Genomic DNA, 576,716 nt, shown 5'->3' with positions numbered 1-576,716 from the left:
TAGAAATAGAGGCTTCTCAATTCTGGCTAACTTAAGACCAAAGTAGCTTTAACTCAGCAGTACCGTCTACTGAGCCAGTTTTCTTGTTTAGAAACGGTTATTACTGAGTATATTGCACGTTTCCCCGTTTACCATATAGTGAGCGCAGCGCCTAATAGGTGCATCATCAAAAACACAAAAATCTCACAGCCTGCATGGTAAATAAAAGACTTTAAAAAAATAAGCTATAATTTATGTAAAATGAGCATTAAGGAAATAAGGCTTGGGCAGGAAGCCGGAATAAAATAAGTGATCTCTCTTTGTTAACAAGTTGGACTTACGAGATCTGAAGTTATAGACTGGGTGAATAGGCCGCAAACATTGCCGCTCCGCACGGCAATTTTTTCAAGAGCGCTAAGGTGTTTGGTAAAGTTGTGTTTTTTCCATTCTATTCAGTGCGGCGGGATCTCACGAAATCATAACAGCGCAAAGGCACGGTGACGTATGTCCTGAGAGTCTTAGCTCGGAGTTATAGTATTTTTCCCTCCAAAAAGTTCCCAAGGCGTGCGCGCTGTTACCAACTTTTGTTATTTGCTCCGACGACAGTTCCTCCTCCACTCCCTTCTCCACGCCTCCTGACGCCATTCTCCCTCAGCGGCAGACACACGTACCCGAGGGGATACACGGGCATGATTTTATTTTTCATTCAAAGGAACTGCTCCTGCGTCTTAGTGCTGCTACACAGTTGATTTCAGTCTCTTTCCAAAGCTCGTTACTCATTACCTCACATTGCCATGCCTCTTTGTGCTTTTAGCATCACGCTTCAAGGGATTAGGATTCCAAAATTATTTTAGGATTTTATTTAGGCTATAACTTGAAATTATTGGCATCTTCTCAATTCCCGTCACCCTTTCTCCTAAACACATCACTAGAATTTTTATTGAGGACAATGGCTTAAATATTCTTCTCTTCAAGTAAGTCCTCAGTAGTTCAATTAGGGGAATGAAAAAGGGTAAAACGGAAAAAGTTTCACTTACTCGGAATTCCTTTTTAATTGATTTTCTTGCAAAAATCAAATATTGTTCAATTAAAATAATTAGTCATACAAATATATATATAACACTTAGCACTAGTGGACAAGGACAAGACACAGACTAGAGTTCTGTCCCTCTCTTCCTTGATAAAGGTGGTCACGACCACCGAAAATTCGAAAAATAGTGAGTATCTCTTTCTTGTGTGTTTCTGTGTTTTTGTCTGTGTCCAATAGTGCTAAGTGTTATACATTATTATTCACGTCCGTGAGACTTTCAAAAAGTGTTACATATATATATATATATATATATATATATATATATATATATATATATATATATATATATATATATATATATATATATATATACACACACACACACGCACATATATAATCCCGCCAAACGGCGAACAAATACTCATTCTCATAGAAATAGACAAAAGGAAAAGGAACACATATAAATGACGAACACCGAGAGGTGGGGAAGGCGGAATCAGGCACATCTCAAGTGTAAAAATATTTCCTAGACCGGGACTTGAACTCCGGATCTTTCCACTTGCTGGGCGGATGCTCTTAACCACTTGAGTTATTCAAGAAACGTAATTTTCACTGACATCTGCAATGCTTTAAGCAACCAAGTGCTCCGATTCTTAGAATTCTAAGAATTTCAGTTAATTTTCAGCTGCGTCTTACTTCTCTGAATCAAGCCTATGAAATAATTTGTCTGTTCGATAATATTGTTTGTAGAATATTTAGTTCTAAAATAATTTAAGGGCCCTAAAATATGGGAATGTGTAATTAAGACTACGTAACTAAGTTACTGATATGTAACTAATAGAATTGTTTACTGACCAAAACTATCCTAATAACTGGCCAACAATCCAGAATTGATGCCATGTTTATCTGATATATTTTTGTTAAAGACTCCTTCTTTTGGATTCAAGCAATAACTTATTCAGTATTTTAACTGCAAAGGTAACGCAATGTTCATATTTATAATTATTCTTAAAATATCTAATTTAAGCCTTTGCTTTTGTAATCTTAGAATATTTTACTACAGGATATTAAAATTCCATCCGTAATGAGCCTTTTTCAAAAGATTGAATGCTTCTCGCCATGTGATAAATTTTATCAGACCAAATATATTACTGGCTGCGACATATTCTGGCTATGATAGATAAATTGGAGTATGGTGTTAAAATAATAACAATATCTTAGATTAACAGCTATAGGTGAGAAAAGATTTTAAATATTTATGGTAAATGTTATAAGCTTTTAATTGCCATATTTTTGTAAATATATTTATAAAATTATAAGAAGTACCGTTTCCAAATTAACACCATATCACCCAATATTTAAAAACTTGTAATTTAATATATCAAAATTGTTGAATTTTTCCCGATCGTAATGCAAACCGAGAGGAAATTAGAACCTCCTCAACGTTGAATAACTAATGGGAGTTCACCATGAAAACAATCGTTTCATTGGGTCGCAAATTGAGTCCATATCTCCCAATTACCGTTCCGGTATGCTAACATGCTATGCCAGTTCCACTAGAGTAAATTTCCGATGAGAGTCAACAAACAGAGTATTGCATCTAACAGACCAACTGCATATGCGGCACAAACGAATGAAATGCGCTTGGGCACTGCACGCGATGAATAGGGGTGATTTGAAAAACCTGCTCGGCTATTGTCTTTTTGCGCTAAATCTCTATTTATTTGCATAAATCTATGAGTAGAATGAGGCCACATATGTGGCTATATGAAATTACCTAATTCATAAGGAGATTTGTTTTTCATCATCGTTTATGTCATAAAAATAACAAGATTTCATCCTGGATCAGTATTAGAGAAACAATAATAATTATCCTAATTATGTAAAAATAATGGAATGATTAATACTACCTATTAGCGGGATTATGGCATGGTCCTCTATAATTTTATCTTAAAAATATTGCACGTATTTCTAGCAACAAGACGGGATTACTGTATCGTAAATTTTTCCCATTCTCCTTAATTCCTCCCACTCAAAACGTGTTTCTATTGCTGCCTGCTCCTATTTATTCATTTAATCTATTCAAAGTGTGCATATACTCCAAAGAGAATACAATACCTTAGTCATTGATAGCGAAGGAGGAATAATTAATTTCACTGCAATAATTCACCTAATTCAAGCGGCCCCTCTCGGATATTCTCCTTGACCCTTTTCAGCTGTACAGCGATATACTATAGGTCTAGTAGTTCCAGTTCAGTTGAAGTTGCAGCACTAGCCGAAAGGAGACTCTAAGGGAACAGGTGGTTCCCCGGGTTCAAGAAGGGAAGGTGAGGAATGGGAGGGATGGGTGGTTGCAAGAAACGGAGCGGTTGAATGAGCAAAGGGACGATGGGCGTGGAGGGAGGGGGGGAGAGGAATCAGAAAGAAAGAGGGGGATTGGAGGGGAGGGTGAGGCAAAGGGAAAAGTTTGAACCGGAAACGTTTAGCTCGCGGGAGCCAGAGGCAGCTGCATAAAGGAGGGCACCCCATCCGTCTACCCGCGGGAGCAACTTCTAGGAAATCATTCAAGGAATTTAACCGGCAAAGTAGTTCTCTTGGGCGTAACCGAGAAGTTTTGCGGGATTCGTCGTCATTATGTTCCAAAGCTACAATTAAGATACTAAATTTTGGACTTCCATCCGCTGATCCAGCAAAACAATAATACATCATTAGTAAACCTCCTTAAGCAGTTTCATTTTCTTTCCGTCCTCAATATCTGGCATGGAATCGAGAGCAGAACATAACCATAATACTTACAATTTTAGAAGCTGTAGGTATATAAACACTTGTCAAGAAAAATCTGTATTCGTATGAGGACTTAGTAAAGTTCACTTCGTCTCGTTGAAAAATTATAATTCAAGTGTTTTATTCACTCATTTACGTAAATTTTTTTACTCTAAAAGTGATGGTCTGACTAGGAGCAGATTCTGTTTGCAAAACTGATATTTTAGCTTTTTTTTGAACAGTAACCAAAATTGCGCACTAGTAATTTAAAATTTATATCATATTTGGAATTGTCTCACATTATATTTTCTATTTTGACCGTAGATAATGAATATCAAGTATTTTTACCTTGAAATAGATATCTACAGTTAAGGAATGTGTGTGGCATTGATTTGTAGTTTTATGCATAAATTAATGAATTAGGAAAATAATGATTCTTCGAGCCAATATAAGATAATTTCGCGTGTAAAATCCGAAAAACTATAAAATTACGACGTGGATACGAAGTTTATAGCCAAGTACTCCACATATAAAAATTAATAATGTAAATTAGATGCAATTTTCAGTGAATACAACCAATGAAAATGTTCTGCATGGTATTCACAGTTGAGTTATGTCTTCCTTCAACTTGGTTACTGAAGATTAAAACACATTTTGCTAAAAACATTGATTGAAGTCCACACCGATGAGTTACGACAGCTATCGAGGTTGGTCCCAAAAATCCTAGCGGTGGCTGGTAAGTTACTTCAATATCTAATTCAATGTATTTTCGTTAACCAAATTTCCGGCACTACACTATCTTCTTACTTCTAACTGCTCCAGTGTGTCCATTTTTGTCCCTTTTCCTCAAGGTGGAGTATTTCCGGAACAAAGTCACTGTTGTGCTCCATTTCCCATAGGTACTTAGCGAAATGATACTCGTATTAGGTGACATTCCCATTCCGGAGATTTCGTAGTGTTCCTCGGCGCGTAGCTTTAATGTTCTTGCTCTTTGTCCTGAATAGACTGCCCTGTAATCTTCATAATTAAGTTTGTAAATGCCACTTTTTTCCATTTTCCACCCTTCCCTTAGTCCTATTCAAAAACTTTCGCAGCTAACTTCTGTTGTAGGAATGCAATCCTAAATTTATCTTTCAGGAATAGATTCTTTATTTTTTCATAAATGTGTCTGTAATATATTAATTTACCAAGTGACATTTTTCTTTCTCATTTCCTTGGGATAAATGTATTAGATTTCTTGCTCAGATCGAGCGTTTCTTCAGTTTTTCTCAGCAATCATTTTAATTAAGCTAAGTTCTCTGGAAAATTACATCTTTAAAGTGGAATATGTAGCAATTTATTCAACATAAAATGAAATTCGAGCAGTTTTCGGGAAATATGGTGGCGTCACTTCGGGGGGATAGCATGGTCTGTCCGGATCTTCCGGTAAATTGAAAAATCATAGTCTTAGCTGGTTTTCGAGACTGTGATATCAATAAAATTGACCTTTCTTTTGATTTGCTTCTCAAAACTGAAATTTATATTTCTACACTGAGCATTTTAAGAGCTAAAAACATATCCAGTTGTTTCCCTGTACCTGTTTACACCGTGAATATGTCGTCAACATACCTGCACCAGCAATACATATATTTAGAAATGTCGGAGTACTTTTTGTAAAAGTTTTTTTTTCCAGTTAGTTCATATATAAAATCAGAAGAGGCGATAGAGGTGAACCCATTCCCAATCCTTTCATTGGGTGATAGTATTCCCATTGAATTGAAAATATTTCTATTCCACACATTCCTTTAGTAAAGATATACTGTATGTATCTATATATAAAAAAATCAAAAACACAGTAATCAACCCGAAGGTTAGTTTGGTAGGTGATGGTTGAGTTCACCCAGTACTAAGCCCGACGGTGTGTAAAATCCACACATCAGGGTAGAGGGACCAGTTCCTTTCCCTGTGCCGGATATGATTTCCCAGAAAGATCTGGTACCCGGAAAATCACATAGCTTGGGATACATATATATATATGGGTCGCGGTAGTCCAGTGGGTACTGCTGACCAGAGGGTCCCGGGTTCGATTCCCGGGCAAGGCACTCTGGGCACCTGCAGGTCCACCCAAGCTAAAGTGATTTTTCGGGTACCAGGTCTTCCTGAGAAACCATAACCGGCATAGGGAAAGGCCCCCCTACCCTGATGTGTGAATTTTCACACGCCGTATAGGGATTAGTACTGGGTGATCTCTACATCACCTACTAAACCGACCTTCGGGTTGATTACTGTGTTATATATATGATATGCATTCAAACACGAAATCCCGCCAAACGGCGAATAAATACTCATTTATATTCTATATAAATGAGTATATATATACTCATTTATATAGAATATAAATGAGTATTTAGAAATATATATATATATATATATATATATATATATACTCATTTATATAGAATATAAATGAGTATTTAGAAATATATATATATATATATATATATATATATACTCATTTATATAGAATATAAATGAGTATTTATCGTGAGTATTTATTATGAGTATTATATTATGAATATAATGAGTATACATCTTCTTTATATTTATCTATATATATATATATATATATATATATATATATATATATTCTTCGAAATGGAATGTTCTTCGGCGACGCACAAATATATAAAAACACAGATGTAGATTTTTAGAATATAGAGACACAAAGAAAGGGCACTGACAATATGTTATTTGACGTTTCGACAGCTGGGCTGTCGTCTTCAGTAGCCGATATATTCTGAAGACGACAGCCGAGCTGCCGAAACGTCAAATAACATATTGTGAGTGTCATTTCTTTGTGTCTCTATATTCTAAAAGTCTACATCTGTGTATATATATATATATATATATATATATATATATATATATATATATATATATACATATACATATATGAATATATATATATATACATATACATATATGAATATACATACATATATATATATACATATATATATACATATATATATGAATATATATATATATATATATATATATATATATACACACACGCTATGTCCAATAAATACGCGAAATGAGGTCATACAACCATTGTTTTGCAAAATATAGTCTACATCGAATTTCTCTTCAAATTACTTTCCATTAGTTGCTATGCAATTATTTCATCTTCTTTCCACTATTTAGAGAACCCCTGGATTTCCTCGGCAGTTAGGGTTTTTGTTTTTCGTCGTTCTTTGATTTATTGTGTCCTCATCTTCCCACTGTCTCCTCAAAGCATTTTTGCTTTTTGGGAAAGGAAAAAGTCGCAGGGGGCGAGATCTGGCAAATAAGGAGGATGATAAAGGGTGATGATTGAATTTTTTGCCAGAAACTGGCGAACAATAAATTCTGAATACGCCGGTACATTTTCGTGGTGAAGGATCCATCCAATATGTGTGGTTAAAATAGTGTGCTTTGTTGATTTTCCTAAATTCAGGTCATCAGCTATCATTCAGACAGTTTTTCGTCGATCGGTAAGGACAAGGAATCGCACACGATCAATGTTGTCGTCAACACAGGTGGTTGAAGGTCGTCCCAGCCTTGCATCATCTTTGGCGTCTTGTCGGCCATCTTTAAAACGCTTAATCCACTTGAAAACGGATGTTTTCTTCAGAGCATTATCAGTTTAAACAGCTGTCAACATTTGTGTGATTTCTTGATAACTTTTACCGCACTTCACCTAAAAACTTAATGTTGATTCGTTGCTCCCTGATTGCGTCAATTTCCACTTACGACAAGCAGTAAAAACAAGGACAACAGAAACTAAAATAACTGGCACCATACGCACAGCTCGACGATCTGCCTAGTACAGATGGCTCATTGGGTCTTAGGCAACTAGCGCCGCTAGTGGGCGGGGTTAAAGTCCGCGTCATGGCCACAAGATTGCATCAGTCCGCGTATTTATTGGATAGAGCTTCCACTTTCAGGCCATGCATAAGATTTTATTCCTGATGATGTCATCTTCGCGTCTAAACCTAGTTTTATAATAAAGTTGTGCCCAAATATTCCAAGTTCAATAATTCAGTCATTATGAACTTCACGAAGTAGAGCCTGAAACCATCGAATTCAACTTTATACTAATCTTTAACCTTGCCTTTGAAAAAGAATGTTTTTAGTTGATTTCCGAATTTGTAATAAAGAATAAACTCTTGATTTATTTCCATTAATAAAAACTGTGTGGGGATCGTTTCTATATTTCAGCCAATCGAAAAGTCCTAAATAAAAAATTGTGAGTTATCAAGGAGAAAATATGCAGTGAATCGTATTCTTATGAAACGGATGCCAATCCGTTTACACAGATTTTGGATGAATATACTGATTAACCATTGATAAACATAGCTCTAAGAATCACCCAGTCTGATGCTGAGTAACGCTTACACGTTTCAAAAAACCTGTATCCAAATACGTCGGTACGTATTCAAGGCTTTCGAGGTAATGCATGGTTGACCTCAGGGTTTTCGTGTTACTCCGGCGTTGTTCTTTCTGGCTGGACGAAGGTTTCGCTGGCGTTGTAGTTGGCATATTTAGATCTGAAGCACTGCTCTAAGTCAAATTAGGACTGTGACCCTAACGAAACCGCCGTCCAAAAAGATGTAACAATATGGGGGCAACCTGAAAATCCTGATGTCATCTTTGTACATCATAAGAGAAGCTATATTCAATTCCACATTATTTCCCCTCGATTAGTTTCGTAATTGTAGTAGCATACGAGAATCACTTAATTAAACAATATTAAAAACAAGTGTAGTTACATCCTGTTCACAGATATTTTTAGCATATTTTATTTATTTTTTTATTGCAAAGATTTATCCGTAGTTATTAGTCTGATTTATACTAAAATAAAAATGTTAATTAAAAATATATTCATTCTCATATAAAGCTGTAGGAAAAATAATGTACTTCAAGCAATATGTTTTTAGGAAAACCTCATTTTTATTAATTGTTGAACATTGCTGACAATTTTAACAACATCAGTATTTTTATGGTCGGCTAACAACATGATAAATTATTTTCATGAATTTCTCATGCTTAAACCGTTTTCCTTCTGTGAACATTGCATATTTTTCTTTTTAGAAAAATTCAAAGTATTATTTAAGTAAATTAGAGCAGGATATTGTGTGCAGGATATAATTTTTTAAAGTTTTTTTCAGACGATATACCTCTTACTTGTAAATCTACATTTTATCATAGGCATATATTGGCACAGCATGACAGCACCACTTAATAGAACGCATAATATTTAAAATGACTTTACTGCTATATATTATTCCAGAGCTCTTAGCAGAGGATGAATCGAATTTTTTTCACATAAGATTTATAGTCAGTATTGATTGTAACTCAAATCATATTGCCATCGTATTTTCTCATCATTTAATTTAAGTTTTTATACTATGAAAGAAAATGCTGAAGAGCATTCAAAGCGATACAACACCAGAAATTCTCTAGAAATCCATTAATATGCTCCTTTGGCAGCGATAATATTGGATGATGCTGGTGGATTTGACTGAAATAGGAATCTGAAGCTTGTACCTTGTAATCAATAACTAGTTGTATTAAGATCTCTCGGAGGCTAATCTCGTCAAAATCCCAGATTTCGCACGTGTCCGTAATACCCTAATATTGTGTATGTATGCAGGTTAATGTAGACATGCATGTGCTCCTGGACAAGAGGTCTTCATTAAAGTACTCACCAGACAAAGAGGATTATCGAAACAATCAAATGGACCAATTTCGTGTCGCCGAACGTTGAGCTTGCGTCTCTAACGCGGAACGCGTGAAGTCCATTCCGTACCCCCAACTCCCGCTACCACTTTACCACCGCATGAGTAGGAGAAGACCGCCATTCCATCGTAACACAAAGCAGAAAAAAGGAAGTCGAAGGCGGAGGAATGTTTTTCGGGGAAGAGAAACAAAACGGCGACAAATTCCGCGTTAAAAAAGAAACACAAAAACCTTCAACGTCAACCTTTTATCTTCCCCCCATCCTGCCGATTCTTATCCGTTGCCAGCCTTATTTCACGCAGCCGCCCTCTGAAGGCTCCCAGCGCCAGAAAATGTCTCTCCCTCCTCCTCCTATGTTTTATTTCCCTTCCTTTCGTTATTCTGCCTCAACGTCTAATCCACCGAATCTGCATTTAGATCATCTTCCCAGCCATTTCCCCGAGTCCCAGCCTTGAAAGTACCCAGGCCCACACGTCCTCCGACATTTTGCCTGCTTCGCGGGCATTCTCTGCTTCGACCCTTCACTTTCTCATTCTCACCATCCTCATCTTCGGCGTCGGCTGACTCCCACCCTAGGCTCACCCGTCTCGCGCGCCCCCATCCCTGCCAGGGATTGGACGATCCATGGCTCAGCGAGGTTCCCTCCCCTCTTCCCCTTTCCCTTCCCCTGCCCCGACAAATGAATCCTGACCCGCAGGCCCATCGTCCTCTCGTCCTCCACCTCCAGGAAGGATCCCTTGCTTCACCACGGCGACGAAAACCGCATCAACACTCGCTCACCCAAGCTCCCCAACACCCGAATGACTGACGTTCCCCGGCCCATCTTCTCCCGTCCTCTCACTCCTGACCTTCCTCCTCCCATCCCCACATTCACGACCGCCTCGCTCACTTCGACCGTGGTTGTTCTTTTTTCTTACCCGGATGAAACGAAATAAAAGTTCGAGCCCTATATTTTCCGTTCCATTCTACCCTTTTACTCTGCATATTGCCTTAGAAAAGATTCTCTTCTCCTACACTCATCTCCTCCCCTTCTTCATCCCTTTTTATACCCTTCCCCTCTCGTGCTACTTATTCCACATTCTTCCTGACCCGCACTCTATTTGGATCAATTTGGATGAGCTATTTCTCTTTTTGCCACTGTAAATTATCATTTATTTATCATAGATTCTCATGGTTGTTGATAAATCTCCATTACTTGAATCAAGTAATGAATACATATCGGCATTATGCACATATCATACAAAAATGAAAAATTAATATCAATCTTGACGGTAAATTCTACATATTTTGGGAGCGGACAGATCCCAGTGTATTTTTTGAACTATTTTCAACCCTTGTTTCGCGCTCATTATTTTAAGTAGCTCATAGTTATAACACTCGATAATAACTAATATTCAACAAAATTCTCTCTGTTTTCCTAAATAAAAGTGTTACGACTGACAGATTTCCGTAAAATATCGAATAAGATCAAAAATTGCTGCCTCAAAACCTATGATAGCCTTTTAATTAAATATAACAAACAATTAATATTGGGGGTGAAATTAAACGTAACTTTTTAAAATAATTCTAAAAGTTTAAACATTTAATTTTATAGCTCTATCTATTTGAAATTCTTAAAAACATATCCCGAGATCTTTACGCTTGCTTTCACCCTATGGTTGATTTCAATCTTTATTACGATAGCAAAATTAACGAAGTCCTGAAAAATGAACATGTTTGTATTTATGTTCCACTTCTAGATACACTTTTTAATGACGTCTTAGATGTACAGCTTCAAGCGTTGGCTGGTGTTAAATTTAATGATTAAAAATTACAACTAGCAAGGAAATACTCCAAAACCGGCTTGTAGTTATTGCTAAATAAGAAGTCATAGAAATACTGTTCGAAATTAGCTTAAAAAATATATAAAAATTGAGTTTTAAGATTTTTTTATTTAAATGGTTACATTTTAATTATTATTAAGAATAAAATTACTAAATTTATTGTGTTTAAAATTATTTGGCAGACTTAATTGAATGTTATAATTGAGTAGTATTTGAAAAAAATATTATTGCAGTTTAATATTCTTTGCATCTTATTCATATTACATTAACTGTAATAAAATACTCTTCATTAATTGGTTTCTGGATTGGCATTAATGCGGCATGCGGGTATGTAGGAATTATCAGGATTAAGTGTATAATGAGTTTCGAAAAATCCAGTGCAAAGAATATTTATGCAAAATCAAGAAATTTCCAATGCACATACGAGGTATGTTCAAAGAGTATCGCGAATTTTGTGTTTCTTCAAAAATTATTTATTTATTCATGAATATCTATTTTGTTCCCTTCAAAGTAATCCCCATCAGATATTATACACTAGTGCCAACGTTTTTTCCAATCATCGAAGGATTTCAAAAAATCATTTTTGTGATCATTTCAGCTCCTTTCGATGCAGTATTTATCTCGTCAATCGTAGCGTAGCGTCGTCCTTTCATGGGCCTCTTACGCTTCGGGAACAAGAAATAGTCACTGGGGGCCAGGTCTGGGAAAAACGGTGGCTGCGGCATCATTTGTGTGTTGTATTCGGCCAAAAATTCGCGCACAAGTAACGATGAGTCAACAGGGACGTTTTCATGGTGCAAAAGCCAATTTTTATTCTTCCTCAAATTCGGCGTATGTGGCAGATCGCTTCGCACAAATTGTGCATTACTTGCAGGTAATATTTCTTATTTACCGTTCTACCCTGTTGAAAGAACTCTTGATGCACCACGTCCCAGCAATCGAAGAAAATTGTAAGCAAAACTTTCACATTCGGCCGAACTTGGTGCGTTTTTTTCGGTCTTGGCTCGTGCTGCAGCTTCAATTGGAATGATTGAGCTTTAGTTTCCACGTCATAACCATAAACTCATGATTTCTCACCAGTTATGACCCTCTGGAGCAAATTTGGGTCGTCGCGGAGATAGTCCAACACCTCATTAGCAATGTTAATGCGTTGCTATTTTTGGTCGAAATTGAGGAATTCTGGTATGAATTTTGCGGCGACCCGTTTCATGCCCAAATCATTGGTAAACATCGAATTACTCGAGGTAATCGATATGTTTAGGTCCTCAGCAACTTCTCTAACGGTGATTTGACGATTGGCCAATACTATTTTCTTCACTTGATCAATGTTTTCGCCTGTTGTTAATGTGCTCAAAATATGTCTGAGCAATACAGCTGTCAACAATTAACCGAGCATTCAAAATTAGCGAACCTCTCGGCATAAGTGAGAGACATCAGTACCAACATAACACCACAAAAAAATCGAAAATAAAGTATACGTAACCCGCGAAAAATCAAAAAACGCCATTATTTTTTAACAGACCTCGTATACCACTCAACTTAAGCCCAGAAGAATATAAGTACAAAGTAATATGTTATTGGAAAAAGTACATAAAGATACTTTGAGAAATATTTCCTCAAAAATTTTAATGTTTAATATTGTTGTAATATACGTATTTAAGTATTAAGTGCGAAAATATTTAAGATTAAAAGCATTCATCAAGTTTCTCTCACTTTTGTTGTCGATTACAGGAGAACTCAAATTAGCATTTCTGATTGTATCGATATAAAAAATTAAGATTTAAATTTTGTGTTGTACGGCTCAAGATATGTTATTTCTCGTACTTAAGAAACCCACTTCATTTCCATGCTTGAATCTTTAGCACAATTGCTCGGTCAATGTAATAAGGTATAAAGCCGTGCTCCGGGGGCAAAGGAAAGGGTAAAATATTGAATTAATTTTTACTAATCTCTAAGAATTCCAAAACTTCGAACAATCTAAATTTAAAACCCATAGTTTATTCCTTCCATGCGTCACAAACTTAATTTTCTTAGAATTTTCTAAAAACAAGAAAGGTTTTGGATTATTTCCATTTGGGACGTTACTGCATAGACATATGTGACATGATTCACTTCAGAAACATGGGCTTCTAACGGCTTTTCCTTTGTCGTTGGAATTGAACTGAGTGATGGCCATGGCTTTCCAACGTTCACATCATTTTTCACTCTTTACCTTTGTTAGAACTCTAACGGCCAACATGGGTTGTAAGGTGTTGTAAGGTGGTGTTGTAAGGTGTCGGAATCATTCATTCTGCTCAAATGATTGATTTACTGAACCTATATCCTTGGAATGTCCCTGTGATGATAATAATATGGTCGGGTAATTTTTAAAATATTGGTGTTTGAATAGCATTTAATACATAGAGCATGTGAAATTATTTTTCCTTGATTTTCATGTGAAAGAAATTATTTTACCCATCAGAACTCCATAAATTTGTAGTTATTACATGGAAGCACACAAAGTACTCTTAGGGTGGTATTCTTACTTCAATCATCGTCACAAATTGTAAATTTCCTAATCATTTATTCGCAGTAATCGATTACCTCATCAACTACGCTGACCTAAGAATACCTAAACAAAGTATATTTTCTCTCTTAGAATGAGCAACCAAAATTTATTCATTATACTTTCTTCTCTTTGTTTTCTTATAATAGTATTACAAGTTTTGAAAGAAAAAATTGCTATTACCTACGTTTCCTGTTTCTCTTTAACTTATAAAAGTTTCCCTATTAGTCTTCTAGGGATTTTCTATGAAATATTCACTTTTTATCCCTTTTCTTTTGTTGGCCTTTTCTTTTAGTCTGTAGGCAAACTCCCCAGCTAATTTTTCAAGATCGCTAATCTAATCACCCAAATTAGCGTATTGTGAGTGGAGGTCATGATACCACTCACTGTAAAAGGAAATGCTTTCACTTCTCTCACAGTATTTTTCACTTACATCTACCTAAATTTGGCTGCTTATTCGTTTTCTGCCTCTTTTCGACTCGTTACCTTTGTCGGCTTCTTTAACATTGTTTTATGCCATACGGCATAAATGGAATCTCCTAAATGTCTTCCTCCTTGTAGGCTTATTTCTCCATGTATACTGAAATTGTCGCAAGATAAATGCAATAGAGAGTAATTCCCGAATAATGCACTTCAGAAAATTCGGCAAAATCATCCACGAACAATAAATAAAGCAAAACCAATTGAACCTTCGGGAGAATTTCGAGTACCTGTACGGTAGCAATTATATATAAAGTTTCTTCTAATTTGCATGCTTGGCATTAAAATCTCACGATTTTTTCCACTATGCAATGAAACAATCAATGTCACTACAAAAATTGAATGTAATGTGCGTAAACCGTCATGTATCAAAGGAATAGCATGCAACAAATTACAGAGAAAAAATAGTTCATTCAAATGGGAAGGTGTGCCTATCTACTACAGATACGCGACTTTAGAGACAATATTCATTAGTTAAATAAAGGGATAGTTGAAGAAGAGATCACGTGATAAATATCAAAAGGAATGAATATTGATCGCATTTAGAAGTACGTAAAACAGAAAAGCTATAAGGGACGAGGTAAAAAAACAATGATCAGTAAACAATGAGGCCTAAATCAGAGAGCATTAGACAAGTCTAAATCATCATAGAATTGAGATACCGATGTTGATGACTTATCTCTCTTGTATCTATTTTAATGAAAGACAGCTCAGTTTGATATTTCACATGATAGCAGCAATTTGAAAAACATAATAGAAATTGAAAGTAACTTCTAAGAAATAAATTAATCTATATATAGTGTTTTAAATGTATTCATAGGAACAGATGTACTTCCAATTAAATATTATAGTTTTTATCAAGATATCCATGAAAATTTATTTGTTCATTTATTGTATGTTCATTTAATGTATTAATATGAGTATTTCTATGATTCTAATATGAAATGGTTTCAAATTAACGTTAAATTTAGAACGTTACCACGTCCCTAAAATTAATAATGATGAATGATGTTCCATGAATGAACGTCAATGATTTTAAATTTTTATGTTTAATCATGTAAATATAAAAAAATTTTCTTACTCATTCAGCACATCAATCTCTTCCTGAAAATTTTGCGTTATTTTAAATACTGGTTTTAATTTTTAAACTTATAAATTACCAATGGGAATGGCAATATTGTATTAACTTGTTCCGCCACAATCAAAAGCAATTAGTGGCAATGCTATGATGAGTGATCGCTAACTAAATATAATTTTTCAAAAGATCAATTGAAAGGTCAGAAGCGTTAGTGCTAAAGCGACCAAACAGTCCAAAACCAAATCCAAAATGAAATCAATTATAGAATACCCGATCCTAAATTTTTCTTAGGAAATGTAAATCTAGCATGCTTCTTTTTTTTAAAACTTTGGGCAGTAAACTTTTACCAGGCAAATCCAGCGATAACCTTTGCATCAATTACTTACGCCAATGTCTATCATAGCTTAATGTAATTTAAGCAGGTCGTAATTTATTTGATTTATTACCAATAAACGTATATAATTTATCAATGCCCAAAAGCAGAGATAGAATTTGAATATTTTCATTCTGAATTCTTTTCAGATTAAATGCATACCCTGATGTAGAATTCTGAAAAGTGAGTATAAATATCCAGATGTGGGTACTCACAAGTAGGACATTTAACATATTTACTCTGTTAGGTTCCTAACATTCTAATAAAAATATTCGTAATATTTCTCCTTCCATCCGCCATTATTTCATTGCTCAATTAATGCTAAATTTAAAATTTCAAAATAATGAACGAGCTTACAAATTCATTCATTTTAGGTAAATGAATATGATATAAAAGTTCTGGAAAACATCCCAATTTTTAATTATGTTCTCATCTCTATCTTTATTTTATAATTTTAGTTTTAAATGAAGAAGAAGTCCAAAAGAGTTGAAAAAGCAATAGTTTTGGTAGGTCAATATTTGCTGTCAGTTCTCTATTAAATAAAAATTTTAAAGATTATATTTCCTCTTATTCAAATGAACATTCCTATTATTTTTTGGCAATGCAAACCCAATTTCATGTGCTTCCGTTCAGCCAAATGCACGCATACACTCGGTAGGATATCGATGATCTAAATATATTCAGGTAACTCAATAGGAGTGTTTCTCTTAAAATACGAATCGTACCTACGGCACATCTGTAATAAGGGGTATTAAATCTTTCTCAGAAAGAATGAATAATGTACTAAGTATAAAAATGAACATTAACATTTAACTTTCGAGATGAATTTCTTATTTTTTAGTGAACAACCTCTGTTTCTCCACCCAAATACAGTTTTATTGATCCTTAAATAGCTTAAATTATTTTCTACTACATTTTCCAAACTACAGGGAGTTCAACTTGGATATGTCACTCGGTTGCCATAAAAGTAAATTTCTTTTCTCTTCGATCAATAAAACAGACTGATGAGTTTTTCTCATAAGATCAAATTATTTGAGCCGTTAGCCTAACTGAACCCGGATGGCGAAGACGAAGTTATTTCCTGCATTACCTTAGACTGCGATGTCTCTCATGAAAAAGCTTCTATTAATGTCAAGCACCCTCGAATTTGTCATTCCATATTACCCTTCTCTCTTTATCTTCAAGCTCTCCTTTAACACGCGTCGTTATTCCTCCATTGCCTTTTACGCGCTATTGCCCCTTCAAATGTTTTCTGCTCTCCTAACCCGTTGTCTCGCCCACACTATCCATCCATCCTTCCCATCACCTCTCCTTATCTCGCGCTCCTCCTCGGAAGGTTTTTTCCTCCCCTCCGTTGTTTTATTTGCCACATTCCGCCGTAGTTGTCATCCACGGCACAGCGTATCGCTGTTTTCGTCGCCTAGCGGCGCTCTATTGTTTGTCCCTCCTCCCGCGCCGTCCCCGCTCATTTCGTTTGACTACTCCCACACACTCCCGCCTTTTGTTTTCCACCATATTCCTTTCTCTCCCACAACGCTCCCAACATTTTCTCCGTCCACGCCCATTTTTTTGGCACTTGTGGAAAAAAAGAACCTTCCTCCAACACACGCACACACCACACGTATACACCCAGGACACACCCAGAACACACTCACACATACACAAGCGCACACCCCCGCAAATACGCCCGCCCTTCGGACCTCCTCCTAATCCCAAAGTCATCAAGAACTCCCTCTTATTCATCTCTTTACGAGCCCTAAGGGCGTCGTCCCTTTACCCTCTCCCGTCCCTTCCGCACTCGCTCCCCCTCCACCATGTCACAAAATGCAGAAGGGACGAGAAATATAAATGGCTTTATTTATATTACGCTCTCCGCCCGACGGAAAATAATAAAGGGCGAATCCAAAACATTGCAGCGCGGTGGAGTCAGGAACAGAAAGATGGGGTGGGTTGAATGAATCGGGAGGGGAAGAGGGGGAACGACGATAAAGGAGATGTATGAAGAGCGAGGGTGCATTAGGAGTGGGAAGCGAGAAGAAGAGGAGCCAAGGAGGGATGGTAGACGCGGAGGAGTGGGGAGAAGAAGGACTGCTTGAGGGAGGATGGAGTGGGTTATAGCGGATCCTTGCATGCTACGCAACGTATTGCGACCTCGGTGTTTCGGTTGGAAAACAGAATGTGAATAAATTATGCAGGGATGGAGGGCGGCTACGTCTTGAGGAGAAGCCAGCCAAAGCGAGAGCACGGGAGGGGAAGTTGTGAAGCGGAGGGGGTAGATGAGGGAGAGGGATGGTGTACGAATGGGAAAAGATTTGGATTTGGTCTCGCTTTTTATTATTATTTCACTTAGTTTTGTTCCAAAAGAGGGAGGACAAGAAGGAGATAGTAAGGGAAAAAGTAGGAGCAGGGATAATAAAGGAGAGGAGAAGATAAAGGAGATATGAAGGAAAAAGATGGGAGGGAGAGTTGTGAAGAAGACGTAGAGAGCGGATGTGAGGATGGGTCTTCGTTCTTTTTGCAAGTCGTGTTTCGTTTTGTTTTTCTTCAAGAAACGAGATTGGACCCCAGAGATAAAGAGAGAGAGAGATGTTTTAAGATGGGAATATCCGAATTTTTTTACCTAAAATTCTTATCCCCTTTTCCCCTTTGGAAATATCTGACCCCGAAAAAATAAGTGTGGGTTGGGGTAAATTCGGATGAGCCGAGAGAGAGAGAGATGGGGGAGACTGGAACGAGCTCGCGAGATGTGTTTTGGGTGCTTCCTCCTTTTTATATTCCTCGGAGAAAACGAAAGAAGAGGAGCAACAAGAAAACAGCGGGGTGTCGCGAGGAAGGAAGCAAAGAAAGGGATGGGATGTTTTCTCATGGGTCGGGCAGGGTGCGGGGAAAAGAGTTAAAAAAAAGCGGGGGGGAGGGAAGGAGTCGGTGTTTGGGAACGCGACAATGGGCGAGCGGTCGTACTTATGTACCCTCTCCCCTCCTCCGGCTATCTCTTTTCTCCTGCCCCGTCCCCCTCACCTCTCCTCCCTCGACCCACTCCCTCTTCCTCTCTCACGTTCCGCGCACTCGGATTCCGAAAAAACGAATTAAACGACGCCATTTTATGGCCGGAAACTTCCCTCGTTCCGTTTTTCTTATTATTATTCTCTCTCTCCCGACTAAACTTCTGCTTTGGCGGGTCTCCGAGATTATTTCGCGCGCTCGTATTATCCCTCACAGGACAAGGGTTCATCTTAAAACCAAACTTGGTCTGCATAAGTTGATGTGCGCTGGGATGCCAGGCGAAATGTACAGCTCTTGACAGGAGGGAAAGCAGTAAACATGTGTGCTCCCACTGCAGCCACCATCCACCCCCCTCACGCTCCATAAGATTGAATGGAGAGTGCTAAACTTCGGTGGTTGCAGTTAATGGAGTCTAGTGATAAATGTGAGCCCGTTGATGATTCTGATGTACCCTGATATCTTTTAAATTTGAATCCATTTTTTCTTATATAGTCATGCAACTACGTATGTAATCCGTAGTCCATAAACAAATTTTAAATGCCGAACGTTAGTATGACAATATTGCCGGCGTCTAACTGCTCATTTATTTCTAATTTAATTGGGATTTAATGAGAGAGGAAGAATGGCAAGCCAAGGAAGAAAAGAAAATTCCCGAATACAGAAGTCACATCCTTTGTTTTTCACCAGTTGATGCGAAATATCATGTTTTAAAATAATGTGAAAAGTTATCCTGATTCCTCTTTCTTCAGTTCCTCTTTCCTAATTCTAATTCCAATTTAGAATCACCACCCTGCAGTAGTTTTTTTTATCTTCTGTCTTTGGTAGAATGAAAATTTCCGATTTATATGTACATCTACATTTCCATGGATACCCCCGACCCACCAAAAAGGTATGAGGCAGAGGCATATAAGTCATTCAGTCATCAAACACCAAATTAGTATTCTTGAGGTACACAAGAACTAAGCCTAATTTGATGTTGTACAGACATAAATACGCATATATATTTACAGATGGAAGTTTCATTTATTTGCATTATTGCTAAACCCTCTAAAAATGTTAATTCTCGTCATGTTTGGCGTGGAAAATTATTTCATAACTCTAATTTCGATTTCATATTTCTAATTGTGCATGCATTTAAATAAAAGATTAATAAAATTGTTTACAAAGAAAATAATCAAAACACAGCGAACTAGCATCTCGAAAAAAAATTCCGGGAGAGAAAATTAAAACAGGTGGGTTGAAGGGCATCACAAAATTCTAAATTATAGTTATTATTATAAATTGAAAAAATATGCTACCTACTCAGTTAAAATATAATTGACCTCGATAAAATGATTTGAATAATAAATGCAGAAAATGCGCGATGGCTGTTTGAGATATAAAATGCAATAAAGAAGAGATTGGTCGACTTTATACATGTATCCGTACTTTATTGTGGAATAAAAAATGGTCCTTGATGGCTATCCTCTTCCTTGGGATTGCTATCCTCTTCCTTGGGATTGCATTTTCAATTCGAAATGTGACGATTTTACCGAGCATAATGCCATTAAATGTTCTAAATTCAGCATAATTATGCCACTCATACCTTGTAGTGTCATGTGTGAGAGTAATAACACTTTACGGGTTTCAGGTTTCCCAAAAATCATAATCAGGGGAATCGAGTGCGTAATACGTACATACTCTCCTATTGACCAGAACTTTTTGACTAACACTCGACCTCAGGATAACTAGGTAAGTTGATTTTGGTGGTGGTGCACCATTTATATATATATATATGTGTGTGTGTGTGTGTGTGTGTGTTTGTGTGTGTGTGTGTGTGTGCATATGTATACATACACATAGTGAAAGTCTTCTCCATAAATTATTCTTGGTGTTCTCGACTCCATGGCAGCAGGCATGAGACATTTTGATTTCCTAAACAATGCCCTAGAGAAGGGGTGTGGGCCATCCTTCATCGACCAGCATCGACTTGCGGCGTCCCCCCACCTCCCAGAACCCCTTTCTATTCACCCCTGGTCCCGCGGCGTCCAGCTACCGCCTCTTGTATGTATACGGTCACCATTTGACTCCGCTCTGACTATGCCCCGCTGTGACGCTGCTGTTAAACCAATGTTTCGACAATCACTTCCCATCACATCGTCGCCGAACAATGATGAAATTCTCAGCGAAGCAGCACTAGTTCCTTTCCCCGGTCTTACAGTGACACGTTTGCTACCTTGACAGTTTTACTAAGTATTACATCTATATTTATTCTCAGTAAAATGTTCCCTAAAGCCAATATTTTAACTGCGGTAGAAACCATAAATGAAAAAACATGCAGTAATGCTATTTGTATTGCTACATTAAACAGTATCTAATTTAGAAAGAGGCACATAGTAGTAACGGTTTCGTTGTCCCCGGCGAAATCATGAAGTACATAATACCATGCATAAAATGTGCGGTGAGATATTAGTACAATTTGTTGTGGATAATTAGTGACTCAGTTATTGCTTGGATCACGACGAAGAAAGTTAAAGTTAACGATTTTATAGTTCAGTTAATGCTTGATTGAAGGCGTTTAGTTAACACAGGAGCCCATAACACATTTATATCAACGTTAGGGTAATATGAAATGTTTTACTCCCTTGTCGATGTGTCATGTGAACTGTTAGATTAGAATTTAAATGAAATGGTTGCATTGTTGTTTAATTTTACACATCATTAATAATATTCTGACGGATGAAACTGGTGTTATATTAATGTCTTATTCAGTGGCATTTAAAATTAATCTAAAGCAAAAAATTGTTATTTTTTGAAAAAGTCAGCAGTCGATCCCCCTCACTGTACTGATAACTGTCAATGCCGATGTTTACAAACATGTCATAAATCATCATTGCATTGAGGATGCCTTCGTTTCACAAAGGTTTTGAATGCAAATTATAACTCCCATCTATTCGTCGAAGAACTTCCGATACGAGGCATCAAAGCTCAACCCCTCCCCCTGCTCGCCTCTCGCTCTGCTCTCGCTCCAACTCCGCCCCATTCACCACGACGATCCCTACCATACAACCACAAGCCTCCCTTCCCCTTCTTTCTCATCACTTCCCATTTTCCAACCAACCTCAACCCCCTTCCAGTGAACCAAATTTTTTCCTTCCTCACTCCCTCACACTCCCCAACCCCGACACACACCTTCTCACAGCCCACCCCGCCACACTACACCTAGCCGTCCTTCCCTCGCCTTTATATCCCTCAGGCGCACTGCTTTGAGAGCCATTAAATTTCTACCCTTGAGGCTACCCGAACAAACCTGTGTAATTCTCTGGTTTCGCTCCCCCCACAACCCACCCAGAACTACGGGCGGTCCGGTCGGTCGGCAGAGGTATCCCCCCACCCACGACACGGGTGGCCTACATTCACACACAAACTCGCAAAACATGCCATACCGTCCTCTCTCTCTCTCTCTCTCTTTCCCTCCAGGGAACATCCCCTCCAAAAAAAGTGTGGCAGAAAAAGAGCGTGCGCGAAGCTTCACTTTTTATTCCACGAAAACATACGCCCCATCACCCTCCGCAACCCGAAAACACGCCATATACCCTCCCAGACCAGTGACAGGGCTCTTCTCTTCCTCGCTCTCTCGCCTGCTTGCCACTCCCACGTTATCGACACAATTCTGATCCTATCAAATGCCGTGATCTACCCAAGGAATCAAATTATCTACAATCTAAATTTTAAGTGACCCTCCGCGTGGGAGTGGTGCCAACCATTTAAAGGCTCCCGTTCACACGTTAGGTACTTTACAACGTCAGGACAATCCCGTAGTAGTCGCATCAACCTTTTTTTCTAATTAAATATCATCATATTTTGCCGCTTTTACCTGATGCATGGAAGAGAGCAACAAAACATTTAATGAATTTTCGATGATTTATTTCCTTTTGGATTATTTAAAACGCACACAGTAAAGACATATTTGCCAACTTAATTTTAACTAAATCACATTTTTGAATCGATATTACTGTCCCTCATCGCCAGTATCCAGTTATTTTTCTTGCTTAAAATCTGTGTGTTATAACAACAATTAGTTTTAGTGTATGTAGTGAAGTGTGCACTAAATAATGACAGGAAATCTATGTATTTAAGCATTGAATAACGTCATGTTCGATGGTTCAATAGCATCATAATCCGCTTTTAGAGTTCGGGCTTCGATAAACATATACCCATGTGTTAAGGTCATCACATGTGTCAATTTAAATAATGCCTTAGAGGAGAATAGAAGTAAATGAAAAATATTGCGAGGTGGAGGCAAGCAAATTTACTTTACTGCTGTATTGCTAATTTAATTCCTCGTTCCTATTCTAGGGAATTGATTTTATGCGTTGACTAGTGCAGTTGTCTTTCCACCTCAGTTGTTCGGGTTCAAAATTGGATAGTAGCTGATATTTCTCTATTTTGTCTCCATTGTGGAGAACATTTCAAGCAATACAAGTACAAAAATTCTCATCGTTCTTCGGGCGGTGGATCAAACTCTCGCTCTACCCCTTGATAATTTTTTAAACGTGAACTCGGGACTTAAAAGCCGTAAGGAGCCAAATCCTTGATAAATCCACCTTCCTCGCTCTCCCTTTATTCTTCCTACGCTACGACTGAGCACACTACCTTTCCCTAATGACACAGCCAGCCACTTATCCGCACCGAGCTAGTTACTACTTTCATAGTTCTATGAGAAACGTAACGTTGAGACTCCTGGGATTGAATACCAGTCTCGCAATTTATTTCCCCGAAGCAATTTTCATTCTCCATTGCTTGCAGTTTTTAGGCCATTGCGACGGGTCTCGTAGTAATTACAATAAATATCTCAAATCGTAAAATGTGTTCCTTGGGCCTCATAAAGTTATGATTTATTCATTAGACTGTCATTTCCTAATTTTCAGCGCTATAGAAACTGGTAAATGCTCCGGTGAAGATAGAGAGGTAATTTGGTCATTCCGTCGTACTAAATAGTACGACGTATCATTTGATTTGGTATTTCACTCAATGGGATAAATTTGAAAAAAATGATGAGCCTGAATATGCATACATATTTGATTATTTTTAAGTTTTCTCCTCTCACATTTTACAATAAAAATTGACCTAAATGGAAACAATTGTAAATAGATTAAGACGTCAGCATATTGCGTTGCGCCTCTGATTGATTGGATGAAAAAGAAATATTTCATCATATTGAGTGTGCCTGAGATATGCCTCTGCCATTTTCTCAGTTTATAGAGGCAAAATCACAATGCAGTGATGATGTCATTTGATTATTTCTGAACTTCATTCATTTGCTGAGTGTAAAGTAGTAATAAAAATGTACACGCGGAAAATTTCGGCCCTAATGGATTGCTGCGTACCATAATAGTCTATCTAATCCAGTTAGAGGATGCGTACATGGATATAAACATTTCAATTAATTCCAGAATGCCGTTCGTGTGTAAATATCGTTTTCATTAATATAAGTGCAATGTTGGCAAGCAATCTTGGCTTCCCTAAACTTAGCGTAAACGGGAGTTTTCCTGCAGCAAAATAATATGAGCTGTGTCACGCTACATGTTTGTGAGCATCTAAAGTGGAGACACAATCTATTCAGTTTCTGCTTATTACCTACCGACCCACATAAATTAATTTTTGCTTGTAGTTTGGTCAGAATTTAGGGAATTTTTCTTACTGAAAAACAAGTTTCCCTTCCCTATAACTCCAAGAAACTGCGGGAGATGCCGCAGCAGTAACTTTCAACGGAGTCATCCGCTAAAATGCATTTCAATGCTACATTTTCAGAGTGTAAAAATCATTTGCCTTGACCGGTAAATTATTTATGCGCTCTGAAATTGTTGCATTGAAATGCATATTAGCGGATGGCTCGGTTGAAAATTACTGCTGCGACATCTCTCGCAGTTTCTTAGAATTTGTCAAAGGTAAAAATAACTTGTGTTTGTTTGCTCTACCCTCGAGGACTGCGGAGCGTCGCACACGACTACGAATGCCTGTGACGTTGTATGTACGGTGTATCGTCACAACATCATCTTCCTGTAAAGTCCCCAAAATTTCAGTTCCAGAGGACACCTCGGCAGCTTGACTGGCTAAAGCATTCGGCCAGGCATCGAGAGATCCGGGTTCGGATTCCGGTCAAGGTGAATGATTTTTACACTCTGAAATTGTTGCATTCCCTTTTGTGTTTGGGAATTTTCTCCCCTGAAGATTTTGTAAGTCACTAGTAAGACCACAAGTAAAGACCACTACGAAGATGGTAGAAAAATTGTTTTCTAATCTTACAATTTACATGTACTGTGATATAACCGACTACTTTTTACAGTGTTACAAGTATAACTTCAGTATTGCTCTATAAAATTAGGCACTTGAAGCACCATTACCTTTAATGAGAAAGTTTTCTCTCTAAAGTTTGAAAATATATTAATGTTAAAAAGATCAAATCTTTCATGTACATGACATGAAAAATGTTTAATAACGAATAGTCGGTTAATAATTGTACGTGGGTCTCGAAGAATAAATATTTTTATGGAAATAGTATTATAAGAAAATATATTATTGTTTGGATATGTATCATATCAAATTACAGTCGTCGTTCAAAAGTAGAACTTTGACTAATACTGGCATATTCAAAATTATCAAAATATTTAAATGTCTATTCCTCAATTAATTTTCAACCTAAAAATGTTTGCCTCCATTTGAAGGTTCAGTTGAGTCATATCTTTCCGTATTGGTACATTGTATCTTAGTACATTAACATCGATTTTTATTCATCTAATCAATCACAAAAATTTCTAAAGCACTTGTATTTTATTTCTATTATTAAATTTTCTCAATCCCCTTTTTAACATAATTTATACTTCCGTTTCTGCAGTAAAATTGTATTACTCATTTCCTTCCTCATCCTCGCTCGACAGTTAAACATTTTCCCAATCATCGCGGTCTTCAATTTCTCAAAATTCTCAAAATCTCTTAATATACTTATCATCCACTTATTCTCCCTTTGATTCTACCCCCAGCGCCCTCACTTCCTTTAACATTGCACACACTTTTTTGTTTTTTCCTTTCACTCAAAGTATATTTTTTCCATTAATCCGAATATCTACAGGTCAAAAGCCATGATGTGCTCATATTTTTTCATTGGAGACCACAGTTTGTAACCGTATGATCCAAAATAAAGTCTCAAAAAAAGTATTTATCATTGCCACTACTACTCCATAATACTATTATATTAATTTTCATCTGCACTATTTCCCAATTTATTTAAATATTTTTCTGCGCCATTTAAAGCTCTTCTAGTTAACTTTCCTCCTCTGCATCTTCGCTAATCTCGTAGTAGTAGTTTTTAGGGGAGGCGACCGACAGCTGAGGTCATTTGCGCCATAGGGGATGGACAGGAAAGGATGATGGGTGGAGAGAAACCCGGCGTCGGCCATTAGCCTACTCTTTACGAAAGGCGCCAAGGGGTCCGCAGTTTAACGTCCCATCCGATGGACGGCGTACTCACTCAAAGTGCCCTCCACAAAGCACCTCAAAAAGGGATCGAGATACCACTGAAAAATATTCAACACCGCCGGGATTTGAACCCGCGCCCTCAGGGTGGGAAGTCAATACGTTAGCCCCCGCACCATCTCGATCCCCCTTCGCTAATCTAATTTATTGTTTATGTCAATCAATTCTTATTTATTTGCGCTCTTTTAAGGTTTATTTTAACTTAGGAAAGAAAAAAAAATTCTGATGGAGCCCCGTCTGGAGAGTAGGGTGGCCGCTCGATCACGGAAGTTCCGGTTCTGGCGAAAAACTGTCACGACCACCCGCACCCGCGGGACGAATTTTGATGCGACGCGCGTCATGCCCAAAATGTCTGTCAAAATTGTCTGACCGGATCCAAAACTAATGTTCACTTCCAAGGCTACCTCCCTAACAGTTAAACGGCGATTTACCCGCACCAAATCGTTCACTAATTTGACATGGTTGAGGTCTGTTGGAGTGGAAGGCCGCCCCGTCCGCGAATCTTCATCTGTCGAGGTTCGGCCCGATTTGAAACGACTGTTCCACTCAAACCACTGGCTTCGACTCATAGAGTCATTATCAAAGGCTTGCTGAATTATTCCAAATTTTTCCGTAGCACTTTTTGCCAAGTTTGAAACAAAATTTCACGCACACACGATGTTCTGCCATTGCTTCCGTTGCACGCGGCGACGAATAGGTTAAGACACGTGTCGCTGCTGCTGCGTAACGACTGGGCGTAAACAATTATAACACATTAATTATTTCTTCCTATGGTGGAAAAAAATTATTTATCGATATATTTATCGTATCGCGTATCAGAGTAAATACGCACATCAAATGAAGTGATATTACGAAAGAGAATCATTTATCTTTTGTTATCATTGCATCATCATTGGTCATTCAATTCTAAGATTGGTTGACTCTAGCCCTCCATCCTAACCTATCTGATGCTAATTGGCTTACTTCCTGGTATGTTTTGCAATCTACTTTCTTCTTTATTTGTCTCATGTATTTGGTATTCCATAGATAAAAGAAGAACTCGATGGATTGGCTACATCCTGAGGCACAATGGATTCGTGAAGAATATATCAGAAGGAAAAATAGAGGGAAAAGTCCAAGAGCAAGGCCAAGGGATAAATACATGGTACAAATAAAGAAGAAATTACACTTAAAATTAAATTTGAACGACGAACGATGATGCAATTATTACAAAAAATATATAATTCTCTTGCGAAAAATCTCTTCATTTGATGTGCATACCTGTATTTCTTCTGATATGTGATGCGATAAATATATCGATAAATTATTTTTTTGTCCACCATAGGAAGATATAGTTAATATGTTATAATTACAAGACGTAATATATGGGGTCCAAGACTTGGCGAGTTACGAGAGCTGTTCCAATATAACATTGGGACCTATGAACGATAGTCTTGGGAGTTATTTTCCTTAATATACTACCTTGATCAAAAATTTCCCGGAATTTATTCAGAAAATTAAAAATACAAGTTTATTCATCTAAATCTATATTGTCCCCTTCAAAGTAATCCCCATCGACTGCAACACACTTATGCCAGCGCTTGATCCAATCCTCGAAACATTTTTTATATTCGGTTTTCGGTATGTCCATCAGTGCTTCCTGCGATTTTTCCATTACTTCCTCTCGGCTGCTAAAACGCGTTCCCCGTAATGGTTTTTTAACTCGATTGAACAGAAAGAAGTCACAGGGAGCCAAATCAGGTGAATTCGGTGGCTGTTGGATGGTATTTGTTGCATTTTTCGTCAAAAAATTACGAATAATGATAGCACTGTGCGACGGTGCGTTATCATGGTGCAAAATCCACGAGTTTTCTGCCCACATTTCTGGTCTCTTTCGGCGAATTGCTTCACGCAAACGTCTCATAACGCCCAAATAATACTCTTTGTTTACTGTCTGGCCTTCTGGCAAAAATTCATGATGCACTACACCGTTGTAATCCATGAAAACCGTCAGCATTGCCTTCTTTTTTGACTGAAAACGACGTGGTTTTTTTGGTCTCGGCTCATTTGGTGAACGCCATTCACTTGCCTGATGTCTGGATTGCGTGTCGTACTCATAAACCCACGTCTCGTCTCCAGTAATGATCCTTTTGATGAATGTGGGATCGGATTCAGCCTCGCAAATCATGTCTTTTGCGACGTCAACACGGTCTCTTTTTTGCATGAAATTGAGGTCTTTTGGCACCAACTTTGCTGCTACACGACGGAAACCCAAATCATTAACCACAATGTCTTGGGCGGATCCATAGGCAATGTTCAAGTCCTCCGCTATTTCTCTGATGGTTAATTTGCGGTTATTGACCAACATTTCTTTTACTTTATCAATTTTTTCACCGACTTTCGATGTCGACGGTCTGCCACTGCGTTCATCATCTTCGATTGACTCACGACCACTTCTGAACCGCTCGTGCCACTGGTAAACGACCGTTTTTTTTAGAGAATCGTTGCCGAAACACTTTTCCAACATTTCCAACGTCCGTGCGCCACTAAATCCGTTTTTTACGCAAAATTTAATACAAGTTCGTTGTTGCAAATTTAAATCCATTTCTGCAATTGTAAAAAATCGCCAACACACACAGAGATAGATGTACTCTTGGCTACGTAACTTTTGCAAATGTCAAGTTATGACACTAAGATTTAAAGGGAATATCAACAACAGATGTACCAATTTAACAAAAAAAAACAGAACTCAAATCGGAACGATGGGAGCGCCACACGGTGGTTATTCCGGGAACTTTTTGATCAAGGTAGTATTTCCATTTTCATATGAACAGTAGAAAAGTTGGTTTTCCCTTAAAAGTAAAATATCACATTCATCGATTGAATTCTTCAAAGCTCATGCTTAGTCATTGTTTAAGTAGAAATATCCCTATCGTTAGGAATTTTATTAGGACATTAATAAAGCAAGAACGTTAAGTGCATAAACATAGTCGACGAACATTATACTATTAATAGAAATGATCATTAATATTTGTCTAGTTCTGAAATGCCAATAAGTAGTATGTGCCTAAATGGTTACTCGAAAATAAACATTAGGCAATTTTTCATTAAAATTTTGATAAAGCGAATTGCAAATTAAAAAGATTAGGGGATTTAAAATACTTCCATATAGCACTGTAGTGAAAGGAAAACCAATGAATATATCTGGGCGGAGATGGAATTCTATTTTTTTATATCGTCATTTGATTGCATGTCGGTTTTCACAAGAGCGTTTTGGAATCACAAATGCTTTTGTTCCCGGTGATCGCCAAATTCTAATTTTATTGATTCGGCTAAAAACAAATTTTTGAACACATTATCGTTGTACTCGCCTTCAATGTGGCTCCCGTAATTTTGCGTGCAAGAGTAACGACCGTTCCGCATGAGGAAAACAGAATTAAATTCCCAGTAATGAGCAATAAATCTTTTGAGAAAACTGGTTTCCCTGTTAATCAATCTTTCCGTAAATGAATCCCTCTCTAACTGAGTACTCAGTATCAGCTAATACCTTTACAGGACACACTTCAACGAAAATCATTCACCCGGTTTGTTATTTCGTCATTTCAGAGACCTGGTTGTTAATTGAATTGCCCTTGAGAGCTCTCAACGAAAGAGACTGGGAGATTTGAGCGTTGAGTTAGTCGCTATTGAGCGGACAGCCCTTGATAGAATTGTCATCGATTGGACTGTCCAGATACCGGCCGCCTATACTAGGTGCATCCCATCGATTAATCATTAATGATATCAGATTGGATGCTCGGAGACAAAATTAAATTACACGAATGAATCATAAAAGTTTTCCTGTTTAAATCACTCGATTTTTCATCGGCAATGGAAGAGTTTTAAATGCCATTAAAACCTAATGAACGATCAAATAGCCCACTCCCTATCGAAAATTAATTTACTTCGGGAGATCCAGATGCAGGAACATGAGGCTTTCCCTAAACTGAATGCATCATTTGAAGCACCTGTTAATGCCTGCTTTTAATGAGATTATCATTCGACCGATTTAAATCTCAGGTCAAAACAAGCCTTTACACAGAGAAATAATAGCAAGATTTTCCTAATCGTAGATTAAATATCTATTCAATGTTATCAGAATAATGATTGGGTATTTTATTATTTCCAATAAACATGATGAAATTCTTTCAAAAGCGTTTAATAACAATGTGAATAGTTCATGAAAAGATAGCAAGAATTAGTTATAATAAAAATGTAACACATATTATACTCCGGTCTTTCTATCATGATATGTTCCGCCTAGGAAGCGCCGCTGCTATTAAACATTGAAAGAGCACACTTTTCGCATTGAATCCCTGTTAAATGCAATTCTACTTACGTATGAATTTCTATGGATCCTTTAGTAGAAGTATACCCACACCCCGGTCCTCTGTTAAGGTCATTGGTTTAATCTGAGAGATGAAAATATTTAAAAATTCTTATAGAGCATGTAGCACATTTTCACGGATGAAAAAGCACACCGAAAGGGGGAAATGGTCCATTTTAAGTGAAAAATAACTTAATAATGGAATTCCTGCGTAATTTATTCAGTCGCGTAATGAGCCTCTTTCTGGGCGAGTACCTGTAAGAAATATTGTTAGTAAAAACCTAAAACGTATTGGTTATTTTTCATTTCTTTATATCGCATATATCAGAAATTAAATATGTATTCAAAGTGATGTCAAATTAAAGAGAAGTGATGGCGGAAGAGTTTGGATGAGATATGATTGGAGTTATGAAAGGCAAACATAACCATCAGAATGCCGTCCTATTTTCACTTCTTTCAGCTCCCCTTCCTGAACGTTTTTTTTCGTAAGGTATATATCTCACACAATTACCATTTAAAATATGAGGCACTATATCCTAAATTTTGCTACTTAAAATTTTACATGCCAATACTAAATGGAAAATGGTGGTATTTTTTTTAATTCCAGACATATCTAGCTTGATCATGTAGGAGAATTCATGTACTAGCAAAAAAATTTTGCCAAACGAAAGCTGTGGCAATGATTCATTGAGATATACGTAAGAGCATCCTAATTTCATTTACTTGTGGTTATTATAACTGGCAATTGCTTCGCGTAAAAGGGAATTCCACTGTGCAATTTTCAGCCTATTTGCCTGTTGCCAGGAAAGATAATTATTCTATATTGATTTGTCATCCATCATTCTTATCAGAGGAAAGGTGAAAACTAAATTAATACTGCCATCGTACTTCACTCTCTCTCTCTCTCTCTCCTTCAATTATAGTGCCTCTACGGTAGTGAAATATCTTTCAGAGATTATATTTTCATTCTGTTAAAAACTAACTAAGTCTTTTAAATTAATTAACTCTGGTTGTTTGATTATCAAATTAATTGTTTATTAAATACGGAATATCTCTTCATTGCCTTTTCATCAACTGAAAAGAAAATTAATAATAATAACACTATTGACTCAACTGGTTCCGGGAAATATGAAATGAATATCGGTTGAGTTCAGACCTTTGCCTCCAGTAGAGCTATCAAGGTACTATTTCTCCTATTGAACGATTGCTATGTCATATTAATTGCTCAGAATTATTCTCATATTTTTAAGGAACATAGGTTGAAAGGAAGATAGAAAATATCCCGCTAATTATTTTTCTTTGCGAATTTTGGTATTTAGCTTCAGGTTTTTTCACCGCGTAAGGTAAATGACGTAGTAGAAGAGTAAATGACGTGGTTAAATTTCTGAGTTAATGTTAATGAGGAGAGCGCAATGATAACGTTCCGGCACATTTTATTTTCTCATTAATTGATTCTATCTATCTTCTGAATTTCTTTGGATTGAGATCCGTGTTTGGTATTTGACGCTAATTAATGATGAGAGTTTATATTATCAATTATAAACTCTCATCATTACGGTGTGTGAAATACGAACTGTATCGATAATTTTGTAATTACGCATTTTACACTATGAGTTCTTGCCATAAATTTAAACGACTAATAAATGGTACTACTTAAAAGTTCAACGCCATTTGCATCAAACATTACGAGAACACGCCCGAATTTTCGGCAAAACAATTGATGGCTTGTACCACGATAATGCACGTGCTCACACTGCTCATTACTTTTCCGTGAATTTTTATCTAAATACAGCAATGTAATAATGTACCAGCCTCTATATTGGCCCCGTTTAACTTTTTCTGTACCAAAAATATAGAGAAGCTTAAAGGGTCGTCGTTTTACGGGCATAGATGAGATTAAAAGGCATCGCTGAGACAGCCAAAAGCTAGACAGAATATTGAGTTCCGGAATTGCTTTGAAGATTAGAAACATCGCTGGCATAAGTGTATAATATCTAATTGGGGCTATTTCCACTGGTAAAACTTTGAAACTGACGAATATATAAAATTCTTTCCGAATAACTTGAATTCCCCTTACTTATTAAACACGCCTCGTTAATTCACATGATTTAATGTAATATGCTGTAAATAAGTATTAAAAATTCAAACTTAATTGCCTGGAAAAGCTGTAATTGAGCTTATTTTTAGATAGCACACTCTTAGCAATTGGAAGTGGACAGCATAAAATAGTTTCAAATTCTTATCATAAATACGACACAAGATGACATGAATTTAACCCGTTCACCGCATAATCCTCATAATTCATATAGGGTTAGATTCTTAAAGCCGCTCTTATAGCAAATTCATAGCAATAATTTCGGGGAAACATAGAAAGTTAATACTACATTAGAAGAACTATATTAGTCATGACTCAAAAATATACCACTTAAAATTAATTTAACAAGCTTAACAGTTTAATAATTCCCTTTTCAATTATTCAAGGTATTTTAAGTAGACACATGTCATTATGCAAAGATAATGCATACTTTAAAACTTTAATTTGAAATATTTAATCAATTTCCTGGTAAAATATAATTCAATGAATTCGTTCTAAGAATTTTACGTTTTAGGTGTACAGGTATAACAGTTACATTGCCACAAATTCTTACGATTGACTAAAAATTATATATGGAGGGGTGACTTGTGCCTTCTGATGACCCCTAGAGTTGTGCTACCATAGATAATGATGGAGTCTCCTGTTATAGTCCCCATATTAGATGTGTAGGTAAAGGCAGACCACACAGCGCCTGCTCCTCGGCGAGGGAGCTGCAAGAGCGTTGGAAAGCCTCCCCAATTTGGGTGCCACTTGAATAACAGTGCCAACTTAAAAATACTGTTGAGAATGACTAGGAATTGCTTCAATTATGTCACGAAACAATAATGAGCATAGGCTTGAGTATAATTTCTGAGAACTATGGGACTCGTCCCACTCGTCGGCCGTGTGTCGTGCTTGGCAGCGTGAGAGTAATATTTCCGTGGTTTTCTCCTCACGAAATCCTCGTATAGCCAAATCAAAAACAGTAGCCGAGAAGACCAAACCAGTTAGCACTCGTAAAGAGAATTAAAATATTAGGGTGATGTTGAGGACAAGTAAATGTAAAAATACAAAGTTGGAAATGATGACGGGAACTATTAATACTACAGAAGCGATAGAAGCGGAGGGGAAGAGACCCAGCGACGGGTGACATAGTATTAAAAACTAGCCGGGAAAAATCCGCAACATCATAGTCGGGCGATAGAATATAATTCAGAAGAAATAAAATCCTAACCAAAAATCTTGATCACGTCCTGGATAGAGATGGGGCCCGAAAGAAGACAAAAGGAGAGGTGATGATAAAATCGGTGGCTGTGATTTACGTAAGTACGACGAAGACTCCTGGGAGAAAGCAGTAGATTGCTACCTGGCATTTGATGATCAAATCGTAACGAACGCTTATTTTAAACACCGCAGAAGACACGGGCATTAATCGAAAATTCCTCGAAATCCAGAGAAATTTCGGTTATACCGTTCTATGGTTGATCTCCGATTTAGAAATAGCGTCATCAATTCGCATAAATTTCTTAAAATCATCCTGGATTCAAATATATAACTCTTGAATCATAACATTAAGAGTAAGAGGACAAAACAGGCAAGAGAAATGAGGAAATGTCAATGTACGAGCGTGAATCGTAAAGTTTTAGTCATTACTAAAACAATAATCAAGATAAAAAACTTAATATTGTTACTTAACCTTGAGACTTCTCTCCATAGTCATCATCCATAGTTACACATTTCTACTTATTTCTCCAACTATACCTTTCGGTATTATTAAAGACCCAGGTAAGATTCAACAGAGATGTAGCTAATACACAAAAGATCTTTATGTTAAATATACACATTATACTTGAAAGATTAGAAATGGAAAGAAAATATAACGTAGAAAGGAATAGCTTAGGTTCTGGTATGGTTAATTGTGAAGCCAAAAGAGCGTCAAATAAGGCCATGGTGATAGCATTCCCGCGTAGATACTTAAGAGTCTATGAAAGCGCGGAAGGAAGAATTTTAATGAGCTATTCTCAGAATTTACAAGAGAGGAATATGGGTGGAAGCTCTCGTTAGATCAGGGTTAGTTCCTATCCCAAAAAAGGGTAAGGCAGCCGTATGTGGAAAAAATAAGTTTAAATTCGCGAGCAGTTAAAGTGCCACTTAGGATAAAAATAAGAGGGTAAACTAAAGGCAAATATTTCTATAGGAATAGTCGGTTTAGGTTTAGGGAAAGGAGAGGCAAGCGCGATGCGATAGCAATAATGAAGTCACTAATAGAAGGGAGCATAGAGCACAATCAGGATGTATTTGTTGGTTTCTTGGATTTCAGTTGGGTATAATTGGGTGTTGTTAATGGATGCATTGCAAACCATAGTAATAAATTGATGGAATACTTATCCGCAACTCTTGCATGGTTCAGACAGCTCAGGTGTAAGTGGCAGATACTTTTAGGAAGAAGGGTATTAATTATCATCCATGATTTTTAATGTATAGGAGGACGAAATGGAGGAAGCTAGTGGAACATTAATGACGTCAGTTACGTTTTCGTATGAGGAAGCAATAGTTCATAAGAATTACTGAGCGCTTTGTAAAAGCAGCGTGATAGTTATTGGGTGATAATAAATTTAAACAAAATGATGTTTATGCTGTTTTTCAGATGGAGAAGGGCTAAGCTAAATATCAAAATAGGAGTTCTTAAATTTGTGTAAGGTGAACAGAATTGAAATCATTGCGAATAAAACAAATATTTTGAGGTAAGATGAAAGGCAGTTTGAGAGAGAGTTCAGTTTGCTTTAAAATGAAAGTGAAAAACCTGAGTAGGGAGCCTATCTTGTGATTGTTTTGGACCCAGATAGTTGAGTAACTGGGGACATAAGAAGAAGAAATTCGTTGGACAAAGAAGCTTTCACATGGAAGAGGGAATTAACAACAGAGACGTTGAACAGGAATGCTAAGAACAGACTTGTTTAAACTCTAATAGGAAGCAACGTATTTAAGGTGCGGAAATGTGGTTGTTCAATCAAGATGATAGGCGCAGGTTAGAGACTTTTGAAACATTGGTGTGGAGATGAAGGGGAAAGGTAGAATGGAGAAAAAGAAAAGAAAAAAGAAGTGTTAGAGATCGTGGGGAGGAAAGCGAATTTTTGGTAGAAATCCAAGGGAAAGAGGAAGCGCGAATGAATAGAATGTTGAATCTTATTGGAATATTAAAGACTATGATAGAGGGAAGAGTGTTAGACAAGCGAAGAAAGGAGTGAGGATACGGTAGGAATGCTGGAAGACAAGTAGGTAGGAAGGAAGTATGCGGAATAGTAGAAGGGTTTATCGTAGTGTCTGATGTCAGTTTGGGTGTTGCCGAAGTGAGGCAAAGAAAGTCTTCGCTATTCAATCTTCACCCAGTGAAATTTCCCGTAAAAGGTAAAATACCAGCAATAAAAATAGCTGTGATGTTAAGTTATGACATTTTGACATAATCATCATATGCATCTGTGAGTTGAGTGCAAATACCGTGATTTTAATTTGCAAAAATTGCAATATTTTGCATGAGTGCTAATGGTTTTCAGTCTGTGTTATTTTAATGCAAATCTGACTCGCTCTTATTTTAAATGAATACGACGACAAAGATAAAACTCAAAAATTTTATTTTTATTTTCAGAGAGCAAGGACAATTTCTTCCATTCATAAAATACGTAAACATAACCTGATGACATATCAATGAATAAATTCAATCATTCATTATTTGATGGGAAAACTTAATTTTATCGTTCCAGTGTTTTACACCGAATTGTTGATAGTTTTAAAGTACAATAACTTCCAAATATATTGTATTTTTCTTGCTTAGAGGCAAAGAAAGAATAGCTGAACGAAATGGAGACAGGAATTGCAAATATTTGAGGAATGGCTAATTTTAATGTATGATACTTTCTAAAGTATGTATATAATTTAGTATTAAGTGGGCCTTTTAAATATAGAAGATCTTTGGGATAGGATTTGTGAAAATCCTAACTTTACTGATAGATTACTTAATATAATAAAATTTATTTGGTCATAATAAATAATTCATAGTTTTTTTCTAGAAGATTGGCTTTTACAATAGTGGTTTTCACAGAATCTCTTTTATAGACTGTTTTCTTAATTCGTGCATTTTTAATTGTTATTCACATATTTGAAATAATCTCTGCGAAATTACTGCGTTGATTCAACCAGAAAAATAGAACACCAAGCCCGGTGGCATAGGAAAATGTTTCATTTACGATAGAGCCTGCACAGTCATAATTCTAGGCACACAATAACCAAAAAATGATCGAGTATAGTTAAGACAAGTATACTAGAAATTATTTTTGTAGCCAGAACTCCAAATGTTGACAATATATTTCACAATTTTAATTTCTGGCTGAAAAACTAGCAAATTTCGTTCAAAAATAAGTGTCTATGCAAACTATTCTTGAACTTTCTTTCTTGTGCCACGGAAAATTTCTACATAACGCCTACCATGCCTCAGGTGAGATTCCGCATTGAAGAGCAAAAATTACTAGGGACTAAACTTTGAGAAGATCCAGCCCGCTGCTGCCACAATACTTCGAGGGGCACGAACGTGCTTTATTCATGCGGTGGGAAAAATAAATAAGATCCAGCGAAGCTAGCGCATTTTTCAGAAAGCCCCTTCAGTTGTTTTTTTCTAACGGCGAATTTCTCCGTCGCTCTCACATAAAGTTCTCAAAACTTTTCAAATTTCGCACACGTCGAAAGAGGAGGCTGGGAAAGAGGGAATGATTGATGGAACTCGTTGGAGAAATGGCGTGATGTTATGCATACGGCGTATTCTTATCGCATTCGGCGATAAACATCCATTCTTCAAGAACGAGTGAAGGGGGGAGTCCAAAGAAAGACAAGAGACAGAGAAGAAATAAAATGTCCTTAAATAAAAGCCTTGCCCAAAACTTCCATAGATAAAGCGACGGCAAAATGAAAGGAAAACGAAGATGCAGGGTAGCGCGAGCACGTGAAAAAATCCGAGATCCTTGTCATGGAAACCCGTCAATTACTTAGGAGACGCTTTTCAGGAAGAGTTTTATCGGAAACCTGGTTAAGGTAGAAACAGAGTTTTGAAATGGCTCTTTTAAAAGTGTGGATTTCTTGGAGACAATGCGAATGGAAGAGGCGTGTCGCGATACCTGTCTCGCTCGAAAGGGAAACTTTGTGTTTTCCTTCGTCATAGAAAGGCGTTTGGGGGCATGTTAGCGGCTATTTAATACATTTACCTTTCATGCGGAAGCAAAAAAATACCCTACGATTTCCGAGGTCCAGAATAAAAGTTGAAGGCCTCAATTTGATGGTTAATTTTGTAAGGATATAATTATTATTATTATGAGAGTTTGGGATGGATATTTGTCGATGACAATTGTAGAATTAATTATGCGTAGTGTATTGTGCGTCAATAACAATCTGTAACTCAGTGATATATCCTGTTTTGCCCTATTACAAAGGGCGTAACCGCTACCTCCTTCTCTTGGATGATTTCCTACTGTGTAAATAGGGTCTTGAGTTGACTGACAAATCAAAATCAATGATAATGTGCAATGTGAAATGAAGAATATTATCCATTTTGTAAAAAAAATATACCATTATTAAAATGGTCTCCACCCACGTAGATTGGAATCTTCCTTATTCCATGAGAAACTGAAGCCGGAAAAGGAGCAAAAGCTGCTTAAATAAGGAATCTGTTCCCTCATTTATTATCCTTTAATTGGAAAAGGATAAGATCCAATTTTACTTAACCTTAATAATGGAGAGCATCTAATTTTTGGTAATAGGGCATCTGAGTTAGGTTTTCTAAAGTCCTTTCATTTTTAAGGTTAATTGAAAATGATATAGTCTCCGTCAAACAACGAAGACTTTTATTTATAATAAGAATTATTTATTATAAGAATTATTTATAATAAGAATTATTTATAATAATAAACATTTATTTATAACAAGATTTATTCAATTGATTTCCACGCCCTATGTCTTGCAAATGTGTCTGCTTTAAATTTTAATTCTTCAATTCCAAATGTAAAATAGAAAATTCACAATATGCAATGCAAGATGGATTTTTCCCCTGGTATCTTACTGATATCCTATAATTTATATATTATATGATATCCTATATATATATATATATATATATATATATATATATATATATATATATATATATAAAATTAGCAAATTAGGTAAAATTGAGCAAGATATAGATTTTCAGGATGTATCCGAATTTTGAATTTTAATCCTTAGAAATTTATTGATAACCAGGTTAAATTTATATCAGGATTATATTTTAATGCCTGATTAACCAATTATTTTCTTCAATCATTTTTCTGTTTTACAGGAGAATTTTTTACGGAGTACGCCTACTCTCAGATCATAATTGCTATAAATACAAATGCAGATTTTAGAAAATCGTTCCGCTTCACTTCGGCAAAACAACGAATAATAAGTTTGTATTTACAACCCTATTATAAAAAATGTAGTAATCTTGCTTCGTTGAATAAGTTTCATTGCAATGATGAAGCTTTTCAATTAAGGAGGAATTGCACGGAGCCCATCACCAGTAATATACGTACTCAGAAACTTAATAAGGCCAAATATTTCAGTCAAATTATTTTCAAGAATAGAAGAAAAAAGTACTTATTTTCACTCTTAATTAGATTGGCGTTGGTCGAGTTTCGGCACTGGTCATATTGACGTATATAACTTATTTCCCAGATATTTGTTACCACCCAGAAGAAAAATCTGGGTCGTGAGCAAGGAAATATCTGTACTTTTCGAGGGTACAGGTTTTAATAATATATAATTCCACAAAGTATTGCCCGTAACGGTTAATTAAATATTTTATTGCTGTATTCTCATCAAGATGTAACAATTTGTCAAAATTCGACTCATGAGAGTTCAAAATAAGATTTCTTTGTAATTTTATTGAGCAACGTAGATTGACCTTCCTCTATTGCATTCGATCGATCTATGGAGTAAATATCAAATAACTATGTCACATTTTGTTTTTAAAATTCAATATCATTTACTTACATTTTCATAGATGATTTCCTCAATGGTGACTCATACTATATGCATTCGGAAGTTTTAAGTAAAATCACGGCAGAATAAAATTCTTCTTTCCGAAGTCCGCTTTGAGACATTTTCCAGCATATTTTGTGTAAGCTAGATTTTCTGCCTAATTGCTTCTTAATGTTGACTGCCTGGGATATATAAGGTATATGGCCAAACCACCTTAATACTATAAACCTTCGTCGTCATTTATTTGTTTTCTAATGAAGCATAAATTTTACTCTCCCCTGCAGAAAACAAAGAACAAATTCAAGTTCCCCATGCAAGGAACATGGGTATTCCATTCCCTTCTCCACGAATAAGACACGCTCCCCCGAAAACTCTCCCCAGAGTCGTTAGATTTTCAGTTAGAATCCGAGGAGCCTCCCTAAAAGTTCCCGAATGCGATACACCCCTTCCTGAAGTCCGCATAATATTCGCCCTTCTGTTCTCACTCGGCCTGCCTCAAACCGCTCACGTCCTAATCTCTTGGCGGAACGAGCACACTGCCGTGGAAGCTGTGGAGGTGGGGTGGGAATAGCTGAGCGGGAAAGCGGCGAGGGTAGGCAGAGAGATGAGGAGAATGTACTAAATGTGGTGTGTGTGTGTATACACTTGGGCAGAAATAACATCCGAAGAGTCAGTGAGTCCCTTCTCTCCCTTCCGCACACGGTTATGAAGGCCTAATGCGTACCACCCAGGGGATTGAGATGGAGCCATCTCGACACGCCTCCACTTTCTTCTTTGAGAAATTCTCCATTGCCTCCCCTCCCAGCCTTCTCCCTCAGCCCCTCCCCGTACTTTGCCGCTCTAACCCACCATCCTCGTTCCCCTAACGCTCCCGTCATAACTACCGCCACGCCCACTCCTTTCGCTCGACCTCCCCTCGCCCTCTTGAATCGCCCACCTCCCCCCTCCGCTATCAGCCAGCTTTTGTTTGTACAGGCGTCCTTTCACACCTCCCTCCCAACTCTCCTCCCCCCCCCCCACCCGCGGACCTCCTTCCCCTCTCACCTAACTCCAAAGCCCTAACCCACCATAAAATCCTTCATTTTAGAATTTCCTCCTAGGAGAAGAGTGGGGGTGCGGGTGAGGGGGGTAAAAAGCCTCCTGCTTGACTCGCAGTGGCGGTGTGAGCACGTGCTCGTGACTAGCCGCGGCGCGGGGCGCCGGGTAGATAAGGAGTGCCTTCGCGAGAATTGTTTTTGGAGGAGTGGTGTTGTGAGGCCACGGATGCCACCCCTCGCTCCAGCTACAGTGGCTGAAGGCCAGCACCGTTGAATCCGAGGGAGAGAGTGTGCCTGCACGCGGAGTGTCTTTCGATGGGATCCCCGTTTGCGACCGCCTAGTGAACTTTCAAGATGGTCTATTCGACTTTCAGCTAACCCCTCGTCCGCCCAGTCGTTTTATCATGTGAAGTCCTCTCCCACTCGTTCCTCCGTGCGTCCTGTGATCATCCACGAAGTTTCATTTCGCGGTCACTGGCTTTTGGATTATTAAGGCTTCGGATGTTTTGGATGCGGCTCGTATTATTAAACTCCAAGAGATACATGTTAATTACTCTCCGCACAACCTAAATATATAATGACTACTCAGGTCCTTACTTAGTACCAAAGGGCAAGGAGTGATAGTAATTTTAAAAATTTCCTCAAATTCTATTATTTTATGCGAAGAACTGAGATCTGCACGTAATTCAATGATCACCTGTAAAATTTCTTTGATATACGGACATATATTTAGTGAATAATATTTAGACGCATGTCATTTTGTCTCAATGTGGATTTGAAATAATTCTGTAAGCAGATGGTTGTTGTAGAAAATAGGAGAGAGAAAATCAGCCAACAATACGTGTTTTGTTGGGCTTGATATTTAATGAGTAGTATGGAATTATTAGGAAAGTCTGAAAAATTTATGTGGATGCTTATTTCTAAGCGGGTAGTATAAGATTCTGTTACGCGTTAAGCTACGAAGAGTGCTGCAAACAAAATTGTAATAACAAAGTAATAAAATATAATTTGATTATTATGCAACCAATTGATGAAAAGTAAAGAATAGCTATATTCTACTAGCTATATTTACATTAAATTTGTTGTCTCAGGCGTAACTTTGTGGAATTTGCATAACATATTGAAATGTAATGAAATAATTGACTTTGTATAAATTCGATTATTTCATTACATTTCAATATCTTTACATAGTTCTATATGATGTATTAATCGCTCTAAAGCAACATAATGCAATCAATTATGGGCCAACGTAATTGAATCAAACAAAAATGCTGCGTAATTGTCTCCACTTTTTAAAATTTTTAAGCAACAAAATATGAATCACTAGGAGCAATTTAAATATTTATGGCCAATATTAATATTTGATTTTATTTGATTGAAAATTCATTCAATAAAAGTTGCTAAATAAAGAAAGATCTTTAAGTATTATTTTAACTTCTCAAATTTATACAAGATTCCTACAGCTGAACCTGTAACTGCGCCAAAGTCATCCATTATGAGGTCATATAGATGGCATAGAAAGCATCAAGGGGATATTCTCATTCCATTTTTCTATTTTTATATCTATTGAATTCAATTCCCATGATTTTTTCCTATCTTGCTTTCTTCTGTGAATTACGAGCCATCTTTGAAAAGTAAGAGCCCATTTCTCAAATTTATATATAATAGATCAGAATAAGGTTGTGCACATCAAGCGCAATGCACTGATTGTTTCCAAGACCACTAAAGTCACTGTTTTGATTCAGTAGTTGTTTGCCTGTGGATGAATGCAAATGAAAATGTTAACGAAAATTTTGCTCCCGTCGGTTGCTAAGTTCTTGCTGTGATCCCGTTTCTGATCAGTTGCCCATATTCATCGGAAGCTGTGTCCAGTTTATGAACCTACATTAATGAATGAATGAAAGATCCGACCACAGCGTCGAGATACAAAAATGGCCGCTCAAATGTGTACGATGAAGAGCGGAGCGGGAGGCCCAGTATCCACACCGGTGATATCCCTCAACAAGTGAACCAAAAACTGCGACCCGGTCCAAGATTGAGAATTAGTGCTCCAGCTGATAAATTTCCTCTTCTTGGACGCATCACTACTTATATGAGTTGAAGAAATGCCCGGATATCTAAAAATTGTGTGCAAGGCGGGTACCGAAAATGCTTACCGACCAGCCCTATGAGTAAAGAATGTTGAGCGGACGAGCGTTTTTGGACCGCTATCAACAAGACGGAGATTACCTGAACAACTATTTCATCTCCTTGCATTTGAAATGGTGACTCGGTGGACAGCAGTTTGAAAGTGACGAGGAACTCAAGGCTGCCGTTGTCAACTGGTTCAATTCCAAGGCACCGAGCTTCTATGCTCAGGGATTAGGAAGCCGGTGTTGCGTTTCAAAGTGTGCTTGGAAGTGAACGGTGATTTGGTAGAAAATGAGGTAGGTTTTTAGGAAACTAAAATCGTCAGGAACAACTTTTTTTAACGAATACATTTTTTATGTCCAAACGGTCCATACGAACTCTCGCTTTCTTCGAATGTGCCTCGTATCTACATATTATTTCAAAATGCAAAGGATATACGTACTTTTTGAATGGCTAAAGAGATCTTAATCTTCCTATTAAAATATAAATAGAAATATAAACCCTTGTATAAATATTAAATTATTTAGGTGTTCGACAATAATCCAAAGCTATAATATTTTCTCGAAAACGGCTCATCAGTTATGGAATCAATTACCAGCTAGGTGATAATGCCTGAACTTAAGACTTTTGAAGAATTCAAAGTATTAGAACTAGAACTCAAAAACTGTATTTCAGCGCCATTTAAATTTTGGATATGGTCAGTGTGAGTTCTCTTGGTTGTGAGACATAGAGGATTGAAGCTCGTACCGACCACTTAAGAACCTAGTACGGTAGCATAGACCTCTTCGCCATTTAGGTGATGGGTAGATTACCTTTAGTCTCCTATGCAAATCTGGCTATTAAGTCTTGAATATATTTTCGCATTATTACACTTTCTGCAGTTTTGTTCGGTGAATTCCCCGGACAATTGACAGGTTTTGTTTGATTTGATTGGATGGGCGAGATAGAATGAAGCCTTTACAACATATCGCCAAGGGAGTGTCACATCACACACCAGTCACTGGAAGTTCCTGTCTTCCCCATCAACCAGGGTGAGAATATTCTCAATGAAGAATAATTATTCTATATTTGATAGATTTCGATAATATTCCCAAATAGCATTTTTTAACCAAAATTAATCAGTCCTGACGCTTCTCATGACATCTGCACATGGAAAAGGGCAATTTAAATTGAGATGATTAATGCACATATCTTTCACACTTTATACGCAATTCATGCATAAAACCTTTTAAAGATATAAAATATAAGAAAATAAATTATCGAGAGGAAATGTTTCAATGTTAATCTGATCAGTAACACTATGTCTCAAGGAGTATAGAAAAAAAATAAGTATTTTTTCCTATATACTATTATACTATATAACTGAGTTCAAAGCGCCTCATTTTGTTTGCCTCCCATGTATACTTAAGCGCTTATCGGAAACCATAGCTAAGAGTTTTTTAACTAGTTTTTCAGAAAATTAAGGCGATTGTTGCCCCAGCACAGTTATTCATTAAAAATAAATTTCCTATTCGAGCCATCATAGTGAGCGATGCAATTTGGAAGTTTTTGTGAGAGAAAGGAACACGTTCGAATAGATCGTCGATTTAAGATGGGGTTAAATTTAAAGGGATATTTCTGAGGGAGTCCCATGCTGCTCTAACTCAGCGGGGTGTTACTGGTTCCTTTCGGTTAGACTGCATTAACTACTAAGTCTCTAGACGGACTTAAAAGTGTATTTGAGTGGCATAAAAGGCTAACAGAATACTCTAGAAAACCAATACAAGACTTGAGAACGAATCTATTCGGGAGTCTAGAATGCAAACTGTAATAATAACACCCCAAACCACCGCCGAGTATATTACAAAAAACATTAAAAACTACAGAAAACCAGTATATGTAGCTGCATTTGCAAGAAAATGCGAGGATTTTTATCCCAGAATTTTTTTTTTCAAAATGATTTCGACCAAATCCATCGAAATAGCCCAAGCATGGCCTACAGAAATGGATGACCATAAATTGGTGCCTTGGTAAAAATACAATCCGCATATTTGTGCTTTTACAAATAAATGAGTACTAAAATTCTTCATGTCTTTTATCATTATAAAAATATATATTATTATATGGTTAGTATAATAATCCATTACAATCCATAAATTATAGTGCATATTTCTTTCGGGTAGTTATGACGCCTATGTTATTTAATTATAGTCTTAAAATTAGGCCTTCTTCTCCCATTGCTATGCTAATTATTATGCATGATGAATTTTCGTGATGGTATTCAGCATCATGCGGGTCGCGATAGTCCAGGGTTAGAGCGTTGAACTGCTAACCGGAGGGTCCCGGGTTCGATTCCCGAGCAAGTTTCTCTGGGCACCTGCAGCTCCAGCCAAGCAATGTGATTTTTCGGGTACCAGGTCTTTCTGGGAAACCATAACCGGCACAGGGAAAGGAACTGGCCCCCCTACCCTGATGCGTGAATTTTCACACGCCGTCGGGATTAGTACAGGGCGAACTTTACCATTACCTAACAAACCGACCTCCGGGTTGATTAATGTGTTTATGGTTTTTTATTCAGCATCAGTTTCAATTCAGCATTAAACCACTGAACATATCTGAACATTGTTTTGCCCACAGTAAAAGTGAAGGTCTAAAGTACTTGAAATTATGCAAAAGAGTAATCAGCCGCAAAAAGCAATTATGATTCGAAATGAATAACATTCACCCAAAATAAATATTGGCTCTTAGTAACGGAAAAGCGAGTCGTATAAATAAAGATGAAGTATTTGACGGCATTAGAAAAATATATCTAATTTCCATCACTTTGGCTAAATAAAGGTATACAGCCCTCCTCCAGAATTGGAATTTACTCTGGTGTAACCGATACAGGTTTAGGTAAGGTAGATCATTCCAAACAAAACTGACTAAAAAATTCATTTGTAAAATGCCCTTCCTTGATTAACACATAATTTTCCGCAAACGAATAATAAATACTGTTACCCTAAAAAGCGTTACCACGGCCCGTATCGTATTTACTGCGTAGCGTAGGTAGATAATGAGAACATTATGGGCATGATTTTTCTATATAGAATCTATTCCATCGAGCGGAAAATACCGTAGAGTGCAAATCTAAGGCAACAGCCTAAGATTAATTCTTGATCGGTATTTTAATACATGTTTTGGAAAAAACAGTAACTTTATTTGTTAAAAGATATTTTTGCATTTTTTAAATTTGGAATTTATTCATACTAACGTGGAAGGTTATGAATAAATGAAATCATTAATAGTGCAGGTTGTAAGTGTATGAATTACATGGGTATGGCGTTTCGTGGTTATTTTTCATATTTCATAATACGAATAATTCTTCGTGTATTTTAAATATAATAATTTTCCTGAAATTATATTAGTTTTCAAAATTTATCATTATTGTACTTTAATTTACTAAGAATGAATCAAAATTCATATGCTTCGGGTTCGTTGTGAAGTGGGAATTTCGGCTGACTTCTGGAATGGCGTGATGGAAATCTAATATTTCTCCATATGAATCCATGAATTGTGAAGATTTTCGGCAGCGTCACGTGAGTTATTTACTCGTCTATTGAGATTTCGATACAATTATGAAGCATTTCAATGGGTGATGACAAACACAGAAATGTAAATACTGCAAGTTAATGAAGTGAAGGTCTGGCAAAAAGATCTCTCTGTAGCAAATCAATATAGGTCAAATGGCGCCATGGAATTAACGTAGCATTCCGGGTTATTGTACGAACTGTGCATACCCTTCAATAACAAATAAAAGATAATTGCACCATTAATCACCTTTTCTCATTGAATGCACTTATTTAATGAAAGAGTAAAGGTAATTCCTTTGCAACTGTGTTACTAGAGAGTTCAGTTAATGCACATTTATATCTGGTCTTCTTATTTTTTGTGTTTTACTAGTGCCCACTTATAAAATCAGGATTAAAGTGTTTTTTATGAAATGGAAATGATTAGATACCCAAAACTAGGCAATGACACTCAATAATGTGATTAAAATACTTATATCAGTGGATGTAATGCAAATGAGCGACGCTAGTAATGGGACCCCCCGGCTGTCCACGGTGTTGGCAAGTCCTGCAGTCAGTTTAAATTTCACTAATCGATTTCTTCCCCATCACCGAACTCCATTCAGCTTTCATTAAACAAACAATATTTTGGGTCGAGATTTGCCGGTTGTATGACGTTATTTCCAGTATCGATATTGTCGGACGATAAACAAGAATATTGCATTCAAGTACAAACAATCTAGCTCTGCTATTTCAGTGAAATTGAACAATTAGGCACAGAATGAAATTCGTCCATGAAAACCTCTAATGAGGCCCTGCACGATTTCAAAAGCATCAATCGGATATTTATAAGACATACATATTTCCATATTTGGCCACGAGAACCGTCTCTAAATCTGATTCAATGTAATTTTCCTTTGGCCAAAGGCAGAAAATAATTCATTACATTGTTTTTGTCTTAAAAGTATTGATTAAATAAAATTTGGTTACTTTAAAATAATATTGTTACAACGATTATATTGCACTTTGGATATATTTGGAAATAATTCTAAGTCATTTTGCGTTGTAAACGGAATAGGTACTTGTTCTCTCAAAACTAAGAAACTCCTATAAATTATGTTATTTAAATGAGTACCGTCATTCCAAATACCTTTAAATTAGACTAAGGGACGATCGGTAGTAAAAATATTTGAGTTTTTATCGCTAGTTAATAAGGCATGTCCTCATCGTAATTAGTTCAGTTTAATAATACTAAGAATTAATAATATTATTTAGGTCGCCGTATTTGCAAATGTCTCGAATTTTATTGCATTTATACAAGTACTTAGATATCCTTCATTAATTCCATTCATGAATAAAATTGATTTAACATTTATTTAGAATAGTGAACATAAAGTATTAAATGATTTATTTTTATTATTTTTGCATTATTCCGAAAACAGCACTTCGACCTTAACACATTGATATAAAAATTGATTACATTGATTTACATTGATAACTTTAGACGTTGATATAAAAATTTGACAAATACATACCCCCAATGGCAAGTAAATAACTAAAAACAATCACCTACATCTAAATTTTTCCCTGGAAACCGCCCAGGAGCTGTGAGGCAGTGGTTGTTGGTCACTAACCATCAACAGCTAAATGAATAAATGTTCAAAGTAAATGGTTCGCACCTAGGTTCATCGGTGTTATGTTATATCGTTGTTTTGCATCGTTTTTGTGGTGATCACTCCTCCAGAATATTGGCTAAGTCGCAGGAGAGTAGTTTGTGTTTAAATGGCTACTTATCTCTTTAAGTCACCTTGCTGTCCGCAAACAACATACGCAGTAAATTATAACGCTGATGTATATTGGAAAGATTAGAGCGCCTTTAACACTCCATTGCGGCCCGAAAAAAGTAACGATCACTAATTTCGAGTGTACGTGCTATACTATTGCTACCTTTTTTACAATGTGATAGCAGTTCTCTCACCGAGTTCTCTACCTCGTCTCCTTTATGCCATGGTACATCTTAGTTTACCTATCGGTATGTAGTTAGGACTTTTAAGTCTTAAATGAATATCCACATTCCTAATGAGAGAGAGGACGTACTTTTCCGTAGATTTCATGAATTCTTTTGAAAACTATCTTTTCTCTTTCATTTAAAATGTGGGTATACAAAATTTCCACAAGGTGAACCATGACTCTATAAAGTATTTCTTGAAGTCTAACAATTATGCCTAGTAATATCACATTATATTCATTTCAGCGTTCTATTCTCCTGATTTTAAGAGGTCGCGACTTTTTCTTTCTAGACTCTTCCTGCCTTAAATAAAATATTTCCCGACATTCGAGGAAAGTTATTACTTTACTAACTAGTATATACTTTAATATTTTGCAGCATATTTAGATGGATGGCATGCATAACCCTCAAAATCACTGCCTTTGTAAATGAGGTAGAATAGAGCTATTTTCCTGTCTACTGAAAATGATCCCATTGATCCTACATTAATTTTGATATTGCAAAATCAATAAAAGTAGCATCACTTACTGTGGAATATACAAGTAATTTAAAAATATATTTAACACTTTATTTCGATTAGTTTCAGTAATAGGTTTCAAAATTTAGAGCATTAAAAAGTACAGCAAAAAACCCATTGTTCCACCCAGTGCACTGCATTGAATGTAACCGTAGGAGCTTAAGGCCGGGCAGGATCTAACAATGCATTTAACTTATATCACCGCTATGCACCTTTATAAGGGTTGATTAGAGTTACATCTTTAAAAAAATATGCTTTTTATTCTATATTTCCGCAGAATGACTTATGTGCACAGACAAATCTTTTAGATCAACATTCTGGTCGAGATTCATCCGAAGCCATTCTGTTCTCTCCCCTTCAAAGTAGCCGTATTTCCTAAGATCTATTGTGCAATCTTAAGGGCAATCCTCAAGGGAAGAATTCGAGTTGCTCGCACCGCAAGGGTACAGAAGAGAAAGATGTGAGAGGTTAGTCGGCTGGGATTGAAGGATGGGTGAAAGGGATAGAGAGACCAAGAGCTCTGAAGGAGGATCTCCTCGAAGGGGGGAACAGGGAGCAAGTTGATGGGGCGGTGGCATTCGGAGCAGGACTTGGAGAGTGAGTGGGAGGGGAAAATCTCCGCTCCTCTTTTCTCTAATCCCTCTTCCCTCACCCCCTCGATGATACCCAAAGAAGCTGCCCCCTCTTTTCATGGGACAACTATTGAAGTCACTTCTTGTGTCAGGAATCTAGCCTAGACCGAAGCAACGCTTCTGACGCCGTCAAGTCAAGAGTGTCTACGACTTTATTACTAGAATCTGCATCCAACGAAATTCAAATAACCACCGCGGTTCACGGTAAAGAAGAAGAGTTTTTTCTATAACCAGTGCTTTAAAGTAATAAAATGATTAATACAAATAATATTCCTTCGTTATTCCTTGTTAATTGGAAAGAAAATAGTGCCAAACGACATGAATTTTTGTTGCTACAGAAATTTCATCCATTGTATTTTATGTTTCAGATGAAGATGTTGATGTAAAAAAAGATTAGATAGTATATGTGTTAGAAGGAAATAATAAAAAACAATTGCAAAAGATTTTTCATTAACAGTATTCCGAAAACAAGATATCTTTATCTATATAAGCTATCGTTTCTGAATCACATAGCAGCATCTGTCAACTTCATAAAATTCCTTCTATTATTCATACAATAAATATTATAATGAGCAATTTTTTGCACATTATATGTGCATTTTGGGCACCAGGTTTCCCGTTCTTGTATCATTAAATTGTTATCATTTCCATTTTACCATTTTTTTAATATAATTATATATATTTATTTATTTTATAAAATTTTCAATATACAATAGTGTATATTACACAATCAATAACTGTAAGAATTAGCTCAGTCTTGCCTGTAAATCAACATTGTGAGTTGATTAACAATTCAACATAATTTCACAATAACATACTGCATGTGAATATTACCAATTATCATATATTTATACAATACATTACAACACCAATACATGCATACATTAAAATACCAATTAGCATATATTCATTGTTAAATATCAATTCAAAATGAGCTAGTTCTTATGTAAGTAATATTTTAGAAGTAATTTCAAACAACCGTATATTTTTTTGTTAGATTATAACCCACATTGGACTTGGTTGCGACCTTGGGCTTTTCAGCTAATGGCAGTAAGTTTCATTTTTCTACTTTCTTAGATTCCTCATATAATAATTTGCTCATCTATAAATATAGTTCTTGGTTTTCTTCGCAGCCTCAAGGTACCGATGCTTTATTACTCATGACTCTAATATTTAAGAAAATTTTAGGCAGTTTGTTTCCTACTTGTGTACGTGTATTTCTGCTTCCTACGGGTTTCACAATAAACACGGGGAATTAGTTGCTTATAGATATTCATTGGCCAATATTTATTCAGTATTTTTTTATTGTTCATACTTTAATTGATAATCAAAAAAAGCGCTGCGTAAATCAAGTTGGATGTTTCAAATGTCGCATTCGAGTAGAAAATGAAATCAATGTTCAACACGGTCTATGGCACGGAACTTCTCTAAAATCCCCACTCTCGCTCTACGGAGTCTAGCCGCTCCTCGAATGCCAGCCCCTTCCTGAAAAAATATTGCATCTCTAACCCCCAAACCAACTATCTTTTAGCGCTAAGCTCCTCTGCCTCCCCACGGCCTTCCCCCCACTGCCCCTCCCAAGGCCCAGCGTGATTAAATTCCTCCGGACAATGGTCCTCCTCTCCGCCAAATGCGAGGTCTTATCAGAGCCGGGGGAGACTTCCGCATCAACTGGACCGTACCCTGCGAAAGGAGGGAGGGGCTTACAGAAAGGGGTTCGGGGAAGGACATGGTGGAAGGTCCCCACGTTCACGGACAGGGAGGAGGCGGGCGGTTTGCGCCCAAGGGGAAGAAAAGGGGAGCAACCAGGGACCGCAAAGGGGTTGAGAGGGGGAGAGGAGGTACAGCCCCTACTGCTCCACCTCCCGGAGGGAGATCTCCCTGCCGAAGATGACGCGATTAGGCTGCCCGCCCCCCGCCCATTGAACACGTCAAATCTCCAACCCAACACATCCACCCTATTCGCCCCCTCTTCTTCCCCCATCCCCCCCCTCTTCTTCCCCCATCCCCCCCCTCTTCTTCCCCCATCCCCCCCCCGCCCCGCAGCATGTCCGTTCACGACAGAAAGCCGTGCCGCCCCCAGCTTTTTGACGTAATGCTACCCGAGTCCACGAGATGAACGCAAGAGAGTTAACCACGTGGGATAAATCCCCTCGAACAACTGGGTATCACATTTTGGCAGCGGGGCTGAAACGTATTTCTCATGAATGCGGAGATGGTGAAAGATGATCAGTGTGTCAAGTCCTTGAAGCGATATGCATGTGATAAAAAGGCATTCAAGGAGAAAGCAATTAAAGAGAATTCTTTTATTTCCCATTGTGGCTTTTGAAAACTTTCAATTTATATCTTGAAAAGTGTTTAGAAATATTCATAATCAAATCAAAGCACAAAAGAGTTAAAAAACTCAATTTTCGATATTCCCTTCAGCGACATAAGAAGACAATACCTACCTATCTTAACGATGAATTGGAGTGGGGAAAATATTGACATGAAATTTATACCAAAATCACGCCTTTATGAATGACTGGTAATGTTAAATTTTCGTTTTTACACGTTATTTTGCGGAAAAGAACATTAGAAATCAAATATACTTGCCAAAAAGCAAGTTCGACATTAAACATCGATAGAGATGATATTTATCGCTATAAGGTTTCACCGATAGAAAAGAGTATCTCCGATCTAAAGTAAGATTCGAGAGAGTGTTGTGGAAGAGTAGTATCTAATGGCATATCATTTATTACGATAATGATTGGGCGTATATTTATTGGTATATACTTAGTGTCATTGGATGGAAGTATGATGAGCCTAGTCAGAGCGATTTCCTGGCGAGTACGATAGTATTAAATGCGTTTGAATGTAAAAGGCAACATATATTATTCATGCAAGAAAATATTACAAAGTACTGTTGACAAGGGAGAATTATATTTTCTGAGGAGCTATCAATTTACAATGCATATTAAATATGCATATGCTGTTGAAATATTATTGGCACGCATAACCATGACATCTACACGATGGTGTTGGTATAAGAAATGGTCTTTGATTACCACATATTTTACTAATTGTTTACTAACGGGAGACGCCAAGTTGTCATATCAAATGTTTTATACCATTGAAATTATGAATATCGTGAGGGAAAAATACAACTTATAACAATCGGTCCAGCAGCTAATTCTCTTTGACTTTTCCATGTGATATCCCATATCATTGTGCCCCACGGCGCAAAAATATTTCCTTTTGTGTGAAAGCTAACGGTTATATGGCTCAAATAATATAGTTTTGTTTTTTAAATTTTTGTCAGATAAGTATTTTCAGTCTCCGAACCTAGACTATTCGACAATATACGTATATACCCGGAGTAATGTTTCCCATTTGCTGTTGACAACTCTAACGGACAGCCTTATACTGAAATTTTCTTTCAATATTAAGTCATTTTGAGCTGAGTCCGAAAACTAGACATATTTATATCAGCCAGAGTGAAATATCTCCTTTATTTTTTTTTCTTTTTAATATTTCCCCGCTGTCCTTTCGGTGAGCCCCACCTTGTCATGGTTCAGCTGTCAGATATTCCTAACGTTCTCTACACTTACTATGTTCGATGTTATTGTGGCTTTCAGGTATTTTACTTGATTCGCTTTTCTGATCTCAACCCTCCCGATCACATAACAGTCACCGCTAAAGGATTTTTCCCCAGAAATTGAAATATGCACATTTTCGGGTTTATTTGGAGATACGACTAATGATTTATAACTGAGATAGCTGTAAATAATCTCACTGTCCAATTTCTTACCCATACCCGGTAGATGACTTTATAATATGGCAATAGTCTGGCTATACTGTTTACTTTACAACTCATGTATATAATGTAAAAAATAAAAGGAAGGGTCAGGCTCCCCTGCAGAACGCCAGCTTAGGAAATAATGTCACCGAATTCTCACAACCGTAATTTAAATAATTCGTGAACCGAATCAATTTTCATAAATTCCACATGATCGCAGTTTTTTAAGCCATGTCGTTAGTTTTTACCTGTAAAAACTTTTTGCGATTTGTAAAAGCTATAATCTACACATTTTCGTGATTTGTTATTTTGAGGAGGCTATTAATGACCCAAGTTTATTTGCACAAGCACTACTCTTCCGGAACCCATATTAAGAAGTACAAAACTATGATCAGGTAAAAAATGCATGGCCTTAGAATTAATATAAGTGTTAAAATGAAAATCTGCCATTTGCATTATAGCTTGAAGATTTTCATTTTACATTAAATGATCCAAACCCCAAATACGGCGATTTGGCGTATTCTACGCCTCACTTCAAATTATTCGGAGTGTGGAGACGGGTCAAAAATAAAATCTGAGAAAATTCAAAAATGGTGAATAAATCTGCCAGTCATTCCGAAAGTATTCAAATCGTCACAAATAAACAAACAAGCGTTCTAAAATTAGTTATTTTGCACCCCAAGGTAAGAAATAAACGACAGCTTTTTCTACACTTCACATAAATTATATTAACTCAAAAAATATATGTTTGCACTTCAGGGTAACGAAAAAAAGGCAGATTTTTCCACACCTCACGTAAATTACATAAATTCAAAAATATACGGACGCTGCAACGATACATATGACATTATTTGAAATACAATAGGTATTAGGAGGTTTTGAATGAAGTGGTCAGAAAGGTCAGATAGGTTTGCGGCAACCTCTTGTAATTCACATGCATATTGTAATGGTAAATTTCAAGACTGCTGCCCAGAGAAACTGTAGCAGTGACAAGCTATTAGGAAAATCTATATATTTTATAAATTTGAGAGGTACATACGTAAATGGCGCTCCACAACAGAGATAAAAATACCTAATTATTAAGCTCATTTTGTGTCCGATCCCACCACTCTTCTTCTGCCTAGTCATTAGGGGTTGGGCGGAAGAAAGGACTATTTAGTCCCCATCTCATCCCAATAAAGACGTTTTATAATTATTAATATTATTTCCCCATTTGAGATCGACCTTTCTCCCCAGTCTTTCTCCCATTTCTCTATTCTGCTCGAGTTTGTGCATCTTCTCTCGTCACTTCGCTCTGCATCGTGTTCCTCAACACACACTTTTCCCACTTCATCCTTGGTACAGGTATACCTCTATTTCTTTGATCTAAGAGACTCATGCTCATTTCTCTTTTATCCACAGATGCTTCTGTACGCCGTCCACGAGTCAAAGGCAATCCTTTTTCCTCTCATTTTTCTTCTATTAGAGCAATTTCCTACCTTCCTCCAATTTATATATCCCTTATATATATATACTTATATTTATACCATTCTCAAAGTTTTCATTTCGTTAACGGGAATAAATAGGCAGTATTCTTTATGACTTTGCATTTAGATTCGTAAAATTGGACCATGATAAATTTTAACATTGACATATATTGGTAACCTCTTATCGCAAGCTACTTTAGTGAAATGCCGCCATTTCATCCAAGCTACATTTACCTACATTTTCACATGACTTTCAGTTTCCTTATCCCCTATGATGACTGAATTTAATTATTTAAACTCTTGACAAGATTTATATGACAAGGTTTATTTTTTAAGTCACGTAGTTATCATCTTATCAATTAACATCTCTAGAATGTGTCCGCCAGTCTTTTTCACTGATCCATCTTTCATTTTCCTTTTGAAGAATTGCATTGAACATGCTCATGCTCTTGTTCAAGTAATATGAGAAACATCTCCAGTCCATTTTTTCCTGATATTTAATTTTTTCAATATCGCTTAACATATCAAAATCACGTCATCCTTAGTCGAGTGAGCTTCATCTGAGATGAGCAGCAAAAACAAAATACATAGCCTATCCAATATCATTTGAATTTCTAAGCTTTAGATGAATTATTCACTGATAGGGGAGTATTAACAAAGTTTTATAACAAGAGGTTTTCATTTCTACGATAAATGATAACCCCTGGAATCATATTACCCTCGTCTAAAATTTAGCAAAATCTCTCCTATAGATTTCATGAACTAAGTAAACTTTTGCGTAACGAACGTGTAAAAATAACTTTGGCACACACTTGTCTAACAACTTTCTGGATAACGTGTAGAGATATTCAAATTTCATATTTTTATCGCTGTAAAAGTTATTTTTCAATTTCTCGCTACAATGCACTCGATTATCAGTGGAACTAAAAAGTCAATACGATCGTAAATGACTGAAAGGAGATAAAAGTTGGAATGAGCATCGTTTGAGAGAAGATAAATTCCATGAAGACTATAGTGCTCAAAATTTTGAATAGATGGAAGCATTTATCTAATTTCACCAGGCCCATGTCCTTCTCTCTATTAGGCATTTACAGTCGACCGCCATAAGAGAGAAAATTACCATCAGAAATGACTACAGTGAAAAGCACGGCGGAAGAAATACCTCCGCAATATGAAAATTTGGCAGTTCACAGCTTCATTATCTGCTAAGAAAAACACAGCTCACCGACGCCAAAAGTATGCGAGTAAGCGGGGCATGTAGCCGATCCTCATTCCAAGCCAGTGGCAACACCACTACTCGTAACAATAGTGGCAAGGCCCCGGAAGAAAATTGGAAGCCCAAATTGGAAGCCCGCCAAATTTATTCACAGACTGTATCACAAAACCTTATTATGAAACCCCCGGGGAAAGAGAAAGAGAAGTGGAGGATGGAGAGAGAGAGAGAAAGCCTTTTAATCCATCCTGAGCTTTATCTTGGAAGACAGGCTTATCTTTTGTTTCTCCAAGAGTAGCAGCATTCACGAACTTCGACGGATATTCCTTAATGAAAATCCATTTAAAATTGAACAAAAAGAGGGAGGTGAAAATATCATTGAATCGGGAAGCCATTTACCCAATCCGTAATTATTTAAATTTAGAATCAAAGTCCTGGTGGGACCGTTATGATCACCGCTATAAGATGGTTATGTTGATCGTTCCTCCATAAGAATATTTAATGATCGTTTCTCTAATTACTATAATGTCAGTCCTCAAAGTTTCATTTCTTGCATTCATGTTTATCATCGGTATTGGGAATCGTAAGCTGTTGGGACCCAGTTTTGAAACCCTTTTTTATGCAGCATACCTTACTTAGTTTATTTCAAGTGGGCATTACTGATTCAGATATTATTATCATCATTCAAAACCATCCTTTTTGAGTGTATAAATTGCTGAAATGTATCTCATTCAAGCAACTGTTACGATAATCACTTTTCGCCGATTTTAATTAAATCTAGGATGTAGCATAATGCGAGACGAGCAGTGTCAAAGCGCATTATCTTTCTAAAGAATTTAATTTTTTACATATTTCTATTAAGCTAAAATATAATTTTATTTTCATTTTCTCCCACTGGTTTTAAAATAATCGTAAAGACGAGAGAAAATTTATATATATGCCATGTAAACACAGTAATCAACCCGAAGATCGCTAGGAGTTTGATAGAGTTCACTCAGTGCTAACATCGACGGCTTGTGAAATTCACACATCGGGGTAGGGGGGCACTTCCTTTTCGTGAGCCGGTTATGGTTTCCCAGGAATATGTGGTACCCGAATGACACAACTTGAGTGGTGCCTAGAGAGGCTTGCCCAGGCCCTCCAGTCAGTAGTCCAGCGCTCTACCCCTGGACTACTGTGATATATACAAACACAACCACACGCACACACACACAGATATATATATATAAATAAATAAATAAATATATATATATATATATATATATATATATATATATACTCCTTTATATATATATATATATATATATATATATATATATATATATACTCCTTTATATAGAAACAGATATAAGGAAAAGGGATAGGAACACACACAAAGGACGAACAGAGGAGAGAGGTTGGGAAGGCGGAATCCAGCAGATCACGAATGTAAAATAATTTCGTCCTTTGTGTGTGTTCCTATCCCTTTTCCTTATATCTGTTTCTATATTTAAATGAGTATTTTGTCGCCGTTTGGCAGGATTTGGTTTTTGAATGTTTATATATATATATATATATATATATATATATATATATATATATATATATATATATATATATATATATATATATATATATATATATATATATAGTGAGTCTCTTTTTTGTGTGTTTTTGTCTGCGTCCACTATTGCTAAGTGTTATACATTATATATATATATATATATATATATATATATATATATATATATATATATATATATATATATATATATATATAGTTCACATACTTATAGAATTCTAAGATAATCATAACCAATATTTGTTAAGCTAATTTTGCTATCACATTTTTATGCATAAACACAATAACTTCATGAAATAAAGTTCTTAGCTGACCTGAATACTCACGTAGGGAGTTGTACATCACAGTAATATTATCAGAAAATTATGGCATGTGTGCTTTTTTAATTTACTTTATTTCTCATGAACATTTTCTCAACCATTATCCAGAACAAGATTTAGGGTTTCTTCAAAATATTATTACTATGCCTCCTTTAACATCTATCCGTAAAAAAACATTGGTATCTCCCATAGTGCAAATCACTTCGGCTATTGTCTGAGAACTACGATAGCCAAGCGTGTTGGTTTTATGTTCTGAAAACATAGATCAATGCGCCGAATGGAAATTAGCATGTTTTTTCACAGTTAGTACAAAGAACGAATTTTAAGTAATTGTTATTTTAAACTCAAAATAAGCCTCATATCTGACGATATTTTTGGTTTGAAGGCTTTACGAGTGTCAACTCAAATTTTTATTGTGTTTCCACAAATGTGGTACGAAAATATAGTTCTATAACTGAGTGAATTTTGTTTGTTTGCGATAATTTTATTAAATTTATCGCAGTTTGATAATATAAAGGTTCTTCTGGCGTAAAATTTTTAATGTTAAATAGAAATACGTTTCATGTACCTGAAAACAGTTGGCCGCTTGACCGTACAGACTTGAATTAACGCTGCGTCGGCAGCATCCACAAAAGCCTATTAACCAGCAGAGCGAGGGCGGAAGGAAAAATTCGTCGAGAAGATACGCTTCCGCGGAGTGGCGGAATAATAATTCCACGTTTTTTCGACAGTCCGTTTTATTATTCCTGGATGGAATAAAGCAGAGTGGGGGATTGCAGAATATAGCAATAAAAAATAATCATAAAAAAGGAGAAAATACATTGACTAGACGACCTAGTAGAGTGACGGTGTCGCTTTATACGAGGGTCATCCGGAAAGTAGTACCCGTTCGTGCCGCATGAAGTGCTGACGACGCGAGTAGCCGCTGGACGAGGTCAGATAGCTTCAGTGGCTTGTCTGCCTTCTCTGAGCCAAGTTGCGTGTCCAAGAAATTTGGATGCTCACTCACATGGTTGAGAAGCTCTTGGTAAATCCGCGAGTAGTGCGAAACCATGGAGACACTTAATCAGCGATCCCTGTCCAACCAAGCCTTTAGTCTTGCAGTCGTTACTTTTTGAGGTCGTAAGGCGTCCTGAACGTTCGATATCTTCAACATTTTCTCTATCCTCCCAAAATAAACTGTACCTCTCAAAAACATCCAATATACCTATGGCATTATCACCATAAGGTGCCTTGAGCATGCCATGAGTCTATTTCAGAGTTTTTCCCAGTTTCACGAAATATTTGATGGCGTAGTGTAGCGCTGTTCCAATAGCCGGTTAATGACGGAGCGTAACGAAGTCCCGTTATAGAGGGTTCGCCAATGAACGACCTGTGCTCCGAATAAGCTGGGAATCAACTGCTACCGGCCTCCAGCCTTTCCTGAGATTCCCCTCGCTCGAACCCAGCCAGAGAAAACACCTCCCGCCCGTCCGTCCGACTATCCAGGAAAAAATAAGTTCTACTACTTCGAGGACAGATATTGTGGGTTACTTCCTCTGTGGTTACTTCTTCCGTCTATATACGAGGGTCATCCGGAAAGTAGTACCCGGTCGTGCCGCATGAAGTGCTGACGACGCGAGTAGCCGCTGGACGAGGTCAGATAGCTTCAGTGGCTTGTCTGCCTTCTCTGAGCCAAGTTGCGTGACGCTAGCATTGCCTGTGTTGTTTCTGTGATTGTTTACAATGTTTAAAAAAATTGAGAACGCCGCCAGTTGTGAAGTGAGGGCAGTGATTAAATTCCTCAATGCAAGAAACGTTCGCCCATGTGATATTCATCGCCAATTAAAGGAGGTGTATGGAGACAATGTAATGGACGAGTCGTCTGTTCGGCGGTGGTGTCGCAACTTCAACATGGGGAGGGGGAACACACACGACGATGAGCGTTCGGAGAGACCGTCTGTCATTACAGACCAACTGGTGAGCTCAGTTGACGAATTCGTGAGGAACGATCGGCGCGTCACAATTGATGACATCTGTGAGCATTTTCCCAATGTTTCTCGAACAATTGTTCATGAAATTGTTAAACACCATCTGCATTATGCAAAAATTTGTGCAAGATGGGTCCCTCGCGTATCTCAATGAGCTGGCGGCGAAGGACTATGCAGCAGGAATACAGAAACTTGTCACACGTTATGACAAATGCCTTAATTTGCTTGGAGATTATGTTGAGAAGTAGTTTAAAGTATCCTCTTTCAAATAAAATTTTTTATGTTTGTTAATATTTACTTTTGTGTCTTTATTTCACGAACGGGTACTACTTTCCGGATGACCCTCGTATAACACAGTAATCAACCCGAAGGTCGGTTTAGTAGTTCCTTTCCCTGTGCCGGTTATGGTTCCCCAGGAAGACCTGGTACCCGAAAAATGACTTTAGCTTGGGTGGAGCTGCAGGTGCCCAGAGTGCCTTGCCCGGGAATCGAACCCCGGACCCTCCGGTCAGCAGCCCAACGCTGGACTACCAGTTTCAGTATTCAGTTCTTCAGACGATCAGAAACAATATTTAATTCGATAAACTAGGCATGTATTGGTGCAAATCTTCAATTGATAGTTGCTTCATTCAATTTGCATATATAATAGAACCCATGGAATATGGCACAAGCATTCGAATCACATATGCGTCTTAATCATCAACATCAATATATTTATATATTATATCTCAAGAAATGATATAACATTTCAGTATAACATGTCATAGGAATATAATTTTTAGGTATTTGGGTTTAACTGGCAGCCATTTTGTCAAAGACCTCGCAAAAAGTTGGCTTAGTTTATGTGATGTATCATGCGTGCACATTGATGAAATGATGCGTGCCCTGTCTTTCATAATTTGTAAAATAAAAAGCCTGAGAGACCACAATGTTATCCGAATAAAGATTTGCCATGGTGAGTGAATTTAAAACTCATTTGGATTTAAGTTTTACGCCTATACTTTTCACAACTTTTCTTCGTTTTAGTGAATGTTTTGTCCCTTTTCCTAACCATTTAAACACCCTTCCTTTCCCTTATCCAATCCACCTCGTGCTTGAACCGCCTGCCGCACACATTTTTGGTGGATCGCGGGATATTTATGTATGTTTAGATCGATTCGTTATATTTTTATGCAGAGCGGTGGTTATTTACAGTCGTTAAGTACGAAGAGTTTGGCCTAAGTCGGCTACAATCCCACAAAAGTCCACAAAATGTTTTCAACTTTTCAATATTCATTTAAATGAAGTTTAAAGTACGTCAGCGCAATGCACAGCCTATATATAGTGCAATATACCTGCTTCTAAATAGTGCAGTACTGAATGGCCCGGGAAAAGTGAAAACATCAATTCTTGTTTTTTAAAGTACTGGTAGCAAAGCCTCTTGTTTATATTATTTCAAAAGTCAGTATCATCAGTATCATTTAAACCTACTGCGTGTCCAACCCAGTAAGTTCTAAAAAGCTTTGTAAATATTCTTGAATACGGAATGAATCGTTTGATAATATTTAGCGTATGCATGACTTGTTACCGTCTATTAATTTTGTGGGGTGAATCTACCGCTGATATTTGTTTTAGAATTGATTCAATTTATTTGTGTGAAGAGCACACTCGCCCCTTTTATGCTCCCGTAAGGGGCATTAGAAATTTCTGATATTTAGTTGAAAACCGATCTGTTCATATGGCTTTTTGCAGTCTGAATAAAGATCCTGAATCTAAATGGTGAATTTCAGAAGTAATGCGATTGAATTTCCCGGGCCGCTCGTATTGGTCGGAGTGGGATCGAAACACTTGGAGTAGATGGGGGGACGCTAACCTTTGCCACAAAATCGGTCTCAGTGCTCTCCAAGCTGCGGAAGCGGCAGGACGTCAGTTGTAAACCTCTGCGCGCCGACCGTATCATGAATGAACAACCGAGCGGAAATTTCAAATAAACTTTTACAGCGTATTGAAAATGAACCCAATTATACGGGCCTCATCAATGGTGACTAAACTTGGGTTTTTTAATACAACCCAGAAACAAAACGCCAAAGCTCTAAGTGGAACACCGATCCGTTCCCCTAGCCCAACAAGGTGAGAATGAGCTATTCAAATATGAAGACAATGCTCATTGTCTTTTTCGATCCATGAGGAGTTCTTTCCTCAGGTTTAGAAAGTTAACGCTGTGAGTTAAGCAAATGTGAAAAAAATGCTCATTGTGTTTTTCGACAGTAAGGGAGTGGTCCATAAGGAGTTCGTTCCTAAGTTTTAGACAGTTTACGCGGCCCACTACGTGGATGTGCTGGAATGACTCCGAGAAAGGGTAATCAGGACGAGAAAAGACATCTTCGCCACCTGGCAACTCCATCACGACAACGTGCCTTGCCACAACGCGCTACGAGTCCGCGAGTCCCTGGCCAAACACCAGGTACCAACGCTACCCCCCCCCCTATAGTTCTGACGTCGCCTCAGCAGACTTCTTTTTGTTCCCTCTGATTAAGTCAGCCCTAATAGGAAACCGTTTTACGTCCATAGGAGACATCCAATCAGCCGTGACAAAGACCTTGCGAAAGGTCTCTAAAGACGCCTTCCAGGGAGCATACCGGTCATGGCAGAGTCACTGGAAAAATGTGTAAAGGGAGGATTGAAGAATGTTAAGTGTTTGCGCAAAGCTGTTCAATAAATTACTTAAAAAAATAAAAGCATTACTGAAGTATTAATTTTGGAACGCACCCCCGATATCTAAGGATTTCGATGTCAAAATAAATAATGTCCGTTTTATGTAGCATCACTTGCGAATGAATGCAATCTGAGAATTTTTATTGCATTTCCCTAACTCTAATGCACATCATTTTAAGAATCGAAATTAAGTGGTACAAATAGGGTTAATCCAAACAAAGACTATGCTCTAAATTGTATTCTGCAATTTTCTCCTGGTGTATTTTTCCAGATTCTCTCAGAGTTTTGTAAAACGAAAGCATATTAATTTTTTTAAATAGGGAACTGTTTTCTAAATTTTATCCTCAATTATTTTTCTTTCTTTACAAAAATTCAGCAGATTACACGATCTATCAGACTTCTAGCTGGAATGTTTTATCGCATAAACAGGTCTCGGCTTTGCTCTTTTTGCTACATCAATTGGGAAAGAGAAATCTCATGATCGTATGTAGTCTGCTGTGCAGAGATTGGTAGGTCTTGAATGGTCCATAAATACTATCACGCAACTTCATAAACGTTTGAGCACTTCTTTGCTGGCTCAACTCCATTTTCTCTGTTTTTCTCTTTTTCGGCTATTCACTGTTCTTATCCATTTTTATTCCCAAAAATTCTTTTTATCCTCCGTACCACCCTTATCCAAAATTTTCCTTCCATTTTCCTTTCTTCTAATTGCGTCCAGCTACTGTCTCTCTTCTCCAGTTATTTTTAAGGCTCAGCTTGTTTTCTCTTCCCAACTAATGGCCTCCACTCATCTTCATGACCTCAACTAAAAACGATTTCACTCATTTGGTATTTTATTGAATAAAATTAATAGTTATATAATTTGAGAAAAATCGAGTGTCTGATGTAAACTCCTAATTTACCTATTTCTTCCTTCCAGCATTGATTTAGTAGTCGCAAATACACCATCCTAAACCCACCGAAAAAAATCAAGTAGAACTGTATAAACATTAATCTGGTTCTTAGCGGGCAACTTCTCTGTATGTAGGCCAAAAGAACCATTGAAGTTTTTCATTAAAGGCAATGACATAGAGATTTGTTAGGAATCACCAGGCCAGGTTAGAGCACCATCACGTCCAGGTCAGAGCGTCACAAGGCCATTAGCCTCAAGTCGGATGTGTGTGGTGCTGCTGAATATACTAGATTAGTTTTCTCTTTTTTCATACAAATAAAAAAATTCTACATTATTTCAATAAATTAAATACCACATGAGCAGTTTTTGCAAAAAATATTTTTGGACTTGATTGTTTTCAGGCCAAAAACTTTGTACTTTGTAGAAAAAAACGGAAGCATATCATAAAAGGGCTATCAAAAGCAGCAAAAGGGTCAATGGGAATTGTAAATAGAAAAAAAATAAGCTAACTGTTGATTATTGCCGAGATGGTTGGAAATATGGAGAAGGAAACAGGAGAATATGAACCCAGAGTTGGGTAGAAGGAAGTACAAGTATAAAGAGTTCAGTAATAAACTGAGGCACGAAACAAATAGATAAAATGCGAAAGAAGCGGGAAGGAATACGTATGACAAGGATATGATTAGTTTGCTGAGAAAGGGTTTAATCGGTGCGCTGCACAGGGAGGTGAAAGTATTGACAGGAAGTAAGAAGTAAAAATCGTTGCAAACAATGAAAAATAAGTACTGAAAAATCTGATTTGACCCTGGAAAAAATCAAGATGGAAGTAGCATATGGAGGAACTATGTGGTAAAGAGATAAGTTCAGTAAGCTTAGAAAGAGAATATGACGCAGATGGGGATAGCTTTGGCCCAGGCATGCTTGATGGCGAGGTAGAAAGCGGTAGTATGGGAATTGAAATCAAATAAGGCCGCGGGGGTAGACAATATTTATAGCTACTTAAAGAGTTAGGAAAAGATGGGCGGAAGATTTTTTATGGACTGACTGGAAGCATTTATGATGGTAGAATTTGGCCAAAAGACTTCGTCAAATTAGTGTTAGTACCTATTCCTAGATAACTAGCTAGTCTTACTAGCATAGCATTGCTCTAACACTCTTCTTATAATTTCAAATTATCTTTTAATAAATCCTAAGTTATTGCTTCCTTATCCATATATTCTCCGTTCAGTCAAGAGATGACTTGAGTAAGGGCAACGCTTAGGGATTTAATCGAGAATGTGAGATACTTTAATGCTAGTATACTAGAACGGCATCGGTATATTTCAAGAATTATTCTTTCGGGAGGGAAACCTATTCCAAAAATTCAATACTACGCTTCTGTGTGCTGAATCCTGCTTCTAAATTGTAGCACGAACACTATTTTATTAAGGTCATCTGAAACAAGTAAGTACATCTACACAACATTCTACAAGCTGCAAGAGGTATGATATGGGGTGCTAGACACCAGCAGTGCATACTCAAGATTATTTTAACGTTTATACGAATACACATTTGCTCGTTTAAACAAACGTATATGCATTCTAATAATGGTAATATGTAATAATTGGTATTTTTGACTAAAATTTAATATTCTAGTTGTGAAGTACGAATTTTTAGATTCTTGCAACACATTTTATGTCGATTTTGTATCGTGTGAGGGAAGGATGAGTAATTAAATCCAGGCGGCTAGCCAAATCCAAAAAACCAACAATTTTGTCAAAATTAAATTTTTCTCGGTAGTTGTATGTACGAGTCGTACTTATATAAAAGACTTGAACACATTGATATTTAGATAAAAGAAGGTTGAAGGCGATGAAAATGTATTGCTTCATGTATTAACACTTACAATAAGACGGGGGAAATTGATTGGGCATATCTTATTGTTTGTGACCGTTAAAATTACCTAGGAGCCGCGAGGAAACTCCGCTGTCATGGAGATACTTGGGGTTTCCTCCTCTTTTAATGAATTAAAGGGACCAAAAGACATTTTTCCAAAAAAAACTCACAATGATTACTCTCTCCTCATAGTAATTTTGAGAAAATTTAGCAGATATCATTCGAATTCCTTTCAATCCAAAAATTAAAGCGTTCTCCAATGGATCCCATCTACTCGCCATGTATTATAAAAGTAATGACATTTCCTAAGAATTTAAAGTTTAGCTAATTAAATTCTCAGACTCTAATACTTTTCCCATTATTACAAACTTGTGAGCGAAAAATAAGTCACATTTTATAAATAAAAATGATACATTCTTTTTCTGGAAAGATACATATTTCGTTAACTCATCGAATGAAACGGCTATAAATCGTATTGATTTTGGTCATCATCATCTTCTAAAGGCGGAGCCTTATCGTTGCAGTCATTGGTTTCTATTCATTACCGTTCTTTGCAGTGCATTTGTTGGTTTTTACACTCATAGTATATTTTATATCATCTATAAATTTTTTCTTGGCCTTCCTCTTTCATTTTTTCTATTATTTTCCCCTCCATTATATTTTCCAGGAAGTTATCATGTCTGATGACATTTCCACCAAATTTAATTTTCCTTTCCTCCATCTCTTTTAATTGATTCCTATCCTCTTTAATTTCTCCCAATACTTCTATGTTGTTTTTCTTGCCCGTCCATCTTGTTCTTGTTATTCTTTTCCAAATCCACATTTCAATGAAAACCAACCGAGCCTTTTCCCTCTTTTTCAATGTCCAAGTTTCACATCCATATATTAATGTACCCCAAACGAACGTTTTTGCAAAGGATTTTCTACTTTCCAATTCCCTGAAGGATATCTCAGTGAAAAAGGAAGACATCATGATCAGTTTCGACGTGGTGTCACAATTTACCAAAGTGCCTATCCAAGACTCTGCGGAGATCGTCAGTGGACTCACCACATCTGGAATTGGTGGAGCATTGTCTAAGGAATACTTTCTTCCTGTGAAATGGTGATTACTATGGACAGATAGAAGGAGCAGCAATGGAATCGTCATTGTCGCCAGTGGTAGCCAACTATAGATGGAGTGATTTGAGATGAACGTGCTTAACACTCATGAAAAGAAACCATTGCTTTCGATACGTAGACGACACCTAAATCATCTAGCCTCACGGTAAGCAAGAATTACACAGATTGAGTAGCTTCAGGCGTGATGTGATAGAAGTCGAACATAATAAATAACTGACCGTAGCACTTTTCCACTTGACCGTAGATATTTTCCACTTTATCATAGCACTTTTCCACTTTATAAAGTGGAAAAGTGCTACCACCCGCACCATTAAGAATTACACAGGTTCTTAGAGCACTCAAATACACAACACAGTAGCATCCAGTTCACGATAAGGATGGAAAAAAGAGAACAATTACCTTTTCTTGACATCGTAAAGAAAAAAAGACACGGAAACTTGGGACACGGCGTCTAAAGGAGGTCCGCCCACCCACCGGTACCTCAATGCCAACTCGCATCACCATCCATCTCAAAAGGCCGCTTTTATACCCACTACCATGCAAAGGGCGGGCACCTTATCCGACACTGACTCCTTGGAGACAGAATTGAAACGCCTGACGACTGCACGACGCAGGAATGGATACACGAGCGACATGATCCTAAAAGGACCACGAAAGTGGAAAAGAAATTACGTCAGCTGACCACCCATGACAACGGTGAGGAAGAAGCATCACAACTAATGACGCGAGTCACCATTCCATATGTTGCGACGACGTCCGAAAGTATAGCCAGGATCCTCAACAAACAGGACGTGGTGACAATGTTCAACACCGTGACCAAAATAAACAGCCACTTGCATGGACCAAAATAAAACATTCCTAAGGAGTTATCTGAAGTCATACACACAGTGCCATGTTCCTGCGGCAGATCTTATATCGGGGAAACCTGAAGACCAATCACAACAAGGATTAAAGAACATGGCGGGGCGATGGAAAAGAAACAATTCAACTCATCAGCCATCGCCGAGCATGCTTGGAGTGAGCCGGGACACGTCATCGATTTCGAGGGAGCGAAAGCAATAGCGAAGGGCAAGCGCTATTTCCCCCGGGAAATCCGCGAGGCACTTGAAGTCTTAGCAATATCACGAAACATCAACAGGAACGATGGATATCCATTAAACAGCGTGTGGGAAAGGACTATCCAATCTGAGCGCGGTACTTGACTACCAGCCGTATATAAGGTAGACAAGAAAACTTCGGAAAATTCCTTCGACCTGAAGACGCAGGCAGGATGGCCAGAGAAACTGTCGTCATCCAAAAACAATCAATGTGGATGGAGAACCCGGAAATTAAGAGAAAAGCAGCTTTCCAACTTCATGTTTTTCTTCCCCAAAAGATTCCTTTTATTTTCATATGCCTTCTTCGCCAAGGCTATCCTTCTTTTCACTGCAGAGGTGCATCTGTTGTAATTACACTCACAAGGCAGGAGAACTCTTCTACTTGTCTTATAATTGATTCTTCTATTATTGGATTTTCAGGGGGATTGGCTGATTCGACCAGGGTCACAATGTCATCAGCAAAACCTGATGTGGTGTATCTTTCATCCATTTATCTTTATTCCATTTTTTTTCTCCTCCATTGTCTACATAGCTTCTTCAATAAATAAGATAAAGAGATATAGCGAAATTGGACATCCTTGTCTTACTCCTCTAATCTTTGCTACTTTCTCACATCCCTTTACTTGTTTAAAGTGCTTTGGTTCTGGTAGAACTGAAATATGTGCTGCCTGTCTTTGTAATCTATTTCTTTTCTCCTCATAGTTCCAAACATAATTATCCAAACTACAGCATCGAAGGCTTTCTCCAAATCAATGAATTTAAGGAAAACTTTCCTATCATTTCTAGTCTTCTCTCTAGGTTCAAGCGCAATACCACTATAGCGTCTCTCTCGTTCCTTTACCTTCCCGAATGACAAATTGATATTCTCCAATATTTTCCTCCCCTTTCTCTTCGATTCTGTTCTCTATTGCTTATAAAAGAACCTTGGAAGCATGTGACAGAATAACAATTACTCTGTAGTTCATGTATTCCGTTGCTTTCCCTGCTTTTGTCATCGTAATAGTTTTGCTTTTGACAAAGTCTTCAGGTATCTCCCCATTTCCAAAGCATGTATGCACTCTTTTTAAGAGTCTCTCTTTCATTTTGTTTCCAAGGTTTTTAAATATCACAGCCAGTATATTATCCACGCCCGTAGTTCTTCCAGCATTTAGCTTTTGGAGGGCATGCTCAAATATCTTCTTCGTGATTGGGGGCCCACTTTCCGCTCTTACTTTATCTCTACTTTCAAATTATTTTCTCTTATAGCTATGTCTTCGCCATATTATAGCTCCTCCATGTATTCTTTTCATCGTTCACATACTTCTTCATTATCTACTAACAACCTTTCCTTATCGGTAGTTTACTCTGTTGATCTTTTTCTCGGTTGATAATATGGAGCGTTGATTTTTCGATAGGCTAGAATTTGTTTTCCTGCTTGGAAATGTTCTTCTATTTCCTTCACCCATCGTTTTATCCACCTCCCCTTTTCTTCTCTACATGTGTGTGTTATCTTATTCTTTACTATCCCGTATTCGTCCATATCCTTCTTATCTTTTAGCTTATTTGTTTTCTCAATCAGGTTTTATATTTCCTCTGTCATCCAAGGTTTCCGAGCTTTAAGTTTCTCCCTGCCCAAAACGTTATCCGTCCCTTATACTATTCCCTGTTTCATTTCATTCCCCTTTACTTTTTCTTCCAATTTCTCACCTATTTCATTTAACTTTCCCTCAAAATTTTTCCTTGTTTCTTCCTCCCTCAGTTTTCCCAGTGGCCGTTTATTTTTAAAAACACTTCTAATTTTTCAGAGCTTTAGGTTTCACTTTGCCATAGCTAATTATGATCACTGTCAACATCCAGACCTGGGTAAATGTGGCTGGATTTTATTTGATTCCTGAACTGTTTTTTAACGATAATGTGATCAATCTGATAACTTTTAATTTTTCCTGGTGCTTCCGGTGTGTACCTTTTCTCAACGGTACTTCAAACAATGTTTGTGTGATGATCATACTGTGTTCATCGCAATATTCAAGCAGCCGTTCTCCTCTTTCGTTGATGTTTCCTAGACCAAATTTCCCCGTTGTTTTCATGTCATCGTGAAATCCCACAAAAGCATTTAAGTCTCTCATTATAATATTATCTTTGTCTTTTGTCATTCTAATCAACTCATCAATATCCTCGCACCTTCTTACAATCTCACCATCTCCTGAACTTGATGTTGAGAAGTATGCTTGTAAAATCACGAAGTCAGTAGATATGCTTTTAATTTTAATCATCATTAGTTTATTAGTTACCTTGTATGAGCTAGATATTTGTTTTACCCACTTAGAGTTTAGAATTAGTGCTTTTCGATTCTTTCCGCTCTTCTTAGCTCCGCTATATATTACTTTGAAAGCATCACTATTGAAGTGTCTATTTCTTCTCCACCTGGTTTCACATATCCCTAGTATACCTATAGCATTCTCTTGCATTACTTTCTTAATTTAATTTACCTGACTTCAGTAATTTTCTCACAATCCAGGATCCTATTATCATACATTTCTTGCTCTTTTTGTCAGAGGAATTTCTCTGGGTGACGACCCGAGAAGCCCTGTTCCTTTTCCCGCCGGATCTTTGGTTCCGAAGCTCATAATCAGTAATATTACTTTTTACACAATCCATGCTCCGTTGTCCTGATTTTGATTTTCCTGAGTGGTCCGAAAAGTTTCCGACCTAACAAAGATACAAGAAATTTTTATGAAATTTTTTGAAATTTCTGATGATTTCTGAGTTCGGAAACTTTTCAGACCTCCCTCGTAGGTTTTAAATAACACATACCATAGTCAAATTACAACACCAAATTTTATCAAAAAAATTACCAGAATATATATTGTGTTCATTCCAAACTTTAAATATATTTGATTTGGCAAATAAATTAAATAAATCGTATTCATTTCACGTCCATCTACTTAACTATCCGTGTTTCTTACATTTCGTTTTAACTAAACATGTTGTTGGCTTGCAAGGATTCTGAACTGCTTTCGTTTTAATATTCCCTTCGTTGAAAAAACAGCACGTCATGTTTAAAATGGAAAACACGAAGTAATACTGTTTTTGGGAGGAAATATGTGCAGTAGTTTCAAAATGAACCGCATGAGAATGATTTTAAAGATCCCAGTAAAGAGAAATAACGAAAAATACTCAAGTAATACGGAGAATGTTGGTATGCATTAAATCAAATGTAAAATTTGATGCCCGCAAACGAAAATCAGACTAATTAGGTCACGTCGCAAAGGATGATGTACGTTTATGGATTATTAGAAGACTAAGAGTTCCATGTCATACTAAGAGTTCCATTACAAATACGTACGTGTAAATGTCAGCGAATACAGCGTAAATTATGCGCCACGTGCAATAAATGCAAAAAGACCAGAGAGCCAGAAGGAAGCAATAGCTATTCAGCAGTGAAAATGGATATAATACAATTGTCATTGAATAATATCATGGTCTTAATGCTCTGTACGAATAGTGCCCCTTCTCAAAACTCCGCTATTTTAATCCAAATTTTTCTTTGACTTATGAGATCATAAAGAAGCATAGAATAGTGAATACTTTAATGCGTCTCTTTATTCTACATGATTTCTCTCTTTGATCTTTGATCTAGCCCTGTATATGAGGTTCTCAAACACACATTCCTTGACTTCATGTACTAAGCTAGGTCACTGAATATGGAAATTATAATCCAACTGTGGTATCTGGATATCGTACAATGAATGATGAAATAATATTAGGGTAAATGAAAAAATTATGAGTTATTTTTTAATCGGCGGAATATAATTTTTAAACGCAAATAAAGCCCAAATTTTCTTCATAAACCTCAGAATACATAATAACCCTTGGAATAAGAAGTGAAAAGTTTACAACTCACATATACGATTCCAATATTTCTCCCCTCATGCCTAAAAGTCCCGATTGGTGTACAGAGAAATATCTCGTATGTCGCCAGGAGTATTTCTCTAGAAGAACTTACCACTTACCATCAAAGTAATGAAAGGGAATGGAAATAGCGACTTAACCAGTTCGCTAGCCATTGGAACAATTCCTGCCAGACCTTGCCTTCAGCAATAAGACCGAAATATTTCGAAATCAAAGGTCATGTTAAGGGCAGCAGTTTAAACATTTGCTCATTTATAAAGAATGTGTCAGGCATAAAGTTAAAAATTTTGTTAACAAAAAAAGCATTGGAAATTATTATCGCAGGGCTCGTGTCTGAGTTATTTCGAAATCTGCCTTTCGAGGCTTAAATAAAAATGAACAAGTATATCGTTTCCAAAGAACTTTGTAACAGGCTTTCCTAAAACAATGAATGCCTCCACACAAATAAGTTACCTTAATGCGCAACGTGATAGGCCAGCAAGTCACCTTGAAATGGAACTGTGGATTGCTAGCACAGTTATCTCCCACACACATTAAACTGGAATTGGTTTTCCCCACCCTTGCAACCGAATTGCAGCGTTGCATTGAATTTTGTATTCAGGACAACGCGTGATAGCAATAAGAGCAGATATGATGTGTGCGCAGGTATCTATTCCCTGGCCTCCTCCAAAATAAATTCTAGCTGTTTCAGGTCAGTTACGACGCCTTGGGGCTCAGCATGAGCGAAATATAACGTAAAACTAAAAAGAAGGAAGCATTATTTTACAGCACACCATAAGAATGGGAGAAATTGCCATGGCATCCATAGAATACCAATTATGTGATAATTTTCTGTGCGAAATTATAGTAACTCAACCACCTTTGAAAAATTAAAAATCAAAATATGGCTTTGATGTACTAACTTTAATATCCTGCATAACAACGATTCGTTTTAAGTTGAGCATACTAGCACACATAATAAAATATATTTTGGATATTTACTGGAAAAGAGAATTAACGGCATCCAATTTTTTTTACTATTCATAAACTGTTTTATCTGAACAAAATATTATTTTTTCCATCGATACATATTTCCATCTAAAAATCTCAAGCGGATTGAAGTGTTCTCTTATCATGCGTGTGGTATATTTTAAATAAAAATTAAAATTTGCTTAGCACATTAATGAAAAATTATTGCACACGCTTGCTATTAATGAATTCATAGTATGCTCTCATTTTTTACTAATAAAAAACAAAATACTTTTAGTAAAGGGTCCATTCCGTTTGATCCACTCTTCATTTTGTACAATATTAAATCATATATTTTAGTAAATATGAAGATTCATTATGCATTAAACAAGTAATGTTATAAGTCAAAGTGAAAACATTTGTATGCATAATGAGCATAATTAAAAGGAGGGAAAGAGGTGAGAACCATTCAAAATAATCTTAGAATTAATCACTACTAAAGAAAAAATATTAATAAAATTTCACAAGACATGACTTTATTACATTAACGTAAAAGAGATAATAATTAAACTATAACAATGCTTGTAATTTCTTCAAAAAGTAACAAGAGTTTTCTAATTTCGCACAGTGCATATTTTACGGCATTGAGCACTGGGAGCTCTTGCCCCAAGTTTAAAAACGATCAAAAAATATGAACTACGTACAAGTTCAACGCGTTTTTGTGACGCAATACGGAAAAAACGCCCGTATTTCCGGCGAAACAATCCATGATTTTTGTACCACCAAAATACTAATAATTTCTTGTTCGTGAAGGTTTTGCCAAAAACAGCTTTGTAATGATGTACCAGGCTTCATATTTGTCAGGCATTATCCCGTGGGTTTTTTTTCTGCTCCCAAAAATAAAGATGGCTTTAAAAGACCATCGTTTTACAAGCTTAATTTAAGATTAAAAACGCATCGCTGATAGCGCTAAATGCTATATGCAAGTTCCAAAAGAGTTTCAAATATTAGAAAGCACTGGTATAAGTGCATAATATCTAATGGGGACTACTTTGAATGGTATAACATTGATATAGACGAATGAATTAAATTATTTCCAAATAACTACATATAAATTCCGTTATTGATTGAACACACCCCATACTTGAACGCCTTTGCAACGAGTATCGTAGTTGCAACGAGCGTTTTTCAACAAATACCTATAGTTAGGGCATCATCACTTATTTTTTTATTAACATGAAACCAATTATTCACTCAGCCAAAAATTGACCCTACATAATTCTGAATATTTATGTTGATTACTGACTCTTAACTGAGGTATTTTTACGAGTGGATCACCAATAGTTGAATTAAACTTAATTGACATGTTAAACGCAAGTCTGTCTGAGAGGCATATGTAATTTATATTTCCCATCATTAATTTTCGACGGCATAAATCAAGTTGAAATGAAGATATTGCCTCATACTGTTTAATGCATTTAAAAAATTTCGGTGATAAATAATGATTACTCAAGTCAGTGAAAATAAATGGTGTATTAATTGAACAAATGATTAGTATGTTTCACAATGTTTGCGAAAGATGTTAGGATAAAGGAAGGGATAAAAGAAATGCAAATGTTGGTAAAAATATTGTAATTGCTCACAAATGGGCAGCACGCAATTTGCCTATTCAAATTAATGTACGGGAGCAAAACTTGGGTATTACAGGATAAGCATAAGTGTGGACCAAATACACTTAAGTATGGTGGCGTACTTCAAGAAAGCCTATAGTATGGAAGAAATTTCAGAATAGGGATGGATAAGAAGTCTCTCTTGAAAGTATGCAAGTTTAACGCACCGATAATAGGCATGTATGAAATAAAATTGGCTTGCTGTGATGCTATGGTAATATTAAAAAATTGCATGAGACTCAAATTGTCAATCTGCTAGGTATTTGAGAGAAGAGTAAAGGGTTTAGAGGTACGAGTAAACAGAGATGGTCAAGGGTGTCCTAAGTCGAAGAGGCTCTCATGACGAGGAATATTGGAATCTCAGGATCCAAAGTGGGTCGGTGAAATAATATCTAAATGCGACAGATACAAGAATGAATTGTATGAATAAAGAATTCCATCTGGATTAAACTAGTCGCATGAATGGGTAGAGTAGTATAGAAGAGATTATGTAGGGGAAACATATTTTTGAGCGAAATAAAAATGAAGCATTCTTGACACTGCCCACGCTGAAATAGAACGGCGCGAACGGTATATACTGGACAGGCTTCCCACGGGCAGACCCCGGGTTCAAATCCGCGAACAGCAGATATTTCATTGGTATTCTGATCTCTGCTTGAGATGATTTGTGTAGAGCACTATGAGTGAGTCCGTTGAATGCGACGTTAAACTACGGAGCCCTTGGCATCTTTTGTTAAGTGTAGTAATGCCGACGCCGGGTTTCTCTCCACTCTTCCTCCTCTCCTCCTCCTCTCCATCCCTAATGGCACAAATGACAATAAGTATTTTTCAATAATACTCAATCTTCCATGGAATAAATTTATGATTTATTAACATTCTTTAATTTGTAAAAAAATAGAAAATTTTCAATTTTCAATTTTATCTTTTATCATGGTTTGTACTTATTCAGGAAATCTAAAATACCATATAATACGAGTACTATAACTATAATCTTCGTGGGAACAAGTACTTTATTGAAATGATCGTCGCCATTTTCGGTCTATTTTCGTTTTCATCAGATCAGTTTTTGAGCAATTGTGCCATAAAGATTCCAATATCATGCATCAAAATATAAGCAAATAAACATGCATCAAAATATCAACGCGAAAACGGCCAAAATATGTTCGGATACCCACAAAATATGCATTTCCATTGTAATTTCAATCAACTTATCCACACTGTTTGAGTTCCTTCCCTACACGTAGTTCGTAAGGAAAATTTCGCATTTTAAATGCGAGCCATCTCTACCGGTTTGGCATTTCTTTCACGTACGTCGTCATTGACGTAATATCCCGTCTCCATCGCGCCATCCCCCACCTTAGAATCATTCACTTGTTTTAATTCCGCCACCGTTCGCCTAGTTCTAACACCTACGCCCACACACGCTCACACACACAAACACCTCTTCCACACCTCGTTTCCACAGCCACTCCTTTCCTGCTTTCTTTACACTCTTGTCCCTTAGAAACCATTTATTCCCCGCTTATCATCTTCCTACTTATTCCACATGCCAATGACAACTATCAAAAGACTTGTGAGCGGACGGCATTTACATTTACACCTTCAGATTACTAAACACTAAGCAGTCAATTGCCATCAAAAACCTTTTATGATCGATATTCCTTTCTCAAATCTGCGACTCTTTTGGTGGATTTACATATTTTTGTTTTGAAAAGTCTTACATTTTTTTAACATATTTTATGAATTCATTTCCTGCCGCTGTGCCTGTTAATTTCTCCCTTTCACTGAGGCATTTAGCTGGCTACTGTAACGCAAAGGCCTCCAACGATTAATCCTCTTCAATGTGGTTCATGAGGTTACTTATCATGTAACTTCTTTGTAACTCATTCCAATATTAAATTGTATGTTTATCAGTGATAATTACATAATACGTTTAAAAAGTAATTTCATCATTTATAAATACTCGTATTGTATCCCCTAAGATTTGATCGACAAATGGTTATTGGCTCTACAAGCTATCCTGTTATCTGATTTTTTTTTCATGCCTTTGTCTTTTCTTGAGCTGATGTATTGCAACACATGCTTCTCCTGTTTAGTTCCTTTATCTTGATCCCCTTCTATTTTACTTATGGTTTTCGTTAACTAATAACTAATAACGTTGTAATAATCGGTCTTCAGTAAACGGATGCATTTAATAGTTCATATCATGCTGTCTTGTATACAGTCTCTCTAAGTTTTTTATAGTGAGTTTGGACCAAATAGGTTTGTTTAAATCTGGGGTCCAAATCGTGTAAATATAATAAAGAAAAGAATTTGCGTATGCATCAGTTGTTGAAAGCCTACATAAAGAATAACATTGAAATATTATTAGCAACAGCACCATTATAATATATTTCTACGAAAAAAATATCCGTTTATTTCTTTTTCCGTTGATGTACGAGGGTAGGCTGAAAGGTAATGCACCCATGCTTGTAGAGCGCAAAAAAACAATATAGCAAGATCGGGCACGAAGTACATTAGTGTACAATGCTTAAGTTTCAAAATCATATATTTTTTTTAACATAGTCACCGTTGAGGCTAACACATTTCTCCCAACGTATAACAAGTATTTTTCATTCCGTCCCTGACAAACTCTTCCGACTTTTCTCGAATCCAGGATTTGACATCTGCCTTCACGTTATCGTCCGAGATTATTACCCTTGGGTGTCTCTTGAGTTGAGGAAAAAAATAAAAATCGTAGGGCGCAAGATTGGGGTAATAAGGTGGGTGTGGAATCGTTTCAAATTTTAGGTTTCACAGAGCCTCTCCAGTTGCGCGTGAGGTGTGTGAACGAACACCTCGCAAGTTTGTTGGCGCGAAAGTCCTGTTGCAAGATTATTGGCACCAGGCTGCCTTTAACACGACAAACTCGTATTCGGAGGTGTTTTAGAGTCTGTTTATACTGAGAAGAATTTACCGTTGCCCCACGCTCCAGAAAATCGGTCACATGAACTTGGTGAGCATCCCAAAACACAGTCATAAAAAGTTTCATCAACAATTATGAATTTTCCTGGCTCGTAACCACGAAATTTTACTCCTAATCGATTCACAGTAGACCTATTAACAGCATCGTCACTATAAATAGACTTTAAACGGCGGTGAATCTCTGTAGGAGTCACTTTTTCAGCAATTAAAAATTCGATAACATCACGATGTTTAACTCGCGTTGACATAGCACAAGAACACGTCTCCATACTTCCGCTTCTCGAAATACACAGCATGAATGAAACGACCTCAAACGTGCGCATGCATGTTGAGGGGGTATGTTACTTCCACATGTCACCTAGAGTGCTTCCGAAGATCATTTTGTTAGTAGTCTACAAGCATGTGTGCATTAGTTTTCAGCTTACCCTCGTATTTCTAGTGGCAGGGAAATAAAGGTGGAATCTGAAGGGACGGTCTGTTTAAATGGAAGTTACGAGGAAATGTGGGGACTGAAGAAAAACTACGCAAGTGTTTTGTGGTAGTGAGACAAAATTTGGCCCAGATAGACTCTTGGAAACCCAAAACAGAGGAAAAATAAAGTACCTAATTCCGAGTTTGCATTCCATGAATTACAAAAGTAATGGCTCGTAATTTTGCAAACTGATTTTCTCACATCTTAATTCCGTAGTCAAGACACCTATTCTGCTTATCTGATGATATTTTAAAATAGATATTTGAATCAATTGTACAATTGAAGGCACTGCTAAAAAGAAGAAGTAAAATCAAATATTTTCTGTGTTTCCAAGGAATATTTGTAATATATAGTATGCTCGGAACGATATATTTGGAGCTTATGAAGGTAGAATATTAAGAAAGAAAGGTATCTCAAGTTGGACTCGGAAAAGAGAGGTGCAGTACATTCTTCATTGTTTCATTTTTACGCGGGAAAATAGTAATGCTTACTCTAAGACTCACTACTGGGGCCATTAGCTATATTACAAGAGAAATGCATAGAACTGCGGGAGATACCTCGACTGTGGCTTTCAACGGATTCATCCGCTACTATGTATTAAAATGCAACAATTTCAAATGGTAAAAATCGTTTGGCTTGTACTTACCTGGAGTAGTTTCGGTAGCTCAACTGGCTAAAGCACTTGGCAAGGCATTTAGGGATCCATAATTCGAAACCAGGCAAATAGGAATGAAATGGAAATATTTGCATATTACAAGAGCTTCTGTTTTTCAAGTTTATAAAAACATGAAATTTCATTTCATGTTTCTTTATTTAGTTTATTTTGTATTCTTAGTCGTCGTAATAAATACAAGGAATAATGAAGCAAAATGTGTTGGATATCATCGAAAAGAGTGGCAACTAGAATCGATGATGATTCAATACACCTAGATTCACGATCATTTCAGCTCGTGTTCAATAGTTTCTGGCCAAAATATCTCTCTGTTTCTCCTTTTCCGCGCAACGCAGAAACGTCGCGATTCGGTAATTCCTCAGTAGCGCAAATTAGTGGTGTTAAATCAAACCACGGGTCACCGGTGTCACTTAAATTGAAATTGTTGGATAGGGGAAAGAGGAAACCGAGAAAAATGGGTGAGGGTGGGCTCGGGATGAACTTGGGAAAGGTTCGAAAGAGTGGAAGGATAGGGTTGGGAGCAAACAAAATTCGGTCGTGGAATTGGGACGGTGCGGTGCTCTACGGTCGATATACACGGCAAGCGTGCAAAAGGGTTGGATTGACGTTTATGTCCCCCTTCTCTCTCACTCTTCCCCCCCCCCCTCATTCCCGAAACTCTAGAACCTCCCGACACACACACACACACATACACACACCGCCGTTTATTCACCGGGGCCGTAAAAAGGGAGGTCGTTCCGCACGGATTCTTCCTTCCTCTCTCTGACTCACCCCACCCTTTCTTTTACATCGGCGGGACAACCAGGAATTCGTTCCTTTGGGATCCAGCAAACCGTATATTTGAAAGCAACACATATGGAGAGGGCAATAAAGAATGAATATCGGTTAGCTTGAATGATACCAGAGGAATATCTCTAAGCTTAAAATTTATTCCTCATGGAGCCTTGTGTCGCAGTGGGCATCAGCACTCGGGAGAATGCGAAGAGTGGAGAATTGCAGGAAATGTGTCTTTGTGAAGATTCATCAGGAGGTAATCACTATTTCGATAAACTAAAGTAGATATTTTTTTAAACAACTACCCATACATTGGACTATATTGAATATTAGGATTTAATTATGTTTTTTTCCAATGAATATTCATTTTTTTGTTAGAAATATTTGAACTCTTTTATTTTAAATTCCCCGTGCGTGCGTGTCATTGGTCCTATCGAACATATCTCAGATATTTTATCTAGCTGAGATAAATCAAAAACACGACACAGAATCAGATATTTTTATAGATACAATATCAGTTTTTTCGCTCGCTCATAAATAATGTTTTACGTATTTCTGCTCTGGTCTTCACTTTACAAATGTTCTATATTTAATGATTTTAGCCAGTGCAAAAATAAATAACGATTGTGAGCAATGGCAAAAAGTACTCCAAATATATATATATATATATATATATATATATATATATATATATATATATGCACTCAGCTCAGCATGAAATAGGTGATTGCAGAAAAACTCATTTCTCACTGTAAAAACATACAGTTGTAAAATAAAACAACTGTATTCGGTTGAAAATTCACATGCATTAATATTCATTGAAGATAAAATGTTCAGGTCCGTAATTCTTCTTTTTTACCTTAAACGTCTTCATACATTTCATAATTCAGTTGCAGTTAGTTGTCCATGATATCAGTCGAACAAAAATAAAATCAAATATTAAAATGTATAAAGTAATATAGGGAAATAAAAAAACTCGCGTTTTATCATTTCCAATGCAGGATAACTCCAATGGACTCTATAAAAACCGCAGAAGAACTGCTACGTTCCACAGTCCTTTAGTACTCTCTCGTCGTTTCGGGGAACTTAATGCAAAATTCACAGGCTACTACAAATTATTTCAGGTTTATAAAATTATACTATTGGTGTTTGAGATTTTTATCATTTTTAATGGTATCATAAGACCTTAGATAATCTTTTGATGAACCCAGGGACTTTATACCCGAATAAATTTCATTATGTGGAAGTTTCAATAAATGTTTGCTTAAATTTAAGACTTAAAATCAATAATTACTCAATGGGATCAGTGGCCATTGCATTTAAGTAACACTGAAAATAGTGAGTATCGATTATTTGATAAAAGAACGCGGAAAATATAATCATCTTCTACGATGTTTTATTTTTGATTTAGCTTCCAGTATAATCAAAGGTGTATTGGTGCAAAAGCATTGAGGTAGAAGAGGAAGGAAATAGGAAGGATGAAGCGAAAATAATATACGTGACTCGCGTACGACTCTGATCTTGGCCTCTCCCTCGTAAAACAGAAAAACTTTCCTCTGGATTCATGCAAGCCAAAGAGAAAACACAATAGAAGGATAACAATCAACCGGGAATAATTTTTCGATTTGAAATTTAAATCTAAACCAGGTATAAATTGTGACCGATGCAAGTAATATTTATTATTAGGATATTTTTCCTGCCAATATAAAAATATTTCACTGATAAACAACTTCAAAACGTGATATCTAATGTGACTAAGGTATCTAATATCACACAGGCATTCTTTTGTGTTGGTTTTGGCTTTTACCGAGGATTTTAATTGAATACTGTCAAAAGCACTGGTACAACCATAATCTATTAAAGCTGAAATTTCTACCTAGCTACCTATACAATTGGTTTTAGTGTGCTTTGTGGGGGGGGGGTCGGCAAAAGATTATGTTGCATTCACCTCATATCTCCCTTAAAAACACGATTTAATCAAGTCCTCTGACGAACAGCAGATTAGCATTCGTTGATTATGAAGCAATAGAGTAATGTATTCTAAAAATAGTGAGGAATGCGTTTAAATGTATATTTGAAAAGCGTCACAATGTTAATTCCTCTCATCTTTGGATAGCACTCTGTCCAAGGCTACATTGTACATTCATCAACAATGTTAGGAGGCGCTCCATGTTACGACGCGATTCTTCCATCAACGTGTTAATATGATGTATGCCAAAAATGTTAATGTCATCTGTTGTTGTTTATTGTGACATTTTGACGGTCATTTTAATGAATTCCAAGCGTGAACACCATTATTATTTCGGACCTTTCCGACACTTTCTGTGACAGGCTGTCACGGAATTCGAAACCCCACTTCCGCGGCGTACGCGTGACGTAAATCATGAATGGTACCAAGATAGCAATGGGCAAATAGTTTCCAGAAAATATAATTTGTGTACCTGGTGTCAGCGAAGCCAAAAACCCTATCATAGTTTGGTCAGGAATAACTATGATACTTTCGATTTGCAGGCTCCTTAGCATTTAAATATTGGTTTTAATAATCATTATATGACCTTATATTAACGTCAGCACCTCCGGAGTAAGTTCAATACATTTGTGTGCGGTTAGTTAAACATAATCAATTATTTTTTGATTTGTGCAAGCCGTGATGGATATTATTGGTGAGATTATTATAAAATGAGATCATTGTTCACAGTATTCAGGTTTAAACAGCCTCGATTCACACCCTTTCCTTATAAAGATTAATACTTGAATTGCCAAAATAAAATTAGGTGACTCTTTAAACGATAGCGTTTAGAAAAAAAAACCTTTAACGTTTAGGTCACTAAAAATAATCTTAGTGATCAAAATATCTTTACACTTATGGCTTTAGTAGTTAATGAACTGTTTTAAATTTTAAATCCTTCACATTGGTTTAAAATAAAAAAGTTGGTGTGAAATGCCTTAGTGCATATAGACACCTTCCTTGTCTGTGCTACAATTAGGGGGATTTTAAGGGATGTTTATTATATTTATTTGCTAATGCCTAGATAGAAGTAGTACATTATGAATTTAACTTAAATTGGAACATCGATTCAAGTCTTTCGTTTTGTAGGACCAGGGTATTTGTTTATTCTTGTAAAAATAAGAGGGAAAGGTTATATTTTCTGTATCTGTTTGTATAAAAGATATCAGTATTTTACAGGAGAGGTAATGCAATCTATAGTGTTGTTATTATAAAACTTATTTTGAAATAATCAGCGATAAAATACACTCCGGATTCTTTAAATTTTTTCAATCTGATCAAAGAAAAATAAGGTTACCTCGAGAATTTTTGGAATCCTAAAGGATGCCAAAGGGTCGCAATGAGTTAAAAACAAATACTCGGAGGAAAACATATATAGCCCTCGGAGGAAAACATATATATTTCTTTAACATTCGTATCTTCAATGAATCAGCAATTTCCAATTTTCTATGTTCATGACCCAATCTCTCTACCAGTACCAGTATAACTGCTATGATTTATATACATGATTACCCATATTACTCACTCTGATTTCCATCTGACCCTAAATGAGACGTGAAATCTAGGAAAAGATGTTGGAAACAGTTGTAAAAATAACCATCAAAATTCATCCAAATTAAATACTTACCAAAACCAACTTATTTATAGTAGCTGAAATAGTTGGGTAGTCAAATATTTTCTTCAATCATTCTCTAAGAGCAAATCGTATTTCAGAGTTGTTATTGGAGTATTTTCATTTAGATTTTCGTAGAGGCGATATAGGCTATAAGGTATAAGCTCTCACATTACTAATTCAAAGTATAATGTTTCATTCCATTTACGTCCAATTAATAATACAGGATTAGCGGATTTTTCTATCCTATCATCTAGCAACACTATTTTATGATTCATTTTTTTGTCTTTTATTATTGAAGCAACTTTACCAATAATATTTTAACATGTACAACTTAAGATAAGTCCTTTTTCTGATAGGAAGGTGTTATATTTTTGTGTTACCAATTTTCATAGCAAACTTCCTTTGATACTTTTTATTTAATTCGTCAGCATAATTTTTTTCTTTTGAAATAAAATGAAAAACATGGTTATTGCATTTCGAGTAATACGTGCAAATGACTAAAGCCAATATTTATCCCTTACTACTTCTGCAACTCCCTTTATCAGCGGAAGCAACCGAAATATGATCACCAAGACAGATTAATGATAAATTATTTAATTGGCCAAATTGCCCTCAGTGTATTGCTACGTCCAGAATTTAGGATACTGCAAATGAAGTTACCCATGTAAAAGTCACCCCCGGGGATGGAAAACTTACCAAAATCCTATTACCGATTTAAACTGGTGTACTCCTTATCGTGTAAATCCAGTATGCTGATCTTAACCGATTCTTGCGTTTTCTTCATGTTACGTGACAATTATTTATAGGTCGAAATGTACTTTGCTCAATACCATGAATTAAATTCCCAAACCCCACAGAGTTGCGACTATAAATTTATATTTAAAAATCCAATCACGAGGCGAACGCTTTGGTTAAAGAATTGAGCGCGGAGGGATATGTGGGATTGAGAGGACGTCCATTCGAGGGGTGCGAGAGAAAGAGTGTAAAGTAGGAGTCTGCTCCCATTCAATTCTCGGCACGAACCGTTCCACGCCAAACGAGCTCCACCCCCATTCCCCGAACTCCCATTCCCTCAGTCGATTATATCCTCTCACCGACACATCCCTCCTCCTCTCACACCCATATCCTCCATCCTCCCCTTCCGTTCTCATCCTTCATCCACTCGCGAGGAGTTGCTGCCCAACTTCTAAACTTAAGATTTCTCAACAGGGCAGCAATTCAATATCTCAGTAAACATACAGACTTGGGAACCCGAATTATGTTTGGCTGGCTTTAATCATAAGATTCTTTTGGGTATGATATTTCAATGTTTGGAGAACTTGGGAATATTAGTTGGAATTACATTTTTGACGTAAAAGGTATTTTAATGACGTAGTATCTTTCGTAGTTCGTCTAGCGGCTGCCAAGCAGAAGTGAAACTTCATATTAAAGCACTCTAATCAAGTAAAGGATTCTGGTCAATTATGGAAAGTTGAAGCCGTGATATTTAAATAAAATTTTTAAAATGAGTGTATTGTGTGTTCGCGACCCCAGTATTTCTTGAAAATCTCTCCAACGTCGCTCAAGTTGGTCCAAGTATTTGAAGAAACCAAATCGCACCCTCAACGTGGCTGGGGTGTTACATTTAGCATTTTAATGAATTAAGGGTGGTATTTGGTATAGTAAAAGCATTTTTATAAATGCTGACGAAATCGGTAATATAACGTATTCACTACTGTGAATTAAGGAAAACTGCAATTTAAGCTTGCATCTCATGCACACAGGTTTCCTGATTGAATTCATGTCTCTCGTCAGTGGTTACATCTACATTTACATCAATACCCTGCGAGCCACAAAAAAAGGTTTGTGGCAGGGGTGCAGCACCAGGAGGACAGGGTAAGGGATGCGGGGGTTGGGGTTTTTCAAATGTGTGGGGAAGGTGGGGGAACATACAAAAAAAAATGTATACGCATATAACACCGCGCAGTCCTTAACTTGTAGGCTAATACTTATTGTGTCGAACCGACTCCTGGGGGATTTCGACTACAAGCATTCTGGTCTCTTATCGTTCTTGAAAAAAATGACATTTTAAACCTGTCAGTCTTACAGTCTATCTCTCTGATCTTATATTCGTGATCCCTCCGACCGTAATACGTTGGGGTTCGTATTATGTTCTTGATGTCATCGGAAAAGGACCCATCTTTAACTGTTTTAATAAGTTTAATCTATATTGTAAACACCGCTGTGTAAAGAAATCCCAATCTAAATTTTCTAGCAAAGTAGTTACGCTACTGTATTGGTCATAACAATGTTTGATTAAGATCTATGCGAACAGCCGAGTGAAATGGAACGTCTCAAAAATACAGTTGTAAGAAATATTTAACTGAATAATAATGATATTTTATCAAAATGAACTCCATTGCCAATTGTTCCCCAATTATTTCACGTAATAAAGCAATAATTGGCCGGCCCCGGTGGCGGTGGGGTAACGTCCTCTCCTGTCAACTTAGAGGTCGCGAGTTCGACTAGGGTTTCCTCCACCTAGGGCTTGGGTGGATGTAATTACCTTCTAATGTGATGTCCAAGGGTTAAGAGAGAGAAGGGACTATAAATCTCAATCTCACCCAATTAAATCGTTGTAAATATAAATAATCAGTAGAATAAATCTTCATGTTAGTATACTTCATCCTTAGTTTAATCATGCGGGAATTATTTCGGGAATGAATTACATTTTTATGACCAGTGGAAAGAATATAAGGTCTACGGTTCTATTTCCAAAAATGAAAATTTCTCAAATAGCTTAACTGGCTGGTGGTAATTACTTGAGCAATAATTAATCAAATTTAGAGAATTCGTTAATGTACACCGCAGAAAACATTCCTAAACACTCTCCCGATTTATTGAAAAAGAAAACTTGGTTTTTCCACATAAAATATTTATTCACGACCTAGGTTTCGACGCTCAGCGTCATCTTCACCGGAAGATGACGCTGAGCGTCGAAACCTAGGTCGTGAATAAATATTTTATGTGGAAAAACCAAGTTTACTTTTTCAATATGTATCGTTTCCACAAAGTGACGCCTGAAGTTATCTTCTCTCCTGATTTGATATTTATGTAATCAACTATTGAAGAAATTTGTAACAATTATCTTTAGCAATACATAAATGAATGCCACAAAATGCGGAGTACCTCATTGTGGCGTCTTGAAAGCCGATGACCGCGGTTATATTACGCAAATGTTATGTTTACACTACTTCCTTGAAGTAAACTTACATAAAATTCAACTGAACACTGACATTATCTTTGAAATCAAGCAAACCTGTTCTCCGAAAATTCTTATTTACAGTTAATGTTGATTTAAAAATGCTTTTTTAATTGAATACCTATATTTTGATTATTTATAAAATAACAAATAATGGGTACAGTTAGTATTAAAATGTTTTGGAAAGTTTTGAAATGTAATTGCTCGAAGAAGGAGACTTTTAGAGTGAAATCTAATTCACACAGTCGATATATTCGGAAATGCAGGTGTGGGGGCATAATACTAATAAAGAATGCTGAAATGCATGTTAAGAGCTTAGAGCGTTTTTACAAATGAATAGTGCTGGTTAAGATAGTGTTCACACCTAATCATGATCATAGGTGGTCTAGTGGAAAAGTGCTGCTATTTGGTAATAATGCAAATAGATTTAAGTGCTGATAAATTATAACAAATGAAATTAGTCGGAAGGCTATAAATTACACCTATATCTGAATAAATAATTTATGCAAAGAAGTGTAAAAGCAACCTGAATACGCAGCAATAGTAACTTTAATTCAATCTATATAGAGAATAAAAAGATGGAAATAACATTCAAATAAACTATAAGATGGGATAAATTTCAGGGGAAAAATTATTTAAAAGGAAGGTGTTCAGAATTAGAATAAAAACGGAAGTAAAATACTGAGATCCAAGAATCTTAAGATAAATTGGAACCATCAGTTAAGTGTATACATATCAACACGGTGATGTTGCTTTCCATTTTATTAAAAAATATTACCCTTATAGGAATGAGAGACCATTTTAATGAAGTAGCAGAAAGTCATTTGTTGAATTTACTTAACTGGAATAATGCCAACGAACCTCCCGAAGAAAAAAATGTTCTCCATTAGCAAATAAAGATGACATGCAGCTCCGGAAACTTTTGAGACATAAGCCTGATTGTATATAACTCGATAATCTTGCCTAGAATCATCTTTAGAAGACTGAAAGTGAATCATGGGGACAAATTCAACTGAAATTTGGGGAACAGAGAGGTCTAAGTGAAATAATTTGCGTCATGAGCTACTTGTAGAGAAAGGAAAGGAGCCATTAAATGCATGTATGGATCTGGAAAAGGAATTTTATAATGCCAAATGCAATCAAATGCTCCTTATTTTGAGAGCATACACGTGTCGTACAAATATTTGCGCCTTTTTTGTTAATAGTTTGAATCACAGGTGGCTGTAATAAAATCTGGATAGTATTAGAGACTTTAGGTAAGTCAATGCACGCCCATTCGTTATCATCAAAGTTAACATGGTTAAAGCAAAAAATGTAATATAAATGTATCAGTGTGCATATTCACGGATAAATAATAAGTACGTTGCATTTTTTCGACTCCAAGTTGGTACTGGCAGAGGTAAAAGAAGATTGAAGAGAACGCTGATTAATTAAGGTTGGTGATGTAAAGATCTGTGTTTGAAAACCAAAACAAAAAACCACTATAACATTGGAGGTATTATAAGGAGAATTTTAAATGTGATCCATAATCAAAACACTGGAAAAAGAAAAATAATAATTAATGGAATACTCCAACCGAAAATGGAGCTCTAAAAGATATAAATTCTTTCGCCATGTGGCTATACAACCTGAAAGTTACAAATTACTCCTTTAAAACAAATATTTGGATTCTATCTATATGGATTTTGGGTATAAGCAATAAAAGCAAAGAAAAATTCTAGACTGAAACCTATTAAAAGCATTTCTTTAGGGGATAATTATGAAAGTCCGACAAATATAGCCGTATATTATATATATGAGAGAGGTGGAAGAAGAAAAATTCCCATTTAAAACTTTTAAAAGGATGGGATAATTTCATTTTGAGTCTTAGGGAAAAAATTGGATACTATGGAAGAAGGTATTGAATTTGATGCACAGAACAAATAATAGCAGGCGTCTAAGAAAGTAGATATTCAGATATGAAGAATGACCATGGATGACTTCATTTGACATTTGTATAAAACCAATCTTAGGACTAATGGTCATTAATGATAAGAGATGAAGAAGTTTTCTCAGGTCTTCCACCGAGTCAGGGGTTCCATGACAGGTGGAAGACCCGAGGAAACCTCATCAAACAAATACACCGAGAAAGCACCAGATCTTACTTTATAACAGATGAAGTTGTAATGTTATTTTGTATGTCTTTACTAAAAAAGATTTCAGGCAAGCACCAATTGTTAACTCAATGTAGAATATTTCTAGAAATGTTATGTCTAAGAGCGTTTAATTTGTGTCGTCATATTTTTGCTATATTTTATCAATAATTTCATGACGAAATTTAGGAATTAACTAAAAATAGATTTATGAACCAAAAACTACGTACTTAAATTGATAATGATTTTTATTTTTAATTTTGTGAGCAAATACGATTTCTTCATACGAAGAGGTTACTTTAATTTTTGTTTGGAGTATTGAATTTATTAAGATTACGTGATTTAAAACAGTTTGTGAAATCCCATAATTTTATTCTAAATGCTGCTTCCTATCATATAGTTTAAAAATGAAAACTTCTAAAAATCCTATCTATATATCATTATCACTGCTTAAATCTCACGAAAGAAATATCATGAGAAAATTTGTATGGCGTTCGACACAGCATAAGAAAATGTGAATTCAAATTTATATATTTGCACTTATTTTCTCTATCCCTGTGAACTTTCTTCATTACAGAATATCAGTTTCGTTGAGTGGTTAGAGTAGTTAGCTGAACGCAGAAATTATACCTTGAGAAATTTAAAGATGTCTGAATAAAAATAATAATTATTCTAATGAAATTACTAATTCTAATACTATATTCTAATACTAAATAGAAATTCTAATGAATGACTTTCCTTAAATGAGACATAAAGGCCAATTTATGTTTTCACTTTTAAATTAAATATAAATAAGCATTTGATTAATTATCCAAACTGTTTGTGAAATTACAATAAATGATTTGGATAGAGCATGTCACGAGTTTTCAAAAGTGTTTTCCTCGGATTATATTTGACCACAGCAAGAGGACACGCATATGAGCCTGTACAAATCTCAACTCCACACTCGAAGCACTGAGAACGATGGCAAAGTTATCCGTCCAAACTTAGGGTGCTGATAACCTCACCCGGCTTGGAACTCCTGAGAAAGTCATCCTTTCCATCACAAAATTCCATAATAATAGGCAATATAAAATTTTGGTCAATAATACATAATGTAAGTGTAAAGAGATGGACTATACTCAAAGAAATAGCCCGGAGTATTAGACAATTTAATACCTTAAACTTGATTACTTCCAAATAATTCCTAATTGCAATGCAATTTTAAATTTATCTGTTCAAAAGAGAGTATAGTAGAAAGAAAGCGCTTAGTACATGTTTTACATAGACGAGACGAATCTTAGCGGATTATTCTGCAGTTGAAACCTCATTAACAAATTTTAAAATTTACGTTATATACGACACAATCGAAGCTAAACGGATAGAATATCCTTTTGAATGATCTTGCCATAGATAAGTGTCTTGCCCATGACTGTGCCAATCAAAAGGACAAAATTTAGTCTATCTTAAAAAACGTGTGAGGGGAAATGGTAGCCTTTAAAACACGGGTGGTAGATAGGGAGGGCATTCATAGGAGGGATTACATTGTTATACGTGAAACAATACTTTTGTAACATGCAATTAAATGAATAAGATTATTCATATTCGGACCAAATTATCAGTAACAGATTTCTATGGCGTTGGCACAACTCTCGAGATAATACCATTAATACCTCTAATGTGGATAGCAACTCCATCAAAAGCTTATCGCTGCCCTCTGGGAAATGGAAATTGCGTATTTGCGGATAAGGAAATGACTCATCGAGCTCTTTGTACGCTGCAGTAGCAACGGATGATCCTCTCTCCAAGTTCGAATGAGGTTCTTCACTCGAAGGCTGGTGTCGACGAGTCGTTGTTCATGTCTTGGTTCATACTTAGGCAAACTCATTAAAAGATGGGAGGGTTTTCGGTGGGTACATCCCAGACGAGAACTAGCTGAAATTTCGTGAGTAGTAAAACGGAGTAATTAGTTCGGGAGATGAAGGAAGTGTTCAAGTTCAAATGTAATTAAAGCAAATATTCGTGTTTCTCTTCGAAATCTGAAGTCGCCCGGCCAGTTTCCGCATGGCACACCCTTTTCTGCGTAGCGCCCTCCTTCAATGCATTCTTTTTTAAAGATAAAACGGGAACATGCGGACTTATAAAGCGCCTTTTGAGCTAGAACTGTTAGCCTGCGGGCTGAGCATCGAGAGTGCCGACTCCAGCCGTTCCCGCCCGGATATTTTCCACTTCGGAAACAAAAGATTCTCCGACCGGACGCCTTGGAGAGCAGCTGGGAATCATAGACAGTAGGGATAACAAGGAGGTTGGGTCTTAATGAGCACGTTTAATTTACCCGGACCTCCTTTCTTCACCACCCTTTTCCCAAAAGGAAAAATTTTAACTTCCCCATCTCTTGAAAACCTAACCTCCTCCTCGCTTCCCGAACCTCCGACCCTTTCACTAGTGCAGTCCTGAAGAGACCTCCCTCTCTGTCTTCTCCTCACCAACCCCTCTGCCTCCTCTGTCCGGTATCGCTGGTGAATGAACTCCTTGTGAGCACCCCGCCCGTTAATTTGTTCATTTCCTGTACAAATATGAACGGCAAAGATCTCTGTAGTCAGACTAAAGGGTAAGCTTTCACATTGCCATGGAGTATTAAATTTACTGTAGAGGAAGATTACATAACTGCAGTCTTAATTTCGACATAAATCAAATCGCTGTTCATTAATTACTTTCTAGATTTGACAACTCATATTTTATGCTCATTAAAGCATCCCTTGTTATTATCTTACCATCTATCGTTTAATTATCCATAATGATATCGATTAATTTTGTATCATTTGTGGTCCAGCCAATAGAATCATAAATGACTTAAAAAATCTGTCCTTGGTTGGAAAAATTCCCTTTATTGACGATTATCACTGTTTTTATTTGAGACTTCTTCGAGTATCCACACAAGGGCAATTCCAAATATTATCAGGAATATTAGGCAAACATTGAAGGGAACAGGGAGGGGGTAAGTTGAGAATTGATAGCGTTGCACGATATTTTTTTTTGCGGTGTTGTATCTTTGGTTCATATTAATAACTGACTTTTTTAATTATAGACCATTCCATTTTTAATTTGGTAGCATCGGATGATCAATTTAATTTTATTCTGTTAAATCATTTTTTATTTCTTGCAACTTTCTGGAGAATTTTTTTAAATAAATAAACAGAATAACGCAATTGTCGGGCACTTTATCACATTTAGGTATAAAACCATAAAGCAAAGATGACATCATTGAAACATGAAGAAAACACTCTTTATTGCCCAGTATTCATACTCGTATATTCACTTTGTTATTATTGCTAGTCTACCGTTTAAGTCTACCGGCTTTGGATGAACCAACACTGTACATGCCACCTTTCTCAGCATCATTTAACAAGACACAGTTTGACCAACGTATTAAGATGTGCTTCAATTACACATACTTTCTATCTCACTGACATTCTTATTCTTTTCCTCACACTTCCTCGCCTCTTTAACTTTTCATCCATTTTTAAAATATTCTGCATCGCCATTTTCTACCTCCTTTAGATTTCTTCCAACAATCCGCTCTCTACCAGATCTAGTACTTCTTTGTTTTTTCTTTCTGTCCATTTCACCTTTTCCATCCATCTCCACAACCACATCACCTTAATTTAACAATCATTTTTCCGCTCCGAAAAAACTACAATCCATAGTGTTTCGTGACTTCTTAACAGTAGAAAAATCTCCCTTGCTAAGATTTAATCTTCGCATTTCAATTCCACCAAGATCCTTTATATAGTATATTATTTCATTTTGACTATGAATCGAGCTACATGATTTTCGTGAATATAATTACAACAAATTTTAAAGCAATTATTTAAATAAACGAGAAGCTTGTTCAGTTTCAATAAATATATATTTATGAAAAAGAGGAAGTGATAAAGTTATTGCCTCTTAAAAAAGTGTCCCCATAAAAGTAGGAAATATAGCGTACGACAATTGAACCTATCATGCATTCTGTAAATCACCAATAATCAAATACTCTAATTATCGTTGGTCTAACAATCCCTGCTCTCGAGGCAACTTCTAGGGCATGAAGTAGATATAGAGTTACAACTTATTCACAACGGTCAGCTTGTAGCTGGCCATATGTGCTCGATTTTTTCGATATGTATAAGATCGTTGGTTTGAGAGAGGAGGTCATAACCCATAGGTTTCGTGAAATTTGTGGAAAAGGGACCATTTTTCTTGCGACTTTTACTGGCACTAAATTCGTATCGGGTGCTCACTTAGAACGAGGCATTGTAGAAGGCAGGGAATGGTATTCAAGCCACGCTATGGTAGTTTAGAGAAACATGGGTAGTGGCGTATGTCATATTCAGAGGAAATTTTTTTTTATGGAAAATATTTTTTTTACTGCCTTTAAAATAATCGGGAGTCTCCGAGGCCTTCTTCATAAAATTATTGTATTATTATTGTTATGTTATATATGTATACATATACAAGTATGCGAGTGCATTCCTCAAAATCTGGAGCAATCAACGTGTTCGTATTCACACCACCTCTGTGCATTTCGCTGCACGCTAGAATTGATCGTATAGCACAGGAGCCAATTGGCCTTCAATTTTCACACGCTTCCTCAGTGTTGATTAATGTTTTCGAATGTACGACAATTATTGTGACAAGGCGGAAAGTACAAAATCAGATTTGGTCCGTATCTTCCGATCCAGATGGGCGATTATCGTTGCCGTTAATTAGCTTTAATGTCCACGGGACAAATTCGTGCCCGAACAGTCAGCTCGATGGCCGGAAATGGGTGGACGACCGTCGAATACACTGGGCTTCGGTTTTATCTTTGGATCTAATTTCAATGCGTTCGGATCAGCACACCATGTTTCTCACAATTTTCGCGTCAACTGTTACATATTTGACGAAATGGAAACGGAATACGTAATTTTGAACGTGCTAAACTATCCTCCTATCTCATTCCGGACGATTATTTACACCAATTGACAGAGATATTTCGGTGATTGTCAAACTTGCTCGCTCAGTGTTAATCGATGGCAAAATTTCTGCGTTGATTAATAACAACAAAATTAGGCCACGCTCTCAATATGATTATACGAAATTGAGTTTTAAAGAAAAAAATTGTCCTGGGACCATTCCTTCTGCCTATTTCAGGCAAAAAATGCTCGAAACCTTCGCTACTTTTGCCCACAAACAAATGTGATCACTTTGCAAGCATGGTATTCTTCTTTGCTGCTAAAGAATATTTTTGCATAGGTATAAATGTGACAATCAGATGGGGCTTGAAGAAAAAAAATGATCGGTTCAAAATAAATAAAAGTTAAAATAAATTAAAAATCTGCTTGGGAAGAGAATACTGCGGCAAATTTGCCTATCTACGTATGTGTCCCAACATTCTCTTAACTCACCATTGCGTCCCTTTTCATAGATCATGATTTCCAATCCGTCATTATGCTTGTAATGAGAACGGAGAGGTCACAACAATGGAATCCTATAGTTTTTTCCTTTTTAAACTTTTTTTCAATTCATCTAAAGAATATAACTAAATTTTAAACCTCGAATTTCCGCAGAGCCTCTAACAGAAACACGGCAGTAGCTATAAATTGAAGATATCTTTTTTCCCATTTGTCATTATTGATCTATATGAAAAAATCTATTTCCTATTTAAAAAACTGGAAAGGGCTATAAATTCAGGTTGCATAAATAAATGACTGTAAAATTAGTATTGAAATTAAAAAAATCATTAAATTTATTGCATCCAGTCGTGCACTATATCACCACGATGTGGAATTTTCTGCTTCGGATGAACATAAGTTTACCGGAGAAATTCAGATCATTAAATTATATACAATTTTTTCATTACGACATCATTGTTCGTAAATAGGCAAATCTCTTTGTAGTGATTACTCTGAATTATTAAGAAAAATAATTTTAATAATTTATGCTGATTGTAGTATCTGGCCATAATTTGCTTTTTTTCCCTTGAAGATACGTGGATGATAAATCAAAGATATAAATCTGACACCAATTTTTAAAACACTTCTCGAAAGGTATTATCGTCTAATTGATGCGTGTGTGTATATATATACACAAACATGCATACTATACTTTAATCTCACCTCACAACGGAATTTACATTACGCTTTCAGTTTCGCAAGAGGGAAAGACCATTACTCGCAATGTCTCCCTCCCACGGCCGAACGTTCGTTTGAGCACGGCCCGCTCGGGAGTTTTTGAGGACGAAGCTGTAAGCCGGAGTGGCGGCCCTCACACCGTTCTCGCCCCGCCCGCCGCCTCCCTCCCTGCCATCGCGTGCATTTCCTTCACTCGCAAATACCCGCGCCGCTTTCGTCATCGTGCCTCAAACGAACCCCATCCAAAGCACAACCTGTCCCCTTGTGCAAACCATGCGTCTCGCCACCCACATACCAGCCCTCACCCTTCCCACTCCCTCACTCAACAGGCCTTAATGCTTTCCCTCGTCCTATTACGGAGGCCCTTTGACGGCTCCACGGAGGTTCCCTCCCTACCTACGCCCTTCCCCGTTACACTACTCGCCCAGGACAAACAGAATGTTCGCCGCACCCCCGTCGTTGCTAACCGCGTGACCGTAACTCGAGCCATTTCCTCCCACCTTCCCACTGCCCCCTTCGGCCCTCCTGCGCACCTTCATTGCATTCCCGCGTTCATGGCTTCCCTCTCAAAGATGTACTCGTACGTCTATGAAATCATTAGATTGAGAAATAACATTGGTGCCGTTATCACCTTGATATTTACTCTTACGCATTCCAAGAATGTCTTTCGACAAAAGCAGTGGATGTAACAGTTGACTATGAACCATAAATTCCGAATATTTTGTCGATTCATATTGAAAAACAGGATGATTAAATTCATGCCTACTTCATTTATTACCCAAGAGAAGAAATGATTTATTTATTTACTGCAGCAAATTGAATCATTAGAAAGATTAGAAAATTCTCTATGAATTTTGGTGAAGAATCATAATGTTGATTAATTTTTTAAGCACTCCGTTGCATAAGGTTACACATACCAATATAAGCGGCGAACTTAAATTCAGATAACAAAATTATGATATACCTCAAAATACAGGGGTGAGGGAAGGAGAGGTAAGGGACCAATGGGAAATGGACAAGGGGTGGGTGATAAGTAGGCTGCTTTTTGGTGCATTCGGTGCGCTTGGTTCAGTCCGGGGGGTTTAAATGACTGGGACACCCAGATATGCGCCATCTCGCGGCTTCTCACCTCTATGACACTTGCAGATTTGGAAAGGATTTCAATCAGTGAAACGGAGATGCAGTCATCAAAAGATTGGTTATAGGAAGCAGTGTGAGTAGGGATTGGATAATTAAGACAGGTGGAAGATTTGGTGAAATAGCGGTGGTTATTCATGCGGAGGGAAAGGGTGGTCGTGCATTCGCCCACGTAGAAGCAGAAGAGGGCAGAAGTTACAGGAGAGGCGATATATGATGTTTTTTGAGGTTCAGGTGGCGTCGGGTTGGGAGTTGGTAGTAAGGGAGGTGGAGGGTCTTAGAAGATGGCAGCATTTGCAGCATGAGCGGTTGCAGGGTGCGGAACGGGGCGGGGAAGAGACGTGGGTGCTCGCAGGTGGTTTTATAGACTTGTCTCGCAAGTTCGACGGGCGTTCAAACGAAATGGAGGGACAATATGGGAATAAAAGTGATGTGGATTGGCTGTTATTGATTGGTGAGAAGGGGATGGAGCGATACCCTGAAAAACTAATGGACAGTAAAGTTCTCATAACTCTCTCTCTCTCTCTCTCTATATATATATATATATATATATATATATATATATATATATATATATATATACACACATATACATATATACATCCACTATTTACTAATTTATTATACCAGGTTGTGGAAAGATATAGCCACATAACATTTGAAAAAGCCTAAATTTCAGCGAATGAATGAAAATATTCTAAATTGTACAAATAACAACTACTATACACATATATAATAGCAGTACCAATGTACTCTACACAGTGGCAAAAACCCGAACCTGAAAAATTTTAAACTTTTCAGAGAGAAATAACACAAAAGGAGAGATGAATACTGCACGGATTTTTTTATCCGCGTAAACTATCGCAAAGTTACGAATTCTCCTTATTCCATGAGAAAAAACCAAAAACTGGGAAAGAGTAGGACGAAATTTTTAGTTAGAAATGTTCTGGTTAATATGATTCCAAGGTGCATTCGCCTGACCTATCAAACTGTTCCTAAGTTATCATGAACCTATCCCCGTCTACCCCATCCCCCGCTTTCCTGTATGAACATGTCGGGCGACAACCACACCCGACCGTCAGCTCGGAACAATACCCGAATCATGACAGAATTTTTCTGCCATTTCCAGTCGCAAGAATGCAGGGAGACACAACTCAAGAATTTTGAGTTGGTTGAATGCACGGCAGAGAGTGGCGTTACACCGGTGGGATTATTTCAAGTCGCCTAGCCCGGCGATAAGACTGTCGATCCTTGCCAAATGGTTTTGTTTTTTCATTTCTTGCTGGCGCTCCTATTTGGCTTTAATTCATTTCCAAGGAATTGATTTTTCAACAATTTAATACTTTTAATTCGATGAAGGACGTGTTATCACGACTATGAACTATGCAGTACCTTCAAATGGGAAAGAGTTACTCCGTGAGGCACCAACCTCCCAAAGCGCTAGGGTATCGCTCTGTCATTCCCATCTGGCCCCATCTCCCTCGAGACCACGAGAATCAAGCACGTTCCCTTTATCCCTTCTCTCATCGCCCCCAACCTCTCCACTCCCCCTCCCTCTCACCTCTCTCCCCAACAACTCCGCAACGTTGTTCAACCATCTTAAACCGACTCCCAATTTGCACGACGACCGAAAATTCCCTCGCCCCAATAATGCAAGCGGTGGAGGAGAAGGTCCTCGGCTTCCTTTGGTCTCGCTTCCGCACTATGGAAGACGGTGGGGAGGGACTATGTGCAAGATGGGAGGTGCGTGGAGGAGTGGGGTCCCACAGGATCTTGAAAGGCATTAGCATTTGCTCAGACGCCCGTGGAAATAACGGCGAGGAGTCGGATGGAAGGTATGCCTTTCCTTGAGGGCAGGGGGAGAAGCGGGTGTTGGGAGGTTGTTGCAAGGGTGTGGAAAAGGTGGTCGCTGGGGTTGGAGGAATGGATGGGGAGCGGAAATTGGACGGGGTGTGAATTGTATCCAGGAGAAGGGCCAGTGGCCCGTGTAGGATAGAATCCCGGAAACATAGAAAGGAACATTACCAAACATGACAGACTAAGCAGTGGAGCAATTCCAGAAAATTATTCGTATCCATTCTGATAGGTATTTTATACTTTATAGGTAAATTATATACCATTATTGTATTTGACTCTTCTCAAACGTAGGTAATTTCTTTTGTTTCTCTCACTTCAGGTATCATTACATCGAGAAAGCATAGCCAACACCATAGCTCAACACAGCAAAATAATAATGAATTACGACAGCCAACTTTAATATTTACACTGACAGCGCTATTTATGATCGGTAATTGTGATGTACGTACAATATGCATTATATGTTACTTTTCTCTCTCACTGTCGATATTCCTATTTAAATTATATCATTCCTGGTACCCAAAACTTTTCACGTGTAGATATGAATTTTATCTCACTAAATGGAATGTTGTTAGCTGTCACCTCCTCGTTTTATGCCCACACGCAAATACATCTCTCGCAAAATAATCGGAATTAGTAATTATTTCGGTGGAATACGGTGCCAAATACTTTGTTTATTCCATGGTTACTTCCTTGTAACTTTTGATTCTTAGGCACCACTAATGTTCCTTCTAGTGATAACAGAATGGGGGCTATTTTTATGGTTAAACTCTCAAAGGAGACGGATTATATTGCAGTGACTCAAAAACTATTTCAAACTTGAATTCAAAATAACACGTGAAGTTATATTTAGAAATGAAATTTTTTTTAAATAGCTATCTATTGTTGAAATAATTTTCTCTATTAAGAGGATGAGAAATTCCATCTTCACCGACACTGGATCAGTACTCTATCCCTTTACCTCCGTGTTCCTAGACGATCACTTGAGAGAACTGGTGAGATTCGGACCTATGCACTATTTTTGGACCAGTACCTGTATCTACCTAGAAATAGATTTCCAAGTACCTTTCCGATTACCAGCCCTGACGTGATAATTGCTAATTTCAGGTTTGGAATACGACTGGCCTTGGCATTAAAAACTAATTACGTCCATTTGCTCAATTTCGAAAAGGACAGCAGGGAAATAGCATCGAACGAAGGGAAGCATCGTCATCTGGCCGAAAACGCGAACGGAACCTTAAAATCACGGACGTTTTGATTCCCAAGGTATTCCCTCGGTATCGGCGAGGGGGAAGGTCGAGATAGCGTCGTGAGTTCGGGGGTAAGTCGGAGGGGGACTTTACAGAGGCTTTGATGGGGACGTTGGTGAGGGGAGGAAGAGGGTCGTCGGGAGAGGGAAAAGGGGAGTTGGGCGGTCCTCCGAGGTAGGGAGGGGAACATCGGCGCCTGAGAAGGAAGGTAGGAAGGGTCGCCCGTAGCGCGAGTGTGATTAAAATTAGTGTGAGTCGGAAGAAGGGAAAGCTTACGGGCTTATGTGCCTTGCGTTCTCTCTCTCTCTCTCTCTCTCTCTCTCTCTCTCTCTCTCTCTCTCTCTCTCTCTCTCTCTCTCTCTCTCTCTCTCTCTCCTCTCCTCTCCTCTATCTCTCCTCTCCTCTATCTCTCCTCTCTCTCTCTCTCTCTTTCTCTCTCTCTCTCTCACTCCTCTCGACAGACGTGATTCGCGATGCTAATGAGCAGTACAAGTGGGTACTTCTTGGAGCGCTCGCAGTCGGGCTCTTTCTCGGGGAAAGGACGTTCCGGAAAGAATAACAAAATCGCATAGGCATCTACAGCATTTTAAGAAGTATTTTGTTCCCGCTGCGAGCGAAAAAACGACTTGAGTTAATGAAGTCACGTTCTCATAAGCTTTCCTCCATTGTGAAAAAGCAAAAAATACTCACATAAATCAGCATGTGTGTTAATAGATAACCGTCCTTTTGCGCTTTAAAAGTACTCAAATTTAAAATAAAGCCGTTGATCCAAAACTTTATGGCAAATGGCCTATCTTCTGACTCTACAGGAAATTTATCTTTAACGCCAAGCACAAAATTTATATCAGAACTTAACATTTAGGTTAATGTGTGGTGGTTTATATTTAAACCCTCTAGCTACTGCCCCTTTAAGCTGATAAATGTAAATATCAAAAGATAATATTGACTTCGTTGCCTTTATTACTTGGTTGAAAATTTTAGAAGGAATTTGCTAATATTAATTTCAAAGCAGAAATATCTCTTATAAAAGTTTTGCAATTATTTTACTATTATTATGATCAGTATTTTTGCAGGTCAGGGGAGGTTTTTATTGACTCAGATATGTTTGCGCACCCATATTGATTTTCCTGTTGTCTTAGAAAGTAGAACACAGAGCAAATAAAGATTACCGCTTAGTTTCCGTGCATCACAGTCTAAGATCCAACCGTGTCATAAATCCATTCCTTCGACTCGTACATATTCCTTCGAAAACACTAGCATAAATTCAACGAAACACGTTACACTTGCGGTTAACATTTCATATAAACTACTCTCTTAGTGTAGCAACAACACCGATCAAGTGAGTCTAATTTGAGTCGCGTTTATCTTCTAACGGTCTCGGAAAGTGCAGTCTTCTCAAAGTCGAACGCATTGCCGACAGAAGGGAAAACAAGAATTAAAAATAAAAAGAAATCCCGCGGCAACGGATATAGTCGGGCTCTAAATTTAAAGGGCGCTAAGGTTTTTGTTCGCACTCCAAAGTGACCATTCGATACAGGGCACACGGAAAAAGTTGTGGAAAACACGAAAGGCGGCGTAAAATAGCTCCCCTTTCGCCGCTGTGGACCTCCTGGGCCGAAACCGATACACTCGTTTGCGGCCTTTAAAGGCGGCCACTCTTTCGCCCCCATTCCTCCAAGTCACCTTCAAAAGAGAAGCTCGTCATGCAAAGCCATTCCCCTCGCATCCTCCCGGGAGGCGGAAACCGCCCCCTTTGTTGAACCGTGCCCCTGCCGCATTCTCCACCCTCTCCTACCGCTCATCCTTCGCGCACGGCACTCTCCCTTCTCTAATACGCCTCAATGCAACACATCTGCGCCAGTTGAGAGTTTTTTTTGTTATTTCTTCTGTGATTTCGGCGTCAAAAGTAGTAAGATGGCCACCTACTTCGCCCGGGAGGCTTTTCGGCTCTTTCATCCCTCACGTCATAAGGTAACCTCACCAACTACTTGGCGCCTCTCAAGATAGATCGAGGGGATTGTCGCTCGGGATACTAAAATGTGAGAACTTGGGAAGAACAAAGTGATGTCGAAAGATGAATACTGCCTTTCCAGCAATAAACTTCTTGCGCCGTCAAAAAACCTCTTAAAGTCAACGTTGAGCTGACTGCTGCCCTGCCTAGCCGTCGGTTGTTTTTAGTTCCCTTACGAGTGTACATTATACTCGAGATACTATGTTTCGCGACGCCCTTAAAAAAGAATAGAATTTTAAGCTCATTCCGTCCGATGACTTAGAACCAGTTTGCAAGGAAAAGAAAAAGACTATCTGACTCAAGCACCTCGGATGACGAAAGTTTTACTACTCAAAGCCAGAGCTATCATCCAGCTTGAAGGAAGAAAACAAAAATAATATCTCTAGAAGAATTTTTATCTTCAGTTGCATCGCCATTCATATTCATCGTGGTTCAATTAAAAAACTAAAACCTCATGGTTAGATCAAATATTTCTTCAATCAAGCCTTCTAGGTATCTTACTGGATGAATGCATATATAAGAGAACGCATATGTAAAGAACAGGATAAAGCCTCCATGTTAGTGTTTTAGATGTGGCGAGGGCTCATATAATACCAAGCCTTCCACAGCATGTAACATTCACACATCGGGGTGTTAAGAAAGGCCAGTTTCTTTTCCTTAGCCGCCTGCAGTTTTCCTGGAAGACCTGTTATTCAAAAAATCACAGACGGATGAAGCATAGGGTGACCAGTTACGTCACCGGGAATCGGACCCACCGTCCAATAGCACAGCGGTTTACCAACAAGGTTACCACGTTTAAAATGTGAAAAAACTTTTATTAAAATCATTTAAAATTTTGCACTTAGGAAATCACCCTTGCACTGGGCTCTGAGAGTACCCATGGCATGGACGAGTCTATGGCAGGATAACCCAGCTCTAGTCCATCATATATTAATATCAGTAAAAGAATTCTTGCAATAATATATGTAATGTATTGAATTAAATCAAACTCTTTTCGTATACTCTGCTCTGGGATTTCATAATTGTTAACTTAAAGCTAATCATTTCATTGACTGTACCATTACTATGCATAAATATATCTTCCCCATTTTTTAGCAGCGCAAGTTAATAACATTTATATTTGTCACTCAAGTAAGATGCAAAGAAAATAGCATTAAGGTATTTGAATGGCCTGATTACAACATTGCCGAGGGATGTTTTTATATAATTAATGCCTAGCTACTTGTATTAGCGTTTAAACTTAAAATAGAAAATTATTAGGCATCATTAACGGTTTAAGGTACTTCAACGGTCAAGGGTGTTTTGCTAAATATGATACGTTTATGACTCTGAGGAAAAATACGTACAGGTATATTCTATGTATGAAACGGGTTTTCAAAAGATGACGGAAGAGGTTGGTATATTATGCCTCGGTTATTACGTGTTATCCCGATAGTAGATCTTATTTTCAGTAGTATGTCTTTTTGGGTGCCATGTGGAGAGCACTTTAAGTGAACTACTCCGTCCGTCGGATGGGACGTTTCACCGTGAATCCCTCCACTTCTTCCATTATGAATTACACCGAAGCTCGGTTATTCTCCTCTCTTCTCCACCCCCAACTTCTCCTTTCAAATTGAAGCATCCATTCCCGATAATTACACCATTTGTAGAGTGCACCACTAGCAGGTCTGTTTCCTCTCTTTTGTTCTCTACGCTCAACCTGACCTTGAATACTTAAACATCCTAAACTGTCAAAGGTTACCTTTTGTACCATATAAGAAGAATTCAGTCTTAATGCATAAACTTTTTCACCCCACTGCGATTTTTTTCAGCAAACAGAGAAATTGCGGCTCATATTAAATACAAAAATGTAATTGGTGACGCTTTGAGTTAATCATTTCTCTCATATGAACTTTTTATCTCATTTAATCATCATTTACGCAACTCTGTGATGGACCCATGTTCCTGCCTCCCCTTTCTACGACACACCACAGCTTCTTTAGAGCCTTCCCGTTCTCTCTCCTCTTGCTACCGTGTGACGGGGATATTGCGAAAGTTGGGGGTTGGAAGATGAGCGACAATGGCCTCTTTCCACCTCTTTGATCTCTTCAATCTCTCCCCATTTCCCTCCCTCTATCTTTCTCCAATCTGACCCATCTCTCCCTATTCCCCAACCGCCACAGCCACATCCTTTCTTCTCATCGCTCGTCCACTCCCACGCGATTCCCAAACCGTGACCATTTATTTTCGACACCCTCGACTCTTTTTCTAGCATTCCCCTCCGCCTCACCAACTTAGCAATAGACAACCTTCGCCCTCCCTTCGCTTGCATTTTCTCATCATGAGGTTTGCTTGGGGAGTCCAAAAGCTTTACTTGAACATAAATCTGGACTTTTTCATTACTTTATCACTCACTTCATTAAACTTCGGTGCCCCCACAACCCGGTAGGTTTTGAAGACTTGGAATAAGTTCCAAAGAAACTGCGGGAGATGCCGCAACAGTAACTTTTAACGGAGCCATCCGCCAATGTGCATTTTAATGCAACAATTTCAGAGCGTAAAAATCATTCGCCTTGACTGGGACTCGAACCCAGATCCCTCAATATCCGGTCGAGTGCTTTAGCCACTTAAGCTACCGAGGCGTCCTCTTAAACTCTGAAATTTTGGGGCTTTTAAAGGAACTAGATGTTATGACGAAATACCGTACATACAATGTCACATGCATTCGTAGTCGTGCGCGAGGCGCCACTGTCCACGAGGTTAAAAGCCAACTTTAAACACGTATGGTGTTTTCCCTTTGACAAATTCCAAAGAAACTGCGGGAGATGCCGCAACAGTAACTTTTAACGGAGCCATCCGCCAATGTGCATTTTAATGCAACAATTTCAGAGCGTAAAAATCATTCGCCTTGACTGGGACTCGAACCCAGATCCCTCAATATCCGGTCGAGTGCTTTAGCCACTTAAGCTACCGAGGCGTCCTCTTAAACTCTGAAATTTTGGGGCTTTTAAAGGAACTAGATGTTATGACGAAATACCGTACATACAATGTCACATGCATTCGTAGTCGTGCGCGAGGCGCCACTGTCCACGAGGTTAAAAGCCAACTTTAAACACGTATGGTGTTTTCCCTTTGACAAATTCCAAAGAAACTGCGGGAGATGCCGCAACAGTAACTTTTAACGGAGCCATCCGCCAATGTGCATTTTAATGCAACAATTTCAGAGCGTAAAAATCATTCGCCTTGACTGGGACTCGAACCCAGATCCCTCAATATCCGGTCGAGTGCTTTAGCCACTTAAGCTACCGAGGCGTCCTCTTAAACTCTGAAATTTTGGGGCTTTTAAAGGAACTAGATGTTATGACGAAATACCGTACATACAATGTCACATGCATTCGTAGTCGTGCGCGAGGCGCCACTGTCCACGAGGTTAAAAGCCAACTTTAAACACGTATGGTGTTTTCCCTTTGACAAATTCCAAAGAAACTGCGGGAGATGCCGCAACAGTAACTTTTAACGGAGCCATCCGCCAATGTGCATTTTAATGCAACAATTTCAGAGCGTAAAAATCATTCGCCTTGACTGGGACTCGAACCCAGATCCCTCAATATCCGGTCGAGTGCTTTAGCCACTTAAGCTACCGAGGCGTCCTCTTAAACTCTGAAATTTTGGGGCTTTTAAAGGAACTAGATGTTATGACGAAATACCGTACATACAATGTCACATGCATTCGTAGTCGTGCGCGAGGCGCCACTGTCCACGAGGTTAAAAGCCAACTTTAAACACGTATGGTGTTTTCCCTTTGACAAATTCCAAAGAAACTGCGGGAGATGCCGCAACAGTAACTTTTAACGGAGCCATCCGCCAATGTGCATTTTAATGCAACAATTTCAGAGCGTAAAAATCATTCGCCTTGACTGGGACTCGAACCCAGATCCCTCAATATCCGGTCGAGTGCTTTAGCCACTTAAGCTACCGAGGCGTCCTCTTAAACTCTGAAATTTTGGGGCTTTTAAAGGAACTAGATGTTATGACGAAATACCGTACATACAATGTCACATGCATTCGTAGTCGTGCGCGAGGCGCCACTGTCCACGAGGTTAAAAGCCAACTTTAAACACGTATGGTGTTTTCCCTTTGACAAATTCCAAAGAAACTGCGGGAGATGCCGCAACAGTAACTTTTAACGGAGCCATCCGCCAATGTGCATTTTAATGCAACAATTTCAGAGCGTAAAAATCATTCGCCTTGACTGGGACTCGAACCCAGATCCCTCAATATCCGGTCGAGTGCTTTAGCCACTTAAGCTACCGAGGCGTCCTCTTAAACTCTGAAATTTTGGGGCTTTTAAAGGAACTAGATGTTATGACGAAATACCGTACATACAATGTCACATGCATTCGTAGTCGTGCGCGAGGCGCCACTGTCCACGAGGTTAAAAGCCAACTTTAAACACGTATGGTGTTTTCCCTTTGACAAATTCCAAAGAAACTGCGGGAGATGCCGCAACAGTAACTTTTAACGGAGCCATCCGCCAATGTGCATTTTAATGCAACAATTTCAGAGCGTAAAAATCATTCGCCTTGACTGGGACTCGAACCCAGATCCCTCAATATCCGGTCGAGTGCTTTAGCCACTTAAGCTACCGAGGCGTCCTCTTAAACTCTGAAATTTTGGGGCTTTTAAAGGAACTAGATGTTATGACGAAATACCGTACATACAATGTCACATGCATTCGTAGTCGTGCGCGAGGCGCCACTGTCCACGAGGTTAAAAGCCAACTTTAAACACGTATGGTGTTTTCCCTTTGACAAATTCCAAAGAAACTGCGGGAGATGCCGCAACAGTAACTTTTAACGGAGCCATCCGCCAATGTGCATTTTAATGCAACAATTTCAGAGCGTAAAAATCATTCGCCTTGACTGGGACTCGAACCCAGATCCCTCAATATCCGGTCGAGTGCTTTAGCCACTTAAGCTACCGAGGCGTCCTCTTAAACTCTGAAATTTTGGGGCTTTTAAAGGAACTAGATGTTATGACGAAATACCGTACATACAATGTCACATGCATTCGTAGTCGTGCGCGAGGCGCCACTGTCCACGAGGTTAAAAGCCAACTTTAAACACGTATGGTGTTTTCCCTTTGACAAATTCCAAAGAAACTGCGGGAGATGCCGCAACAGTAACTTTTAACGGAGCCATCCGCCAATGTGCATTTTAATGCAACAATTTCAGAGCGTAAAAATCATTCGCCTTGACTGGGACTCGAACCCAGATCCCTCAATATCCGGTCGAGTGCTTTAGCCACTTAAGCTACCGAGGCGTCCTCTTAAACTCTGAAATTTTGGGGCTTTTAAAGGAACTAGATGTTATGACGAAATACCGTACATACAATGTCACATGCATTCGTAGTCGTGCGCGAGGCGCCACTGTCCACGAGGTTAAAAGCCAACTTTAAACACGTATGGTGTTTTCCCTTTGACAAATTCCAAAGAAACTGCGGGAGATGCCGCAACAGTAACTTTTAACGGAGCCATCCGCCAATGTGCATTTTAATGCAACAATTTCAGAGCGTAAAAATCATTCGCCTTGACTGGGACTCGAACCCAGATCCCTCAATATCCGGTCGAGTGCTTTAGCCACTTAAGCTACCGAGGCGTCCTCTTATTAATTGTTGCATTAAAATGCACATTGGCGGATGGCTCCGTTAAAAGTTACTGTTGCGGCATCTCCCGCAGTTTCTTTGGAATTTGTCAAAGGGAAAACACCATACGTGTTTAAAGTTGGCTTTTAACCTCGTGGACAGTGGCGCCTCGCGCACGACTACGAATGCATGTGACATTGTATGTACGGTATTTCGTCATAACATCTAGTTCCTTTAAAAGCCCCAAAATTTCAGAGTTTAAGAGGACGCCTCGGTAGCTTAAGTGGCTAAAGCACTCGACCGGATATTGAGGGATCTGGGTTCGAGTCCCAGTCAAGGCGAATGATTTTTACGCTCTGAAATTGTTGCATTAAAATGCACATTGGCGGATGGCTCCGTTAAAAGTTACTGTTGCGGCATCTCCCGCAGTTTCTTTGGAATTTGTCAAAGGGAAAACACCATACGTGTTTAAAGTTGGCTTTTAACCTCGTGGACAGTGGCGCCTCGCGCACGACTACGAATGCATGTGACATTGTATGTACGGTATTTCGTCATAACATCTAGTTCCTTTAAAAGCCCCAAAATTTCAGAGTTTAAGAGGACGCCTCGGTAGCTTAAGTGGCTAAAGCACTCGACCGGATATTGAGGGATCTGGGTTCGAGTCCCAGTCAAGGCGAATGATTTTTACGCTCTGAAATTGTTGCATTAAAATGCACATTGGCGGATGGCTCCGTTAAAAGTTACTGTTGCGGCATCTCCCGCAGTTTCTTTGGAATTTGTCAAAGGGAAAACACCATACGTGTTTAAAGTTGGCTTTTAACCTCGTGGACAGTGGCGCCTCGCGCACGACTACGAATGCATGTGACATTGTATGTACGGTATTTCGTCATAACATCTAGTTCCTTTAAAAGCCCCAAAATTTCAGAGTTTAAGAGGACGCCTCGGTAGCTTAAGTGGCTAAAGCACTCGACCGGATATTGAGGGATCTGGGTTCGAGTCCCAGTCAAGGCGAATGATTTTTACGCTCTGAAATTGTTGCATTAAAATGCACATTGGCGGATGGCTCCGTTAAAAGTTACTGTTGCGGCATCTCCCGCAGTTTCTTTGGAATTTGTCAAAGGGAAAACACCATACGTGTTTAAAGTTGGCTTTTAACCTCGTGGACAGTGGCGCCTCGCGCACGACTACGAATGCATGTGACATTGTATGTACGGTATTTCGTCATAACATCTAGTTCCTTTAAAAGCCCCAAAATTTCAGAGTTTAAGAGGACGCCTCGGTAGCTTAAGTGGCTAAAGCACTCGACCGGATATTGAGGGATCTGGGTTCGAGTCCCAGTCAAGGCGAATGATTTTTACGCTCTGAAATTGTTGCATTAAAATGCACATTGGCGGATGGCTCCGTTAAAAGTTACTGTTGCGGCATCTCCCGCAGTTTCTTTGGAATTTGTCAAAGGGAAAACACCATACGTGTTTAAAGTTGGCTTTTAACCTCGTGGACAGTGGCGCCTCGCGCACGACTACGAATGCATGTGACATTGTATGTACGGTATTTCGTCATAACATCTAGTTCCTTTAAAAGCCCCAAAATTTCAGAGTTTAAGAGGACGCCTCGGTAGCTTAAGTGGCTAAAGCACTCGACCGGATATTGAGGGATCTGGGTTCGAGTCCCAGTCAAGGCGAATGATTTTTACGCTCTGAAATTGTTGCATTAAAATGCACATTGGCGGATGGCTCCGTTAAAAGTTACTGTTGCGGCATCTCCCGCAGTTTCTTTGGAATTTGTCAAAGGGAAAACACCATACGTGTTTAAAGTTGGCTTTTAACCTCGTGGACAGTGGCGCCTCGCGCACGACTACGAATGCATGTGACATTGTATGTACGGTATTTCGTCATAACATCTAGTTCCTTTAAAAGCCCCAAAATTTCAGAGTTTAAGAGGACGCCTCGGTAGCTTAAGTGGCTAAAGCACTCGACCGGATATTGAGGGATCTGGGTTCGAGTCCCAGTCAAGGCGAATGATTTTTACGCTCTGAAATTGTTGCATTAAAATGCACATTGGCGGATGGCTCCGTTAAAAGTTACTGTTGCGGCATCTCCCGCAGTTTCTTTGGAATTTGTCAAAGGGAAAACACCATACGTGTTTAAAGTTGGCTTTTAACCTCGTGGACAGTGGCGCCTCGCGCACGACTACGAATGCATGTGACATTGTATGTACGGTATTTCGTCATAACATCTAGTTCCTTTAAAAGCCCCAAAATTTCAGAGTTTAAGAGGACGCCTCGGTAGCTTAAGTGGCTAAAGCACTCGACCGGATATTGAGGGATCTGGGTTCGAGTCCCAGTCAAGGCGAATGATTTTTACGCTCTGAAATTGTTGCATTAAAATGCACATTGGCGGATGGCTCCGTTAAAAGTTACTGTTGCGGCATCTCCCGCAGTTTCTTTGGAATTTGTCAAAGGGAAAACACCATACGTGTTTAAAGTTGGCTTTTAACCTCGTGGACAGTGGCGCCTCGCGCACGACTACGAATGCATGTGACATTGTATGTACGGTATTTCGTCATAACATCTAGTTCCTTTAAAAGCCCCAAAATTTCAGAGTTTAAGAGGACGCCTCGGTAGCTTAAGTGGCTAAAGCACTCGACCGGATATTGAGGGATCTGGGTTCGAGTCCCAGTCAAGGCGAATGATTTTTACGCTCTGAAATTGTTGCATTAAAATGCACATTGGCGGATGGCTCCGTTAAAAGTTACTGTTGCGGCATCTCCCGCAGTTTCTTTGGAATTTGTCAAAGGGAAAACACCATACGTGTTTAAAGTTGGCTTTTAACCTCGTGGACAGTGGCGCCTCGCGCACGACTACGAATGCATGTGACATTGTATGTACGGTATTTCGTCATAACATCTAGTTCCTTTAAAAGCCCCAAAATTTCAGAGTTTAAGAGGACGCCTCGGTAGCTTAAGTGGCTAAAGCACTCGACCGGATATTGAGGGATCTGGGTTCGAGTCCCAGTCAAGGCGAATGATTTTTACGCTCTGAAATTGTTGCATTAAAATGCACATTGGCGGATGGCTCCGTTAAAAGTTACTGTTGCGGCATCTCCCGCAGTTTCTTTGGAATTTGTCAAAGGGAAAACACCATACGTGTTTAAAGTTGGCTTTTAACCTCGTGGACAGTGGCGCCTCGCGCACGACTACGAATGCATGTGACATTGTATGTACGGTATTTCGTCATAACATCTAGTTCCTTTAAAAGCCCCAAAATTTCAGAGTTTAAGAGGACGCCTCGGTAGCTTAAGTGGCTAAAGCACTCGACCGGATATTGAGGGATCTGGGTTCGAGTCCCAGTCAAGGCGAATGATTTTTACGCTCTGAAATTGTTGCATTAAAATGCACATTGGCGGATGGCTCCGTTAAAAGTTACTGTTGCGGCATCTCCCGCAGTTTCTTTGGAATTTGTCAAAGGGAAAACACCATACGTGTTTAAAGTTGGCTTTTAACCTCGTGGACAGTGGCGCCTCGCGCACGACTACGAATGCATGTGACATTGTATGTACGGTATTTCGTCATAACATCTAGTTCCTTTAAAAGCCCCAAAATTTCAGAGTTTAAGAGGACGCCTCGGTAGCTTAAGTGGCTAAAGCACTCGACCGGATATTGAGGGATCTGGGTTCGAGTCCCAGTCAAGGCGAATGATTTTTACGCTCTGAAATTGTTGCATTAAAATGCACATTGGCGGATGGCTCCGTTAAAAGTTACTGTTGCGGCATCTCCCGCAGTTTCTTTGGAATTTGTCAAAGGGAAAACACCATACGTGTTTAAAGTTGGCTTTTAACCTCGTGGACAGTGGCGCCTCGCGCACGACTACGAATGCATGTGACATTGTATGTACGGTATTTCGTCATAACATCTAGTTCCTTTAAAAGCCCCAAAATTTCAGAGTTTAAGAGGACGCCTCGGTAGCTTAAGTGGCTAAAGCACTCGACCGGATATTGAGGGATCTGGGTTCGAGTCCCAGTCAAGGCGAATGATTTTTACGCTCTGAAATTGTTGCATTAAAATGCACATTGGCGGATGGCTCCGTTAAAAGTTACTGTTGCGGCATCTCCCGCAGTTTCTTTGGAATTTGTCAAAGGGAAAACACCATACGTGTTTAAAGTTGGCTTTTAACCTCGTGGACAGTGGCGCCTCGCGCACGACTACGAATGCATGTGACATTGTATGTACGGTATTTCGTCATAACATCTAGTTCCTTTAAAAGCCCCAAAATTTCAGAGTTTAAGAGGACGCCTCGGTAGCTTAAGTGGCTAAAGCACTCGACCGGATATTGAGGGATCTGGGTTCGAGTCCCAGTCAAGGCGAATGATTTTTACGCTCTGAAATTGTTGCATTAAAATGCACATTGGCGGATGGCTCCGTTAAAAGTTACTGTTGCGGCATCTCCCGCAGTTTCTTTGGAATTTGTCAAAGGGAAAACACCATACGTGTTTAAAGTTGGCTTTTAACCTCGTGGACAGTGGCGCCTCGCGCACGACTACGAATGCATGTGACATTGTATGTACGGTATTTCGTCATAACATCTAGTTCCTTTAAAAGCCCCAAAATTTCAGAGTTTAAGAGGACGCCTCGGTAGCTTAAGTGGCTAAAGCACTCGACCGGATATTGAGGGATCTGGGTTCGAGTCCCAGTCAAGGCGAATGATTTTTACGCTCTGAAATTGTTGCATTAAAATGCACATTGGCGGATGGCTCCGTTAAAAGTTACTGTTGCGGCATCTCCCGCAGTTTCTTTGGAATTTGTCAAAGGGAAAACACCATACGTGTTTAAAGTTGGCTTTTAACCTCGTGGACAGTGGCGCCTCGCGCACGACTACGAATGCATGTGACATTGTATGTACGGTATTTCGTCATAACATCTAGTTCCTTTAAAAGCCCCAAAATTTCAGAGTTTAAGAGGACGCCTCGGTAGCTTAAGTGGCTAAAGCACTCGACCGGATATTGAGGGATCTGGGTTCGAGTCCCAGTCAAGGCGAATGATTTTTACGCTCTGAAATTGTTGCATTAAAATGCACATTGGCGGATGGCTCCGTTAAAAGTTACTGTTGCGGCATCTCCCGCAGTTTCTTTGGAATTTGTCAAAGGGAAAACACCATACGTGTTTAAAGTTGGCTTTTAACCTCGTGGACAGTGGCGCCTCGCGCACGACTACGAATGCATGTGACATTGTATGTACGGTATTTCGTCATAACATCTAGTTCCTTTAAAAGCCCCAAAATTTCAGAGTTTAAGAGGACGCCTCGGTAGCTTAAGTGGCTAAAGCACTCGACCGGATATTGAGGGATCTGGGTTCGAGTCCCAGTCAAGGCGAATGATTTTTACGCTCTGAAATTGTTGCATTAAAATGCACATTGGCGGATGGCTCCGTTAAAAGTTACTGTTGCGGCATCTCCCGCAGTTTCTTTGGAATTTGTCAAAGGGAAAACACCATACGTGTTTAAAGTTGGCTTTTAACCTCGTGGACAGTGGCGCCTCGCGCACGACTACGAATGCATGTGACATTGTATGTACGGTATTTCGTCATAACATCTAGTTCCTTTAAAAGCCCCAAAATTTCAGAGTTTAAGAGGACGCCTCGGTAGCTTAAGTGGCTAAAGCACTCGACCGGATATTGAGGGATCTGGGTTCGAGTCCCAGTCAAGGCGAATGATTTTTACGCTCTGAAATTGTTGCATTAAAATGCACATTGGCGGATGGCTCCGTTAAAAGTTACTGTTGCGGCATCTCCCGCAGTTTCTTTGGAATTTGTCAAAGGGAAAACACCATACGTGTTTAAAGTTGGCTTTTAACCTCGTGGACAGTGGCGCCTCGCGCACGACTACGAATGCATGTGACATTGTATGTACGGTATTTCGTCATAACATCTAGTTCCTTTAAAAGCCCCAAAATTTCAGAGTTTAAGAGGACGCCTCGGTAGCTTAAGTGGCTAAAGCACTCGACCGGATATTGAGGGATCTGGGTTCGAGTCCCAGTCAAGGCGAATGATTTTTACGCTCTGAAATTGTTGCATTAAAATGCACATTGGCGGATGGCTCCGTTAAAAGTTACTGTTGCGGCATCTCCCGCAGTTTCTTTGGAATTTGTCAAAGGGAAAACACCATACGTGTTTAAAGTTGGCTTTTAACCTCGTGGACAGTGGCGCCTCGCGCACGACTACGAATGCATGTGACATTGTATGTACGGTATTTCGTCATAACATCTAGTTCCTTTAAAAGCCCCAAAATTTCAGAGTTTAAGAGGACGCCTCGGTAGCTTAAGTGGCTAAAGCACTCGACCGGATATTGAGGGATCTGGGTTCGAGTCCCAGTCAAGGCGAATGATTTTTACGCTCTGAAATTGTTGCATTAAAATGCACATTGGCGGATGGCTCCGTTAAAAGTTACTGTTGCGGCATCTCCCGCAGTTTCTTTGGAATTTGTCAAAGGGAAAACACCATACGTGTTTAAAGTTGGCTTTTAACCTCGTGGACAGTGGCGCCTCGCGCACGACTACGAATGCATGTGACATTGTATGTACGGTATTTCGTCATAACATCTAGTTCCTTTAAAAGCCCCAAAATTTCAGAGTTTAAGAGGACGCCTCGGTAGCTTAAGTGGCTAAAGCACTCGACCGGATATTGAGGGATCTGGGTTCGAGTCCCAGTCAAGGCGAATGATTTTTACGCTCTGAAATTGTTGCATTAAAATGCACATTGGCGGATGGCTCCGTTAAAAGTTACTGTTGCGGCATCTCCCGCAGTTTCTTTGGAATTTGTCAAAGGGAAAACACCATACGTGTTTAAAGTTGGCTTTTAACCTCGTGGACAGTGGCGCCTCGCGCACGACTACGAATGCATGTGACATTGTATGTACGGTATTTCGTCATAACATCTAGTTCCTTTAAAAGCCCCAAAATTTCAGAGTTTAAGAGGACGCCTCGGTAGCTTAAGTGGCTAAAGCACTCGACCGGATATTGAGGGATCTGGGTTCGAGTCCCAGTCAAGGCGAATGATTTTTACGCTCTGAAATTGTTGCATTAAAATGCACATTGGCGGATGGCTCCGTTAAAAGTTACTGTTGCGGCATCTCCCGCAGTTTCTTTGGAATTTGTCAAAGGGAAAACACCATACGTGTTTAAAGTTGGCTTTTAACCTCGTGGACAGTGGCGCCTCGCGCACGACTACGAATGCATGTGACATTGTATGTACGGTATTTCGTCATAACATCTAGTTCCTTTAAAAGCCCCAAAATTTCAGAGTTTAAGAGGACGCCTCGGTAGCTTAAGTGGCTAAAGCACTCGACCGGATATTGAGGGATCTGGGTTCGAGTCCCAGTCAAGGCGTATGATTTTTACGCTCTGAAATTGTTGCATTAAAATGCACATTGGCGGATGGCTCCGTTAAAAGTTACTGTTGCGGCATCTCCCGCAGTTTCTTTGGAATTTGTCAAAGGGAAAACACCATACGTGTTTAAAGTTGGCTTTTAACCTCGTGGACAGAGGCGCCTCGCGCACGACTACGAATGCATGTGACATTGTATGTACGGTATTTCGTCATAACATCTAGTTCCTTTAAAAGCCCCAAAATTTCAGAGTTTAAGAGGACGCCTCGGTAGCTTAAGTGGCTAAAGCACTCGACCGGATATTGAGGGATCTGGGTTCGAGTCCCAGTCAAGGCGAATGATTTTTACGCTCTGAAATTGTTGCATTAAAACTTGGAATAAGATTAATTTCGCGAAAAAATCATAATAAGATCCCCTTCACATTGGGATTATGAGATGAAATTCAAGCTTTTTTTTAAAGATAGGGGACCTCCTAGTAGCCCTTTAATGTTAGCGAGGTTTTAATTAAAACCCCACGGGCCAAAGTAAATGCCTCTCGCAGGAAATTACTCCGAAATACCTAAATCAACATCTTTTGCAACTCGAAGTTGTCTGCAGTACAGGTCTTCAATGAAGCCGCCTGCTATAGATCAAAAGAAAACTGTAACGAGTGGTATGTTGAAATAGATTCCATCTAACCGGTTCTCTCGTCCACATTGATCTCTTTTTACTAATGATGGAGTTGGTAATTTCTCTTAATTGGGTGGAATGGGAGATTTTGTACTAGAATGTCAAAAGGCGAGTGAAACTCCGTTCGGGAAAATGACTCTAATAGGAGGTCAACTAGAGGTGTTAAACAGAGTCAAGGAACTGATAAAGAAAAAAGTTACAAGTTTGTTCAATTTGTTGGTCGTTGATCTATTAAATGAAACAATTCAACCTGTGGAACCAAATACGGGCCCAGTATACCAGGGATCATCTATGATTGAAAATATATCGCAGTAGACTGCTACTTGACCCTCCGTAAAATGAACTCAGACGTAAAGGAGGTCATTTTCAAAGAAATAATAAAATACATCCTATCCACCAGATGCTACATAGACGAACGGGGAAGACTCAAGGCCAAACCTCAAACCGTCAATTTCCTGAAATAATTTCAAAATCAAATGAGAGAAACACAATAGTGATTTTAAACAGAGAGACAAACAAAATTTTAATGATAAGAAATGCGATTACATCATCAAATAAAATAACATAATCGGCCAAAACCCAACAGCGTATCACTAAAATGATATCCAAAAATCTTTACCCCATTGTAATTCATGTGGAAGAGTTTTTTCCCTTCATCCTGGAAGAATTTCGAAGGGTAAATCATGAGACAGCCACATTCAAACTTCCATAGTTCTGATTGAAAATGTTAATAGTATTATGAAAAATAAGATCAATGGGGTCCCTAGTATGCATTTTTGTAAATGCATCCCAGTCTCAATCACGATCATAACTACCACTAGGATTGTTTAATAAAGAATGATCATAGAATTTTCATTCGTATAACTTCTTGTGCAGTATTTAACTTTATGTCACACTTTTAGTCTGACGTGCAAATTATAATTTCCACAAGGTTCATTATCTCGACTGTAGTATTGCGTCAAGAGTACATATTTTCATATTTTTATTTCGCCTGATCGATACGTCTGCTAACGTAGGATGACATGTATCGTTGCAGGAGAAATAGGAAGATGATGTACCTAAATAAAGCACTGCTAGAATATGGTTTTAAATGCTTTAAGAAAGGAGGCATCCTATTTCAAAGGAAGATGTACCTGAGAGGCTCCAGTGACCTTTCTTCAGGAGGTTAAATAGGCGTTGCTTTGTGCTGCTAACACTACTTCCATTGTGAATGAAGGTGGTTGATGAATAGTAACAGTCTTATCAAAATATTTAAAGCTTTATTTGGTTCCTCCCCACACAGTTGTTACAGATAAGTTGGACAGGAGATGTGTTTGTGCGCGGCGGGTTCCACGAAATCGCAATAAACGTATCTTGCTTAGATCATTGCTAGGATTCTTTATCCTTCCCATGGCCCAAAATTTGAAAACATCAACGATTTGTCTTTTTCTTGTGCCCCAATGCGAATTAGCATCTCCGCGGAGAGTGTTTTTCTTCGTCCGAAGCAGGTGTAAGAGATTTTAACATTATTCAAATAGCAACGGCTTCCTCTAATAGAGTCAAATCAATCAAACTTGTGCCAATTATTCCATACATAGCTAAAAAAATGTAATAACATTTTATTTTTGCTCTAGAAATCACACAGATCCAGGAATGTATGATTACTCTTTATTTAAGAGTAATAAGAATATCGCCTACGTAGAATTTAATGATTTACATAGTAAATCATTAAATACTACGTAGGCGCGTGTTATTTTACGTCAATCATGCACCGTTTATTGAATTGTTATTATTTTTTCCCTTTATTACAATATCCTTCAACAATGTTCACCATCTCTTATTAATGACTAGCTTTCTTCCAATCCATTATACTATATTAGCGGTTCCCAGGGCATGACGTATACGTACACGTCATGACACAGTGGTTCTTTCTGCATCGGATCCTGCCTGAGCACATCATGGTACCACTCCATAGCTACCTACGGACCTCGAACGGCCCACGCGAGAAGATCCATCAGTCCATGACAGACTGAGCTTGATATACGAGGGTCATCCGGAAAGTAGTACCCGTTCGTGCCGCATGAAGTGCTGACGACGCGAGTAGCCGCTGGACGAGGTCAGATAGCTTCAGTGGCTTGTCTGCCTTCTCTGAGCCAAGTTGCGTGACGCTAGCATTGCCTGTGTTGTTTCTGTGATTGTTTACAATGTTTAAAAAAATTGAGAAGGCCGCCAGTTGTGAAGTGAGGGCAGTGATTAAATTCCTCAATGCAAGAAACGTTCGCCCATGTGATATTCATCGCCAATTAAAGGAGGTGTATGGAGACAATGTAATGGACGAGTCGTCTGTTCGGCGGTGGTGTCGCAACTTCAACATGGGGAGGGGGAACACACACGACGATGAGCGTTCGGAGAGACCGTCTGTCATTACAGACCAACTGGTGAGCTCAGTTGACGAATTCGTGAGGAACGATCGGCGCGTCACAATTGATGACATCTGTGAGCATTTTCCCAATGTTTCTCGAACAATTGTTCATGAAATTGTTAAACACCATCTGCATTATGCAAAAATTTGTGCAAGATGGGTCCCTCGCGTATCTCAATGAGCTGGCGGCGAAGGACTATGCAGCAGGAATACAGAAACTTGTCACACGTTATGACAAATGCCTTAATTTGCTTGGAGATTATGTTGAGAAGTAGTTTAAAGTATCCTCTTTCAAATAAAATTTTTTATGTTTGTTAATATTTACTTTTGTGTCTTTATTTCACGAACGGGTACTACTTTCCGGATGACCCTCGTAGTATATCCGCCTCCTCAGGTATCCCTTTGTGTTTACCCTTCCATGTTATGCGTTGATAATTTCATTACCGATTTTAATCATTTCATTTTGCTACAACGGCGGCCTAATGTTCAATATTCATTTCATGCCCATTACTACGTTATTCAAACCAACAAAATGAGGGTTGTCACAAAAACGTAAAATACGGAAATAAATATGCAAATCGCCTAATTTTCTATATGATGATGCTCATGTATATGGAATCGTATGTAATTCATATGACCACTCACGAATCAGATTAAGGGATAGGCAAATGAGATTGAATTCGAAAACATAAAGCTATTATAAACAGAGAATCAATTCAAAAGTTTGTGTTGAAAGAAAAGATCGTCTTATGGACATGGACTTTGCAGACAAAAAATATTTTTGAAATAAATAATCTATTATTCTGTGCAATACACACGACTACGACTATTCTACAATATGATATGTTCATTGACCCTAGCTTTTGAATCATTATATATACATATACACAGATATATATATATATATATATATATATATATATATATATATATATATATATATATATATATATATATATATATATATATTTATATATATATAATTTTTTATATATATAATTTTCTTCATTTAAAATAAAACATAACCAACTTTTTGAGGTTATTTTAACTAAATAGATGCAAATCAATAAGATAACTACCGTGCCTATTTGCACTAAAATAGATTTTTCCTTCAATATCCCGTTTAAGTACCATATTCAGTAATTCTGGTTTTCTTATACAATAAATATATTTGACTGTGTATCTCTCTTCTTCTCAATGTTAACTTTATTTACAATGAGCAAGTTAAATCTTGTAAATTATGTAACTAATGCTTTCCGTGAGAAATGTGGTGAAATTGAATGAAGATGGTAGGCAGTTTTGCAAATGTCAGTTTAAATTATTACTCTATTCTGATTTATTTGGAATGATATTTGCAATGTTGGTGGCATGCTCGGCTTTAGCTTCAGCTTCGACGTGCTTATCATTGAAACTCCGGGAATGAACTCTTGCAATGCATGGTAAATATATGTATATTAACTCAGAAAAGCTTACTATGACTCTCGTATTACTAAAACACTTATTTTTGAGCTCCTGTGTGCATTAGTGCATGTATATTTACACGTAAGAATAATTTTACAATTTAATAAACATGAAATATTCTATTTAGAGAAAATATAAATGACCATGATGTCAAATCTTGCGCTGTTCCCAGACAACTACGTAGAACATTTTTCCAGTATAACGGTTTCTGACGATTTTCTCATAAGCAGTTTGGCATGTTCAACCACAGTATTCTTCATTTTACCCAATTGGTCCAATTGGCCAACTCAAAGGTCATCTCCCACCTGATAAATTTGTGGCTGGAAACTGCGCTTAATTCTCTTGCTAGAAAAGTGCATCCGCGAGTAACCAGAAAAGATTATTTGAAAAAATAAACATTATGCGAAAAATGTGAATTTTACCTTGTGCATGGCGCTTATACTGGCTGCATTTTTATGCACAAATTCTCATGCGTGTTGTATTTTTACTTTGCAAATAATTTTATTCTTAAAATATTTTATTTGGAAATCCCTCAATTAATTTTGGTCCGCCCTTGCGTCAAGAGAACCCAGTCCACTGACAGCCAATATAATCCATGGTACCTTCAATTCTCAAAATTTTCAATGCTACTTCTATGAATGCGGAATCGGTAAAAATGGAATCAAGGGATAATCCCATTCCCAAAATTTAATTATGAGCCGTTCCCCTGCTCCTCATCGATTTACCCTAGATTTGCGCTCGGCCGCACAAAAATCATGGGAAAAAATTAAATGAGGGAAAAAATCGCCACGCTCGGGCACCATTAGTGAGCCTTAAAATATTTCGAAGACTCTTTATTAAATGAAATCACCGCCTGATAAGCTCCATCGTAAATGGGTAGACTTTTCCGCTCCCTACTCAACGAGAAAACAATCCCTGCGAATCTCATTCTCTTGCTTGGCTCAAAAATGCTTTTAATTGACTAATTACATCCCAGTGCCTCGCCGTTCCGCCCTCCCCCAACCCACCACCAACCTCCGCCTACTCCTTCCCCTTACCCGGACTCCCCACACCACCCATGTCCATCTAGTTGCAGCTTTCCCCCCCCCCCTTTAAATGCTTCCTACGTCCGTCCCGCTTCCTCCACCTCCTCCCCGCCACTCCTACTCCCTCGCGTCATTTTTCATCCTCCCACCCTCACAGGAACGCAAAAAACACTCGAATTCCTTCCCTCATTCTTCCAACCTTTTTTTTTATTAGGGATTCAATCAATCGCCCCTTTGTGTGCCACCTACCTGAACCCCCCCTCTCCTCCTCCCTTTCCATTTCCTCTCTGTCCCCAACTCTCCTTCCTGTGCAGGCCTCCTTCCAGCGCCCCTTATCAACCCCCTCTCGCGTTCCCACCCTCCTCCTCCATGTTCCATTTCCTTACTTCATTAATTCTCTCTCACCTCCACATTCACAGCCGTTTCAACCCCTCCCCTCATACCCCCTCTCTGTTCCCTTTTCTGTTTCTCCCTCCTATTCAAACCCCTTCTCTTCGGCGGCGAAAAAATATCCCCCGTTCCAGAGTTTCCTTCATCACCATTTTTTTCTCTTAACTGAATCGCCCCGTTCTTCCGTTCCCTCCACCCTCTCCCGTCACGACCGCTCCATCCAGCCTCCTTCATCTGTAATTCCACTCCCCTCCCCTCACTTTTTATTCTCGCCCTAACGTCCTGCCCCCACTCCAGCACCAATCTGCTTACAAACTCACCACTGCTCACTTTCTCCTCCTCCTTCAAGACATTTCGGTTCTCTCCGCCCGAATTCTCACTTCAATCAAACCTCCGTCCCTCGGTTGATTCGGCGACGGAGTTCCTATCTTGACTTCTCGACTGCCTCCCATGACGAGGATAAAATATATATGATTTTTTTTCCACACTTGAACGTTGTATATAGCTGGTAATATATTTAACCCTTCCTTCCACTCTCTTCCCAAAATACAACCCGTTCCCTAGATGGGCTACAATCAGTTTCGAGTTTTATTAATGAAATTTTCAACCTGGAGTTTAAGTGTTTCTTTGCACCAAAATCCCATCTAATTTTCCAATGGAAGGAATTTACCCCAATTGCAGTCCTCTGATTACCATAGCCATTAAAGGGTTTTTGGGGCAATTTATTTGCCGTGAGTTGATGCTGCATAGGTCTTCGATGGGGCAACCTAATGAATTCGATCAATTAATTAATTTCATCCTTTAAGATTATGTTTGTGGAATCAACGTTTTTATCAAACTTCTTGTCTGTTTCACCCTTGTCTTGATGACTATTTCCACTTTCAAAGGCTAGAATAGTAGTAGTGATCGCCTTTGGAAAATGGATACTTTGAGAATTGATATTTTTGAAGGTATTTCAACGAAGCTATTTATTTAAAGATTTTCCAATTGGGCTTAAATAAACATGTAATTCATAAATTAATTGGGTTTTATATATGAAAAAGAGAAATATCTCTTTTCCTAGCAGTTTGGCGTCCACCAGTATCACAAATGAAAACATCTGGTAAATAACATTTTCAGTGTTGTAATTTCATGCACAAAACTGAGAAGGAGGATATCTAGTAATAATATTGAGAAAAAAATTTCATTTTTGTCCTCTCAAGATTCAAGTTTAATTCCAATTCACCGCTGATGCAGGTAATTTTTCCCTGGTCAGAAGATTTTTACGGAATACAGATGAATCTATAGTATTTGAAATAATTAAAAAATATTTCCGATATTCGAGTACTTTACATAACTGAATGAGTTGGTGCACAAAATTTGTAAATCCTAGAACCGCATTCAATGGAACTATTATGTTCAACAAAGACAGTTTTCTAGGGCGTGAAAACCCAAATTTTTATCTTTTTTTAAGGTAATCTACCGGTTAAGGTAGGTTTTTGGATGAAACAAATATTTTATTACTCTTAACAAAACACAAAATCCATCATCCTACTCTATATCAGGTCCCTCTTCATTTCTGAGTACTTTCTTCCTCCCTTCATCCCGTCCAACATCCCTATCCTGTTCCTTCCCTTTCCTCTTTTGCCCAACATTCTACCCTCTATCACAGTCTTCAACATCCCACTGCCAGTCAACACCCCCTTCATCCACTTTTCCTGCCTCCATAGGATTGCTCCCAACAAACCCCTCTCTTCGCCCACCATACCAAGTACTTCCTCATTTGTTTTCTTCTTTGTCCATTTCACCTTCTCCATTCTTCTCCACACCCACATTTCAAAAGCCTCCAATCTACGTCTATCCTCCTGCTTCAATGACCACGTTTCCGCACCGTACATAGCTACGCTCCATATCAAAGTTTTTACGAGTCTTTTCTTAACATCCTTACTCAAAGTCCCTGTCATCAACTCCCTCCTCCTTGTGAAAGCCTCTTTGCCTAGCGCAATTCTTCTCCTTACGTCCCTACTACTTTGACCGTGTTGGTCCAAAACACTACCGAGATACGTAAACTGTTCTACCTGCTCTAGTTTTTGCCCTCCTATTTTAATGTTAAGCTTGGCCTTTCTCTTTCTAGAAAATCGCATAACCTTTGTTTTATTAATATTGATTCTCATCCCATACCTGTCGCACTGAATTTCCAATTCACTCAGCAATGCTTGCAGCCCCTTGGCTGACTGACAAACTAAAGCTTGGTTATCAGCAAACCTAACTGATTTTACGAATTCCCCGCCAACTTTCATTCCTACCTCCAGTTCTTCCCATGCCTCTTTGATCATTTCCTCTGCATACAGGTTGAACAGCAACGGTGATAATGGGCAACCCTGCCTTACACCCCTTCCTAACACTGCCCATCCTGACTCCCCGTTTCCCACCCGCATCTGAGCAGTCTGAGACATGTACAGGTTGCGGATTAGCCTCCTTTCCCTCCAATCTATTCCTATTTTCTGCAATATACTCATTAGTTTTTTCCAATTTACTCTATCAAACGCTTTTTCGAAATCTACGAAACAGGCAAATACCTCCTGGTTGTGTTCTATATTCCTCTCGATTAATAATCTCATTACTGCAATGGCATCACGCGTACCTCTCCGCTTCCTAAAGCCAAACTTATCATCCCCTAAGTAATCATTTGCCCTACTCTCTATCCTTTTGTTTGTGATCCTGAGAACAACTTTAGCTGCGTGGGATATCAAACTAATTGTCCTATAGTCCTCACATGACGTGGCCTTTACCTTTTTGGGAATAGGAACTAAAACTGATCTCACAAAGTCTTCCGGCCAGATTCCCTCCTCATAAATACTACGGATCAGCCCATATAGCCTCTTCCTCCCACATTTTCCTAAGCATTTTAAAAGTTCCACAGGAATTGTAACTATTAGTAATTCCTGATAAATTATACAAAAGCAAACGTTACCCAATATTCTATCCGTTTCACTGTGACGAAATTACCTCCAAGTTGACCAGGTAACAGGATAGAAATAATTTATTAGTCAAACATTAGCACATTTCAATTGATATTGCGTAAACATGACCATTTCCTGTCGGTAAATGGAATTTCTTGTATCATTTTCTTGTGACAAGAATTCTTATAGAATACTGGTATTCCATATGAAATTAAAAAGTGCTTCAGAACGAGCAGACTGTGACCTCAAGCTGTGAATGGGGCACGTCGAGAGCAAAAAAAGATGATAAATGAGTTAAAAAACATAAATTCTGTTTCTGTGCCTTCCTCAGAACCAAACCATGCGTTAAAACAATTGGCTTTGCCCCACCAATCGTTTCACGTACCCGACGACACCAAAGGTCACAAGCTAAAACGTGTTGCGGAGGATTTCGGGTCGCTGGGGATTTGTGGTCAAATTTAGAGCCCAAGTTTGAATGGAATTAGAATGAAATTGAATATCCTGATATAGGCGAAAAATTCGACAGTAATTGGTTTTTTTTTCCTTTTGCCCTAAGGTGACAATTACATGTTGTTAACTCAAGTCGTCGTTTCCTCTTGCCGAATTCGTTCATCAAAAATGTACTTGTGTGCCTCTACAACGGAATTTTCGTAATTAAATACGTTTTAGCCTCCTCCCATTAAAATTCATTTCAATTCCTGTTTACTACATGATTTCTAATTGCCAAAAAACAATTAAAGAGGAATAGATATAAAGGACAAATATGTTCAATTTTATAACTCCGGCATCAATATGACGCTTAACGCTGTTTTTACTCGTATAATTTTTATCTGTTTATTATTTAAGGAAACATTTTCCTATTTCAATCAACATCAGTAAAATATAGGACGCAGCGTTATTTAAGAAGGAAATATAGATATATAAAGAAAATTATGAAAAACTGTTTCAGGATCTCACCCATCGCAACCCTTTCCTCACTCCTCTTTGCTTTTGGTCCTCAATCTTGCCTTCATTTATTTTCTTGCATCTGCATGCATCAACGCCCTGTATTTCTACGAGTAGAAAAAAAACTATCAGTAAATTTTCAGGCGTCATAATGTAGAACTTCTCATGCAAAACGTTGTGTTCACTAATACACGCTTGTTGTGCACTGAATTTACGAATATTTTGAATCAAGATTTTATGAGCAAAAATCTCCATAAAAAAGCAAAAATAAATGCAAAAACTTTTATCCATAAAAAGGCAGTTCATTAAAAATTCCCTAAGCCGTTCGTTAAGTTCGAAAAGATTGTAGAAGTTTTACATAGGCTATATTTTTTTTAAAATTAGGTTTTCGTTTAAAACCAGTGTGTCACAGAAAATAAAGTTCACCTTAGTTCCAATTTTCATAGATGTTTAAACAAGCATCAAAGGACAACTACCCTCCAATCAATCTCGATTTTAAGTGGTGGGCACTTTGTAACTTTTCCATCAGGAAAATGAAGATGTCACTACATAATGGTAGTTTCCACGAGTGTATTAAGCAGTGGAATAAGCTGAACAAATATGCAAAGGAAGGCAATTATCCAGAGTCATCCGTACATGATGACCGTTCCTGAGGCAAATTAATCCTCAAAGTTTAATGAATTCTCGTCGGTTTGAGATACATTTACCCAGTACAATTACGACTTTGAACATTAATTGAGCTTAGAATTAAACTCTGTCATTTTTCTGCCCAGCTTCCTATTAATACATAAAGTGATATTTGTTTTTTTTTTGAAATAAACTCTTCAATATCTTTTAACACCCGCGTTCAAGTTAATTTAATTACTATAATCTAGTAATAACTACTGTTAGTGCTCTTGATAGTAGCAGCAAGTTATTTTGGTGCTGTTGAGCTGGCATCAGAAGTCATACTGCCCCTCCTCGCGTCTGTAGTACTTTACGTGACGTGAAATAAGACCCGGGGTGGAAAATTAACGTAAACAAGAATGAAATATTATAGTCTTTTGTGTTTTTCTTGGCAAACGCAAGAAAGTTACAGCCGCATGATGATTAATAATAAAAATGAAATGCTGAGAATTCCCTGCTAACTGACTGGCTGTCAAGTATATTTCTCGGGCAATTTAAATTTTGATAGAAATTTTTCGAAGTCCTAAAAATATTCCTGAAAGCCAAGGGTAAATAGGTTCTTCAACAGTGGGCAAAGTCAAAGTAATTTAAAGGTTTAGGGGAATATGTTATCTTACTGCTGGGCGGTCTACTTTACTGTATGCATACGTGTACTCGTATATGGGTTTAATTCGGCTAAGAATAGTTTAGTTTACATCGAATAAATTGAATAGTTCTTTTAGCTTAAAGCACTCATGCTAATTCATAAGTTGCCACTTCAAGTCGAGATTTTTTTGCTAAAAGCTAATGTTTTTGCAACTGAATTTTAATCAAGGATTCGTTCACCAGTGCAGTAAAATATAGAAAGTGCCCTTTCGCGGAGTAATGAATTCAAATTTGGTGGTGTTTTGGAGAAAAAAATCCAATTGTACGCTAAAATACGAAAAATTATAAGTTCCTCACTCCTTATCAAAACCTTTAAATCACTTACCCATTATCCATCCCTATCCATTGGTTCCTGCACCTTCTGCTGAGTTTCATTTGGGATAATGTAATGACAACGGAATGTCAAATGAAAACCTTGAAGCTTATATATTTTTAACCCCGAAGTTTCTTGAACGCAAAAGATTTTCAGCTTTATTATTTTCATTTTTACTCTCCATGGTAGGCATTAGCAATATTCCAGTTCTTTGAAAGCTGAAAATAACTCCAGGAAAGCTATGGCTTTACTGCAACAAAGGCCGTTGGTGTCAATAGTTGGTGTGCCTGAAGCTGGTGAAGGGGAGTCTCTTACGGAAGTAATGCTGTTCAGCAACTGCGTGCTTTACATATAAATGTTTTGGAGTGGCAAAGATGATCAATAACTTTCATTTATTGATGAATCAATGTCTCTCTTCTTACCTAGTCAACAAAACAATAAGAGAATTCTGTTCCTTGGTGACGCATGTTGCAAATGCAGCTGCCATCTTGACACTATTTTTGCACCATATTGTTGCTTACTGTCATGCTACTAATTGTGGGACACTCATTCAAAACATGGCTATTACTATCTCCAGCCAACATGACAGTGGGACAACATTTTTAACTTTTAGTGAACTTTCAAGGATTTCACTTGATTCACCCTCGGACGTCTGAATATTTGAAATACAAGCATCTCCATTATTATTTGTGTTTAATCCATCGCAAATCTAAACTGGTTATAATGTGATTATATTTTTAGATTACTAATTTTTTATTTAAACTTCTACTTATCATTGATAAAATAATATTAAATTCACCTCATCCAAAATTTACTAATCCTACACGTATAGTACACTGAGCACTCACTACTCTCATTTGTAGTAAAAACCGGCTTTAAATGGCAATATAAAATGACAAAGGGAAAACCCAATGTAAAAGTACAATTGCCTAGACGAAAGGACAAAGGCAAAGGGAACATCATTTATAATAACATTTATTAAATTTATCTACTGCTCTCGGAGACTCTCTAGAGTTACGAAAATGACTAGTGCTGGTGGTATTCCACATAACACTCCCAACTTGAAACATTAACGACATGGGTAAAGTATACATTGCGGGCATCTCAGGGAAATCCCTAATGCACTCCGCTCGTCTATGCAGGTGGAATATTGTTCTTTTCCATTTCGGAGTTCATTAGAACGCGAACACCACGTGTGCACGAAACAAATTCTCGCGCAGAGCACCACGATGATACTGCATTCCATTCTTCCCTTATCTCTCCATCTCTCTCTCTCTCTTTCTCCTCTCCCTCCAAGGTCTAAGTACAGGAGCCTCGGAAAGGTGCAAGCGAACGCAATTAAAACTCGGGGGGGAAAAGCTTTCGCGTGCTTGATTGCCGGCAGTTGAAGCCCTTTGCACGTTTCGACCCCATGATCTCCCATCTGATACTAACGAGTGCACTTATTACCAACTCGGAGGCAAACTTGCTCGGTTGTGGATGATAACGCGGCCGGTGCATGCGCGCCAACGCCCTGGGTCGAGCGTGTTCCTGTGCGCGCGTGCTCTGGCGTTCGTGTTGGTGCACGCATCGTTGCCTCCCCGGAGTTTCTGCTGAAGAAAAACGAGTATGCAGAAGGATTAACTAAGCCTTCAATGCAGACACTTTTGCTGCCGGCATAACTCCTATCCTCAAAGATGGGTAATGGGCTTTTTCATTGTTTACGTTGGCGCCTCGAAAATATGGTCGTATTTGAGCCTGCCCCGGTTGAATTCAGGAGGATTACAGGTCAAACGGATGCCTCTATAATTAAACATTTTAAAAAATTTCTTAAAAGCAACTTCCGAAAACCTCGGATTAAAAATTTGAGCAAATTTTAAGAGTATATTTTGGCATATTTATTATTTGAGTTTTGTTTCTACTTTTCGCTGTTGCGTTACACGAAAAATTAATGTACTTGATATTGATTACCAAATATTGTGAGTCCAAAGGAAAAAAATAAATATTCAAAAATTTAATGGTCTTATTTATTTACCTAAAAATAGTAAAAAGATGAAAACAACCCATGATTCAAAACGCTTATTCCAGATAAGAGGTAAATTATGAAATCTAAAAATTTTATTTTCTTTTGTTTCGTCAATCCCAATAAGAACAGATATAATTTTATTTGGAACAATCTCGTGCCGCTCATTATAGGGTCAACTGAATTCTTCACTTTGGTAGGTTATATGAAAACTCCTGTAATTACGACCGGATGGATAAAGTAGAGCAAATTGGTGAAGTATTCGTTGAATTTTTAGTACTTGATTATTTTCTCAAAAAACCCTAATTTTGAATGGGTTTGAGTAACTGCAAGTTGAAATATCAAACTGAATTTACCGAATTAAAATGAGGCAGGCAGACGACAGAAATCTGGGAGGAATTAATTAAGAGTAGAGCAGAGTACAACTATTATAGCAATATGATTAATTTGTTTATGATTGGAATAAATATTAATTAAATGGAGTTATCTTATCTAACAATTAATAACCCATCCACTATAGTAAATAACACGAAGGTCACTTAATTAGTTGAGAATACGTCTTACCTCGTACTAAACACTATGACGGGCGATATTCATGCAGCAGGTTGAGGAGAGTTTCTTAGTACCGCCAACCATTTCATTGAAGGTCTGGTACCCGAAACTTTATGGCACCTGGGGCGGCTAAACTTTGATGCTTGGAAACTTATTAAGCCGGATCTTTTAGTCATTAGTCAATTGCTCCGACATAATTTTACCGCGCTCATGAAGAAAAAATATATTAAAGCAAATTGAATATTTCATTTTTCTTCGGGGCACTAGCAGTTGCTGTGGATATTTCTATAAAAATCATACTAAAAAAGATCCAATCAACTATTTTAGCAGAAAGTTGTAATGGTCCAGAAAAATATTTAGAACTTTTTGATTGTTGAAAAAATTTTTGATAGTAAAATGTAAGAGTTAAATTAATCTCAAGCATTTGTTTATTGGTTTGTCGCAAAATGGCGACACCTTATGATTTAATTTTAAATTGAATGCTTTACTTGGTGACATTCAGACTTTCGGTAAACCAGAAGATTATTTACTCTATTTTAATGCCCTTTTCGAATATCACGATTTATTAACAGATGACCATAGGCATTTATAGTCCACCAGACCGTCCCAGAATTGATTCCTTATAGTAAGAAATACTCTAGATTTTTCGTTTAACAAAGGTTATTGAAATCATTTAATATTATTATCAAAGATTTCAACCACATTTAACCCTTGAAGTACTACATACTCTACTTTCTACTGATTTGGCTGCAAAAAACCTTTCTTCCAGGAACGGGAGTGGCTCCTTGAAATACACCTGATCGAATGTTATTGCGCCTAGACATGATGCTCAATGAACCGTTGGTACATTATTCGAAAGAATATCTTGTGTACCAGGCAGTCGGTACATGTTAACTGCGCAGCGGTGCTAAAACCTTGCGCCGCCATCGCAGTCGCCTTAGAACTCATTTCGTTGATAGCACGCCCGCCCGGATAACGACACCGCCGCCGGGGAGCAGTGGGAGCGCAGGGGAAGGCATTTAAAAGAATCCGTCTTACTCCTTCCAACCCCTTGCTCACAACCCCCTCCCACACCAACACATTCCGGACTTTATTTTTCCCTTTGTTCTTCCTTTCGTCTCCCCTCCCTCCCCCTCTTCGTGCCTCCCCCTCTCGGAAGTACTTTTCCGACAAATCGCGTCCCATTCTCGAGAATTCCCTCCGATCACTCCTCACCCCCTTCTCTCAAACGACGATCTTACCCTCCTCCCCCACTTACAATCCCTATCTCTCCACCTCCTTCGGATTTAATGTCCTCCCATCTCCAGTCCCCCCCCCCACCCGCCTCTCCTACCCTCTAGTTCTTTAATTTCGACCTCGCTCTCGCTCCTCCTCCCCTTTCCGTTTCGCCAACCCCACCCCTTCCTGCCACTCCCTCCCCCTTTGTACAAAAGCCTCCCTTCTCTATGTCTCTCTCTCTCTCCTCCCATCTCCTCTTCTCGTCCTATTCTTCCCCTACGACCAGACTTTTCCTTTTCCGCCATTTCGCCTCTACTTCGCTCTTGCCACTTCAATTACTCCGCCCCTACTCCCCCGATCGTGATCCGACTGCTCGCTAGATTTTTCACAGTAATAACGTAATCCCGGTTCGTATTTTTTGCTCCCAGTTTCGATATTTTTGCAAAAAAATCATGTCATGGCAAACATCAACTATTGTTTAACAGGTCACCACAACAGTGAATGAGTGATGCCTTTCTGTATGAATAAATCGATTGTAAGACGGTTGTTCCAAGGTCAAATCACATTCCAAACCCACTCACTTTCCCGTTTTTTAAATCTTTCACTTCGAACCCTGACCCTTACCAATAGAAAAATATTCTAAATTCATGCATCTATTTACAAATACAAGTGCAAAAATACATGTGCACCGTGGAATTATATTTTTTGCATATGATTATCATCTTTAAATATGTAGCAGTTTTTCATCGTATTGCCTTTACTCTTCACGTCACCTCCTAACAGTAAGGCAGCACTGATCTGATATTGGGGACTGTCAGCTTACCAAAAATGACCCCTTTATTAATGTATTAGCTATTACCATAAAATTCGCATTTGGCAAATTTTGGGATAAGTAAATGAATTTAGTAATTTTTTGAAAGGTTTCTCATTAATATAAATCTTGAAGATGAGATGTTTTTATTTTTGTAACTATAAGGTTTTAGTTTGCAGTAAAAAAATAATTTCAGCCGAGCCTATCGGAGCCTTTGTACTAAGCCATGTCCGCCATCCGAGACAAAATGCTTTAGTTGTGGGAGTTTTAATTTTCCATCTAGGGGAATCTTTTAAAACGGGTCTTCCCTCTCCCTCTGAACTCTCTAGCGCCCCAGTACCTCTGTGGACACTCCAATAACGTGAGGCCTGCTGTAGCATTTGCACCCAAGCTTAAAGGTAATTACGCACCACCGTTTTTTAAAGGTATAAGTAAAAGGAAAAAGCCAAAAGCAAAAAAAGCGGAGGATACAACGGTAGCAGGCACCACTCAGGTTATTATTCAAGACAATTTGAAAAAACAGTCGAGTTTTAGTCTACTAATTTTTAAACTTGGCCACAGGCAGCATGACAAGAACTGGAACGTGACTCGTGAGTACTTAGTGAGTTGGGTTTCATTCTAGTTTTTAAATTGTTATAAAACGTGTCCAAAGAGTCGGAGTAAATGTTTTTGATGGGAGTAAGATAATTTTCGCTCAGAATGAAGTGCAGATATAAACTTGCCTGTCAAACCTTTTCAGCTCCTGTCCTATGGCATTTGGCCTTTAGAAAAATAGGCCATGTTCTTTTAGAAATCGCAAGTGGTTATAGCTTGCTATCTTCTTTGGTAATGCCTGCACTTACTTCTTAAAAGGAGAACAGATATTGGAGACTAAAATTCGAACACAATATATGGTGATGGCCAATTCAATCGCCCGTGAGTCCTTGAAAGTCACAGCGAAGGGGTTGAGCCTCAAAAATCTTCAATCCAATTCGTAATTTTGCATTGGCAACCTTTAAATTGATTTGACCATTTTAACTGTCTTAAAAATTAAATTGATTAGATCTAATAGAAAATTAGAGTAATTCAGTATGTACTCCCGATCGCAAGAAAATGCTTTAAACGCTATCTTTGTACTGATACGAGAGACACGTATGACAAAGAAAGGTAAGAATAAGAGAGAGTCCTGTATCAAGATCCAAGAAAGCCTCCACCCTCATTCAATTCGAGACCTGATCATTAAGAGTACATTTTTAAAAGAGCAGGTTTTGTCCCTTGCGATATTTTAAACTGCCCCATAACCATTCTTATTAAAAGTTCTTGTTTATTCCATTTGGATAATTTTAATTTACAACAGAATATTTGATGATTAATCCTGCGTAGGCACACAGAAGCAGAGATGAGCAAAACTCTCTGACTAAGTCATTTTCCACGGCCACTCATTCGGAAATTTGAGTTTAAATCATATGTATTTGATCCTATGCATGAAATGCTACCTGCTGTTCTACAGGTATCATTTAGCTGGAGGGGGTTGCTCATCGATATATAATTCATCTATTTTAAAGTTTAAATAATCACTTTTTAGAAATCAAGTACATCTTAAAGAAACTAAGCTTTCACCCTTCCATCGAATACAAATACAAAAAAGTCACTGTGTATGACAATTATTGTGTATATTCTTAGCATGCCGTATTTATAAAATCTACTCCCGAGCCCTCTACCCTTTTTTTGCCATAGTATTTAACTATGCCTCTCTTCTTTGCAGAACTATTATTTATTTTCATTTGAATCAATTAAGTCGTAGCTTTGACCTTTAAAATATAAATCACCATTGAATGGACATTCACCTTAAAAATCTTTTGTTTCTTGCTGCTGCACAAAGAAGTTTCTGCACTTTCATTGTTTACAACAAAGCAGCGAGGTTTGGTCCTTATTGTGTGCTCTTATTTTCAGTTAATATTCTTAGATTTTAGATTTTTTCTAGATTAAACCTAAAGAGTCTTGAAGAATTAAACTTGCACATTTTTTTACTATTTGTATCCCCTTACTCCTCCCAATTACTGCCATCAAACATTGCTTATTTACTCTGTTATCTGACAGTTACGTTGCCACCTTCGTGCTAATGAAGAGGCGTGACCATTACTCTTTACGTATTCAATCGAAATATGGAATCGAAATCGAGATAAAAAATAAATCAGCAAAAAATTCCTTTCATAATATCCTCCTCATTTCATTTTAATTGATTCATCTATTGAATCATATCTTCTCTCTGTAGAAAATTGTTGAACTTTTTATGTTTCATGGAGAGATGCAGCTTAAATAAATTATATCTGCTCCTGATTCAGTGGTTCCTCTTCACGCCGAATACATTCTGGCACCATTCTGTATTGACTACCTCATAGGCTATGAAATGTAAGTTGTCGTTTCGCGGCATGTCATAAATATTGAGAGAGATTCCATTATTAAATTACATGCGTATGAATGACAATTAGTGAATTATTTATTTTTAAAACCATTTGATTTAATCCCGGATTTCTCTCGATTGACACACCGATGTATTTCATGGAAGTGCGTTTTTATATTGTCAAACTCTCAGATGAGGAAAGGAACGATAACATCAGCTGCAAAATTAATTCATATTAAGAGAGGTGACATTAAGTATCAAATACAGGGTTGATATTCCGTGTTTTTTTTGGTAAATGGCACCCTTCAATTATGTATCAATTCTATTGCTTTCTCCTTTGATTGTCACTCCTAAACTTTCTTTCACTCTAAATATTCTAACTTTCGTGAAAATTGACATCAGTATTTAAATAAAAATTTAGAGCATATCTATATTTCCGTTGTTTTTGAACGAATAATGCTGACCTTTTTGGCTGGTATTTACCAATGGGGAAAATACATATGTGTGGCCAACAGAAATTTGGTTAATGATATAAATCAGATTCAGTAAACCCTTTAATTTTCCATCACATTTAGAATGTGTTTTTTATTTATTTAAAATTCCACCGAAAAATCTTTAAAATCAAAGTTGAAACGCTATTTTGTTCTTTCAAGCTATTCTACCAATTAAAAGTAGATTTTGGACGGTCCTAAGATGACTATTATTTACTATGTCTCTCACGATTACTTCCTTTTGTTTAACCTACGCTTTTTCCTTCAAATTACTTCCTTTTGTCTTCCCCTATGTTGAGTCTATTTTCTACATTCTCAAAAGTCTCCAATCCAAAGTCTCTTACTTCAAAGATCATATTTTAGATGTACACATCACAGGGTGTGGCGCTTAAATTTGGACAAACACACGTTTCCTCGAATGACATTTCCTCACCGGGTTAGCGAAACCTTCCCCAGATTTCTCCGAAGCATTATACTTAGCCGCAATGTCGTAAACCAGAGGTAACCTGGGGTACCAGAAGAATCGAACTATTTCGAAATGTAACGACGAGCGCGAACGCTCGATGATAGGGGCTATTCGGTTGGACTCCGCACTTGTACGTAACATCTCGGCCATTTTGAGGTTATGACTGTTTACTACGAGGGTCATCCGGAAAGTAGTACCCGTTAGTGAAATAAAGACACAAAAGTAAATTAACAAACATAAAAAATTTTATTTGAAAGAGGATACTTTAAACTACTTCTCAACATAATCTCCAAGCAAATTAAGGCATTTGTCATAACGTGTGACAAGTTTCTGTATTCCTGCTGCATAGTCCTTCGCCGCCAGCTCATTGAGATACGCGAGGGACCCATCTTGCACAAATTTTTGCATAATGCAGATGGTGTTTAACAATTTCATGAACAATTGTTCGAGAAACATTGGGAAAATGCTAACAGATGTCATCAATTGTGACGCGCCGATCGTTCCTCACGAATTCGTCAACTGAGCTCACCAGTTGGTCTGTAATGACAGACGGTCTCTCCGAACGCTCATCGTCGTGTGTGTTCCCCCTCCCCATGTTGAAGTTGCGACACCACCGCCGAACAGACGACTCGTCCATTACATTGTCTCCATACACCTCCTTTAATTGGCGATGAATATCACATGGGCGAACGTTTCTTGCATTGAGGAATTTAATCACTGCCCTCACTTCACAACTGGCGGCGTTCTCAATTTTTTTAAACATTGTAAACAATCACAGAAACAACACAGGCAATGCTAGCGTCACGCAACTTGGCTCAGAGAAGGCAGACAAGCCACTGAAGCTATCTGACCTCGTCCAGCGGCTACTCGCGTCGTCAGCACTTCATGCGGCACGAACGGGTACTACTTTCCGGATGACCCTCGTAGATGCCTATATCTTTCAAGAACACCTATCGTGATCTCTAGTGAAACCACGATATGGTGACAAATTCAAACTTAAATTTGTACGGATTTAAGAGCCTCACCACATTCATTTAAAGCGCTACAATCCATACTAGTTTTTGCCAATCTCTCCTAGCAAATACTTTTTTCGGCACGCTCCCCTTCTAATGTTTATTTATCTCTAAATACTGATCAAATATATTAACCGTTTCCACCTATCTAGTTTATTCCCTCCTAATTTGATGTTTGATTTGGCTCCTATCCAAAATACCTTTAATATCTTTTCCACGTGATTATTTTTCATCCTACACCTTTTGTATTTCTGCTGTAGAGTACTCCATCATAATTACGATCCCTTGACTGTCTGTCCCACTAATATTTGATCATCGGTAAAAGACAATCATCTTACCGCCATATGTATTGCATACGCATATATGTATTCCTGTTTCAGCTCCTTCCCATATTATCCTTGGCATTTCTTCAGCCCAAAGGAATAGAGTATGACAACTGCTAGCAATGAAAGCCCAACATCCCTGTTTTTTCGCTCCCTGATTTTTTATTTTTTTAAAGCTATATTTTTCTTCAGTCCTATCTGAAGATTGGCTGACTGCAGCCCTCTTTTTCTCCCTATCCCATAAAGTTTTCTTTGTAGCCAAATCGTCTTTGAGCATTGGAGATTACTTTTCACCGTCAACGTCATTTCAGGAGTTTTTAATAGCCTTCATTATTTCTTTTAAGCAAAAAAATATTCTTCGCTATAACCTAAGGCCCTAATTATGTACCTCACACACCAATGTACCTTTACTGGTCCAAATTATACCGAAGTTAAATATGTTAAAATTTATAATCTTGTTTTACACATCGGGATCAAAGTCTTGATGGGGTACATTATTTTGGATTCCTAGGAAACATTCCTGAATTTTTTGGGCATACTAATACACTGTGGGTAATATTTAACTACTTCTCTTGCATCATTAATATGTAATTTTTTATTTTTTATGAGTGACTACCGATATTTTCTATCAAAAAATTGAGAGATACAATATTCCTTTTCGATAAGTTTTTCATGATTCTTAACTGTTTTACTATTTGGTGCCTCTCTTACGACTGTATAAAAGTCTGTAGACAGTATAGTGATAATATTAAAAGAAAAGATGTCATGTCTGAATCAAAATATCAATCCATCCTCGACACCCGTAATGCAGATGGATGTGGCTTGTAGCTCTCATTCAATATGAGTATATATGTACATGTGCGCTATTAGCTTTCCCAAAATAATGATACCAAATAAAAAGCTTTCAAAGAATCAGAACGACTAACTCGGTTTCTCCGAAAAGATTCATAGGTCATTATTATGAAAAATGATACGTTTAATGTAGTTTTACATTTTTTTGTTTAATATCTCCTTGAAACTGACAGGCAAAATGTCTACGCACGCTGTTATAACTTAAGCAAATATAATATTTAAGAGGACAATGGTGCGAGGCAAATAGCATTGAGAAAAGCACAGGAGACGAGGGAAAATAAAAGAGTCGAAAGGCAATTTGTAGAACATATGGAGGTAGCCGCAGTGTAGAAGGAAAAGAGATCATCCCCGCTCTACCCTTGGATTAATACGAATCCCTCGTAAAACGATGCATGCCCGATCGTCAACTATCAGAGGCGTCACTGAATAAAAAATAAACCTAAATAATTGTTATAACTACGATACAGATGGTTTCATATAAAGAATATGATACTGGTCATTGAAAACTAAGAGGACATCAAATGGTATCATATAATCACACACTGAGAGCCAGTATGATCATTTTACTCGTGAGCTTGTGTTACTGGAATGTATTTTTTAGCAAAATTATTTGCTGGGGCAAAACAGGAGGACATAATTTTACAATCTTGCAGTGAATAGCATTGAGTAACAGTAGTACTATAAATACTAATGTTGTAAAAATGGTGTAAAAATTGTTATTTTATAAGAGAATACATTTGATTGGCGAGCCTTTATTTAAGCCCAGAGCGATATTTTTTAAACAGGATGATTGTTGACAGGAACATGTCAGCAGCATTTTAATAAACATTTAAATCTGTAGTAACGCGATAATTTATAATAATTACTATAAGCGGAATACTAGTCTATTATTTTAGGGCAGGTCTGCTGCCATACCTCAATTAATTTCTTCCTTAAGGCAAAACAATTTAATTTTATCTCTTCCCAACTTCGTCAGATCAATTAGTTATCATGGGTATTATCATAATCATAGTTATCATGGTTATCATGATTATAATGGTTAATATCATTAATATTAGCAACCATGGCATTATCTGTACTAGAAAAAATGGAGGTATAATAGCATTAATTATATATGTACATTTAGAGTTTATATATTATATATATAGTATATATATATATATATATATATATATATATATATATATATATATATATATTATATACATATATATATATAAACACAGATGTAGATTTTTAGAAAATAGAGACACAAAGAAAGGACACTCACGACAGCCGTGCTGTCGAAACGTCAAATAACAAATTGTGAGTGTCCTTTCTTTGTGTCCCTATATTCTAAAAATCTACATCTGTGTTTTTATATATTTGTGCGTCGCCGAAGAGCGTTCCATTTCGAAGATATTATATATATATATATATATATATATATATATATATATAGTAGTATATAGTATATATATTACTTCTATTTCTTCCGATGAAGACGGAGCTGAATTCCGTCGAAATGATCAAGAAAAAACGTGTGAGTGATCTTTTTATATTGTCTGTTGCTGTCCAAGTTTGTTATTCAACACCTCCGTGTTACTTGGACAAAATCATCTATATATTTATATACATATATATATATATATATATATATATATATATATATATAGTAAATAATCTAAAATTGATAAGAGAGTGTTTAATTGCTCCCATTTAATGAACATCCTCACCAAAATATATTACTAAAATCGTGGAATTCATTAAGCATGAAAGCTGAAATAGAAATAGACGGGCTATATATAGTTACAAATGTTCTTATTTCCACGCGTATTTTCCAAAATTCCAATTATTTCTCAATATATATTTTATTTTATCAAGGCGAAATTCTTATAAACTCTGAACGAAGGAGTGAGTGCAATTCAAAAAGTGATTCACACTCCCGAGTGATTGCGTGACCGTGATCTTGGGTCTTTTCTTTTTGATTTTTTAATTTTAATTTTTTTTTTCATTAATCTTCATTGCTGCGTGAGTACAACGGATCCCTGGAGTAGGACATATCTTAGCAAACCCTAAGTGTGCGGGTGAATGCGATTCACGAGAGTGGCTGTTATTCCTTAGAGTCTGTTTCCTTATTTATTTTTTCATTGTTTGTTTGTGATTGAGGTACACGTATGTCACTGTTTCCCGAACACGCCAAAGTGACGAGTGTGTGTTTTCCATTTTCCTCTGATTTGTCACATTGTTTTTACCTACGCCCTTAAACCAAGACAGTGCCAATCAAGTTTACGGTCTCGGCTATTTCGTTTTCCACAGCTATTTGAAATGTGAGTAGCTATTAAGGGTCTAATTTAATGGTAACCGGGGTCGAAAGCATTGTCTGGGTATGCTGACTCGGTTACTGGAATAAATCCCCTCAGATAATAACATAGAGTGAACTGGATGGTTAAGTGAGCTTTGCACTAGATAGCTCCTTCTCAGTCGGTGTCAACTGGGGCAAACGCTTAGAGACACGTTTCTCAAAGAAACGAGAATGAAAACATAAGTTCTTCATCATGCGGGGGGAAGTTATTTATTATATTCATAATATTTGTTCAACTTCTCATTAATATTAATATAATTTAGAGGATTAGTCCTAAACCAATAATTTGGTAAGGATTGGATTGAAAAATAATGAAATGAGTCGAATAAATGCGCCTATTTTAGGAAATAATATGTGGAATGTCTGTTGGCATGAGAGAATATTTTCCGATCACAATAGACACCAAGGTGGCTGGTGGTAATGAAGAAGGATACATAACTCAGTTGAAATGAACAAGGAGCATATAACTTAGTTTTTGATGAATAAATTCATAAATTAGCGTATTAAACTTTAGTGACATATCGTGTATGGATTTTGGTGTAGTTATTTTCGGAGCCCAATCTCTACGAGAAGAGGTAGGATGAACGTAAAATAATATTGGGACACTACAATTATGTGCAATTCTAAATGCCACAATTACTATCATATTCTAATCTGGTTCAAGAAATGTCCAATTATTCTTATTACTATACTACAAAGCAATGCATTACTGCCATTGTATTCGAATCAGAATAATTTACGAAAATATACATTTTATTGCTCGACTTCATCATTATAAGATTTTGAATAGATGCAATTCCTCCAAGAAGAAAAACTTCGCCGGATATTCCAATTCAGGTGCATTAATATTTAACTGTTTTTGTTATGCCACTCTTTACACATGTGACATACTGAGAAATTATTTATGTACGAGAGTAAAACAAGATTAATGTATGTACAGAGTGAAATTTTGGCAAATTAATATTTATGACAAAGAAGGCAATGGTTAAAACAAGCAATAAAATCAATGGAAATCTGCAATTTTAATCACTTTTATAGTTCGGTCTTGTGGACTGCATACTGGCGGTATATTAATCATAAATGCTTGTGACCGCATTTTCCTATATTTTTCCCCTTCTCTTTACCGACGCCCCTCTATCTCCATAGCAGCGGCTAATATCCCTTTGTGCACCCTGAAAAGCTTCTGTTAACGATGCCTTTTAATTCAGCATGTTTGCTGTGTGTCAAAATGCTGTATATTATTTTAAAAAATTTTCTTTCATCTAGTTGACAAGTCGGCTTGCTATCTTTTGTACATTTAATTTTACCCTCAGAGCTCTCTCCAGTTGCATACTTTTTCACGGATGTTTGCTACATTTATCCACTATTTTTCTCCTTTGTTTCTTCACATTTCCATTTTTTTCGTTCCTTCCTTTGTTGGGTTACCATTTCACGCCCTTTATTTTCAATCCTCTGTCCCTGATATTCACTTGCTTACAATTTTCGTTTTATTCTGTATTTATTTCTTCCTTAATTTTATTTTCTTCTCCCGTACCCTAATATTCGCCTTTTTCTCTCACCCTCTCTTTCGTCTTCCCCAATCCTTTGTCCACACTGCGGTTGGCTCCTACAAATTTCTTTCCTTTTTTTCTTCACTTCTCATTGACTTTTATTTTTCATTCCATTCTATTCCACCCTCTCTCATGACTTTCCTAATCCGATACATCCTACTCTCTGCCTGGGTATCCTCCGATGCTAAAATCCTTTTCGCACAAACCTTCCAATTCCTCGTCCCACATTGGTGCTCTCCATTCTCCCTTTTAAGCCCGGGCGTCTAAGCGAACCCCATTTCGGTTTCCCAACCCCCATCCTCTTAAGTACCCCATCCACCCTCCCATTTCTCCCTCCCCTCTCCCTTATCTTCCCTTGTTTATCTCTTCCCCAGCCATACCCCCACCCCCAAAGCACACAGGGAAGAAATGCCCTCATTCCCCATCCAAGCGAACCCGCACCCCTTTAAAGTCCCTGACCACCTAAACCTCTTTTTCTCCTTTTGGATTCATTTTGCCAATTCCTTTATCACTCATCTCTTCTTCCGCTCTCCCTCTCTCCTTTTGTAAGGCTTCCCTCTTTCTCTGCCTTTTCCGATTCCCCTGGCACCCTATCCTCCCCCTGCCCCTCCTCTTCCCAAGTATTATCTCCGTCGATGCCTTCTCATCTCACTCGTTCGTTCGGCTGCCTTCAAGATGGACTCCGTGAGGAGCCAATCTCCTTGGATACACAGCCCGTCAATCCAAGTGGACGAAATTCATCTACCGCCTTGTCTCCCCGAATGTAGTACGCTAATAACGATCATTTCTGTGGACACGACGGAAATTAAAAATTATTAAAACATTTTAGGCAGTTATTATTCTGGTCATTGGGCTTATCTTTTATTTTTCCGCTTGCATGAGCAAAAAAAACGCGAAATAATAGCATGATGTTTCTCGCGTAGTTTTTTCGAGATATCCAAGTTATTCCAAAGTCTCTCGTTGGCATCATGCGATAGCGTACCGTCGTATTGCCTCTCCCGACGGTAAGCGTCCTCAGTCTTGCAGGAAAGGATAAATAAGGTTGCGTATAAATAAGCGGCACTTTCAAAGCACACTTTACTTTGGCCTGGAGTAAGGATGCCAGCAGAACAGCAGGCGAAACATGGCCGTCACAATATGCCAACCAGGAGTGAACCCGCAAGCCGGCCTTCGTTTTAATGATTTTTTTTATCCTCGAGTTCAAGGCTGTGGATATTACAAAATGTTTTCAGAAGCCTCAAGATGCCACTCTGAATAATTCATTTATGTTAGCCGAAGTTTTGCTTCCGAGAAAGCATATTTAAGATTTATGCTTTTGCCCTAGAAATATTATGTTCACTTTCTCCTCGTTGGGGTGCTTGAAAGGCTTCTCTACGGCGAAGAATATGGAACAGAGAAATCCAACTTCCCTCAACAAAATTGGATGTTGCCTTCTGATCATTTTGAAGGGTAAGATCAAGCAACAAGAATTATCAAAAACTGAGTTATCAGTACCACAGTAGGTTTGTGTGAAAGAACTTTTGTAATAAAAAACCAATGGAACTATATAAACTATCGAGAAAGTGTTGTTATACTCTTTGGATAATTATTGTGAAATTAATTGGCATTATTTTAAATGATTATACAATCAAAGTGAGTGTATCTGCTTTAGATTATCCCTCTTCTTACATAATTTTTAGTCATTTCTTCTGTTAACTTTGCATTGAGATTTAACATGGGCATTATGTACATAATCTTTTAAGAAAAACTGTTAAAACTCTGGATATTCGTATTCTTATCATATACGTTCCCTACTTCCTGTTAACATGACGTCTCTTGAAGCTTTCGACGCTTAATAAAACCTCTGATTGGCATACATTTCCTCCCTGTACATCATTAATTGCTATAACTAATTAATTACATTCAATTACGAGCACCAGAAATTTCAAATCTATAAAGTATTGCACCAGAAATTTTAAATCTATAAAGCTTTCAAATAGCTGCATATAGTAAATTAATTCCACTCAAATAAATCTTCTAGCTTTTCATTGGATGCCAATAAAGCAAATATTTGCAACAGTTTCATCATTTTTTCAGCAAGAACAGCCGTAATTAGTGTTAAACATGACAATAATCTTGCAGCTCTAAATTTTGCCCTCTTTTCCAATGAAAACTTAACTTCTTCCGAATCTCTAATGCGTGTTATTCCATCCTATTTTCCTTTTACTTTCTCATTTCTATGTTACCGTTATGTTCATGGAGTTCCCGCTGTCTTCTTTCCTCTTGATAATCGCGCTTTACGCTTAATAACCTCTATATTCCACGAGTAAAATACATGTAAGTGATAAAAAATGGCTGATGTTCGGATGAATAGAATCGCAATGCTTTTTCAATCCTTTCAACAACTCAAAGCCAATATTGATTGGCTATCGGGTGATTTCAGAACAAATTCATCTCTGAACAAACGTACAGTGCATGACAAAACTCAAGAAGTGAATTAGGTGTGGAGTTTGCTAGTTTTCCACTGATTATTTTTTTAAGCGAAAAACCAATGCCATCCCTAGTCATAAAGATTCGCAAAAGAATACAACCCATGTACTTTGATGTGCTTCAAATATTTTTAACTAAAAACGGAATGAGAATGTTATCGAGGAACTTTCCAAAGTTTATCCGCACAATTTTCTGTACCGTTCATATAAAAAATTAATTATTATATAATTTTTCAGAAAACCCATGTGTTCACTGTGCCCCTGAGATTCTATAAGATATTAATTTTTAATAGATTTTTCATGGAGAGAATCGCCAGTGTTTGCACTAACGGTTTTACCGAAGCGAACTCGCGATCATATAGTTTTCAGGTGGCCTATATAAAAGGCACTCTCAGAATGTACAAGAATTGTATTCAGAACTAAGAAAATGTATTCAGAACAAAGGGATATCAGAGTATAAAGATACCGATTTTATTTTCTTTTTAGTTATGAGGTAATTGAATAAAATTTAAGGATGCAAAGTAAAGGATTAGTGACTTCAATCATTTCCTGGCTTACTGATTTTTTATGAAAGTAAAAAAAATTCAATGTCGTTTCTGTGGCTGCGTCCCACCGATTCCATCAAGTTCTCTAAAGATATGAACTTAATTCGAAACACTATAAGTTTGAACACAAGGTATATATTGATACCTCGTTTATCACATTAGAATAGTAAATATTCAAGACAACCTTAATTCGTTTTAAAATTAAAGCAATTATTCAATGTTAGGATCGTTACCTACTCTAATTTAGCAGCTGTTTAAAAGATTCTCACATTATCTCCGAGTATTATTCAGTATTGTATTATGCTACTGAAATATCTTAAGACGTTTTCCTCTCTAGGTATTATCTTAACCACTTTTGTAAAATTAGATAGACTGAAAAAATATCTTTTTATTATAGCAGTAAAAAAAAATATTATAAGCAATGATTGAATGCCTCTGATTTTTTTGTTGAAATTATTTTGTTATATTCTCTTAATAATTATATATAACCATTACACGTATATTTGTAAACAATAGTTTATTGAGTAAATTATCTTATTAATACTCTACTTTGCATGTTAACTTCAGAATTACCATTCCACACGATATCATTGCTTCATTTGTCTCACTTACTGATCTTGTATATTTCAGGGAATATACTTTTATTTTTATTGCAAATCGATGGGGAATATGAAAACGCTTACATCAGGACAGATGACTGAAAAAAATGTAATAGCCTTCACAAGATAAATATGATAAAATAATTTCATAAGACAAGAATCGGGAATTGATATTCTGGGTAATGTTGAGTGTATAAATGTAACTGTTCACTCAATAGTGTTAAAAAAATCGCATTAAAAGTAAGCCATTTTGAAATTCTGCATTAGGACAGTAATTGCATGTGGTAGGTAAACTGAAGAGGGATAAGAGGGTATTAAACAAAATATTCTGCCTTACATCTGTGGTGAACGCCATTAAAAATGCCCCGCAACCTAATTCCATGAATGTTTTTTCGAAATGAATGGGTAATTCTCTGCAAATTTCGTCTTTGAAAACGCTCACTAGGGCTGTTATTGGCGGATATTATTACCCCTAAAGCTGTGGATTCATGTCTCGTGGTATAAAGCGTCAAAAAAAAAGCACCCGAAACATTTTCTCGGTTTTTCAAAAAAAATAAAATATCCCCACCAAATCCACATTATCTCATTCAAAACGCAATATGCAAATTCGTTTTGGTCACTAACACGAGCACAGAAATGCACAGGTCCACAAGCAGAAATTATAAAGCAAAGGGTGAGTGTTTCCCCCAAGCGATGCACCGGGTGAACATTTATTCTCTCCATAATCCATTATTAGGGAAAACAATAAAAAGGGCCATTAAAACTCTCGCCTCGCACTCACACCATCATTCACCTACACCCGCGCACAAACACAAAAACCTGCAATCCTGTAAAACATTCAACCTCGCCCCCATTCAGTGGTTATGTATCTGTTCTCTAGTAATTAGCCGCTTTCATTTCGGTTCATTCCCCCCACTGACCAGAGAGCCTTTGGCTACCACCCACCGCTATAACTGCTTTCTATTATTTTTTTTTTTTCGCGTCAGCCCTCTTTGGGGCGGAAATAAAAAGGTCTCCCTTCCCTATTCGCCAACTCGAATTCTGTTTTTTTTTTAAATAGACAGGAAATGACCTCCTGCAGACTGCAATCACTAAACTGTTTACATTTCGCCGACGATGACGCGGCGGCGGATATTTTGATGGCACTGCGCGTCGTTGTGGGAAATAAAAAAGAAATCAAATTTACATCGCGGCCCAGCGACGGAAGGGTGTTACCGCGCTCACCGCATGCGCTAAAAATCCATTTTATCACCTTCAATGATGATTCAAGTCATTCTAAACTTCTCCCGGCACAAATCGAGGAACAAATTTTTTAAAGTTTGTTTTTACTTCGGCAGTGGAGAGTAATCATTGCATAGGTTATATCCAGTTCTTAAGCATATAAAGTTGCAAATGATACCGAAATAAAGGCATTAAAAGCATTAATGATATCTTATAAAAATATTATGGTTTCAGAGAGCGAAGCAAATGCCAATGTAATCGAGGTATCTCGGTTTCAGAACAGTATTATTTTAAATACTTTCCTCCAATTTCCATCCTTGGCCTTTTCTCCAAAAAAAAGTGCTATTTCATAGGTTTTTTTCAAAGGGACTCAATTAAAATAATCTTTTAAGAATAGCTAAGTTGAAAGGACTTTGAAATGATCATAAAGTTACATATAAATGCATAGTAAAACTTTTTAGTAACTTAGTCAAGAAGGGAAATAATTTTTAATGGTCTCGATCCTCCGAAGTTCTTAGATTAACATGGTGTCTTTAATTCTTGAAGGAGTAAGCATTGATGTTGATCTGCATTGTCGAAATCACGATATTTTAGTCCATAATATTCCTTTGAAAAATGATAATTCATTCAATAAAGCAGTGTGTCCATCACCACACAAAGCATTTTGGTTATGTTTTAAAGTGTTTATTGAAGTATTTTTAGCGCATTTGGGCTGTAAGGTGCTTTTTTCTGATATAAGCGAGGAAGACTACCATTATTAGTGCTCCAGAAGACCCCAGCTGCATATGCCTATATTTTTTGCCCGTCAGGCCATGCGTGTAGCGGAATAAATTTGGTCCACTGTTTTCTTCAATTATTCAATGAAGAAAACATGCTCAATTCATTTATACCATGTAAATAATTGGTATCTATATAAATTAATGCATATTTTTAATAGTTATTCATGTATAAAATCATCATATTTAAGTTGAGTGTTTAGGGCCATATAAATCTTAAATGATTATTAATAATTGGTTTACGTATTTACGTATTTATATTTCATAAATGTTCCCATTTGTCCAAATTTAGAGGTCCTATTGAACAACAATAATTGTCATGTATTTTTATTTTATTTACTTTTATTAATTATAAATCCATCAACCATGTGATGTGTAGTTTGTTTCTCACCCAAAAAGAAAGATAATCACTCGAACAATCTTACTGAAGTTCTTTCCGGCGGAAGGAAGTGATCAGTAATTTTTGTCCCAATTCAAGTATTTTTAATCCAACGTGTATAGAGGATATGACAATTTTTCCTTCCGACATTAAAAATATTCCTATAAGTATATATGCAGCCTCACACTAGAACGTAGGCATGGATAGATTAAAAAATAAATAGGTAATACTTACATGCATGTTTATGAGTGTTGTGCATGCGTAACAGTCAAGTGATAAGATATCATTCAACAGAGTTCGACAGTATTGGTCCGTATGAAGCAGTTAAATCAAAATTTTTTTGGCGTCGAACTAAACTATAATGAAATTTATTTTACTGCTAACCAGATATGTAAATGCTATCATTACTAATCTCGATTGTTTTAAGAGTCATAGTTAATGATATTTAACCCTGAAATATAATTAACTATAACCTTGTAAAGTATTAATAAACTCTTCGTGTTTTAAAGAACTTATTTTCTCTTTGTGCAATCAGATAAAGGGAGATAAGTAGGAGAGGCGCCATTTCTACGCAAATTGGTTGACATCGATTTCTCCAAAATGCATATTTTAAGATCATTTTCAGCCCCTCTCATTCGACAATAACCACCTTGTAGGATAATATTACTTTGAGAGAACTTTTTAAATAAAAAATGTAATCAAATGTCAAAATTTGGAACAAAATATAATAAAATTTTAATACATCTGATGGTGGTTGAGTTTAACTTTTATTAATACCTTGGCCATAATGGACAGCAAACGAAGAGATGGACAGACTTCTACGTTCTGATGACCCCTAGAGCTGTGCTGACGGGAGGAATGATTTTTGCTCCTGGTAGGGTCATCCATGCCGGATAGGTAGACGGGAGGCAGACGGAAGGTAGTCCACGCAGCGTCTGTTCCTCCATAAGGCGGCTGCAAAGGCGTCTGACCCCAGTGTGGCGGACTTTTGAGTGATTATATCATATCACAAACTAAATTGAGGTAGGCAACCGGAAATAAACTCGATTATTTATCCCTAGGCAGATGCGATGGACACTGCAATGACGCTGAGTCCTGGTAAGTGTAGGAATCTACTACTACGCGCAGCTACAAGTAAAATATAGAGCAAGTGGAGCAGTTAACCTATCTTGGAAGTGTTTTTCACCTGGGTGGTCAATGAGTAGGGACATGAGAAGGGATATCGCGCTATGCGAAAAGGCTTTTCCAATGAGTAGGTAGTTGATTACAGGGGTGTTGATTAAATATGCTAAGAATAGTTTATTGAAATCTTTAGTGTGAAGCGCGGTCTTGTAGAAGATTAAAACATGTTTGTTGAAGCTTTATGATATTCGGAGGAGGCCTTTGAAATGTTGGCGTTGGATGAATAAGATGAAAAGGAGGGATAGGAAATGCAACGAAAAAGAGCTAGGTATAGTGGAGGAGCATACTTAGCATTTTGTTTGACGATGGAATTCTAAGGATTGTGATTGAGGGGAGGACGTTAGGTAGGGAAGGAAAAGGATAAGCATTTTTGGCAGAATGAAAGGAGGTAGAATGTATGCGGAAATGAAGAATAGTTTTTTTCCTGGTGTGGGATGTCATGTTGTCTTTTTAGGTGGGTCTAAGGTATTTGGTAGTGTTCACTTTGTACTCACACCAAATATACATTTAAAATTAGACCACCAAATAATAAGTGACTTCATAAAACTTATTATTTTCAATGAAATGGCAAAGACTATATTTTACTTAATCATTAAAAGCAAAGGCGTTGTGTACTCGGATGATTTATTACCAAACGCATCAATATGCAAATATACATATTTGAATGATCCAACTCATTCATTGAGAAAGCAACCGCATATTTCTGTTGCCTCATTTGGTACTCATATATCTTCATGGAATCGCCATTTGCAGCGAATCATTGAGTGCGTTCCATTAATTGCTTTCTTTATCAAAATGGGCAGGCAATGAAAGTACTATTAGCAGATGGAAATTTCAAATCCTGTTATTTCCAGTATACATTGTCCTAAGATAAAAGATATCTGGAAAACTATTATTAGTATGATCTATTATGTATTTAATTTTATGAATAATTGAGGAATTCTTTCATCGTCGGCCTCGTCAAATAGCGCCGCTTTTCATTAATTTAGCAAGCACTTTTTCAGTCCAATTGAATAAAATCTTCAGTAAAAACATTCTAGCACTATTTTCAACATACTCGTCGGATTTAATTTTCCCAAGGTAACGTATACCGTGTCCCTATGACACACGGCCATCGAAAATCCTCATTTATCTAATAAGTGCGATTTTAATTCATTTTAAATTAATAGTTGAAATATTAAGCATCAAAACTTTTTATGCCCCTTGGAGTCTTTTTCAGTAATCATATGTTTTCTATAATAAATTCAACAAGGTACGTCACTTCAGGCCATCACCACTTGCAAAAATTACGGATACAATGGTTATTTACACATGTGGCGCCATAATCGATGGTATAGGGGAAAAGAGAAATAGATTTTATGCATGTATCATCACACAAAAAACAGCAGATGATTGTTTTTATTTATAACAGAAGCTTATCATAACAACTAATGATAATAAAATTTAAGTGATAGTGATCTGTAATAACTTTTGTTAATATTTTATGCAAATAGATTCTTCATAGTCGTTTTTGAATGTAAATTACTGCGTGTGAAGAATTCCATGGATGAAATAAAAGGTGAACTGAGAAACGTTTGAGAAAAGTTTAATTAATTAGAAAGCATTTCCATATTTATTCCCTATAGTGGTCCAAGGCTGAGACCGAATTTTGTTTCAACATTGTTGGTAGAATATTCATTTCCTTTATTTCAATATGAACCATTCTAATAAACCGTCTCCATTATATCTACCTTTTAAATCGTCTATAATAGAGCCCTTTCGTTACAAAGATATCGCTAAGTACCCCTTGTATCATTTTAAACCTAAGCATTGCAAGTGGGCTAATGAAAGAGCTAATTGACCGTGTTATCAGTCCCATATTTTGTGTTGCTTGTAAGGAATTTGTTTATCCTTGTAGTGACTTAATTGGTATTTTTATAAACCCTGGTTGTTGGCAGTAAAAATTAGTCAATGGAAATCCGCCTTAAAAATCAATCAATCAAGTAAATGGATTCACAATAGCTAAAAAAAATTGTGCCATTACCATTTAAAAAATGCAGTGGGAATGGAACCGCAGATATTCTTCCCACAAACCAGTAAACTTTGATGTATTTCTTGTCCTTGAGTAATCTTCGGTGCATTTTTTTATGAGAATCGGAAGTTTACCATGGGACACAGGACTGCCTATGTAACAAGTAACACCATCAGAAATTAGTTCTTATTCTATTCAACTCAGTCGATAAATCACTTTGCTTTTCGAGTGATTATCTTGCCAACTCCTCCCCAATAAAAAGGAACATTTAAAAAAATTATATTTCACTTTCCTATTTAATAATTTATTCACGAATTGTGTAGCAATATTCGTATTATAAATATATTAATACCCAAAGAAAAATAATTCATGTTATTATCGTTAGGACGATAATTTTAGATTGAATGCATTTTTATCTGTGTCTATTTATGGTGTGCCAAACTTTTCTAATATATAATATTATTCCACAAATTGAAGCATATTGCTTCCCTTGCGAATGAAAATATTTAACTTTCTCACTAGGTTTTGGATAGCTATCTAATAATCTCAAATATCTGCACTATTAAATCAGGGATTTAGTTATAGACACGCTGACAAACAATTTATTGCAGAAGTTTACAAGTTTTAGTCGTCAGACTTTTATTTTAAAACTGAATTTTCCCTTCTAAACTTTTGTTACCTCATGTCCATTCTACTTCGCTCAATAGGCTCCTCTCGAGACTAGTCTTCCACCGTCCCCTATAATCCCACTCGTCCTCCTCATCCCTCCACCCGTATTCTCCCTTCTCTTCTATTCGCCTATCATCCCCCATTCCAACTCCACCTATTCATCGAGTTGTCCCCGAGGGCCACACGAAACCAAAACCACGAACGCCTGTCACACACATGCATTCAGTAAACTTTTGACCCCGTCGGTGCTGCCTTCAGCCGTTTTCGCTCACCACACTATTTCTGCCATTTTAATGTCACGCCCCCGGACTCCCATGGCCTCCTCCCTCCCTCCACTAGCCTCTCCTTCACCGACTTCCACACCAACCACCCCCTATTCCCCCTTACCCGCCCCCTTCCATCCACCTTTCTAACTACCCACCCCCTTGACAATCCGCCTCCATCCCTAAAAAAGGTAATCCCTTCTTCTCCGTCCACCCTTCCGAAAGGGCCAAACCAAAACAACCCCGCCCTCCACGTTCATCCCTCTGTCCGCGGGGTGGCGTAAATGACATTATTAGTGACGGTCCGCGGCTCAAAAGCTATTGTGACTTTCCGAGTGGTCGAACAGCAACGCTCGTGATGCGAGTGAAGCCCTCTCCGCCGCCCCGGCTGCCCCCGCGAGCCCTTCATTCTCCGCCCTTCGCCGGCTGCCCTACCGCCCTCCCCGAACCCATATTCCCACCCCCTAACTCCACTTGCAACCCCCGCGACTTTCCTTCCACCCCGTTTCTCGTACCTCTCTTTCACTCATTTCCCGCCCTTCCATCGCCGTCGTCGGAGTGAGCTTATTCCCGGGAAACCCCTGCACCACCTTCCCGGTCTCACTCAGCCCCTCCCAACCGAAATGAAGTGAAACAAAACAGATCCAACCCGCTTCATCCCCATCGCCACGCTCAAAACCGCAAGCTTATCGCCCGTTCTCCTGTTTTGCCTCTCGTCATCTTTTCCTCCGCCAAGGTTTCGTAATGGCTGACAATAACTTTTTTTCAACGAAGCGTCCCACAATATGAGCCCTCTCTACTCGATATTTCATGTCGTCGTTCCGAGGATTAGTCGTGGATGTACTCCCGTGTCGTTCCGGTTGGGGATTTTGTCATGCGTATCTAAGCATGTTCTGTCTGAAATTTGTCAGTTCTTACCATCAGAATTGATGGGAAAGGTCCGCTCATGTTGCTTTTGGGTATATCTTCCAATATCCCATATTTTTATTCGCATTTTGTTTAAGACTAATACAAAAAGTTATTCGGAAAAACTCGTCAAGAAGTCGTCCAGAGAAAGTGGGAACACCTAGAATATAATTTTATATATTTCCTCACAGTACTCACTTTTGCATATATTTATTAACGAGTAACAATCGTGGAAATTAAAATATTTATATTACGGTTTTCTGAAATAGTTCCATTCATATTACTGACGACGAGAAGAAGATAAACATTAATTATAGGTCACAAAGTACAATTTGTGGTAAATGTCTAAAAGTTTTTTGTCTTTACAAGTTCATCATATGTATTACTAGCAATTAATTCTGCTAATAACATTGATTTGAGGAGCTCTCTACTCAATTCTTCTATCGGCTAAACTATTCTGCCCTATGATGTTTGGCCTTGCTGTTTTGGATGTCTCATGTGAAATATACCTCGGCAGTATTACCCGTTCACTTTGGCCTACACGATTTCCTTCATGAACCCATCGCGCTTCGACTCTTGTTCGGTAATTGTCGTCCTTCTTCCCTTCAGAGTTTGTTGGAGTCTCTCTATTTACCATTTCATCCGGCCATTTCGTCTTCATCATCCTCCTGTAGCATCTTATATCCGATGGTTTTACAGTACTTTCTTTCCATCTAATATCATTTTCAATATATTTCAAAGAAATGCAAGATGTTTTACAGAATTTCATACAATTTCATTGGAATAATATAGTCGGGGTAACTATTTCTGCCGAAAGTAGAATTAAGAATATCAATGAGCTCAATGAATATAACTATATAAATTATTTCTTCCGGGGTTCCAAAGAAACTCATCGGGGGTTTTAGTTGATCACCGAAAGAGATATAGGATAATTGAACTATTGAAAATGCCTTCATTTCTATTCCTATTTTTGTGAAGCTAGGAAGTGTTCTGAGTCAAGTGACAAATTTTATAAATCAATTTACTCTTTGTTGGACAAACAAGACATTAATATTGATGTAACAGCCATTCTATGTTCATCATATTCTGTTAAATTTTAATCATTCAAAAAGACAAATAAATATTTTGCAACAATTCTATCATTTGCAGTTGTTTAAATGATAATATTGACTCTAGTTAATCTGGTAAATAATAGTGACATAGGCAAACTAAATTTCACTTGCTAATCATTTTATAGATGGGTAGGGGCTTTTGCAAAAATACCGTAACACATTTCTTTTTTCCTTCATTGAACGCATTCACCACGAAGACACGAACAAATCGAACAAATTATAATCTTATAAACTAAATATGTATGAAATCAATATTTACATTTATATTCGTGCTAAAAAATAAATTCGTTTTTCTTCTTGATTAATTATTTCCTTTGAAATATATATATATATATATATATAATTCAAAACCAATGTTTATTTAGTCAAGAATTCCAATGAGTTAACGAGCCCAATGTTCAATATTTTTGATTAGGCAGCAATGAAGCACCATATACAAATATAGTATTTCATTTGTAGTTGAAATTCTTAGCAAAATCGATATTCTGATCTCACAAATATTTAAAATTCCTTTATTATGAAAAAGCTATTAGCATAATCTTAACATTATACTAATGTGAATGAAGATTTAATAGCAGGGAGATAGCTACGATCAAAACAGTGGAGCTTAGTCGCACCATTACTTCACTGTTCATCATTGGTTGTTCATTCGGTTATTCATTTTGGCTGTAAAATTGCATTACTTAAAATGAAGTTTGATAAGTTTCGCTGCATCGTTCCATTATTAAGCTACAATTAAAGTAATGAGATATCTGAGTCCAAATTGAACTAATTATATCCGTTACTTTTAATGCTTCTGACTCTGAGTTACAATCTGATTAAGCATGGCCTTTGATCTATTAAAGATACCATGCTTAATATCATTACAATACTATATGAAAATTCTTGTTAACGTCTTTGAAATTTAGGTACATCACCGGAAACGTGTAATTATAGCGGTTTAGTTCAATGTATTCTCCTTTTTCTGCGTTGTATACGTAAAACCAACTAAGCTAAAAAAATGGGGAAAGAATATCGACCAGAAAAAGGTAACAAGCAGTAACAACCTCGAGAATCAGGGCTCTTTTCCCACTAACATTCCCCCTTCCGCCACATACACAGAGCGCCCGAATCCCTTCTCTCTCCCTTTCCTCCCACCCCTCTCGCTACCATCATGCACAAACCATTAAATCTGCACTCGCCATTTGCAAGGGATTAACTTTGACGCTTGCAAATTATTTCAGCGAGACGATTAGCGAAAATCTCTCGTACTCCTCTCGGGGGAAGGAAAAAAACGCATACACACAGAGCGCATAAAACCGTCAAATTTATCCGCGGCCGGTGAGGTAAAAAGCTCGTGGTCTCGTAATTTGCCAAGGTGGGAAAACCTGGTCGGAGCGTCGTCGTTCTGTGAGCTTCCGTAACAACCGCCGCCGGTCGGATCTCGCACTGGATCTCCCAACCGCCCCTCTAGCCTTAATTACCCGATCCTCGCCATTCCTTCCTCTCTTCCTTGTGTCAGTATCAGCCCTCGCGGCCTCCCACCACACCTCCATCCCGCTCCCTCACACACTTTCTTGCATCCTATCTCCTCAAATCCCTTGGCCCTCTCATAACTTCCTGTCGGCCAATAATCTGGTCTACATTCTCGCATTCACAGTCCCAGCTTCTAGCGTTATCCTGTTATATTCCTTTGGCTATTTCGAAAACATACGCGTATCTTGTGCCTCCATTCTCTCCTTACAATCATCCTATGCCCACAATAGTTCTACTCTTCCGACATTATTTTATTCCAAGTCTCAAATCTATTCCGTTATTTTATTTCAAGTTTCAAATTTAACGGAGTTAGGTACAGGTAGCGAAGTAGGTAGCTATTGTTATTTTTGCTGATCTGCTCCATGCTTGTTATATGTATTGATATTACATTAAATTTGCTGAGAATTCACTCAGCAATGCTTGCAACCCCTTGGCAGACTAATTTAGTGAGTGCGCTCCATCGCGAAGTATGAACATATTAACCCAACTCTAAGGATTATCACTTCAAAAATGCGTCCTTTGGTTTAATTCTTAAACCACAGGTCTTTCCTGTGACAACTCTCACCTTTGTCGGTCAATCACTTATTCACTATAAAAATGGATGTTGTCATCGGAAATGAAAATAAAGCGATTAAATTTTATGATTCCCCTCTGAGAAATTTTTCGCGTCTCTAACAGTTTACAGTAACCTGAATCTTTAAGCTTTTGGAGAACTAGAATGGGAACCTATTTATTCTCCATGTGCATACGCTATGGCATGAAAAGTGTACGCATTCAAATGGTGATTTCCTATGATTACTAGTTTCACTGACAAGACTAGATTGTCTTAATAACTTTACTGGTACGCATTTATAAGTTTAGGTAAAAATATTTGATTAACAATTGAGACATAGGACATCATTTTTGTTCAGAGAATTTAGTGTAAAGGTGGCGTCCAGCACTCATCTATATTAATAAAAGTGAAAATATGCATGAACGTGTGTTTGTTTAATCACAGTTATCTTACGTGTTCCACTATGAATCCGAGCCAAACTTGGTATGAACACCATACGCTATTCAAATAAAAATATAGATGGGGTTCAAACTTTAAACCCATTCCTTACTGGGTCAGAGCGCATCCAATTTTAATGTTTCGTGAAAAGACGATAGCTCTAGGATTAACATTTCATTTATAGTTGGCGCCCATACATCCTGAGGGTGAATGAGAAATGTGCCTAGCACCTACTACAATGCTGTTTGTTCGTGACCGATTTTGATTGGACGACTTTTAAAAGGTGAATTGAATCATCATCCAATTAAAAAACCTCAATGTCATCGCCGAAAAATGGGGTTCTCACACCCAGCCACTTCTAAAGACTGCGTCATTGATAACTGAAACCCTTATTTCTATTATATATTTCTTTTTGATGCTAACCGAGCACATGGGTGTCAATAATGAAATAAACAGGGCACGTGTAACTTGAAACGCAATCATTAAGAATATTTTAATTAATGATTCATAAGAATTATTTCCATTCAATGAAAAAGTCAACAAAAGATTTTTCTATGGTATATTTGGCAACGATTAAAATGATAAGATATTGAATTTCAATAAAGCTTATGAATTAAATCTCTTTCTCGGCCAAAATCAATGAGAGAAACGGATTAGTAAGATTCGAGGAAAATAAAAATGGTCTTAACTAGGATAACTTGGGCGCCTATATCCTAAGCCGAGAAACCAATTGGTCAATTGAAATTATATTTGTGGCAAAATGCAGATACAGGAACAATATTGGCATTCTATTAGAAACCTGAGATATGATTATGAAAGTGTTGGAAACAAAGGAAACGATACTGGCCCAAAATAAAGGAAAACAATAGTGGCTGCTACAGATTGAACAAGAATTGTATAACGGAGCCAGGAGATGTATGAGGAAGAGAGAAAAATATGTAAAAACTATGTACTAAAACCTATTTATATCATGCAGATAATTAGTTAAATATACTTTACATTTTTAGGCTTCACTTTGTGGAATTGTATGATGTCCATATTAAAGTAGTGTGTAATTTTCCACAGACTTTATTTGAAGAAACAAGTTAAAATTAGTAATTCTTGGCCTTCATTAACATTAGATATTTAATGTTGCAATTTGAAATTTTTCCACTACATAAAGATATGCCGTTACTGATTACTTACTACGCAATTTCTTCCACCAGTCTATACTATTTCCATGGAAGCCATTATTTCTAAAAAGGAAAGTTCATCCCGATACACTACCTAAGATATTAATAACCTACCGCAAAGACAATAATACGTTTCCAATAAAGGTTTCTTTGAAAACTATATTCACTTCAGTTAATCTAAATTTTCGATAACTCCTTCCACTTCATCTGAAATCGATTTATTATGTTTACTGACTAAAGAAAGTTTCATTTGCAAACGAATACCATATCTTTAGGAGTTTAATGTCAATATTATATAGTGTTTCTGAGGCTACCATCGGCAGTATCATATTCCTATTTTTAGATACGAGCTGAAATACCGTTCAAAATAAACGAAGGATAATATAATGAATAGCTACGGTCATAATTAGATTAAAAAATTACCATTTCTTGTTAGATAACTGCTCATTATCGTTAATGTTTCGGAAATGAATTTCCGGAATGGTCATTTCACTTTGCTAAATCCTCATGATGGTACCTACTTATATATCCAAAATGAATTATGTTTTGCAAAAAATTTTAATTTCTTTTTTGTTTTATATGTACTATCACCCATTCAGCATTTTGCTAATCAGTCAAGGTTATACAAGGTTATATAAAAAGTATCGGGAAACACAGAGCACACCTTCACGCACACGTTACACGTTATCGTCGGTTCTTGACGTCGACGGCCGTCCAGCGCGGGGCTCACCCGCCATAATCTCTCAGTCATTTAAGAAGAGCTTTTATTACTTAAAAACCCCAGTTGGGAAAAACCCCATCCTTGATCACTTGGTGACTAATGTGCAACATCTCAGTAACCGATTTCCCCAATCCTACGCAAAATTTGATGTCGTACCGCTGTTCAATCGTTCTCTGTATTTTGTGCTTGCACCGAGTCACTCGAAAGAGGTCCACTAAAAACACGATTTAGCCTAAAAAATGCTCGCAGGCGATTGGTGCGAGTTAAAGGTCAGACCTCCAACACCAAGTCTGCACGGTGCGAGGCCCGCTGCGATGAGCTGTCACGTTAGGAAAAAATTATTCCCGATATTTAATATACCAACCTTAAATTGACGCCAAGGAAACGTGGAAATCGGATACAGCGGAATTATTAATATTACTTTTAGTTAATCTTACTCGGAATTAGCAATATTGATTTTCGCTCAATCTTTTTAATGGAAGAAATTATTATTCAAATAAAACAACGTATCGCGAAACTCAGAGAAGTAAAATGTACACAAAGAGACATGCTTCATAATTTCTGAAATTCATCTGGAAATATTGCAAAAATCATTTTCTGCATACGACCGCCTTTCTCAGATTTTAATCAGTTTTATCCCTACCTTATCGCCCAAAATGGTATGTTTCATATAAATTCAAATTCTAATCTCGAGTTCATCACCATCTTGTTTATCACATAATTTACTCGTATCTCTACTTCATTCATCAATAGTGTACATTAATAAGTTATCTAACCGATTAAATGTTAACCATCTTCCAATGCTAACATAACCCAAAAATCTTAGACTCCCATTTACTAGCTCAATCTTCTCCATGGCTATGTACCTAGCTAGTTTTTCTGTTCTTCCATTAAAAAAAATGCAATAATAAAAGTCAAAATCTGTCTCAATTATCCTACAATCAATAGTAATTGTGGTTTTTACGTCCTTATTATTTATTTCTTATTACTTGTGCAGTCTAAATTACGTATAGATTTTATATTCAAGAACACTCACCTCGCCACTCTAGTCTAATGTTCTTTAACTCTTTAATGAACTTTGTCCACTATTCACTCTCTCTTTCGAAAGCTTTTTCAAAATAAACGAATTTATCCTCATAAGGTTTTATTTACCTCCTATGAATGCCGTTAATACTGCTATGGAGCCACGCATTTCTTCAAGGCTAACCTAATCGTAGCATAAGTAGTTCTTGTTTAGTTCCGGAAATGGTCTTCATCACTGATGTTTCTCCTTGCGAAATCAAACCTGTTATTCTATTACCCACAGTTTTACTGAATTTTTCTCTATCAAAATGATTTTCATACTAATGCCAAAGGCCACCACCTAGCCAAACCTGTGGCATCATATTGTAATGGTACGCCATCTTCCTAACTCTAGTTTTATTGAAGGCTTAACGGATTTTCTCTAGGTTTCCTTAATTCGGCGACTCTAATCGCCTTCGTTAAATATATATTACGCACGTAGCTTACTGCCAATTCTAAGCAACTCTATTAATTATATTTTTTAAGAAATAAAACAAGAAAAGGTCATAATCTTTTATTTGGAAAAAGTGTAGAAGAATGTAATGCTATGAGAATCGAGGTAACTAAAAATTTATCATGTCATTCATAATACTCGTAATATGCCATTTTCATTTGGTCGCACGATTGGCTTTCAATGAGAGCTTATTGTAAAAGGGCAATATTTAAATGCAAGGAACGTTGCAACCGTTTAAGTTAGACATGTTTAATAACTCCCTGTATAAGTGAATACTGTGTATGCTATTAGAATAATTGCGCCAAAGCATCCTAAGAAACCTGCAGTGATGTATGCAACTTATGTGATTCAACAAAATGCTCTAGATTTGTCTCCTTATGTTGCCAGCCTTTTTGAAAGCCTAAAAAATGAATTTTTCTAAATTTTATAATACATTTGAACTTTCATTTAATTTATTCTGCTTTGCAGGGAATATTTATTAAATTTATAAATTTTCTTATTAAAGTGTGAATTGAATGTTTAAGAAATCAATAATAATCGCAGTGTTAATTTCACATACTCGTATTGTACGAATATTAGAGAATTCAGATTAACTATTGTGTCTTGAAGATATTGGCAAATGATTCAATCTTCAACTAGTATTAGGCAAAGGTATATTTGTAGGACTTACAGGACGATTGACGATTTTTAGGATGAAAATAATGAGATATCTGAAAATCTCCAAAATAATGTCTTCCACTATGGATGAATTCTTAATCACGCAATGCAAGCAAACACAACTCAGCGGAATTAAAATATTGAACTTCACTAGATATATAATGCATTCCCGGAAGGTAAGAAAATTTAATGAAACCTGATGACTCAGATAATAACTCTATAAAAATATGATTCTATAATTTATTTCGATATATAATTCGATATATTAAATTCCAATTGGTATTTTTTTAATATGTCTTCATTTTAAGTCACATACCTGTACTACCTGCACCGAATCTCAATTCAGTGTATGAAATCATTTCTGCGTGGAATTTTAATACCTGTTTACAAGTAGACGTCAATTAATTTTCAAATATGTTTTTATATTTTGAATATATCCATACTATTTATTTTGGATATATTCTTTAAGAGAAACTAGTGGAAGATATCCATGCTCATTAGTATGAATATCTCCCATCCGCTTCTCTCGCAGTAGTTTTCAATGTTAAATAAGAGTCGATGTGAAGGTGATTTTATTAAACAGCTCTTATATAGCTCTACCTTGTGTTTTGAGGTCTATATTTCCCCTTTTTGAGATATTTTTTTAAGAAATCAGGGTTTATCAAATCGGTAGAACATCTGCCATAAATATGCACACATACTCTTGAAATAACAACACTAAATATAACAATAAGACACGACTTCAGCATAGGTGATATATAATGTATGTTGGGTTGGATGATAACATGGAATGCTGTTGAATTTGCATGCTACTGCTCAGTTCCGCTTAGTGCGAAAACTCAAAAAACATTCACCCTGTCTCTCACGCGGGAGGTTATTCAGTGATCCACGGCTCCGGCCCTCCGACCGCCCACCACTCCCCTCACACTGGGCGCCGACATCAGCAGACGGGAAATCCTCCCCTTTCCCCGATGAGGACTCTCATTCAGACTTTACCCCGTTCTATCTCGGCCACTCCGCCCCGCGCCCCATTACACCCCGGCCTGGCCATGTCCGGGAGCCCGGGAACACCAAGCCCGTGGCGGCGGCGAAGCCAAGGGCCGGCCACTCGACCTCCGGATTTCGGCTCGTCGAGTGCCCTCCCACCTCTCTTTCTCGAAACTACATGCGTGCTGACCTCCATCCCCCTTCCCATTCACACTCGGCCACGCACACGGCGGCGCATCGGTCGGATGGAGAGGGTTCCCGCGGGTGGGGGCCGCTCAAGGGCCGCGTCCGGCGCCAGGCGCCCTCGGATGGGTTTGAACACGTTTCGGCGCCTGGAGGGCGAGCGGTGGGGAGGGAGCGGTGGCACGATGGGAGGAGAGAGGGACCATGAGCAAGGTCGGTGCGGGGGCGAGCCGATTTAAGTTGGGTGGCGTCCTTCCCTCACCGCGCCGTGTGCTACGGGAATAATAAGGGATGTGCCAGAGGGTGGAGAGTCGTTTAAATCTCGAGCTCGCATGCCCACTTGACCACATTCATATTCCATCCCTTCCACCTTCGGCTGAAAAGTAAATTCAACTTCACCCACGTGGGATTCATTCAAATGAAAAAGTAGGAGGTTTAACAGAAAAAAAAGTAGCCCGCAGCGTATAAAAGGACCCCGGACGGATTTTAGAGTGCATTTACCCAGCGAAGCGTCGCTTCATGCCTCCATGGCTGCGAACGATGGGTGAATCATCAACATCTCCCCATTAGCCTTGTAGTCACGACGAGAGCGCACGGGAGAGTCAGTTAAAATGATATCGTTTACGTAAGGGAGGATGACAAAAATGAAGACGATTCAGTTTTCATTTAAATTTATCCCCGTGAAAAAATAAATGACAAAACCCGTTCCGGCTGTGTAATTTTGTAATTATCAATAAAACATTCCTAAGAGAAACCACGAGTATGTTATTTCCCAGCTGTGATGGAGAAATGCCACAAAGCTAAATACATTTCAAATCTCTCTTTCCGCCAATTTTCGGATTCCCTGTTAGCTAAAATAATTTGTTGGTATTTATTGATAATGTTATAGTTGGATAACCTTGCCAACATCCCGTTTTGAATGATATTTGAGAGTTTTTTCCCTCAAGCTTTAATTAGAGACCGGCGAAGAAACTATTTTTTATTAGATAAATTTATTTTAATTAGATTTCTAATGAATCGAGAAGTTGAAATTCAGTTCTTTATGTTTAGAATAGGATGTTAAATTAATTTCAGTTCATTCTGGTCCGGCATGAAAAGAATATTTGATGCTAAAAAGATATTTGGTTTTTTTAAATTTGGATTTCACAGAGTCCTTTGTATGAATTCCGTAAAAATGCTTTAAGCCGTTTCTCCTGGGAGAAACTCCAAATTACTACGTTCTACGAACGTAATAAGTAAGACTCACGAGGACATATGATTCCAAGAAAGTCACTTAGCTACTGCAATATATAGAGGGACAACATGAAGTCATAGCACACCTTGTATTATTGCTAAATGGTACTACGTGGTTAAATTATGCGATAAGCTATACCTACACTATATCATAGCCCCACGTTTCTCACTACAATCCTTTGTCTCGCAGCTCTGATGAAGATGAACTCCGTATCCTCGCAATATCAATCAGGCACCCGTTTCTCACGTTGATTTATACTACCTTGATCAAAAAGTTCCCGGAATAACCACCGTGTGGCGCTCCCATCGTTCCGATTTGAGTTCTGTTTTTTTTGTTAAATTGGTACATCTGTTGTTGATATTCCCTTTAAATCTTAGTGTCATAACTTGACATTTGCAAAAGTTACGTAGCCAAGAGTACATCTATCTCTGTGTGTGTTGGCGATTTTTTACAATTTCAGAAATGGATTTAAATTTGCAACAACGAACTTGTATTAAATTTTGCGTAAAAAACGGATTTAGTGGCGCACGGACGTTGGAAATGTTGGAAAAGTGTTTCGGCAACGATTCTCTAAAAAAAACGGTCGTTTACCAGTGGCACGAGCGGTTCAGAAGTGGTCGTGAGTCAATCGAAGATGATGAACGCAGTGGCAGACCATCGACATCGAAAGTCGGTGAAAAAATTGATAAAGTAAAAGAAATGTTGGTCAATAACCGCAAATTAACCATCAGAGAAATAGCGGAGGACTTGAACATTGCCTATGGATCTGCCCAAGACATTGTGGTTAATGATTTGGGTTTCCGTCGTGTAGCAGCAAAGTTGGTGCCGAAAGACCTCAATTTCATGCAAAAAAGAGACCGTGTTGACGTCGCAAAAGACATGATTTGCGAGGCTGAATCCGATCCCACATTCATCAAAAGGATCATTACTGGAGACGAGACGTGGGTTTATGAGTACGACACGCAATCCAGACATCAGGCAAGTGAATGGCGTTCACCCAATGAGCCGAGACCAAAAAAACCACGTCGTTTTCAGTCAAAAAAGAAGGCAATGCTGACGGTTTTCATGGATTACAACGGTGTAGTGCATCATAAATTTTTGCCAGAAGGCCAGACAGTAAACAAAGAGTATTATTTGGGCGTTATGAGACGTTTGCGTGAAGCAATTCGCCGAAAGAGACCAGAAATGTGGGCAGAAAACTCGTGGATTTTGCACCATGATAACGCACCGTCGCACAGTGCTATCATTATTCGTAATTTTTTGACGAAAAATGCAACAAATACCATCCAACAGCCACCGAATTCACCTGATTTGGCTCCCTGTGACTTCTTTCTGTTCAATCGAGTTAAAAAACCATTACGGGGAACGCGTTTTAGCAGCCGAGAGGAAGTAATGGAGAGTTAATAAATTGACAGCAAGCTTCCAGAGAGGAGGCTGGGAATTCTTTTCTATCAACTAGCCTTCATTATCATGGACACATAGTGAGCTATTTTCAACTTAAAAGTCGGAGGATTGTGAACTTGTGGGTTTTAACTTCTCTTAAAAGAAACACAAGGCATTGTAACCGTATAACTATAAGTTGACACTCATGAACGAGAAATTACAGCGTTTTAACTAATGTTTAATTTCGGGGCAATTAAAAGTTATGCCATTTCAGAATTTCGGATTAGAATTAGATACGAGAAACGTACTTCCTTTTCCCAAAAAAAAAACTATAAATTAGCACTTATTATAATATTTTAGGTCCAAACGGTAATTAATAAGAAAATGGCAGATAGCAAAAATGAAAAGTGCTAAAATGACTGCCGAGTTAAGAGTTAGTGTCGGAAGGTGTCAGCACACGGAGAAAATCCGTATTTGGTCAAATGGGCACTTAGCAAACACAGTATGAATTTTATGTTGCTTTTAACTTCTGCTAATAATTGCAATAAAGGCATCTTGGCAATCTTTTGAAATTATAGCCGGCTGAACGCTTATGAAAATTATTTATCTAATCGATAATTTCCTTTAAAAAAACTCGTTTTTCGTAATAAGCCCATTCCAAATAAATCCACTTCCGCAAATGAGAAACCGCATTCAGGACCGGGATTCCCATTCATCCAAGGATTCAAAAGGACTTTCGCATTTCAAACCACACAGCGAGCTCCACTCCTTCCCATAAATTTTTCGACTCCGCTATAAAATCAGGTAACCAATCTCTTTTTCTTCTCCGACCCTTCTCCTCACCCCGCCCATCTCCCTCCTCCCCCAATGCGATCTCCAGAAAGCCCTTGAAAATAAACGGAGATCTTATCGCGCTCGCCGCAAGGAAAATGAATCGGGCCCATTCCTTTCCCTTACCTCCTCTCCCCCACCCACCTCTCGAAAAATGCTTCCTCTAGGAGGATGCTGATCACACGGAGAGCTTTTAGATCGTTAAGAGGGAACATTTACAATTTTCACAATGTCAAGGGTAAATGGGGAAGGAGAAGAAATCCTTCCTCTCACTTCCTTCTCCCGCGCCTTTTGTTATCTCACGCAGAAATAAGCGGGCGAGGGGAGTGGGTGGGGTCTACCAGCCCTTGCTGGAATCAGGCGTGCCAGGGGTGGGCGATAAGCGCGAGACAGGCTCTAGAAAAGAGATTGGAGTTCTCGCTGGGAAATTCACCTCGATCCCTCATTTATTTTATTAAAACACGGTTGTCAGGTTTATGTCTACATCCTCACACCATGTCCACTGGTTGCGTACGGTGAATCGAACGCTGGATGCGGAGGTTACTTGCAAAATAAAATAACTGGCCTGAGGAATTGGCAGACGTGGGCATTAATTGGTGATAATCGGAGCGTTTATGGGGCTGCTCTCGGATTAGCAGTGTACTTTGATATTCATTAAAAATTACGGAATCTGTTGACGTGTCATTTGCTAGGCGAGTAGCTGAAGTCAACAAATATAACTCCCATCACCAGAGGAAGAGGTTAGCAGCTCTCTTCCTAAAAGCGAAAGTGGACATTGAAAATGTCATAAAACCGCTCTTATACACCGCAATATCACCTTACCTACGTTATCTATTCAACAAGTTAATAAATAACCATGCCTACAGGTTAGTGAATAATTGACTGATTTTTAAGAAATAAAAAAGAAGGTGACAAATGATTACAGACCGGTAAGCCTGTTGTTTGTAAATTAACGGAAAAGGTAATCGCTGATAACATCAACCGTTTGTGGAGTTTCAAAAATCATCATGATTCAAGGCAGGTTATTCCTGCGAAACTTAGCCATTAGCATTATAATGGTGGCGCAATAGGCGAAGGGATAGAAGTCGATACAATAATAATCGACAGCTTTTGACAGAGTGCTTCGCCTTAGACTACTGTCAAAGGTAGGATCTTTACCACTCGAGAGATCAATAAAAATATAGAAAATATTTTCTATAAATAAAAGTATAACCCAAAGAGTAAAAACAGAGGAATCGTACTAATAGAGGAATAATTCACATCGGGGTCCCCTAAACACAGCGTTCCGAGAATAATTTCTCCTAATTTACCTGCACGGCCTCCCTGAAAACTTGAATTTCGAGGTAATCTCTTGGCGGATTGAATGGGATTCACGCTTCACTATCTCCCAAAACGATATAGGTAATTACTTTAGGTGATCAGCAATAAAAAAAATGGTCATCAGTATAAACAAGAGAGAGCGCATTACTTTTTCGAATAAGAAAAAGATGTAATTAATATTTCCTATACATTTTTGAGAGATCGATCACAAGTAGTAATAATTGTGATTAGCTAGGTATACTCTTGATCAAGGATCTTGGAGGGGGGCTTCTGGTGAAATACGTGACAAGAAAGGATTTGAAGTGAATCACTGGGAGATGAGAAACTTGAAAGGAAACAGAGTAACCAGAAAGGAGTAAACTTGCAGAAATCTACCAAGTCAATACTTGAATACTTAGCAATGTGGGCGTGAAATAAGAATAGCCAAATTAAGAAGTTGGGAAATTCACAAAGAAAGGTTACAAGATAGATCATTAGTAGGTATATGAAAACTGATTAGGTGACAGAGACGTTGGGCATTTTTGATTAAGAGAACAAGCAAATTAGTAGGAAAAGAAGTAGGCTACATGAGATGAACAGAATAGTTAGGAATAAAAGTGTTTAAAGTGAGCTACGCAAAGAAGTATGAGTATAAGAGACCACATTCAAATGAAATAATGACTACACATTTAAAACGAAATTAAGAAAACAAAAAATCAATGAAAAAACTTCTCATTTGTTGGCAAAATAATCATGAACTTCAACGAGTTACCTGAAGACTTATTGACCACTTCCCATCAAATATAAAAATTTTTAGGAATAGATATAATGAAATAATTTTACCCTAATTCATCTTATTAATGCTTTTTATAGCTCTTTAATCATATGTCATTCTTATATTAATTCATTATTTATTTGTTTAATTTATTCTCTATAATTCAGTGCATATTTATGTGAACATGTGCCTGTTATTATGTTTTAAGAAGGTGCCACATAGACTTTGAGTCTACTACTAAGTAGACTCAATGTGAATATACAGGTATATCTACAGGCTAGTAGGAAGTCTGTTAAAAAATATCGCGAATTTTGAATTTTCGTGGGTATTTGATTTTCGATTAATTTTGGCGTTATGTTGATACTTACGTCTCTCATTTATGCCGAAAAGTTCGGCCATTTTGAATGTTCAGTTAGTTGTTGACAGCTGTTTTGCTTGGATGTGTTTTGGCTTGTCTCGATTTTCGCCTGCTCCAAAAAATGGATCAAAGAATCTATATAAAATTTTGTGTAAAAAACGAAATTTAGTCCGCGGACGCATTCCAAATGTTGACTGTGGCATATGGAGAAGCTACCTTTGACCGAAGCAACGTTTATCGGTGGTGCTAAATGTTCTCATAGGGCCGAGAAGATGTGAACGACAAAGAGCGTGCCGGACACCCGAGCACGCCAACAAAAGACGAAAACATTGATGAAGTGAAGAAAATAGTATTGGCCAATCGTCGAATCACCGTTAGAGAAATTGCTGTGGGCCTAAACATATCGATTGGCTCCTGGCATTCGATTTTTACCAATGTTTTGGGCATGACACGGGTCGCCGCGAAATTCGTACCAATATTGCGCGTGAACTTGAGGTGTAAATGATACCTTGGACTCTATCTGCGACGATCTAAATTTGCTCCAGACGAATAATGGGTTTTTTGTTATGAAGTGGAAACTAAAGCTCAATCATCCCAATAGAAGCTGTAGCAGGAGCAAAGACCGAAAAAAACGCGCCGAGTGCGGTCTATTGTGAAAGTTTTACTTAGAGTAGTAGTATTTAGGGGAGGCGACCGACAGTTGAGGTCATTTGCGCCATAGAGGATGGACAGGAAAGGATGAAGGGTGGAGAGAAACCCGGCGTCGGCGTTAGCTTCGATTGCGTGGGCGTGGTGCATCATGAGTTCTTGCCATAGGGTAGAACGGTAAATAAGGAATATTAGCTGCAAGTTATGCGCAATTCGCGCAAAGCAATCCGCCACCGACGCCCGAATTTGCACAAAACACAGCCGCGCGTGCCACGAAACGCACTGTTCTTATCCTATATGATGTTGTATGATTGCTATACTACTATCCTTTCTTCTTGTGTGTTTTCTATTTCTCCTTTGGTGGGTGAAACAGCTCCCTAACACCATCTCTTGGCCAAAGAATCGGGACACTTGGTTGCATAGAGCATCGCAGATCTCAGCATAAATTTCGTTTCCTGGATAGCTCAAGTGGTTAAGAGCCTCCGCTCGGCAAGTGGAAAGATCCGGAGTTCCAATCCCGGTCTAGGAAATATTTTTACATTCGTGATCTGCTTGAGTCCGCCTTCCCCACCTCTCCTGTGTTCGTCCATTATGTTTGTTCCTATCCCTTTTCCTTATATCTGTTTCTATATAAATGAGTATTTGTTCGCCGTTTGGCGGGATTTCGTGTTTGAATGTGTATATATATATATATATATATATATATATATATATATATATATATATAAATATATATATATGTATATATATATATAAATGTATATATATATATAAATGTATATATATATATATAAATGTATATATATATATAAATGTGTATATATATATATATATATATAAATGAATAAGGTGTGAAGTATATTGTGTTATTGACTATAGTAGCAAGGTAATTTAGTTAACCGGAAACTATTTTCTTATTATCCTCAGGAACAGCAGATTTCCAATTTCTTTTTATATACACAGCACGTGATATAAACCTCTAGATTAAAATATATTTTTCAGATTTGAATTAGTCCTCCACCCCTTCTCCGGGCGAGGAGATCTCAGAATCTCACGAAAGTAGAGTAAACTGTGAAATAAGGTTATTTTGGACTTAGGAAAAATGAGAAATCTCCAAGTGGGAATCTAAATAATGATTTGCATAAAATGGTGATGGCGGGTATTTCGTAACCGCTCGAGAAGTGCATACGCTTGGAAAATGTAAGGAGAGAGAAGATTTCATTGTAAATTCAATTAGGCGGAACAAAGTTTGGTGAACCAATTATAATATTTCAAAAGCTACCTGCTTTTCACATAAAACATAAATAGAATGATTAAATGTTAATATAAGTTTAAGAAGTTGAAGATAACAGCCATTAATAATGAAAATTAATGAACTCAATACAATTTGCAGCTTCCACCAGGTGATAAAAAACAATTGGAAAATATTTATTTTTCGGCTGTGAGAAAACGTGGAAAAATATTTAAGACGACACATGAGGCAGAATTTGAAAATTGGGAGAACGAAAGTGAGATACAAACCTAGAATTAGATGGCGGAATGAGAGAAATTTAAGAAATGTGAATATCCTGTAAGTAATAAAATCCATGGAGGAATAAAAAATGTATTAATATTTCTAGAAGAAGCAATTTTGTTGAGGGAACTGTAGGTGCAGCTTTCAGATAGTGAGAAACCATTTCAAATGACATTCAAAAGGTAATGCCGTTCGGAGTTTGTGAAAGGAAATTCTGATTGAAGATGGAAATAAAAAGAAATTTGGCATAAGTATTTTAGAAAAAATGTGTAGTGGAAGACTGCTTGATTCAGTAGTAGTCGAAGTTGAGAATAATTATGACAAAATAATAAAGGATGCGCTATAGTGGGAAAATATTTTAACTTAATGGGCAGTAAGTTAAAATGAACCAGTAAATAGATAATGTAAATTTGGAGCGCAAATAAGGTGCTGGAGAGTATTTCAAATAACTCTATAAAATAACCTGCAGTATATATAAAACTATAAAATTATTGATGAACTTTATCGTCAACGACTCGAACTCATTCCCAAAAAGATGAGGTGTGAGTTTGCTGAATTTCTACAAAAGAGCAGGACTCCAGAAACTCCATTAAAATGTACTATAAAACGAGGCATTTCTAGGTGAGTACCAACTAGGAATTAGGAATACCTGCAGTACTACAGCCAGTTGCATCGACTATTTGCGCAGGAGTCAATGGAAGAGAAAACAATGCTTATTTTATTTCGAGAATGAATTCAATGGTACTCGTTTTAAATAGAATGGGTGAGTCCTATAATATAATGAAAGCTCTCCAGCGTCTCAGACCTGATCGAGTGTCTATCCTTATATACTGAACCAGTAGAGAGGAGAAGGGTATTATTAAAGAATTAGAGCAGCTATTCACGGTGTAAATCATGTTCTTCGTCGGTCATATATAAGAAAGAAATATACTTGTGCAAATATTCATATGGAAAAAATTCAAGGCAAACTCTACGAAAGTACAGATTCAAGGACAAAAATTCAGAATGATGCAATTTCACTAAAAAACAACACTGGTAGCGGAGCAAGAGTGTATTTTTAAGGTCTTAGTTTACAGTAAGAAGACGGTGAATAAGTGAAAGTGAAAGTGTACTTTCCAATGCTATTGAAAGAGAAAATGAAAAATATTATTTGGCAAACACATCACTCTCTCCATGGAGTTTATATTTTCTAAATTGAATACCATAGATGAGAAGAAAATACTGATTAATAATGAAGTTTTAAATTCTAGCCCATCAAATGTTTATCTCCGTGTCTCTGCATAGCAATATGACAGATTATTCTCGAAATCATCTACTCGTAAGTTTATTCTTAAAAATGATAGACTTTCTTGAAATGTCTTTGCTTTTGAAGTGACATTGGCCCCAAGGGCGAGAAAAATTGGGAAATTCTCAATCACATTGCCATAAAATTCTCCTTTTCAATTTCAAAAATCAAACAGCTACATCCGCAGCAGATATAATTTTAGATTAAATTTGGTCACAAGTTATCAATCCGAGGATTGATTTTTAACAGTTCTCCAACTTTCTTCTTTCCCGACAATCTTTTCATTCCCTCCTATCTCTTTTCACCAGGATTTTCAATTGCTTGCTTCTCATAATTCATTCTTGGCCTTCCTCTGTTATTCTTCCATTACATGTAACCTTTATATGAGATTTCGGAATAGTAAAAATAGTAACATTGCTTCTATAAATCTATTATTCATTTATTTTTAATTTTTGTGCGCTGGATCATGTGTTGTTATATTCTTCCATCTCCTCTTCCAAGGGCCGTTTCAAATCCAAACTGACCTCATTTTTCATCAACCTATCTAACTCCCATTGAGCCTTCATTCCATTCCTTAGCTTCTTGAATTTCAGGTGGCACTTCATTACAACTAATTTGTGATCACTGTCGATACCTGCTCCCGATAGTTATTGTAGTTCTTATTTTATTCTTAAACCTCTATCTAACGCTAATGGGGTCAATTTTGTACCTTCATACATCTTCTAGTATTGCCCATTTTGTATTTTCTTCGTGGGAGGTCCTGAATCAGTGTGTGTGGCACCATTATTTTGAACTGTAAGTACAATTCCAAAAGCCTTTCTCCTCGTTCATTTCGTTTCTCTAGACCGTTTTCCCTAAATTTATTCCTTTCTGGCCTTTTCCAAAGAGTATACTCCAGTCTTTGAGTAAACTTGGGCTTATTTCTTCCAATAAATTTTTTATTACCTCGGCGATATCTTTGCACCTCCTAAACTTCCTCATCCTCGCCATCCTTCGTCGGTATGCTAACTGGTGCCAAAACTTGTATTATTTTGCTATATTTTTGTAGCTGCCGCCCCAGCCATTCCGTTTACCAAAAACCTTTAGCCCCATTCTACGCATTTCTATCCTTTAACTCTCCAGTCTCCTTCTTTCCTGGAAAGGTCTAACATTGAAAGTTCCAATCCCAAATTGATTTTAAAATTTGACTAATATACTTTCTTAAGTAACCCCCGCCCGGAGATTCGGATTATTTTACTCCATTTTTCCATCACGTCTGTTATCTAAATCAATTAAAGATAAATGAGAATATGTGATATATTTTCTCCTCCGGATGGTAATGAGGTGATTTCCTGTTGTCTTTCTCATTGCAGGGGGTCAGTCGTTAATCTAATACACATGTTATTTCCATATCTGGTGTAAGATGAGCGAACTATAGCTACCAAAACCCCTTCATATGTTTTATTAGAATATTTAACATCATTTTATCCAATAATGATTCTTTACATCCTCCGCGTGCCGTCGCTAATTGTCCACGGCTGCTCAATCGTCGAGTACACTCGCCTAAGTCAGAGTTAACTACTATATCTACATATAGTAGAGCCGCCAGGCGTAACTGGGTGGATGCACCCGACGGCAGAATAATGATTCACAAGATTAAAATCTGTTTATATTGTTTTTTCTTCTATTTTGTGTAAAATATTTTAATAATAGTTTTTTTTCTGTTATAATTATATTCAAGACATGATTTCTATGAAACATCTATTTGGTACACTTGGATATGCTATGTTATCATGTCAAAACAATGAATTCATATTTTACTGCATTGAGTTTACAAATTCTGTTTTTTTCTGAAATTATATTAGTACTGCTTCCGTGTCATCGCCTTTCAGATATCTTCATGGTTTTTGTCAGCGTCATTGCGTTCCAATATGTTTACATTCGTTTGAGAATCTGAAATTTTCCTCAAAATTAACTTCAAGCGTAACCATTTATTTTGTGTTAAATTCGATGTGTTACTTTTTTTTAAAATGTCAAATGACATGTACTTATCTCTTTCTGTTATGAATACTGTTGATATTTGAGATCAAAATTTAAAAGGCTGTAGTTAATACTAGATTAAACATATTTGATAATCGTCAAACTTTTTCAAATTCCATCTGGGCTTTGCAAGCAATTCCTTGTCTAAATTAATATATAGTATTCATTAAGTGATTCCTAATTCAAAGGTATATTTTACAATGATACTCCATTTTTTCCCTTTTACTCGTAGAATGTCATACTAACTTGTGCTCCGCTCAAAAGTTTAAACATTTTTGTTCCTTACATTCTCAAGATAAAAACAATATGAATCGGATACAGATTACCTTGTTAGATGGAACACATTAATAACAGCTCAGAAAGTGATTTCATATGAATTTATTACTCACTAATAGATATACATATGAAGAGAGCTTACTTATGTCCACTCCATAACTTATAGTCATTAATGATTTAGCACAAATGACGTAATTGCGTAGTTGACTGAAAAATTAAAATTTGGTGGTTTTAAATCAATAATATAAATTATAATATGACGTTATTTTTCAAAAACCTCCAAAAAATCAATGTCGTTGTGACTTTTTTTTTGAAAATTCAGACGAAGTAGACTTCCCAAGTTGGCATAAAAGTTGTAATTTATTGCACACGATAAAAATTCTAAATGTACTAGCATATTAAATTGCGCATAAATTTTTGACAATTATTCGCGCGCCATTGGCTATAAAAGGAGTGCATTCGCAATATTTGCTTACTTAAAAAAATGTCTTAGAAAGGTGGGTAGATGATATTTAATTACCATTAAGTGAATTTATAGGAGCACAATTTTATTCTTGGTAATATTTTATGTTAATTTTGATATAAATTTAGTACCTGAAACATGGAAAAATAGGAGAGTGGGGTTACGAAGAGAGGTGCGTTTTAGGAAAGGTGTATGATAGGTATATGAAGGTGTAGACGGATAGGAGATTAGGCTGACACTAGAGAACAAAGCCTTGTGAAAACACTTGACACTGAAATGATTGGGACAAAACTTATTGTCCTCCAAAACTTTTGTATTCAGAATGTTTGAAAGTCGTTTGCCGGGGCGTGGGGTCACTGGAGCAACCTAGCGGGACATCCTCTACGGGCAGGGAGCGGAGATGAGTTGCTTGCCCTAGTGAATGCACTTGGTTGAGACCGGAATGAACGGGAAGAAATCCACATCACACTCTTCGATGGTTTCTCTAATGCTTCCAGGTTTTTTTCAAATTCGATATATTAAATTTTGAGAGAACTAAAACTCAATCAGAATATCAGATACGTCAGTCATTAATAGATAAATGAACTCTCATCAATCGAAAACCATAATTCAAAGCTAGGTAGTTAATGCCTCTTACTAGGAATTAGAAGGTAACTAACTGGTTGGTGGTGGGTCGGAAGACACGCTAATGCAATTCCCCTCTCCAACTGGCTTTTGAAGATAAGAAAACTCAAGCATCCGCAAACACCTACTTTTTTCTTATCCCTACTAACACCACTATACCCCTTAAAGCTCCCTTTTCCCTCACCATTACGCCCATAATCTTTTTCCTGGAGTCTTCTTCGTCATTTTCCTTCACTCTTGCTACTAAGAAAATCGAACATTTATGATAATTTCAGTACGTTCATATTTTCATTGGGGCTTCTATCGTGTTTTTAAAATTGATCCTAAAAATAATTACTGGCGAGTTTAAAATATTTTGATTTCCTTTATACTTGAAACCTGTTATAACTTCTAAGGTTTCAAATTCATTTTATGAGCCATCAGCATATTTACTCAGGTGAAAATTTCTTCAATGGAAGAGTTGGAGGAAACATGAAATTTATGGGACACCGAAGAGAAGAATCTAACAGTAAATACGTTTTTGCTGTGTAATCATGAAATATGTTCCAGGTATCCGTTTCCCATAAATAAATTTTCTTCGTAATGTTAATATTTAGAAGATATTAATGTGCATTTCTCATTCCAAGGACAATGAGGAAACAGTGCATTATGATACATACATATACACACACATGAACATGCCTTCCTGTTGTAGTGGGCAAACGACGGCTTCAATGTTGTGAAGCCATCATTTACTAATGGCGGATAAGTTCGATTCACCGTTATGCAAAAGTAATTCTGCTGAAGGGTGACTATGATAAAGTGAACAAAGAAAACCGTTTGTGGAGAAATCCTGAGACTGATTAGCTGCAGAAATTACGCTGCTGATAACTCTGGTAATAACAACAAAAGGCAAAACCGTTGGATATTTTAAAGCCTAAAACACATCTAAAGACCGATGAAAGAAAACTTTTGGCAAGGATCGATGATGAAATACAACAACCAAATAATAGAAGATGAGATGGCATTTTTAAGGAAGGGCTGAGGGCTAGCAGAGCACTATAAATGATCAGCTGCGGTTAATTCTGAAGATAAACCTTAGGACTAATATAATGCCTGCCTGTTTTTATGCATGATTTCTGTAAATTGTAAACATAATTAAGAACAACTTAACTGTAGAATTATCATTTACGCATGCTGAAACAAGTTTAAAATGATGATTGGTAAACCCTATCGGACCTAATGTTAGGGTAAAAGACATTTTGAGAAATTAGGAAGTCTAATGTTATATAAATGAGTAGAATGGTTTCATTTTCACATTTCATTTAAACCCAACCACTTTAAGAGTCATTGGAGAACCACTTCTTACAATTATCTTGTCCGCTACAAAATGAGCGGGTGGAGAACCTTCAATGATTATTGAACATTAAAGTGACCCTGTCGAAGTTCAACGGCGAATATTGCTGATTAAGCGTCACTGATTAGGCATTCAGATATTCCTCACGAAATAACGGCAGGGATAAAATTCTAAAAGTTTCCTTTATCATTACTCGGTATGCCCGCGTAGGGGTGGGACATAAAACGACCCGCCTTTGCCTCCTGCCTCAGTAGTTGGGCATCCCGGGGACGTGGGGAGTCAATGAAATGAGGGCGAGAGGAAAAAAAGATTACACACACACAGGGGCGCGGGCAATGGAGCACAAGCGAAAGAGGAAGAAGGGAAAAAGAAGGGAGGATGGCAGGGGTCGGAGGAGGAGTGAAGGGGCGGCCAATCAAAACCAAATGAAGGAATCAAAGACGCGGCCCCGCCTACGGCCCCCGTCTGGAACAATCCCTTTTATCTCCCTTTTATGCGGTCTGTTAATTACAACATTCCGACGCGGAATCGGAGAGGCGGGCACGAGATGGAAGGGGGGGCGTAGTTGGCGGGGGGGGGGGATATTGGGGAGTGGAAAGGGAAAAACTTGCATTAAACAGAATTTACAATGGGGGTATGTATGAAGGAAGTTGGAGCTTTTTTGGAGGGCGAGGGGCGTAGGGGAGAGGCGTAGGCGAAAGAGAACGGTGGGCGGCAGAGAGACGGGGGGGGGGAGGGTAGTTGGACCGGAAAGGGAATGCGGGGTGGATGGGGGGATTTTGAATTGTTGGGTCACATGAGATTGCGGCGAGGGTTGAAGTGTGAGAGAGGGATACGGTCTGAGGGGGGGGGAGGGTATCCCGGGAACAGAAGCGGTGCGGGGAGGGGGGGGAAGCTTCGGGGATGAAATAGTGCGAAAGGAGGCGGTGGCAGGGGCGGTGGATGGTGAAGGGCGGGGTGAAATTCGGAGGGGCAGAAGGGAGGGGGGTGGCAGGAGAGGAAGAGGTGTGCGTTGGGCAGAGTTCGTGAGGAGTTGCCTGGCGGTGGCGTAATTGGGGAGTTTCGCTCGCGGGGGATGGTGACGGGATGGGGAGGGGTTAATTCGTGAGAAGGCCGAAGGGGACTGGCGGGAGGGTGGCAAAGGGAATGAGTCGGGGTGTAAAGGAAGGAGGAGGGAGGTAGGTGTGGAATGGACGGGTTCGGCTAGCCGCGGCACAGGAGTCATATACGTATGGGTTTTATGGCGCAAGTGCGGATTAACGGGAGATAAGAGGGACAAATGCTTATGCCACACGACATTCCATGCTACTATTGAACACCTCTGTGTCTCTTTCGTCACGTAATTTTATTGAAATAATAAAACAGCCGTAAAGGGAGCAGAGAGCTGTCTATAAAGTTGCACGCTTAACCCTTAAGTTTCTAACGCCCTCATTCCGGAGCATAGAGTGATAGTTGCATAGTTTCTTTATATGGTGCGTTCGACATTGTAGCGGCGTTTATGCACTAAATCACTTACGATGAGACAGCGTAACTGATAAACAGAGATGCTTCCAATTAAAATTCAATCTTGTTCTTGTTTACAGAGTAATTTCATTGTAACATGTATTAACAATCGAAGGATATTATTTTCAGATATAGAGAAGTAATTTAGATAAACTTCACCGCAAATACTCTATGCTTTATTATGGAAGAAAATGGCACGGGGAAGGTAAAATGACCCATACAAATAAATGGCATTCAAATTATGTGATCTACTTGAACCTTAAATCAATTAAACCATTTGTAGCAGCTAAATTTCATTATTTTTTCACTTGGAAATCAATCTGCAGCTTGATGAATTGAATAGCCTTATTGGCATCCCTCTTGGAGATGATACACTAGTTGAATTTTAGAAGAGTAATTACTCTACAATACGAAATGTTGCCAATAATTACTGAATATTTTCCATATTTAATATGTCCTGAACCAGTTTTGAAATTTAATTTACTGCAAATTCAAAACATCTTTCGAAGTAAATTTGTTGAACGAGTGTTTTTTCAACTATGTAAAGGAAAGAATAAGAGTGTGTTGGATTTTTGGTATTTAAAGAAAATGCACCCTCTTCCAAAATATCATGGACGTTCAGTTATCTTCATAGGTTAAGATACTCGGATTTTGATATTTTCTATATTATATAAATTAAAATACTAACACCTCGATGAGCGTGTCCAGCCCTCCCTTATTTAGGATACTTGATCTATTATTTAAATAAATGGTGAATGTATTTTTCAAAGGAAAGACATTTTTAAAATTAAGTTTGACAAATAAGTGATTATATAAATAATATAATATTTGGTATTGATAATATAATAAAAATTAATTGAAGACGGTGTACAGCTTGGGTTGCTCTAGATTGATTGTAAAAGATATGGAAATAGAATATTAGAAGGTACCTGGAATTTGAAGGAAGTGCATGTCAAGGAATGAGTTGGTGAATGGAATAATTGCGAGACGATTTGATCCCATAAATAGATTAGACTAATGAATGTAATTAGGTATTAAAATTGAAGGGAATAGCTCTCGATTGCTGTGAGAAGTATGCAAAGTTGTACATTTTAGTTGGGTTTTATGCTTGATTCCGAATGAGGAAATGAAGATGTATAAAAAGGAAATGAGAATTATTGTTCCTTATTTTTCATCGAAATCGTTTGAAAGTTGGTATTCCTGTACCTGGTTTTACACTAGTCAATAGCGAGAATTAAATAGTGATGAGTAAGGGGACAAACTGGGAAGATAAGTATGAATACTATGATAAAAGAATTATGATAAAATGAGGCACGAATGGTTATACAGTTGATAGAATGAATCCTTCTCTAATAATGGTAGAATGATTTGGGGACTCCTGAAAGAATAATTATGAGAAAAACTTTTTCGCTATATTTGTGCATGGAAATTGGATTGCAGCATGCAGTTGATTGTCTTGCATTCAGTATTTAATGATCGAGTTGTTTATCTACGAGGGTCATCCGGAAAGTAGTACCCGTTCGTGCCGCATGAAGTGCTGACGACGCGAGTAGCCGCTGGACGAGGTCAGATAGCTTCAGTGGCTTGTCTGCCTTCTCTGAGCCAAGTTGCGTGACGCTAGCATTGCCTGTGTTGTTTCTGTGATTGTTTACAATGTTTAAAAAAATTGAGAACGCCGCCAGTTGTGAAGTGAGGGCAGTGATTAAATTCCTCAATGCAAGAAACGTTCGCCCATGTGATATTCATCGCCAATTAAAGGAGGTGTATGGAGACAATGTAATGGACGAGTCGTCTGTTCGGCGGTGGTGTCGCAACTTCAACATGGGGAGGGGGAACACACACGACGATGAGCGTTCGGGGAGACCGTCTGTCATTACAGACCAACTGGTGAGCTCAGTTGACGAATTCGTGAGGAACGATCGGCGCGTCACAATTGATGACATCTGTGAGCATTTTCCCAATGTTTCTCGAACAATTGTTCATGAAATTGTTAAACACCATCTGCATTATGCAAAAATTTGTGCAAGATGGGTCCCTCGCGTATCTCAATGAGCTGGCGGCGAAGGACTATGCAGCAGGAATACAGAAACTTGTCACACGTTATGACAAATGCCTTAATTTGCTTGGAGATTATGTTGAGAAGTAGTTTAAAGTATCCTCTTTCAAATAAAATTTTTTATGTTTGTTAATATTTACTTTTGTGTCTTTATTTCACGAACGGGTACTACTTTCCGGATGACCCTCGTAAATAGAAGAGAAGTGGTCGGTTAGAGGTCCATCATTGATTTCTTTTTATGATAAGAGACTGGGAATGTTAGTGAGGGACAGAACGTCAAAGACGGGCGCCCAATGTGGTGCAGAAATCTACCACTGATTAGAGGATAATTGCAGTTAGAAGAAAGTAAATCCTGAATTAAGCGTATGATGTTTAAAAAGAGGAAAAGAATAGATGCCCATCATTCGTGAACATGAATGTTAGGAGCAGAATCAAACACAGAATGACTTAAAAGGAATGATGAGAAGATCGTTTTGAAATGGTAAAGAAAGCAAATTATGGTAATTGAAGAGAAATTAATCAACCAAATAATTATTGTGATTATTTTACCCGGGATGAATGCAGAGTTACAGAGACTGATAGAGAGAGAATTATGAAGATTTGTCTAAAAATATAGTGGATTATATAAACTAATCACATAATTAGGCAGTGATTATGAGGGGAGGGAAGTTAGTACAACTGGAAAAAAATCAGGTTTGAAGAGTCGTTAGGTTTTAAAGAATGGAAAACCTGCAGGTGTATATGGCTAAATGTCACTTTAGTTGCTTGAATTGTTTATGGATACATGTATGAGATATGGATGCATGCTATTATAACGATTGAAGATATAAATGTTCTAGTTCTTCTCCATGCCAACGATAAAGTATTCTTGACGGAGGCCTCAGCAGGTTAACAGGGAGAACAGTATAGCTTTAGTGAGAGGGAGTAAAATTCTAGCTAAGTAGCTCAAAAACAAAAAAATGTTTGCTAAGGAAAATGAATACAAAAAACTCGAAAACGAATTCATAGTAAGAGTTAATAGCCAAATAATTGAAAAGAAATTATTTAGTGTATCTTGAAATAATATTAATTACATATGGGTGCATAGTTGAAGGTGACCAAAACCAGAACGAATTCCTATTGAAAGATTGCTGAGGATTTTTATAAGGGTAGCTTGTGAAGTACATAGTGCACGCGGAGAATTAGTATAGAAGGAATAGGTTAAAGAATGAAATAATGAGGATTATTGGCATCGACACTTGGAAAGTTAGAAGTAATGGTGATGCGTAAAGTGATCCCGTGGAGAAAATAAATAGGAGTTGAATCAACAGACGAAAAAAGAAGAAAAATATGAATTTTTTTGGAAAACGTAGGTCGAGAAAGTCGCGGATGAACGTAGTGGAAGAAAATCTTAAGGTGATAAACATCTAAGTTTCGTGAAGAGCAGAGCATGCATTAATATGACAAAAATAATAAATATGCAAGAACTGGGTAGAATAAAAAAAACAGTGAAATTAATTTCTGCTTGAAATAGCTCAAAATGAGATTTTATTTTACCTACCTCAAAAGGTAACGGCGTGAGCGGTATTTTTGTGAGTGTATGCAACTAAAGCTTATGTTCGTGACTGAATACCAGGGGCCCTATTACATCATGAACACAATTATATAAGATTATGTAATCAAACAAATAATTAATATGTTATATATATATAGTATACATATATATGTATGTATGTATATATATATATATTTATTTATTTATATATATGCATATATGTATTCGCACAAACAGAATAGGAAATGGCTGGCTCTGTTTTTCTCCTCTAATTTCTATTCCCGTTTTCCCAGTTAAAAAAGAATTATTTTTTCTGGCATTTATACATTAATTAGGTAATAACATACTGTCTTTTATTTAAATTTGATGTACATTGGACTTTTCATCGTTTTCCGTGGAGACCCTTACTCAATAAAAGTAGTAGGTAAACAGCCAGGCTTGAATGGAAAAATAACTGGTTTATATTTAAATTCCTATGAAAACAGCTAACTCAAGCATTGAAAATCAGATGAAATATCTGCATACAGATATATCATCTGTTTTCTGCCATTCTTTTTGCTCCTTATAGAGTTTAATCCATGAGTTCCTCTAAAATCCCTGTCATCTCACTTCACCGAAACGATGATTAATTACCAGCGGCATGCAACGTGGCCAAGAATTATGACCTCATAAGCCGCTGTGAAACCGCAACTTATGAGATGAGGTTAACACTTGCTTATAGCAATATGCTATAACTCATCTTGCAGATTAATTATATGCCTTGATTAAAGAAACAAATTCTTCTTTTTTACAGTTTTCTAAGTTTTTGAAATGTTAATTGATAGGCTTTCTGAAAGATAACAGGATTCAGAGTGGAATAGTTAAAATAAAATATCAAATTGGTATCAGTACATTTATTTTAATTAAATTTATCTCAAGCAACAATCATTTTGACGGACAAAAATACTTAGTCAAATATTTTAAAAATTTAACAAAGCGATTATATTTTGCTTGGATATTAATATGTTCATTTCAACCTGTGGGTGTTATTAAATTGAAAACGGAATAATTTAGGTACGAACAAAGAATATTCATGAATGCGGTAGCATTTTTGTTATAAAGCAAAAAAAACATGATGGCAAATTCACTCAAGGTAACCAGAGAATTTATATTTTACCATTTCATTGGTAACAGTCATTTTTGGTCAACTCGTAAATATTGCCCCGCTACATAATTGCTTATCTATTTCAGTGCGGATACATAAGTTATACTGATTGATCATTTCACTATCAAACATTCCCTCCTTATCTATATAGTTCACTAGACCTGTAAATAATTCAGTCATAAATAATTCACCTCAAAAAATGAAACACTTACCAGTAGCAATTGGAGAATAACATTTTTCTTTTGATCTATCGTATTCAATTATAAAACTGTTTTCTGAAACGACACTTTGAAATTAATTTATGGACGCTTTTTAAATACCTATTGAACCCCGGTCTTAAGGAAATTCAATTCATTATTAAGAGACAAATATTTAATTTAAAAAAGAAATGTTAACATTAAAATATGAATTTTAGTTATAAAGTTTATATTTGTTTGAATGTATCCAGTCAGGAATGCATTGGTATAAATAAATTGTTAAGAGAATGTGCTTCCTCAATATTTGTATTAAATATATTAAATAATACTTATATTATGTATTATTCTATTATTCAAAATTACATGCATTAAGTAATAAATGTATTATGTGTTACATTTATTACAAAATACATGAATTACAACTTTTCTGAGCAAAAGGCGAGTATCGGGGATATGGAAAATGTTTCTATTGAGCTCTGTATTTTCTCTTAATACTCATATTTATTTACTATATTTTTCAAATATAGTTGGTGTTCAAAACAATAAATATATGGTTAAATTTGTGACGCATCAGACATTTGTAGAAATGTAAGTTTAAAATTCCAAAACACTTTACTGACAATTTTCAAAGAAGGAAAACTATTATTTGATAATTTTCCGTTTTCTAGGTCACTCGCCCACCTATACTGATTATTAGGAACTGATTTCATCAAAAAACGCACTAAGAAATTCATCTTCATTCAGAATTTTAAGTCCAATTCCGTCTATAACAGCAATGTTTTAGAAATTAAACCAAAGAGCATAAATAATAATCGGGAGAAAATCAAAGGATTTCATACGAATCGTTCCATTAAAATTATTTACAGTATTGATGGCTCATGCATCAGAATATATTAACACCGCACAAAAGGGTAATAAGTGCATGTCAACATCGTTTTTGATTATCTGCTGCCACAGTTCAAAGGAATCTATTCTCCAATTGCCCTCCGCTACATTATTCACGTCGAAATTTCGTCCATTTCCTTCATTATCATCAATCATTGTTTTTCTCCTCCCTAATTTCTTTGACTTTCCTTTTCATGGTACTTTCAGTTTGTTTCTTAACATATTTACGTACCTTCTCAGTATGTGCTCATTCAATTTCCCGCTTCGGTCCTGTTTGGTATCCAACAGTCGTCTTCCTTCGCCTAAAACTCGTTTCTTTGAAAATGAAAAAATAGTAACTTTGTGATTCCACAGAAAATTTATTACGATACGATCACCCGCGTTTCGACGTTCAACGTTATCTTCAGGTTAAGTTAAGCCGGAAATCATCAATTATCCTAATTTCACACTACATTCTAACATTTGGTGCTCAGCATTTTCCTTTTATCCAATCTCAAAACACTTATGTGAATACAACATTTTCACATGCAAAGAGAAAAACTCTTCGAACGAATTTTTACGTAATTCAATATTTTAACTGGAACTTCATATACACCTATCTGGTATGACTATATTCTTATTTTTTCCTAAAAACATCCTTTTAATGGTTTGGCCTCGTTTATATCACGCATACATATTAAACCATGATAGGAAATCTTGAGTATTTATAACAGGAACTAAGAGAGGAAGGCAATGAATCAATTATTTTTCTCTTACTCGGCTAATTATCTCCGTCTGTACGGTTCAAAAATGGCTAAATATTGAAAGCAACAATAGAAGTGGTAGATTTCCAAGAATTAAATTCAGAATCCTGTATTTTCTTCATTTTTCAAGATTCACTAAGTTATGATGAACATTTTGCGTCGCGTTTTTCTACTCTTACTTCGCGAATGAATTTGAAACAACCAAATTCACAAGAACACACGAATTTAATGCAGGGCATGGGAAAAAGTCGGTTCTAAATTCGATACCCGCATAAAAGATCCGCCTTGATTAAGTTGTTACCATTAATAAAGAAGTTTAAGTGAGCCCCTCCCTCATCTTCAGGAAGCCTAATATACAACTGCTCCGCCTAACCCTTTGATGCAGCAGGAAGTTGAGGATAATTACGGTGAGAAAATGAATCAACCCCTAGGCCACAGGCCACCAGGTTTCATATGGTACGACAGACCTACTAGGAAACTACGCCCCTTTCTCGCGGAAAGAAAAGCAGGGTAGGAGAGAACTTAAACGTGGGAAGTATTTGGTTCGCTGAAAGGGTTAAGGGTAAGGCTAGGTTTGGAGAGGGGAGTGGTAGGGGACGTGAAAGTCGGTGAAAAGAAGGGCAAGGAGGAAATGGTTTGGGGGAAACGTGTGAGCGTATGTATGTACATACTTATGTACGTATGTATGTATATAATAGGGAAATAGGGGAAAGAGGTAGTTAAAAGGGGGTATTTGGCGCAAATGTTGAGAGGGAAGGGTGGTTTAGAAAGGACCGGGATTGGATGGAGGTGGGACGATGGATGGAGGCGGGACGAGGAAGGGGCACGGGGGAGGGACAAGAGGGTTGGGTTGACGGGGGAACGGGGGGGTGGGCGAGGGAATTTTAATGGCGAGAGATAGGAAATTAGAGAGAGGGAGGTTGGGGGGGGAGGGGTGGAGTTTAAAGTGCTGGGATGATGTAGGGGTTCGCTCTCTGAGGTTAATGGAGGCGAGTTGTGCAGGGGCGGGCAGCAGGAAAAAGGCCGCCGCGGGTGGAAGGTGGGGGGAAGGAGGGGGGCGGCGTTGTAAAAGGGATGAGGAGGGAGAAGGTGGAGGGGAGGGTGACGTGGTGGGGATGAGGAGGAGGGAGAGAGGAGGGGAGGGCTTTTGGGTTGTTCATTGAGCGGCCGCGGGGGAGGCAGAGGGAGGGTGGAGGCGTGGGAGGGTGAAAGGACTGGATCGGGAGAGAATGGGTTAAGGCAGGCGCTTCCACCGAGTGGGCCAACCCTTGAAATTTGGGAGATACGCGCCATCGTCTTATGAGCATTCTTTTTTGCGAATTTCATTTAATAATATTACCCCAAACGCGCGATGCGGGAGGAGTTCACTTTTGGAATGATGTAGTAATCTGCATTAGTATCCTAAACTATGACGAGACGCTATCACTAGTGGAAAAAGTAGAAGGCATTATTTAATGTAAATATCTTATTTCATGGATAATGTTAGGACTTAACTACATGCATGAGGAATAAATGTGTATCGAGTTAAGTGCATTAGCTTGACTAATTTTTCAATCAGTTTAAACATAATATTTAGCAAAAATTTAAATGTTAAGTGCATGTTTAATTTTAGTAAAATTCAAGTATTAAACATTTGTATTGTGATCGTGAATTTTCCGAGATACGAGTAACTATTTCCATAAATATCGTTATAATTACCTGGCTGAGAGTTTTAGCCAGCTTATTTATCTAGTTTTATGCCGCGTATATCCAGCCTAGGTTAATCGATCGCGCATATGCTGAATGAGAAGTTTAGACGCTTGAGAGATTCTTAAGTCAGTAATTATACTGTTTAGAGAAAGTACAGTAGTGAGGGGTCTCACCGATGAAGGTTTAAATATTGCATGAGAATATGAATAATTTGACCGTGAGAAGTGTTTTAAAGCCTAGCGTTTTTTTTCTGAATGAAAATATCAAACTATAAAATTATACCAAACTCACTGATGTCATCAAAAGTTGGAGATTAATATTAAATGCATGTCAATCGCATGTATTGGGATAAGTATGTTTTTTACTACCCAATGTAAGAGCTCCAGCAAAAAAAATGCTTGTACAGATGAATGAAAAGTGTTCACCTGCACCGAAAATTGACTACTATACGTCGTACACGAATCTACCAAGTATGACTCACTCGCCTTGGCTTTCATTTACTCGTTTAAATATAATCCATCCAGCTGTTGTGAGTTTACGAATGAATTTTTAAAAAAGCAGGGTGAGAAATCGGTTATTACAATTTCAAAGTAATATTAAAATACCAAGGTCATTAACAGGAAGTCTATGTTTTGAAGAATGGGTGTAGTCTATAACAACACATCTCCTACTATACTCATGAATTAATGATTAATGAGTAATGATTCACTGTTCTCGAATGGTATTTCCCATGAAACCAAAGCCGTGCTAACATGGAAAAGTATTTTCATTTCCTTTCCAACCAAGAGTTGAATTCTACCCCTTATATGGCGAAATTTATCCTGGTAATTTTCACTCAACCACCCTCTAACCTTCTATGTCTCAAAAAACAATAAAAATAAAGAGAAATCTCCTCTAAAACATGGTTAGGCAATATTCAGGAACGAATCATTCATTTCTGGGACTCTAAAGAGGCAATGCTGTATCGCAAAATCAAACGCGAGAGGTTATGTGTAATTGCAAAGTATAACTTGCAGGAATATTGCATTGAAAAGAGCAATCTGTCTTCGACATTACACATTTTACCATCCGAATGACGGGTACACCGCAGTGTGTCTGTGTAATCGGATGGTAGATTTAGATAGAATCATGGCAATTATATCTTTATTCAAATCAGAATCGGTATATCCTTTAGAAGTCTATACTTCGACTTATGATACACAATTCTCGTAAGGAATAAGACATTTCTCTTCCATATGAGTTGCCATTTGATAAGTTTTGAATAATTCTAAATTCACACCTTTTAAATCTATGGAGAAATTCAGATGAGAGAAGAATTAAGAATATATATATATATATATATATATATTTATTTATTTATTTATTTATTTATATTTATAAATCTATGAACAACTAATATATAATCTATGAATAAATAAATAAATATATATATATATATATATATATATATATATATATATATATATATATATATATATATATATATATTTATTTAGAACAATGTTCATTTCATTAAAATTTCATTGGTATATTATTTATTGTTAAGGTTTTATAAATATTATACAAAAGTCGGAATAATATGTATGCTTGCTCAATTTTATTGATGAATATTACATCACCCATTCATCGTATGCTGTGCCGCGCATTCCATTTTCAACGTATCAGAAAAATAAGCGTATTCAAAATATCAGCAGGAATATAATACTCGGGAGCTCTGAGTCTTTGTAGTTATTAAATGAAAAACGCATTTCCAAGTAGTTGAAGTCCAATTAAAGGGCAAGACTGCCCCATCGGATTTTTGGAAAACAACCATATTGGCAACAATATACAATCGCAATTTTTCATCATCTGCTCTTGTAAATGTCCAAAGCTTATAGACACTGGAAAATTGATCCAAAATCACCTAAATCCATTTAAAATAAAAATGAGCATAATTTTGAAATTGTAAAGGAGAGGTCTTGAAAAGGTCTTTCCTTGGAGATGATGTTATTCCTTTCATTGAAAAAAATTAAGGTAATAGTATCATAGATACTTCCTGCGCTTCATCAAAGATACTTGAGCTGATACTTCCTACGAAAGGCCAATATGGACCTCATATTTAGTAGTGAGAGCATTGTTGAAGAACCACTTCCGTCTGAGAAAGATTGTATCCCTCATCTCAAACGAGTAGGGAAATTCAGTTTCCGTGTACCTGTGCCAACAAATCAGGAAGACCAAGTAGCCAGTCAAGATGAGGCTGAGAGGAGCATTTAGAGAAACGCACTGAAAGACTTAAACCATCGCTGAGATTTTTTTGTCAACACCGGGGCATAAGATGCAGCCAAAGTTTCGGAAAAAATACGGCTGAAATACTATATTTGCCTCTGATTTTGAAGGCTAACGAGATAGCCAGACGACTGTCTAATTTTCTTTGGGAAAGCAAGTTTTATATCTGCTTTACCTGGAAAAGACACATCTACCGATGAGCTTTTAATTTAAAATATAATAAAGATAAATACCTCACTTTTTAACATTTGGAAAATATATGAAAAAATTAACTACCAATGATCTTCTCAAATAATTAAATGCCTAATTGGAAAATAACACAATATTGTCGAAGATCCGCAATTTCTTAGCTGATTGAACGAAACTTTGAGTTTATTAAGCATGTCCAGTCTTAATTAGACTTATTTTGAGGTGATTTTACGAACTAAAATCGGGTACCTTGTACCTTGTATCAATGTTATCAATGCTCCTTAACCTGCAATAATAAATTTAATTATAGAGCTTTGAGGGAAAATTTATATAATTATAGTCTTAAAAAGCACATTGATGGAGCACTCAAAAGTTCTCTGCAGCAAATCAGCATGATTTCCAGGTGAAATACCTTGTAAACGCTTTCGTTAGATTGGTAGCCATTTTTTAAGGATACGTTTGAGAACTCTGTAAATTGACGAAAGAAATTTATCATGCCGCAATGTAAGCAATTTTGATTAGCGAATGGGGTAATTAAAGTTGGAACTAATTTACGCATCATGACGCCAAGTGGTTATTGTGATCCACGCTGATATTTACGCTGCTCACCGCGGATTTAAAATATGCGCCCATAGTTGTAGAGCTAAATGAGATGTAATTTTCCTAAAGCTTCAATAACCAGATATTAGTACCGCTTAAAACTATTGCTTTGGTGAAATATTTTTTCATAGACGTCTGAAGTTACAATATATTTCAGTATTGAATAATTACTATTTGTTTAGTTTATTTTGATTAAGATTTAGATATTAACGAGTTCATTTCTTTATTCATAATAGGAGAAACATCTTAAGAGACCAAACAGGGACCTTTAGGTTGTTTGATATGGTGATGATACTAAAACGTAATAAAGATTCGTGTTTAACGAAAATATAATATTTTAGAAAACTAAAACCAGTCCATGAAACTTATATAGTAGTATTTGCATTATGATCACATGACATCAGTGTTAATATTTGATAAAAGAGCCAAAGATTCATTATTAGCATTTTAGTTTACTTTCGTTTAAAAAATAAGCATATTAAGTGATTGTTTAAAGAAAAATGTCCAAGCGAATATAAAAATATGAGTATCAATCTTATTTTTATAGAAATAGAATACAAATACACTGGAGGAAATGCGGACCCAAATAAGGGGCGTGAAAAACCAGCGGAACATCCCTTCAGGATAGGCTAGAGGCATAAGGGGCGATGGGAGTTGGAGTGGGAGTGGTCGAAAACTCCGTCCGCCGGACGACTCTTGCCGGCGTCAGGTGGCCGACGGCCGATTGGAGATGCAACAACCCGGCGCGTCCTCCCGGCAGGAAGATGAGACGATGTTGGGTCGGAAGGATTTCTCGGCAAAACGAGAGGGGGACGGTGTGTGGGGGACGAAAGGGTTTCGGAGGAATTAGTTTACGGGGCTGGAGGGAAGAAATTGATTGAGGGAAGGGAGCGGATGCGATGGAGTAAGGAAGGAGTTTGAGATATTAAACGAATGCATAACTTATGCATGGAGCCCCGGCTAAATTACTCTTCTATATCTTCTTTGCGAACGGGGAGGCGTTTTTCAGCTGGCTCCTTTTAATTAAATCGCTCCAAAACCTTGCTCGATAGTTAATTCATTCCCGAGTTCGAGACATGATTGCGGGAACAAGTGGATGGCAGCTATCTAAAAATTAAAATTTCAGGTAAATTTCCAACTTGATTAGAAGACAAAAGCTTAATTATAAGACATCCACTAATCTTCATTCTTCTTTGGGAGGTTTTATATCTCAGAGGGCACCGAATGAATGGTTTGATATAATTGAAACGAGCGCGACACCTCAGATAGAGCTACCTCCGGCAGGAGGACGAAAACCAATTTCAAAGGACTCAATGAAGCCCATACTCGACAGGCAAGGGGCAACTTTTAGGAAATAGTAGCAGAAAAGGGGAGAATTAAGATACTTGACTTCTCGTAGCAATTAATTAAAAGCATTGTGAAGTCTCCCTCCGATTCATTATGCTCTTGTTTCTCATAAATTTGAACGATAATGGGTTTCGGAATTAAGAGCATCTATGAAATTGAAACTGAGAATGATTCCGTCAACTTAGGATTTAGCTTTGTTTTTCTCAAAATACGATTATTTTCAAGTACTCACGTTTGTTCCACTCTACTGCGGCACCTTTCTATGCCTGCTCCGCACTTCTCTTCCCCATCACCCGCGCCACCTTCCTAAGGATTAAGCTATTTTATTTCACTTCTAAAATAGTTGGTGCGGTCGTAGAACATTCATTAGAACAAAGCGTTAATGGCTTAATAAAGCAGGAAAAATTTCGCCAATTAAATATCCCAAAGAGAAGGGATTTGCTGCACAAATGCTCCGAATAAAAACGCCATTTGTCATGCTGCTGGCTAGAAGGCGCTGCCTTGCTCGCGCCGCGCTAAAGAGCAGGACAGAAAGGTGGGTGGCGGGAGGAGGGAAACAAACGGGTTCTCCTTTGCCATAGCAAAGAAGTTATCGCCTACTCGTAGCAACTGCGAGAGGGTTTGGAGATTTATAATCCGTGAAACGCTCAACATTTCTGCCCGCTCTTCTCTCTACCCCCCCCCCCCCTCTCTTCTTTGTCCTCGGCGACTGCAGCGACGTCGCACTCCCGCGGCCTCCAGGGTAAGCTTACCGTGAAAATAGGCGGTCTCCGGCAAATTTACTGCCGCCGGCGCCCTCCGCTCCGACCCCTCCCCACTTTTTTCCATATAATTCGCGACGGCCCCCGAATTACGAGACCTTTCCTAGAGAAAACCGACCGTGACTGGCCATCTCAGGCCGCTCCCCCGTCTTTGACCCCTGGCCACATCCCACATACTCCCCTCCCCTCCCAGCCCCACACAAGCACACACACACACACACACACCGCCCTCCTCACTTCTGAACCCTTCTCCTTTCCCCAACTCGTCTCCCGAACCTCCGAAGAAACGCCGACCGCCAGCGCCAGCCGATCCCCAACCCTCGACGCGGGCATTAACATTTAACCATCACCGGCGATTCCGGTCACCATTAATCGTCTTTAAAACGTAACCACGTCGCAGGGGCTATTTTCCCCGTTCCGGAGCGGAATATGCGGGCGATTCGTGGCCGGGATTTCGCGGAGCATATAGGGATAGAAAGCAAAGAGCGGGGATGAATCAACAGGGCTGGGAAGAGAGGACGCTCAAATTGGTAAAGTAGAATAAATAAAAAAAGGGGTTTTAATTCGATGATGATCACCTCAAAGCAAAATGTCCTCAATTTTCAAGGAAAATGGACAGGAATAAACAGCAATTTGTACAAATTTCGTTGCAATAACTTTCGACACCGAGACAATATTTACATCAAGCGTATTTTTTATAGATAAGTTTTTTAGTAAAGATATTTGCTGAATATTACTATTGTGTATTGATGGCCGTATGCTTAGAAAGGAACAAGGAAAACAATTTTCACTTCAAACCTTTTTTTTCTAATTAATCATGCTCGCTTTGCAAATAGGCCCAAGAGCGTAGAAATATAAAAGTATAATCTCCGATCAAGGTTTAGGATCTATAGAAACACAGCACAAAAGGTTTATATGGTCTAGGAAAAAACTGTAAGGGAATGAAACTCCTGTCAAAATAAATGGATTATTTTAAAAACTAATATTGAGATGACAAAATGAGGGTTTTACGGCTGATTCTCATGCTCAGGGAATTAGAAAAAATATCAAAAACATGATGATTGTGAGGGTTTTAATTACAAAAAAACTTTTTAACTACCTTTCTGAGTTAACAAGGATCTTTACGTGAAACAATTAAAGAAGTCTGTAAGCGTGGATTTTCAGAGTACTTTGCTGTTAAAACATAATTGGTAAATTAGAAGTATAGAATATTGGTGTATTGAAATATAGTATATTAGAAGGTAAGTTTGTTACATACCGGGGTTGTCACAAATAATGCATCAATTTTCATTCATGTTAGCTCTGGTAGAATAAAATACTTTATTGTTAGGGCCTTCCTGCTTACGGAAGAGGGGTCAGGCCCTAATCCTGGCTTACAACGGACGAAATTTTTCTTGGAAATTTCCGGACCCTATCCATCGATACAAAAATTGCGAAATTTTGCCGCGTGCACATCTGCTAATCAATAATTTCTCCCAATCCATTCATGGCTGCCCTTGCTGGACCTAATCCCTAGGTCAAGTAATGGCTACAGTATGATTCTTGAAATACACGAGGGAAAGAGTGATACGTGCCAGCTGGCAAATATAGAAATATTTTTAGATAGATGAACATAGATATTTCAGCGCCCTACAAGCCATCGCTAGGGTGTGCGGCAGAGGGTCAATACACTAATCAACCAGACTAATTTTGACCTAAATATGACCCTATCACGGTCGGACGATGTTATTCTGATCCCTTATGATTCGTGAATAAATGACATCTTAAATCCTACTGTTCTACACTTAATATCTATAATTTTATTGATATGACCTCTCCTACAGTAGTACGATGGGGATATAATAATGCATGTTCAATATCACTGCTGAAGAGACATTCTTAAAATGCATGAAAGAGATTTAATCTGTAATTGAACCTTCACTCCGTGAGTGATTCCAAGCCTAGCTCCTCTAATAGTTTGGATACGCTATTAAGTTTATCATAACAACGTTTAACAAATGTAGCTCCTCTACCCGGCACTCGATCCAATTCGGCAATTAATCCAATTTCGTGAAGAACCCATATACTTGCAACATATTCTCAATGAGACCTAACCAGCGAAAGATAACATTTCTCTTTCAGCTATTCATCACATTATCCAGTATTCTTCTGATAAATCCTAATTTTTGGTAACTTGCCCACATGTTCTCCGTATATGTTTCACCCAGGAGGCGTCGTGTGTGAGGGTAGTGCTTAGTAGTAGTAGTTTTGAGGGGAGGCGACCGACAGCTAAGGTCATTTGCGCCATAGGGAATGGACAGGAAAGGATGAAGGGTGGAGAGAAACCCGGCGTCGGCATTAGCCTACTCTTTACGAAAGGCGCCAAGGGGTCCGCAGTTTAACGTCCCATCCGACGGACGGCGTACTCACTCAAAGTGCCCTCCACAAAGCACCTCAAGTAGGGATCGAGATACCTCTGAAAAATATTCAACACCGCCGGGATTTGAACCCGCGCCCTCAGGGTGGGAAGCCAGTTTAGCCCCCGCACCATCTCGATCCCCGGTAGTGCTTAGGTATAGTCTACAGATTCTATTTCGGTGTTCCCGATGCAGGAGGGTGAATTTGTGAAAATGGAGAAAATTGGTCATCGTTATGTGTTTACAATAATTTTATTTGAAAGGCCCCAGCCCAACCAATATAAAAGCTCGACCAATTGAGGTGACGACTCCAGAAACGGTGAAGAAAGTCCACAAAGTGATACTGTATGATCGTCAATAGGAAGTGCGCGAGCTAGCAGACATAATAGGCGTTTCAAAAAGTGTGGTTCTCCGCATATTAACTGAAAATTTGGGCATTAGAGAGCTGAGTGCAAGATCGGTGACGCGTTTGCTCACACTCGAGAAAAACCAGTGACGTGAAGATGTTTCAATTGAGTGTTTAGCAAAGTTTCACGGCAACAAAGCAGATTTTTTGCGCCGTTTCATAACCATGGATGAAACATGGGTCCATTACTTCACACCCGAGACAAGAGAACAATCAAAACAACGGATTCAAAGGGGGAACCGCCTCCAAAGAAGGCGAAGACCGTTTCATCTGCAGGCAAGGCTATGGCGTCGGTTTTTGGGATGCATGTCGGGTGGGATAATTTTCATTGAATATCTTGAAAGAGGAAAAATTATCAACGGTGGGTATTCTGCGAACTTATTGCAACGTTTGAGCGAAGAAGTCAATCAAAAGCGGCCGAATTCGCCTGAGAAGAAAGTGTTGTTTCATCAAGACAATGCACCAGCTCACAAAGCCGTTATTGCAATGACCAAAATTCATAAATTAAAGTTTAAATTGCTATCCCATGCACCCTATTTGCTAGATTTAGTCCTCTCGGATTATTTTTTGTTCGAAAACTTGAGGAAATGGCTCGGTGGTCAAAGATTTTCCAACCGTGAAGAAGCGAAGTCGGCAGTTAATGGCTATTTTGAGGAGCAAGTCAGTTCTTATTATAAAAAGGGTATCGAACTTATTAAACATTGCTTGGAAAAGTGTATAGAACTGAGAGGATATTATGTGGAAAAATAAATACATTTTTTCCAATATTTTTGTTTTCTTTTTTTGGTCGGGTACTTCTGGGATCACCCTCGTATTAGGCGTTCAGAAGGGAATTGCTCTTTTGCAAAAATTCATCACTACGCAATTTTTTAAGCTTAATTCTAATTGCCATGTGTCGCATCTGCGTTGATTAGTTTAAGTGTCGTTCGTTCAAGCTACTGTGTCCTCAGGATTACGTATATCGTGCTAAACCACTGTATCGTCAGCGAATAAACGTATACTCGTATTACTAGTAACATCAGAGTCAATGTCGTTAACGTAAATTAGGAATAAATGAGGTCTGATAACACTTCCCTGGGGAACACGAGAAGGAACTGCTACTGCATTTGAGGTAACTCCATTCATGACTACTCTTAGTGCCCGACCATTCAAAAAGTCTTTAATCCAACCCAGAATATTTTTATCTCTGCCATACGAGATGCTTCCAGCTTAGTGAGTAGTTAACTATGAGGTACTTAGCCGAGGGATTTCATAAAATCTAGAAAAATCGCATCCACTGCAACATTGCACTCTCCCGAAATAAGAATATCATGAACTAAAAGTCCAAGTTGTCTCGCAGGATCTACCTTTTCGGAAACCGTGCTGATATTTCATTAATAACTTCTGATTATCGAGGTGTCTCACGATGGAAGTAGCGACTTTATGTTCCATAACCTTGCATGAGAAATAGATCTGTAATTCCTCGGTTCCTCCTTGTCTCAGTTTTTAAATATTCGTGTTACGTTAGCCATTTTCCAATCCCTGGGAACCTTGTGATCTACTAGCGAGTTCTTAACTATGATATCTAGATGCGGTGAATTCCCGACCCTAAATTCTTAAATTTAGGAGCGGTTATGTGATCGGTTCCGGAGGATTTATTTCGCTTAATATTTTTGAGTAAATTAACTGTTGACTAATTTCCCTGAACCACTCTGACATACGACTAAAATTCTTTTGAGTTCTCTTTCAAATTTTCCGCTTATCTTTTCCTTTTGAATTCGCTTTACGCTTACCGAAATTCCTTCTTGGCATTCGCCCTAGATATCTTGTAATCATAAAAAATCTCATTCCTTTTGTCGCTAGAGATAATACCCCTAATTTATTTTTAACTTGCCGTAACATAGCCTTTGACGTCGCTATGCTTTAATAACATCCGCGTTGTACTATCTAGGTTCCGTGTTATCTTTTATAAATTTACTGGGAATGAACTTGTTGACTGCTGAGCGCGTGATCTCAAGAAAGTGAACCCATGTTTCCACAATATTTTGGTGATTACTATGCTTCTAAAAATTTGCAAAATGACTCCGTTGCACGAATTTTAGACTACTATAGTCCCATTCTTTAAACAAGTAATTATTTCTTTAAACTTCATATTTCTGATCCCATGTAGCGAAAACTGAGCATCTACTGCCCTGTGGTCACTTATTTCCTGTGGTCATTAATTCCTTTTGTAGTTTCTATAGTTAAGAACTTTTCGGGTATGTGCGCTGTTAGCAAATCAAGAATATTATCGCCCCTAGTTGGTGAAGTGACAAGTTGATGCAAGGAATTCAACGTAAAAAATTCAATAGCTACAAAGAGGACGGATGCTAATTAAGCTCAGTTCCTACGTAGTTAGGCACATAATGGTACCCTAAATAGTGCCTTTGGTTCCCATCTATTAGTCTACTTCATTTCTGAAGTATCCCATAGCTGTTTATTTAATTACATTCTTGTCCTCCGTACTATTATTACTTTGTTGTTTTCTTGGCAACACAAAATTCTTATTCTCTTTACTTCGGTCTTGCGTTTTATCTATTTGTATTTCCTTATAATTAAATTAGAACTTCACATTATTTTTGTCCCAGATACATTTTCTTTGCTGTATCAATTAAGAGAAGAAAATTCAGCTCTTGAATGTAAAACGTTTCCCCTTTATCAGAATTGAGCAACCTAATTTTCGATCAGATTCAAGCACCCTGATAGGTTTTCACAGAGAAGCAAAAAAATTCGTTGATACCCGTTATCTTTTTTTTTAAACTGTTATTGAACAACCAATCGGTGTGACAAGGTACACTCGGTGATAAATATAAGGTTTAAATATACAGCCGGAAGCATTTTTCTTATCAAATCGCCCTAACCGCCATTCGTTATTTAAATAAATACTTTCTCCATATTGTATGTTGATTCGTGCTTCGCATGCCAGAATCTCTCTTTCCAGGAAAATATATCTAAAAAGATCAGCTAACATTTACAGTATTCCAAGATAAACTTTGTACCAATTTATCAGTATTCAATACTCGTATACAGTCCGCGGTGATACTGTTAAAAAATTTCAAATAATTGCATACGACTGGATTTTGCATATTAAGATTTTTAAACACTCGGAAAAATGTCGACATCTCGCAATAAAAAATATACCTAAGGTCATTAGGATCAATTTGGTATTTCATGAAATAAAATGAGCTTATAAAATATCTCAAAAATCAACTAGCTTAACGTTAATTGATTTTTCCTAACAATTTAAGATATTTAATAATTAATTCGTTACCATTCTTATTTTGGTATTTTAAGCATGTAAGAATTCAAAAATAAGAACTTAAAAATGAATATTCAAAACTGTCAATATACATTCATTTATCGTAAAAAAACATTATTATTATTATTTCAGTCTAAGAGGAAGTGGAATTCATTAATGGATTATATTGAAATATCTTGAATTATGCGTCGCAAATAACCAGCACTTTTGGAGTTCACCTTTACCAAATATTAATCTACATAAACTGGGTTTCGAGACTCTTTAAAAATTCGAAATGAATGAATATCACCACCTGCGGTGGTACATGGATGAATGATGGGATAAAGAAATAATGAAATCAAATATACATAGTGCTTTGCTGAGTAAAACTCATCGCTGAAGATGGGAAAAAAAACTCAACGTCATGGGCAGGAGAGGCTAAAAATTTCATCGCATCTCTTTTTAAATCAAGTACTATAACTTATCGTCGGTGGCCCGTCCTCCCGGGACCGAGTGGATGTGCTCCGGAATCTGAAAAGCCACTCACTCACCCCGGAAGTGGTCGATCTCTCTCCACCTCTCTCTCCCCACTGTTGAAATGTGTTCCGCGGAAAGAGGAGTTTGGCAAAGGATCGCAAAATGGAGGTTCCGCTCTTCGAAATATATATACGCTTGGGCGAGCCTTGTATGCTGCGTTCGGCGGCGGGAGAGATTTATTCCCTTCAAACATTAGGTACTTGCTCCAGTTTATCCTCCAGGCGCGCGTGGCAAGTGGACGTCCCCCTAAAAACTTCTTTTGTGAGCATGGTAAGACTTTAGAATTTTATTTTTAATTGCTTCGCGTTAGTTTACTACCATTCAAAAAGCACTAAGCGCTGATAAAGATATATTGAGGCAAAAGGTGTCCCGAGCTTGCAATTATCATGAGGGGCTTTTTTGCGTGCAGAGTAATTATGAAAGAGTCTTTTTGGTAGCTAATATAGTTATTAGAAATATTTTATGCTCGATCCCACATTAAAGGTAGATAACAAGTGTAATTAAGAATTCGCCAATTGCTGAGTTCAGAAAATATTTAAAAATATCTTGTATATTCCTTCTACGTTTAGGTACTCATTTTCTCTCTCTCTCTCTCTCTCTCTCTGATTCCCTAAAACGTTAATACCATGTATATTTCATGAGATCTTATTTGACTGCTTGAATGTAGAGTATTTTTTGCTTTAATTTATTGTGAAGTAACTGATTATAGGCCAGTGTCTTAATATTGCCATGATTTATAAATCATTTTCTCTGTGTTATTAGGTATAATCCTTCTGCGTGTATTGAATAAATGTAAACTACTTTGACGTCTTGTGTTATTGATCTATGTATATTTAAACGCTTTCCTGCCCCTTAGTGATTAAGACATTAATACGGTAGGAATTCGTATCTGTACATCAATCACACTGAAGATATATGTTAGTATGTAAATACTTGTAACTCTTACTCATTACAACCCCTTTTGAATTACGGCGTCTATAGCACCTAATAATGATCAATATTTAACAATACCCATATGCGTTTAAACCATGTACCTTGTTAGAACAAATATTATTTGAAATATGTTTAGTGTTATTTGAATCTATCTTTTCTAGGAAGTTTTCAATCAGCCTTAACCTTAGCAATTGTTTATCTATTTTGCTTTAACCTTTCAAATAATAGTTAGTAGTATGAAACAGTGCATAGAAAAATATATTTTTTTACTTTGATCCTATTCTTCAATATCCTCCCGTGGACTATAACCTTGGGTGGTGGAGGGGCTTGTGCGTTCTGATGACCCCTGGAGCTGTGCTGGCGGGAGTAATGATATTTGCTCCTGATACGGTCACCCATGCCAGATAGGTGGAAGGTTAGGGACCAGGCAAAAGGTAGTCCACGCAGCGTCTGTTCCTCAGTAAGGCGGCTGCAAAGGCGTCTCACCCCAGTGAGGCGGCCATTGAGTGATGGTGTCACGTTAAAAACACTATTGAGGAAGGCAACGGGAAACCACCTCAATTATCATTCCCGGGATTTATATGATTGATACTACAGAGAATATGAGTCCTGGCAACTACAGGGCTCGGCCCGATCTGCCGTGTGTCATCCCACGAAACCCTTGCAAGGGAAAATCGACAGCAGCAGGACATAAGACGCAGGAAAAGAAGACCAAAGTAGTTAGAATAAAACCATAAACACAGTAATCGACCCGAAGGTCGGTTTAGTAGGTGATGGTAGAGATCACCCAGTACTAAGCCCTATACGGCGTGTGAAAATTCACACATCAGGGTAGGGGGGCCAGTTCCTTTCCCTGTGCTGGTTATGGTTTCCCAGGAAGACCTGGTACCCGAAAAATCACTTTAGCTTGGGTGGAGCTGCAGGTGCCCAGAGTGCCTTGCCCGGGAACCCGGGACCCTCCGATCAGCAGTCCAACGCTCTACCCACTGGACTACCGCGACCCATAGTTAGAATAAGAACTTGGAATATTAGGACAATGTTGAGGATAGGAAAATTAGATAATATTAAGCGAGAGATATATTGGGGAAGTATAGATATTTTAGGTCTATGCGAGTTGAGATGGAAGAATAGCGGGGATTACTGGAGTGATAGTTATAGAATAATATACAGCGGCGGGGACGAGAGCCAACGAGGGGTTGCCATAGCATTAAATGAAGAGGTAGGAAGAAGCGTAGTCAACATAGAACAAGCAACGAATAGAAAATTACGAGTATAGATAAAAGTAGAACCAACGAACTTGGTCATTGTTCAGGTATACATTCCACCGAGCAACCATACGGAGGAAGATGTCGATAGGGTATAAAAACAGTTAGAGGACATAATCGAGTGTGTTGATGCAGGAAAATATTTAATAGTGATTGGGGATTGGAATACGACGGTAGGCGAGGGGAGAGATTGTGATGAGGTGGGGGACTACGGTTTAGGCGCGAGAAATGACCGCGGGGAGATAGCAGTCGAGTTATAAAACCAGTTATAAATCAAATGTTCTCTCTGCTACCGCTGAACACAGACTCTTAACACTCAGTGGAAACAGACCCTGAAGAGGCTTGTTGCCTAAAACAGGGCTTCCAAGTAGGTGCACTGTTAAATTTTATAAAATGTTATTGTTACTATTGTTACAATTGTTACTTGTTAAATGTATGTACACCTACTTGGATAAATAAACACTTGAAATCGAAATTGAATCCCCGGAGGCGAATGCGGACTCTGACCACAATTTAGTTGACCCAGGTAGCAAAAGTTTTTCTCAGGATCATCAACAAAAGGATAGAGAGTGGGGCAAATGATTACTTAGGGGATGATCAGTTTGGGTTCAGGAAAGAGAGGCACGCGTGATGTCATTGCAGTAATGAGATCACTAATCGAGAGGAATATAGAATACAATCAGGAAGTATTTGCCTGTATTGGAGGGACAGGAGGCTAATCCGCAATCTGCATATGTCTCAGACTGCTCAGGTACGAGTGGAGAACGGAGAGGCCGGATGTGCAGTGTTAAGAAGAGGTGTAAAGCTGATTTGCCCACCCATTATCACCGTAGCTGTTCAATGTATGTGTGGAGGAAAAGATTAAAGAGGCATGGGAGGAAATGGAGGTAGGAATGAAAGTCAGAGAGGAATTCGTAAAATCAGTTACGTTTTGTAATGACCAAGCTCTAATTTGTCAGCCAGCCAAGGGGTTACAAGCATTGCTGAGTGGATTGGATACTCAGTGCGAATGATAATCAATGAGAATCAATATTAATAAAACTAAGGTTATACGATTTTCCAGAAAAAAACGCTAAACTTAACATTAAAATAGGAGGTCAAAAAATAGAGCAGGTAGAACATTTTACGTATCTCGGAATTGTTTTGGATCAACACGGTCAAAGTAGTAGGGACGTAAAGAGAAGAATTGCTCAAAGCAAAGTGGCTTACGCAAGGAGGGAGTCAATGGCAGGGACGTTGAGTAAGGGTATTAAGGAAAGACTGTTAAAACTTTTATATGGAGCGTAGTTATGTGCGCCGCGGAAACGTGGTCACTGAAGTAGATTGGAGGCTTTTGAAATGTGGATGTGGAGAAGAATGGAGAAGGTCAAATGGACCGAGAAGAAAACAAATGAGGAAGTACTTGGTATAGTGGGCGAGGAGAAGGGATTTTTGGGAGAAGTCCTAGGGAGGCAGGGAAAATGGATGACGGTCTTATTGATCGGTAGTGGGATGTTGAAAACTGTGATAGAGGGGATAATGTTAGGCAAAAGAGGAAAGGGCAGGAACAGGATAGGGATGTTGGACAGGTTAAAGGGAGGAAGGAGGTACACGGAGATGAAGAGGGGCTTGACGTAGAGTAGGTTGCTGGTTTATGTTTTGTTAGAAGTCACAAAATATTGATTTGGTAGTTGTGTTCATCCAAAACCTATCTTAACTGGTGGATCACTAAATAATAATAATAATAACTCTTCAATAATTTTGCTCGTCCTATCCTTTATATGCGCCAAAACGTTTGATTCAAAAGTAACTTAATTAATAGACAGCCATATTTAATCGTTTAATAGATGCCCTTGAGGATTAGATAAAGTTTCTACATAGTAAAAATAAAAACATATCGCCCATATCTAAATATTTGTCCGTAGCTTATAAACCTGCAGGCAAGACTACAAAAAAGTAAATTTCTGATGCTTAAACATCCGCCGACATAAAGCCTAAAGGTACTAGAATGGCCTATTTTTGAGCCTAATAGTGACGCAGATATAACAGACGATAAAATAGAAATAACATTAAAAATTGAGTAAAAATGGTGATCTACCATAGAAGAAGTTCTGCGAAGTGGATGAAAAGAATTGGAATGACTATGGAATGCCATGTAAGAATAAAATGCTTTGATGATACTTTGAGTTCTGAGAGCATGATTAAGATAACTAAGGCAGCCTAAATTAATGAAAGCAAAGGGATACACTGCATGTGATACTTAAAAGAGATAATGGAAGGCATGAAAGTGAAGTACTTTGAAGATAAAAATGCTTACACATTGGAGACAAGAGTGAAGTTCTATATCGAAACAATTCTAGATTTGATTATCATCAGGGTAATGAGCTGAACAAAGAGAGTTGTAGATAATCTAATCCGGATTGTAAACTTTTATTGCATAATATATTAAGAAGCGATAGATACACAAAGACTAAAAACTAACCAAAGAGAGCGTGCATAATGATGCCCGAGAGGTTTTGTAGGTGGTCGAGAAGCTACTTTTAATTCTCATCTGTAGGGTTGGATTCATTCAAGCTACCGTCAACTCCCTATAATGTGACTTCCTTTCAAAAAAAAACATCTCATGAATTATTTCAACTACTCATGGACGACAGTGGTCATTTATCATGTGAGTATTCGTCAAGGACTTCCGACGCATCTCATGAACAAATGAACAAAAAACAGGGGGAGTTAGATGAGCTGGATAAAAATGTTTATCTGAGAAAAATATTATGAGTGTGAAGCAAAGAAAGAAAGATGATTAGAGGAGGAGAAAACTCGTTTGCGATTGTAATAAATGGTTGAAAAATAAGGGAGAACAGAGAGAGGCTTGTAAGGAGTGGGGGATATTGCGAAAGGGTTCCAGAGATGGAAAGGGAGTTAGTTAACGTATTTTTTTTAAATAGACATCCAAACTCGAAATGCTAAAGTATCTATTCCATTTATTACCTATTACCAATAAATTTTCAATAGTGATGGTTTCGCGTAGCTATGAATAATATTGTCAGGGGCGTCCACTGGTTTGCCAATGATGATTCGATATGCACATTCAAAACTTGGCATTAATATACAAAGATGTATTTGACAAAAAAATTAGTCGCCGGCAATAAATGGTAAAATTAGGAGCAATTAGGAGCTCGTCGTTGAGCGAGATGGTTCAAGGAAAGATTTTGCGGACTCCCATGAAGATTGCTGTGGGTAGCGGGGTCAGTCGGTCTTCCTCCAAAGGTGTGAAGGATGAAATCACAGGCTAAGGAACAGAAAAAGGCATTTCACTGAAGTTTTTCGTTTTACGACGGAAGCTATGTGAACATCATAAGAAAATAGCCATATGATAGACCTTCTTATCATTGAGATTTCAACTCTTCCGTGAACTTTAATCAGAGCCACAAATTATTATATCATCTCTATTAAATTATTTTGGCAGCAAGCTGTTTCCAGTTTTCATATTCAGCCTAGAAATTCTATAAAAAGCAGTTCTTGTTAACATTTTTGGCTTACGACCGCAAGTTCTACTGGTGAAGTGCAGATTTAAGAGTAAGGTAAAAGACTAGGAAATCTGCGAGGTGTGCCAGGGTTTATACATTGGCTTTGAACATAAAATAAAAGTAACCATCATGGGACATTTATCTGAATTTCATTTAAGAAGTTGAAAAAAGATGCATTAGATGACGAGCAGAACACATGGAAGAAAAGCAACCAAGGTTTTAGCTTTCCAAAGGGTCCTGGAGATAAATTTGAAAACTATTGGAAGTCGAAAAACAGGGGGGACAAGAAAATTATCGAAATATATTCCTAGCATTTGTAATGAAATCAAATCGTAGAAGGAAGTCGATAAAAATTCACTTGCCATGGAAGTAATTCATGCACGAAGGAAAAAAATGAAACAGATCAAGGAAAGAAGCCAGACTATAAGGTAAAAGATTTGAGATTAGCCGGAAGGTGGGAATATCTAATGAGAGTGAATAATTTATGTGCGAATGAGCAAAAAACGCCCGGCAGTGGAAGGTTGAAGCTTTCGGTTGGTGATGAAATACATCAGGGAAAAATATTGATAGAAATGAGCTCTTACGGCTAGTAATATATAATAAATGGGAAACTCCAATAGCCGTAAACAGTTTACCTTTCTAAACAAAGTAAAATTGAAATTAATTGGCTAGCGCCACAAGTCAAGAAGGGGTAAAAGGTAAAAAAGGATAATGAGGTAGGTAAAAGGGGTAAAAGGTAAAAAAGGAGAGGATAAGAAAGGTGAATACGAATACGCGTATTTCGGCCACAAAGTAGCCCTCTTCAGCGTACTGAAGGGTAATCGTCACTACAACACAAGTCGAAGTGAGCTTCGGTACGCTGAAGAGGGCTACTTTGTGGCCGAAATACGCGTATTCGTATTCACCTTTCTTATCCTCTCCTTTTTTACCTTTTACCCCTTTTACCTACCTCATTATCCTTTTTTACCTTTTACCCCTTCTTGACTTGTGGCGCTAGCCAATTAATTTCAATTTTACTTTGTTTAGAAAGGTAAACTGTTTACGGCTATTGGAGTTTCCCATTTATTATATTTATACATCAGGGAACATAGAATGGAACAAAATGAATGTGTAATAAGAATGGTAGAATTCTATCTGGAGATGATGAGAAAGTGAAAAACAAGTAATTGTAATTCGGAGTGCTTCTTTAAAGAAGAAAAAGTCAATTCTAAATAATTCTAAGTCCAGTGTAACTTTGGTGAAGATAATATAGTGGACAAATACACGTAAGCAGGTTAGCAGCTTAATGTAAAAACGTTCTAACCACTGGTAAGACCACCAGGTCAACGAGTTTTACAAATATTATTGATGTAGAAACGGAATGAAAAGGAGAAATCTTCCTAAATGGGTAAGATTTTATATCAAGAGTAAGAAATAGATAGGAGGATTTAAGAAGCTTAAATGCCTTCAGAAGGGGTATTTTAGCCCTAGAACGTACAGAGAAGAGAATAACAAAGGACCAAAAAACTTCCATCATATTCGAGTATTTGGAGAAAACATTCGGTTAAGTATCTAGAATGCAGAAACTCAATCCAGAACTAGACATTACCTACATGGAAATATATAGTTTTTTTATAAAAATGGAAGGGTTGTGTAGGGGCAGAAAAAATGTACCTGATCAGAATGCAGCAAGAAAAAATAACCTGAATAAAGAGGCCTGGAAATGGAAAAGATTTTCGAACCGTCATTTGCAAATTTTCCAAAATGAGAATAATAAATGATATGAAATAAAGTGGTTCAGAAACTCATGTTGCCCAGAAAAAATCACCTGGTAAAAATTTAAAAAAATAGCTGTAGAGGCAGGTCAGAGTCTGAAGAGATGTTATTTATTTGAAAATAATGACTAAGTATGACTTAAATATTAGCAAAAGTAACACTAAGACTATGATAATGTTACAAAGCGGCGGAAGGCATTTTTTAAAGGCAGAAAACAGCGAAATTGTGACAGACTGCGTAAAAAAGCCAATATTCTAAAACCTTTCTTGCAGTGCAATTACACCTAAAATATTGGTGCACAAAAAGAAGTCCCCACACAAAAGAACTCATGCAATACATATTAATGTTCCAGAAAGAAATAGAAAAACAGCTCCAAAAAATAAAACCAAACAAAGCCCCAAATCCGGAGGCTATTCCCACTAGAATACTGAGGGTACTCGCGGAAGATATCGCCCTTTCACCCTTCGATCCTTATTTAAAGACCGTTTTTTACGTCGATAGAAGGAAGTTCAATCCTCGCGATTGGAAGCTAAATCACAAAAATCCCCTCTGTATAGGTGACGATATAGTAGAACCCAGTAATTACAAGGCAATATATAGCGTAGTATCCTGTAAAATATTTGAACATGTCGATGTTAGCAATATAATGGTATTTGTAGACAGTAGGAACATTCGCTTCCGTAAACATCATGGGTTCAATAAAGCCAATTCATGCTAAACAGAATTGGTTCTTTTTATTTATGATATTCTGAAATCGGTCGAAGTAGATGCACTTTTATTCGATACCAAGAAATACTTCAGCGAGGTCCCTCACGAGGAATTGATGCAGGAAATAAGATATAATGGTATTAAGGAGAACTTGGCAAAATGGATAAGGGACTTCCTATTTAACAGTACATAGCAAGTAGTCGTCGATAGGTTGAGTTTATTAGAGGTAGACATAATTTCAAGACTATCGCAAGTGTTAAAGGAACTCTACTCTTCCCGTTCTCCATAATAAGCCTAAGCTTCCACATTAATGGGAATTCTAATTTATTTTCGACAAAAACGGTTATTTAAAGAAAAATAAGGGCACCGACAGATAGCTTGCTACTCTCTAACCATGTAGACCAGATTTTGAGGAGTGTGAGGAATGATGAATAGAATTAAATATCAGACAATGTTCAGGACTGAAATTTCGGAATATGAGAAGAGATACACAATTCGTAAATTATAAAAGAAATGGGATCACGTTGAGCATCTCAGAACAGGTCAAATACTTGGGCGTTACACTGACATCAACCTTCTTGGGGTACACGCATTAAAAGAATGTGCAGGTCAGCTTTTGAGAATCTAGGCTTCATTGAACTGGTTGAAGGAAAATGTGATGAAAAAGTAAGATAGAGGTATCAATTGACTTTTTTTTGGGCACTTTTAGAAATAATCTGGGATCCATGGGCTAAAACGTTAATTAAAGAAAAAAAGTCACGGCACACCTAAATTTCTTGCGACACAGGAAAATGGGTGTTGTGGCACCAAATGATATAGGTAGATTCGATCACCGGGATAAAATAAGAGAGACAGACGCCGTCACAGACAGATTCAAGTGCTCATGTGCTCATTCTTCCCTCGCACGACACGCAATCTTAACAAAATCGAACTCAAGAGACCGAAAGCATTAAATTAGCTTAAATACGAGCTCGCATTAAAATTAAATTAATTAGTCGAACACAAAAATTATTGCATGATGCATTTTGGCGTATTAGTGCAAAATTGTGGTGTATGAGCTTACATGAGGCTAGGAGAATGTATAAACTAATAATTAATCGTGAATGGCTGGTGCCATAACACACACCACCACCCGCCCTTGCGCCGGCTTGCGGGATATGGTGTAGATGTAAGTATAAAAAATTTAAGTAAATACCTGGCTATTTTGTAAAAGCTACCGAGGCACCTACGCAATTATTAATATAATAAGAAAGGCGAATGAATAAATTCGTTAATAAAACTTTTCACATGAAAATGTCATCGTTATCGTTTTCTCTCGTGCGCTAAACAAGTATCTCCAAAAAACATTGTCTCTTTTTGACAACAAATTTCCTGATACAAAAATATTCCTGATAAACACTTTGGAAAAAATACCACAATTAGAACAATGATCACTAATTTACGTGTAAAATGCAAGCTTTGATTACACTCATCCACAGGTCAAATGGGACGTAACCCCATCGTTCGAGGCAGATAAAGATTATCGTAATTCAAAGCGATCATTTTGCATGACTCGCGATATCTAAACACTTTTAAAACAGGTCATCCATCTTTTAAACAGTCCATCACTTCACACAGAGAACTTCCCTGAACCAAATGGAATTTTTAAATTTGATGCCAGCGAAATTATGAAATTGCATGAGAATCCAAAAAAAAAACTTAATATAATCGAGTCTCGTATTATCACCAGTATATCATTTAAATTAGTGGCAATACAAAAAAAGAATCAAGCCAAAAAATTAAATACCCGAAGATGAAACGCTCCCCAACTATACTTCTCCTGCCTGCCCTCTCATCTCCTACCTTCCCCTCATCTCTAGCAAAAATCCGTTCACGCGCCCTTGTTCCACCTCTCCTAACATGAACCCTCACTTGATTACGGATAGTGACTCTGTAGTGACCTCTTTCCGTGTTTAACCTTCTTTCATTTTCTCCCTTAAAATGGTTCCCTTCTTGACCCTAATGTCAATATCAGAGTACCAATCTTCTACGATGCCGTGTTGCCCCAGGAGTGCAAACCATCCTTACAATCGGTCACTATTGATTGGTTCTCGAGTTTCATCGAAATGTGAAAATCAAGTTCCCATTTAATATTTCGCGTTGGTAACAGGAGTGTTTTAGATGCTCGTTTTCGGAATGCGACACCTAGTTTATTGTATTATCATAAGGTTAATCTCTCATGCTAATTTGATGGCATATTTTACATATCTTATAACACTGATAGACTTGAATACCCATCCCTTTCATTTGACTGTACATTACTTCATTAAATACTACTATATAAAAATATTAACAAAAATTTTAGTTTAGAATTCTCGATTGTCAAATATTATCTAGCATATGGTACTGAAACTGAACCTAAGTCAATATCTTTAATATCAGATATAAAAGATAGATAGAAAATAAATAATTAAAAACGACGTAAAATAGTTTTTAATTCGATAACGAGTAGATGTGTACTAAGAAATGCATTCAGTCAATAATACTAGTGGAGTGAATGAATCGATCATTTACCGTCAAAGTCGCATTTTAGCTTAAACTCTATAAGATTAAAGGAGGAAAGTAAGACATGAGGGAAGAATAAAAGACAATAATTAACTTCAATATCTCTTTATTTTATCCTCGAATCATTTTCCATCGAGCCTTGCAACACTCTAGTCACCCTGTCATTCATTTTCATGCGGATGGAAGGCCGCGGAAACCTTCCTCTTGCCCATTCAAATTTATCTCTCCATTGTCTTAGCTCTCCACCATTAAAAAAGTAGATCTTGCATACTCTACACATTTGTGACTTAGACATCTCATCTTGAACCCTATCGAGGCTGATAATCATCACCCTCCAGAGTATTTCCGGCATGTGAAACGCGGACGATTTCTTCTAATAGTTTTCTCAAGGAGCACAGATGGGCGACTCGCCACAAATTACGTGACACCAGCTCACCAACCTAATCTTCCACCGTCCGCTAGTGACACCTATGATGTGCTGACGCTAATGCACAGAAGGCATTATGGATCACCTTATCTGTTCCCCTGACGCGTGAATGGCGTTGCACGCTACATCGGAAAAACTATAATCAATGGAAACGCTTACTTTTTAATTAAGTTAATTTCAACAATGAGGTAAAATAAACTGCAAAGTTATGTTTAACAAACCCTCTGTCCTTAAGGGCACTTTCATATATTGTAGAAGTAATAAAATGATGATCAGTTGAGCAAAAATAAGAAAAAAATTGTTATTGATAAAATTGGTTTATTTTATCGGTGATATTTTAAACAATGAAGTGAATGTAACGGAACATATAATATCAATAGGAAATAAAAAATAAATGAGCAATTTTAGGTTGTGAAAACCAATAGATATTTATTAATTTTCGTTTTATTTTGTAAGAGAAAATATGGAGGTGTATTAACTAACCTTGAACATATGGCAGCTTAGGACGACAGAATTCTTTTACAAGTCGAATCCAGAATGTCCCTACATTACGTGTTTTAGTGAGGTAGTAACCAGTATCCAATGAAATTGGGACTTTATAGAACCAAGGCATGAGTACTAATCCCGATGGTGAGCATGTTCACCACTGCATCAGGAAAAGTGATCATTGGAAGAGAAATTAATACGTAAAGTCAATTTTGTAGAGCGGTACCAACAAGGAAAAGAAAAAGTCAACAAAGCCAATAACGTAAAAAACAGAAAAAAAATAACTTTAAGGCCAAAAAAATGTGTGTGCCATAAACCAAAAAATATACGTGGATTAGACACATGAAGAGGCACAACGAGCTTTCAAAATATATAATAGAAGGTGAAACTGAAGGGATATAAAGAAGAGGTACATATTCCGGCTTCTAATGCATATGGATGTTATTGAAGTGCTCAAAAGAAACATAAAATAAATAGCGTGGAATATGGAGTACCGCTTCCACATTTTGGGCTAAAAACTAATGCTGATAAATGCACGTAACTGTTAATGCCAACAGCAGCCCCAGCTCAATATCTAACGAATAAAATTTACATGATGGGCAGATTGTCTGGCTCGCTAACACCATTAAAATTTCGAATAGGTTCTCAAATAATTTTAGCTTCTTATTGGTGAGGGTTAAGGGAGAAGTTTCAGCGCCCGCTGGCAGGGAATTCCCCACGGCGACCGTAGGTGGTGCAAGGGAAGGAAGAGCCCGGTTAGGGGGGGGGGACGTTCGGAAGGGGCGAAATAAGGTAGGCACCTCACCCAAACCGACCCGACTCCACTCCTCGACCAAGAAACGGGGTGAGAAGGGAGTGGCAGGCGGCGGAGGGGTTGGCCAGGGGTACGACAGGGGAGGGAGATAGGAGGGGTGGGAATTAGCACGGTCGCCTACTTTAGCCTTTGCCTCGCCCTCCTCCCCCGTCCTCCTTCCGGCCCAACCATGGCCGCGCGGAGAGAGCGCGAGGGTGCGGGTGGCTGGGGAGGAGGGGAGAGCGGGGCGAAAGGGGAAGGAGAGGTGTGAGGGGAGGCGTGAATATTCATCAGGAGCAGGGTTCCGTGCCGAGGTATTTATGCAGGTCGTCTGGAGGGATATGAGAGTCGAGGGGAGGGGTGGAGTGGGACAAAAAGACGTTGGATAGGGGGTGCGAGGTGGAGGTGGGCGCAATGGCGGGCGAGCCGGGGACGGCAGTAACCCCTCTCGAAGAAAACCCCTTCACCCGCCACGCCTCAACCCATCCACCCTCCCCCGTCATTTCCTCCACCCCCTCATCCTTGAGGGACTAAAAGGGGAAGATGAGAAATTGCCCGGAATGGTGGGAAGAAGGGTTAGATTGGAGCGGGAAAAGGGTCTGCGGGGAGGAGGGTAGGACGGGTTGAAAAGGCGTAAGAAGAGGCGATGACCTGGGGGATGGGGAGTGGATGAGGAGGTGGGACGAGTGATGACGAAGTGGAGGAAATGAAGATGCTCTTTAAGTAGGAGGAGTGTGAGGAGGAGGAAGGACTTCGGTGTCTTTATTATGAACGGACCCCGACGCAAGGAAGACCCGAGTTCAATGGATTAATCATTTTTTGCGATATTTTAATATCTTTTGGAAGGTTCTGTTGGCAGAATTCCAACCGATAACAACCACGTTATCTACATCTTAACGCGATCGTTATCCTAATGCAAGCGTTGGTAAGGAATTTCTAGTTGAATTATTACGTGCACGGGTAAAAATCGATACCACTGTTCCAACTTATGCTTTTTGTTTCCAATAAATTATTCCTTAATAGGTATGGAAGATTGCCTCAGCGTAGATTGGAGAGAGCCGCTCATTATGGTCAGAGCCCCGAACGTACACACCTACGAACTATAAATTAGTAGTCTCGATGGCCATGTTGAGTACTCTGGGCGAGTAGTGTTGAGAATGACATCAAACGGTCTCTTATTAAACCCTCTTTAGCGAAAGTCAGGATTTAATACCAAGACTGGCTCATTTATTCAGCGATATTTGGGTTTCCCCCTGGGACTATCAATGATCATCTTGAGAGTCGAATAGCCGTTTATAATGCGGGTAGCGATCATGATCACTTGGAGCTGAAATAGGGAGAAAAGTCCTACCCCACGCAGAGAAACCTATTAGATAGAGGATAAAACGCATATTCTATAGCTCAGAAAATCAATGCATCCACTTGCATATATTTTGGAAATATTTGCAAATACCGTTAATTATTGTCTTAGCAAACATTTTAAAATCTCACACTCTCTTAGGTCTCGGAATTATTAAATCGCTCTTCGAAGATTGTCAAAAAGTTTATCATATCCTAAAGTATTCTAGGGAATGAAAACGTTCAGAAGATAATCATGTTAGTGTAGGCGTTAATGTCTCCTTCAACGTTTATTATTGAATTCCCATTTAATTTAAGAACGCTTACATGTCGGGGTACATCTTTGATAGTAACATGCATTTGTTCAGGTCAAGTTTAAAAGACTAAACGAATTTTGAAATAAATAAGAATTATTCAAGTACTCGATTTTCTCAGAGTGATGCTATAATAAAATGGAAAATTTAATCCTTAATCAGGAATTAAAAACAGAAAAAAGCTGTAAAGTTGTCGAAACTTTACACATTTTGAAAATTAACGTTAACTTGAATTATCTTAGGAAAAAACTAAAGACCTTATCATTAAGTCTCTAAAAAATATGGAATAAAATTCTCCGATTTAAAATCAGAGAGAATGCTTTTCCATTGCAAATAATTCGTATATCGTGTAGTTGTTAACACATATGCAACCATTTAATTACATGCTAAAAACACTTTTTTCCACGTAAATTTGACATTTTAATCTGGCAATTTAATTTAGTTAAGACTAATTGAAATCAAAATAAACCGATAAATGATACTGAAAGAAGGATATCATCAATAAACCAGTAAAAGTGCTAAGAGATTCGTTATATTTTTTCCATTCTGGATTCAAAATTTATTTCCACGGTCACTAATGACATTCACTTGCGGTGGAAAAACTAAAAGGAATGTTGGTAAGGTGGATTTCCGCCTAGATATCAGATAAATGAAAAATAATTCCTATTCCGATGTGAGTATTATCACCAGGTAGACAGAACATCTACACAGACATGTTAGTCATAGTATAGCGAGTAGAATATTAAATGGCGTTTTATAAACCAGCGATGGGTTGACTTACGCATCGGGAGCTACTCCATTATTTCTCTATCGTTAATTCTTCCTCCGTAAATTTACGCAGTCTGACTCTACTTGCTGTATAATGTATCGCAGATTAAGCCCTTAAATAACGCTTAGGTTCAGTTCCTGCATTTCCCAGTATCTTCATATTAAGCAATAACAATTAAACCCTACAAAAGGTAAAAATCGTTAATATCAACAAATCTTGTTATCATTGCATTCAGCATGGGTACCTCGGAATATGAATCCAACTGCTCCCCTTGTTTTCGTTTACATAATGCAATTTGTTTATCGTTTAATATAGCGGGAATGTTATGTTCTCTCCCATGTGAATACGTTTTACATATGAGAGCTTCTCTATCTCTCTTTAAAAATTAAAAATTCACCTATAGCATTTTTCCTAATCTATCTTTGATGAAGGAGTTGATGAATAAGGCATGAAAATATGGGCTTTCAGTTGTTATTAAAAATATTTAATAAGATTCTATCAATAAAATATAAAATTACTAATAATGTTGGCAAAAAAAGCCTGTGATGGAGAGCAAGGGCTGATTGATCAAGATATACGAGGGCGATTCGAAAAGTAAGATCTACTATTTTTTTCATGTAAAATCAAATTTATTCTCAACTGTATGTACATCGTAGGAAATGCTGAGCACTTAGCTATTTTTCTGCAGAGTCGTCTTGACGATCAATCACTTTTTGCATCATTGTAACCAGGTTTTTAATACCGCCGTCGTACCTTTCTCCCACCCCGTCACGAAGCCAACTGACGACTGCTTCTTGCACTTCCTCGTCTGACTTGAATTTCCGTCCCCCAAGGTGTTTTTTGAGAGTGGGAAACAAAAGGTAGTCGCTGGGGGCAACGTCCGGGCTGTAAGGAGGGTGGTGGATGATATCTCAACCGAATCCATTGAGTAGGGTGGTCGTTTGATTTGACATATGTGGACGTGCATTGTCATGATGCAAACACGCTCCTTTGGTGACACAGTTTGTTGTAACCGGGGACCTCCGACACAATAGTCTGCACGGAGAAGTAGCCACTCTCTTCATTGAGGCCTTCCTTTATCTCATGAAGGGTAATTCTCCGGTTATTGCGCACCATCTCGTCAATTGGAGCCACCGTTGATTCCGGCAAACTCGGCCGCCCCGATCGCTGCTCATCGTAGACGTTTTCCCGGCCATCAAAAAACTCCCTGCACCACTTCCGCACGTTTTTGATATGCATACACTTCTCACCGTACACTTCCACTAAATGGCGAGGAATTCATATCGGAGAAGCAGTCGTCAGTTAGCTTCGCGACGCGGCTGGAGAAAGGTACGACGCTGGTATTAAAAAGCTGCTTACAAGGATGCAAAAAGTGATTGATCGCCAAGGCGACTATGTAGAAAAATAGCTAAGTGCTCAGCATTTCCTACGATGTACACAAAGTTGAGAATAATTTTGATTTTATATGAAAAAAATAGGAGACCTGACTTTTCGAATCGCCCTCGTATTCACGCTCTGCGGGCATTCCCTTCGTAGAAAAAACGTCTAGAGAAAGGAATGTTAGAGGATAATAAATAAGGATAATCTACCCAAAAGGGTGGCATACTTGGATTAAATTGAGTACATTACAACTAATGAATGAAACCTGTATTTCGTTATTAAATGCTCCCACATCCTAAAACAGAAGTGTAGTTATTATCTGGTGGGTTGGTGAACAGACGTAGAACGTAGAGAATGAATTCTAATGCAAGCCGTATATCGACACATTTGTACTTTTGCAAAGAATCTCCTTTTGAACCATAGAAGAATATAGACTATTTCATATTACAAAAGAATTAATATATAAACAAATCCAATTTTTATTTCGTTTTTGATAAGTTATATTTATACAGTATCGATTCCGGCAGGATATTTATACAAATTATCCCGTATTGTTATGGATAGATGTATAATAGTGATTGATTCGTGAGGAGGAATATTATTCTATTTGACAAGAAATGTATATTTTTATCATTACAGTCCATACTTTAACTTTTATATTAAACAACGCTCTGTTTATCTTTTGTGTTTTGGACACCGGCATATAAAAAGAAGCGGAATAAAGTTCGTATTTTAGCTGTTTAAATATTATCGGCATCCACCAATTTGGGTACTAAGCCAATGCATGACGTATTTCTAAGGGAATGTGTGCGTTTCTGTGAATATCTGATTACGTGTGCTACCTGCGCATAACAGCATGCATCAACGGTTATTCTCTCAACCAAAATTTTCGTTGTGTTTATATATTAAAGCACAGGTTGTGTTCCACGTGCAATCAAAATATTTACGAATAAAATCATTCCACGATTGACCGTTGTAACCACAATCGTAATAAATGAAAAAATGAAAACATTTTCATGATATAGTATCAGTGTTGAGTAATTTTATACTTCTATTGTGGGCGTATTTCAAAATCAATTCTTCTTTTATTTTATCAGTGTTATTTCTTCTTTTCATTCCAAGAGGAAAAAATTATTCCTCCTAAAAAAATTTTAAAATGAGCATTTCGGCTAGCAGAATACAACATCAAAAAAAACGTGATGAGTAGTTCAAAATATCCATAGGATCACTTTAACAGGAGTATCAACCCCAGGGTATTTCTTGCCATGAATGGTTGGCCATAAAGATATTTAAAAATTATGCTGTTTTATCTTAATTGTATTTACGAGAGTGGTCCCATAAGTACCTGACCCAACAAAAAAAACAAAATTTTGGATAAAAATGCATTTATTTTTCAACATAAACTCATTTCAGCTCAATGCACTTTTCCTAGCGATGCTCAATAAGTTCGATACCCTTTTTATGATAAGAACTGTCTTGCTCCTCAAAATAGCCATTAACTGCCGACTTCACTTCTTCACGGTTGGAGAATCTTTGACCACCGAGCCATTTCCTCAAGTTTTCGAACAAAAAATAATTCGAGAGGACTAAATCTAGCAAATAGGGTGCATGGGATAGCAATTTAAACTTTAATTTATGAATGTTGGTCATTGCAATAACGGCTTTGTGAGCTGGTGCATTGTCTTGATGAAACAACACTTTCTTCTCTGGCGAATTCGGCCGCTTTTGATTGACTTCTTCGCTCAAACGTTGCAATAAGTTCGCATAATACCCGCCGTTGACAATTTTTCCTTTTTCAAGATATTCAATGAAAATTATCCCACCCGACATGCATCCCAAAAACGGACGCCATGGTCTTGCCTGCAGATGAAACGGTCTTCGCCTTCTTTGGAGGCGGTTCCCCCTTTGAATCCGTTGTTTTGATTGTTCTCTTGTCTCGGTTGTGAAGTAATGGACCCATGTTTCATCCATGGTTATGAAACGGCGCAAAAATTCTGCTTTGTTGCCGTGAAACTTTGCTAAACACTCTATTGAAACATCTTCACGACACTGATTTTTCTCGTGTGAGCAAACGTGGCACCCATCTTGAACACAGCTTCCTCATGTCCAAATTTTCAGTTAATATGTGATGAACCGCACTTTTCAAAATGCCTACTACGTCTGCTGGCTCGCGCACTTTCTGTAGTCGATCATTCAGTATCACTGTGGGCTTTCTTCACCGTTTCTGGAGTCGTCAACTCAATTGGTCGACCTATGCGATGCTCGTCTTGACAGCTGGTACGGCCTCGTTTAAACTTTGCAACCCAATATTTTACTGTTATGAACGAAGGAGCAGACTCACCCAGAGTAGAATCCAGTTCAGCTTTTATATTGGTTGGGCTGGGGCCTTTCAAATAAAATTATTGGAAACGCATAACGATGACCAATTTTCTCCATTTTCACAAATTTACAGAAAAGGTTCTATTGATGGCTGCCTAACAAATACTAACCAACGTAGCGTGTTCAAACTTTGAAAATATACTTTATAGATTGCGTACTATCAAATACACCGATAGTTTTTAAACAACTACAGCCATCTCTAGATCAGGCTGGGTACTTATTGGACCGACCTCGTACCTGACAAAATTAATGTAAATGTATTCCAAATGCAAATTCGTTAAGGTGCTTTGCAGTTCTTGCACGAGTAGCGTTGTTCATTAATACACATATTTAATCCTCACTGTGCATCTATATTTAAAGAGAAAATTACCATCCCAGCACATATATTTTTGCAAAGTATTTGTACTGATTTCATTAATTAATAAAGAAATTACAAACAATCCCTAATGCCCTTCAGTATTATCGATCCAAGAAATGTGTTACCTGTAAATTGTTTTATATTCCATTTTAGAAAAAAATAATGTATGCATGATTAATAATAGCGTTTCGAGAGAAATATTTTAAGCTGCGAGAAATTAAGTATCAAAATTTCATTATATGACCATATTCAAGAGCCATATTTCTTTATAATGTTGACTAGGACGAGAAAAATTATTGAAAAGAGTTTCCTTATGAAAAAAATTAGAAAATGGGTTAAAATACTTATTTAAAAGATAAGATAGTATAAGGTTTGTCTAACGAGTACCTGAAAGTGATATAGATGGTTGAAAGAGGCAACAGTGGAATGAATAGGAGGCAGGTAAAACGACGCGATGGAATAAGTTGGAGAGCAAATGGAAGCCGTATCAAGGATAAAAGAGATATGAAATTGGATTGGAAAGCTCAAGCCTGCGCCGCACTGAAAGCTCGACGATATCAATCGAAACTTTATGCATATCTGATAAATCTATTTTCAAGTTAATTGAACTTTCACTCTGAAAAATGATTCAGAGTGCCAGGCATTAATGTGAAATAAATTTATAATTCCGATCTCACCCTACAACCATTTCTTAAATGTATCAATCATACACTATTTTCTATGGCATCATTCATCATAAACCGCGATTCGTATTCAATGAAACATGTAGATAATACTGAGAGGAGTGGATTTTGTTGTGGAGTTGGGTGTTTGGCCATACCTGTACTGCCTTAGGTTTCCTAGGAACAGATAGTCCCCAGGAAATCGCGTTGCTTGAGTAAAGTTGGCATATCATTCAACCTGAACTCGCGACTCTCAAGTAAGCTTTAGAATGTTCCACTCACTGAAACTTCGGTTTGTTCATTACTCCTACATGATTCAGTTAAGCGTAAAGATAGTCATTTCGTTGTATTCGCAATATTATTCTAACAAGTTTCAAGAATTATGGACATGTATCATCACATTGCGCCCTTCATGTGACACCATTTCCCAGTTTATTATTTTTCCCCATGTTTTTTCCATTATTTTTTAATTAAGGCTTATTGAAAATAGCTAATCTTAGATTGATTGATCTTAGAGGATTTGTTGAAGAAAACTATGCGTAGATCTGAAGACACATAAAAGTTCACGATTTAATTATGGAGAAAAAATGGGAACGAAAGCGACTGAATTCACACATCCGATCCTTCGAATGTAATATCCTTGTCTAAGAACGAGATAAGGCTCAAATAACGCATATTACAGTTTTGAGTAGAGCGATGACTCGCAATATTCCCTTTTGGGAAGTTCGCACACGGAAAGGAGAAAAAATAACAAGAGGAATTTCGGAAATATGAGCGATGATGATTACAATATCATGCAAATTTTCGACGGCCGTCTCGAATCCGAGAACAAAGGAACCAATTAGAGTTCGCGATGAGTGGAAAATGGGGAATGAAAGGTGGCTTTGGAAGGGGGGGAAAGGGTGTGAAGGGGTGGGAGGGGAGAAGGTTGGAGCAAGGGATGCGGGGTGTGCACAAAGGTCCCCGGGCGTGTGACAAACACAGAGGTGGGATTAGTGGGAGGGAGGAAGGAGAGGGAGAAAGGAGAGGGAGAGAGAGAATAGGGGGGGGGGAGAGAAGACGGAGGAAGGGGTTGAAAAAGAGAGCGGTGGGGGTGGGGAAGGTTTCAAGGAGCCAAAAATAAATATCCGTCACATCTTGCGAGGGTGTTTAATTCGACAGAGACAATAATTAAACGTCGACCGTGGGAGTTGGGGACATAGGGGCCAAGCGATGGCGGCTGAGGTGGAAGGAGGCGAGGGAGATTGTGGGAGGGGGAACACAACTGAAGAGGAAAGCGGTTTTACCGAGTCGCCTTCCGAAAGCGTGCGGACGTTTGGGGCGCGAGGGAGTTGACGGGGATGTGTGTGAGGGGGTGGGTGGGTGGAGAGATGTAGGAAGGCGGCGGCGTTAGGGTGTTTAAAAGGGTAGCGGGGAACGCTGGCCACCATAAGTGGTCTCAGGAAACACACGGAGCCCGTGGCCACCCTCCGCCTCCACGGCGGCCACATTAAAGGGCCGAAAGCAAAGGACTCAACGAGCGGCGGGTGAGGGTTGATACAAGAGCTGGTGAGGGAGAGGTTGCAGGGGGGGATGGAGATGGCAACGGGAGGGAGGTCTCGAGAAATTGGAACACATGACGGGGACAGGGAGACAGAAGAGGACTGAGGGGAGTAAACATTCATTGGAACACTAACGCGTTGATGATTCCCCTGCTGTGTGTGAAACTAAACACGACCGAGTGACGAGGGTCTAGGGGACGAAAAATCACCAAATTCAAACGGGAAAACGGCACTACTACTCTTCCCAGGATACAAAAAATGTCCTTTTTTGCCAAAGCTCGGAGGTTTCGTGAATAGGTTACTTATCCTTTTGTAAAATGATTTGATAAATTCCTAATTCACGGAGTCCTAACGTCACGCAGTGTTGGTTGAGTGAGTCGCTGGCCCCTAGGTACTAGGTATATAATGATAGTTTGCAAATCCAATCCAAGGCATCGATAATATACATCTCAATTTGACAGAGGGAAATTATGTGAAAGATTTCAAATTACTGTGATTCACTGTTCTTATTCACAACTTAACAACGACGATTTTCTCCGTTTGCATTTATGCCTTGCTTACTACTCGGTAATACAACACGTAACCTGCATTTTTACGACGCAGATCATATTCTCCTTACTTCTCGTCTACTCATGGAGTCCATAATTCTGTTTATTACGTATCCCTTCATTCTCTTACATTAAATTTATCGTTTTCTCTTCGTATTTCTTCTTTTTTTCTTGATTCATATAATTTTAGTTGTCAGTTACCAGTATGTTGATTGTTGAATAAAGAAAAGGGAGAAATATGTCTCTGCTGTTTTCTCCTGTGCTTAAATGGACTATACACTAAATATACACAACACTATTAAGTTAATGGGTGGGTTAAGGGATAAAATTAAAGATTTACGCTACTCGGTGGTAGAGCATTACGGGTTCATTGGGGAGCATTAGGAAGAAAGTGCAGAAAAACGGGGAATGTGCCAAGCAGAGTGTGAAAATGTTTGAAGAAATTTAGAAAAATATAGAAATAGGGATATACAGCGAAAATAAAAGGTAAAACTTCGTAATTGTTCAAAGGAACAGAGAAATAATGCCCTTAATGAGGAGGGAAAAATCGTTACGAAGTTACAGTGGAAGATTAAAATGTACCATAGGTGAAACCTACTTGAATAGGTCCATTATGAAAAAAGCTAATGAATAATCAACTTTTAATCTTGATTATTATTCTGCCAATGCTTCAGCTGTTTTTTTTCTGATATGCATTCATTTTTTCCAGTGCATTCCAAGCGAATGCGTTTCATTTTCAAATTAAAATTATTTTTTCTTATAAAATAGCCTGGCTAATAATAAATCCTAAAAGCAGTAACTCTTAATGATTTTTGCCAACAAAAATGAAAAATTAAACTAGAGGAGAACGCACTTCAAAAAGTGAACGAGTTTCGGTGCAAAAATAAATTAGCTATCTGCGATGGCCGTAATGGAAAGAGTAAGCGGGTATGCTCAAGTGAAGAAACATTTCTATCAATAAAGCATAACAATAAAAATTTGTAGAATCCGACCGAATCGATTTCATGCAACTGCTCATATCCATTTCAATTTCTATGAATGCGGTAGGGAAACAATAGAAGCAGTGGAAAAGAACGAGAGCAAAATAAATGTGATGCTACAGAAAAAAGATGAATTTGAAATGTACAGAAAGAGTGATAAATAGGGAACACATTAGAAACTTGGATATAGAGAGACTATGCCGAAGGCACAATGAGAAGGGGAAATCTAATATAATAAGTTAATCTATTTTCCAAACCGTAATGGAAGTACTTTTTGAAGAAATGAATCACCGAGGAAATAATAATTGCGAGATACAGGAGTGCACGGAGTTAAGAGATTTAAAGGTAATAAAAACAGGTAGGAGGGCTGCGCCTTACATATTCGAAGATGTAGCTGAAATAAATTTTAGATATCGTCTCTATGAAGAAAGTTGTAACCTCTGAATAACAAACTTCGTCATTTTAACCTTAACCTCATTCGTATTCCAATTTCAAATATAGGGAGAATTCATCGGTTTGTAACATGAAATTCCATTCATGATAAATATTGAGATACGATATGACTCCTCAGAAAATAAGGTAATTCGGAGCGTTTTCGTCGTGTAAGATGATAAAAACGCAGAGTGAGTGCGAGGAGCAGACGGATGTAGACGCGCAGGGACAAGAAGACGGAGTAGGAGGAAGAGGAGGAGAATGATGCATAGAGGAACCAAAGAAGAAAAGAGGGAAAAAATAAGGTACGAGTCAAGCGTAGGATATGAGGAGCGGGTGAGGAAAGAGATGGAAGTAGTTTTGTAAAGGATGGAAATAGAGAGCCGCGGGTGCAGGAAGAGGAGAGATGAGTGACAGGCGACGAGCGACAAGGAGCGGGAACATGAGGAGGACATTCAAAGGGGATTGAGCCGCCACAAAGGGCGTGGGGCAGAGACGCGGGTTTCTAGAGGAAGACGGATGAGAGAGAGGAATGGTTGGGAGGTGAAATGGGGCAGAGGGGAGAGGGAGTGTGTTCAAAGGGAAGACGGACGGGGAGGGGAGACCAAGGGAGTTGTGGCGGGAGATGACGGGGAGGAGGAGGCGGGGTAACCTATCCTGCGTCCCGCCCGGCCCCCTCTCAAGACGCTTACACTCGTCGAACATCCTGTCGGGACACCCAGCGATGCCAAATAATCCACTTATTCCACTCTCCCATCCCACGAAATGCGCGCATGTACTGCAACTCAGACGGCTGCATTCTATTAATTGAATTGTGAGATGTATTCAACAAAGAAATATTTTAAGGAAACGAAAAGGATTATTTTCTCCAAAAACAAGATGACTACGTTGAAGTAGTAGGAGAACATAAATTCGAGCAGACGGAGAACTTGACGTATACAAGTAATATTGTGTACAGAAATGGAAATTTAGGACGTTAAGAGAAGAATTGGGTGAACATAATAAGCATTGGTAAAGACTGTCGAATTTTGAAGAATGGGAATTTAAAGGACGTACAAAATAGGATAGTAATGATTTTGAAAATAGATGGAATGGATGTAAACTTTAATTTTTAGGGAAAAGAACCAGTGTGTCTTTCAACTTTGGTTATGAATGAAAAAGATGGATAAAGGTGAAGATAAACGAGGGAGTGATGGAAATGGAAGGGAAAATGGCTAAGTTCATGAACGAAAGAGAGGAAGGAAGAAAAAGTGAATGAAGGAAACAATAAGTAAGAAAACTACTGGAATATTGACGCCCGTGATGGGAGAATGAGAAGTAAGCGAGAAATAATTGTGAAAACCAGTCATTTTGGACGCCATGAAGCAGGGTATTTCGCACGAAGAGGAAAAAAGAAATGGTGTTGGGTGAAAATTATTTTATATAATAATTTTACAGGTCATTAAACGTCCTAAAACTCATGATGAACATGCTTGATATTCTTCAATGCCTCATCTAAAATGCTTACACCGACGTGAGAAGAGATTCTGTAATCGCTTGATTTTGTGTTGTAAAAGAGTCGCTCTGTGACAAACACAACAATACATATTCCAAACCTCTGGTAAGTATGCGACTGATTAATTTAACTATTTAACCAAAATCTATTTCAAGGCAAAAATCATGTAAAAATGAGAGCTAACCTTCAAAATCATTTGTCCAAAAATCCTTAAGCATATTGTTCCAAAGTTAAATGCATGGCGATAATTTCACCTCATTTTTTTCATTTATTGACTTCGCGTAGTATCAGGAAAGTATAAAAATAGCTGATTTTAATTTCATTTGAGCTGGGACGCTACTACCGTTTAATTTTATGGCCCTGCACTATCACTCTGCGATGTCACAGAGCTTTGTCTTATGCTTAAAGATGTTTGCTAATTCGAATCTACTGAAAACGTATGAGGCAATTAAGGAGCTGGTGGATCTCATTCACAATCCTCTGCGATCTCACAGCTAAGAAGAGGGTCAAAGGAAAGGGCCGTTGAGGAGAAGTCGACCGCCATCCAGCGGTCACAGACAGCACAATTTCCTGAAAGTACCGAGGAGCACCCCTCTTCCCTCACAAAACTCCATCCAACGCTCAAAGGGCACTTCTTAAAGCATCAAATTTTGTGTTTACCGTCTTATGTCCAGCCTTGACGTGATCAAAGGAGCTTGTAAAACTAGATGCTTGTCTTACATATTGCCGTGAGAAATAGTTCCTAACAATTAAATCCAAAAATTATATGTGCACACACACCTACTTTATAGAGGCATAGATATAAATGCCTTCGCTGTAAGCAATCGCTTCATTTACAATGCCATGTATCAGGGGTGGCTAAGCTCCTTAATAGACCGAGCCATTTTTCAAAATTTGAAAATTTTCGCAAGCCACAATTAAATACGTATTTAAAAGGTATGCAAAAATGGATTTGAAAAAATTTTTTCCAGAAATTATATTTATTGAAAATATATAAAAAAAAGTAAAAATTATGTGTATTAAATTTAAATATTAAAAATTAAACACATTTATTTTACTTCTCTTGATAATTCTTTAAAATTTGGTGAATAATTGTTGATGGCACTTCTCAGTAATTCTTTCAGTTGCTGGTTAGTTACTACTGATCGGTGTTTGGATTTCACGGATTTTAAAGTGGAATAAAATGATTCACATAAGTACGTTGTTCCGAATAATGAAATAATTCGACAAGCAGCCTTTTTTAATTCAGGATACTTCGATTCTGGTACAAATTTCCAAAATTCAGTAATCGGCGTCGGCTTATATTTTAATTGTAGAGCTTGATCTTCTTGCATCTCTTTTAATTCTGATTCTCCAAATGCTTTTTGGGTCATAATTATATTGGAAATGGAAAACTCACCTTGAATTATGTTAATTTCAAATGGATTCAGAAAATAATCAAGAGACGATTTAAAATATTTCAAGTCTTGAAATTTATTTCGGAATTCTGTCAATATTACTTCTAGCTTTTTCATATGCTCGTTGAGTTTTTCTTGTTTAATATTGGAACAATTTTTTTTAATTCGAGGAGAATGACAAATTTTTTTCTTTTTAATACCCTTTTAAAAAATTTTAATTTAGTTTGAAAGCTAAATATACAGTCTGAGAGGTCAGCTATTATCTTTCTCCTGCAATTGTAAATTCAGTGTTTGCAAATGTTCCACGGCATCAGTCAAAAACATTAAGTGTTGTAACCACTCGTCATCGTCTAATTCTGAAAAGGTCATTTCCTTTTCTTTTAGAAATGCAGTTATCAGATCAAACTAATATACAAATCGATTTAATACGTTGTAGCTAGATAGCCATCTAACAATTCAAAAGAAATTAATGTCATTTGGAAGTTCCTCGTCATTTACTTCTTCAAGGAAATTTTTGAGTTGTCGATGATATTTTGCATTGGTGCGAATGTAATTAACAGTGTTTTCATAACATCAGGATATTTTAAATATTTTCGTACAAGATGTTCTCGGTGAATTATGCAGTGAATCGGTATGAATTGTGGAATTTGAGAATTATCTCTTAAAAGCCCAATAAGACCGATTTTTTACCCAGCATAGCCGGAGCTCCATCAGTTGCAACGCTTACAAGGTTATTAAGAGGCGCATCAAAAGTTTCCACTATGGAATATAATGCATTTTTAATATCGACACCGTGAGTTGACTCTTGAAGTGCTACTAAATCTAATAATTCTTCCTTAACAACGAATTCAGGCGAAACAAAGCGTATGAAAACTGCCAATTGCGGAATATTTGCGATATCTGTCGATTAGTCAAGGACTAAGCTGAATGCAATACAGTTCTTCTAATCACTATTTAAATTATATTCAAGAGATGTATTAATTGCTGTTATGCGTCGTTCGGTTGTGTCTCGAGATGGGAATTTGCGAAACAACTTTGTGTAATGCTGCATTATTTGGATCTAAAACTTTAAGTACATCTTCCAAGTTTTTTTTAATAAACTCTCCCTCACCATACGGACGTTTTGCACGAGCAATATTCTAGGCAATAACAAAACTGGCTTCAGCCACATTACCAGCTTGATTGCTAAAGGTCGTCAAAACTGACTGATTTTTATTTAAATATGATTTTAAAGAATCAAGTTTATCTGATCTTAATTTGGAATTTGGTGGATACTGATTAGAAAACTGAGGATTATTGGTTTCATAATGTCGACGTAAATTGCTAGTTTTGTAATTTTTGACCGTAGAATTACAAATAACGCATAATTATTTTCCGTTATTGTCAATAAAAAAGAAATTCTCATTCCACTCATTATTAAAAATTCTATTTTATTGTTCGTATTTTCTTTTTTTATTTTCGTTCTTTGTCGTCTAATTTTTTAGAAGAACTGGAAATAAATGAAGAAATCTAGAGAATACAAGTTTTGTGTTGTTACAACAATGATAAATCATTTTACATACTACGAAACAAATTATAGTTATGCAACAATTTCAGAGCGTAAAAATCATTCGCCTTGACTGGGACTCGAACCCAGATCCCTCAATATCCGGTCGAGTGCTTTAGCCACTTAAGCTACCGAGGCGTCCTCTTAAACTCTGAAATTTTGGGGCTTTAAAGGAACTAGATGTTATCCCTTTCACTCCGTTAAAAGTTACTGTTGCGGCATCTCCCGCAGTTTCCTTGGAAATTATAGTTAACTTACCAAAAATTCCATATCACAAATTATATCCGTAGCAAGAGTGATAAAAATTGTTTCCTCCAGAATACAATGTCAACTGTCTGTTGCAATGAAAGTTTACAAATTCAAAATCGGTCTGGAGTCGGTCGATTACGCCACTGTTTATGTTCATTCGCGCAGTTTTCGATGAGTCATATCATTCTTAACATGGACGGAAATGAAATTTGTTACAACTTCGCACTTAGTCTTTCATATTTGTTGTCAGTAGTTTAAAAGACATTTTGAAACACATATGGAACGATAGTAATATTTTTAAATATAATAACACAAAAATGAAAAGGGAACTCGGGTACATTTATCGAGAGCCAGAAATAACCCTTCAAAGAGCTGAATGTGGCTCGCGAGCCGCAGGTTGGCCACCCCTGCCATATATAATTAAGTTATGATAGTCGAATACTGAAGCTCAAAATTGCTATTTTAATTGGTTTTTTTCAAAATAATAGTCTTAAAATGGCCAAAAAATATATTGGTTATTTTAACTCATAACTCGGTACTTTTTATCCGTTTAGTATAACCAATGACTGTAGCCAAAATTCGCCGAAAAAATGAATATGTATAACTACCCTTATTGTGTTTACGATATAATATAAATATCAGTGTTTTTAACATTCTTATCCCTTGAAAAGTTGAAATTACTCATTATAGTTGAAATCGAGTAATTATAGAACGAACAAACGAATCCTTTATTCTTTTAGTCCGCTTGTGCAAAATGTATGTGTGACTATTTTGACTATATCTTCCTCATTTAAGCATTGTCAATAACTAACCGCAGCTGTCAGGCCTATCATGTCAGTAAATCTTAGAAAGGAGGTTAATTGCTGTGCATACATATACCTGTATATCACTTTAGCTCAATGTCATCATCTCTGTATGATTGATGGTATCAGCTCTTAATATTAGTGTTAATCATTCACTATTTGTTTTTTTGAAACATTGCAAAAGCTCGTTGATAATAAATTCATTCAATAATTGTTTATTATTTCATAATGCTTATTGTCTTGTCGCTACTCAAGAATTAATTTTGCCCCAGCTGGAAAAGTTTCGCCTCCTATTTCACCTCAACACTCTGAAAATAAAAGCTGTATAGCAATTAAATGCCCAACTCACTACACACCTTGTTGCTTTGCCAGTATATTTAACATCTAAAGGATTGACAGGGATGCTGCAATCACTGTTCCGTGGTGAGATGTGTCTCTGTTACCGACATGCTCCAACACACGTGGGCTGCAGCAAACCCTCCTCCTTAGTCGCTGCCCATACCGCCTTCGTCCCCTACTGGCACACGATATTAATAGTACTCAGTGATAAAGTCCCTTTGATGAATAACATTTACAGAAAAACTACCACTACCATGATATTTATGCAAAATATAATCCATTATTTGTTTTTCCACAATAATTATTGAAATATATTTTTTTTTAATTAGCCAATTATGAACAACATTAAAAATTACTCAAATATTTAGCAATATTATAAGGTATTAAGTACGAGTGTTTAAAACTATATTAATGAACTCAATTTGCTCCAGTTCGAATAGCAAAGCAGCAATGTTACTGCTATATTGAAACAAATGAAAAATGGTTAATAATACAGCCACATGAAATATGGTCAATAAATGTATCAAAATTTGAAAACCCATATGTTTGAAAGTATTTCCGATCTACCTTGAAACATAGTGAGGGAAGTTTAGTGTAAGGAAGAAGAATTGATGTGTGCAGCTGCCAAAATCGCATTTTTGCGTGTATATTAGGTAAATCAAAAGATCTGGAAGTTTTAGCGTTTCATTTTAGTCTGATGGAAATAATTTTCATGTGAAACAGATGTTTATGATAATCTCCGACAGTTATATATATAACTGGATCTCAAATAGAATACCGAGTATGTGATGCCATTGGCTGGTAAATTTCTTGGAAAATGAGTAATAAAAATACCAAAATAAGCTAATGATAAAATGCTGAAGTACCAATAGGTGTTTTTATACATACAAATTCATGAAACGGTTGACAGATGAGATCATAACTCAGTTCATTAGCAAAGGATTAATAGGATATAATTAAGAGTATATATTATTCTGGAAGAACGTAAAAATATCAAGGTCTTCATTTAGTTAGCCTTATACGAATGAAGGTTCTCATTATGGATTGAAGAGCCTTCTCGAAGGGGGGGGGGAGTGACGAAGAGGTATTTATCCCGTATAGGATAGAATATTTTTACAGGATTCTACACTTTGTTTAAATGATAGTCCTTCACCATTTATTAAATAATTATAGATTTAATATTACGTACTGATAACTTGAATCCTATGCCAGGGTATCGATTCCATTTGCATAGCAACGAAAGTATTAAAAGAAGGCCTATTACTTCCCTTGATAAAACGTCTAAAAGGAATGATTTTCACTACCTTTTGATGTCATGAGACAAAGTTTTGGAAAGCGAACTTTGAGCGTGAGCTCAGAAGTACATCAATTCGGTGTAGGTTTTAAATGAGCTTGCGCAAAGAGATAGATTGTTGTATAAGATCATTTAGCTGCTGTTTGACGAGTCAATTATTGTGTTATTGTATGGGAAGATTACTTCGAATTAAAGCATAACAAGAAATATAGGGCGTGGTCGTGAAAATTCAGAGGCGAAAGAAACTGAGTAGAGATGATAGGACGAGGAGACGAAAGTGGCGGGGACTTCGGCAAAGGAACGGGAGTTTGCGCGTCACCCCTCTTCTGACACCACTAAAGCCTCCTCTCCCCTTCTCTCGCTCCTGTTGTCCCACTCTCAACCCCTCCCTCCCACCCTACGGCCATCCATCTCCCTTCCTAGCATCTGTACCCGACAAGAGATAGTCGTCGGCTCTTTTTCGTTCTGCTTATGTTGCTGTCGAGGATTTTAAATGTAAACGACAAACGCCTATCTTCCCCATCCCAGTGCTTTCTCCCCCACTCGCACCGAAGACGCGCGCCTTATTCCATTCCATAGGATCAGGCATGCTTCTTTCCCTGGTGAGCCACCTTCCGACCCCCAATCCGGCACCAAAGATTCGATTCCTGCGGAAGGTGTGATATTTCTCTTATTCGTACGGGATTGCGCCAGGGTTTGCCGCGAAGACAACGCCTCGAACAGAGGGCGTTACCCTTATTGCTGAACTTAAAATATTTTTAAAATTCTTGCACCCAGAGCGGTTGCAAGATATCTGCGGTCCGCGGGTATAATGCATTCGGAGAACGTTTTTTAATATGCCGCTCCGTTTCAAATGCGTCAAACCTGAGTCCAAATGCGACCACTCAGTGGATCTATTACAAAATTTATTTAGCAATGGAAAGTACGCGTATTCTAAGCACCTGTGCTCTTTCTAGGTTAAGTGGATATTAAGTAGTAGGAATGAGTTCTGAAGAGGAGAAATGGTGGGAAATTGCCCGGCCATCGAGAGCATTAGTCATGGCTTGAGTCTTGAAAGAAATAATCCTTAAGGTGAATTTATTTATGTCCCATCCAACGACTGAGTATGGAAAATAAGAGCTACGTTCAGTTATATAGATTAGAAAGTAAAGGAATAAAGTTTCAGTAATCTTCGAGATAGAGAGGAAGCTAGAGGGGGAAATTTGAAAAACAAATGGTGTGCTGTGGAGATATTGTACTACACAAGGTTAGTAATTTGTTTTCGAAGCATACGATATGAGGTAGATTTTTTTAAGTGTGAGAGAGAGAAAGAAAGTAGGAACGATGAGCTACTTGAAGAATGGCAAGAAGATTTTGAAGTTAAAGTCAGCATTACAGGAAATAAAGATTAGCATGGCAGGAAAATCTCAGAGATACTTAGAAATTCACCATGCTTTTACTTGACCCGGATTTCAACCAGGATCTCCCTATTTTGAGCCACATGGGTTAATCTTTGCATCGCAGTTCCATTTTATTGATTCGATATGCATATTATGGTGAAGAAAACATAATTACACGAGTGTGTGCGTGTGAACACTTACAATGTAATCATAATATTCTCATTATTATTGTCAAGGCCATAAGCTTTGTAGGGAAACTTAAAAACCCGAATCACTATGATGAAATGCCTATAATGATCCAACGTACGGCGCTGCACCTGACATTTCCTACACTCGACATCCACATAGGCATGAGGACATCACGAGCCCATCACTAGCCCATCGTGCCACCTTCCTCGGCGTAGAAAGCCAATAGGCCGCGCCAATCCGATCCGCAATCTCTCTCCCTCTACCATCCCTTATCATATAACCCATCCGACGCATCAGCCAGTGATTCTCCCTATCCCCTCCTCATGACACTCTCCGCTCTAGTTACCATTCTGTGCATAGTGCCGCATGTAAAGGAATAATTAGAAGAGAAGAGCACACGAAAGCCACCATCGCTTGATTTCAAGTAGGTAGTTATGTACATAGGTATGCGGGATAGAGAAGAGTCGTTGGAGCTGATTGAGATCAAAGTCGTAAAAGTTTTCGTCATAAATTGATATTATAACAGTTAATTTCAAATTTAAACAGTAAATTACTTGAGAAAGTTCTATATGAAGGTATATTTTAGCTAAATATGAAATGGAAATAGACGGGGTTAAAAGCGAATTTCGTGCACATTCTCTACAACTAGATTTACTAGATAGACAACAATTAGATTCACTGACTAAAACTATTTTAAGTTTTGTGTTACTAGACACGGAAGGGTTTTACAGAGCGCTGCTGACTTAACTGTGAAAAACGTAACTTGCGTAGCTTGTAATCACATGGTTGGAAGTCCTTGGAGTTACTCTCATAAGTTATAATTTCTTTTGCCGGGCGTGATAAATTTTTATACACTTGTGATACTAGATTTCACGGAAGACTCTTGAACATTTTGGGTGCAATATTTATGTATCACTTATAGAATTCAATATTTTATTTTTTGCGGATTTGCACAAAAAAAGTCTTTCATTCCTCGTTCTTCCGTAACTTTTCCCTTTTGTTCTCATTCTGGCTCACCATTTTAGCCAACTTTTGGCAGACCCTGGATTATTTGTGATGGGTTTCGTGAAACTTAAAGTTCGAAAGTCGGACCAGTTCATGGAAAAATAATAATTATGCTTGTCCAAATGAATTATTTATTTTAATTTTTATACTTATTTACTCAGTATAAGTCCGAAAACAGCACATTTAGGCCTTAACATCGAACTATTAACAACGATAACAATGTCACATTTACAAACACCCAATCCCTAGATGGAGGGAAACTCACCCAGGCGGGAATCGAACCCGCGACCCTTGGCATGGCAGACGAGGACGTTACCCCGCCAACACCGGGGCCGGCAAATTACATTGTTATACATTAGTACATTTGAAGAAAAAATATTATTCTCCCAGTTTTCAAGAAAATGTGCCAAATACCCATTATGTGGAGACCTCTTAAAATTGTTTAAGACAATGGTACCAGCATGCATTCTCGTCATCACTATTTGTGTTAGCAGGGTGGCTCTTGAATGTTCTTAAGTTGCATTTTATAGTTTTGTGAGTAAAAGAACTTGTTGCAACTCAACGATCTATTTGCCTAAAGTAGCTAAGAATGATCCCTAAAGAAAAATTGCCACCGCTCTAAAAATAAGCGTAAAATGACTATTATTTATAAAGCCTAACATGAAATGTTGTTTGGAGTTTCATATACAAATTTAATGTTAGCCCATCCAGTACCGCGATACATTTTACTTGTAATGAATGGCATTCACTTCATAGTGAAGCTTACTGCAAAAATCTAATGCGTAATGTGCTGTATCATGCCAAGAAATCACAACCGGAGTAGAGTTACAAATCACAAATATTTAGTACTTCAGTACACAGGTACAATGCTTATCAACGCAATTCAGCCTAGGAGAAAATTATAATGAATGCAGCAAACTTATTTTAATATTAATTCAAATTAAATACTTTCCTAATTTTACAGTTATTTCCTAATTACAGTTATTAAATTAATACTTTCTGTTGAACTATTCTTTTGTGAAATCTGAAAACAAGAGGATTTAATTCTAACTGACAGTTAAATATACACATAAGTCTGAAAAACTGCCCATCGAAATCAACCGAAGGATAACAAAGTCAATGAATTTTTATTATCCTATATTTATTTACCAGTCTAATAGCCTAACTATATTTCGACATCCTCATAGATAATCTCAGAAACAATTGTATATTTCAAATTAAATAAGAATTTAATTAAACTCTGGGATAAATGCATTATATATTTTAGAAGGATCTGCATTTGACAGGAGTCATGGCGTACTCAAATTCTCTTTTTGTAATTTATCATTAAATCCTACATAAATTCAAAACTTATACTTTTGAGCTTTGTAATTAATTAAGTTTATATTTAGTGACCACTAAGGATCATGCATTTTAATGTAGAATATCATAAAATAATTTTAAAAAATTTATGCTGAAATGTAATTTTAGATTTTAGCTAGCAAGTTGAAATTGAATTTGAACTTATGGTTTAGCCACCGCTACGGCCTCTTATCGGCATGAGCCGATACTATTTTGCGTTCTCACTATATGGTGTTATACCGGAAACTTTAGGGTCGCACATCGTACGTTACTTCTAGTTGCATAGAAGTTTCGAACATACCAGTGGTGCAAGAGTACTGTAATTTAGATATTTTCGAAAAGTTCGAAATTATGGCTGCTTTCCTGCTTCATCACTCGTAAATACGAACCGTCATAGATAGGGAACATGGACTTTTCTCCATATTTGAAGAGCTTTACGCTCTATTAAGGGCATTACTAAGTTTAGGACCTACTGAATATGTTTTCAAGCACTGTTTCTTTGTTTGTACTTCTTTCAAGGTTTCGTGAATTAGACTATAATTTATTTTTAGTAAATTACCTCTTCTAGGTAGGTTTTCTGTTTTACCATACATATTCTTATTTTTCGGTCCTATTTATGAGATTTTTAATTAAAATAATATATATTTTTCAAATCAACCTCTTTTTCATGATTTCATCACTCAGAGATTTGCTAATAATTCTGATTTCTTCCATTTTAATTCACAGTTAATAAAGATACCCAAGAAATATTTAGCAAAAGTGATAAATTTCACGACCCGATCCGTAACTGGTCGTTTATGTTGTACCTCAGAGTGTTTTTATTTGACTTAACTTATTCTGAGTGTCGTTCATTGACTCAAATGTTATCGATTTCCATATAGTGCCTCGTCGTTAAACCATAAAATGCTCTTCGGGTTGGCACTAAGTAATACGTCGTGTTTTTCTACCAACGTCTCGGTGACTAGTTTGCAAAATAATTTTGATTCATAAGCATTTATTAGATTATATGTTTTATTTTTTTACAATAACATGATGAGAGTAAAGAAAGAAAATTTGCACTTCCACATAAAGATTTAAAAATATTAAATATTAAATCTTTATGTGGAAGTGCAAATTTTCTTTCTTTACCCTCATCATGAAGGAATGTCCTCTTCGTTATTTTTACGTCTTAGCATCCTACGTATGAACCTATCGATCACGAAAGGAATAATTATAGCAACGATTTCATTTCATTTTAGTCACCATTAAATGGACTTGATGGTGTTAGGTTTGACTTTGAGGAAATTCACTTTCTCATGAAAGAAGAATACTGGATATTATCTCACAACTTTTTATTTGGTAATAAATACAATACAAACAAGTACCAAATAAAAACTTTTGAAAAAAATACCTAATATTATTCTTTCATTCGGCCCGTAAATAGCAGTGCTGAAACCATGGAAGGAAAGACAAAATATTTGTTTCTTTCCGTTCCATTAATATACAGGTATATGTATGCTAGAGTAGTAGCGTGGGAGAGCGTGGGAAGTGCTTAAATTCGCGACGGTAAGAATAAGGGATTTAAGAAAACTCAACGGCCACATTAGCCTTTCATTAGCGAAAGGCGCCAAAGTGACCGCGGTTGCTCTTCTAATCCGAAATATGGTGGTGTCCTTCGATTGTGGTTTTCCCACACCGCAAGGAATAGGGATTGAAATACCGCTGAAAAATGTTGTGACCACCCAATTATCAAACTCAAAATACAATGCATTGCTCTGTTTTAGTTAGTTTTTCATAGCCTTACTTGAATTAATCATTGCATCTCGCTAAAACTTTACCTATTCAATAGAGCAGTAGATTTCTCGATTTACGTTGGATATACGTTCCCAGTAATTACGAAAGTTAAAATATGAGCGGCCACGAGGATTTCACATTGAAATGGTGAAATGTAAATGGGGGAAAATATTTCCTTCATTCATCCATGAGGGGTTAAAAAAACATATTTCTATACTTACCCATTTCAATAGTAAATTACTGGAGAAAGAGTAGTAATTCTGTCATCAACAGTTTCAATTGATGCAATTCTTCTCAGACAAATATTATTCTAACGAGTATTTAAGCTATATTTGAGAATTAAATACCCAAAGGAGAATTCGAAAATTGCTAATCCTCGGCAATAAAGTAAATTGTAAAAACTGATTTTCAACGTTTACCTAATGGTAACTTGGATAAGAATACTTTTCGTAGCAGTACGTTGCCGCGCGCTCGCCGCACGTAGGCTCGGTGATGGAGGGTCTGACTTTCAACACGCGCCAAGCGCCAATCACCTGTGAGCGGTTGTTCGGGCTAGATCACGTTTTTGAAACCCCTGTCGAGTGACTCGGTGTAAGCGCAAAATGCAATGAAAGATTGAACTGCAGTACGCCATCAAATTTTGTGTTGGACTGTTGCAATCGGGTACGAAGACGTTGGACATGATTTGCCAAGTGTTCAAGGATGAAATCATGTCACGAACTGCAGTTTTTAAATGGTACAAACTCCTCAAGGAGAGCCGAGAGAGTGTGGAGGACGAATCCCACGCTGGACGGCCGTTGACGTCAAGAGCCGTCGGCAACGTGTGCATGAAGTGCTGAATTCAGATCATCGGTTAAGTGTGAGCATGATCGCATTACGTATTGGAATGGATAAGATGACAGTTCACACCAAAGTCACGCAAAAGGCGTGAAAACTTGACGATGCGAAATGAATTCGTGCCGAAGATTTTTACGGACGACCAAGAGCAGAGTCGAGCAGTGTCGGTTTGTGAAGACCTCCAACGCAACGGGACGATTATCCAACCCCCTTACAATCCCGAATTGGCACCAGCAGACTATTTCCTGGTCCTAAAAGTGAAATTTTCCCTCAAAGGAGACCACGATGGGACCCTAAGTGCCGTCAAAGAATCTTGCTCGCGTACCCATTAGGACCTTCCAGAATCCGCCTACCAGGGAGTCTTCCGATCGTGGCGAAGCCACTGGCAAAGGAGTTGTGTTGACGCTCAAAGGATGTACTACTTTGAAGAATTTTTAGGCATTGTAGCTATATCTGAAATAAATATAGTTTTCGGAAAATTTTCCTGATACTTTTCGTACAAATGTTGTAGGCATCCAAATGGTAGAAAACTGAACTAATGGCAACAAGGCCGTCCAGGGCTTCCGAAAAATGAAAGGTGGTGTTAATAGAATTTTCCTGCTTTATTTTCCGACTGGCCCCGACTTTCTCTTTTAAGAAGCTTCTTTTCAAATTAAAGAACATTAAGTGCGTTGGGAATGTCTGTATCATCAACGGTAAGTATATTGTTGAGTTGGCGCTCGAATGGAACCCGAGGGCTTCGTAGCCACGATTCAAAGAGCTAGTCATCTCTGCGGATCCAGAATACACTTTCGCGTGGTGACTTTCCAGAGAGAAACGGCGAGTGAGAAGGGGGAACGACGGATGAATAGAAGGAGGCCTCCCGTTAGAGTTACTCTCCTTCTATTAAGATCGCACTTTACATCTTCCTCCTTGTCTTCTTTCTCCCGCCCACTTGTGAGAAATAAAGAGAGAAAAGACGATATATTGCTGAAGAGCTGCGGCTAAACGAGTAGGCATATCTTTTTTTATTTCTAAAGATAAGGATAGAAGTTTGGAAAGTGGGTGGAAGTCAAGTAGCTGGGCATAATTTTAAAAATAATCGGATTCCTTCTTCCTCAGCACATATATTTCACATAAATGTTAGGACGGGAGTTATCTCCTAAAATGCGCTTTTTAAAGAAAGATTAGGGAGATGATATATTTAATGACTTTAATCCATAATATTCTTGCGAGTTTGGCTTGGATGGTATGACCTATCTATTAATCATCACCCTATAAAATGTATGAGAAGATATCAAATAGCAAGCGAGGTCATGACGGCGATAAATGAGCCCATTTCCAATCAAAACTAAGAAGGGGAAAAATCTAAGGAATTTCCGACTCAGACCAGGTTTATCATAATAAGCTAGTAATAGTTTCCTTAATATTGTGCAACTCAGAAAAGGTACACTTTTTTATTTTCAATTTTTGCAATTTTCTGTTCAGAATATTTTACTTTGGTATCGATATTTGCCTATACGTTCATCATTTAATCTCATTCAGGAGGGAACATGTGGTCTTATACTTCGATGTCATGAATAAGGGAGTGACTTAATGGGAGTCCATTTTACCATTCAGCATTCTTGTTTCAGCGCTTTTGTGATAGCTATTTAAATATACGTATGACTCTCTGAAGAGTGGAAAAATATTTGGGTGTAGATTCCGGGAATAAGTGAATTGAAGTTATTATGCGTTTAATCTTCATGCATGTAAGAATATGGAAAAAGCCAATTATCAACACTCCACGAGGGTAAGTATGCGAACTACGGCTTAAGCTGGCTTGTCGGAATAGCAGGTTAGACTGCTCAAGAATTAGGTCACGATTACATTTCTTCAGTTCCTCGAATGAATTCTAACGAGAGGATTAAGTGATTGGCACAATTTATGGAGGACGGAATGACGAGTGGAAATGTTCACTCCTCCGTGGAAACAAGTTTAACATTCGGCCATTCTTCAACATTATTAGCGCGTCGAACTTTTAACATAAAATATGTGTTTTTAAATGTTAGCGTATACGTGAGCGTATCATTATTAACGGCCTACCTCATAAAAATAATTAAACTTGGTGTATACTTTTACCTCCGTTGTCTTATCATTTTTTGGTCGGTTTACTAAAATTCCCCAATTATTGTGATAGGAGAAAAAATACAAACGGTGACGCGCAAATCATATCACAAGTTCTATTAAATTATGCGTATCATAGTAAAGTAAAATTCTCGGTAAGATAATAGATTTCTAGAGGAGATGCATAACCATTGAGATCGTTTGTTTTAAAATTTTTAAGGCAACACTATTCATTTGGCTACCAATAAATCTCTCAATGGAACAATACAGCAATAAAAGTTTCAAATATGCGCCCTAGTTACTACCTGACAAAAAATGCAAACTCTCCACAATGTTCGTAAACCAATCCCAATGTGCACCAGTAATTCCTCCACTCCCTTATGCATCGATTATTTTCCGCGATTCTTATGAAATAAATTTAAAATGAAGTGCGAGGAAATAGAATGAACGTTTTCCAAGTTATGTGATTTCACCAATAATGCATATAAAAAAGATGCACAAGTTCTTCTGGAGAATAAGCTTCAAATTTAATGCGTTAAGAGTAACCTCCACCGCGTTTTTTTCTATTTCTACAGCTCCTTGAAATGTTAATGTAATTTTCTGAAACACTTTTTACAGGTTAATATATTCCAATAGTGGCCTCACCGATCAACGTTCTATAATAAATGTTGTTTACATGAGGGAGACAAAAAAGAAATGTCTATAAGGCCCAGAATATTGCATGGTAATCAAATTTATCGATGTGGCCGAAAAAGATTAGCTTCAAACGGCCATAAATGCGCATCCCAGATATTAGAAAAAGTGGAGGACCAGTATGTTACATTTCCGTGCGGCACGAACCCGAGCATCATAGTCCGCAAAAAAATATGCCAATGATGCACCATATTAGCATTTTTGAAGTTTATGTTTTATGTACTTTACTGTCACATCTGCCGTAATGCTGATATTATTTTTAGATCGCGATCATGGTAGCAGCCTCGGTTACAGCTTGCCTGCCGCTACAAATTCCGCACAGCATTTTTACGAATTTAAACGGAATTTTGAATAAACATGCTGGCGTCACTAAAACGCTAAACGCGTTTTGCTGTCCGGGTAATATATTTTTTCGTATTGCGACTCAATAAAGCATGCTGGTGGAATGAGAATGGCGTAATGTTATCATTTCTTTTTCTAAATAAAAAGTTAAATAGTGTGTTTCAATGCATAATTGAAATAAGATGAGCATTCCGTTCGTCCTATACTATGATGTTTACTCAAAAAGGAAGGATTAATAATTTTAGCTACCCAAACGTTTGAAGAAATACTCACATATCATTGAGACGCATTTTAGTTTTGTATAATATTCTCATCTTCAGAATGAAGGTTTTTACTTCCACAAAATGAAAATCAACTTTTGTGGCATGCTGATTAATTATTAAATAGGTATCATTTAGTTAATTCTACATCATTTTCAATTGTGAATTGGAAATAAAAACCTTGACAAGTCAGTTCTTTGGTTAATATGTCTTCATAAATTTTCAATTTTGTTTTACATATCATCTGAAAGGATTATATTTTCAGGTAGACGTTGAAGTCTAATACTTGATTTTGCACTTTCGCCTCGCATACTCAAACCACTCTCACCATGACCATAACAGGACGCTCTTGAGAAAACATGGTCCCGAAAAATATACGGATCCCTTTCGTCCTGGACTTTTTCTCTGTTTTTTTGTGCTTCGAGCTCATGAGAAATTATAATTATGCATTATTAGAATCCCGGAAAATAGAATAAAGGAATTAATCATATGATATTTTTTCACGGTTCTTGCTGTCGGGGAAAACGTCCTTTATTCGCACTATCGCTTTAGTCATCCTCCCAAACTTTTCTTTCCTCCCTCTTTGTCTGCCTTTTTACGCCCAGCGAAAAAAACGCTCTTGGGAGTGTTAAAAAATATCATTAAATTAGTATTAATGCGTGCTGTCCTTTTCTGTGTCGCGCCTGAGCATAATACGCCTCCTAAATCAGCCATGGTGGCAGTCCTACGTTGCGCGTGTAATCGCCGAGGAACCAGAAGTCGGGACGTATAAAAACGCGAGCGAGCGCGGGGAAATAAAATATGAAAAGCGTAAACGAATTTGCGTAACGTCCGTCGCTTTCCAGCTATCCCTCTACAGCCTCACCTCTGCATTTTCCTCCTCCTCCTCCACTCCCCCCTTCTCTCTCACTGCCACCGTTTTTGTAAAGTTTTCGTTTTGCATTAATTCGTCTCTGCTTCTATATTCTTTTTTTTCACCAGACGCGTGCTTTTTGAAAAAGGGCTAATTCGATAAGCCTTTAGGGGATCGAGGAAAAAGCAGAGGCTCGCAGGAATTCAGAAGCGCTTTGCGAGTCCCACACCTCCTCACCCTCCACCTAAGTGTACGACACAGGTCGAATGTTTCATAAGATGGGCTTCCTCTCTCTTGCCCCCCCTGGAAAAAAAACTTGGAATATCTGCTCTTTGATTCAAATTCTCTTGCATTAAAATTCTCGAAATTAATTTGTTCATTTAAATTTCACAGAAACCACATCGTATCTCCTTTCCTGGTTTCGATCACCAATGCTTTCCCAGAGTCGAAATTTAGAGCGTAACTTATCCATAAGATGGATCGATAGTAGGTAATCTGGCCCCTGGCATAAGACAATTTTTGTACACGATCACTGCCGTGACCGGATGTAGGATCACAAATTGTGTCAATTCGTTTGAAATTCTTCCTAATGCAACGATAGAACTCTATTTACACGAATATCACCCCGTGAATAAATCAAATAATGAAATGAAAATAGCCATATTTACGACATTATGCTTAAAGATTTCAAATTATCATTTTGGAAATTCAGGGTTTCTCTGGGGTTCTTTCAACAAAGTCCATGTAAATATAATATTAATAATGTTTATTAGCGGGCTATTGCCATTTTTCCATTATGAATAAGATATATTCATATATAAGTACCAGTACAAATATGATATGCGGTGAAAGTAGTATAAATAAGCTTGTTATGATATTGACTATCCGTATCATCCGTGGTAGATATTAAAATATCCTACAAACGCTTCGAATCTTTTGCTCTCTATATTTTGCATGTTTTAAATGTTTACTTTTACCTGATACATTAATTCCAGAGGCGTTCATTCTATTGAAATGTATCCACTTCTTAATCCCTTTCCAAATTAAATCTGTCAAGCACCTCTCCCCTTCCTAGATACAAGTGAATGGGGCATGAAGGTAAATATGAGACATTTGGGCAAGAAATAATTTCTTCTCTCTCCATCATGTATTTAATCGTAATCAGTTAGTTTATAAATCAATTGACAAGTTAGAGATCCATTAAGCCGAAGGATTGAATTTTGTCTGCGCTCCAAAATGAAAAAACGGAGTTAATGAGTCAATCAATTCTAATTAATAATTAAATATTTTATGCAATTGAATTCGGCAGGAATTTAACACAGCTATAACTTGTCAGATCAGCAGTCGAATGGTAGCATATAAGTTTCATTTTCACCCGATAAGAAATTAAGTGGCTCTTTGGGTATTCACCTGGTAGGTATGCACTTTATCAACTTTTTTTATTAGTCAGTGTTACTCTGTTTTCTGTTTAGCCCAAAGAATACAATGATGGTGCTACCAGGCTGCAAAATATCCAATGCGTAGTTGGATACAGCATTGAGTAGGGAACAATTATATTCAGTAGCATGATACAAAATAATATGATGTTATGAAAATTTTTAAGGTTGACACAGTTTGTTTATTTTGTTATTTATATCATTTTTTACAAATTGTTATGGTATAATCTGCTTTCATAATAATAAATATTTTAAAAGTTATATAATCATTCCGAAATCTCCCAAGAAAAATCTAAGTTAACAAAAACACAGTTAACGGTAAGTCTCTCACTGAAATAAGATTTTGACAAATATTGATGACTTTTCTCGTCATATTTTAAGCATCAATGAAGCTAAAAAGAAATTGAATTCAAATGAGAGACAAATGCTACCATTTATTAAAATTCTTAATTGAGTTACTCTGTAAACAAATTGCAATTTTTATCATTCCTAATGAAAACTGTGCTTTTTGGATGATTATGCGTCTCTGAGTCAAGTCTTATTTATGAAACCATAGTTATACTTTATTTTAATGTATGAGTTTGAAATATTTGATTAAAACCCATTTATCCACGTGCAATATATAATACATAGAGAACCGTGAACATAACATACGGACAGAGTCATGCGTGAAAGCAATATGTAGAATAATGGAAATCGTCAACAACAGTGGAACTTAGCCTCGCAGGCCTGTAACCTCGCTCTCTCATTGATTGGTAAAAATGTAAGCTGTATTAGCTGTATTGTGATTACGCAGAAAATGAGTGGCTAAAAGGTGACGCGATCCATTTTAAAATCAGCAATCACATTTTCAAGGGAAAAATAAATTTTACGCGAATAGCAATAATTTCTTTGCCCATAATATTTTCTTTAATTACTATCTTGAAGTGCTATTCAAATTACATGGTATTCCGCTAGAGGCGAAGGCTCAAATCTCCTTAAAGTACTAACTATCAACTTCATCCATATTTCCATACATTATAGGAAACTTTCAACTAGCGCGATCTATGTATCTTTGCTTACAGGCTCGTAGTTAAGCAACAACCATTTGAATCCTCATTCTTCAAACTGATTTTCCAAACTGAAAATTGTGGCAGATTCATTTATAATATATACGATTTTAAAATTATCTTCGGTGATTCAATGTGGAATGTTTAGGTCAGGGGTAGTCTGGTGTGTAATCACCCCCTGCCACACACCCTATAAAGTGGCTAGTAGGGTACTAAATAAATGAAAATAAAAAAGGACGAGCAGCACTTTCTAAGTCGGGGTACTATTTTCTTCGCCCTTGCAGCTGTGTGGTTTAAATGGGCTTCTGTTAACTATCTAAGGTAAATATCCTAACGCGGAAATCCATTGGACCCTTTAATTACTCCAGAATATTCTTTAATTCTGTTTCTAAAATTTTCTGATATTTCCAAAATCATTTTCCCAAATATCTTATAAATTGTTTATTTGGCAGAGATCCATAAAATCAGAAGAAACAACGTAATTTTCCTTAAAGGTTTACTGTTTCATACAACGCGTGTCACCATGATACGTCATCATCAGGCACAAAGAATAGTGGGGTTGGCGTACATGTTCGGGCGTTGATTTAAAACAGAATGTCGTTTCGGTGTCGCCGTGGCTAGGAGGCAGGTAATTGACGAAGCAGAGGGTTGAGAGTGGACCATGTAACACGGGAAGCGGTAGGAGGTAAGTCGTGTTGGTGGGAAGAGTCTCTATGACTGTGGAGTAAGGGGAGAGCTTGAGAGAAAATACTGCCGGGCGGAGGATAGGGAAGAAGGGTATTTATTTATGTTTTCCGGGTCATATGGTCAGAGAGTCATTGAGAGGGGGGTGGAGATATTATTTCGTTGCTCATTTGCGTTCACTGATAATCTTATCATATTCTAATGATCTTTTGGGATAAATGAATAGACAAGATATACACGAACATTAAGAAATAGGAGAGATTAAGTTGAGCAATCCAGAACGGAGAATATTAATATTCCAAAAATGTATATCCAATGTTTTCTTCAAAGCTCTCTCCCAAGGATTCCAAGTACTTACGGCGTATTCCAAACGGGGCCTAACTAAAGCGAAATAACACCCCTCAAGTCGCGTTACATTTCCCCACCAGCCGTCTAATGAAACCGAGTTCCTTTAAGTGGATCCGTATATTCTCCTAATCTGTGTTTCCCATGAAAGGCGTGGTGATCCCTCGATAGATCTCCTGTAGTAGATCACCTAGTTGACCGAAATATCGACATCGATTCTCATTAAAAGAGACGTTTCAGGCGTGATATGGTGGAATATCATGATTAATTAAAAATAGCAATTTTCCACAAAAATAAAATTTAATGCGACCGGTTTCGACCTGATGATGATGTAGTAACATTGAAACCGGTCGCATTAAATTTTATTTTTGTGGAAAATTGCTATTTTTAATTAATCGATTCTCATGATAAATCAATATTACTAAGAACTTCACCTTACCAAATATTTTGGAGTTTTAGCCAGTAAAAAGGTTTAAGGGATACAATTCTGTCGAATTTATTATTGATAATATAACAGTATTAATGTCAATATTTTTTTCTAGAGTCCATTCGATAGTTACAACGTATTTAGCCTACTTACTGCCTATACTGCCTGGACGTATTCGTACCACGCGTGCAGCACGAAGTAGGCAATATTATTTTTTAGCCAAATGACTTGGCTCCCTATCTAACACGTGCTGCCAGTTCCTGTGCATATCCATCAGCCCTTTCACTTGCCTCCCTCCACATTCCATTCCCCTCCCTCTCGCGCTCTGTGTCACGAACTTATGCGATAGCTATACCGATATGTTCCACGAGTCTCATTTTTAAAATAGATCATTCCGGTACCCTCTCGGAATGAGGTTCTTCTTCGTTTATGCAATCTTAGCTCTTACAATAGCGCACGTAAATTGTTTCGTAGAGTAATTCCTAACAAGTCTTATCATAAAATTTGTTTGAATTCTGCATCGCATCGTTTCCCATATCATATCCGGTCACGAGCGGAAATAGTCCTTCCTTTTAGGTAATCTTGGAATGACGTTTTTAAGCAGCCAAGAGTTGAGCTTCTGGCTTGCTGAAATTATCCCTAAATGTTACACAACGTTAGTGCCACACTGATAAATTAGAATTCAACTTTTAAAAAATGCGTAGTGGCGAATTTTTGGAATTAGAGCAGTTCTCTCCCGAACACCTACTGCATCAGGAATACCGTAATAGATAGTGTAGATCGATTAAATACTTAGGCGCTACTCTCACTCACGACCTCTCCTGGATGAAACATATGCGGGGAATATGTGGACAAGGCAACAAAAAAATAGGATTTATTTGAAGAGTGTTGGGGAAATGTGACGAAAATGCCGAAGAGAAGTGCTATCTTTAGCTGGTTAGGCCTCGTTTAGAATATGCTGCCAGTATATAGGATCCTCATGAAGTTGGATTAATTACCGAATTGAATCGCAGGCAGCGTATGGAAGCTAGATTTGTAAAACGTTGTTATGAAAACTTGACCAGTGTATTAAAATTGTTAGATGAGCTAGTTTGGGAACCACTGATGGAGCGAAGACTAAATAATAAATTTCTTGCATAAGTTAGAAGGATGTCTCTTAAGCAATGATGTTGAAAATGTATTGTTGGTCATATCATAATACAGTAAGAGAGGTCATGCGAATAAAATTAGAGAAATTTAGTTTAGAACAGATAGATTAAGATAACATTTTTCCCATAAGCAAAAAGGGATCAGAATAACATTGTCCAACTGCTCGAGGGGGGAAAAGTATTTTGCGTCACAAGTAGTCTGGTGTGTAATCACCCTATCCACACACCTTACCAGTAGCTTTCAGGGTACTATGCAATAATAATAATAAAATTTTATTTAATATATTATAACTGCAAGTATCTTTAATTAGCTTGATACTGGATTAGTCCCCAGAGATTATGCTTCAGATGCCAATTGAAAAATGATTACAGAATTTTTTCTCTTTGCTGCTTAGTGGCAAAATCATTATTTTTTACTTCCAGCAAGTGTTGGAAGCATAATATCTCCATATGGGCAAAGCAGAGGGTGTTCAGAGGCTTTCCTGAGAATAGAACCCAGACCCCCCAGTAGTCCAATGCTCTACCTCCTGGACTACCTTTACTTGCTGCTCATAATAGCATTACAAAAATTTATGAGTCTCACTAGAATATACTTCTATTTACCATAAAAAGACCTGAATGTCATATCTACTTATTTCTGTATTCTCAATTTCTGGTTAAGTTTACAAGTTTATTTCTAATAAACGATACCAGCTACCCAAAAATGTAAACATTCGAAATCTATCCACACTGTAATGGTCTCTACCGCTTGTCTTTTTCTTGGGATGTATTAAAAAATCGTCTCAAGCCATATGCACTAATGATAGCATCAAAAAATTGTCCTAATCGCTTTTCTATGTGATCCTGTATTCATATAGTCATAATCAGAAGTATTGATGTTCATTAGTGCCTACTTTGCTAATTTCCGATTGCAGGAAGCTGTAACCTATTTCATAATGATTGATCTAAATTTATGATACACCACTAAATACAAATGATGATATCATATAACATAGAAAATCGATCTGCAGTCTTCTGTATGTTCAGCATGAACGAGTTAGTATGTAGTGTGTTCATATTCTCTGTAAATTTATATCCAAAGCATCTGAAATTTCAGAAGAGTTCTTCTTTATCATAATGGTAACCAATATATTATTGATGGTCTGACTTTAGCTACAGAATCTTTTAGCTCGTTTATTTTTAACCTTGGAACACACATCCTTTTATAGAGATTTTTTATTAGCAGAGATTTACCAGCGGAGGGTAGGTTTACAATGGACTCAAGTACTATACACCACTGTACTTCTAAGCCCTTACTAAAAAGACAAGACATGCTTAAATAACATACTGCATATTGCGATACAATTTTATTTTCTTCTAGATATTCTTTAACTCTCTCAATTTCATCCAAAATTCCTATTCATTTCTTCCCAACATTCATTCATTTTCACAACATTCTCCTCCCCATTACCGTCTTCAACATCTTACTCTTTCTCAGTATCTCTTTCATTCACTTGTCCTGCTTTCTTCCACCATCTTCCAGCACCCTTAGCAGCTCTACACTCACCTATCAAACCCATCTTTGGATCAATAACTCTGAATAGAAACAGAATCCACCGAGTTAGATCAATAGATGTAAGATATAAAATCAGGAATTATGGCTCTTTTGAGGGTGTTAGATATTCATTTATGAGATTGTTGGAAATCACATCATGATCTCATATTTCATTGGTTAATTATCTTCTTCAAAAATTGATAGCTTTTAAGGAGGTGCAAAAACTCTTATTTTCAATGCACGTTTTGGAATGTATTTTAATATTTAATTAGTCTTGCCTAAAATGCCACCAACTTTATTTGGAATGTGTTCATCACACTTTCTGGTAAACCCCTGCTCACTCCTTATACTTCTCACAAAATGCTTAATTGACCTCATACACCAGATGAAGTCATTCCTCTCAGCCATAACACCCCACCTGAGTCTTAGGGAGTTCAGCATTCAAGCAATAAGTCCTCATATACGACCATATTAGTTGATGGTATTCATAATCTGATTTCTACTTGTCTCTGCATTATTCAATATAAATATCTCAATATATTCACACTTATTACTTTAATTTCATCGATTATCTCAATCATTAAGGTAGGACACCCATTAAATTCCTAATCTCATTAAAATTTAAATTTATTATTGTCTTTCTATTTCACATTTTCTCTGCATTCTTTTAAATTCACCAAATGGTTAAAGATAGATAATAAAAATATAGCTAATGAAGTGATTCACTCAAAATCTATATATATAAAGGAGAGTGTTTGTTTGTATGTATGTAATTTGTTTACTTTTTTGCTGTCATAGAAACAGCATTTTTCCAACTATGCCAGCAGGATACTTTTGCAAGAACACTGTTGTATTCAGAATTACCGAGATATTATATGTGGAATGCATCAAGGAAAGTCTTTTGTAGAAGAAAAATGGGCAACTTTGATCCTGAGAATAATATTTATTCATGTGACGCATTGGGCTGAGTCTACACAGTCCATCCTAACAACGCCGAATGTTATTTTTTAAGAATGCTTCTACATACCATTAGAGGACCTCGCTCATTTGCAGAATTAAGAACGGTAAACGGAGAAATATGTGAGACATTCCGAGAAGCTTGCCAGAATTTAGGGTTGCTAGAAGGAGATCAACACTGGGATGACTCATTGCGAGAGGCCAGTTTGATTTCTCTTCCAGGACAAATCCGAATTTTGTTTGCCATCATAATAACCTCCTGTAATCCATCTAACCCAAAAACAATATGGGAAAAATATAAATTATCAATGAGTGAGGATATGCTGGCTAAAGTTCGAAGTGAAAATCCTACATTGGATATTACGTTTAACTCCGACATTTTTAATAAAACTTTAATTATTTTGGAGGAAAAGTGTATCACCATGGTTAACATGACTTTAGTGGAACTCGGTCTTTTTGCACCTGTACAAGATCAACAGGGTGTATTTTATCCAGATTATATACGTGAAACTAGCTACAATGTCTTAGACTTAGAAGCATACATCGCGGATAAAAAGCCACTTCTTAATGAAGATCAGAAATTCGCGTACGAAACAATAATGGATCAAGTAGATAAATAAGAAGGAGGTATCATTTTTCTTGATGCTGCTGGTGGCACGGGAAAAACATTTTTAATTAATTTAGTTCTCGCTGAAATCAGGGTTCATGGAGAAATTGCTCTAGCCGTTGCATCTTCAGGTATTGCAGAGAAATTAATGGAAGGAGTAAGAACAGCCCACTCTGCCCTTAAGTTGCCACGTAATATTTCCCGATAAGAAAATCCCACATGTCATATAAATAAAACAAGCGGCCAGGCACAAGTTCTTATAGAATGTAAATTGATAGTATGGGATGAGTGTACGATGGCTCATAAAAAATCTCTTGAGGCCCTCAACGCAACACTTCAAGATCTTAGAGGAAACTGCATTAATGGGAGGAGCTCTGGTACTCCTGTGTGGAGACTTCCATCAAACTCTGCCTGTCATTCCAAAATCGACTCCAGCCGATGAAATTTATGCCTGTTTAAAACATTCTGTTCTATGGAATCATGCCCAAGAAATTAGCCTTAAACAAAACATGCGAATCCTCTTAAGAGATGGGAATGCTCAAAATTTTGCATATAAACTTTTGGAGATTGGAGAAGATAGATTAGTTATTGAAGCATCTGGTATGATAAAATTGTCATCAGATTTATGTGTATCGGTGAAAACTGTCCGCGATATGATACAAGCAGTCTATCCTAACGTTAATCAAAATTATAAAAATTTAGAATGGTTGCGAGAAAGAGCCATTCTTGCTCCTAAGAACGATGATGTTAATGAAATTAACAAGGAGATACTAGCCATGCTGCCAGGAGACGTGATTGAATATAAATCGGTGGATACCGTAGTGGATGCTGACGAAGCCGTCAATTATCCAACGGAATTCCTAAATTCACTTGATCCAGCTGGATTGCCACAACATCGCCTTATACTTAAAGTAGTATCTCCAATCATTTTATTGCGAAATTTAGATCCACCAAAACTCTGCAATGGGACACGATTGTGTGTGACAAAACTAATGAAAAATATAATCCAGGCAGTCATTTTAGCTGGAAAAGGAAAAGGTGAAATAATTTTTATTTCACGGCTACCTCTAATCCTAACTGATCTTCCCTTCAACTTTAAAAGATTACAGTTTCCAGTCCGGCTAGCTTTTTCAATTACCATTAATAAATCACAGGGACAGTCTTTAAAGTTTTGTGGTGTTGATCTAAGATCGCCATGTTTTAGCCACGGGCAACTTTATGTTGCTTGCTCCAGAGTGGGTTCGCCTAAAAATTTATATATTCTTTCTCCTGGATATGAAACAAAAAATGTAGTTTATAAACAGGTGTTAAATAAAAAAGATTCTTAAATTTGTATGAAGTAGTGTATTATTGTACTTTATAATGTGTTGTTTTTATTTATGTAGTATATTTATATTATTGTTTCTCCCTAACCCGTGCAAAGCCAGGTATTCAGCTAGTATAAAATATATCTATCTTTGTATTTCATGAATTTGGTAGAGAAATTTCATTTTCTTGCTGATCACAGAACTTTCTAATAGCATTTCTTTTCTTCTCTATTTTTCACCAAAAAACCATATGTGCATGATCAAATACCCAATTCATTGCATCTTTCCATTATAACTATTGATACAATCCTGAAATACAAAATCTAGTGAAAACTTTTGTAAGGGGCATGGTTTTGAAGATTTAGAAACTTGGTCATTAAAGCAAAATGATAGATTAAAGGCTTTTGAGATATGGGTGTCTGGCAGGATGGAAAAGGTAAGATGGATAAATAGGGAACCAAACAAAGAAGTAAATGGCATGGTAGGGGAGAAGAAAGCATTTTTGAGAGGAATCTCAAGGAGGGAGGAAAGATAGATGCATTGCATTTTGATTCAAGATGGAATGCTAAAGACAAATGTATGGGAGGATGTTAGATAAGTAACATAAAGATAGAAAAAGGATAGGGATGATGATTGTTGCTGAGAGGAATCCAAATGAGGTTGAAGAGACGATGCATAGCATTTTGATTGGAGATTAAATCCTGAAAAAAAAAATATATATATATATATATATATGGGAGGATGTAATATAAGCAATGTAGAGGTAGTAGAAAAATAATTGGTCAAATGATGATGAATTGAATGAAAGGAGACAGAATGTATGCAAAATTTAAGAATATTTTATTGCAGTCTAGGGTGACAGTTTTTACTTTGTTAGGTGAAGCTGTGAAATGTAGGATTTTACAGTCCTTGGTCATCTTGAAACCTACTGGGGATTGGGGGGTGAAATATGACAAAGTCTGAGTGTATTAGAACATACATGCACAAATTGCACATTCCTGTCATGTTCTCCTTTCAAAACAGTATGTCCTAGCTTCCAAATTTTAAACAGGTAACCCAACAACGATATATCCTTAACACTCGTATGTTTTCCAGAGTTTAGGTAGTAGAGGACTTATTTAAGTATCTTTCTGTGCTGAAATGTAATTCAGGATACAATCAACAAAATTTTTAATTATCAATTTTCAAGCATCAAGAAAAGGATGAATGAATTTTATTGGATTTTAATTATCAAATACACAATAAGTACATACTTCTCCACTGTTGAACAAGTTTACAAATGACAACCTCACATTAATCTACTGCTTTTTCTAGATTACTTCTTGAATATTGAAAAGGACATATTGCTTCACCTACACCTACTCCATATGCTCTCATGCAATAGCTACCTTTAACCTGAGTTCAAATACTATACCTAATATATATGTAAAGGTGTCAAATATAGTACATAAAACCAGCATTAACAAATTTAATCACATTTTGCTTCATATTAGAAACAATAATCTAGCAGAGATTTTTCTGATATCTATCATGAAAATGTACTTCTGCACAACAGCAGCTATTCTAAAATAGTGTGACCTCATCAGAGGTAAATGTGCTTACCTACTAGTCTAAAGTTTGAGGTTTTGAGAACCTCCATTGGCATGGGCATTGCACCAACTCTTGTGATAAGACCTATGTGACTTTTGATACTAAACCAGGGAAGGTATATCAAGATACCAGTTGAACACTTGATACATCCTGAGAGTGACAACATTTCAAGTCCATTTATGACTGAATAAACTTAAAAGTGTATTGTAATTATGATAAAAAAGATTTACTTACCTCTATAAAGAAAGCACTACCAAAAAGTAGAGTTATACCAGTAAAAGTTGAAACATATTGCTATCCAGTAAAAGAAATATATTTTAAAACTATTAAAGAGGCCACCTTTACCCCACTTTACAGTACATGTATGGGTAACTACCTTTCAAAGAAATAGCTACTAAAATTTATCAGTATAGAGTGACTCAATTTAACAGCAGATCTAACTTTATTTGCAGGCCATGAAAAACCTTGAAGTGATATTAGCTGTTGTTTAGTTTACTGATCAGAAGTGATTCTTGGTGGACCCAGCAAACTACTACACAATGCCATGGTTCTCTTATGGATTAAGCATGGCAACACCATTAGTTTCACCAAACAATGCACTAAACACAATAATAATCTGAATTGTGTACAATTGTATTCAACTCTTATGGAGTGATAACAGGCAATAATTGTCCAATTAAAAGGAATAAATGATCAAACCTTAACTTTAGTTATTTCAACCATCATCAAGCAATTTTTTTAATGAATTTTCCTTCGTTTCTTTAGCACGAAAAGGAATAGGATGCTTATTTTAATTACATAATGTAAATCACTTGTGGATATTTAATGAAAAAATGGAAAGAAAAACATTGGAACTCTAATAGTACCTAATGTATTTCATTATGTATATACCTACCTGAAAGTGTATTAAAAACTTACAGTTTGTCAAACTGGCATGGTAGAAATGAAGAGAGACAGGAAGTATGTGGAGTTAAATAATGGTTTATTGTGTTTCATGTTTTAGAGTATTTACGAAATACCACATTTGAAAGTTAGCATCATTATGGCCAGAAGACCACTCTTAATTGTAATTATGTGTTGCAGGGAAGCACTAACCCTCATTCCATGGAAATTTATCCATATACCATTGCCACCATCAGATGTTAGGTCCTTCCACTTAAATGTTTCTGCCCATCTCTTATGAAAACTGTACCATATAATAAATTTTATTCTAATATAAATTTAGAATCTTTTATTTTTTAAGAATCTCAGATAATAGTTTTCCTTGCTATGACAGTTAAATTTTTGATACCTCTGATGAAGGTAGTTAATGTGATATTCATATATATATATATATATATATATATATATATATATATATATATATATATATATATATATATATATATATATATATATATATATATATATACACATGCATATATATATATATACACATACATACATATATATATATATATATATATATATATATATATATATATATATATATATACACATGCATATATATATATACACATACATACATATATATATATATATATATACACATGCATATATATATATATACACATACATATATATATATATATATATATATATATATATATATATATATATATATATATAGTACAATACACAGTAACAATTAATATAGAAACACAAAAAAAGAGAACACTCACACGTATTTTCTTGATAGTTCGACGGAAACAATCCGTCTTCCTCTGAAGATATAGAAGTAATGATTACTTCTATATCTTCAGAGGAAGACGGATTGTTTCCGTCGAACTATCAAGAAAATACGTGTGAGTGTTCTCTTTTTTTGTGTTTCTATATTATGTGTTACTGTGTATTGTACTATTCGGCACTTCCGTGTTACGTCAATGAAAGCATATATATATATATATATATATATATATATATATATATATATATATATATATATATATATATATATATATATATATATAATGAGGTATTCAGTGAAAGTGAAAAATTAAAAAATTGTAATACCTACATGCTAGACGTTGCCTAAGCATTCCTTTTCAACTCTTTAAATTGTTTACACTTGTTGATGGATTTTCCAGAATTGCCATCAAAAATATGAATTCTTTAGCTTAAACCAGCATTCCTAAGGAACGATTAACATTCTCTAAGTTACTATTACAAAAAATATGCTTAAATTTCATTGGTTTTCTGCCTCAAATGGCATATAGCTTTAGCTTTGCACCTCTATTTATGGATGTATAGATTTTTAATTACTCATATAATAGTGACCTTTCATCATAGCCTTTCATCCTCCAGAGAATGCCCTCCAATCTGCTTCCTTCTGTCTATAGGCAAATATTCAAACCAATAAATGGTCATATAATTTGATGTTTAACTTTCATTTGTATCCTAACCAAGTTAATCAACCAGATTGTTGGCTGATAGGGTGAAGTAGAGCTAATAAAATATACCTTATAGTGAATGTATTTACTTAAGTAACTTACCTAATTCACGCATTCATGAAAGCAAACCCATTCTCAGCCATTTGTCTCACCCCACCTTCCCCTCCTCCGACTTAGTCGAAAACCATTCCCCATACTCCTCGTCACTCAATACCCACCTCCCATCTACTGGTGGAACATTGTGACCTCCCTATCCTTAGGTACGCTCTTCACAGATGTTTCTAATTGTAATTCAAAATATCGAGATCCGATTGTATATCATCAAAGAAGTCGCAATATAACTGCTTTAGTTATTACATGCTAAGCAAAAAAACGTCCATAAAATATAACTTTCTGATTGAAGTGTCTATGTCATACATATATACAGAAGGGAGATATTTTAATATATTTAACCGGAAAAGTTTATCAAAGAAACCAAAAACGTGCGCGGTCGACAATACCTCGTATCTAATTAGAGTTAAAATAGGAATTGTATCATTAGGAGCACACATACCATACACCATTTTCTTTTTCGAAGATATTCTGTAGAATTGCCAGCTTACGTAAGTTCAAAAATTCCGCCAAAGTAATTTCAAAGAACTGTAACTTTCCGCCGGAAACTTTCGATTAGATAACGTCACCTCCTCTGATGAAATGTCTGCCATGCACCTTTTTTTTCGACCGATACTTGTTATAAGCATGAAGGCAGCACCATAGTATGAACCATTATGTTTCAGAACAAAACAAATGGACATAGCCGAGGATGGAGCGGTTTCCGTCGCTCGAAGCCAAGGTTTATCCAAAAATATCGCCGGAAGGTTATTGATAACTGAGGTGTAGTCTCACAGTGTGGTACACAGCTGACGCGTGGGGCTTGAGTACAAAACTCTGGCTATATCTCATGGCACCAGGATATAGCATTATGCTTAATTTTCCGAGGTACCGGATTTACTCTCTTAATCATGGGTGGGCTGTAGAGTTCATTAATAGGAGTAACCTCTGCCGCTTTCCCTCTCTCTTGAGTTTTCAATATCGACCGCAGTTTATTCATTTACTGGTTCCTTATTTTCGATGAAAAATTTCATTTCACAATCTGATGGAAAAGTTTAAATGGAGTGCATAAATATACGACATCTAATTTCATAGTGGTAGATATTCTCACAAATTTCGGTGCTCTGTTAAGAGCTGAACAGTGCAGGGACTAATTGACCCGTACACAACCGTGTATGCCGTGTAGGCGCACCATTAATATTCGACTGTCCAGTATGGCATACACAGAACTAAATCCATGTTACTACCGTCGCAACGATGTGAACTGATGATTTGGGAAGCATTCCCCATGGTGAAGTAAAGCAAAACTGTCATCACTTCCTTCCGAGGAATTGGAGCTCGAGAGGAAGTGACTTCTGAGCAATAGCGGCATCCGCTTCCTCTCCCGGCCAAACCCACGGCTCCCCGGTGAGAGCTCTCCCACAAAACGGGAGGCTCACAGCAACACCAGTGGCAACGAACAATGGTGAGGTTTAGTAATTAATTTCTTGTATCAGTGTCTTGATACGTGAGGGTCTCGAAGTCCTCGGCGTCACACCGTGGATTCCCCCTTTTCCAATGATTTCCGACCATTTACGTCGAATCGTTCTTTCCATGATTTTTCACTAAACAAAATATACCTACGATTTCGCTTTCCCGCTTGGTTTTATCCTCTCTCACACACTCGCCATCCCTTCCGACGGCGACTTAGGGAGGCACGGGGAAGGCAGCGTCGTCCTTGGACTCTTCTCTTTTGGTGGCGATCCTATTGCTGAGCTCAGCTCATTGCTCTGGTGGTAACCCCACGGATGGAGAAGTCGACCAAGGCGCCTGCTCAGCAAAGGAGACGTGTAGTGCCTGCATTCAGACGGCGGGATGTGCGTGGTGTTCGAAAGAGGTATGTTGTGACATATTTGCTGTCCTGTATTACGAGTATTCTGCAGTGTCTCTTAACAGAGCTTACTGAAATCGTTACGAGCTTGGATGAAACATTGGACGAATCGAGTAGAGAATGATTGAAGAAGTCTCGTTGTACGAGTGCAGTGAGTTCTGAAAAACTGAATCAGATGTGGTTCTTCCTGTATAACGACTTAGTCTAACCGCCTACCTACGTAAATGGGCATGTTAAACAAGTTCAATCCACGTTTTCGTTCAACAGAGTCATTCCGTACACATGTATACTTATCCCTCGCGTTTTAGTCCTTGGCGCTCTTTGTGATACGGCGCAGCAGAGTCAAGTGACGCTGGTGGGGGTGTGTGAATTATGTAATAGTGTGATATCAGTGAGGAGTAACTCGGTGGGTTCGGGAGCTAACTGTGAGTGTAAAATTGGGTATCGTGAAGCTGGTAGGAGTGAAGTAGACCTTGAAGACTTAGTGCTCTTTCGCATAAAGAAATATGGTATCCACGATAGTTGTCATCATAATTTCAACTTAGAATAATCTAATGTGCTAGTTAAAAGACCTCAAATAACTCTTAAGATTTTTAGGCTCTGTCTGTTGAAATATTCATCCATATCGAGATTAACAAATCGATGTTATTCTCGTCCAATTCACTTTCTATATTATTTTTAATTTAGGGTGCTCATTTCACATGGTAAAATTGACTTTTCCTTAAAAAATAATTATATCACAAATATATAGGTTCTTAAGTATTAAAACGACGCGGTAGGAACAGTTTGATTATATGTGTAAACTATAATGTTGCATCGAGCTAAAATTATTCACCGAAAAAGAGCTACTGAAGAAGAATGAGAAAAGTTAAAATAATCATAGTGGATTTTTGTTACCGTTAATAATCTGATGAACCTATTAAAGAGATTTACGATGGCAGTTTTGGAGATCTAGCCTAAAATTTTCTAAATCCATGCAGGCAAGTGGATATCATGATATCAAGTAGAGAGAATTCGTGAAAACCATTTATATGTATATATATAAAACATGAACAAAGTAATCAACCCTATGATCGGATTGGTAGGTGATGATAGAGTTCATCCAGTATTTAGCCCGGTGTGTGAAATTCACACATCAAGGTAGGGGGGGCAGTTCCTTTCCCTGTGCCGGTTGTGGTTTTTCAGGAAGATCTGGTACCCGAAAAATCACATAGCTTGGGTGGAGCTGCAGGTGCTCAGAGAGGCTTGACGAATTGAACGCGGACCCTCCGGTCAGAGGTCCAACGCTCTACCCCTGGACTAGCGCGACCCGCATGTATACACACACACATATACACACACAATATTTGGACGGCACAATAGAACACAAATAAAATAGTAACACTTAAAAGGACACTCACATTGTAAATTGTTTAAGCATTCGGCCTTCTCCGAGGCCTTCTTCAAGTAAGACTTGAGTCCTACTTGAAGAAGGCCTCGGAGAAGGCCGAAAGCTTAAACAATTTACCAAGTGAGTGTCCTTTTAAGTGTTACTATTTTATTTGTGTTTTATTCTGCCGTCCAAATATTATACTGCTCGTGTGAGTGTTTCCGCATAATCGATATATATATATATATATATATATATATATATAATATATATATATATATATATATATATATATCTCATTGCAAACAACCAAAGATAAGCCAGGAAAAGTTGAATCAGAAAAGAAAGTTAACAGAGGAAGGGTGAAATTAGTACGCTCTACAAGAAGGTTAAAACAGTAACGGGAATTAAGAGAGGAAAATCTGTGTCAACAGTTAGAGATGAAACGGGTAAAATAATAGTTGAAACAGAAAATATCCGAGAGAGATAGAAAAATATGCAGAACTCCATGGTAAAGGCATTACGTCAGCAAGCTTGAGCATAGAAAGAGAATTTGACGTAGATGAGCATAGCTTAGGTCTAGGCTCACTCGATGACGAGATAGGAATGACATTAAGGAAATTGAAATGAAATAAGGCTGTGCCATAGACAAAATTTCCCCGGAACTGCTTAAAAGTTTAGGAAAAGGTGGGAGGAAGAGTTTTAATGGGGGGGGATTTGGCCGGCAGACCTTGTCAAATCAGATTTATTTCCTATCCCAAAAAAGCGAAAAGCATCAAAATATGAGGAACAAAGAGCAATAAACTTTATTTCGCACGCAGCTGAAGTGTTTCTCCGAATCATCAATAAGATGGTGGAGAGCAGGGAAAATTAATACTTAGTGGATGATCAATTTGGGTTTAGGAAGGGGAGAGGCATGCGTGATGCAATCGCAGTAATGAGGTCACAAGTAGAAAGGAACATAGAATTCACTCAGGATGTATTTTTCCGTTTCGTAGATTTCGATAAGGCAGTTGATAGAGTGAATTGGGTAGAATGCATGAATATATTGCAGAAAATAGGATTATATTAGAGGGCTAGGAGACTTATCCGCAACCTGTACATGAACATAGGTTAACAATTTTTTTCTTAATGAAGTTTTAGCATTTTCCTGGGCTCTGTCTGACCTCCATACAATTTGGACATGATTACGATACCGTTGATAAAATCTCCCTCCCTGTGTTTCCGCCAAGGATGACAAGGACGATGCCCGAGCACAGCCCATCGTCCGATGCCGAGCGTACGAGGACGAGGCGTCACCCGAGCTGACCGCCTGGTGCCCCAACGAGCACATCGTCTGGTATACTTCCTCGATGTTCATCGAGGAAGACCACCCCCTTCGCAGGGCTTCTCATGGTGACCACGGAGACACGGACGCAGTCCAGCTGAGGCCGCAAAAGGTCAAACTGAAACTTCGTGTGGGTGAGTGGACGAGCACTGAGTATTACTTCCGGTGGACTGAAGATTAGGCAGATTGCCAGTGTCGTTCAAAATACATACCCTTCTCAGAGTAAACTGCAATTAATTTTAGTTTAAATTTTCAGAAACGAAATTAATAATGTCGGAAAAACAATTTTAGACAGAGAGAAATTCATTCAAAAAGTAAGGTGTTATTTTGTAAGAGACCATTCAAAAACTAACTTTAATGCATCACGTGACCTCCTATAGTAAGCAGTAGGCGGCATTAATGATCTAATAGAATTTAAAAGCTGCTCAATTAGGTTACACTCGTTAGTATTTACCGCTAAATCAATAAGATAGCCAGGATTTTCTAGCCCAAGAAAGGTTTCTTGGGTCCCATACCATGACTGTGTCTTCACCGTTAAATCAGTGCTTTTATTTTGTGATTTCTCTGTCAATTATAAAGTGACACCAAGGTAGTGGTGGGACCCCAGGAGGCGAAACTCACAGAACGTGATAGGGGAAAGAATTTATGATTTTTAACTTCACTTAGTTCAAGTTGTTGAGCACCTCATAAGACAAATTATGCAGCAAATTTATAATTGAGATGTTTTTGGGTGTAAGCATTACTGAAATGGAATCGTGAATCTCCGAATTTTATTAATATGAACCTTAAGGGCGATTAAGTCCAATAAATAATACTCAATACGTATATTAATTCAGAAATAAACATGTGTCCTCATAGCGGATTGCAAGTCGGTGGTGCTTATATAGGATAAAATTTATTAAATGTACTCGTATCATTGTGTCCATGAATGACTCGCTTACCAGCTAACGTTATAGCAAAATGTTTCTGAATTGAATAAATGATTTAATATGATCCCAGTCGAATTGACTTGCCATGCAAATGTACATAACATCAACTCAGACTATAACTCAATAGATGAGAGTAAAGTTTGCTTTTTATGCCGTGGATGAACACTAATTTATGGTCACACTTTTTCATGAAATGATGCTCGGTTCTTTCCGAATATTTTAATTTTACTTGTTTATGCAGAGCCATTTTCCCAACTGACACTCAAGATGGATTTTGAAGTATACAACTTGCGCTATCAGGTCAAAAACTTCTAAATAAAATATGTCTTCACAGAAGTTAGTATCAATTGGTTTTTTTCTGTTGTGTTGGTGGCTCTCCTGATATGAAATACAATGGTGTAGGATTATCACATTTATTTGATTAAAATATAAAATGTCTTTGTGATGAAAATAATCTACCGGTCATTTTAGTTTTCTAACATTCCATTCAAGTAGATACACATAGTTATCACTTTAATAATTGCTTTTTTTAATATCTTGGCTAGTTTTGAAATGTTTTTGTTGCTCCTTTTAATATAGATATCTCCAAAAACATCAATTCAAATCAAATTTCACGTCGTTCATTTCAGGTGAACCATTCCCAATAAAATTACAATATTCTCAGGCTGAAGACTATCCTGTTGATCTCTATTACCTAATGGACCTATCAGCATCAATGAGTGATGACAAAGACACCCTATCACTTCTAGGAGATCAAATTGCCCATGAGATGAACCAACTAACTTCCAATTTCCGCCTTGGATTTGGAAGCTTTGTTGACAAAATAGCGATGCCTTTTGTCAGCACAGTACCTGTAAAGTAAGTGCAAGCATAATGAATGAGAAGGGAAAAATATATGTTCGTAAAAGAAACCTGCCGAAATTGTTTTCAAAAAATATAATTTTTTTAAATACTGAAATCATGTATGTTCGATCTAAAGTGTGATTTTTTTTTGTCTTTAGAATTTCTTTCATTGTTCTGAAAAATGTTATTCCATGCATGCATGTAACATCTCATTAACTACATTTGATACCCCTTGAATCATCGATACCCCATAATTTATCGTAGCATTCTATGTATTGCAGTACTCTAGATCTATTGCGGATCTAATAATACAATACCGTTGATTTAATAATATATAAAATTTGATATCAAATTGTATTCATAAATAGGCTTTGAGTTGTACTTTGACTTCAACCACGACCCTTGTGGTGCCCTTTGAGTTGCTGCATTTGTGTTTTTCCACCCATGTTTTCTAGAATTTCCCAGTTTTCCTATTGTATGCAGCGACACAGACATTGCATTTACTTATAACTTCATTAATTTCCCATTTGTCTATTGTGTTGATTCTATCCTTAGTTTTGTTCATCAGGGATCTCAAATTATTGCTATTATGAAATAATTTATTGAGTTCAAATCAGATCTACTGGAAATGCCCCTACTCTGATCTGAGATATCCTCCCACGATATGCTAGTTTGCGTCATGATTTTCCATTCTTCGCGTCCCCACTTCCCTTTTATATTTTTTACCAAGCATTCCTTCGATCAAATTTGAACTGTGCGTCGATATGCTCCATAGTTTTTACTCCCGAGTTGAGTTTTCTTCCAATAAATAGATGTTCAATGTTTCAGAAGTAAATGGAAGACTAACAGTTTCTGGAAAATTTGGTGACGGGAGCTAAGTAGATATCTGCGGGAAATTTTCTTAAATATGGCGAAATCATATTCCTACTTATCCTTGAAAACTGACGTCCAGCAAATTTTAGCTACTGATGATACCCTTCTTACTGGTGGCATTTACTCCATTCCACTTAGTAATCAAGTTCAGGAGTTTAAGAAATCATATTTGTTTTTCAGTTCCAGTGCATACGTACAGAAAAAAATATCGTCACCAGCATCGCAATCAGTAGTTATGATTGTGTGTGTTCACAGAGATGGATTGAACATTTTTCCTGCAAATATTTCATATAAAGATATACAAGTAGTGGTGACAAGGTGAAATGTAATGCAAATCTTTCAACCTTCTGGTAAAAATCTTAGTTACAAAGGAATTAATTCTCCTCCGCACACACTTTGATGAGAGCCGTAAACTCTCAGCATGTGTTCTTCAGCACGTGCCCTTAACAGATCTTTTTCTGTCCCTTGCTCTTTCTCCGATATTGGGATTCTAATGAAGTCTGTTAATGCTAAAGGACACTAGCATATGTTTGGATGGCGGAGGGTGTTAATTTTCGGGTATTTTGCACAACTTCTGAGATTTCTATTACCGTATTAGGGTTTGAAACCGGTTTTCAATGAAAAGGAAGTTCAGTAAACCCGCAACCTACCTTGATGATGCATTATAAATATCAAATAGATGGGACCGAACTAAGCGACTCGACACAGGTCAAATACTTAAGTGTTACACTTACATGAAATCTTTCGTGGGGTACACACATCAGAATAATACGCCCGTTTGCCTTAAAAAGGCTATGTTTCATTAAACAGAATGTAGAAAAATTATTAAAAAGGCAAAAGAGAGGTGATACTTAACTTTATTTAAGCCACGTTTGGTATACGCGAAAAGAATTTGGGATCCACAAGAGAAAACTTTGATTAAGGAATTAGAAAAACGTTCGGAAAATAACGCCAGACTTATTAAAATTTTCTACGAGAAGTTAGTAATTGTAAAGGGTATCGGAGGAATTAGGTTAGTTCACGAAGAGGTCACGCAAGACTAAGTCTTTTAGTAAGGTACAGAGCGTCTAAGTTTGCTTATGACAACGCGGGAATTATTATGGCCCCAAATGATTTTGGTAAATTCGACCACCGGGAAATAATAAGAAAGAAAGAGATCTTCACTGACAAGTTCAAGATTTGTTCTTCCCTCGCACGATACCTATTCATAACAAAAGCCCAGGCATCTGAAAATTTTTCATTTAAAATGAATGATTGACTATTGAGTCGATAACCCATTATTATATGACGTATGAAGGCGGCTCTTCCGTTTAAATATTATCAGAAATATTGAGCATTTCATTGCGTGCCTTCCACACCTTTGTGACTCATATATTTTTCCTGCTCCCTAAAGTGAAAAAGCGCCTTCGTGGAAAACGTTTTCCGTTATCGGAAACAGGCGAAGGCGAACCAAACATGGTTCTAATTACAATGGCTCCCGCTGACGTAATGTCTTAGTCAAATCAATTACACTTGTATGGCATATACATTGCGCATTAAGCTAACAATAGAATATTAAATTAAATTTTTCAAGAATATACTTCACAGTTTCAGGCTTCACTTCATGGAATTGTGTGAAATCCACATCAAATGATTTTATGATTTTCCACAGACTTGCGTCTTGAATATGCGGAAAATTACAAAATTTTGTGGTATACATAATATTTTCTCAATAAATTACGGCAAATAAAGTAGACTCTCAGAGTAGACAAAGAACTCTCGTGTTCATTAACTTATGTACACATACTTATTGAACAGCCTTCGTTCTGAGGTAAGTATATTTGTGAATAATATCAAATGTATTTGTGCATAAATGGCTGGTGCTCTGACAATTCCCGCCATACTCCTTCGCGGTGACTTAATGGGTACCGTGTAGATGTAAATTGGTAAATTTCACAATCCTTTAGGTTTAATGTTCCATCGCCTGTCAAACCAGCCTTAGAGTTGAATACTATGGTATTGGGCATATTTCTTTATTACATATATGCCCTTTGGGCAATCCAAGGTGAGTGCCCCCCTGTGGCTAATGTTGTCTAGTAACATCGTTGTTGGGGTGGGTTGGTTTGAGATGAGGTAAATACGCACCTGGAAGCACGGACGTCGCGCCGGCCGAAAACTACGATCCCTCCTGATACCAAAGGGGTTGTGCATAATTTTCCTTGCGAAAAATTAAAAGATTACTATCAAAGGTGTCTTTTAATTAGTAGCTTTAGCAATTACCATTGGAGTTTATATATCCTTGAATTATCCACTGTGTCAATTTAGTTTTAATGGTTTGGCTCGCCGCGTTGGGGAGAGTAAAATTTCGAGGGGAATGCAGAGAAACTACTTGAGAAAGATGTTGATAAGCATTGTATAATATAAAAAAGTAAATTGTCAACCAAAAAATCTGCCATTTAAGTTGAAAGAATTTATTTTTATCTAATCAGTCGATAATTGTTGCTTTTTCGAGAAACACCGAGGATGTAAAATCTGGGACGAGAAGACAATGAAAAGTTTAGACCGTCAATTGCGGTACTTCTATTTCGATTAGTTGAGAATAAAATGGTTTCCATTACTGTTGTTCCATTTCTAGCATGCATAAGAACTGATCAGCTCATCAATTCAAATGAAGTAAAGCGTGAAATTAAATAATTATGGACATATTGTAACTTGAAACATAGAAACTGAAAAGCTCTATTTTTCAGCCTAAAACTTAATGAATGGTACTTCCTATCATTTGAATCCCAACGTGTACTCTTTGTATTTCGTCTCACAACCCATCCTTTTCTGTAATAGTGTAAAAGTTTTCGTTCGCTCCCACCAATTCATCACGAACTAGGTCGATTTTCTTTGTACTCTGTTTAATTCATGAAAAATTTCCTTCTGCGATGGATCCCAAACGCTCGACACATATTCAAGGCGATATCTATAATTATTATTAATTTGCCATTTGGAGTGGATTTTGAATTGATGTAGACTTAACAATCATACATTTTTTTTCTCTCCTAATACAATAAAACCTGTCCGGCACTCAATATATCCATCTTCAACTCCGCATACTTCCTGCAAACCCCCCTGTAACAGTCTTCAACATTCCATCCCCAGTCGAGGAGCTAGGATAGAAGCCAGACGAAAGGTAGTCCGCGCAACGTCTGCTCCTTGGTGAGGCGACTGCAAAGGCAAAGCAAAGCGGGATAGGCAAGGCTTTCGCGGTCGTCATCTCACGAAATCCTTGCAAAGCAAAAGCAGCGGCACAGAAAACACAGAGGAGGACCGAATAAGTTACGATTCCCTATTTTGAAATTCTAACTAATTAAATAATATTTTGGAAATGTAACTAATTAGCTAATAGTCCCTACCTTGGAATTTTAGGACGATGATGAGGACAGGAAGTTTAGAAAACATAAAGTGAGAAATGAAGAGAGTAAATATAGATTTTTTAGGGCTGTGCGAGATAAGATGGATGGATACCGATTATTACTAAAGTGACAGTTATAGAGTAATACACAGGGAAAGATGCACGATGATAGGCGTAAATTTGTAACGTTTATTTAGTGTCAATTTGCGAGTGGAGAAGGATAGACAAGGCTTAGCGCACAGAAAGGAAAACAGATGGAGAAGTGATGGGCATAGTTGGGAAGGAGAAGGAATGTTTAGGAAAATTTCAAAGAAGTTTAGAAAGATTAATGCAGAGTATTTTTATTGCCATGGGCTGTCGAAGACTGGGATAGAGGGGAGGACATCAGACAAGGGAAAATCAGGATAGTCATGTTGAACGGAATGAAAGGATGAAGCAAGTATGCGGAATTGAAGAGGGACTTAGGTTATTGTAGTGCCGGATGCCAGATTGTCGTTTCTTAGGTGAGCAAAGTACATATGTGCACCGTTGTGCTGTTGTATCGGATGTATCCATTCAAAACCTACCTAAACCAGTAGAATACCAAATATAAATAATTATTTTTACGTTTAACTTAGTTTTTCTCTTTCTCGAAAAACTCATAACCTCTGTTTTGTTTACATTGAATCTCATCCCATGCCTACCACACTGATTTTTAATGCGCTAAATAATGCTTGTAACCCCTTGGATGACTGGCAAACTAAAGCTTGATCATCCGCAATCTTGGTTTATGAATTATCCACCAACTTTCATTCCTATATAAATTTCTTTCCATATCTCTTTAACCAATATCTCTTGAATCTATCTGTTGAAAAGCACTGATCATTATGTAGAGGTGAGGTATAACGAACGCAAAATAACACATTCCTCTTTTTTCATCCAAATATTTCCACAGGATTCATTTCATAACTCCTATTGGAAAGTTTTTGTCTCAACACTACTCCGCGGTACTTTCTTCATAATACGTGCTATGATAATGTGACCCCTCCAAGTAGTTTCCCGGTCCGCCGATCTTGCGAATTTTTATCCCGAGTCTGTAGCTCAAACAAAGGTGCCAAATGTTCCTTTTATTGAATTTATTGCTGCTCGTTTCTTCAGTTTTAATTGGATATCTCACTCCTGATTTGGTAACAAGGGGTATTGATATTTTTCTCAGATCGCTTGAAGCAGTCTCGCAGCTTTTAGCGCGGTAAACGATCGCATCATCGGCGAATAATTTGATTTTGCAGTTTACTTAACAATGAAAGTCATTTATGTAAATGAGATAAAGAGGGGAACTAATTCAACTTCTACTAATTCAACTAATTCAAAATTCAGTAGGAATTGATTCTACCAATTACTACTTCAGTTTTTTTATCAGAAAGAAATTTACAAGCCCAATTTATCACTTACTTTTCAAATTCAATTGCTAGGCATCAATTCCATATGTTCGCAATTTGTAAATAAGCTTATTATGAGCTACTTGATCAAACTCCTTTCCAGCAATCTGGGAATTTCCGATCCAACTTCTCAGTCAATATCGCGGATAAATAAACCAAGTTGTGTTTCAATAGATCTATTCTCTCGGAACCCAATTTGTGTTTGTACGAAATTTCTTTATTAGCAAGTGCATGACATAACCCATAATAATGCGCACAAGAATTTTGCTTGAGAAATATGTTAATGATAACGCTTTGTAACTACCAGGGTATTATTTTTTTCCTATTCTATAAATAAGGGTGCAGTGGACAATTTTCTAATTCTTTTGTGATTTTCCTTCCATTAAGGATTTTTTTATATGCTTACTAAAAACTGAAAGTGTTCATACTGGAATTATTTCCATCAGGGAAATTTTGCTGGCTCTGATAACCTTCACTTGTTGCCTATGTCTTGATTACATCATTCATTGGTCCATTGATTCATTGATCGTCACTGAGCCCTCACTCGGTCTTACCTTCGACATAGCACCAATATTCGTAACAAACTCAATACGGAGGAGTTTGTTTTGCTTGGTTCACTCATTTCATGGGACCAGCAAACTAGAAGGACCATAAATTCTACAAACGACACTTGGTGAAATATTTAATGCACTCATGTGGCCGGAGTCGATGCACGTGTTTATTTTGCTCCTTGCAACTAGAGAACTCACACACCTATCTGATGGATCGGGAAGAGTTTGTGCGTATCATCCTTTAAAAAATACATACACGATAAGATAGTCCACCCGGAGTACGTTTCAACTCAAGTTACAAGGGTGCTCAAGCGCCAGCTCATTAGACTGCAATTCCTCCACTGAATCCTCGATCGAAGCCTTTAGTGCCCACGTAAACTGATTTGACCTTCGAGCTAGAACGCTTGGCTTGATTGATACGAAGATACCTATATCCTCGACCCAGAGCCGTACCATGAGGCCTTTGAAGCGAGAATCGGAGCGGTAGCAATATGCTTCGATGCGCTTTAAGCGAGAATCGGAATGCACCGAAGAACATCATGTCTGCATTCATGTATTATACTTTTTTGTAAATCGTCTGCAAATATTGACAAAGAACTTCTAAAATTATTAATACAGAGTTTATCCGACATCTTTAGCGGTTAATTTGTTGACCTCCGAGCTGATCTTTTACTTTCCGTCGTGATCGTTGGAGTAACCTTTATAATTTCGTAGTCAACAGATAAGAGTTTCATGATAAAAATATGGGCCCTGCAGTGTATTTCCATATAAGTTATCCCAGATAGATTACTGATTAATGTTGTCAAGTCACTATGCATCATTTGGAATTTTTAATGATCATGCAATCTCTAAATAATGTTTCATCGTGGATATACTTTATATGTTTAGATAGAGAGACATTAAAGATAGCAATTGAGCGAATAACCTAAATATTCTATTACCCTAACAATAAAATCCCTTATCTGATTGTTAAGTATCGGCTGGCTTTTTTTCGGGCAAAATTTAAAAACTAAGAGGGAAGGTGATTCAATAATTATTATGACCTACGTATTGCTTAGTGAAGTATTCTAAACTTAGAAACCGTAGTGCTTGTAGCAGTTGATTATATTATTTCCATTTAATTTATTCGTAACTAACAGTAAAGCAACACTTAACTGCGTTGTGACGGTGGAATTATCCCCTAGCGATAGCTTGTAGGGTGCCAAATAGATGTAGGTGAGAAATTCGGAGCCCAAAACCTTCAGAATAAGCAGTGCGTTTTGTAATAAAAAAAGATTATGTAAATTAATATAATATTATTATCCAAGAATGTTAATGACATTGCTTTTTCATTGGTTGGTTAACTGAAGCTTGAGTTTCAAAATGCTACTTAACATAAATCTAAGAATATGCGAGAGGGGTTAATAGTTTGAGAGAAAGGTAAAATCATCCTTTACTTTCATCAGTAAAGTCAAGGATAATTTTGATCGAGGAGACTCTCAAAGCAAGCCACATGAGATGTTTCAGGGGCAGAAGAGAAAGTACGAAGCAATCTGTGAATGTGACGGAGGCGCAAGAAGTACGTATGTAAGAATATGAGGAATTAGTAAATGAGAATAAGTTTCTTAAAAGATTAAACCTGGTTTTTCTTGACAGTACTTATCACGAAAGGTGACGTTTGTAAATATCAAGGTATTTTAACTGGACAAGGGCCTGCCTTTGATTAGCGTATGTAAAGGGTAGGAATTTCATAATGAGACCGCATTGCTTTCTTTCAAAAATACACTTTCGATAGAGAATAACCAGTAAATGATCAACTCTGCTTTTCTCTCTGAAAAAAATCCAATTCGCGGATAAATAAAAACCTGGATCCCCAGATTGTTTTACTGAGGAGTATTATTGATATTTCTTTAAAAAGTTCAAAGAACGCCTCGTTATTTTTATTTTGCATGAAAATGCAACGGAAGCAACATTATTTCAAGTTAGTTAAGCACAAGAACATGTATAAGAGCCATCTTATCATCAATTTCTGTGGCCTAAAAGGGACCATCCACATAATCTAAGCGGAAACTTCACTAAATGCGGAAATAGTCGGAAGAGATGGATGGAAGGTGATGATAATAGTAATGATTGCGAGGGGGTCTCTTTTCTCTTCTCTGAAGTTTTAATTCCGTTCCTTGTGTTTGCCTCCTTTAGGCTATGGATTGTGGTAGGCTGAGCCGAGAGTGGACTCAAGCAAACTTCTGTCACTGGAAGGAATATCTTTTCAATTCGAAAAAAATATTTTTGTATCCCTTATAAGTCACGATAATCTTTGGTCTTGTTACAATTCTAGGGGTGGTGAATTACGTCCGCTTCCAGTTCTACATCAATGTAATCTTTATTTTCTAATTTTCCATTCTCCAATGATTGCTTTACTTGGAGAGAGAGGTAACTTAGGTCACAAAATAATGGCTATTCATACAGTGGGCAAAATATTTTCAAAAAAGAGTTCGATTGGATTATTGAGGTTGAGTAGAATTGATTTTATTGAGTCTTTCGTCGTCTTCAATCCATCATCTTTCATTTAACGTTTTGACGGTGACACCCATGATATAATTTATTTTTATTGCTTGTTTAAAAATTGTTTGGTGCTCAGAGAGTTATACAGCAATGGCACTGCTATTTTTTTCGATTCATATTATGTGTAAGGGCGAATAAAGGTCGAAATTACCCGTGTTTCCGCACTTCATCCCCTTCGCCCCATTTCGCTTAAAGATGACTCAGAAGATTTTTTCAGGAATGAGAGGAAGTTACTTAGGCTTGATAAACATTTGCGTAATGATCTCACTCCGGTCTCGCCACAGTCGTGGTCCAAGCCCATTCACGCTGATGGTTCCCTTTCATGGTAATCGCGGTCTAGTGGCCAAGTACTCTTGGTCATTAAAGTGCAATTCGTTCATTAATATGTTTCAAAAATTTAATCGCCGATTTGGCTGTCGTATCCCACCTTTTAGACGATGGATAAGAATAACTGGAAGAAAACAAGGACTAAAAAATAAGAATACTGTACATTAACTCTTAATTATAAAGCCGGAATGAGGAGAACAAATATTATATTTTTTTAACTATTGGTCAGTCACAAAGTCAAATTCTTCGGAAGCTTTCACATGTCAAATATTACTTGATAGAGAGAGGGAATATAATATTCTTTTGGAGAAAGGCTGTCCTGCGGTGAACGTAGAGATATCTCAATTTTACCGTGGCTGGAACGTCGAGTACTTTATTCCATCTGAATAGCACTTAAATGTATTTGAGTAGATCTAGATCGTATCGTGACCATAACGCATCAAGCCTTAATGGTGCTTTCTTATCATTCCTCAGCTCAATATCCTCAACACATATGCATACTTACGCGCATCGTGTTTCAATTACTTTTTGCCAGTGTAAATGATAGGGCACTTCAAAACTTTTGAGGCTTGTTTCTTAAATGCTCTAATTTTACCGCTATTTTTCGGTTCAGTCGTCACCATGAATCTCCGCTCGTGCGCTTCCATCTGCTATGGTTGGTACTAATCCGCGCAGGTTGATTGGAAAACCCCTTTGGGCATTTTATCAATGATACTCCACCACTTCAGTTACCTGAAGATAAGGAGTTGAGGGGGATGGGCTGTGGGGGAGAATGAGACGTCCATGAGTGTAGCTGTCCATAGCGTTTAATCCACCGTTAAGGTGGAAAGTGGTATGCAAGTGAGTGAGTAGATGACCGCACCTCGATAGAGGGGAGTCATGTCCTGTCCTCGATAGAGGGTGGAGTCCGGTGGACTCTAGGACTAGCTGCAGACTTTCCCTTGTTTTTTACTGCTATTTACTCCTTTTCCCGCTCTTCCTTCCTCCTTTGCTTGCACTGTCCCTATCTTCCACCGATCTGCCAACTCGTTTTTGTTATTTAGTGCCATCGATTCAATTTTCTAGCGATTCCGGCTGCCCGTCCACTTCACGATTCCCGACCGAAGAGCTCATGGCTTCACGGGAACCTAATCCCACATTCTGTATGGCTAATATAGGATGTGAATTATCTCTACTCCATCAAACCCTGAATCATCTAACATATCTTATTCCTAAAGGTTGTCTTAGCCATAAAACTTTCAAGTATTTTTTCCAGTTTTCTCCTCGAGAGGTGTTTATTTGGGAAGAGGTCATTATTTTCGCATAGGCCTGGGCCATAGATATTCTGCTTGGGTTCCACCTTGAGGCCAATCCTGGTTGTGAATTGGTTAAATATAAAAAAACAAAAATGGGGGAAGAATATCGGGCCAGAAAAAAGGAAGAGAGGGGTTGGACACGGGAACCGCCCCGGGCGGTACAATCTGCATGGTATACAAGAATTCTTGTTAGAATTTATTTTGCTCCTCTCTCAATTCAAAAAGGCTTCCAACCCAGCACCGGCTTCTCTGCTTTACTGTTGGAGCGCAAAGATTAATATACGTACGTACAGATACCTTTGCCTAGCTGAAGCGAGATCCGGATATGCCACATGGTTTTTGTTTCATATACTGGGAGTCTGTTTTGGGTCTCAATTTATCAATTTCAACTAATATCCCTCAAACAAGGGTTGATTAATCAGGGTTAGATCTGAAGATCTTCTAAGTCTTCTGGGATTTACTCCGGGATTTGGTCCATATCTCTGGGACAACTTTCACCGGCACTGCAGCCGGTGTATTCAGGTCAGAAGTGATTGATGCTGGTTTTTGTCCAACGCGGGATGAATCCAGGGAGACTTAAATTTTCAATATCTGTGCACCGCGGAAGCCTTCAAAAGGAAGGGTTAGATCTATTGAGGTAACATGAAAATTTTGCTCCTGAGTATCAAGTGTTGTTTTTGGTGTCATCCCATTCTTAGTCAAACATTTGTCATTATTTTTGCATCAATTGTCCTCAAATATTTTCAAAAAATTTATATTACAGCATTTACAAAATCGTACAGTAAATCTAAACATTTTACCGGGGATGTAAATAATATTCTTTAAAGATTAAAATCATTAACCACTAATGTCATACTTCATTTTATGCCTTCCTTTTGTATAGACTGAAAAAACCATGCGAAAAAAATGGACAGCCGTGCGACCCACCTTACACCTTTAAAAATCACATGCCATTGACGCTAAACACCAAATCATTCAAGGTGGGTTTCATTACTAGTAATCGGGTATCAGGTGAATATTGCTACAAATTTTTCATGCAAATGATTTTCTAAAGTAACAATTTTCCATTCCAGGACGAGGTCAAGAGGACCAGAGTATCAGGGAATTTGGACGCACCGGAGGGGGGGCTTGATGCTTTGATGCAAGTTATTGTGTGCAAAAATGAAATTGGCTGGAGGATGAAAGCTCGCCATCTAATTGTTTTTTCTACTGATGCTCAGTTCCATTTAGCAGGAGATGGGAAGGTAGAATCATTTATTTAACACAGTAGTGATATTTCCACGATGTGGAGCTAAATTTGAGCAGTATAAGTATTAATTCTCAAGTACATTGAATAATAAATGAACTGTTTGTTGAGAGAACACATTTATTATGAGATAATATGCAACATCTTGCAATTAATACAATTATTTGGAATTGTTGCACAATATAAATGTATGCAATCAACACATAATGGAGAAAGAGAAGGCTCCCATTTGGACACAATTTTGTTTTTTCTTTAATGAGAATATAAAAAGGCCATTTCCTTCCCGAGTATCCGGCAGCTACGTTGATGATAGGTCACTGAACGACTTTCTATGGCTAAGCATTGCATTTCCGTTTGTTTATCGGTTCTGAATTCGTCAAAGGGACCTGGGGCAACCTTCCAAAGTTAAATGCAAAGATTACGAATGAGATTTTTAAGGAAGATGCGACTAAGAATTTTTCAAAATCATCTTAAAAACCATGAATATTTTGCATACGCATTTTATATTACGGTATGCATACAATCAAAAGCTCTTTGGTTATCACTCAATTTCATATTGCTTTGAAACACATGCAGGTGTATTTTAATGGCATGACCGTTAACGTGGTCTGAAGTGCAATGGAAAAGTTTTTCTTTTTATTGAATAATAAGATCCAATAGCAGCCATGCAATTTTCTTTGTTTATCATTCATTAGCACTCGTAGTTGGGCCTTTAGGGTTCTTCGATAGTTATTGAGAGACATCGCGGCACAAAGTGGAATTAAAGCTACGGTATTTTATTAATCACCGCAAAATTAAGCATCCGTCTACTATTAAAACAATGAGTCGGCAGCTGTAGTCCCTTACCTTACTGGTCGAAAGTGAGGAAGGGTAGCATCGTAGGCTTATTGCCAAGGGCCTTCCGGCTTGCTAGCAATTAATTTTCGCTGCCGTAGGTACGTTATACCTGCTACGAAATTTAGGGTAGGTTCCGATTCTCGCTTCAAGTGCCGGCGCATCAGGTTGCCGATTTGTTTCTGCATCCTCGTTTCGAAGTGTCTGGTGCGCTTTGGACTTAGGCCTGGAATGTTGGGTGCGATTGACACTAAGATATTCATGTATAATTGCTGCATGAGGAGCGTCGAGAGAGTTTTGAGGCTGGCATCTAAACGTACTCCTTTTGATCATGGGCCGGATGGATGCAGGGTTTCATGATCTTTGGATAGCTGTTCCCCTCCTCGCATTTGTGTTTTATAGAAAGTATGCTCTTTGTAGTCGGATAAAGCGTCCTCTCACATTCGCGTATTATCGTTTATATTTGACCTGTATTCTTTTCATTAGTCCAAACCAATCAAGTAAAGAATGAACAACAATGCATCCAAACTGCAACAGTTTCACAGTCCAGCTCAAAATACTTATTGATAGAGGACAGTAGGTTGGAGCAGCGCCATTTTTCAATTGAATGTATATACCTTTTACAGCCTACCAAATAGGCCTTGCCTGGCATCCTGTTGACAAATTTTATTGCCAAGTTGTCAGATTGACAGTAGGTCTTAGGCAGCCGTCACTGGTTTATAATATATGAAGGTTGATGTTTTGAAATGTTGTCAGATGAGTGAACTGGTGACCAGATTGGGAATAGATTCAGGATTTTTAACGTGCATGAGGCTGCATAGCACAAATAGGCTTTAGGAGGTTACAATTTTCAGGCTATTTAATATTGGCCTGCAATTTTCATGGGACTTAGAATTACTTAGAATCCTGATTGCCTTTTTTGGCAGTAAAAGTATTTCCACAGTTTCTTGAGCATGCCCCCAGAGTTTACGACCGTAAGTAAGTATGCTCTGAAAGAAAGCAACGTAGGCTACTCTCATGTAGCCTTCACTCACACGTTTTTAGTATCCTAAACAAGTAAAAAGCTCTGGAAAAATTTTTACTGACTTGGAAAATATGAGAATTCCAATTTAGCTTCCAATCAATATTAAAACCTATTAGCTTTACTGGATCATTTTTTATATTGACACTTTTAAGGTAGAATATAGGATGTTGTGTTTTAGTTTCATTCAGAAAGAGATGATTGGTTGTAAACCAGTATTTTGCTTCTGATTTTGCCTCGAGCCTTCGCACCATCGGAGTTGTTACAACAATATTTGATTAAGTAAATGGAGGGATCAAAGCATAATAGGGAGAAATGTGATATCTGACTAATATCTGAATACTTGATCATTGTCAGCAACTTTAGCATTTACTCTCAGCTCACTATGTTCTTTGATGGACATGCTCTGAGCAATCTAAGTGTTGTGTCATATTTATATCAATTCAATTACAAGTCCCTATTGAGTTTGCCTCTAATAATTGATATTTTAATGAATTTTCTTACAGTTAGCAGGGGTTGTCGAGCCAAATGATGGCCTCTGTCACCTCAATGAAAATATGAACTACACACATGGATTACTAATGGACTATCCATCAATTTCTCAGGTATATATGGTGCAGATTAATATCAGTAGAAAATATACTTTCATGGCATGGCTTAATACCATTTTTAATGTAATAAATATTGGAAAAATTATCGTATGGCTACCAGGAAGAATCTTTTGAGTATCATTGGTCCTCTCAATTTTATTGAGTGTATGATAGGTAGCTGAAAAGAATGACCTTCACAGTCATGATATACATTTTAGCTCTTGGTCCAGGGTATTTTTTCTTCTCTTCTTGTAGTTTTAAACTTATACATTCAATGATCCCTTATTTTTCTAGCACTATGTCATTCCCCCCTATATTGACTTTTGCCCATTTTGGATAACACCTTACCTTCTCGAATTAGTTTTTACTGAGGGATAATTTTCCCTTTACTGATTTACTCTGGTTCTTAGGTATTAAAGACATTCTTTGCCACAGAGTGAGGTTAAGGATTTTGGGAAAGACAATAGCAACTCAGAAGTGGTGCTGATGGGAGCATTATGCATAATTCTAGAGACTTAATTCTTTCCTGTTTGGCTTTAGCCACCATGACTATCATATTGCAGTGTGAGCCCTCAGTATCATTATTGGGGTCATATTACTTCAGAGCTTAAATATCACCTCAATCTTTGCTTTGTTGGACTGATACCCACAATGCCAATGAAATGCTCAAAGAGTTAATATTTCCTTGAATTTATTCATGTTATAAATCAAATAAAAAGTTAGAAAAGTTAGATTGCTTCATCATTAACAAATATGAATATAGGACTATAATTAAACTGCATCTATTCATTAATATTGATGTACTAATATAAATATTCAAATTTATTTAGATCAATGCAAAGGCACAAGAACACAACATGAACATAATATTTGCAGTTGTAAAAAATGTAATACATGACTACAAAGAATTATCATATCGGATAAATGGGGCATCTTATGGACAGCTTTCTAAGGATTCTTCAAATGTTGTGAGCCTTATACAAGATCAGTATGCTGTAAGTTATGTCACTACTTTTTTATGTACTATTTTGTTTTTACATTCTGTAAATAAATCCTCTAACTTTATGTACACAAATACAAAATCAAATGTTTTGATTGCCTCAAACACATGGTGTAATTATTGGATTAAGAAAACGTTATCCTTGTGGATTTTTGGCCACCAGAAGAGTCTCAGGGGTCAGGTGATGCAGGAATGAGTACCTAATTACTGCTGTTCCACCATGAAGGATGTGTTTTTGATCACCCTGTGAGTTTAATCATCATTGCAGTTGGACCTTTTGTAATCTGCCTTTAGGTAGCATAAGAGTTTCCCTACTTTTCTGTTGTATTCCTCCCCAGGAAGAACAATGACAATTATTCCTTTATTATCAGAAAGTAAAAGAGTATTTACTCTTTATCTTTCTTCAGATTCTAAGGCCTTACCATTGTAATTCTAAGTGCAGGTAAATGGATTTCTTTAAGTTTTGCTACATACGATATTAGGTGTTTCATGCCTTCTCCTCTCAATGATGTAGTGGTTTTCACTCGTCATTTGTTTATGGGATTCAGGGGTGTGCTGCAAGATGCCACACGAGGTACAACCCACGTGGCAGGAACCATGACCCAAGCAGAAGGCTAGTCATGTCTCAAACCCCAGCCGAGCGTTCATCCCTCTTGTGCATGATGCGCCCATGGCATATATCTTACCGCATTGACCTTGGTCTGTTATGTACAGCATACAGAATATATCTGCTGTTTATTCAAATGCTTTAAATGTGATTTATTAGTATTTCCTAGCACCGACCGCGCTAATATAAATTCCAGCTTCGCCCCAAATTGGTGACCCCAACAGGATCGCTAAGGTGACTCAAGTGTTGCCCGTGAAAAATTTTTTATATACTGCACTAGTCAACTCAAAGGTTGGTAGTTTGATAGGTGAAAGTACAGCTCACCTATGACCTTACTAAGTCCAACATCTTATAAAGTTCATGCATCTGGGTAGAGAGACCATACTTTTCCCTATATCATTATTATTTTCTCAGAAAAACCAGGTACCCAAATATTCACATCACCTGTGAGACATTAAGAATTCTCAGATATGAGTGCTAAATGGGTGCAGTAAGGTCTAAAAAATTTTAACATTTCTTCTAAATTTTAGGTTTCCATACTTCCTAACCTGTTAAAGAGGATATTGAGATATAAATAAACCAATTGATTCAACTTCTTGGTATCACCTAAATAATTTTATTTTCCCAAAATAAGAGCATGCCAATTAGACTTGCTCTCAATGGCTCATCTTTTACCCTTTGAAATATTTGCATTGTAATGCACATTAACATATTATTCAGTTAAAATTTCATATCATGGCATCTCGTGAAGTTTCTTTCAATTCATCTCTTATTAGTTTAAATTATGGAGGCTATGAATGAAAAACGATTTTCCATGATTGTTACTATCTGATTTTGTGCTACACATGATCAGGAACTGATTTGAAGATGTATCCCACACTGGGTGGAAAACATAATCAACAGAATGATGGACGAAATCAGCAGAGGAGCCCAGAAATCCAGATCCTTCAAGTATCAAAGTGCTAGCAGAAAGAATTTACAGCATTTACATCTGTGATTTTTTTTCCTGGTTGCCTCAGAACCTTAGGATAATAATTTAGAGCCTTTCTGTATATGAGTGTTTCTTCATTTTGGCTGAGAAATTGGCTTTTCACTCTTTAGTTCACTTGCCTTTCCTGAAATATCCTTTACCCCATGTGCCCAGGTCCTAAGCTTGCTTCTTTCTTGCAACATCATTTGAGACACTCTGGCTAAGCCCTGAGTTACAGCAAGACATGATAATATATTGTGATGTACATATTATAGTGTTAGGTATTCTACTAAGTTCTCTATAAAAATTGACAGCCATAAAAATTTAGTAGTTTGACATTCAGCCTTTGTTGATATTCGCTATACTAAAATTTTTTTGGGACCTAGAAACATTCTTAAAATGTCCTTTTCTTTGCAACAATCTTCTCAATCTCTCCATGGTGGGTGAGGCCCAAGAATTAAGTGGTATGAAGGGCTTCAGGGTATATTATGGTAGTATAGCAGAGATATTCGGTCTATCATACGATTGATCTGGATTTACAGTAGTGAAAGGCTGTTTCTAAGTGTGGCATTTGATGACTTGAGACCTCTTTTTCGGATGAATTGAAGGAGATGATCTCTCTGAGATACTTGAAGCAACTGCAATGTGTGATGCTCATGCACTGACTTACAAATTGACAAACAATTTTCATTTACCTAAGTATGAGCATCAATGGTTGAGTTCCATTATTCATACAAGATGAAGCCAGTGAGTTAAACCTTTGACCATATTTGTGGGACAGTTCTAACACTTAAGAACCTTAATAAATAATAGAACAATTTAAGTCTCTATGATTCTTTTTTTATTTAAATCTTAATTATAAATATTATAAATAGTATAAATTATTCCCATTAAATACTACAGTAGGAACTTTTAATTCCATTCACCTATTACGAGGATGCTTATTTCATATAATCTTCTTTTTCAGGTGTTGTTATACTTTACCTAGAGGAAATATATTAAATCAGAGGTGAAAATTAATCCTAAGCTATCATAAATTAATTTATTTTGTGCAATGGCAATAATAGGCATATTACCTACTATATAATTTTGTATAAACTCTTAGTTGGCCTTCCACCAACTATGGAATATATAATTTTATATTTTTATTTTGAATCTTTTGATTAATATATATTTTTCTGTCACATGGCATTATTAATGAAAACTATTTTGTATCATTGTGAACTTCATTTTATACATATTTTATTGTTAGTATTCTAATGATTAAGATAAGTTGTGGATGTACACAGGCTGAACAACAATACATTTGTTTAACTATCCTATTAAATAAAACCTACCATCCAGAACTTCAATAAAATCTTCAACTCTGCAGACTTCCTTCCTCCCTTATTTCATCTAACATATCTACACGTATTCCTAACCCTTCTTCTCTTGCCTAATGTTATCCCTTCTATCACAGTCTTCAACATCCTATCACTAATCAATATGCTCAAAGGCCATCTTTCCTGCCTCCTTTGAATTTTTCCCCAACAATCCTCCCTCTTCCCCCACAATGTATAGCATTTCCTTGTTTGTTTTCCTTTCTGGCAATTATACCTTTTCCATCCTTCTCCACAATTGCATTACAAAATCCTTCGATCAATTCTTTTTTCAATTAACCATGTTTCCATGGTGTACAAAACTATACTTCCTATCAAAGTTTTAATGAACCTTTACTTAACATCTTTATTTAGCATCCCTGTCATCAATTCCTTCCCACTTGTGAAAGTTTTTGCGCTTGATGCACTTCTTCTTCTTGTATCCCTACTACTTTGACAATTTCAGGCCAAAAAACTTCCAAGATAAGTAAACTTTTCCACCTGTTTTAGTCTATGACTTCATTTTTGACATTTAATTCAGCCTTCCTCGTTCTTGAAAACTGCCTAACCCCTAATTTCTTTTTACTGATGACCATCTCATGCTTTTCATATTGAATCTTTAAGCAGCTCAACAATGCTTATAGGTCCTTGGCTGAGTGACTGGCTAGATAAAGCTTGATCAACCTTTTACATACATGAGTTCCATATTGTGTTTTGTTTTATCCCTGCTTATATTGTGCCATAAAATGGGCATATATGTACTCATAATAAGCATTATTATTATTTACAGAAACTTGTAGATTCTGTAAATCTCATTGACAATGCCGAGAAATACATACAAGTTCAGTACTTCTCATCATGTCTGAATGATATTTCTCATACAAGAGAGACAAAAGAATGTGGGGGGATACGACTTGGTGATGTTGTCAACTTTACAGCATATATCACAGTATGTATTCATTTTGTATCTATTTTAAATTTTAACTCATGTGTAAGCATAAATAGTATAGTAAATATCAGGGATTAGATTTTAGCTTAAGAGCTACAATTTACTTATACATTAGCTGGTTAGTAAAGCCTTTAATACCCATCTGTTTCAGGGTAGATAAAATTAAAGTAGGCTGGCTTTATTTTATGAAATAGCCCTTACCCCAATGAAAGGCTATGCATAATGAGGCCTCTATTAAATGCTACCATATACATATAATCTAATTACTTTGGCAAAAAATCCATAGGTGCTGAAATGTCCAGAAAAGGAGAATGATCGACATGTAAAATTCCAAATAAAACCACAATCCCTCAATGAGAGTTTAGAGGTAGAACTTGAAATTATCTGTGATTGCCCTTGTGAACAACCAGGAAATTTAGTAAGTGATCATATGAAAATTTTAGTCCCTTCATGCATGTAAACCCAGCAACTAAAAGTAGAAATCTCTAATTAAAGGGCTATGAAGAGAATTCTCGATCATGCTCATATCATGGAACCCTTACATGCGGGGTGTGTGCATGTGGTGAAGATTTTGTAGGACAAGACTGCCAATGCCAAAAAGGAGTGATACCTGATGGAAATCCTGATAATATAACAGGCTGTGTACCTGGGGGAAATATAAATGATCCCTCAGCTAAGATATGCTCTAACCTTGGAACTTGTGAATGCGGAGTGTGCGTTTGTGATACAAAAGATAATCCAGAAGAGGTATGTTCCAAAGAAAATATTCCAATTACTGTTTATTTTTACTTCAGACTAAAACACCTTTATTCTTAAGTCACAATGAAATGTCCTTTAAGTTTATACAAATGGAAATAAAGAATTTCATTAAGCTTGAAAGTACTCTCCCTGCAAAAATCCCTCAAAGTCCTCACAAAGAATAAGAAAGTTAGGAACCAAATATTTTTGTATTGAGAGAAAGACATTTGGAATTTGTAATAATTCCCAAAATAGATCCAGGAACCTGCATGATTTCACCATCAGAGGAATATTGTATTTGATAATCAAATTAATCAAATTCCACCATTTAAATATCATTTTGCCTGCTTTTTCTTGCCCCATGCATTATAGCACTAAATATACTTATCAATGAATTTCACACTAGATTCTGGCAATAAAATCAAACTTGTATATTGTGTTCACTGCCCAATTTCATTATTAATTTATCTTTTTATTTATTTTTATTCCATTTTATTAATTTACAATAGTAAAATATAAGTTATATCATATAAAAAACAGAAAATGTATGCCTACATTTTGAGAAATAGTTAAAACAAATTATAATGGATAAAGCTTGTAATACCTTGATGAAAAATGCTCATTTAGGTTATAAAAGCGACACTTGGTTAAAAAAGATTTTGACCTAGATTTGAACAGCTTATATCTCTTATGCTAGCTGGTAAATGATTATACATTTTTAAACTTTTTAAACCATTAAATCTGAAATTAAATAGGGGTTCTATTTAAAACGAAGAAGTGGAATGCTGTATTACATGCACCTTCTTTCTTTGTCTTGTAGCATAAGAATTGATGCTCTCATTTTTTTTTAAATGGACAGGTTTTCTCGAATATACAAAAATACATGATATATGTACAAACATGTTACAGGTAAGATTTCAAGATTTATAAAATGAGGTCTACATTATTCCTTTTTATGGAATTTAGGCCATACATCTAACATCTCTTTTTTGCATAATGAATGCTTTGTTAACACCCATAGCAGAGCCCAAAAAGATGATACCATAGCACACTAGGGATTGGAAATTAACTAAGTAGGCTGTTTTTGAAACTGCTTGATCTACAACGTTTGCTAGGTTCCTCAGGGCATAGGAAATTCTGAAAAGTTTACTGCATAAATGCTTAATATGTTCAATCTAGTTAAAGCTTTCATAAATTATTAAGCCTAAAAAGTTGGTATGGCTAACTTTCTTCAGAAGATTAACTTTGATGTAAAGATCCATTTCTGGGGTTTCTTCTTTTTTAATTAAAAATAGTTTGTTTTTTCAGCATTTATTGTAAGGTCATTTTTTGTGAACCAGTCTCCTAAATTTAGTAATAGGTATTTATTAACATTATACTCCAGCAATGGGTTGTTCTTGTTACTTAGTATTAAATTGGTGTCATCCACATAAAGAATTATTTCATCACTCTTTAAATAGGTTTTGAATCATTTATATAAATTAAGAATTATATGGGACCTAGTATACTTACTTGTGGCAAACTGAAGTTTACTGATTCTGTAGTAGATAAGTAACTGCTGTGTATATTGTTGGAGTAGGTACCTATGATCTGCACCACCGCTTTCTGTTTTCGAGTTACAGTGTAAACAATATATTTGCTATTCCCCTTATTCCACAATGTTCTAATTTTTCCAAACAACAAAGGGTGGTCTACACAGTCAAAGGATTGTTGGAGAGATCATTAAAGATTGCCACGGTGAATTCATTGCTATCTAAGCCTGTCAAAATGTTATTGATGAAACAAGCTGAAGCAGATCTGGTGCTTCTTCCCTCTTGGAAATTATGTTGTGCTGAATTTAAAACTTTTTGAAAAAAGAGATCAGTCTTTCTTTCATTAGATGTTCAATAATTTTTGAGAAATTAGACAGCAGCAATATTGGCTGATAATTCTCAACATGCTTCCTGTCTCCCTTTTTAAACAGAGAATTAATTTTCTATATTTTTAGCAGATCTGGGACCTCTCCCTTCATGAACGACTCATTTATTATATGTACAACGGGTTTGCACATTTCATTTATTCACTTTTTAATGATCATGAATGGAAAATCAACAAATTCTAGCGGTTTGCTTATTGTGAGATTATGTTCAACATTCAGTAATTCCTTCTCTGTGACTGGAAAAATGGAAATAGAGATGACTATATGATCTTTACATTGAAAATCAGCATGATTCACAAAGAGCTGTGCCTGTTTTAAGGTTTTCATTATGTATATGAAATAATTATTTATAAATTTAGCTAAACATTCTGGATTGGAAATTTGGTCACTATTTTTATCTTTAGTTTTTGATACTTCCCTCGCTATTTCTTTTAGTTTCCCAGTTTAAAATATCATACATAGCTCTTTTTTTATTATCAGCATTTTCAAGAAAATAATTTTGACTTGCTTTTTGGGTATTTCTTAGAAGGGTAGTTTTGGTTTGCCATGTAGGCAGGTTTATCAGAGACATTAAACCATAAACTTCTAATAGACAGGTTCAGTTTGAGAAAAATTTCACCTTGAATTAACAAATCAATGATAAGATAAGGTAGTTTTTGTTCTTTTTATGATAATTTTAACAGTTGATCAAAAATTAAAAGAGTCATCTGAATTTCCACTTGGGAATCTGTACAACCCGATTACATTATTATTCCCCCTGGTATTTTCAACAATTCAACTGTCCGATATTTGTGTCCCAGTGTTAAAATGAGATCATCTCAAAGAAGCCTGATTTGTGAGGTAGCGTTTTTGTACTATCTCTCTCTAAAAAAACATTTTATGGATTGACACAAATGTGTATACCTATATAACAGCAGTTTAGAGAATTGAGTATTTTCCTTAAAGTGTGGAATCCTCAACGTACATAAGTCTTTCTGAAAAAGACCTTGGCCTGCATTTTTTCATTTGATTTTCTTTTTCTTCCCTTACATTCAAACTGAAATATTAATTATACGTTCCAGTAGTTTTTCACCCTTTATGCAGTCTTAATTTATGATATGATGATGAATTTGTCCACATTTACTCCATGCAATTATTAACAATCATTCTAATGGTGATTATTTTTGCAAATATAAGAAAATTACAGGGAAATACTGCCAATGTGATAATTTTTCCTGCAAACGAGAAGAAGGAAAAGTTTGTTCAGGATCAGACCATGGAACCTGTGTTTGTGGAGAGTGTATTTGTATCGATGGATGGGCAGGTGAAACTTGTGGTTGCAGAAATATAACAGACCCCTGCATTAAACCAGGAACTACAGGCAGTGATGCTCAGGTAAACTATTACACTATCTTCTTCTAGCATTTTTTTTCAATGCATCTTAACATTATTTTAGGAATATTTTTGTCTTTAACCTAGCAGAAGCACACACGTATTCCAACTTAATTACTATGACAATATACTAATAATTAATATATTATGATGATGATGATAATCAGAGAGAGACTACATTTCTAAGAGTGAATTTGGTCCTGAAGTGAGGAATTTACAGCTAGCAGAGATCTACAAAATATAGAGTAAAAAAATTCAGGAAATAAATTCTAAAACACCTATATTTTCTTAATAAATATGAAATATGGACACAGGAGGAGACTTGGATTTCAGGAAGATTGTAATTTTCCCAATTCCAAATACCGTATTTTCCCACCAATAACGCGCACCTAAAACGTTGTAGTTAGCCTAAATTTGTATTGATACGGCACGCCCAGGGCTTCATAGTCATCTTGAGCGTGTATAGATGCCGTGTATCTGTATTTACATATATATATATGCACGTAAAAATTATATGTAGTGTGTAAAAATACGTCTATATTGGATGGGTGTGTGCAAAAATACGTCTATGTTTTCATTTTTTCAGTTTTCATTACATAACGTGCATCGTCATTTATTCAATCATATGAACATTTTTATATAGATAACGCGCAGGTTATCAATTGGAAAATACAGTAATAATAAATAAAGTTTGTGCTGAGTCATGACACGGGTAATGAAGAGATCAGGGAAGAACACAAGGACAATTTAAATAGTACCTACCTGTATTCAATTATTTAGGAATATGGTTTTGAAGTTGTGTAATCAATTGCCATAGAAAGAGATAATTTTATCAGCAATAACTACATTCAATAATTAATTTTCTCTCTTTAGCAGAAATAATATTTAAATAAAAGCAATTCTAATCAACATGTGATGGATATATGAAAACAATGTCCCATCAACCAAAGTTAAAAATTATCTTACTTTGACACATTACATTTACTTTGCTTGACTTAATGAAGCACTAATGTTTATGCCAAATCAAGTGTCTACAATTCAGGATTTACGTTGCAATTTTTCCTTTGGTTTTTTCCAGATATGTTCTGGCAAAGGAGACTGTATTTGTGGAAATTGCCATTGTCATTCCAATTACTATGGTTTATACTGCGAAGAGTGTCCAGTAAGTAGCAACTTAAAGTAATTACTTTTTTTCAAACATGTAAATACATGCAAAATTATCTGGGGTACATTGTACAGTAGGAATTTTTGGCCTATGGCCTAATATTATATGAATTTTAGTACTGAATTATCTCCTGTGCTTTTTTCCAAGTGAAGGGTTTCTTTTGCAATGAATATACTAAGTAGATATATGAGGGGGTTGAGGATAAGAGGCCTATGATGAATTCACAGCTGCACAAAGCAACGAATAAAATAGATACCTATCTGGTCAGACCTTCATTTTTCCATGAAATTATTATTGTCAACACATCATCAATTCTTGGTAGGCTTTTAGTGAATTCAAGGACATCAATGTCTCGGTAACCATATTTTCTCACTAAGCCGCAATAATTTTTTTTTCCCTGAGCAGTCTTGTCCAAGCAGTGTTATGTTATAGCAATTAAATTTAAAAAATTATCTTCTCAATATATTTATAGCCTTTCAACCAAAGCACTCTTCAAAGATTTTTCCATACTGTTAGCCAGTTTGTGATAGAAACAATGTGTCATGACAGAGGTCTCGGCCTTTGTATTTCTTTGACAACTCTAAGCTCTTCAAGCATTAACACCAGATCCATCAGTACCAATGGCTACACAATTTTTCAACTGTTAAGTCTTTCCTTTTAAATTCACCACCCTGGGATTTGAATGGAACTTTACATCTTTGAACTCCTTTGTACATGCAAAGCAATCTGCTATAGAATGAGTATTTTTTACAATCATAATTGCTGACATGTGGGTCACGGTAGTACAGGGGTAGAGCGTTGGACAACATACCAGAGGGCCCGGCTACACCCATTTGTTCCAAGTTAATTATGGAAAAAGCAATTTAATAGTCTGCTGATTTTTCCACCCCAGCTACACCATGACTATGCACTTAACTAATATTATATCAAATATGTTGGAATATAACCACTTATTGAAGATCTGAGATCTCTGGATAAAGACTTACAGAAGAATAGGATACCTGGTTGAGTAAATGAAAATGATATATTTAATTTTTCATTTAGAACTGCAAGCTGGCTCACTGGTGCACATGATGCGTGTTTCAATCACCAAAGCAAAACAGTGATTTGAGTATTGACAATCACTTCTCATGTGGAACCAGCTTTGATTTTGAACCTGGTTTTATGCTATTTGTTATAAAGTCCTAATAAAAAAGTCTTTTTAGTCATGGAATGAATTTTTAACCAATAAAATCAATGACTATTGCAAGAGAACTATGTTTTTGGAATTTTAATTTTTCTTTTTCTACTATATATTTTCTACGTTCTTCCTATAATTTGTCTAAATTTTAGGGGGGAAAAAACCCTCATTTCCCTCCATCCCCCTTGGATTCTAGTGCCTCACTAAACTATTAAGTGTTGGCAGAAAATCATACAAATAAATTACTACAAAAAATTTTACTTGACTGGCTATATATATAACTAAAAATAAGGAATTTCAACCTGATGCATCAAAACTATCATGTCATTTTAGCTAATTTATAGCAACAACTGAAATTGTTTGCAGACCTGCAAGAAGCAATGTGAGGCATTGAAAGACTGTGTTGAATGCCAGGCTTTTGGTTCTTCCAGTACCACAGTGTTGGACGAAAAAGAATGCTTAAAATGTAAATTTACCGTTCAAACTGTGGACAGCCTAAGACAAGGTAGTACCAGCATACGGTTTATGAAAGATAAATTAACATGAAATTGGGATACCATTTTCAACTTTAGGTAAATAATCAATGATGATTTGTTCTCCAACCATTTCAATAGCCAATTTACCAGATCAGAATGACACAGCAGACCAAAACCTTGACTTGGATGACAGCAAAATGACTAATGAGATGGAAGATGAAGAAGGATTGGGGCGATTATGTGGTGTTCCAGATAAGGCAGGATGTTCTTTCTATTTTGACTATCGATACAAAGATGGAGAGCTAATTGTTCGGGTACAGAAAGAGAAAGAATGTGGTTCAAGTGATTATGTGTTGGGTAAGTGCAGTTTATCGTTTTTCCCCAGAAAATTACTCAATGATTCCACTACTTATAATGTATGAGCTTTGACATCTTTAATTCTTGCCTTTGAAGGATTTCACAACTATGAATTATCACTGCATTACCAAATTAGCAGCTAAAAATAATTCATTTATTTTAGATCTAAATTTGATACTTCCTTTATAAGCAGAGATTTATTAATAAATGAATATATTTATATTAAGTCATAGCATTTGGCATGAATTCATTTTGTACCCACAACCACAGCTTGAGCCATAGTTAATGTATTATGGAAACACACACAGCATCTTCTAATGAATCATGCAGTGCATGAAGTTGCATTCAAGGCTTGACTCCTTCAATCCACCAGAAATGATTTACATTAATGGTCTGGTGTTCATAAACCTCCAAAGTATGCTATTGGCTGAGTATGCTTGGCAGCATCATTTGTCCTTGATCTATGGGAAAAGCACCTAACAAAGTTGCTCACATATGTGAAATGACATAATCATCAGGACCCATAGAAGAGGTATATGTGGATCAGAGCATTACATTCTATTCTCAAGCATATGATGATGATTTGTTCAAAGCAGTATTAGTTTTAGGGAAGGTGACCGACAGCTGAGGGTATTTGTGCCATTAGGGATGGATGGGGAAGGAGGAGGGGTGGAGAGAAACCAGACATCAGTATTGGCCTTCTCTTAACATAAGGCATCAGGGGGTCCACAAAATCTCACTGATGGCATACTCACTTTAAGTGCTCTCTACAAAGCACCTCAAGTAAGGAATAGGACAGGACTGAAAAATTTTGGTGTCTCCGGGATTCAAACCCAGGCCCTCTGGGTGCATAGCCAGCACATTAAGTATCACGATTTGTTTATCTAATTACTCCTGACTAGGAGGATTATTCTAATATTCCATTTCATGAAGGAAGATTAGTACTATTTAAGGCCTACTATAATTTACCCTACTGAGAGATGAGAGAATAGGTAGTGCATTCTGAATATGAGCTGTAAAAAAAATAAAATATTTTAAATGTCCTAAAAATTGTAAAAACAAGGTAGGAGCGTCAATTATACAACAATTATTCCCGCAAAATTCATCTTGAAAGCAAATATTTCCACTGTGTTATTACTAGAGAGGACTACTTTTTACTAAAATAATATTTTACTTAAAAACTCTGGGCACTAGATATTTAGCCTCAAAAGTAGGGTCCCTGAATAAAAGTGGTATATTTCAACCGAAGAATATGTAAAAGGTTGTAATGACAAGTGAGCTTCAAAAAATAGACGGGCTGTTATGACAATTCAGAATAATGTGAAAGGCTCCATTTTATTTTAGAAATATACAGCATTGAAATTCTTCCCCACAAATCATAATTAAAATGTGCCCATGATCCCAGGGAAATTCTATAGAAATTCTGTATCGCATACTTACTAAAATTACCTAGTAAATTGAACTTTTTTGAAGACAAGTACCTCAATATATATGTACACCGATCATTTAATAAGACCTTGGGAAAAAATAAAAAAAGCACATTGTTTTGGGTATATTTTTTTTAAGTTTTCAGCACATTCTCCTTCTAGCTTGATGGACTTTTCCCAGCATTTCTCCAAATGTTTTAAACCATCCAAAAAGTAGGAGTTGGGAAGGTCCTCAAAATAGGAATCTTGTGATGACCTCATTTGGCGTGAACTATTTTCCACTAAGCATTTACCTGTGCATTGTCTTGATGGAAGATCTTTTTTCTTTGCCAAATGTGAATATTTTTTCTTGATTTATTTACTCAACCAGTGCAATAACTAAGCATAATTCTCTCCATTAATCATTTGTCCTTTTTGCAAGTAGTCAATGTAGATGATTCCCTTGGGATGAGAGGCAAGCGCACCATCCGCCTTGTCAACACAATCCTCATATACTTACATATTTCAAATAGAAAGTTCTATTTTAAAAATTGGATAATAAAGGGTCAAGCTATACATTGAGTTTAACGTTTTTTTCTAGTACAGTAACATTTATAGTAAAACCTCCACCATCTAATAATTAAAGGGGATTATCATGTTACAAAGGGTCTGTCAATAAGAAATTAATTATTCCTTGAACTTCAACCCACTAGTTAAACTAATTATATTCATTTTTTTAATTATAAAACTGTATTAAATTACTTTTATTTCAGGCATTGTTTTGGGTGTGATCGGAAGTATAGTTTTAGCTGGAATAATTTTACTGCTTGTGTGGAAGGTGTTAACATCAATTCATGACCAGCGGGAATATGTACGTTTTGAAAAGGAAAGGCAAATGGCAAAATGGGATCAGGTACCTACTTTATTTACTCTTCGGAATTTGAATAAGTACTAAGTGTACCAATACCATATGCAAACTAGGTGTATATGTCCAAAGGTTATTTTGAACACATGATAGCTTTTATTAGAAATTGCCCCCAATCACCATCATAAAACATAACTGCATTATTTAGGCCTATGAGTAGTAGGCATCTGTGAAGGCCAAAAAGAGTAAGTATTACATTGGAAACAATCAAAATAATATTTTCATTGCAACAAACCATTTTGTTTTATATTTTCTTTGCCACATGAATATATCACTGTGCAAGGTAAATACTATTGTTAATGTGTAATAATTGCAATGAAGTAAATATTTAAATTTAAACTAATCATAAACAAATTTTACTATTCTCACAGGGCATCAACCCACTTTACCAGCAGGCAACGTCAAACTTTCAAAATCCGACATTTGGAAAATGAGCCACAAGTTGCCAATCAATGGAGTTGGTTTAACCCAGCATGATTTTTTACTGAATGTTCGGCAGTCAACTTCTACTCATTGACTTGTGTTTTTAATATCTACACTCATGTGAAAATTTACTTTTTGGGTTTTACATTAATAGAATGCACTTTTTATGTACCTACAATTTTAATTTTCTTCACAGCCGTAATTTTATATTTATGAAGTACTTCCTCATCTTTATACACTTGAGCAATTGGTTCAAATTAAAGTAATGAAGTTTGCAACATTAACACTATCACTGCATCATATGTTACCTATGCTACCAGAGAATTATTTTCTATGGAAAAATGTAGTGCTATAAATAAAAAATAAGGATTAGATATAATTTCAAATAAATTTTGAGTACAGTAGCACTATGACCATGAGGTATTTTTCATTTCAATGATGATAAACTTTAAATTAGCCACCATAAGCTAACTGCAATAATATATGTTGAAAGTAAAGCTGTTCAAAGAAGAATCCTTTTACAAAAAAATTGCAATGAACTTGATAACAGAACTATAAATTATTTGTCGAGGGAGTCCATTTTGAAGCAAGCATAATAATTGTCATCTTACATTTGAAATATTTTTTGAAACAGTTTAAACCAATAAAATTGGAATGCCATTGAATTGAAGGGTTTCCAATATTACCTAAAGGAAAACTGCCCAAGGATGAAAATGAATTAAGTATTTCACATTGAAAATAAGGGAATACTGTGTTTACCCAAGGAAGTGTGCTAGGAGGTTATTCCTTGCATGAAATTTCCTATGTTTGTGTTTTGATATGTTTAAACCTGTTTGCAAATGATTCAGGGAAAAATGCAAAGAAATTATATGATGAAGATTTAAGTAAAGAAAAATAATTCACTTCAAGATAACAAAATTTAATTTGCGAGATATAAATAAATAATATGAGGGACCCCTTGTACCCCGATGATGGTGTCTGGGACCACCAAAAATTGAAGCAAGCTGCTTTCGTCTTGGGTAATCTTCTAAATAAACTATTTCGGTTGAATGCATATAAAAACGCAAAATATAGATTTATAACTTTTGTCTTCCTTACTAAAAGCAAATACAAGTATTATTTTGACCTTTCCACACTAGTTCGACATTTTGGCATGAGGTTACAAGAATTTAGTAATATACACTTATTTGAAATCGGCCTACCCGGCCAAAACTTTTGAAGTAAGGAGCCATGAAGAGGCATGAAACCAAGCTAGACAAAAAAAAACTTTGCAATTCATGAACTTTCATGAATTTATTACCATTTATTGTTATAAGTGATTACAATTCCAATGTACATTATTCATTATTGGCCATTCAATAAGGTTATAATAATATAATGTAAATATATATTATCATCTTTTTAGGGATACAATTTGTCATCGTCGTCTTTTGGTTAAAATATTCAAATATTTCCCTCGGGTCATTTCCTTTGCTTCCTCTAGTCCAAGCTGATATGCGAAATTGTGCAACTTCTTCACTTCGTCGATTAATCCTGCTGCTGTCAAACTGCCAAATTCTAAGATAAAAAATAACAAACACAATTTAGGTTGTTAAAAATACCCAAGTATTACATGATCAATAATAGCTCGTGGCGTGAGTTATATTTGTATCATTGCCCACAGTTACTTTTGTTGAATGTAGAAACAAATCTTGGGTACTCACGGTGAATGAGGTTCACATCTTCACTGTCTAGCCGCTGCGCCCAAGGCTGAGTAGCTTCTCTAGGTGCAGGATCGTGCAAAGAGATAAATTCGGAGACACCTGGAACTTAAAATACTGGAAATTAAATACACCCAAAATTAGCCACTTGTATGCTCTCACCAAAAGTTCATAAATATTTACTTTGCTCGGGCCATAGTTCAGGAGATGCTCTATCCAGTTTTTCTAGGCTCAGTAAACTCTCATCAAATTCAACTAAAGTTTCTGTAGGGATAAAGATATAAGTATTTATAATTATAAGGCACATGTCTTTATAAATCCGGCAATGTCCATCAGCAATATCCTTATTTCAACAACAGCATCCGACCATTCTTAAGTAAATTCCATTGAGTAGGTTTGCAAGAACAGATTACCTTCTTCAACCTTCCCGGTATGCAATGACGCCATACTGTGACAAACATCAACACTCCATTAGCACATAAATGTTGAAAATTTAGGGGGAAAAAACACTATTGAGGATTAGATCTACCAGATGATTTATTTTAGAGCAATTTAAGATAGATTAAAAATCCAAACTGGTCTCTTTGAACCTGCACACAACTGACTAAATCTTAACTTACTATTTTGCCTTGCACCATTCTTTTGTTATTTTTGACAATAAAAGTCAAAAAAGTCACATTTTATGAAACATTTTAAACTGCTGAAACTCCACCAAATCTGGCGATATAAATAATTTTAAAAACTATTTATATTTTAACAAACATTAACATTTAGTAAAATTACATGAAGACTGTGTGACATAATGCATAATGCTGAATTCAGTAATGTTTACAAATTTGCTTCAAATATCTTATTATTTAACAAAACTAGCAAGTTTTGTGCGATCAAATGCATCCCACAGTGAAAAATGAAACACAATATGGTCATATTGTTTTTATACAATCAACCTCAATAAAGCTGTCATATTTCAAGGTCGGTCCAAAGACCATCCACCAAGGCCGTAAGTTTTCCCTATGGTCGTTGGGTTTCATCGCGGCCAATTGGGATAAATAACAGTTGACCTTGGTCCACAGAAAAGGGTTTGAGGATTAGGGAGATTCTTAAAATATACATTTATGTAAAATCAAATCTTTAGATTATTAATCCTCTTAGCCAACAAATTTCAAAACAAGGTTTCCGGTAGGTAAATTTATGGCTTCTTCATATCTGAATGACCGCACGAAACCTTTTTAAGGTATCGATCTCAAAATTATCACTACCCGTTTTTTTCCAGCCATCTTCTACAGTTTCGCAACCTCTTGGCTCGTAGTTAGCAGTTGTGTCACCTAAAAGCTGCAACTATACCATTTCTTATCTACAATCACGCATTATTTTGGTATCCTACTTCGGGTCTTCTTTCCATCTATTCATCATGATAATAGCATCACAATTTCGATCGAAAGCAGTTCAAGCTATTGGTGTAAATATCCAGGTAAATTAAGAGTCAAGTCTTGAATCTCGGTTCTTCATTGTTTTTGTAGCCTTAATAAGATGAATATGCCTTCACTGTGCAATTCCTTCTGTTGAAGGATTTTGTATATCGCCCCATTACTAATTCTGGATGATTCTGTACGGATTCATTTTTTAAAATGCATTTTCTACATGGGCCATTCGTGACAAATAAGTTTATAAGCGTTGCTCTATGAACAAATCATAAGGTCAAGAAAGAACTTCAGTGTTAACTTTTCGATGAAGCAACCATAGTCAGGTCAAACAGTGACATCGTTTTTTACTAATACTTGTCTAATAGGCAATGCTCCTGTCAGCTATCCGATGGCCACGAGGTTTTGTTATATCACAATATAGGCTCAATTGGTGTGCTGTCTGATCTATTCTCCCCTCAGGTCTTTCTTCAAATCAATGCGGTCACCTCTGTTAGAACTCCAGTTTAATTCAGGCTAACACAAGTTCGTCGAAATTAATTCTTATTTAGATTAATTTCGGAGTATTGTCTTGGATCAAACATTAATAATTGAAACGTCTCTGCGAGTGAATGTTTGACATAGTTTGCATAATATATATTATTCAGCACACTATCATAATCGAAAGGAAGGTATTTTTAAGTACCGACCATTAAATCAAGTGAATTTGTTAATTAATGTATCATAGGCAATAAAATAGTGTTGTCAATTTGAGAAGTTTCAATTATTTTTTAAAATTTTCGAGGATTTTATTGTTTTTATGAATGCGGAATTAACTGAAAATTGGGTGTGCTAATTGGTAGGGCCAGTTTTGTACTAGCAATAGGCGATTTATGTTCATGTGAATGTTGAAATGACATCGTGTCATGAGTGAAGAAGATATGAGGTTTCATCTTGGCAAAAGTGAACCAGTGTACGTTGTACAAAAACGGTAATTTTTTGTGAAGTTGAAAAGGGGAGGTCTTCTAATCAATACCACCTATTTATCCCAAGAGTACCACTAGTATTACATTAATAGGGGACGTATTTGGGACTAGTTTTCTTTATCTTATTTTTCGTCTTTTAGAATTATGCCAGATGTGCTAGTACTACACCTACGACAAAACTGTTTATAAATGGGCAATTTGTGGATTCAAAAACTGACAAGTGGATTGATCTTCATAATCCTGCAACAAATGAGGTAAGCTTAAATGAAGTGATAAATTGCATGATCTCTCTAACTGCATTACTTGTATAGCTATCTTTGAAGCTAAATTGCCATCCAGTGTGTAAAAAGTATGTACTTATTTGTTTTAAACGAATGCCCTTTATTTTTTTTCAAATTAAAATTTTATTATAGTTCATTAAAAACCCATAATTATTTGGTTTCATTTTCTTAGCCCTTCTTATGAATTATGCACTCCTTCCTTTCCCTTCTAAATATGTATTTGAAATTTATTCTAGGTAGACTGACAGCAATTTGCAAAATTCCCTATTTTAAATTCATTTAATATTGTTAAAGTTATTTCAGGTTTTCTTAGAAGTCATGAGGCAATTATGTGAGATTATTATTAAATTCATTTGATGCTGTTTCTTTAATTACTTTTAATTTTAAAATTGGCAATATCTTAAAATTTTTTTGTAAACCACATCATATTTAGTTTATTTTATACCAGTAATTGCAGCAATGGTCAGCTTTGCCAAATACAAATCAGTGATGCACCTTGGCTGACATCTAAAGCTCTATATTCGGTGGATGAATATTTCTCTCATACTATACCAATCTCGTCTTTTGATGTTCTTACTTGTGTTGCTCATATTGTCTAGACAATATCCATTGTATTTTCTTTATATTTACTTAACAGCTATTAAATGTATTAACATACATGTAGTTTCTCCTGAGAAAATATTATTTAGCATGGTCTAGACTTCTTAAGGACGAATGGATGGTTCATTTCATCCGGTATATCACCCTTAAGTCTGGCAATTCATATATCAAGTCTCATGTTTAGTGTTCATAGTAATTGAACAAACTTAAGAAGTGAATGGGATAATATCAAGGACTTATTTTTTGACGTGGAATGTGTTATTGTATTTTGCATTAATTATATGGAAAAAAAATTGTTATACTTAATGAGTGTGTTGCTTTACAAGGAAGATTCTGGGACAAATTATGCTTGTTGTGCTTGGTTCCACTATATACTGTTTATCTTCTTGAGCATAATTTCATTGTTTCATCCCATAATCCTAATGCGTTGATTTTTATGAAATATATGCATTTTAAATCACAGTATAGCCTTACCCAATTTTTTATTATTATTAATTATTATTATTATTTAATTTATTATTATTTATTTATTTTTAATTAATTTATTATTAATATTTATTATTATTAATATTTTATTTGTAATGTTGAACCAGGATGTCATTTGATGAAAAGATGTAAAAAAACATCTCTTCCACCATGTCATAGAATTACTTTGAGTGAATATAAATTGTAATGTGTCGTCCATGACCAATTTGAAAATGACGCTGACCAAAGTGACAACATAAGTGAAGTATAAATTGTAATCCATTGTTAAACTTGTCTGGATATATTTTAAGAACTGAATGTGTGTAAATAGTAGTGTGTTTCAAAATTACTTTTCCCAATTATTAAATGTATAAAAAACCGATAAGATACTTGTCGCTGGCTAGGTTGCATTGATGAGTTTATACTACTTCAATGAATATATGTCATCATGAATAAGGAATGAGGGAACTCCTTCATTTGAAATTCCAATCATAACTAATCCCATGGCACATTTTAAAGTACTATTTGAATCGGTAACTCAGTGTGTAAATGTGTGTGAGACCATCACTTCGGCCTTGCCAAATTCAATTGAAAAGTGATTCTTTGATTCTATATTTTCATTCTTCAGCTAGTCACACGTGTCCCAAAATCAACACAAGATGAAATGAATGCAGCAGTTGAGTCTGCTAAGGCAGCATTCAAATCCTGGTCCCAAATGTCAATTCTTGGACGGCAGCAGATTATGTTTCGCTATCAAAATATAATAAAGGAGAATATGGTAAGTTTCAATACTTATAATATATTTACTTACAATTTTTAATTTTCCTGTAAACTCACTTCAGGTAGTATCCCTGGGATCTTATACCCTCTAATAATGCACATTTGTACTAGTGATGAGTTGATAGGTTTTCCTCCCTTCATACTTAGTAACAAGAACAATACCAATAAATATTCACAAAACTATTTCATATCATTAGAAATCAGCAATAATGGATATATTTTAAATACGTTATCTCAATGCAAGTATATAAAATCAAGAAAATTAGAAAAATATGTTCTTTAGTGCATGTATTAAAATATAAGGATCATGATTATGTTTCCTCAACAAACTCCAATGTTAAAAAGGGTGCACTAAACTTGGTTTGAAAGGTGAAGGTAGAGCTTACCGTAGCACTAAGTCCAATTTCATGCGAAATTGGCATATCAGGGTTGAGAGGCCTGTTCCTTTTCCTGTGCTGCCTATGGTATCTCAGGAAGTTCAGCTACACAAAGAATCAGACAGCTTGGAGCTTGGGCGAAGCTGATGGTGCCCTGAGGCATTCCCGGGAATTGAGCCTTCACCCTCAACTCAGTAATCTAATGCCCTACCCACTGGACTCCATGTCTTCATAAACAATATATATATATGTATATATATATATATATATATATATATGCTTTCGTAGACGTAACACAGAAGTGCCGAATAGTACAATACACAGTAACACACAATATACGAGGGTCATCCGGAAAGTAGTACCCGTTCGTAAAATAAAGACACAAAAGTAAATATTAACAAACATAAAAAATTTTATTTGAAAGAGGATACTTTAAACTACTTCTCAACATAATCTCCAAGCAAATTAAGGCATTTGTCATAACGTGTGACAAGTTTCTGTATTCCTGCTGCATAGTCCTTCGCCGCCAGCTCATTGAGATACGCGAGGGACCCATCTTGCACAAATTTTTGCATAATGCAGATGGTGTTTAACAATTTCATGAACAATTGTTCGAGAAACATTGGGAAAATGCTCACAGATGTCATCAATTGTGACGCGCCGATCGTTCCTCACGAATTCGTCAACTGAGCTCACCAGTTGGTCTGTAATGACAGACGGTCTCTCCGAACGCTCATCGTCGTGTGTGTTCCCCCTCCCCATGTTGAAGTTGCGACACCACCGCCGAACAGACGACTCGTCCATTACATTGTCTCCATACACCTCCTTTAATTGGCGATGAATATCACATGGGCGAACGTTTCTTGCATTGAGGAATTTAATCACTGCCCTCACTTCACAACTGGCGGCGTTCTCAATTTTTTTAAACATTGTAAACAATCACAGAAACAACACAGGCAATGCTAGCGTCACGCAACTTGGCTCAGAGAAGGCAGACAAGCCACTGAAGCTATCTGACCTCGTCCAGCGGCTACTCGCGTCGTCAGCACTTCATGCGGCACGAACGGGTACTACTTTCCGGATGACCCTCGTAGAAACACAAAAAAAGAAGAACACTCACACGTTATTTCTTGATATTTCGACGGAAACAATCCGTCTTCCTCTGAAGATATAGAAGTAATGACTGCTGGAGTTGTTGAGGTGAGGGGTGCGAGAGAAAGGGAAGGGGGCCAGGAGAAGGGGAGAACGGGAGGCGAAGGAGGGGTGAGGGTGGGCTTCCACAAAGTAACAATTTTAGGCCACTCCCATCAGTGAACGACATTGAGGCCCGGATGCTGATAGGCCATACAGATGTAAATGAATGCCATTTCAAGTGTTTTTAATTGTATAGGGTTATCGGATGTGGGAAGGGAGGCCAGGACGGAAACATTGTAGCACAGGTTGAAAGGGGTATTATGATGGGAAGCATGTTTAGGGATGGGGAGACCCGCGGACGGGGAGGAGGGATTGCACGAGGCGCGGTGGTTATTAATCCTAATGTTAAGTGGTGTGGAACATTGGCCTATGTAAAATGACGGGCAGAGTTTACAGGTAAGAAGATAAACTACATTCTTGGAAGTGCAAGAGGAATAGGGGAAGGGCGGGAGAGAGTTAAATGGTGGGATGGAGTGGGGTGGAGTGGTGAAAATAGGGCAGGTTTTGCATCTTGCTCGATGACATGGAGTGGGTATGGCTCTGGGGGTGTGAGGGGATTTTGAGAGCGGCCTGGTGGATTTGAGGATATTTGCTAGGTTGGCGGGACGTTTGAAAGTGACAGAGGGGCATTTGGGAAGAAGGTTGGAGGAAGTGTTGTGATTTTTGAGGATGGGGAATAGGTCTTTGAGGATGAATTTGAGAGACTGAATGCCTGGGAAGTAGGTAGTACAGATTGAGAGAGGCTGGGAGTCTGTGGTTGAGGCAGGCTTGGGGGTGTAGGAATGTTTAAGTATTTTTTTATGGAGGAGGGAATCAGGGTATCCTCGTTGGAGGAGGGAGTGGTGAAGGTTGTTGAGGTATTTCTTAAGGGATTCGGGATGGTTGCAAATGCGGTGACCGCGGATAGAGAGGGAGTAAGGGAGGGAGCGCTTGGTATGGGAGGGGTGACAACTGCTGTAATGAAGGTATTGCTGCTTATTAGTGGGTTTGGTGTGAACAGAGGTAAGGAATTTGTTATTGCTGAGGGTAATATTAACATCGAGGAAGGTAATCTGAGAGGATGAAATGGTCGAGGTGAAAGACAGGGATGAGGAATCGTTGAGTTATATATATACATATATATATATATATATACACATATATATATACATATACATATACATATATATATATATATATATATATACATATATATATACATATATATATATATATATATATATATATATATATATATATATATATATATAAAGATTGTACGGAAAAACTCACACGAGCGGCACAATAATGGGCTGACACAATATAACACAAATAGAAAAGAATAGACACATTTAAAAGAACACTCACACGGTAAATTGTTCGAGCTTTCGGCCCTCTCAGAGGCCTTCTTCAAGAGAGACTGAAAATATGCTATTGCTGGAGAGAGGGGAAAGAGCTATGGGCGTGGAGGGGAGGTGTGGAGGGAATGCTGGGAGGGAAATTAAATATGGCGGTTAAGGGTGGGAATTTTAAAGGAACGGAAGGATAGTATGTAGGCGGATTCACGAGTTCTCACCTCTATGTTGGTGGCTGAATCAGGTAGGGATTCTAGGATGCTTAGAGCAAAACACTGGTCGAATGAAAGGTTGTGGGAATTGGCGTGTGAAGGGATAGGAAGAGAAGAGAGTGAGGTAGAATTGCAGGATTACCGGTGATTATTCATTCGGATGGATAAGGGGGTAATGCATTCACCTATGTAAAAGGAAGTGCAATGTTTGCATGATAAAAGATAAATAATATTTTTTGAGAGGCAATTAGCTTGGGAACGAGGTGAGGGGGCTATGATGGGATGATTTATATATATATATATATATATATATATATATATATATATATATATATATATATATATATATATATATATATATATATATATATATATATGTATATATATATATATACACATTTTATTTTAATCACAGAATATATATATATATTCTGTGATTAAAATAAAATGTGGTGAAAATGCATTGTTTCAGGTGTAATATGGTCAAACTCGAGCGTAATAGTGAACAATTAATGACACTTTACCACTAGATATAGATTTATTTTACAATCAAGCTCTAGATTTTTTACTAATCAATATCTAGTGTAAAGTTATTATCATTTGTCATCATTAATAAAATTGAGCTCTTTTCCTTGTCTTTTCATGCTAGTTATTTTATTAACCCAGATAGATAACCCATTGTGTATAGGAAAAAGTCTGTAAAAGTGTATATGTCGGAGATTTTCAGTTTTTTTCTCCTTTCATGTTAACTGAAAAGCACTTTAATTAGTCATTAAACTTTTATCTTCCAGCCACCTAAGTTAATATCTTTGAAAAGCTAATAGATGCAGTAGTATTAATTATCATATTTTTTAATTACTGGTGGTGATTCATAAAGATATTTAACTATATAAGTAATAGTCTACTTTTATAATGTACTCCTTCATCTTGAATTAATGGAATATGCAGATGAGGGATCTGCCTGGAAATTCTTGGAGCGTAATAACAATTTCTAATGTTTGTATATACTCTTGGTGCTGTTTTGTTGGTTTTATGTTTATTTGCTAATTACCTTTTTTGAACTTTTCTCAATCTTGATGTGTCCAAATTATGTATATATCACATACTTATAGTCTGTGGACTAAAAGTAGTGTCAGTTCATCTAATCTCTTGGGAATTAACTTTTTCAGTACTTTATTTCATTATAATTTCATCAATCCATGCACCATAAACTTTAAAATTTGTCCAGCCAATGAGTTTCCATTATTCAAAAAGGTATAGAGGACATGTGCAGGAATTTAGAAGCATCTTACAAGTCTTGTGGTCATTTAAAATTGACTCAATGGTACACATATCATTAACTGAGCGTCCACATTTTGAAAATTTTATACCTTATCTTACCGCCACTGTACATTCCAGGCCGAACGTTTAATCCTACTAATAAGTTAAGTGCACATTTTAATATGCTAATACATATGATTTGCCAAAAGTTTCAGGTAGGATTAAAGAGAAAGCTCTCCAAAGATTTATTTTGAGTAACCCTGAGGTTGTATCAGATCCAAATTCAGGTTGTAGTAAAAATGTGGAGCGATAAAGTTTTTGGTTTAGTGCTGATTGTTTCAATTCCACCATATTATGTGGAAATCATTCAACTTTTTCATAATACCAGTGCACCAGCTTTTTTAATCTTGACAATAAGTCCATGCATACAAATATATACCCTTATGAATATATTTACTTTAATATTATTAATATGATTTTGTTGAAGAGAAAAATGAAAGTAAATATTCAAATGAAAAATATATGCATCAAGTATGAAAATATAGGTATGAAAATGTATGAAAAATCATGAAAATGTAGATGTCCAGAATGTGTAAAATTGAACAATTGCTTGTGAACACTGTGTTCTGATGTTCTTGAAATTATTTCTAATTTTCAGAAAGAACTAGCCAAAAGTATAACAACTGAGCAAGGAAAAACATTGGCTGATGCAGAAGGTGATGTTCTTAGAGGACTACAAGTTGTTGAACACTGTTGCAGTGTCACATCTCTTCAACTAGGAGAAACCTTGTCTGGGATTGCTAAGGATATGGATACAATATCTTACAGACTTCCCCTTGGTGTAACAGCTGGAATAACTCCATTTAACTTCCCTGCTATGATACCACTTTGGGTAAGTTGCTATTTTTATAGCATTGCTTTAAATGTAACAACACAGAATGATGGCATATGTCCATTACATCATTCTGTGTTGAAGAAAGATGGCAAGAAAGAAAACTTGATTTCTTGAACTGCAAAGAAAACTATTGGCTGAAGGAAGCACTAGACAAACTTCACTGATGAAGTCTGGACCTAATAGAAGAGAAAAGAATGTAAACAAAATCGAAATTTGAGGAAAGACAGCTATACTGCAGAAGTTTGAGAAATTAAATGAGCAGAAAAGCTAGAAGAGCCTTAGAAGACTTAATAATGACCCTATGTGAAGAAATGCGACTTGACAAAGTCAAGTCGCATTTCTTCGCATAGACAAGGAAAAGTTGAAGCAGCATACGGAACTGTGAAACACCATTTCAATGCTGATGAAATGTCAGTGTCAGCCAGGATAACATTGGTTAAATTTTCCCTAAAGTTGAAGACAAAGTGAAGAGATGGATTGAGTATTGGGAGAATCTTAATGATGAAAAAGAAATTCTTGTATGAATACTGGAAGAATAGGATAATATCTACTGTCTCCTTAGGTTTGATTTGATACTGTAGAAAAGGACATCAGAGCAATCAAGGCACCAGGGATCGATGGTAAACCCTTGGAACTAATAAAAAAATTCCAGAAATAAGATCCTGACATGGCTATACCACATACTATAGATTATGTAAATGAGAAGAGAAATACTGATGGTCTACAAGTAGATTTTAATCATCCCTATACCGGAAAAAAGTAGAAAAAGCTATCTGATGATCCATGCATCAGAAATTGGGGCGCAAATAATGTACTGCAGGAGGAAGAAGAATGGTCATTTAGTGGAGAACAATTTGGATTTAGAAGAAGTGATTCGGAGTTTAAGAAAAGTTTATCGTAGTGTGGGGTCATGTTGTCTTTTGGACAAGGCTAAAAAATGTAAGGCTTTAAAGTTTATGTCCATGCAAAACCTACTTTAAATGGTACACCACCAAAAAATAAGAGGCATAAGAGAAACTATTATCCATCACATACTCATAGTAAGAAAAAGCATAAACACAGTAATCAACCCGGAGGTAGGTTTGGTAGGTGATGGTAGTTTTCACTGAATACTAAGCCCAACAACATGAAATTCACACATCAGGGTAGGGGGGTCAGCCAGCTATGGTTTTCCAGGAAGATCTGGCTCCTGAAAAATCACTCAGCTCGGGTGGAGTTGAGGTTGCCCAGAGAGGCCAGCCTGGGAATCAAACCTGGGCCTTCCAGTCAGTAGTCCAATGCTCTACCCCAGGACTACCACATCCCCCATACTCATACTAAAGAAGAGGATACTGAAAGATCAACCAGCAGCAGTCCTTTATCTGAAGAAAGCCTTTGGCATTGTGTGATGGAATATGGTACAATGTTTTGTAGAGAATATTGGAATGAATTACAATGTGAGGAGATTGATTCTTGCTCCATACAGAGAGCCGGCAGCAGTGATTAGATGCGGCGAAAGCAAGGGGAGAAGTTAAAATAAAGAAAGGAGTGAGGCAAAGTTGCTTATTATCACCTTGATAAAAAGCAACTTCTGTAGGATACTTGACAAAATGGTGAAGGGGATGAAAAACTACATCCTCAAGAGAAGCATGATTAAAATAAGGTAAGGTTTGTGGAGAAAGTAAAGAGTATTATCACCTAAAAAGACTGTGGAAAGACCTGCGGTAACAAGTGGAAGAGCTATGGCTTTTAAGAAATAAAATCATTGATGATGGAAGAAGTAAGATTAGTATAGTAAACAGGATAGGAATAGCAAAGAAGGCTTTCTATCAGAATAAGCAATGACCTATGGCAAGAAGTAAGAGCATACACACAAGGAAGTGATTCATTAAGAGTTACATATGCAGTCTAGTTTTCAGTCTGTTTAACAGATATTAGTCTTGGATGATAGGTTTAACAAAGAGCAGAAGGTGCAGGTTGTGGAAAGGTGGCATTTTAGATGGAACAGTGAAAATTAAGTGAATAGGGATACTAAGAAATGAAGAAGTACATCAAGGAGTGGGTGAAGAGAGAACCCTATGGAATACACTCATAATGAGAAGAGAGAAATCAATTTCCTGAGACATGATAGCTAACTGAAGATCATTATTGCAGGAATGTGGAAGGAAAGAAATGCAGAGAAAGACCTGGGATAAACTATGAGAAGCAGGTAATGGAAAATGTCAGTGCTAGGAGTTATTAAATGTAAGTACAAATTTCTTGCACTTCAGCCGTTCTAAGTCAGTTCACTTATTTCCCACTCCCATTTAGCTTTTCTTTTTCACAACATTCATTGGATTAATCTTTATATGATTAAACTTGTAATTTGTATTAGGCTGTTAATTAAACTGAAATTATTGCATCTGTGCTAGTTCTCAATTTGAACCTAATTTTCAGATGTTTCCCATGGCAATAGTATGTGGTAACACATATGTTATTAAACCGTCCGAACGTGATCCTGGAGCTTGCATGCTTTTAGTGGAAATGTTGAAAGAAGCTGGTTGTCCAAATGGAGTTGTCAATGTAATACATGGTGCTCATGAATCTGTAGATTTCATCTGTGATCATCCAGACATTAGAGCTATATCTTTTGTAGGATCTGACCAAGCTGTGAGTACTTTTTTACTTTTTATATTTCTGATGTAGCTGGAATGTTTGATTTATTATTATGTTTTAACAAAGTTTTTTTGCTTGAAATGAAGGCCTTCATTCTTTTCCTTGGATTGTAGTTTTGCAGCAATGCAGTTTTATGTCATAGTTTTGACCAAGAATTTTAGTAATTTTATAAATTTGCTTGTAAAATGTTATTCACTCTCATGAATGCCCAAAAAAATGTTGAATTGCCGGAGCATTGGGCTTTAATTGGCAGAAAATAGTAAAAAAGGAGGAAATTAACTTTTCAGACCTCCATTATTAAAATTTACAATTCAATCCTATACCTGTAAACAGCCTATATGTTATTATACAAGGTTCCAGTGAACAAATGAGGAAAATAATGTCATGATATAAATGGATTCAATTCATATGAATCAAAATAGTAAGAAAAAGTGGCTGTGATTGGAAAGCAAATGAACTCTCCTTATTTATACCATGTGATTAATTCTAGTTTTTTTAGCAATGGAGAGTTCTTTTCCATTTTCTCAGCCATTTTCATAAGGGTGGAATTTTAGTTTTCAACTATCATCAAGTGAATAGGAGAAAATATTATCAGAAAGCTAAACCTATCATGTGGTAAGGAAAAATCAATTGATTGGGGAAGGAAAAATATTGACAAAGAATCGCTGATACAGACCCATATGATACTAATTAAAATAAGGTAATATAGTCAATGACTTACTTGTTTCATAGCAAAACTGTAGATTTGCTTGCTCTAAATGAAAATATGCAATTCTCAGGGATTATAAATTTGAGTTAAATAATAATGGGGAAGTTAAAAAGTGTTTCAATTAAAACATTAACTGCTATTGACAACTTTTAATGTTGTCATCAAAATTGAAACTTTCAAGAAAACCAAGGTATTTAAAACTTGTGTTATTTTAATAGTATGTCAAATCATGTAATTATCTTTACGATTGTAATTTTATTAAAAGTTTTTAATGCTGGAAAGAGAGTATAGCTCGGATAATCTGCAAATTTGGTAATCGACAAATGGATAATTGAAGTTTACTTTAAATAGTTATTAATGTATATAAAGTGTTATAGTGAAGAAATTAAAGTAAATACTTAACTTGAGTGGCAAAGTATAAAATAGTATGTGTGCTACAATAACAGAATGGGGCCAGTAGTCACATATTCTAAGTGGCAAAAATAAATCATATGTATATCACAGGTATATGGATATAATTGAAAAACAGTAAATCTTCATTCCAGGGTAAATACATTTATGAACGAGGATCTAAGAATGGGAAAAGGGTTCAATGCAACATGGGAGCAAAGAACCATGGAGTAGTAATGGCAGATGCTAACAAAGAGAATACTTTGAACCAATTGGTTGGAGCTGCTTTTGGGGCAGCAGGACAGAGGTGCATGGCACTCAGCACTGCTGTGTTTGTGGGAGAAGCTAAGAATTGGTTGCCTGACCTGGTGGAAAGAGCTAAAAAGTTAAAAGTTTCAGCAGGTTAGCAAAGTGTCTTGTCACAAAAAATTATCGCTTGAGTATTTGGATAGACTGTAATAACGGCTTGAGGACTATTCTGTAGCATATTTCAAGTACACATTTGAAGTATTTTTAATAATTTTTCATTTGATTTGCAGAAAACTGTCAACAGTATAAGTAAGTCTTGTCTTTATTTTAATAATGGTTCAAATCCTATGCTAATGATCCAAGTTTTGCACTTAGTTCAATGATAAAACAAAATGGTGCTTCATGAAAGTTCATATTAATTATAACAAAAGTAGTTTTTTATTTCAAATTGTTTTGGAATGATTTATTTATGATTTTACTAATTGCATATGTCAAAAAAGGCCAACCAAAATGGTAAATTCTGGTAATAGGATTTTGATCAACATATAGTCAATTCATCTACTTAAAATTAAAATATTGGATATATTTTTTTGTGCTCTTTAAATTAATTGTAATTGGTTTAATTATGCCCACAAAAATCCTATTGAATATTAACAGACATCATTTGGAAAATAGACAATATGTTTAAACATGTAATAGTTCCTTTGAAAAGTGGAAGTCACACAAACACTGATTTTTGGAACAAGTTTTACCACATTCTTTTTCATAGCAACAACCTAACAACCCAAAAAAATAAAATTTCTTCGATGGATGTTTTATGTTTCACCTACAACGGTGAATTAATTCAATGCATTCTTTTCGCTCGTATGTCTGTGGTACCTAGTGGTTTCTAGTGACTATAATTTTGTAATTTCCTTTTGAATTGGGACATGCTTAGAGTTTATATAAATGTTTTTTTTAGAAGTTTTTAACCAACATATTTTCCATCCATTATTAGAGATATTTAATCAAAATTTTCTTCATCAATTTGTTTAATTTTCAGTATGTAACATTAGTTAATTTAGTGTAGGCATTGATGGCACACCAAATTATTTTTGCATTTGACAATCTTATTGTTGCTTCATATTATAATTTTGGTTGTGACATTAAATATGTTTGGAGCAGATAATCACAAGAATATTCTCTACCTGTTTATATAGTATTTTTGGTTGAAATGTGTTAACTTTCTCTCATGCAAATTGTTGTATGATGTGAATCTTCATCACCAGCAAGAGGGAACCAGAGAAATATTTACAATAAACACCTCATTGTATTAATCATGAATACTTATTTATGATCAAAAAATTTTTGTGAACTTCTGAAAATCATAAAATGATTTACCTAATCTTTTAATGTGAATCAGTATATATTAGGTCTTCTAATTTGAGGGTATTTCATGATCCTTTACAAACCCTACAGGCCACATTCCGGGTGCTGATTTGGGTCCTGTGATATCACCCCAAGCAAAAGAGAGGATAGTTGGACTTGTTGAGTCAGGAATTAAGGAAGGTGCCAAATGTATCCTGGATGGCAGGGATATCAAAGTGGCTGGTTTTGAAAAAGGAAACTTTGTTGGTCCTACCATTTTATCTGATGTTAAGGTACATAATAAAAATAGAGCTTGCTTGCATGTTTGTCTCTTGTCTCTAAATGTGGGTTTTAATTGAGTTGAGGGCGTGGCCGGACCGGCATCAGCAGTGTTGAATACCTAGTGAAATTTGTTGAATATGTGTCTGTAGTAATTTGTTCTTTAGTTGAAACAATATTGTATTTAATTATTTCAAGAGTAAAATTTTCATTGCTGGTCATTAAACCGGGATGAGTGGATGCCTGTGGGCTTGATATGCATACCTGTGAGGGCCTCTTTATGACGAGTTCCCATGGAAATTGTTTAGCATGTTTTGTTCAGGGCAATTAATATTTAAATAACCTATATTAGGGCACTATAACCTTATTGAGGCACTAATTTCACTCTTTTGAAAGTGTTTGTTGGTGCATGCAAGTCCCCATTTTTGTGTTGGCAGAGGATTGAAATAGTTATCTCTCTCCCTGCCTGAAATTATTTTGCCTTATAGTGAAAATTCTGCTAGTTTTTTCATTGATTAAATAGTTTTGGAATTTCCTGTTCAAAGTGCAGATTTATTCTGACTTTCACAATCATTAAATAATTGATCTGTTAAAATTATGTTCATACTTTTTATAGTACTGTATAATTCATCGTGTTGAATTTATCATCATTCACCTTTAACCTTTATCATAATTAATTTGTCATTAGTGTAGGCAGGTTTAGCATTTATAAAAGAATATTTTATTATTATTATTATTATAGAAAAAAGTTATACATATTTTCTTTAATAAAGTATTTGAGAGCTGAAGTTGGAGAGAAAAATGGCTATAAAATGCAAAAAAATTTAGAAATATACTTATATTTTAAGAAAATATTCAGGTTTGGAAATAGAGCAATCTGAAAACCTAAAGTAGCAATATTGGCTAACCACGTGAATCTGTACTTGCCAGCATACTTATCAAGTACAGTATTAATATTAATGTATTTGTGTTATTCCTCGAAGGACTATTGTAACCTATCTTTACCAATTCATTGTGCTTTTTATAGGTTAATTTAATGTAGAAAGATATTCAGTGGAATTTTCTCTAGTCTCTCTTGCTTATGTGGTCAACACTTAACGTGCTAAGGCCTAGGGCTTATTGTCTATGCCACACTCATGTGGTCATAGAGAATGCAGTCTTAGTCAATGCATTTTACTTTTTTACCAAATATTGTTCTTGTTCACTACCTGCTAAAAATGAAATATATAACCTCAATCTTTCAGGAAAACAAAGTTTTGCCTTGGGAACTAGTTATGGAGTAAAAAATCATAGCATGATCATACATAGGATGTATACTAGGTAAAGGTATCAGTTATAGAAACAGTTATGGTTGTCTGTATGGAAGGTTATAGGAAATGTTTACAATGTGGATATGGAAGGTTATAGGAAATGTTTACAATGTGGATTTCAGATTCATGTCTACACTTTTTTCTCTTCTGACTCTTTATTTCTTATTTTTCTTATTTATATTGTCTTCCTTTTCTCATTTAGCCAAACATGCAGTGCTACAAGGAAGAGATCTTTGGACCAGTGCTAGTCACTCTTACAGTGGACACACTTGATGATGCTATCAAACTAATAAACAGTAATCCTTATGGCAACGGTACTGCAATTTTCACCACCAATGGTGCAACTGCTAGGAAATTCACGCACGAAATTGATGTTGGACAGGTGAGTAGTCACTGAAATTAAACATCCTCAATAGAAAACTTGTAATGTCAAAAATGTCATCATAAAATTTCCTCTCGTTTTATAGGTTGGAGTGAATGTTCCCATCCCAGTTCCCTTGCCCATGTTCTCTTTCACTGGCACCAGAGGATCTTTCTTGGGAGATGCACATTTCTATGGGAAACAGGTATTTTTCTGCATGTGCAGTCTTTTTCATTATTTCCAATATTGCAGTATAGTAATTTTCTAATTATCCAGTCAAGTAAAAAGTCTAAAAAGGATGCTCAACTATGTGAGATGCATTTCAAATACAATTTATTTTCCAATTTTACTTTGTGCAAGTGATCCATGACTTCTAAGAATGCACTTTGTATTTTAAAGACTTCATAAATAAACTTCTGTTTAAAAAAATTTCTGTTTAACTATTTTTAATGAAATTTATTTTTTTATTTTTAATCAGGGAATCAACTTTTACACTCAAGTGAAGACTGTGACTCAACTGTGGAAAGAGTCTGATGTGACACATGATAAAGCTGCTGTGGCCATGCCAGTTATGAGATAGTCTGTGAAATATCTCTGCAGTAAACCAAGGTGGATACAATATCTCAGGAGCATTGAGAGTATACATATTAATTATGCTGACAAACAATATTTTAAATAATGTACGAAGTCTGAAATAAGAAACAGATCCATCGATATCATTTTAAGATTAATTTAAAAAATATTAACTTGAAATCATCCTCTCATTCACTGTGTAATCTCATGTGCCATATCATGTCATAACATGTTATTAACTATCATGTTATAAATTATTTTAATGAAAATGGTCTTCCATTTACTAAGAGCCTTATAGTGAGAATAAATTCAACGCAGCTTCCTCCAGTCAAATGTATATAATGAGGAAAAAATTTAAAATCTACATCATGCTTAAGATGTGAGCATGTTTTTAGCATTTATGTCAGAATGCTATGATGAGAGTATTCTTTGAATGAGAATATATCTGAATACCCAGTTTCATTCCTTTCTGATGAGGAATATATTTTTGGCCCATTGTGGTGAAATGAAATAAACTTTTTGAACTCCATTTAGTTCAGTTTTTTATGCCTTTTAACAAGGATTAATGTGAATGTGATGGTGACAAAGGCTGAAAGTGTGGAAAGTAAGTATTATATCCAGTATTCACAATTATCATTGTAAATAAATGAGTTTGTTTTGACTACAGAGCCTTAAAGAAAGTCTGTCATAAATACATTCTGCAAATTTGATGATTGTGCGGTACCTTATCATTTTTCAGAATGGTCGCCCCCCTTGAAATTAAGGCCTCTCATTTTTATTCCTCAATGTCTATCCAGGAATTCCTCTTAATTTTTAGGCTCTCTTTAATTTCTCTTGACTGGTTCTGATTATTGTAGGATGGTGCAGAGATAAAATTTTAAAAAATCATGTATCATTTGCATTTGTTGTTGGGGGCATCATCTAGTTGTAATTGAAATAAAGAAATCATTGCTTTAAGAAACTAACTCCCAAGCCCTATTTCTCTAGCACACAATCATAATCAGATAATGAAGCATGATCACAAAATGTGATTGGATGTTATCCTAACTTCCTAGCTGAGGGGAATTCATTTATGATATTTCATTTCCTAATTTCTATATCTGTCTGAGATCTCACCTTTTGGAGGATAATTTTGTCTTTAAATTTGACTGTGTCCCATTTACTCCTAAAAAAATATTGTTCCAGGCTGCAGTATTACTCCTGCAAAAAGGATTCAAGTAGCTTATAATAAGCTGAAGAATATAAATGGTATATGGTAAAAATAGTTTGGAAAACATTCAGAATTTCACAGTCAGTGCAGAGATTGAAGATGCTACTTCATGGAATGAGTATTGTCATGTGACTGGTTTTAAAATACTGGAGTTTTCTTCTGATGGCCCTTTTTTACCTGCATCAACCATAGAGTAATGGTAGGTTAATCGATTGAACTTTTTTGTAGTAAATATTAAGTTCAGGATTTCAATAACATTCCTAGGAATTAATGATGGTTTCATTGTCCTTATTTTTGATGGATCTAGACATCATTCTGAAAGTATTTCTTTGCAGTTATATGGTAAAAATTCATTATTATAAAACTTTATAATAAAATTGGATCTTACTAAGCTAAACTATTGATATTAGCAAAAGGTTAGATGCCCTGAATACTCAACATGCATTTGGTATTGTGAAATAATTAGTCGTGATTTCTATCTACAGGGTGTAAATCATGCTTTTTATGAACGAAAGCAGGAAAACTGATTTCATGATGTTGATCAACTGACTGGCATGTTTCTAAATTTGAGCCATCTCACAGTTACCCAAACAGTAATTTGAAGTTCTGGTAGCCCTTGTGCATGCATCGGAATTGTGGCATATTTGTACTAATGGTGATGGTTCAAACAGTGGGAATAGTTCAAATATCTTTGTAAATTGTATTAAGAGTTGTAATTCTGTTAGTTTACATTGTATTAGTCCTTTTGGAAGATAATTTACTTTATCTGAAAAATAATTGTTTGCATAGAGCATAAAAGTAATACCAATTGAATTCTTAGCAGCAAAAAATTACTTAATAATTTTAGAGATTGGAATTTTATGATTTGGTGCACTTAGTGAAGGTTTTAACTCGTTTTTTTTAGGTAGTTGTAGAGCAAATATTAGGTTGTTTACCTTTTCCAAAGTTCTTGTTTTCAGTATGAAGAAGAAGGTATTTTCTTCTTAAGGAAGGGTGTATTACAGCAGGTAATTCCCCTAGATACATCAGTAAACAAGGTCATTGTGAGACATTTCTATGGTGCTTTCGTCATAAAGGACTACGAACTTGTCTTACTGAGTGAAGGATAATAAAGTTTTGAGGCACAATTTACTGTTAAGGAAAAGCAGTACAGTAGAGGAAAATAAACCCCCAAGTAGTCAGGTCTCCAAGCTCCTTGACATTTCAATATCTTGTCATATATAGGAATCTATGGATGCATGTTTGTGTATATATATATTATTATTATCAAACCATCACTTTTTCATTAAATAATAACTATTTATCATTTAACGGTGCATGTAGATAGGGAATGTGGTGGAAGATAATGGACGTGAAAAAAATTAAGAGTGCACTCAAGAAGTTTTAAATTAAAAGCGGTTGACCAAATTATAAAGCAGTATTCAAGTATGGTAAGCTAACAGCTATTGAAGGCATAATATATGAGCTATTGGGTGTGTAATCTCAGTAAATCTGTGGTAGATTGTGACGAATGACTTGGCTTGAAATTTTCTCTAAGATGAGAGTTGGACGAAAGCTTATTTTTTAAGGTAACTCCAAAATACTTTTAGATAAGGCAATGGGGATCATTTTGCCTTTTCTACTCTTGCAAGCCAGTTTCAATTTTGAAGAAAATTTAATGGATGCTGACTCAAAAAGATTGTCTTAAGTTAGCATATTGAGTACCAGCCTTAGAGTGGGGCCAGAATAGAGGGATTTAGTATTATAAATAAATGAAAGGACTAACTTTGTAGTTCCACACGAAAACGATTTATTCACACGACCCGGGTTTCGAAGTAAAACTTCATCATCAGGTGAGCTCTCTACATTTGCAGCCCTTCTTATATATACAGCCAGGGCGGGGGTGGGGTGGAGATAATCAGGAAGGTTTGGGAGGGGTAAAGTCAGGATTGGTTTGCGTACCGGAGGGGAGGGCAGTTTGGCGTCCCCTCCGCGATGTTGGTGGAGTGGGAGGGAGAAGTCTACATTGTAGAGCTCTCGTGAGTCAGCGGATTAGCCACCCCACCCCGGCCCTGGCTGTATATATAAGAAGGGCTGCAATGTAGAGAGCTCACCTGATGATGAAGTTTTACTTCGAAACCCGGGTCGTGTGAATAAATCGTTTTCGTGTGGAACTACAAAGTTAGTCCTTTCATTTATTTATAATGAATCGGTTCCATAAAGTTACGCCAGAAACCATTAATTAGGATTTAGTATTGTTGAGAGCTGAAGTCATTCTTATAAATATCAATTGGTTAACTCTTGATAAATGTCTCACCTTGGTCATTGTGGGTGAATCAAGTATCTGCTTTTACTTACCATCCATATATCTCTTCGGTTATTGTAATAATAGTAGTGGGCATTTATTTTTGTGAATGAGCTGACCGCTAAGGTCATAGTTTTAATACTTACAGAAAATTTAAGTTTCACTATCCATTTTAGAAACAGACAGTATTACACTTTCTCTTTGGTTAAATTTACATAATAGAAGTCTAAATTTGTTCCGAGGTTGGTGAGAATAAAGTTTATTATCTATCATTTAACTTGAATAAAAATTATATCAAACACTCTTCATGTCCCCTCATTAACTAGCTGAAAGTCCCTTACATTCAGCTCTACTCTCAATTGATCTAAAATATTTCAAATAATTATATATAATAAGTTGCTGGTATTTTGAGTAATACGGGTTGAACAGCACTTGAACAGAAGATCGTGAAAATTTGTTCGTCCCTGCCGCGAGACGTTGAGCGCTAATTGCAAATACGTTTTGGATATGAAATGAGTGTTTCGGATATGGAAAATATGATGATGGCAAAATGAGTATTTATTCCTCATCGATCCTTACTTTAGGAGAATTCAGCGAACCTAGTAATCCATGGCAGAATGTATCTGCTACAGCCTGGAGAATATTTTCATGAAAGGAGAAAGCATATTGCAATATGATGACCGCTGACAGACTTCATTCAATCCTCTTCAAATATTAATATTTCTGACCTTCTCCCCGTCATCTATTAATTATTGCCTCGGTGGCGGCGGGGTTAAGTCATCGCCTGACAATTGAGTCGCGGGCTCTATTTCCGCCTTGGTGGATAACACCTTACCCACAGGTGAGGTAATATTCACCTGAAGGGGTTGGGTGTTTGCGGTTCAGTGTACTCATATCACAATCCTAGGGCGACGACACCAGCTGTAATTCGGCTGACTGTACATGCTGTCTCTATCTCATCCATGGACTAAAGCGGGGGTGGGTAACCAAACGTTGGCACTCAATCGCCATAATTCCATCCCTGGACTAGATCATGATAACCTCTTCCCTCTACATTGCATATCCAGGATCGTAAAATACAACAATAAAATTTAAATAGTTGTAGATAATAAATGAACGTAAATGTGTAATAAATGCAGCCGGTAGAAATTTCCTAAGATTTTTGCCGTATGAATGTTATGACATTAAAATACGAACTGCTATTATTCAGATTGAGAACTCGCTAAGTTGGCGCCGTAAAAATTTGGAAATTGCTCCTTATTCATTGATATTATGCGTGACAGAATAGATTTGTTTATTCCTCACAAACTCAAACGCAAAAATTAGGAATTGATGTACCTCAACGGAGAAGTCAAGGTAGCTTTTAGTGGGTGAAGCAAATGTCACTCAATTTTTAAATATATATTTAAAAGTAATCACGAATATCCAATGACAAATGCAGTATGGTGTGAATGTATTAAATACTGGTTCTTTCTTCGATTGTAGAAATTGCGATTTTTTACGAAGTGACGCCAGAATCTTTATCGTGAGATGATGTTACGTGTTAAAAAAGTTGGGACGTGGATTAAATTATTTGATTTGTGGAAACGTGACTATATTGTTTTATAATAACCGTGAAGAAGTTCCTTAATGTCTAGCAAGGAACAGTTTCTCTCCTTTCTTAACCTATTTCAGTAATCAACCCGAAAGTTTGGTTTGATAGGAGAGGGTAAATTTTACCATATACTAAGCCAAAGTGTGTGTGAAATATACACAGGATTTACTTTTCCTTCGGCGCCTGTGAGTTCCTGCGAAGATATGGTTCTCATGAAATCACTTTAATACACCTTAGGTGAAACTGGGTCTGCCCTGAGGCGTCACCAGGACAATTGACCCGGGTGCGGCCCAGCGTTCTGCCCACAGAGGCAACGTGTATTTTTAAGCTCCCTTTATTTGTTAACCAATTCGATGATGAACTTACTTTTCTCTATTTTAGCAATTTCATTGTTTCCAGGAGTAGTTTCCATTCCATTCTATATTATACATTCCATCACACTCGTTTTGGCATTTTTCTCCTCTTTTGCTGCCGACGTACTGGTAGGCGCTGTACATAACGATTTTTTGAACGTCCCAACGGTAGTACTTCGTAATAAACTAAGTGAACTATCGTATGAGTTGAATTCTGTTAAAATACTCATTTATATTGGCAAAGAAATTTATTCATGGGAGCGAATTCAATCATGGAATTGGCGGGATATCACAGTGTTATCCGTCTACCTGTGCCTCTAGAGGGTGGGAGTGTATTTTTGGGGTTGGATGGTTGCCGAAGGATGGCAATGGAAACAGAGAGAATGCCGCCTCTCTTTCCCTTGCCTGATTGTTTCAAGGCATCGAAGGAGGGACGTAATTTCGGACAGTCCTGCGCGCAGAGCGCGCCTATTTTTCTTTCAACAAACTAAATCTAAGTCACTGCCGAATTACTTCTGAGTAATCCTCCGGCTACCGCGCGTAGAAATTTGACCCCTCCTCTGCGAAGATTATTTACCGGATCGCCAATCGAAAACATAGGAGTAGCGTTTGTGTTCTCAAGCATACTTGTGCATGAAAATCTTTTTATGGAAAATTTCAAACAACTTTAATCGCGTGGGTGAAGTTTATTATGCATTATGTTTAATCCCGATATTTTTCTCTTCAACAGTTGCTGGTATTATTATTTCACGAAAAGCTATCTCATGGCTCTCTGAAACCTTAATCGATATTTTCTCCTATCGCTCACACTCTTATTTTTGGAAAGGGTAGATAATCAAATCCCTTTTTCTTTGCACTCAAGACAGGTCACAATTCTCGTTCCTATGAAGGCGCACGCATCTAACAAGGTGGTTGTGTGCTATATCATTATTGTAAAACTCTAATTGTCTGAAATATTTGTATTTCATAAGTGTTTCCATCATAAAATTGTCTTATTTTTTCTTCCGTGCCAATTTGTGTTTGGTACGAGCTCACCATGACATGCCTTCGTACCCTCTCGCTCTCCCAATCCCTTGTCTAAACCACCAGGAATATTCCATTCATGTTAGTCTCCCCACCTGCTCGCCATCGAGGCATTACAACGTATCTTAATATTATATCGTAGTATTATGCTCCCCATCAGCCTTCTTGCCCTCATGACCTCCTTAACCCTTCCCCTCCCCTTCGGCTGCCGGAAACCTGACCCTTCACTTGAATAAATGAAATGACTCCAATAGCCGTAAACAGTTTACCTGTCTGAGGGAAGGGGAAAAAATTAAACTAAAAAAATAAAAACAATGGGCAATTTCGCTTCAACTTGTGTTTTCGTGACGATTCACCTTCAGTACGCTGAAGAGGGCTACTTTGTGGCCAAGATACGCGTATTCGTATTCACCTTTCTCATCCCTTCCTTTTTTACCCTTACCGCTTCCTCTGACTGGTGGCGTTAGCCAAATAACCTCATTTGTGCCTTGTTTTTATTTTTATTCTATTTTAATTGTTTCCCCTTCCTTCAGAAAGGTGAACTGTTTACGGCTATTGGAGTAATTTCATTTATTCAATACTGCTAGCCGTAAGAGCTCGATTCAATCAATCTTACCCTTCACTCCTATCATTTTTGCCAACCCCTTGTGTCCGCTGATCCTTAATTGCTCTCCCACTCCGCATTCTCTGATGAAGATCCTACTTGGGGCAAGGGATTTATTACGGCCGCAGGCGACGGTACAGGACTTCAAGGAAGTGGGAGCTGCCCGTGTGGTCGACGTATTGAGTGCGCAGAAGATCCTAGATGATGGTTCCAACAAATTAAATAAGTAGACAGGTATTCTTAATTCTCTGTTATTTTTCTTCAAGAACCTCAATTCACGAATCATGTCAAATTTTCATCTTGGATAATCGTCGAATTATACCTCGAACTAATTAAGCTCTCTTGGAAGTTTCTCGTTAATTTTTCTTGGATTCAAACTCTGGATCATATTTTAAGGGTAATTTTTTTATTGTATTCTAGTAGTAGTATTTAGGGGAGGCGACCGAGGTCTTTTGCGCCATAGGGGATGGACAGGAAAGGGTGGAGAGAAACCCGGGGTCGGCATTAGCTTACTCTTTACGAAAGGCGCCAAGGGGTCCGCAGCTTAACGTCCCATCCGACGGACTCACTCAAAGTGCCCTCTACAAAGCACCTCAAGTAGGGATCGAGATACCACTGAAAAATATTCAACACCGCCGGGATTTGAACCCGAGCCCTCAGGGTGGGAAGCCAGTACGATAGCCACCGCACCAATCCCGATCCCCTTATTGCATTCTGCCATCCATAGGCATCGTGGCACATTAACTCGCAAGGTGATAATTAATGAGAGGTTACCTCAGGCGTCCGTTGAGGGACTTTTTTGAGGGACTACTCTCTGTTCGGCCCGAATTTCCTGTAAAGAATGAATCTTTCCGTGTCTTTATTGGGCATACCTGAGATTTGTGTAAATGCGCTCAAAAGAACAAATTCCGTAACAATGAATTTAGCGAAATTTTTAATAATCAAGCATATGTCATTTGCCAAGCTAGAATGCTTAGACCCAAAAAATTACAATTTCATTTGGAATTATGTACTTCAGAATATGTGACGTCAATAATTTATTCTCCTCAATTTAGTGTAACAATTGCTTTTTTCAGTTCACCAAAATGTGATTGCGAGGACGCAATCGGGTAGAGCTTTGATGAGTGTTACGAAAAGCTATTTCCTGTCTGGTGCAACTTATGCCTTACGCCTGATGCAAGCATTGGTGCTTTCCGAGCTAAGTATGAATCCTCCAATTACTATAATAGTGAGTGAACCTGAATTTATGTAATTCTCATGTAATATATTTTGTCAGCTTGCTAATTTTGCTAAGATGTGATACCAAAATATGGAATTTGTGATAATTAATGTAAATAATATATTTTAATTGGGTTAATCATACTGATGTGGGTAAAAAAAGAAACTTTGCACTTCCAAATAAAGATTTAATATTTCACGACCATGGTTACGATGCTGCGCATCATCATCAGGTGACATACATAAAAATGTTTCAACTTATATGGCCTAGCTCCAAGACGGGAGGAATGTTGGGGAGTAAGGGAGAGGGGGTAAGTTGAGTGCAGGTGCAGCAACCTATTAGTGGGCTACGGGAGGGGGAGGGTATGTATTGGAAGGTTTCTTGCTCAAATTTGTGGAAGTTTATGTTCATTTAATGAAGAACATAACGTAACACTCAACCGTTCTTAGAAATAGCAGCGGAAAAAACGCATTGTGCTCTACATTTACTTGGGGGGTGTTGGTCTGCAATAGTTTGACCTTCATTAAGGGACGGTCGATGGTCATCACTGCCTTGGTGGGGGTAGAGTTGTTGCGGAAAGATATTGAAGTCTTTTGGGAATCTAGAATTTTATCTTTCCGCACCAACCCTACCCCCACCAAGGCAGTGATGACCATCGACCGTCCCTTAATGAAGGTCAAACTATTGCAGACCAGCACCCCCCAAGTAAATGTAGAGCACAATGCGTTTTTTCCGCTGCTATTTCTAAGAACGGTTGAGTGTTACGTTATGTTCTTCATTAAATGAACATAAACTTCCACAAATTTGAGCAAGAAACCTTCCAATACATACCCTCCCCCTCCCGTAGCCCACTAATAGGTTGCTGCACCTGCACTCAACTTACCCCCTCTCCCTTCCTCCCCTCTTGGAGCCAGGCTATATAAGCTAATTTAAATCCCAGAATTAATCCGAAGATAAATCTTATACAACAATTGAACATTTATTTTATTTGTATTTCTATCGCAGAATTCATTTGGGGCACCCTTTCATTTACAAAAGCTAATGATTTCTTATTTTTAAACAGACCTGAGTAGGTGACGTCTCGTCGCAATGATGAACCATTGTGCAACTGGCTCCAGTCGACAGTGATGCGCCAACGCTGTAATTACTCTTCACGTTGGACTACACCAAATATGAATCCATGCTGTCGTTGCTCACCACATTGGATTGAAACGAGTCGCCTATCATGAAAGGCTGCCGCACTGGAGTGAAGTTTTATGCATTCGAGTCATTCGATTTGCCTGTATGTTCTGTACTATATACGAGTACCACCACGCCAATTTTATAATTTCTCAAGTGTTCGTTTGAATATTTTTTTCAATTCCTCGGCATTTACTCTCAAATATAATTTTATGCTTTCCTTGTACATGCACTCAGAAAATAAATGTTTCTCGCCAAGACGTTTTATTAATTTTCATAACGTTGAAGGTGGGATTTTTTTATGATGGTTTTTGAGTATTGACAGAAATGCTTGATAATTTTGGCGATAACCTGCCATGGCAAAAATAAAAATGGAATTCACAAAATTGTGAAAGAAATAATAAAATATTTTTTCTTAATTAAGAAATATTGCCTGATTTAAGCACTTTTGCAACTATTAAACTAAAAGAATGTCCAAAGAACCATTTTAATCCAGCTAAAATCAGCGTTGAGAATAAAATTTGGGTCTGAGACTAAATTATTCGATGAAAATAATAGTCTCTAATTATATTTCTTCAAATTGTTCGTAAAATTGACATACATAATTTCCAAATAAAGTAAAATATAATGTAAATTAAAAGAATGTCAAAATTATGCGGTAAACACGAAGGATAACGCGAAATAACGGAGTTCCAGATTCACACTCACCGGGAGAAAACGCTTCAAATCCGCGTTTTCCAAGCTTTGTATCCGGCGAACATAATACGTTAGGAGGTATCCTCGTAGACTGTTCCACTTGACTCCTGGTGCTGAGGAAATTTCCTCACACCACTTCACCTGTTACAGGCGGCCTATTGGCCCTTCAGTAAAGTAGGCGGATCCTCGGCTCTCCCCATAGAAGCCTGGCCAATCATAATTTAATCCGCTCTTCAGAATGGGGGAGTGGAAGATATCACCGGATTGGCTGATGCCCTTTTATATTTTCTTTGAACTCCACCTCCCAGTTTTTCAACCAATGAGGTACTACCAGTGGTGAGAGAGGGGGGGAGAAATTTCGTTCGGTAACAGGAGCTTGAGTCCAGTGGAACCTTCTACGAGGATACCTCCTAGCATGTTATGTTGGCCGGATACCAAATTTCTGAAACGCCGGAATTTCAGCTCTTGCGGCTGCTTCTAGTTGCCGCCACGCTCTTTTGTGTTTCACCAGTTCATATTTTCCGCCGATTATGCAATTATTCTGTTACACTACCTGATTCATTACATTATTTAAAATATTTGTGCCAGGTATATGTAATATTTCATGAAATAAAAAGGTTTTATTACAATGCATTTATTATACAGTTGAGGTCCGTCTTCTCTGAAAAGTCTCCCAAACACCTAATGCACCGGGGTGCATTTCCAATATCTTTAATATTAATCGACGTATTTTCCTTGCCTTGAGTTTTTGTTCATTAATCCCAATTTCAGCTCATATTTAAAGTTATTGCAAAATTGATAGTCGTTGCCAAATGAATAATGATATCTGGAATCATATTATCATGGGTGCACATGACCAATATTTGAAGAAAAAAGTTCTTTTTAATTTAAAGAGATTGAGTTGCATCAATTAATAGTTATTAGGTTAAAGTTCACAATTTTACCTAATTAATAATCCAAATTACGATCATGATCAATTTTTATGTCTTATCTGAGGGCTATTTGGCAGCTACTATAGTTCTTGGTGCTTTTTATAACCGTGTTATTTAGCTCCCGATGAAAAGGGACAAAAACGATGAGAGCCAGAGGAGCTTATTTTAAAAATGTCATGTTTATTTCGCCTTTATTCAGCACGCTATCTTGATGTCATTTGTTTGTTGTCAAGGCTTAGAAATCGTATTCAGTGACTATCGTAGACCAAAATTGCTCAGCATGTTGCTGCGTGAACTACAATCACGCCAAAGAATTTGTCATCATGAACACATTCTATTCATGTCGAAGAATACGCTGTCATAAGTGTTTGAAATTTCTGTGCATCACTTGGGCTCTTAGTCGTTGTTGCCATTTTAATTACCTTTGTATGCATTGACGTACCTTTGACGTGTGATGCCGTCCTACATTTTTATCTATTATTTTAAATTTTCTAAATGCTGAAAGGAATGAATTTGCCCTTTCAAGTGATAACCCTTTGCATATGTATCATATTGTGTATTCATACTAGTTCTTTTTTATTTCTACCCTAATTACCTGCTCGTCCTTTCAGGCGAGAATCCAATTCTGCAATATTTTGTAGCAGGTTCATACAAACTTGGACAAAAGTTAAATTTTCATCATCATTCTTCTAACACATTTAGTGACAGTTTCTTGCAAAATACCATAATGTCCAAATACTTCATCAGAATACTATACAATACCTACCAATTTCAAGTCTAAAAAAATACGGGCAGTTGCCAGAGAATAAAAATTTGATGTTGAGAGACAGATTGAACTTAAAATTAAACCACTTGGCTTTTCCACTTAAAAAACTTTTTTTTAGGAAGCCAAGTGGTTTGATTTCAAGTTCAATATGAAGAATTTCCACCAAGTGACGCCAGAAACTGTTTTATTTAAGAGACAGACATGAATTCGGAACATTTAGTGTCACCATATCCACATTGCTGAATGATAGGGATAAAGAAAATCAGGGCTTTCAAAAATTGAAGGCTGGTTTTTTTTGAGAATGAATCTTACACAATTCCAGGAATACTGCAAACTTAGATTTTTTATCAAACAATGTTGCCATAATTAATACCCAATCATCAAAATATTCCCCAAAATCATACCCAAGTTATTAATTAATCTCTTGTCATTTACCAAAGAAAGAGATCATTAAAACACAAAAGAAGCTTTATTCAGCATAAAGATATGCAAAGTCTGTATACTAATGCATGGATGAAACAATTATCTGGTTCTCTTGCTTCTCAGAGATGTCCCCATTCCTGAAAATGTAATGGCTGTAAACAACAATTTATTATAATTGGTGAACCGCCACTATATTGCAGCTGGCAATTAAAAATCTTCTGGTCCAACTTGTTGAAAGGTGAATGACCATGATACCTCTTAATTACCAACATGGAAAAGAAACATCTCTTTAAAGGCCTCTTTGGCTAATATTTTGGCTTTACCAGCACCAAGAAAAATTTAGTTACTGAATGTATTACTGTAGAATACTGTAAAATCATGTTCCAATGTGTAAAGTTAACAAATCACAGGCATTTGAAAGGCTATTTTTTGTTCAAAAATACAATTCGTACAAGTTACACTGAATTAACCTAACTCCCAATTCTCATTATTGTAGAAGTTCATCTTTCCCAAACAGGATGATTTGGGTTTGGTTGAGCAGGTAGAACTGGAGGTGATGAGTGAACCTTTCCTCCGACCTATGGGATGGTAGTAGATGATGACAGCATATCTCATGAGGTAGCTTCATCTGCAATGAATATGATGAATAGGAATAACCTGACCTCTTGTGTAATACTCTACCTGAATTCATGCCCAGGAAGGCTGGCCCAAGGCGGGGAAATCCTCTTGGCTATTCCGAATATTGGAGATATAGGAAAATATAAAAACCTAGAAAAATCTCGTGAATGATCAGAGGAGACATTGGTAGCATTCCACACCTGGACAGAGCCTCCAAGTAGCATTTTTCTTCCATCAATTTCTTAATAAGATTTGGTGGTCTTAATCATATTTACACCAGTTCTTAGTATGCAGCAACTCATCCCCCAGCCATTACATGGTTTATCCCAGTACTTACTCTAGCAAGAGATGTCAGACCTTGCATGCAAAGAAAGACATATTCCTTTGGTTGATTCTGTTAGTGAATTTCTCAGTTAGCCCTTGGGTAAATAATGGCATTTAAGATGCCCCATCATTTTAGTGGGGTATGCACTACAGAAACATTAGTCTGTACAACAGTGTGACACTCCACCAGCTTATGTTATTGTCCCTTTTAGAAATTGTTTCAGAAAAGCCAAATATATGGCACAATCATTGATGTAATTACAAAGTAATTTCTATTCCCATTCTCCGCAGTGTAGTCTACTACACTTAATTAAAATTGAAATGTTTAACTTGATCTGTTGTTGTCACATTAATTTGTATAAATTTTGTAAAACAATGATACTCAGAGTTTCACAAAGGTTTGGTATGATGAGTGATTATAAAATATGATCAAGTTTGTTTGATATCTTGCTTGCACCTCTTTCAACATCACAGAAGCATGCAACAATATCCAATTCACATTATAGCCAAGAGCTTAATAATAATCCCAACAACATTCCTTAATTGATTGATACATATTATACACCACTAAATATGATGATTTAATATAAGAAGTCAAAATAGGTAGAACTGACCATTTGGAGTAAAAATAACAGTCAGTATTGAATCCTAACCCGTAATTCAAACCTTCACATGCGCAGAAGACATGGGTGAGTTTTTAACAACAATTCTGGAAAAAAGGTGCATCTTACAAGCCATCAAACACGGGAAGTATAAGAACTTTTTCAATCTGGTAAGAATGGGATCACTAAAGGTAGTTATTTATTTATTTTTTAGTATTTAAATCTAGAATCACCAACCTAAATTATACACACTGCATAGCACTGCTCACAGTAGTGTGAACACCTGAGAGAGAGTCTAATAAGGAAACTATATTCTTTAATTGCCTATAATGGGGAACATGACCATGCCAATCAGGAAATGTGAGAAATATCAGCAACACTGCAATACTTATATGCCTGCGAGTTTACCTTAAGATTGAATAAATATTAACTAATTTAATAAGGAAAATGAACTTCATGCTGTAATGGAGATGTTCACAAAGATGATAACACCAATTAAGACAACCATTCACATCATTCTAGGAAATATTCTTTCCAAATGTTATTCAATTCTTTTATAATATGTTCTCATTTGTTTTTCATTAAATTAGTCAAACCAAAAAACACAGGTCTCATTACAGTTCATCATTAACAGTAAATATCACAGGACCATTACTTCAAAAATATATTAAAGTGGTAGTTATTGACATAATATCATCAAAAAAGAGAGAGTAAGCAACAATAGTGAACCTGCAATGAAATACTTACGATGCTTGGGAAGATGGGTTAATAGGATTTTCCGATTACTCCAATTACAAACGGATTACCTCGCAGAAGACATGTAGTACATGTGGTGCTGCTATTTAGAAACTTGTATTAACTTTTAGGCACTTAATTGTAAAATATATTGATGAAAGAGTGCAAAAAATAGGCTAATAACCCATTCCTGAGAGCAATTATACAGGGTGCAGTGCTTATATCCAGACAAATTTTAATAAGAATTTCCGGCCATATCATAGTTCCACTGAAGGTCACGATTGGCGTTCTTGAAAGTTATAGGCATCTAGTATACAGTCATAACCTGAAAATGGCCATGATGTTACGTACAAGTGTGGAGTACCCAGATAAACTGTAATAATAATAATAATAATAATACTTTATTCATTTTAAAAATGGTACAACCATATTAAATGTCGTCAATCATAATATTACTTAATATATAAACATAAGTTCTTAAATGTGATGAAGATTGTAACAAAAGAATTCATCCAATGAGTAAAGTGGGTGAGCAAGTAACCAGGTATATACCCTATTCTTGAAACTCTGGATACCATCTGATTTCAACTGAGTAGGCAGATAGTTATACAGTCGTATGTTCATATTGTGAAATGTGTTGTAAGTTGATGACAATCTACAATAAGTAGTATTTAGATTCGATTTACCTCTTGTGGAATAGTTATGGAGGTTGGATCTTAATTGGTAAGTTTCTAGATTAACTTTCACATGAATCAGAGCCTTAAAGATATACAAACAAAATACAGTCATGATTCTATACCTAATAAAAAAAGGTTTGCAGGAATCACGTGGTGGTATATTAGCAAGAGAGTGAATAGCTCTCTTTTGCAGTAGCAAAATTTGTTTAACATGAGGGGAATGACCCCATAACTCAACACCATAATTCAAATGACATTGAAAGAAGGCATGGTAAAGTGTTAAACGATACTCATTTGAATGATTTTTACGCTCTGAAATTGTTGCATTGAAATGCACATTAGCGGATGACTCCGTTAAAAGTTACTGTTGCGGCATCTCCCGCAGTTTCTTTGGAATTTGAGCTTTCTTAACATATAAACAGCTTTACTAAGTTTATTACAGGTCTGACTGATGTGAGTCTCCCAATTAAGTTTTGTATCAATATAAATTCCTAGTATTTTAGCAGTTTCAATATTAGTTGTTTTTGATTTAAGACTGCACACAATATGCTGAGTTTTGTTAGTATTTAATTGTAAATGATTAACATCAAACCATTCCTTAGCCTGTTTTTGGGTAGGGCTAGATCGTAACTTTGCATCTTCTGGATGTTGACACTTTTGTACAAAAGTAGTGTCATCAGCATATAAAACAGATCTAGGTTTCATATTACAGGGCAAATCATTAATCATGATAATGAAAAGTACTGGGCCAAGCACAGAGCCCTGTGGTACACCACATTTTACTTTAAGAGCTGCAGACCGACAGCCATCAAGTTCAACCAATTGGTGGCGATCATCCAAATATGACTTCATTAGTTTCAGTGCAACTCCCTTAATACCATAATATTCTAGCTTTGTTAGTAATATTGAATGATTAACACAGTCGAAGGCCTTACTAAGATCACATAGTGTCACTGAGACTGATTCCTTTTCTTCAAATGCATTAATGACATAATTAACTATGGACTCTACTGCCAAAATTGTAGATTTCCCAGATCGAAAGCCGTACTGGGATTTGGAAAAGAGATTATTTAACTCAAAAAAATTACATATTTGATCTTTCATAATAGCTTCAAAAATTTTACCAAAAACGGGGACTATGGAAATGGGGCGGTAGTTAGCTAAATCATCTTTATCACCTTTCTTATAGACAGGTACTGTTTTGGAATATTTTAGAGCTGTTGGAAAATCTCCTGTCTCAAAACATAAATTGACTAACATTGCTAATGGTTCCGCAATGAGCACAATGATGTCCTTTATTAGGGAGTTAGAAAGACCATAAATATCCTTACTGTTGGATTTTTTAAATTTTTTAACAGTCGATATAATATCAAGTGGAGTAACAAAATTCCATTTAAAATTTAAATTATTCGGAGGAAGATTTTGCAGCATATTACCAATATTGGCAGCATCAACTTTTCGAGAGAACAAATTGTCTTCAACAGCTTTTAAGAAAAAATTATTTACAGCATCTGGGGTGAAAGGAAGATTTTCTTTTCCATTACCATGACCAACTTCTTGATTGATTACACTCCATGCTGCCTTTTGTTTATTTTTTGCATTCAATATAAAATCCTTGTAAGCATTATTTTTTGCACACCTAACTAAGTTATAATAATCTCTTTTGTATTTCAAGTAGGCCTCTTTGTCATGCCGGCTTCCACTGGTTTTGTAAGACTGATAGTAACTAAGTAAATCATTTCTAAGAGCTAATAACTCCCCAGTATACCAGAGATTTTTTTTATTTTTAGTGGGGATAGAGTTTAGAATTTTTTTAGGAAAGCATTGCTCAAAAATGCCTAGGAAATTACCTAAAAAACTTGAGAAACATGTTTGTTCTACAGAGTCTGTGCAAAAACCATGCCAATCAATACAAGATAGAAGCAGTTGGAAACTCTCTAAACCTTCTATTGTTATAGGCCTCACAATTATGGTTTTACCTCTATTTGGATATATCTTTTGAGTTATTTGAGTATTAAAAGTGAAGCTTATACCTTGATGGTCAGATAGGAGATAGTCAATAACACTTATACTGTACAGTTCAGGACCATAATTGGTAATTACATTATCTAGGCAGGCAGAAAGTCGAGTAGGCTGTTTGTTTGCCCAGTATAAATTATAAGAAAGCAAAAGATTTTCAAGAACCTGACAATCACTAGTTTTTAGTGTTATGTCAATGTTGAGATCTCCACAAATTATGATATTGGCTTTCAGAGTCAAGAATAGGGATAGTACTAGTTCCAGTTGATTGCAGAAGTGTTCAAAAACACCATTAGGGGAGCGATACACAGAAGCAATGATCAAATTCAGGTCCTTCAATATGATCGCAGATATTTCAAAGTGCAATTCCAGACAGAATTTGTCCAAGTCAATTACCTTGAAGGGCATACCTTTCAAGACATAAATACAGGTACCACCGTTTTTTGCTACAGATCGGCAGTAGAAAGATGCTAAGCCAAAATCACTAATTTTATACACATCAAATTCATTTTTCGTGATCCAGTGCTCATTGAAACATAGCACATTGTAGCCACCATGTTTGACTATTGCCTCTATATCGTATCCCAGATCAAGTGTTTACCATATTGTGGCTAAGTATAATGCTTTGGAGAAGTCTGGGGAAAGCTTCACTAATCTAAATTTCATTCGAGGAAATGCATGCTTGTCCGGATTTAAGTGCCACATCCTGTATAGTAACTGAAGAAAATCCATGAAAGCTGCCCAGTTCATGAAAATTGCCAAGAAAATACACAAAAAAATACTTTACAAATGCTGTATGATCTGGCATGGAAGACAAAAACTCATCACTGAGTAAAACATATCCGATATACATACTACTTATTCAGTGACATTGTAATGCAATGCATCCAATGAATGAATTATATAGTCATTTAGGTCATAATAAAATATTTTTGCCATAAAATCAAACATATAAGTGCAAGCTTTGCTAGGTTTCTGATGCCTAACATAAACCCTTGTTCATGGTTCATATTGGTGTAGATAATTTCTCCATATTATTAGATGTAGTTTTAAGTAGATAAGCTATATAATATAGATATTACAATACCAGTTCATTTGTAAATTACATGGAACATATCATTTTGGAGCTTTAAGGAATATGGCATTCCATTTAGCACAAATTAAAATGATAGGGTTGTGTGTATGCATTCATGCAATCAGTTATTTCTCACCTTATTTAAATCTAATCTAAAACACAACTATTGTGATAAATTAACTAAAAATTATCTTTCCATGAAAATAACAAGCAACCTCATATATTAACATTTTAGGAAGGCGAATATAAAGGTTAAAAACCTTAATAAATCAGATTTTTACCTGAAATCAAAAATTTAACAAGCACCATGGCAAAATCTAAGAGATAAAATTAGCCTAGATATACTTATAGAAATACATTTTTATATCATACAGAAATCTTAAAGACAATGCTAACACTGCGGTGGCTCAGTATTCAGAACAATAATATGTAAGCATGAGGAAATAATTACAATCTCACCGCTTTGAAAGGAGGTGATATAGAAAATTTTCTGCCTGGAGATAAATATCATTAGTTTAACTTCAAATTAGAACTAAAATGTTTTTCTAACCTCACTTTCAATGATACAAAAACGTTTCAATACAACGCAAGTATTTACCCCAGATCATTGCTCAATCAAACAAAAGAATGATGTGAACATTAAATTATAAATAAGCCTCAATAAAAACAAAGAGTAGAAAATGAACTAGAAAGTAAAAATTAAGAATATACATCAGAAAATTAACTCTTACAAAGATTTTTCTCAATATGGCATTTCAGGGGTGCAACCATTGAATTCCTTTTTAAATATACCTTCTCTAAACCCCATTAATACAAAGATACTCCAGAACTGCCTTATTAAAGATCCGCTTCATTTGGTCCATTATTTTACAAACAATTCACATATAATTCCATCGTAATATTTTTCATTGAAACCTTCCTCTATACTCTTTATATAGGTGTTCCATTATTTCCCTCCCCACTAAGAATCTCCTTGTGGATTCCTGAAAATCATTTTCATAAATGCCTTTTTTTTACCTATCCTTCATATGTGCCTTCTTTGAAATCCTCTTCATTTTTGCCTTCTTTGGAATCCTCTTCAAATGTGCCTTCTTTGGAATCCTCTTCATTGGTGCCTTCTTTGAAATCCTCTTCATTGGTGCCTTCTTTGGAATCCTCTTCATATATGCCTTCTTTGGAATCCTCTTCATATATGCCTTCTTTGAAATCCTCTTCATTGGTGCCTTCTTTGGAATCCTCTTCATATATGCCTTCTTTGGAATCCTCTTCATATATGCCTTCTTTGAAATCCTCTTTATTGGTGCATTCTTTGGAATCCTCTTCATATGTGCCTTCTTTGGAATCCTCTTCATATATGCCTTCTTTGAAATCCTCTTTATTGGTGCATTCTTTGGAATCCTCTTCACATGTGCCTTCCTTTAAATCCTCTACATATGCGCCTTCTTTGGAATCCTCTTCATATATGCCTTCTTTGGAATCCTCTTCATATATGCCTTCTTTGGAATCCTCTTCATATATGCCTTCTTTGGAATCCTCTTCATATATGCCTTCTTTGGAATCCTCTTCATATATGCCTTCTTTGGAACCCTCCTCATATATGCCTTCTTTGGAATCCTCTTCATATATGCCTTCATTGATAAAATCTTCATATATTCCTTTGAAATCCTCTTCACATGCTACTTCTTTGAAATCCTCTCCATGCATGACTTAAAAACCTATGCATACGCTCCATTAAAACAAACTCTTCATATTCATCTTTACCAGAATTAATACCCAGATCCATGTAAGTCTGTCAATGTGCTTTAGTTAGTTAAGGTACCAAGGCAAACTCTAACAAAGTGACTAAGTTATGGTTTTAAAATAATGCAATGCCTCTGTATCTTTTATAATAGCACACTTTAAAGAGACCTTGGACTTCCTACTTTGATACATTTGAGACCCAGAGAATAGGTTTAAGAGGTTATCAAGTTAGGTTGGTTAACGATAGGTACTGATGAATTTTTGGAATTACATGACTAATAATGAACAATCTCAAATGCATACCATTCAGCCTTATGTAGACATCTTTTTAGAATCACCAGTTAATGTTCCATCCACCTTTAATGATGGCCTCCCTCCTGGGAAATGTTTCTACTAAGAATCATAGACTACCTCAGATATCCAAGCAAGAAAATTGTTTTCACTGTGCTGACTCAATTCATATTCAGTAAATTATCAGCAAGCCACCATTAGTCATAAATTTATTTCTTCTTGCACTTAACAGGTAACCTAAAAAAGGTAAAAGAACATATTAGTCTTCAAAAAAGTAACTGAAATCTGTTATATTATTAAAGATAATAGAGTAATCATTAGAAATATATGCATTAATAATAATGACTAGGTAATCTACAGGTTTAGGTAGATTTTGGTTGGACACAACTACCAATTAAAAACTTTGTTTCTCCTAAAAAACATTACCCAATATCCTACACTACAGCAAGCCCCTCTTCATCTCTGTGTACTTTCTTCCTTCGTCCAATCCAATATACAGGTACCTATCCTGTTCCTACCCTTTCCTTGTTGACCCAACATTCTCCCTTATATTACAGTCTTTAATATCCTACTAGATCAATATGCCCTTCATCCATTTTTCCCACATCCTTAAGATTTATCCCAACAATCCCCTCTCGTCATCCAACATACCTAGCACTTCCTCATTTGTTTGCCTTTTGGTTCATTTCACTTTCTCCATCCTTCTCCACACCCACATTTCAAAAGCCTCCAATTTACGTCAATCCTGCTTCAGTGACGATTTTTCTGTCATACCTACCTGCGCTCTGCATCAAAGTTACGAAGAGCCCTTTTTTAACATGCCTGTCATCATTTATTCAACCTGATTGTGAAAGCCTCTTTACCTAGTGCAATTCTTTTCCTTATACCCCTATTACTTTGACCATTTTGGACATAAAAACTACCACGATACGTTAACTGTTCCACCAGCTCTAGTTTTTGCCCTCCTATTTTAATTTACAGTTTAGCCTTGCTCTTTAGATGCATGGGAAATCAAACTTATCATTCTGTGGTCCTTACATGAAGCAACTTATACCCTTTTTGGAATAGGAACTAACAATGATCTGACAAAGTGTGCCGGCCAGATTCCTTCCTCTTAGATGTTACATATCAGTCCATATACTCTCCATCCCACAGTTTCCTTAACACTTAAGTAGTTCTTGAGGAATGCTGTTAACTCCCATGGCCTTATTTGATTTCATCTCTCTTAATGCACTTTCTATCTCATTGCGGAGTATGCTTGGACCAAAGCTATTACCAATAACGTCATATTTTCTTTCAATGTCGAAGCTTTTTGGCCTGAGTTCTTCAATGTACAGTTCTTCTATATATTCCTTCCATTACTGTTGGATCTTTTCTGCTTCAACTATTATATTACCCAATTTATGTAAAACTGTTAACTCAGATCTTCCCATCTTACTTTCTGATAGTATTATAACCTTATTGTATAGTGCAACAATTTTACCCTTCCTCTGCAAACTTTCCATATCCCTGCACTGCATCTTCCACCATGCTTCTTTTGCTTTATTTGTTACCCATCTAAATTTATTATTTAACTCTTTATACTTCTTTCTGCCTAATTATATGCTTACATTCTTCCATTTCCTTCTCTCATCCATCTTTCTAATCATCTCATCCGTGACCCATGATTTCCTTGTCCTTATCCCTTTAACAGTTCCTATAGTTTCTTTTAAGGCTTTTGATATATATCCATTTTTCCTCAATAGTACTCAGCTCTTTTCCCTCATCCATGATTTTTTCTACAGCCTGCTCATACTTCCTTGTCAATCCAATTAATGCTTCTCTATTCATTCTCCTTCCAGGCACACCTGCCTAATCTCTTTGAATTGGATGCTACACTTCATGAGCACTAAATTGTGATCAGAGTCTGCATCCGCTCCCGGGAAACTGCAAATCGATCATACTATTCCTAAATCTCTGCCGAACCATAATATAATCTAACTGATACCTTTCTGAGTCACCTGGCATTTTCCATATATAACTATGCCTTTTATGATATCTAAACCAAGTGCTCGTGATGACTAACCCCTATCTCCTGCAGAGTTCAATTGCTTTCTCCTTGTGGTCATTCCTCATTCCTAAAGTATAGTTCCCCACCTCATCACCACCTCTTTCTTTACCTGCCATCGCATTCAATCCCCAATCACTGTCAAATGTTTCCCTGCAGGAACACACGGGATTGTCCTCTAACTGATCGCATACCCTATCAACTTCTTCCTCCTAATAATTGCTTGCTGACATTACAAGGGAAATTTCATTTTGATATACCATATCTGTGTGATCAATTTTGTGAGACAGGGCCAGTAAAATCTGTAATGCTCACCTTAATTTAAAAAACAATATTTTGCATTGGGATTAATCATAGACCAAGTAGAACGCTTCAAGTTGACGTTTCCACAGCCACTACTTATTTCAGAAAAAGACGGTTAAAATACAAGTTTTGAACAACATTGTATAAAACGGCCCCATAGAATATGATTCTCACCTTTGCTCAGGTCATTAGACTAGGAGTTCATTTAGAAAGTATACTATTCTACTTTTAGAGATAACATAATGTAGAAATATGCACAATGAAACTGACGCTACAATTCATGAGCACTAAATAAGCAAAAATGGTGAGGTTATTTACGAAAATTTGTTATCGCATAAAAAGTCTAAGTCGTTCCAAGAAGCATTTAGAAAATGTGTTACATTTGCGATAATCACCATTTCAACTCGGAAAATATCTTAAAGGTAATTTCTTGGAAAATGGTCCACCACTGAAAAATATAAGTTAAAGAGAATTAACTTCAGAATCCATTATGAGCAACAAATGCATTTAATTGTTAGCCTTATATTAACAAATTCACAATATATTGTTTCCTTATAAAATGTCTAGATGGCCCAGGAAATAATTTTCATTTATAGAACCAATGTTGATTAATTGATACGGAGGCTCTTAAACACTGCTGGACCAGTTAATAATAAGGTAATGGAAAATTACTCATCTCTGTGACGAAGACAGTACTTCTGCATTAATTTTATCTGGACCAAAATAATTTTCCTTATTTTCAGACTTAGAAGTAAAATACAAGTGAACTCGTAGAAACCATCAACAAGAAGGTAAAATTAGGAGGCATATTGGAAGGAAAGTTGTAAATGCCCTAGTACTTTCATCGCAAAATTAGCTGTACATTTTTGCTAACATTAGTCTTCTTTAACATTTGTACGTCACTGCCGTTGTGTACAATCTACAAATATTAATAAGAATTGCCAACCAAAGCAGAAGATCCGTTTCAAATATAAGAAACTCAAGAAAATGAAACCACGGCAAAGCTTTTAACAGTTGCGTCGATGTTAGCAATCCTTAAATTATAACGTAAACAGAAATTATTATTCCAAAATCCTGTTCCGAAAACATGGATTAAAAAGATTCATTTAAGTGTTAACTACATCAAGAATCGAATCGACGATTAAAATAATATAAAAAAATACTATCACCATTGCAGTTCAGGCAGTAGAATAGCCAACATCCCGCGCACTTAACTTCTCCGATATCTGCGAATGAAATTTCTTAAGGTAATGTATACAACGAACAAATGACAACACTAAAGCGTATTGAATTAAACCAATAATACCAGGCTAAACGCGAGACATTCTTAAAGTTAATTATCTGGCTATGATCTAATCGGGAGCTTGATACTGTATTCAGAATGACAATTCAGCTACCTCCGAACTGGTTATACATTATGGCACATTCTTTTAGGTGCCTAAATATAAGGCCTCAGAAGGCTGCTGTTGCGTTGGGACACCTGACGCAGTTGAACTGACATCTTTGTACCTCAGAATAAGGAATTAACAGATGATGTATGAATGAAAATGTTTTGAATTTGGGGATAGTTTATGCAAAAATGTTTCGTTGTTGCAAAAGTCACGTCATGGTTTTTGCGCAATTCTGAGTTTATTTGACACTATATTCTGTGACTATGTTATCAGTGACTATGTTACAATAATGTTATCAGTTTATTTAGATTTAATTTATTTGTTCAAATTATATTTATATCAATAATTTCAGGCGTTTTATAGTATTTTACTCCAGGGCTGTTTTCGGTCATTAACCCTTTTCAATACGCGTTAGTTTTTTCAGATATAACAAGTACACGAACGAGGCATGAATACAATCACAGTGGTATCCAAGGAAATAGGAATGATCAGAATAACTTAAAGAGACGATATTCTTTGACATAATGATGAAGTACCAAACCGATAACCCCCCCTGTATGACAACCCCCCTGGCAATGGTCAGAACGCATGAAGAAAAGTACACCAATATAAGTATTTAATATATGGGCATTACAGCAGTCCTCCTTACCACCTTTAAAATCTGCTGTTTTTCAGATCACTTGTTATTTTATCTACAACTTTCTTCTGGAGATTATAAAGTTCTCATGTGGAGTCAAACCCAGGACTCCGGAGCTATATTTTTTGTGAATTACAATGCCTAGTTTCCAGAGCTTACAATATTTCTGAAGGGATTCATTCTACCAATTTATAAACAACTTAACTGAAAGATTTTGTTAACTAATTTTAGGGAAATGCATCTAATTTTCATAGTTAACAGTATTGTGCAATCACTTGACTTTGCTCTTTAGGCATTTCTCATTCTGATAACTATCTTCCATGTCGAAGGTGCAATACACTCACCTGCTAATCCAGGGTCCATAGGTTTGAATCCTGCCAAAAAGGTTACACCTGAGTTATAGCTGATCTCTAACAAGGAATGTAGGTAGTTTTTGTGACAATCCTTTTTGTGTTTTTTGCTATAAAAATTAAAAAAAAAGACCAATGTGGCTGGTTTTGAGAATTGTGGCAAATAAAAATTCCCTTCTTGTAGTTTCAACCATAGGGTATCCCGGAAGTAAACAGTTCCAAAATCCTGCAAACTAATTACTCATTATGAGGGAAATTCTCAAGTCATACCAGTGATATCAACATGGGCAATCACAATCATATAACAGTTTTGCAAGTATTTTACATAATCCATGAAATATTTTTCTGAATTCTACCTTAATCCAAACGTCAGTTTGCTGTAAACCTCCATTATTCAGATCTTTCACTTGTTTCAAAACTGGATTTTCAAAAGTTGAAGTTTCACATTATGAACAAATTATAAAAACTTCCATCATTCATTCACTGATTAATCCATATGTAACCTCACATGGTTACATATCTGAGTTTTAGGAAATAAAAGCGCAAAACAAACTTTTTAATAGTTTTATTTTCTTAGGGAAACAAAACAATAATTTGAACTGATTATTGCCAATACTCTTGCCAATAGTGTCCATATACTTTACAGCAACAGAAGAGCCATTCACAATGAAGCAACTTTAAAATTTCTAAATTGGTCATGGTGCCAGAATGGTAATCCCATAAATAAATTTGCAATTTGGTTTTACAATAGAATGGTAAAATAACAATTATTCCACTCACACACATCATTATTCCACTATATAGGGAAAAAAGGATTGATCATGAGCAATAGATACATAATTTAATGTAAACATTTAAATGGAAGCAACAATTTCATGCCAAGCCATTTTATTATATCTTTTTGAGGAAATAAGAGACATGTATGCTACCTCTTTGCAATTTGTGTCATATTACAATCAACATTTCACCATTATCCTTCTTCATTATTCATCTTTAACATTACTTTTTCCTTTTCTAGAAAAATGTATCAACCCTTAACATGGTGATGGTGCTGATATTTCCTTTATGGCAGCATACTTTAGGATTTTTAATATGTTTATTCTCTCATTCAATCTTGTCCCATATTTCACCCTTATCGAAATGCATACATGCACTTTTCACCATGCTTTCACATTAATAATAGCATGAACAGTAACTCACAACACCAGGGAATATTTCTTCAGCATCTCCCTAGAATAATTTCTAAAATAGTTCTCAATACAGTGCATGTCTCCTGTATTATTTTGATTTTTGACATTTAGAAAAATTATCCTATAACTAAAAATTTTGTGGAGAAATATAATTTGAATCTGAGCTATTTTAAAATCCAAATGAATGTCATTATCATTTTTGTATATTTTTAAGACAAGCAGTAAATTAGTCTCTGAATGCTCACTGTCTTTCTCTTTTTTCTAAAACAGGAAATTAGAACCATGCCAAATGAATCTACTTCCTCTCATGCCAAATACGGTCATACATTTCAGCAAAGAGCCTATGAAAAAATCCCCTATATTTCCTCCAATAATACAAAAGAGTTATAATTTTGTGGCTGCAAAAATATAATATGTGCTTACTATTCTCAATGCACGGATTACTCATTTAATCTCCAAATTTATGATTTTTTTATGCTTGTAGAATGTGTTATCATTGGAATTATTCATGCTAAGTGGAAAGTTTTTCATTTTCAGATTAGAACTGTAAGGCACTTCCACTTTACCTTGAAATTTGAGGATTTGCTCAAAGATACTTTTTCACAACAAAAATACTTATGGATTTTCAATTTTTTCTTTCTTTATTGGAACAACTAAATAAAATTAGCTCCTATACTATGGTGATATTTTATAGGGAATGTCCATTTCTAAACGATGAGTATTAAATGTACTTTAAAGTATGTCATCATCAGTACTTTTAAACGTGTTTTAGAAATCTAATTAAAAGACCTTGAAACTTAGTTAACTCTAATAGTTATGATGAAAACTTTCCATTTTTAAATCTTTTATAATCATTGTGTTCAATTGCAATAATGTGACTTTCTGCATCTGGAATGATGGTGGCTCTGAGAGAAAGAAGAAATGAAACTTTTCATTTGGTATAACATTTATATCCCCTAATATGTATGAAATGCCTTTCTTGTTGCACATGATTGGGAAATACAATGAGGCAATGACAGTATTTAACTGTCATTCTCTTTCACTAGATTAATAATTCAGAATTCACAAATTACTGAAGATGTTTATGCTTGTTACTTATATGTTTCTGTACAATGAATAGGTACCTGCAATGAGGCATCTGCTAATTCAATTAATAAATGGTAATTTATGTGCATTTGACTCAGATGACTTATAGCCACTAAAAATGAAATAAATAACAATTTATAAGCCTCAAAAGTTGTGCATTAACAAGTCAACAATCTTTGTGTTATGCATTTTTATATGCATACTGGCCTGGATTTCTGATAATTGATGTAGTATATCTGTGCCACACAAAACACTGGTCAAAGGTATTTCCTGAATTACAATATCTAAAAAAATAAGATGAGTCAACTGTGGCAGGATTTATTTAGCTACAACATATGTTGATTCTCGTAGCTTACTAAATGCACAGTTTCACTTTCATTGCATCTAACTACAATTTTAGCCTCCCAATCATACTAAAAAGATCAATTTAGTTTCCAAAACATTTTATGAAAATTGATTCAGTGCAGCTAAATCAATGCCAGAGTTAACTTAGTAAATAGAGGAGTAACCAACAATGCTGTCTTCATTGTTAGGAATGCATTACTAATAGGTATTAACCATTCAAACCATTTGGTTCTATTATACAAATAAGCATTTAACAAACAATATTTCTAAAATTATTATGTGCAATCATATATTACAAATTATTCAAATCCATCTACACTGTATTATAAGTATTTAACAACAATAACCTGGACAATGTGCATTTCAGTGATTAGCATGGTCAATACAATGTGCCTACCGCTTGATTTCAATTGCACTCATCTTTCAGCAAGAGATGAAAGTTTTACTTAAAAAAATACCATTAATCCAAATTGCAACAAGGATGAAACATCTTGTGCATTTGTTTTCACAAGCCACAAATTGCACTTAAAGGCTTATGATTCAGCTATTTATACAACATCAACAAAAAAGAGATCATGCATAGGGATGAAAGACTAGTTCATTATTTGCAAAGTAAAATTGTTGGAGCCTTCTAGTTACAGACTACAAGTTAATAAAAATCTTTGCACAGCTGATAACTGCAGTAGAGACTATTCATGACACATTTATGGGACAACCGAACACAAACATTTACATCATAAATGCATGAGTCATGCTTTTCTCATAGTAAAATTTAACTTGAAGTTTTGGCAAAGTGTAATTGAAACTGGATGTTATTCAGACTGGGTTTCCATTATTTTAAATGAATTATAATCTACCACTGTCAAATAATTTTCAATAGTTTTCATTTAGTAGAGTAAGTCATATTTTTCAGGTTTCACTAGAGCTCCTTATTACACTTTTATCTTCAAGTTTCTTCATTAATCATTGTAAAGGGGAAATGATGACTCCTTACATATGATTAACGATGGCTCTTTCAGAGGTATTGATAAAAAAATAGTACATTGAAGAAATTTATTAATATTGAAAGTTTCAAATTAGGCCAATTTTTTGGCTCACATAAACTTGATGATATCCAGGGTTGATTTAGTCATATTTAGTGGTAATTCTTAAATTTCAGGGTTGGAGTTAATTACTCAAAGTTACCACATAGGGAGTAATTGTACAGTAGGTAATAGTTTTACAATATGACCATGATCTGTTGCATATAGCTTAGACAGCATGCATTGATTCAAGTAATGTTCATTCTGGGCAAGTTATATCAATCATGAGTCTGTATTTTAAGTTTGAGTGTGATTACCACAAATGCATTAACTATCATCAGCGAGTATTGGAGAGCATGAGAGACACAACACCTCACTTAATGTCTACACATAATCAATTTATAATATCCATAAACAATCATTCAACCACAAAAGATAAATAAATTATATCACTATTCACTCACTCATGTTATTAGACTAGATAATGATTCAGTTTCTTACTTGTTATATTTTGTTCAATAGGAAAATTTAGCGTGATGTTTCGAAAATTCCTGGCCACTGATCAACAGTAAAGTTGACTTATAAGCAGAACAAAACACTTCAGCATTTGAAATCATATTGTCCCTTTGACAAAGATGGATCTATATACAGAGTATTTACAAAACTTATTGTATGCTTCAGCAAGAATATCTTCACTGGACCAGAATTAAAACTGGTTTTGGACGTCCTGCTTCCTTCTCCAAGTTCCATTTTATGCCTTGCTGATGCTATACAGCAGTCTCCAAAATTTTTAAGTTGGGCAAAGTACTGAAAAAATTGGGATTATTTGTCAGCAATGTTTGCATAAATGTAGCATCAATGGAAGACGGAGTACACTAAGCAGGTAAATAATCATGACTACCAACATTCTATGAAATTATGAATGGCATGAAGAGGGATGAATTCAAATAGGAAGACAAAGAAACTACCTTTGGTTTAATTTCTAGTTTAACTATTAAAAAATGAGAAATATACAAGAATTTAAGATTCATCAAAGTATTTATTTCCCTATTAAGCATTTGGGAAGTTTCTACATTCTAGATCAAAATGAATCCTTAGAATGCTCAATTAAATACAAGTTGCAATTGGAAGTAAGAAGAAATATAAGCAGAAGATATAAATATTCAATCACATCCAGCTTTGCCCGAGTGTGATTTATTATTACTAATATCATCTCAGAAAATCCACTGAGTCAAAATTATGGTTCTTCAATCATGGTTGCAGGGAATAGGAAATATCACTGATAGCCCATTGATAACCAACATCATAGAAGTTTATACAACTCATTCTTATATAATAATGATAACATATATTTAATGTAAGTCAAGTTTATCTACATACCTTTTAATATATAATCTGTGAGAAGTGTGGGAACTGTAGGACTATCTTCATTAATTGCTTTCAAAACTGCAAGGTAACAAAATGCTCAATCATTAAACTATCATATTGCCATTTCTGTAATGTGAATCAGCTTACAAGAAGATTCTTTATGTACATAACAAGCAATTAATACTTGCATAAAAATAGAAATCAGTGCATCCATATTTCATGACCAAACATATTTTCTATCTCAGCTCACTAATTCATAATTATGGGGTGTCCAATGATTTTCCAAACTCATTTCATTTCTGAATTTATGATGCAATTATATAACAACTAAAGCCAGATTTTAGCACCATCAGGGCTATTAAATTATAGCAGCTTAAAATTTTGAGCAGCCACAGAGTCTGATCTTTTTTTTTTGATTTTGTCAACATAGATCAGGAATCTATTGGTTATACACAAGCAAGAGCAGCATCTCAAGTTGTCAAAATATGATTACAATAATGAGAGCTATGAGATTTTCAGAGCAGTGCATGGTTTGACAAGTTTACAAGAAAAACCGGCATCCTCAGCATTGTGAGGCATGGTGAAGCAGAAAGCTCTTGAGTCAAAAGCAGCAGAGAACTTCAACAGTAACTTCAAGGAACTCAAAGATTCTGAGGGTTACTGGCCTGAAAAAGTTTTTAATTGTGACAAGACGGGTTTCTTCTGGAAGAATATACCTAAGCAAACTTATATTTCTGCATGTAACAGTAGAAGAGAATGCATTGCCCGGCCACAAGCCAATGAAAGGCCATCTCACGCTGCTATTTTGCACAAATGCAAATGGTGACTTGGAAATCAAAGCCCTGCTTGTACCATTCAGAAAGTCCATGAGCCTTCAAGAAGTATTAAGTCCAAAAAAACAGGCAAAATGAGATGTGGAAGTTTCCTGCAGTATACCTAGTGAGCATATTTTCTAAGTGCTTAACATTTAGTACATAAATATGCACACTGAGTACACTAATCACTGCAAAAACCTCCCATTAAAGATAAACTGAATACTTACTTTTGATAAGAACTTGCAAAGCTTGGTTGTCTGGAGGTCCACTCCCCAAGTGGTAGGGGATTACAGTAGTTAGATACTGAAATAAAGAAGTGACACAAATTAGCACTGACTACATAAATAATAGGATCATATTTTGAAATCTATATGATCATTCATTTAAAAATCATACATTAATTTTTTATAAAATGTTTGGCTCCCATTTGGCCCCCCATACCATGGTGTGCGAATTTCACACATCATGGTATGGGGGCCAGAACCTTTCCCAGTGCTGCCTATGGTTTCCCCAGTAGTTCTGGTACCCAAAAAATCACATCCCTAAAGTGAAGCTGAGGGTGCTCAATAGAGGCATGCCAAGGAATAGAACCCACACCCTCCGGTCAGTACCCCTTGAATATCATGACTCCAATTTCTTTCTATTGATGCAAGTTGTTTTGGCAAAGTGGTCTTCTCAAATCAGCTGTTTGTTATAAGTTCATCATATAATTGATAGCTGACACTGAAATATTAATGCCTACTCTGAGATGATTACATATTGCCATTAGAGATTTTTGCTAAGAAGTCCCTTCTGCAGAGGCCAGAGAGTAAGATCGATGCAATGGTATCAAATGATTAATGACATTCCTCCTACACTCCATTTTCTCATGAGCTATGATGTCCCTATTAATTTTCAATCCAATTATTTAAGGGATCAGGATGGTGCCTTGGCAAACGTACTGGCTTCCCGCCATGAGGGCCTGGGTTCACCTGAGCTGGGATCTGCTGGGACACAGCAGATCTTTTTCAGGGGTATTCTGATTCCTATTTGAGATGCTTTGTGGAGAGCACTTTGAGTGCTGGGCTTCTCTCCACCTTTCCTTCTTTCCCATCCATCCCCAATGGTGCAAATGACCTCAGCTGTCAGTTGCCTCCCCTAAATCTACCACTCAAATCATTTCAATAATAGGGTTAGCGTGGAAATATTTTTTCAGCTATAAAAAGGAAACTGATTGGTATTCTGTAGAACATGAAAACATGCATCTTTGAACTGATTTAACAATGGAAAATAGCAATAAAAATATAGTAAACAACTGCAATTGTAACTAAAGTAATATTTCAATAGTAATAAATCATCCTTTCCCATTTTACTTTTGATAACAAACATTCACTATACATTTCCATAGACTAAATTCAGCTAAGGTGAATGGATAAAATAGCCGTAAGAATTAGAGACATAAATAAATGGTGAGCCTACGGATGGACATTCAGGGCAGAAAAATTCATATATCTTTTGGCTAATGACCACTGCTTACCACGTTTTGTCAAAATCACACTTTTAATTGCTTAAAAAAAACTTAATTCTGCATATGCAAGAATGCGGTAGTAAGGAAAAAAAGTCAAATGGAGTGATTTTTGGAATCCAAATCCCCGTCAAGGTGAATGATTTTTACACTCTGAAATTATCGCATTGAAATGCATATTAGTGAATGACTCCGTTAAAAGTTCCTGCTGCGGCATCTACCGCAATTTCTTGGAATGACTATTTTAAAGGAAATGCCAAGATTATTTTGCTTGCATGGAACAATAGCTGTATCATGGGATTTATGACAAATACATTTTTACCTAGGGAAACATAAAACCAAGGACAAATAATAAAAAATAAAACAAAAGTTAACTCATGAAATTATGGAGTACAGGAAATGTGTTTGACCCATCAGTTAAAAGAATAAAATATGACAAAATACGCTGAACAAAAAATGAAAGATGCATATTAATTTTAGCAAATTAAAAAATTAAGGTGCTATAGATGAGGCTCAAGAAAATATTGAAGATTATGTGCAGAATGTAGCAAAAGGTTTAATGCCTGCACTTGAATCAGAATTCATATTTACAGATAATTCAACGAGTCAGGATGAGCAGAGATAGGCTAGGCCATGAGACATTATCTCCTGGTGTATCGGCATGCTTCAACAATGATAGGAGATATTTAGGAAAGGTCGGTTGTGGGAATAGGAGAATGCAGAGATAAAAGGAAATTTTCAGAATGTGAACATAAAAATTTATAATAGAATATACAGATCCTTGGGATTTATGAAGAACTTTCCTAATTCAATGAAAAATTTTTCAAACTCTATAGCAATGATTTTTTTCAAAAACAGGGTAAGATACTGAAATTTTGAAAAATGCCAGGAGTAAATAGAACACATAAAGTATACAAGACTGGGATAGGAATTCAAGAACATCAAAAGACAAATAAAGTTATATCTTTCTAATATGATTTAACAATTCCAATAACCTTGGAAGAAAATTGAAACTCATTAGACATACTTTTGGATCAAGTCCATTGGCAGTTGCAGGTGGCTTTGGAGATCGACTGTTCCTTTTCCTTTCCACATGAAATTGGCGCCTGCGATTCTGCACAGCAAGTAGCAATGAGATGAATGTATTTTTCAATTCCTTCTCATATTCAAGTTCATCACGAAGAGCAAGTTCAGCAATCAGTGTTTCCGAGAATTCTCTGATGAGAACTTCCAGTTCCAAATATAGTTCATTCAGCTGAGAAACTGATAATGCCTTCAGCTCTGAAAAAGAGATTAGATATTACATAAAAATTAATGAATAAGCACATACATACATTTATGTAGCAATTAAAAAAATAATTTTTTAAGAAGAAAAGTATTTTTATATTAGGTTAAAGTGAATATCAAAAGAAATTTCACAGAGACACTATATAAATACCACTGAGCAATCATAAATAATCCACAAAAAAATTTACAACTGCAACTTTAATACTCACTATGCTGAGAAGGCAGTAGTTTGGAAGGTTCTATAAAATTTTCTACAGTAAAATGTTAAAACTCATCTCTAATTTATGAAGATTTAGTGGTGAACATCTAAAGATGAAAATATGCCTGAATAATGTTTCAAGCTTTTCAGCAGAGATTGTTACATGTGTGATGAATTTGAATTAGCAAGATATAAGATTATCTAAGAAGATATGGGCCTTCAATGAGTATGAAAAATAGAGGGGACACAGATAATATTGTGACTTTTTACAAGATTACATGAGGATGAGTCCAACAAGAGGCAAGAAATTTATGAACTATATACTCTTTGAAATGCAAAGGCAAGTCATTCTAATTCAAATGGTTTGATTTACTGTTCTTACTTTCTTGTCATACAATTTTATTAATGGAAATAGTATATTCATTCTGTAATCAAAGTAGTAATTTACTAGTTTTTCAACCCAGAAGGTCATTTGAACGCAGTCCTCAATTAATACCTGTCTACTCAATTTTATTCCTCTTATTATCTCAATAGCTCTTCTCTCTAACAACTCTTTATTTTGTACATGTACATGCTACTTTGTCATACTTGTATATGAACTTTCTTTCCTTTATATTCACACAACTATTTTTCATTTCAATGATTAATTTGTTCTGTTGTTTTAGGAACATTTCTTTCATCATCATGTTTTTAGCAAGGATGTTAATTCCATTTTGGGCCAAAATGTATTAGATGTTTGATGTTTTGGACCAAGTCGTGGTACATGAAATAGCCATCAAAGATATTTAAAAAGAAATAATGATTTTTTTAAGTAAAAATTTCAAATGGAAATGTGACATCACTTCCAGGTAAATTAAACACAAATATATTCAGGTCTATAAAATATTTGAAGGAATTTTGAATTGTCTCATATCAAACTGTTAATAAATTAGGTGGTTAACTCATCCAACAAATTTTTGCATTTTTTTATAAGACAAATATAAATATATTTAGTCAAGGCATGAAATGATATACATTTTAACCATTGTAATTCAAAGGAGAAAATCATTTCCAGGAAATTAAATAAATGTAGCACAGTTTACGCAAAATGCTTGATTTAGTCCCCTATATTTAGTGTTAACCAGTTCCTATTAAATTCATTTTTTCAACTGTGCACAGGAAACAGGAAAAGTTATTAACACCAATAATGCCATGTTAAAAAAATTTCAGCGAACCTCTACAAAAGAATTTATCATTTATACCTGTTAGGAATTAACTAGACACAACTTATATCCATCTATATGAATAGATATCTAAGATTTAGAATTCTCTCAGTTTTAACATGATCAAGTAACAAACATCTGATGATGAAACTCACTGTCTTCATATAAAGGAGACTGCAAAACTTCTTTGCCTTTTTGGTCCAAAGCATCAGTTGATCCCAGAAGTGACCCTCTTTCAGAATCCACAGAGCATTCAGTTGATGGTGTTTCCTAAAAGAAGAATTTTAAAACGTTTTTTCTCATCTAACAAAAAGTTTCCCAAGCATTTAGCATTTGAAGAATGTGCATAAATGGAAAACATCAAATTTTCTACAAAATTCATTAGAATGGTCAAATATAGCATAGATTTATTAGGTTAAATATACTCTCTGGAGTTTCAATTTTGTTTGTGAAAGTATATATAAAGCCCTACAAATTATACGAATCCAATCTTAGGAACAGAAATCTCTATATACAATGCAAAGGTCAGTAATATAAAGTTAGAATAATACATCATGTATCCTATGGTTTATTTGTAGAAATACCACACACGTATCCATAAACACTAAACTCAAAGAGTTGATAGAAAATAATAAACATTTACAAAGTAAGGTATTAAATAATTATTTCACATGCCTATTTAGATAGGATATCTGAACTACATGTATTTGCTCTTAAACATAAAAGTATAATGCCTCAATTCATGCTTCAATATAAATTAAGATAAATGAAAATCTAAAATATAAAAATTGCGGAATGAATGAGCTTTCTTGTTTTGCCTATTGGTGAAAGTTCAAATATTTCATGCGAAAATAAATTCTAAAATATGTACGATAAACATACATATTTTGGAAATCATAACATGGCTGATTTGTGTAATAATCTCAAATATGGGCACTTATCGATTCAGGGTAGAGATAATTACTTGCATAATTTAATTAATATTACTCAGCCCCTGGTAGATAGTTGGCATATGCAATTTCAGGCCATGCACCTTGCTCTCCTACCTATGTTTTTCTCTTCCACTTGTGCATGTGGTTCAATAGAAAAGGCATTGGGGACAAAGGAGGCAGTTGCAAACTTCCAAAGTCTGACCACAGAAATATCACTATTTACTGCTGACTTTCTCATGTCTAGTGTGTGAATGACCACAATGCGTCTTTAACCTTGCCATTTTACGCAGAATATAAAGGTTTTGGGCGAAAAAGGAAATGGAATCAGTCACAACCTTTTTTCCCCTTTTCTCATTTTACACCTAGTTCTCTTCCACTCTACAGCTCCTCCCTCCTGCTAAAGTCATTTAATTCATCTCTTCCATGAGCATTGAGCCATTATCCAAAATGTAAACTATGATATGATTTTATGTGATGGAAACTAACAATTTTCATATCACACCACCACAGTGCTTTTGCCAAGGATGTAGGTGAACAATTCACATATATGTTGCTGTGTTGCTATATTAACCAGTTGATCACAATTTCTTTCTAGTTACACACCATTTCAATATTTCATTGACTAAAATGCAGCTTTAGGAATTTGCTAAAAATCCGTTAGCGAGAATTATACATGTAAATTTGGAAATATTCAGCATGTACACATTTAGAGATAGATGGTGCCTTTTTGGTATCTATTTCACTCTCATAGATCACAAAATGTTGCATCCCCCCACACAACAAATCTATATTACACTAAATGATTTTCAGATTACAAGATAAAAATTTTTGTTTCAATTTTCACCTCACTAACCTCCATGATTTTATATTTACATAGTGCTTAAAGACATCAGACTTATTAGCACTCTCCAGTATCAGTGCAACCAAGTTATTTTCACGGTAGTAGCACAGAATCCCTTCCCAACCTTAATCCCCTCTTAACATAAAACAACCCAGTGAGAATGGTGAGTCAAGTAACATGGTAATAATTTTCACTTTCACATGATGAAAATTAGATCAAAGTCAAAAAAAATTAACAATGCTTCATTTGGTCTCCTCCTATAAAGCATGGGAGCTGCTACAACCCAGTGGACAATTGTTGGCAGTTTTCACCCTTCATCATCCTCTCTCATTTATCACTTTGGTGAATTATCAATGGTTGATTTTTGGTGAACAAGTTTTAATGATCATACATTTACTAGTTTTCTTACCTGCATCATATCATCAATCTCTCTGATGACTTCATCAGCAGTCTTCAAGGGCGTCTCATCCTCGTCATCTCCATTCTGGCGGAGGCCTGATAAGATTAGAGAGTGCATGTCCAGGTCACATGCCACTGCCTCGTCATCATCCTCATCATCATCTTCATCATCCTCATCGCAGTCATCGTCATCCTCTTCACCATCATTACTTGCCTCTTCCTTCTCGTCACAACCATTCTTTCTGGACCCATGGTGGCCTCTGCGCCGTGCACCATTACCCCCTTTTGCTCCCTAGAAACATTTTTTATGTCTTGCATATATATACATTTGCTAATATCTGGTTTCAAACAACTAAATTACCAAAGTTGAGCTCAATAAAAACGGAATTGCTCCAAATAAAATAATACGGAAATAAAACTGTCCTAAAAACGAATGTATGTTTTGAAAAAGTTAAAGAGAGGTGTTATTTTGCTCTAGTTAGACCTCATTTGGAATATGCCGCAAGTATTTGGGATCCCTGGGAGAAAATTTGGCAAAAAGAATTAGATAAAGTCCGGAGAAAATCCGCTAGATTCGTTAAAAATTGTTATGATAAGAACACAAGTGTGACAGGTCTCTTAGGGGATTTAGGCTGGGAACCACTTGAAGTGCGGAGAGAACAAGCGAGGCTTAGAATTTTAGAAAGGTTCAGAACAACGAGTTTAACTATGACACTGAAGGAATTATAATGGCCCCACACTACTTAGGTAGATCAGACCACAAAGATAAACTAAGGGAGATAGATTCCAGGACAGATAGGTAAAAATACTCATTCTTTCCCTGAACAATCAGAAATAATAATAGTAAGAAACCGAAGTCACTTTAGAAATATTGAAAACATTGAATTTACAAGTCAGAGCAAAGTTAAACACTGCAAAGCTGTTAGGTATACTTTCAGGTGCATGTGTATGTAAGATGTAGATTGAGTGTTTGCATGTGTGTGGGGTGTAAGTGTTCATGCATGAATGTATGCCATTTTTTTTTGTGGATATATGATTTTGTGGTTATTGCATGCGGTTTTTTTTTCTTTTCTAAATTACGGGTGGTGTCCTAACACCCCCCGCCACACGCCCTTGCGGCGGCTTGTGGGGTATTAAGTAGATGTAGATGTAGAAAAACACTGAACATCTATTACTCTCTCACTGGGGAAGGTTCTTATTATACCCTTCATCTTATTATCTTTTGAGGTTGGCATTGCCATGAAAAACCTGGTTTTAAGTAGGCAAACGAGCTAATCAATTTTCTTATTTCTTCCAAACTGCAATATCCTTTTATATTATTTTGCCTTTGTCATTTATTAATACATTGTTTCATGGATACTCTACTGTGCATGAGACATCTAATATACCTTATTTTGAGAGTCACTTCAACCTCATACACCAGTGCCTTTCAAGGTCTGTCGCTGCCTCTAAAAGCATTTACTCATCTCTCATTTATCACTCTGATGATTGATTCTCATCCACACTATCAACAAGATCAAACTAGTATGTTACACTTTTCTTTAATATTTGTCCATTACCAACATTCATACAACATCCTTTCATGACCTCACACATTCTGTGCCCTATTTCTCCTATATTTACCATAAATATTCATTAAATAAACACCAATCTAATTTGACATTTACGGTTACCCTTATACTACCCACTGACATTTTTGTGACATTGGACAGGCATTCATTATTTATATGCTTCAGATTCTACCAATTTTGCTTTCTGACAGAATAGCCACTACTTTTAATATTTTTATTTATTAATTTAGTCCTAAAACTTCATTTTATTCATATTTAGCATAACTTCAATTACATTGGACAAATAACAAAAAAACAAGTGACATTGATAAAAAATTAATGCATAAAAACAAAAGTTTACAATACAAATTAATAAAAAATATCACTATAATACCAACTTCTCATATATTCTGCCAAGATACACAAATTCATTGGAGTAATCAATTAATTCAACATTTGTATTCATTAGCCAGTATTATTCCGATTCTTCTTATCAAATATTACTTTTACTTTGGATGCACTCATAATCAATTTCATTTTCTCTGTTACCACAAAGAAGATTCTCTGGGTCCCATAAATACATTGTTGGTTTTCAGTCATCTTACTTCTCAACTTGGAGGCAGAACAACCAATACCTGTAAGCCTCCAATCATTAGAGCTAGTATCAGATTCAGGCATTCAGACTTAAACATTTATCCATGAAAATATTGAACGATAGTGATACCAAACAATCCTGTAGCACCCAATACTTATTTTAAACCAGTCAATTTAAGGCCTTATCGGTTGTTATGATTGTCTTACTATTTTTGTGCAACATTTGTATATTATTCATCAATGACTCACTTGCTCTAAAAAGCTTCCATTATGTACCACAATTTTCCCAGTTATATACCTTCTCCATATTGAGAAATATACAAAATGTGCACAAGAAATGTAAAGAATCTTTATCTCACACACCAATGTATTTCCCAAGTAGTTACTTAAGTGCATATAAATGATCTTTCAATCCCCCACCTGTCATATGAACACACGCAATGTCAGTCCTTCTCTCGCCAGAAGAGGCTACAGCCGATAATGGGCTTGTCAAGCGTTCTCCATATTCTGTATGCTACCTTGTAAACCTATGTATATCAGCTTGGCCAATAAACACCTTTTTGACTTGACTTGGCCCACCTGTCATAAAATCTTGCTTTCCCCAGATTTTGAAAAATGTTACCTTCTGCAATCTTTTAATCCACTCTTTACTGAACAATTGAATCAGTACTTTTGAATGACTAATTACTGCATTTTTTACATTCCCCATTTATTCTCCTTTCCTTTATACAATGGGAAAGTCATTAATTCATCCAATGGTTTTTTGCGACAAAAATTTGCCAATATAAGTTTTATTATTCTCACAAATTGAGCACATATCTCCCCTGACATCTCATTATTTAATGAAATATATCACGCTCACTTTCAACTTTTCAATCCTTCAAAATTCGTATTTCTGTAGTCCATAACAACTGTAATTAGACATGATGTCACATAACATTATCAAAAAGTAAACAGCTAATAATTTTTATGAAGTAATTCATATACAATTGCATTTTCATTGCAATAAATTTAACCTCATTCAAGGTTTTAGATCATGTTGAGCTCCATTTTAGCTTGCAAATGTGGTTTCTTTTTAACACCATGAGTATCAAGGATTATTGATTATTAAAAGTAGAGCTCCACTTTCATTGCAAGCTCTTTGTAAAGAAGCAGTGATTTTTCAATTTACACTGGACATAATTGTAAATAATTGATAACACAAGGAATAGACTTTATGAAAGTAACTTTAATGTTCATACTTTATTTTTAGGATGATTATTAACTCTTTATGCTCCATTAAGTTCTTACCTTATTTTCATTGAGGTTAAGGGTTGGCATATGAAGTTTCCGGGCATATGATTTTGACCAGTCTATCGGCAATATGTTTCCAAAATTCCCTGTGATAGTCCACCACATTCTGAAAAGATGAAAAAAATGTTTAAGAATCAAAATGAAAAAAAATTGTAATAGGTTTTCTACTGATTTCTAATTCTGTAATTAGGTGTTCTTTAGATAAACTTACAAATAATTATCTCATAAGTTACAAGCAACTTAAGCAACCATTAAAAAGATAATCATAGCTACGTTTTCCCAGTGGCTACAGCAATCCTCATACAAAGCAAAAATGTTGTACAATCATACAGTTTTTATAATATGGACATACATGTATTTCATGCATTACAAAAAATACAATTATTTACTAGAATTAATGCCAGAATAAATATGAAAAGAATAATTTCCGTAAAATCAACCCGGGGATCTAGTGTTTGGTATAGAAATTAAAAATATCTTTGATAAATGCAATAAAAATTATTTAAAGAATTAACAGAAATTCACATGCAAAAAAATAATTTCTAAAAAAATTAATTTGAATTATTCAATAAAGTAAAGAAGGGATTTTATTTTGCAGTGTAATTTTTATTTATAATAGATTATAAGAATTTCAATGTAGGCATATTCACCATTAAAAATTTATCTAAAACGTGTAAATATTTTTGGATATCATAATTATGTCTAGGAATGGAGATTAGTGTAATCAGATTAAACATAACCACAAAATCCTACTTGAAAGTAAATTTCTAGAACTCACTTTAGAATTAAAACAGACTACTGTTGCTTCCATGGTATGTGTGACACATGTAGAGAAACTACACATTTCACTGAAGAGATGATAATTAGTAGCCAGTAAGTTCAAACAACCGTGAAGAACAAGAGTCCACCTTATTGCCAGATGTATATCAAAAGCTCCATTTTCTACTAATTACACCCCATTGAAAAACATGAAGATTTCATGGAATAATTCACTAGTACTGACGAAACTACTTTATTACCAAAAACAAACCTATTAGGATGTTAAAAATGAATATTGTATGCACCAAAACAGAATAACAATGCGAAGTGGAAAGATGGGGGGAGGAGTTTAATGAACGCTCCGCCTTTGGTTTCACGTTTGCAGAGGAAGCACTCAAATAAAATTGAGCCCCACTCATTTTATTTAACAAGTGAAAGAACGAGCGAAGGATATCCTCCCTCTCCACCCCGACGAATTTTGCTGCACGCGGACGGTACAGCAGCGGGAGCAGCTGATCGATGAGGAGCGGGGCGCGGCAAACGGGTGACGTTGCCGCACACACACACACCCACTCTCCATCCGCACCATCAAAACATCTTCCCTCCCTCCGTCCCACATCCCATCTCCCCCCACACTCGCCCAACGCCAGCCACTTCTCCCGCCGCGGCGCCTGCCAACTGGGTCAGCCGCACCCTCCCGACGATTGGGGACGTCCCTTTTTACGGGAGCGCGGAAGGCGGGTGCGGGAGGTCCAAGGAAGAAGACTTAGCGGAAAGGGGGGAGGAAGAAGGGGGGCGGTGGGAAACGGGCAAACGTGGGAGGTGCGAAAGAGATCCGGGCAATTACATGATTGATTGATATCTCTTCCCGGTTTGTTTAGAAGTCTAGCAAATGCTGCTTGCACGAATACACCGATTAGTTTGATAACTGAGTAAGAGAAATGTCTTATGCTTCAGAAAGCAGTCGACATTGAAAATGAATAGATTCGTGTGAGAAATGAGGGTTAACGCTGTTTTTTGTGAACGAAAGCCACGAAGCAACCGAAACATATCGCCAACAAAAGTAAATTACTCATAATTTCTAACGATGCGTTTGGTATTCACGGGCGCACTGATGGAATGCGTCCTCAACGAGGTAATGGAGACAATAAGGAATAAAGTATCAGTATTCTTAATTTTTCAAACGCATACTAATATTCTTCATATTTTTATAGTGGTATTATGCATAACTACTCGAAAATAGAAAAAAATTATAAGAATCCCAAAATCCGGATGCTTAAAGAGACGTAAAATTAAGAAATGACTAGAAAGTAGTGAAGGAGTCATCATTGAGGAAAAAAGGAAGTCATAAGTGATCAAACTTCAATTTAAAATATGTCGACGACTGAGATAGGAAACCATAACGCTAATTACGGAAACATTGGTCACCTGTTAGATTACGCACGATATATACGAATTTTATCATTTTTCACCTTCCGAAACGATTAGCATAGGCTATTAACCTTGTTCGGGCATAGTGCCTCTCTCTATCGTGTATAATCATTCGTGGATGCAACAAATGATTGTACTCAAAATTCCCAGCGGGTACCCAGGTAAGGATGGGAATGAAAGGAACACATGGGGATTAAGCGCCTCGCCAAGGGCCTGGGGAGGAATGTCTCCTCGATCCAATTTTAAGGAAGAAGGGGAAATCACCAAGCAATTGATTTTCTTTGTCCGCCGAGAGAATTGGGTTACGGAACACAGCTGACAAACACGGAGGCGCCATGCTCCAACAAAGGCCTTGTAATCCAAATTTACACGATAAAATATGGAACTTCATTTTGGGTTCCAGATTACTGCACAGCGTTATATCTAACGATCATTTAGTCGCTTTTTTAAAAAAGGAGATGAAATTGAACACTTACTCAATGAAATTGCAATCTAAGTGACACCAATAATGGTAGCACTTCTATAACCTCTCCATTCTTTATTCCTTTGAAGGAAAAGTTTAAATGGCATTGATTAGCAATGCTTGATCCAGATGAAATCGGTTTTTAGAACATGTCGACTAAGGAGAAGCCAGAAAAATTTAAGACACGGAGGAGACTGCAACTGAATAAACACCTAGCTACAGGCGTCTTCCAAAAAATGGTGAATAATTATCAAATCCTCTCAATCTCAGTTCTAAATGCATGCAAAGTCCTCAACTTAATTATGATAAGACTTTTGTACACGTTACATATCTGAGTCATGCCAATCCATTTCCTGGATGAAAATATTCATCCATTTCTTTTACGTATGGGTTTGGTCAGCCTGGAGAGCTCTTTTAACAAAGGTCTCTTATGCGTTTCTTATTTTGTGATTCATTTCATAAACAACACATCGTGCAACTTTTGTTCATTTCACAAAAGTTCATACATTTAATGTAGAAATTTACTAGAGTCTTCGTAGTTTCCGTCTATCATAAATAAAAATTCGCACAACAGGAACGGAATAAAGAAATTAAACCACGAAATATCATTTTTACTGATGATAGAGCGAGTAGCGCAAGTATATGACGCGTATCAGCTTTAAAATTCTAATTTAAAACATTTAAAAATTGAGAAGCTAAGAAGTCTCTATTTATGGGCAATTTTCGAATACCATTACTAAGATTGCGAGCTATAAAGCAAGTGTATTTCGTGTCAACTTTAATTTTCGCTTTAATGTCTTCATTCAACAATTTAACCTTCAATTCTTTGTATTAGTTATCAGAAAGTTGCCGGAATAACACTCGCATTAAAAAATAAAGTGGTGTTCTCCATTCCAAGTTTACTGAAAAATTACAAAAGCGGCAATTTGTAAATAAAAATTATGATCAATACAAATTAAATATCGCTTGATTGTAGCTGACAATGCCGAAGAAAGACAATGAAAAAAGTAGATCAACATTGGCAGCCGCCAGCCAATATTCGAATTACAGAACAATAACTATAGGAAAGAAAAATCCCTAGAATATTCTCCCGAAAACTTAAACCCATGAACTTTAAGAGCATCCGCAAAGATGGTAGCGTTTCGCGTCGGCAGCAGCGAAGTGGGAGGATAAAATGCCATTGTGGCCTCGCTCCCTCTTGGGCACAGGAACTTTTTGATAGATCGATGCTCACACAAAAGAACTTACTCTAGCGTGGAGGAGAAAGAGAGCGAGGAGGATTAAATGGAAAAAAGGGATCGGAAGGGATGGAGACCAAAGCTTTCATCGAGGAAAAGGGAGTCCGGATTCAGAAGGGCGTGGCGCGGGGGAAGAAGGAGCGATTGGAGAGAAGCGAAACAGAGAGGAGAGAGGGGAAGAGAGAGGAGTGGAGGGAAGTTCCCCCTGTGGGAAACATCGGAATGGAGACAGCGAATGAGGGCCCCGTCGCTGAAAAATGGAGTCTGTTTGATCGGTTTGTTCACACACTTTTACCTCACAGGAGGGACCAACCAACCAAAGATATTTTCCGTATCTACGTACAAGAAACAACTTCACCCTCACTCGATTGAACTGATTCTTCCTCCCTTCCACGCTCGAGGGCGTCGACTGGACGAAATCAAATCCTCGCAACTGAAGCAGGGGTCGTCAGGGTGAAGGGTTCCAAATGATTCTTTCCCTACCCTCATATTTCGGGTATGACAGAGGTTCAGTACTCGGTTCATTTAACTAAAATTGTCCGATCATTACGTGATATTTGGAGATCAATCCTGCCGGAGTAGTACCTCAGCATTCACTTTTTCATTTGTTTTTTAGTATAATTTACATTTACACAAATCATTTATTACGATATCCGTAAAAATTGTTTCTAAATCTTCATGTCCTCAAGTGCCAAATTATGACTTCTAATTCTGAAGTTTGCTTCGGTTGGATTAATTCTGTTGATGTTGTAGGTAGTCATAACTCTAAATGACATTTCATGCTAGTTTCAAAGCCATCATATTTTTAAATATTCAATTGTTCCCGGCTCCCGACATGTACCTGACGATGACGCTTGAGCGTTGAAACTAGTTGTACGTGAATAAAGGGCAGTGGAGAGATACATTGTATTCTTCATTTAATAATCATCATATTTTCCTCAGTAAATCACATTGATGAGCCTTTATTATTTTATTGTAAAATATTTTTCTATTAGACTCCCATGAAAAAAAATCCATTTAAAGTAGGTTTAAGCTATTTTTTATTTAACATAGCAAATATAGAAAAATTATACTTGTTTTATTCACGCGTCATTACTTATTTTGGCAGGCACTTGGTGTTTTGACGTTCGACTTCCATTTGCTTTGAGTCCCGAGAGAAAATCGTTTTATTATATATTCTCTATTGTATATATATATATATATATATATATATATATATATATATATATATATATATATATATATATACATACATACCTATATATATATACCTAATTTCGCATTTTATATATATATATATGTTTTTATGTATATTGTATATGTATAAATGTATACATGACATGTAAGGTATAATGAGATGTTTTAGAGCTAAACAGTATCGATAATTCTGACTAATCAACGCTTTCGCAAAGATAACAAGAACATGCGGGAGGAATTTGTCAAGATATTTCTTTTTCAAGGAGCAGGAGTACTATATTAACATAGATTGGACAGGTTTTTTACCTTTATGGGCTATGGTTCTCCATCTCAGCCAAAACATCTGCGTTTAGCAAAGCCAAACTTTCTAAAAGCAAGATTATTTTTCGAAGAACATAATGAGCATATCAGTTATGCACTTCCAATTATTTAACAATATAAAAAAGTTTCAAGAAGGAACTTAACCCACCGCTTACTCCCAAGGCTAAAACTCTCCATTTAATTCCATGCATCCAAGGAAATAGAAAGAAGCATCACAGGTTCATTCATTATCCTGCGCAGTATGCAACCCAATGGACACATTAGAGTGGCGCTGACGACGGCATTGCTAGCGTATTTTCTCGGTACTTTTCATGAACCTGCTTTTCATAATTAACTCTAATGCACAAAACACAGGACGTCATACACGCTATACAATATACCTAATTTCGCATTATATTAGGACGGAAGAGAAGGTACAGGTAATCTAATTCTTTAACGGATCCTGCAGTTCACTTTCTGATTCACCGACTCATTTCCTATGTGCACGATTGTACGTGTGAATGGAAAAAAAAATTTTGAGGCTGTAAAGGACTTCGCATTGCTATGTGCTTATTTATAACTCATCTTACGTACCGGCTAATTAGTTTAATTTTTCCCGCAAATAAATGATGGATACTAATGATTCTGCGATGCCGCTGCAACTCCGTAATGCATTTTTTACCCATTACATCCATAATCACCATCAGTAAGGCTGCAACTCATTTACTCTATACCAAGCGATGTTGCACATCCAGAAATATCTACAGTGGATTAGCCGAGTGTAAGTGGAATGTCACGTAAATATTTCCTATTTATAACCGCGATGACAAGGGCTCATAAAAGTTTTCCTGTTTGTGCTAATTTCCGAAATTTCTCCGCTCAAAACCGTTTATTACAGTTATTACGAGGTTAAATAGTACGCGGTGGCGCCATACAAATAACTCTCGATTCCCTCGCACTTAGGAGACGCCTTAGCTCTAAAGCTTGGAGCCGTGATATTCGATGGCGAACGTGAGGCGAGTGAGCCGAGCACATTTCTGCTACCCCCTCTCCCACTGCGACCCCCAGGCGCTCGTACGTGACAGAAAAGGGTACCCAAAAGCTCACGGAGGAGGGTTTGTGTGTGCACACATGCGAATACAGGCTTGGGTACGTATCCACTACCTGCGGCGAACATAGCTTGCACGCGCGTGCTTCGGATCAATACGGTTTAATTCCATAGGTGAGGGGAGACGGGGGCGAAGCGCGAGGTGTTTTTCTTTCCAGGGAGGGGAGAATATGTCTCCGGCAGTGGTTTTCGGGGTAGGAAACGAGTGGATGTGGGAGCAGGACACATATCAGTAGTGTCCCATTCATTTTCAAGTGGTCACTCGAGTCGTGTAAACCTGTCACTGACGAGGGGTGCAGGAGAGTGAGAAAGTGATAAGTATAGCGACCGTCACCCCTCCGGGGGTTCCATTCCTTTCAGGAGAATTGTGCACGGCGTGCTTCAATGGGAAGCAAATGGATGTCGTTGGACAGGTAAACCGAAGCAGGAAAGGGCGACACACCCTAATGCACGGACGATGTGGGCAAACAGCGTGGGCAAACCTTGCTTCGGCTGCCTAAAGGGTGGCATCAATGTGACACGGCGTGCCGAAATGATGTTGAGGTACCAGAGGAAGCAATTGCAAAACAACCGCTAATAATTATAAATGTATGAAAGTTAGACTATGCACCGCGTGCCTTGTGCTGTTTCCACAACTCTCACATGCCATACTATTTTTCTATTTCTGATTTTCTTCTCATAAAATAATTCCACACATTATCCCGTCCTTATAATCAGATGAATAAAAATTGCGCCATTTAAGGAATGATAAAGAGTCAATAAATTGCATGCATGCACTTTCATTTGAGCTTAAGCGAGAGACCAACAGGTTTCTGATGTTCTATAATTTCTGAGATTTCTGTTTATTTCCGATCGCCCCCACAGTAAAACCTGGTCATTAATTCCACTTTGGAAATGGCAAATGGGGCATCGCCTCATATTTGTCCAGGGCTTACGCTCGAATCCGACTTTTTCCAAAGGGGAGCTGAAAGGGAAAGAGGACTTGGGTCTCCCGAATTTCCCCCGGGGATGAACCTCATCTCCAACGCCACTCTTCCCTCCGACCCCGCCAGTTTCCAAATGACCCACATAAAGATACCCATACGAAAAAATTCACTCCTTCGGAATCCGAAATTCCTGATGCTGTGAGAGAAAAAATGTGCTCTTAACCTTAGGATAAATTGATGGTCTGATGGGATAATGGGATGGCTTTAAATAAGCTCAAGAGCTTACGATTGAAGAAAACGGCAGATTAGGAATATTATCACCTTGCCCAAATGTTTGTTAAATATATCACCATAACGCGAAAAAAAAACTTATAGGGCAGGGAGTCACGCCAAGCTAGAAAAGACAGAGGAGATTGGACAATTACAGATAGGATGCTAATAGAAACTTATAGAATTTCTCTTTATCTCTATCGTGGCGGAAGGTAGAAGATACGTTTTATAAGTGATTCATTTTGACCGTGTCCCATTTGAAAAGGTGTATATGATCTTTCATAGTTTCAGAAACACTTTAAAACAGTAGATCAATATTAAATTGTGATAAATATAGTATATTTATCAAACTTAATTTGTTGCCTGTGACATTTCAGATTTACTGCACTGCAACTCAATACGGAGATTTCACGATATTAACCAAAATAAGAGCAACATAATGATGCACCTCAATTGCGTTTTTATCTATAATTAGAAGTATGCAAGAGAGTCAGCAGTTTTACCCTTTGGGGAGCACTGATACTATTTCAAATGTCCGCATTTCTTACATAATAGAGTCAATCGAGAAAATATAAGGAAAACAATAGGAAAACTCTGGAGCTAGTGACTATTATGGAAAAATGAGCTATTACGAAATTATTTTGATTTGTACAACATAAAAATATTTCTAATTTTATAAAAGGGTCGCTGTAAATAATTATCCGGCTTAAGATTAAACATTATAGTTTTTCTGTGAACCAAAAAAATATTGGTTTTGTTTAAAAATGAGTTTTATGTGAAATTCGAATAGAGATCCCATTAACGTCAAATGCGAGTTCAGACCATTTTCTCTATAATGAGTGTCTTTGAGATTCAAAGGACAAATGGATGAATGTGTATTTTATGCGGCCATATCTAACCTGTTTATGATTGAATGTTCATCTCCATTCTCAAAAATAGTCATAAAATTAGGAATAATGAGTTTTATGTAAAAATCATCCTGTTGGAAGGTGCCTATTTTCTATTTGAAAATGCATTATATTTAGTATTTTCTTAACTAATCTGTTACGAGATTTTGTTCTTTAATTTGATGGCATTAAATGGTACTTTCTAAAGATAACGTCGAGAGTAGTTTTTCATGAGAAGTATGTTTACGCAGTACTCGTTTTTCGAGCGGGGCATCAGAGTTAAATTTCTCTGTGAATCGAAATTATTTAGACCTGCTAAACTACCCGCATGGAAATATGGCATAGAATTAACTATAAGGAAATACGAGGGTCATCCGGAAAGTAGTACCCGTTCGTGCCGCATGAAGTGCTGACGACGCGAGTAGCCGCTGGACGAGGTCAGATAGCTTCAGTGGCTTGTCTGCCTTCTCTGAGCCAAGTTGCGTGACGCTAGCATTGCCTGTGTTGTTTCTGTGATTGTTTACAATGTTTAAAAAAATTGAGAACGCCGCCAGTTGTGAAGTGAGGGCAGTGATTAAATTCCTCAATGCAAGAAACGTTCGCCCATGTGATATTCATCGCCAATTAAAGGAGGTGTATGGAGACAATGTAATGGACGAGTCGTCTGTTCGGCGGTGGTGTCGCAACTTCAACATGGGGAGGGGGAACACACACGACGATGAGCGTTCGGGGAGACCGTCTGTCATTACAGACCAAATGGTGAGCTCAGTTGACGAATTCGTGAGGAACGATCGGCGCGTCACAATTGATGACATCTGTGAGCATTTTCCCAATGTTTCTCGAACAATTGTTCATGAAATTGTTAAACACCATCTGCATTATGCAAAAATTTGTGCAAGACGGGTCCCTCGCGTATCTCAATGAGCTGGCGGCGAAGGACTATGCAGCAGGAATACAGAAACTTGTCACACGTTATGACAAATGCCTTAATTTGCTTGGAGATTATGTTGAGAAGTAGTTTAAAGTATCCTCTTTCAAGTAAAATTTTTTATGTTTGTTAATATTTACTTTTGTGTCTTTATTTCATGAACGGGTACTACTTTCCGGATGACCCTCGTATTTTCAACGGCGGAATATATTCAAGCAGAAGATAAAAGGCCCAAAATAGTTTAGGGAAGATGGTTAGCCTTTTGGCCGAATCATATTTTACGAAAGGTAGGTCTTAACATTTTTACCAAAATTATTGGCAAGCCCAGAGCTACGTCATAGCAACAAGGCAAAAAGAAAGAGGCTTAAGCGAGAAGGTGGCGGGAGAGTCTCGATGTGAGAGAGATTGGCTGTCTCCAAATGAGTTATAATCCCGTGGAAATTGGATTGCCGAGGGGACTGAGCAAATATGAGGGCCGCCTTCGGCGTCTCGTCGCACAAATGGGCGTGGCTAATTTAGAGAATCATTCCCGAGAAAGATGAAGGGCACTCTTTGAGCTTATCTTCTTTTAATCCTCCATCCCCAATTTGCCGTGTTTACACGGGCGATTTAATTTGGATTGGCTGTAAAGTAATTACGAATGGCTCCTCTTTGAGTTTATGTTCAAAGAGGACACCATAGATAGGGGTTTTCTCGATGTCCCAAAAGTATAACGCCATCGAAAATACCTATGCTCATGCTATCTTGCCTAATTTTGTATTGGCATAGACGGAAAGACTCAAAGTCATCGGCGTAAATGGGTCGGATCTCTAACAGTAAAAACTATCATGTTCAACAGATAATTAGTAGAATTCCTTAATTGTGGGGGAAATGGAATCCTTTGCGGGGGTCTTTCAATTGAATTCTTTATTAAATCTCTTCCATTTAACTAAATACAAGTAATAATTTGTCACAATCACAAAATAAGAATGGAATGTCATGGAGCCTGCACCTCAAGCTCATTGATTTAAATGTTGATAAAGAATTAATTACCAACAAAATATGAAAAAGTAGGTTTCAAAATGTGATTAGAGTGAAATTCACAAGTTTATTATGTTTCATTCATTATTTAGACTAAATATTAAGCAATTCAATTAGGATTCTGGCAATTAAAAACTTCAATTTTAGATAGTAGGCTTAATTTCAGTAATATAGCGATAGACATGGAGTACCTCGTATGATTCTTAAGTGGGACTTATTACAAAGGTTGATAATATTGCAATTAAAGGCCAGAGAATATGCTAGTGAGCACTAGATGTGAAAAGGTGACTGAATCTTTTTCCCGATTTACCTCGATATTTACCTTGTAATAATGCACCGTATTTCTTGAAAGAGTATTTATGAAGCATGTTTTTACTCTGTTAAAATTTCAAAGTTCAAATCTTATCAAAAAATGTATAAAAACAAAAAAAGGAAACGATCATGCCCTGGAAAAAGAAAATACTCAAGGGAATTGAAACGAATTTCAGAATTTCGCATACATAAAAAAATATTGATTAGCTTTATTTCAATTCACTGGAGTTTGAAAATATCCTCCCGATTTCGTTATGGCATCCATTAAGTCTACAAATCGAGGGGGACAAAATGACGTCCGGCCGTCAGATCAAATTCACATCTCACGCTAACGGCTTCTATGGCAAATTGCCTATTCCACTTTCATTGCTAGGCTAAACTTCACAGTGCATTGGGGGTTAACAGGAATCAATGTCAGAGATATTTTAGTCAAGTGCCAGGACGGGAAAATTAAAGTCTAACATATCATGGGTAGTGAGCAAAAACTGATTCAATTAAATCAGAAAAAAGAACAAGAAACCCATTCACTCTTTACCCCAGGCACAGATTTTTAAAATGCGACGAAGCAAGAGGCGACGCCAACGCTAGCACGATCAATATTGCTTATTTATTTTTTTTGGCTCAAGAAATATCTTTTTGCAGTCCTCAAGCCTATGAGTGACAGAAAAAAGCACTCGGTAACGATCATCGCGGTAAAAGAACGGGTGCGGGTTCGCACGTCGTGGAACAGAAATGCTGCAGCGATTACGAGGGGGGGGGGGAAACTCCGCGGAAACGGTGAAAAGATGAAACAAGTGCGCAACGAAAATTTCAAGCAGTACTCACGGGTTCTATTCCCTCCATGGCTGGAACGAACACTTTTCGAAGAGCCGAGAGCTTTTGAAAGGAGCACATGAACGGTCATCGCGTCGGAAATTATTTTTCCCACGAAATAAAATCAAATGAAAGCATTAAAAGATAAATAATTCCCTAGGTAATTTATAAGTCATGTTCTTTTTTATCCTTCTTATATAAGTATGGGTTAAGTAGGTAATTACTGCACATAAAAAAGCAAGGAAGCTGGAGGCAATTTATCACGGGTCCTGGATTAACTACAGATCGGTTGATTTATTTTTTATCAATAAATTGAGTGGCCTTGTTTCCTCGTTTAATTTATAATGGCAAGAAATGAAAGTACCGCCGTCATTTTTTCATAGCAAAGGAAAATATTCTAGGTGATGCAGTTTCCGAAAGTCATAATCCCTAAGAATCCCTATCGTTGTACTTCACCTACATAGCCAGACAACAATTATTGATTTTTGATATCCATGAATTAAGAGAGCGTGTAAAAGAAGTGTTATTAACAAAATTGACGCTACCTGCGGTGGAGCAGGATGACATTCGCGCTTCAATGAATTCAAAGGAATAATATCGGGGAAAATTTACATGCATGCAAAAATAACACTGCTTCATTCAAAATAAATTTAGTATGGATTTATTAGATTTTATGGTTTTTAAATGCGATCATCGAAGACTATTATTTTATAATTTTGAGACAAGTGGCACGAAAGACATATCTGCCCCGTGTTATACTTTATTTTCATTTTCGAATATTGGTTAAAAGGTCGAATTCATTTATTCCCCACTAATGTTTAGCCAAGGGACGTGATGGAATGTTGGACTACTGATCGGAAGACCCACGTTTGATCCCCAGGAATTACCCTGGGTATCCTCGGCTTTACCCGAGGTGTGTGATTTCTCGGGTACCCGATCTGCCCTGGAAACCAACAGGCAACACAGGAAAGGGAACTGGCCCCCAACACTGATGCGTGAATTTCATACGACGTTGGGCTTAGTACTAGGTAAGCTTTACCCTCACCTGTCGAACGAACCTTCGGATCCGTGGTTATTGTTTAGCTATACAGCTATTAGAAAGTCTTCTGGCATGATAACTTAACTAGCGGAGAATTCTGCCATTGACCAGATTACCATATTTCTAGAAATCGGATGTGCCTGTGCTGTGCAGGAATGGGGCCTGCCTAAACTGCTTAGATGGTGTTATTTATCTACCATATGCTTCGTGAGAGATAATTTCTATCCTAGAATCTAACAAGACAAGCAAGCATATGAAGTTGTGCCATTCTATCGTGTGATAATTTAAACTATTTTGAAATTATTGTAACTATTCTTACTCGTTATTTGATGCTGTTGCAGTGGCAATATAAATAAAAAAAACATTGCTTTAGATATTTGGGAGAGTAAATAAGCAGGACTCTCAGAGAAAGGGACGAATCACAGTCACATTTCTTCACATAAGGAGACTTTTTCCTGGCAGAGCAAGAGAGTAATGGGCTTCAAATAAATCTCGATACAAATTTTCACATGACAGCCTGAAGAAATAAAAGCCACCATTTTTAATTAAGGGATGGTAGACATTTCTACTTCTCCCAACGTCATATATTAGGACTCTCGCGAAACTATTACGGGAGGGTTCCCAAAAGTTTCCAGGCAGTGGCGAGGTCCATAAGCAACCGGGCCTGAATCCCCAATCAGGCGTGTGAAGTGGCGGGAGGAGGAGTCGGGTGGGATGGAATGGGAAGAGAGGGAACGAAAGGGCCGAAGGGGGGAGAGGGAGGCGTCGCACTCCGCGGTTATTTCTGTCACCTCGAATCAATTCCAAATGGACTTCTCTTTCCTCCAGTTAATGGGCTCAAAGGCGTTGGGTGACAATGTCTGTTGACTCTACCACTTTTCTTTTTTAATTACGACAGAACGTGGGAAAAGAAATCCAGCCTGCTTGAAACTAGAAATGTGATCTGACGAAAACAAACACAACAACGTTTAGAACAGAGTGAAGGCAATGATTTAAAAGGGAAAATACAATTTTCAAGCTTCCAAAACCTAAAAATGACCTCGTGCACACAGAAGTTCAGCATGAAACTGCTCAAACCAAGGAGGCGCATCTCTAAGTGTCAGTGCGTGCGTTAGTAAGTAAATTTATATTTGACTTTTACAGGGAGTAAAGCAGTGAGAGCATAGGAATCAACTAGTAAAAATTAATAAAAAGGCCTCGAGGTTGATATAACGCCTTGGATTTGCATGAATTAAGAGTACATAGGTAAATACACGGTGCCGAACCGGGTTTAACAGAAGACGGGCCACATGCGTGACAAAAGTTCATGGGGTATCGGCAGATTCTACAGAAACTCCGATTCTAAGAAACTGAGAATGACGGTTGATAGGCTGTTGAGAACAATTTAATATTATAATATGATACTTATTTGAAGAATACTCTTGAATAAAAGTTGGTGTTTGCAACTTCAGCGGAATGTTACGGCTAATGGTTAACTCTGAAGGATGTATTTTTTTATTTTTGTGATAAATCCTAACCTGTAATGGCAGGCAGTCTAACTTGATGTTTTCGCTCAAGAGGATTCTGCTATCATTCAGACGAAAAAAAATGGTTCTTTTTGGTTCCGAGTCTCTCAAAAAAATATAGTATGCCAAAGGAGAAGAAAATGCCAGAAGGATTTCAAGTCAAGATTATTCAGAAAAGATTTTTAGTAAACAACATATCCTTCTGGAAACACATCGAGAATGAAGATAAATTTTCTGAAAGTGGAGATTGCTCAGACCCAGTTATTGTATTGAGTTACATATCGGAAAGTGAGTGGGCGCGGTAGTTCAGTGGGTTGACTGCTGGGCTACTTACCACTGAACCCAGGTTCGATTCCCGGTGACTTCTCTGAGCATCCTCAGTTTCACCCAAACTGATATTTTGGGAAGGTCTTCCTGGAAAACTACGGACGGCACAGGGAAAGGAACAGGTCTTCTGAGGTGACCTCAAAGTATACCTATCATACCAATCTTCAGGCAGATTAATGTGGTCTCTTCACAGTTAGTGCCCTACGCCTCCATAATTTCTTCCATTACTGAAGATCATTGATTCATCCATCGGCAAAGGTACTTCGTGTTTAAAAAAAAATCTCCTCATAATGAATCATCAATCAACCTACACAATGATATGTTTTTCATTGAATTAAACCATTAATTTCTGGGGCGAACAAACTTGAGTCAGGGGATTTCGAATCTGACAGGAAGAAGCTCATCTTTTAGGAAAAAAATTATTCTATACCCCTCGATTTTCTCCTGCACCTGACATTCGTCGTTAACGGACAAGCTGGCAAACCGAAACAATGTAGTACTTCAAACAAAGTACGTAAAAACGTGCCCACGGCTACGACGGCAGAAAGAAAGGACAAGAGGCTCACGCGAGGATGGAAATCGGGAGCATGAGTGGTCTCGAGGGATGAGGAGCAGAGGGGCGTGGCAGGGGGTGCAGGATTGCGTGACGGGCGACGAAATGGCGAAGGGGGATGGAGATGGGAAACGAGAGGGCGGGCGAGGAGGGAAAGAATCGTTCCTCCAGAAAGGGAAGAAGCCGCCTTGGGGTTGGCGTGGAGCTGGGTATCAGGTGACGACGAGCGGGTCGGGGACGCGGCAGAAACGAACAAAGGGGTCCTGTGTGCAGGAAATGAGGGGAGGAGGCCGGGGGTGGAGCGCGGGGGGGGGGGGCGATTCTGTGGAAACAGATGACTCGGAAGCACGGACCATTCGGATCTCGGGCACGGGGAGGTAAGATTTCGCAGACTCCGGCAAATATAGATCAAGTAAAGGCGGATGCGGAAAAGAAACGGGAAAAGTCCCGTAGTTATTTCACCATGTCAACTTTTCAAAACTTGGCGGTGCTCTCCTCAGGCTGATCTTTTTCTTGCTCATTTAAAAATAAATTTTGCTTCGATGGAATGGCAGAGGAAAACAAATAAGACTTAATAATAACTATGGTTTAAAGATAGTCGCAAATTGTACAGAGTCAAAAAATTAAAATTCATTACATGTGTAAACGCATGGATTTCACAAATTCTCGAAAAATCATCTCAAAAGTTCCAATTCACGTATTTAATCACAAAAAAATAAAACATAACGAAATTAAAACATATTGATTTTGTACGAATAAGAATTTAAGCAAAATAAAAACTCCAAAATAGTACGCAAAACGTTGTTAAAGACGTGGAATTAATAATAGGAATGATCGCCATCTTTGGATTTGTATCAGTTTATCAGATATGTTGACAAATGTCATTTTTCAAATACGAGTGAGTAGAAATAATTTGATTTCTCTTTGCAGGCAATCATTGCAGCCAAAGATTACAGCCTATTGCAGGGGCGGCGAGCCTTTTGGCGATTGAGTGCCAACGATTATAAACGTAATAAAGAGTATACGCTTGACTCGAGAGCCAGCCCATCGAGGGGTGACCGTGGAATTGCGCGTAGCACCCCCCTAAAATAATGCCTTTGCATGCAACTTTGAGCACGCGTGTCATTGGTGCATCACCCCCGGTTTAGGGCAATTATCCCACTCAGATACCTCCAAACTAATAAACATTCAATGCCGTGGTTCTAAGCTTATGATGTACAGGGTTCGTCCGGAAAATAAGTGTACTGACTCCTGGGCTGGGCGCGCCGCTCCAGGCGCGCCCAGCACCGCTCTGGCGGGCTGCGATTGGAGGGGGGTATGTTGGCAAGCGACGCTGAAAAAGGCAGTCGGCTCTGAGCAGTAGTATAGTGAGGAGCTCTGTTAACGCGAACCTCCACGCTTCGACCCACGTCACGGAACGCGATGCCGAAGTTTTTGGAGCAGCGTTATTCCATCAAATTTGCGGTAAAGCTTGGGAAATCGTCTACCGAAACTGTCGGTATGATTAACCAGGCTTACGGGGAGTCAGCCATGTCCAGAAACATGATCTTTCGGTGGCACAAGATGTTCGTGGAGGGTAGAGAAGAGGTCGACGACGAGTCTTCGAGAGGTTTCCGATGATGCCTTCGCGGGAGCGTTCCAGGAATGGGAACGCCGCTGGAACAAGTGTATCGACTCACAAGGGTCCTATTTTGAGGAATATTAGCTTAAGATATGTAAAAGTGTAATAAATTTTTTTTCCTGAGCTCAGTACATTTATTTTCCGGACGAACCCTGAACGTAACTCCATGGATGTGCACGGTACATCGTCGAAAGGATGAGCGAGAATCTCAATGAACGTAGCATTTAAAGTAATCGATATTCGAATAGTCTCAATTATTGTGGTCAACTATCATCAAATATACAAAGTTGATGAAGTATTTTCACTTTAAAATAAGAGAAAGTGAAATTATGTCCATCAAAAATTAAGTATGACGTAAAAAATCCTCTCAGTACGCAGCTCGAGAATATACACATTTTTTGTCTCGTTGGGGGACGTGTTGCTCCAGTGCCACTGTCCTTATATTTCCCATCAGTCCCATACGACAGTGGGAGAATACATTAATAAAATACTCGATTAATTTTAGCGCAATATCTCATTCTACGGCGCAATGCAGTTTCACATGCGAAAACTGGGTGGAGATAGGAAATAATTTGAAATTTAGTACTTTTTCCAAGAATTTTCCTCGGTTAGGGAGAAAAGTACAGCTAGCAAAAAAGGAGAAATCCAAGAAAGCTCTCTCGCTAGGACAAGCAAAACGGACCGGGAAAACTCGCGACGGAGCCCTCTATAGTGCCCATCACCTTTGTTGGATTGATCTTTGGGAAGGAGCGAGGAGAGGGGAGGGTGGCATGGATGGGGCCGAGGGAAATGCGAGTGGCGCGGAACGGTGGGAATACGAAATGGAGGTGGGGAGGGTGGTGGGTTTGGATCGGGGATGTCCTTCGAGATGGCGAATGGCAATCATGCGTGAATCATGAGGGAATGGCAATTCCACTCCCTCCTCCCGAACACACGTTCCCCGAAACGAGCGCCGCCTCCCCTTGTTGCTCCGAAGGAGACGTCGGAAAGGAAACAACTGTCGCTAGCGGAGACAGTCTTCCTTATTGTGATCGTGCGATGCAATCAAATCGTTAGCACGCGTGCGCGAGAGGACAGATCGCTCGTTTCGAGCTTCTCATTTCCGCTGGCTAACAGGAGAAGGGTCAGTGAATGAAATCACGCGGGCCCGGGAAAGTTACCCGCATCCTGGATATACTATATTTATATAATTTGAATACCTGGGAATGGATTTTGCTATGCTTGAGTTTTGCGAAAATAAAATCCAAGAGAATTTATGCAAAACAACGCTGCGCGTGTTACAAAATTACACTAACTCAACAACTTTCAATTCTAACTTTCGGTGCTACTTAAGCTACAGTGAAAATTAAACGTACAGATTTGTCCATAGCAAAAAACCACCATTAAATGGAATCATAATTTAAGATAGGAAATCATTAAATTTGCTGTGTGTGAATCATCGTAATTAGAATCACAGTTTCTTTATAGATTAAATAACTTAATAATACAGCGTAACGGAATGCGGGGAAGTTTATCGAAATTTATTTCACCATTAGCCGCACATTGGAACAAATAATATTTTTCCCTTTTATATCTACATATTTTCTTTGCACACCATAGCGAAATTACATTTAATTTAGTCAGTTTTATTAATGTCGATAAATTCATAAATAAATGATTATAAGCATAATAAACTTTTCAATTAGGAGAAATAAAACATTGATTACATCCAAGTAGTTTTATAATTGATTACTTTCAAATAGAAGCAGTAGGAGAAGAATATAGCTATGTTTTTAAAACTGGCTAGCATAAACAAATTTAATCATCAATCGAAAATTCCGAATCATATTCGTCACTCAATATTTAAATTTCGAGCCAAATATTATTCGTCGTCCTTTGGATGAAACGCATGATATAATGTCGACATTTCTCGTACAAGCTGAAATGCCAGATATGACTTTCATGCTGCAAGTAACTATAGAATGATGTGTTTTCTGCAGTTTCTGAGATTGTCGGCCTTTTACTAAGTGCTTTAATAAGTGTCTGCGGAAAATGATATTTATTTTTAGAAAGGGTAAGCGGTTTTTTGTTCGGAAATAAGAACGATTGGATTGAAAAGATTTGTTATGCGCCATGCCTATGCATTGGCATGGCACGGAGAGATTGGGAAGTGATGACCTATCCGTTTTAAATTTTCACTGTCAACATTGGTCGCAAAAATGCATATATACTATTCACTAAAAATCTTTTAGAGGAAACTGTCCTCTTGAGATTGGACAAAAGTAAGAATAAACAATCATTCCGCACCCTCAGTTGAATCTCTAGAATTAATTTAAGGGAATGCCTGACATTTTCATATTAAGCTCAACGGGAAATAATTTTTCAATTTCACTGAAGTAGATTGCATTTTATGTAAGATAAAATAAAGACATCTAGGTTACGATGATTAACGAAACGGTAGGTAGACACCCATCTTGGCTCCCAAGAGCTGACATGGCTCACTTGGTCGCTTGAGCGGACTGTGCTCAACGAATGAAAATTCGTTACGTGAAAAATACAAAAGACATCAACAAGACGAAAATAGAATCCTTGGCCTTCAATTTACCCTGCAATCGCGTTGACAACACTGTAAACCTTAGTCAGGCTGCCCGAGTAATTTTTAGAGATAATACATATTTATTAAACCCTCTTAAACAACATGTTATCTTTTATAAATCATATCCCTCACTTGTCATGTTTTCTCCTACAAGAATAAACGGAGAATCTTCAATACAAAGTTTGGGACCCTGACCATGAGCCAATACCATTACGTTGCCACGTTTTTGTCATATTCCATACATCCATAAAACCAATTTTTCGATGTGAGCCATCGTGAAAGGCGAAGGTTGGGTCACAAGTCAAAGCCGGAAGATGAGTGAGAAAACAGTGAGGGTGTGGGTCGACAGCGAGATGAAGGCCGATAGACAAAAGGCGGGCCATCAACAACGAGGACACGTCTACTTTCTATGCGACACCTCTCAACAACGGCGAGACCGTCGGTCGGTTCGCTCGGAATAAACATGGCCGAATCCATTGTCTCGAGCGCTTCTGCATATTCCGACTTGAATTCAGCCGTCAACAGGCTTCCGCACTGTATCCACTGGTTCGCCATAGGTCCTTTCAATTCCGAAGTCACGGCGAGAAGGCGACAGATCGTCGGAATAAAATGAGCCCGTGTATCGATGCGGTGGGGTGGGGGAGGAGAGCAGGGAGTGGGGCGACCGCCACTCCGCCCTCTCCCCTCCTCCTCGAGGGAGGGTGCGGCGGGGAGGGGTAGGCGTGAGATGGGGAGGAGGGGGATGCGGCGCGAGGAAGAGCACACACGACAAGCCAACCTGAACGCGATCTGTTTAGTCTCGCCCGGGATGAGACGGGAACGGTGGAGGGGGGGTAAAAGAGAGCTCTTTAGGAAGAGGGTAGGCCTCCAGCCTCTTAAAAAAAACGCTACCCTTCGATGCGGAGAGCTAACATCGAAATTGTGCCCCAGGAATCGATGCTCCGATGAAAGTATTGGAGCAATAGAATTTAGAGCATCCGGCATACATGTGCGGTGGTTGAAATGCAGAATACTTAAATTTTATTTTGATTTAGATATATTTGAAGCTCTAAGGAGAACTTCACGAAAACCTCACGGTAATATATTATTCTTTTTATAACACGGAACATAAATTTAAAAAAACAGTTAAATCTTTATATTTACATGTATCCTTGAGCTCCATCTTATAATTTGGGAATTAATACAATACTATAGATTGACGTGCGACTAATATTTTTCATAGTTACACACATTTAAAAAAGCATTTATTACTTATGTAATATTGAAACACAGCCATGAAGGCCGTTATCGGCTATTACGTGAGTTTCACACTGAGTACAGCTCTTTGTCTCATTTGCATTTTGTTCACCCCTCGTATTTAGGATACTACTTGGAAAATAAATTTATAGCGACTATACAAATACGCTATCTTTCAACCTGATAAGGTTACAATAATGCGTTGATAATAAAATATACACGTCAAAGCAACTGTAGCAAAGTGACAAACAATGTTGGAAAACGAAAATTACCTCTAGTTACCTCAATTAAGGCCGGAACTATTGCACAAAATTCCGACGCTCCGAATGAGATATTTCAAGATACGACCGTGCTCGATTCCAGAGGTTTGCATAGTATCCAAAATTCATCTCCCTTCATATATATCGATTTATACAGCTAAACGCTTGTGGAGCACCATCACTCTCCGTCAATGTCATGCGCCATAAATATTAACTTTTAAAATCTACAATATAGGGATGTTTACGGAAGGATGTACGTTTTTCTCCATTATATATGCCTCTCAAGCACTGACATCATAATTTAGTACCCTTGCGATTCGCGTTTTTGAGAGTCCATTTTTCAATTCCCTATGTGCCTAATCCAATTCCTGAGGAACACATACGTCAAAATATCATAAACGGAAGCATTGTAGATCGTCAATATCCTAAACGCATCAATCTGACGCCCCATCACATCGACATTCGATGAATCTAATTGGTTTACGCTGGGTATCGGATGGAAGAAGAGAGAGACATACATCTACTCATACCAATTCATCGCCCAGTCGGTTGTTCACAATGAAAGGTCGTGGGCGGAGAGGGTGGGACTCGAGAGCGGGATACAGTTCGACTGAGGAGATTGTGGCAGGGGGGAGTGAAGTATAAGAGCGGAGGGTTCGAGAGGGTGGAGCGCGGTGGCGCACACCTACACCAGAAGAGAGAGAGAGAGGCGTCGCGGGCGACTTCCGTCCCATTCAGGCCACTCCGCACCACTCCCAGGAGACCACAAAGTCTTCCACTTGGGCGAGGGAGGGGAGACCCGACAGCGGGGGCGTCGAGCCCCGTCCGGGATGACTAACTCTAGAAACTCATTGGAAACAACCGCGTGCGCTCGCTCTCCATGATGACAGTTGGCTCGATGAAATAAGGCAATTTTCTTCCAAAAACGAGCCTTAAATATGTGAGGAAAAATGGTACCTATGTGCCCAGATAAGAACAAACAACCATATTTAATTATGTTTATGATCTTTATTCTTGAAATATGTCATTTAAATTTTCACCAAATACATCATTATAAAGGTAATTCATTTCCTAAAGAATATATTTTCTTCAAAGTTAGTTTTTATTACGCACCTCGGACCCAGGTGTTTATACCAAGTCATATAAAATGGCTCGGTGATGCAATTTTTTAAAATCGCGCTCATTTTATGGGGTTGGGACAATTTTAATAAACACCAAGAGTTAAAAACATATTCTCTGCCACCAATAAAATATTACCAACAAGGCCTAGTCTAGGTAATTTCAAAGGGACGAAATGCAATGAGGCTCTTACGTTTTCTATATTGATATTAAAGAAATCAGTTAAGCTATCGCAACATACGATTAGTCATTACAAAGGACCTTAAGCTATAGAATAGTTATCAATAATGGCTGAATATAAAGAGAGACAGACGTCTTCATCACGCTGAGATATCTGATTGATAATTGTGAGAATGAAAATCATGAACTCAGACTTGTGTGTAATTTTCTTTTTAGGTAAATAAATTGTTGGTAAAAGCATCAGAGGAAATTACGTTTCTAACATGCTCGAAGAACTCAGATCTAAACGCACCGTGAAATCTTACACCGAAACTACATCACACCTCAACTCATAGCGTTACCTAAAATGGTATTCGAACCCGCAAATTGACAGGTTAACTGGCAAACTCGCTTTGCAACGAGTTCCCAGAATAATCGAATGGATTATGAGATTCCATAGATAAGAGAACGGTCCAGTTATTTTCTTCACAATGAAACCACATTAATAAAGATAACTATTCCATTCTCCTATTTGTGGATTCACATGATTTACTCGATAACCCGTGTACGTAGCTCGCTGGACAACGCGCTTGCCAGCTAGCCAGCCAAATATGATCCTCTGATTATGAGTCATAGAGAAAAGTTTCTGATGTAGGTGGAAATAGCACACAACAGGAGGGCAAGGAAAGTATGCATTTACGAGGCATTGGAAAACCTAATAAAAGAAAGGGCATTCCAAAACGCGCATGGATAATTCGAAGTTAGCATGAAGACTAGGAGCTTACAAATATACTTAAACCCCAAAAATACTAGATGAAGGCGAAGGGAAAAACTACTGAAAGGCGTTTCGACCCACCAGGATTGGTTGGAAGGAGTTGAATATAACGAAGAATTAGGCGGTGTGACAGAAAAATTGATGATCGCAATAAAATATTGCACGCGGCAAGAAAATTAAAACTGTAAATATTAGTGGAAAGGATATTCGGCACTAATTTGCAAACAAAGAAACGTTACGGTATCTTCCATGCGTGACTGATAGCCATATAAAAAGGAAAATTATTGAAGGACGGACTACTTGCCTTTGGATTGACTGTGGAGACTGGGGTATGAGAGAGGCAGAGGAAAGGGTTGTGTGAGAGAGAGACAAAGGAGCAATAACGGGAGTGGCAGAATAATGGCGAGGTTTGGAAACGTGGGAAGAGAAGGAAGAGAACGGGAGGAGAGAAACGGGAGGCCTTAAAATGGGGCGGCGAATGAAGAGTGGGTGTGAGGGAAGGATCAAGGGGCGGGAGGCCTGAAACAAGTGGGGGCGGGGATGCTGTTATAAGAGGGAGTTGGCGAAGATTGTGGACGCGTGGGGGGCGAGGGTCGGGTGAAAAGACCTGGGTGGACGGCGAGGGAGGGAGTGTGTGGTGGACGGAAGCTGGTGGGCGAATTGGGAGACCAAGAAAGGAGCGAACGGCGAATTCGCTCCAAAACAAAGAAACGGGGGATGCCAGGGGGTGGCGCAGAGAACACAAATATTAACCTTTACGTAATATAATATGCGTATCAATACATAGGAGGAGCTTTACATTCCGTGAATTATGGAAACTGGTATCTCTAACAATAATAGTAGCAGTATGGGAGTCTCAACAAAGCAAATAAACTTCAAAGTATCAATAATTGGAGATGGCAATTCACAAATGATAGAATTGTAATAGAGAGTACGATGAAACGAATTGATTTAAGTGCTTTTTATAAGAGGATATTTTTCAGGTAATTCAAGATATTTTTATGCACGAAAACTTGACGAAGACAACAACAAGAGAAAAAATGATGGGAAAATCTACATGAGAAGACCAAGATGGAAATACATCAAGAAGATAACGTACGATAAGATCCGTGGTGTGGAGTTCATCATCCATTGAAATTTCAAATGTCATCTGGCCTGAGCCGAGGGTATAACTGCAGGAAAATAATCTACGTACTGATTTAATTGCTGAAATAGATTATCGTGGGAAAACAACTTAACGGCAAGTAGAATTTTGCTGTAAGAGTAAATAAACCAATGAGTAACGTAGTAATATAATTTGAAGGAATAACATGATAGACACAAATATATAATTATGAAGACAGAAGTCTAAGCATGATGATGATAAAATGACTCTTGATGCCCATCACGTCAGAGTTAAAACTGCCGCTATAAAAGTAACATTTTTATTTTCCACGACCGAGATTCTTTCAATTCTCTTTCGTCGTTCGCTTACAGATAAATCTAGATGAGAAATTTTTGGCAAGCGGAGCAATATTCACGTTTACACAGGATAAAAAGACAGAAGAAAGTCAAGCGGCGTCATCATACGTCACTGCCAACTCTCGGATCGACGGAAATATCGAACGCATTTCCGAGGACGTGAGGGTTGGTGGGGGGAGCGGGAGGGGATACGGGGTATCGGAAAGGGAGTGGTGGATTGAAAGACGAGGGGAGGGGGGTCAGGCGGCGGCCCGAATGGGAAGGGAGACGGTTGATGAAGATGAGGCGACGCGAGAGGCATAAGGGCGGCGATAAAAACCACGGTGGAGAGCGAGTTGAGAAAACAACGACCACCTATGTGGGAAAGGGATGAGATTGAACGCGAGACCCGAGAACAGAGAGGGCGGCGGATGGGTTTGGCCCGTGTTCCGGCGAGGGGGCGGAGGATTTGGGAAGCGTGGAGGCGGGCTGCTTAGATTAATGCGTCAAAAGGGTTTTGGGGCGAGACTGGGAAATGAAGTGGAAGCGGCATCTTCGTGGCAGGGAAGGATATAGCCCTACCCTGCTCTCGGGGCACTGGGATCTGAGGGGGGAGGGTGGATGGGGGCGTTGGGACGTCCAGCCCACCTGCAACCCCTCTCGGGATTCCGGGAGGCCAGCGGTGGAGGGAACTCTCCTCTCTCCACTCGATTCCGTCGACTTTCGGACGCAAGTGGGGAGGAGGCGAGCTGGAATGGAAGGACAAAGGGAAGATGGAGCGGCTTCTGGGTGAGAGGGAAGTGGAACAATCCCCGCGGTGCGGGCCAACTCTTTTATCTCGAGGAGTGAATACGATTCCCGCCGTCGTTCATCATAGGCAACCGATCGGCTCCCTGGCGGATTATTTTATTTGAACACGAGTGCACCACGCCCAGCACTGCGCGATGGAGAATGACTGATGACGATAAACGCACCGCAATAACCAGCAGTTAGTTATCAACGGATCTTAAACCTCCCTCTATTCGTTTCTCTCTTCAGTTTTCCTCAATATTTTTCCTCAACTCCACTATCTCTTCACCACGCTGGGAGCTAAAGTATTAAAACTTCGGTATTAAAAATAACACCATATAATATGGCCCACACTTTTTTCTATTTATTTCTAACAAAATCAGTTATGTCAAAATATTTTATGCACAACCAATATTACTGCTCTGGCCAGCACGGCTGATGTTAGGTTTCTTATTTTACTTATTTTTGAATTCCCGTTCCCCTTCCCCCACCCCGCTTTCTACCTCTCTCCCAAATTTAACAACGCTGGTACGCTGAATTCTTTAGTCACACATTAGTCCATAGTGCAACATATAATACTTAAGTATTGCATAATAATTGGCTGTATACGTCATTCCTTCAATTTCTGAAAAAAGTTAATAATATAACAACCATAATATTTTTTTAGCTGAAGGCCTCATTTTCCTTCCGGAAGTTTCCGTCGCGTATTATGTTTGGCTGACACTGATCTAACGCATCCAATACACGATGGACCACTATACCAACCCACGCCACGAAACTCCCGTGAGAAGAGTTAAGCCTTCACCAACTACACATCACGATAACCTTCAGAATAATATTTTTCAGCGATTCAGATAGTTTTGGGCGAACCCATCAGAAGTATTTCTAAAGTGTAGGAGGATGAGACTGAACTGAAAAGTGGGTAATGTCTTTTTACCGTTGGTGTTTAATCTTCTCTAGTACATTGTGAAGTCATTTTATCATAATCATGCTTAGACTTCTGTCTTCATAATTAGATTGAACAGGAAAATTTATTGAATTTGGGTGATTAATATCCCCAACCGAGGGTGCGGAATTCATTCCGATCGTGAAAAATGTTCTTTAGTGATACTCGCGATTCCAAAATCAGTGACGAAAGGAGGGTACTACGCCCATCGATTTACTCAAAAAAGCAGGGGCATCTTTCATGGGGGGAAATTCAAATAAGGTCCCGGATTCGCTGAGTCCTTCCCAAACTATGCATAATATATTTCTTCTTCTGGTATGATACACCAATTTGTACATACACATATATATTTTATATCTTTCCTTTCTAGGTGAAAAAATTCCCGATTTCCCGCGATGACTAATGAAACTTATCTCCACTTCACTAAAATTGCATACCTCATTACCCTATTTTACATTAATTCATTTCCTTCTCCGCCTCATACTTGAATAACGTGACTGTATTGTACACGGTTATTACTTTCACAAAACGTTTTCTTTTGAAACTGCATATTTGACCCCATGGAATATATTAAATAATGCTTCTAAATATTACAATACACAGTCTTAAAGTCCGTACGCGGAAGAACAGTTAAAGACGTAATGTGGAATGACGCATCACTTCAACTGCAGCGATCGCTAATAGGAAGCATTGGCGCAACAGCGGGCAGTTATTGCGCCGCCCTTGTACATTCATTGGCAAAAAAATGTATGCACGTTAGTTATTTCGCTTCGAGATGGAAGGCCATTTCAAGCAAGTAACAGCATCTCAAGCACAAAGAACGTTCTAATTTTGTAGCTTTAGATTGCGTGCAGGTTCTCAGGAGCCCCCCTAAGTAAGGAAAGAAGAAAAACCCTCTTAAAAATATAATTTTCACCTACATACATAAAAATGTTCGCTTCAGCGGACGGAAAATCTGCATTGCTGTTTCCGCCAAAATCCGACTCAAGCATAAGGAGAATTTAAAAACCCCTCCATCTCACGCACCTTACTCCTTAACTTTTACTTCATGCACACGTTTGTAAAAAATATTACAATGAGCGTGTGAAATGGTTGGAACACTTTCCGAGCTCTAACGTCACAAATACGAATTGGTAATGATCCAGAGATTACATAAAACCCAAAGGCTCTGAATGTATGCAATTTGTTCCCACATCATTTAATATCAAGGAAACTTTCAAAAGCAAAATTTTCCTTTCCAAATATTTATAATTAATGACAGTAAAACCCATAATGAAACGATTTCTGCGTCTTTAGTTAAATTAAATAACACGCGGTTTTTATAGTAATTTTTTCAATAGTATTTCACGAATAGCGAACACTGTAAACAAAATTTGCTGATGGATAAACAAATCATTATCTTCCACACGCGGGAAGGGTAGGGAATACACTATTCCCTTTTTCATGCCAGAATTGCTTGCTAAAAGTCATTTTTATTTTACAAAACATGGTCGCAAGAAATAAATTATCACCTGGTACGAAAATTCAGCGCTTGGAATTCCGAAAAAACGTTCGTCGTATCTGATGTTCGCGTGTAAAACTAAAAGATCGTGTCTCCCTGAGGGGAGACAATTATTGGAGGGGAAAAGGAGAAAAAACATGGCGTGACTCACGACGAACATGACCCCTATCAAGACGAGCTCACTGTGACATGCTTGTCTGCCTCTTTCTCCTCCCCCTCCGCCGGAGAGGGCCGGGGCCCGTGGGCAATGGCCGTGGCCTGGGATGTGTGCCTGCGTGGTGTTGGTGAAAGAAATAAGTCACGGGTGGTTGATTTGGAGACTGGCAAGGGTTCTGCGAGATACTCCAATACGTCGATGTTCGGACAAAATATTTAAAAAACTCATCGACGCACGTTGATTTCACCAATACTGCAACAATTGCCGAATTGTTCATCTGAAGGCCTATATTTCAATCATTGAATTAACGCGCTCATTCGCGGACGGCATTTTCGACGTACAATATTTTTTATAGATTGATATCGAAGCCAAGGGTAATATTCATTACAATGTGAATCATGGGCCGTTCGTTCAAATATTCCATTTGAACCCATAATTGATCGGTAAGAGACTCTACAAAGCAAGAGGAGGAAGTGAATGGACTAGTAAAAATCTTAAGCGAAAGTCAACGTGAGGTCACGCTCCTTAACGTCCAGATGGACTTTGAATGCATGGGCCTCAATACGTTTTCCCAAGCAAAGCGATCACAAAATTGATTCAAATTCAAAGACCCGATTCTGAGATAACACTACCACTGCCACTGAGATAACAATAACATCGCCCATGTAGTGACAGGAAATTGATCAAAACACGTCTTTGATCCGATTAACAGTTTTAATTTAGTTTTCGAACAACCAAAGCGGTAATCCAGGTGAGATCTGCATCGACGTCACAGCTAACTAAGCGAATATTTTCCAAGGGCTTTACAAATTAATTCACACGAGAAAACCCGAAAATGAAAACACACGACACGAATGAGAAGCGAAGAAACACAGCGTAGATTTTTCTCGGAATATTTGCCTCGGTCCCGAACTTCCATGCTAGGGGCGACGCCTACGCAAAAAAGTAGCTGAATGTGAGTGGTATTCGGCAGATAGAGAGAGGGGGGGGGAGGAGGGTGCTGACTGATTTGGGGAAGGGGGCACCGAATGAGTGGGGCGAGCGACGATGACGCGAAGAAGGAAATCCAATTAGGGAATGCGGCCACAGTGGATGACGCAATCAATTAAAGAAGAGGAGGACCTTGCAGGGTTAATGGTATGAGCGAGTTTGGCGCTCCCTCAGTTGTGCCGACCCCCGGATAAGTTTCGCCCAAAAAGTGCCACCTCTGGAAGGACTGCACTAAGGTAGAAACGTTTACATGATCTGAGGACGCAACAGAAGCAAAATTAGCCCGTAGGGCGCACTTGTGAAGCGCGTATTTCATGCGCTTGTGGAATTTAATCAGCCGTCTATCCTCGCAGAAAAAACTGGCGCGAGCAATGAGGCCGCCTGACTAAATGGCGGTTATCGAGGTTGCGGTGAGATAAACAATATTAAAAACACATTTCTCTCGCTTTACACCATGTTTAGAACCCTATCATCTAAGACGGCACAGCGGGGATGTACGTGAATTAGCGAACAGTGCTTTATTACCATAGCTCGTGAATATAACACTACAATTTAGAAAAATGTAGCATAATCTTTCCATTGGAAATTTCAGTCTACTGAAGAAAAATTGCTTTGATAATGTCAGTATATACATGTCTTCCTATCATCTCAGTAAACATTAGGAAATGGTATACACGCGTACTTATTGCAAATTACTGGTGCAAAAAATTTATGAGCTACGGTACATTACCGAGTTTATTTTTTACCCTACACCGCGAAGAATCGGTTTTCCCAGCAAGCATAAGGGGCTTGGATACAAATCACTCTGACATGGAATTCATTTAAATAGGTGAAAAAACACTAAATATTCAACGTTGCGATCTCCACCTACGAAGGTAAATTTTATGTTCTTAGATTTTCGGGAGAGGGTATCAAAAGACTGATAACCCACTTACAACACAGATAAATCACACATACCAGCCTACGTATATACGAGCTACTCGCATAATCATGCCCATCTACGGTTTTCTATTTTAAAATATCACAACTATATACACTTAATATTTTGTATACATACAATTAACAAATATTTCACAATTTTGGTGGAAGACACCATCGCTAGCACCCCTAAAGACAGTCGGTTACGAACGATATTCGTTATCATTCCCATATCGACCACGCACATTCAATTGTTTTAAATAATCATCAACCGTTCACGATTGTCAGTAAAGCTCACACGCACTATTAAATTAATGAATATCCCCTCTCCCGATGAATCTTTGTTTCAGTGCTCGGCGAAGTATGGCACTATTTCAATGATCGTGAGTTTGGGATTTGGAAATAATGATGAGTACTAAGTCTTCGTCATTATTCAATAACAGCCATACTTGTCTACGCTAGATTTGAGCAAAATAGAAAACCCGAAACGCGGGTGAAAATGTTCAGTTGTTCAGAAAACCTGGTTTTATCTATGGCTCATGCGGAAAACCCGTGTGACACATATAAAATTTTTTTTCTCTGATAGTAATATACTTCAGCTTAGGCTGATAATGGATGAATGACTGAAAATCTGTAATTCAAGAATGGCACGAGAAAAACGGCAACTGGTGTAGTCTTGGAAAACGCTGCGTTTCATCCAAATCACCAGATGAGCAATGTGATTTTTTTTATTTCCGAGTAACATGAGTGTCACCCAGCCGATGGAGCCGTGTAATATTGAATGCATGCAACGTAATAAAAATATTAATTCATGAATCATTTCTTGGCTGCCATATAATCGAGTGATGATCAAAAACATGTCTCAATAGCGAAATTGAGCCGTTTTAATTTCAGGCGGGGATGTACCCACTATTAAGGGAACATCAGGTATTGAGCCCGGGACTCTCGATCAGTAGCACAGTGCTCAGCTCACTACGTGCCACGCCTAACCTGTTCGTTTTGAATCTTTCTGCTGCCGATTTTCATGTAAGTAATATTAGATATCGTAAAAAATGGCACTCGTCGGTTTATGTGATTTTATTATTGTCCTTCGGTTGGCAACATACCTGTAAATACTTACAAAGGAAAATTTCAAACAGTCAATAGCCAATTATCAATCCTTTTATGCACTACCTTTCATGCTGTCGGAATTTCTGTCTGATACTGTAAATTGTATTGGTGATTCATTTTAAAGCAGGTATGTGAGCACCTAAATACAAATACAATAATCCTTCCGCATCAGAATATAGGCTTCTTTTCCCTTCAAATTTGAGAGGAGGGGAATATCTGGCAAAATACGAGATAGCTTTACAAGGATTTTCATGGGCACATTATCGATTATTATTCTTCGCAGTGTAATTTAACCCTGCGGGTTTTCGCCTTTTGAAATGGGGTGAAGCTCTCTCAGGTAGAGTTTGGGGTCTAATTCATTTATATTCCAGCCGTTTTTCCATTAAAGAAGAAAGCGTCGCTCTGCGGATCAAATATCCTTTTCACCTCCAATATTGCCCCACTGTCGTCGTAGGGGGCGATAGTGTAGCGCGGGCGGAGGGAGGGAGAGGATGCCTGGGGGAGAGGGCCCGGGGAGGCGCCGTCGTCGTGAGGAGACGCATTCTCCCCGCCGAGTCCCCCGAGGGCCCGGAAGTGGCCTTCGACACGGCGGGCGAGGCGAGAGGGGTGGAGGTCACGGCTTAGGGAATAACCACAGAGGCGAGACCCGGGGCACGCGTGCTGTTGGGCCACTAGAGTCAGTCGTGCGGCGATGAACAACAGCTCGTATTATGACACTCATGCTATGCCGCAGTTCTCGACGGAGCATTCTTTCCCTCCGTCAGTGAAGCCGCGCCGACCCCTTGGCGCTGCGACACTGGGAGAGACGCTTTACAACGCCTGGGAAGTTCAAGTACGCATGAAAATACACTACTATAAACAGCAGACTATAACTCCGTCTCAAGGGGCGGGTTTCTTCAAAAAACTTTACACCACCATGCACGCGACGAGAGAGTTGAAACCACATTACCCGGCATCGAAAATCTAAACCTCAATTTACATTTTTCCGTCAAGTTATCCATTTCCAAGACTTATTATATGTTATGCTAAAATAGACATCTCAAAGGAATTGACGCGAAACACCCGAATGATCCCTCAAGTCTCAAACGCTATTGTTCCACATCAACAAAATATCTTCCAATCCCCAGTACTGCAGATCTTCTTCTAGCACAAGCCATGAAAGGAAACATCGTGACCTGCTCATGTAATTTATAAGACGGTTATAATTTTGTGATAGAAGAGGTAATTGGAGTATAAGTGCAAATCCTAACGTATTTTAGAGTCAAAGAAGAATTATTATAGGGTATAGTTGGCAAGTTTATTTCCATCTTCACGTCCAATGTCACGGGCAATTTTACAATAACTCACTCAGTTTCAGCACTAACGTCGAAATATTGCCAGTAGATTAATTCCTGATTGTACTCCATCCACACTCGTATTTAATGATAACAGCTTGGTCTTTTCTGCTCTAAAAAGTTCTGCTTTTTTTTAAGAAAAATATTTATTTTAATCTGCCAAAAGAGTAAGCACGTCGAAAAGGGAACTTCGGTGAACGCCTTGCGAATCATATTAAGAAATTACACCGATAAACAGAGGTGGTTTGAAAGTGCCATTATCTCGCCCCACATTGACACTGATACTAGGTCATGCTGAAATTGGGCCGCAGAACATGAATCACCCAAGCCCTTCAGATAATTATAACCAAATACTAACGGTTTCAACATATTTCTTGTCAAGGATATTTAGACAACCTAAGGTTTTAAGTATTATTATGCCGCTCCATAGAGTCCTATTGTCGAGCTAAAACCGTAATACTACTTTTGGCGTAAGGAATGTATTAGGCACATTTTCTGAATTAACTAAATAAATGATTTACAAATGATAAAAAAATTAGCTTTTTTAACGTAGAAAATGAACAAAACCGGATCACTGATAACCCAGAGATACAAAATGAATTACTGTAGAGGTCTAGTTTTTGCATTAGCTGTACTAAGAACTTTTAGGTGAGTTTGGTGACATACTTGACTGTATCCTGACCCTTTCCAAAGATTAGAGGAATATATATATATATATATATATATATATATATATATATATATATATATATACATATACATATACATATATATATATATACACATATATATATGTATATATATAATATATACATGTATATATATAATATATATATATGTATATATATATATAATTCTCATATTGTGAGTGTCCTTTCTTTGTATCTCTATGGTTTAAAAATCGACATTTGTGTTACATATATATATATATATATATATATATATATATATATATATATATATATATATAATAGACCCAAGGAAAATATGTGGTCATTAGGCAAGTCCACGAAGCAGGTACTCTCAGAACTGCCTCATTAAATTCAACGTCGGCCCCAGTACGTGAGCAATAATGTGTTAAGTCCCAAGACCACTGAATAATGGTGAATATTTTTGGCGAGGAAAATACTGAAATAAAATATGACGCCAAACATTCTTTCCACCGTTATTACGATCGAGTTTCCCAAGTTTACCTAAGTGCTCTGAATTAGATCTATTAACCAATGTGGATATACGAGCGATGCGATTACACTATAAAAGAATGACATTGAAAAGCAACTGACTATTGGTAAATATTTGGGATTTACTCATTTTTTTCACCCTTTTTCAGGTCGTTTTAAAAGAAATGAATGTGATGCATTTCTCCGATTTTCAATAGATAATATGCAACGAATCGTATGTTAAATATCTTTGTAAATAGGCACGCCATACAGAACAAAAATCATTTTCCTGCCTGCGAGAATTCCTGGATTAATGGCACAATTTATTTGAAGAATCACACTACTCTTCGTGAAGTATTCATTGTAATAATTCACACACGGGAAAACAAAAGAGAACGGCTCACAGGTCAGTCCAGGGAGCTCTCAGCCTCTTCCGTAGGCCCAGACAGACAATGGCTTGTTAGATGGATACAGGATGAATGGTAAACGTATGCACGGCATCGAATATATGAAATTAGTTCAATAAAATTTCGGTTGCCAATAAACTCTATGTGAAACAATATTTTGAGGAAAGAACGCCCGCACATCTTCCCCAATGTGAAAAGTGCTAAAAAGGATCTTATCGCACCGCAATGAAAACATCGGTTTAATCCAACATACATTGACATTCTATGCAAAACAATGATAAAACATCAACCAAAGATAACTGCTGAGAAGACCGTGTTCAATAAATTCAAGACTCTCGCCCTGCTATAAATGAAATTGTTTCATCATTAAAATCTAGATATACCATGGTTATAATACCTCTTTTTATTTGTTCCAGAGTTATCTATTTAACGATTTTGCTATGAGTACCAATATTATTATGGGTAGGATGCTGTAGTTCGATGACTCATTATTAGACTAATTATATAATTTATGTCGTTATTTTGTCAACAGGGTCTAATCAAATCAAACATTATAATTTAACAATGCCAACAAACATGATGGATGCTCAAATTTGTTCAATAACGGGAAAGTAATAGTACTGAAACGAAACCCGGCAATAGTGCTCTCAACTCAAGACGACGGCGACCTCCTACGTCCAGCGTATGGATTAATCGCACGCCCCTGTGGCTTGTCAATGGATGACAGCAGTTGACTTTATTGACACCCATAAGAGACCGCAAAGGGAACGTGAGGAGGAGGAGGACCGGAAGGCATTCGCGGTCCGTTCGCTCCTGCGCCGAAGAATCCTGCGAGAACGGGGTCGGGAGTCGTGGGATGAAATCACGCACTTCACCAGAGAGCCCATCACTTCGAAATCACGGTCCAGTTGCGGCCCGTGGGGTAGAGGGGCAAGTGGAAATATTCGAAAGTACGCCATTTAATGCAAAGGGAGTCACTGCGCTCATCGACGTAAGTGCGGTCGGAGATATTGGCTTATGTGAAAATACGCCATCATCATGGACACTATTCCTCAACAATAGCACAGGAAAATAATATATATTTAAACTATCTTAAAATAAATCATCTACGAAGGATTTTGATTTCTACAAAGCTGCTTTGATGGAAGGACGACTTCTGAAATCCTCAATAAAAATGTCTATAGGCCAATAATTGCACAGAGAGTACAAAATAGACATCGCGGTATTCTTGTTCACTTGAATACCAATTGGATAATGGTTAAATACCTGCCGAATGAATATCTAGAAACGAAGTAAAGATACGTTAACATACTATACGCCATTGCCAGCTAACGATTCAATCACTAGGCGATGAGTACGACTTTGATTCAATAACCACTCTAAACTTAAATTTTCTGTCGGTATGATATGGTGTCAGAGTGTAGTCTTTGATTGAAGTTACTGATTAATTAATTAAAATGGAGGACATCAGTAAGTATGGCACACATAAAATGGATGAATGAATGAAGATAAAAGTTTACTTTTTAGTGAAATGTAAACTCGGAAACGAAATGGCATTAACTAACAGTTCTTGTTTCAAGTTCACGAACTACTTAAGGTGTTTATCCTCTAATAAGCAAGTAGGCAACTCTAGATTTCAGCGATGAGCCGCATTAATTCTGGCTTGTGTACATCTAAGTTCATTTTATTAAGTGTCCGCTTAAACTGTTTTCGTATGCACGGTACTATCTTCAAAATCATAACATTTAGCGACAAATGACACGTTAACGTCATTTATTTAATAAAAAAATGGCACTGCTTAAAGAAATTGACCCCAATCAGTCGACATCATCTCGGTGGTTGCCACGATATTGCGACTAAGGTATTGACGTTTCTTCTTGTTTTAAGAGGTACCGCGAAATAATGAAACGAGTGATGAACATTTTTTCCTTCCCTTAATCATGATTTTAATTATCAATATAATCTAATAAATGAGTCACGGTCCAAGAACTTCCACAATAACTACCGAATAATGTATTTTTTCTTTGACCCTAGTCCCCAGTTTCACGGCTCGGCAGGATTTTGATGAACTCAGATGGGCGTGTAATAGAATAATTTCGAAAGGATGAGAAGAGCGTCACGGCCAACCTAACTCGCTCCCGAATTTAGGCAGCTACTGTTATGCGGTGATGCGGATAATCCCACTGAGGTCATAAAAAAAGAGACTGTTAACGGGCGCAACGACAGGAGTGAATGGCGAGCATTGTGATATTTCCGCTTAACTACGGGAGCGGCTAAATCCTCAGGCGCCGACTCACGTCACAGTAAATAGCGACAATAATCATGGCGAGTGAAGGGACTTAATTCCATTGAACATTCAAACCCTAAATCTTCTAATACCATTCGTTTTTGTTTTATTCACGGCACTGTTTCCGAGTGTGAGCATTCTGATATATAAACTAACGATGAGAATTAATACTTTGTGTTCCGGAGGAGAGATGCCTTTATACTGCACCCGTGTCATCAAAACAGTCCTTAGCAAGAGGATGAAAGTCATTAGTTGATTAACATTTCGATGACAGAAAGGCCACGGTATCCTATTTCTATCCTCATTGTGATGTGGGAGACTAATACTTTACGAAAGACCAAAATCCATGTTCAGAGCTTTGATTTTCACCATAGAGAAGAAGTACTGTTGGAGTAACTAAGAGGATTTTTTATCGAAAATATCCTTTGTAGCGGGAAAATACAAGATTTGTAAAGATGGACCATCCACAAAGTATGCCCTGACATTTTAAAATGTTGATTTGACGGAAATAAAAGAGAAAAATAATGATGAATTTACACTGTTAGGTCTTCATTTAGCATTAATAATACGTCACGGCCAGCAGAGAAGCATCCTTTAATAGCTAGATGCATACCTGTACTCAAACAAAACTTGGGCCAATATCCCGCTCAATCTCGCCTTATCTTCTCATTAATTATCGACTTCCGCGTCGATGCCTGCTGGAATCACCCTCCTTCCTCAATGGATGTTGCCATTACCACTATACCACATCCAAAGCTTTAGAGGTTTGCAGGTACATTGAACGTAATGCTCCTAAGGCAAGCGAGGCTTCAGAAATGTGAACGATCAACTTCCCCTCTTCTTCCCCTTGGGCGTGGAGCGTGAAGCGAGGAGATAAATGGCAGGCAGGGAAAGAAAGAAGCAAGACAGGGATAGGAGGAAGGAAGGTTAGGGGAGGCAGGTAAGGAGTTAGGTAAAGAGACGGTGGGAAACAACGGACTGGCTTGGCGCTACAAACATTTCCTCCGTCCTGAGTACTTTTGGGCGTTGTCATGGCAACAGACTCCTCTCAACGGACTCGACGCCACGTTGGAGCGAGAGAGGGAGCGAGCGAGCGAGAGAGAAGAGGTCTTTTTTGACGCGAGTGAGGAAGGAGCGAGCGCACACAAACGGCTCCATCCCCCTCACCACGCCATGCCGTCGCCACGCCCCACGCAATGCTTTGGAAGGAGCTCGCATGCATATACCCTTCGAGGAAGGCTCTCATGCCCTGTTTACGCTCCCTCTCTTTCCCTCCTCTTAGCGTTTTCCCACTAGATGGACAAAGGAGTCGAGAATCAGCACGTAACCCGGGTGGGACTCCTTAGGATATTGAAAGGTGGGGTGGGATAATGCCTCATCAACGGCTACGCGCCCGCGGCCTCTTTTGTTCTTCCTCGTCGGAAGGATTGCGCGGAGGAGGAAAGGAGGCATATGCAAAACAATCGTGTTCGAAAGGCGAGAGGGAGGAGGTTCGCCATGCCTCAAAGAAGCGGTACGATCCGCCTGGGTGCCCATGAGTCTGAAATCTTTCACACCCTCAGGTTGAGAAAGGGGGGAATATGTTCCTTATTTACTATGGCAATTAGAATTTACCGAGTGATGAGGCAGTCTCAGATAACCTAAGCTTGAACACTATTAAATGCTTCCAGTGTTTATGAAAGCGCACCACTGAAAAACACCCCCGCTGAATTATCATGCACTGCATTATACACACCTTCCAAACACGTCAAAGTCAACAAAAAAAATCCCATCTCCGGTATGAATTGGCAATCATCCCAAGACTTTTTACGCTAAACAAAAAGTCGCGAAATTGAATCCCACCTCGTGAATAAGTGATGCGTAAATTCCTGCGGAACTTAATGACGTTCCAAGAACGGTTCATCGGGATTCCGACACATGGGCCTCCAAGATAGTGCCCGGAGAGTAAAAAAATGAGTGGTCGAGTTTAAAATAAAAAAGAAAAAAAGAAAATTGACTTCATTGATTCCATTGAGATAAAAAATACGATAAAGACTCTAATTTAAGTAGCGGTGATTTGCATATTATGACGACCGGGCGAGAATCCTTGAAAAGGGTGCTAAAATATGTGTGCCGAAAGCAATAGATTAATTATAAATGCTTGCCGGTATTGAAGATATAATACTTACAAAGTTGCATGAAAGAATGTGAAGCAAAATGCAGTTCAAAACATAGGTTGCAAAAATATCTGGAATGAAGTTCACACTCCATCAAATTCAAGAATCACTGTGAAGGCATACGGATGATCGGAAATGAAGTTCCAACGTACTTTTCGTATGTCCAGAGGCTATAGTCGATAACATTACCGCTTCACCCCAAATTGAATAGCAGAAAAGAGGACAGTTCTTCCCGGGGGTCGAAAAAGCTAAACGAAAATGGAGCATTAGGCAAAAGAGAAAACGCGTAAGAGAAAACTGACTGAGGATTCCATTCAATTAAAAAAAATTAACTAAGCTTCATTTGTGTTTTGCGTTAGGCGCCCATTCAACGTTCGTTTCCAGAGGGGTGAGACCAAAATGGTGTTAATATTCCACGGGTGACTGGCTTTCCTCGGCGTCTCCTTTCCCCATTGGACCTGGCGTATTGCATGAAGCAGGAGCAGAGCAGCGGCCATGTTTTGACGTCGAGGTGGACGGTTGTCATGGTAACGCTGCCTTTTCCACGCTCCGCATTCAATAAGATCGACCAAAACTCCTTTCTCGGGGGAAGGAGGGCCCAAGGATGTGGGGGCAGCGAGAATGGGAGTGGCGGAGCGGGCTAAGCAGACAGGGAGACGAGAGTGGCCAGGGACGTCACGCGAACCATCCACTCAATTCGTGAACTTCACAAGGAGAGTCACGCTCTTGCATTCACGTGCAACTGATCGATTCCCGAGCGCCAATAGCAGAGATCACGTGAAAGCTTCCGTTTCTTATCGGTAAAATAAAAACCACCGGCGCAGAAACCTAACAAGTTGTCCTTTTGTGTCAGGATGCCCTTTAACCGAAACGGTTGTCTTAAATTACGTACTTAGGTGCCCAAACTTTGATTACACGTGGCGTCCTCAGTGGTACTGTAAAGATTTCAGTCATTGTAACTATTTTCACTCTTCAAAGAGAAGAAAACTTAGAAATGTTTTTGATATTACATTTAAAAAATTTTTTTTATCGTAATACAGATCAAACAAGTTACAAAATTTCAAAATATTAAATAGATAACGCTACAATATAAATTTTCTGCTGCCAAATTCTGAGTCCCTCTGAGCCTTCATTGGCTAGTCAGGTGGTTCTCAGGAAATGTTCCACTATTCCGGATTATAAAAATATGCTGAATTTAGTTATGGCTTCTACGATCTTCTAGAATAGTTTGGTTATGTATAGTTTTCAATATATGTTATATTACATATTCACTACCAACCATTTTATTTTATTTATCTTTTGCCTCTCTTAGTGAGTTGAACTGCTCAAGATAATTTGGAAATATTTTAAGTAATTTAGGTACTCTCACTGCCAATGTTTATTTCACAAAATCGTGGAAGTATCTCGAAACAACATCTATTTATGTCCCGCATTGTCATGGAATGTGCTTCAGAAAACTCAACTTCATATATTGAATGGAAATAATTGCCTATAATTATTATACATTTTTGAAACATAATATGTGACGTTTATGGTAAATCCATGTTATGTATCATTTATGATGCACTATAATATTTGTTTTGCCAGATTATTACACTATATCTCAATGGTAATTCTACCAAGGCCACATAGTATACTATTTTTTGTCAGTGACTCGTTTAAGATCTTGCGCAGGATTCATTTGGTATAGGAAATTCATTAAATTTGGCACAATGTTACAAGGTGATGATCAAAGGTAAAGATATCATTAATAATTATTCTCAAATACTGTGATATGAGATTTGTTCAACGGTATATGTTTACCTGTTGGAATAGAGTGAGCACGTTAAGGCATATGTATATAACACTTGGACGGCAAAATAGAAAACACGTAAAAGGAAATTCACATTTAATAAAGTTTAAGTTTTCTGAAGAACGTCTCAGAGATGGCCGAAAGCTTGAACTTTCTTAAATGTGTCATTTTTACGTGTTTTCTATTTATATTTTTGTGTTCTATTGTGCCGTCCAAAAGTTATGTTGCTCTCGTGAGAACAAAACGCAAGGAAAACAGGTTTTGGAATTCATTACAAAAGTAGCGGATGTATGGAATTTGTTTCTAGGGGGAAAATTTAGCAGATGAATGGTTGAGCAGCAGAAGTGGACAAGTAAGTGATTCAGAAAAAGAAAATTACGCAACACATAAACGTCATTAATTTTCATTTGAATTGAAAGCTCGACAGAGGGTCTGAGTAGAAACGGTATTACGATACTCAATCAGCGAGCCCATCCATTTCTCGAGACGCCAAACTAAAAAAAAATTTTCAAGATATGGCAACTTATCTCAACGTAGTCCAGAATCGACTATTACATGGCAACAATAATTTGAAAATAATGGAGACCTCTACAATACACTATGATATTAATCAAGGGATCATATGGGATAACTTCACCTGTTTGATGACTTGAAAATAATGGATGTATAAAAATACGGTCTTCTCCCTACATTTAAATCGTTATATTAAAATTACTGTTGAAATACACACGAGTCATAAGATTTGGACAGCAGATCCTAGAGGCACACGCGAGAGCTCTTTTGATAATCACAAGGAAGGAATGGACGCAACATACAATCGATCCAGCGACCTCCTTTTTGAGTATTCTGGCCCCGTATTGGTACCATCTAGAAGGATAGAATGAAGCTGCATTGCAAAATTGGGTCGAGTTCTTCTCAAATTTCGCATTTTGTGAGACAGCAAGAACATGACGTGATTGCTTTTATTAGAAAATAAAGGTAAGATTGATAATGCGAAGAAGTTGAATGTCCTATTAGCCACTCTTACTCAATAAAATGTTAATGTTAAAGTCATGTGTCCACGATTGATCCAGTTGCTAAAACTTTACCAATTTAGTTCAACAGTTTCCCGGCAAGTAATTGCATTAAGTTGAATAAAAACTGCCTAAAATTTCGTGATTCTAATTGCGATATATTTCCAGATCTAAGGTTTTTATTAGAGTATTTATTACAAAACTAAGAGCATTACAGAGGTCTCATGAAACCATTGCCCTTACCGCACAGACATCATTAAGATAATCATTACATACGTTTCTATCGCAGTCGTTCAGTATGAAAAAAGCTTAAAGCTTTTGAAGGTTTTAAGAAACTTGTCCGCGGTAACTTTTGTCAGATAAAATTTCATAGCTTTCACAAAATATATCCATTTAATATTATTCTAGTCAACAACAAGTTAATTGGAATCGGTTTTAGGAACATGGATACTACTATTTGAGGATTAAATAGCTCATTTTCACCAAAAACCTTTATTCCCACACAACATTTCTCATCAGTAAGCAATTTAACTTAAAAATCATGCAAACATGACTTACGGAAACAATTCAATTTTTTTTCTCGGGGTGGCAACCTGAAGGGCAAGATCCATACGACCTTTGTGTTAAGTCATGGTTTGTGATTCTATCTTGCATAAAACATCTAAATGGGATTCAATAAAACATGTCTCTCGAGCGCTCACATTCTAAAGTTTTAGAGTACATTGCATTTCAAGTAAACTCAAACAGTCGCGCTATTTCATCTGTGCATTTTCCACAAACAAAACATTATTCACAATTAATACTCGTCAACTTTTCCAACATACAGTTTAACAAAATTATTTACACTATCATTTACTCTACAACGTGTCGACAAGTATGGAAAACGAAATCATTTTGTAAAAATAATAAACTGAATAATACAATTCGTCTTTACGTGGATGCCATCTCTGTCCGCTGGGAGATTCACCAAGTCCAGAAAGAAATACAGCTCGGATGAAAACTTTTTTCAAATGATAGTGCCTCTCGTATGCATGCATGAATTCAAGAAAACGAACGAGGAGTACGCGGGAGAAACTTCCGCTTCCGGATGTACGGGAAGGGGCCTGGGGGAAGGGCGGGGAGGGCCCGAGGAAGGGAGACAGAACGGCGAAGCAATCCCCGCGCACCGCTTCAACAGCCAATGCCCTCTTCCTTCGCCTGCAACCATTGCTTGGCTTGCCTCTCATGTAAAACTCCTCGCCGAATCGATGCAGTGAGGCGTGCATCTCGTTGAAAAAATGCCTTCCTCGTATCGCCGTTCCAGTTCCCCGCGCAGCACCGAAGGGAAGCTATCCACTGGAGTCCTTTATATATATATGTATATATATCTCCCTCCGCAACCCCCTACGACCGCAATATCTCCTTTCCCTTCGCCAGACCCTTTTTTCCCCTCCCTGTTCCTCCTCCATCATCCTCTTTTCCCCTTCCGACCGCAGGTGACTTCCATTCCCACCACCCCCTCCCGCTCAGTCGTCCACCCTCAAACCCAACCCCGGGCTCCTGCCGACCGCATCCATTTGGAGGCTAAAGATTATCTGCTAGAGATATCTTTATTTCGAAGACTTCTATCTATGGTGGATTACTTACAGCCGGGCTTTTTAGACTGTCACCTCCCTCGAAATTAAAAAAAGTCACTTAAAAACGTGTTTGCCTGTTAAATAAGCAGCATCGTCACTGCATTGCCTCTCGGAGAAAGATTGACCGTACCTCTGGTTGACATATCATTAACCACTTTGGACTGGCTGGTGTCAAATATGAAACTGCGGTCCTTCGTTATGCGAGAGGTGCCGTGAAATTGGAAAGAGTAATTGGACGTTGAGATGGTGCGAAACTTAGATCAACTTGATCCTTAATCCATACTACTAAAACATGCTACGAATTTCAAAGAAATAGAAAAATTATACTCTGTTGTGAGGTCACGGAAGTGATTTAGACACCCCCACCTAATACTCATTTAATCGTCTAATCTGAAGTCCTTCCATCACTTACTGTTTTTAATCCCTTTCGTCGTGCGGTAAAATAATCGCATTTTTTCGCATTGAAAACCAAAATCTGAGGTTGTTTTTCCAGTGTGTGGTGAGCTTAATGTTATCATTAAAAACCCGTGGCGGGTACTGCCAATAATTCCTCGGGTCAAATCCTTACATAAAAACAATGGCAGTGGATTTTACGTTTGTGATCTTACATTTTTTTCCTAGCTCTAATAACGGATTATTATTAGGCTTTATTTTTGGTTTCCATGTGGAATATTCCAATTTAAATAAAGGAGGTGCGTATCAGATAGGTTAATGCATGCTTAAAAACGTGATCTCAAATGTGAATTACCTACTACCATCTTCCCCATTGTAGCCAGTAAGGAATACCATAAATGGCAATGAAAATAAAATTCCGTGTTGAGAATGAAAATGTTAATTGATATGATACGTAACCACAGAAAATATTCTAATAAGTTATTACTTCATTTTATCAACTAATAAACTTATAATTAAGGTAAAAAATAACATTAGGCGTCTAATACATTATAAACATAGCTATGGGCTCATAATAAACGTTCCAGGACTAGGTGCCGATTTTAAAACAGAGAAAAACCATCCCTATAATGTTCATTTCCAGGAAGATTCTCGCTAAGTGGTATCATCAGAGAAAGTGGCCAAGAAGTTTTTGGATGAAATTCACGTCTTCCCATCCCCAACTTCGCCTTCCCAACTTCCCCCCATTTATCTCCATGCCCCGACCCTCACTCACCCCCAAAGCTTCTGCCCTACATCCCCCACTACAGGCACGTTTTCATGAAAATACAACCCCCACCACTCAAGCCTTCCCCTCCCGCATCTCCTAGGCGCACACCTCCTGGCGTGGTCGATACAGCAGAATGGAGTAGGAAGGAGGAGGAATGGGCGCCAAAAGCTCTCTTTCTCAGACCATTTTCAATCCCTCAGGCGTTGTACTCCCACACTTGCATTGTTCTCTATCGGTGACACCCTATCCCCCCTGAGTTCATTTCACCCCCTTCGCCCACATCCACTCCCCCCCCGCCCCATCCCATCATCTGTTCCCTGGGGTATCGGGACCTCTACTTAAATTCACTTGCGTCACTCGATGAGGTCCACCACCACTCGCCGGGCCGTGGCGCCGAGAAGGGCGGAGTGCCCCGGGCCAGTGGCCTGGTCCACGTACACCGTCTACTACCCGCGCACGACGATGGAGCCAAGGGATATTCAGGGGCGTCGCAAGTCATTTCGAAAACCTCCTACCCCCTCCACCCCCGGATTCTTCGCAAAACCCTACGGCTCAGCTAGAACGGCAAATTTTTTTTTAGCAGCGTTGGCTTCATTATTTTTCTACAGCCCTAACCTTTTATTCTCCCGTTTCTTCGCGGGTAATTTACCAGAAAAAGGCAAATTGTAGCTTCCTTCGATCTACGAAGACTGATTGAAGAGGTGACTACAGGTGACTTTACTATTGCGATCCAGAGTAATATGTATGACTCGTCTTCAACAAGCTGGCAGCTGACTCCAATTCTAAAAGGTTCCATTTATAAAATTATTTTATAGCAGAGTTCTAATTCCTAATTTGTTGTACGCGACTATATGCTACCTTCTACGGGGCTCACTCATTAGCCTGATTATAAATACATACACACTTTACTAGCGATGGCACTTGGGATACATCACCACCTTACACGGGAGTATGCCTAAAAATGTATCAAAAACAGCGATTTACTACATTGATCAAAAAGTTCCCGGAATTTATTCAGAAAATTAAAAATACAAGTTTATTCATCTAAATCTATATTGTCCCCTTCAACGTAATCCCCATCGACTGCAACACACTTATGCCAGCGCTTGATCCAATCCTCGAAACATTTTTTATATTCGGTTTTCGGTATGTCCATCAGTGCTTCCTGCGATTTTTCCATTACTTCCTCTCGGCTGCTAAAACGCGTTCCCCGTAATGGTTTTTTTAACTCGATTGAACAGAAAGAAGTCACAGGGAGCCAAATCAGGTGAATTCGGTGGCTGTTGGATGGTATTTGTTGCATTTTTCGTCAAAAAATTACGAATAATGATAGCACTGTGCGACGGTGCGTTATCATGGTGCAAAATCCACGAGTTTTCTGCCCACATTTCTGGTCTCTTTCGGCGAATTGCTTCACGCAAACGTCTCATAACGCCCAAATAATACTCTTTGTTTACTGTCTGGCCTTCTGGCAAAAATTCATGATGCACTACACCGTTGTAATCCATGAAAACCGTCAGCATTGCCTTCTTTTTTGACTGAAAACGACGTGGTTTTTTTGGTCTCGGCTCATTTGGTGAACGCCATTCACTTGCCTGATGTCTGGATTGCGTGTCGTACTCATAAACCCACGTCTCGTCTCCAGTAATGATCCTTTTGATGAATGTGGGATCGGATTCAGCCTCGCAAATCATGTCTTTTGCGACGTCAACACGGTCTCTTTTTTGCATGAAATTGAGGTCTTTTGGCACCAACTTTGCTGCTACACGACGGAAACCCAAATCATTAACCACAATGTCTTGGGCGGATCCATAGGCAATGTTCAAGTCCTCCGCTATTTCTCTGATGGTTAATTTGCGGTTATTGACCAACATTTCTTTTACTTTATCAATTTTTTCACCGACTTTCGATGTCGATGGTCTGCCACTGCGTTCATCATCTTCGATTGACTCACGACCACTTCTGAACCGCTCGTGCCACTGGTAACTGACCGTTTTTTTTAGAGAATCGTTGCCGAAACACTTTTCCAACATTTCCAACGTCCGTGCGCCACTAAATCCGTTTTTTACGCAAAATTTAATACAAGTTCGTTGTTGCAAATTTAAATCCATTTCTGCAATTGTAAAAAATCGCCAACACACACAGAGATAGATGTACTCTTGGCTACGTAACTTTTGCAAATGTCAAGTTATGACACTAAGATTTAAAGGGAATATCAACAACAGATGTACCAATTTAACAAAAAAAACAGAACTCAAATCGGAACGATGGGAGCGCCACACGGTGGTTATTCCGGGAACTTTTTGATCAAGGTAGTACTTTAACCTTATAATGGAGATCAACGCTTTATCTCACCAATTCTGATGGCCAATGCGCCCTGCTTGAGGGAAAGACACCAAGCAATATCAAGGAAATGCAATGGTGCAACCGAGGAAAGAAAACGGTGAGGTGTGTGCCAGTAAAATTTTCTTGAAAATGGGAAAACACGTATGGAATATTTCGGTAGATGTGGTAGGGAATAACTTAGGTATATTAACACAGTTTTCCTTAGGAAGGCTATACAAATCAACGTGTCTTTCACACTCACGCTGAATAAACATAAGATGTACTTTATTGAAATGCCTAAGGAGGAGTGGTTTTAGTGGTGTGTTTTGTATAGTTAATGCCCCCGCATTTGACTTTTACTATTTCCCCCCATTCAGAAAATATCTGCCGAAAATTGGAAACAGTGATTGGCATTTCTATGCGTGTAATTTATCTGTAGTTGAGCTGCGGTCATTTCCAAGAGATACGGTATATGGCCGTATCCTGTTCATCTGAAACGCGCACATGGCTGAAAAAGTAAATCATTTCGAGAAGAAATAACTCGTTGACATCGTTGTCTCACGAGGGTGAAAGTAAATCATGGGACTATGCATTTCCCCAACCGGGAAATTACAAGTATGAAGATAGAAGAGATGAAAAATGAGATAGTACACAGTTTTATTTTAATAATATCTTCGCCAGCGTTCGACGCGATCAAGGCTACTAAGGTAGAGGTCGTTAACTGAGGCTACTCATGACTTATCTACTGGAGAACACATTGAAGTAGATGATTCCGGTGGATCATGGAAAGCAAGTGGTTAGTCAGCAATGGGATAAATGAATGATACGTTACTCATTGACGAACTTTGGCTCATTTCAGAGATAAATGGTGGCCAGAGTACAGCTTATCAGATGGTGGAAGAACAAAACTTTACGAAATTGATCTTTTAAGGCAGAAAGTTAAATTTAACAAGACAAGTCATCACATTTGTCACAACAATGAATAATTTACCTTTATAATTAACATTTCTACAATTATTTTTATGTTACATAAACATTAACAAAGCAAAAAATATATGCAGTTTTCGAGTGACGCATGTCATGGGTAAACCACAGCGCGAAAGAAATGAAGCAAAGCAGAGATAAATGGCACGAATAATTTTCACCTCTTCACTTTCTATCAAAATAAAGAGCGATTCACAACCTCGGATGCCCTGGCGAAAGAAAACAGAGAACAGCCTTGCGCATTCATACATCCTGCATTCAACTATTACGAGTTTTGACGGAATATTCACTCATGTCCGTAGAGTATTACAGTAAGAGTGGCTCATATTTTAGATACACTAAAGGTTTTATCACGATTCGGATAATTCATGAACTATTAACAATGGTAGTGAAATTATGAGTGATGGACACAAATATGAGACTTTTACAAGAACAACGGGTAAGAAATCGATTTATCTAATTGGATGATTGAAATTCACTTAGATTGGTTTAGATTTAGATTGAGTGACAACTTTAAAATCTATATCTTTGTACTTACATTTCCTAAAGACGTCATATAGAGTATTCGACAAAAAAACCGTAATGAATGACGGAAGTAAACGATGCATCTCTTCTTCGTCGGAGTCTCTTAGTAATACATCCCATAATCACGTAAAGTACGTTTGTAAGTGTGCGTTTTGCATTACCTTCATCATTGCTCATATCAATGAATTTTTAACAGTAACCTCCGGATCGGAGACAAATTTCAACCTGAAATCACACTAAGATACAGAAAATGTCAAACAATTTTTAATAACAATCATGCTAAAGCTGATTTAAAAGTTTCAACCTTCACTAAAATATAATCTGAGACAAAAATTGAAGAGATATTTAAACTGCTCTACTAACTTTAAACAAAATAATCTATCATCTATATCTGACTACTCTACCATGACCTATACACATAACTTCATCTCCCTAAAGTGCTATTTCTAAGAGAAATGTGGATAAAACAATATTTTCACAGTCCTAATATTTCCATGAATTTTACTCGGCCCATCATGATACACTTTCCAAAAGTATACCGTGACGTGACTTCCAGGTGGCTTCAAAACCACACGGTACAATAGTTACGCTTTGACAGAGCATATCGTTGAGTTGGTTACACTACAATGAATGACCGATGGGCGAGAGCGCATCATGGGAACAGCTAATGGAGGAATGCGACGGCAAGCACACAATGAAACTAGCACCGGCAAGCGGCAGCGCCAACAACAAAAACAGCAGACGAAGCGCATTTGACAAAGCACAGCACATCTTAATTTTTTCATGGCTCAAGGCAACAGCTGTAAATCATTAAGGCCTACCTGTCTTGTCATGCCATCTGATAATAAGACTCCAGTCGCCTGAAATGGTTTGAACCAAAATTTGTAACAGAGAAGACAAGTCAATAAATGTTGCCCAGTTCTAAAAACATTTTTTGGAAACTTCACCTCAGTTTTTGGGGACAAAAATCAAGTTATGGAGCATTGTGTCGGATCAGAGTAACTCTTCAAGGTTGTTAAACGAAGAATTAAAACAAAAATCGAGATGCACTCCTAACGGAACGACATAGTATTACTTTTGAGAACTTAAAATATTCCCATTCTGAATCGATAAATGCAAAAAGAAGCAAAAAAGCAAATCATTTTGTTAACAAGATAGCACTTATATATCATAAAGTTTTAACTATCTCCGAAAAGAATAACTGCCCTTCATCAATTCATTAATGAAAATTCAATTCTTAAATGTAGAGCACGCAGTGTAAAATCTTCATAATGGAAGAAAGTAACATCCATTTTTGAGGGAAATTATTTTGTCAATCAATCTGTAAAATAAATTTATATTTAGGAGAATAATTCCGAAAAAAGATCATATGTTCCAGTAAGGCTGAAATGAAGTAATGAAATGGCAAAACTGTCTCACCCCTATCGAGATAAGTGGATGATTTTATGCGGAAATTCAGACGTTTTGACCATGCAGAAATCGATGAATTCCTAAAAGAAGTACTTTATTTTTTACATGAAAATTGGGAAAGAAGAAATTAACCGGAACTCGAAAGGCTGGAAGGAATATTAAAACTTCTCACACCAGGGAGGATGCAATTGGTAAACACGTGATTGAGTAACACAATTTTTCAAATGGAAATTTATTTCATTAAATCTTTTCAAATTATACGTTATCTCCTAGTCATACCTTCTTGCAGTGCCTAAATTTTTCTATTTATTGGCCACGTCAAAGTACCATCCAATTTTTCCCAATTACTGACTCAGCCCAGTGTTTAACATTTATTTTCCTTGGAATTTATCTGTAGAAGCAGCATGCATTTCATTTTTTCCCACGATTGCTGAACGACTGTGACGAGTAACGAATGAAAGAGACATATTTTTTTAAGCAGAATGAAAGAGTAAATGAAAACTTTAAACCATCTAAATGACTCTAGGATGAAACATCACGAATATTTTTTAACTGTGACTTAAAGTTTGAACGAACTTGAAGGCCTTTGACATCCATTGCAGGTGAAATCCCACATGAAAGGCTACACCGCTCCGCGGTTCCTCGTGGAAATGTAGATTTTGGAACTGAGATGCGGCCTCGAATGGAGGGGAACGACTACGGCCAAGAATAGATCACGAAGAAGAAATAAGAGCAAAATAAAAATGTGATGTAAACAGAAGAGGATGGGAAGAGAAAGAAAGCTGTTTGGAGGAAAAAGACTTGGAAGAGCAAGGAGAGAGAGAGAGAAGGAAGAAGACCCATGTTTTCCACGCGCGAACGCACGCACCCAGACTGTTAACGAAGTAACCGTCGTGGGTTGAAAAGCATTTCCTCGCACATCCGTCAAATATGCGTCTGCCGAGTAAAAACTTTTTATTTTCACCCTCGTCTCCTCGGGCCCCTTCTTCCCCTTTCCGCCGGTCTTCCACTTCCAAAATTGCTGTCCGCCCCATTCCTCCATTTCGAAACCCCAACAAACCCTTCTTTGGTTTCCGCGAAGGAAATTTGACGGGATGCATGTTGCCTCCACTGATTCCGTCCTGGCTCAATCCGTCCCCATAAACCACTCCCTGCCTCATTTTACACACTCCCCCTACGAGTGAGATCACATCGTAAAATATTTACTCGATACCATTCCACTCCCTTCATTAACACGCCTTTAATTATGCCTTCCATAGACATGACTCCATAAAACACGGCTTTCCCCTCAGCTGCTGTAGGCAACAAAACAAACAAGCAGACAGCCTTTCAATCTATTGACGCTTTTTTCGAACGACGAAATTCCATCAAAAAATAATTGGACTAGCAATCCGAAAATCCGATAGTGAAACCATAAATAAATAATACTAAAAACGTTTGAAATAAATGACGTACAGTACTTAAACCTTCAAGCATGGAAACACCATGCAAATATCTGCACTCGTGGGCAAAAGTCGTGGTCATAAATAAATTTATGATACAGATTAACTTCCCGAGGAAAGGGTAAATTCATAAGCACGTATGCTAGCAGTCCTGCTTTCCTGCATTTGTTTTCGTGGGCGAATGAATATTAATAGGAATACAAAGGCTAAAAGACATAGTTTTATGGCTCTACAGGCCCGCGTGCCATGTGTTAGCGGTTTACATAACAGATGACGTACTATAAATTTTGAAAATAACGTGATGACGACGCCATAAATACCCAGTGAAAGTGTTATCAAATTACCTCCAGCCCAATCCTCAGTGGTCAAAATTAAAACATGTAAAAAATACAGTAGGATGTTGTGCAGGATCGAGTTAGTCCAGTAGATAGGTTTCGACCGTTGATCGTGGAGTCTAGGCTTACGAACTGGTTGACTTTGAAAAACCTCAACTTAAAACCAAGCTGTGTTATTCGTTGGCCAGCAAATCTTTCTGGGAAACCACAGGCGGTACAGAGAAAGGAGCTGGCCCCTATGCTAGGCATGGCTTAGGGGGGTTTCACTCAGGCCCAGGGGGGACTCACCCCTGGGCCTGAGTGGGAGGTCACCTCAACAGTTGGAGGTCACCTCAACCATGACGTATACCAAAACCCGGGTTGAATACTATGGTTTTTTACTGTGGTCACTACACCAACCACTCCCATTAAACTGAAATTCATTAATCAAACTAAAGAAAAACCTGCTATGTATTATGCGATTCTTGTATTCATAGACACCTGTATACTTTCGTACATGAGTGTAGTTCATTTGTTCCGGCATTAGAAACACTCAAATCGTATTTTACCACGTTCTTACATGGACTCTTAAAGAAAATTCCACGGAGAAGTTCACCAAGAGTGCACACTATGAAAAATCTACACTTCTACATAAGGAGACGTCATTAATGTTAAGACCAAGAAACAATTTTTCTACCCAGGAAAACAAATTCGCCAATAAATAAGTCTAGCGGCTATTAGTAGACAATGAAACCTGCAGAAAACACTGAGAATTAAAATATACAAAATTTTCGAGCATACTCTCAAGATCAAAAAGCAAAAGCTGAAGCTATCATGGAAGGGTTAATTAGAAAGAACTACCGCGGTCGATCGAAATGGAATTCCTCAAGCGAAGGGGATGCTTAAATATAGGTAGTCATAAAAGAATTATGCTTATAAAACGACTGAGTGAAGAGCTCCAGCAAAGCAAACTTCTGACAAATGGCTGTCGATGATGACGAAGTAATGAATCATTAGGTTATTTAAACAGATTTCCAAAGAGCTCCATTGGAATTGGCCGATTATAGTGAAGCATCCTATGGATAAAAAATGATTCAAATTTAAATGGTGTTCCGTCGTTTCTGAATTAATATGAAGATACACTTTTAACCAGTGTCATCCTTTCATAATTTGAAATTCATACGGAAGGCAGATAACTCAGTTTGATAAGTTAAAATTACACAGCTGCCGTATATGACTTACACAGCCTATGACAATTGACTGAACTTTAAGATGCCGTCACTTGAAGCCGACGTGAGATTAACGGAGCCACATTACCCTCACCGCCATGCCACAGAGATACTACTCTCCTATCCCAGTATTCCGCCTGACCTGCTTCCGGCATAAGTTCTCCCATTACCGCTCTAAAGTGCACTCGCGACCCGCAAAATCCTTTCGCCACACACGCTCCTCCGGGTCTCGAGCTTCTTCTCACACACCATCTCTGCTCCCGGAGATGGGAGTTTCATTTTCCATTCAATCGGACTCGAGCGCAGGGCTCGCTGGGACAAAGGGGACGTCCCGACAGAGAGGGTGGGAGATGGAGTCAGGGAATGAATGGAGACAAGATTTTTATTCTTTTCAAAGGTTTCAATCCTCAACTTTTCAGAGTTAAATTCTCGGAAAAAAAACCCTCGGGTTCTCTCGGGCACTCTTCACTATCCGGGGAACGATTCAACAGAATTAAAAAAAAGAGGGCTACCGTAATTACGGCGCTCTCCGTTGTCATCCATCATAATTTTACTCCTCAGAGCATTGTTAGACCTGCATCAAAATCTCAGAATGACGCAATCGTGCTCCAGTTTCCCCTCAGAGTGGGCAGCAGTCACCCGAAAAGAGAAATTCCAACTCACGTTAATAACATGAACATTAATTTGGCAAATTCGTTTCGGTGATACCAAAAGATACACGCATCTTACCTTATTTCACTTTATATTAACGTCACCTACTTAACTATGATTGTATATCTGTATTTAATAAAAATTAACGTCCACGCATGAAGTCAGGGAACATTAATTAGACGTTGGAGGAGGAGAGGTTTATGGAAAATATGAGAAATGGTGATGAAAATTTACTTGAGAGGAAATTTTTTCTACACAAACCAAAACACATGGGTTTCAAGCTATCTAGGAAATTAACAATAATTTTACTCATGCCACGTACTTAAGGTTTAAAAATACCTAATTTCCAGAGGGTTCATAGGACTAATCATAGTCAACTCCTCCTTCGCCTTCTTACAATTAAATTTTTGACTGAATACCTATATACCCGGGGTTTATAGACTCAATTACTAAGTAAGTTACATTACACTTTACATTACAAATTACAATTACTAACTAAGGTTATTTGCTGACGACACGGTGATATACAGGGAAATAAGGAGCCAACTAGATCGCGAGCTACTCTCTAGAGACTTAGACAATATCTCGGGATGGTGCAATAAATGGGGATTAACACTTAATATAGATAAATGTGCAGTTTTGAAATTTTGGAATAAAGGAAGCGAGGAACAGGATATAAACTACAAAATAGAGGGTTCAGTATTGACTACGGCAAATCAAGTTAAATATTTGGGGGTTGTTCTAACACCACGCCTTTCATGGGGAGCACATATCAGGACAATATGCGGATCAGCTTTAAAGAAACTTGGCTTCATAAAACGGGTGGTGGGGAAATGTAATGAAAAAGTTAAAGAGAGGTGTTATTTTGCTCTAGTTAGACCTCATTTGGAATATGCCGCAAGTATTTGGGATCCGTGGGAGAAAATTTGGCAAAAAGAATTAGATAAAGTCCAGAGAAAATCCGCTAGATTTGTTAAAAATTGTTATGATAAAAACACAAGTGTGACAGGTCTCTTAGGGGATTTAGGCTGGGAACCACTTGAAGTGCGGAGAGAACAAGCGAGGCTTAGACTTTTAGAAAGGTTCAGAACAAACGAGTTTAAATATGACACTGAAGGAATTATAATGGCCCCACACTACTTAGGTAGATCAGACCACAAAGATAAACTAAGGGAGATAGATTCCAAGACAGATAGGTACAAATACTCATTCTTTCCCCGAACAATCAGTAATCATAATAGCAAGAAACCGAAGTCACTTTAGAAATATTAAAAACTTTGAATTTACAAGTCGGAACAAAATTAAACACTATAGAGATGTTAGGTATACTTTCAGGTGCATGTGTATGTTAGTTGGTAGTTTGAGTGTTTGCATGTGTGTGGGGTGTAAGTGTTCATGCATGAATGTATGCCATGTTTTTTTTTTTATATATGATTTTGTCGTTATTGCATGCGATTTTTTTTTATTATTTTTCTTTTCTAATTTATGGGTGGTGTCCTAGCACCCCCCGCCACACGCCCTTGCGGCGGCTTGCGGGGTATTGAGTAGATGTAGATGTAGATACCCTTAACAGTATTGCCTTCGGGGGTACGGAACGTGAGGGCGTATTAATTTTACGATATCAAGGGATGAGCTTCCTCACCTTCGTTTCTCGGATCCCTGAATCTTCTTTCTTTTATGATCTATCTTCATTAGCAGGGATGTCATTTCTTTCGCTCACAAATTACTCATCTGCTACTTCTTCAGATCTCCCATAGGAGCTCGCGTTCCCAACATTTTCCATGTTTTTAATGATGGCCATGGCGAAGCTTCCCGCAACGTTTTCACATTCCACCTTAATTCGTATTTAAATAGCTGAGTGTCTAAAAAAATCAATGCTGGACTACGCTGCGCGCCTTCCTGTATGTTTTTTCATTGCAGATAGCTGTTGAGGGTCACTCTATACACAAAAAAGAAACTCATACGCATTCCATATATGTGCATACACGGGGGGGAAGGGATGGACTCCCTGATTTGACGGGTGAATTTAAAAAAAATTAACCAAGAATATTAAAAGAAGTTTTCATTTTTGAAAACTGCATCATAGGTTTTGAAAATTATTTCATCCAGGTGACGATCTTGGTGGGCGATGCACATATTTAGTCGTTCAAAAAAGTTTTGGAAGACTCTTCTCAGCATATTTTGCGTTATTCCAGCGATAATATCTGTAATTGCCTCCTTAAGAGCTTCCAAGGTTCTTGGTCGAGCTTTGTAAACCTTAGCTTTGAGATATGCCCAAAGAAAAAAAAATCACATGAGCTCAAATCCGGGGAGCGAGGGGAGCATGGAACATCCTCTCGTAAGGAGATCAGGCGGCCGGGAAATAGTTCTTGCGGGATTTGGCGTGAACGACGGGCGGTATGAGCCGTGGCACCATCCCGTTTGCCTAAGAGATGGCCGAAAACTAAAACTATCTGAAATGTGCCTTTTTACGTGTTTTTATGTATATTTTTGTGTTCTACTGTGCCATCCGAGTGTTTACCGAAGAATTCGTTCACAGGTTGTTTTTCAAAATTAATTCAACCCCATAATTATACACCCATCACAGTACCTCAGCATCCCCTCCCTATTCTTGGTTAGGTGAGCCGGGACGGAGAGCGGGAGACGCCAATATCGACCCCAAAATGCCACCATGCAGTAACAATGGATTAATCCTGGGGCTTCATTTTCCGATATTCCCGTCCGCTGCGTAGCGATTCACACAAAGGGCAACGTTTAACCTTTTCCCTGGTCGATGTCGCCTCTTCTTCTTCCCATTTTCTAGACCTTACGACCTGATCTTTACCTTGGAAAAAAACTTGACCTCATTCCTTCTCCTCCCTTGGGAGTTTTGATAGGCTGGGGAGAGAATTAGGGACCGGGAGAGAAAGAGAGAGCCTTGGGAATTGTGAGAGGGGGGAGGGGTGAGCAGAAGAAAGGGCGGGTGTGGCGGCTGGATGCTCGAGACAATGGCTCACAGCCTCTTTTCCACGTCGTGCATCACACATGGGAAGACGTGCGAAATTGATATAATCATATCAATGAAACAAAAATATTCAGGTTTCCCAATTATGCCCGTTTCACTAACCTTGGGCTTAACTTCACTGACGTGTATTGATAAAATCTACACGGAGAAAAAATAAGCAAATAAAACAGTGTGCCACTACTTACATACGACGATGTGAAAAGTGAAACGTTTTATTTCGGTTTTGAACCAACCTTATTACCGGGATTACTTTTCCTCGACGCAGGTGAAATATGACATTTGCCCAGAAAAGGATACTTGTAAATTATTTACCCTTTTGAAATTTGATTTCTAACGCTCCATTTAATAGGCTTATAACTTCATGTATGTTAACGGCGACCAAACTCGATAAATGAATACATTCAATGCGCCATTGAATTTCGCTAGTCGATATCTCGGAGAATCACGGTATATTGTTTCTGAGCAACGGAAACTGCACGAATTCGAGAATGGTATCCACGAATCCCAAGCCAAAAAAACTTTTCATTATCAAAAGTATACGTACGCATTTCGAAGGCGCTCCTCAAGTACCAGCAGAATTAGCGGCCAAATGCCAGAGAAATAATATTTAGCAGAGGAAAAAAAACAAATTGGCACAAAAGGTTTCGCAAAAAGGCACCTAAGCATTCATTCATTCTTCTTGATCTCCTCTCCACGTGGGTGGGTAGACCAGCAGAGCGGGTCTGCCCACCAGCCTAAAAGTCTACCCACAGGCCGTTCTCCCACACACGCGCATGGCAGCGTCCATGCGGAGCGAAGACCGAGGGCGAGGAAGGGGATGGGGTGGCGGCGGCAGAGGGAATAAGGAGTGAACGGAATCATGGGAGGGAGTGAGGGCGTCCCTTCCCTCCGCACACTCGCTCGCCCTCCCACTCAAATGGCTGCGGCATTCCTGCAAAGGCCGAGTGGGCTAATGAATGCCGCACGCTGGGAGCCCTCTCCCGTCCACGAGTCGGGCCGCCGCGGGTGAGGCTTGGCCGGTGAAAGTTAAAAGGCGAAGTGAATCGGCCGGAACTGGCCGCGTGCTAGCAGCCAAAAAAAAAAGAAGAGGCAAGGGTACAGCTGAACGCACGAGAAGTCAAAAGCTGGAAAAAATAGAGACGTAAGGGCTGCAGCAGGGAACAAGCCACGCACGTACGCCTTAGTACCAGCCCCTTAATGACAGGTAATTAAAATACAAAATTTTTCCTCATCGAAGTAAACGTGAGTGAACCTTCTTGATGGAGAAAACAATAGAATGGAGCCTAACTATGAAATATGCAATTCCAGGAATCATGTTTTGCACATTTCATGGGAGACGGACATCCGGCACGCATCCCTCTCCCAGACTCTAAGGCATTATGCGTCTAAATATTTTCAAGGGGGCAGGTGAGGGTTTAGAACAAACCTGGATTCTGCGAGGTAAAGTATTAGTTAGGAAGCTACGCATGACTATTGATGTTATTTCAGTCGCCTCTTATTTAAACAGCACTCCTTCCATTAGTGAAGAGAGATAGCTAGATGGGCGCGATAGGAATCAACGTTGTTGCGCTTTTTGGCCCTAATAACCGAAAATACTACTTTTATTTGGCATACAATAATCGTTATGCAATTGTAGATATTTTATTTATTAAAAAATGTAAACATTGGCTTACTAATGAAGTAGCAAAGTTTAACGCTTTAATTTTATTTTTAAAATGTTTAAAATTCATTTTGAAATTATGAGGTGACTTATCCACTGTTTCCACACAAACTATAGGTATGCGGATGATAAGTATGAGCGCAGGATCATACCAAGGATCTCTGCAAAAGTAGAACTCTCTATATATCGGGTTTATTATTTGGAACGACATTTAGTGATCCAACTCAAGCATATTATTCGTCTCCCACTTTTCTATTAGACTGACATTATCGCGCACACGAGAAACGATTTTCATCGCTCCTTTCGTGGGCTCAAATGAATACAAACGACCTTCCGAGACAAATATAAGAATAATAATGCTATGGTTAAGGAATCGCAGATACTAGGCGAGAGAATGACATAAGAGTGAAGACTTCCGGGGAAGGAACTAGAAGATTTTTCCCGTTTGCGCCCCTCCCTTAGAAAACCAAAAATTCCGACAAACAAAGACGTCGGGTTCAAACCTCTTTCCCCGAAAGCATATGGCAGACACCAGGAGTGGTCAACCGCTGAAGAAGAAAGGGAGCCTTACGGCCGCAAAGGGAAGCGAGAGAAACCGACAGGGAAATTCCTCGACCTGCAACCCCCTTCTCCTGCCCCAAAAAGGTTCTCTTTGAGGCGCCATTCCCACACGGAAGCCTTCGCCTCTGTGCAACACAGCAGCGGCGGCGATTTTTACGAAGCAGCCTCCAAAATTCAATCACACTCCTGCAACACATTCATTCATTCTTCTTGTTTTCCCATCGATGCCCTTGTTTTTACAGGCAGAAAATGTACACATTTTTCGGGGCATAAATATTTTTATTTGGAGATAAGGACATTTATGTACATACGCGAAATTTGGGACGATATTAAGTAATCTAAAAGAAAATAAGGACAAATACCTTGAGCTCCGTTGTTATCACTTCATAATGGAAAACTCCGAACCTTACAATTTGCAATTTGCTTGCCTTTGAGAGGGGGTTTTAAGGGTTCCACCCCCCAAACTTTTCGTGGAGTTAAAACATAGTATGCCACAGTCAACATTCGGAATGCTTCCGCGCCCTTAATTTCGTTTTTCACAAAAACTTTGATTCAGATTCTTTGATCCATTTTTTGGAACAGGCAAAAATCGAAGGCAAGCCAAAACAGGTCCCAGCGAAAAAGCTGTCAAAAATTAACGGTACATTCAAAATGGCCGAACGTTTCAGCATACATGAGAGACATAATACCAACATAACGCTACCAAAAAAATCGAAAATCAAATGTGCATAACCCGCGGAAGTTCAAAATTCGTGATACTTTTTGAACAGACCTCGTATACCTCAGACATCCTGCGCCACTGTAAGCAGGCGTTGGGAAAATATTTTCGGGGCTTCATAAAGATAAGAGGTCGGACTAATTAAATCTGGGCTTCGAATCATGGCAATACATATATTCGTAATTTACAATGAACCAAACGATAAATTTGGATGCACAGTAATTTTTTTAAGTGGGGTTTAAGAATTTTCTATTTTTGGGGAAATTTATCAACAGATTTCAAGAAGAATAGATCTCATTCATTTAGATAAATTGAAGCAATAAAGTCACACTACAATTTCGGTGGAATATTTACCAGTTTTTTTACATGATTTTTCAATTTCATAGGCGATGATATCTAAACATATTATTGTAATCTGTGAAGGGAAAGTCATCGTTCTATACTATTAATAACCATGCAATACAATGATTAGTACAAAGAAAAAACGAACGGTTATTGAATAGAAAGAATGGTCGAATGACTTTAACATGAATATCGTAATGCGAATTAAAAATATTAAGGAAATAAGTTAGTTGCAAATGGATCTTAATAAGCCAAAATCAAAATATCAACTCAGTCGGTTTGAATCTAACATTAGCGGAAATGTATAAAGGAGGACTTTGCCTAATTTTTTCCTGTGACCCTTAACGAATGGTTTACGTTTGCCCTAACATTGGATAAACAGCAGAACCTATCAATCCTTCAGTCAAAACCGAGTAAAATGAAAAACACATACCAAACTGAAAAAATTATTAGAAATTACAGATGTCTCCATATCACTAACTGTTTTTGACGTGAGAGACCATTCTCGGAGGAAAACGTATATAGCTTTACTCCTAAAGAAACTATGTTTTTCCAGTTTATGTGCAGAAAATTCAGTAAATTGACAGCAAAAAGCGTTTAGTGGAATTCTGAACGCCTTGTGCGGGAATCCAATTTCAAGGAAACTGTTGCAATAGATGAAATACGTTATGTAAGACACCGAATAAGGAGTGAAATGAACCCAAGCGGCAGCGTATGCCGTAGAGTCGCTCGCACAATTACGTACGTGCGCGGAGTCACAGGGAAGGGGAAAAAATGCGGTCGAGGCTCTTCGCGAGATCCTCCGCTGGGCTGGAAGGTGCTCCCCGAAGAGCTGGAGCGCGACGGTTAAGGGAGAGAGATCAATTTACTGACTTTCCACGCATCAAACTTGGAAACGGAAATAGCGCAAGTGACGGGATTCGAGCTGAAGTACCTATTCTCCGCTGACATTTTTTTTCGTGCGCTTGGATAAAATTTATTGATTCGTAGCGTGCACGGGCTGGAGGGCACGATATCGCTGTAGTGTCACCCTTACCCGCTAGATGCCACTCGAAGCGATTATACGAATGTATCGCGAGAGGCTCTTTATCAGTCAAGTCAACATCTTTTCTATCTAATTGTGCTTAGACTAGAGCAACAATTGTGGGGACATAAATACGTGTGAGATACAAATACGTATACCCCCGAAACAGTCCTCAATGAAGGCAGAGAGTCCACCATGACTAAATAAATATCGCGAATTCAGACGATGTATGACGGAAATTCTTCTAAGAATTGAATTACCACAACTTGCGTCACTTTCCGATTAATTACCAGCAATGAAACTGTGATTTAAGTCGTATTTCACAACAGACAATGGACGTCTTTGAACTATCAAATAAATCCTGCACGCCATCATCTAGGTATTTCCACTATATTCAAAAGGCCCAAAATGTTCTTCACAGGCATGAATTAGCCATAGCTACCATAATGTTTATGTTATTACATATTAGATACTTAGAAAAGAACCGTATTTTCTAAGAAAAAATTTCCAGTAACATGGGTCATGGAATTTCACGCACATTTAGGCCATTAATATGTAAAACAAACGCAAGTTATGCTGTCACTTAGGATTTTTAATAATAAATAATTAATTCTAAGAAAAAGTGTTTTGACGAACATGGAAACGTATCCTTTAGTAATAGTTGAAAGTAAATTTTTCGCCGTACACTTCGCGACATTATTACCGCCAACAGTAGGGAGAAGATAGAAAAAATGACAACATTTCTTTAACAGCAATTCAGTAGAATGACGTTTACTCTATAATTACAGTGTGAGGCACGTAAAGAGGCAATTTTATGAACATTTTAGATTATAAGGAACGCAACCGCTAAACCCTATAAATAGGCGTTGAATTAGAATTTAATCCGGGGCATCATCCATAATCGAAATATCCTGCCAAATCTGGAATCAGTATATTATTCGTTTCTTAAAAATATTTGGCGAAGAAAGAAAATTTATTTTTAAGGAGACACGCACCAAATGTCACCCGTCGCTGCGCCAAACTCCATCACACTCTCCCTCCGATGTGTAGCAACGGGATAGTATACTCCTCAATACTTATCGTACAAGACAAAAACACGAAAGGGGAGACAAAAACTATTTATCCAGCTCACAACAGGAGAGGGGAGACTAAGGTATTCCACTAGTCTTTCGTACCGAGGGGATCGGTATCGATCAGTTTCATCCTGAGACATTGATAATTCGCAACCGATTCAGCGACTTCCAGCTCAAGTGAGCGATAAAATTCTCTCTCTTCAAAGGGCAAATCGTTATTTTCGGCAGTAATCGATACATTTTTCTTTCTCATCTCCTCCGACCTTCGTTTAACTCACGAAAGTCCCGCAAACGGAGGCGTTGGTTCCAGTCTATCATGCACAAGCCAAACCTCCTCCTCGTTAGATTCTCATTACATACCAACATTAGCACTCGTGACAAACAAGACAAAAAATACAATCTTTGAGCGCAGACTTGCTCTCGGTAACTTCTTTACAATTGATTTAAAAATGGTCTTCAAAAAATGCTGACGAAATAGAATGAACTTTAGCTGTGACTCCAGCAGAATACGCATCCATAAGTAATTCGAGAGCCAAATAATTAGCATGATCCGATTTATTTACGCAGATACAATGAATCTCGTATTTCACTTAGCTCGAATACTGCTTCACGGAGAACATATTTTTGAAATTTCACTGAACAAGATTTCAGCAGGTGACCAAGATAATTTTGTGTGCAATGAAATTAATAATTGCTATTCCCTATGGGTACACTTTTCCAAAGAATGAGATTGGAATGAGAAAGGAGGGCACGACAGGAGTGCATGCATCAGAGGGGAAAGAGAAAATCTGGAACTGCTTGCCTAGCTTTAGATGCGCACTGGCATAGTGCAGCAGTATCGTTCGTGCATGCACTATGTTCTCAGAGTCAATCCCAGAAAATGAAGACTATGGAAGCCAGGGCAACTAGTTTGGCTTTGAAATGCAAAATTGAATATAACAAAAACAAATTAGCAGGTCATTACAAAAATGATTTCCATTAGTATGCATATTAGTGTTAGTGATGAATAAGTTCTATGAACATTCGGCATCCATCAATGATTTCGCACATTGCAGGACATTTTTACAATGAAAAATGGAGTTATGCAATGCATAATTTCTTTTCGTCTAGAAGTTTATCGCTCATTGAATCTCTGAAATGAATCCTGGTATCCATGAGTTTTTCGACTTGATGAGGATGAGAACGGCTACCTTCGAGCAATTTATGGCTGGAAATCTCCGATCTGTGGTTGTCCAGATCGTTTTTCCACCGTCTTGTGCCACCGCGTAAACTGCAGATCATTCGGTACTTATTCAGGGACCGCATCTAGGAGAACACATCTGTTGTCCCTCCTTATAGTATGAGCTATCACCCCGGCTTTGAGCTTCAATTAATGAGAAAAATGGATAGTTTAGCTCGCATAGGATAAGATGTTAAAAACGAAAGGCCAAAGAACGTGAGAGATGAGCTCACTTTTGTGGAAAGTCACTTCAAGAGGCGCAAAATAATAAATCGTAATGCGTTTCTCAGAAATCTATCGAGATCTATTTTTTCGTTAATCATTACTATGCATATCAGGTAGTTATCAAGCAGGTAAGGTATTAAAACGCATGATTATGCCCCGTCCTGAAGAAATTACAACTGCAACGTAAAAATATCTATCTCATGACAGCACAGGATTCATTCAGTCCGGTCCAACTTCAGATTAATCAACGAGCGCATTACACTTTTTATTAAACGTTTCAGTACTAATCAGTTTAAAAAAACTATGCTATGATACGCCGAAATCATCTTGGATTCTCAGAAATTGTAACTCCCGAGAGAGATTGAATATGACTCTGCAGTTGTCTTGAACGTGTGCTCAAACATTGGTCACTTGCAATAAAGATATGTCACTCTTTTTATCGGCGTCCGGTGGCCCTGGAGAGTGATAAGGGAAAATAAAATCTTACAGTTAGTCATGATGAAGGAAGAGAGCAACGCCAATTTAGACACACTAAATAGCCTCACCGTAGACGGCCACACAGAATTCTTCCGCGAAAGGAGCCATAATTTATTTATCTCACCAAGCGAGCCACAAAGAGGAGAAAGGAGGAGTGGGAACGGCTTTGAACTCATTAAGCACGAGCTGTTTTTATAACAAGTCCCCTATGATTTATTCCTATTCCAATCCAACGATGAGCTCCTCAGAAGGAAGAAGATTGATGGTTTTTTTCCGACACACTTCAAAGATTATTCGGTTAAACCTTTTTATGTTCCAATCCCTCCGCATGGTGGTGTTAATGGAATGACCCTGGTACGCCAATCTTGATTCTATTTCTGACACCATGAAGCGAACAAGTCTGACCTCAATGAAAATAAAGATGTACCCCATGTGTGCTAGGGAATCTTGGGAAACGGGAAATATGATGGAATTAAGGAAGGTGGCCAATTGTGTTAGTCAAATAATTAGTGATATTTTTAGCAACGGTCGAAATAGTCAACATGAGATGATGAAACAAGCAAGCCTACGAGGGCAATGCATTTCTAAAAACGAATCACCTCTGTATAGCTACTGAATATCTTGTATATTATGACCGACGCTCCTGATGGTGAGACATATTAAACAAATATATATAATATATTACCGTTGCAATCAAGTATTTCACATTGAATTCGTGGCACATGTACATGACCAGGAAGATTTGCTTAATTGTGTTGCTCAGAGCTTTAGGATTTACCTGTATCATTTACGATAGATATTTTATGAAAAAGAATCACCAAAGGTTACTTAAGTATGGTACTTATTGTGCGAAACCTAGGAATGATGATTTAAAAAACCACCGTGAAATACTAAATACTTCAGGCCAGTTTTCATCCAGTGACTCAGAAACGATCTATATTTTCGATCCGTAGCCCATTTGCATGCTTTTAATCTGAAGTAGGTTGAGGGTTAATCAAATGAAGAAGGCTAATAGGGTTAGAAACAATCGCTAGAATCCCTAAAATATCCGTATCAGTTTCGATAGTCTGTACTTCATTCGGTAGGCCATATGAAAATGTAGTATACAAGGTTTCTGGAAAAAGGACAAGAAAGAACCAGCGTACGTTTAACCTCCACGTAAATATCTTGTAGTTTCAATGCTTAGCAGGCCATTATCTTCATAGCATTTCTGAAGGTGTACTCTACTAATAATCATGCTATTAAAAATGAGGGCAGAAACGAAAAGAGATATTTTTTCAACATAACTTCTAATTTTAATTTCTTAACTCAACAATTATCTAAAAACAGTCGAGGATGGTATTTAACATTGAGTCATAAGCTGTAAAGATACTCTTTAAGTCAAAATCCCTAGTTGTAAGAAAACTCACGTGAACGGGAATCGAACTCGTGACCTCAATAAGCAGACAAGGAAGTTACGGAGGTCGACTAAGTACCTGAGTTTTCCTCCGGAATTGAATAACTTAATTCATTGGAGAAATGGGGTCTAACAGAACATCAAAGACAACATTTTTGTGTTGAATTCTATTTCCCGGTTTTTTAAATATTAATACCTAATTTCAAACCTGTTCAAGAAATGCCTCAAGAAAAACTGTGAAAGCTTGACACTGAGAGGGAGGTCAGACATGAGCATAATAAAATCGAAGGAAATTTAAACGTTAAATGTTATTATTTTGGATAAACCCCATTCGATTCGCCATTTAGAATGATACTTCTATCACTTCCGGTTAGGCATTGGATGAATCCATTGCAAGAAATGTAAATGAACTATATAAAAGCAAATATTTTGCAGAATTCGATTTTTCTAGATACTTTTATCTGATATCCTCCATGGAAAATTTCAGATGAATAGCTAACCAGGAAGCCTATTAAAACGGCATGTCACACGCAAAGGCAAACGGAAACATTATCAAAACACGAAATCGGGGAAATTTGAACATGCGAATTCTGGGATGTGGACTAAATACATTTACTTAAATATATATCACGAAATTTTAACATTCGGATCACAGTCGCAGTGGCACTTCACAATACATAATTCGATCCCGCCGCAACATTACTAGTCACACTCATAACCAATTGCGAGCTCTTCTAACAGCGACTTGCCACAAAAAATGACCTCAACCTTTTCGCACAGAGTGAGACAAAAAATGCCTTAGCACGTAGTTCCATAATGATGACTGTTAAGAAATTAACAGGCTTCCGGCAGACAGCTACTACAATATTAAACCACTCATCAGAAGCGTGTGTTCTTTCGTCGCTCATGTGTTGAATACCCAGCGCCGTTCACATCGGCGCCCAATCGTTATGCTATCGGGCCTCTCGAATGATCAGTATGCAAAACTCGACTGTTGCACGCTTTATTTTGAATTTAGGCCACGCTCATTACGTGCAAAACTTGGAAAAACTTGTGCTTCTATTGGTGTTTTGCTTGCATCGTCGGTTCCCGAAGCAACGGAAAGTTCCTTCTTCAAACCTCTCTTCCTCATTCTTTTCATTCCGTGTGTACTGCGAGAGAGAAAAACATTACATCATTAAGCACGCAAAGGGAGATCCAGAGAAATGGAATATTTTATCAACACCGTCTCCCTTCCATTTTTTTACGATAGATGGTACCTATACACGTATAGGGTAAAGGCCAGAACGCTTGCGTTCACAAGAGTAAATAAAGGAAATAGATAAAAATTAAAGTCATATGCTTCGTCATTTATTTGTAAGCATGTAAAATATTTCGCGTTTCGTACATTATTTGGACTGCATTCCACACGAGAGGAGAAAATCTTTCTGCTGAACTCTTTATTCCTGTACTTTTATTCATCTTGTTGTATTCAGAGTGGATTCTCTTTCTATATCCCACGGGGAATTTAAAGAGCGACAGAAGAAGAGGCAAAAGAGTGACACGGAAAGTGATTGATTACCCCCGGCTGCGGTCTCGAAATGAAAAGAAGAACCCGACTGTGGAGTCCTTGTGCGAGCGGAGCTTGGAAGGGAGCGAGCAAAGAGAGTGAGAGAGGTAGGGTGAGGCGGTAACGGAAAGGTATCCCCTGGCCCTTACGACCCGATCCTCGAAGGAGGCAATCGAACTATTCCGACGATTCAAAAGAACACCAACCACGACGGCATCAATTTTGAATCGACGGGATGTCTCGAGTGAGGTGAAGACGCGAACGCCATTCCACGCTCTCCCATGAGAGGGAGATGACGAGAATTAACAGGCAATGCGCCACCGCGGGCCGCCCACAACGCAGCGCTCACGAAAGAGAACTCGGCGGGCGTTTTTTTTCCAGGACGGAATGGATGTCTCTCTGTCTTCATAAATGCTGACGATTTCTTCCGGCAAGCTGTCTTCTATTACCCTGTCCATTTAGTCGCACGTAAATCTATGCGATATGGTTACGCGCAATCGCTCAAACAACATCCGAGGGCAAATCGGTTCCGGGTAACATAGCGAGAACTCTTCTTCGACGACGCGGAGAAGATAAAACTATAGCATCAACGCAATATCCACGATGCGTCGAAAGTGTTGATGACGCGGTGAAGCACTATGGTGAGAGGTGAACTTTATCAATAGAATTTTTTTATCCATATTTTTCCATAGAGTTTTCGTAGAATAAGGCTGGGGGGCAATGAAATAACACAAAAAGAAGTCTGAACCGTCGTCCTCGCGAGGAAAAATCAATAGGAGAATAATTTAGGAAGGTCAAGGTTAAACGGAGGAAGGAAGCGAAGGGAAATTACTTCTAGCAGAGAAAAAAAATAACATAAACCTCGTATTCAAGTACCGATTTGGGCCACGCACAACCGGACGGAGAGAATAAAGCATTTTCAAGAATGCACAATCTTCATTTCCACAAAAGAAGTCACACCCCGGGGCACTAACTCAAAAGAGAAGTCCGAGTGAATAAGTACGAGAATGAATCGTAGGTACGCTGTGAGATATCCTAGTGATATTTGCACACCAAAAACAGCATTATGCGCTTTATACTCAGCCCCATAAATATAATAAATGATAAAAAACAAAAACATGGCATGACTGAAACAAGAAACAGCAATAGAAATGAAAGTGATATACCAACACTGTACTTGACGGCAGTGGTGTGGCTATTCCCGTAGTAAATGAGTATATCATCGATACTGCTAGACATATCCTTGATCGTCTTCATTTCGCCATTTACCTGAAGTCGTCGACATACCTATGCATACACGATTATTGATAGCTCGATCAATCGTTATCACCTAGATATTTCTACTGTATCGACGGCCAATATACGTATCTCACATCTCTTTATACGTCCCCTCCACTGCTCATAACTTTTGAGACAGAAAAAATTCAACCAACAGGCGAATTCAAGGGAAAAAATGCGACGAGCATCGTTGAAAAAACTTTTTAGTTGGAAAAGAAAATATCGCGAACTATTGACGATAATCATTTCAGTATCTCCTTTATAATTCCACGAATTTAGGGATTGAAAGCCCACCAAAAGATTATATTTACACACCCATCAAAATAAAAGAACGACTTGGCACCTAATACTAAAGCTAATAATAACAACAGGTGAAAAAAAACACCACCCAATATTTATAAAAACTATCAACACAATTAAAATATAAAAATCTCAAACATGCGTATTTAAAATTTAAAAAGACCACAGCCATTCTTTTCAGTACCAACAAATGACTCAATGATAAATATTCAAGTAGAATCTCTTCAACTTTTGCAAAGAACTTTTCGATCTCTCGATGAAAATGGAGGCTGCGTTGCCTAAGTTTAAACTTCATGGTCTTCGATTTGAGGAACAGATGATAACTCTCGGGAGATTTACAACCATGGAAGCCATTTCACTCAAAACCTCTCGATCGAAGACTTCCAAAATAGACCCGAGGTACCAGGAGACATTTTCAAAATTTTGATCGCTCTCAGTTTGGCATGAATTCTAAATTCAAAAATAAGTCGCCCGATGTTCTTAAGGACCAAATCGCCCTTTTTACAAAGTTGGCCGTGAACAAGGACGAGGAAAAACTGAATGGGGTTAAAAGCATTACAATACTTTTGAGGCAGTTTAGGCGTTGCGTTGTGCTTAAATATCCCGAGTCGTATAACTTTCATGAGTTGTAGTTTATCGTTAGCACTTTTCAAGTGGAATTCACCAATTTCCCTGCATTCTTTCTCCGTCAGATTTCGACGAATTTAATCAACCAATTTCCACTTCTCCATCGCACTATGGCGGAGGAAAAGAATGATATGACTATTGGAATTTAAACGAGGAATGGTCTGAAGAGCCAGAGAAAGGCGAGGCGAAGGCTTTTAGGAGAAGTGCAGGAGAGAAGAATCCAGACGGAGACTATTCGGTTAAGTGGAAGTTCACACCCCGAAGTCAAACAACCATCGATAGACTGCAGCACAGTCGCAGATGGAGGAATGGATGGAGGAATGGGGAGGAGAATGGAGGGAGACAGAGGGAGGATAGAAGAGCAGGGAGGGTGGGAGGCAGAGGGAATTAAATGCGGGTGAAATGCGGTGAAACTTTTCCCCCCTTCCTTCAGGAATCTTTCATTTCTGCTCCAGGGGTTAATGAGGTCTCCCGGAATACAATAATGACATTTCTAATCACCTCTTTCTTATGTAATTAGGCCAATATTTAATTAAGAATGGCTTAAAAGTTGTTTAGTCAAGATTATAAACATGCTGAGACCTCTAATTGTTAAGTTTTCTGCATTGTATTTGTTACTTGAATGTACGTAACAAGTACAAGGTTTTGAATATAGGTACATCCAGTTTTGTATAACTACGAAAGGAGGAGTTTTGGCAAAATACATTTCAAAAGGCTCTCAGAATTATGAGAGGTTTATTGAAATGATCGACGTTTACATTTTGGGAGAGGTTGGATACCGCACGCCACCACACTCAAGCCTGGTTTTACGATTGGCGATAGCGTCTCAATGTCAAACTTCGGAGTTACATTCGCGCTACATTTCCCGTTTTAGTAGAAAGTAGTAGAAATTCGTCCATGGATTCAAACTATTGCTATGGCATGAAGACATTATTTGTGTTCGAATCAGGTTTTATGGCTTCAACCAGACGCACGCAAATATTGGTATTTAAGCTCGCTCGAATGAATGAAATTATAGAACGGTCTGGGCAAGCGTTTAATTAATTGATACGAATATTATACGACAGGAGTGGACACAATAAGGTTTACAATTGTAACTTACATATACATCAAGAATGAACGGTTTAATTTACCGAAACGCAAAGAAAAACATGGCTTTAGTGAAATGCCAGCGGGAGGGATGGCCAGGGAAATGAAAAAGAATTCTTGAATACGCAGAGGCCGCTTCCCTAAAGGAAGGCTTCTCGGTGTGCCACATAAAAAGGGGTCGAAATGAAGGAGCTGCACGTGTTACTGCGGAATGAGAAGCATAAATGAGGATATTGCGAGAGGATCTGAACTAAATGGCATGACTATCCCATCCCAATTCCTCGTCTCGCGGAATTGTAAGGGAAATGAGGAACTGCCGCGAGGAAGGAGAAAATGTTTTCCGGAATTAATGAGGATGCCGGGTCGGGGACTTCCATGGGCCAAGACATATTTTTACATCCCTACCTCTTCAGACTCCCCAAAAATTGACAAATAATATACTTCGTCATGAAATAATATTCGTAAAAACGGGTAAGCATTTACTTCACTTTATTTAACAAATCTATTAAAAAATACGAACAATTTTTAAATAGCATTTTACGATTTTGAATTATCTCATTTTACAATCCAATTTTCAAATTTAAAAGATTCTCCTTTAAATAATGGCTATCAAATTTTGGCTATTAAACATGACTTCACCTTACCTGTACACTAGATTTCCAGTCTTCTGAACTGAATATAGATCCACTTTCTCAATTCTACACAAAAATGAAACCATTTCCCAAGTCATTAACAGTGGAGCGCTTTATTTAATGATATCATTATCATTCTTATTTCTCGCTAGTTGAATCTGAGCCGGAAAGTAAGAACAGCGATAGTCGATTCTTTGGTTACAGATATGTTTATATATATATATATATATATATATATATATATATAAACATATCTGTAACCAAAGAATCGACTATCGCTGTTCTTACTTTCCGGCTCAGATTCAACTAGCGAGAAATTATATATATATATATATATATATATATATATATATATATATATATATATATATATATATATATATATATATATATAAACTTAGATTAAAACATGTACACACAAAAACACAGAGAAAGGAAATCCACATATTTAGTTTTGACGTTTCGACCGAACGGCCCTTATCGCCAGAATCGAAACGTCAAAGCTAAATATGTGAGTGTCCTTTCTCTGTGTTTTAGCTACCGAAGGGAGGCTTTTTGAGCTACCATAGGGACTATAAAAGGGATGAAAAGGGAGCGAAACCATGAGGAATGGGAAGGATTGGAGAGAGCAATAAAGTTCCTAAGAAGGAGTAAAGAGAATAAGGAGGGGAGTAATGAATGAAAACGTGAGGAGATTGGCTCGACCAGCATATAAATATTCTTTGCGAGGCTGCAATGTCGGAAGGTAAAATGAGAAGAATAGGAATTTAACTAGGCGCACATCTTATCTTCGAAATAAATTGAAAATAGAGGGGTCTTTTTAAATGGATTTATCAACAATGAACTAAGAGTATGCTTTTACGTGGATTAGTACATTATTTTATCCTTTCACTATCGGTTGTGACAACAATATGTATGTGCGTGTATATATATATATATATATATATATATATATATATATATATATATATACATACACACATATATTGTTGTCACAACCGATAGTGAAAGGATAAAATATATATAGCTATGTGATTTTTCGGGTACCAGATCTTCCTGGGAAACCATAACCGGCACAGGGAAAGGAACTGGCCCCCCTACCCTGATGTGTGAATTTCACATGCCATCGGGCTTAGTAGTGGGTGAATTCTACCGTCGCCTACCAAACCGACCTTTGGGTTGATTACTGTGTGTATGGTGTATATATATATATATATATATATATATATATATATATATATATATATAATATATAAATATATAAATATATAAATATATAAATATATAAATATATAAATATATAAATATATAAATATATAAATATATAAATATATAAATATATAAATATATAAATATATAAATATATAAATATATAAATATATAAATATATATATATATATATATATATATATATATATATATATATATATATATATATATACACATATCATGACGTATATTTTCTAAACGATGAAAGGACGGCATAATAACTTTCTCTCCTTTACAAAGAAAAGTATCATTCTCATACCCTATATATTCTCATTATCATTTCGTATTGTCGACACAATACCTAAATAAGAGCCCCGTGAGCATACTTAAAACTAGCAAAAATAATAAAGATCATACTTAAGGTGAGTAAATAATTTCAATCACAAAGTTCGCCATATTACTCTGAAAAAAATCAACCTTTAAATTCGAAACACTGAAAGAGGGAAATTTCTACATAAACGAAATACGTCCGTGAGCAGATTGGAAACCATTTCTTTCTTAATTCCTGACGGAGAGAGAATTAACTGGAAATGGTTTCTAAACAATTAAAACTCCAAAAAACTTTAAAAATAAGATCCATTAATCTATCTTTACTAGGCTAACTTTGTTCGACGAAATTAAAACACCTCAGAAATATTGATTCAATGAAGCATACGAGTATATATAGAGAGCAGTCATGAGCTATATACGTGGCATTCGAAGAACCTTTCAAACCACCCTAGTACGGAGGTACTCTCGTACATGGAATTTAGCCTGCACTTCAATCCTAATACTCGCACGCGTAGCTCAAGTTAATTAGCTTTAATCACGAAGAGATGTATGCAGGGAAAAACGTGTATATCAACATGGCCATTGGAGCGCGAAAACCAGCTCACACACCCACTAACACGCGCTACTCCAAATTATCCTGGCTTATCTAATTTGTTTTTGCTGACTTGCCGAAAAAAGTTCTCACCCGTTCACTCTCAATTATTTTGTGAATCATTACGTAGTGCGTACACATCTGCACAACTTGCGCTCAGACCATACATTAAAAATAAACTAATCGTACCATTTCCGTAGACTGAAACGTGCCCGGAATGGAACCAATCACATTATAACACGAGAAATGACAATAGAGGTCCAATAGGATGAGAGAAGGGGACTCATGCCGGGAATTTCAGAAAATTACCAGCCAATTTCATCCGAAATTTTACCGAACTTCTCGTCAGAGCAAATTATCCCAACATTCTCCGCCCTTTTAGATTCACCTCCGGACACTCCCGATAAAGGGGTTCGATAATGTAATGATTGGACGGCGATCTGAGAGTAAAGGAGGAGGGACGAGATGAGAGGAGAGACGAGAGAGAAAAAAAGGCGACGGGATTGAGCGTCCTCTTTGGGAGGAAGGGGGAGAGAGGTTGGGCCGAGGAGGCTGATGGGACGGCCGACCCCACCCGCTCCTTCTTCCCCTTCATATTTCCACCCCCACCTCTCCCTTCGCATCTCCCTCTGCGGAATATAACCGGAGACGGGAGACCAGTGGCTCTCAGCCAAAGAGGTCCGTCTCCTAGGTTACATTTCCTCGCTGCGTGGGTGCCATATGCAGGGAATAGCAATGAAAATGACAAAGGAGCAGTCCCAGTGTCTCGCACAGGGCAAACTTTTTCTCAGCCTATTTCAATAATATAAGGATTCAAGAACAGGAGAGGATATGGAGGTTATACGAGATACGGATGATTCGTTCAGAGCTCAAGAAATATTTTAGCGCTTTCGTAAATGTACTTTTTTCCACTTTCTCCATTTGCATTTGTACTTACATGAACCGGCGCTGCAAAATGTGCTTCATCATTAAAAGGTTTCGTTTTCTGCTCGAATGAATTTGAAATGAAATATCATTATGATGGATGTTCAAAATAGGATACATTTTTGGTAGTTCTTCAAGGTATCCTATTCCTAGCAAATGTAGCCATTCCTTGCTCAGACGCTCCGTCACATATTCTTAATTCAGTTTCTGCGTCTTGATAGTTCTTTTCTTCCATGATTTTTACAGTTATGTTCCTTAGCGATGCAATGTTACTGATGAAAATGTAGTACCATTCCTTTAATCGACTCCCGTGCATAGTTCACATTATATCATATACAAAAACTCAAGAATGAGGCTGATACTCCCTGAACTTAACCTAAATCCAAGTGAAGCATAGCGTGAAAGAATAGCCTAAATATCGTCCAAATGTGTTTGTTAATTTTTAGGGAGAACATTTATACCAATCCATTCGTTTTGTGAGGAATTCATCAACACAAAAGCATTCTAACACTCCCGCTAATCGCCAAGGGGAAGCAATTTTATCCATCACACAGCGGTGGACAATTTTTAAGTGTCCGCAATGAAGCTTGCTGATCGATTTAAACCGCATGAGTGGTAATCGCATTAGTCCATTAGATAACGTGCGCGTACTTAATTCCGACGGAGAAAGCTGAAGGAAAACAAATGAAGTCATTTTGGACAGGGTTTGCGCCTTGTTTTGATGCTGACGATTGAGAGACACGCCCCCCCCCCCCCGTTGGGTACTGAATTGAATGAAGCCACTTGTGGAAACTTAAGGTCGAGAAATCTGCGGGGATAGTGACAATGGGCGCCAAATCACTGTGTGTTTTTAACCGACTCAATAACTGTAGAGTTCCATAATGGATTTAACAAAGAGGGAGATGGTGGGAGAGAGACGAGGAAAATCAAGCCGGCACACTATAGCGTGTTCGTAAGCAGCAATTTGAATTAATTCAGGTTTTCTCCCGCGGCGGGGAAGGACCCTCCTCCGGTGTTGAGAAGGTAGTGTGAATGCATTAAAAATGATCGACTGGAAAAGACCTCCGACATATCGCGTTGTAATATACTGCAAGGGTAGATCGAAATTTACGCCCATAACTACCATTTTAGCAATAACAGAAGATATGTGTAGTGATCGAAAAAATTGAACAATGGTTCAGGAGTTGATTTAAGATTCTGGAAATCAACGTGTTGTAGCTACCCACTGCACGAATTTGATGATGATGACTGCTGACGTTTAAAAATATTATATTCAAAAGCCCATATATCACATATATCAACTTAATGGAGTGGGGTGCCCATTAACTTTACTCTCAATGTGTAAAACAATAATCGTGGGATATAATCAATGAACCAATTCAAAACACTGGTGCATCACAATGCCGGTGGTTACGCGGCGAACTGGTAACTCGGATATTACGGGTTCGAGTTCTATCTCTGGATTGGATGCTGTGTTTATCCTGTTAAGCAATTACATCTCGATTATAGGCACTCCATTAGTCGTTTATTTATCGTTTTCACAGTTGCATAACACTTTTGCCCCCAGGGCAAAATGGAACGGGAATCACTTAGCTCCTGGAGTGCAATTATCGAAATGCAGGCATTTGGTTCTGCTAACACAATTCAAATGCGACGAGACTGATATTGGCATTAATTGTTGAAGGTGGCACATATATGTATGCGCCATTAGGGTCATGGATAGACAGACCTTGAGAAGAAAAGAAAACGTTGTCATACCGACCCGACTACAGAACTGCGCTTGTCCAAATGAGAGGCATCTCAGTTAGACGCGCAATCAACCGACCGTTGCGCACGTGAAGACCCCTTAGGAGTTCCACGCGCCTTTGGATTAGGGACGGAAAGACACCTAAACTAGGGCGCTCGGAAAATGATCTCTCACGCCACGCATGGGAAGCCGACTCGCTGGCCACAGCGGCAATCAACTACCCGATGACCGTGAATGCGTCAAGACGTGTACCTACATCAAAATGAAATTACATCAAGATTTGAGCCACAGCACTGCACTTGTCTGAAGTTTGAAAAAGGCAGTCTACAAGGAATAGGACATCAACGAGGCCCCCACGATGATGGCGATACCTGAGGCATGTGTATGGTAATTTCGTAGAGGGAGGGAATGAAATGGCGATCGAGTGACGAAGATTGAACGAGGTTGGGAGGTGAAAAAAGCGGCCGTCGAGCGGCAAGTGTGAATAGAAAGATCCGGGTTATTTAAGGAAGGAACCATTAATGCAACAGAATTACATTAGTAGCCGAGACAGTTCGATGTTTCACGTCCTGCCGTCGAAGCCAATGAATCACGCTTTGAGACATTTTAATGCCGTTACGATGTGCTTCTATAAAAGGCACTACACAGTAAAAAAACACCCATAAAATATTTCTATGCGTTTTATAACTTGTCTTTTGGGTAGTTACCCCCTCATTTTGTATTCCCTCCAAGTTCTGAATACAGGATGCCACTGAGAAATGTCTATTCTGAAATTTAAGTTGAAATTTACGAATACATCGCGGGCTCAAAAAAGATTTCTTGCTCTTTGTAAGCTAAGTTCTAGGTTATAAATCATTCACCACTCTTAGGTTAGAAAGAAAATTTATCACTACCATTAAATGTTGAGCCTGTTGGATCCAACATCGGTGAACTGACACGATGCCCATATATGCACATTGTACCATGAATAAAGTAGGAGTATAGATACTCGTAAATGTAATCGTACCCTTACACGGAAAATCTTCTAATCTTCCTTAACTTAACTGACAAACCTCATCTCCGCGTGAATCAATATGCAATGTGACTTTGGGTAGAGTGAGATATTTCAATAATAATTTAAGGACAATCGTCCATCTCATTACATTATTTCTATGAACGAACGCATTTTTTCATCAAAATCGTGGTCAGCGTATGATTCGAGAGTTTCGACTTGAATTTAGACAGTTAGTGTCAGACTAATCGAGACGATAGAGCAGAAAATGAATATACGAGGGATAAATGGGACAACCTTGATGTTATTCAAAGCAAAGTATTACGAAGGAAAATCTTTATGAGAGGATCACCAATGATGATCGTCCACTAAAACACTTTTTAAATTCTAAATATACTGTAACATTGAACGCTCGTGAATAACGAGTGTACCAACGCAACCGGATATATGAACGATAAATGGAAAAAAAACATTTTTTTCGGTAGCTTCATATAATACATAAATTTACCGATTTTCATTAAGTTTAAGGAGACCTAGATTAGCCCTAGGCCATACAAGGACTTTAAAAATACCTTCCCTTGCTCTTGGAATTAATCATTTTGGGTTTCACTGAGGATCATCAATTATTCGTATTATTGACTGTGACATAAATGTTGGTAGCGTGTTTCCGCCGAAGCAATCAGTGCTGACAACCGTTCTCAGGGATTGGATATGCTCTTCGAAGCAACAATCGAGCATGGATAATTATGAGTTACTGAGAGGAACCATATATCTGTGTAAAGCGTCATATGGAGTTATTCCACGTAGGTGGGTCGCCTGGTAGAGAACATAGTCTTCGTTACTCATCGAGTTTCTTCCACGCAAGATAAGGGATCAGAATAACATTTTCCGACCGCGGTAGGGGTTAAAATATTCAGGTCAAAATTAGTTTCTTATGTATTCACCCCCTGCCACACACCCTAGTAGTGGCTTGCAGGGTACTAAAAAAATACGAAATCAAACGACTACGCGCAATTAAGAGAGATACCCGCAAACTGAGTAACGGGTCGAGGAACTCGTCTAAGTCGAAGGCTCTGGCGGACTGCGGCCCTCCGGAAAAAGAAAACGGAAACGGTAAGCAGAAAACCATTGTGAGGAGCACGTAGCATGCAAGAAGCTCTTCCCTCCGGGCTGCATCGACCGCGCGGCGGCACCATTTCGCTTCCCCGCGGCCTTGGCGTTCGACCGACGGCCAAAGGCGAGGGGAGTCGGAGGTCCACCACGTCATTCTGTTCCGCTTAAATATTTCTTAGCGGTACTCTGAGTGGAAAATGAGAGGAAAGAGAGGGGGAGAGGTAAATACAAACAAAGGAATGAGCAAGCCCATTCAGGATTTCTGCTTCCCCACTTTTTCGCACATTCAATTTCCCACCCACCACGCAATCATCCGCGGGTTACATTCCTAACTACCCCTCTCCTCCCCTTCCCCGCTCAATCCCGTTCCCTCCCCTCATCCCATTACGCACGCTATTCCATCCCGCCCCCCTAAACTTCCTGCCCTCCTCCCAAACCCCCATTCTCCTTTTTTTCACGCGTCATATCCTCTCCTCCAGACACTATCACAGCCGCTCGCGCTAGGCCAGGGGGACGGGAGCTTGGGATGGGCAGCGGATGGGCACTGGTAGGGGTGAAACGTGACGTCATCTTCCGTTTGCCGGAGACTTAGGAGAAATGAGCACCTCTTCCCTCCCGCGACTCTCACTAATGAGGGGCGATCCCTTGCTCGCTCCCGGCGAGTTTAATAAAGAGGGACCGGCAGCTCAAGCGCCGACCAGAGCGGCCTTCTACGTCGTCATGCCTCAACAACTTCGACGCCAATACGTCAGAACTGGCCGTTTTGCTGATAATACCAAGTACCAGAACCATATCTGGCGTCTCGGCATGCCAAATCAATTTTCCCTGCTAGGCAAGGCAGTGTTCTTACATTCGTATGTTCTCATTGCATTTGATTTCGTTTGGCCACCATAATGGTAACGGCAATTTCGAAAACATCCGAAAGGTCACAAATAAAAAAAAATAGACACGGTCGCCAGCCATTTTCCTTGACAAGAACATCCCTAGGAAAAAAATTTTATTCCAGTCATCATGGACTCATTATTTTGTTATGAAATCCCCATATTAATAAAACCTTTCTATGAAATGTGGAAGCGTCAAAAACCTTATTTCTCCTCTTCGCAAAATATTTTTCCAAAAGTCAAGCGACTGAAACTGACACACTGGCACATTAACGGTCAAAGCCATCAACACCCACCGCTACTACACTCTGGGTCCAATTGGAAAATACGATGAAGAAGAAAGAAATTGTAAAATATAAGCCCTGAGAAGATTCGTTCTTCAGTGCTCTGGGGGTTTTATAAACATGGGAATTTGAGAAAATGTAAACATAAACACAATGAATCAACACACTCGAATAGATAAACCTAAATCCTTTATCCTTACTTCTCCAGCATGACTGCGACATAACCCGTCCGTCCCGTTTCCTTATCTTTTGGAGTGAATGATCAACCGCTGCCTAAGATGTAGACAGTGGCTGGATAGCAATCTATCTTCCATCTGGCAGGGCAGCAAGGGGACAACTGACCTACCAAAGGTTATTATTAAAGGTAAACAGCTACTGTTAAGTACACAATGAGGATGTTTGAAAACTCATCATGCATTATCGAGTCGCCAGTCGAAACGTCGACATTTTGGCACTTTAGTAAACATTAACTAGTTTTTGTCGTCGGCCGATGACGAAAGACGAAGAGTACTATAAAAGAAAATAATACATCCGATTATCTTTATTCCTGCCATATCTATTAAACAATTTCAGGTTTTTCCTCTGGCACCCTCCTGCCTCTGCCGCTTTAAAAAATTAGTGGTGCCTCCACTCGGACGCCTCCTCCACCAAGCCCTATTGTAAAACCTCCCGCCCACTCCATCCTCGCCTCTCTCGGGCACCTCCCATCAATCACGCAGCATCAATCACAACATCCTCTTCTTCCCACCGTCCACTCGTACGTGCAAGCATCTTCAATGAGCGGCGGCTGTATTCTGAGGAGCCCTCTCGCCTCTTCCCTCGTAGGCATTCTCTAGAATCGAACGACCAGCTTGAGATATCAAATGAAGACAGAGGGAGAAGTCCGACGTGGTCGCGTCAATGCTGCAAAGCGCATAATTATTCGCAGTCAAGTCAACTAAAGTCCAAAATCTAACACGGTTGTGCGCTTCACCTGCTGATTTCTAAAATTCTTAAGTTCTTAAAATTAATATTTTCACGGCCAAAGATAAATACCCACCAAGACGAAATTCCCGCCACCTCCGTATTACTCCGATATTTTTGTGCTATGGATGATGATAAAAGTTAAAGACTTCCCCCTCTAAGTAAGTAAGATAACTTTCCAAATTACAATGAAAACTATTAAACAAAATGATTCCCAGAAAACGTTTTTCCCCAAGATCTTGATGAATCCACAGCAGTAGTGTGGCGCTGGTCAATCTTGAAGAACACCCTGACTAATGTACCGGGCGACGGATTACAGCTGTCTTCGTGTATATCGCGTTCAACATTGTATTTTTGAAGATCAAGAAACGCGAACTCATATTTTGCATTCCATGAATCGAAGATTTTGCTACATTTAAAGCAAATTTCCACACCTTTTTTCCATTAATTAATTCAAAAAAGGGCAACCAATTAAGGGAGACAAGGGCGTCATAAACACTAAAATGATCGTTGGCCAAGTGATACATGGCATCACTACGTTTTCGATAAAACACGGAATAATTGACAGAAAATATTGCAACGACATTTAAATCTTTTTAAAACCAAAATTAGTTCTTAAACGAAGAGCTTGATTCCAATAAAGTTACCCCGAAGTGGTCTATCCTTTTTCAGTAGTTAACCGAGGAAGATTGCTATCGTGATATGGAGAGATATTTTTATATAAATCACCCTATATTCTTTTGCCTGTAGAAACGGAATCTCTTTCTTCGCAATACCGAAATGAAATTTTGTCCTTTGTATATCATCCTTTTTTATTCAGATGTTTATATCCACTATATTCATTCAGATTTCGTAAATACATCATTTATGTAATAATCTTCATTTATTCAGATAAAATTAATGAAACTTTTCTTAATTGAATTAGACATGAGAAAAACCAGCAGTCTAAGAGCCTAAATGATCATCTTTCCTTGAGTAAGGCTTAGGTATCAAACGGTTTTGAAAATCTCAGATATAATCATGTATTACCTCAAGTCAGGCAACCTCTGTTGCACATTACATCTGCTGAAATCATCAAATTTGGAGTGTGTTGTCAGGAAAATTAATTATGCTATTCCTAAAATGCATTGCCAGTACTGGATAGGAAAATGTTTCCATATATCGTACGAATTAGAGAGAAAAACTAAACCTTTGCTGGATAATGTTTCAAGGCTTTAGAGCCAATCGACGAATTAATTCGCATCCCGAGGCTATAGACAGAATGGAGCTATTAATCCTTTCTCGCTGCCCTTTTCCCCTGCTGCGCTTTACCCCTTCTCGCTCGCAATCGCGCCAACATGGTGAGTGGAGACAGTCGGCAAATATCGATCCGTCGCCAGAGGAGCAGTCGCGCTAATTGCACAGATCCAACGGACCTCTTCCCACATGTTTGTCGAATTAATCATACTAACGACATGCATTTACAGAAGCCATGCTCAACTGTCACAAGTTGTCTTCCGTGAATGTGATGATGGGTATCCTAAGCTAATACGAGTGAGTTTCATTTTGACTTTTAGAGAAACAAGAATGAACAGCATCGAATTTTGAGCACTTCTCAGCAATTTTTGAGTCACATATATGAAACTCTCGTAGGATGTTATCCAAAAATAGCGCATTGGCCATATAAACAAATGAATAAATATTAATAGGTACATAAATTACCCACATGGGCCATTGCTTTCAGAAGTGCTAATCAACAGTCTTAAGCAAACACGAAGCCAAAAGAAATATGATCTCAAACAGAGTTTAGTTATTCTCAATGAGATGTACCAAAGATCTATACAGCGCAGACAGATATACGACCCTCTCTTTGCTATAAATTAAGGCAAGTGTCATACTGATTTTTTCCCCTCCATTGCGCGAGTTTCTGGAAATGTTATTTTACATAACCTTGCGATATCCAAAATCCTCCTAACTCCTCTTTACTATTGTTTGAGGAAAAGCAGGATGTAATAAAATCACTCAAACAAATTCACTAAATATTCTTGGTAAGTATTCTTTCTACGAAATCCAGGTGTTTAAGGATATTAAAAAAACATGGTTATCACTTTCGTGAATTAAAAGTAGAATCGGTTAAATGAATTACTGTGTTTCTTTAAGCGATATCAAAATTACACTTTACATTCCAGTAAAGTTTCTCTTCGTTTTATTGAGAGGGAAACGCTTTTCTAAATGGTTTTAAGAAAACAAAAGGCTAGTAAGTATTCCAAGTATCGCATAAAAATTCACGAGCTCAATTTTCCTGCTTTAGCAACAAGTATTGCCAATTAAATTCATCTTGAAATAAAGGGATTTTAATATTTCTAGGCAAGTAGTGCTGTAGTCATATTTCAACAACAACGCCACAATATTTATAGCTGCGAAAGGACGCTTGCCACTCCCTTTGCATGCGATTGATATTCTCGGGAGCAGCAATTGATTCTTCCGACTCGTTGCCTGGCAACCGGATAGCGTGCACCCGTGACGTATGGAGACGACAATGGCAGGGTCAACGCTCCACCGCCGCGACGTCCTCCGCAGCGCGGCTCTGGGTTCTCCAAACCCGCCTGCCTCGCCGCAGGGGAGCGCAGAGGGAGACGCCGACCCATATATACTGGCGCTATCGCAAGACACCCACGTGCTCGGTCACGGACTCGCATTCCTGGGCGCTCGGTGATGCCCCCTTCCGCAGGGCCAGTGAGGGAGTCGCGTCAGCAAGAACACCTGGGCAACGTCCACGCCCCGAGGGTGATCAAGGGTGCAGATCCATGTGTCAAGGAACGATGGATTTGCGCACGAAAGTGTGCGCCTTTACAGCCACGGATGGAAGCTGGCCACTAGGTTATGACTATTCTCAATGTAATGAAAATATTAGTAAAATATATGTTTTAGAGCAAAAAATATAGGTAAACGTTTTGCTAACTTATGTCCGCACGAGACTGAAATTAGTGATGACTTAATGTTTCTTGTGCATCCCTCATCGAAATCGATTCAAAATGAAAATAGTCATTAATATGGTTTTCTTGAGCGTTATGAAACAAAAAATAAAAATATCTAAGAATATTATCAGTTTTAAAATGGCAAGGAAAATTTCTTCCAAGGAAAAGGCATTTTTAAGGGTATTACTCACCCAGAGAATGGAAGAGTAAACGCTAATTGCTAACTGGTTAATTATGATGCCACAGACTCCGCATTCTTCACTATCTGCTCATTCGGGCAAAGAAGAATCTGATAAGTAATGAGGTACCTAAATGTACGAGTAACTACATGTTTATGCACCTACATTCAGTGAATGCAAACATTGGATTAGATATGTACAGTGGGCATTTGACAAGAAACGAAATTTTCAAATAATGAGCACAAATATTCAACTGTGGCATTAATTGATGTGAACCATCATTAGTGCCAACCATATAAAATATTAAGCGTTACGTGGATAAATAATTTTCGTAAGGTATCCGTGATAATAGGCCTGTCCTGACGTATTCTCTCGTGATAAGGTCAAAGGTCCGTTAAGAATCTCCTTCTTTTTCCTGACCCCACCCCATCATTCCTTCCCATTTAAATTGATCTTTTGGCAAGCAATGATTTCCAGGAAAAAAAAGCAATAAATAAAACCGCCGAAGGCAGAAAATAGAAAATAAAATTCCCTGGTGAATGTCTCATCATGGGAAGATGGATTACGCTCAAATGTATGTACACCTTTTGAGCTGAGGCATGCGAGTGCGACCTACTCGTATGCACATTGATTCAAGCACTTTCTCGGGGCTTGACGCACCCTTCTTAGGGTCACCAGTGTACGTAACCTTGCCTATACAGCACCGCGGACTCCTGCATACGTGCCCTCGCGTCACTGAGGCTCATTAATAACAGACTGCCGCAGTGGCGGTCGCTTCGATCGAAGCATAAGTGAGTGCGGAGGGGATAGGTCGCTACTGCCTTGGTTCGTCGTCATAAACTGCAACAAGTTGAGTGCAACGGATTCGGCATTCTACTCTCTAACAGATTCAATTTTATAACATTACGGGTGCACGCTCCCGCAGGTTACTTTGCCACACCCAGCTTTGAGATAGGGGTCGTGAATTACGTACGGGTAAACTTAGTCAGAAAAGGAACTCTGGGTATCCTTTTATCAATGTCGTATTTACTTTAAAATGCTTTTCTAAATCTATTTTATATAGTTAGAGACTAAACTATGCTTCACAATGACTTTCCAAGGCATTTTGCTGTCAAAAGTCTCCATTTTTTTCGATGGAACAGTGAAATAACGTGGTCCGAATGAATTTACACATGTTCGTCTTCGACAAATAGAAAAAGTACTATTTGACGGAAAACATATTTTTCCATAATGATTATTCAGACTTTCCTTCCTTGGTCAATTATCGCTTTATGAAAGGTTCCTGCATTCAAGGGACCGAGTTCTGACTCCCAAAAGTTGAATAATTTTGCCTGAGCAAACATTGGATACTTTCCTTTCTGGGGGAAAAGCTTTTGGGGCAATACGAAAAGATGAAGGGTTTCCTTTTTATTTCCCTAGGATGGGTGCAGAATATCTCATATTGAGAAGCAGCATATGAAGAGGCTGAGATCATGCCGGTGAGGGGCTCAGGTAGACTCAGATGACGCGTAATCCGAGAGACCCTCCCCTGGGCTGGGTTTAGCAGACCGGTGACCCTCTGGCCAGCCATCCTCGTGTGGATGACCCATTTGAACTCTTGACCGTTAGACCGTCGCCATCCGTCTCTCGCGTGTTCACTTGGCCCGGACACCCACACTACACTTTTCCGCTTTCACTTTTTGGACTGCCTTCACTTCTCAGGTCTCCTTTTCACTCCACTCTCCACCTCCTACCGCTGCGAGCAGTTCTGCCAATCTCATTTAAAAGTAATGTTTAGGGGTTTTCCAGAATGGGGGAAATATGAAAGAAACATAAAAATCTTCACATTCATCATCTTTAGTAAGATATTTTTTGCTGGATTCACACCAAGTTATTCTGGAAGCGTCTTTGAACTGAAGACGCTTCCATGGTAACGTTTACGAGACGGCAACCTCGGAAGAAGTATCGTATACGAGCGTATATCAAGCAGCGTGATGGACAGATTCCTAGATCGAGCTTATTTTTCTTTCGGCTGCTTTTTTCTCTCCCCCAATCAATAAATGGATCTCTCTCGCGGGGTTAAAAAGAGCGGCCAAAATAGTGCAGTTCCGGATTAGTTCATGCAAAAATTTTATTTTGCGTCACCGCACCCCGCGAATGTGACCACAGCCACACCCTTCAATCTTAAGACCGGTTTTTAATAGGCAAAGGAAAGAGTTCACTCTGTGAAAAATTCACACACTCATAGTAGGATGTCGGTTCACGCTCTCTGTGTCGCCTGCGGTTTTTTGGGCATAGGATGCTAGGTAAAATACGCAGCTCGGGTTTAACTGGGAGTGAGTAGAGACGCCACCAAGATGTTAAGGCCGGACTGGTTCATTAGTAAGATTTACCCGCCAGTTCCTATCACGCCCCGTGAATGGGAAAACATTCCTAAAAACTTTTGCTCGAGATTAACTATTTATCCAGTACTTGAAAGTTCCTCTAAAATTCAAACAACAGCGAACGATACATACGTATAAGATCGGAAGAGTGAAAAGGAAGCCATTGTGTGAATGGCATGGAAATTTAAAATTCGAGTAATTCTTCCTATTATTATAAAAAGATTTCCGAAACAGAGCTGCCTAAGAATATAAACGGAAATAAAATTTGTCGTTTGTCATTTATTTATTTTTTTATTCGTTTATATACCCTGAAAACCACCGCTAGTGTGTGTGGCAGGGGGTGAATACCCACCAGAATAATGTTACCCCAACATGACCAAACTGCGATCAAACCATGTTATTATGATCCCCTGCCGTTCATGGAAAAATTGACAGCTCAAATCTATCTGTTCCACACGTAATAACTCTAATTTTATTAACATGATCTTCCCTACCGTAGCACGATAGGGGTAATAAAACATTTTCAACATCACTGCTTAAGATAACTTCCAATTTATGCAAGAGCTTCAATCTGTAATTTAACCTTCGCTCCGTGAATGATTCCCAGCCCAGCTCCTCTAATATTTTGGAAACGCTACTAAGTTTATCATAACAACGTTTTACAAATCTAGCTCCTCTAAGCTGCACACGATCCCATCCGGCAATTAATCCAACTTCGTGAGGATCCCATATACTTGCAGCATATAATTTTTTTTAAATATACATTTTAAATAAAATTTTCCATCCGATGCTATCTGATTCGTGTTAAATGAACAATTGTTAGCACTGAACCTCATTCCATTTAATGTTACATAATTTGGTAAATAAGACTTTAGACTCTAATTGACCTACGCTTTAATACAAAAAAGCCCTGCAGTACTCGAATATCTTACCCGCCACGTACCTGGCGGCCAGTAGTGAACACCAGAACGGTTCAGGGGGTTCCTACATGATTAGAACGCCGGCTGAAGGTCGACGGATGCCCCGATATCCCTGCAGAAAGCACGCAACCTCTGATAGATGCCTTTCACTCGGCTCCTAACCAGAGATACACGATTAATCCTCGGGACATGGCTGCAGTTCGAGAGTGTCACATCAACCCCCTCGATACCACCCACTCGCTTTACTTCTGAGTTCAACTCCCTGAAGGAATTCAAAGTCTCTTCAGATCCACGGTCGACCGTCATTATTGAAAGGGAAAACTTGTAATTTTTCCATGATTCCGTAGTAGGACTAATTTTTCGTCATACGTACATGTAGTGAAGATGCAAAAGTTACCCGTGAACAGTAACTATCGTCTCTGAGTACAAACTAAATGTTCGAATACGATTCATTATGTGTTAACCGTATTATGCCAGACCTCACCATGTATCCATTCGGATTGTTCAAATATTAGAAAACGTTGATAGCAAATGGGTTCCCGAAGATTCGCCTGAGAAGCGGTCACATGAGAGTGAAGGCATGTTCCATGAATGACAACATGATTTTGGGGTTGTGTGCGAGTAAGTCTCAGAGAGATGGCTGACTGTAATCAGCCACACCAATAACAGACTGGCAAGAAACACGAGTAATAATGAACTGTGGAGTTGACAAAAATTTCTAACTATAGAAAATTACTCTAGGGCTGAGGTTATTGAAATTTCTGGAGAATCACTCTGGGTTAACAGCTAAATTGTTAAGCTTTAGCTTTAGCGTTAAGGAGGAAAATCATAGAACGCACTAGCACTTTATCGATAAAGAGATTAATAGCATTGAAATGGAGGCCAAGGGTGAATTAAAATACTTTTTACAGCAGTCCAGGACTTCTTCTTCTAACACCCATTGGCTGTGTCTGTCCTTTCCTAAGAATGATGCGGAAGAGTTAAAGTGTATCACCTAGCATCGGGGATTGTGACTAGTATTTAGGGGACCTTCGCGATCATTGCTGGGAAGGGAGCAAAGAATACAAATAAAAACCAAAGCTACCGCAGGACATACGAAAAAACTAAGCTGTCTTCATGCAATTTAGAAGATTAACTAGAATGACCAACTGAAGGATTATCCCAGTGATTCTCAAGCAGAGAGACCATCATTAACGCACTGCACTTTCATGTGGCGAGGATGTCTTCTGCCAGCTAGTACTGCGCCCCAGGCCACACGCCCTCGAGATAGCGAAGTGCGATTAAACGCATATTATGTATGCTGAAAGGAAACCCTGTTATCAGCGCCGCCGAGCTATTCGGTTCGTCTGGCTCTCTCTTGACAATACGCTCACCTCTGTAAACCGAAAAACTGCTTTTAACTGTTTCAAAATGTCTTCAAAACAGTTTCCTGCCGAATACACATAAGACATAACCATTCACAGATTACACAGTTTAAAATACATTACTCACCATATTTTTAATGTCAGCTCGCTCGAGTTCATTGATCTTAGAGCAATTCCTCAATTATCGCATTCAGAATTTTATGAAAATGATTTACAAAAGACTAAAAACAAATACTACGCAGCGGGTATTCTAAACATTCAAAATACATTTATGAGGGTTTATTCAACTTATTTTTAGGCTTTTAATCTCGAAATCATTATGGACATTCTAATAAAATAAAGATTGATTGCGCAGCCGGTGGCTGTTTCACGAACATAAGCCTTGCTTCGATAGTTTCAGGCTGAACAGTGAAAATCCACACTCACGAATGAGGAACACTTGATTTTCCCACCAAATGTTTCATCTATGCACGAATTGTTTCAATGCATAAGCGTCATCGTCACGTACCCTCTCCTATGGCCTCTACTATCAGCTAATCTCTTATCCGTTCATGTTCCTTCCCTTGCATGTTTTCCATTGCCTACCCATTTCATCTATCGAACCGAGGTGTCCCTTTGTAGTTCTTCCCGTTCACTTAGCCTTCTACAATTGCCTTCGTCAAGCTATCGCGCCTCTAAGTATGCTCGGTGAGTTTATCCCCATCCCTCTCCAGCGTTTTCCACAGGCTTCTTTCTTCGTCCACTAAGTCTTGTATCCCATTAAATGGAAGACCCAAATAACAGGTGACCCATTTATGTGAGCAATGGATTGTCTTAGTTTCGTGGAAGTTACCATTGGTATAGCCCGTTGATACGACGGCAAGTTCACGTGTTGGCCATAAACTTAGACCGAAAGAGGTCAGGGAAAAACGCTCCCGAACCCCGGTACATTAGATGGGATACGTGTTTCCTTGGCAGATACGTTATTTCTCCCTCCAAGAGAGACTGTAGGCAAATGCAAACGGCAGTAAACTGCGATCGTATACATCAGTACACACGTGCATGTACTGAAACCTTTGGTGCTTGAGGAAGCTGCCAGCAGATGGCTCAGAACGCGTCACTTATGGCTAATAGCATGGAAAGAGCATCCTCGCACCATCCGCATCCCTCCACCCTACGCAGCGTGCCGAGATGCCGCGCAATGCGAGTCTCCCTTCCCACCCGACTTCCTCCTGGAGCTTTTTAACTGGGTTATCCCGGGCACTGCGTCAGGGCCAACTCACTCCGGAAGTGGGCCAGAGGGAGAGGAGGGGTTTCGGGCGGGGGTGGAGGGTGAGAATGATACGGGAAGGACGGAAGAGTTCTCCAATGAGAGAAGTCGCCGCCTAATGTCGAGGGAACGATTTTCAGTGCTTGGAGTGGCCCGGTCCATTTTTTGTCCGCCCAAGCTCTTGTGGCGAGGGGGGGGGGTGGAAAACAATGCTTTAATATAAGTGTAGCCACGCCAACGAAATTTCGCGACCTAGAAACGATAGAAACTTCATTCCAGCTGTAATTACAGGATGCAATGAATTTTTTCGCGTGGCGTTCGCTATGGTATCCGAGTAGGAATTCCTTAAGTGGTGGCACTTTCTTAAATATTCCCATTACGCAGGCGACGATTTAAAAATGATTCCCCATTTGTCAGTAATACACCCTTCTGCCGCCATGAAAATGAATTCATTTAGGACATCAATTAATTCCGAGATTTTGCTCAAGTATTATAATATTTACTCGTCAATGAAAACAATTTATTCTACATTTTCACAAATATCAACGCATCTCTGGATAGTATTACCGAAATAAAAATTATAAGGAACGGGAAAAAATATAAAATATTACAGTAGATTGACTTCACTTGGAAAATTCACGTTCAATTAGGATTGGGTTGTAATCCGTAGAATATAAAACTTGCGATGGGCATATTTCAACATAAAAATAGTTACATAAGGTGTACATTTATAGTAACATACATACTCGTAGTTCAAACATAGATTTCCTTCACTGAAAAACACATTTTTTTACTCCTCAAACTTACAGAGGATATTTGAATTGGTTTTGGAATACAATTTGAAAAATATTCATCTAAAAAAAAGTCCATCATTCCTCTTAACTCATTTAACCATTGCTTTACCTAAGCATGAATACTGCGGGCAAAATAGGTTGTCTTAAATTTCCTAGGCACTCAAAAGTTAACCGCATGAATTACTCCATGAAGTAGACAGATAGTGTAAAGGAGTATCCAACAAATGGAAAACAGAAAAGGTTTAGTTTTTGGCGCAGATATATTCTGTGTGTTACCGATGCTCACGAGTATTTGAGCGTCTTCTAAATTCCCCATTAAGATCAGTGAATAGTGAATGACACTGATTTACAAGTAAATAAGGTTTCACCAAATTAAGGGAAATGTCACTGCAATTTAACAAATCCAAATCTACCTACATCTTCTGAATGTACACTCTAAGCTTTCGGACATGTTGAAATGAATACATAACACAAAAAAATTGGCACGACTACACCAGTCCGCAAAGTCTCCCATTTTCGCTCACTTTTTATACCACTCCGAACATTTCATCTTGCGCAATAAATTCTGGGAATGCACCTCTTGCATAAATCATAGCTATCGAGATTGCGTGTGAGTGAAAAATGCAAGGGCATAGACCTTTCGGAGCTGAAATTCTCTTTGCTTAACGCGAGAGAACTGTTATTTCAAGCCTAATAAAAATAAAATAAAGAAGCGGAATTCACCATTTATTTCTGTTGCATCGAAGGGAACATTTTATCTTAACAGAGGGGAGATGCGTTCGCCCATGAATTAATTAACGGCCCATGAGAGAAACTAGGTCAAGTGGACGCACATTGCTTTGTTGTCCATTAGAAGATAGAAGAGAAAAACACTTAAATAAATGAGCAAGGGCAACTACGGAACAATGGGCCTTTATTTGCAATCAAGGGGAATAAAGCCAATCATGGAATTTATATATGCATGAATGTGTGCTAGTGCGTGTGTGTATGTATATATATATTTATATATATACATATATATATTTATATGTATATGTTTTAAATATATGTATGTATATTATAAATATACATGTGTGTATATATATATATATATATATATATATATATATATATATATATATATATATATATATATATATATATATATATATGTATGTATAAAGTTTTCGTAGACGTAACACGGAAGTGCCGAATACTACAATACACAGTAACACACAATATAGAAACACAAGAAAAAGAAGAACACTCACACGTATTTTCTTAATATTTCGACGGAAACAATCCGTCTTCATCTGAAGATATAGAAGTAATGAATGAACTTGAATCAACTGTTCTTTTGAAGATAAGTGAATTTACTTCAGGGACAAATATAGAAAAAAATACTGTGTTTTAATGGTTAGGAATAAAATAATTAAGGGAATCATTCTTTTCTACCTTATCACCTCTAATGCCTAGGCTGGGCCGTGAAAATACTCGTACTTTAAATGTTCCGTTTGAAGAAAACGTGTTGTCGGTTGCCTGGTCGGTGTCAGATACTCTTAAAAAGTAATGGAGAGTGTTGTACCTTTGTGCTCGGACGAGGTCCGGATCATCAACACTGCCAGAATTTTAGGCACAGAATTATCGCAATATCAAATTCTAAACATTAATATCAATTGTAGATGCTCTAGAAGAAATTTAAATAAATTCTAATTGCGAAGAATAGTTGAGAAATATATATTCATTACTTCTATATCTTCAAATGAAGACGGATTGTTTCCGTCGAAATATCAAGAAAATACGTGTGAGTGTTCTTCTTTTTTTGTGTTTCTATATTGTGTGTTACTGTGTATTGTACTATATATATAAATATAGATATAAAAATATAAACCATACCATGACCACAGTAATCAACTCAAAGGTCGGTTTGGTAGGAGATGGAAGAGTTCACCCGGTACTACGCCCGACGGCGTATGACACTGGGAGAAACAAAGTTTTCAACGCATACATAGTCAATTTTATTTAGGATTTATATGCTGGATTAATGTGCGTGATTGGAGTTCATTCCAGAATACGGATCAAAAACTACAAACAAGCCATGATAGAGAATTCGATTGCCTGGCTTACAATTACAATTTAATATTTGCAAAGACATGATTATCACGACTGCATTTTACAACGCTTGAAACAACTGCCACATGGCAAAGTATATCGATCGCGTGTATCAAATGCAGTGATTCACATTGGGGATGGGGGCTTCCATTTCTTCTCAGCTACCTTGGAGCCAAGAGGAAGTATCCTTAATTCACGTTTAATGGTTGTAAAATAATTTTATAGTTTTCATTCATTCGAATGGAGTTAAAAGAGTCCAAACGCGACGCTCTCATTTCATTAAATACTGGTGAGTACGGGCGGCGGAGAACATTTTCGGACGGATATGAGGAAGAAGCGGGCCTATCCCTTGAACCTCATCAGGACTGAGTCACCTTAGAGGGGCGATGTCTTGGGTGAACTCGCGATATTGGCTGCTGCAGCGAGCGGGGATCCTCGCGAATGGGAGCAACGATGAAGTGACTTCCAGAACCGTGGAGCGCTTAACTGAGCGAAACCGCCATTATTTTAACCGGTGACGCAACTCACGTTCCATCAACATTGAGGATCGCGAAGAAGTGGGGGTAAAACGCGAGAGGGGAATGGATTAACTGTAGTGGGGGTGATGAGGAGGGGGGTAGGAAGTTGAAGATGAAAGGGTTAAATCGAGGGAAAAGGAGCAAGAGAGACCGAAGTAAACGGGGTGGAGAAGAAGACAAATGACATGGAAAAAACAAGGCAAAAAGCCACTTGGACAACACAAAAAACGAAAGGCTCATTTGTCTAGTCGCTTTGCGAACTCTTCGAACGGAATAGCCATTAACCCAGAAAAATGATCTAATTTCGAGTGTATGAAAGCTTATGAGAATGGACGACGTTTCAAACGTAGTGAAAAAAATAATTCTATACATTTCTACTCAGTTCGAAGACTCATTAAAATTCCTCAATGACTTCTTGTCATCTGCAAAGCATTGCGAACTCCGCTAGAAATTTTCTCCGTTCCGAAGTATGATTAGCTAGAATAATGCTAACGATTTATAAAAAAACCCAACGTAAAGCAAGGAGGTTTAAGAACGCCGTTAGGAAATAAAATCCATCGCCAAGCACTTCCTCGGAAAGAGAGTAACACCAGACGGTAAAATTGAACGGAGTTAGGGTCTTAGTATAATAACGTATGTATTTGGTATTAACCGATTTATTTTCGAGGTGAAATAAATTCTCGTAGTAACATTGAAAGGTACCAATTACACAAGTAAACAGAAAATTCTCAGAGAACTGAATTTCCCCACATGAAGATCAGAATGCTAATGGGAAAAACTAAGAGCAGATGTTTGTGAAAATGGACGTCCGACGTCCCATGAATGAACATTTACGAAATATAATTTTACACAATTATTCAATACATTTTACAGCTAGGTTCAATTCTTCATTGGTTCCCTTTAATAGAATTCTTTACTGGGTATTAGTTAGCTTCTTTCTTTTCAACATTCACCACATCAATGTTTGTGTGAATCAAGAACAAACTTCACGAAAGGTACGATAAGAGATACCGGCTAACGAAAGAAAAAATATAAACAAATACAATTTTAAAATCATTTCATGCCATTAAACTTTTAAATAATTCAGCTAACATCGGTTTCTTTGAGCGAAAAAAATACAGTTTACTCTGAGCTGATTTATCATTCCGTGGCGTTAGGTTCGCAATAAGAGGCTCATTGATGCTTCCAAAAGTTTTATCAACCAGTGATTGACAATGATTTACTAATATCATCACTAAAAGGGCCACTTAATTCCGTACAAATGGTATGATAACCGTGCACCGCGCGAAGAGAGGAAAAATGCAGAATTTTGAACAAAGTATTTAGCTACGAAAGATCTCAAAGAGTCGAAAAACTGACTCGTACTATCCCAGTAAAACTCTACGGGCACAGAAAAGATGATGACATTATAATTTTTTCAACAGAATCCAACATTTTTCTTCTTTATTCAACCGCATCGAGGACAATAATTCATTGGTTTCGCTTTTCTAATATAATTAGTAAGTTACATAAATATAGAGCCGTTCTGATTATCTAGTGACATAGTAGTAAAATATTTTACACTATAACAAACGAATCTTATTCTCCTATTCTTCGGGCCTAAAAACATGACATAAACAAAAAGCATAAGACACAAACTGAAGCATAATCTCATAATACCCATTTAAGCATTGAGAAAACTATTCTCCTCCACCCGGCCAATGCTCCGAAGCACGCATCTCCAAAAGACGCTTTGCCAATCTAACTCCTTAAATGCTCCCTTCCATAAATTTCTTTTTGGATGAAGGCCGTAAACATGAACTGACATCCCAAAAGGGGAGAGAAAATCGGAGGCTGAGCAGATGGAAATGACGTGAAAGCGACAGTTTAGTTACAGAGGCGGGTGAGGTCACATTTTAAATTGCCCATGGCAATCCAAGTGTGAATAAATGACACACACGTTGGAGCCAGGGAAGCATTGGCACATACAAGCACGCGCATGCCCGCGAACAGATAACTCGGCCTTAAAGGCCATCGGTGTCCGCCTCCAGTGTCGGTAGCAGAGCACGCAGGCGATGGGAGGGTAGTGGTCCAGTGCTGGGCCCGCACGCACGCACTGACGCAATGGCCACTTCGATTCGCCGCGCGAGCGTACCATGGTTAGAGGCGTGGGAGAGAGCGGCAGGCGTTCGAGAGTGGGGGGGGGGGTTTGGCGGCGAAGGAGGAGGAAGGATCCGAGGAGAGGAGCGCGGCATTAAATCGCCCACTAGAATAGACCGTCGATTTACTGACCGATGAAACAGTTCCTACAGATTCCTCGTCTTACACGCGAGAAAACAGGATCGCTTCGCGCAAGAAAATTTAAAAATAAATACATACGAATCCTCCTTTTAACTCGCGGCGCGGCAAGGAAAACCGCGGCCCGCGTCGGAGGGTACGCGCAAACAAACTATGACGCCAACTTTCTGCAGAAAAACTGAGTCAAGCGAGTTCTGAAAAAAGGGGGGGGGGACGCCTCAAAATATAAAAAAAATACCAATCACGGATATCGCTGGGCCGTCGCACATCAGTAATGTCCTTCATGGCATATGGTTAGACCCTTCACGAAATATGGCGAAAAATCAATTTTTTTTCCACTACCTTGGACAGAGAGGGAGAGAAGAGAAGGAAAAACTGCATTTTCAACTCAGCCACCGCCACTACCAAAGCGATCAATCTGAAAGCTGAATTAAAGAGTCCAGAGAGTATAAACACTTCGAACTATTCTCTTCGTATTTTAAATGGAATTTAGAAAAGTAGTACATATTAGTATTAGACCTTAAAAAGCTGTATGGCTTCAGACGGCACGAAATATATATACATGACAGATGAAATTAATTTTTCGCATAAGCGAGTAAATTAAGTAAAATATGAATCAATGTGAGGATTCGTATAAATAATACGCTTCGAATCGGCTCGAATTATTTTCTTAACTATATAAATTGACTAAATTGAAACGACTCAGAACGAAGTAAGATAAGGAGATAAACTCATTCGATTGGTACACCCAAGATATATGCAGCTGTCCCTACTCGCATACCTTCAAGTATCACGTAGTCTCTTCCACATTATGGAAAAGTATCTGAGCAGAACATACATGAGGGTTTCCAGTGCCTGTGATGTAGGTCTGTAATAATAACAGTGAAATGTACATACTCCATAAAATTTTCGTCTGTACGTAGCATATTTTGTTACCACTGTGGAACCTCAATTGTGTTACGACAAAGAACTGTCACGCACAATGCCTGATCAAATAAAATCTGGAGTCTCATTCAGGGAGGACTCGAATTTCAGAATACAGAAACATTGAAGTTGGCATGCTGCTGCTCTATATTTTTTATAAATTAAGCAGATTTTTACCAATGCATGGACGTCACAAATTCGGTTCGCATTGTCGAGTTTAGACGATGCCGAGCTCTTCCTGAATGAGCCCCGGGGCCATACAGGAAATATGGAAGGTCATAGAATTCCCTTTTCAACAGCGTAGGGAGGTAGAAGAACCAAAGAAAGAAATTGCCAACCCGCCCAGAATAATTGACAGCTTGGAAATTGAATTTTTAAAAAAATCACATTCTCTTCACTGGATCTGACAGAAACCACGCCGGAATAGTTCCGGCACTCACGGGAAATTCGTACCAGGGGCAGGATGAGAGGACTGAGTGCAGGCCCGGGTGTCGCGTGGGGTGACAGGCGAAAACTTGACCTCGCAAGCCATCCATTGCCTTCTCCCTCCTCTCCCCTCTCTCTCGCTTCCCTCTATCCCCCCCCCTCTCTCTCTCCACACTCCCTCCCTCAGGTCTTGTCCTTATTAGCCCCCTTCCTTGCTTCGTTTAGCCTACCATTTCAATGTCGTAGTTTTTCGAACGCTAATCAAAGAGCATCGGCCCCGAAGAAAGAGGCGGCGGCGCCAAGATATATCTCCACTCAGATGGTAACGAGCTCTCAATCCAAGTCGACGGGCATAACATAAGAGAGCGGTTGTTGTCTCCGCATGCGTGATGCTCATGACGAGGTAGCTCGAGAGGGAGAGTGCCGGCACAAAAGACAGTCCAAGGTCTGTTTGTATTGCTTTTGTTATGAGAAAAGTTCTCGGTGTCATCGTGACATCGATATTGATAGTTTTGCAGCAAAAGCAATTCTGAGTTTATTTACTTCAGGTTAATTAAAGGTTCATATTCCTAACGACAATCTATAACATCAGTTCATTTTGAGACAATTAACATGTTGCTGTGGAATATATTCTAAAAGCCAAAGAAATCACATTCCATTTCTATGCGGATTTTACGTTTTAAGTTTAAGGCCTTTGACAAAATGAAAGGCGAAACTGAGCTGAAAATCTGGTGAAGACCACTTTCACGCCATTATTAACAACAAGTAAAATAGGGAAGAATACTCTAGTGCAGAAATGTATGCAAGAATGGAAAAAAAAATTAAGAGACTTTGAGAGTAGGAACTACTTCAAGGATAAGGGAAAGAAGAAATTTTGGCACCACCAGCAGCCGCATTTCTCACTGAAAGGAACTTTCGTTTCGCTGCATTATTTCCGTTTCGCAAATGTTCTTCCACAACTTCATACTCACTGCCTGCAAAAAATATGAAGTGAAAATGAAGATTGATGTATCAGCGAGAAATGTCGCGAATGCAACTTCAGCGGAATCAAACGCCTGCGCGCAGATATGTGAGATATTCACAGTGCAAAAATCATTCGCATAGACCGCGACCACGGATCCCTTGCCTCCGACCCAGTGCTTCAGCAAGTTCAGCTGCCAAATAGCTCAACTGGCCAAAGCACTTTTCCGGAAATAGAGGGTTCCGTGGTTCGAATTCCGAGATGATTAACGTCAAAATAAAACTTTGTGAGTACACATACGAACCCGGTTTCACTGAGGTGCAGCATCAACAGGCACAGAAATTATATTAAATCCAGGCGAATACTTTTTTCACTGTGAAAGCCTCGAATATGAAATGAAATAATACAAATGCTGGAGTGGGATGCATACATTGGGAAAAGCTGACACAAATTAATTGGGCCAGAGGATATTTTACTTTCGTAGAACCCTTGCGCATAACCATTTCTCACTTCTTTCATAGAGTGTGCCAACCGGCCGAACGTCATATAAATAAAAGCAGATATGTAGTTAGGATAAACTGACTTGGACAACTGTTCAACGAAAGGAACCTATTGCAGCACGGTGTCTTAAATAATTGACAGCTAAAAATATATATCTAAACTGAAGACGGCAGTATCCTTACAACTCGTTTCAAAATGAGTTCATATTTAATATTGTCTTCTTTTTGACTTTCCCCATATTTGAATTGGCAAGGCCTGCCTGACGACTTCAAATGCTATCGTCTAATCCTCAATATAAGAAAAGTTACGGGAGGCAGATTCAAAAATTCGATTCGAACATCGAATTAATCCCGAATAACTGCGTGTGACGCCACAAGTGACGGTCCAACTAATGCGAAAGGTAAGATTTGGACTCCCGCAAGCCTCCGCACGCGTAGATCTCACGCAATAAAAATTTTAAGCTGCTCATTTTAGCCGTTCAGGCACAAAATATCTCAATCTATACAAATGCATCTTCCTCATCGGCTAACTTACATAAAGATATAATATAAAGCTTTTATGGAATTCTGCCCGATCAATCACTATCGCAGAGAAATTCTAGATTAAAGTACAGAAAACTGTCGAGATGATAATCTAGCATGAAAATATTTGGTTCCGATTGCAAATCATTCTACTTTAAATAAATTCTACATCATTTCAGCTATAATTATCAAATGTTTTCATGGTTTTATTGAAAAATGGAATTTTAATAAAAATATGTCACGTTTCCAAATATTAAAAGCTAATCCGTTGGGGGAAATCGCAACAAAATTTCCGTCCCAAGGTATGTGGAAATGAAACGGCCGAAAAAGCAGGTTCAAATTCTAATTTATGAGCTTCACCAGTGGACTGAAGTGAAATATTCCATCCGGGGAAATTGCGAGATTTTTGTGATTTTCCGTTGGCAGCGACCCATAGCCAATCATCGCGCCTAAGGTCACCATTACAAAGGGAGGATGTCTGAAGGCTCTCGAAGGGAGGGAGAGTGGAAATGTGACTTGATGGGGGGTTAGGGCGCAAAGGGCCGACGTCCTTTATCCCATGGATTGGGGGCCTGCGCAACAAAGGTGTGTGGTGTAAGTGGAGAGAGATTTCGTTTGAAGTACCTCCTTCACCGGCGTCTTCGAACCGTCTTCGGCTGTTCGGCCAATCTAAGCCCGACGAGGGCTCCGCCAAGACACGAATTTTACGTCCTTATTGGACATCCATCTCTATGATTCCTCATAGGAATGACAGGGAGGGAAATAGAACCAGAATTAATCCTAAAGGGAGAGAAAACGACAGCACAAAAGGAACGAGTCATGCAAGTATACCGCGAGATAAACCCGAAGAGCGTGCCACAAAATTTGCAGAAAGCTGAATAACTCTATCGCCAATCGGCCAAGTAAGGATACCAAATTTATGATATCACATTGGTATTGATCCAACAATAAAATGTTTCAACTCGCGTGTATTTATTACGATGGGGAAAATTTCACACCTCATTAGCCAACCTGTGGTTACACCGAAGTATCAATAAAGAATTTCGTGTGCTGGAGACCCAAGACTGACGTAGGCTAACGGATTCAGACCTCGCGATCCAAGTTTTTTATGCAAATATTTTCCGTTTTTCCAATAAACAATTGATGCATTAGAGGTAAAATAAACATTTCGTCTGCGGGCCCCAAATTTTTGAGGTAACCATGATTAAAGAATTAGACAAAAACTAAACAAACACAAATATTACTTCATAGCAACTGCTTTTAACTAACAAATATCAACTCTATGGTCACAACCTCTTCCGAGTCGCTCCGTCAGAGATCCCGGTAAGTATAGAAGACCCAGGCGATTCCTTTTTAGTCGTGGGGGTCGGAATTGTGCATTGATTGGCGACCGTCAACCCACACCGTGTTCGATTCCCGGAATTGAAGGGATTTTTTCAATAACTTTTCCTTGTCCAGCATACCACTCCCCACTCCGCAACGTGTGATGAACACGACTGTGATCGGTAGGCAGTGCACTGTACCTCTTCAAGCAACTTGATTCCCTTCGGCATTTATTGTCAACGGCGCTAATACACGTCTGGACTTTCCTCATCTTTCCTCCCTTCTTGCTACCACAACTTAAATACCGGCTTACTCACTGTGGAGCAAATACTCTACGGCCCTTAAGTGACTGGTACTAGGTGATTCAACTTCATACAATCTGAAGGTACCTAACGCTCCAGGTAACTTGGCAAACGCTCAACATCGCCTTTTTACGTAGCAGTAGAACAATGCAATGAAATGCACTTTAAATCAGGGGAAATATTTGTTACCGAGAATAATAATGTCATTAATCATTTTCATTTGCTCGGGACAACTATTATTGAGATTTGCCCATTTCACGAATTATTAACAAACAAACTAATTGCATTGAATGGACTCTCGTAGGGATGAGGATCTGCGCACATTCGTTTAAATTTTAACTGCCGCGGTCTCGCTAGGCTGTGAAAGAAAGGACTGATACGAGTCCTTAAGCGTCTGAAACCCTCGTGAAATAACGCGTCACGCGCGTTTTTCCCGTCGTGGGAGCGCGCCGGTCCGCCCACTCGCTCCTCCGTCCTCTCCGAGGAGGCCGCACTGTCCTTCCCAGCATCCTCCGCGGCGACGAAGGGTTGGCAGTGAGCAGCAATAATCCGAGCCAGAGCGCGCAAGCACCCGACGGAGGGATAGTTCAAACAGCTGCACAGCGTGACGCAATGCCGCGCTCCGGAGAACCAAGAGACTCGAGAGGAGGGAAGTGGGAGATGATGACGACAAAAAATATGCGCCGAAAAGGTCTGCGGAAGGAGACGCCATGCATGTTTACAGCTGCTTTTTTCAACAATTTCTTTCCCCTGTCATTGATGCCGAGAGCGATACACCGAGGGTGGCGGTGGAGAGGCAAATATTTCAATGCTGCGCAACACACAACATTTCCGGGACAACAAGAATTGCGAGAAGTGCCCCACCGCTTCCGAAGGGAAGGCATTTCGCTGGTATCGTTCCCTCCAAAACAATTCTTGAACGGGAGAAGTGAATTATCTTAATTTAAAGCTCTTCGAGAACAATTGAGAGGACGTGGGTCGACAAGGAACATTTACCGACCGACAAGAATGGGTCGAAATCATTTTCGATTGTCCGCTAAGACGCACATGAAACGTCGGGGAAGCAGGAAATTAATACTCGAATTGCCGAAGATATGTGCCCCTCACACAACAGCAATCAATAAACCAAAGGAATATTTTCGAAATCGATCATTTTTTTTATTTTATTTACGCGAGAAAATGCGTTTGGAGAGAAAATGTCAATTTTTAACGATGCCGTTTCAGTACAAGCTCGCGGACTTCTGAAAAGTCTTTTCTCTGTGAATGGGAAAGTCGGGAGTCCTTGCATTGTTTTTTTAAAACACTCTCAAGGGAGTACGCAGTAATGCAAATGCTTTCTTTATCTCTGTTAATGAAAGAAGGATTAAATAAAACGTCAATCCTTTTAATTTGCAGCATATTTGCAATGTAGGATGCAAAAAACGTAACCAGCAACACAGTTTGAAAATATTTATTTATGAGGCGATTGCCGCCGGCCTGTTTAATCCTCATGTGCACAAGGTTGTGGCTAATGAGAGTGAATTTAAGATCTTTGTTTGTTTGTGTGTGGTGTGCGAATTTTACCTACCAGGATGACCAAAAGAGAAAGATCCCTAAATTGTGGAGACAATTTTAGACTTTGATAACATAAACGGTACGTAGTCAGTATTTAGGTGGGAATAAATTTCATCGAGATATGACTGATCTAGAGATTAATAGAGAAAGAAAAGAAAATTAATCATTTTCATGTGAAATTAAAATGTCCGATGTTGCATTTGGATAACTAATGCTAGACGTTCAGTCGCTACATGGGCTCCACACTTATTCAGACCTTAGGAATATTATAGTTACATTCACTACGTAGTCGATATGAGCCAATGTAGGCGTGTATTTATAAGTTTGATCAATTACCGAAATGGATTATTGCAGATAATGCGCAGAGCTGTACACATGCACATCAGCCCGATACCACATCCTCCAACCAGTTTGCGAGGAGAATTTGGGGGTAAAGGGGTACAATACTTCCTGGGAATCGTTTCTCATACACTCTAAGAATTTTACACATTTGTTTTCATGGTTAGTTCCCTCTAATCTTCGACTTTGAATATTTGAGTGTTCTGAGAAAGCTCATTGAACGTGTTTTTGGTAGGAACTTCTTACAACGACGAAACCGTTTGTCTCCATATAGAACACTCTCAAAGTTCATGTAACGTTTGTGCGCTACCGAGGGATCTATAAAGAAATCCGCACATTTATTGAGCCACTCCACCCTTTGAAAGTGTATTATCGCCGTGCAAAAATAAGTAAGGGAATTCAATGGAGAGAGATAACGTCTCCATCATTTCATTAAGTAAATGAGCAGTGCATAATTCCTAATTAAAATATTTTAGTTTTGACACTATGTGGACATGTTAGTGACCATTAAGTTCTAGCACATGATCATTAAATTTGACAAACTGGCGCGCCGATCAAATAACTGCAAACTATCAATTCAAGGTTAGTATGTAAAAAATACTTGAGAACGCTAAGAAAAAGTTCAATAAAAAAACCAAACTATGCTAAAAAAAAATTCCACGTGAAATAAAAAAGTGATGGAAAAAATATATGACTAACGAGGGATATGGAAACTAAGGAGCCAAGGGTGTATTATGTGCGCTCTTTGTTTATATTTACCGTTTCATTGGACCTCTTACTACTCAAAACAAAATCCATGAAGAAAATGGTTACTTACCTGAAATAGAAAGAAAGAGATTGATTAATTACCACGTCAAAAACAATCAGAAATCATGTAATATTTAAAAAATATAACATCGCGCTACATTAGTCATACATTAAAGACAGTTATAGTCTAATGTATAAAATAATATTATTGCTAAAACTAAGGTAATCAACTTATATGCCGATAGATAATGTCTAATAAATGGAATATTTAATAGCCAAGAGAAATTCTCTTTAAATAATTTACTTTAGATTAAAAAATAATTACAAATAGAAACCTAACAAAGGAAACAGTTCATCACTAACGCATTAAATGCTTAAAAGGTACTTAAAAAATTAATTACTTAATATTTAAATGGGCACAGACGCAATTTTTCTATCTACGTATTTGATCCAAGCATTTTTTTCCTTCTGACTCGGAATGAAAGAGTTGAAATGTTTACCATTCCGTCGTGCACCTCGAAATATAATTCAGTTCTCGAACGTAGCGAAACCTCCGAATTCTAATCTCATTAAAATCCGGCTCTTTTCTTCTCCCTCAGTCTCCGTAAAATATTTTATTTGGGCATGGAACAACACCATTCGCATGGACGTCGCATTCAGGGACGAAATTAAAAATAAAACTGACGTCTCATTAAACTTATTTCAGTGTTTGATCAAATATCACAGCAACTAACAACATCCTTATTTTCATTTGAGGTCTTTCGTTCGTGGGCCTCCCACTCGCTTCTTCCGTCCACTGCGTTCGCTGTTCTGTGGTAAAAGGCGGCTCTGTTAAATGAAAAGAAAACCCTGAGAAGGACGACTCTAGTCAAGCTAAAATCTAAAATTTTCGGCTTTTTCGAGGAAATAACGCGAGGGACCCCAGGCATAAAATAAGTCGGAAAGACTGACTACGGAAACATATGGTAAAGACGTTGCATATGCGATTAAAATATCTCGTAACTCTTGACCCTAGATCAAAAAATGAAATATATTTTGTTTCCTCCGCCATTCATTTATCGTCCAAATGCTCGTCCCTGGGAGGGTTTCGCTGGAAGTTAGTCAAAATCCGCTCCGTCACATTAATGAGACACTGAAAAACACGCTCGTGGCCGCAGGTTCTGGTTTAAATGGGACAAGCTGAAAGAAAACTTTGCGAGCAATGGTGAGGGTATTTCACAATCCCAGATTCGTACCGCAAATGTGGCCGTGGTATACACGTGCTACAAGTAGTACCAGATTCCAGCTTTAGCAAGTTTAAAAGTTTCATAAATACTTTATTTCAAAGGATGTAATTTCAACACCCCACATTCATAGCCACTTTACTAATGAAACTATAAAGTTATGAGCACATCCTTTCTTCTCCAAAAGACCGCATTGCAATTTGAAAGTCATCGTAGGTTGCAGCAAAATCTACTAATAAATAAAGTTAGCGAAAGTATTATACAATGTATTTCAGGCTTTACGCAGATTGAACATATTTTAACAGTTATACTTTTAATTGCATATTTCATAAATGAAATGCCTGATAAAATCAATTACATCTGCGAAACATTGGAATTTTAAAAGTTAGAAATTAAAAAATTTAATATCTATTCAAGCAAAAAATAAAGGTAAGTAGCTAACTTTACAAATTAACTCTACTAATTTTAATGCGCTCATTTGACATGTCGTGGGGCTTATCAGACTACTATTTGGTTGGTTAATGTGGTGGCCTTCTATAGGAAAACAGGACTGGAAGACTTTTAATTTTTTATTTTAAATTCACGCTTGGATTTTATTTAGATGTTTCTCTATTTCAGCATATTCTGCTTAGAAAGCCATCTTCAAATATGATTTTATGTATATATATATTTTTTTCTATGAAGGAAATAAACGTAGAGGTCCAGTATTATACAGATTTTGGCCATCGCTCAGAAAGAAAAATTCCATCGCCGCATGCGAGCTTGAAAGCAACCAAATTTAGGTCAATCGATAAATTAAAGAAGTGCAAGTATTGGAAGTTCGATTTAAGTTACCTATCACTTGAGAGGAAATTTGATGGCGGAGTAATCGTGAATGGCAACTTAATGCACCGTAAGCGATTTTCGACCTTGTCTCTGAACATAAAATATTTACCATGGAATTTAAAAATTACATTTAATAAAAAAAACCATAAACACAGTAATCAACCCGAGGGTCGGTTTAGTAGGTGATGGTAGAGATCACCCAGTACTAAGCCCTATACGGCGTGTGAATATTCACACATCGGGATAGGGGGGCCAGTTCCTTTCCCTGTGCCGGTTATGGTTTCCCAGGAAGATCTGGTAACCGAAAAATCACAAAGCTTGGGTGGAGCTGCAGGTGCCCAGAGTGCCTTGCCTGGGAATCGAACCCGGGACCCTCCAGTCAGCATTCCAACGCTCTACCCACTGGACTACCTAGACCCACTTTACATTTAATATTAATATAAATACTGAAAACTAATTATCCCTAATTATTTACACCAATCAATTGTTTTCGAAATCACATATCATTCCATGTGCTATAATTTCCAAAAGACTGTGGGCAGTCACCGAAAAACCTAGACTGGGGAAAGGTGAAAACGATTATGTTGTCATTCAAACTTGGGACTTAGCAAAATGCAATTTTATGTCACTATGAGAGGCAAGACGTCCCGGAAAACATTGGATAGCAACATAACCAACGTTTTTACTTTTACTCAGTACACGGCGCGCTAGCGAATGGCTAAAAACAATTGAAAATGATAGTGCATACAAAATTATCACACCGAGCCGAGGGAATCACACAAACAACTACTAACAATAAGGGATAATCATAATATTACTATCATTGCAGACGGGCAGGCGAGATAACTTTAATGCACGAGTTGGGACGTCTTCCATTATGCAGTTAGTACAGAGATTTGCGTTTTCAATCGATAAGGATTGGCCTGGCATTTACTTATCGACGCCAGATTTGATGACATTCCCGAAAATCACGCAAGGTAAAGAAAAGCTGGCTCTCCAACCAATTGGTTCAGGCCAGTCGAATTATTCATCAACGTATGGTTATCGCAAATAACTAAAGGAGAAGGCAGTCGCTACTTCATACGCATCCCCATTTCCCTCTTAATGCGTACGCGCAAGATTATTCAAAGATATTAGACACAAGACATTAGCCACAACTTATACAGCATTGTGCTCAAACAGTGCATATGATATCCTGTATTTACCGTACGAATGAAATTGACAATCTTTATTTTAATATCTTTAATATTTTAACATTTTTCCAAGTAATCCAACGTCCAAAAAGAAAGAAAATAAAAACTGAATTGATAAACAGGCCTTTCACCAGAGTTCTAACTGAAAAAGATAATAATACGTAAACGAAAAATATATTTAATAGTTTCTATTTTATGAAATCATTACTTATTGCGTGTCCCCTTATAGTATCAGGAATATAAAACGGAGAATGGACACTAAGCGCTAATTCGTTTAAGTTCGGGACGTCTGAAGATTGCTAAAAAGGGTAAATAACGAACGATAAGCTAATTATATTTACGCTAATTATCGATTTGTAGAAAAAATTGATGAGGTTTCGCTTGTACGAGCCCAATTCCATAATCATATTAGTTTTTAAAAACTTCACACTTTTTCCTGTTGACGCTTCCGTAGTAAAATTGGAGCGAATTCGGCTATGGCATGCCAGCAGAATTTGACGATTTGGCAATTTTAGCATTTTCGTAAAAAGATAAGGTATCCGAAATCATTTAAAAAAATTCAATTAATTATAAGAGGAGGGAATGACGTGAAACCTGTCGCGATAATATCGGTGGGGTAACGAAAGAGTCAGAAAGTACAATCAACAACGTTTTCACATTTGATGCGTTGGAACGACCTGAAAAATATGAGGCAGGCCTCTAGAGCCCGTGCCGACAAGCCTTTTTATTGTTTCCGTAATTTTTCTGCAATGAATTTCGACAAATTTCCGCAAATAACGACTAAAAGCAGTTCCAATGTTGAATTTAGGTCAGAAACTTGATGACTTAAGGAAAATATGAATCCAAGGACGTGATTCGAAATCTATTAACAAAACGCTAAGAGCATTCCAAAATAATGTTTTTGAACTTGTCTTTTGAAAAATACCAGTTACTTTTGAAGAAGACGAAATTTTCATGGGACTTCGCTCTACTGATCGTATCTTTTAGAAGTAGTCTCAATGGGTTACACAAAACAATTTGACGAAGAATCAACCTTTATGGCAAACTAAAATCTTTCCACGCCTTTCTCTCTTTGATTTTTGAGCACTGCTTAACACAGATGGGCAGACTGACAATTCGAAATACAATTTTGAGCATTCGACATTAAGTTGAAAAAACCTAAAATTATTTTCGATTCAAGTAGTAGTATTTAGGGGAGGCGATCGACAGCTGAGGTAATTTGCGCTTCGATTCAATAGAGGACTGAATATCAGCTAACGTCTGACAAGTGGACCAGACACCTAGGGATGAGTTTGAAATCCATTGAGACTATTTCTAATCATAGCTATTGGATGCCGTCATTCAGATGAACCAAACCCACCCAGCGTTCGTGAATACATCCGAATCACTACAATTTTAAAGAAATTTTCTCGAAGGATTTCAGATGATATACAACTTTCAAATTTTATTAAACATTAAAATCTTAATTTCAATTTCAATGAAAAAACAAACGGAAATTACGCAAATACCCGAAGTATGAGAAAAATACATGTACGCACAATGAGCCAAGAAGATTTAATAACTACTTCGATAATAAAATAGTATTGAAACAGACGGTACCCAAATTAATAAACATGTGCCTGACAACTGATCTATTTTTGCGAGTTGAAAATAAAACTAAATTGGGTGTTGCTTAACGAAAACATGTCCAACATCTTTAATTTCATGAATTCACATTCAGACTACGCGACGTCATTCAATTGTTAATGTCCGTATCGCTGTCTGAGCCAAACCCTTAAGGAGGCGTAAAAGGACTATAATTAGTTATCTTTTTATGTTTTCTCCGAGTATAACGGAGAAATGAAAGAGTGAAAAATTATTTTATTCCTTCTCTCTTTAATTTGTATGAGATTGCTTTTTATATGGACCATACAGAAAAAGTTAATATTCCCACAAAAATCAAAAGAAATAAGACGGCCCTTCTAGTTGAATCATTTAGCCGTTCGATTATTAACATCATTAATCAATGTTATTATGACTGCTCAAAATATTCAACTTATAATGATTAAACAACCAGCTTCACTCCGCTTGAGGCTACGGCTCATGATGTGAATAAACCGACGCAACGAAAATTAACAATGACCTGTACTCCCAAAATAACATCCGAGCGTAACATTCCCCATGACTTGTGTGCAAATACTCGAGACGCCACCATGCCGGCCAGCAAAACGTCGGCGGCGGGTCGCGTCTCCCAGGTAAGCGACCAAGCCGTAGACGGGAAGGCCTATCTCTCCCAAATCCATCGCCGCTCGACATGAACTCTTCTTTTACTCATGGCCCTCCCACTCCCTCCGAATTGAGTACGAAGACGGGCGTGACGGCAGCGGGAATTCGCGCCGCCGTCTGATATCTAAGTGTGCTGACTCACGTGGGCATATAAGGCCCTCTCACTTCAACCCACGGTACAACCAAGCTCTGCCCCAACGCTTTTTGTCCTTACCGATGCAAAGAGACGACTATTTCCCTCGAGAGAATGCGAGGCTGACAGTGGGATGAAAAAGAATTTGAAGATAGAATAAAAGAAAGCACGGGGAACGGCAGCAGAGAATTGACGAGGGGGCGGCGAGACGACGGCCGGTTGAGATCTTTTTCGGAGGCTGAAGACCCATGCCATGACCGCTTTAAACTTCATTTTACTCGGAAATTGAGATCTGTGTGCAGCTGTGAGTCAAAGAAAATTCTTGGAGACGAAGCTGCGCGTAGCCTGCTTACACTCCGCGAGTATCAAACGGATTATCTCCGAGGAAGGTCAAGGGCTGAGAGATGAAATTTCTTGAAATCATTCCACCATCACATGAACAGCAGAGACATCGTTTCACATACATCTAAGGCTTATTTCAACATCTAAAGAATATGAAAGCTTGAATTATGACACATAGCAATTTTTTCTCTCATACTGGCATAACTGCTTGAGTTTCTAACATTCGGTGTCCAACGCAATCGCATTACTATAGAAAACGGTGACCGAATATTAAACAGCATTAAATGTATCGTAAGAGTGGGAAAGTTTTGATAAGTGTTTTAGAAATATATACACTCCAATACGAAAGGTGAATACCAGGTTCTTGATCAAGATTGAAGCAACAGCACTGGTAAATGATACGCTCTACGTGTAACTTAGCTTGAAGAGTCTTTATTACACATGACAAAAACTTAGCAAAGGATCATTTCATGCTCCCTATGGATGAAAATACCACATCCGTACACAAACTTGACAGTCGCCAACCCACGACGACAATAATAAAGAGCAAAGGCCCTTGTCAGCATAAGGAAATAAGCGACAATACAACGTGATATTAAAATCAGAGAGGCATTTTTCAAAAAGTGAAACAGTTTTGAAGTAATTTTATTTCGGTTTTATGTAATAGGGCGTCGGGAATCGGGCTAGTGTTATTCATGTGCTGCGCCAACAATTTACGTAGCGAACTAACCAGGCTCTTCGAAGAAAAAGAGACAAGTAGGTGGTTCTAGGCGGGGAACTACGACGCTGAGTGTGAGAATATGGGGAAGGAGAGTCTGAGCGGCCTTTCCAAATAAATTGAATGACCAAGGGGGCAAGTGGAAAAGTGGCAATTTTTGGCTATTCTTCCATTATTGGGGAAATAGGAAGGGTCGGGCGATTTGTAAAGGGAGTGGTGGCAAGAAACGTAATGCTTGAGCGTCAGACAGAAAAGATATGATGAAATAATGGCCGGTTGGATCGGTAGCTGGCGGGAGACCGCCTGGAAAGTAGAAAAATTAGAGGGCGTTTGAATTGCCGATTTAATATTTCTTTCTCTTCTTGGGCGTGCGTGGAATAGTTTGGGTAATTTCGTCTGCATCTCCAAAGCTGACGACGAACAAATTTCTTAATACGTAATAAGAATTTTACATAATATTGGATTTTCAATTTAAAAAACGCAGAGTCAACTATTAAGTACTACGGTGTACGAGTACCTGTGCATGTAAAACCAAGTCGTTACAACCTGATTCCAAAAGTCAATCTGCAACCGCACTGATATGATTGGAGAATCCATTTTGGATGGAGAATTCTTCTGACACTCGTCTAAAAGATACTCGAGGAATAAAGTAGTCCATAAAAGTGAAGGATTGGACTCTAGCACAATAAGAAGTGGAAACCACCCGACTGAGAAAACATTTTAGCACGATACGTGACATATTATAGAATAAAAACGCCGACATCATTTTCTTCGCTCAATCACCGTAGAATAAATGTAATGATTTTTTTCCGAAATACCGAAAAAATAATACAATTGTCGTTTCAAAATAAAATAATCATGTTTTTGAATAGGCCAATTCAGACATACCAGACACTACGGATAAGTGGCAACTATCAACCGAAACTAGTTAGTCCTTGTTTTTAAACGCAAATCAGCTTGTTTAGCACAAAAATATGCCAATGGTAGCTAATACCAGCATATAGCGCTGCCCTATTGCCTGAGTGGTACACCGTACAATGCCTCATTTAATTTCATTTTCCACGACAGGGGTGGCTGAAATGAAAACGGGAAGATGATGAGTAACAGCCAACTCAAAGGTTAAATGAATATGAATCGATCGGTCCACTTCTACCCTGTGCCAGTGCTAATTTAAGGCGCCGAATGCAGTGAAACGGGACACTTCCCTCTCCAATTAGATCCCAGTAGAGAACAAGAAAAAATCCGTAGGTGCAAACTAGTAAAAGAGAATTGAGGAGGAATAAAGCGCGGCAGGGTAATTGTGGGAATTGCCGCTAGCGGGCGGGCGTATTGAACAAATACAGTCAAGTTCTAGCTTGGAAGTCAAAGAGAGAGGATGCTAAACAAAGCCACTAGTAACAATCACCTCGGAAGCATCCTCCGTTTGGAAGGGCAATCGATTTAGCACGGGAACACGTGCTTCGCATAACCCGAATCAGCTACCTGCACTGAATAACTAGACGCTCGAATTGAATTAATGAACGATATCACTGTGCGAATAAAGCGACCACGTACCACCAACCTCTAATTTAATATTGCGTACGACTACGATTCTGCGAAACTCCTATCATTCACTGAATATTATAGCTCATTACTAAAAAAAAAGATAGATATCTAAGTCCTCGGTTGATATATATATATATATATATATGCCAGTTTTGTAATGGTATATATATTTTTACATCTGCGTGTATATATATATATATATATATATATATATATATATATATATATATATATATATATATATATATATATATATATATATATATAAACATATATATATATAAACACACACACACACCCTGTATATATATATATATATACATCTATATATATATATATATATATATATATATATATATATATATATATATATATATGTATATATATATATATATGTATATATATATATATATGTGTGTATTTATATATATATGTATATATATATATATGTGTGTGTATTTATATATATATGTATATATATATATGTGTGTGTATTTATATATATATGTTTGTTTATATATATATATATATATATATATATATATATATATATATATATATACACGCAGATATAAAAATATATATACCATTACAAAACTGGCATAGGTATGGCATGAAATTTAAGGTTCATACTACAGAAATTCCATATGAATACTTTATATAAATAAAAGTAACCATTCCACTGCTTTGAGCTTATTCATCAAAATATAATCTACGAAAGCGTAAACAACAAATCCTAGAGAAAGAGATTCCACAAAATCCATGAAAATAGAAATGAGTCTTTCCAGAATACGGCAAGGTGTTATTGTACACCACTATTTAACGCAAACTTAAAATAGTTATCAAACATTTCCCCTGCGTAACGAATGGCATACTTGAGTTACCTGCAATGAGAGGGTATTTTAGGAAGCTTGTTATCTGAGTCAGCATTAAAAAATACATTTTTCGTATTTTATTTCTACCACCTGTAAAATATCCCGAAACTTCAGGATTCGCGAATTGGATGAGAGCTCCGTGTCCGACTAAACATGCACCCACGGGGAAGGGGGAAACCATATCACTGAGAAAATTGGTGCCCGTTACGAACTTATAAGGATGGTGCGAGGTAAATTGATGAATGAAGAGGCGAGTCACGCAGAAATGGGACGTGCGTCTCACTGTGACGCCAGACAGGTGAATAAAGATCGGGAGGGAAGGTAAGGGTGAACCACAAAAGCTTTAGCTCGGGAGATATGAGAGGCAAGATAAGTCGATCGTGGAAGAAGAATCGGGTTCGGGAAGGGGAGAGGTAATATCCCAAACCCCTATTTTCCGAGGTATTGGAGGGCTATGGGGAGGTTTCAAGGGTGGTCTTGTCGAAAGTATTGAGCAGCAACGTTGAAAGAGAAACTGAGCCACCCTCAGGATAACGAGAGACGACTGCAATGCCATTGCGTGACAGGTGACCTGGGAGAGACAGTTTCCCGTAAAGGTTACCCTCATTAAAAAACAAAGCGAGGGGGATTTCCTTAAACGTGTCACGCGGGGGAAACAAATAAAACGCCGTCAAAAATATTTCAATTACGATTGCTAAATAAAAAAGGACGACACCATTATCAGGTTATTCATTTAAGCTACCATTTGAGGTTCCTTTTTCTAAAACCCTGGGATAAGTCGAAGTTGTCACCATTTCATGGCACTGGCCACCAACCGAGTGATACGAACATGAAATAACTGAAAGACACGTCATGGCATGATAAGATAAAACTATGAATCAACTACAAACTTTTTTTTTAATGTCTCCCGCGAAACTGAGTGTGATCACTGTCAGAGCAGTTAAACTTCAGCACACGGGTAATACAATTAAAAAATTGTTACTTCGAAATCGATCGTGTACAAGTATAAAGCTATAAAAAAATACGACAAAATCAAGGTATAAAAATTCGCATATTCGCAAAGATGATTCTTATTATGCTTTCTTTGCTACGGTCATTTCCTAAAACCTATAATTTTCACCTATGCTATCGATTTTAAGGATCAAATTATTCTGAATTTCATCAAATTCATGCTCAGCTATTCATTTAAATTCATAAGAATAGAAAATAACATAGACTTAAGAAGCATTTAAACTCTGTTTAAAGTAGATTTAAATGCAGCAATCAAGCATTAATTGAAAGCTCTTTGATAAGTGAGATCAAGTCTTTCTCTTTGTTTTTTGCATCTTGGTATTTTCCTTGTCTCGACCATATGAGTCAAGTCCAAAATTTCGCGCAGTTCTCAAATTAATTTTCATACCAGTCCAAATTGCTGCGCTTGGTGAAGAGAGAGGAACAAAAAACATTAAGGTAAAGAAATTGAAATAAATCTAAGCACTTTTAATTACCGAGATTTTAAATAGATTTTAGCAGTTACATTCACAATATGCAAAAATATTTTGACCTTTTTTCTTTCTTTAACTTTATTCCCATTATTCTTTCGATGATTTTTTTATTTATTTATTCAGTATAGGTCCGAAAACAGCACATTTTGGCCTTTACATCGAACTATTGACAACGATAACAATGGACACATTTACAAGCACCCAAGCCCTAGATGGAGTGAAACTCACCCAGGCGGGATTCGAACCCGCGACCCTTGGAATGGCAGACGAGGACGTTACCCCGCCACCACCGGGGTCGGCAAATGGAATATGCAAATGGAATAGCAAAGGTAGAGCTAGCCTTTTAAAAGGAAAAAACCAGAATCTAAATTTCCGTCCGTCTCATAAATCTAACTCATAAATATGACACATTTTGTTCCAAACATATTAGACTAGTTATCATCATATATACGCACGCAAAGAAGTTCTAGCAGAAGGCACAGTGATATCGATCGTACACCTCATGAAGGTCTAGGAGAGAGGTTGACGACCCCTTCGACTTTTCGCGTGTCACTGGCGATCTCCGTGGCAATGATATATTCCAAGCCTTGCTATAGGACTACCTCTCCTCATGAATGCGTTGGCCAATTCCTCACGCATAATTATAGGGTTTCCATTCTATATGTTGCTGACTTACGCTATCTGCTGAAGAAGTAATCACAGAGGATTAGGGCACTTAGTTGTAAAAGTGGTACCCCTAAGAGATATGAATTTATAAAATACAATAATTTATAGGGCCTACATCCCGGCCTCTATTTCTAGGCAATTTATTTGCTCTATCATGGCTGGAGTTATAAAAGCAATAGCTCTCGTAATTAGAGCACGGAAGTCGTGAAGGTTTTTTAATGTTTATAAGTGTTCCTCTACATCAAACCTTATTCGATGTGAACGCAAACAAAATCAATATATTGGAGAGATAACCGAGGAGATAAATGGGTCCATTTCCAACGACCTGAAAATGCCTCATCGAAGCCTCGCTGTCTTCCCACCCGAAGGGGAGAGAACTGTCTTCCTAAGAAAGGGCATTCAACTGGAGGTTTTCCGACTAAGAAAATACTTACAGCAGTAAGGTGTCCAGAAATGAACTTCCTGCGACCAGGTATGCGTCACCTGATAAGATTTTTTCCCTAAAATAGGTCCAATGACCATTTTTCCCATTAAACATTCACTTTTGTTCTATCACTCACAAGCGACACCATATGTTTCTTTCCTCGGCTTCTCAAACTCTTTCTGGAAGTCAATTTCTCTTGAAGTGTGAGAAATTGCTTTGATCTGAGGACGATGGTATCCAGTATGTTGGGGAGATCCGTTTCAATACGATAAAGCCTATTTTTGAGATACCCGTTGTAGTCTTGGTTGATATCACCTACAGAGGCTGATACTTGTATCCACACTTATGCATACAGACACAAACAAAAGTGGTTATTCGTGGGATATGGAGTTCCCTACGAATTAGAATTAATTTCTGGGGAATACATTAACGCCTACGAATACTCTTTAATTGGCAATCAGACACACTTGGCCGGGCTCTCCATGTATTTTCGTTTAGATCCCAATCTGCAGAAAATATTAAGCCCGGAGTTTAGCCCCTTTAAACATCGGACACTCCTGAATAAAGAAGAAACTAACTTCACATTTTCAAAATGAACTTTTAACGTGAAAAATGCGAAGTAACTTACGAATTCCCCCATGGCGACGACATTATTTTAAAGGAGTGTCAATATACACTTCAGTTCCCTTGAGATGTTTTAAAGGTTCAGGAGGAATTTTTAACTGAGGCATTTCAGAAATGAAAATTACATACCGCACTGTGCGACGACCATCGTAGTCGATGCAGCCAAAAATATAAAATATGACGAATTCACCTCATTTTTCCGTATCCATTGAAGTCATGCCGTTTTATTGTCAACACCCTGCATGATATTTAGCGTAAAATAATGAAATAAACGCTGCACCTTTTTTGAAAATTGTGTCATGTGAAGAGGGAAATATTAAATCTCTAATGAAATTCATCTAAAAATAGAAAAAAAACAGACCATTTAATGTTTATTTGTTAAAAATAGGATATATTTATTTTTTTTAATTTAGATCTTTGGAGAGAAAACATCTTTCATGAGGCAAAGAGAGGTAATTTTCTTTACGAAACAATGCACGGGATGACTGGGACGGGAGTTGAACGTGAAAAGAGAAGACGTCTGATATACGCAAAGGGTGAAGAATATTGCTATATTTCGATGCATTCAGGGACATGAATACCTCGCCGTCTTATCTCTGAAACCAAGGCCGGCCGGCTATGAGGTTCCATTCTGAATTTTGAGCAGTTTTAAAAAATGCGCTATGCTTCGATCGTCAAAGACATTCGTCGCCAAGGACCAAAATTACCACACGGCATGAATAAATAGATGCCGAGCAAGATATTCCACAAAGAGAGCCACTCAACTGGCACAAAAGCTTTGTAAAAAGGCAGATTTAGGGAATATCAGAAGATGAATTTTACCTACTTCTTAGTAGAGTTGTCTACCTCACTGGATTCAAGACGAACTGGCAGCAATAAACATTTCGACAGTTTTAAAAACAGAAATTAACTTTTAGTGTGCCATAAAAATTCAATGTAGAACTCAACAGAAGAATGAGATAATCGAAATGGATGAGTAACAGAGGAACATTGGGTACAAGCCAATTTTTAGCAAGATATAAAGCATTTCCTAAGTTGGAGATATGGGAGACCAGCGAGCTCCTCGTCTGCCTGACTACTCATTAATTGGGTCGTTTTGAGTCTCACGGGCACGGAAAAAGAAATCGCCTGACTTGAGATGAAAGGGCTCCAAGGGAATTCGGAACGAGGGGGAAATTTCACCCGCAGCTATTTTCCCTTGCCTGTGAAAGACAGCTTAATATGAATATCTTGCTCGGTAACCTGCGTCTCTCCACCGGGAAGTTAAGAAAATTCAAGGTACGACGTATCTGTTATTATTGGGAGGAACATACATCACTACATTGAAATTCACATTCACTGATTGTACGATAGGCTTAGACAGCAACAGGTATGAGCACTTAATCTTGATGGCAGTAATTTAACTACCGCAAAGATATCGATCGATCAAAGGGGAGAAGACTGATCAAAAGTAGGAATTGAATCTTTCAGCAAAAAATCTCCAGAGGATAAAGTTCTAAGGATTTTGACTATCGCTTTTGACTGTCAAAGTGAGATTGAAAACTTGTTTCGCAAGTTCTGATATCAACCGGTTTGGAGGATTTAATTCATACTGTAGGAAAAAATGGTCCGGGCCACATACCTTCAACTTTGGTGATCATGAAACTGATTCCAGTACAATATTGCCATGGCTTACGACAGTTCTCCATGCCCAAACCATGTAACGTTCTAGGCCAGATTAAATCACTAAGTCGATTAACGTGACATTTAAGACTATAACAAGTCCTTTAACTAACCAGTAACAAGGTCACACGCAAAGTCGTTGGCCCACTTTGCTTTCAATCTACCCGAACAATATGTTGATTCGTTAAGGACAGCGTACCTATATGGATAAGATTTTTTAACGCCTGACGCAGGACTGTGGCTGTAGGTGTCAAACAAATTTCTACTGCCTACTATCACAACCTACTATGGGGTTTAAGTGAGATGATAAAATATTAATAATGTCCGTTCATTCCCTCAAATGAATCCCGCCTCATGCTTAGATTTTGCCTTTTTTTTGCCTGAAATTATGGAGGTACTCGTATATACTATAATTCACTCCACGTAGTATCATAACGACTCCACTTAAACCCCTTACTACTCGAAAACTGCAGGTTGAGAAATGTGTGGATAAAATGGATTAAAAAACACTTTTCTAAGCATTAATCTCACGCAAGAAATGCATTAAATAGTTATATACCATTACTCTTAAAAACAACTTCCTTGGGATCGAGATGGTGCGGGGGCTAACGTACTGGCTTCCCACCCTGAGGGCGCGGGTTCAAATCCCGGCGGTGTTGAATATTTTTCAGAGGTATCTCGATCCCTACTTGAGGTGCTTTGTGTGAGTACGGCGTCCGTCGGATGGGACGTTAAGCTGCGGACCCCTTGGCGCCTTTCGTAAAGAGTAGGCTAATGCCGACGCCGGGTTTCTCTCCACCCTTCATCCTTTCCTGTCCATCCCCTATGGCGCAAATGACCTTAGCTGTCGGTCGCCTCCCCTAAAAACTACTACTACCCAACAACTTCCTAATAGATAGGCTTTTATGAGCTCGTTATTTGTTTTATGGCTTCCCAGTACAGTGAGAAAGTTATCAATTAAAAAGAAAATAACGAGCATGAGTTGAAAGAAAATTGACAACAGCACATTGAATGCTTACATAAATCACTGCCCCAAGCAAGAGTGTTTTAACCTATAATGAATTGTTCAACCTATCTAAAGCCATAGTTTCTCGCCAAATAAGGAATTCCACCAGCATAATACAGCTGAGTAAGACACAATAATACAGTATTGAAACACGGCTAAGCAAATATTATGTTCAGTTTCCTCATATACTTATGAAAGGAAGGATTTAATGATTTAAAATTTTTGGGAAGTGGAGAGCAAGGGATTTAAATGTGTAAGTAGATGCTGACGGAATAAAAATAATGAAGCATGTACTTCAGTAGTCATTCATGAGTAGTCATTCATGTGCGGTCCGGTGAAAAGAATACGAATAAAACTCTTGAATTCATACGAAAACTCTTGAATGCATACGAAAAAAACAATTGCACAATGGATGGGGGCCCCACCAGTTTATAGTTTTGTTGGTTTGCCGCAGAGGATACAAGGCGACACTGTCGGTTGTTCAAACTCAAGTTTAAAAGCGTTTCTCGGATTTTACGAGCACCACGCAGGTGTAACTGCAGGGTTAGCGTCGGTTCTCTAATGAATGAGCTGACCTGGAAGACGTTAGAGGGAACAGGTTAGGCATTGCTTGCGTCACTCACGATTCTCTCAACCGCGTGGCCACACTTTCCAACGAAGTATAAGTATAGGCAGCTCAACGCTTTCAACGGGGTTGCTATTCGTTATGATGTTGAATATTACTTTCATTTATACCGAAAACTAATTCTGGGCAGCAGATAACACTGTCTCTGTTGAATAAAATGAAGATGATAATAGTAGTTACGACATAGTGGGAATCATATGCATTTTAATATCCTCGAATGATCACGTATAATATTTGTCTGATAGGTTATCAGATTAGTAGTTAGGTAGAAAAAGACTACATCAGTCCCGATTTTTAGCGGATGGGGATAAAGAACTGAACTTTGGAACCGGAGTCTTGAGTAAGAACAATTCTTTATGAGCAATCGAGTTACATTTACTGTCGTAACCAAAGGAATTATAATGTGGAGACTCCCGACTCGCAACGCACATGTGCACGTGTGCATAGAAACTCATTGCATCATAAAAATGAGGCCATCTAATGTAAGGGCATCATTATTATTTTCTCGAGTATTTTTGTAACCTTATGCCCACTAAAACAACTTGTTTTTAATAAGCCGGAGTGATTTATAGGAATCCGCTGGGTTAAATTAAGAGCACCTGAGCAATGATTTGTTTAAATGATATAGCAAATTGGAGGGGAATCGTGATAGCTAAATACAGTCAACCATTATGTATATAAATGGGAAAGTCTCCTAATCTCAAATATGTTTTGACAAACAGCGAAAAAGGTGTGAAACTACCTCGACACGAAACAATTATGAAATACACGAAAACTTTTCACAATCTTAATGACATTGAAGAAAATTTTTCCTATAATATAAATTTTACCAAACTGTAAAAAAAGTTAACAGTATTTGACATCCTAAAAAGAATCTGATATTTGAAGAAAATTTAATTACTAAATGTACAAATGAATTTCACATTCAGCACGACAACATATTTCAACATTACATCGTGTCCATTTATATGGGCCGCGAAAATCCGATATTAACAGTACTGGCGGGGTACAAATATTTGTAATTCCTGGAGACATGGACATTAATAATTTTTTGTTATAAAACATAGACAAACAAACTATTGAGACAACTAAATGATTACAGATGTACTATGGAGTGTAAAACAAGCCGGTCCGTCGAAAGGCACCATCCAGAGAAAGGCATCGAGAAGCATTGACCCCCACCTCATTACCCAATAACACTCCTCCCCTCACCCTTTCCCCATTACAAAATCTTTCAAGCTTGGATCAGTTTCTACTACGACTTAACACCGCGAGGGGAAATGATTTCATACCAGATCAATAAGAATTATAACAAGTTTCCTGTTCGGAGAATTTCAATCCCAAATATTGGCCACCTGGAACATGACATGCAGGTCGAAGTTGATACTATTGAAATAGAGTTTTGGGCTTCGTTACGAGAACCGTTGAACTATTATTGCACCGTCAAATCACGCCAATTAATCTATGGAGGAATAGGAGCAATAAAAGAATTTCATTTGCCATGCCAAAACGATCTAGATATAATCAGGCATCACATTCTTTAAAAAGTTAAATTTAACAAACAAATTATCTTTTGACGGATTGCTGAATTAAGTATCTAATTTCCACGATTTACTCGATGAAATGAATTTTTGGAACATATGATGCTCACGGGAATCCTGTCTTTACGAATGTCCAAAATTGCTTCTTACGATTAGTAAAATTAAATGAAAACTCCTATTGCCGTAATAAGTTAGCACCATTCGTCCCGCAATGAAAACAACATTTTTGTTGTGATGGTTCGTGGGAAAAGAAAGTCGACGACAGGAATTTTTATTTTATTTTATTAATTTACGGGGCTGTAGAGCTCAATTTCTTATATTTGCTTATTACGCTTAAATAATTGATTTACCGATGAGAGCAAAGATTGCGGAAGATCACAGAGAACAGTTCTTTTTAGGAAGGTGGGAAATTAGAGTGCTTCCAGGGCCTCAGAGATAATTTTGAAGTGTCCCCTTGCGAAATGACGAACAGCCTCTTGTGCTCATCCATTCATTCTCTCGTGACGGGAGCGCTTTTATGCTGGATCAGACGGCATCCTCACTTTCCCATTCCCAATCCGATATATTGGGCCGCCTGAATAATTATTCAATCATTGATTACGTGTCAACTCAAATGAAATTATTTTTCAGGATTTAATAATTCTCTTGTTTAGTAAATTAAATAATAACGGCATGATTTCCATCTTGCATCCTCCTCTAACTACCCTCTGGAATTACTCCCCCTAATGTAAGACCGGGTGAATTTACACCTGCTGTTACACTTAACCATTTATGATACGTGGGTCCTACAGCAAATAATCAACTCTGAAATTTAACCTAATCATATCGAAGTTCAATCAGAATACCTTCGAAAACCATGATTTTAGTAACCGCAGATCTAATTCACGTGTTAACACTCATAAATATAAAAAAAATCAACATCACGCATTTTACTTGCATGCAGTTTATTGTTTAAGAAATAGCGATCCCCTATCCATGCACATTCAAGTAATTGTACATGTATATGTACTCTATAATTCTGTTCTATATCTTATTTCAATTATCAAACTTACCTACGTATGAGAACATAGGCTTATTTTTGCTTAGGATATTATTCAGAAACCTAGACTCTGCGATTTCCGAGGGAATGCAGTATAAATTTGTGAGAATAATAAACGATAACGAATCAGCGCTAAGGATTTACTGCACCATTCAAAAGAAAACTGGGAAATTCACACATTAAGGAGGGAGTTCCGAGGGAAGTAATGAAGAAGGAGGTTTTGGGTTCGGTAAGAAGATTCTGTCCGCGAATGCTACAGCTAATGAAATTACTCCGTTTCACTTTCCCACCCGCCTCCCAGCACTTAATTCCAAGACCTACGCCTCGGCCTGTCCCGTTAGAAAAAAGCAGCAATCGCTTACACAAAAGGATTCGAGCGGATTAACATTAACCTGTCGCTCGCCGATGTTGTCGGTTTTTCGTCTATCCTTATGCGCATTGTAATGAGGCTGGGATTGGAAGGAGCGGTCGGTAGGACGAGGATTAATGGGAGCGATAAGGTGGAGAGGGGAAAGAGGTCAAGCGGGAATATTCCGAAACTTTGTCACCTCCAACCGAAATGCGACTGAGAGCCTCGGGCGATGGTAATCACTATAGCGCGCCGCTTTTCTCTTGCCACAGACGAGGCGAAGGAAAAATTCGCAGTCACCTAGAATTATAAGCACGACCTTGCATCCTGCCAACATTTACACGAAATCGTGCGAATCCAAGCTCACACGAGACCTGACCCATTTCAAATTAAACCTGAGTTTCCCATCGCTATGATTCCTACAAAACATTACCGACAGATTTTAGGACTACGAAGGCTCAATTACTGTCAATTGGTACTATTTCGCAAAAAGAGGGATTTTTGAACCATTACAGTATGGTACAAGAACACTATGTTTATGTTGTCAATTGAAATTAACTTCCATTGTTTAACTTCAATCCAAGCATAATCAATAATACGACGTCAACTCAACTTATAAGGACTGAAATATTGCTGCGGCCATTCGTAAGATAAAACAGATCTCGATGCATTGCTTTCTCTTTATGATTTCTTCCGCAACGTCTCCGATGCAATAAATTTAAACAAATGACTGATAGCAGCAGGAGTACAGAACGCTGATGAAGGTACTAAAAATAATCAGTGTACTAATTATCACAAATGAACCAATTACAAAACTTCCTTTATTTATTCTCGGCTACAATAATAAATTACCAAAATCAAACCAATATTCACATTTTTTTCATTCTCTTTGGTTTTAGTTTCATAACTACTCGATGATTACCGTTTGAATGAATTGAATACCAGTTGAAGAAAACTCAGAGAGAGGCGCCGATCAAAGCAGACGCTGAATCCTAGCTATAATCGAATGTTACTCGGCTCAGATCACGCAGCTGACATTCCTCGGAAAATTGAACAAAAGATATGTTAAAAAAGGAAGTAGTTAGAATGGTTATGATTTGAAAAATTATTCATCCATGGCAAGGTATGGAGATGTTACGAGAGCTGCTCGTTTCCAAATAAAGATAGAGTTCTGCCTAAACTATCGCAGGACACTCCCGACGTATTATTACGACAGACTTGGATAAATTGGTAAATTATGAAGTCATGGATGATGACTATCTTGCTCAAAAATGCGAATTAAATTTATTATAACAGAATCCACAAAAAGCATTCATGTTCCGTTTTCCAACCACGCTCTGTTTCCATTTGTTTCGTTAAATACATACTACACTTACTTATGCCTCGAGGTTTTCACATACCGGCCTCTACCCCACCCCAGCCCTCCACTCATAAAAAATGGAAATAGTATACACACAAACACATACATACCTATTATTGTTTAAAATTATGATGATTTCGTGAACACCAAAATAAAATATCTCGAGAGTTACAATACAGCACGGTGATCAAAGGAAAACGAACACAGAGAAGGGGTGCAAAATTGCAAGAAGCGGCAAAAGTGGGGTGACTTTTGAAATGTGCCCAGTGAGATAAGAGACAAGAGTTTCTTCAAAAAGTGGGGGTGGGAAAGAGTTGAAGCAGGATGCGCCCTCCGCTCTGACGGTAAACACTCGCCTCTCTTCGGCAAACATCACGCGACGTCGGACCTGGCATCGGCCAGCTGACAAACCTCCTCATGTTGACTGCACAAATATACGTTTCGTTATTTCCTGACGGGGATAAATAAATATTCGCGTCATACTTTTGCTTTCCAGCCTAACAAATAAAAACGACGCTTTCATACCAGCGTTGCGATAGCTTGCAAAGTCGAATAGTAAAATCGTGAAGATGATTCGAATTAAAAATTCCTCAACACAACGGCGAGTGAGGCAGCGATTTTTTCTCGATTAAATATTTGTCGCCAGGGCTCTCGATCAAACTACCTCCAGTCTATTTGACCTAGGCGGAAATGGATGGATGGAAGTGTATACACCTGAAGACAAGTGCCCTTTCCTGTGGAAATTAAATTGGTTCGAGCGGTTGTTTTGAATGCATCGTAAACACGGGCAGCGTCAGCGACCAAGTAGGCATATCTCCTTGAGCGTGTTTCTCGAACAAAAAGCCTTGCTTTCGGATAACAACCACGATGTATATAAAGGCTTGGGCTTCGAAGTATCAAACTTAATCATTTGGATGCGACTAAAGCCAAAGAGTAAACACAATTGATACACTGTATGCTAAAACCAATAATTTTACCGATTAATCAGACTGAGCACTCGTACAAGTTTCTATTTTACTCTTTCCTATTACTTGTCTACAAGTCATGTCGCACTTATGACCATTCCCCCTTAGATATTTCCAACAATTTTAGCAGCCTTTCTCATTTGTACATTTACGCATCCCTATCAATTATTCTGCATAAAAAACCCGTTCTCCTTTAATTATCTTTATAAAGTAGATTGATTCATTTTTTCTATTTGCGGCATGGGACATTCTTATCACTCTATAACAGATTTCCCGTAAATGACATTTTAACGTAGTACCTCCTCTTTTCGAATTTTAATCCTTCAAGAACAATAGAATTCATACAGTTGGCTGTGAATTACAGTATCGAGAGAAAGTTAATAATATTTCATGTTGATTACGAATCCTTACACTGAGACAGGATGCTTACATCTCTTATCAGCCAACCATCAAAAAGTGAAAAACAAACTTTTGATGCTAGGAAACTAATTTATTGTCACATCGATAGGTGGGTCATAACCTAAAAGAAAATCAATATTGTAAGACCAAGTGTAGTCCCACACTGACTTTACATGCAGTCGACCACTCTTGGAATAGGAAGTGTACATGACGGATCTGGTTTGTGGCAGTGGAAATTGATCGGCTCACTGATTCTCTCCTCCACCACAGACAAGTCATATCAACAACGGTTCATGTGACCCGATTGTGACTGTCTTGGGTCTGTCAACTAGTATCTCCTTTAATAGATGATGCGGTCAATTATGCAAACAGAAATATATAGACCAAATCTTTAAGTTGCCTATGGAATGGAAGACCTCTACTAAACACAACTAAACGAAAATATTATCGAATATTTATTTTTTCTCTGATATAAATGTGTATCTAATTTGTAGCCTAAATTCTCTCAACCCGCGCCGTAAATTTTCCTAAAAGTAAGTGCGTGAATCCGATATTACTGCCGAAGGGACTTAGGAAAAATAGCCGTCGTTAATGCCTCTATTGACGCATACAAATTCAATGCAAAATTATTATCATATATGATAACAACCTTTCAGGATGGTCTCGAAGTATATACGATATAGGTTCGCTACGCATCTCATTCTGAATTAGTCGACTAATTTCAGAAATAGCCTGGACTTTTATATATTGCCAAATAACATCACGAAATGTATAAAAATAAATGAAGCAACATATGGTCATGTTTAGATAATTTAACTTAAGAATTTAATTCCATGGTGACAAGTACTCTACACCAATAAACATTTTTTAACTAATCCTTTTATAATCACACAGTTTCTTGCGGCAAAAATCAATCCATTGCGTGTCACTCCGCTTATGCAATTACTTCACGTTATACTATTACCCTGGTCGTGTCGATTAAGGTCCATTTATGCTCATTTCCTCTCATGGACCACCCGTCATACTTCAGACCATCTTCCAACACAAATTATCTACTTCACTAAACTTGAGGGTTCCCACCCGAAGAGTAACTGGATACTAGCAGAAAGAAAGCGGTAAGGAGATACCTCCTAGCCTAGCGCACTATGACGAAAGCCAAGCCAACTGAGGACAGATTATTTACCTAGGTATACATATATGCAAGTCAGCTTAGAATGTACACATTAGCATTCCCACTTTCGTAAACAGCTCCATTCGTAATGGATTATAAAAATTCATCATCCACCTGAATGTAACCCATAACAAGTCGGCATTGAAAAGCACTGATTTCATTTTCGGATCAAATTCACCTTACGACATAGTGAATACCTTTAACCCCTGCAAGGCTTATTATCTAAAGGGTGCAATGACTAAAAATCTTTGACGTATTTAAAACATAATAAAATAAAACATTATATCAGGAATTATTGGGGAGTCGAATATAATCGGCGTCGTTTTGGTCAACATTAGTCACCTTTGGTAAAGTTCTGTGGAATTTGTCCTCCGAACAATGTGTTGAGAAATCTTAGGACACCTAGGGTCGTGTTCGCGAGAGAAATGAAAATTATGGGAAGAGGTTTTTCTGGGTGGAATTTTCAGTTATAAGAAAGGAGGGTGGGTAGAGTGGTCAGTGAGTGAGGCGGAGAGTTGAGCAGCTGAGTGGGATTAGTGGGAGGCCAGAGCCCTGAGAAAGCGAATCGCCCGTCGCAACTGCCGTACCTAGCCGCCACCACACCCACTCCTCCCGGATCGCGGTGACCAGAGGCGTCACACGGGCTTCCCTGCGTGTGTGAACCAGATATTTTAATGCGATCCACCGTAGGTGGCGACTCTCCTCTTAAGAAAAGAAGCCGTGTCGTAGGGGAAATGCTCATTCCACAATGAGGCCAGAGCGCTTGCAGGAGACCCAAGGAAAATAATATAAAAACACCTCGACACATTTAAGGCATTAAGAATTTCGTACGCATGGTCAACAAATTCGTGAAATTTGAATAGGCTGTAATTGAGCGAAATGGTCATCGTAGCTGAACCATTCACTAATCCAAATACCTGCATATCTGAAAATCGAATTCCAATTTCAGTAATTCAGAATGATTTAGCATTTTAGAGTTGCGTAACATTTATTTTCTTCGAGATATCGCAACATATGAAAAACTCTGCGCTATTATTTCTCAAATCTCGTACATCAACTTCTCGTGCAGATATACAAAGCGGAAAGTTTCCTCAACGAAAGCCGAAAGAAAATACTTGATACAGTATTTCATCAATAACTACATCATAGGAGCATAAGACATTACTTCGGTATAGATTGCGAATTTGAAGTATTGAAACAAAATCGAAATTGACCATTTAGAGGACGTTCTTAACGAAATCAGTGCCAAAAAATGCGACAAAATGGCGAATACTTTCCAGTACGATTTTACATAAGAGATTTTTAAGAGCAAGATAGGAGGAAACGCTCTATGACAACGAGCAAATATATGAAAGACATAGTGAACAAATATAATTCCTTTTATCTATGAAAGGCAAACAATTGCGTCAGCTTTAAACTGATCAGCTTCTTCATTGATCAAATGAGGGCATCTACTACCTTGATCAAAAAGTTCCCGGAATAACCACCGTGTGGCGCTCCCATCGTTCCGATTTGAGTTCTGTTTTTTTTGTTAAATTGGTACATCTGTTGTTGATATTCCCTTTAAATCTTAGTGTCATAACTTGACATTTGCAAAAGTTACGTAGCCAAGAGTACATCTATCTCTGTGTGTGTTGGCGATTTTTTACAATTTCAGAAATGGATTTAAATTTGCAACAATGAACTTGTATTAAATTTTGCGTAAAAAACGGATTTAGTGGCGCACGGACGTTGGAAATGTTGGAAAAGTGTTTCGGCAACGATTCTCTAAAAAAAACGGTCGTTTACCAGTGGCACGAGCGGTTCAGAAGTGGTCGTGAGTCAATCGAAGATGATGAACGCAGTGGCAGACCATCGACATCGAAAGTCGGTGAAAAAATTGATAAAGTAAAAGAAATGTTGCTCAATAACCGCAAATTAACCATCAGAGAAATAGCGGAGGACTTGAACATTGCCTATGGATCCGCCCAAGACATTGTGGTTAATGATTTGGGTTTCCGTCGTGTAGCATGCCAAAAGACCTCAATTTCATGCAAAAAAGAGACCGTGTTGACGTCGCAAAAGACATGATTTGCGAGGCTGAATCCGATCCCACATTCATCAAAAGGATCATTACTGGAGACGAGACGTGGGTTTATGAGTACGACACGCAATCCAGACATCAGGCAAGTGAATGGCGTTCACCAAATGAGCCGAGACCAAAAAAACCACGTCGTTTTCAGTCAAAAAAGAAGGCAATGCTGACGGTTTTCATGGATTACAACGGTGTAGTGCATCATGAATTTTTGCCAGAAGGCCAGACAGTAAACAAAGAGTATTATTTGGGCGTTATGAGACGTTTGCGTGAAGCAATTCGCCGAAAGAGACCAGAAATGTGGGCAGAAAACTCGTGGATTTTGCACCATGATAACGCACCGTCGCACAGTGCTATCATTATTCGTAATTTTTTGACGAAAAATGCAACAAATACCATCCAACAGCCACCGAATTCACCTGATTTGGCTCCCTGTGACTTCTTTCTGTTCAATCGAGTTAAAAAACCATTACTGGGAACGCGTTTTAGCAGCCGAGAGGAAGTAATTGAAAAATCGCAGGAAGCACTGATGGACATACCGAAAACCGAATATAAAAAATGTTTCGAGGATTGGATCAAGCGCTGGCATAAGTGTGTTGCAGTCGATGAGGATTACTTTGAAGGGGACAATATAGATTTAGATGAATAAACTTGTATTTTTAATTTTCTGAATAAATTCCGGGAAATTTTTGATCAAGGTAGAATTTTTGTACCAGAAATGGTTTCGGAATATTTTCGGCATTTAAAATGTTATGATTACTGTACTATTGAGAATAAAAGTTTATCACTGTGTGCAAAGGACTGCATGATTTTCTATTTATAATACTGAGACTATGATATAAAAATGACTGAGTGAATAAATACAATTGGCATGTAATGTTTAATGATCCCATTAATCTATATTAAAGTAAAACTCGTTCCGCCCATTTTAAGAATGCTTATGCATATCATTATACATATATGGTCCAGTTAAAATTCCTTCTTTTGAAAATCTTCCTGTGGAAACAATATTCGCCATCGAAATTACTGTACATCCTCAATACCATTAAAATTTTGTATTAATAAATAATAATTATTGAACCTTGCCACATGATTTCATTCAAACTTCATAACTCATGAGCTTGATAGACTAGATATCGGCATTAGGGGCTTATAGTTGACACCATATCGCATAAACGTAAGAGTGTATGGACTGAAGTCATCCATTTAGCGAAAAAAATCCATATGGTTTAACTAGGAGAGTTAAAGAGAGCGAGGGAAAGAGGAGTGAAGCCCAAGGAGTTCTTTGAGTGTATGCAAGGAGAAAGAGGTCTCCGGCGGGAAGAGATGAATGACAGGCGTCAACGAGGTGATGCATACGGTCAAGACGCGAGAGACCGCAAGCCAACGTGGGGACATCGAACTGCAGCTCTCGGGGATGGAGAACGGTGGGGGCTGAAGGAGGAAAGGGACGATCCCGTTCTCGCCTGAGACTTCCTTGACCCCTTGGGCGAGGGCATTATCGTCTTCACATATATCCTCCTGACTCCTTTTCGCTCTCTTGAGGCGACGGCACCAGGGGATTAACTCGAAGCGCCCAAGAGGATCTGGGGGAAGGAGGGGGAGGGGAATGACAGGACGCAGGCGGAGCGTAAGATTCGGCTGAGTAAGATGATGGGTTACGCCATGAACCGTATCGTCCTTGGGTTATAAAAAAGCAGGACCATGCGCGCCGGAAAATGGGCATAGATGTAACATCCACATGAACAATAGAGAAGAACATTTCTCTAGGAACGTAAAAACTAAGTATCAATAGTACAGATAAGTAATCAATGCGGATTAACATATTCCAATCACCAGGCCCATTTGGTATGGCCCATTATCGTGGGGCCATGTAATAAAACAGTAAAGAGAATTAGGGTTTAGAGTAATTTTGTGTTGCGGAAGGATAAAGAAGATGACGTGGACCGAGTAAAAATCTCTTAAATGAATAGCAGGAATGCGCAAAGAGACAGAAGAGAATATCAATATGGGAGAGGAGCATGGTAATACCTTTTCTCGGTAGTTAAGAAAAAACCGAGGTATCATATTCACACCCATTAACTGCAATATACGCATTTTTGGATACGCTCACAGCTGAGTCCACGCCACAAAGCGGCCACATTCAGTGAAAGGGATGTTATCGCGTAAAACTCATAAAAGCCTCTGGCGGGACACAAGCCCTTTTCTTTCGAAAAACTTTCGAATTGGCCAATGACCGCGTTTTCCATTAGAATAAAAGGATGTGGAATTCGCAGCAATACATGGAAAACGAGGCATTTCTCACATGAAACATTATTTCTCCACTCCGGAAAATTCGCAAGAACCTCGCAAATTTTATTTTCTTTCTTGAGGTGAATAACCGTCGATGCGACATACGAGCAAAGGAACTCGTATACTGAACGAAGGCTGGCGGGGAAGGAAGGAAAACTTGCGGAATGAGCAAATAACTGAATTCAAAGAATGATAAACCGAAACGAGTGAAAGATAGTGAAGTAAAAAAGTCGATAAAATATCAATTTGTACTTATTTATATAAAAACACCTTGGAAGCCTATCTGATAAGTTATACTTCAAAGCGCTCCCCCTCATGCTTTATCTCCCTGTCCAAAGAAGGCAGAAGTCCTGGGAATTTGGCGACGGGCGACATTCTTCTCTTGCTTCAACTGAATTAAGCCTTTCCGAAAATCGAAACACGCTTCCCTGAGCTCATTTTTTATGACCTCCACTGCCTCCCCTGGATCGGTTTTTCGGCGGCTATAAAGTCATGACGGTGGTACTGCCTCAGGGCATTAAATCTGAAGCAATAAAATAAATAAAGGCTAACCTCCGGAAAAGAACATTTAAAAAATATCGGCAAGGGTAGCATTCATCCTGATGACATTTTATGAGCTGAATAATAAACTATTTACACCGCTATCTGGTCAAGTAACCATTTTTTTATGATTTTCCTAACATCTCTCGTAATTCTTCAGAACATAATTCTACCATGTTAGTGTAAAATAAAAAAAGGAACCTTCGTTTCCACAGAGAAGATGAAAAATTATAAACTATGAATTAATGTAAGAGTACTTTGACATCTTAATAACTGAATAGATATGCGATGGATAATGCCTATGCCCACCTTCAGTTAAATGATTGCAGGGCGACTTTTATGGTACTTTAACTTCCTGGAAAAGCAGAATCAGCACAGGGAAACACAATCGCGCTCCCGAGGTAAGGGTATACATTTCTCATATCATAGGGTTTTGCTCTCGATGGCGTAGTGCTCCTAGTAAGAGAATAAGGGGGCGCGAAAGAGCGAGAGATGAAATAAGGGAAAAAATGAATGGCGATAAAAAAGGATTACAATAGAGCCTTATGTATTCAAGGAGTATGCCAGCCTGCTCTTTGTCCCTAGGCAAGAGCCGAGCTCTTCTGGAGTGCAAGCGAATGATCACTCACCGGTGGCGCAGTGTAAGGTCACCTTTACCTTCTCCTATTAAACCGAACTTGAGGGTGATAACTGCGCATTATTTTATAGAGAAGTACTTTGATCAGCAAGACGGTAAACTGATATTACACCCGGATTCTATTCCCACCTTCGTCAAGTTAAAACCGTGAAGCAACATCAATTGAAGTAATTGGAGATTTACACAAAGTACACAAAACTTTTTACATTTCTTTTTTTAAAACACGAATAATGCTGGATGTGTATTTCACATACCTTGCGTCAGATTTCATCAGAAAATATAAGCACACTCCTTTTCCTTAGTTCACTACAACTAGAAAATATCTAACAATACACACCTTTGAAAATTTTCAATATTCAGCTTGAAAAGTCAAAAAAATACAGACTCATTCCCTAATCGTTTATTTCATTCGAATGTAAAACTATTGCTTTCAAAATCACGACTGGTAGTGGAGAGGTCTGATATACCATTATTATATTGAGCTTATTGTGCTATGAAGAAAAACACACTATAGATTGTGAGGGACTTTTTTTGCAGAGAGCATCCGGAGTAACCAGAGTACTTACGAGGGGAACAGGTAGAAAGTCATTATCGTACTCGCTGCACGATGGACTCGATAGAAATGAGGCACGGGTAACTTCTTAAATCCAAAGGCATCTACTTGATACAAATTATGCACTTTGCGGAACGGAGCTGTGAGCGGGGTGAAGGACCTGATCCCGACCCCGTGCGAACAACCGACTCCGGCGAGGGAGGAGAGCGAGTTGGTTCTCCAGTTTCGACCGCCGCTCAGGGATTCCGCCCCGAGGGGAGGCAATCTGCCGCTAGGGGGGCGCTCAGCCGGGGGCGCTCTCGCTCCTCGACGGCAGCTCTTCCGCCCGCGGAGAGGCCAACGGGATGAGGGGGAGGACGAGCGGAAGGGGTCCTCCGACTCATTTCACCCTCACGGTGAGTTTGCGGGGTTGAGTGTTTCTCAACGCGCAAGACGATAATCTCTCCCACGCTACAGGTCTTCCGGTTCTAGTACATATTTAAGAACTTGCGAACGTGATCTCTGCTTACACAGGAGCGCATCCTGTATTCGACTTTTTTCCATAGTTTTCGGCCGGTCAAACTTTACGGCCAAATATACTAAACTTAACGTCAGTGGAGTAAGTAGATTTGTAATATTAACAAGTGTTGGAAGATACAATGAACGATATAACGAAGATTAAATGTACGACATCTATAGTTCTTAAAAGATTATACAAGTCCCAAAAAACTGTTTTTCATCAACGATTAGCAGCTATTTACAGATTTGATGTAAATCAAACATTTCCCGTGCAAAATCACCAAAGTTATTAAGTCTTGGCGGTCGATCTTGAGAGAAATTACTACATCCAACTGATTAAATATTTCCATAGTTTAGTGATTTACAACCATTTTGCCGTAAGTGATACGCAAAAAAGTATAAAATTAGAAACGAGACCACGAGAAATATTTTCGCCGAGTCCACTTTAGTTAGAAAAAATATCACCCTAAAAATCACTACAGTTACCACTTAATAATTTTAATGTATTTATCTGATTTGCGATGTAGTTAACACATCACGTGCGAAGCAGTAAATATTTCAGTTTTAATGGTAGTCTGGGTAATTACCGAGGGACTTGCAATCGAAGGATGGTATAAACATAGCTTTGCTTAATCGTTAAAATACTGAAGGTATTGCTAAATGAACCGAATGATAGGAAATTGCAATAAAATGCACCCAGTTTCGACAAATCTACAGGAAAATATCCTGCGCATGAGAATATTAACCTGATCCCCCCTCTCTCTTTCCACAATTACTAGACGATTTAGATCGATAAATTACACAAAACTTTTTCCACCATCTTGAAGCAACATACGTCACTTACGAAATATTTCCGATAGCAAAACAACTGCGGGGGCATGGGTGAAAATGGGTCATTTTCTTTCGTAACGTTTTGGTTGGGAGTTAAAAAACTGAATGGGTCTTCGCTCCGTCAATCACAAGAACGGGCGTGAAGTGGATACAATGCCATCACAGCCTCGGGAGGTCCGCGAAGTCCAGCCTGGATTGCAGCCGCTCAGTTAATGACCGCGACAAACAAAACCTCTGGACGGGCGGCACGCATAAAGAGTTAAAATAGAGAAGGATGGGGCTCTACACCAACTGAATGAACCGCGGGTGCGGGAAGGCTGAGTGAGAAGGGAAGGAGGGACACCCTGTCGCCAGATCCCAGAGAGGGGGGACGGGAGGGCGGACAAAGGACGCGTGTCACAAGAGTAGGCAACGCCGCCGCTGCAGCTTCCCCATCCATCAGGGAGATTTATACGCGAAAGGGGTCGAAAAAGAGAAGGGGGGGGAACGGCCAAGTGAAACCAAGGAGGGGGTCCTAAAGATGGATGAGCGCGGAGTGATGTGTGATGACCAGCCGGGAAGTGGCGAGGAAGGGACGATGAGGAAGGGAGGATGAGGATGGGGGAGAAGGGAGCGAGGGAAGCGGGGCCTCCCACGGCCCTGCAGGTTGCTCCATCGATTGCACCCCCGTCGATCCCCGCCGGGTACACGCATAAAATGTGCTCATTTGTTATCTAATTGATGCAGTATGCAAGTGCCTACCCGCCTTTTAATAGAGTGCCTTTGTTGACCGGTCAAATCCCTCCGCCACGCGCTCGAGGTGGACTACCGAGCGAAAAGTCTGAAGCTTAGACGGACACGCACTCAAGACGACCCTTCCGAACGCCTCAATCAGCGAAGGATGAAAAGGAATCTCGAAATATCTGGGTGCATTATCCCAGCCAAACCTAGCGTTTCAAACCATCGGAAGAGAGACCCTCACCTTCTTTTGTGAGGTGCGTACGTTCATGCGGACATGACTGTTAAAAGGAGATATGGAAAAAATCATTAAACGTGTAGATTGGGTGCGCATTCTCATTTATATGTAAACCAAAATGCAAGGGGAGCTTAAATGATTATTTAAATGAAAGTTATGGAAAATAATTTTGTCCACAGCTAGCGAGAAAGGGTTTCATTTTACTCCATCCAAACATTACGTCTGCAAAGACAGGGCTAAACTCTAATCTTCTGTATAAATCCGGGTCCACATGGACACAGGGATTCCGTTCCCGAATGGTCGCAGATGTTAGGGAATGCCCATAAAGTATTTTTAAATATGTAAAATACTTTGATTGATTGACCAATGCCCCCTGTCTTGGTATTTAGGTCAGGAATTGAATCGTATTGGAAAATTCAATAACTTCTTGCAGAAAGCCTAGTGAGTGAAAATGCAATTTTTTCCATAATTTATTTCTAAAGAAAGAATGAAATTTCCTGGTCCTTTCACACGGACGTTTAAAGAATGAACAAAAACCATTCCCTCCTCACTCAAAAAAAATCCGCTGAAAAATTAATATTTTACGAGGCAGAAGCGCATGCATGTTACCCAAGGTAGACTAAACACGGTTCGACGCATTGCGAATGATTTTGAGGTCCATTTGCTCTCAGCCGTCGACGGGAACACTGCCCCGCTTTCCCCCGCCGAGTGGCCCGAAGGAGATTGGGGCCGTCGATTTCGAAGCACCCTTGTCTGAGGAGTGAAGTTGGCCTGCGAGGGGGGTGCGAAGGAGACAGAAGGGGTGCGCACGATTAGGGGAGACGGGATAGAGGCGGAGCGGGGGAGGAAGTGGGGGCGGGGGAGGAAGCAGTGAATCACGCCGATATTGCGCAGGGGACTGGAGACCTCCCGGGGACCGAATGGAGACTGCGGGCGCGAGGGGTGTCTCGGGGATGGGGAGGCGGCGGGGGAAGAGCGGAGTGGGGGGGAGCGTGTGCCGGGAGTGCGCATACACGCGCGTTCTATGCATGTGGTGCGCCCCTCCGCGGCGACCCTGCCCCCGTATCAATCGAAAACGATGTTGGCGACACGAAAGCGGATGCACTCTACTCGCCGAGGGTTGGCGATGACCCCGTTTGCTCCCATCGAACTCGACAAAGCGTTGTGCATTCGCGACCGTGTCCTTCGTCGGCCAAATCCGTTCGAGAGACCTCGTGAATAAAATTAATCCTTCGTGCCCACGGTTCAAGCACATTATCAATACTTTATCCAGAAACAAGGGAAGCGACCTTTTATCTCTGATAATATAACGTATATACGTCGCTCTCCTGCATCGATTCACGTGAAATGGAATGTTTTTATAGAACGCTCTCAAAGGTAGGTTTCATTGCAAATCCTGATATAAAATATGTATTTGCTGCTGAGTGGAACGTTCTTGCCAAGAGCACCAATGAGGTGTTAGGGCAGTGATGTAATCAATCTGACCGGGGCTTCAAGATCAGTATTGTTTTCATAATCAGTATTTGCGCGAAAGAGACGAGACATGTATAGGTTCTTTAAATTAATCATAGAGGCGAATGACAGAAATATTCAAGAACTTCTGCATGAGAGAGACTGGATTCGTGGAACGAGGTAACTAGTGACAATCCCATTACCTATATACTATATGAATACGTGTGTTGTAACTTGAATATGTATAACACTTCATTCGGTCTGAATGGGTCTCAACAAGAGCCTGAAGTCTATTCACTGAGCTAAGTGACTATTACGAAAGCAATTAACTTTAAAATCAGTCGGGAGATTCCGTGGGAATGGGGGCGGCAATTCTTTTTCTCATCCCTGTCGGATTGGTTTCTTGTAATGGGGTTCGCAAATAGGCAACAGGTCCACAGACCTCTTCGTGAAATCAGAGTGAGAACCACCTCTCTGCTCTCTTGGGATGTAACCCTCGCCATTTATTTGGATTAGAATGGGCAACCGAAATGGCACCTTTACTCCCAGTACAATCATCGAATGAGGAGCCTTATAGCGAAACATAATGAACGAACGGGATATTCACTACAATGGAAATGTTTTTAAGTGAAGAGTTATTTAAAAAAGAGCTTAACTGTTCACTGCCATGACCAAAAGTGGCGTAAAGGCTGCCGCAAGAAAACTCAATCGTGCGTAGAAGCATAAAAATCTCGCATTTTAGGCAAGCAAGATTTATGAAGCACGATACTAAAAAAATACACTTCAAATCACGAAATCAGAACACTTATCATGAAATAGCAGGCCTAATTAAACGGATCCAATCCCTAAGGCAATTGCTTACTATATGGTTGTCACTCTCTCGACATTTCGCGATGGCCACCCTGAAAAGAGTGCACCGTATTCTGAAGAGAATTTACTGTACGCCTAATTGACTCCGAGCTCAGGGCCTCCAATTTTTTAAGGTTGAGTGAGTAAAAATACTTTTCACATTGAACGACATAAAACATACAAACGGCAACGATTTATTTCTCTAAACCTTGCATGTATATTTGAAAAATCCCAGAAATTCGTGCAAGTCTTTATGCTACATCTGTCGAACAATGATAAGAAATACCACAGTTTATGGTAGTCTTAATAGATGTAAGAACGCCACTTACTAGTTTTATGGTCCTCAGTTCTCATCCTATTTTTTTTCTTTTATATTTTCTTAAATGGAGGCTGGTAGGCTACACGCTTTGAATAAGTGGAGCCGATCGATCATGCGTAGAGCGCAGTCGATGAATATTCATGCTCACGCTCTAAGTCGTGAACGTACAGGCGCATAGAACACAACGGCACGCACCCAAACACCGCAATACGATAGAGAAGGGAGTCTAGTGGGATAACCCTGTCATCATAACTGCACTGCCGGCCTCACCTTGCAACGCCATTTCCAATGTGATACCAAATTTAGTTATAATTTTCATAAAAGCTTTATAGTATGTATAAAGACAAATTTTATAAATTTTTATATATAATATATACAGTGGTTTTTTATGGTGTGTATGTCGGTCGCCTCCCCTAAAACTACTATTACTAGACGTACACCCATATCTTATAGTGAACGTATTTACTTGGTACTACCTTTCTACGATTAGAGGCGTGTTAATCAATCATTTAGCCGGAATAAGTAGTTCCTTTCCGCAGGAAAAAAAAGCCTTTTGTAATTATAAACTATTTTTAAATGACAGAGAGGACCTCCATTTTCATGCATGACTCATTTTGAGGAAAAGTCGTTCAGACATTTGAACTGCAAGATATACATGTGACTCGATATTGATACACACACACCCATTAAAAGCTATTGAAAGAAATAACCAATTCCTTCCTTGGCTATTTTTTACTCATCCTATTTCCTTCAAATGAAAAATATTCCAACAAATAAATATCGATGCTCGCTCGATGAAGCTGGCCATCTGGATAACTGGCACGTAAAGACTCCAAGGTAATACAATAACACAAGGACATTTTTTGGTAAACTATTGGGAGATATTAATCAAAGTATAACGGGAAACATTCTCAGTACAAGTATAACAACCCCTAATATTTGAAGCAAGGAGAACCTACCTTCCGGGCTTCAATAATCATTACCATATACGTGTAATTTTTTACTTACGTTTTCATAAACGAACTGCCGAAAAATGAATCCTAGTTTTCTGTGCATTAAGAGTTCATTTAGTTTGGTCATTTTCCACGGCCACCGGATTTATCCCGCAAGCTGGTGTATAGCTGGTCATCTCTCCAGCCTTTCCTATCTTATGAATGGAACATCCGCTGTATTTTTGTGCCTTGGGAAGGATTCATTCGTGGCGCGAAACCTGACAAGCCCACAAAGAATTGCAAGACATAGACAACCAGTTCCTACATTTCTCCCCATTGTCTTCCCCCTGTCGCGCCCTCTCACACCCCCTAACCGCTTTTTCCCTCCTCACTGCCTATCTTTCCGGTTTGTTGGACACCTTACCCGAAGGTACACCTGTGGTGCGGAACCCCTCTCTCGCAAGCCACAATTTCCCCAGAGCGAGGCAGGGGCGTGTACAGGGGCGGCAAGTGCGCACGCGTGGCCCGAGCAGTGTACGGAGATCGAATGGATGTATGAACGAGTCGATCGACTCTGTCAGTGGCGTTGCCGGGTACTCTTCACGGCGCTCGTTCGCTTTGGTTATTGATCGGTCATCCTCGACCTCTCCACTCTTTCCGAGCTTTTTTTTATCTGTTAAGAGAGACCTATCTACCACACTCCGGCATTCTTATGCAACTCTCCGAATTCTCATTCTCTTTGTGGCAAATCTACATACTCGCCCCGTTGCCTCTACCAGAGCCTCACACAGCCGAGACGAGGGCCATCACATGGAACCTTTTATGGCTCATTCGACGGAAATATTTTGGCTGGCATTCTGCGTATGTACATGTGCGAGTACATTCTTGCATACTTGTAACACCCGAATGCGCACAAATATGCATCAATAAAATGAACCGTAACATTCAAGAGTAGCAATATGATTTGCCGACCCCAGTGGCGGCGGGATAACGTCCTCGTCTGCCATTCCAAGGGCTGCGGATTCGATTCCCGCCTGGGTGGGTTTTTTCTCTACCTAGGGCTTGGCAGTATGTAAATGTGACCAATGTTATCATTAATAATAATCCGATGTAAAAGCCAAAATTCTTCGTACCATGGCACGAATCTGCGACCGAAAAAGCTGAAATAAACGACTAAAATTAACAACAAAAATAAGGGCTGAGTTTTCTCAAAGTAACTAAGAAAATCCATTTGACACGAGTTTCCCTGGACATATTGCGTTTGGAAAGACTTTCCTCGTTTCCCAATATGGGCGGCAGCACTCTAAAACCTCAACCTGTTCCATAAATGCAAGGCGATGCGACTCCGCTTCGCCTACGGAGGTGGAGGAGGCACGCCTACGCGTGTCTCAGCCTAAGGGACGAAATATCGCCAATGTGTGCTGCGAAGACGTTAGCGGCCGGTTTCCTTTCTTCATTTTAAAATTTCTAAGTCTGTTTTAAAATTTCTACGCCTGTTCTACTCACTCAATGCAATTGATGTTTTAGGCCCCACGACTACTACCAGTTAAGGCGCCTTTCAAAAATAAGTCAATAATGCTTATATTATTATTATTAAAAATCCACATGTGCTGATAGACAGTGTCAGGTTGGTCACAAGTCCCAAATAATCACAAAGGTAAAATCAGTCATTAAACAAAAGTACACTTAAAGGGAACTTCACAACACAAATCTCTTTCACAAAACAAGAAAATCCCCATCTCATTATCATCAATCAATCAGCAAGAAAAAGAGATAAATTAAAAAAATAACCTATTACATATAATTTTACACCACAAATCAATCAAATTATTACATATATTCCTTACACCATTTTACATCCTTAAAGTATGGTAGGTTAACGTGCCAAATTGCTGTTCAAGTGAAATGCGTCCTTTTGTGATTCCAATAGAATTACTGGATGCATAAAAATTCAGGATATCTACAAAATATACCAATGCTAATTATCTTCACTTAAATTGTGTGATTTTTCGCGCCTCAAATCTTCCTGGGAAGCCAAGCATAGGGTGAGGAAATGGACCAACTACCCTCAGGGGTGAATTTCACACGCCGTTAGTTTCAGCATGAAATTTTCTCTACCCTCGCTTATTGTAATAACACTCCAATTGACATCTGTGGTTAGTGGTGGTCACAGGCCTATCTTGCCTAAACCCATTTCAAGCATTCATTTTACTCTACGACATATATAAAAGGTCAACTGCAAAACAGAGCATCGGTCAGCTGAGGCCACAAACAGCAGAGGATCACGTTCCACATAAGCAGTCTACCCCGAAGCGGTCCATGCATGCGAAGTCTCAAGATTGGTCAGTGAGCTCCATTTTAAAAGAGAGGCACCTGTCTATAAGGCCGTCAAAATTAATTTTCTAGGATGAATGGTGAGAGATCAGGTTCAAGATAAAGCAGTGAAATTAAACCATGAGTGATTGCATCCGTTGTGTTCGCACATATTTGCAAAGGAGTGACCTCTTTGTAATTCATACATAAGGGACCCTTTAAACGCCAAAAGAAGAGGAAAATTGGGTTAGCGCCCAAAAATGCATATGCAGGTAAATGCACATCCATCACACCGCTCCCATTCAGAATAGGCGAAGTCAAAGAAGTCTCATTACTCATCCTTTTGCTTCACACCATGCTCGTATTCCAGAGATATAATCCTTTCTCTGTACAGGCACTCTAGTTATCTCGATTATCATTCACCCGAGGTTCACCAAATGTTCCTCCACCTTTTTTCAGAGGCGTCCCTTTTTATGTACCAACGCAATCACTCACGCTTCCTTTTAATTTCATTCTTTCATCAGCGGCAAACTCAAACATGACTTCTCAAAATATTCCCCAAAACTCATTTTCTTCCCTTTCACTCTCGCCATCAATGGTCATAACAAGCTAAAACCTAAATTTTCGAACACCACTTTTAAAATAAAACCAGAAAATTCTAGGAGGCATCACTCGGAAATATTAATTTTTACGGAATAGATGCTAATTAATTCAAATTAATGAAAATCCCAATCGTCTCGTCCTAACCGTAATGATAGATTTCCTTGTAATACGTAAACAGGGAGGAATCTACGTACCATTGACAAGGTTCCAAAAAAAAAGAAATTTGGAACACACGCGTTGAAGCATCGGCGTTTCAGGTGTGCCAGTTTTATCGCGATCATCTTTGTATCCAACGCCGACTTTCGTCTAACGAAAGCCGAAAGCAACATACCTGAGACAAAAAAAAATAGTGCCGGAGTAGAAAGAGAGGAAGCAGACGGAAAAACTTAAGAAAGGGAACGAGAGAACCATTGTCAAACAGATGATCCTACACAGAAGTCGATTCGCCGAGGCCAATTACACGCCATATAAGGTGCACCATTTCCTCAAGGGCAGGAAGACGGAGCATTCTGCCCATTTGTCTTCCCCACTTTTTATTAACTGGAATTTTCCGCCACTTAATGCCTTCCCTTCGACGTTTATTTTCGCGGAATCACCCCTGAAATTATTCAACAACAGTAGAAAAACGAAAGGAAGTAGAACCGCGGTTCCCACCAGACAATGGAGAATCAATGCCCAGACCAAGTTGTCGGGACCAGGGGATGGGAAACGACTCCGCCTTCGGTTCGGCGGTGCAATTAGATGTACGAGAAGTTTTTCCGGTTTCAAAGCGGGGTAGAAGTTTTGGAGCCGTGGAATGCATTCGGGATACTTCCGAGCCCTCCTCGTTCCCAAGCAGTGATTCAATGAGTCACACAAACCCACACATTTGGAAATCCGTCCTCTTCACTTACTCATTTTCCGCTTTCACTACGCAATTTTTCACTCCCCACAAACTGATTTACTGCGTTAGTACTTAAGCAAGCTAATCCGTGGGTCAATCTATATTTAGCAGGCTATAGTTTAGTAAGAGACAGAAAAAAGAAGAAAACATAAGCTTGAAAATTTAACCGTTCTTTTTTTTATCATCTGCTGATGTTTTTGGAGTAGTTAAAATCTAGAAGTTTGTGAACTGAAGAGGAATTGGAAGTGTATACACATAAAATATCTGCACACCGAGGAAATATTAACTGACAGCACTGTAATATCTCAAAAAATATGACCAATTCAATTGAATTCATGATTAAATAAAATTCATATTTGCAGGTAATTTCTATTTCGTACAAATTAAAACAATTTGAATCAGAATTCTAACTATCCCGCTCGGTTCCGGTCCCGAGAAAATGGGCTAAATGCTTCGAAATATAAATTTTTTCTCGTTTAGAATTTCAATTTCTCGCGTAAATGTATATACACGTCCGTATGACTTGTTCACACCTTCATGACTTTCACGACTTCATGCAACTCCATCCAATATTTTTTTGGCGGATACAATGCCAATACCACTAACAAGAGGGAAGATCTGAGGGGTTATAACTTAGGCTGGTAACAGCATTAATGCGAAGCACAGATCATAAATACATTCCGGGTCTCTTTGCTGCCCCTCAGACTGCGACATCCCAATGGAGACCACAATGGCTAGTTGGCATTGTTTAGGAACTAAAATGGTTATCGCCGCCCGATGCGCCAGGATGACCGTAACGCCCTCGTAATTAATACATCCATGAAGGTTCTTTGACCCCTGCGCTAACACGACGTCCCTCGAGCTAATGTGGAGGCCATTCATTACCATGAGGCTTATTTCCATCCAGCATTGCCACCGTGAAACTATCGACATGTAAGCTTTTTTAATTACTTGAGATGAATTCGATATAATTTTTAGCTTTAGTTAAATATAGCAAGTATTTACAGAAAAGAAATGCGAAAAATATTCTTTATAGTTTGAGTTTAATTCTTCAGCTCTGAATTATAGCGAATAATCCACCTTTTACGCACTCAATGCTATAATCATCGATAAATTAAAATGATCTAGCCATTAAAACTGGTACATACCAATGAGCCAATGAAAGTTCACATAAAGAAAAACTTAGCCTCAATTCCTTCAAACATTTAAGCCACCCCCTGGCAGCCGGATGAACTCAATATCCAAACTAAGAACGCAACCCGTATTATTGCTTCGGAAAATCCCTCATCCCAGAGCGATCGAACCCCGCTCGTCGTCGTGGGAGGCCCTCACACTGGGGAACGCAACACACAGCAGGTACACGACATCTGAGTCAACTCACATTTAGAGTGCACGGAGCTCGACGTTCAGTGCACATCGGGTCCGGGAATAGGGGAGGAATGGAGGGCAATAAAGCCAGCCAATCAAGGGCGGCCATTCCCGAAGACCTAATAAGACAAGCCGTCGGTTCAGGTAAGAAAGAAGAGGAGGAATTTCCGTAACCCCCGACGGCGTTAACTAAAGGAGGCCCGTTTTCCACCGCTGTCCCATCCAACCCTTTAACCTCAGGGCCCTGCTGAGGGACTGGGGGAGGGAGGGAAAGGGCAGAGGTGTGGGCAACGAGACGGCGATTCATCATCCGGGAAGCCTCCCTCCCATTCCCTTCCCTCATCCCCCTCCTCCCAATGGATCTCCTTCCACTCCCAACTCGTTATGCTCTCTTCCACAGACGTTATCGCCCTCAAGACGTACGCACACAAACACAACCGCCCCGTGAGCATCGAATCATCTACGGACCATCGCTTTCACGCACCAGGGACCAGAAAAACTCGGAACTCACGGTTGAGAGGAATGCCGGGTCCGTAAAAAATATCCAAAACACAAATGGAGATAAAAAGGGGGAACGGTGGGCGAAGGCCGGCGGAGAGGAGGGAGAGGGGGGATGGGTTTCTTCTGTGGGCGCGGGAGTAGGAGAGAAAGGGAACGAATGGCGGCGGGCGCGAGGAATGGTGTGGGGCGGACCGCGGCGGCCTGGGCTTGATGGCGTCTCCCCACGCCGAGGTCAAGGTTTCGATTCCGGGCTGTGTGGGGAGCCTGTGGTTTCCCGTCCCCGAGTGGAATCAACGCGGAAAATGCCTCTAGTAATCTGAAGCAGGTTCTGTCCTCTACGTGTTTTTCATCACCGGTTTAACTTTGACAAATGAGAGCTCACGGCTTGAGCACATCAACTCTCAGGCTGGGCACTCTCTTTAATCACATTTCGTAGGGAACATGAGGCATCCAAGTTTCATTCGATCTTTCAATCGCCAAAACGATTCATCTGGGGGTACGAATTTACATTTTTTGTGAAGTTCCACGCATATTGCTTCCTACACCGTACATGGGTTTCCATTGCGTTGACGACGTATTTTTAGTGGCAACGTGACGAGTGCCAAATGGCGAGCACTACTACGGGCAGTACTCAAGTCATCTGTTGAGACGTCATTCGACAACTAGCCGCCTTTCGTCAAGAAGAGACTGATTCTCACTCCACACCATCTTGTTATGTGAAAATCCAGGGTAAAATAAAAATATAATGCTTCCATATTACTCAGCTTTCCGTAATAATACAAATCAGCACATAAGTCTGACACACTTCGTCACTATAATGATCAATAATTAATTTCAGATAAAGCAATTATAACTCAGCGTGGCGAAAACATTTAATGATGAAATTTTAGAAAATTTCCATTTCTCTGACCGACGTATGCACTCTTTTGGATTGTTTTTCCAGCAATTTATTATTGAGATAGTCTCATTAAACAGTCATCAAAACGCTGCCTTTCATTAAATAGTCTTAAGTAAGTTCTTCGGAGAACCCATTCTTAATAAAACGAACCAATTTTGATTTGTGCAAATTTTCATTAAATATATGCATAATGAAAGGAAAACAAATGAGGAAGTGCTAGATATGGTGGGCGAGGAGAGGGGATAGTTGGGAGAAATCATAAGGAGGCAGGAAAAATGGATGAAGGGCGTATTGATAGGCAACGAGATGTTGAAGACTGTGATAGAGGGGAGAATGTTAGGCAAACGAGGAAAGGGCAGAAATAGGATAGGGATGTTGGACGGAATGAAGGGAGGAAGGAAGTAAACAGCGATGAAGAGGGAGTTGTTGCTGTTGTAGAGTAGTTGGGTGGTGTTTAGTTAGGAATAACAAAATATTTATTTGGTAGTTGTGCCCATCCAAAATTTTCTGGTTAATTACCTCAAAACTGGTAAATTACCTCATAAAAATATATGCATCACTTATGTATACTCTGTGTATATTTTAAATTAACATTAAAATGAAAAACAAAAGTAGCGAGCTTAAGTGGGTGAGCTAAACCATTGGTTGAACATTTCCGGTGGACTCTTTAAGAAGATTCATTTTTGGAAAAGATTTCGAGTAAATGCGATAAAAAAATCAAAGTAGGTACAACAAAGTGAATGATTTTGAAAGCCATTTTCAAATACGCATGAGGCTATTTACACATACGAGCGTCGATTGAAAACCGATAGTATAAAGGCGTTCATGGTCATTGATTCATTTTATTCAAGATTCCCGGTCAAAAATTGGTTGCGACAATTTGACCAAGTCTGCGGCATAATTAGTGAGAAAAGTCATCGATTGACACGCGTGCATTAATGTTGAAGTGCAGCGTCGAGCGCCCCCCCTTCCCTGGCTTCCATCGCATCGCGTGCCCGCCCGTGCCCCTGAGGGCATACACAAAAGGGAGTCGCCCACGAACCAAACTCATCATCATCGTTCTTCCGCCGCGGGCGGTGACCGCGTGGCAGGAGGTAACTTCTTGCAAGTGGGCAGTGAAATTTCAATTGAGAATTCATATCCTTTCGGCGATTTCTGGACACAATTTCTAAGGAAGTCACGCCCACTAAAAAGCCCTAGAGCACTCTTCCAACAAACTTCTTCTTATAAACTACATGCACACGGCGTCTAACACCCTACATTAACTCATAATGAAGAGGATGTTTCAAAACGAACACCGTAATATGACATGATAGCATGATTTGTAAAGAAAGAGTTAAGAAAGTACGTTATGAAAAATCTCAAAAAAAAAAGAAAAGAATTTGAACGAAACGTGAAAATGTCCTCTAACCATATCAAATATAGAAATAAATGAATAACCTCACCGCCATTATCGTCTACCAACAACGCCAGCTTCACAGTAATTACATAGTACGCTACCAATGAAGTTTTTACCGTATACTTATAGAACGGTAAAAACCATGGATTTTTCCAAATTACTGTTAAAATTTCATGTAATTGAAGAAGCTAAAAAATATCTAAAACATATTGATTTCCAATCAAAGCATTTTTGAGCAATAGTTCTCGTTGATCATTGGTAGGCATAATTAATATTAATTATAAATAGGTCATTTGAATTCATAGAAAAGAATGCCTATTGCGGAGACACCAAGATAATAAAAACCCCTTCTTTCACAGGATATTCACCTAACCGTTCTTCCGTCGTGTAGATAAGGTAAACCACATCGCACTTACCAGATGTAAGGAAATTCTCAGTATTAAGTCAAGAGGGAGAGAAAGCATGCGTAGAACTAAAGATAAGGAGGGAAATCCAAATTTTATATGGAGGAATGATCACGAATTCAAGGAAAAATCCCGGGCACAATGAACAAATAAAAAATTTAATTTCTAAAAAAAACAATTGCTGATTGGAACAGTTTACCTGCAAAACTACTATATTCAAGCCCTTTCCTAACAGGGTAGATACTTGAAAGAAAAGATGTAAACAATTTATATAGTAATTTGATTGATGTGCTGCGTAAAATTGTATGTTACAGGAGATAACTTCAGGCGTCACTTTGTGGAAACGATACATATTGCAAAAGAAACGTATGTTACAGTTTCGTTTTACTTTTTTCTTTTGGACTAGGATACTGATGTAAAAAAGATGGGAATTTTTTTGTGTTAGAGATTGGTGCTTAGATGTTTCATTTAAGTGCATTGTTTTTTTGACTGATTTTATTTATTATCTTTTGTGATACTGATTGGATTTGGAAAGTCATGCTGTTTTTCCAAGGCAAGTTTGATTGTAATACTTAAGAGGACTTGTGAGCCACCTGACATTGCCTATCTGCACATACGCGTTTTAATAATAATAATTAAATTAACATGAAAATGTGGTATCATTGATAGAATCAAATAAGTAATACTTAATTCTTAAGAAAATAACAATCTGGGATCAGATTTTAATACACCAAGGGAAATTATCTGAGCCCTTAAAATATCAGGCGGGCAAAACTTTGAAAGACATACTAAAAACACGACAAATATGATAACAGATAAATTCGTTTCAATATAAACATCCGACCCTTTAAGAGGGTGCAAGAAAAAAGTAATTTCAAAACAAATGGTCAAGCATTTTTACATTTAAAATGTAATTTTTACATTTCAATGCTCTTGTTTATTTACAGATGTGCTTGTGTGTGTATAAATATGTGTGTGTGTATATATATATATATATATATATATATATATATATATATATATATATATATATATATATATATATATATATATATATATATGGGTCGCGGTAGTCCAGTGGGTAGAGCGTTGGACTGTTGACCGGAGGGTCCCGGGTTCGATTCCCGGGCAAGGCACTCTGGGCACCTGCAGCTCCACCCAAGCTATGTGATATTTCGGGTACCAGAACCTTCCTGGGAAACCATAACCGGCACAGGGAAAGGAACTGGCCCCCTACCCTGATGTGTGAATTTTCACACGCCGTATAGGGCTTGATCTCTACCATCGCCTACTAAACCGACCTTCGGGTTGATTACTGTGTCTATGGTCTATATATATATATATATATATATATATATATATATATATATATATATATATATATACACATATATAATGGTGGGCAGACAGCTCACATGGTATCTCGTCTTAAAAGAATACGGCCGCGTGGCTTGGTAAATAAAGATGAGCCTTCCTCTGCGGAAGAGCAACCCTGTTGATGTTGCAGGAACTTGATCCGTAAGTTGGACACGCCTTGAAACCTTTCGAGTCAGGTCCATCGCCAAGGACGATCACAGTCGCTGCTCAGCAAACAAGTTTCCCTGCTGCGTATGCCTTTGTCGCAGAAATGAGTTTCTCGCCTCTCTAGATCTCAAAGGGAGTCGGGCGATGGCCCCGTGGGGAGAAGCAGCCTTTTCAAAGATTGTACAGGTGGCTTTGCGGTATTGCGCCGAGACGCATATCTTTTCAAGATTTTTTTTTGCAGGGCAAAAATATTTTCCCAAGCACGTATTTTAGAAGGCTGCCGCTATCGCTATAATGGTCCGGATCCAATTTTACAGTAAATCCTTTTACCTCCGTGGAAATTCGATCAGAGGTTTGCGGCACTCAGTGATCTCAAAAAGCGCAATAGGTTTCGTTCATACAGAAAAGACAAATTGGGCTTTAAGAGCATTATTTTTATACTCTATATTATTTAATAAGGTTGCTTGCATTTCCGTTACTTTTTAGTTTGTTCATTAAGTGTATATCAATGGATATATACTACCTTGATCAAAAAGTTCCCGGAATAACCACCGTGTGGCGCTCCCATCGTTCCGATTTGAGTTCTGTTTTTTTTGTTAAATTGGTACATCTGTTGTTGATTTTCCCTTTAAATCTTAGTGTCATAACTTGACATTTGCAAAAGTTACGTAGCCAAGAGTACATCTATCTCTGTGTGTGTTGGCGATTTTTTACAATTTCAGAAATGGATTTAAATTTGCAACAACGAACTTGTATTAAATTTTGCGTAAAAAACGGATTTAGTGGCGCACGGACGTTGGAAATGTTGGAAAAGTGTTTCGGCAACGATTCTCTAAAAAAAACGGTCGTTTACCAGTGGCACGAGCGGTTCAGAAGTGGTCGTGAGTCAATCGAAGATGATGAACGCAGTGGCAGACCATCGACATCGAAAGTCGGTGAAAAAATTGATAAAGTAAAAGAAATGTTGCTCAATAACCGCAAATTAACCATCAGAGAAATAGCGGAGGACTTGAACATTGCCTATGGATCCGCCCAAGACATTGTGGTTAATGATTTGGGTTTCCGTCGTGTAGCATGCCAAAAGACCTCAATTTCATGCAAAAAAGAGACCGTGTTGACGTCGCAAAAGACATGATTTGCGAGGCTGAATCCGATCCCACATTCATCAAAAGGATCATTACTGGAGACGAGACGTGGGTTTATGAGTACGACACGCAATCCAGACATCAGGCAAGTGAATGGCGTTCACCAAATGAGCCGAGACCAAAAAAACCACGTCGTTTTCAGTCAAAAAAGAAGGCAATGCTGACGGTTTTCATGGATTACAACGGTGTAGTGCATCATGAATTTTTGCCAGAAGGCCAGACAGTAAACAAAGAGTATTATTTGGGCGTTATGAGACGTTTGCGTGAAGCAATTCGCCGAAAGAGACCAGAAATGTGGGCAGAAAACTCGTGGATTTTGCACCATGATAACGCACCGTCGCACAGTGCTATCATTATTCGTAATTTTTTGACGAAAAATGCAACAAATACCATCCAACAGCCACCGAATTCACCTGATTTGGCTCCCTGTGACTTCTTTCTGTTCAATCGAGTTAAAAAACCATTACGGGGAACGCGTTTTAGCAGCCGAGAGGAAGTAATGGAAAAATCGCAGGAAGCACTGATGGACATACCGAAAACCGAATATAAAAAATGTTTCGAGGATTGGATCAAGCGCTGGCATAAGTGTGTTGCAGTCGATGGGGATTACTTTGAAGGGGACAATATAGATTTAGATGAATAAACTTGTATTTTTAATTTTCTGAATAAATTCCGGGAAATTTTTGATCAAGGTAGTATATATCGATTATGTGGAAGCACTTACGCGAGCAATGTAACACTTGAATGGCAAAATAGGATATAAAAATATATCTTGGAAAAGCCCAAGTGTTACATATATACATATATATATATATATATATATATATATATATGTATATATATATATATATATATATATATATATATATACATGTGTTTTGTTAGGAGTAATAAAATATTTGTTTGGTAGTTGTGTCCATCGAAAAACCTACCTTAACCGGTAGATTACCTTAAAAAAAATATATATATATACATATATATATATGTTACATTTATATATATTATATTATTATTATTAGGTAATCTACCGGTTAAGGTAGGTTTTTTTGTGCTTGTATGTGTATAATTATGTGTATATATATATATATATATATATATATATATATATATATATATATATATATATATATATATATATATATACAAAAGTAGACTTTTCATTTACACGTAGCAATTGATGAGGCCATTCACATACCGATTCCATAAAACAAAATACATTGAAAATTTGAAGTCACTGAGCATGTAGTCGGATTATGCGCCACACGTTTTAATGTGATTGGATTATGCGCCATATGTTGTTGGCAACTCCGGTAGACTTGATTGCGAAAGATGTTTTATTTTTCATATTTCTCAGATCAGAATAAAGTGACCCGACGAACAAGCCAGTAGTATACATGACATTTAGTGACAATTGATGAGGGTCCAACAAATTTTAGTCGAAAGGCAAAGTGATTAGTCTCCTATAATTTTGAATGAAATCGATTTCACCTGCATTTATGAATTTGTTCATCCAGTAGTTCGGAATGGGCCAATATTTTCCAGCTGAAAAAATATATTTTAACTCGAAAGGAGCTTTTTAATTCTAATTGCTATAAAGTCTCAGAGAGAAGAGTATTCCAAGAGGTACTAAATCTGAAAACATGTAGAGATATTGAAGAATCACCTTTGGAGTCGTACCCTATTGAAACAATCGTTCACAAGATAATGAACATGGAGAATAATATCAGATAAGATTCCACACGCGTGACTTTCATCACAAGGCTGACTCTTACAGTATTATCTCACATCCACCACCGCCAAACAAACTAGAATCATTATTGTGTGCCAACTCTTTTCTTAAACTTTTCCTCGAATATGGTCGAAAAGGGGAATGGGGAATGAGTAGAAATTTATCGAATAACGTTTTTAAAGGTTTTAAGTGCTTACTTATAATGGATAGGAATATCTACAAATGTGCCTTATTTACAATAGACACGACAAAAATATTCGCATTAATAGGGTGAATGGATAGGAATATCTACAAATGTGCCTTATTTACAATAGACACGACAAAAATATTCGCATTAATAGGGTGACCGAGCACGAGAGAATGGATTTAAGGAAAATTTTCCGTGGCCCGATTGTAGAGACAGATTGTCCCGTCCTAAGATTAGGAATGGTCGCCAGTTAAGCAAACAGTAAAAAGAAAACCCCAATGTCTATAGAGAGAGAAATGATTTCAACGGAAAGTACGAGGGTCATCCGGAAAGTAGTACCCGTTCGTGCCGCATGAAGTGCTGACGACGCGAGTAGCCGCTGGACGAGGTCAGATAGCTTCAGTGGCTTGTCTGCCTTCTCTGAGCCAAGTTGCGTGACGCTAGCATTGCCTGTGTTGTTTCTGTGATTGTTTACAATGTTTAAAAAAATTGAGAACGCCGCCAGTTGTGAAGTGAGGGCAGTGATTAAATTCCTCAATGCAAGAAACGTTCGCCCATGTGATATTCATCGCCAATTAAAGGAGGTGTATGGAGACAATGTAATGGACGAGTCGTCTGTTCGGCGGTGGTGTCGCAACTTCAACATGGGGAGGGGGAACACACACGACGATGAGCGTTCGGAGAGACCGTCTGTCATTACAGACCAACTGGTGAGCTCAGTTGACGAATTCGTGAGGAACGATCGGCGCGTCACAATTGATGACATCTGTGAGCATTTTCCCAATGTTTCTCGAACAATTGTTCATGAAATTGTTAAACACCATCTGCATTATGCAAAAATTTGTGCAAGATGGGTCCCTCGCGTATCTCAATGAGCTGGCGGCGAAGGACTATGCAGCAGGAATACAGAAACTTGTCACACGTTATGACAAATGCCTTAATTTGCTTGGAGATTATGTTGAGAAGTAGTTTAAAGTATCCTCTTTCAAATAAAATTTTTTATGTTTGTCAATATTTACTTTTGTGTCTTTATTTCACGAACGGGTACTACTTTCCGGATGACCCTCGTATTATCAAACTAGGATTCGTGAGCTTATAATAGCCACAAGAAGTTATCGGTGAACTAAGAATGGTATGAGGAGAGTGAAGAATGAGTCTATGCAAAGGGGATTCCAAGAACAAGAGACTGATAACAGCTTCGAAAGCAATCCAAAGTTCAAGCGTCAGACATGAAAATGCATAACATCAAAATGGATTGTTAGGGAAAGAGGTTATCGTCTTTGATAAAGGAAAATGTAATATAAAAATCATGCATATAAAACAGTTTGGATCGAGACTAAAAGGATCGTCCATAGCTTCAAAGAAATGCAAAATAGCTGCTTTTACTGAAATTTATTGCGGAAAAATCCGGTAAAGTTAACTTTCGAGGCTTTACCAAAAGGTGAGAAATGGATCATTTTGAAGAATTTCCATATATATTCTGATGTGATTATTATCACACAAGGGAGTAATTAATTTGAAGAATACTAATGTAAACGACGGCATGGTAACAGTATTAACTCGACCTCAATGAATAATCTTGGCGAATCTATATTCAAATTGAAATGCTCGCTCCGTAAGTCAATAAATGGTCCAAAATTACCAAATAAAACAAAGCCATTCATAATGTAACAATAATAACTTATGACTACACAGGCCTTTGAAAATTTTACCCCGTTGGCAGCAGATGGAACTCTCAAATTATCTCTTTACCCATACTGAATATATTTCCTATAATAGAGCGAGGATTTTCTGAACCTAGTATTTGATGATGAATTGGAACTTGATTAGTACTGACAGTAAATATTTAAATTCCGTTCTCATGTTTATCTTTGCATTCGGACGTTTCTAAGATGGATCAAAATTAGAGTTTCCAGTAATTTAATTATGGAGAAATGAATTTCTTCGAGAATCTAAATACAGTATTAAACTTAATGACCAAATTTTATGGAAAAAATAACAAAAGTTGTGAATGAGAGTTCAAAATTAACCATCCAAATGTAATTAACCAGAATTTAATAAAAAATGTGTAACATGCTTTTTATTTGACAATTTGTCAGCACAATAGTAATGCGAAACTCAATTATCCATTGAAAACAGTTATGTCAATCATTTCTGATCAACATTACACGCGCAAGACTGACAAGACAATAAAATCTAATAATTGAATTTTTTTGTCATAAAATTTCTTATACAAGGCTATTATTTGCCTGGTGTTACCAAGGACGACAAACTAATAGCTATTAAACTTAATGCTATCACATACTTATAACGACTTAAAAAGTCCGATTATTTCTTTACCGCAATTCTAATGATTACTTATCGCTTGGACTTTAAAAACTATAATAAGAGAAACTAATGTTTAACCTGTAAATTTTGTAAATACATCACTTATTTGTGTAGTTTATCAACTACTTATAAAGTTACAAATTTAAAAAAATGTCAGATGCAATTACATGAACGTATTTCAGCTTTATTAGCACACATTTATGTCAACGGGAATCAAGCTGAGCTGTGAAGTCGGTAAATCAGTGAAAAGGAATTGCTGAATTCTTACAGTAAGAAATTTAACATTAAAATTCGTACCAACTTCATGTTTAAATATCTCAAACATTGAAGAGCTAAACATTTAATCACATCTCTCACTTCATTCACTTGAGGATTGGTTAGACAAAGTTCAACTCCAGATCAGCTTAAACAGTCATTTCGGTACTACCCATCTAGTTCAGTACTATTCATCTTCAAACTTTTAGAATACTTACTGATAAGTAAGCATTAAGAGAGTGTAAAGGCATTCCAAGGAGTAAGCGTGTGTGTATTTTAGCAGACAGTTCGAACACAAGGCTTTTAAAAATCCTTTTACACCAAGTTCTCGGTCTGATATTTTGAACAATTAATACAAAGCGCTATTTTGACGTACTCAGAATGCCGTTTTATAAGTCATGAAGTATATACAATCTCGGCCTCAAATAAAATAAATTTTATTAATGATTGGCTGAATGGAGCTGGATTAAAAGTTTATATAATATTTTTCACGAGTGTATCCAGCTTATGAGCTTGTTATAAGACTCGCAGACTTCACTTAAATGAAAAAGTTACAAATTATTCCGTGCCTGTGACTTCGTCTGCACAGCAGATAATAGCAATACCGGGGAAAATTTATTATTTAATGGTTGAAAGATTAATTTTTGTTGTAACTTTGCTTCTTTAAGAAAAATAAGCCTTGCGCTGGAGTTATTAAATCGATCAATTCAACATTAAATAGGAGTGCCATAAATTTGCCAAATTGGCCTGGAGGCATTCATTCTTGCCTTTCAACTAAGGCTCACTAATCTCTTCGAATTTACGAGTTTTCAGGAGTCGAGGGAGATTGATGTTTACATACATTAAGCCAAGCTGAGAATAACTAAATATTATCCATAAAAATACTCGGAACAGCACACTAAACTTAGTGACTTCGGCCCGCGTAAAAAGAACTTTTATTTTGGGAACTTGCTCTGCATGGTGGACAAATATACGGGAGTCCAGGGGACGCGAACAGCGGAGGAGAGGAAAGAAAGGCGTTTCCTGACGAAGAGGCGGACGACGCCTTTCCCCATCCTACCGTGCTGGGTGGCATTCTCAATCCGGCCAGCTGATGACCTTTTCCGGCTTCCGTAGCCATCGGGCGTGTCACTTGGGGTCACGGGTGTCGCCGAGGAAGCGGAACAGCTGTATGGGAGCACTCACCGCGGCATGTTTATCGGTGTCAGCGACGACGGGCCTTAATTTCCGATTATTACCTGACACTGTCATTTGGGAATCGAGAAATTCAACCGAAGGTGAGAGAAAGGGAGCAGAAAACACGGAGAGAATGGGACACAGCTCCGGATTCCCACCAAAATTGTGCTACTCCTTGTGATATTCTTTGACTCCAGCTAACCCCAGTAAAGTAAAAGTTTCATTTTCAACGCACGAGATAAAATTCCATAAAATGGCCGGGAAGCGCTCGGGAGAATGTACGCGGTTTCATAGATAAACGAGTTTAGACTCCGAAGTTCAGAAGTCGATTGTTTTCCGGTTTATAATTGCGAGAAGTTTTATCATTATTGAAAAGACCAATAGATATTTGATCAAAAACATTGGAAAACGTAGTACAACGAAAATAGAATAAAAATTTCTATCCAGATTTCTTTTTTGAAGTTGAAGGTACTATGAACGAGACTATACAATAAAGAGGGTCGTAATTACAATTTTACACCTCTCAAACCCATAGCAATGACTTAGAATTTATATGACTATGAGAAGAGAAAGGTTCTTAATATCGTGCATTGGAAAAATATCCCAATATAAGACAGTGGATGGATTTCAGATTACACTCCGCCTAAAAATTATTTATGAGGTACTTAAAAGTAGTATAGCAAACTGGTGGATATTTATTTTCGTAATTTTCCATGCATAAGAATGATAATCAAGTATTAAACAGTTAAATTAATAAGTTATCATATTTGCTATTACAATTTGTCAGAAAGTCACGATTCACCGCAAGGTTTTCCGGCTTCGCTGTAGAACAATATTTTAATTTCACCCATTTCATACGACATGAACCATTTGAAAATTAATTGCAGTGCAACATTATCAAACTTGAGTAAGTTAAATACCAAAAGCTCAACACATTAACAAATATTTAAAGAGATTACAAAGCAACAATCTCAGAGAATAAAATTCATTCGCCTTGAACGGTCAAGGCGAAGGATTTTTACACTCTGAAATTGTTGCATTGAAATGCATATCAGCGGATGACTCCGTCAAAAGTTATTGTTGCGGCATCTCCCGCAGTTTCTTGGAATTTAAAGAGATGTATAGCAATCTTTATTCTCTGCTGGATCCCAATAGTTTTAGCTATCAACGAGTACAGAATATTACTTCCTAGAAGATTACCGCCTAATTACGAAAAAAGGAGATATATTTATTTGATTTCTCTATTAATAAGAGAAAAGCGTGAAAATGTGCACAACAATTGCTACAAAAACGTTTCTAACGCCTCGTTGAAGAAAACTTCGTTGGAATTCCCGAGGAGAAGATAGAGGAGCTCACTATTAAAGGTTGGCTGTTTAAGTAATTGCCTTAACTATGAGGAATTCATTGGACCTCAATCATCGTTTGTGAGGGCGGGTTCTTTGGCTCTGGTAAGATGAAGGCGAGACACTTTTAACGACCCTAAGAGGTTCCTCTATCACACTAAATCGACCAAGACACTCCGAAATTTACGCACTTAACGGGACACATTCACACTTGCGCCTGAGATCAAATCTATTTTCAGTATGCTTTTAATATTCAAATACGACCAAATGTTTACGTTCTTCAACTTTCAAATTAATTAATTCAAAACATTGGAAAGTGAGCACTTGTAAACCTCCAACGGATTCCTAATTACCATAGGAGTCTATATTCCTTCATCACCCACCGCAGGGCTAGTCAAAGTAATTATAAGGGAGCGCAGGGTGAGATGAGTTATAGCGTTGATACATCCCGACTGTGTTTTGTTCGCGCCATTGAAATCGAGAATTACTGGTCCGATTCACAGTTACGTCCTTCCACTAAACGATCACCACCTATTCGAGATTATCCATTTATTTTCCATTAAAGGTATGGGTAGGCACGCTCGCTCTCTTGACACGGTCAAGATCCCCTGGATGACGAAGTCATTTTTCAACGCCGCATGACATGGACCCGCGGATACCACATACGATGCTCTTTTGTTGGGCGTGTGACTTAGCATCGAGCACCAACGAGAGATCTCTCCCTCGGAGCGGCCAGATAAAAGGAAGAGGGACTCCGTGATGCGGGGGCGACTCTGTTCATCCCGGCCGCGGATAGAAGATGGGAGCCCGCGGAGGTCATGCTCCGTCACGCTCTCCAACCCTTCTCACGCTCCTCTCCCCATCCTCCTCCATTGAGCCGAATTCCCTCCAACGACCGAGAGGGGGCGGGGAGAAGAATTGGGCACCCCACGAACCTTCTCGTCTCTCCTAGGAGGGGGGAGAGAGACGGTCTCGGGAGAAAGCTGAGAAAGGAACGAACCAAGTGGTCTCGTGTGCCTGCCGTCATAGGAACACTACTGGATCCTCTTGCCCTCTCAACAAACCCCCCACCCCCCTACTGTAACATGTGTCACACCCCACGCCCCGTAGCATTTGCCCCCAAGAGAGCAGAGGGCTAAACGAGAGGAAGGATGAACTGAAAATACTCGCCCACGTTTTCGATGACCTGGGAAGAAAAGTCACACTCCTACGTTAATGATATAGGCACGTGGTGGATTATGACCCCGCAGGAATTTACTCGGGTTTAAGTTTACAAAATGACACAGAGAGGCCAATGCACCCTAATAATTTACTACCATACGAGTATTATGAGTAAATACCTCTCATCCTCACCTCTCTTTAGATGAAAAAAGGATATCTTTAAATCTTGCATTGCTGGTGACAGTTGACCAACGGATTAGACATCGAGTCTCACTAGCATCAAGTTCGATGGAAATTTAAGACGTTGAGGAATGTTCTATAGGGTTTACTTAAAGGGCAGCAAACCGTTCGTCGAGCCAGCATTTGAAAAGTGTCATTCCAGGTCCTCAGTTTCCAGAAGAGGCCATTTCTGATCACGGGTTGTCTACATCTTTGTTCTCATCTCTCCTGTTTTCCCATTCGTGCTCGTCCATACATCCTAATGGTTCACATTGCTTAAGCCGTCGGACTCAAATTAACGTAGGGAGCCGCAAAAAAATGATTTAAATCACGGAAAAATAGCTTACATATCCAAATATTCCTCAAAGTTCTCCATCCTATATCTCATAACCATGTGAAAAACAGAATGAATTCTTCCTGTCACACAGAATGCGGTGAGTCATTACCATTCGATAATTCTCAAGGTTGAATATGGCAAATCGGTCGTTTAAATTCAAATAAGTACTAAGGAGACCCAATGAAAAGCACTCACCGCGTGTGTAGTACTTATCACTACTGACTCATCGTTATGTAGGCTTTTGATTATGACCAATGGAAAAATATACAAGGGAAATACTTGATTCACCTCGTTTTAGAAAATCTGATTATGAAAAAATGAAACTAACCCGGAACTAAATACAATATAAATACGATATAAAAATCTAGACATGATAGTAGGGTAGCAACACATCTCGGGTTGCCTGCTAGTTTTATTCTTTTTTACGATTGGATTTCCCTTCACCATCACATATTTTTCTCTGGGATGTCACGATGAACTCAAAGAGTGATATTTACCAACACTGCACATATAATCAAAGGAAGGAGGAGTGGCGCCGGAGTATGTATGAAAAAATGACTTTGCAATACCGAGTAATAAAATCGTAAAAAATTATCAAGAGAGGAGAAAAACAGACTGGAGAGAACGAAGAGATAAGCGTAGTCTGTAACGAATGACGATAGAATTTATGCGTACGGGGAGAAGGATGAGAGAGAGATGAAAGGACTTAGAAGGGGGAAAGAGTGAGAGAATAGGAGGGGGGAGGGATATGAAATGAGTGGGTAGGGTGAGTTGGTGAGAGGAAGAACGCTCGTGCAGTCAATAAAATGCGTAAGTATGTACTTCTGCTGCATCACACGAAACAACCCTCTCCCACTCCCTCACCGCCGATTGCTATTGCGCACCCACTTCTCCTGCCAAAGGGAGAGCGGCGGGAATGTCCTCTAGGACTCAGTGCGGCCGTCAACAAAACCCGAGATGTCAATTTCACAGAGATCCAGTTGGACTCGGCGACCTATTGAAGCACGAATCTGACCATGGCCTGATTAGAAGAAGTATTATGGAACATATTCATGCACCATAAACTTCTAAGTAGAAATACGCTATCTACATTTTAAATGTAAGCCCCATCGAGGGTTTTCTTTTCAATTTTAAAAATAGTTTGACTCTCAATTGCATACAGAAGCTGTGGTGTAAAATTACGAGGTAGATGACGAGGATTAATAAATGGGCAAGTCCACAATTCCATTCGTTCGAAAGGAAGAAAAAATATCCTTATATCCTGCAGAAAACTCTGATACATATGATTTTCCAGTCTCGGTCAATGTAAGGAAAACAGATTAACATCGTCCACGGATCAAATGAATACCTAATATTTTTCTCTATGGCACGGCGAGCAAATTTAAATATTAAAATAACGGAACTTTTATCCTTATCACCCCGTCATCTTTCATTAATGGCGATTTGAAAAAATATGCCTTATTTTCGCTAGATTGGCGGATGATAAAGCTTCGGTTCGCCAAAGCTTTATCATTCGTTCGCCACTCCTAAGAGATTGAAGACACCCCACCACACGCCCTTAGCCGGGTGGCCGGGTGCCGTTTAAATAAATATATAGAATTTGTAATGTATGGGTGAAAATTTATAGAATGCACGGGTAGATAATTAGTTGGGTGAAGTATGATCTGGTGCTTTCCCGGCGTATCAGCTTAATGAAGTTATCTCGGGTCTTCCCCCGGGTCATAAGTTCCATGTTGACCGACGTTTCGAAGCTCGACTCAAGCATGGTCCTCAAGGCAGATGAGTGAAAAAAAATTAGTTGGGTTGCTGCGAGCATGTGCGAATGCGTTGAATGTGAGCCCGCCATTTTTAATGGGTTCTCTTATTTGTCTTCTTAGTGTAGCCAGTGGAGTGGTTACAAATAGCATTAAAATTGTAACGTAGACAACCAATATTGCATCAATGGCGTAATTAGTCGCCTCCTTTTCACAAAGGTACCCTTCAGGTGGGCGACATGTATTTATTCAGGCATTGGAGCGAATGTAGTACGGCCAATGACCTAACACCCCCTGCCACATGTTCTTTAGATAGCTCGCGGGATAGAGTAAAGAAGTAGATGTAGATCAATGGAAGTGGTAGAAAAGCAATATTATTCAACATCTAACTAAAAGAATAACCTTTAAAAAATGTATGATGGTCCAGTCAAATACTAACGCAAGAAGTCCTAAATTGACGAAGGGCAACAGGTAATGTATTTGTGACGTGCATTGCAGCCTTTGAAAATGGGTGTTTGGAGAAGAAAGAAAATTATAGGTTGACTAGAAAGGCATATCTGAGAAAGGCATATCTCGTATCGTAAGTGAGAGAGTGTTACTCATGTAGAGAGTAGAGAGGAGGTACGTATTTGGGAGAAATTTTAAGAAGAAATTAATGAGGGATACATTAAGAGTTAAGAGGGATTAAACAGGAACGCATTAAATGGAGACTGCTAGGATAGTGGCGTATAGATTAGGTATATTGAATGTCGAGAATCGAGAATGAAAATATAAATAAATGAAGAAAGAAATTATTTAAAAAAACAGTACGCTGGGAATAAGTGGCATAGAAGACCATGACACAAAATAGTCTTTAGGTCCCACCGAAAATGTAGTTATTTTCCCAAATGGCCTACAATACAATAAAATTCTGAACCTAATTGCTCCTCGTGTCTTTCAATCGCAATCACAAAATAGATACAATAGAATATTATTAAAACGTGTAAATTTATATGTCTCGCGGTCACGTAGAAAAATTTTAAAACCTAGCAACAGTTTATGATGTCACCTAGTCGATTAAAATAGCAAATTAGGACAAGTCCATGACACAATAACGAGATGCGGCCATAAATTATATCCCAATTAAATATTAGATAAATACTACCTACTGATATTTAATACTTTGAGCAGACTTTGAAAATTATGAGTAGAAATTATCGCAAAGAAATTAGGGCTTACGCTTTACAACGAGCTCCTTCAGTGAACCACTTGAGGCACTAGTAACTTGGTGGAAAGATTCTAATCAACTTCTAAAAACTTCTGTAAGTATCCAGAACTCACAGAGAGCTCTGCATTCAAGAGTTTGAAAGCTTACGTAAAATATTGACAAACAATCTTAAATGTGAAAAAAATCACGAATAAAATATAGAGGTTTTATTCATCGTTCCTTCCATGGTACTTACAAATTAAAAAGCTTACATCAAATCAGCCACGTAGTAAATATTTCAATAACGGGATGAGATAAGCTGAAGGTGGAGGACATGTCATAAGGGTCAAAAGAGAGTCAACGATAGAAAAGGTAGAGGGCATTTAACAAGGAAAGGTCTGAAAGGGCAGATCTTTAAGTCTTGAAGCAACAAAGTGTTTACCAAGGGATTTGAAGATGGGTAATTCTACTAGATAGATTTTTGCTGTCCCGAACGAAGGAGTGCATCAAAAATTTCATTGGTCGGAAGATTCCATCCTCAGAATTTTTTTCTTTATTTCCACAATGTATCAACTGGAACAATAATTTACTCTTCGCCATGATGTGGACACTTTTTCAAAGAAAACATTTCGCTAAATTATAAAAGCAACTCATTGATGAAAAACTGACAGGCTCCAAACTAATAAAAGATGCAGCAATCTCACAATTACTAGAACAATGGCAATCGTAAGACAAATCGTGTGAAATTTCTGAGCAGGGGAACTCATTTGCACTCATGATTTAGCCTCCTCCGATATAATATATTTATATTAAGGCAAAGTGGCCTTAAGACGAAATGAAGAGAAAAGTAAACCCCATTCCGGTGAAATAATTAAACTAGCAAAACATAAGAGAAGGCAGTTGAAGAGTGTTTCTTCATCATCAACGATGAGAGACCACCAAGAAGTCTGGTTAGAAATAATTTACAAATGACATTCAATAGAATCGAGGGACTTCCATTATGTATATTGATATGAATATATGAGTGGAAGTTTTTTCACAAAGACTTTCCTCGTTATTTAAAATAATTTTGTAGTTGAATAGAGTAGTCGATAATACATATATTCGATGAACATACAGTGACCAACTAAGATAACTAACTCGAACATGGGAGTACACGAGCCACGGCTTATCTGGCATCACATGGAGGTGAGCTTATGGTTGTGAATAATTTCATCAGCAGACCTTTCTTGAGACTAAAAAGTATGTAGTAGTATAGTCTACATATACATATTGATAAATAACTATCTCTAAAAGATTAAATATTTTTTTATTCCCGGGCCTCCCACAGGGCTTAAATGACCTGTTGGCTTATGACCCATAATTAATAACGGTGAAATTTATAAATTTCGGTATTTAGTGCTGAGATTCCCTTATGACATGTCAAAGATAATGAAACAAATGCATTTAAACTTGCAGTGGCTGCCGAGCACAAAATCGCTGAGAAAGCCTATGATTTATGATAAATATTTTCGCTGGTACAAATTGACCGATTGATTAGACTATTGAAATATGAATATAACAAATGCAGTAAAATTATGATTTCAATTTATATAAGCAAAATTATCATTGCTAATTTATAGATTACCATATGATTTATAAACTCTAGCCCAAATCATTTTCCCAAGACCAAGCATGAAATGGAAACATAAATGGAGCCAAAGTATGTACCAACCGCTGCATATTCTATAGTCAGGGAATAAATCACCCGCAGCAAAACCCGTCCATGGGAGCCACTAACGGCTCCAGCATGTCTTTCTGCTGAAGGATTCATTTCGCATATGGGTGTAGAGTTATTTCCCTCTCAACAATAGCAAGTTTACGAAGAGATCTTCACCTGGGATTCGGAGGGAGGAGAAAGTAAGAATAGTCTTTTTTGAAAACCCTACCAAAGACCCAACTCAAGTATTGCCAAAATCAAAATCTATAGAGTAATTGACATATCCATTGTGTGACGAACAAAGGCACTCCATAACGAGAAAAACCTTGAACCTTGCACACAAGTTAGGTAGGAATATACGAGTTGTCCTAGCACTCCTTGGTTTCAAGCAATCACTTGAATAATTTATATATTAAGCATGAGTCCTTGTACAAGTCCCGCCCTCAGACGCTTAATGTAAAGACACACCCCTGTTCTTCCGGTCGTTAATGTCGTGGATCAACTGTAGGATGTCAAAAATATGTATGCAAGAAGAATTTCATTGCATATTTTAATGAGGGACTACCATACCTCTTGACTCGGACGTTTTCCATTGCATATTATACATTGTACATATATGCGCGAACTAAATACTGGCGCACACAGTTCGGGAGAATAGAAGCACGAGTTCAATACGTTTCTCTAGATTACGTAAATCTTCTGCAGACTCTATCATGAAGCAGGCACTCATCCCGGGATTCATGGAGCGGGGGTCCCAGGAGGTTGAGATTAATGGGAAGGGGGAAGAGGATGGATGACAGAGAATCTACTCACAGACAAAGTTATGCTGTTCACGTCCAAAACGAGGATTCGGCGTGGGAGATGATATACAGGATGTTCAGATTCGATCCACCTGCGCATCCAGTTTTGACAAAAAATGGCACAGGAAGGCGAGTCAGGTCGAATCCCTACCTCCCTCCACATACCATGAGGATTATTGAAATTTCAGAACCAACTGCGAAGTATATTGATGTTTCACAATATTTCGCGTGATTTCCTTCTTTTAACTTCAATTTTCAACCGCAGTCGCGATCTATAAAAGCGGCACTACAATTCCGTATTTCTAGTTCTTAAAGGACTATAGGTATGATAAAGAAGAGTGTGGTATGAATTAGCAACGGCGTAAGAATAAACCACATTTTACTGAGTGGAAGCTTTCTGCTTGAGGAAGTTTATAACCACATGCCTCGTACGCAAAAAACAACGTATGAGGAGGAAGTAATTAAAACGCCTGTCATAAAAACTATCAACGTCTTAGAAAGCGTCCTACTACCACCCGTTATCTACGAAACTCGTAGGCATTACATTGAGAGCACTTAAAAGTGTCAATCCGAGTTTTCGCAGAAAGAGGCTTCTATTAAACCATTCTTTATGTTGCATGAGGAAAGTACTGCAAAATCTGATGATTAGAATGCTGAATGGGCCAAAGGGGACATTATAAAGGTTAAACAAATTCGCTTGAGAAACATTTATAACTTCTATCGAACAAAAGTTCAGCAAGTTATTTGAAACGAATGGAAAAAGTTCGAGCTTTGCAACGAATTAAAAAAGTTTTCACTTTTCCAAACGAAACAACATTTTGGCACTTCACTCATTCACAGAATTCTAGAGAAAGTAGTGATGAATTTACATGTTGGCTGACCTTTATCCAACCATAAGTGAAATTCCCACAGCAAATCGGTGGCTCGCATGAAATATTTACTTAGGGATGCCATGCATCTCATTGGATTCGCGCAAATTTCTAAGTTGGAGGGAGAGGCTGATTTAGATGTGAAAAACATATTATTTAACATGCCTGTTAACATAGGAAACACTTGAATCCCGACGATAAATAAAAAAAAGACTAAATAACATCAACCGACTGAGCCGAATCAATAAGTACATACATGCACACACGCATTTCACGTCATTTCTTTTCGGGGAGTGGGAAACAGCCTGTTTTCAGGTTATGATAAAATCTTTTTATCTTTTACTGATTTTTTTCCATTTTACCCCATCCTTGCGAACTATTTTCGCCTCTGTGATATTAACACAATATTTCATTCACGTTCTGCTGCTATTGAGACACAATATCCCTTGTGTTGAGGCTCTCTTCCTCTAAACTCACTCAGGACTTCCTCAGCTTACCCCTCCCTCTCAAACCATTTACTCTTCTCTCGTATTTCATTGTGGCGATTCAACCCCCGCCCATTCTCTTAACGAGTTCAAATCTTTCATACTTGTCTATTTCCGGTACATACAATCCACATTGTTCCACAACCCACTCATTCCCGACCCTGTTTTTACCACACGTATTTATGTATCACATGTCAAATCGCATTTAGTCGACATTTACATTTATCCGTAATTTGTTCCACCTTCTACGGGAAGGAGCATGCTAAAATACGCGGCCATTTTTGATGCCTTGGAGAATCATTCATTTTTTTGATACACCTACTGCGCATGTTACCAACAATCTTTTACTAGATACTCCGAATTTGCTAGATACTCCGCCTTTTAATCATTTTATCAGTCATGTCATCTTTCAAAAACATTTACCAAGATCCACTTCCTCAACAGTGTCACCGTTTATACTCACTTAGCGACAATTCTCCCCACTCAACTCACCAAATAAATAATTTCGTTTCAGACGCTCTTTTCTTTGATATTTATACGAATTTACCGACTCGAAAATTAATGAAAACAATTTCCGACGCCCGAGTAGCAGGTGCAAAAGGTATTTTGCCAAACATACCTCTTTCTCGACGAGTTCCTCAAAATGTTGTAATTAAGCATACACCCTAAGATACGAACGTTAAGGTAAGCTGACGCTTTACACTCGTATAAAAAATAGTAATGAAAATTTTACGTCGCTGATGCACCAGTCTTCGGTTACCGCCGTCCGTATATCTCCGAAGGAGTCGCCGCCGCCGCCGACGAGGAAATTCGGCGCCAGATAGTGAGCAACCATAAATCAGGGGGAAAAGAATCACGGGCTTTTCCCGTGCACCTTCCATGTTCAATACCCATGCATAGGGAAATGTGATGCCTGATGATTCCACGTAAAACACTGAGCTGCTTCGCTACCACCACAAAAATCGCGAATTCCTCGCACTCATGTTTTCACGCGAAAGCATCATAGGAATGAATTAAAAACCACAGAAATCAAAACCTCAGATTAATATGATTTCTCAGGGTACAGCTCACCTAATAAGCCCAACGACACAGTCACACACCAGGGAAGGGGGGCCAGATCGCCTGAAATTGACAGTAAAAAAACACACTGCTTTGTTGTAGCTGAGTGTTACGTCCCCCGGATTTGAAACCAAGCCCTCCAAGTCAGTAGCCGAGGGATCTATCCACTAATCTATCACGTCACCCGGAAATGAATGATCTATTAAGGCAACTTCATACCTTCGTCCCTAGGTTAATACTAGGCTATGAAATAAGAAATACTAATATCATATCTCTCGAGAAAAATCATACGCCTTTATCCATATTCGATGTTGAATGTACGCTACTTCATGTATGAACTTCCACCTCCTTAAATAACGTTTTAGAAATCATAAACACCATCAAAACAGAAGAGAAACCAAACCTTATATTTGAGGTCCTAACGCATGTTTTATTGCTTTGATTGCCTCCCATATCCATTAAAGTAAGATAAAAATAAGAATGACAGATAATGAAACATTCATTCATCAAACCGTGAGACAAATAATAAGCATACAGCTAGTCCCTTAAGAAATATGGCGTCGAACATTAACCCATACCAATTTTCAACGACTTCTTATCATACAAGCGGAAATTATTTTGAAGCGCACAAACAGAAAGATTAGTCGTTAGACAAGTAGTCGAAGCCCAATGGTAAATTTTGGAGACGAATGAGATTTGAAACGACCAAACATCATATCACCCTTGAGGGATTCACATTTCCAGTTATTTACTTTACGTGAAGAATGAAAAACAATGCCATGGACGCCTTCTAAGTTTCCTCCAAAGCATTGCAGATAAAAGAGAGTCATTCATTTGTGGTTACAACGACTCAAACCATTACATAGTATTTCCTATTGGTAAAATAAAATCCAGTCAATACAGAGGGGAAAGATGATTCAGAATCATTTATGCAACTACAAATTTGACTAATTGTCATCCATCGGGTAATTCGTAACTCAATGATTACCGTACGGTTTTCAATCATTAAAAATACACAGGATAATCAGTTTTGATCATCTAGTGAGAGGGGAAGTTGATTAGAGCTGCCCATTGTAAGGTGATTATTGAATCTGTTGAGAGAATATGAAGACCTCATCGATAAAGAACTCGTCAACATGAAAGCCTCACCTTTTATTCTGAAACGTCGATACCGTTTACACCTGAGGTTGCGTAGTGTATATAAAAGTTGATAATCAGGGTTTTCTTTAGCATCGAACGAAGTAGAGGAAGAAGAAATTGGGCCGGAGTGACTCCAGGGAGAAAAATTCATCCCCCTCTCAAGAGGAGGAGAAAATTGAGGGTAACAAGAAAATGCTGGGAAAGATGAGTGGGGGTCCCAAGGGCTTGAAAAAGGGACGGGAGTATGGCGGGAGGGAGACCGGGGAAGAGTGGGCGACGAAGGTCGCTCCTCCTCGCCGTGCGGGAAGACTTAATTGGAGGAGCAGCGAGGTGAAAGAGATAGGGATGCGACGGCAAGAAGAAGAGGACGCGCCCCGGGCCATGAGAAAGGGTAGTGAGCACGAAGTCTGGGCATAGTGAGGGGTAGTCTCAGGACCCCTGCGTGACTGACTCCCTGAAACTGGAATTAACACGGGCGTTACCGTGAGTTCCCCACGGTTTGACTCATCAATTTTATCCCAAAGAAGGATAAGAAGGCCAATGCATTAAAAATATAACACAAGCGCCAATCGCACATAATTATCATCATAAACGGCTGCTAATTATAAAGGAAAGCGTTGAAAGGGCTCGACGGGAGTGAAGTGGTCGTGGTGAAAGGAGGCGACGGAGGTAGGGAGGGAGAGAGGTGAGATGGGAGAGATCAGTGTGCTGCCGAAGAGTTGAAGGCAAATTGCCTCCATACGCTTTCACCTTAACCAAATGTCCCACCATTAATCAGCCTCTCTCATAAGGTACACAGGTAAAAAGACCCTTGAAAACTTAAATAATAATAAAGCTTATTAAAGGTAATCGTAATCAAAATGTTGAAGATATAAAAAACTCAGAAAAATTATTATTATTGTGTGGGAATAATGGACAAAAGGAATTAATCACTTGGAGTGTTTATGACGGAGTTAATAAGGCTCCCTTTAGAATGCTATATTCCCAATACGTACATGGGTAACAAAATTTTTGAGGGAACGATAGCCTTCACTGAAGTGGTAGAGCAGACTCTGACAGAGTCGCATGTGAATCACGGAAATAGACGCTTGACACGCGACTGTGCTCAGGGCACGCATTAACTTCAACATTATCTAGCGGTTGAGTCGATGTGAAAGACACGATCACCAATTCCACACGGTTATTGTTGCTGGGACAACCAGCGCTAATACACTCCATGGTAGTTAAGAAGCTCTCTAGTAATGCCATATCCAAAATCTCCTCGATAGTGGAATTCTTCAAAGAAATGGATCATTTAGGAGAGACACCTCGGGAAAACTTAAGATATACCTTCGGTTGTCGCTTTTGCATACACGATGTTTAGTACATCTTGTGCCAACTTAAGTAATTAAATTAATAAATATAAGAATTTATTAATGTTTCAAACACACTATGTTTGCGCGATAAAGAATTAGTATTTAAGGTGCTAATAATTCTAACCAAATAGAAAATATGGGTTTCCGGCAAAGTAATCCCTTATGTACAAGTATGACATGAATACGTTGACTTTAACTTGCCACTCTTCAAGATCCAAGAGTTTATATCGATGATTTTACGAATAAGTTGAAACTAATCTAAAATCAGCAAGTTATGAAATTTTCTCAGTTTGTTCGTCCATCGTAAAAGACCACAATTAAAATCGTTATCATACTCTTCTGAACACCTTGAATGAGTTCAAAAGTAAACAATTATATTTTTTAACAAACACCAAATAAAACAAAAAATTTCACAGTCAGTATCCAACACAACCTGATAAGTCTTTTCCTAACAAGCTTCCGGGTTTGAGTCTTGATTAAGGACTATTAACCTAACATTTTGGTTACCCCTGACATCTTCATTAAGTCGAGTAAGGATCTAGCCGACTGGTGAATAGGATATGAGAGGGGGGTAAAGTGAAGAATGGTGGGAGAGAGTAGGTTGAGGACCCAGAGGTTGGGACCTAGAGGGTAGAGTAGGTGCACTTTTCATTATTTATTGTGACAGTTGCGTACCTATCCTTTTTCACCCATGATTTTTCGGGTACCACTTCTTTCAGGGAAACCACAGGCGGCACAGGCGAAGGAACTGTCTCTCCACCCAGATGTGAGAATTTCACATGCTATTGGGTTAAGTGTTAGGTGAGCACTACCCTAACCAATTAGACCGAACTTCGGGTTGATAACTGTGGTATACCTATCGCTTTTGAGTGGTTGCCGATCTCTGGTGTTCCCCGGAAGGTATTTGCAAAGGAGAATACATTTGGGGATGGGAGGATAAATATTTAACTTTTCACTCGGATGCAGCCAAATTTTTAAGTCCGCACACTACTAGCTAAGGGTGCATTAATAATATATTTGCTGACCTTGGTAAAGCAGTAGCAATAGTCTACGGAGTGAGAGTTGACGCGAGTCGGCGGTGTTTCGGATGGGGTGTACAGGGGGGTGAGGGTGGCGGGGGGAGGTTTACGGAGAAGGTGCAGACTCTACGGTGCCGCGCGGCGGAGAGGTTGGCGCCGCAGGGTCGTGAGTCACCGCCTGGGGGGCGGGATATGGCAAGGAGCGGAAGGGAAATGGGAAAAGGGGGGCGAGACGGGACCTGCGGGGGGAGGAAGAGTAAGGAGAGGGGGCAGGGCTCTCGGGAACAGGGGGCGTGTCGCGACCACCACCGGCCAGCATCGATCCGTGTGCCTCCCCCACTCTCCATCCGCCGCCAAGACCTCCGCCAATACACCTCTCCCTCCCAATTATTATGATTCGCGGTGCGAATTTTCACAAATGTACTTCCGACTGCACGCACTTACTCCTGAGTCACAAGGATGCCTTTATCCGCATATAATCTCTTTCCTGTGAATATTCCCTTGATTTTCGCTGAATGATATCTACGAGCTTAAAATAATACAAATATGCGTAAGATATTGCCAATATAAAAATGCTGAAATGAATTTAAACTTTCGAAATATCCCCAAAAAGTATCACAGACACTGAAATACTCATTCCTCTCCCACGCAACCCTCTTTCGAGGTCTTCAGTCTTTCAATAAATGAAATATGGATCGCTTCGAAAATCTTCTGTTGTAAATTAATTACATTAAATAAAAGGATTTGGCACACATTCGCTCAATGTAGGCTTCCTTAAACTGTGATAATTATACGATAGTTAAGAATATCTAACTCTTTTCGACAACGTGGCAGCAAGCGAGCTAATCCTATAAGAATGTATTGAGCAAATTTGTGTATTTTAAAAGGCGAATAACTGTACATCTGGTTAATTGCGGCATAACACCAAATATGCTACTTAAAAATTAAATGATGGCTTTTTTGTCTTCCAATTATAGTATTTATTTATTACAGGAACCTGCTTTCTTTTTTAACAATCTTAACTTATTACCTAAATTTCTTCCCTCCATTAAATTAACAGGTCACGTAAATGGGTCAAACGCAGAACTCTTCTTTAGGTAACAAGATCAATGTGTACACTAACAGATAAGACAACGGAAAAATTAGGATCAAATTAAATGTCACAATAATTTAGTTACAGAAAAGCTACGCTTCAATATTAGCTGAGAGTCATTGTGCTTGCGATAGATAGCTGTCCAGTGAGCCAATATATGAACACAACAACCTACACAATGGCATCCCTAATCCAAGACTCTCTCCCCTCACCCCCTTTCTGAGGGAGGGTTGAAGTCATTACAGGACGGTGTGCAGCTCGAAGCGATCACTAACACTAACCTTCTTCCCTAACTAGCTCGATGTTTCGTTACAGTTGGTAGGAAAATACAAAAAACGGGGAGAAGAAATTGCATCCTAGGTTATATTAGAAATAAAATAAAAACATTGGGGCCCCAGGTAGGAAAAACACCCCGGAAAAGGTCAGAGTTCATTATTCATTTTGAAATACGATGGCGTATTCAGGGTGAGGAAAAGCTCGGGGGGGATTTTTAATCAAACCGCCCTGCTCCCTTTACCCCGTCACGGTTTGCACCTCTTTCCTTACAATGGCAAGGATTGCCTTCTAAATGAACAAAGGACTACCCAAAACCTAAATCAATGCAACAATGGTAGCACGTTAACGGGAGTTTTCAAAGTTTCAAAGACTTGATTTACGAATCGATATTCACTCGCCTGAAAAGGACCTTCGTTTAATGAAAATCTCCTATTCCCTCACTTGTACGGCTTAAATCCGGCTAAACGCAAGCCATATCCATTTCGCTCTCACATGAGACTTCGCTTTAGAGTGAGAAGGTAATTATAGACGGGAAACACTCACTAACCGGATGAGGCGATAACCCCTATTCTAAAAAAATACATAAGATTGATACAAACCTAAATTACGCTAATTAAATACGAGTCATTGTTATGCAAAAACAGTTATCGTTACCGAATGGTATTACAACTGAAATTTACAATAATAACAGTATGTTGAACATTAGAGTCTTCGATTTTAAAATGAAAAGTTTGTTAAGCTAGTATTTAAAATATTACAGTAGGATTCAAAACTTCCGCTCAAAAGGATACCAATAAATATTTAACTTTTATCATATAATTGGCCTAAACTACGTTTAGAGAACAAGTAAAATAGGCACATGTGCAAATTAATACAGGACACCCTTTTCAAAACTACTTTGTTCTCCCTGAATTGCCTCGGTCGACTTAGATATCAAAGGTAATATTTGTATTTTCAAATATTTTGGCATACTTATCGATAGCTAAATAATAATGAGAATCTGCTGCGTCATATTTTAACATTTGACATAATTCGACTGAAAGTTGCATTTTAATCGCATCAGTTCGCCATTAAAAAAATCAAAACTTCATCAAGACCTAAAGTAGCAGTCGATATTCAGTTATAATGCACGTGCTAAGAGAACTTGAATATTTGAAGTCTTTCAGTGAAATAAGCAAACATAATTAAATGTGTTGCAAAAATAAACCACAATTCAGTTTCAACGAGCAACTTCCGGACAGCCACTTTGTGACTTGTCGAAATTTAAATGATCAGTAGAGTTAGTGCAATTTAAAAAACTAATAATAATCTTCAAAAAACTGAACTAATTGGAAACGGTTTTGAAAGGTTTACTACTGAATAACGAACCATTAAACATTTTCGAGGAATAAAGCACTAAAGTATTCGTTGGGATCGTTTCAGCTAAGATTTCACCTCTAACCCAGTGGTGAAATTTCGTTAATCGAATGTATCAGATGTCCTACTGTCTAAAAATATTTTTATTAAGTGGTCATAGGATAAACGCTTTTGAAGTTTGAAAGAAATTAATTTCAAATTTATGCTTTTAACGTTAATATTTAAATGCCAAAGGTGCGTTTGGTTTACGGTAGATTCTTGAAGTTTAAAGAGTCCAGTTTTTGGCCTCGTCTTACCAAGACGCTAAATTGAAATATCCATATTATTACTGAACAAACTATCCTTGCATGTAAGTGAGCCTTCAGAAACAAAAACGATTTAGGAATAATTTTCCTACCTCTTAGTCTACATATTTTTGGTAATAGAACACGTACCATAAATTTGAGGCGGGAAAAATCTTTTTCTTAACCCACGAGTTTACTTTCCAAATTAGTCGTGCCTTAACTATTTAGTAGTGGTACAAACGGCTCTCTGTCCTGAACATATGCTTACAAAGAGACCAACGCTCATTTTCGATTACTTCCGGCATAAGAAGTGGTCAGTAACAGCTGAATTTAGCACGGCTAGTTAGGCAGCTCTTATAAGAAGGCACGGCAGATGACTTCCTCCCTCTTAACCATCGAGAAAAAAACCATGAACCATCAATTTGAATATCATTTAAAAACAAATCTCGCTCGCGGCGGTCAACTCGGGAGGCCGTGGAGCTCCAACACCGGGCACTGATTCCCTTACGGTACTCCGGTCAGGCGGAGCAGATGCACCCAACCGAGAGGGACAGAAAATATACACCTGGCTTGAGGAGTAAACACGCGGGCCGGACCCTTCCTCCCCTCCCCCGTCGCCACTTGCCTTTCGTCCTTCCCGAAAGAGCAGAGAGGCGGAAGGAAGGTCCGGGTGACATTCGTGAAAGGTGGGGGAAGGCACTCCAGTGTGAGGAGAGGAGAGAGTCCGAGGGGGAGGAGCAGGTGCATGCACACACGAGTGGATCTCGGTCGAAACTGAGAGTACGGAATGTACTGGCGGAGAATCCACGCCGACCGAGAGAGGGGAGGAGGTTGAGATGCTGGGGCTCTGGCTGCGACCTTCGGTCGGCCGCGTCGGCGGCGGCCCCGATGGGTTTACAAAACCAGTCCTCCCCCGAGGAGCGGGAAGGAAGCGAGAGCGCGCGCAAAAAAAAGAGAACGGAGGTGAGAGAGCCCACATGCACTTGCCGAGACTGGCTGGGGGCTGTGAGCTCGGTGACGGCGGCGGGGGAGGAGTGAGTGGCGGAAGAAAGGGAGAGATGCAAGGAGGATGTAATCGGCGAGCGTCTGGAATTGGCAAGTGGTCTGGGGGGTTGAGGGAAAGGAAGGAGCTTGTATCAGATGGCGATCCTTTCTTGTTTTCCGTCGCCTTCTCATCACCCCAGAGTCGGCGCGGTTCGACAGCCGGCGGCAGCGGCAATCAAAAAATCCCTCCCCCTCCTCGACCGATTGAGCTGGGGGGCTCGAATCATCCATTAGTCCCGATCCATGGGAGAGATCTCGATTGGCAACTGGCGGATTTGAACACGACCACAGTGAGCAGGTGGCGGATTCGCTAATGATAACCCTTTCGGATTGTTTACATGCACGTTCAATAGTTCAGCCCATAAATCGGATAAATTCCACGATAATAAAAGTTACCTACGAATAAGGATTGATGATACACAAATGTGTATGAGCACATTAAATATTTTTTTTAATCAATCGATTTCCAGTCGAACGTCTTATTAATCGATATTATTCTTCAAAGATTATGTTATTTTTTTCTTGTTATCTTATCTCATACCAAAATGAATCTTGAAATAACTTTGTTACCTATCACCAAGATGCGTAATTAGCTGCAATTTTATCAGCGAAGGTATTAAGATGATGTCAAATATGCACCATACGGTCCTGAGGAAGGAATAGGGAATGGGGACTAGCGGAAGAACTAATAATTAGAATCACCTGTACGTTTTAGAAGTTTAAGGTTTACAGTATTTTTTAAAATGGCGTAGATATTTTCTCGTCAACTTCAGTGATCTCTACGTGCATAATAGCGATGAACACAAAACTAGCTCCTTCATGTGATTGTAATTCGATGAGAGATGTAATGAAATCATCATTTAATTATAAACATTTAGCGGAAAAACCTGGTGTTTCATGATTTTACTGAGGATTTACGTACATTTATTAGGACAAAAAAGACCAAGCAAAGAACGTAAATAACGAGACCAAAATATTTACCATCATACTAAATGAAAAAGTAGTATTTTGCGCACCAACTCGCTTCTGCCATTCCAAATGCCAATGCACTGAATGACTAGTACACTCATAAGGTTCAGTTGAAGACTTCACGCCATCTAGTTCACAGTTTCGATTAGGAGACAAGGAATTATTTCGACTGTTAAGACATACGTGGAATCGGTTCTTTTGGGGTTAAAAAGGACTGCTTATGTGGTTTATTGCAGGGAAGGTAAATTATCATCCCTCCTCGTACACCTGCGTCCTGCCATTCGGACGCCCCCGGGATATGACTCTTACATACGTACTTGCGAACGGCTTCCTCAGGGTCTTTTATATAAAGCAGGTAATTCAGGAAATTAAATGGAATTGAAACTGAATCAATACAGTGATCACAAAAGGTTTTCAAATATTTACCATCAGCTTTTTATACATGGTATCACGCTTATTTCAATACAAACACTATTTTGACACCTTCCATATTCAGATAATATATTCATGAACTAATACAAGGGAAAAGTTTTTACATATTTTGTATTTCGTCGAGGAACAGATTTGAAAAGGAAAAAACAATAATGCAATATAATTCAACTTCGCTTAGTATTAGACTGTTGCATTCCGAAATCATTTAATCAGGATCAGAATCATCAACAACTTGTAATTGTTTTTAAACGTTATGTTGGCATTATGAAGAGTAAATTAAGAAAGTACAACGACTTTATTTCAGACAAGCAAGGCTTCTTGAATCAGAATATTTGAACTCACGCAGCGTCGACCTAGATGTGGCCATCTTTGATTATTGATGTGGTATATGATAAATTTAAATAAGCATTGTAAATTGATCGCCAGTTGATTTTTGATACGCGGCAATAAATCACGATTTGTTTGTTCTTCATTGTGGGTTTCTTATCCTTAAGGTGAGGAAAAATCAATGCCCACAAATCCAAGTGTCAAAGCAACAAAAGAAAATAATAAACCAAATATTTATCCCCGAGTAACTCTGAGATTTTTAGTCCCATGAAGAATATGAAAAAAAGTATCACCGTGCCTGATCAACTCGCATCAAAATGAGAGTCAAGCGGTCATCTAAATTATTAAAAGAAAGGGACAACCAAGGGAACCACTCATTTTTGTAGCAAGTAATTTGAAGCGGAGAGAGATAACCTCTGAAAAAAACTACTCGTAATCATTTTATACGTCTGCGAAAGACGTAATTCAATGTTGGGACAAACCTACACCGCACTAAATTTTCCGTGGTAGAATTAACGTGAAATTAACATATTGAATTACACAGATCACCAGGCAAAAAGAATGTGCATTTCATTCAAAATTACACACACCAGGCAAAAAGAAAATAATCCTAATCAATAGAATCAGTTTTGCTCAAATAAACAATTTACATTATCTTGGAAACATTTTTATTATTATGTAGACTGTCGAGGAAATCGAATAGCTCGGGACGTTTGCTTTCGCAACCAATATTTCGTATTGACCGCCCCAGGAAGTGAAGAATGCTGGAGAGAGCAGAAAAAAATGTCGTGGAAAGTACGACGCATGCAGACTAAATACACGATTTGTTAGTGCTTGATGAAAGAGATCCTCTATATGGAGAATAGGAACCCTTGCGTTTAGGATAAATAAAGCAACATAAGTTTTCGACGGCCTGAGGGTGGAAATTGTGGAAATAAGGATATTTTCCCAAATGGCAGGTGGAGCCTAGGGTAAGGTGCAGAGCGAGCGAGTGACCCTGACATGAGGAAGGGTTAAAAGGTGGAGAGAAGAGGTGGGGGGTTCCTCAACAAAACCCCCTCTCAAATTACGACGGTAAATTTTGGGCTTCCTGCATTGTCATTTCCTCCAAAAATGATGAAATAAAGGTGAGAGAGATAAATTCCAGCCTTGAGAATATTTTTGCCAAAGAGAAATGAACTTAGGACTTCCCCCGAGTTTCTCCCGACAAGAGGAAGAGACGAAATTCGGAGGAAAAAATCCGAGAAACCTATTTCTGGCGATTCGTCTACTCGCCGAATCACGACCGCCAGGAAGACTTACCCAAATCCTCTGTTTATTTTCCACCTTTTTGTTAGAAGGTTCCAGATTAAATCAACACCACGAATGATTGATTATAAATACTAATGAAGGCACCAAATATATGGCGAAGAGGAATTTAAGGTAAATTAAGCAGCATTTCTTCACGTACTATCTCGTTTTCAGGGCGTCTATTTACTTTTTCACGTTCAGAAACATAAACAATAACAAGTGCTTTCTTGATTCGCGCCTGCTTGTTGTAATCGGTTGGTAAACAGGCTAAATTTTCTGCGTAAACAAAAAATTTAGAGCTGTCAACAGCAATCAGTGACTGCCTGTGCACCTAAGGACACAACTTACGATAGTCAACTGTCGTCTCTCGGAGTGGAATGCCTGAATCGATATGAGCCGACAATCCTTGGGAATGTCGTTGTGGATGAGAACTGTTTATTGACAAAAGACACTTAAAAATAATGAGAAACAAAGAACGTCCGTGTGGAGAGAGGACACAAACGAACTAAATGGAAAAATATCGCACTTACTGGAAAGACCTAAAAGGTCACCACTGAATACCCTCGAGCATGTGAGCAATCCACAGAGGTCGCTTAAATATACCTAGTTCTGAACGATGGACAGTTTCTTTCCTTGGCCTTATTATTAATTCGCTCGATTGTCAACACCAGTCGTACATACTGTTTTACAAATAATATTACAATTGGCGTTGGGCTTAATCGTAAACAATAACAAAAACAAATGTACTTACTGGCACTCGTTCATTATCTCCTCTTGAGACCGAACCTGCACTGGAGCCAGCTTCTCCACGCTCTCCTCATAGTTGCAGAAGCACTTGGTGATCTTATCGTCGAAGGTGTTCACCAGGTCCTCGAGAGAACCGGAGAAGGTCTCAGTAAAGTTGTCCTCGGCGGTTGCCGAGGCGACAGCCGCCAGTGGATTTTCCGCTCCCAGCTCACCGTTGCCCATCTTGGGGGAGGATGCCCTCAAGGCGGAGGCGGCATTGTCCACCACAGCGGCCGTCGAGTTGACAACGCAGGCCGCCGTGTCCATCTGCAGAGCGTTGGACGCTGCGGTCATCGACGGGATCTGCTGCAGGCCATTGGTCAGGGAGCCGTTGGCATCTTTGTTGGAGTTCCTGGCATCCTGGGTGCTCTGGAAGTCGCTGAATTCCACTCCCCATTCCTCCGACTCGAACTGGGCCAAGGGGGCCTCGAACTTCAGCTCGGCCATTTTACTGATGTCCCTCATCGTTCGCGGGGAGAACCTCCTCGCCCACCTCCCGGCCCCTGCAGCAGAGAATCAGTCCTCTCCGCCACGCGCGAGAACCGTCTGCCCGCACCTACGTGTGCCCTTTGACCAAGCCCAAGGAAGACGCCCCCCTTTCCGTCCTTGTCAAATGAGCGGCCGCGAGAACGACCAACTTCCTCGACTACCTACTCGACACTACTCGACGTCGGCGCGAGGCGGTCCACACGGCCGGTTTTCCCTTCCCCGCACGCGACCAATACACCCTCCCCCTCAAATACTCCCCTCCTCTCTCTATGCCTGTTGTGGGAGGAGGGGGGGCGGGAAGGACGGAATCTCGCTCTTAGCGAGATTCTCGTGCCCTTTGCGCGTCGTCTGCTGCAAGGGGGGGTGAGGGGAGAGGCCTTCCCTTCTCCCGCGATGCTGATGCTTCTCTCCTGCGGGAGGCGAATGGGTCGCGCAGGCTATTGATCTGCTTGTGCGGGTGGGGGAACGGGATGGGGGGTGGCGAGGGAGAGAGACGTGGTGGGGAAGAGAATTTCTGAGTATACAAGAGGGACGGGGTAGGAAATGGCTTAGGGGACACAATAAATATAGGGGGTAGAGGCAGAGAGAAAGCTGTCGAGGTAAACGAGGGTTAGGGGTGTACACATTGAGAATAACCTCCTCCGAAAGGGATGTGCCGAAAAAATCGTATTTTTTCCCTAATTTTTTAAATCAGAAGTTTCCATCTCTATCGGGGGATATCCATAGGACTGCTTTCCTCGCCTGGGTCAATTCAGATCCTACATTCTTTAAGTTAAATTCCATGTTCTCAGCTACACTACCATGATTACAATAATCCTTCGCTAAAATGAATTTATTGTTGTTTCTTTGATCTCTGTTTGGGGAAGGTAATGGACTTCCAAATGCAATAGTGAAAGGAGTAAACAAACCATCTTAAAAGAGATAAGAGGTTGGAAGTTTTCATGAGTCAAAGTAATAAAACTAGCATTGAGGTTCACACAGCTGCATCTATTGGCAGGTGAAATTATTATAATTTTTCCCGAAGGAAAGGTTTCTTCATCAATATCCTTTTTTAAAAAATAAAATCATCGTAACATTTTTCCAGGCAGACAATTACTTGAAAAAGGAGCACACTTCACACAAACTATATGGATCTTACCCAGAGCATAAAAAAAAAATAAATTAGTGAGAACCATTGCCACTTTCATACGGATTCTCTCATTTGATACCTATGGGTTACTTCACCTTCACACAATATATGGAGTAGGTGAACTCATATGAAATTACTTAAGATCAGACACGGAATTGAAAACAACATGAACACATTCAATTCATAATCTTTTATTGTCCCAAACAACATACACAATGTTAAAGTAATTCAATGATGATGATGATTCTCTATGTCTTACAATAGTAATAATAGGCAGTCACTTATTAGGTAGATGAGGTTTGTGAGAGGCAATTTAGAAATATTTCATCTTCCCCAACCATTAAAGAGAAGATAAATACGTATGCATCTTTTTAATCATATCACAATGGTGTAATTTCACTTGAATACACCGTAAATTGCTGGCGACAAGAATTCAATAATGAGGTTTAAAAATGTTTGAGCATTATAATCACATATACTATGTCATTCAAACTACATAACAAAAACTGTAAAAATATAGATCTACAAAACAAAATCTTTCAACAAACTCTAACAGCTTGAGCATGAATATTACAACTGTCCAACAACCATTGCATCCACCTCTGACCCAGCAGGTAGATAATTTTTATCATCAGTTCTTGGTGGGAGGATCAACAGACCATTGGCAGATGCTAAACTTAGCAGCCTACTGCTTATCTGGTTCCCTGAAAAATATGACCCCTTGTTAGCATGGAAAGTAAGCAGGAGCACTGTAAGGCAGCTCTCTCATCTGCCTATGTTTAGCAAAACAATTTAGTACTTTAATATTAAGCATACGACAGTACATCACGAAGTTGCATTCACATGATAATTTGTCTGAATGATTACTGCTTACCAGAGTTAATATAAGTAAGCATACACTGTCCTCTCACAAAATGTTCCCACATTTTCCACTGATATTTTCATCTTTATTGCACCAACGAAAAATCTAACAAACTAACCTATGTGACTGGCATAAATAATAGTTCAGGAAACATTAGGAAATCATTATGAAGAGAGATAAATATCTTTGCTGGCCAAGAGAACATAATAAAATTCTAGCAATCATTATCGTAGTAGTTTTTAGGGGAGGTGACCGACAACTGAGGTCACTTGCGCCATAGGGGATGGACAGGAAAGGATGAAGGGTGGAGAGAAGCCCGGCATCAGCATTTGCCTACTCTTTACGAAAGGCGCCAAGGGGTCCGCAGCTTAACGTCCCATCCGACGGACGGCGTACTCACTCAAAGTGCTCTCCACAAAGCACCTCAAGTAAGGATCGAGATATCTCTGAAAAATATTCAACACCGCTGGGATTCGAACCCGTGCCCTTAGGGTGGGAAGCCAGTACGTTAGCCCCCGCACCATCTCGATCCCCGTGCAATCATTATCACTGAATGATTACTAATTAGCCAATCTCAAAGTCAGGAAACTTTAATGTGTTCAACCTTAAGGCTAATGTTATTCTTACTAAAATTTAAGCATAATGCTTACATTACGGCACGTAAGGGCATCTCCTTTATATGTTACATGAAGCAATCCAAACATATGGTACAACTTAAGAGGCTTCCACCGAAGTATTAGTGAGGAAGTTTAACAAAAAGAACATTTTTTCACAATGCAAACGAATGGGGGTCCAAAATGAAATCATCATATTAGAATACCAAGACAACATATGAAAATAGACTCTTAACATAAATTCAAATATCTACAGCAGAATATGATGAGTTTTAGGACGGGGGATACACTGTAGACTTTTTGCACCAGCAAATGCAAACAAATCATGACACTAGGTAAAAATTGAGGAATTATTTTATTATTCATTTGAGATTTAATGTATTGATACAGGAATATTATTTTCATACTATTAATTTTTTCTTTCTTTTTATCTTTTCAGAAACAAAACGTTTAAAAATCTAAATGGAAAACAATCGATAACAGTAGAGAGGAATTACAACGTTTTAGAGCAAATCTTGAGGAATTGTAACATATGTCATCTGTCATTACCTATTCAGGATCAAAAGAGATGCCATGGCAGTTTCTAAATTAGACTTCCAATCCTGCATTTGAAATAGATAACATCTCCATATTATAATCAAGGTACTTGAGAAAAATAAGGAGATTTTTTGTCATTAGAATTTGTGAGGAATAAGTCCAACCAGAAGACTTAATTTGGCCAGTCTTTTCCACATCCTAATGAAAAATAAAGCAGGATTTGAAGAACCGAGCTCAATTTCACATGCAGTAAACTAATTTTATGTAACTTTACTATATTATCTGATTTTATTTATACACTCTGATGAATACAAGAGAACGAAAAGTTAAAGAAGACCTACAATTTTTACTACAGACAAAACATGAAAATTTTCAATTAAACAATGGCAAATGCTCCACTATTGAATCATTCAAGCCCCTCTTCCTACATTAAAAATTCCACCTGAACTCTGAATTTCTCTGTTAAACTTATTGCAATATGCAAGAAGGAATATTTACTTTTATATTTTTTAAGGCTATTGTGAACTTGAGAAATCTTAATCTGAAGGAGGAAAATGCGCTAAAGAACTAACCAATAAAGGATAACTGTCGAACATATATTTCATCAGCACAAGCCAATATCATAATACATGAATAAACAAGGATTTTGTTCACAGGGTGTTTATGGTAACATTACACTGTTTTGTTAAAAATAATTATCATGAAATTTCATGTCAACAAATCTTGAACTTTCCATAAAGGAACGGTATATTTATTGGCTGGTGATGAAATATTCTTCAATAGTTTTCCTTTGCTGCTCACATGCAATAATATTTTTGAGGTCCAGCACTCGAAGAGTAAGATCAGTGCAAACAAATCATTAATAAGTTACGAATGAAACAGATAAATGAGAAAACATTTATTGATAAAAATATGAAGTAATAAAAATAAAATCAATGGTAAATTAAGTGATAGAATAATATTAGCATAAGTAAATTTAGAAACAACAAACTTGGTCATTGTTTAGGTCTATATGCCACCAAAGGACCATGTGGAGGAAAAAGTGGACAGGGTATACTAGGAATCTAGAAGCACTGCTCTGGATTATCAGGATGGAATACCAGGAAGCAGTATAAGAGACAATTATGAGTGAGGACAATCGGAAGTGCACAGGAGAAAAAACATATAATAATATATCTAAAATTGGATATCAAAATCCACAAACGTAACTATATGTACAGTGAATAGGAAAAGAACAAGAAAAACATGGAATACAGACAAGATGATTTGAAAGATAGACAAGAAAAGGAAATTAAAGAATGTAAACACAGAAATGTGAATAAGGCAGTATAAAGAGTTCAAAAATAAACTAAGGCAGGAAATTAATAGGGTGAATGAAGGGTTGTGGAAGATGCAGTGCAAGAATATAGAATGTTTACATAGGAAGGGTGAAATGAGAGTTACAGTATAGAACACTGAAAGGTCTATCATAAAGCTAGAAGGGAAAATCTGTGCAAATAATCAAAGATAAATCTTTAATTCTCATAGATATATAGGATAGGCTTAAGGTATGAATGCACTCTATTTAGCTTCCTAATATAATAGACATTTGAGAAATAAATTAAATGATTGATTCTTGGTTCTCTGATTAAACCCTAATTCATAAAGTTACCGTGCTACTTTAAAGATTAACTAAGCTAAAATAGCATTTTTATTCAATGGGTAAATCACTTCCATTAAGCATTAGTATGCATATCAGAACTAAAGCTACAGAGAATAAATTTAGGTGATTATTCTAGGAGGATAGAAGCCACATATGTAATTAATGAATAGAATTGGGCAAAAATATGAACAAACCTGTACTTCTTGCAACTGGTATGGATTTTCCAGTTTTCCAGCTCAAAACCACTCTGTGAAATTCAGGTCTGGGATCAAGTTTTATGTCTTTCTCGATCTATAAAATGAAATATTGAAAATTTTGCATCAGCACTGTTCCTGCGAAAATTCTAGTACTAATATCATTTCTGTTAGTTACATTAGTACTACTGTAAATTACATTTAAATGTGAATACGTAAATGAACATGATAATAACTGTATTAAATAAATATGAAACTTAACAACAAGATTACTTGACCCAACCCATGAACATTATACTGGGATACTTAGACATCTTATTCACTACTAGTCAATCAAATAATGACTTCAGGGTTTTGGGAGTTTCCTAATAATTTTAATTACATATAAGATAAACACATGTAGCTCACTTTGTGCTTTTTCATAAATTTTCATCCTTGATCATACTTGGAATTAAAATACTTTTTTGCTGCTCTAAATGAAATTTGAATTTTTTAACCTCTTTCAATTATGATGCATCAATTTTTATTGTCTTTCACTTGAATTAATTGTAGTATCACCTTTCAGGCGTATAAGTAATATATTGAAAATGATACAACAGAACTGAAATACATAGTTTGACAAATCAATTTTCACATCATAACTAAGCCATTTGGACAACACTTTCCTACTTCTAGCTGATTTCTGCTCTTGGGCTGAAGAAATGAAAAAACCACAATACTAAGACAACCTTGGATATTAATAATATATCGAGTGAACCTAAATCTTACTTCTAGTCCCTGAACTTGAAAGAAAGGTTTTAGATGGCAAGCCACAAAATGATTGAAGCAAATGAACATGGAATTAACCATTATCCACAAACAGTATGGTTGAAGAAATCAGCTGATTGTGAGAAAGCTCAAGCAATCAGAGCCAGTGCTCAAATTGCATGAATGGCTAGATTTGAAGGTTACAATATTAGTGGAGTCAACTCAGCCCCAGTCAAACTAGCCCTGATGACTCCACTCAATCTCTTACTGCCCTGTAACATTATCACTACATGACAATACAGCCCTGCATCTTTTCACTGCCAGCATCTCTTACTGCCCTGTAACATTATCACTACATGACAATAAAGCCCTGCATCTTTTCACTGCCAGGTTTATCTGACTCAAGATATTTTAGCCCTGTGAAAGGACAGCTCCAGTAATCTCAGCCCTAGCAGTATACAATGACATTGTGAAAATGTTTTATTTGTTTAAATGTTGCAGCTGTGCACAGAAAAATACAGCATTCTGTTATATATACATTTCACTGAGTTATGAAATATCGTCAATATGACATAAAAAGTAATACTGCTCATGACATTATTAATGCATATGCTAAAAAAGTAATCATGAACATAAATTGTTTACATAATAAAACAAAACACAAGTAGTGACTAATTTCACACTTGTTAACTCAAAAGAAGGTATGATTGGCACGAGGGAACATTTGCTTGTGAAACAAATTTCTCATATTTAATCGCTAGACATTTCAAAACTACTGGACCAAATTTCATCAATTCCATAATTGAAAGAACCTCCTACTATTATGGTCATTGGATATTAGTGATAACAATTAGTTTCTTCACTTCTAGAATGCAATGCCACCAGTGCTTTGGAGATGCATTGACACTTACTGTGGCACGAATCACAGTGCACATTGGAGATGGATGGCCTGTCATTTTGCGCAGAGCAGGAAGAATAAACAGATTACATGTGACCATGGCTGAAACTGGATTGCCGGGAAGACCAAATATTAGTTTGTTCTTGCCTTCAAACTCGCATGTTGCAAAGGTAGTGGGTTTCCTACGAAGGAAAAAATAACTTATGAGACAGGTGAATGGGACTGTAAAATATTCATCACTATTTTACCAATTGAGAGTGTGAATAATCTTAAAGCACTTTATACCCATATATTGGACCATTGTTGAATTGGTTCCTAGAAGATCATTGTTAGGTGAAATCAATGTAATAAGAGAAGGATAATAAATACGTAGTAGAAGGTTAATCGAATCCACAGCAATTATATAATATTCTCAAAACAACTGAGTAGATTCAAACTTCATGTGCATGGACAACAAATGTTTTCGAAGCCGAGGAATTTATTTATAGAGACAGTTCCTCCGAGTATCTTCACCCCCCAAGTTCTATGAAAGTGCCACATGCACAGTGATTGTTTAAAACCTGAATTTAGTTAAGCTTTAGCAATTTAGAATTTTCTCAAGAAAATTACCCATGAAGAAAAATATTGTGAGAAGAAAATCGTATACAGTGATGTTTAAATTTTTTCAATTTTTATTTTACATAATGCGCATCGTCATTTATTTTTATCATTTGAACATTTTTGTATAGATGAGGCATGCATTATCGATGGGAAAATATTGTACTATCAAAAAAAGTATTTAATCAATGAAGAGAATTTTAAGAAATTAAGTCCGATTCAATTAAGTCAACTATATAAATTAAATAGGAAGTATTTTAAATTACTCATTTGTTAATTCAGTACATAAATGTTTATAAAATATTTGTTTTAACATAACCAACCCTTTCTAAAAACATATTGCGACTCTATATCAATGGTATTTTTGGTCCAAATCAAAGATAGATTCTGCATTATGACTCGAAATATTAACATGCGTGCCAGTCAGTATTTACCTCCCGACTGAGTTAACTCCCTCCAACTTGTGACTTGAACAGCAAGTCAGACGCTGCTTTGCAAAGATTGGACATATTTTGAAGTTTTTCTTCAATTAAATAAACGAACACCATCATAGTGATGGCTGTACAGAAAACTAATGGATTTCATTTTACTTTTGCAACTGAGGAAACACAGCTGCTAATAGTTGTTACACTAAATTCCCTGACCCCTATAACTTTTCAAATTGATACCTGAAAGTCAAGACCGGTTTGGTGGAGAAACTGAGTAAAAATAGTTCACTTGAGTGCCAATTCTAAAAGATTAAATTATCATAAAACCTACCTGGTTAGCAGTATCAGCACAGTTACAAATTAGCAACCCCTAAGTCCACCTATCAACCTCATCTTCGGAATATTCTACTGAATTCCTTTAAACTGCAATTAGCATTCACTAAGTGAAGATGATCCAGAGCTAGTAACACAGAATGTATTTATAATTTGAAATATACGAAGAGTTTATGAAGTCCAGGTACGCTCTTCAGAGCTTTTTAAGTGTTGCAGAAGCAGACTATGAATTGAATCACACATGAAGCTTGATGTAAAAATGTTAACAATTGAATTGAGAAATATCAAATTTCAAGAAACGTTGGGAGATGCCATGACAGTAACTTTTAATGGAGTCATCTGCTAAGTGTGCATTACAATGCAACGATTTCATAGAGTAAAAAGCACTCACCTTGACCGGTATAACCAAATCAAATATAAGGTACCTGGGACAATTTAACTAATTTTCACCCAATATATGAAGTTTAAAGAACATTTTGTCCATGTGTGGACAGGTCCCAAACACAACATAACTACATAAACTTCAAAGATACCAAATTAATCGCTAACAAAGTCATTATTTCTCATGACTCATTCACACTTAGTCATGGAAATAACCAAGAGGCCCAACAATGTCAACAGAGGAGACAGATATGTGCTTTCCTGCTCCTGGAGATGGGTTTTAATGAAAAAATGTGAGTCAACCAATTACAGCACACTTTCTCAGATGGGAGACCTATATAAGACAGGCAAAAATAAGCATCAACCACTTCTGACCTCAAGATGCCGACTACAATGCTGGCAAAACTTTCATCCTAGAAATTGTGTCCACTTGGAAGAAATCCTGAAAGATTTGAATCTTTCATTTGGATTGCACGCCGTGGAATCCTTCACAGTATGATTTAAATGCCTAATATTCAGTAGTATTTGATTAGTTTAATATTTACCCTGGTTTCATTAAGACTCTTCCAAAATGAACCTTTGCACCAAAGTCAGCTTGCAAAACATCCTTCATATAATCCCGGTCACCCATTGATACACCACCAGTGCAAACTACAGCATCGGCAGCAGCCAAAGCAGAATGCAGATGTCGAACCAAAGTGTCAGGACTGTAAATCAAAGATAACAGAGACAATTAGCAATGCATCAATTGCATGGGAGTACTATTGGCTGCCTAATTACCCTTTTGTATCGATTATTATTTGGTAATCTACCGGTTAAGGTAGGTTTTGGATAGACACAACTACCAAATAAATATTTTGTTTCTCTTAACAAAACACAACTCAACATCCTCCTCTGCAACAGACCCCGCTTCATATCTGTACACTTCCTATCTCATTCCCAACATCCTTATCTCATTTCCAACCCTTCCTTTAATGCCCAAAATTCTCTCCTCTATCCAAGCCTTCAATATCCCACTGCCAATCAATACTCTTTTCATCCACTTTTCCTTCCTCCTTATGATTGCTCCCAACAATCCCCTCTCCTCTCCCACCATACCTAGCACTTCCTCATTTGTTTTCCTTTCTGCCCAATTCACTTTCTCCATCCTTCTTCAAATGCAAATTTCCAAAGCCTCCAATCCACATCCATCCTCCTGCTCCAGTGACCATGTTTCCGCGCCATACATGACTACACTCCATATGAAAGTTTTGATGAGCCTTTTCTTAACATCCTTACCCAATTTTTCTGTCATCAATTCCCTCCTCCTTGTGATAGCCTCTTACCTAGAGCAATTCTTCTCCTTAAGCCCCTACTACTTTGACCATCATGGTCCAAAACACTTCTGAGATACATAAACTGTTTAGGTCAAGCTCTAGTTTTTGCCCTCCTAGTTTAATATTAAGCTTAGCTTTTCTCTTTCTGGAAAACTGCATAAAATTTATTTTATTTATATTGATTCTCATCCCATATCTATCGCCTTGAATTTCAAATTCACTCAGCAATGCTTGCAACCCCTCAGCTGACTGACAAATTAGAGCTTGGTCATTAGCTATCTAATTGATTTAATAAATTCCCTGCCGAATTTCATTCCAGGTCTTCCCATGCCTCTTTAATCATTTCCTGCTCATTCACGTTGAACAGCACAAGTGATAATGGACAACCCTGCCTCACACCTCTTCCCAAGACTGCCCATCTGGACCATGTGTCCCCCACTTGCTGATATATCACTGATAAATATAGAAGACCTTCTGATTGTGTTATAAATTCCTCTTGATTAGTGATCTCATTACTGCAAAGGCATTGTGCATGCCTCTCCCCTTCATAAAGCCAAACTGATCATCCATTAAGTAATCATTTTCCCTGTTCTCCATCTGTTTGTTGATGATCCTGAGAAATACTTTAGCTGAGTGGGAAATCTAACTTATTGCTCTGTAATCCTCACATGATGTAGCCTTAACCTTTTTCAGAATAGGAAGCAACACTGCTTTCACGAAGTCTTCTGGCCAGATTCCTTCCTCATGGATGCTAAAAATCAGTCCATTTAGACCCTTCCTCCCAAATTTCAAAACCTTTTAGTCATTTCGCAGGAATGTAGTCCACCCCCACAGCCTTATTTGATTTCATCTCTCTTACTGCCCTTTCCATCTCATCGTCGAGTATGCCTGGACCTAAGCTATCTTCATCTACGTTATGTTTGCTTTCTATTTCTAAGCTTGCTGGCCTAAGTTCTTTACCATAGAGTTCTACTATATGTTCCTTCAATCTCTCTTAGATCTTTTCTGTTTCAACTATCCCCTCACCAGACTTATCTCTGACTTTTAATGCAGATCTTCCCTTCTTGCTTCCCGATAGTATTTGAAACTTCAATTTCCTCTTTCCTCCACAAAATTTTCATATCCTCCCACTGCATCTTCCACCATGCTACTTTTCTTTAATTGTTACCTGTCTCAATTTATTATTTTACTGTTTGCACTTCCTTCTGCCAAATTCTTTGTTTACATCCTTCCATTCCTTTCTCTCGCTAATCTTTCCGATCATTTTGTTTGTGATCCATTGTTTCCTTGTCCTTCTATTATCAGTTCCAATAGTTTCTTTAGTGGTTTTTGATATATTTCCATTTTTCCTCAATGGTACTCAGCTCTTTCCTCTCACTCATGATTTTCCCTATATCCTGCTGATACTCCTTCCATGTCATTCCAGTTAATGCTTCTAAATTCTATTTTCTAACCCGCCACCTCTGCCTTATCTTTTCAATTGGACGGTACACTTCATGAGTACTAAACTGTGATCAGAATCTGCATCCACTCCCTGGAAAAAGTAAATTGATATCATTATTCTTAAATCTGTGTATAACCATCATATATTCTTCACTGATACCTTTATCAGTCACCAGGCAACTTCCTGGTACTACTTTTTCCAATAAATACGCGAACTGAAGCCATGAAAACTTTATTTTGCAAAATTTAGTCGGCATCGATTTTGTTCCCTTCAAAGTACTCTCCATTTCTTGCTATGCACTTATTCCATCTCAATGGAATCTTCTTTTCCACTGTTTAAGGCACACTTGAAAAGTCCTTGGCAGTTATGCTTTTCAGGTTTCTTGTCGTTTCTTGCTTTATTGTGTCCACATCTTCCCAGTGATGTCCCTCATCATATTTTTGCATTTTGAGAATAGGAAAAAGGTGCAGGGGGTGAAATCTGGTGAATAAGGAGGGTGATCAAGGATAGTGTTTGAATTTTTTGCCAGAAACTGGCGAACAATCAATGCTGAATGTGCAGGTGCATTGTCATAGTAAAGGATCCATCCATCATGCTCAATTAAAATATTGTGCACTGTTAATTTTCCTAAATTCAGTTCATCGGCTATCATTTGGACAGTTATTCGACGATCAATAAGGACAAGGGACCGCACACGATCAATGCTGTCATCAACACAGGTGGTTGAAGGTCTTCCCATCTGTGGCGTCTTGTCGGACATCTTTATAATGCTTAATCCACTTGAAAACCGATGTTTTCTTCAGAGCATTATCACCGTAAACAGCTGTCAACATTTCAGTAATTTCTTGATAACTTTTACGGCACTTCACCAAAAAACTTGTCGATTCCTTGCTCCGTTATTTCGTCGATTTCCGACAAACAGCAAAAGTAAAAAACTGGCAATTTTGCACAAAATAATGGATTATTTTGTGGAAAATCGGCAATTTTTAATTAGTCATGATATTCCACCATACCACGCCTAAAACATCACTTTTTAATAGTAAAAATAAGGACATCAGAAACTAACATAACTGGCACCACACGCACAGCTAAATGGTCCACCAAGTACAGATGGCTCATTGGGTTTCAGGCAACTAGCGCCACTAGTGGCTGGGGCTTTAGTCCCTGTCATGGCCGCCAGATTACACCAGTTCGTGCATTTATTGCACAGATACCTATACACGTATACCTATGCCTTTTGTGGTGCCGAAACCAAGTGTTGGTAATGATTAACCCGTTTCCTACAGAACTCAATTGCTTTCTCCCCGTGGTCATTCCTCGTATCTTAACCCTGGTCCCCTACCTCATCACCTTCTCTTCCTTTGCTTACCGTCACATTTAAATAACCCATCACTATGAAATGTTTCAATGCATGGACACACCCCATTAAGCCCTCTAACTGATTGTATACCCTATCCGGTTCCTCATTTTGATTTCTTGGTGCCATGTATACCTGAACACCATGACCAAGTTCTTCGTTTCTGTTTTTACCTCTACTAGTAATTTTCTATCTGTTTCTTGCTCTATGCTTACAAGACTTCTTCCGACCTTTTTATTCAATATTATGGCGACCCCTCACTGGATGCAGTCAGATGTGGAAGACACCACAAAAATAACTTTTAATGGAGTCATCTGCTAAATGTGCATAACAGTACAACAATTTCAGAGAGTAAAATCATTTGTCTTGACTGGGATATGAACCTGGATCCCTTGATGTCCAGCTTCGTGCTTCAGCCAGTTAAGCTACCGATGTGTCCTCTTACACTCCAAAATTTTGGGGGCTTTAAAGGAACAAGATATTGTGACGAAATACTAAACATACAAAGTCACAGGCATTTACAGTTGTGCATGATGTGCCATAGTCTCCAAGAAAATTTGTTGTCTCAGGCGTAACTTTATGGAATTTGCATAAAATATTGTAATGAAATGAAATAATTGACTTTGTCATTCCACACACTTTATTTTAAAAGACCCATGTTTTGACGTTGAACGTGATGATGATGACGTTCAACATTGAAACCTGGGTCGTGTTTTTTAAAATAAAGTGTGTGGAATTACAAAGTCAATTATTTCATTTCATTTCAACAGTCTCCAAGGTTAAGGCCAACTTTTAAACACCAGAGTGCTCTACCTTTTTATTGGTTAGGCATTAAGGAGCATGCTTTCAGGTGCCTAAATGTGAGGTGCCTAATAAAAAGGAAGCTCCGCCTTTTCCCACCTTGTGTTAATAAAGCCCTTTGTTTTTTCAACAAGTATAAGTGTACTCTCTCAAAGAAATAACCAATGTTATAGTGACCAACATGTACAACACTCCCACCATAGTAATCATTCTTCTGCTAGTGGTCTCACTTCTAGCACTTACAATTAGGGGGTTGCAATATGGCATATTTAGGATATGCTTCTTGCATTCTAAATCGAAGGACCAACATATGTCCCCAAAATTTTCAACCTCTTGCTGCCTAATGAGTTTGTTCACCCTTCAAGATGGTGTCTTCCCTAAATCTGAGTAATTTAGGCACCAAATGGACAAGTCTGGATGCTCCTTTAACATTGTTAATGATATCTATTTTGAAACGCAAGCATCTAATTATCAACACAGGGTAGATTACCTCATGAATTAAATCTTTGGACCAGAGAAATTTTAACAACTCAGGAAATAAATTACCAATGAACAATTGGGACTATTTATTTTCCATATATTCTGATATGTCAATGTCCCATATTGCGACTCTATTCATGCCAAACATTAATGCAGTTCTGTCTGGGATAATTTGTCTCTGCTGTCGTCAATGAATGATTTTTAACCATCCAAAGGGGATCTTGGAATGAGACTGCACTCATGCCACTCAACTCAAAGGCATTTAATTGATTTGAAGGCATTGTTTTCTTGCACATGGGTTTGATATTTGGGGACCATTACTAATACAATTCTTTAAACCATCATAGTCACAATGCCCTCTTACAGAAGTGCAGTCAGTAGTGGAGCTTCCTCTTGAAAATGTGGTATGTAGCTAATGTACCATTCATACAGGATGAGGAATTGACAAATTTAGTGTTTAATATTAGACCGCATTGCTTCTTCTGTTGTCGGGTAGTAATAGTTTTGAGGGGAGGCGACCGACAGCTGTGGTCATTTGCACCATTAGGGATGGACAGGAAAGGATGAAGGGTGGAGAGAAACCTGGCATCGGCATTAGCCTACTCTTTACGAAAGGCGCCAAGGGGTCCGCAGCCAAAATACCAAAAGATGAACGGGCACGGCAAAAGACGAACGGGGTTTGAAGGCGCCGGGGGTATACCGGATCCCGTGTGAGTGCGGCCAGGTATACATCGGGGAGACTGGCCGCACAATTGAAAAGCGACTAACGGAGCATGAGCGATGCATCAGACTCCATTACCCTGAGAAGTCTGCAGTCGCCGAACACAGCATCACGCATGGTCATCGGATTGACTGGGGGAGCACCAAAAGACTTTGTCACACGAACGGCTACTGGGACCGAGTGGCGAAGGAAGCCGTGGAAATCCGACTGGAAGGACAGAATACCTTCAACAGGGACACTGGCTTCCAGATCAGCAGCACGTGGAGACCTGTGCTGAGAAAAATTGAAAGTACGAGACGTCACCGGGGCGGCTCGGCACTTGGGAACACATCGGACCAATCGGAGGACACCTGACCCTACGACAGGGTATAAATACATGGCGAATTCATTGCTCTGCACTTCACCCTGAAGACGATGGCAGAGTTAGCCGTCGAAACGTCGGTGCACACCACGCTGACCCGGTGGGAAACCCGAGAGAACTTCCTGAATAGGGTATATACCAGGTTACTTGCTCACCCACTATACTCATTGGATGAATTCTTTTGTGACAATTTTCATCACATTTAAGAAAGTATGTTTATATGTTAAATAATACTTATATTGACGACATTTAATATGGTTGTACCATTTTTAAAATGAATAAAGTATTATTATTATAATTCATTAGAAAGTCATTAAAAAAAATAATATGCTCTGAATAAAAACTGGACACTAGACCTCCATTCCAGCACAAGATCCCATTAGTGTTGTTCCACAACTTTGTTTGTGTGCTGTCTCCACTGTTGCACCAAAAATGTGTCTCAAAGTCCAGTTATGAGTTAGTTGAACATGCTGACCTAAGTCTACACTGACAAAAGGAAGCCAGCTTGATTGCCAATTAATGCCATCGATCTATTATAATGAATTTTAAGCTGGATTGTGGGTTGAGAGATAACATTTTCCTCTCAAATCAAGATAGCAACCATCTTATTGATGTGCGTCCGTTTTTTCCCTCCATGAATACTGCCCCAATCATCCATACGGATGATGGTTAGGATCTCCCTTGCAGTTAAAAATTTTAGATATTGCCCCAAGAATTTAGCTTGGAAGTCATGATCCCAACCCCAACTCTCTCCATGGTTAATTGACCAATATGACTGGTGTCAACTTTATTATCTAACTTTTGAATCATGAATGCACCTGCCCAAATTTTAGAACACTATGCTTATTTTTTTTTAGCACTTGCTGTAACCCCATCAGAGTTGACCGCATGGGACAACTCTTCCCAGAATATATTCTTTCCTTCCTCCTATACCATCTTGTGGTCTTTGCCAGTTGGCTGCCAATCCCATCCACTGATGTGCAAGCACTTGCATGTAAACTTCCTCTGGTAGGCTGGTCCTCCATCAATAGATTGATAGCACCCTAGCTCTACTTAAGGTCCTCTTCCAGGTGAATGTGAACTTAGCTAAGGGTCCTTCATGATACTCTGGTTCAATTCTAATCCTCTTACTCTCATGACTTCTTTTCCACCAACTCCATTGGCTCAACTTGCTGATTCCCAAATTCTTCTATTAGCACCTTCCTGCTAATTTCAATCTATTCAGTAAATTTCCAATGTTTCAATCTCTCTGAGCGTTATTTTGTTGTTATGATATCCTCCTCCAAACTAAGACATTGACCATGAATTTAGAAATACTATTCCATATTACCAATCTATCTCATCTTATATCTGGTTGTTCTATAAGCTTTTTTGGTTACTAGCTAGCTAGATTTCTTTGTCTCAGCAAGATTCTTCTACAGTTTCATCACATCTTCCGCCATCAAATAATTTTCTATCTTACTGAGAGACAAGGTTGCCTCCACTGGATTCCTGATTCATTGGTACTCCCCTGTCTGGATGAATACTTTTCGTTAGTGCATAGCACTGTCATCTCTGCTAGTTCTTGCTTCTTTAACTTTAATGTAACAGTCCCCTGTAGAAACACTTCCCATCATTTCTAAGTGTGGTTCAAGTAAGACTGAGGGCCATTCTCAATTCCTATGACTCTGATGTTCTGTCATGACCACCAAAAATTGCCTTAAATCAGTGATTAGGCAATAAAGAAGATTGGACGAGAATAATTTCTTTTTTCATTTTTATTTCAATAACCCTATCCCGATTCGACTTTGTTTTCTCAAAAGTATGATTTTTTTAAAATAGCAACATGGTAGTAGTGTTTTTCTCTACTGGATTCATATTTCTTTATCAACATGGTTGATTACAATTATTAATAATCAGTAAGAAGTTATTAATTTCCACACATGTAAATTAATTACCAAAATTATCAAAGCCATAGTAATACCATAAAACCTTAGCATGTAATACCTTAGGAACAGCATTGTAAGTTTAAAACTACTGTAGTACATTATGCTGGTGTCAGTTCATATATTATTACAGTTGACAAACAACAGGACAGAGAAAGAGATAGGATTTATATACTATAAAATGTCTACAGCTTTTTAAACTTTGCTTATCTCAGGGTGATTAATCATTCTACCCCGGCCCTTTATATATATTAAGTTGAAGGCATTGAATGCAGATTTTCTTTTATCTGATGCTATTGTACATCATGCATTAAAGTCCTATTTACAAATACTTACTGATACATAAATACTTTGCAACTGGTGAGTACTTTATAAAACAATCTAACCAACCAATCCCAATAGAATTTATCTCATAGCAAATGGAATTCGAACAATTATTACCTGTCTTGTGCGATACCAGCATCCAATATTGGAAAGCCATTCTTGTTGCCAATTAGAGCCATTAAAGATGTTTTATTGCTATCACGGATACAGCCAGGATGAAGAGGTCCATCCCATGGTTCTTGCAGTTCATTGCCAGTTGACAAGATGGCAACTATGGGCAGCCTGTTTAGGTAAAGGAAATTATTGTTATAATTGCCAAAAAAACTTTTAATAATACGATATATCCTACCTAAGTAAAAAATCAAAGGTTCGTTTTGGTAGATGATGGCTCAGCTCACTCTGAATTAGCAGACATCTAATATTACATATGATGAGAAAATGCATGCCTTACTGGAGGAATATTAAAGTGAACTACACAAATTCTGTCCAGAAACTATCCAGCCATGCAATATTTTGAGAAAAATAGCTTACCTAGAACAATGAGGCCTTAGTTCCCTTCAAAGTGCTCCCCTTGGGACCTCACACAAAAATCCCAGTGTCTCTCCCATTTTTAAAAATCATTGGCAAAGTCCCTTTTCAGAATGGCCACCAGCTGCCTCATTGCATTCTCCTTGCTCTAGTCAAACAACTGTAGGGAAGACTGGGCTTTTATTTCAGGGTAGCTGTAAACCCATGACTCATCTCTAGTTATGACCTTTCTAAGAAAACCTGGGTCATCATTAGCTGCTTGGAGCACCCTGCAGCTGAGGCACTTGAAATTGACGAGATAAAAGAGAATGCGACGAGAGAGCTGCTGACCATTCCAAAAAAGAACTTCACAGATTGTTTTGAAAAGTGGAAGAGACGATGGGATTAGCGTGGGAGGTCCCAAGGGGAGTACTTTGAAGGGGACTAAGGCCTCATTGTTCTAGGTAGGCTATTTTTCTCAAAATATTGCATGGCTGGATACCTTCTGAACACACCTTGTATCTTTATGAGGGCAAAAATTATTGATCGGTGGATTCCTTTTCTTCTCAATACCCGATATGATATCACAAAGCATTCATGGTACTCCTTTATACCAACTTCTATGCAATGCTACATTTAAAATTTATGAGAATATTTTGAACACACATATGGCACCACATCTCTCCTCATGGACATGGTGAAAGGTTTTGCAAGTTCTGATGATCCCTAGAGCTGTGCTAGTGGGAGTATTGCTCATAGATAGAACCACCTATGCCAGTTAGGTCAAACGATAGGAACTGTATTAAAGGTGTCCACAGAGCATCTATTCCTCATTATGGTGGCTGCACAGGGATCTGAGCCCAATGGGGTGGCTTTTAAAAATGATGGTGTCACATATTAACACTACTGAGGAGGGCAATGGCAAAACACATCAGTTATTTATGCCAAGACAATATGATGGCCACAAATTTGATAATGAGTAATGTCAACTATAGAACTCAGTTCACTGGGCCAGGTGTTGTGCCTGGCAGCAGGGTATCAGGCCTCTGAGGTCATCATTACTTAAAATTCTTTCACAGCCATATTTCCAGCAGCAGAAAATAAGGCACGGGAGGAGGATTACAACTTTTAGAACAGGGGCCTGGAATGTCAGGAAAATGAGGAGGATAAGGTAGTTACCATGTATCAAGCAGGAGATGGTTGGAGAAATAAGGACAAACGAGGAATGCACAAAAAAGTTCAAGCATATTGTTCACCAAAAATTCAAATTAAATTATTCTGGAATGAGGATGTGGTCACCATTGATGTTCTCTCCCTCTGACAGAAAACACTTGGTTCCACATTTCTTCCTTTCTTGAAGGCAATGATTCTGCATGCCCTTCTTTGCCAGTCCCTCTAGGAGCTTTCCACGTGGGCTTCTGCGGAGATTTTTGATGTAGGAAGTGGTTCTTTCGGGTTTTCTTCCGCGTGGTCCACTGAAGAAGCCAACTGGAACGTTGGCGAAATATTGTCCGGAAAATGGATACACGCGGAAGAAAACCCGAAAGAACCACTTCCTACACCTCTAGGAGCTTCATCATTTCCTGCTTTATGATACTAAAATCCACAGGGTATTCACCCTACATAATATAATTCACCTTAGGGAATCGGCAGAATTCACAGTGTGCTAGATCAGATTAACTACTACCATTACCCACCAACATGAATTTGTTTTAGGCCAATAATTCAAGTGTTTGAGAGTAGTGTGCAAAAATATATTGTCCTGATGCAAAATCCACACATTCTACAGCCATATTATGGTCATGAACATTGCACACATTCATGCAGATTCTTCAAGACTTCAATGTAAAATTTTATATTAATAGTTCGATCTGTTGGGATGTATTGACAATGGACAACTTCAAGAGTATTGAAAAAAAATGACCTTAGTCTTGATCTAAACTCTCAAGACACTTTTTTGTAGCATGGCAAACCGAGGGTCTATACCTTTCACCCTGCCTTTAGTTTTAGAGTCACACTTGCAATACAGGGTGCGACAACATAACTTCCTTTTTTTAAATGTGAAACGCATTCAAAAAAAGAAGTAACTTTGCCGCACCCTGTACCCGAATCATCTCCATTTATCACTATTTCCAGAAAATTGGGATCCTGGACACATATGACTACAAATGACTGTGACATTGTATGTATGCTATTTCATCACGACATCTTTTTCCTTTAAAGCCCCCAAAACTTTGGAGATTAAGAGGATGCCTTGGTAGCTAAACTGGCTAAAGCACTCAGCCAGATATCGAGGGATCCAGGTCCGTATCCCAGGCAAGGCGAATGATTTTTACACTCTGAAATTGATGCATTGTCCTCATTTTTGGCTGTCAGTCAAAACTTTCAGGAAAATTTTGCTACCACTCACTGCCTCTCTTCCCCTGTGGTAGCACTCTAATGTTGCACTAAACCCTACTGTCATTTCATCTTCACTTGCACAGATCTAAAATACCTTTATTTTCCTTCCTCTATCTCTTACTTAAAATTTTCCTGTCCTCAACTTTACCTTAACATTTGAAATCCCTATTCTAATTATTTTGGTTACTTCTCCATCTCCTGTGCTGCTGCAGTTGATTTTGTTTTGCAAGTATTTCATAAAATGATGACTGTGGAAGCCTTACCTCCACTGCTGCCGGATGGGATAAATTTCATCATTTCCAGGACTTATACTCTATCCTCATCTTTGATTCATGGGATAAATATTTGAGATGGTTTACTGTTGTCTTCATGAAAGGTGTTTATAACATGACACTTAAATGGTGACACCGTATCCACCTCACAGAGGAACATAGTGTGGACTACCTTTTGTCTGGCTCATAACCTTTGACCTGCCTAGCATGGGTGACCCTACCAGGAGAATTATCATTGCTCTCACCAGCACAAGTTTAGAGGTTATCAGAATTTAGAAACACTTGAACAATATCAACATTGTAGTCCATGGGGAGGGGTAACAACAATAGGTGAAGAAAAATGGTCACATTAATCTTCTCCAAAATGATATTTATACACCATTCTTACCTAAACACTAGAACACAAGTAGCACCAACTGTGGCTAGGAGGCCTAATTCTGATGGACCAAGGACAGTGCCCTTCATGAGAACCCTCTCTCCAATGGCAATGTCACTTCCTACTGGCCTGAAATACATAAAACAATCGAAATAAGGCAAATGTGGAAAAGGCAACAAAGACATTACACTACAACCTTCAGGGTTATCTTAAGCTACTTAAAGTATGTCCATAGATCAACCTAACTTAAATACTAAAACTTCAAAATTTTCCTAATTTCCATCAAAGTTTTTTGCAGGCACCATTTGATGATAACTACTCAGTTATAATTTGTTTTTTTCTAAAGCAGAGTAAAATTCAATATTACCATGAAACAGTTTTACCAAGACTTCATTAAGCAACACAGTAGAAAGAAATTGTACACCCATGTTGAATAATTCTAAACAAAATTTTGCATTTTTCAATTTCCAAATTGCTTTTCTTTCAATTCGTTTCTTCCCATCTCAAAGAGCTAAAATAAAAAATGACACATTGTACATCTGAAAGAAAATAATTGGTAAAACATAATAGCATTTATGTCTGTCATATATATCATTCAAGGTCTGTACAAATAAAGATGAGACTGCTATTACTATGCACGAACTGCTTGACAGATCACAATCAGAGAGGTGCCACATTACAGCGGCATCTGTTAGAAGTAAAACACCACCTTACTTCTGGCCCTATCGTGTCTTATCTCCGCACAACAGTGATTCTTGTCTGAGCTTGCACACCCTTGCTATACAAATTTTGTGTCGGTAGGAATGAAGGTGTTAGAGTATCAGTGTGTGTGCATTGAATGCTGTTTTAACCTTGGGAAAAGTGCAGCAGAAACTTATGCAATGATTCAACAGGAATTCAGCAATTAATCAATGGGTCAGGCGCAGTGTTTTCGTTGGTACAACTGCTTCCAGTTTGGACAAACCTCAACTGATGAAAAACGCAGAAGTGGTTGACCATCAACATCAACAAATGATGCCCACGTTAAAGGTGTGAATGATTTAGTGCGTGCAAACGCTAGGTAAACTGTCAGGGAGATTGCCAATGAAGTTGACATTAGTGTTGGATCATGTTTCACCATTTTGACAGAAATTTTGGGCGGAAGATACCACAAATGTGAAAAAACAAGTCTTGGTGCTCTCATCACAACAATGCACCGGTGCACACATCATTGATTGTTACAAAGTTTTTGGCCGAAAAAAGCACACCGGTGATCCCCCAGCCACCTTACTCTTGATTTGGCTCCACTGGACATTCTCTTATTTCCTAAGTTGATATTCACCTTGAAAGGATGCTAATTTGAAACTGTGGAAGAAATACAACAAAATTGTACGGCAAACTTAAAGGCTATCCCAAAGGAACCATTCCAGGTGGCATTGGAAAGCTGGAAAAAACATTGGGAGCAATGTATTGGCAGCCAAAGGCTGTATTTTGAAGTTGATAGGAATGATTAAAGGGTAACTAATAAAATAAAGTATATATTTATTCAAACAGTCTCATTTTTTTTAACATACTTTGTGCATGTCAATTATTAATATCTTTTTTTAATTTTTCACTCTAAAGTAGGTCAAAGTTAACTCCTTCACCTCCTTAAATTAAACCCTATAATTTATCAAGGGATAATTCATGATACAAATTTAACACACTGCCAACAAGTGCCCTAAAAATCCCAGTAGCTATACCCACCTGACATCTTGCCCTACAACAGGTGCCCACAAAATATCCACCTCCAACTCAATGCGGCCACCATCAGCTTCTCGTACCAAGTTCGTGTCTTCCACCTGAACAACGCTGTCAGCACCGGGTGGCAGAGGTGCTCCAGTATTGATTCTTAAACACTCCCCAGGCATGAGGTATCCACCTCCATGATCACCCATACCAGGCTGCAGAACAAAACATTGGAATCACATTTATGTCCATCTTCTTCTGATATACATAAATAGAAATTTAAATGCATTATACGCCAATCCACAAGTTTCCTATATATCCACGGATTGAGAATTAATATTTTACACCTAAAGCCATTTACCTTGAATTATAACCAGTTACATTTTTACTTCCAAGCATTTTGAATTTGTAAGCTCAATCTATTGACACCAAGCTCACACTAAATCCACAAGTTGTCAATTTTCTATAACACATATGCTTTCCAAAACAAGGTCATGTCTCAGAAAAAGTTGCTCATATGATAATAACTATTCAGTGCTACACCAGAAATGATAAGGAATGGTTGTAATCTCATTGCGGTATCGGGCTCATAACAGAAATGCATGTCCTGCTGAGTTCCAGAAATTCTCTTATAATGTAAGTTATCAACCCTGTCTTTGAGGATAATAAATTTCCTCGAAACTGAAACCTTATGAAAAAATAGTGATGCAGGCAATCAAATGCTACCTCTCAAAAAGAATCCCAATGTTGAGACTATTATTTTATCTGAAGTAAAAATTTATCATTTTTATTGATCAACAGGAAGCCTGCAAATCACTCCCTAGCAATTCTCAACAACTAGATGGTGAGGACAAAATGAAATACAGTAAAACCCCTTATTTGAGTTTTTTTAAAGGCCTCAGAAAACAAGGGAATATGTGGGAAAATGCAAATAAGGGTTAAAGGAGAATTTCCACTTTTACACGCTTAGTTACTGAAGTCATTGCCTTGAGTACCATCATCCCCACAAATGACACAACTAGAATTTCATCACAAACAACATAAAATCCAGCCTTCTTACATTGTAAAATCTTAACTTAATTCCAAGCCCATATGATATGACAATGCAGTGCCCATGATACTTTTATGAACAGTAAAACATCCAGTTCATTCAATTTTATTGCCATAATTTTTCCTACCACAATCATGCTGAGATATGCATTCCTGTACAATCATTATTTGATAATGCACCTTAAATGGGGAAATTATAACTAAATCCAGTGATTGAAGCTCACTAGTACAGTTTGCAGGAAAAAATTGTAGCTGTACATTTCTCAGGTGTACATTCAGTAGATGGGCTGGGCTCAGATCAATAAACAGCAGAATTTTCCCCTTCTGAGAGCCCATTTTAACTTCCAGAGCATGAAGCTCATCATTAAATATTTCTGAGATCATTAATATTTTGGAATTCGCTGCACAAGGTCTGCACAAAAAATATGAGATTGGTCTTTCTATGTATCAATAGCAATATGCCGCTTTATTGCTTTTTCGCTATGATTCGTAAGTCGAAACGAGACTTAGTTTGGTGAGCCCTATTATTTGCTATATAAATTAACCTTCAACAAACCAAATAAAAAAATTAAGAGAATGAATGAAATAGAATTTTCCATATTTTATTTGCTTTACTTCATTTTGTTAGTATCGGCACTCAGCTGTTCTAGACACCATCCAAGTTCTATGAAAGTGCCATTTACATGGTGATTATTTCAAACCTGTATTGAGTTAAGCTTTCGTAATTTAGAATTTTCTCGAGAAAATTGCCCATGGAGAAGAAAATCATCCACAGCAATGTTCAAGTCATCAATTTCGCGGAAGAAAAAGGAAATCGTAAGGCTGCCAGGATTTATCCATTACTAAATCTTTTAAATCAAAGTTACATTCTAGTTGGGAAAAGTTAATGATGTCTGGTATGAAAGACTACACAACAGAATTGGGAAGGATTAAAAGAGTGTCTTACGAAGAAAAAAGCCGGTGGATCCTGGAAAGTTGGCAGGGTGTCAGAGTGACTAGTGTAAAAAATGGATTTGAAAAAGCTGAAGGCAATATTTCAACAGCAGTGCTAGAAGACGAGGAAGAGTTAACTTCGGAGAGCGAACTCGGTGATGTGCCTGAAGAGATAATAAATGCTCTTAATTCATTCAATTGTAATTCAGGTGAAGAAATTCTTGGATTCAAGTGATCTACCAATCAAATCATATATTCATATGTACGTGTATATAATACGACTTACTCTCCGTATACGTGAAGCACTATGCATTAGAATAAAGAAGTACTGCAAATTAGAATAAATCAAGCATAGAAATTATATGTTTCTTCTTTATCTCTTGGATTTATGAGATGAAATAACAGTAAAAGGAACACATCTGTATAAAATAGAAACCTATTAGAAAGGCATACTTCCAGACTAATTTATTGTATTGTAATTTATTGTATTTAATGTACGCGCATTGTCATTTTTTTGATCATCTAAACATTTTTGTTTAGATAATGCGTGCCTCATCGAAGGGAAATTACAGTATTTTTCATTCATTGTAATTTTGATACATTAAAGCAAATTCCAACAATTTTTATTATTGCTAATGACCAATCCTCAGCTTGATTAACTATGATAATGCCAAGAGGTTTTGAAACTAGTGATGAGTCAGTTTGTTGATCCCCAGTTTTGCCAGTTCTTATGATTAGAACCATAATCAAAATGTAATACATTGTTTTTAATACCAATATTTATACTAAATTTGTTTAAAGCCTCTTTAGATCTTATCTTATTATAACAACTCATTACTACTTGAAACCTAAACCAGACTTTGACAGATATTCAAATATACACTGAAACTTTTTTTAAATATGGATTGCCAGTTGTAAAACGTTGTGATTTGGAACAACACCTCAACTAAAAATCACTTATTACAATTAGCCTACAATTAAATACTTCAAATTATTCAAAAGTATGCAACCATACTCGGGAAAAAACATTTTCGGTAATAGCACAAATTATGCACTAAGAAAACATGGGATATGATATTCAATATATGCAGTCAACTTCATACAATTTCTCTCTAATGGCTCATCACATAATAACATTAGAAATATTTTCAATAATTAAATTATGTTAGCCTACCTTCTGACCAGCTATTGAGTCACCAATCACTATTCTTCTTCCAGCACCATCAGATGAAAGGACAGCATAACCATCCTTAATAGAAGCAGGAAAAGGAGGGAGGGGGTCCTTAGCATATATATCTTCGGCAAGAACTCTATCTATCGCCTCCCTGTAAAAGAGCACATAAATGCAGTGTATTTCAAGATTTTTATAGGCAATGTGCTTAGTCTACACACATACAAAACTGTGCTAATGTCATTAAACTTTCAAATGAAATTCACAGTTATAACAATTTTTAGGGCACAGATCCTGAGAAAATTAGTATCTACATACTGTAATACCTAAACTTTAAATATAGAATTACAGGCATTCCGTAATTAGAATTACATGGAATGTATGAATGGATTATAAGCAAATGGTAACACTCCTCATAAATGCTTTAAAATGATACTTCAGATACCTAGGAAGCTTTACATCCCACAACAATGAGCATAGATTAATAATCGGTGGTGATTTTAATGTTCCCACAGTAGATTGGGATTCGTACAGTTTTATAAATGGAGGTAAAGACAAGGATTTATGCGAGTTCCTCATTTTGACGTTCACCTCAAATTCCCTACATCAATTAGTCACATCACCAACAAGGGGAAAGAACATTCTTGATCTATTACCTACTAATATACCCGAAAGAGTCTTAAATGTAATAGTTATTGATGGAATCAGTGATCACGGGGCTGTAAACGCTAAATTTTCTCTAAGCGTAGAAAAAGTTAACAAACCTAGGAGAAAAATTTATTTATTCAATAAAGCTGACCATGATGGCCTAAAATGTGAGTTAAACTGTTCCTTTCTTAGATTTGACGAATTAAGCAAAACTAGGAGTGTCGAGGATACCTGGAATAATTTTCTTGCGATAACACGTTCAGCAATACAGAGATTAATACCTAGTAAATATATAAGAGAGAATAAGGAACCCCGTTGGTACAACTCTGAAGTTCGGAAATCACTAAGACGGCAAAGGGCATGCCATGCCAGAAAGAAAAACACGGTTAAAGATTCCTCCCTGATAAAATCAACGAAACCTTACAGAATTACAAAGCCTCTAGGTCCACTGCCAAGAAGGCCTTCCGGAAGGCGTTAGCGGAATTCAAAAGGAAAAAATTAGGTGAACATTTAAACGATAACCCAAAGATGTTTTGGTCCAATGTCAGGGATGTGCAGGGAAAAAAGTCCATCGTAAACTCATTGAACAACGAAAAAGGGGATAAAGTAACAAGTAGTTTAGATAAAGCCAACATATTAAACTCATTCTCCCACAGTGTTTTCAACAAATGCTCCCAGAATATACCAGAGAACCTTCCGAAAACATTTCTACAGCCAATGCATGCAATCGACTTTTCCACCCACGGAATAGAGTTACTCCTTAAAAATATCGACCCCAACAAATCTCCGGGACCTGATGAGATGCCGGCTCGCGTGTATAAAGAACTGTCGTCTGAAATTGCTCCTTATCTTAATATAATATTTAAGAAATCATTAGCAGAAGAAAGTGTGCCAAGCGGCCGGAAGATAGCTTCTATGACACCCATATTTAAAAATGGAGACTGGGAGGACCCCAGTAATTATAGGCCAATATCGCTCACCTCCATCTCCTGTAAGATTTTTGAGCACATCATTGTTAGTTCCATAATGAGGTACCTCGATAGCCAAGATTTATTGATTAATAACCAACACGGGTTCCGTAAAGGTAGATCCTGCGAAACTCAACTCGCACTATTTGCTCATGATATAATGCATTCCGGTGAAAGTAATATTCCAGTTGATGCAATATTTTTGATTTTAAAAAAGCTTTTGATAAAGTCCCTCATTGCAAGTTACTCGCTAAGTTGGAAAGTTATGGAATACACAGGAGTGTTATATGCTGGATAAGACAATTTAAAAAAAATCGTGTTCAAACAGTCGTCCTGGACGGTGTATCATCCGATACTGTTAAGGTCACGTCGGGTGTACCACAGGGAAGTGTCATAGGACCCCTCTTGTTTCTTATTTACATAAATGACCTCAGCACCGTGGTTAATAGCAGTCTCTGTCTTTTTGCTGATGATGCGGTGATTTATAGGGACATTCGAAGTCGCGATGACAGAGTCACGTTAGCTAACGACCTAAATGCAATCCAGACTTGGTGCGAAAAATGGCAATTGGAATTAAATTTGAAAAAATGCGTAGTAATACATTTTTGGGAAAAGAGTAACACCCCCCCATTTAGTTACAAAGTGAAGCAAACAGAAATCGCGAGGGTAGATTCCTTTAAATACTTGGGTGTAACAATTACTCACGATCTGTCCTGGGGAAAGCACATACGGGAAATATGCGGTCGTGCTAATAAAAAATTGGGATTGGTAAAAAAAGTGCTGGGTAAATGTGACAAAAAGTGAAGGAACGATGTTTTCTTGCCCTAGTCAGGCCCCACTTAGAGTATGCTGCCAATATATGGGATCCTCAAGACATAAATTTAATTTCGGAATTGGATCAAGTTCAGCGGAGGGGGGCTGGATTTGTCAAAAATTGTTATGACCAATGCAGTAGCATAACTACTTTGCTAGAAAATTTAGGCTGGGATTCCCTTACACAGCGCCGTTTACAATATAGATTAAACTTATTAAAAACATTTAAAGATGGGTCCTTTTCCGATGACATCAAGAACATAATACGAACCCCAACGTATTACGGGCGGACGGATCACGAATGTAAGATTAGAGAGATTGACTGCAGGACAGACAGATTTAAATGGTCATTTTTTCCGAGAACAATAAGAGACCAGAATTCTTGTAATCGAAATCCTCCAGGAGCCGGCTCGACATAATAACTATTAACCTACAAGGTAGCGACTGCGCAGGGTTATACGATTATATTTATATATTTTTTAATATATTTTTTTTGCAGGTTCACCTTACCTTTCCCAATCCATTTGAAAAACCCTAACCCCCTCATCCCTTACCCTTTCCTCCTGGTGCTGCACCCCCTGCCACACACCTTTTTGGTGGCTTGCAGATGCGTGATGTAGATGTAGATGCATTTTCTTTAGAAAACTTATTCAAACCATGACATAAAAAATCAATGATAATGCATAATATAATAAATGTTTTCCTTAAAATATACAGAAATTAGTTTTCTCAATTGCTTATCTCTCTCTGTAGTCAGATCGTCCCTTTTAAATATATTTGATCTCACATATTAATTGAAAATTCACACATGTTGAATAGAAAATGTTTTTGTATAATTATTCAATACACACAGGTTTAGTGATCAACTTTTCATTTCTTTTAATATGCCTTATACTACAGAATGGCTGACAATTGCAATGTCTTCGAAGAACTTCACATGAATGCTAATGAATTCTATGGTCTCGGGCTCAACTTTGTGGAGGTTCATGTTCGTTTAAATGAATATACTTTGTAACTTCCACACAATTTAATTGTGTGGAAGTTACAAAGTATATTCATTTAAACGATGAATGCTAATTTCTCAACCTTTCAATTATAGTCGATCAAGGCCAAATTTCTTAATCCAAAAAGATTTGTTTTATCATGGCTTTATTGAGTTTGCATTTGTCATGATGTAGAAATTTTTCTGATTTTTATGGTGATATTGTAATCTAAGGGTCCTGGGACACCATAACCGGCGCAGGGAAAGGAATTGGCCCTGACATGTGAATTTTACATGACATTGGGCTTAGTACTGGGTGAACTCTACCATTACCTACCAAACTGACCTTCAGGTTTTTTACTGTGTTTATGGTTTATTGCAATCTAATAATACTTTTTATACATAGCTGATATCATTATTTTGCAAAGAATATGCATAGGATGAACCTAAATTCAATTCACATGAGAATATCTTAAGATAAGAAAAGATATCATTAACTTTTGGACAAAAATTTATTAAAACATGGCCAAAAGAGTTACAAGAATTGATGAATAACTTGAGTGATGATTCTTTAGCAAATTCCAAAGAAACTGCGGGAGATGCCGCAACAGTAACTTTTAACAGAGTCATCCGCTAATGTGCATTTCAATGCAACAATTTCAGAGTGTAAAAATCATTCGCCTTGACTGGGAATTTCTTTGGAATTTGTCAAAGTATAAACACCATAAGTGTTTGAAGTTGGCTTTAACCTCGTGGACTGTGGCGCCTCGCGCACGACTACGAATGCCTGTGACATTGTATGTACGGCATTTCGTCATAACATCTAGTTCCTTTAAAAGCCCCAAAATTTCAGAGTTTAAGAGGACGCCTCGGTAGCTTAAGTGGCTAAAGCACTCGACCAGATATTGAGGGATCTGGATTCGAATCCCAGTCAAGGCGAATGATTTTTACACTCTGAAATTGTTGCATTGAAATGATTCTTTAGGTTAAATTATACAAAAAATGATGGAGCAACAAAAACATAAATATTGAATCACTATCATTCATGCTTCCTATGCTCACAATGTGTAATTACACAAATTACAAAATGGTGATGATAATTTGACATCAATAAGATCTGCAATATACTAATGCCAATCTCTTCATTGAGAAGTCTCTTCAAAGAATTGAGTACATTATTTACATGATTTGGATTACAACTGATGTTAGGTTCTGTGATTCTGATAACTAGAATTTATGAGAAATACGAAATAAATTAACCATTATTTGCTTGATTATTAGAAGAAATGGTAGAACAGATTCCTTGCCTATACAAGGGACTTCTGAAAAGTATCAGACCTTCGGCCAGAAAAAATATATGCATTACTTATATGATGAGATTGGAACCCTATTCCCCTTCAAAGTAGGTACCCTAGGGCCTCCACACAATCCCATTAACCAATGGAAAGTTTGATACTTTTTTGACAGGTCTCGTACACATAAAAGAGAAAGTGAATTAAACACATATTTTTGGACTTCCTATCGCCAGATATTGAACAAGCAATTAATGTTTTTCCAACACATGAGTATCATGGGACAGCTTAAAGAAAAGATGAACAGTTGGAAGGTTGGGGCAAACATTGTAATTTTACATGAGCAATGAGGAATAAGGAAATGTTAAAGTAAAAATAAAAGCTGGGTGTTACAAAGAAAGGGAAGGAAAGAAGTAAGCATTACTTTCTAAATAAGGACATTTGTGATTGGAACAAAATACCTGGAGATGTTTTCAAAGCACTTCCTATAAATGTCATAAGCTTTAAGAAGGGAATGGCCTCAGAAAGCACCTGAATTGAATTTCTTTTTTTCTGATTTTTTATTTGACTATTACCGGCCTTGTTTCAAATTATTGATCGGTTTAACTGCACCTTGCCACCTGGCTGATTGCCCAATTACATTTTAATAAATAATAATAATGAAATAAGCAATTATGGATTCACATAATTCATGATATTTTTCACTGTTTAAAGGAATCACCATTCTATAAAATTTCACTCAACGTAACTCCTAGTGCTACTAAGAATCAAGGGAGTGGGGTTGCTAGTTATTTGATTAAAAGTGGTGCTACAGGTTAAGTTTGATATGGATTGTGATAACAAGCAAATAAAATTTATGATGGCACCTGGTCTATGAAAGATAATAATAAAACATCTTTATTGGGGTGAGATTGAGACTACATAGTCTCTTCTTCCACCCAGCATCTTGTCATTTGCATTCTTAAATACATAAACAATCATTACAATAAAGTTGAGACTTTTTTATAGTGATTATAAGAGAAATATACAATCAAATTAAAAGGTTACAGAGACTATAATCGGGTTAAGTGTGAAAAGATGCATATATTCATGGGAAAAGATGAGCAAAATTGCAAATTTCTAAAGATGATTTTGGAAAATGCAGATTTTGGATGTAAAACTAAAATATTTTTTTTTCTTTTCCATAATGAAAATTATTGCAGCTGCTTATAAGTTTGATAACTTTCATGAGAGTAAATACAATACAAGCATATTCCATGCAGAAGAAAATGACTACAACACACTGTCAGCAGTAAAACCAATCTAAGACAAGTCCATCAAGATTTTTTGGAATTAACCAATTTTAAAACTAAGACATGACAGTATTCTTAACATTAGATGGAAAATTCTCATACTTTCATTATTAATCGAAACCCACTTTTCCTGATAGAAGGAACATTTGTACAAATTAACTGACATACCAAAGGCACATATTAAAAATAAATAGTTCAATGCAAACATAACCAGTAATTGCAATACCACATATTACCCATATAATAGCCAGGTAAGCAAGCTATATGCACTTTTCAACAGGGTGACCAATAGATAATACTAATGATGTATGTTGGAATTATTTCAAAGTAAAATTTATATGGTATTGAAAAAATCATAATATGAAAGTTATGTCATGCAAAGTTGGTAATAGTATTGGTAAAATGGCAAGCAGACACACCTGAAATCAACTACTTCAGTTCCGAGTAAATCGGCATGTTTCAGCACTATTTCTTGTGCCTGTGCTACACTCTGAAGAGGATAAGGAGAATTCCTTGGACGTCTTGCAACTTTTAAATCATCTACCTGGAATGATAAGATAAATTTTGTGAAAATTTCTGCATAAAAAATGAGCAAAAATGATAGATGTGGTCTAAGCAAAGACATAATATACATAACCATAAGCAAAATGTATATATATGTATATATATAACTTACAAAATATAAATATATATATTTATAACTTACAACATATATATCTATATATAAATATATATATTGTAAGTTCTCAAATCAAAAGAACTAATGCATATTTTTAGTAACGAAAACAATTATTCGAGTACAAAACAAACAAAAATTGAACTAGAAGTTCATGCTAATGGACATGAAATTATAAGTATCAGCATATCCTTTAACTAGCTTAAACTGTTTAACTTCAATTAAATATTATATTCATGGTTATTTAAGCAAAAAAGCCACATTCCTTAACTAAATTGAGTTTCCTTTGCTGTCTTATTGCACCTACTCATAACACATTTACTTTCTTAGAAATAATTAATGATACTTTTTTCATAAATACAAAGAATAGTGCATTGAGCAAGGAATAGTATTATACATTATAAACAGTAAAACTATTTGGCACGGACAATTTGTTGATTAGGATACAACACCGATAATTTCAGAAATCGTGAGCAATTCTCACCCAGTGCAAGAGAATTCCTGTAAAAATGCTAGTTTTTCGGGTAGTCTCAGGGTGTGTCTCCTGGGATACAATATTTTTTTTAAGTTGTACTTTCAAATTAGGATCAGTTTCATCGTTAAAATTTTTCCTGTCCCAGCATACATATGTATTTTCCATAGGGAGTGGGGAATTATGCTATTCATGGTCTTGAATGTGAACAAAATGAAACACATTCATAGCAAGTTTTGAAGCTAAATTCATTCCATGCACTTAGCAAAAATGAAATAATTCTGCTTGTACTTATTCTATAAGAATGTCGACTTGGTTCTTGAAAATATTCATTGAATGGTATTTATGACTGATATAACGATGGCTTAATCAAGGTTGTGAGTTTAATGTGAAATTTCAACTTTCACAACAGAAAGGACACTCATTTCCTAAATTTCAGGCTTTCCATTGATTTTTCCCACAATAAATTTTGTCATTCCAAAATGATCAAGATTAGTGTCAATGCTAATTTGTAATGCATTTGCTAGAACATTCTACATTGTTATCCAAAGCTTTGGCAGGCAACAGAAGTTAAGCCATAAGTCAAGGTTGAGCCAAGAGTGGCATAGCCTATGTAAACGGTTGAGATTATTACGAAAATATTAATGTATGGTGACAACAGAAAATAATAAGAGGAAAGGTCCTACAGTAAAAACTGGAGATCTATACATACTTTGAAATTGTCTTACTCTCCTCTTCTGTGATGAAATTCTCAAAGCAGCAAATAAACTTTAGCTTATGTGACTTTTGGCATTCATCCAAAGCATTTTCAAAAACATACACGAATTTTACCTCTTAAATCAAATAAAAACTATCCATTCAAATTTATATGAAAATATTTTAACACTGTGGGCATGGCAACCTAGAGATTAAAAAATTCAACTACAGATATAGGGTTCAAATTTAATTTCAAGTAACTTACAGGACATACCTAGCTTCATTAAAGTGGTGTGACTTTCATTTAAGAGAGCTTCCTTGGAAACTATAAGCAGCAAAAAGAGAGGAAATGGTTTCCTTACTCTCATGTACGAATTTCATATGCCTTAATGCTTGGTGCCTGAGGGACTTCACCCTCTACTATCAAATTAGTCTTTGAATTAAATAGCTTTCTTTTTTTTAATTTCAAAATTTCAATCTAAACGAAAGTTATGCTATAGGTATATGCACCGGACATGATATTACTATAAATTAACCATTTCAAATAATACATTATCAACAAAATGTGACATTAATTATTGCACACATGCAAAGATTAAGACCAAGTTAATCCAAGGAGGTGAATGTTATTGCACAGCATCTGGCGGTGAAAATGTTTCATGATAAAAAAACTCACTTGCATTTTCAACTTATAACATAGAAACAATGGAAACATGCTTTCTGTTATTTGTGTCTTAGGGAACGGAAATATTTACAAGCTATAAAAGTGATTTTTAAAAGTTTTAATATAGAAGAAAACTAAAAATAAGGAATAATAAGTCATATATAGATGTTAATTTTGTAGTTAGTAGGTTATATATTTTTGATAAATGTAGCAGTTATATTAAAAAACAACAAAATATTCATTAAATTGATCATTTATTAAGAGGAAGAAAAGAGAAGTTCATACTTCTATACATAGGTAATACGTTAGCAGAAGACATGGAGTTTTGAAGAAGGAAAGAAAAGTGAATAGAGATTAGGAGAAGGTTAAAAGTCTGTAAATGAAGGGAGGTTGTCAGGAAAATAGGAAAAAGTAACAGTACTGAGCAGTATAGAAAGCAAGAATAGCAGAAGAAAGATATGACCACAAACAGAGAAGAGAATGGGAGAATGATGACTATCAGAGTAGGACTGAAACCTATTCCTAAATGTCAAACTAGCAATGCTAATAATTGAGTTTGGCATGAGTACGTTCTCATAAAAAATGACTATCCAGAAAATAATATACTAAAAGTATCTTATGTTCAGCAATATATGCATATTAATCATGGTCCATAAAATTTGGGAAAGGAATCCTCTTCAGTTAATGCCTATTCAAAGAGGAAAAAAAAAATCATTCTAAACACAAGAATCGCCTATTTTGGTAATCTCTTTGGCATTTCCTAATATATTTTTACACCTTAATGGTTTGCTTGCACTCTGATAATGGCCAACAAGAAGTAGCATAGAAATAATAATTACAATTTGTCTGAAGTTAATGCTGACATAGAGGGAATGATTCTAGCCCTATACTACACTTATAGGCAGAACCACAATGTTAAAGGGAAACTGACTGCTAAAGAAAGTGATTTGAGGTATCCTTCTTCCCTTACAGATTTTTCAACCTCAACAGTAGTAAATATCACACGACAGTTTTAACTGACGATAAATGATACCAACCCCAATGATCACAAACTACTCTAATGCCTGGTGAAATTACCTCCCCTACCATATTCCCGATTACCAGTATACAGAGTAAGAACTAGAGGAATGCTCAACAATATGTCAGGGTATTATCTAGATAAATAAAATTGTCATCCACATTGACACAAATGGTAGAAATTTGTTTATCTAATGTTGGAATTTTTGATGAGTTGTGCTTTAACTTGACTTCCTCACTGAATGCTTGAAGAATCGGAGCTATTTCAGAATTTTTCTAAATTTCCTTATTTCTCCAAATGAGTGGTCATAACTGTCCAATATCACAAAGGTATACAAAAAGAGTTTCCAAAGTTATTCTCAAAAAGAATCAAATAACTAGAGGTGGGTCTGCTACATGAAAATCCAAGAACATTCCAAGCAACTAACACTGCTCCTCTCATGAGTGGGGTGCTTGTGGCAGTGATGCTCCTCACGATGCCTTCCACAGGAGTGCCCCCCGCTGCTACTCCTCACTAGCTCATCATGGCCAAGTGATTGGATCTCCATGTGAATTTTCTCAATATTTCTTGTTTCCTCCCTTAGCAAGTCCACTGCATGAGGAATGACTGCAACCACACTCTCAAGACATTCCTGGGATCCTTTTTTACTGCCAGGCAAATTCATGATCAAAGTCCTTCCTCGGATGCCACAAACACCACTGAATAAGTAATAAGAAAAGCAATGAATGAATTGAGACAAGTAAGTTTAAGGTGTCAAAAGATATAACAGGGATTATATTTAATGACACTCAGAGGTATCATGTTTATTTCCTTCCTTTTGATTATTTTGCCTGTATTAGTGGAATAAGAATAATGAGAAATGTGGATACCACTACAATAATTGGCATTTTTACATACATTAAACTGAAATTCCTACCAATGCTATTTCGTCAATGCCTCTGTGTGCAGGGAACTACATACTTGGATTCACAAAAGGCAGTTAAGAAAGAGGTTTAAAACATGCTAAAGTCAATTATATAGCAATTTTCCAAGCAGAAGTAAAAGGCCATAATTACACCAGAAGCAATCCTTATTAATGTGTCATCTTTTAGGAAAATCATGTTTTCACTAAATATTTCCCATGCATAATTATTGATAAACAAATATTTCATAGTAATATAATAAAAAAGGTTATGAATGCCAATGATGTAATAATGACTTTGGCTTTTTACAGTTACAGAAAGTACTAAGTTCGCCTTCACTTTGGGCAGGTTTTAAATTGTATGCATAAGAATGTCCTATTGATTCTGTTACAATGCAAAAAATTATGAATAAAACTTGTGATGGTGGCTGCATATTCCTCTTGGGTTTAATTAATATTTCTCCTTTCTTGCACTTATTATTTGTATAATGAAGTGGTTGAAAATAATTGGCTAATGTTTCATTTACATTCCACTGAAAAGAATTTTTGATTTATCACAACAGGCATGAACTCCTTACTTGGAGGTTAAATTTACATTTCTTGTTTCTGACAACGCTGGAATATGACCACTGGGCCAAATGGTAAGATGTCATTTTATATACTATGGGTTTAGAATGAAAATATCCACGCATAAATAAGATGCCAAAAAGCAAACTGCTGCCTCTTAGCGAAGGCAAGGCGGAATCGTTAACCTTTGCATTCTTATTTTCCTGGCAGTTCAAGGAAGATGAGTTCAGTAGTTTCCAATTTTCATTGCATTTAAATATGTTCTGCATTGTAGAATGACATCAATTGGCACACACCACATGTTAGCAAAAAAGACAGCTTCAACATTGGTTCTGCAAACTTAGCAAAGGATTCATCAGGAAAGAACTAATGAAAAGTCAACATAGGTCACTCCAGCTTAGCTGTCTATTAAGGGTTATGATTCCAGTTTGATATAACATGACACAATAGTAATCAATTCTCACAAGTTTAATTTTTGCATAGCTTATGATTGCAAAGAGTAAGCATTTTCAAAGTAGTAGCACTGTGTTAATCTTTGTTTGAGTTACCCACATTCAAACCTCATTAATACGTCACTCTCTAATGTTTCATGCCAATTATTTTTCACAGTCACAAAAACTGATCAGCAACAAAACTCAAATACACCAACATATTTATCAGTTTTGGCCAATGACTGATTTAATATCTACCTTGGTTAATTTACTCAAACACTACGGTGGATAATCATATTGTTTTTCTGGATGGTTATAAAAAAACTCAATGTTCAATAATGGTTTTGGTGGGTGAAATTAATTTAAATAACAACAGATATTGTAACCAAAATGTAACATTCTGTTCCAGAAAAATGTTTGCATTAAGTTGAAAATAGAGTAGCTTACATACAGTGGTCTTACTTATCATCACACGATTTTTAAAAAAATCTACCAAATTTCAGCTTTACCTTCGTTAACTGATAGCGTTAAATTAAAATACACTTAAAAGAAAACAACGATACATTCCTTATCGAATATATTCCCGCAGAAACACAGCAGAATACAATAAAAATCTAATGCATTAGTCAGAATAATGAGAACATAATGTGTAGTCATTACCCCTCATTATATTACTAACCGTGAAAGCATGGCAAATGGTGTTTTCTGCATGCTGTAATTGAACATTGCCATTGATAACCCATTTGCCTCTTTATGGATAACATTTCTAGTGGCCTCAGGAGTAACATCACGAGAAGCAAAACCTGTTCCTCCAGTAGTAATGATTACATCCAACCTATGATTGTCAGTCCAGTCAATAAGTATATTCTGAAAAAGTAAGACTATGTTCTACACCTTTTCACCAAGGGGAAGATAAAAGGCATTGCGATATTCAACCATAGTGAATTGAAAAATATCCTCAACGCGACAAAATACTTCTATTAATTACCTCTATGGACTTTTCCTCATCAGGAACACAATACCTCAAGACCACTTTTCCATTTAATGACCGAGACTGATTGATGAATAACTCGAGGTTGTCACCACTGTGATCTAAGGCCTTTTTGGAATAACAACTGTCGCTCACTGAAATTTAGCAAAAAACAGCACAACGTTATAATATAAAGTAAGCATTGAAAAAAATGGAGCAACTAGATAATTTAATTTTCTAAATTAGCAACTTAGCCCTCATTTTACAAATTACTTAACGTATACCAACCTGTTAGAACACCAAATCGAAACAATGAATCCATGGCAATTTTATTACCAAGAGCGGGTCAATACCTCATACAAGGCACTCTATTCTCTTTAAGGACGATAAATTCAACCTTGTACATTGGATAAACTACACTACTTTCTAACAAAGTATGAACGATGTAGGACGTAGAGTAAACACGAATTACGTAATACTAGTAAACTATTTCTTGGAACGCATATAAACCACTTGTCTGCGGCATCATTAACTATCTGAACTCCTTATCATTTGTTGACCGAATCCTTGACCTGCATCTTTTCTCGTTCAAGTTGCTGCGCTGCATGCACATAATAAACCATTCCACAGGTAAAGATACAAGAGGCGATGAAAGTAATTTTTGGAAGGTGTGTCATGGCAAATATACCATCAAATGCGACAGAGAGAAGACTATCTCACAATAATAATTTGAACATTTATGTATAATTTACTTTGAATAGGTTGAGTTATTTAAATACACTAATAATGGCATTCTTACAATGTAAAAACTAAAATAATTGAAATACCGGCTACAGTTTGCAACCAGCATGACGACAATTTTTGACCTACCGGCTGTGTGCTGTAGTGCAAAAGCTTGCCGAGCCAAGTGGCTCCACGCTGAGTCGGCAAAGAGCGCCAGGTGGATAAGATTTGTACAGAATCAACTTCGTAAGGTAATTTATAGAATTCGCGCGAAAATTAAAACTCAACTGAATTTTCAGGATAAGGGATGGTATCGCGCAGCATTTGGAGCAGGCAATCAAATTACCAAGGAAAAGAATGAAAAAATAGCTTCAATGAAAACACTTCGAACTGAACCTACCTTTTCAGGTGATCAAGTTGATTAGGCACCAGGCAGTATTAACCACTGGGTTCTATTAATTATAAAGATGGACAAAAGGTTAAGAAAATTTCTATGAATGATAATCTGCGGACTGAGCTTCTGATGGAGGACACTCCGGTCAAGGGAGTCGAAAGATTTGAAGAAATCGAGATAGACGGTATCTAGCTGCCGACTTTGTAATTGAATACACAGTAATTACAGGTTGGAAGACAGCTAAATTGATGACATTTGATGGACCAGGAAGGAAGCCATGTCGGTTGATAGTCAGAAAAGGAGACGTAAAATACTAGAGGTGGTTTCAAATGGTACTCGGCTTGCGGAAGAAAAAAACGGGAAGCAAAAAGATGGCATGACAGATACGTCAGTTTTTGGGCCAGCTATAATCATGAGGATAACTTTGTCGGTCAAGGGAAAAGCAAGAATAAATAGCAGGCCTAAAGGTTACGAGAGAAGAAGAGAAAGCACAAGTATGTGCGAATATAGGACTAAGACCATCGGGATCTAGTGAATGATCAAGGGATATTTTCCAAAGGCATTCTAAAACCTCCCGAGGATCGGTCTGCACAAGGGATAGGCAGTTCTTACAGCTGGAAGTCAGCTAGTGATCACGTGTGAGTGGGAGATTAAAAGGAGGCGTTCGACATCCTGAAATTAAATTGAGAAATAAATTTGACCTATCAGCTTCCATAGCACCAGAGATTTTATAAAAAACTTCGTCAGGAATCCGTGAACGATCAGATTAAAAAATACTAGAATTTTATTTGGGTTGGGAATAAATGATGAAGATAAACCCTCCGTATACTGCTCTAAATCACGACGAATGGGAAATTAAAAAATAATATGTAATTAACTATATGAATGCCGAGTATTTTAACATGGAAAGGTCTTGCAGAGGTACTTAGCGCGATTTCTGTTCCCGATAACATGAATCGTATCCAATTTTAGACAAAAGTGAAATCATTTTGTCTTTGTCAAAACAATAGGAACTAAGTCTATTGAGATATTCTACAGGACGAGTACAGGGAATCTTCTGCTTCTTTGGGAGAAATTGAGGAGAGAAAACCACTGAGCATGAGGTTTATGCAGCGGTTTGCGTCCTCTCAGCGTACCTTTGACCAGCCATAGAAAGGGAGGCTCCGGTGGGGAGGCGTCTTACTAGGATTTACCATATGCATCTCCATGCATTTATGGCAGAGAAACCGATGGAAATATTATTGATGGTAGTGGAAGCGGAGAAAGCATACCCGGTCGTGTTTTCTTTTGCCTGAGCCGCCAATTGGGCACAATATCAATCATGATCGTCGGCAAATCAGAGGAGGGTTCTAAAGTTTTTTTTTAACTAGATGAAATACTCTTTGAACGCATATGTGACCTATTTATTCACACATTACAAGCATGTGACCTTTTTATTCACACATTAAACTTTGCAAAGATTAAATTTGATGTTATATCGTTAGCTTATTTCGTTATTTATGTGTTGCTGTAAATTATTTATATGCAACTGAAAGTATGAAATTATTATTAAAACTATTACGTATTTATTTAACTGAAAGTTTCACTGATTTGGGTCAAGGTTATTTTTCTGGAGTGACCGGAGCTCTGGGTTTACGTTTCTTTGGCATTGTTTGCCTCTCTTTTTTTAAAATTTATTATCATCTTATTGCTGTGATACAGGAGATAAATGGCTTTCCATACGCCTAATATGGAATTAAATAAGCCTCGACTGATGATTCGTCTAAGCAAAATCTAAATTTCAAAGCGGCGTCGCGTGCTACCTCCATCACAGTTGGACTGATCATGTTTCAACTTGCAAAAGCAACCGCTCACTTAGTGTTGTTGTCGAATCAATGAAACTTGAACCACACATAATTGTAAACTATACATTGAGCTAACAATATAATAAAGCATTAAATGAAATTCGTGCACAATAAATTATGCTAAAAAGTTACGATAACTTTTTATTGGACAGTTGTCGTGTGTATGGATTCGCAAAAGCCCCGAATTGATATTTAATGCCCAAACAGCCATTTGCTATTTGAAAAAACTGCAGATGGAAAAATAATAATGGAATAGGTCAGTACGGAAATTTTCCTCACTATTTAAGGACAAAATTAACTTGTATGTAATGGGAATGCAATGCTGCCTTTCTGCGCGAAATCTTGATGCTCTGAAATAGTAAGAATTTTTCTGTTTATTGTCTCGCGCAGAAACGGTGGGCAGTACACGTGTGCGCTGCAGCGAGGGATGGTAGATGCGAAGACAAACCTCATCCCCGTCTCCAACAGATATCAGGTGGTAGCAGAAGATAGCCGTAGTATCTGCAGCCACGACCTCCGCCCCTGTGAGGACACCACCGAGAGAGAACAGAGTGGCAAGGGGGAATTCTATTGATAGGCAGTAGCAACGTCAGGCGTGTAATTACGGAAAAGGGCAAACCTTAATGGTGTGAACCAATGCCTGACGGCCAGGTGCACTCCGATTGGTGGCGTTTCTCAGGTTACGAAGGCGGTTGGAGCCACGGCTGCGAGCCATGTCTCATGCAGGCGTCAACGATGCAATGGACCATGGATCCGAGGAGATTCCACATTCCATCAGGGAGTTGAACTCTGAAGTGAAGGGGTGGGTGGTGTCGAGGGGGTTGAAGTGTCACTCGCAATTTGCAGTCTTGTCCCGAGGATTCACCGTAGACCTCTGGTTTAGACCCGAGTGGAATACATTAATCAGAAGAAGTTGCATAATTTATGCAGCAATATCTGGGCCTCCTTCGTAGACCTTCGGCTGGTAATATAATCTATCATGTAAGAACACTGAGCCACTCTGGTGTTCATTACATATCTAAAGCCGCCAGGTGTGTAGTGGGGGAAGGATATTCGAGCATTGTAGAGCTTTTTTTAGATAAAAGAGTAGGACAGCGTGTAAGCCAGATAGTGGGCCCCTAAAGCCCTCGTCGCCAAAAACTTAAGCTTAAAATGAAATGACGGTCGGTGCCAGAGATGCATACAATGCTTTAATTAGAATCAGAAAACATCAGACGGAAAATTTAATAAGGCATTCGATAATAATATGAAAACGGTCTCCATTAAATTGTCAAGGAAACCTAATTACCAGAAAAAATACCTGAATTAGTTGTAAAATGCTGAATTTAAAAAAAATAATTTCGCTAAATATCATCTCCTTATTCAAAGCACATACAACAGCGGCCACTATTATTGGAGCCGAATGATGGGTATCCACTGAAATCGTCGACGGTAAAATTTTCCCAAAATGATTTTCCGTGCACAGAAATGACATGGTAAATTAAATCATGGGCACTGTTTTTATTTCAGTAAAAAAGGTGCCTAAGCTGGCCTAAAAGGATGCCAGATAACGGTTTGGTAAGTGGTTGGTGTCCAATTATAAGTCTTCAATCCAAAAGAATCTAAGTTTGCGCATTTTACGAGTATTACTCATGCGCATTTTCGTAATTCCGCAGGACGACAAAGTTAATTCAATATTAGAACCAAAGAAGCTAATCAAAAGTTTTTCAGCCGAAAACAACAATCGAAGCATGCTAATCGGTGGGTATTTCATTGTCCCATCTATTGACTGGAGCCATTATTGTTTTGAAATAGAGGGGAAAGGTAATGCCTGTGGGTCGCTGTAACATTCTTTAACGTTGAACTCCATTCTTAGACTTGTCCCTTCATCACTAGGAGTTTTAGTATTCTTGATTTCTTAACAACGAACGTACCCGAAAATGTCTCGAATTAGAAAAATATTTAAGGGATTAGCGACCACAGACCGGTAAACGCTAAATTTTCCCTAAAAGAGGCCAGAAAGATTTACTTATTTAAAAAAAAACGGGCAATATAATGGCTTCAATTGCTCGCTGCGGAGTTCATTTGTAAAACTGAAGAAAGACAGAAAATACTAAGTGTAGTGGAGTCGCTTCCATGGCATCACGCGTTCAGCTGTCAACACGTTCATTCCAAGTAAATTTACAAAGCATAAAACAGAACTTAGATGGCGCAACGTGGAAGTTAGAAGTCATAAAGACGTCAATGGATATGCGGCCACACTAACATAAAAAAATATTAGGAACTATACCTCTAGCGATGAACGAAATGAGATCATTCATGATAATATCTAGGACGAATTACAAGATTTCGGAAAGCGTTAATGGAATTCAAAAGGAAAAAATTAACTGAAAATTTAAACGAGAATCCAAAACATTATATTCCTATGTTAGAGAGGGCCAGGAAAATAAGTCTAAATTTAAATCATTATAAAAACGATAAAGGCGAAAGAGTAAATAGCAGTTTGGAAAGGCCAACTTATTAATTTTTTTTTCGAAGCGTTTTCACCTATGTCTCAGATAGCTTTCCAAATAGTTTCCGCTAACAGATGCCCAAAATTGAGATTTCATATAATGAAATAGAATGTTTGCCTAAATACATTAACCCCAGGAAATCCTCCGGGGCCGACCAAATATCAGCTCGTATTGTTTAGGAACTAGCGTCGGAACTTGCGCCATATTGAGCTATCATATTTATATGTCAGAAGTCCCTAATATGTGTAGATCACAAAATTCCCAGTGATTGAAAACCAGCCAATGTAACTCCTATATTGAAAAGCGGAGGCAGGGAGAAATCAAGTAATTACAGACCTATTTCCCTCATATCCATATCATTTAAGGTCATGGAACATATATATGCTAGTTTGATAGTGATACACCTCGATAGTTAAAAGTTGTTAATGAAAAACCAGCAAAATTTCCGAAATGGCAAATCATACTAGGCACAACTTGCGCTTTTTGTTGATGATATTTTTGTTTCGGGAAAGAGTAACGTTCCAGTGGATGCAGTTTTTCTAGATCTTAAAAAAAGCCCTCCACAATGTGTCTCATAGTAAACTACACAATACACCTGAAGCCTATGACATAGTTACGTAAAAATATCCGGGGATGAAAAAAAACTTTCATTCAATGATGGTGCTAGCTCTAATGCAGTAGAAATCACTTCAGATGTTCCCAAGGGCAGTGTCATCATACCTCTTTTTTCTTTCTTTAAGTTACAGACATTAACTCTGAGGTTAATTGTAAGAAACGCTTATTCGGCGTAGTTTACAGAGGTATCCGTAGTCCTGAGGATAAAGTAGCTTTATCAGATGACTTTAATGCTATAACACGTTGGTGTGACCCATGACAATTAGAATCAGACTTAAAAAAGTGCGTAGTGATGAATTTTTCAAATAAGAGCAATTCTCTCCCGAACGCCTACTGAATCAAGAATACCGAATTATTATGTGTAGACTCGATTAAATAGTTGGGTCTTAACCTCACTCGCGACCTCTCCTCAGTGTAATACGTACGGAAAATATGTGGGTAAGCAAATAAATAATTAGGGTTTATTAGAACAATATCGGTGAGATATGAAGAGAAAGTTAAAGAGAAAAAATGTTATCTTTCTCTAGTTTGGCTTCATTTAGAATATACTGTTAGTGTATGGGATCTTCATGAAGTTAGATTCGTTGTCGAATTTGATCGCGTGCAGCATAGAGAAGCTAGATTTATTTAAAGTTGTAATGGTATATTTTGGCGTTGCATACCTGGTATGCAATCACCTCCTGCCACACGCCCTGATGGTGGTTTGCAGGCTGTAGAATATAAAAATGGAAAACACCAAATTGTGCAACCGAATCTTGAGTAACCATGAAACTCAACTTAAGAATGAATGTTACATGTTTGCTATGCATTACCTTACAATTTTGAAAAAAGGAACCACGAATTAAAGTGATATGAAGAACTTTGAAGTGCTCTTGAAAACGGTTTCGTCTGCTTCATGTCCATTTGTCTTTTTCATCAGTTTTACGCATTTCGTTGTCCACTTACATATGAAAATAATATAGTTTTCAAGGTACTTTTCTGGAATGTGTTTATAATTCTACCGCCAGTTCTTTTGGTTGCAGACATTCGTCTTTCTCGTGCTTCCTAATTGTCTGATGACGAATCCCTCAATTTAGAAAATTATTTTTATTTTGAAATTAATTAATTGTTTCATCCATCGTCCACACAACCTCTGACTAAAAGTTTCTCGCAAGTTGGAAAGTCGACCATAGCAAAAACGACTCTCGACTCAAACTGTTTACAGGAAAAAGTCGCTTCACGGACCGACGGGTCTCTTCTTCCGTCCTCCACGTTGTTTTGATATCGTTTTATCCGCTTCACGGTCTTGCTACCACCCTCTTCTCCTTGCCCAAGTGTCATTTCCCGCTGTGGGAAATGGGCGCTCCTTGCCTCCCATTTCCTTTTTGTAGCGCTCTACGCCCGGAGTGCGCCGGAGGGCAGTTTGTGCTGTAATTGACGTTCTTATATGTTCTTGTTTGTAAAAAGCCGTTCCCTGTCGGCTTTCCTTTCTTGAGAGGTTAAGATTTCATGTTTCATGGGCCGGCCCCGGTGGCGGCGGGGTAACGTCCTCGTCTGCCATTCCAAGGGTCGCGGGTTCGATTCCCGCCTGGGTGAGTTTCGCTCCATCTAGGGCTTGGGTGTTTGTAAATGTGACCATTGTTATCGTTGTTAATAGTTCGATGTAAAGGCCAAAATGTGCTGTTTTCGGACTTATACTGAATAAATAAATAAATAAATAAATGTTTTATTCCTAGTTTTCAGTTTCTCTTTCTCGCCAACCATACTTTTTCCATGTTTCTTTCTTTCAATGCTATGCGTTTCTTATGTACAATGACCGGCAAAGGTGAGACTTCGCTCGCCGGGACGGTTTATACTTGTCCGTTCGGGCAGTAAATGAACATTTCGGGCTGGAGTGACACTTCTAAGGAGCGAGTTGTGTCGATGGACGGTATAAGAACCTGGTTGGTAAGTCAACACCACTCTAAATACAAGTCTCGTTGCGTAGATATAGCTTTAGAATTCAACCTCGTGACCTTTTAGGGATGCGAACTCAAGATCAAGGCATCTCTCATATCCACCTTGCCATAATAATAATTGTATTGTTGTAGGTTATTATCAAAGTATGCCTCACTATTCCCATTGCTAAGGGGGATCGGATGGTGCGGTGGCTAACGTACAGGTTTCCCCTGTCCGGGTTCGATTCCCGGAGGTAGCAGATTTTTTTCAGTGGTATCCCGATCAATACTTGAGATGTTTTGTGGAGAGCACTTTGAGTGAGTACGACGTCCATCGGATGGGACGTTAAACTGCGGACCCCTTGGCGCCTTTCGACAAGAGTAGGCTAATGCCGACGCCGGGTTTCTCTCCACCTAATGACCTTAGCTATCGGTCGCCTCCTCTAAAACTACAACTACCATTGCTGAGTTAGTCATTAACGTTCTCTGGGCCTTGAGAAGGACATAAGTGACATATGTACAAATCGGAGATCATGTGTTATCGCCTGAAAATCAACTTCTGGCTACGGAGTGTACGATTATGTCTGCGTAAGGGCCATAGATCACCTACTTCAAATTTTACTTCTAATCTGATTATCTCGATATTCCGAACGGCTACAATATTTCAGTTAGCTGATTGTAGCAAGGCATAAATGAAATTGAAAGCATATATATATAAAGCATAGAAAGCAAGTTAAATTTACTAACTTACATGACATCAGGTTAATAATTAAGGATGGACTAATGAGAAGTAGTAAATTCTCCCAAAGTTGACCCTTAAACCATTTTTTTACGTAATACTTATATTTCTGACTGGAAAGTAATGACTCTGAGGTTATTTACGTACTCTCTCTTGTTTCAGAATAATTAATTAGATAATACGTAACACTAAGGGGGGAATGTGGTTTGAATTATTAAATTAATACAATTTTAATAAAATAAATTTGTCGAAATATAATTCACGTTTGACTATGACAGCTCAGAATGGTCCCGTGTTACTCTATCTCTAACCCAGGCCAATTACGTAAATACCATTCATTTTATTACTGCTGTCAAAAACTAAGAATGACATTTGGTTTCGTGCCGTCAGAGTGCGCAAAAAATCATCAGATCGTATAAGTCTAGTCTTCTAAGAAAATCAGAGTAATGGCATTTTGTTGGGAAAGCTTTTGGTCTGTGAACAGTATAATTGAAATCTTTTTGGGCCCATTTCCCCAATGTTGTGATATGACCCCCCCTAAAATTAATATTTAAAAATATATTTAAAATGTGTTTATGTATAAGCGTAATTCAAAACGGAAGCACCTGCAAGCTTCTTGTGTACAACAAACTACACACTAACACGAGGGCAAGTAATTCCTGACCACTGTCATAGTAGCAACTGCCAAGTGAGGAAGTCCACAACTGGACATTTTGTTAGAGTCAAATTCGTCCACCTAATTTAATCCGTCTATAATGGTAGTAATGGCGAAACTTTTATTCGGAGACATACTGTAATTTAGGAACGCCCGCAGTGTTAATAGTATTACGGCATAAATCTACAAAGGTTGTGCGACCTCATGTTGTATTAGTGCTGTAGTGAAACATATCATCCTTCGAATGCTCCTCCGCTCAGCAATATCCATTGGTGAAAACAGTATCTCAAGCTATACTGCTGGCGTCTTTAGGTCATCAGAACTTCACTGTGATCGCAAAATCACCCGATGACTGATACACATTGATTGAAATGCCATAAAGGCCTCAGATGCAACAGCTTTGAATTAAACCCCAAATTTTTAAATTATTTGGATGGTACATAACAATTGAATTTATTTCAATATTCCCGTAGGATTAATTTGATATATTTCAACGAGGATCGATTCGACACATGCGTTCTCTCAAATCTTTATTGTCTAAATTAAGACCCATTTTTGCGCACTATCGATCTTTTGACACATTCCTCCAAGGAAGTTGACAGACAAACTTATAACTGACGTATTTGTTTACATTCTATATTGACCTTCTTAAGTTTATTGAAAATATTCATAGATGTTCTTTGGACTTTTTAATTGCTTCTTTGTACTACTTAATACTTCAATCTACTTCGGAAAATCAGTTACATATACAAATTTAAATTCATGCATCATTCATACAAATATCGGATGGAAGTGCAGGCACTTCTTGGTTTCATTTGAAGTAAAACAGCCTATATTCAAGGATTAAAAGTAATTTAAAAACTTGTTGTTCACATTTTATACAGCAATTTTCACATTTCTACAGGTTTCCTTCATTATCGAACGTTTTTCGTCTTTCAAGTGTGATTTATTTTACCTTCGGACGTTTCGCGTCCTATGCTGGGCACATCATCAGGAAATGACCGGGAGCCAAATGAAGCACACAGAGAAGCCGAAAAATGTTTGACAGTACGTAGCGCTCTTTACATAAAGATGAATATCTTCAGTTTTACGATCTTTCTCTAAAATCAGAAACCATAACAAGAATGTAGCAATCGCAGTGCCACAATTCGATAGGTGGACGTGGTAGACAATTGGGTGGAGCCCTAGGATAGTGGCTGGAGGTCCCAAGTTCTATTCCGGTTAACTACCCTGGTTACCCTCAGCTTCAACCAAGTTGTGCAAATTTTCGAGTACCAGATCTTCCTGAAAAACCATAAGCGGCACGGGAAAAGGAACCCCTAAACTAATTCTTGCATTTTAACAAGCCGTTGGGCTTAGTACTAGGTGAGCTGTACCCTCATCTATTAAACCAAACCTAGGGTTGATATATGTGTTTCGGTTAACTCTAATAACCGATAACATAAACGTAAGTGCATATGCAGAAATTAGTATTGATGAGAACGTCTAAATCATTAAAATGAGCGGGGATATTGCATGTGTGTTGAATCCATATACAAAACTGGTTTCTTAAGAAAAAGATAGTTGATAATCTAGATCCAAACTCAAACTATCTAAATATTTAATTTGATCACAGAACTTGTCAACAAGTTTACGGGGAGGAAAACTACATGAATTGCAAAAATAAAGCAACAGGTAAGACAATAGACTCGAATGTTGAAACAAATTGACACCGGCTATCAATTTATATTTAAGTCAGAATAAATTCGACATGGATTTGGGAACAAAATTACTTATATTCTTTATTTTATTAATTAGAAAAACCAAGGAGAAAGAAGGAAAACGTCCTTCACTGCAACTTACGCTTGCCTCGTATTGTGTAAGACCATAATAGAGACTGACTAGCTGTAATAACATAAGAGTTAAGAGACCCTCTCCTCAAGGATGAGCCATAATAATCGGGATATTGGTGGAAAGCATCATGGGCAAAATCAACTCTTACCACATAATATATCAATGCAAAATGGGAATGAGTCTGTATGGGTGCGTACGAGTTTACAGTTCGTACCCATTTCAGTAACTATGCTTAACATATATCGCCAGGGTCTCTCTTACACTATATTCGTTGCTTATTCTATCAGCAAATTTGTGAATCAATCACTTTCTAAATGTTTAAAACCGTCTGTGGAAAAAAGGAACCATATTCAACCTATTTACCCTCTTCAATACCAGTTGTTCAATATACTTAGGCTCTCTTTTCCCCTGATTAGTATTTCTTCCAGCTCTTCGCATACCTCTATTTCTTTTCCGCATGGGCTGAACTTTAGAACATAGACCTCTATTATCATTGTGCCATTAGATTTCTTTTAACTTGATCACCGGGACCTTCATCTTTTCATTATTCTCGTCATTGTAGTGTGGGTTTCTCGGAAACCCCCACTATCGGTTAACTCTCCCAAGGAGTACCCCCCAGCATGCCAGACAATGTATGGTGATGTAGGGCGGGTTTCTCGGAAACCAAGACAAGACAATGTCCGCTACCCAATTCCCTTGTTGCTACAATGTAGCTATTTGGAAGCCATCCCTCCCCCCGAAGGCGCGATGCCTTATAAAGCGAGACGATCCTGGAGCAGGGTAAGTACAAAAGACCAAACATGGTGTTAAACCCCTAACACATAGGAAAAAAAAATAATAAATAATATATAAATAATGAATATAATGACAATTAAAAAATGGAAAAGGGAAATAAAAACGACGCTGGATTGGTAGTCCAGGAAAAGACGGAAAAAATACACAGGACACAGAGCAAAAGCCCAAATAAGGCGATCTCTGAAATAAAAAAGCCGCCTAAAAAACGGCAAGACATCTTCGTCGTAGGGACTCCATTCCCAGGCATTCCCTTCCCCATTCCTCACCCTATGCCATGCCTCTGAGTCCGTCGGTCGAGCCTACGACCACACCAGAGACGCCCAGCCTTGCCCCTCTCGCTCGTCCCTACTCCCCGGTCCCTGAACTCCATAGCTTGAAAAGGGTTAAATAAAGACTCATAAACCGAATACGACTCTCTCATTCTGTGCTACGCTCCCACCAATGACGCCGCAGCCGCCAACCACGCGACATCATAATCTCCATTATGGAGTTATTAAGCTCTCGAGATAGATAACATCACATAGAGAAGAAAATGAAATCAGACAATGAATTTTTATACCAACTTTAGAATAATAAAACAAGGACCGGTAGAAAAATAAAATATTGGGCTATTACTAAGCATTTTTCATATTCGTTCATAGAGGTCACCTTCTGACAGGCAGCTTTATGCCCATTATACCTCTCAGCACCACATATTAGTTTAGGCTGAACAAGAGGTCAAGGTTTAGTGATTTTAAAAATTAAAGGGGAAATTAGCATGTGAGTCACCCTGAAATCACATTTTACATGCCAAAGCTAATATTAATGATATATTTACCTGTCTGGCAAGCGGAAAGTTGCCTCAAATCTCTCCGAAATGTACGAAGGCGGGAAGTGGGAGCCCCTGGACATTTTTCTGCCGAGAATCTCGGGAATATTCTACGAGAGAGCGGCGAAGTCGGAGGCGCCCCTCATCCGGAAGGTCGCCGACATCCACGTCTGGCCGCGGGACCACCACAAGTGCCCCCTAGCCAGTTTGAACACCGCGAGCGCCCTTTCAGCGCAGAAGAGGCCAAGGCTACCCTGTGCTGGGAGGAATTGGACCGCCCTGAAAACGCGGGAAATTTCTCTTCGTCTAAGTAGACTTGGCGGTTGGAAAGGCGATTGGCAGCGGTCTTATAATGGACCGATGCAGTCAAGTCATGATAATGATTATAAGTATACTGATATTCCGTAGTTTCACCTTCTTCATTCTATGAGCGTGTTTTTTTGTTTCTCTTTAATCGGTAACCTTGCCACATAACTTCTTATTACGAGTAACAGGGCAGAATCAATATGGGAACGGCAAATGACTAATGCGGTATCAGAAGAAACTTGAATAATCTCGAGTAGTAGTAGTAGTATTTAGGGGAAGCGACCGACTGCTGAGGTACTTTGCGCCATCAAGGATGGGAGGGAAAGGATGAAGGGTGGAGAGAAACCCGGTGTCGGAATTAGCCTACTCTTAACGAAAGGCGCCAATGGGTCCGCAGCTTAACGTCCCATCCGACGGACGGCGTACTTACTCGAAGTGCCCTCCACAAAGCACCTCAAGTAGGGATCGAGATACCACTGAAAAATATTCAACACCGACGGGATTTGAACCCGAGCCCTCTGGGTGGGAAGCCAGTACGATAGCCACCGCTCCAATCCTGATCCCCGAATAATCTCGAAAAATGCAGATTAGATTTAGGTATTGTATTTCTGTTTTAATGGAAATATAAAATTAATAGTATTGTATGCACGTAAATGAAAGGTAGATATAATAAATAACAGCAGAGCCTATATGATTACTTAAACTTAATTCCACTATATTTTCGAAACTATATCACTAGTTATAACTTACGTAATGTTAGTAAAAATGACCATTTTCAAGAGTAGGACTCCAATACATGCATTTGCACCTTAGAATGAAGTTAAGTACTTATGCATTTACGAGATAATGTGAAGAATTCTATTCAAACCGGCATTTATTGTATTGCCATTTCTAGACGATACTTTAATTACTTAAACTTGAATTTGCGGATTACAAGTCCTTATTTCTCATACATTAGTAAGTTGAGCTAACTACAGGATACTAACATATTTCATCTCAAAATGAAAAACGAAATTAAAATGTGCGAGGTTTAATCTCTTGGAAGTGAAAGCTATTATGCTAATGGACGGAACACGGAATGAGAGAGTCGGACGTTTGCGGACTTCGGAAGTAGTCCCTCGACGTACACCCCCTGCTTGGCGAGGGAAACAAAGAGGTGGGATTAATGCTGCTCAGTCGGACAATGTCTTGGCATCACAATTCATTGAAAGAAATGAGCTCGTGCTTCTCGGTGTTTTGCTGCGAGAAATCCGTTCGTATTTATGGCCACACCAGCCTGCTACCTACCTCTCTAATTTGATATGTGAATAAAATCCTAGAACAACATAAATTCATCAGAGAGACAGAATTTTATTACTCTGATGTGCGAATCAGTTGAAAGGGCTCCATAATTAAGACTTTTTAGATGTAATTTAGAAAATTTGAATTAGGGGTTTTAATCACAACTAGTTATTATTCTGAAAGTCATGTTTTCTTAGTAACTTACTCTCACAATAGAATCTGCTGTTCAGACTCCAGATTAATATTACTATGTAATCAGTCAATATATAAGAAAAACCATCATTTAAAAATGATGGTGACAAACCAGAGAGATCAGACTTCGGCAAGAATTTGTTTTTACGAGGAAAAACGTGGAATATCTTTTGACGATAAAAAAGAATGTGGAATTATGCACCAATAATTTAATGAAAAGGGTGTTAGGAATAACCTTCATTTGGCTTTTTATGATTTCAAAAGCATCAATTGATAAGCAGATATTTTTCCTTTAGGTAAATTATCCAAAAAATAATATTTATGCATGATACCATAGACTGATCCATAGTCTTCATCATACAGGGAGGCAAAGAAAAATATGAGGAAAACAATAATTCCAAAAGGATATATTTTTAGATAGAAGTAATTGAGGGTTATAATTTCAATTGGGGGGAAGTAGACATTTTTGATGGACTCTTGTCATTAGGGAATTATTTAATAGAAATTATGACGATGCTGGAAAAAATTATTTTACCAGTTCATTTCTGTTGATATTATGAATGACTATACTATTTATTACTTTGATTTACCCATTGAAAACCTAACAGCAAACACATTGCATATCTTATGGTTTTCCATACCATGCAAAAACGCTACACTGGTGTGTTTTGAGTGAATGTATTTAGAGTGCTTTGATCTATTTTACACAGAAAATAAGAAAGGATATCAAAATATTTACGATAGTGTAATCTGTATTTTTCATATTAAATTTGCTAAAGTGCATACACACTCTGACAATACTTGCTACTCATTTTAACTAACGGTTTTTGTGCAAAATTCATTTCATATTCGAATGACCTTTACATTCAAGCAAACAAATATATTAATTCTTAACATTTTTGAATAATTCCGTATATTTTAAAAATATATTCCAATAAATACCATTCTAATAATTGAAGGGAATATTATTCGTTAAATAAATCTATTCTTTTGAGCATGGGACATGAAAATCTTTGGCCACTAAGTGCGGCCATCACATTTCACTACCTTTCCCTTTTTTTGGGGTAGGAACTAACACTATTCTCTCAAAATCTTCCGGCCGAATTCGTCTCTCATTAATGCCACAAATTAGCCTATAAAAACTCATCTACGTTTTTCTAGACTCCGCGTTAATTAGTTCCGCGAAAATGTTATTTATCCCCATAGACTTATTTGATTTCAATACAAATTCTGTCTCGCCATCAAATATTCGTGGACCTGCAAGGTCTGCCCCAAAAGTAATATGACTTATTTTTTCCTAGTTAGACGAACGTACGAGCTATGGTTTCTCTGGCTGAGTTCAAGAGAGGGACGTCTCAGGAAAGGCTGGAGGCCGGTAGCAGTTGGCTCCCAACCTTTGCGGATCGTTCGTTTGCGAAACCTCTATAACGTAGCCTCGTTACGCTCCGTAATGTTGGTACAGCGCTACTCCATCAAATTTTCGATGAAATTAGGTAAAACCGTGAAAGAGACTTACGCATCCGGTACGGATAACTCAATTGGTAGATCAGATGTTTTTGAGTGGCACAAGTTGTTTCGGGAGGGTAAAAAGACGCCGAACGTTTAGGACGACCTTCGACCAAAAAAAGTGACGGAAATCTTACTAGGGTGAAGGTTTTGTTGGACAGAGATCGCAGATTAAGTGTTCGCATGGTTTCTGAGAAACTTGGCATCCCTAAAAGTGATGTGCATTGACCTTTGACCGAAAACATGGACATTAGAACGGCGTGTGCGAAGTTTTTGCCAGGAGTACTCTCGGATGGGCAAAAGGAAACTCGCACGAGAATCTGCCAAGAGCTTCTCGATCATACCTCTGCCACCATACGGCCCTGAAGTTGCCCAACCAGACTTCTTTCTCTTCCCTTGCCTCAAATCCGTGCTGTAAGGGCGTCACCACGGCTCAGTGGAAGTGTTAGAGGAAGCCGTGACGAGGGAGCTTAGTAGCATTCCGGGCGCCGCGCCGCTTTCCAGAAGGTGTACGAGGCGTGGAAAACCCGCTGGCACCGGTGTGTGGACACACAAGGGTGCTACATTGAAAACGTATGAGTGAATGCATAAATTATGGCAATAACTTTTTTTAAACGACTCAGTCCTACTACTTTTGGGACAGACCTTACTCATCTACGTCATGTTCTCTTGCTATATCTAAGCTTGCTATTTTAATGTAATTATCATTTAGCTCCTCGGTGTTTTTTCCATAACTCTTGAATCTTTCACGGTTCAATTAATAATTTTCCTGTTATATCATGAATGCCCTCCCCGGACTACAACCTTGACGTGGTGGAAGGGCTTGTGCGTTCCGATGACCCCTAGAGCTGTGCTGGCGGGAGTAATAATTATTGCTCCTGGTAGGGTCACCCATGCCAGATAGGTCGAAGGTTAGGAGCCAGACGAAAGGTAGTCCACGCAGCGTCTGTTCCTCAGTGAGGCGGCTGCAATGGCGTCTGACCCCAGTGGGGCGGCCAGTAAGTGATGGTGTCACGTTAAAAACACTATTGAGGAAGGCAACGGGAAACCACCTCAATTATCATTCCCTAGAAAAATATGATGGACAATAGAGATATTTTGAGTCCTGGCAACCACGGGGCTCGGCCCAATCGGCCGTGTGTCGTGCCCGGCAGCGGGGGAGGCAAGGCTTCCGCGGTCGTCATCCCACGAAACCCTTGCAAGGGAAAACCAGCAGCAGCAGGACAGAAGACGCAGGAGAAGAAAACCAAATTAGTTAGAATAGGAACGTGGAATGTTAGGACAATGATGAGGACAGGGAAATTGGAGAATGTTAAGCGAGAGATGGAAAGGGGAAATATAGATATTTTAGGTCTATGCGAGGTGAGATGGAAAGATAGCGGGGATTACTGGAGTGATAAGTATAGAATAATATACAGCGGTGGGGACGAGAGCCAACGAGGGGTTGCCATAGTATTAAATGAAGAGGTAGGGAGAAGCGTAGTCAACATAGAGCAGGTAACGGATAGAATACTACTAGTGGAGATAAAAGCAGAACCGACGAACTTAGTTATTATTCAGGTATACATGCCACCGAGCAACCATAAGGAAGAAGAGGTCGATAGGATATACGATCAGTTAGAGGACATGATCGCGTGTGTTCCTGCAGGGAAACATTTGATAGTGATGGGGGATTGGAATGCGACGGTAGGCGAAGGAAGAGATGGTGATGAGGTGGGCGACTACGGTTTGGGCACGAGGAATGACCGCGGGGAGAGAGCAGTTGAGTTCTGCAGGAGACAGGGGTTAGTCATCACCAACACTTGGTTTAGACACCACAAAAGACGCAGGTATACATGGAAAATGCCAGGTGACTCAGGAAGATATCAGCTAGATTATATCCTGGTTAGACACAGGTTTAGGAATAGTGTGATAAATTCCCACAGCTTTCCGGGAGCGGATGCGGACTCAGACCACAATTTAGTTGTTATGAAATGTAGCGTACGTTTCAAAAAGATAAGGCAGGGGCGGCGAGTTAGAAAATGGAATGTAGAAGCATTAAATGGGTTGAAAAGGAAGGAATACAAACAGGCGGTAGAGAAAATCATGGAGGATGGTAAAGGGCTTATTACTATCGAAGAAAAATGGGAAATGATCAAAAAAGGGTTGTCTAAAGCCGCAAAAGACACTATTGGAACCGTTTACGCTAAAAGGACTAGGAAACCATGGATCACGGATGAGATGATTACAAAGATGGATGAGCGGCGAAAATGGAAGAATATAAATACAGAATTAGGCAAAATGAAGTACAAAGAATTGAACAATAAATTGAGGCGGGCAACAAATAAGGCAAAAGACGCATGGTGGAAGACGCAGTGCGAGGATATGGAAAGTCTCCAGAGGAAGGGTGAAATCGGTGCGCTGTACAGCAAAGTTAAATCGTTATCGGGAAGTAAGAAAGGAAGAGCTATGCTAACAGTTAGCGATAAGGCGGGTAAGGTAATAGTTGACGCAGGAAAGATCCAAGAGAGATGGAAGGAGTATATAGAAGAACTGTATAGTAAAGAACTCAGACCTACAAAGTTAGACATTGAAAAAGAAAATGACGTAGAGGAAGACAGCTTAGGTCCAGGCATACTAGACAATGAGATAGAAAGGGCATTAAGGGAGATGAAACTAAAAAAGGCCGTGGGGGTAGATAACATTCCCGTGGAACTTTTAAAATGCTTAGGGAAATGTGAGAGGAAGAGGCTATATGGGCTGATCCGTAGCATTTATGAGGAGGGAATCTGGCCGGAAGACTTTGTGAGAGCAGTTTTAGTTCCGATTCCGAAAAAGGTAAAGGCCACGTCATGTGAGGACTATAGGACAATTAGTTTGATATCCCACGCAGCTAAAGTTGTTCTCAGGATCATAAACAAAAGGATAGAGAGTAGGGCAAATGATTACTTAGGGGATGATCAGTTTGGGTTTAGGAAGGGGAGAGGTACGCGTGATGCCATTGCAGTAATGAGATTATTAATCGAGAGGAATATAGAACACAACCAGGAGGTATTTGCCTGTTTCGTAGATTTCGAAAAAGCGTTTGATAGAGTGAATTGGGAAAAACTAATGAGTATTCTGCAGAAAATAGGAATAGATTGGAGGGAAAGGAGGCTAATCCGCAACCTGTACATGTCTCAGACTGCTCAGGTGCGGGTGGGAAACGGGGAGACAGGATGGGCAGTGTTAGGAAGGGGTGTAAGGCAGGGTTGCCCATTATCACCGTTGCTGTTCAACCTGTATGCAGAGGAAATGATCAAAGAGGCATGGGAAGAACTAGAGGTAGGAATGAAAGTGGGCGGGGAATTCGTAAAATCAGTTAGGTTTGCTGATGACCAAGCTTTAGTTTGTCAGTCAGCCAAGGGGCTGCAAGCATTGCTGAGTGAATTGGAAATTCAGTGCGACAGGTATGGGATGAGAATCAACATTAATAAAACAAAGGTTATGTGATTTTCTAGAAAGAAAAAGGGCAAGCTTAACATTAAAATAGGAGGGCAAAAACTAGAGCAGGTAGAACAGTTTACGTATCTCGGTAGTGTTTTGGACCAACACGGTCAAAGTAGTAGGGACGTAAGGAGAAGAATTGCGCTAGGCAAAGAGGCTTTCACGAGGAGGAGGGAGTTGATGACGGGGACTTTGAGTAAGGATGTTAAGAAAAGACTCGTA

General features: G+C 37.9%; 5 protein-coding genes and 2 long non-coding RNA genes across 7 annotated transcripts; 3 read left to right on the top strand and 4 right to left on the bottom strand.

Annotated features, from left to right (window-relative positions):
• Window positions 1-250,202: 250,202 nt before the first annotated feature.
• LOC139687530 (integrin beta-PS-like) lies at window positions 250,203-284,493 on the top strand. The gene is made up of 17 exons (XM_071584731.1): window positions 250,203-250,339; window positions 250,565-250,750; window positions 253,346-253,574; window positions 254,999-255,227; window positions 266,480-266,576; window positions 266,670-266,840; window positions 269,204-269,302; window positions 270,118-270,282; window positions 274,013-274,171; window positions 274,458-274,589; window positions 274,667-274,918; window positions 278,004-278,201; window positions 279,277-279,360; window positions 280,910-281,048; window positions 281,158-281,376; window positions 283,556-283,695; window positions 284,079-284,493. Exons 1-17 carry the CDS (start codon window positions 250,337-250,339, stop codon window positions 284,139-284,141), a joined length of 2,565 nt encoding a protein of 854 aa, XP_071440832.1. The 5' UTR covers window positions 250,203-250,336; the 3' UTR covers window positions 284,142-284,493.
• Window positions 284,494-285,413: 920 nt separating this feature from the next.
• lin-52 (DREAM core complex component lin-52) lies at window positions 285,414-286,468 on the bottom strand. The gene is made up of 5 exons (XM_071585958.1): window positions 286,451-286,468; window positions 286,244-286,278; window positions 286,014-286,094; window positions 285,834-285,938; window positions 285,414-285,687 (listed from the first exon to the last, which is right to left on the bottom strand). Exons 2-5 carry the CDS (start codon window positions 286,275-286,277, stop codon window positions 285,548-285,550), a joined length of 360 nt encoding a protein of 119 aa, XP_071442059.1. The 5' UTR covers window position 286,278; window positions 286,451-286,468; the 3' UTR covers window positions 285,414-285,547.
• Window positions 286,469-286,823: 355 nt separating this feature from the next.
• On the top strand, window positions 286,824-303,995 carry LOC139688402 (probable methylmalonate-semialdehyde/malonate-semialdehyde dehydrogenase [acylating], mitochondrial). The gene is made up of 11 exons (XM_071585957.1): window positions 286,824-287,009; window positions 287,104-287,301; window positions 288,357-288,470; window positions 290,191-290,340; window positions 295,378-295,611; window positions 298,030-298,242; window positions 299,503-299,749; window positions 301,055-301,236; window positions 302,735-302,914; window positions 303,000-303,098; window positions 303,372-303,995. The coding sequence occupies exons 2-11, from the start codon at window positions 287,242-287,244 to the stop codon at window positions 303,471-303,473; spliced, it is 1,581 nt and encodes a 526-aa protein (XP_071442058.1). The 5' UTR covers window positions 286,824-287,009; window positions 287,104-287,241; the 3' UTR covers window positions 303,474-303,995.
• Window positions 303,996-304,493: 498 nt separating this feature from the next.
• LOC139687865 (uncharacterized) lies at window positions 304,494-313,158 on the top strand. The gene is made up of 3 exons (XR_011700674.1): window positions 304,494-304,875; window positions 311,611-311,736; window positions 312,817-313,158. It is a non-coding gene; the product is annotated as an uncharacterized lncRNA (long non-coding RNA).
• A 2,335-nt stretch (window positions 313,159-315,493) lies between these two features.
• Window positions 315,494-318,396, bottom strand: LOC139687945 (uncharacterized). Its single transcript, XR_011700706.1, has 2 exons — window positions 318,041-318,396; window positions 315,494-316,377 (listed from the first exon to the last, which is right to left on the bottom strand). It is a non-coding gene; the product is annotated as an uncharacterized lncRNA (long non-coding RNA).
• A 10,735-nt stretch (window positions 318,397-329,131) lies between these two features.
• On the bottom strand, window positions 329,132-519,262 carry Unc-76 (fasciculation and elongation protein Unc-76). The gene is made up of 8 exons (XM_071584538.1): window positions 518,510-519,262; window positions 344,183-344,291; window positions 340,759-341,040; window positions 338,732-338,846; window positions 336,916-337,169; window positions 334,612-334,687; window positions 333,582-333,647; window positions 329,132-333,008 (listed from the first exon to the last, which is right to left on the bottom strand). The coding sequence occupies exons 1-8, from the start codon at window positions 519,007-519,009 to the stop codon at window positions 332,992-332,994; spliced, it is 1,419 nt and encodes a 472-aa protein (XP_071440639.1). The 5' UTR covers window positions 519,010-519,262; the 3' UTR covers window positions 329,132-332,991.
• Window positions 519,263-520,343: 1,081 nt separating this feature from the next.
• On the bottom strand, window positions 520,344-557,790 carry cin (Molybdenum cofactor synthesis protein cinnamon). The gene is made up of 13 exons (XM_071584837.1): window positions 557,219-557,790; window positions 556,949-557,085; window positions 556,640-556,827; window positions 554,489-554,759; window positions 550,955-551,079; window positions 544,544-544,694; window positions 541,405-541,601; window positions 539,692-539,808; window positions 536,242-536,406; window positions 527,941-528,102; window positions 525,670-525,838; window positions 524,012-524,108; window positions 520,344-520,866 (listed from the first exon to the last, which is right to left on the bottom strand). Exons 1-13 carry the CDS (start codon window positions 557,250-557,252, stop codon window positions 520,733-520,735), a joined length of 1,947 nt encoding a protein of 648 aa, XP_071440938.1. The 5' UTR covers window positions 557,253-557,790; the 3' UTR covers window positions 520,344-520,732.
• Window positions 557,791-576,716: the final 18,926 nt, after the last annotated feature.

This window comes from Hetaerina americana, unplaced genomic scaffold (genome assembly GCF_022747635.1).
Source record: "Hetaerina americana unplaced genomic scaffold, ioHetAmer1.1.p SCAF_2, whole genome shotgun sequence".
Classification (NCBI taxonomy): domain Eukaryota; kingdom Metazoa; phylum Arthropoda; class Insecta; order Odonata; family Calopterygidae; genus Hetaerina; species Hetaerina americana.
This window is presented reverse-complemented; position numbering and strand designations above follow the sequence as displayed.

Bases quoted from the DNA above. Each gene is read 5' to 3' on its own strand.
- LOC139687530 (XM_071584731.1), top strand. The intron at 255,228-266,479 runs GTAAGTGCAAGC...CCTTTTGTATAG, and splicing joins GTCAGCACAGTACCTGTAAA to ACTGAAAAAACCATGCGAAA. The intron at 270,283-274,012 runs GTAAGTTATGTC...TATTATTTACAG, and splicing joins TTATACAAGATCAGTATGCT to AAACTTGTAGATTCTGTAAA.
- lin-52 (XM_071585958.1), bottom strand. From the start codon at position 286,277: ATGGCGTCATTGCATACCGGGAAGGTTGAAGAAG. The intron at 285,939-286,013 runs GTAAATATTTAT...CAGTATTTTAAG, and splicing joins TGAACTATGGCCCGAGCAAA to TTCCAGGTGTCTCCGAATTT. The intron at 285,688-285,833 runs GTGAGTACCCAA...TTTTTATCTTAG, and splicing joins AGATGTGAACCTCATTCACC to AATTTGGCAGTTTGACAGCA.
- LOC139688402 (XM_071585957.1), top strand. From the start codon at position 287,242: ATGATAATAGCATCACAATTTCGATCGAAAGCAGTTCAAGCTATTGGT. The intron at 298,243-299,502 runs GTGAGTACTTTT...TCTTCATTCCAG, and splicing joins TTGTAGGATCTGACCAAGCT to GGTAAATACATTTATGAACG. The intron at 303,099-303,371 runs GTATTTTTCTGC...ATTTTTAATCAG, and splicing joins CACATTTCTATGGGAAACAG to GGAATCAACTTTTACACTCA.
- Unc-76 (XM_071584538.1), bottom strand. From the start codon at position 519,009: ATGAGGGACATCAGTAAAATGGCCGAGCTGAAGTTCGAGGCCCCCTTG. The intron at 341,041-344,182 runs GTAAGAACTTAA...AAATGTTTCTAG, and splicing joins TTAACCTCAATGAAAATAAG to GGAGCAAAAGGGGGTAATGG. The intron at 337,170-338,731 runs GTGAGTTTCATC...TCTCTTTTTCAG, and splicing joins GTCTCCTTTATATGAAGACA to AGCTGAAGGCATTATCAGTT.
- cin (XM_071584837.1), bottom strand. From the start codon at position 557,252: ATGGATTCATTGTTTCGATTTGGTGTTCTAACAG. The intron at 544,695-550,954 runs GTGTGTCTGCTT...GCTCTTTTACAG, and splicing joins ACTGAAGTAGTTGATTTCAG to GGAGGCGATAGATAGAGTTC. The intron at 536,407-539,691 runs GTAAGAATGGTG...TTACCTAAACAG, and splicing joins ACTTGTGTTCTAGTGTTTAG to GCTGCCCATAGTTGCCATCT.